Raw genomic sequence first — 573,386 nt, 5'->3', positions numbered from 1 at the left:
CCACAGTTCCAGGCACATATTATGGACTTAAAAATAGATAAATGTGCCCTGGCCAGTGTGGGTCAGTGGTTGGAGCGTCAGCCCATGTACTGAGGGGCCTCGATTCTGATCAAAGGCATGTGCCTGGGTTGCAGGTTTGGTCCCTGGCCCTGGTCAGGGCATGTGCAGGGGGCAGCTGGTCGATGTGTCTCTCTTGAATTGATGTTTCTATCTCTCTCCCTCCCCCCCTCCCTACCTCCCACTCTCTCTAAGACTCAATGGAAAAAGTATCCTCTGGTGAGGATTAAAAACAAAAATTTGATAGCTGTGTTTGTAAATTGTAAAAAGGAGTGGCAGAGACCTGGCCAATGTAGTAGGTAGAGCATTGACCCTCACACTGAAGGGTCATGGGTTTGGATTCTCATTCAAGGGCATGTACCTGGGTTGCAGGTTCAATCCCCAGCCCGATGGTAGCGTGTGTGGGAGGCAACTAATTGCCTCCCTTCCTTCCACTCTCTCTAAAAATCAGTGGAAAAAATATCCTCAGGTAAGTATTAACAAAAAAATAAAAAGGAGTGGCAGGGAAAGGTGGCTGTTCCCCTCTGGGGCATGTTCCAAGGGAGAGAAGAGTAATGGTTAGCAGATGCTGCAGGGGACACAGACCCTCAGGCATCCCCACAGAAGAAATGAGGCATGCTTCTCCCTGTTTTCACCAGGTCGCTTATAGAAGAGGGAGAAAGTGGGGTTAGCTGACTGGAGGAATTCAAGCAGACCATGAGTAAATGGAGGCTCTCCTTCAGCTGTGATTTTATTGCAAAGGAAAGGAAACCTGGCCTGGGCAAAGGAGCACTGGCCTATTTGGTCTCTGGGAGGCCAGGACCCCTCCCCCACTCCTCTCACCCCTTGTCCTTATACACACCACAACCCCACCCACCCCGCTCATGCCAGAAAACTTTTGACCTGGGTCCTTCCAAACGGTGCTTCCTTGGGTCCTTTCCTGTGGAGTGCCCTGATGAAGCCATTACTATGATTTGGTGACAGTGCTTTCCTTCTCCCTCTGCCTTCTCTGGGGCTGCCATGCCTGACTAGCATCTCACAGCCTGTCCTGTCTGACTGCTGGGCTGCAGGAGAGTCCCACTGCCCAAAGACCTCTTGGCAGTTGTAGCTCTGGACAGCCAGTCCCTGGCTCTCTGGGCTCATCATCTAGGCAGCCTCAGTACTCCCCGTGGAAGTGCTAGGATAGCCACTGCCTGGGTGTCTGGGCTCTTCAGTCTGTCTACCAGGCTTGACCCCATGGCCCCATCAGAGCCTGTTCAGAGTCAGGTTGGGAGTTACCATGAAGCAGCCCAGCTCCCATCATGGACAGGCCATTCTAGCAGTCAAGGCCAAGTCAAGGCCATGGTCTGTCTATCTTCAGCTGCCAGAAAGATGGCTTTTTGAAGTAAAGGACAGAGGCAAACCTTAAGACCTAGATGGATTTGGGCAGGAGGGTACACTGAAGCCCAGAACTTTCATTCTGGGTTTGCCACATCTGTACAAAGCCAGAGGCTGGGTACAAAGGGGTCTCCCAAGTACCTGAGATGACATGGGTGAGGAAAAGGGAATGGGAAATGGGGCAGAAACTGACACAGCCAAACTTAACTATAGCAGCTCTGTTGAGCCTGAGGATCTAAGGCCCCTGTGCCCCCTGCTGGCCTCTTAACACATACACTCTTTTTAATCAGTTGCCCGCAGCTGCTCCCTCTCCCTTCCATGAGCTGGGCTTCCTCCTTCCTGACAAAAATCTCTTGAATGTAAACCAAGCGTTTTCTATTTTTATTTTTGGTGGTGTATGACCCAACCTCTTAAAGAAACCCGGGTTTCCCACCTGCACTTACGCCCTTCAGAATTGTGCAAGTGGCAGCCTGTCTTCAAGGAGCACAGCAGAGCACTCTTGCTGCTTTTCAGAGGGGTTTCCAGCCTCCAGCTTTTCCTTCTGTCTCTCCCATTGCAGAGCCAACTTTTACTGGGCCTCTGAGGTTGACACCCTCCCCCCGCCCCAGCCTTCCACGAATATTTATTCTCTCCCTCCTTCACACCCCTAACCCCCACTTTCTAATCCTGTCCACTTGGCAAATTCTAATGGCTCCAGTGTTCACACTCCAGCCCATCCCCACTAGCCCCTCCCCCGAGGCTCCTGCTGTCAGAACCATTTATCTTCCGAGATTGGAAGCACCCAGAGGGCAAGGACTTTTACCTCCCACAAATCCTAGGGCCCTGATAGGCTTCCAGTGGGCACTCCTGACTTGAATGCGGATCCTCTCCTAATGACTTCCTAGCCTGCCTGGCCCCAAGTAGGGGGAGTGGCAGATCCGGGTGTGGCTGGGCCAGCCAAGAGTACCATTGTTAGGTCATTGCAGAAGGAGGGAAGATATGGGACATTTCCCAGGATGGGTGAAAATGAGAAGGAGTCTTTTATTTTCAGGGAGATTGGGAGAGAGGAGAGAGAACTAGTTGGGGATAAGGTTCCTGGGTGTCAGTCATCACGCTGGTGGAGAAGCCCACGCGGAATATGGAAGACGTGGGTCCAGGGGGACTCTCAGATCTCACAGTTGCCTTCTTCCATCGTCATTCCATTCCTTCTAAGGGCGGCCTGTCTCTGGGTTCGCAGCTCGGGGGACAGATTCTTGCATGACCTCAAGCGGCGCCCAGTGCTGCTGTGGACAGCTCATTCCGCAGCGGCGGCGGCAGCGGCAGTGCCTGGCGTATATCTGGCGCCGCCAGGGGGCGAATGGGGTGCCCACAGGCTCTTGGAACACCCATCGCGCTCCGGAGAGGCCCAGCTAAGGAAGACGCCCCACCAGAACGCCAGACCCTAATTCCAACCCGGTCTTCAGGCCCCTCGGAAGACGGGGCTGGGTGCCTCTGGGTGTCCCAGGCTTGGGCGAGAGACAGCCTCCGGACTCACCAGCCCAGGTGGCTAGGCCACCAGTGCCCCCGCTCAGCGCGTGCAGGGCACTGCCCACGGGTTCGCTACTGCTCTGCGCAGCCCTCTTGGCAGCCCCAGCTCTGCTCTCACGGCCGCCCAGATTTTAGAACCAGCGATTGAGTAGGCCGCACCCTGGGGCGCCGCAAGTGGAGGACACTGGAATATAAGAAGAGGGCGAAAGAGGCCGCAACTCAGCTCCCCGCCTTCTCCCCACCTCGAGAAGCGGCAGGCAGCGGGCAGTGCGCAGGCTGCTCTCCAGGATCTGGGGCTCCGTCGGCCCCGTGCTGGTGCCGGCGGAGAGACCTGTAGGAGGCCCCGCGGGACGCACCCATCCGAGCGGCTCTACCTGCTCAGACTGAGGTGGCCTCCGCGATCCACACCACCGGGGTTGCAGTCCCCCACTGAAGGGACCACATTTGGCGTCAGGAAAACAACAAGAATAAAAGTGGGTTTACAGTTGTGCCCTTCGGCTCCTCTTCTGGTCAGCTCGTGGTGAGGACCATATATCCGAAAGTGTTTGGGGCTGCAGCCCAACACCCAGATGGCTCCCTACGCAGTCCTGCTCCCCCTTCCGACCCCACTCCCCCGTCCCACACCCCTGGGCACGGCAGGGGATCTTTCGACTTGAGATGCTGTTTCCATGAAAAAATAGTACGTCCTTTGGAACCCAAGTCAGCCTTTTTCTTTTCTTTTTTTTAAATATATTTTTATTTATTTCAGAGAGGAAGAGAGAGTTAGAAACATCAATGCTGAGATAGAATTATTGATTGGTTGCCTCCTGCACGCCCCCTGCTGGGGATGGCAACCGCAACCGGGGCCGTGCCCTTGACCTGAATGGAACCCGGGACCCTTGAGTCCAGAGGCCAACGCTCTATCCACTGAGCAAAACCGGCTAGAGCTCAAGTCAGCCTTTTTCAAAACATGGGGGTCCCAGGGTTGGTGACAAACATAATTGTGGAGGTTTTTTTAAAAATCCTCTTTGTGCACACGCATTCTAGGTAAATCTTTCTTCCTTTCTTTCTCTCTCTCTCTCTCTCTCTCTCTCTCTCTCTCTCTTTCCTTCTTTTTGGTTAATCCTCACCTGAGGATATTTTTCTATTGATTTTTAGAGAGTAGAAGGGAGGAAAGGGGGGGGGAGAGAGAAACATGGAAACATCAATGTGAGAGAGACAGTGATTGATTGCCTCCTGTATGCGAGATCGAGTCTGCAACCCAGGTATGTGCCCTTGACCTGGAATTGGGAATCGAACCCGTAACCAATCCTAGTGTGGGCTCTAACCACTTTACCACACCGGCCAGGGCAAAACTTGACATATTCAACTTGACTTCTTCTTATTCTACTTCTTTTTTCTTTTCAAATATATTTTTATTGATTTCAGAGAGGAAGGGAGAGAGAGAGAAACATCAAGGAGGAGATAGAAGCATTGATCAGCTGCCTCTTGCATGCCCCACATTGGGGATGGAGCCTGCAATCCAGGCATGTGCCCTGACTGGGAATTGAACCGTGACTTCCTGGTTCATAGGTCCATGCTCAACTACTGAGCCACGCCAGCTGGGCTCAACTTAACTTCTTGTTCAACTTGATTTCTTATTCAGTGGTATAAATATTTACCCTGGCCGGTGTGGCTCCTTGGTTAGAGCCCTGGCCCATGCTAAGAAGGGTCCAGGATTTGATCCCTAATTCCAGCTCAAGGGCATGTACCTGGCTTGCAGGTTCGATCCTGTGTGCAGGAGGCAACCAATCCACATCTCTCTCACATTGATGTTTCTACTCTCTAAAAATCAATGGAAAAATATACTCAGGTGGATTAACAACAAAAAAAAGTCAAGTTTAAATTTCGTTTCAAGGGGAGTCTGAAATAGTATGTCCCTACTTGCCTGCTAGTCAGTCACCTACATTTTGTTTTGGTTTGGTTGAGTTGTTAGGTTTGGGTGGGTTTTGCAACCCTCAAAGCAAGAGCTAAAGGTTAAGTTATGTCTCAAGCTCTGGTTTCAAACATTTAGCCCAAGTTTCCACAACAGGAGTACTAGGGTCTGATACCTGGTCAGTCTTTATTCTGATTCATGCTGGTGGGATAGATGCTCAGACAAGCCTCTGGGGAAGGAGGTCTTTAATGAGTGTGCTCCTCTGACCACCAAGAGTCAACAAGACAAGACCCATTTGTCAGCTGAGAGGGGCCATCCTATATGGCCTACGTCTCTTTCAAGCTCTGAGATATGGGGTTGGGCTGCAAACTCCAGACTTCAAACTTCCAGACCTGAGTCCCAGGAGATTCTATCTCCTCAGTTCATCTGGACACAGAAGTTGGGCCCAGAAATTGATCCTATGATCAGAGAGCCTGAGTGACTGCCGCCCTGAGCGAGCTTCACCTTTAGCACAGTGCTAGCTAAAGCTCTGCCTGCTGACAGTGCAGGGGATCCATCCCGAGGCCAGCACAAGATCCCACACCGGTGCCCTCTGTCCTTCAGTTCCCTGTGCCTCTGAGACTTCCTGGCTCTGTGAAGGCAAGGAATAGGCTGAAGTCCAGAGCCCCACGTGACCACCAGACCTTCATGTCTAAAGAGTGGCCCTTGTGGGAGCTTTGCTGCCAACCCTGCATCTTTGAGCTTTCCCAGAGGTGAGTCCTTACCAGGCATGGCTCCCACAGAGCTTCCCAGTTCACCTGACTACAGCAACTGGCCTGGTAGAGCTCCCCCAGTTCAGCCCGCAAGATGCCTCACCTCCTACTCTCTTCCAGAGGCAGCACTACCCTTCCCCCTTTTCTCAGCCCTGCTGAGGGCCCTTTTGTCCCTAGGAGAGCTACCTAGAAGAGAAGGCCATGTCCTCACTGTGTCAGGAGTGGGAAGGGGTAGAGATATGGGCCTCATGAACGCTGTTACACCCAGTGAGTCTTCCATCCACACAATTTAGTGGGTACCTATTTTGTTCCAGGTACCATGTCAGGGGTCGGGGATACAAAAATAAACAAGAAGTAGTCCCTATCCTTGGAGAACTCATGGTGTCTGATGAAGAAATTTATTCTTTAACTCATTTAGTTACCAAATATGTATTAAGCACCTACTATGTGCTAGGCCCTGTACCAAGTGCTAGGGAGACAGTGACAAAGACAAGCACAGCCCCAGCCATCCTACTAGTACCATCCTGCAAACTCACAGACCATAGGAAAGATATGTTATCTGTCAAATAAAGAATTATAAGCCATCTTACCTAATAATAGAGAAACATGTAAATTGACCATACCTCTGCTATGCCCACAGCCAATCAGAATGAGTATGCAAATTAACCCAACAAAGATGGAGGTTAATTTGCATACATACCTGGGTCCCGGGAATCTCCTCAGCACCCAGGTCACTCCCAGCCGGCCATCAGACGGGGGGGGGGGGGGGGGGGGGGGGGGGGGGGGGGAAGGGAAGGGGGAGGGGGGAAGGGGGGGCCTTACCAAGCCTTTAGGGGCTGAGCCTGCGACCAAATGCAGATCATCCAGAAGTCAGCACTGGGTTGCCCAGCTACAGCCTGGAGACCCAGCACTGACTGCCCAGGTGGCTGAGACCCAGAAAGTGAGTCAGGGTCTCATCTGCAGCCTCAGTGGAAGCTGTTGATCAGTGTACTTACCTCTCTCTTTCTCTCCCTCTTTCTTTCTGATCTTCGCCAGCAGCCAGGCTTTTCTTTATCTCCCGGCCTCTGGGGGGGGGGGGGGGGCGGGGGCTGCTGTTAAGCCCCGCCTCTTTGATCAGGCCCAGAGATAGGCCTGGAGATGCTGACTGGCATAGGAACTGACCAATGAGAACCAAATCTGGGTGCTGTGGGGAGCCAATGGCTGCCTAGGAGGCGGAGCTTTTGATGCTGACTGGCATAGGAACCGACCAATCAGAACCAAAGGTGGGTGCTATGGGGAGCTAATGGCTGCCTAGAAGGTGGGGCTTTTGACGCTGACTGTCTTTGAAACCAACCAATCAGAACCAAATCTGGGTGCTATGGGGAACCAATGGCTGCCTAGGAGGTGGAGCTTCTGACACTGACTGGCATAGGAACCGAACAATGAGAACCAAATCTGGTTGCTGTGGGGAGCCAATGGGTGCCTAGGAGGTGAAGGTTTTGACGCTGGCATAGGAACCGACCAATCAGAACCAAATTGGCCAGCAGAGGAGGGCAGTTGGGGGCGACATCAGGCCTGCAGGGGAGGGTAGTTAGGGGTGACTAGGCTAGCAGGCAGAGGCAGTTAGGGGCAATCAGGCCAGTGAGCAGTTAGGAGCCAGTGGTCCCAGATTGTGAGAGGGATGTCTGACTGCCGGTTTAGGCCCAAGGGATTGGGCCTAAAATGGCAGTCGGACATCCTGCAAGGGGTCCCCAGTTGGAGAAGGTGCAGGCTGAGTTGAGGGAACCCCCCCTCCAGGCACGAATTTTGTGCACCGGGCCTCTAGTAATAAAGATAATCACAGGATTCTTTGAGCACATGTAAGGGAAGGTGGGGAGAGTAAGAGCCAGTCTGAGTGGGGTAGGGGGGCAGAAGGAGGGGACTAACTGGGTCACATACCTGACAGAACCTGGTACAGTGCTTATCTTCCTCCTGAAACCTGACTTCGGAGCTTGAGAAGGCCCCTCCCATACCCTATCCCTCACCCCCCACCCAAGAAATCTGCTAGCCCCTCCCTTGGCCCTCTCTGAGGGTACCAGGCATCTTTCCTTGCTGCCTGTTGATTGGTGGCAGGAGGTGGAAATGCCCCATGTGGTCACTGACGGAAGTTTCCAGGCCTGCCAAAGGATGGGGTTTGAGGCTGGGGGGCCCATTTTGGCCCAACCTCCGAGCTTGGTGGGAGGATCTGAGATTGGGGCATTTAATAAAAGAACCCTTAGGACAGTGGTCGGCAAACTCATTAGTCAACAGAGCCAAATATCAACAGTACAACGATTGAAATTTCTTTTGAGAGCCAAATTTTTTAAACTTAAACTTCTTCTAACGCCACTTCTTCAAAATAGACTCGCCCAGGCCATGGTATTTTGTGGAAGAGCCACACTCAAGGGGCCAAAGAGCTGCATGTGGGTCGCGAGCCGCAGTTTGCCGACCACTGCCCTAGGAGAGATGTAAAGAGGTTTGGCACATTGACATCTACAGCCCTTACCCCTACCTCCAACACTCCACTCATTCTCTGGCTTCTCATTATCCAGGCCTGGTTAGGATTAGTCCCGACCCCATCCCTCCGGAGAGAGGCAGCAAAGCCCCCAGCCTGGGGCTCATTCAACAAAACAGCCATCCCAGGTGTCTGTTTCCCTTCACTTTTGCTTCTCTCCCACACCACATTCTGGCCTTGGTCTGGGTGGGACAGCCACCCTGCTTCCAGGTAAGAACTGTGCTGGATGGATGGCCAGGGGGGCCTCACTGGGTGGTCCACGGAGGGGCTGCCTGCGGGCCAGTTCCTTAAGGGGAGCTTGCTATACACTGTGGAGAGCTTGAATCAGGCCTCAGTTTTAAGGAGCAACAGTGTGGCCAGGGCTACCAACTGGCCTCAGTCCTTGTTCTTGGTCTCATCTGGAAAGAACTCCAGGGTGGCCTGCCTGGGAATACCAGGGTCCCTCAGCTGACGCACAAGTGCCCATATCGCTGCCACACGTTCGTTAACCAGCAGCAGCCTGTAGTAGATGAAGGAGCCTGGCCCTGTGGCCGAGGTGGATTGGCTACAAAGCTTTGTAGCTGGTTTTGGTTGCCCCTGAGACCCCCCAGCATAGAGAAAGGCACCACTTCTGCTGCTGGTATTATTGCCCATGAGTCATCTCTATGGAGAGAAAAGTTTGAGAATCCCCATTTGGAAAGCCAGAAGGATGGCACTGAGCAAAGGTGTGGTCCTTTGTCATCGCTTTTTTGGCCAGGCATGCACTCACCCCCCTCTCGAGCAGACGGGAGAGGCCCACAGCCTCCAGGCCAGGGCACTTGGTCCTCAGGTGGCAGGGCTGCCCGCATGGCGACGATGCAGCAAGACCTCCCTGAACTTTTGGACGTAAAGAGGTAAGGACAGCAGTGGGGCCCTGGTGTGGGGTGGGGGCAGAAAAGAATAGCAACCCTTTCCTTAGAATTTGGTGGGCCCCTCTCTCCTCTCATTTCAGTTACTTGAACTCCTCTTTAAGGTATTGTAAATGTTCGATTCAGACTCTGTTAGGTTGGACATCATTAAAGTATCCTGGGTAGATGCTGGGAACGTGGTAAGGGACTGAAAATAATTATAGCAATACTACCAGTTATTATTCACTTAATATGTATACTCTGAGCTCAGTGCATTATATGCATTTTATTATTTAACTAGAGGCCCGATGCATGAAATTAGTGCAAGAGTAGGCCTTCCTTCTCCCGGCTGCTGGCACCAGCTTCCCTCTGGTACCCGGGACCAGGGCTTCCCTCGCAGCCTCAGCTTCATCCAGAAGGTCATCCAGAAGTACGTCTGCTCTAATTAGCATTTTCTGCTTTTATTATTATAGATTTTTGTAACTATCTAAGGGACACCTACTGGGAGACCTATCTCCATTTTGTAGCTTAGGAAACTGAGGTTTGGAGAAATGAAGTTACTTGCCCAAGGTCACACACAGCTAGTTAGGATTAAAAGAGACCTGCGTGCCTCCAGGGTTCATGCCTTCCATCCTTCCTATACACCATCCCCAGGTGTCTGAGCTGGGGGATGGAGGGGCACTGCAGAGAAGGGGTGAGTGCCATGCTGACCTTGGCCATTGGTCAAGTTCATCCATTCTTCATGTAGATTGTCTTTCTGGTTTGGGGATACTGACCTGAGGGTGGGCAGTGAGGCCTTCAGATGTCAGGGCAGGAACGCAGCAGCTAGCCTGCTCAAAGATTCCATATTTCTGATGGCTAAGCTCCCCAGATGTCTAAAGCCAGAAGTGCCCCCTGAACCCAGAGCCAAACAAACATGGGGGCAGAGAACCTGCCACTGAAGCCACTCATTTGTCCTATGTGCCCAGGAGCCTCCCCTGGACACCACTCACCCTAGAGCTAATCCCCTGGCTTCCGCACTGTGGGAAGGTATGGCCCTAGGGAGGGAAAGGGTGGGGAAGAGGGTTACAGAACTGCAAATAGGGTGCCAAACCAGAACCAGAGCTGCCCTCCCCTCTCCGGAGGAGATGGCAGACCTTCAGGAAAGAGAGTCCAGGGGAGCCAGGGGACGGGAAGGGCGCTTTATGGGGATTGATACATCTACTCCTCAAAGCCACTGTGAGAAGGTGCTGTAATTACTCATTTTACAGAAGAGGAAATGGATCAAGGTCCTTCAGCTGGCAGGTGGCCCCATGTTAGCTCCTCTGCTGCACCACCTCCACAGCTCTCATCAGGCTGTGACAATGCAGTGGGGGTGGGGCGGAAGCGAAAGGGGCCTAAAATCCAGGACTTAGAGCGGGGAGAGGCAGCCTCAGGTATGGGAAAGCACTTGAGGGCAGGAGTCACCCCCTCCCACTTGCACATTTACATAAACTGTGGACTCTTCAAGTCATGGGGTTAAGCACCACTCACTGATCTATTGAGCACTTTCCACATGCAGGTCCTGTGTGTGTGCCAGGGCCCAGCAGTGGCACCGTCCCTGTCCTCAGGCAGGTTGCAGTGGTGAGAGGGGACAGAAGCTTAGTTCTCTAGAGATGGAGACATGGAGGGACAGCCAGCCTAGCCTGAGACAGGAAGGGGTCAGCTTGGCTTCCTAGAAGGGAGTCCTAATGAAAGAATAGAAACTAATTAGAGAGACGAAAGGGATGACAGGTGGTGGGGGCAGAGCAGTCCCTATGAGCAGGGCTCGGGGAAGCCTTAGCCCTCTGCAGGAAGGGGGAGAGCAGGCGAGGAAGGTGAGATTGGCAGAGGCAAGAGTAGAGGGCTTTGTGGGCCAGAAATCCTAGGCCTTAAAAGCAGGCCTATGAGTTTCTAAGCCTGAGGAACCTGGGACACCCTCACACCATCTCCCTGTGGACCTCACTAAGAGCCAGACCAGGAACATTCCAGGCTAATCAAAGCTCAGATCCGGAGCAGAGGGCCAAGGCTTCACACACGGGGCTGACCTACCCCAGAGAGCTTGCCTGCTCACTGGCCAGGCTGGAGTGGGAGCTGCCAGGTCCTCGGGGGTTTCTCCAAGCCCTCAGAAAACTGGAGGCCCAGGGCTTTCCCTCCAGATTTTGGGGGAACTGGGTATAGAGGAGTGGAGGAGGATGGAAATGGAGCCAGAGGCCCATCTGTGGGAGCAGCCGGAAGATCCTGCCTGAAGAACCTGACTTTGGAGTGATCCCGCTTCTTAGGACCCTTGCTCAGGCTGATTATTTCTGGAAAGGGCTGAAGTGCAGGATTTCAGCTCCAACCTGAGCTCAAGCCAATACTGCAACCCTCCACCAGGCACACCCCCAGCCTGCTCTCTGCAGAAGGGAAGGACACACATCAGGATATGGAAACAGCAGCCCCAACCCTGGAAATGGGGTGTTGGATGGCCAACTGGACTGCAGACTCTGATGTTCTTTTTTAAAAAAAATACATATTTTTTATTGATTTCAGAGAGGAAGGGAGAGGAAGAAAGAGAGAGAAACATCAATGATGAGAGAGAATCATTGGTCAGCTGCCTCATGCATGCCCCACACTGGGGTTAGCCTGCATCCTGGACATGTGCCCTGACTGGGGATCGAACCGTGACCTCCTGATTCATAGGTCGATGCTCAACCACTGAGCCATGCTGGCAGGGCCTGATGTTCTTTAATAATTTTTATTTCTTTGTCAAAGCCTCCATTCTTTTATTATGTAAACTGCATCATGCTTTTGAGAGAGCTCTTTTCCCAAGGGGGTGGCAGGGGCGGGTACAGATATCTTAAATACACCCCCTAATGTCACCAATTTCAGCCTGAGATGAAAAGATCAAGATGACCACTTTCCTCTTTAAACACTGGAGAACCTCCTCTGTCTCCTCACTTCGTCCCCAGCTCCCTCCTCCTCCTCTCTCTCCCTGTCTCAAGGGAGCAGGTCTCTGGCTTTGACAAAGTTAAAGACAGAGAAGCAGTGAGAGGAAAGGAAGAGAAATAGGCTGCCTCATGCTAAGGGGTCCCCATCCCATCTCACAGGGACACCCGCATTCTGGTAAGTAGAGATGGGGTTTGGGAGGGGCGGGGGGAGGGTGACTCTCCCTTCCAGAACCTCTGAGCTTCCTGTATCAGGCCCGAGGACCTGGCGTTTTATCAGTGGGACCAAAGAGGGAGGAAGCCTTCCCCAGGTGACCAGGCTGACCTCCCTCTGGAACTGGCCAAACTCTGTGCAATTTTGTGGGTAGCTTCATCTTTGTAGCAGCGCCACAGCAGCAGCAGTGGGGGAGATCATGTGTTGAGGGTTTGCTGGGTGTCTGTACTGTACTTGTGCATTTTTCATTCAAACTTGGTCCGACTGACTCCAGAGCCTACAGAGGATGGAGGAAGCTAGGCTGACATTGCCCTCCCCCACCATGCCAGCTCATGCCCAAACCCTAGCCCTACAGGGCAGCATCTTCTACACTCTGCAGCCCATCACATCTCTTCCTCCTCGAGCCCAGTTCTGCCTCAGCTCCTGGCCCACTATTTCAGAGCTGGGAGGCAGCAGGCAGGCTCAGGAAGGTTCGACTGCTCCTCCACCCTCACCCCCACCACTCCTGTGGCTGTTGAATTCCATTATCTCAAAAATGAGGGCTGGTTGGATATTTCATGGGGAGGGGAGCAGGTGGCAGAACCAGTGTACCCTGGCACAAGGGAAGGAGCCTGAGCTCAGCTTGGTGCACTGACTGGGCCAGACCTGGCCAGCATCAGTGTCACAGAGTAGGGCTGTGGGTCTGATGTGGTGTGGGCACATCCTCAGATGACACAAGTGAGGGCAGCAGATCTCAGTAGAAGCCTGTATGCTGGGGGTGGGGGGAGAGGGGGGTGTGGTTTGAGTCTTCTCCCACCTGACCATTTGCCTGGCCCAGGAAAGGTCTGAGAATCCACTGGGTCATTGGAGTGGTCCCCAGGGGGGGCCATTTTAAGGGAGGGGTTTTCTTGGCTAGCTCCTCATCTCCATTCTTCAGCTCTCAGCCCACAAGTCACTTCCTGAGGGAATGGCTCAGGTCTGACCTGTCCCTTTATCACAGTGACATGTTGCTTTATTTTTATTTTTTTTATTTCAGAGAGAGGAAGGGAGAGGGAGAGAGAGATTGAAACATCAATGGTGAGAAAGAATCATTGATTGGCTGCCTCTTGCATGCACCCCACTGGGGATCGAACCCGCAACCCAGGCATGACATGTTGCTTTAATCACCATCTCCCCTCCCCTCCAGGATGGGGTGTTTCTTGAGGGCAGAGACAAGATGACTTTGCTCACCGCTGTCCCCAGGACCTGGCACCCCCCCCCCCCCACACACACACACACACGTGCATTTACCAAGGGCTTGCGTGGGCCATGGTGTCCCAGGGAGGTTGAGGCAGCAGGAGAACGTCCCCAAGGTGACTGCAGCAGAGGCAGGTCTGACCCTGACCAGAGAGTAACACCTGCCACCCAGAGGAAGGGATGGGCCCCCACCAGCCTCGACCTCCTGGACCAGCCCACAGAAGAAACTGAGCCAGGAGAAGTGACAAGGGACAGGTCCCAGTGGAACTGCCCTCTCAGCCGCAGACCCCTCACCTCAGCTGGCACATGCCTTAGACACTCAAGCTTTTTTTTTTTTTTAAATATATTTTATTGATTTTTTACAGAGAGGAAGGGAGAAAGAGAGTTAGAAACATCGATCAGCTGCCTCTTGCACACTCCCTACTGGGAATGTGCCCACAACCAAGGTACATGCCTTTGACTGGAATCGAACCTGGGACCCTTCAGTCCGCAGGCCGATGCTCTATCCACTGAGCCAAACCGGTCAGGGCGACACTCAAGCTTTGGCATCTGTAAATATTTCTTCCCCAACAAGAGCAATAGCAATAATAATATTGGCTAATATTCACCAAGTGCTTACTGTGTCCCAGGCAGGCTCTGCACCAAGCACCTTCCACCCGTTATTTCTCAGAACCCTCAAAATGGCCCCAGGAGGTAGGTGTCAATTTAATCCCCATTTCACAGATGAGGTCATTTAAACAGGAAGAGCAAGTGATGTGTGCCAAGTTGCCCAGCAGGTGCGGGGTGAAGGTAAGATTGTGAAGCCAGGTGGCCAGAGCCCAGAACCAGAAGTCTTAACCCCAAAGCTCTCTGCCTCCAGGGCATGCCTCTGGATTTGATAGTCTGGAAGGTGCAGCCTGTTCAGAGGGCCCAGATTCTACCTGTATTCACACACCTGAACTGTCAGAAACTGAAGCCCAGTTCCTATTCAGTAGGGCACTGGTCCATGTATTATGTTGACAAATATTTATTGAACACCTACTGGGTGCCAGATCCGGTACTAAGGAAGAATTGGTGAGCAAAACCTGACCAGTCGCTGCTCTCGCGGAGCATATTTTCTAGTGGAAAAGAAATATGTGTCCAATTACAAACTGCAATACACGCCAAGAAGGAAAACTACAGCTGGTTCTGAGCGAGAACAAGAAGGACATAATTTAGACGGGGTGGGGGGTGAGGGTGGGGGCTTTCAAAAATGACATTTATACACTAATGTAACCAATCAATCAGCCAATTCATTAATCCAGACCAGAGAGACGGCCAGGTTCCACCTGATGTGACTTGCAGCGGAAAGAGCTTCCCCTGGGTTTTCCTCTCCATCCAGGAAAAGTGCTGTAGTCCACGGCCATTTTGCCGTTTGCTGAGGGAAGTGCCCTTGAGATTCCAGATCTCGGTGATCTCAGAGCAAAGGGCGAGGAAAAGTGTAATCTGACTTGGTTTTTTGGGGAAAGCAGAAAGGGCAGGGTCCCCTCACGCCCCTGTCAGTGACTGAGCGGCCCGCCCCTGGCCTCCCACGCCGACCTCAGAAGTGTGGTGCTCGGTTGCCACCTGGTGGACATAACAGACCATACACCGGGCGGCCCGGCCTTCCCCGCCGGGGGTGGGATCCCAAAAGGAGGCCGTCGGTTTTAGTGACTTCCTGGTAGGGAGCGGGGATGGGGAGAAGGAGCGCGGGTGGATGGGGAACTGCTGCTTGCAAGTCAACTGACTGGAGTCCGACAATGGCCCCATTGTGTCCGGGGCCTTGACCTTGATTTCCTGCCACTCTCATCTCCCAGGTCTGATTGGCCCGGAGTCCGCTCCGCGACAGTGGGCGGGCCTGGGGCTGGACACCAAGCAATGGGCTCCCGGAGGGCCGAGACGTGCGACCGGCCCAGTCCCCGAGGAAACCCAGGGAAGGCAGACGGGGGCCAGAGGCCCACGCCTCTCAGAAGTCGGTTCCTTTCTTCGAAAGGCAGTTCAGCGTAGAGGTTACAGACTGGAATCTGCAGCCTGAGATCCGGCTCCAAATTAATTTGGATCCTTGGACACAGTCTTTACCACCCCCCCACTTTTTTTTAAAAGCACACTCACATGATTACACATTCCCAATGTAAAAAATATATATATTACACTGCAATAAAAAGCTAAAGCTCCCCACCTTTATCACACCCCTTTCCCCAGGTAAATACTGCTGTTACTTTCAAGTGTGTCCTTCCCGACCTCAATTAGTGTATTGATATATTAGTCTGTACATGTGAAACTATGTGATTTGTTGTACCAGTATGTACTCTCTGGGCCTCAGTTTCCTAATCTAAAATGAGAATGAAGATAGAAGTAGTTAAGTCTGAGAAGTTACTGGAAAGTTACCTGAGATGACTCATGTGGAGCGCTTAGCTCAGCACCTGCTGCCCAGTGTCTGAGACTATTGCCACCGTTGCTATCTCTTTGTCTTTATCACTGGGCCCCCGACCCAATTCTGAGGTCTCGGATAGAAGCCCTTTCTTCCTTCCCCAGCCTGCTCTTCGCCCTCCCCTTTTCCCTCCTAACAGACTGTGATAAAAAATCTGTTCCCTAATGTCTGTGGAGGTTTTTTAAGCTAGAAAGAGCATCTGGTGTTTTCTGCGTGTTCTCACCTCCCCTTCCTCCCCTTCCTCCCCTCACCCCCACCCTCCCCTTCCTTTCTATATTTGACCTAAATAGGACCACTCACCCTACTACAGAGAGAACATCCATTCTGTGCCAGAGGAAGAGACTTCCATTCCATGGCCCACGTGGTGCTGCTGGACCCACAGTAACTCCACATAAAGGCTGCACCCAGGTAGGGCTAGGGCTAGTGGCCGAAAGGGTTGGGGGTGGCTCTGTGGAAGCCATAAGGAAGAGCAGGTAAGTGCAAGGTCAGCTGTGAGAGCACACCAAGATATGGCCAAAGGCAGGTCACTTCACCTCTCTGAGCCTCGGCTATCTCACCTGTACAATGGAACAACTAACCAGAGCACCATATTCAAGTGCTGTAAGGCTAAGAGGGCGCCTGTAAAGGGACCTGGCACCGAGAAAACCAAATAATTGTTATTCTCAAGCCAGAAAACAAATTATCAAATCTACTTAGCATTTTTATATTTGGAAAGGAAATTTCTAACTTCTCTCTTCAAGCTGAACTAGTCTTTGCAGCATGGCGACAGACGTTTGGTCTTGACCTACAAGTCTCAGGAGAAAGGTAAGAGCCTTTACCTGGGCCTCTGTTGGAGTAGCCACATGCCACTTCCTGGAGCTATTGCTGGTCCCTAAGATGGCCCACAGAGCTCCCTCCAGCCTACAGCACCAGGATAAAGGACACCAAAGGATCTCACTGTTCCAGATGATGCAGGAGAAAAGAACATCAAAGCCATGTGAGTAAGACAAGGCCAAATCACGCATTCTGCAAAGAGCCATCGGGCAGAGCAGCTGCTTTGCCCAGCCTGCACTCCATGGTACCACACAGCCCACAGTCCCTGGAACACAGGGTTTTATTGGGGGGAAACTTACTGCACATCCTAGCTAATATTTATTCAGGGCTTAGTAGATGCCAAGTGTGTTATAAGCACAACGAGCAAATCCAAGACAGATAAGATCTTTGTCCTCGTGTAGCTTGTTTTTTTAATGGTTCTTCTGCACATATACTTCCCTCTGCTTTTTTTAAAGGTATAATTTGCATTAAAATCCATCTTTTTTTAAAAAATCCATCTTTTTAAATGTACGGTTCTATGACAAACAAAGGTATGTAACCACCATTATAATCAAATCATAGAATATGTTCACCACATCCCCAACATTTTCCTCTTGTTCTGTACTGATTAACATCCCTCCACCCCAGCCACTGGCAACCACTGATCTGACTTCTGTCCTTATGGTTTTGACTTTTCCAAAACGGAATCTTATAGTGTGTGTCCTTTTCACTCTGGCTTCTTTCACTTACCATAATGCTCTTGACATTCATCCATATCGTTGTACGCATGCACAACGGTTCATTCCTTTTTTTTTTCTTTCGACTTTTTATTACAAAAATTTTCAAATATAAAGTTAAAAGAATAAGACAGCAAACGCCTATAAATCTACTACCCAGATTCAATAATTGTTCACATTTTCCATATTTTAAAATGATATATGTCCCTAGGCACATATTGGTTGAAAATCTGAAACTATGTTGTAGACACTGGCACTTTACCTCTAAAACTTCAGCATATAAAGTTAAAAATTAGGACATGTGATAAGCATATGTTATCACACCTAAGAAAGTTGACAATAACTCCCAAATGTCATCTTTTATACATCCATTTGCAAAAGTCCCCAATTTTTTTTATATAAAAAGTCTTATAGCTTTTTACCTACCTGCTAGGGTTTTTATTTCTAAACTTTTAGTTTTGAAATCATTATAGACTCACAAGAAATTGCAAAAATAATAGGGTGTCACGTACCCTTCAGCTAATTTTCCACAATGGTGACATCTTATATAGAGCTTATATACAGAGCTTTAGATAAAGCTTATGTAGAACTATAGTAAATATCAAACACAGGACATTGGCATTGGTACGTTACTGTTAACTAGGCTATAAACCTTATTTAGTATTCACCATTTTTTAAACCTGCATTCATTTGTGTATGAGGGTGTGTGTATAGTTCTGCACACTTCAATCCCGTGCGTAGATTCGTATATCTGCCACCATGTGAAGTAGAAAACTGTCACATTGCCACCAAAGAACTCCAGTGCTACCTCTTTGTAGTCACACCCACTCTCACTTCTGTCCCCTGGCAACCACTAATCTGCTCTCCATCTCTATAGTTTTGTCATATTGAGAATGTTATATAAATTAAATCATACAGCCCTAGCTGGCTTGGCTCAGTGGATAGAGCGTCAGCTTGTGGACTGAAGGGTCCCAGGTTCAATTCTGGTCAAGGGCACATGCCAGGGTTGCGGGCTTGATCTCCAGTGGAGGACATGCAGGAGGCAGCCTATCAATGATTCTCACTCATCATTGATGTTTCCATCTCTCTCTCCCTCTCCCTTCTTCTTTGAAATCAATGAAAAAAAATATATATATATATATAAATTAAATCATGCAGTATGTAACCTTTTATATATATACTAGTGACCCGGTGCACAAAATTCGTGCACATTAAAAGGGGATTAATTAGAGGAAATAATTTAATATTGCTATTTGCCCTTTCTCTATAATAGAAGTGTCAGAGATGAAAGAAAATGAGTAAAATGTATATGAAAACCTTCCTCCTGTCAGAGTCTGGGGCTCACCATGGGACCCAGAGTCAAGTCCTCACCCACCCACATGCACCTCAAAATCGCGTGAGACCCAGACCTGGCCACCCCCCCACATTGGGATAGATTCAGACCCGGCCAGTCCCACCCTTGTCAAGCCCTGCCGGGCAGGGGGCATAGCCTCAGGTCCCCTGGCCCGGCGCCAGGATGGAGGGCATGGCCTGAGGTCCCCCAGCCCAGACCAGGGCGGGGAGCATGCCTTGAGGTCCTCTGTCAAGCCCCGCCAGGTGGGGGACATGGCCTGAGATCCCCTGTCAAGCCCTCTGGGTGGGGGGCATGGCCTGAGGTCCCCCGTCAAGCCCCACCTGGCTAGGGGGCACAGCCTTAGGTCCCCTGTCAAGCCCCGCTGGGCGGGGGCACGGCCTGAGTTCCCCCGACCCAGCACTGGGGGTGCACCTTGAGGTCCCCCGTCAAGTCCCACTGGGTGGGGGGCACGGCCTGAGGTCCCCTGTCAAGCCCAGCCAGGCAGGGGGGCGCAGCCTCAGGTCCCCTGGCCCAGTGCTGGGGCAGGGGGTGCGGTCTGAGGTCCCCCAGCCTGGTGCCGGGGTGGGGGGCGTGGCCTGAAGTCCCCTGTCAAGCCCCACCTGGTTGGGGGTGCAGCCTGAGGTCCCCCGGCCTAGTGCTGGGGCGGGTGTAGCAGCCTGAGGTCCCCTAGCCCAGCACCAGGACGGGAAGTACACCTTGAGGTCCCCCGTCAAGCCCCGCCAGGCAAGGGGCATGGCCTCAGGTCCCCTGGCCTGGCACTAGGGCTGGGGGTGCGACCTGAGGTCCCCTGTCAAGCCCTGCCAGGTGGGGGACTTGTCCTGAGGTCCCTTGTCAAGCCCCATGGGGGTGGGGGAGGGCGTAGCCTCAGGTCCCTGTTGATTGCTCATTAAGGCTCCTTATGGGAACTTGGCCTCAGCTGTGGGTGCAGCCATCTTTGTGATGGAGTGATGGTCAATTAGCATATTCCCTCTTTATTAGATTATTAGATAGGATTATTGATTTTTTTACAGAGAGGAAGAGAGAGGGATAGAGAGTTAGAAACATCGATGAGAGAGAAACATCGATCAGCTGCCTCCTGCACACCTCCTACTGGGAAAGTGCCTGCAACCAAGGTACATGCCCTTGACTGGAATTGAACCTGGGACCCTTCAGTCGGCAGGCCGATGCTCTATTCACTGAGCCAAACCGGTTAGGGCAGTATGTAACCTTTGAGACTAAATTTTTTTCATTAAGCACAGTACCCTTGTGGACGGTCCCTCCAGGTTGTTGCATGTATTATCAATAGTTCATTCCTTTTCACTGCCTAGCAGTATTCTTATATGGATGTACTACAGTTTAGCTATGTACCAGGTAAAGGATATTTTTAAAATATATTTGTATTGATGTCAGAGAGGAAGGGAGAGGGAGAGAGAGATAGAAACATCCATGATGAGAGAGAATCATTGATCACCTGCCTCCTACATGCCTCCTACTGGGGATTGAGCCCACAACCCGGGCATGTGCCCTGACCAGGAATTGAATTGTGACCTCCTGGTTCATAGGTCGATACTCAACCACTGAGCCACTCTGGCCGGGCTAGTTAAAGGATATTTGAATTGCTTCCAGTTTGGGATGATTGTAAAAAAGTTACTGTAAACATTTGTGTACAGATTTGTGTGTGAACATAAACTTCATTTCACTTGGGTAAATACCTAGAAGCAGGATTGCTGGGTTGCATGGTGTCAGTTTACCTTTTTGTGAAATGGCCAAACTCTTGCAAACTGGCTGTGCCATTTTGCATCCTACAAGCTGTGTATGAAAGTTACAGTTGTTCTGTATCCCTGCCAGCACTAGGTATTATAACTTTAAAAAAATTTTTAACCTTCCTAATACATATATGCTATTGTACCCCACCTAACTTTTAAACCATAGATTAGAACAAGTTATAACTCTTCTGAAAACTCTCCAGTGGCTTCCCATCACACTCAGAATGAAATTCAAATTCATTTTTGAAGTTTGCCAGACCTCTCTCCTGACCTCTTTCAACTCTGCCCCTCACTCCGCTCCAGCCACAGTGGCCTTGTTGTTTTTCTAACATCCTGTTCCTCCCTCCAGGCTTTTCGCTTGCAGTTCCTTCTACCTGGATGTCCTTACCCTGAGTATTCACATGGCTCAGTTTCTCACTCCATTTGTTCTAGGTCTAATGTCAGCTTCTCAGAGACCTTCCTGATGGTCAAAATGAGCCCCATCCTCCCACCCATCATTACAATTCTCCTACCTTGTTTTATTTTTCTTCATAGCACTTATCTCTGCTTAATAAAATGTGTATCGATTACTGAATTATTTACAGTCTGTCTCCCCCGTAAGGACAGGATTGGCTTTCGGGGGGTGGAGTTAGGGTTAGGGTTAGATTTTTGGATCACATAAAGGAGTAATTATAAAAGGGGGGAATGACAGCGTTAAGAAGATGAAAGGTCAGTCGGACTAGAAGAGTTTTGCAACACACACATTTTTAACAAATAAGTTGTGTCTGCAACATGTAAAGAAATATTTTAACTGAGTAATAGGAAGACAAACAACCAAATTAGAATATGGGCAAAAGATTTTAACATATACATTAAAAAGAAGATATACAGCCTGGCTGGCGTGGCTCAGTGGTTGAGCGTTGACCTATGAACCAGGAGGTCATAGTTCGATTCCCAGTCCGGGCACATGCCTGGGTTGCAGGCTTGGATCCCCAATGTGGGACATGTAGGAGGCAGCCGATTAATGATTCTCTCTCATCATTGATGTTTCTATCTCTCTCCTTCTCCCTTTCTCTCTGAAATCAATAAAAATATATTTTTCAAAAAGAAGATATACTAATATCTATGCACACATGAAATATAGTTCAACATCATTAGCCATTAGGGAAACGTAAATTAAAACCACAATTATATAATACCGTACACCCATTAGAATGGCCAACGTTGAAAAAACTGGTAATAAGTGCTAGCAAGGATGTGGAACAACTGGAACTCTCATACACCGCTGGCAGGAGTGTGAAATGGAAAATCACTTTGGAAAAAGGTTTGGCAGTATCTTATAAAGTTAAATACACCATGTGCCCAGCAAGCTCCATTATAGCTACTTATCTGAAAGAAAGGAAAATGTATGTCCACACAAAGACTTGTACATGAATTGCCAATGGGGCTTTATTCATAATAGTCAAAAACTGGAAATGGCCCAGGTGTCCATCAGCAGGGGAATAGATAAATTGCGGCATATTCATCAGTAGCTTACTACTCAGTAATAAAAAGAAATAGATACTGATAAATGCTACAACAGGAATGAATCTTCAAAGCTGAATGAATGAAGCCAGACCGAAGAGCATATACTGTATACTCACATTTAAATGAAGTTCTAGAACAAGCACAGTTCTAGAACAGAAAGTAGAGCAGTGATTGGCTGGGGCTGGCCATGGAGCAGGGGGATATTGACTGGAAAGAGGAATCAGGAAAATTGTACAAGTTATGAAAATATTCTGTATCTGGAGTAGAGTGGTGGCTACATGGGCATTTGTCAAAACTCATCTTACTATATACCTGGATGCCTTTTATTATAGGCAATTATGTCTCAATAAGGCTGATCTCAAAAGTGAATTAACTATAGCTTGTGATAAGTGCTACAAAGGGAAGAAACTATGGTATTAAAGAAAGAATACTGGGGAATAGAGACTACTTTGATGTTTGAGCAGAGATGTGAATGCCCAGAGCGAGCCAGCATGGAAAGATCTAGGGGAGGGTGGGCATTCCAGGAAAGAGTAACTGCAGGGACAAAGACCTAAAATCAGAAAGGACTCTCATGATCTTGGGAGCAGTCCGAAGGGCAGTGTGACTGGGCGATGTGGGTGGGGCTGAGAGTGGCAGGAGATAGGGTAGAGAGGTTGGCAGGAACCAGATCATGCAAGACCTTATCAGCCCTGATAACTGTTTGGAATTTGAAATGAATAAAATGTAAATCCTTCCTGGACTGGTGGGGCAGAAACACATAAGGAAATAGAGCCAATACTGGGCCATGGGTGACATATTTGGGAAGTGTACAAGAATATAGGATGGGTAGTCAGCACTACCTGGAAACATCTGGGAAGGCTTCCCAGAGAAGGTGACATTTCAGCCGAGATTTGAAGGAAGAGCAGCAGAAGAGAAAGGCTATTTCAATGGAAGGATCTATGTCTAGAGAAGCACAGAAGCATGTAGTCCCATGGACATTCAAAGACCTGAGCATAACACAGGGTGTGGCAAAAGTTGGCTCACGGTTGTGAATATGTAATACACAGAGTTTATTCTTGTATTATTACTTATTATATTATTTTCCATACAAACAACTATAAACCTACTTTTTGCACCACCCTGTATAAGTCTTGTTGGAGTTTTCCCTGTAGGAGGGGAAGTAGCAGAATATCAGAGACTAGAGAGAGAGGCTGTTGAATGCCTCTTCAGACTTGATCCTGCAGGGTATGGGACACCCCTAAAGAATTTTAGGTAAGGGGGTATTAGGGTCAGGTTTACATTTCAGATCAAGACCTGGCAAGTGGAGAGCAAGATCACTGGTTCTGATGTGAGATCATGGGGAAGGCCTGACAGGGGTAGGTGAGCAAGGAGAAGGGCCAGGTTGCTAAGAGGTGATTGGGACTATCTTGAACCCAGGGAATTCAGGTTTCTTCTGGCTTGAAGGCTGGCTCCTCTGGGAGCTGATGGTCCAATTAAGCAGAACACATGAGAGAAACCGATTGAGGAAAAGGTCTGCAGAGTTTCTGGCACCAGATGGCTATAAATGATAATTTTTATTGAGGTTTAATTGACATATAACATTATATTAGTTTCAGATGTACAACATACTGATTTGATCTTTGTATGTATTATGAAATGATCACCACAATAGAAAGTCTAGTTGACATTCATCACTATACAATTATAAAAAAAATTTTTTTCTGGTGATCAGGATGTTTAAGATCTACTCTCATAGCAACTTTTAAATATGTAATACAGTATTATTAGCTATAAACAACATGCTGTGTATTACATCCCACAAATCACCGATAACTGGAATTTTATATCTTTTGACTCCCCTTCACCCATTTCACTACCAATCCCCCCTCCCACCTTTGGTAACCACTAATATGTTTTTTGTATCTATGAGTTTGGATTTGCTTGGTTTTTTATAAATTCCACATATAAGCGAGATTATATCAGCTGTGGGCAAACTACGGCCTGCGGGCTGGATCCGGCCCGTTCAGCTGTTCTATCCAGCCTGCGGAGCCGAAAGAGCGGAGGGTTCTCTTGCTCACCCCTCCGCTCCTTTACTTTGAATTTATATTAGTTCACACAAACGCTCCATCCATGCTTTTGTTCCGGCCCTCCAGTCTAGTTTAAGAACCCATTGTGGCCCTCGAGTCAAAAAGTTTGCCCACCCCTGGATTATATGGTATTTGTCTTTCTCTGACTTATTTCACTTAGCATAATACCTTCAAGTTCCATGTTGTTGCAAATGAACAAAACTTCATTATTTTTTATGGCTGAGTAATATTCCTTTGTATATATGTACCATTTCTTCTTTATATAATTGTCTATCCGTGACCACTAAAGTTGTTTTCATATCTTGGCCATTGTAAATTATGTTGCAGTGAACATGGGTGTGCAGTTATCTTTTCAAATTAGTGTTTTTGTTTTATTTGGATAAATACCCAGAAGTGGAATTGCTGGATCATATGGTAGTTCTATTTTTAAATTTTTGAGGAGCCCCCACGCTGTTTTTCATAGTCACTGTACCAATTTACATTCCCACCAACAGTGCCCAGGGTTCCCTTTTCTTCACATCCTCGCCAACACTTGTTATTTGTCTTTTTTATGATAGCCATTCTAATCGGTGTGAGGTAATATCTCATCGTGCTTTTGATTTGCATTTCCCTGATGATTAGTGATGTTGAGCACTTTTTCATGTACCTGTTGGCCATTTGTATCTTCTTTGGAAAAATGTCTACTCAGATCTTCTGTCTATTTTTAAAAAATATATTTTTATTGACTTCAGAGAGGAAGGGAGAGGAAGAGAGAGATAGAAACATCAATGATGAGAGAGAATCATTGCTTGACTGCTTCCTGCATGCCCCCTACTGGGGATTGAGCTGGCAACCTGGGCACGTGCCCTGTAGGGAATCGGACTGTGAATTCATGGTTCATAGGTCGACACTCAACCACTAAGCCACGCCGGCTGGGCTCTTCTGCCTATTTTTTAGTCAGGTTGTTTGTTTTCTTGCTATTGAATTGTGTGAGTTCTTTATATATGTTGGATATCAGCCCATATCAGCTATATGACTTGCAAATAATTTCTCCTATTCAGTAAATTTTTCATTCTGTTAATGATTTTGTTTGCTTGCAGAGCTTTTTATTTTGATGTAGTCCCACTTGTATATTTTATTTTATTTTATTTTATTTTATTTTTTTAATCCTCACCCAAGGATATTTTTCTGTTGATTTAGAGAGAGTGGAAGAGGGAGGGAAAGACAGAGAAAAATATTTATGTGAGAGGAACACATCGATTGGTTGCCTCCTGCATGAGCCCCAACCAGGGCCCCGGGCCGGGGAGGAGCCTGCAACCGAGGTACCTGCCCTTGATTGGAATCGAACCTGGACCCTTTGGTCTGCAGTCTGACACTCTATCCACTGAGCCAAACCGGCTAGGGCCCACTTATTTATTTTTGCTTTTGTTGCCTTGGTCTAATAAGCAGGACACATGAGGAAAAACAGGTTGAGGTAAAGACCTGTTTGAGTTTGAGGCACCGGAGGGCCTAAATGCTAACTTTTTACCTGCATCTGCTCCCTCAGAAGGCTTGTTACACCTGAAGATTCCTAGGCCCTGGCCCCACTGATTCAGAAACAGTGGGTCTAGGATGGAGCCCAGGAATCTGCATATGTACAAAGTGCCCCTCCCACTCTGATGCAGGTGGACTCCATACCTACTCTCCAGGGGCTGGAGCAGGAGGCAGGACAGCCACACTCTCATCTGGACAAAATTCAGGTAAAGATGACATCTAAAACAAGACTCTGGATGTGGTGGGAACAAAGATAACTTGTGTTTCCACTGGTGCAGCTGAAGAATTGCAATAGAATCGCTCTAGTCACCATGTGTAACTCCTGGTCAACTGTCCAAGGACCCACAGAAATAAGGGTGAAGCCAAGACAGGAGCATGAGTCTGACTTTTAACTTGTACCCTCTCCTAGGGTGTGGATTGGGGGCAGGATGGGGATTCATGGAGGCTGCGGTGAACAGAACAAGCTCTGTGTAGAGAGAGCAGCTTCCACTGCACGCATGGCGTCTCACCAATGCTCCATGTGGTCAGACCTATTTTTTTTTTTTAAATCCTCACCCGAGGATATGTTTTATTGATTTAGAGAGCGGAAGAGAGAGAGAGAGAGAGAGAGAGAGAGAGAGAGAGAGAGAGAGAGAGAGAGATTCATGCGAGAAACACTGATCAGTTGCCTTCTGTATAGGCTCCAGAAATTGAACCTGCAACCTTTCGGTGTACAGGATGATTCTCCAACCAACTGATGAGAAAACTGAAGCCCAAAAAGGATTAGCAAATTGCTCTGGGTCCTGCGGCAAGGAGGTAGGGGAACGAGGACTAGAACCCAGGTCTCTGGACACTCCTAATCATAGCATTGCTCTGCCTCCCTGAGTGGGAAAAGTCACTTCATCTCCTAATCTTAAATGATCTTCCAAGCAAGGAAGGGACAGTACAAGTTTTCTTTGTCCCATCCCTTTCAGAAGGTATCTAAGTCCTTACTATGTGTGTTTTCAAAAAGAAAAACCTTCCCAGGCCAGAGGAGCTGGGATTTAGAGCCTCATGTTGTAGGGTCCCAGGCAAGAGCACTTCTAAGAATCTCACAGCGATGCCACATGCCTCAGCTTTATCCAAGCAACAGAAGGAGGTGGTGGAGGTGGCAGCGGCAGCAGCAAATCTGTCCCCAGCGCACTGCAGCACTGTTTTCTATGATGAAATACACATGGCATATGGCTGCAAAGTTACTATCTTGAGAACAGAAAGGGATTCTTCATGTGCCAGATTTTACTTCCTTTCTGAAATGATCTTGTAGTAAACAGAGGTTGTTTGATCTTGTTAAGATCCCATGGATGGGAAGTCCTTTACACTTTCAAAGTAAAACTATTGACTTACAGTTTCAGTCTATCAATGGTGCAAATGTTTTTTTAAACATGAAAGCTCTTCCGAGCTCCCTTCCTCCCTCCAAAGGCCTAGACAGAAGAGGCACTGCCACCACCAGGAGACCAACTCCATTCCAGTCAGAGACCAACTCCATTCCAGTCACAGCCCCCACCCCCACCCCCACCCCCACCCGCTCCCCATGAGACCTCCTTGTGTCCTGCAGCTGCCAGCCCTTGGCAAAGGGGGTGGGGAAGAGGAAAGGCTTACTGAGCGGGGGAGGTCATGGGTGGAGGAGGCCAGGAAGGGCCAGGAAGCAAGGAGAATGTGATTTTTAGGAGGAGAATTATTTTGAACCATGTCTTGTGCGCTGACGGTATAATGATCATTATTAGGACCTCAGATGTAACACAGAGGCCTCCCTGAAGTTAAATTTTCCCTTTCAGATAAGCATGGTCTGTCAACCCAGCAGAGGATGGTTCTCTGCCCACCTCCCCCACAGGAGGGGGTTGAAATGCTCCAGCTGCTCCCTCGCTGGTGGTTACCTTTCATTAAGGACTTTGCTTTCTTGGTAAACAAGGGCACCACTTTTCTACCTTAGCCTTATAAAATCAACCTAAGAAATAAATACTTTATACAAAGACCACAGCTATATTTGCAGGGTTTTTCTTTTTTTTTGGCCCATATTTAGTTTCAGGGTTGCTATTTGGAATCCTACTTGCCCAGGGCCCCTCCTGGACAAGTGTGGCCTCCAACAGAGGGACAGACCTGTGGCCTGAATTATGCCCAGTTGGATTATTTTTGGCTTTCACAGTGTTTTTGTTTTTTCACATCAAAATCCTGTTTGCTGGCTTCTCTTGAAAAATCAGAAAACTTGGCCACACTGGGCCGCATTCCCCTTTGACAAGTGGCTGGAGCTGAATAACAGCTCCCTTTGCACAGTTTGTTCTCCAGTTTGCCATAGTCCCCACCCCTCCGCATAACCCCCCAGCCACACCCTAAGAGAGGGTACAAGGTAAAAGGCAGATATGGAGGTGTGGGTTTCAGTCTTGATCCCACCACTTATTTCCTGTGGCTCTCGAACAGGGGCCTGCATCTGTCTGAAACCGGTTTTTAATCCCCAGGAAGAAGAGAATAATGAGGCAGGGCGCCAGGGGAAAGCCGCGCCTAGAGGAAGAAGCACTCACTGAGAATTTGCCCTGCATGTTTATTGACATACAATTTTCTGTCAACAACAGAGGAGACTTGGTGTACAGATCCAGCCGTGGGCAAACTACGGCCCGCGGGCCGGATCCGGCCCGTTCGGCTGTTCTATCCGGCCCGCGGAGCCGAAAGAGCAGAGGGTTCTCTTGCTCTCCCCTCCTCTCCTTTACTTTGAATTTATATTAGTTCACACAAACACTCCATCCATGCTTTTGTTCCGGCCCTCCGGTCCAGTTTAAGAACCCATTGTGGCCCTCGAGTCAAAAAGTTTGCCCACCCCTGGATAGACACACCTACTGGAATGTAAGCTTCATGTAAGCAAGGACTTTAAAAAATCTGTTTTGCTTATTCCTACATCCTCAGAGCCTGGTACAGTTCCTGGCACATGGTAGGCACTTAGTAACTGTGTTGAATGAATATGTGAACTTAATGTTTTCCTGCATTCTTATTCTTCATATGTTATGTGCTAAATTATTGTTGGTTCATTTTATAAATGCAAATGGACTTACAGGTTATTTTTAATTTATGTGTTTTTTTTCTTATTATTCCACACTTTCAAATGTGAGATATGGGGGATGGAGGAGGGTGCTAACCTCACCGCCCGGCTCCAGAGGAGTCACCCCTAGCCAAGGTGTCATATCCCTCGGCTGCAGCCACACATTCAGAGAAAAGCAAGTTGCCCAAATACAGTGCAAACACTAAGTTCCAATTTGGAGCTTTTCTTCAGACTGTCACCTAAGAAATGTGACATATGTATAAATGTATAAAAGTCAAAAAGTGTCACTTAAATAAAACCATTAAGTAAGTAATAAACAGGACAGGTGGTACTTGGATATGAGACACATGTCCCATAAACTCGCGGTCTTCAGTGACCATGCTTCAATCATCCTGGCATTGCCCATTGCCAGGCACCAAAAGAAAGCTTTTGTCTGCTGAGATCTTTCACTGTGAGAATGTAATTCTCATACTCTCAGAGGGACTGCTTGAGAATGCAGGGAACAGAGAGCCAAGGGAGAGGAAACCTGGGATTTCCTGGTGCCAGTGTTTGAGTGCCTGGATCCAACTTTGCCTGAAGTTAAGATTCACCTCTGGGTTTTTGGTGTCATGAGCCAATAAATTCTCTCTCCCTTTCTTAAACCAATTTGAATAGCATTTTAGTCACTAGCAATGGAGACATCAATTTGGAATTTGAAAATATAGACCAGAAAAAGAGGCACAAAACTGTGAGAGCCATTGTTCAGGTGAAAATCAAACCTTGAACCATGGCCAGAAGCAAACTGATCACTTTGCCTCTTTCTCCTTTACATGAACCTCAAATTCCATTAGAATCCAGCAGAGTAGTGAGCTAGCAAACAATAGAAGAATGTAATCCTTTCTTTGATACCTGACATGAAAAAAGAGTCCAGTTGTTCTTTTCTGATTTTTGTTGCATGTACTGACCACATTCACTGGCTTTCCTTTGATATGTGTTTTTTGTTGTTGTTGTTGTTGGGGGGTGGAGGGGAGTGCAGGGGAAGACATCAAAATAAGCCAGGTCTTAGTGGACTTCTCTAGTATTTGACACAGAGGAATTCTACAAGTGCTCCTATGAGCTCCAAAAAGATGTTGTTCACCTTATGCAACATTTGGAGATGTTCACTGAATAGGGTTATGGAGCACCTCCTCAAGCCAGGCTCTGACTTCCGCACAAGTATGAGTGAGCGGAGCAGGCTTTCTCGTTTTCAGGAGGGGTTGTTTCTACTCCATTGTCAGCCCTTCTTCACCCGTTGGGACCACACCTTTGCTGTGACCCTACTTTCTCATCTGACCAGCCTGAATTCTGCTACCAAAGAATTTTTCACAAAATATTGCATCCCATTTCCCACTTCGGGGAGCTTTAGTGGTCCCTATAGTTTTCATATTGAATCTATCCTCTTCTCCCCAGCCCTTAATAAAACTACTACCACTAATAAAAGCCAACAGTTTGGAGCACTTACTATGTGCCAGGCAACATGCTTAGTTCTCATATTCATTATCTCTGTTAATCCTCCGAATGGTACTATAAAGCAGAAATCCAGTTGGAGTTCCCTCCTCAGATCTGCCAGACACCCCAGGTCCGGCTGCCCCTGCCCTGCTCCCACCTTCTTCCTGACCACTAATCTCTGCCCCTTGGTTCCTGGTCTCTTATTTACAATCTCCTCTCCCCTATTAGTACAACTCTTTCTGGCTGGAGCCATGATTCTGCTCTGCCTTTTACAACTGTCTTCCCCCACCCCCTATACACTAGTTTCATTTTAAAATAAATGTATAAAAGTAATAAAAAAGTGTCACTTAAATAAAACCATTAAGTAAGTAATAAACAAGACAGGTGGTACTTGGATATGAGACACACGTCCCATAAACTCGCGGTCTTCAGTGACCATGCTTCAATCATCCTGGCATTGCCCATTGCCAGGCACCAAAAGTTTCTCACTAGATGTTAATTATAAATAACTTTTTGGTCTAAAATCCCATAGTCTGACAGGCAAGGACAACATACATGAAACCTCCATGGTGGTGCAGGGTGTAGAAGAGTAAAATATAAATGAAACTCGGGAAAAAGAGATGAGCTACGCAGTGGCTCTCTAACTGGGGCCTCTCTATGGGGTGTTAGAATTTTATTTTGAGGCTGATGGTTTATGTCCAGAGACTGGAAAGCCACAGAGTAATATTCCATTCTATATGTACCACTTCTTCTTTATCCAATCGTCTACCCATGGACACTTAGTTTTTTTTCCATGTCTTGGCTACAGTAAATAATGCTGCAAAAAATATAGTGGTGCAGATATCTTTTCAAATTCGTGTAGAGGTGTAGGCATATGATAATAGCAAGCAAGGGGAGGAATTTGAAGGCAAAATCAATTTGTAGAAAGAAAAACAAAAAACCTTTTCCACAAGGACTTGCAGGCTCGTCTTAGGCTTTGCTCTGGGAGCGTTTCAGGGATTTCCTTTCTGTTGACTATAGGAGGAGGCGGGGTCCTTCAGAACAGGAGGCCTGGGCCTGGGCTCCAGCCCCTCTCCTCCGCTCTCCTGAATGAATGAAGTCTGACTACATTCTCCAGCAAAGGCTGCGCTGTTTGCTGTGAGGAGGATATGTTGCCAGACAGCACTATCCAGGTGTCAGCCTCAGCCCCATCCTCCCAGGTACAGCTCGGGGAGTAAAGTCCGGAGCCTAGTGGGGTCTGAGAGGAGCAGCCCACAGCTAACCTTGTGTGCCACGCACTGGGCTAGGGACTCAGGACATAGGCCCTGCCTTCCAGGCACTTGCTCTAGCGGAGAGGGAGGTCGTTTGGAGTCTCAGAGAGCCGACCCAACCTGAGGGGAGAGCCTGTTGGCGCCCGGGCATCTAGCCCAGCTCCGAGGCCAGAGCCGGATCTCCAGCCCCCCAGGCGCTGGCGACTGCGCAGCGTTCCCTCGGCGCCCGAGGGCCCCGGGCTGGGCGGGGCCCGCGCTGTGACGCCGCCCTCCACACGCCCCGCGCGCGTTGCCAGGGTGATCAGGTGACTCGCAGCTCGCGGCTGTTGGGACTACGGTGACGTCAGGCGCGCCGCTGCCGCTCACTCCGCGGCTGGTGCGGCGCTATTTGTGCGGTCTCGCCTGGTCCCGTCCGCTCCGTCCCAACCGGTGCCCAGTCCACTGGTGAAGAGGTGAGGCTCGGCGGCCCTGGCCGGCCAAGCTGGGACCAGAGAGGGGGTGAGGCGCGGGCAGGGCCCTTCCTGGGTTGTGCGCGTCCCCAAGCTCCCCAGGGCTCCCCGAGGGCGGCGGACACCGGAGCGCGATGGGCCGGCTACGACGGGGGCGCGGGTCCCGGCGAGCCTACCCAATGCCCACCAGTGTCACCCCGCCACACACACAACCTCACCCCTCGACTGTTCCTCCGGTTCCCGGTCGCCGCGCAGCTGGCGGAGGCTGGGGACGAGGAGGGGCGGGGGGATCCGCCGCCCCGGGGGGCCTCTGGGCGGTGGACTAAGGGGCTCTGCGTTTCAGTGGCCTCGCAGCTCAAGGAGTCGGCGGGCTCGAAGCCAGACTCGCCACACCCCGTCTCGGTGGACGTCTGCGGGAGGCTTCTGCATCTCTTTGCCTTGGGCTGCGGTTTCTGGGGCGCTGCCGGGGACCTACTCGGTGCTCTGAGCCGGGTCTGCGGGGGGGGCGGGAGGCCGCTCCGGAGCCCCGCGGGTGGGAGCAGGGGCGGAGGGTGTGCAGACAGCGAGCTGTGGTGAGGAGGAATCCTGACCGCTGAGAACGGTGGGTTGGGGTTCTAGTAGACCTGTTGGGGGTGAAACCTGAGCGGAGTCCTGCGCAGTGGGGACTGTTCTCGCGGCCACCGTGGGGAATTGGAAGAGTAGAGGGAGGGAGAAAGGAGACCTCCGGAGACCGCAGTCCTTGCGCTGGAGGAAAAGGAAAGAAGATTCTGTGACTGGACTGAGCACCAGGGCCGTGTGTGGGGGAGAAAGTTTGGAGAATTAGGTTAGTCCCGGTTAGGAAAACTCTTAGTGCCCAGCTGGGTATTGCGTGCCATGGGAGTCACTGAAGCGTTGACTGGATGGAGGTAGGAGGATCACAGGAATGGGGAGACACTGGGGAGGCTGTTGGGACAACCAGGCAAAGAGGTGACAACACTTGGAACTCTGGTGTGATGGGATTCTGTGAACCCTGGTTATAAAATATGTATAACAGTCAGGTGCATACACCCCAGCCATTGTTAGCAGATTAAAACAAAAATTCCTTCTGAGAGAAAGGAAGCGCCCACTGCAGCTCATTTGGCCTCATTTGGCCCAAATTTAATGACTGCCTGAGAACTTTGCGTCCCTCTACAGGGTGGAGCAAAGGTAGGTTTACAGTTGTAAGCACGCGAAACACAGTTTATTCTTGTGTTACTTTTTTATTAATTATTATTTTCCATACGAACAACTGTAAACGTACTTTTGCCCCACCCTGTATATGTGCGGTGGGTGGTTGGTTGTCGGCAGCACTTGTTCTTCAGGGGTTCCAAACTCTTACAAAAACCTCTTGTCTTCAGGGGGAAATCGAAACCCCAAGTGACTGGGAGGAGATTTAATGTGGGGAAATTATTAAAGGATAATCAGTGCCTAAAACATGAATATGGGTATTGGGGAAGCTGAAAGGAGTGTCCTGCTCTTTATTAATTGCAGAACAGAGTTCCTCTTTTCTACCTGTTCCCCTCAGCTTGTGGGCTTCCCAGCGTCAGACTGCTTAAGTGTTAATTGGCCGTTTTGTCTTAACTTCCTGAGAAACAGGAGAAAATGTTTGGTTACTGAAGAAGAATGATTTGGTGATTTAAGGTTTTTCCCAGCTCTGGAATTCACTGATTCTGTGACTCAAAAAATGCACTGATGTCCATTTTATGTTGAACCTTAGGAACTTTTGTTTTCTGGGAGGAGGTAAAATGGCTGAATCTTCCCACCAATTTGTTTTGTATTTGTTTGACTCCAGAAAACAGAATTGGACCTCCAGGGATCTCATACAGTAAAAGGTAGTTTAGGCCCTAAACTTTAGGGAATTGTTGAGAACTTGGCCAAGGTGGCCGAAGCTGGTTTGTGTATAAACCTAGAAACCTGCCCAGCACTCAAGGGAGGGCAAATCCGGAGTGGTGGCACCTGGGAACAGTGAACTTCCAATCACATCAGTGAAGTCATTCTCTGTAAAAGAAATCTTAAGACAGGTCACCTGAACAATGTGTTTACCATATATTATTACTTTACCCGATGAGTCCCCGTCCTCCCCCTTGTTATAATAGTGGTTTTTAAGGGGCTTTGCAGGGGCCTCATAATATTAAGAATACTGGATATTAGATTTTTTTTAATTGTTAACCATTTTCTAAATCTCTTTGGAAATATGTGAACCGACCAACTGATCCTTCTTCCTTTGGAAAGAAACAGTCCACCCCCCACTCCCCCCAAACACTGTAACTGTGTGCTGCCAAAGCGATTAAGTAGGTCAAAAGTTTGGGGGAATTTTTCGCTTTCTTTCACCTCTGCCACCTCCACAAATTTGCCCAGTGGTAGAGAAGTTAAGACTTCATGTCAGGAAAAAAGGAATTAGTGTGTTTTCCCTAAGCACGGCTCCCTGGGACAGGGTGTTCTGTTGAGAAAGTGAAATGCCGTCCCTTACTGGGAACTAGGCCCAGGTGAGAGGCAGGACTAGGATAGGCCAGAGACCCTCCGCGGAGCAATCTGGGCCTGCACCTTTGTCACCCAAGGCCTTGGGCAGGGCCCTCCTCTCTTGGCGCTGAAACATTCTTCCTCGACCTTGAAACAGGATTAGGCAGTCCTCCCTTCACAGAGGTACTACGGAGAATTAATGAGAGGCTTGTATGAAGTTTGAGCTCATCCAAAGCAAATATTTTAATTCTTGAATGAATGGTAAATTTTGAGATGTAGTGAAATAAAAAAAGAGATGGACGTTCTAAATTTTTTATAAAAGCCTCCTTCAAACCCTAAGGCTTTTTTGTTGTTGTTTTTTCCTGGTGTATTTGGGCTTGGTTTACCAACGTGCCTATAATCAAGATCCGCAGGCCTGAGGGTAAGTGCTGTTTGTATTTCACATGTAAACCAGTCCAGATTTCCCCCCACTCTTTTCTCCACTCTTTCAGAATGCCTAGTAAATCAGTAGCCTAGCAGGTATGGGGTTTTGGACCCAACACCCTTTCAACCCTAAAGGAGTTCGTTATTAAGCTCATCAGAGACAGAAGTAGGTAATAACGCTCACAAAATGAAATGAGTGAAATAGTCATTTCTTTAAAATCCCCTGTCAGTCCAGCAATCCTACTGCTCAGTCAAATAGAGATTCAAATGCTTGCTGTTGTTCCCAGGAACTATACAGAACTGTTATATCCATCTCTTGGACTTTTGGCATTTGTTGGCAAGCATAGTTGTCACTTGAGTGAAATTCTGACAGGAGAGGGAGAGCTTCTTGTTTTTCTCAGACTGAGCTCAGGCCTTCATGCTCCCCACGCCGGGCCAATGCTACTAATTGGCTTGGCTATAAAATGGGAGTCAGCAATTAAAAAAACAGCAGTATGGAAGCCAGGGGATTGAGCATAAGTTGATCCTCCAGCCTCTAGCCAGAAAAAGTTTACAATGCTTTCCAGCCGTGGGCAAACTACGGCCCGCGGGCCGGATCCGGCTGTTCTATCCGGTTCTCTTGCTCTCCCCTCCGCTCCTTTACTTTGAATTTATATTAGTTCACACAAACACTCCATCCATGCTTTTGTTCCGGCCCTCCGGTCCAGTTTAAGAACCCATTGTGGCCCTCGAGTCAAAAAGTTTGCCCACCCCTGCTTTAGACACTATATACAAAGGGCCCTTCAGAAGGAAGTGAGCTTGGAATGACTTCTTTTTTGTAGTTTTTAGGAGACATGTGGAATATTTGTACTGATTTAGGCCTCAAGCAAAGGAGGCAAATCGTTTGAATACAGTCTCTGTGGCCAACAAGCCTGTGGTATGACTCTGCAGAAAACAAGGGATGATATATATTTTTCTGAACCCTTTCAATTAAATGGTTTAAGGGAGTGTTGGTAGTTATGGTGAGAGGAGGGTTTGATTTACCTGCATTTATTCATTGGGGAGTAATGCCTTATTCACAGGTGCCTATCATTAGTTCTCTGATGATTTATGCTAAAGAAGCGTTAGTCCCAAGAGAACTGGCCCAGAAAACACATCATTACTGCAGATTATCTGACCACGTGGTCAGTGTTCAAAGAAAGGTAGGGATGGGGAACAATGGAACCGCAAAGGTTTTGGGGGAGAAGTATTCCTGGGAAGTGGTGTTAGACTTCTGCCACATTAAATTTCTAATGCTGTCCACAGTACTTTACCAGTCAGCTTCCAGTGTCAGGACCTTGGGCAGGATCCTTTGGGGAGAATAAATACTGCCTTCAGCCAAAGATATGAGTCACTAAGTGAATTTTTTTCAGAGGTCAGTAGGCAGGTGGTAGGGCTGGTTTGGGGTAGAGGGCCCCTTAAGTCCCATCTCCTGAAACTCCATGTGGCTCTGATACTCTGAAGACAGCAGAGTGAAAAATCTAAGCATTAAAAAGAAGTAAGTGCAGTCAGTGTGAAACCACTGGTGTTTTTATATGAAATTTGTCCGGAGGCCTAAGTGGTGGTAAGACTGTATGCTATATTAAATTCTAGTCCCTTCACCAGGGGAGTGACTTCTTTGGTGCTGTGGTATATTGTTCTTTCTGTGTAAGTATGCTCTTGGAAAACTCAGGTTTTAGTTCAGGGTGGATGCAGTTATTTATTTTAATTCATCAATACCCCATACTTTGAGCCCCTTGTTTTCCACATATACAGTAGCTCTTTGTGGGTAGTACTAATGACAGAAATCTGAAGATATCATCTAGCATTTGTGTTTTCTAATTTTTGTTGTCCATAGTGCCTGCTCCTTTAAAAATTCTGTGAAAATGAAGAAAAGAAAGGAGGGGAGAGTGAGCTGCCCTGCGCTTGTACTAGTACATGGTCTCTTAGGGTGCTGCACATGGTAGGCACCAGTGGTACTTGCTGGTGTAAAGTGAAGTTCACTCTTGTCCATTAACAGCCATCCTGCAGGGCTGGCTGAGCTGCTGCTTCCTCCATGGGCCAGGAGGGCATGCTTTAATGGTGGGCGCAAAGCCAGGGCTAGTTTGGTGTCCATCAGGAACCAGGAGTGCTTAAATTACCAGCACATTAAGCTGTAGGGGTCTCTTTCTAAGCCACCAAGATTTCAATTTCCCCACAAAGCCTAATCCAGGGCTGGGGTATGGGGGAGAGCGGGGCAGAGACAGTCTTTCAGGGGCTGTGCTTGGTGGGGGACCTGGCCTGGGTCGTGGCCATGTCAGGCTTGTTGGGAAGGATGGGCCAGTCCTCTTTCTAATGTGTCCTCTAAACTTGGCAGGAGGCAGAGTCCATCCCTTTTCTCTCTCTCTCCATGCTCTAACCTAGCCTTTCATTTCCCAACTCACTTTCTGTGTTAGCAGCGTTCTTTCCTTTTCCTTTCCCTTGTTCACTGCTGCTTTCTCTTTCAATCCTGCCTCTTGCCGGGCCTCATTTTCTCCCCATTGTCACTTTGAGGCCTGGCTATTTGAAGTTCCAGGCTTACAATGCTATCCTGTCCCAGTGACCAGGTGTAATTTAGAGGTCCGCAGCCTTTTTTTCTGAGGAGCCAACCTTCACTTCCCTACTGCTTTCAGATAGCATTGGTGGGATACTGTCCAGAGTCCCTGACCTGAGTCATTGGATGAAGCTGGAGGTGCCTCTCCACTGGGGGCCCAAGCAGTTTGGGAAGGGGGCTGTGGTCAGGATTTGCTGGCATTGTCAGAGGTCGGACAAGGGACTGAGATCCACCCTCGGACGTCCTTCCGGAAGCTGAAGGCAGAAGCAGAATTGGGAGTCCTGTGTTCAGGCAGTCCTGTGGCTTCTGCAGAGGACCATACGTGACTAACGAAGACTGGAAAGGGGGCCTTTGGTTACGTTGGCCTGGAACCAGTGGGACTGTTTGCAGTTGTGGATCTTGCCCTGCAGCTGGGTTTTTCCAGGGGGCGACTGGGACAAACTGCTCTCAGTAGAAGTTGGATGGTTATTGGAAGCATCTAGAAGCATGGCTTTCCTGCTCAGTGAGTTAAGAAATGGATTTTTTTCTCTTAAAAGCCATGTGGCAGACTTTACTAAAAAGTGATTGCAGGGGTTTTAACTTCATTGTTAAATATGTATAGAAAAAAAAATATATATATATAACAAAAGTACAGTTTAATGAATAATTATATTTATTAATATAACTAATTTATTCAGGTCTAGAAATAGAACTTTACCTTTTAAACCCAAATGGGATAGTAGAATGTTCTGTGTTGCAATTTGCTTTTTTAACTGTGTTGGCACTTTTCCATATCAGCACATGTAATTCTATCTCATTCTTCTTAAGGATCAAATAATAGCAGTTCCATGGTTTGGAAATTCCATGGTTTATTTAATCATTCCCATATTGATGGACCTTTGGGATGTTATATATCATATAAATATGAACGTGTATATTTTACACATGTAATAGGTGTACTATCTAACTGTTATAAACAAATGCTACAATTAATGTGTGTATGCTATAAAGTTCTGTGTATAAAATTGGTGGGGGTTGTTGTTGTTTTGCATCCTAGCAGTAGTATATATCTGTAGGATAAATTCCTAAAGACAAAATTGTTGGTTCAAAGAATAGGGTATTTTCATTTATTTGAGATTTCACTTAAGAATGTATGTTTGTTGAAGAAATTGTAAGAAAAAAAGAATGGGCCCTCTATAAAAAAAAGGATGTTTCCTCCAAACATTAGGGAGGAATGGTATACCAGTGCCTGGGCAGCTGAGGGGTAGGCTATTTTATTTGTTGATATTTTCAGGTAACAATGTTTTTTTTAGGGCTGTTTAATATTTAGATCTTATATCTTATAGAGGAGCAGGTCCTGGATCCAGCCAGGAGTTCTGTATAGAAAGTTTTGAAACAGGATTTTAGCAGATGATGTGTTATCCTCTGGTGAAGGAAACTTCTCTGGATTCCCTCAGTCTACAAGGCTGGAAGAACGCTGAGATGTACATTACCAAGTTTAATATTGGAGGGAAGTGAGATTGATTGGCTATAGCCATATAGGGTGGGGCAAAAGTAGGCTTACAGTTGTTTTTCTGGAAAATAATACAAGAATTAAAAAATAATAATACAACAATAAACTGTTTCGCATTCTCACAACTGTAAACCTACTTTTGCCCCACCCTGTATTTTCCAGTAATGTTAAACTGATATGGGTAACTAAGATGGGTATGACTTTCCAGACTTCTCCTAATCTGCTGTGTCAGGACAAGTGGAGAATGCTTACATTTTTGTATTATCTTAATATTGGTGATAATGGCTGAATGGCTTTAGCAAACCATGTTACTAAATAGTTCATAGACTTTTTAGTTTCATGTAAACTGAGTAATAAAAGTAGTGTGTAGTTTTTATATCAAATATTGTTTGTGAGAAAGGAAAATAAAATAAGACAGTCTCTGAACCTTTCCTTACTTCAGGATGGGGCTTTAGAGATAGATGATCCACTATTGTATTTTTTGCCTCCATGTGCATTTGAAAAAATATAGATAGATAGATAGATAGATTGATTGATTGATTGATTTCAGAGGGGAAGGGAGAAAAGAGAGATAGAAACATCAGTGATGAGAGAGAATCATTGATCAGCTGCTTCCTGCACACCCCCTACTGGGGATCGAGCCCGCAACCCAGGCATGTGCCCTTGACTGGAATCGAACCCAGGTCCGTTCAGTCTCCAGGCTGACACTCTATCCACTTAGCCAAACCAGCTAGGGCTCCATGTGCATTTTGATGTCCTTGTTCAGGAAGGGTCCCATTTCTAAGCTATGTGTCATTGTGTACTCCACGGAGAGGCTATTTATTCTAAAGCCACAAGTCAAAATGTTGATGCAAAAGATAAGCTCTAATATTTAGTCATTCATTGATTATATGAGGACAGCTCGGGGCCTGGTAGAATTCTCTGGCAAACAAAAGATGGTGATTAAGGTAGGGGATGGCTAATAATATTTAGAAGGCCAACTCCAAAATCAGTATTTGGACAAGAATGAAATAACACTACAGGACATCCGCTTCCAGTCTGCCTGTAAAAGAAAAACAACTTAGGAAATGGGAACAAGGCAAAACGTGTTATAAATAATGAACAAGTCATAAAAACAAAGATCTTGTCCATGTTATGATAACTGTGAGATCTCCTGGAGTAGTTCTGTTGTCCTGGAATGCCTGCTCTTGTGGCTTTGGGGCTCAGATATTCACATGTATGTGTGGCATGACTTTCCCTATTGGTGGTGTCATTCGGGCTCTACTTGTACCTCAGTTTCAGTAAATTTGCATAACTCTGTGAGGTGACCACCCTCTGGACCACCCAAGGTGAACTTTGTTTAGTCTTTATAGGCAAACTGTCCTCATCCCTGAAATTTGGAGAAATTCTAGCATTTTCCACTTGATGCAGTAACAGACAAATAAAAAAGGTAATTTTATTTTTATTAGCAGTACTGAAGGGGAAGAGCAAGCCAGCTAGATAGTTCTTTCTTTCATATCCCCAGTACTTGGCCTGTCATGTAGTAGGTACTTATATTGATGAATAAACAATATTAGGCTTGCCAATAGTATCCAGAAAGTAAACGTAAGGTACGTGAATCTTTTAAAAAGAGATTGAATTCAGGGGTCCTCAAACTTTTTAAACAGGGGCCAGTTCACTGTCCCTCAGACCGTTGGAGGGCCGGACTATAGTTTAAAAAAAAAACTATGAACAAATTCCTATGCGCACTGCGGGCCCGGGACGAGTCGGCTGCTAAGCAGGACAGGCAGTGGCACCCAGCGGGCCGGATAAATGTCCTCGGCAGGCCGCATGTGGCCCGCAGGCCGTAGTTTGAGGACGCCTGGAACTAGAAAAGGAAGCTTGCAATAATCCTGAAATGATCCTCTTCTTAGCAAGACTCTTTGTGAGTTGACCTTTTGGCCTCATTTTGTACTATCTGCTTCAGCCATAATGAATCTGGTTTGTTGTATTGTTTTTAATCATCACCTAAGGATATATTGTTGTTGTTTTTAAATTGATTTTAGAGGGGGAGAGAGAGAAAAATAATGATGTGAGAGAAAAACATCAATTGGTTGCCTCCTGTATGTACCCCAACTGGGGATTGAACCCAAAACCTGGGTATGTGTCCTGACCAAGAATGGAACCCGAAACCTTTCCGGTTCGATCATCCTTTCCGTGCATGGGACAATACCCCAACCAACTGAGCCACACTGGCCAGGGTATGAATTGGTTTAATTCCTCAAGTGCATTCTGCTCTTTCTCACAGATTGTTATCTCTGACCTGTGTGTATATGCTTAACTCTCAGTTGTTCATCACTTCCTTTCAGAAGCATTCTTGACTTACCAAACCTGTGGCCTCTACTTTGAGCTCACAGTACCAAGTGTTTCCTCTCTCTTAGCATGGTTTCATAATTGCTGATATTAATGTCTGTCTCTCTCACTAGCCCGAGAAGAAATTGTCTCTTGCTTATTACCATTATCTCGGTAGAGCCTGGAACTAATAATGTTGGGTCCACAGGTTTACAAAAACTGAAAATGAGATGATAGAACAGCACAGAACCAGTAATTCTAAAGCTTTTTTTAGCCTAACCATACCCAAAATTGTGGGTATGAGAATCAAGAAAAATTGAGGGATCTAGAATATAAAATAAACTATTTACAAAGATCCTATTAAAAGGCCAGCTAATCAGGGAGTTAAAAAAAAGACACAGAGGAGGTCTTTAGAATAAGATCTGATCTCATGTTTTTAAACTTTAAAGACAATTTATAAATTCCCAAGAAGGATAGGTAAGGATGGAAGGATGAGCATGGCTTCTGGCTTTGACCATCAGATCATTTACAGGATGGGAAAGTCTTAATGTAATCAAGGGAATTTTGCTTTTTTATCCCATGTCTGACTTCTCAGTTTGAAGCAGAAAGAAAACATTTAAAGAACTTAGGGAGCTGAAGTGTCTTGTGAAAAAAGAACCACAATTACAAAAATCTGTGAAGAGCAGATATAAAATAGGTTACCAACAAGGAGAAGATTAGTAATAGGAAGAAAATCAGGGTACTGGAAGTGGATAGAAGGTCTACAAAGGCATGTAGCATTTAAAAAAGTGGTAGCATGAAAAGCACTAAGAAAACTTGCTTGGCCAGTGTGGCTCAGTGGTTGAGCATCTACCTATGTACCAGGAGGTCAAGGCACATTCCTGGTCAAGGCACATGCTGGATTGCAGGCTCAATCCCCAGTAGGGAGCGTACAAGAGGCAGCCGATCGTTGAATCTCTGTCATCATTGATGTTTCTATCCCTCTCTGAAATAAATTTTAAAAAATATATTTTTAAAAAGACCATAAAGGTTGCCTTAGTCAAACTTTCAGAAATACAAAAATGAGTATAAATAAATAACAATTGCCTATCATTCCAGCCAGATATTTCCTTCTAGCCAAATTTTGTCTGTCTGCTGTTACTGTATGACTTAAAGTGTGAAAATCTTAATGTACAACTCAGTGAGTTCATAGCATTCATGTAAACATGACTCAGCTCAAGATGTAGACATTTCCATTATCCCAGAAGGCTGTCCTTGTGCCTCTTCCATTTTGCTAGTTCTTGAACCTCACATAAATGGGATCATACAGTGTGACGTCTGTTGAGTCTGGCTTATTTTGCTCACCTTTGTACTTGTTACTGTAAGAACTCTTAGTCCCCCCCCCCCCACCCCAACAACACACACACATTATTGTATGTAATATTGTTCTGGGTTGTTTTTTTTTTTCATTGCTGAGCAATTTTCTGTTATTTAACTATACCATAATCTATCGGTTCTGCTCTTGGTGAACATTTGGATAGTTTTCAGTTTGGAGCTATTATAAGTAAAGCTGCTTTAAACATTGTTACATAAGTCTTCAGTGGACTTAGGCACTCATTTTATCTCTGTATAGATCTAAGAGTAGGGTTGCTGGGTCATAAGGTAAATACTGCCAAAGTCATGAGTACATTATATACTTCCAAAAGCTTGATTGTTTTAGCTTTCATATATAGATCCATGATATAGTGTGAATTACTTTTTGTTTATAAGGATGAGGATCAAGGTTCATTTCCACACTCCCACAAGAGTATTGTGGAATTAACTCAAAAAGAGTCTGGAGGCTTTGCTAGAAATAAAGACTAAAAATTTATTCAAAGGTCAGGGTTTGCAAGCTGGAAATACAAGTAGGCAATACCCAGAGTGTTTTGAAGAAGAAAGCTAAGAGTTCTTATAGTAACAAGTACATTCTTGAGAAAAGTCAGTCCTGCCTTCTTAGTCTCTGGATTTGTCCGAGAGGGTAATCCTCTTCAGTGGTTGGCAAACTGCAGCTCGCGAGCCACATGCGGCTCTTTGGCCTCTTGAGTGTGGCTCTTCCACAAAATACCACGGCCTGGGCGAGTCTATTTTGAAGAAGTGGCGTTAGAAGAAGTTTAAGTTTAAAAAATTTGGCTCTCAAAAGAAATTTCAATCGTTGTACTGTTGATATTTGGCTCTGTTGACTAACGAGTTTGCCGACCACTGCTCTAGATGACTGTTGATCTGGATCGGGTCCTGAAACTACGGCCCGCGGGCCACATGTGGCCCGCCGAGGACATTTATCCGGCCCGCCGGGTGCTGCTGCCTGTCCTGCTTAGCAGCCGACTCGTCCCAGGCCCGTGGTGCACATAGGAATTTGTTCATAGTTTTTTTTTTAACTATAGTCGGCCCTCCAACGGTCTGAGGGACAGTGAACTGGCCCCCTGTTTAAAAAGTTTGAGGACCCCTGATCTGGATAATGGATGTCGCGTGGTCTGGATATGTGAGCATTCCTTCTGTAGTCCTTTAGTGGGTAATCGGGGTTATCTGGAGGTTTGCTATATGTCATATCAGTATTTATAGTAAAGAAACTTGGGATCATGCTGAATACGTAGCTTTAAATTTTTTCTTAAAATTAATATTACTTAATGCTTCAAAAACAAATCAAAATGACGGCAAAAGAACTATGTAAATGTACTATAATTTATTTAACTCTTTTCTCTTGTTGGATATTAGGGGTTTTTTTTCTGTTTTCTGTGTTTTTCTTCTACTTTGTCTTTACAATGCATGCTCTCTCCAAATGTCTGATAATCTTTGTCCATTCATCTATATATGAGGTAATAAAAAGTTGATTAGAAGATCTGTGTATATGAGCTTTACTGTCAGGTGACTGGGCAAGTTATTTCTTGGAATCTCCTCAGCTTTTAGTTATCAATACTTTTTTTCCATTGGGCCCTTTAGTTTTTCCAGGGGAAAATTCCCCAGTGTGCTGCTTACAGATTCAATGCCAGGCTACCAGGTAATTTTAAAATAACAACGGAAAATACTGTTCTTTCCTACACCTCTACTTTGATGAGGTTTTTGATAGTGATCTTATCTCCATGGACCACTTTCCCAAAGAATAGTTACTGCTTTTCTCATTGTAGTGTTGAATATCTGCTAATCCTGTGACTGAACATGTCTTGAATGGGATTTTCGGATAGCAGTGGTCATTCAATACAATCTATTAATGGATCTTGGCTGCTACTCCAATTGCACTGTCTCTTTTTGGAGCTTTGATTTGTTTTTAATGCTACAATTTCTACTGTTTACATCGAATCCTTCCAGTAGGATTTACATTTCACCTGACCAAATTTATAAGGGAAAATGTTCATATTAAAAAGTTTAGTATCATACCTTAAATTTAAAAGCTCATTTGTGTTTTGGTTATGTTAAGTGGTTTGTACTAGACTATGTTAGTGTTAGGTAATTTTTTATGTTGCTTTGTTCCTGTACAAGCTTGAGAATAATTGATTCCCATCAGGGAGGTCCTGCTTCTCAAAAGGACTTTGATCCCAGCACAGATGCTATTTCTGTGACTTTTGCTGCTCTCTTTCTCTTACTGTTACTAAGGGAGGATATGGTTGTTGTGTGGGCAGCCAACAAAGTCTGTTCATTTTAATTCAGATTTTTCTGAGGATCCTTATTTAATGGCTATCCTGTTCTTCATGTAGAGTCATATAGAGTCACTTATTTGATTGCATGTTATGAAAGGAATTAAGTAAAATTTAGTAAATACTAAGTATTTACAAAATTAAGTATTCACTGAGTATTTAGTAATAGTCAAAATAGTAAGTTTTGGGTATGAGACTGTTCCCTTTATTAACTTACTATTTAATTAGGGATAGAAGAAACGCAAATAGGTAAAGAGTTTAATAGCAATACTAGAGATGGATAATAGTACAAGGCAGCAAGATGACAGGTATCTCCCTGTTCATCCAGTGTGGACTTTGCATTCCCCAGTAATGCTTTTCCTCTGGAAGTCATTGTGTTGGGCACTGTGGAAATGAGATGCTGGCCCTGCAGACTAGAAACCCAATCAGGAGAATGGTTAACAGGCTTGGAGGCTGGGAAGCAATGGCCTCCCCCACAGAAGCAAGCCACTGAGAACAGGAACCTATAAACACAAGTGGGGGTTCCTGGTGAGCCGCTCCAGGGTCCCAAGAGCCTGGATGGTCAGGGGAGATGCTCAGCATCCTCTATAGACAGCTCTTCCCCTGTCCAGTGATGACTGAGCACGCTGCTCAGCTGCTTAGAGGTATGGGTCTGGGGGAGCAACCAGATCACCCAATGCCCAGGGCGGTGGCGGCAATTACACGCTTGGGGTCACTGCTGGCAGTGCTGCTTGTTAGAAAACCCCGTGTGGCCCAACCCTGTTTATTGGAGGACTGCTAGTACTGGGTCAGCGTCTGCTGATCTGACTTATAATTAGTGCTGTTAGACTTTGTGCTTTTTTCTTAGAGCTATCCAGTCACATTTATGGACATTTCAGGCAATTAAAACACAAAATAATATCATGTTCTTCACTCAACACATTTATTGAGGGGCCTGCCTTGTGCCAGGCACAATGCTAAGCTCTAGCTAGGGTCATGGTGATGATTCAGAATAGACCTGATCTCTGCTTTCCCAGCCTACAGTCTAGTGGGGAAGTCAGACAAAGACAAATAAACAGATACATAAGATATTTGCAATTAGCCCTAACCGGTTTGGTTCAGTGGATAGAGCGTCAGCCTGCGGACTGAAAGGTCCCAGGTTCGATTCCGGTCAAGGGCATGTACCTTGGTTGTGGGCACATCCCCAGTAGGGGGTGTGCAGGAGGCAGCTGATTGATGTTTCTCTCTCATCACTGTTTCTAACTCTCTATCCTTCTCCCTTCCTCTCTGTAAAAAATAAAAATATATTTTAAAAAAAGATATTTGCCAATTATGATGGTGAGAAGGAAACAAAATAGGCAGAGCTGAAGATTTGCAAGAGGTTTTAAATACTTTTATGGCATTTTGTAAATGATCTCTTGGGTTGAAATTTGCTTCCTAATGATTTCCACTGATTAAATGCAAATAATTTTTATTCTTTGTCTTTTAGGTATATTCTGCAATTTCCTAATGAACCCAGGGAACCCTCCACCATATTCGGGCCCTGGTCCGACGGCCCCATACCCACCTTATCCACAACAACCAATGGGACCTGAGGCCTACCCTCCAGGACCTATGGGAGGACCTTACCCACCTCCTCAGGGGTACCCCTACCAAGGATACCCACAGTATGGCTGGCAAGGCGGACCTCAGGAGCCTCCTAAAACCACAGGTATGTAAAGGGTGTGTGTATAGGTGGATATGTGGGGGGGTGTGCGCAGTCCCATGTCACCAAAGGAAGTATTTGCCAGTTTTCTTTGGCAGAGAAGAAACTCTGGCTTTTGTGTGCTGTGGTTGACATTCTCAAAGCTTGGTGAGTGCTTAGGGTGGCTTCTTATTCCTGAGAGGAAACCTGAGTCAGTTCTGCCTACTTTCTTGATTTCTCTTGTTCCCTGTGGGGCTGATGACTTCCAGGCCAACATGTTTTCTGGGCGCACCTCCTGGAGCACTGGTGGGGGAAAGGACCAGTTGGCTTTTTGCTCTGGCCGTCAGTTTTGTTTTTCAGGTTTAGCCTGTTGGTATTATTTTATCTCAGCTTGTTGACCCTCAAGTCATCCTCTTGCCCCTACTATGGGGGTTGGTTTTCTTTCCTAACATGTTTTCATAATTCTGTTTAACCTGCTGGCTGAGTTCTCAGCTGGCTTGTGAGTCCTTGTGTGCTGGAACAGTGCTCCTCAACATTTACTCTGCACACTAGCGCCAGTCCATGAGCAGCTACTGGGCTATGATGAGATAAGCACAGAAAGTGAGAGTAAACACTTAGAAACCTTTAGAGTAATTTGATATTTCCCTGACATTCAAGCATGTGAGCTTGCATTTTATAAAAGTACCAGTCTGTGAAGGGTTAAAAAGGAAATATCTTGAGAAGCACTGTACTAAATGTCTTGGTGACTGCTATGACTCTCAGAACCTTTGTGGAATAGTTGCTCTCTTACAGTTCTTTCAGCTTAATTTTTATTGAGTGCTTATGTGCCATGTGGTCTCCTAAGAGCTTTATATATACATTGACATTTAATCCTTGCAACAATCCTATGAGGTTATTCCCACTTTACAGTGAAGTAATTGAGGCACAGAGTGGAATAATGATTTGCCCGAGGTTACCCAGCTAGAAGTGGCAGATCCCAGAGTCTAATTCGGATAGTTCAGCTAAAGAATCTTGTACCTGTAACTTCTTGCTGTACTTTTGTCTCTCTCCTGTCTTTTCTGACCCACATTCATCTGAATTTAGGGCCTTAGGCTGCCTCTGAGATTTTCCTAAAGCTTATCCCCTTATTAATCAAAAGTAGTAACAGAATCAATGGCTTATTTTATTTCAGGATTTGAGGATTCTTTAGAATGGGTGGATTCCAAGGAAGAAAAATATGTTTGAGGAAATTTACACTCAATATGGAAAAATAATACTTTTATAGTGTCAGATCAGAGGCTGTGCTAAGATTGAATAGATGTTCATACCTTTAAAAGATTTGGTTTATCTTGAAGGAAAGCTTTTACAATCCAAGATTCTGTTTTGCTGTAAGTTTTAAATAGCTCATGCTCGGAAGAGTGCAGGAAGTATAGCCAGTAAAATCAGAGTATTTGGCATTCAGGTCTGTGACATCAGAGGGGGATTTCCTGAAAATAAATCTCAGTTTCCGGTTTTCTGCTTTAAGACAAGGTAACCCTGTGATGAATGAAAGAAGGCAGACTGAAATACCACATAATGTATGATTCCAGTTACAATTCGAGAACAAGCCAAAATAATCAATAGTGATGAAGATCAGAATTGTGTTTACTCCTGGCTATGGAGTAGGGGGGGAGGGTGGGGTTGGTTATTGATTGGAAGGGCACAAGGGAACCTTCTGGAGTATTAGGAATCTTCTTTACCTTAATCCGGGTATAAACATTTTTCAAGCTGTACATTTACTATTTGTGCACTATCTTAGATGTTATATGTCAATGAAAAGAAAAGTCAGCCTAGCATTTGGGTTATCCAACAGATTCAGCCCAGTGCCTGCCTGCTGTTATGTCTTCCACGCATAGCCCTCATGGTCTATAGCAGTGGTCGGCAAACTCATTAGTCAACAGAGCCAAATATCAACAGTACAACGATTGAAATTTCTTTTGAGAGCCAAAGTTTTTAAACTTAAACTTCTTCTAATGCGACTTCTTCAAAATAGACTCGCCCAGGCCATGGTATTTTGTGGAAGAGCCACACTCAAGGGGCCAAAGAGCCACATGTGGCTCGTGAGCCGCAGTTTGCTGACCACTGGTCTATAGTGTGTAGGCCATTTCTAGACCTGTATTGTTTATACTGACTGTAACTAGCATTCGATGGATGTGGAACTTTATAGAGCTTATCTAGAATAAGTGCTTCCTGGGCTTGCAAAATATACAGACTTCATCTTCTTTCTTTTTTTTTTTTATTGTTTAAAATATTACATATGTTAGTACATATATCTCCTTTTTTTTCCCCATTGACCTTCACCCAGCCTCCCCTACCCCCTGTCACATGCCCTCATCCCACCCACCCCCCCAGTGTCTTGTGTCCATTGGTGTGCTTATACGCATGCATACAAGTCCTTTGGTTGATCTATTTCCCTCCCTCTCCAACACTCCCCAGCCTTCCCGCTGTAATTTCACAGTCTGTTCAGTGCTTTACTGCCTCTGTATCTATCTTTTTGTTCATCAGGTTATAATGTTCTTTATTTTCTATAAATGAGTGAGATCATGTGATATTTATCTTCCATTACCTGGCTTATTTCACTTAACATAATGCTCTCCAGGTCCATCCATGCTGCTGCAAATGGTAAGAATTCCTTCTTTATTGTAGCAGCGTAATATTCCATTGTGTAGATGTACCATAGTTTTCTAATCCATTCATCTGCTGATGGGCATTTAGGCTGTTTCCAAATCTTAGCTATGGTGAATTGTGCTGCTATGAACATAGGGGTGCATATATCCTTTCTGATTGGTGTTTCTAGTTTCTTGGGATATAATCCTAGAAGTGGGATTACTGGGTCAAAAGGGAGTTCCATTTTTAGTTTTTTGAGGAAACTCCATACTGTTCTCCACAGTGGCTGCACCAGTCTGCATTCCCACCAGCAGTGCACGAGGGTTCCTTTTTCTCTGCATCCTTGCCAGCACTTGTCATTTGTTGATTTGTTGATGGTTGCCATTCTGACAGGTGTGAGATGGTACCGCATTGTCGTTTTGATTTGCATCTCTCGGGTAATTAGTGACTTTGAGCATGTTTTCATATGTCTCTTGGCCTTCCTTCTGTCTTCTTTCAAAAAGATTCTATTTAGGTCCGTTTTCCATTTTTTAATTGGATCATTTATCTTCCTTTTATTAAGTTGTATAAGTTCCCTGTAAATGTTGGAGATTAAACCTTTATCAGTGATAACATTTGCCAATATGTTCTCCCATACAGTGGGCTTTCTTGTTGTTTTGTTGATGGTTTCTTTTGCTGTGCAAAAGCTTTTTATTTTGATGTAGTCCCATTTGTTTATTTTCTCTTTAGCTTCCATTGCCCTAGGAGCAGTGTCAGTGAAGAAATTGCTTCGGCATATGTCTGAGATTTCACTGCCTGTGGATTCCTCTATTATTTTTATGGTTTCCCGTCTTATGTTTAAGTCCTGTATCCATTTTGAGTTAATTTTTGTGTATGGTGTAAGTTGGTGGTCTAGTTTCATTTTTTTGCATGTATCTGTCCAATTTTCCCAACACCATTTATTGAAGAGACTGTCTTGACTCCATTGTATGTTCATGCCTCCTTTGTCAAATATTAATTGAGCATAGTGGTTTGGGTTGATATCTGGATTCTCTATTCTATTCCATTGGTCTATATGTCTCTTCTTGTGCCAGTACCAGGCTGTTTTGAGAACAGTGGCTTTGTAGTACAGCTTGAAATCTGGTATTGAGATCCCACCTACTTTGTTCTTCTTTCTCAGGATTACTGTGGCTATTCGGGGTCTTTTTTTATTCCAGATGAATTTTTGGAGAGTTCTTTCTAGGTCTGTGAAATATGCCATTGGTATTTTAATGGGGAGTGCATTGAATCTATAGATTGCTTTGGGTAGTATGGACATTTTAATCATGTTGATTCTCCCAATCCATGAACATGGAATGTTCTTCCATCTGTTTACGTCTTCCTCTATCTCTTTTTTCAGTGTCCTGTACTTTTCCGCGTATAGGTCTTTTACCTCCTTAGTTAAGTTTATTCCTAGGTATCAATTTTTTTGGTGCAATGGTAAATGGGATTGCTTTTTTAGTCTCTCTTTCTATAAGTTCACTATTGGTGTATAGAAATGCCATAGATTTCTTGGCATTAATTTTGTACCCTGCTACATTGCCGAACTCATTTATTAAGTCTATTAGTTTTTTGATGGAGTCTTTCGGGTTTTTTATGTTTTTTGTTTTTTTTTTTGTTGTTGTTTTTTTTATATATTTTATTGATATTTTATAGAGAGGAAGGGAGAGGGACAGAGAGCCAGAAACATCTATGAGAGAGAAACATCGATCAGCTGCCTCCTGCACACCTCGCACTGGGGATGTGCCCGCAACCAGGGTACATGCCCTTGACTGGAATCGAACCCGGGACCCTTCAGTCCGCAGGCCGATGCTCTATCCACTGAGCCAAACCGGTTTCGGCTTTCGGGTTTTTTATGTACAATATCATGTCATCTGCAAATAAGGACAGCTTTACTTCTTCTTTTCCAATTTGGATGCCTTTTATTTCTTCTTCTTGTGTAATTGCAATGGCTAATACTTCCAGTACTATGTCGAACAGGAGTGGTGAGAGTGGGCATCCCTGTCTTGTTCCTGTTCTTAGGGGAAATGGTTTTAGTTTTTGCCCATTGAGTATGATGTTAGCTGTGGGTTTATCATATATGGCTTTTATTATGTTGAGGTATGATTCTTCTATTGCCACCTTGTTGAGAGTTTTTATCAAGAAAAGGTGTTGGATTTTGTCAAATGCTTTTTCTGCATCAATTGATATGACTACGATTTTTATCTCTCAATTTGATTATGTGATGTATCACATTTATTGATTTGCGGATATTGTACCATCCTTGCATTTCTGGGATAAATCCTACTTGGTCATGGTGTATGATCTTTCTGATATACTGCTGGATCCGATTTGCTAGAATTTTGTTGAGGATTTTGGCATCTATGTTCATGAGGAATATTGGCCTGTAATTCTCTTTCATTGTGTTGTCTTTATCTGGTTTTGGTATTAGGGTGTTGTTGGCTTCATAGAAGGAGCTTGGAAGTGTTCCTTCCTCTTGAATTTTTTGGAATAGTCTGAGGAGGATAGGTTTTAGTTCTTCCTTGAATGTTTGGTAAAACTCCCTTGTGAAGCCGTCTGGCCCCGGGCTTTTGTTTGCTGGAAGCTTTTTGATGACTGCTTCAATTTCTTCCATAGTTATTGGCCTATTGAGATGTTTAGATTCTTCCTGATTGAGTTTTGGAAGGTTATATTTTTCTAGGAATATGTCCATTTCTTCCAGGTTGTCCAGTTTGTTGGAATAGAGTTGTTCATAGTATTTTTTAACAATCTTTTGTATTTCAGTGGGGTCTGTTGTATTTCTCCTCTTTCATTTCAGATTTTGTTTATTTGGGTTCTCTTTGCTTCTTGGTGAGCCTGGCTAGATGTTCATCAATCTTGTTTATCCTTTCAAAGAACCAGCTCTTGGTTTTGTTGATCTTTTGTGTTGTTTTTTTGGTTTCAATGTCGTTTATCTCTGCTCTGATCTTTATTATTGCTTTTCTTGTTGCTCTCTTTCTAACTCTTTGAGTTGTAGGGTTAAGTAATTTATTACCATTGTTTCTTGTTTTTTGCAGTAGGCTTGTAGAGCTATGAATTTCCCTCTCAAGATTGCTTTCGCTGTGTCCCATAGATTTTTTTTAATATATTTTATTGATTTTTTTACAGAGAGAAAGGGAGAGGGATAGAGAGTTAGAAACATCGATGAGAGAGAAACATCGATCAGCTGCCTCCTGCACTTCCCCTACTGGTGATGTGCCCGCAACCAAGGTACATGCCCCTGACCGGAATTGAACCCGGGACCCTTCAGTCCGCAGGCCGACGCTCTATCCACTGAGCCAAACCGGTTTCGGCACGTCCCATAGATTTTGGATTGTTGTGTTTTCATTGTCATTTGTTGCCAGGATGTTTTTTATTTCTTCTTTGATCTCTCTGGTAACCCAGTAATTGTTTAATAGCATGCTGTTTAGTCTCCATGTGTTTGCTTTTTTTGGATTGTTTTTATTGTAGTTGATTTTCAGTTTTATGCCACTGTGATCTGAGAAATGTTTGATATGATTTCTATCTTCTTGAATTTGAAGAGACTTTGCCTATGACCCAACATATGGTCTATCTTTGAAAATGACCCATGTGCACTTGAGAAGAATGTATATTCTGTGGCTTTGGGGTGAAATGTTCTGAAGATGTCAATTAATTCCATCTGGTCTAGGGAGTCATTTAGGATTGATGTTTCTTTGCTGATTTTTTGTTTAGAGAATTTGTCCAATGGTGATAGTGGGGTATTAAAGTCTCCTACTATGATTGTATTGCTGTCAATCTCTCCCTTGATATCCTCCAGGAGTTTTTTTATGTATTTGGGTGCTCCTGTATTGGGTGTGTATATGTTTACCAGAGTTATTTCTTCTTGTTGGATTGCTCCCTTTAGTGTTATGAAGTGGCCTTCCTTATCTCTTGTTATGTCCTTCACTTTGAGATCTAATTTGTCAGATAATAAGTATTGCTACCCCAGCTTTTTTTTTTTCATTTCCATTCACCTGAAAAACCTTTTTCCATCCCTTCACCCTCAGTCTGTGTGCGTCTTTTTTTCTGAGGTGGGTTTCTTGTAGACAGAAAATATATGGGTCATGTTTTCTTATCCAGTCCTTTACCCTATGTCTTTTGATTGGAGCATTAATCCATTTAAAGTTATTATTGATAGGTACTTATTTGTCGCCATTTTTATTCTTTACCCCTGTGTTCTTTCTTCGCTTCCTATTTCTTTTTTTTTACAGCAGACCCTTTAGCATGTCCCGCATTGCTGGTTTGGTGGTAATAAATTCCCTTAGTCCTTTTTTGTCTGTGAAACTCCTGATTTCACCTTCAATTTTGATTGATAGCCTTGCTGCTGGGTAGTATTCTTGGATTCAGAACCTTCCTTTGCATGACTTTGTGTGTTTCATTCCATTCCCTTCTGGCCTGATGAGTTTCTGTTGAGAAATGAGTTGCTAGTCTGATGGGGGTTCCTTTGTATGTAACTTTCTGTCTCTCTCTGGCCGCTTTTAAGATTCTTACTTTGTCGTTGGTGTTTGCCAATTTAATTATAATGTGCCTTGGCGTCGGTCTTTTGGGGTTCATTTTGCTTGGGACTCTGTGAACTTCTTGGATTTATGTGGGTTTTTTTCTTCCCTATATTAGGGAAGTTTTCTGTCATTATTTCTTCAAACAGGTTTTCTATTCCTTGCTCAGTTTCCTCTCCTTCTGGTACCCCTATTATGCGGATGTTGTTTTGTTTCATGTTGTCCCAAAGTTCCCTTAGGCTCTCCTCCTGCTTTTTATTTTTTTTTTATAGAAGCTGCTCTGCTTGGGTATTTTTTTCTACCTTGTCTTCTAGCTTACTGATGCGGTTCTCTGCTTCTTCTAGTCTACTCTTGATGCTTTCTATTGAGTTCTTTACAGCAGCGATGTCATTTTTTCATTTCTTCTTGGTTCTTCTTCATTTCCTCTTGGTTCTTACACATATTGTTGAATTTGTCTTCCATTCTTTTCGGCCACCTTATGACCATTTCTCTGAATTCTTTCTCTGGCAGGTTGCTTGCCTCCATTTCATTTACTTCCTTTTCTGGTGATGCCTGCTTTTCTTTCATATGCAGGCTGTTTCTTTGTCTCCCCATGGTCCCTCTTCTCTGGGTGTCTGGTTATGTAGTTCTCTCTCTCCTGCGTTGATTTAAAGGCACAGACTACAACACAACCAGGTACAACACACAAGGCACTGAACAGAAGTGTATTCACGATATTAATAACCCCAAATAAAGGTGACCACCAGAGAAAGGCAAATTAGAGGATAGGAGAGAAAGAAGAAGAGAAAAAGGAAGGAAGGGAGGGAGGGAGGGAGGGAGGAAGGAAGGAAGGAAGGAAGGAGTACAAAAATGAAATTGGAAAAAGGAAAAAAAAGTAAGAGAGAAAAGAAAGAGAATACAAAAGAAGAGGGGAACAAATTATATATATGGGGAGAAAACTCCAATAGAACAGCCACTAATCCCAACAAATGCCAGCAACAAGTACCTGGAGATGAATAAAACTACAAACAATAATATCAAGCGAGGCAAGGGAAAACAGAAGCAAAAAACAAAAACAAAACAAACAAACAAAAAGGAATAAGCAAAACAATCTCACAAACAAGCATAAAAAATTGATATAATCAACAATCAAGCAAACAACAACAAAAGGACAGAGAGAAAAACAATTTTTTGGATAGTGAAGACAGAGAAGAGAGGTGTGTATGGACTTGGAGCAGGGGATAGGAAATTAGATATATAAGTAGGGTGAAATTTTAACGGGGTAAAAAGAAAGAATAGGGAAAATCTAAAGCAGGAAAAGGTTAAGAGAAACAGGACAACAAAAGGGGAAAAGTTAGGAAGAGAGGGATGGCATAAAGGTAAAGTTGAGATAGAGTAAAATGATGCTAAAGGGAAGATGAAAATAGAATGTAGAACACTAATCCCAAAATAAAATAAAGAGAAAATAAAATGATACTTTTTTTAAAAAAAAGGTAAAATAGAGCGGTAATAATACTGATTGAAAATAAAAATATAATAATTAAAAAGGTAAAATCAAGTGAGGAAAAAAGAAAAAAAATAGTTTCTTAAGTAAAAGATGAAAAATAAAATAAATAAAAATAAAATGTGCAGTAGTGAAGGTCATTCATTTCCTCTACTGATTTGTTTGGCACACCTGTTTCCTAGTCAGGACAGTATTGCAGTTCCCTGCATTCCACTGCTCCTCAGTGTTGTAAGCCAGTCCTGATTTTTAAGCAGGCAGTGTGTCTTAATTTCTTGTATTCCTTTGTGTTTACCCAAGAGTCAATTTGTGATTCAACCCCTGGGTGGCAGTGTTTCTGGATTGACCTCCAGGTCTGTAGGTCCTCTCTAGCCAGTGCTTAGATCCTGCTTTCCCTGTGGCATTCAATACTGGTTTGTGGGAGTGGGTTGCCCCAGAGCTGGTTCTCTGATGGTTATTTCCCACTCTGATCCTTAGGTTCCAGAAAAACAACTTTCCCCTGCAGTCTCTTAGGGTGTCCCCATTTGGGTGATCCTATGTATCGGGCTTAGTAATTAGAAGCAAGGATTTAAAGGAAAAAGAAAAAAAAAAAAAAAAAACAAAAAAAAACAAAAAAAATGAGCCAGCGTAAGTGTGCGAACTCGGGTGCTGCGTGCAAGTCCATGCAGTCTTTTTTCCCCCTTGGGTCTAAGCAGCCAGCACACTTTTAAAATTTTTAGGCTGTCCTTTTGCATCAGATCAAAATGGGTTGCTTTTAAGAGTTCCTTTTTGTTAGCAGCTCTAAGGACCCCCTTCCACATTCACAGATCACGCCAACCCCAACAGCCACGGATTTTTCTAGACGCAGACTTCCCCCGGTCCTCCAGCTCCCACAGTGCGTGCATTTCTCTCTCCTGCTGGGAGCAGAGACCTCACCTTATCCCAGGCAAAATCTGACCTTTTCCGTGATGGAGTGTAGAGCTCCTCTGAATCGTGTGTTTGCGCCAATTGGGGACCGGTGCCCTGGGGTTCGCAGCTGTTTGGTGGGTGCCGTAGTTGTAGATTTTCAGGCTTCTGATAACATCCACTTTCCCCTTCAAGATGGCGTGGTCTCCGCGTCCGAGCCGGTCGCTCCAGGAGGGAACCCAGCAGCAGTGGGGGCTGCCGGGTCAGGGGAGCCCCGTCCAGCAGTCCCCCACCATCTCCTGGAGTATAGCTGTCCCTCAACTCACCAACAAACACTCCCCGTGTGACCCTCAGCTGTTCTTTCTATCTGCTCCGGGACAAGGCTCGGGACACATCTGTCTATTCCACCACCATTTTTTCCTCCCTCTGAGAACCAATCCTTCATCTTCTTTCTTTACCTTTGGTGTTATTTCAGCCTTTTTGAGAAAATAATATCTTAATTTTTCTTAGGGCGAAAAGGCTCTGTTTATCTCATCCTATATAATAAAGAGCTAATATGCTAATTAGAACAGATGGCAGAACAACCTTCCGGAACGATCTTCCGGAACAACCAATGGGCAGGGGACTGCAAGGCAGCTGGGGCTGTGAGGGCTGAGGCAGCCAGTGCTGCGAAGGCCTGCTCTTACACAAATTTCATGCATCGGGCATCTAGTTATTTCATAAATGCATTTGAAAGCTATTTAATGTCCTTTCCTTTGGGATTTTTTTCTCTGTTATCTCTCTTTCCCCCTCCCTCCACATAGCCCTTCAGTGTGTCTGGCTTGGGCCTCCTTACAGCGTGACAGCCTCAGGTAGTGGGCTCCTTCTATGATGGTGTACAAAAGTGGAAGCTACCAGGCGTTTCTTAAAACAATTTTTTTAATTAACTTCTCATTTTGAAACAATTTCAAACTTACAAAAGCATTGCAGAAATAGTACAAACAACTCTGTATACCTTTCACCCAGATTTCTCCCATCATCACTTCCATCATGCTTTTATTGATCAAAGCAGCCCCAGGTCTACCTAGCATGTGTTCTAGGGAAAGGCCACATTGCAAATGACGTATGGATTGGGAGACCTTTGGGAACACTACCACAAATCCCAGTAGTGAGGATGAACTCCTGTGCAGTGGAGCATCTAAAGAACAAAACTTCTTCTAGGCTCTTGTAAAAATGCCATAGTAACAGACCGTTTAAAGTTAAAAATTAAACACAACAGTATCTCCAGTGTCATGTCAGAAAATAGGCAGTCTATCTTGTTAAGGAACATTCTGTGAATTGGTTAGAAAGTCATGAAAGAAGAGGTTTTTTAATTCTGTCATCAAAATTGAAATGACTCCCACTCAGATACCTTAAATCATCAGAAGTGGGAGAGGCCTTAGATGATCACCCAGGTTAATCACCATTCCATGCTCCTAGCAGACATCACTAATCAATTGTGGCTCTTTCTGCTCAGCCCAAATGTGGCTTCAGCCACTCTGAATAGGCTTGAATTGTTAGGTAAGAGGAAACCATTTACTATTCCTGCTAGGCTAACCTCATTTTTTTTAGAGATTCAAAGTGAAGCCCAGAGAGGCTTACTGCGTTTTGGCTTGGATATAAGTCCTGATTCCAAGCTAAGTACGTATTTCCTCCCAATGCCTTGCTGCTATAATCCAGCACAGATTCCACAGTGATTGTCAAATACCCACCAAAGGAAAATACCTCCTTTTCAGCAATTCCCTCTCCTATCTCCCTCAGCCCCGCACCCCTACCCCAGAACCCCACAAAACCCTGTTAATTACAGCAGGGCACCAGTTTCCTAGTAAACAGAGGTAAGTGGAGTATGAGCAAGCTGGATTCAAATCCCGTAACCCTAGGGTCTGGCAGGTTACTGAACCTCCCTGTTTTGGTTGTGCCTGCTTCCCCTGGTAAGCTTCACGAAGGCCGTTGTATCTCTCCTTCACCTCCGCTTCCAGAGTACCTGGAACAGTGTTGACACAATGTTTATGCTCAGTAAATATGTGTTGAATGAATGGCAATATCACTATTTCGAAAGGTGGTTGTGACTTCGTGTTAGTTATCTGGTCCCTTTCCCTTGGGACCCTTCCCTTACTAGCTAACTCTTTTGAATCCAGATACTGTGTTTTATACATGCTCTTCTGGGTTAGGACTGCACTATCTGGCAACATATTGATTTAAAATAAAACAAATTCTGCCCAGCTGGTGTGGCTCAGTGGTTGAGCATCAACCTATGAACCAGGAGGTCACTGTTCAATTCCTGGTCAGGGCACATGCCCAGGTTGTGGGCTCAATCCCTTGCAGGGGACGTGTAGAAAGCAGTTGATCAATGATTCTCTCATCATTGATGTTTCTCTCTCTCCCTCTCCCTTCCTCTCTGAAATCAGTAAAAATATATTTTAAAAAATAAAATAAGTTCTACTTCAACTGAGTCCTTGGGATGCCCCCATGGAGACCAAAAGCCCAGTTGGCCTTTGCTTGGGTTTCTAAGCCTGTAGATAGGGAACTAAAAGTGACCCTATTATGGTTCTTTGTAATTTGAAGAAGCAAAAGCAGAGCGCCTGTTCCAGAAGTGCCCTGCTGGGTCACTGGCCAACCACTGAGAAGTTAAGAACGGCTTCTCCTTTAGTCCACAGTCACAGATGGGAGGGGGCGGGGTAGAGTGGCATGTTTCTCCTGCACACTTTCTTGGTGTCTGACATTGCTCTCATCAGTCAGCGTGAGGATAGAAGAGGAAGGAATTTAACTGTCTGGCATCTCTGGCTAATTGGCTTGAGGTATGGAATTACAACCTGGCTTGTTTGAGCCTTTTATGCCTTTCTTCATCAGAAACTCTGATCAGGCATTTTCATTGCCCTGGGAAGCCTCTCAGCATAGAGTCCAGCTCAGTGCTGTCTTTCTTTGCCAGGTATCAGATGACAGAATGTCCCAGCAAGGACGCTGCGTGGTGCCACCAAAAGCCGCATTGGCTTAGGAATCTAGGTTTAGTTTCTCCAGTTCCTTGGACTTCTGTTTCCTTATCTGTGAAACTGGGATTACAGGAATGTGGTGAAGAATAAAGTAATATGTACAGTTTATGACACTTCAACGGGCATTGAGGAAGTTAGTACCCTTTCACAGCTCACAACGTTTTTCTGAATTTTTGCTTGTGGGTGGATGGAGGTGGTGAAAACAGGAAGTTTTCATGGGAAAGGTGGGGAAGACAGGGACTGAGGGTCATTCCTGATCTACCCTGAGAATTCCCACTGGCCTGAGGCAGCTGTGGGCAGCCCCAATCTACTGTCATAGCCACATAACTGGCCTCGCTCCTCTAGCTCTTGCCCCTGCTGTCTTCTACCCAGACCCGATTAAAAGCCAGAATTTTTGCAGTGACTAGCACAGTTCTCTATGAGTAGGCTGCCCCCCTTTCACTCCCCACCTTACAGAACCCAAGTTTGTGTGCCTGATGCTTCGAAAAGCCAAAACTCAAAATGTCAGAGTTTGAAGTAAGGAAAAGTTTATTGACCAACTGAGAATCTGGGAGACTTAATAGTGCCTCAAATCCCTCTTATTCCCTGGACTAGGTTAAGAGTTTTTAAGGAGTTAAGGGGACCAAGTGTGCCAAAGGCCTGGTGGGGCAAGTTTTAATTGGAGGACCTTGGAACTTGGCCATTTATGGTAGGGGGAGTCAGCACTGGATCTTCCTGGACAGTGGACCCTTCACTTCTGAAAGGGTACCGTGTTCAGGTTCCGGTTATGTCCATGTCCTTTGGTGTATGTGTGTGTGTTGGGGAGAGGGGTGTGGGGGGGATGGGGAGAGGTGGTGAGACTGGTTCCAGGTGCAGCTGGAGGCCAAAGTTCTCTTCCCTGCACATGCTTCAGCTGCATGACCTGCAGTTTTGGTCTCTTGTGTCTGAAAAACAACTCAGTGTCTTATTAAACAGGACAGGACCATTTGAAGCTATTTCTGTGGTTACACCTGCAGGCTCTGCTCCATCTTCAAAGGCCGCCTGTTCACTCACCAGGCCACTCCCCTGCGGGGCCTTTGTTTTGCCTGTCCCTTTCCCTTTGCCTTTTGCTTGCCTCAGAAATCTATGCAGCTTTTTGCCCTGTCTTGGTTCTTGCTCAGCTCTTACCTAGTCAGGGAGGCCTTTCATCCACCTCCCTACTCCCTCTGCCCCAACTTGGCTCTCTCTGGCCCTGTGCTTCCCCCCTCTTTTCCCTATTTACCATGCTTTACGTGTTGCTTGGCTGCCTTTTTCCTCCCACTAGAATATAAGCTCCTTGAAAGCAGGGACTTTGGTATGTTATTCCACTACTCAATTCCAAGGAGTTGTTGAATGATTGTGACCCACTCCCTGCATCCTCTGCCTGCACAGGTATCTTGTGAGGCATTCTCCTTCAGGCCTTGGGTTCCTTTTCCTCCTCATCTCCTCTGTCAGCATTCTGCGAGTGGCCCTAAGGAGCTGCTGCTAACTGAGGTTTTGCTGTCTGTCAGGCCTGTGCTGAACACTTACATTCTTCATCATTTACTTAGCATGAGGGCCCTAAGACGAGAGTTTACCCAAGGTCAGAGCTGGGCAGTGGCAGAGCAAGCCCATGATAAGTGGTATTATCTGAGTTTACAGATGTGGAACTGGAGTCTCAGAGAAGCTACAATGTCTTGCTCATGTTTCCCCGGGTGTCTGACCCAGAGCCTGACATGCTTCCATGTGTCACGTGGCCTCCCATGGATGAGTAAAAATATTTTACAACGTCATCTTCCTTTTTCCCTTGGAAACACCACTCACTCGTTCAGTAATTGCCAGTTAAGTGCTCTCTGTAATTTAGTGCCAGGCACTAAATATGTTACCATTTCTACTTAGATCTTATTCAGGTGCTCTGTGTACACTATCTTATGTAATCCATACAGCAGTCCTGGTAGTTTCCCATGTTAGAGATGAGGAGACTGACATTCAGAGAGATGAATTAATTTACCTAAAGTCAAGTAGTAACTCGCCGAGCCATGAATTAAACCCAGGTCTGCCTGATTTCAAGTTGTATTCTTAACTTTTATGCTCTTTTGTATTCCATTAGGGAATATCTTTAAAATACTTCAAAATTAGCAATAACAAGCATCGGTCACAGCAATAAAGAAGGCGGGCTCTGTGAGTAGGAGGAGTTCCCTCTGGGGACACTCAGTTGCAGCTCTTCCTTTCTTCTCACAAAAGCAGATGAGGTTGGTCTTGAGTAAGTGTACTGGGCTCTTAGCACCAACCTTGACTCTCAGTCCACATACGTGTGAATTCAGGCTTAACTTGCCAGGTCTGCTCAGGTAGGCCCAGCGCTTCCTTAAAGTCCCCCTGGTGACTGCACTAGGTCTCCTGGACCTGAGGGTCATGAGGACACGGGGGACTGGCGGCTCCTAAAGATGGCCTCAGGTTTTTCATCTTCTCACACAGAGACATAGTCTGTTTTAGTCAAATACTTTATGCAAAACATTCTCTTTTGCTTTTCAAAAGCGTTGGCCTGCCCAGCACTCAGGGGTAATGGAGTATGAAAGGCACCTACTCTTTGCAGGTCCAGTTTACTCAGCTGACCGGGGGAGGTGCCCGGCGCCTGCTGACTGGGCCAGGCTGGGTTGGCCAGACCTGGCTGGCCTGAGGAAACAGAAGTGTTTGAAGTCTTGCCCTGCTCACAGGCTGGTTTGCTTCATTGTTCTTCTTTGTCCCCTTGCATCCAGGTGCAGCCTGGGTTTTCTGCTCTAATACTACTTTTACTCAGTTTCAAAACATAACATACACATTCCCTTCACTTCTCACATAAGCTTTTAAAAGTTAGGTTGATATAAACAATGAAATTGGTTTGGTGGGCAAGAAAAAGAAGCCTGCTTTGGGTAAAAGGCATCTCAGGGAACTGGAAGGTGCGGGTGGGCTAGAGTAGGTCAGTCTCTAGGATTGGAGCCCAGGCTGTAGTGTTGGGCCCTCCCTCTGAGTGTGGGGTCACTTAGGGTGGCATGGATCTTTCCTAGGATTTATTCTTCCAAATAATAATAATGAGGCATTAGCTGGCCGGCTCCAGGATCTGTGCCCAGGCGGTGTGGCATGGTGCCCATAGGCACCTGGCTCCTGCTTCCCGATGGTCAGTGTGGTTAGCCATGGGGAAGAAATCTTTATTCTGCTTATATTGTGGCTCCCCAGAGTTGAGATGTGCTGAAATGTGGGACATCATGCCAGGATTGATGTCCAAGTCACCAGTGAGGGCTTAGCCTGGCAGGCATAACACAGATGTGACCAAGTCCAGCACGATCAGGGGCCGGAAGAGTGGCTTCTCCAAACCTCACTTTCGAGGCTCTGCTCTACCCCAGGCTGCGACTCCCGGGTTACACCACAGTTCTCGGACAAAGGAAAGGGGCCTCATTTTTATTTATTTTTAATATATTTGTATTGATTTCAGAGAGAAAAGGAGAGGGAGAGAGAGAGAGAAATATCAATGATGAGAGAGAATCATTGATCGGTTGCCTCCTGCACGCCCCCTACTGGGGATCGAGCCCACAACCCGGGCATGTGCCCTGACCCGAATCAAACCGTGAGCTCCTGGTTCAGAGCTCAACCACTGAGCCACGCCAGCCAGGCAGGGGACCTTATTTTTAAAAGAACTTTTAAAATTACAGAAATACCGCCGAAACTGGTTTGGCTCAGTGGATAGAGCGTCGGCCTGCGGACTGAAAGGTCCCGGGTTCGATTCCGGTCAAGGGCATGTACCTTGGTTGCGGGCACATCCCCAGTGGGAGGTGTGCAGGAGGCAGCTGATCGATGTTTCTAGCTCTCTATCTCTCTCCCTTCCTCTCTGTGAAATATCAATAAAAAAAAAAATATATATATATATATATATATATATATATATATATATATATATAAAATTACAGAAATACCTCTTATAGGATGTAAATAATACCCATAATTTTGCTATCCAGAGTTGTCAACATTTCGGTATAAATCTTTGGTGTATGTTTAGTTTTTTTATGATGCAGTCCCTTTTTGAAGTTCAACTAGTGTGTTAATCTCTACCCCTGGGGTATATTTGCAGCTGATATCATGCTACATGAGAGTATTGTTGGGCATTTTTTGTTTTCTTCTTCATTTTAAATTCATCAAGTCCTGGTCTCCTCAGCAGCATCTCAGCCCTATAGAATATGCAAGTCCTTGCTAAGGAGCGGTGATCACTGCTCATTGAAGTGTCCGTCTCAACACTGCTGATCATGTGGGGTTTTCTTTCCCCCACTCTAAATTATTCTTGTTTTTAAAAATCTTAGTACAGACTTGGTCTGGTGAGCACACAGTACAGTGTACAGATGATGGTTGTGGAATTGTGCACCTAAAACCCATACAATTTTGTTAACTAGTGTCACCCCAATACAATAAAAAGGAAAATAAAAAAACTCAGTACAGTGGAAAGCTCTATAATTTAGCCCTTTATCTAGTTTATGGAATAACAGCAACAATAATAGCTATAATTTATTGTTTGTTTTGTGCCTGGCACGAAGCTAGCTGCTTTTTGAGGAGTTGATCCTATAAACTTTATAACAGTCCCAAGAGGTCAGTGCTGTTATTGTCTCCTTTTTCAGATACAAAAACCAAGCCACTGAGAGGTTAAGGGAATTGCATTTTGCTTAACTGGACCATGCCAGGTATAGCAGGTGTAACCCAAGCCCAGCACACCTGATGGAGAGGGCCTGGCTCCTGCCCGCTCAGCTGAACTCACAGGCAGGTGGGGCTGGGAGACCCGCAGGGACAGACCAGTGAGTGGATCGTGGCAGTATTTGTGGTCTGCCCGTTTTTCTGCTGTTCCAGGCTTGCCTTGGCTCATTGAGGGAGTGGCTCCCTCCTCCAGGAAGTATTGACTTTCCTGTGGACTTACGGGAAAGCCTTATCAGCTTGCAGCCAGGAAGCTTGCTGCTACCAGGGCTGCAACCCTTTTGGCTTTGAGAGGCCAGTGCTGCCCCCCTCCTTTTCCCACTGCTGGGCTCAGTGGCTTTTTCCTCATTCAGTCACAGGTGTCTTACAGGTTCAGGCTGGGATACTGATTGGCAAAAGTGGCACACTCCATACTGATGCCTTTACCCATCCTCAGCCTTTTAGACTAGAGTTTCTGAATCTGGAGAAGGGAGTAGGAACCCCCGCGCCCCCCCTTACCCCCTCCCCCCCCCCCCCACACACACACTCTCCACACACAACACACACACATTCTTCTTCTAGGGATGTACCTGGGTTGTGTGTGGTGATGTGAAATGCTTTTTCCTTGGGGTCCCAGGCATCAGACCCTTTTCCCAGGGACACACCTGCTTAAAGCTCGTAAGTGGGGAACAGCCTAGGAAAGATTCTGACGCATTTTCCCTAAGGAGAAAAAATCTCAATTAGACTTTTTTTAGTAGCGTCTTGCTCCTTCTGAGCTTTTGCATTTACCTTTGAAATGAGTACATTTGGTAACCTGGGACACCTTGTCAGCTGGAGGATTTTAGGGAGACTGTACAAGATTGTTATTTGAGTTGTTCTTAATGGGATAAAAATAGATTTTTGCTTTAGGGGGTATGTGTATAATGGGTAGTTTATTTTTTTTATTTTTTTTAAATATATTTTATTGATATTTTTACAGAGAGGAAGGAAGAGGGATAGAGAGCTAGAAACATCGATGAGAGAGAAACACCGAGTAGCTGCCTCCTGCACACCTCCCACCGGGGATGTGCCCGCAACCAAAGCACATGCCCTTGACCAGAATCGAACCCGGGACCCCCCAGTCCTCAGGCCGACGCTCTATCCACTGAGCCAAACCGGTTTCGGCTATAATGGGTAGTTTATAAAGGATCAGTATCCTTCTCCCTTCTTTCCCTCCCCCCCCCCCAAAAAAAAAGCCCTGTCCATCTACCCTTGGGCAGCTGTAGGTAACCATGAACTCCCAAAGGCTCCCAAGGGTCCCCTCTAGAGAAGGTGTCTTCTATGGCTGTGGGGTCCCCTCTCTCTGACCCAGGCAGGCTCAGGACCCTGAGCTCCCTTTGCTCTCTTGATGTTCCCTAAGACCTCCTCTAGTCAGACTGATCCCTTCTGGATAAAGTGATGGTTCAGATACCAGGACTGCCCTCAGCCATTTCAGGAAGGTTCAGAATGAGCCGAGAGCTCTTGAAGGGTTTCAACTGGCAGAAGTAGGAGTGACTCCCTTCCTTAAGAGCTTAAGGCTGACAGGGTCTTCATATTTTTAATCAGTAATGCTTTGCTGTTGCTTAAGAAAATAGTCAGCTAAGCCCATGTCTACAGCCTATTTACAAGACAGGCCGGAAACAGCTTTTCCGACTGAGGTAAAAGGTGCACGAGTGATTGTTCATTCAGTTGTCCACTCATTCATTCACTCATTGGTTAATTCATTGATTCCACATCTCTTGTATGGCAGGTCTACTGAGTGTGCCCTTTGCAAGACTAGGGGCTTAGAGTGGAAAATGACACTGGAGTCCTCAGCATTTTTATCCAGGTAGAATCAGGAGCTAAGGGTTCATCTTAGAGGTCAAAAGGAATTCTGAACAGGATCATTCCCTGTTCCAGCAGGGGAGAAGGGTGGTGAGGAAGGGGGTTGGTAGAAGGATTCTTGGTGGTCACCAGCTCCAGCCTGCTATTGGTGGGCGTAGGTAGTTAGGATGGCTGTGTGCTTGTGACATCATTAGGAGGCAGTGCCCCCTGCCTTCTTAGGTTATTGCCCAGCAACCTGGCATCCACATGGAGTCGAGCTCAGGCAGTACTTAGGGGAAATAGACGCCTCTGTTACCCCATTTCCATGTCTCTTGTTCGGTCTTTTAAAAGACCTCAATTCATTGTGCAGAGTGAAAAATTGTGTATAGATCTCCTACCACCTTTACATAATACCCATGTTGCTTCCGGGTATCTAAGCAATGAGGGAGTCCTGCCTTCTGTCCTTTAGATCTCTGTCTTGGGAGTAATAACAGCAGCTCATCACTGGCCTATTAGCTCATTAAGCCCCTGAAGAACCCAGTGAGGATATAGGTACTATTATTTCCCCATTTGACAGGTGAAGAAACTGAAGCTGGGAGAGGTGGTCATACCCTCAAGGTGGCATTGAGAGAGGACCCAGGGTATCCAACACTAGAACCACCTCTCCCCATCTATAAAGTGTTCCTAAGAGACATGGACATGCTATGCCCAAGATATTGGGGTCTGCTTGTGCTGCTATTTGGGGAGGGACACTTGACTACCGATGACAGCAGGGCTGCAAGAATGTGCCCTAGCTTGTGTCTGCCCGGCTTCCAGTTTGCTGAGAGTCCCTCTGTTCTCCAAACCGGTGGTGCTATATATAAACCCATCACTTTGGGCAGCTACACCCAGCTCAGTGGGTGGGGAGCAATGCAATGCCTTCTGTTATTTCTGACACACTGGAGGCTCCCGAACACCTGCTCCACCTCCACGGCTCACCCCACTTAGTTTCCCACTATAGGGTTTTCATCACAAGGATTAGCCTGTTTCTTCTATTTCAATGGAAAGATAATTGGTCGGTCATGATGTTGGAGACTTTTTTCATTTTCTTTTTTAAAAAAATTTTTTGTTGATTTCAGAGAGGAAGAGAGGTAGAGAGAGAGAGAAACGTCAGTGATGAGAGAGAATCATTGATCGGCTGCCTCTTGCCTACCCCCCACTGGGAGGAGCCCACAACCTGGGCATGTGCCCTGACCGGGAATAGAACCATGACCCCCTGGTTCATAGGTCAACACTCAACCACTGAGCCACTGAACCACTAAAGTTCACCGAGCTTTAGTGACAGGCTGACTAGAACTGGTATTGTTGACCATAGAAGGGAGTTGCTTCCCTAAACTCTGGCCCTGTCTCCCAGACCAGCAGAGTTCTAGTCAGAGTCCTACAGGCCAGGCACCCGTCTCCCTTTCTCCATTGGGGAAGGCTCTAGCTTCACATTTGCCAAATGGCACTTTCAGTGGGCAAGGTGGTGGCTTTCAGGACCCTTTGTCATTGGCTTTGGGCGGCTGTTGGCTTGTGGCAGTGTTACTGAGGAACAGGCATCGTTGTAGGTAACTTGGCAGAGCCACCACCCCCCCCACCCCACCCCATTCCTTCCAAGTCTATAAGGATGACCTTTGTTGCTCTGAAATGGTGGGCAGTGCGCTGCGGGAGTAAAGAGCACAGGAGGGGACAGTCCTTACAAGTGAGATCTGCCTCGAGTCACCACCTCTCCATGTTTGTTGAGAGTGGTCACCCTGTCCCATCCCTGACCTTAGAACTCACCTGCACCAGGCCTCCAAAACTGAGGTGCATTTAGGTGAAAACACAACTATTTTTACTGTCGCAAAATTAAGCCTGACAGTGGAGGAAGAAAACAGCCTGGGGTGTTTTGCATAAATATATCTGCTAGAACTGTTAATCAGTAACACAGGAATCTGGTACGTGCTGAAGCCAGTTGTGGTCTGTATACCTAAGATAACAACACACTTTGTGTTCAGTAAAAACGATATGGCAATATTTGCCTTATTAAAAACTCAGTGAGTACTGTTTGAACGAGACTCCTGAGGCTAGCACTCAGTGTGAGTCAGACTAATATTGCCGATAACAGAGCAGTCTGTGCCTGGACACTAATTGGTAGAACCCAACAGCTACCTCCTTGGTGATCTCTGCCCATTTGGACAAGTTCCAAAGGGCCAGCTCCCCTCAAAGTAACCTCTCCATTTCCCCCCTGTAATCCAGTGCCTGAAAACCAGGAAAATAATAGTTTTTCTCGTTTCTATTTAGTTCCAAAATCATGGCAGTCGTCTTATATTCAGGAGCCATTCACTGACACTGGGAATTTGTAGTTTCTGAGTCTATTTCTGTTCTGCTCTTGCCTTTTCTCTCATTACTGTTTCTGTGATTCCAAGCATTTTTCCTGCTGCTCAGCAGGATATGAAATAACAGCTCGTGCAGTAGTCACCGACACCACTGCCCCTCCTTGGGGCAAGGGGAGTCAGGCCATGATGGCTCTATCAGTGAGAAGCCAGGGCTGTGACAGCCAGGGCCAATATCAAATGATTTCCATTTCTGGGTGAGCCACTCACTAGCCATCGTTACTTTAAATTTTCTTATATTAGCATAAGGGAAAAGAAAGGAGGACAGAGCAGTAATAAGATTGACACTCTTCTCTTCTTAGCTCTCTATAAGGATCTGCCCTGATTTTTAATCCAGTTGTTTTTATCATTGGTCCCACCCAATGTGAGCTTCCTCAATAGATCTCTAGCTCTTTTTCTAAATGGTCTGTGAGCTGCCTGAGTTGGGAAAGATGCCTTTTATTCCCGGAATCCCCTGCAGGGTTGGCTGTGTTAGGAAAATGAGAAGTGATCACGTGAGCAGGGAGAGAGTCTTAGCTAAGTGTCAGCAACAGCAGCTTGTTTCTCCTTCAGCACATCCGGCTTGTGAGAGAGAGCTGGAGCATTCTGGAAGAGTCTGCAGCAGGAGGCAGGTGGGCACACAGGCAGGCAGAGCGGATTTTTGGATGAGGAGGATGTGCCTGGAGCTGGCTGGAGTCCAGGCAGGCCCCAGGGGACTGCAGGATTGATTCAGGCTCCAAACCGAAGAGATCTGAAACTGCTTCGGAACAGAACGTCCCTGAGCCACCGGCATAGTTTTGCCTGCTTTTGAAGCTTGGCTCTGGTGTCTTCCCTCCCTAGCTTGTTGAGGTACCTGGAATCCTCAGGATAAGCAGAGTAAACAATGTGGGGTTTTTATGTGGGAGGTAAAATATTGATAACATAAAAGTTATCATTTTAACCTGTTGTTTAATCCTCAGCTGAGGGTATTTTTCCATTGATTTTTAGTGAGTGGGGAAAGATAGATGTGAGAGAGACACATCCAATTGGTTGCCTCCAGCATGTGCCCTGATCAGGGCTGGGAAACTGAGATATGTGCCCTTAACTGGAATGGAACCCAGGACCCTTCAGTCCGAGGGCTGATGCTTTCTCTATCCACTGAGCCAAACTGACTAGGGCATATATTTTTTTATCCATTTTTAAGTATACAGTTCAGTGGCATTAAGTACATTCACATTGTTATGCAACTGTCACTTTAATCTTCCCAAATTAAAGCTCCATACCCATTAAACAATAGCTCCCCTCCCAAAGCCCTGGCAACCATACTTTCCGTCTATGAATTTGACTGTTCTAGGTACCTCCTATAAGTGGAATCATACAATATTTGTCCTTCTGTGTCTATCTTATTTCACTTCGCACAATGTCTCGAAGGTTCACCCATGTTGTAGCTTGGATCAGAATTGATTATTTCCTTTTTAAGGCTGACTAATATCCCATTGTATGTATAGACCACATTTTGTTTATCCTTTCATCCATCACTGGACACTGGGTTGTTTCTACCTCTTGGCTCTTGTGAATATGCTGCTATGAACATGGCTATGAACAAATACCTGCTTGAGTCCCTGCTTTCAGTTCTTTGGGTAAGAGTTTTAAAACACAGGAGCAAGGTATCTTTGAAGGTCACTTTCTGATGAATCACGCTTCTCCACCGAGGGCTAGACTTGCAGACTGAAAGTCAGCTTTACTCACCATCTAATTTTAGACTCCAACGTAACCACAACTGGTCACTTGTAACATCATATTTCATTTTGATATTTGATCGGCTTTCACAATGTTACAATTCCAGTTTTACATATTACCTGCCATTGACAATACTTAGTTGTGATTGTGGGGCACTCAGAGGTGGGCATGGCACTAGACAGTGCACCTTAGTCCAGCTGGCTGCTCTAGGGGTTGTAGGCTCTCACTGACTCTGCCCCTGCTGACCCAATCAGGCTGATCTTTGATCTTTGGCCTTGTCCCCAGACTAGGGTCTGTCTTGGGACCTGAAACCCTGAGCCCACGGACAGCCGAGGCTGAGGCCACTTGTCTTACACTCGTGCAGCTTTGTGCAGGCATGGTAGTATCCTCTGTGTCTGCTGGTTCTTGTCACCTGTTTTCATTTCATCTAGTTCTTACACAACATTTGTAGCATAATTAGAATTATATGTAATTTTTTTCCTTGGGAAAGTGAAATCTTTTCTCTGAAATAACCTTGGCATTTGGAGTTGCCATAATGTCTGGTTTTCCTTGCATCAGCTTAGAACCAGTTGTAGGGCCCTCAGGAGTTGGTAAGGTGTACACACCTGGGGGTAATGGGCTTTTGATGGCTTCAGCTGTCCTGTCATGTGTCTCTCTACCTCTGGAAAAGACTCCTTAGGCCATTGCCCCTCTGTATTTGCCAGACCAGTTAGGAAGTGGAGATGGCTGGTTGTGAAAGTCTTACCTTCATGGGAACATGGTTATTTTCTGTGTTAATTTCTTATTGGAAATTCTCCAAACCCACAAATGAGCCAACTCCAACCTCTTCTGCATAGCCAAGGACAATCGCCAGTGCCCCGGTAGACTTTGAGCCCATGATACAGTGAGGACCAAGACCGTGTGCCACACGACCTTGTGAGTCCCTGCCACTGTAGCTACCTGTCCCTGGCTGGAAGGCTTTGGGGTCTGCGTGTTGACTGCCACTCATGCTCCTAGTTCCCGTCCACCTTGTGCTGCCCTCTGTGTGCCTCAGGCCCTGCAGGGCAGCTCACGCAGAAGACTTGTGCCCTGCACTTGGGAACTCCTAGTCGAGTTAAGGCTGTTAGAAACCCTAGAGATAAACCAGCCATTTCTGAGACAATCCTATTTTTTTATTCTGTTCCAGTGACATAGGAAGGAACACCTTGCTGGCATACAAAGGGAAAGTCTCCGGTCCTTACCCCCAGCTCTGACCTGGGCGCTCTGTAATGTGTACTGTTCTGTAGCCTGCCCTTTTCATCTGAAGACTTCCCTTGGCCCCCTCTGTCTCAGTGCCGCCTTCCTCTTAAGGACTGCTTGATGTTCCTGAGGCTGTTTCAAATGATTGTAATGATAGTGCGGTAGCAGCAGCTCAGAGTCAGAAAGTTCTTGATGGGCTGACCTCAGTCAGGAAGGCCTCAGAGGAGATGCTGGGAACCTCTGAGTGGCGGGTACTGTCCAGCGTGGCGATGCGGAGGAGGAGGAGGAGGAATCCTCTGCGTTTTTTTTCTCTCTTCTCAGGCTGACTGTTGCCTTCTCCTACTGCTTGGGCACAGGGCTGCAGGGGCCGGGAGGGGAGAGGATAGGATTCAAGTGATATCTTGTTGCCAACCCATTTTAATTTCTTTGGAGCTTCACTGCAGACACCACTGTCAACACCAGTTTTTACTGGTCAAGACACTGTCAGGGAGGTGAAGGGGAGACCCGAGTTGGGGGCAAGCTGAACTGGATGGAGCCTGAACCCAGCAGGAAGGAAGGGGTGCAGATGAGTCTGTGCTGGGATGAGTGGAGAAAGCATGAGTACATGCTTAGCTGTGGCCACAGTTTTAGTCCCCGGCTGGTTGCCTTTTGGGGGTTTGTTGTAGATGCAGGAGGATGAAGGGAGGCGTTTGCCAGACAGCAGGATCAGATGCTTCTCAGAGGAGCAGAAAGGTCTGTGTCAGGTGGGGAAAGCCTCTCACGCAGTAACCCAACCTCCGCGAGGTTTCTGTCCTGGACCCTGGGAGGGTCCCACTAATGAATCAGGCAGCTGTTCCTGGAGCCGACATGGAGAGGGGCACTGTTCTGCCCCTTAAGGGGCAGGAGAGCCATTCCTCTGGCAGGGCGAGGAGGAAGAGGTCGTTCAAGGGGTGCACAGCCAGATCCTGGAGGCGGGCTGGTGTCTCTGCTCATGGGTGTCAGTGTCTGTACGGGGAAGCTAAGAAATAGCAGATGGTTTAGGCAGGTGCCTGTGAGGCCCACTGTGTGGTTTCCTGCTGGGGTGCGTGGCCACCAAGCCTGGGGTACCTGGGCCTTCAGTGATGGGACAGGTTATCACGAGGCATGGGCCTGGTAGTCAGGATGCAGGTCTGTCTGTGGCACTTGGGTCACAGCCCCTGTGTTGCTGTCCTGTTTGTTCTCATGCTAGCTAGGTCCCTCTTCTGTCCCAGGCTCAGTGTATCAGCTCCCTGCCTGCTGCCCTGGGTGCTGCTCTGTCCTGAGCCCTGTCTGAATTCCCTGTCTTACTTCTCAAAGATGTGACCATGTTTCCCCAAACCTGAACCTGGGTTCTGATGCCATGTGGTTGGTTGAGGCCAAAGGCAAGGTGAAGGGATTGTGTATGTGCATGCACGAGCTGTAGGGAGGGCAGGACCTTGAGTTCCTGGCAGTTCCCCTCCAGCATGGGTCTCCTGGAGGTGGGCTGGCCCTCTGTTATCTCTTTCAGACCGTGAGGCCCCGCTGGTCTCGCAGGCCTTTGCTCCCAGAACAGCCTATGACTCTGCCTTCTCACCTTTTGTTTATTTCTGAGGCTTCTCCCCAGAGTCCGGGTGAACCCTCTTTCTGTCTGCCTGTCTGGATCTGTCTACAAGAGGCCTGCTCTTTACTCAGTCAGGGAGGGGTCTGCCTAAAGGGTCATTGTCATTTGAATAACAGTAATAACATCAATGAACATTTATTGACTGCTTTACATGTTCTAGGCACTGCTAAGTGTTTTACATGCTGGTCTCTTAATTTTCCCAACAACCCTGTGGGGTGTATATTACTAATGTTGCCCCTATTTTATAGCAGAGGAAACTGAGGCAAAGAGAGGCTGTCACATGCCAAGGTTACATGGCAAATTAGTGGATGAGTCTATTAAATCCAATTTGATATGTCTGATTAAAATCTCTGTTCTGAAATCCTAATTGTGGTTTCTCCCACTAAATTGGAATAGTGTCTGGAAAGTGTGACCTGGATTGGAGTGACAGTACCAATTAGGGAGGGTTCCTTCCCTGCTTCTCTCCAGAATTTGATGAGAACCCACTGTACACACACGTGCATGTGTGTGCGCGCACGCACGCGCGCGCACACACACACACACACACATTCTTGCTGAACCTCAGGTTCCTGGGAAGAAGTGTTCCTGGGCCAGCTTTGGGAAGGGGCTTTGGTAAAGGGGTTGGGGGCGGGGTGCGGTCTGGAGAAGTGGGACGAGCCTTTCTGAGAGCACAGCTGGTGCCCGCTGCAGCTTGTTGTTTTGTATGTTCATGGCGGGGTAGTCCCTGACCCCCGAGGCATGTCGTTTTGTATGTTCATGGCGGGGTAGTCCCTGACCCCCGAGGCATGTGCGATGCACACCCTGCCCACTGCAGCCCTCAGCACTGCCGCGGGTTCAGGGCAGCTCTGTGTATGCTCTGTGAATACAGCCCTAAGTTGGCTCCTGCCGCCTCACAGGAAAACTGTCCTCACCAACTTTCCAGAGACCAGAGTTCCACAACCACCACCTACAGGCCTTAGTGCTTGAAGCCCAGAATTTCAGCGCAAAGAATTCACACTTTTCTTTGGATTATTAGTCAGCCAAGTACTAGCCTTCACGCTGTGCATGTGCCTAGAATTGGATTCCCTGACTCATGAAAGGAGCTTCCCAAAGAGCACTCAAAAGCCTCCTAAAAGGAGCTGAGTCAGGGCTGATCTGCACTGGGCTGAGAAGCAGCCTTCCTTGTAGGTTGATCTGGGTCTTGCAAAACAAGGGAATTTAGCTAAGAGAGACCTGAGGACCTTATGGGTAGGGCCAGGTAGCGGGGTTGCTGATCATCGCTGGATACAGATCCATTGGCTCTGACTGCACAGTCTAGATGGCCAAAGAGAAAGTGGGTAGGAAGGAGGAACCCAGATGTTTTTGAGTAAAGGAGTGACTTGATGGGAAGTTAAGTTTAGAACAGTGGGAGTGTACCTACCAGTGTGGCTAGGTCTGCAAGCGTGAGCCCTACTGTTTAGTCATATTTATACATATTCTGTTTTTAAAATATAAATATATTGTTGCCCTGGCCAGTGTGGCTCAGTTGTTTGGGTGTTGTCCTGTGCACCCAAAGGTTTCCAGTTCAATTATTGGTCAGGGCACATGCCTGGGTTGCAGGCTCAATCCCTGGTAGGGGGCATGCAGAAGGCAACTGATGAATGTTTCACTCTCACATCGATGTTTCTCTCCCTCCCTCTCTAAAAATATTAAAAATTAAATATATATACCTCCTATATAATAAAGAGGTAATATGCAAATTGACCATCACTCCAACACACAAGATGGCCGCCGCCATGTGGTCAAAGATGACCGCCTCCATGTGGACACAAGATGGCCACCACAAGATGGCCAGCAGGGGAGGGCAGTTGTGGGCGATCAGGCCAGCAGGGAGGGCAGTTAGGGGTGACTGGGCTGGCAGGGGAGGGCAGTTAGGGGTGACTGGGCCAGCAGGGGAGGGCAGCTGTGGGGGAACCAGGCCTGCAGGGGAGGGCATTTAGGGGTGACCAGGCCTGCAGGGGAGGGCAGTTGGGTGTGATCAGGCCAGCAGGGGAGGGCAGTTAGGAGTGACCAGGACTGCAGGGGAGGGCAGTTAAGGGCAATTGGGCTGGCAGGGGAGCAGTTAGGTGTCAATCAGGCTGGCAAGGGAGTGGTTAGGGAGTGATCAGGCTGGCAGGCAGAAGCGGTTAGGTGCAATCAGGAAGGCAGGCCGGCGAGCGGTTGGGAGCCAGCAGTCCTGGATTGTGAGAGGGATGTCCCAGATTGGAGAGGGTACAGGCTGGGCTGAGGGATGCCCCCCCACCCCGGGCCTCTAGTGTGTGTGTGTGTGTGTGTGTGTGTGTGTGTATGTATGTGTGTGTAAGAATAAATTAAGCCCTAGCTGGTTTGGCTCAGTGGATAGAGCATCAGCCTGCAGACTGAAGGGTTCCAGGTTCAATTCTGGTCAAGGGCACATGCTAAGATTGCAGGCTTGCTCCCCAGTAGGGGGCATGCAGGAGACAGCCAGTCAATGATTCTCTCTCATCATTGATGTTTCTATCTCTCTCTCCCCTCTCCCTTCCTCTCTGAAATCAATAAAAATATATTTAAAAAAAAAAGAATAAATTAAAATGTGTGTACTTACATTAAAAAACAAAAAAACCCCGACATGTGAATACCACCTTCTAGTAAATTCTGGCCACACCATGTAGCCCCCTCTTGCAGTTGCCTCCTCTATGCAGTGGGACCACAGAGTGTGCAGGACTTTACAGACTTCAGTCCGATGATGAAAAGAATGATGAAGGCTGAGTCTAGGAGCAGTAGGCAGGTGTTTGGGCCGAGGAGGTTTTGGCCCATGTCCCAGCAATCCATGGTGGTGTTGGAGGGCTCTAGAGGCAGAGTAGAAATGTGGAAGGGATATTTCCAAGACAAAGGAGACAGTGAGCCCACTGAGTATGTATTGCCAGTGTCAAAAGAAGGCCAAGGGGTGGGGTGGGCACTGCTTTCAGGGTCAGATGAGTAGGCACTGAACTTCCTGACACAGGTACCGCTGAGTTGACACGCTGGCAGAGGTGGATAGCAGGTGTGGGGCCTCACTGACAGAGGGACCCTGCTGAGGAACGGAGAGGACCAGCGCATGGTGTTCGCCCTCATGGGTGAACAGAGACAGGAGAGCTGGGGGCTGGTGAGGGACCTAGAAGGCCATTGAATCCTCAGGGGTTTACAGAGGCAGAGACTGGCAGTCCCTGCTCCCTTGGTGCCCTTTCTCCAGGACCAGGCTCAGGTGGGCTCCTGTTCAAACCTAAACCCAAACCCAAAAGGTGAGTGAAGAGGCTGGGGTTGGTTTGATAAATTCTGAAATGCCGCCAGCAGTGCTGCTGGAAAGGGGGGGCATGTAGAAGGGACCCTGGCAGTGGGTGTTTGGGACCTGGCAAGGGGGAGGGGGAGTTCCTGCCTCATGGGGCTCAGCCTTAGGAATTGCATAAGTGCGGGGCGTTCTGGTCTCTGAGCTGGAGGGAGGAGTGCCATTTGATATACCTGCTGCTTCCTAGCATTTGGCCAGGGTTGAAAGTCAGCAAGGCCTGAGGGAGGTGTCAGAATTGCATTGAAGGCACATCTGATAGGTGGGACTCCGGGTCACAGGGGCCAGATCAGGCCATGAGAGGAGCAAGAATAACCGGGAGCACAGGTTAGGTGGAGTTGGGCACAGGGCAGTGTCTAGGTAACAGTGGTATGGGAAGGCAGGCCTGGAATGAGGCCAGTGTCACCAGGGAGCCCAGGTCAGGCAATGCCAGCTGCCCCCAAAATCCCTGGAGCTAGAACTTGTGGCAGAGGCTAGAAGAGATCCAAAGCATGCTAGAACCAGGCCCAATGACAGGAGAGGAGCAGCTGAGTGTGGCTATGGAATCAGACAAGCCTGGATTTGAGAAAATGTAAAATGCAAAGTAAAAGCCTCTATTCCTTCCCACACCCTGACCTCTAAGTTTCTTGTATTCTTTCAGAAACTTGTGTTTATGTGTGTTTGTGTGTATATATATCCTTTCATTGTACAAATAAAACAAAGCACTGCTCTCTACCTTGCTTTTATCCCTTGCTTAATTTCTTAGCAACATGGAAGAACCACCTAGTTCTTCTTAATGGCTGCTAAGTATCCTCTGATGTGCTATGCATTGACTTAGCTATCAGTCTCCAGGTGACAGAAATTGAGGTTCTTGATAGTTTGGGGTTATTTTGATACAGTAGCAATCGCAGCGTACACCTATCTTTAAACACCAGAATTATTTTGGTAGAAAAGTTCTAGATACAGGTTTTCTGGATCAGTGTTGTGTGTACCCCCCAACCCAATTTTCTTTCAGAGGGTTCTACTAGTTCACACTCTTGCAAACTGTTGAGAGTTATAAACGGTGATAGTAACACAGCGCTGTTGTGAGGATTAAATGAGATAATATATAAAGCTTTCGGCCAGTGCCTGCCACATCAGGCTGCAGGCCAGGGCTCGCTGCAAACTGGATCACTGGTCAAGTATCAAGAAAGGTGCTGGTTTGGGTTTCAGAGAAGGGGAGGTGTCAGGAAACAGTGGTCTGACAGTTGCTGAACAGATGTCATCTTTATTTACACATTCAAGAAATGGCGGCACTGGACCAGTGAACCAGGTAGGCATGGCTCCCCCCTGGTGGAGCAGCAATCTGGAGAGGGAGGGAGACAGCCAACATGTCTCCACTGGTTGTGTGCTAAGTGCTATCAGCACAGGATGCTGCTGCTCATATTGCCCCCTGACTGGGTCTCTCTCTCCCCTGCCCTTCCCTGTCCCTCCCCTGCCCCCAGTGTATGTGTTGCAACAGGAAAGGAAGAAGGACGACACCGGGTGTCAGGCAGCCTTGGCTGCGTGCTGGGCCGCCCTCTGCTGCTGCTGCCTCCTGGACAACTTGGACTGAGCAGCCAAGACCCAAGTGCTCCCTCCAGGCGTGCTGCCTCCTGTAACTGGAATAAACAACTAGTGCCGCACAATTTCCATTTTTTCTTTCTTTGACAAATACCTAATGTGCAGATTTTTAAATTTTAGCACCTGTGATGGCTGTGAAATGGTATCTCACTATTCCAGTTTACCTTCCCTCGTTTTTAGTGACCTTGAATATATTGGTGATTTGCTTTTACAAATCTTTTGAATTGCCTTTCTATCTTCTTAGCCCCCTTTTTTTTCTATTTGTTTGTCTTTTCTTACTGATTTGTAGGGAGTTTTTAAATATTCCACACACTCGTATGTTACTTTTATAGGTTTGCAAATACCTTCTCCCTGTCTCTTAATCTTTCTTACAGTATATTTTCTAGTATGAAAGTTTTTAAATGTCATATTTATCATCTTTCCCTCCTGCTTTATGTGTTTTAGTCTTTGAAAACTAACTTTCTATTCTAAGAACATAAAGATAAGCCTATATTTTCTTCTAAAATTTTTTACATAGAATCTTTAGTCCACCTAAATTTATTTTTGATCATGGTATAGGATAAAGTTCTGGCTTTCTCTTTCCATTTTGATAGTTCCAACACCATGTATTGATTAGGTCATCCTTTACCCATTGATTTGAAAAGAGATTTGTCCAAGTTTCCATAAACAACTGGGCTAGAATCAGAAGTCTGGTATGTTAAACATCTTCCCAGCCCTGGCAAATGCCCATTTTCTTCCTCAGAATTTTCTTGGCTATTCTTGATCTTACACTCTTTAATCTGGGTTTTAGGGTGAGTGTGTGTGTCAGTTTCTGTGGAAAACCACCACGTTTGGCTTTAACTGGGATGACATGTAATTTACAGAGTACTTGGGGAAAGAGTTGACATATTTACAGGATTGTCTTCCTATCATGAACATGTTATCTCTCCACTTATTTTTGTCTTCTTTTAAATCCTTCAATAAAGTCATATAATTTTCTTCATATAGCTTTTGCATATCCTTTGTTGGTTTTAAAATTGGAGTTCTCCTTCAGTACATTATAGTTTTAATGCTACTGTGAATGAATTGCTTTTTTAAAATATTACATTTTGGGTAAAAATAATTTCTTCACTCCAGTGGGATCACAGATTAGAAGATTCCAACCCAGTTTTATCACAGCATTACCTTGGGGCACTTTAAATTGGGAGGAGCAGTTCATCGACCTGCCCTTCGCATACTCCCAGGGAAGCACCCACAGTTTCTACAAGGACCCACATACACTCTGTAAATGCTGAACAGCGCCAGGTTATTAGGTGATAGACCATACAGAACAGACTCCATCCTTGCCCTCATCGTGCTAACTGTAAGGAGGGAAGTAGACATTAAATAAATCCCACAGGTAATAATTGACAGTCTATTTTCCTATGAAAAGAAGATATGTATAGCTATGAAAACATAAAAGGGGGACCAGCTTGCACAGTCTAGGAGGGATATGAAAGATGAGTAAGTGTCCTCAGGCAAAATGGTTGTAGGATGAAGAGGTGCAAAGGCTCAATGGCAAGAGAGATCATGGCTCATTTGAGAAACTAGAATCGACGTGACAGCAATTGGGAGCTTGTTTGGAGGTTCTAGCAGGGGAGCGCAGCTACTCGTATACCCTTGACTGAAGACCGGTCCTCTCCTCTGGGGGGAAGGTCGTCCTCTTCGACTGAGCATGCAGCTTCAGCTTCGGGAGGGATGCACATGGATCGGTGAGGGAGGAGGGGGACACCCGCCTAGCCAGCCAGATTAGCCAAATCAACCCTGGCGATCAATGAGGTGACAGATGTCGCAGCCAGATCGCCCTCACATCCGACAGAGAGCAATTGGATGTTGGGAAACTGATGAGAAACAGGCAGGAGCAAGATAAGGGGCTCACAGCCCCAGTTAGGCATTTTGATTTTTTCATGTGCATGGTGGTGGGAAGCCATTGGAGGATTTCAAGCAAAGGGATGACATGATCAAATTTGCATTTTGAGAGATCCCTTTGGCTTCCATGTAGAGAATGATGGAGAGACATGAATGCATTTGAAATATTTGCAAGTAAAATCAACAGGACTTGGTAATGGATTGGATACAGAGATTGAAGAAGGGAGAGGTCAGGGATGACTTCTGGGCTTTTGACTGGAAGTAGATGCCTAGTGGTGATGTTTGTGGGGGTTGGGGACAAAGGAAAGGAATATGTTTGGTTTGGAGGAAGAAAATCAAGTTGAGCTCTGAACATATTAGACTGAGGTATCAAGGTGTAGATGTCATGTAATCATGGAGCTTAGAGAAGAGGTTGGGCTGGAGATATGGGGAAGGCATTGGCCTATTGGTGGTAATTGGAACTGTGGGAGTGAATGAGATCAAGTTGGGTAGAAATATGGAGGGAAAAGAAAAGGTGGCATGTAGGGTTGAGCTTTAAGGAAAACTAAAGTGGACCTGTAGATGTTGAACCTAACCTTATAGGTTAGAGACGTCAGAGATCATAAACCCAGGAGAATGGAGTGTCCTGGAAGTGGAGAGAAGAATTTAAGCAGGGAGTGATCAGGTAAGAACTCAGAAATGTCTATTGGACTTAACCACACTATTATCAATGAGGGGGGTAGACTTCTTTCCAGTTCCTATTCTGTGAAGGACACCAACAGAGGAAGACAGGACTGCTAGGACCAGAGATAGGGCTCCTGAGGTCTGGAGGGAAGCAGACATTTATGTAGGCATGGAAGAGACAAGCTCAGAGGTACAAAGAACCAGCGGGGCATGAAGACGTAGAACCCTTGCTAAACTGGAGAGAAGCATGCAACAACACATCAGGTTCCAGAAAGGCCAGACACCAAGTAAGGGAGTCAGGCTAATGTCACTCAGCTTTGAATCTAGACAGAGAAGATATTGTTCCTCAAGCAGAATGTGTCCCCTGGGGTGTTGGTTGGTAGAGGATCCATCATGTAGGTAACCAAGCATATGCCTATCCATGCTCTGGGGAGGCCCTGCTGAACAGTATAGATCCTTCATGACTGCCATTTCAGACTTACTGAGTTTTCAGATTTTTTCTAATGTTTTCAAAAGAAACTTTACATACAACTCCAGTATGAGAAACAGATTAGTTTGGAATTGCAGTTGAGATGAGGGACCACACCCTACCTTTTAATGGAACCCCTGGGGACCTGAGGAATAATGCAATTGAAAGCCTTTGGTCTTTCCAGATTTTCCAGTGCATGTGGCCAAGCCAGTGGTCAGCAAACTCATTAGTCAACAGAGCAGCAAACCGTGGCTCGCAAGCCGCAGTTTGCCGACCACTGGGCCAAGCCCAGGGAGGGTCGGGCTGTATGAGGTTTGCCCTTCTGGGATACTGCCTCACAAGCAAAATCAGTGTGTAATGCTGGTGTGTATTCTGTTAAGTGGAAGGTACTTTATTGCTGGGTTATTCCCACTTTTTTGCGATTATAAATTTATGTGGTTTTCCTGTGAACCTAATTTTCACCTTTAAGGGGAGTGGAGTATCTGGAGTATTATGTGTTTAAGAAACTGCTACTGCCAAAACCGGTTTGGCTCAGTGGATAGAGCGTCGGCCTGCGGACTGAAGGGTCCCAGGTTCGATTCCGGTCAAGGGCACATACCTTGGTTGCAGGCACATACCCAGTAGGAGGTGTGCAGGAGGCAGCTGATCGATGTTTCTCTCTCATCGATGTTTCTGACTCTCTGTCCCTCTCCCTTCCTCTCTGTAAAATATCAATAAAATGTGTTTAAAAAAAAAAAAAGAAACTGCTACTGATTTCCAGAGTGGCTGTACCATTTGTATTCCCAAGGGTAATGACTTCTAGTTGCTCTGTATCCTCACCAGTACTTGATATTATATTTTTTCAATTAGCCATTCTCATAGGTGTAATAGTGGTATCTCATTGTGGTTTTAATTTGCATTTTTTAAATGCCTAATGATGTCATGTATGTATTTTCCCTCCTTATATCTACTCTTTGGTATCTGTTCAAGTCTTTATTGATTTCAGAGAGAGGAAGGGAGAGGGATAGGATAGAAACAATGATGAGAATCATGGATCGGCTGCCTCCTGCACACCCCACACTAGGGATCAAGCCTGCAACCGGGGCATGTACCCTGACCAGGAAGCGAACCGTGACCTCCTGGTCCATAGATCAGTGCTCAATCATTGAGCCACACCAGCCAGGCTGTTCAAGTCTTTTGCCCATTTTTAAATGGAGTTGTTCTCTTACTGTGTTTTGAGTCTTTACTATTTTTTTTTTTTAGAGGTTCTAAAAGGCTTTTATTATCTCTTCCCAGGAAGACAGGACTTTTATATATTTTTTTAAATAAATCTTTATTGTTCAGATTATTACAGGTGTTCCTCTTTTTTTCCCCCATAGCTCCCCTCCACCTGATTCCCCACCCCACCCCACCCCATGCCCTTACCCCCCGCCACTGTCTTCATCCATAGGTGTAAGCTTTTTGTCCAGTCTCTTCCCGCACCCCTCACACCCTTTCCCCCCTGAGAATTGTCAGTCCACTCCCTTTCTATGTCCCTGATTCTATTATATTCACCAGTCCATTCTGTTCTTCAGATTTTTTATTCACTTTAGATTCACTTGTTGGTAGGTATGTATTTGATGTCATTTTGTTCATAATTTTTATCTTTACCTTTTTCTTCTTCTTACTCTTCTTAAAAAACACCCTTCAGCATTTCATGTAATCCTGGTTTGGTGGTGATGAACTCCTTTAGCTTTTTCTTATCTGTGAAGCTCTTTATCTGACCTACAACCAAGATTACTCTATCCAGCAAGAACCTACAACCAAGATTACTCTATCCAGCAAAGCTATCATTCAGAGATGAAGAATGATAGCTTTGCTGGATAGAGTAATCTTGGTTGTAGGTTCTTGCTGTTCATCACTTTGAATATTTCTTGCCACTCCCTTCTGGCCTGCATAGTTTCTGCCGAGAAATCAGCTGACAGTTGTATGAGTGCTCCCTTGTAGGTAACTAACTGTTTTTCTCTTGCTGCTTTCAAGATTCTCTCTTTGTCTTTTGCCCGTGGCATTTTAATTATGATGTGTCTTGGTGTGGTTCTCTTTGGATTCCTCTTGTATGGGGTTCTGTGCGCTTCCTGGACTTGTAAGTCTATTTCTTTCACCAGGTGGGGGAAGTTTTCTGTCATTATTTATTCTAATAGGTTTTCAATATTTTGCTCTTTCTCTTCTTCTGGCACCCCAAAAATTCGGATGTTGGTACGCTTAAAGTTGTCCCAGAGGCTCCTTACACTATCTTCATATTTTTGGATTTTTTCTTTTTGTTTTTCTGGTTGGGTGTTTTTTGTTTCCTCATATTTCAGATCTTTGGTTTGATTCTTGGGGTACGTTGATCTACAGTTGAGTTTCTGTATATTCTTTATTTCAGACAGTGTATGCTTAATTTCTGACTGGTCCTTTTCCATTTTTTTGGCATTCTCATTAAGGTCCTTGAAGGTCTCACTCAGCTCCTCGGAGGTCTCATCAAGTTCCTCAGCGGTTTTTAGAAGATTCTTGAGTAACCTTATAAATGTGGTTCTGAACTCTATGTCATCCATTAGTTTGGATTCCTCCATTTCTCTCATTTGTGACGTTTCTTTGTCTTCGCATTTTGCTGCTTCCTTGTGTTGATGGAGTGGCTTTGTGTGGTAGGTGACCTATAGGGGCCAATAGCTCAGCCTCCCCAATCACCTGAGGTGGACGCCTTTGGTACACCCCTTTGTGGGCTGAGTGCAAAGTCTTGGTGTAGTTAAGCCTTGATTGCTGTTGGTACACTGGGAGGAATTGATCTCCAAGCCAATTGGCTGTGAGGACCCGCTGTGTCTATAATGGAAGAACTGCTGCGTTGGAGACACGCTTATGGTGCAGGACTTGTTTCAGTGGGGCTTTGGTGCTCACTAAGTCTGCCTCTTGACTGTGTCACTTATGGATGTGAGGAGTTGAAATCTGGTGTCTCACACTGACCACTAGGTACACTGGCTTCTGGATCTCCAATGGGGTGCAGGTCAGCTACTGTCTGAGGCCACCCAGCAGGAGCTACAGCAAGAACTACAGTTTTCTCCTCTTTGCTTGGGTTTTGGAGGTTTTGGAGCTGTCTGACCCGGGCTGCAAGTTTGCTAGGTTAAACTGCGATAGGGCAGGCCATTCATATGCTAAAGCCGCTGCTTGGAGCTTGGGTGGGTTCGTAGATTGTGCAGGGCGGGGTCTTGGGGCATGACTAGGCTAGGGCGTGGCAAACAGCGATGGCTGCCAGTAAGCCGGCTCTGCATCCCGCGCCCCAGCACAATAAACAATTGTTCCTGCGCGAAGCCCTGCAAGCAAGCCTCCCTCACTTTCCGACCCCACGGCAGACAGTCCAGCTTCTCCCCGTAGGAGTTTGGGTCCCCCGCGTCTCCCCAGAAACTGGAGTTCAGAGTAATCGGGAGCTTATCTCCCTTTGGGTTGAAAACAGCAGCGCTCCCAGTCACCCGTCGCCAGCCCAATTCGCGCGTCTCTGTACCTGTTTTTCAGCGCTTGTGCACCCCTCAATGCTGTTTGCTCTTTCCTTCTAGTTGTAGAACTTCCACTCAGCCAGCTTTCCCGTGGTTCTGGGTGATAGACGTTTTGTCTTTTAGTTGTAGTTTTGAAATTGTTGTGCGAGGCAGCAGTTTAGGTGTTTACCTACGCCGCCATCTTGGATCTCCCGCTGAGTCTTTACTATTAATTCTAAATATTAAGTTCTTTGTTGGAGACTATCCGCTTAACAGTGTCTTCTACAGAACCAAAGTTTTCAATTTTGATTTTTTTTTTCTTTTCTAGAGCATGCTTTTGTGTCAGGTCTGCAAACTCTTTGCCTAACCCCAGGTCATAAAGATTCTCTTCTGTGTGTTTGTTTTTTTTAAGTTTTACAGTTTTATGTTTTACATTTAAATCTATGATTCACTTTGGTTTAATTTTTATATAAAATGTGAGGGTTTTTTTAGTTTTTTGTATGCCAATTTTTTCAACATTTGTTTGAAAAAAACTACCCTTTCACCATTGAATTGCTTTTGCATATTTGTCAAACATCAGCTGACTATGTTGCTGTGGGTCTATTGTCCTCTTTGTTCCATTTCTTTGATTTGTGTGTCTCTCCCTTTGCCAATACCAAACTGTCTTGACTACTGTAGCTTTATATTAAACTAGTAGCCCCGCACACGAATCCATGCGCCAGTAGCTCTCTGCGGGGCCTGGCCGCTCCGCGCCCGCTGCCCAGAGGCTCTCTGCGGCTGGGCGCAGAACACTTGCCTCGTTGCCATGGCGATAAAGCAAGCATTCCGCCAAGCTGCTCACACTGCCTGCTCTCAGCGGCCGCCTCCCCCAGGACTGGGGGACTCCAGCAGGGCTGAGAGGACTGGGCACCGTCATCTTGTGGCTATGGGTGCCACTGTCTTTTGTGATGGAGTGACGGTTAATTTGCATATTACCTTTTTGTTAAATAGGATCTTTCTTAAAGATGGTGGGTTTCCTCCAACTTTATTCTTTTTCAAAATTGTTGTTCTACTTCTTTTGCCTTTCCATACATTTTAGAATCACCTTAGCCACAAAAAAATATTGCTGGGATTTTTATTAGAATTGGATTAAATCTACATATTATGGGGTCTGAGGGGTATTTCAGTGGGATTGCTTGTTCACTATGTGCTATAGCCTTTAATGATGCAAGTCAGCCTGCTCCTGCCTTCCTTTGCTGTGTTGTGGTTATTCGAGTTAAAGCCCAGCTTATGACTGGTTACTTTGGTATCTTTTGAAGTCTGGCAGTAACAGATGTGGTCTATATCACTGTGGTACTAACAACCATGAAAAGATGACTAGTATGAGTTGCTTGTGGGCCTGGCCATGCTCTGGGTCAGTAAGCCATCATTCACAGCCTTGGTTTCCATGAGTCTCAACTAAAGAGTAGTTTGTGAGCAGGATCATGATAGTTTGCCAGCCCTTAGAGCAGTGGTTCTCAACCTTTCTAATGCCGCGACCCTTTAATACAGTTCCTCATGTTGTGGTGACCCCCAACCATAAAATTATTTTCGTTGCTACTTCATAACTGTAATTATGCTACTGTTATGAATCGTAATGTAAATATCTGTGTTTTCCGATGGTCTTAGGCTCTACAGCAGCGGTTTCTCAACCTGTGGGTCGCGACCCTGCTAGTGGTTCTCAACCTGTGGGTCATGACCCACAGGTTGAGAACCGCTGCTGTAGAGCCTAAGACCATCGGAAAACACAGATATTTACATTATGATTCATAACAGTAGCAAAATTACAGTTATGAAGTAGTAACGAAAATAATTTTATTGTTGGGGGTCACCACAACATGAGGAACTGTATTAAAGGGTCGCAACCCACAGGTTGAGAAATCCTTAGAGGATTCTCTCTGCCTCGAGGTCTTTACTCTTCTGCCATAGGGTCACAGAACTGTCATGTTCTGGGCATAATCAGATTTTTTTCCTCTGGATTTTCCTTAATTTCTTCTGCCTGGCATAGCAGCCCCACTGCATTAGAAATATATTCATGATACAATGAATTGCTTCCTCCCTGCTGCTGTGGTAATGTCATCCGTGACATGGGGCTTCTCATACTTGTTGACCCCTCTCCCCTTTGGTCTTTACAGTGACATCTTCCCCAGCTCACAGCCATGGCTTCTCTTGTCCGAGGCGATGGTGCAGACTTCCAGCGGAAGTGGGGTGCTAGGAATCACCTGTTGCCCGTGCCTCAACCTGCCCATTATTGCCCTACCATCCCCTCTGTCTCTTGGCTGACTTCAGAATAAAAGAAAAGCTGCTTTCTACTCTCTGAACTAAATAAGAACAGGGGTCCTTCTAAGGTGTCTCTTCCCCTCTGGGTATATATATGAGATTATTCACCAGAATAATCTTCTTGTGCAACAGAAGTGGGTCTATCACCTAATAAATTATTTGAGGTTGCCTTTTGGTGGCTGCTTCTCTCCCGGCATGAGGTTCTTGGTTATCTGCTCAGACTTACAAAAAACTAAAATTATTTATACGTCTTTCATTTTATAAACTCATCTGGGTAAACCCCCACCCTACCCCACCCCAAAGCTGTTCAACCCTTCAATCAGCTCTGTGCCCGTGTGGGACCCTGCACTCTCTGGGCCTGGGGTGGGGGTGGGGGGTGCTGCCAGGCCAGCCATCATGAATGCAGATGCTGCACCGGAACACCTGGCATCTCAGTTCTTTAGTTTTATGGACATGAACAGTGCAGTATCAGATTGTGAATATAACATTTGAAATGTACTCTATGATCTCACTAAGAATCCCCATGATGAAAATTTCCCGTTTGTTAACTGATCTTTTTTAACACTTTGGTCCTCATTTCCCAGTTATATAAGGCAGGAGCCTCCACAACTATGTCCTTCCTATAGAGGAGGAGCAGAGGCTCTATAAGAGGTCAAATGACTTACCCAAGGTCACCGAGCAATGAAGAACAGGGCCAGGACCTCAGCTTGGGTCTGTCCAACTCCCAAGTTGGTAGCAAGGATGTGGACACTGGTTTTGACCTCTTTTGCTGGTGTGTGTGTGTGTGTGTTGGGAGGGGGCTTATTTTCTGTTATTTAAGTGGGGTGAGTTCCACTTTTCTGCTTGGAGACCAGCATGGTCTTTACTGGAAAGTATCTCTGGTCAGCTTCCAGCACTGCATTGTGTCATTTGAGGAAAGGGGTCTGTGCTTGTGTGTTCTCGCACACATGCCCTGCTCGGGCTCCTCAGCAACCTTCTTCTCTTCTGCAGCATCTCCATTTGGGGAGTGAAAGAGTGGGAGGAGGAGGATGGTCCTTTCACTTTAATATTCTGTGACCATGGACAGAAAATGCTGTCAGCTCCTTTACCCCATTTCTGCATTTTATTTTCCCAGACCAAAAAACAGACGAGAGAAAGCTGCCTCTTGAAAGATACTCTTGTCCCCCCAAAATTCAGTCTCTTTCTTGATGGAATTTTTGAGATTCAGTTGTGAGCTGATCACACAGGATTGGCTTTTTGTTTGTTTTAATCCCCACCCGAGGATATTTTTCCATTGATTTTTAGGGAGAGTAGAAGAGAAAAGGAAAGAGAGAGAAACATCAATGTGAGAGAAACATACCGATTGGTTGCCTCCTGCACAAGCCCTGACAAGGGCCTGGGCCTGGGAGGAGCCTGCAACCAAGGCAAGTGCCCTTGACCGGAGTTGAACCCAGGACCCTTTGGCCTGCAACCCAACACTCTATCCACTGAGCCAATATCCACTGAGCCAAACCCGCTAGGGCTGGCCTTTTTTTTTTTTAAGGCATAAGGAGAAACACTTTACTCTTCAGTTTTTAATCCTTTAAGTACGTACATCCCTTCTAACTTGACCATTCTCTTTCCTATTATGTTTCACTTCCTGTGGACCTTAGTGTTGACATTGTCTTAATGATAGTCACAGACTCATCACATCTCAGCAAATGCTCACATACTTACTGTATGTGAGGGTTTCCTTACACCCTTCATCTAAGACTCCAATAATTACAGGCTGCTGCTGTTCCTTGTGATTAAGCCCCTATCCCAGTGGTCGGCAAACTCATTAGTCAACAGAGGGGCAAACTGCGGCTGCGGCTCGCGAGACACAGTTCGCCGACCACTGATCTAAGGAAACGGAATGTTCCTAAATATTTCACCCTCTAGACTCTGAGGGGTGTCTCAACAGCTGAAGTTGTGTGTTCTGCCTCCCAGTACACACAGCCTGCCCCCAGGGGTGGGGGGTTCTTCTTTCCCTATTCCCTGAGAGCAGCTGTGCTAAACATGGACTACTGCCAGGTCCTCCGCTTCCGCCATCCTGTGATGATTTGGGGCCACACATACAAATGCTAACCTGAGCATGGATTGGCTGTAGGCCCCTCTCTCACACAGACCCAGAATAAGAAAACCCAAGTTTGTGGTGGTTTCTTCTGTAGGATGTCACCACACGGTGGCTCCTATTTATGAAGTCCTCCCTCCTTCACTTTATGCCAGGCCCTGGGCCAAGCACTTTGTCTTGTTTTTGTCATAAAACATAGGCTTAGACTCTACTGTTCCCATTTTACAAGTGAGAAGGCGGTGGCACAGGGAAGATGTGGCTTGTTCAGGGTCACACAACCTATCAGTGGCAGCATCAGGAGTGGAAGTTGGCAAAGCCCCGTACATAGATACTGTCCTTAAACAATGAAGCAACCCTAGTGGGGGGGGGGGGGGGGCGGCCAAGGAAAATCTGGAGTGGATCTCTTTAGGGGGATAGTCCAGCCACCTCTCCTCCACCCACCCGTAGGAATGCCTTGTTCTGGGTCAGCACACCCACTAGCCTGCCTGGAGATGGCCAAGTGGCTGCCAGGAAGGACCCTGAAATTCACTCCATCTCCCAGGTGGTTCTGAGGCAGTGGGCCCTGACTCTCTTGGGGACATACTCTGGACGCCTGGGGAAGGCCCCAAGCTTAGCAGGCAAAGGCTGCTGCTGCAAAACCAGGGCCAGGGCTGAGCCAGCCCCTTACCCCACCTCCCTGTGGAGGAAGAGGAAAGTGGAAGATATTCCTACCCTCTCCTGCTCTTAACCTCCAGTAAAAATTACACACCTTCATTGCCTCTGCTATTCCTAGCCACTCTTCCCCAGCACTCTCCCCACCTCGGCATACTTAACCTGATGCTCACGAGCTTGCACAGGTGACACAGTGGCACTGCCTCCAGGACATGTTTTCTCGCCAGTGCAGCCCCCTGTGCTGAGTAATAACTGATCCCACTACACATGTACATCCATGACAAGTTGTGTGCTCTCCCTCTGCCCCTGCGTGGAAGGGACAGAATCCAACCTTCCAGCTCTGATACCTCCGGAAAGGCTGAATGGGTGTCTCTGTTGACTTAGGTTCTCAATGTGGGCTGAGGAGAGCAAAGGCTCCAGGCCTCCTGCCTCTAGCAAAGCTGTCATTTCGCTGGGGGCACTTCTTGGAAAGTGCAGTGACTGTGGTGGTCTTAGCAACTGAGGAGCAGCCCTGAGTGCCATTCCTGGTCTGGGCCGCAAGAGGCCAAGGTGCAACTTCCTAAGTTTCTAGAGCAAGAGGGCGCCAGATGTCAGAACTCTGTGGCAGGCCCCAGGCCCCAGTCTTTATTTGCGTCCTTATTAGCCTTCCTGGGTTGTGACTATGTACAGATGCATTCACAAAGTGATGGGCTATAAGACTCCATTACCAACAGCATCTGATTAATCATTTAAAATGTCTGAGCTGAGCAAGTGAAGGTTTCAGATTCCAGGAAGGAGCTGACTGAGGAGCCTTCAGCCGAAAAGGCCTCTGCTCACATTTCTTGTGAGTCATCTCTGCCCTGGCCCTGTGTGGCCTGGAACTCCACTTGCCTTTTGCCTGCCCAGAACCAGGTTTTGTGAATGGCACCTTTGCGGTTGCACACTACGGCAGTCCTAGAACTTGGGCTGCAGGTTTGTGTGTCTGGCCAGGTTGTAGTAGGCTGGTGGCCCTGTAAAGACCCCAGGGCTTGGTGGGCAGGCAGTTGGGCACAGGGGCTGTAGGCCTCCTAGCATCTTTTTCTGTTTACTCTGCTTCCAGCACAGAGGCAAGAGGGTAAGTGGGAGCCTCTGACAGAAGCTGCTCTGCACCTAAGACTTGCCTGGGCCTTTCTGACCTAGTGTGGGCCTCTGGGTCAACACTGTATGCTCATATCCCCCTTCCTTCCCTCCTCTTTACCCCCTCTCCCTCTCTGTTCCACTTGCATTGACATGGCAAAGCCCCTTGGTAGGCCCCACCCTGGGCTGGAGCTGAAAACATTGAGGGTTGGTGCCGACGGGCTGTTTGGGGCCAAGAACGACAAGCCGGTAAGATGAACCTGATCTCCCAATTCAACAGCAGTTTTCTAGGAATAGAGTCCCTTCAGTGCCTTCTTGCCTGGGTCCAGGGCACAGGCTTCTGGCATTGGCTGGACAGGGTGGTCTTGGCTACCAAACCCATGGACAGCAAATAGGTGGGTTAGCCTTGTGGCTGATGTGTATGTAAACAGATTGGCCCTACCCTTTTGTCCCCAAGCTGCCCACAGTGGGGCACTTGATCTCCAAGGAGCTCAATCTGAGCAGTCCCTGTACCTGGGCACTGACTGAACTGCCTGCTCCCAACCCCCACTGCTTTTTGACCCACCCTCCCTGCCCCCTCCTTTTTTTTTAAACCTTTTATTTTCAAATAACTTTAGGCTTACATAAGAGTTACAGAAATGGCAGTTTCTGTATAGTGTTCACCCAGCTTTCTCTAATGTTTAACATCTTACATAGCCATAGTTCTGCCCCTTTTTTTGTCCTGCATTCCAGAAGAGACCATGGCCAGGAAGGCCACGTGACCTGGGTAGGGAATATGTACACTGGCATCATCTGCGCCTCAGCCCCTGCTGTAACCAATGCTGCTAGTGACTTCAGTGCACATGCGTCCCCTGGCTTCGAGTATCCAGGACGGGTGTCATGGCCCAGGACTGGGGCAGCAGGGGCTGCATACTGGCAGGTCAACCAGGGTGGTGTAGGAGCTCTCAGGCAGAGTCATCCATTGGGTGGCAGGGATGGGGACGAGTGGAAGGTGAGGAGCAGTGGTGTCCCGGGGCAGACTAGGCCGTGCAACTCAGTGCAGCAGGCACCCTCTGGGGGTGCAGTTCCTCGGACCCTCCAGGTAGGTAAGGCACCTAGGAAGATACAGATGTAAAATATGCCATTTCTGGGCCCCACAGTGGGTACGCTGTGAGGAACTGTGAGGTCTTCCTCAGAGCAAGTCACTTTTACCTCCACACCTGCCCTGCCCCGTGTACTCTTCCACCACGCCATCTTCTTGACAGTTTGGGGGCAGAGATTCTGTCCTCAGCTAATGGAAAGAAAAAAGTCACAAGGGCTTTGGAAGATTTGGTGCTCCAGGAAATAAGTGATTCGGGTTTCTAAGGTATGTACAGCTCTTACCACCCCTGTGGAGGCCGACGCAGTCCTCTGGTCTAAGTCCTCTGTTTTACAGCCAGACTGATTATTTCTAACCTCTGTGGACAGTGTCTGGGAGTAATGAGCTCAGAGTACTTATCGCCCCAGGATTCGGAGTATGTCATGTGAAATACACCCTGGCAAGGACAAACTGAACTAAAGGAGAAAGTGATAGAGGAAGTGAGACAGGGACATTTTTGTGTTCCTGACTAAGCTGCCTGCGGTTCAGTGGTTCTGACAGGAGAGAAGCGGTGAGGGGGATAGGGTTGGGAAGACTGAGTGGCACTGTGTATGCAAGGCCTCAGCACTGGTCCTGGCACATCTGTGAACACCTCAATAAATGGCAGCTTAAGAGAAACAGCAGGATCTTTCACATGGAAACCCAACCTTGGGCTGGGTCTCAGGCCTGGATCAAGCAGGCTACTTCTAGAGCTGGCAGGGGAGGGGGCCTTTCTATCCCAGGGCAGCAGAGCCAGTGCGACGACAGGAAGGGATTACTCAAGGGGTTCCACAGCCAATTGTGTCCTCAGTTTCCCTGTCCAGGCAGGGTCAAGGGAGATTGGGGACTTGGACCTGTCATCTAGGCAGATGGCAGGTGACACCTTGCTGCAGTGACTCGAGCCTGGAGTGCCCAGGCCTTCAGTAGGTAGGGTGGGCTCTGGCTGGTGTGAGAGAGGACTGTCCAGAGCCCATTCACTCCTACTCCCTTTTCTATCCTAGTTTGACCTGGGCAGGCCTAGCTTGTCAAAGGCCCGAGTTCAGATCCTGCCCCTGCCTGGCCATGTGTGTTTGAACAAGAAACTTTAATCTCTGTAAACCTGGAGTTCCTATCTCAAGGTTATTGGTAGGACCAAGTCAGGTAACACACCTTATCAGGCCTCAGAACAAATGGGTTATCTTCTCTTCAACTAAGCTTTCATGGTGATGAGCCTTGTGTCCCAGACCCCCGAACAACTTTGCCTGTGTTGCTGAGTGGGGCCAAATGAAAGCACACTGAGATTAAGAGAAGGGAAGGGGATATCTCGGTGGCGGGCCACTGATACAATGGGAGAAACTTGGAAAGCTACTACTAACCCGGCATATTCTAGCTACTATACCAGGCTCCAGAGAGAGGAAGTTACCCAGAGAGGAGGTATAAAAATAGACAGGCAAAAAATAGAACTGAAAGAAGATTGCCAAATGACTGGTTTAATTTATAAGATTCATGTATTCGTGAACTTTCAGAAAGTTTAAAATCCTAACTGCCTAAAACTAAGTCTGATGGTGGTGGTTTTGAGATTTTCTTAAAAGATTCTCTGAGACCAGGGTTGACCATCAGCATTTTAAGGATGTCCTTACGGGAAGAGAGGCCGCAAATCAGCTGACGAGTAAAGGGTGGTTGGGGTCCTTCTTGACCGATGGATTTGTTTTGCACTCAAATCCCTTAACAGAGCACTTAGTCCTGGCAGGGCTTAGATTTCCATCTCCATTCTGAGACAGAGGAAGCATGTTAGGCTCCGGGCGTCCCTCCCACTGGACCAGATTTTCATCCCTGCCTTCCACGGTGTTGTGTGAAAGTTTAGAGGTTGGGCACATTCTGATACTGTTCATTGCCCAGGTATGAAAAACTAAGATTCTTGGTTATTCTTTTAGGGACTAAAGCACCTTTCTAGGAGATTTTTGTTACTCTCTCTCGGGAAAGGGCTTAATGGTATCTAAAGAAACATTCCTCCAGAACTCTATAGGGTACGGGACATACTAATAGTGTTGCTTGGTTTATAAACCAAGTTGGGTCAGTTAATGCTGGCCAGATCGCAATGGACATTTCTTATCTAAATTCTGGCTGCCTTGGTGCCAGGCAGCAGTATAGGTTCCCTAGTGCTTGTCCCTGCAGGAATCAGTGTCCTGAGGAGGAGGGGAAGTAGCTGAGGTGTTCAGCCCCTTCCTCCCTTCATTATCCACAACAGCATAAGCAGAAAGGCACCTGGTCTGGGAGGCATGGGCTCTGTAGGGCCCAGGGTTTGTGCCATTCATTCTCACCCTCTCTCCTCTCTCCACTCCAGTGTATGTGGTAGAAGACCAAAGAAGAGATGACCTGGGCCCATCCTCCTGCCTCACAGCATGCTGGACTGCTCTCTGTTGTTGCTGTCTCTGGGACATGCTCACCTGACCAGTCTGTCCCTGCTGTCCTGCCAGCTCTTCCGCCACCTCCAACAGCTGTGCCTGCCCCATCTCTTCTGATTGCTAAAATAAATGATTAGCTCTGCACAGACACTTCTACCTTCAACCCAGTGGGATTCTAGATTAGCCGGGGTTACTGACGTCTACTCCAGTGACTGTATCTTTCTAATGTGCAAAATTAATTTCCTATTGGCCTTTCACAAATGTGCTAAATGACTTCCCTTTTATTTTTTTGGCCAAAGGCTTAGTTATGAAATATATATTTATAATTTTTAAAGTATACTTTCAAGGTAGTGGCATAATATATCACTGAATGATTTCTTTGCTAACACCCTGTATGTTTCAATAAATTTGTCTAAACTTCAACTGTCTGAATTATTCCAGGTAAAATTTAAGCTGTGGGTATCTCAGCTAGTGGCCGCTGTCCAATATATGATGAGGGGCTTATTTGCCTTTTCATTCTGGCTCTGTATGAGCAGGGTGGGTGTTACTAGGAAACTAGGTCCAAGGCTGGGGCCTGCAGTCAGATCATGGGGCCCTCGCCGAGCGAGCCTTTTCTCCCTAGTCCCATTCAAAGATGGGCTCACCAATGAGCCAGAGCCACTTTTACCCAGAGCCTAGGAAAGGGCCTGTTGGTAACTATGGGCTGTCTCTGGCAGGAAGGAGAACAGGAGTCCAGAGTCCGGCCAGACCCAAAGCTTTCTTTTCCTGCTGAGACACACAGACACACACACACACTCATAATTCAAATCAGTAAACCATGCCACCCATCTTAGCTTTGGCCACAGGGTGGCGCTGAGCTACCAGAGCAGCAAGTCAGAGTTTCCCTTAAGGGCCTGCCCTGCCAGCCCCAAGAGGCTGCAGTTGACAACTCCCTGCCTTCCTCTGCCTGCCCACCTTCCCTTTAAGCAGTTATATGCTTATGAATATTTAACTACCAGTTCTCTCTCCTTAAAAATAAACACAACGCCACGATTTTGTAGCATCACCTGATTTCTGTGGAGTAAATGGTCGCACCATAGCTGATTTCAAGTTCCCATGATGTCCTGAGAGTTGGGAAGAGAAGCACAAGAGTACACTGTTATGTAGTGGTGCCACCGTCCAGATATAAGACTGTTAACCTCAAAAACATAGATCACAGGCAGATTTAATTATTAGATGTTTTGAGTATTTATTACCCTTGTTCTTTAATAATTTAATTGTAAAGTTACATAATTTAATTTTTAATAATGGATGTATTTAACAACTGGCTTGCAATAAAATTCCTAAAAACTGAATAACTGGCTCTCCTGAGCCAGTATAAGCCAGCTCCAACACACCACCGCCCCCAAGCCTCTAGAGGCCTCAGGATGTAGTGTCCACCTTATGACCAAAGGGAGACAGTCTTGGAGGTGCTTCTGGCTTATTAAATTTTCTTTTGGGATGTTTGGGAAAAAGCAGGAAAGGAATCTTTAGGCATACTGCCACCAAAGACTGCTGTCCTCACTTAAATTCAGCTATGCCCTGGTCTCCTTTCTTTCCTACTTGCACATTCTATGGAGGCTGTGAGCTTGAGGGGTTTACTTGAAGGATCAGAGAGGAAAAAATAAATGGGGACGACTTCGATGCAGAAGGAGCAGGGCCCCAGCCCCAGAGAGGGACAGGGAGGAGCTCAGGTAGAGATAGCCTCTGCCTCTCTGTTCTCATCCATCGGCTCAAGAAAAGCAAACTTAGCAGAGTGGCACAGATGCCTTTTATTGGTCTGACCAGCATGACTAGTAGGGGGCGGGCATGGGCACAGCTCTCCTACCTGTCCTGGCTCCCATCTCCCCTCTCCTGGGAGTTCAGGACTCACCCCCAGGGGAGAAGAGTATCTTAGGCAGAGATGGCAGGCAGAGCCAGGATAAAAACTATGGGCTTGGGGTTTGAAAGGGGCTCAGGGTGATGTAGAAAACATAGGGTTACCAGGCCATCCAGATAAAACGTCCATCAGGGTACAGCAGAGGCTATTTCCCTACACGAGCCCCTTGTCCTTGCCAGGAATGGGAGGGGTCAGGAGGAAAAGCTTCCCTAGAGGCTTCCTACTGTGCCCTTCGTGCCATCAGCATCTCCCGGATGTTGTCCTCAGCTTCCTTCACGCTGCGCTCCAGGTAGGATTTTTTCTGCTGCAATGTGAGGTAAGAAACAAGGTTAGGGTGAATGGGACGGGTTGGCAGATACAACTTTTATGCCCAGTGGTCATGGCTTCTCCTCTGTGACAGTGACTTCAGGAGCATGTTGCTGACTGGGAGCCAGGTACACACACCTGACCCCTGACCCACGGCGGGAGGAGGTCGCTTGGTACAGAAAGCAGCGTGCTGTAGAAGGCAGTAGCACTCTTCCCCTAGAAGGAAGTAGACTCTAAAAACAGGCGTCTGGGTACATGAATTTACACCAGACAAAGGCCAGGAAATGCCAGGACAAAGCTCCAGCCCCATAGCAGACTGTCTCTCAAGGTTTTCCATGGGCCCAGCCAGGTCCAGTAGCCGCCACCACTGCCGAATGGACCATGTACCCTCTGCTCTGTCCAGTGAGATGACAGGCTTCATGAGTCCTAAAAAGTTGTATCACACATCTCACCCTGGCAGATGAGTCAGGATGAAATCTGCTTTTCTAATGAAACTGCTGCCTGCCAGGAATCCAGGACAGTGACACACTGAGTAAAACAGACCCTTTGGAAGTTTACCTCCTTCCCCATCTGGGTCCTAAATTAAAAATCTCAACTTAGACAAAGAACTTTACTTTCAGGAGCCACATCTGGACCAGGATTACAAAAGATTAGTCAAAGGAAATGATGTCTGTACATTATTTGCCCTGTGGTCACCCCAGAAGTATGGTGGCTTCACCACTGGTCCCTGCCCTGAAGACATAGTTGTGGCTGCATTCCCCTTACCAGACATGAAATGAAGGCTCCCTTTTTGAGGAAAACTCAAAATTCCCTGCAAGGATGTGTGTGACTAAGCCAGTAATGCACAGCACTGGCCCAGGCGGTGCAGATGCGGCCAGTGCCTTTCTCTCAAACCTACTCCTTCACACGAGCAGCTGTGGCTTCACACTGACCACTAGAGTGCCCAAGAGCCAGGGAAAGGCCAGGGCAAAGGACAGGTGAGCAGCCTGGTCTGATAGGCCTCGCAGGAAAATCTAAATGAATCCACTATCACTCGAGGCCTGTGCCACTTAACCTCACTACATATCCCTGCCTCTAGCTTCTCCCACTCTCCAGCCAGATACTTATTATACATTTAGAGATTTTTTTCCCCTGCAGGTGCCAAATGTTGTGGCATCCACCAATCTTTATCAGTTTTTATGTGAACCTCTAATTCCTGTTTGTCTTCTTACTTCAAATTTCTTAAAGTTGAGAAAAAGCAGTATCTCTTTACCCATCTCCCATCTGTCCAACTTCCACACAATTCCTTACAAACAACAGGAGCACCATAAAAACTCATAGAACCATATAACTTGTTGGCCACAAGTGTATGTTCTTGCTAAAGAATTTTAATTACATTGCTAGACCTGACATAGTCCTATCATTGTGATACCAGAGTGGAAACTTAAACTTTCTTTGATAAACAACCTTTAGACTGTACTTGTGGTGAGTTAAAAAGAAAAATACTAATAAACGCCTGACACACCACTGAAGAATGTGTATGTACTGGGTGTTGCACGGAAGGGGAGCAGCAGCTAGTAGTGCCATGTAGCATCCAGCTCCGTGGGAATCTAAGGAAAAGGCTAGTGGACAAACGGTTGTACTCTGCAGCAGTCAGCCAAGGGTCAGGGCTCAGGGACGCAGGTGTGCGGCACTCCATTTCTGCCAACTTGCTGCCCAACCAGCAAAACCACAAACTTGGAACATCAGCAAGAGCTTTTCTACCTATAGCCCAGGCCTCAATTCAGGTCAAAATCAAAGTGATTCTTACCTTTAAAATTCTTCATTTTATAATTTTTAGTCCTTCTGTCTTCCAGTTACATGACTTCATGATTTTATCCTAAAGTCTTCAAGTTTCAAAAAATAATGCAAAATGAACTTGTCTATTTTTAAATCTTCAGTTTACCTAAATTTGCTAGACAAGAAAAAAGTTTTTCATCCCAACAGATGGGGCATCCCTAGCCCAGAGGGACCTGTTTTCTAACTTTATTTCAATAGGTCCTATCTCATCCTCAAACACATGTAAGCCCAAAAGACTCTCGTAATCAAACCCAGATCAAAGCCTCTGTTGTGGGTTGAACTGTGTCTCATAAAAAGATGTGTTGAAGTTCTAACCCCTGGAACCAGTGACGGGGACCTAATTTGGAAAAGGTCTTTGGAGATGTAACCGAGTTAAGATGAGGTCATGCTGGATTAGGCTGGGCCATAAATCCAATGATTAGTGTCCTTGCCAGGCCACACAAAGACAAAGGGATACAAAGGGAGAATGCCATGCATCAATGGAGGTAGAAGAGTGGAGGATTGCAGCTATAAGCCAAGGATGAGGATGGTCAGCAACCACCAGAAGCTCAGAAGGGACAAGGAAGAATTATTCCCTAGGCCTTTCCGAAGGAGCAGGGCCCTGCAACACTTTGATTTTGGACTTCTAGCCTCCAGGATTATGAGAGAATACATTTCTGTTGTCTTAAACCACCCACTTTGTGGTAATTAGTTATGTAGCCCTAGGAAACCAACATAGCACCTGAAATGAGGGATGCACCAGGGACAGAATCTACCCACAAAGAGCCTCTGACCACACTGATCTGTACAGGCATGGGTAAGGATCCCTAAAAGTTAGTACCATGGAACCCTATCTCCATCCCCCCACCGAAAACTGTGGTAGAATTGACCCCAAATACAAATCAGACTTTCAGAAACAATGGAGAAAATGAAGGAACCAATGATTAAGTCAAACTTTTTCTCCTTGGATCTCCACAACTTCTTCCTAAAACTACTTAGTCAAGCCAGAAATTCTATGGATCCCAGCCTTCCCCATTTCTGTAAATGACAACCCCATTCATGTAATTGCTCAAGATAGAAACTCTGATGTCATCCTTGACTCTTCTGTCACATCTGACATGGAATCAATCAACAAATCCTGTATCCAGAATCTGACCATAATGAATGAATAGAATAGCCCCATAAGTGGTTTCCTTTCTTCTGCCCTTGACCCCCTTGAGTTTCTTCTCCACATTGGTCAGACTCATCTTTTAACACTTAAAACCCTCCATGGGTTTTTACTCAGAAGTAAAAGGCAAGGTCTTTTCAAAAAGCCATGTAGTCTTGTTCTCAGCTGACTCTCTGACCACCCCACCCACAACTCCCTCTCACTTATTCAGCTCCAGCCACAAAGGCTTCCGAGCTGTTCCTCTAGTCCACCTGCTATGCTCCTGCCTGGCCTTTGCCCTTTGGCTCTCTCTGTGTAGGAACTCCCTTCCCCAGGTAGCCACATTACATGCTCCCTCACTTCCTTCGGGCCTTTCTCAATGTCACCTCATGGGAAATGCCTTTTGATTATGTCCCTATTCTCACCCTGATTTTTCTCCATAGCACCTATCACCACCAGAAGCAGAATGTCTCTGTCTGTCCTCCCTTATAAGAAAAGGTCATGAGGGCAGGACTTTGTTCTGTTTGCTGATGTAGTCCATGTCTAGAAGAATGAATGGTACATAATAGGAACTCAATACCAGCTGAATAAAAATGTATTTATTGCCTGGCTGGTGTGGCTTAGTGTTTGAGCATCGACCTATGAACCAGGAAGGTCACAGTTTGGGGCACATGTCCAGGGTTGCAGGCTCGATCCCCAATGGGAAGTGTACAGGAGGCAGCCAATTAATGATTCTCATCATTACTGTTTCTATCTCTCCCTTCCTCTCTGAAATCAATAAAAATAAATTTTTAAAAAGTGTTTTTTATGGGAAATGATGCCTTACTGATTTACTTGTACACACACACTGCTCCTTTTTAATTAATTCTTCCTGCCGGTTTAAATGACCGAGGAACACCCTACAAAGAAAGTAAAGGCAGAAACTGACCGTTCTCCTTCAAGGTTGTTTGTAGTGTTTGGCAATGCCTTCTAACCTCTCCCCCTGGATATACATAGGTCTAAAACTCAAACCTCACCGATCCCAATGGGGCATCAAAGCCTTATCCCACAAACAGTACAGGCCCTTACGCCTCATTAGGCCAACTTGTAAAACTAACGCAAACCATCCCAATTCCCCACATCCTGAAGTGGCAAATCCTTGAGAAACTACTCAGTAACAGAGCTGCTGTGAGCTACAAAGGGGCTATGCTGCATAAGCTCCAAAGGACATTTTAAACCCAAACCTCCAGGAGTCCCAGGAAGGCATTTGCTGGCCTCACTGCAGCATTTTTCTGTCTTGCTGAGCAATCTCCCTCAGAGCCCTTTCCCTAGGAAATTCTCTAGTGGCATCAAACCACAGAGCTCTGGGTGCAGCGACATTCTTGTGGGGCCTTGTCCTGATGTGAAATTCTGAGATTTCCTGTGGGGCTCAGCATGGCCAGGGAAATGAAATTGTTGGACTTACTGCTCATTAGCCTGAGGGTCTCTCTGAGAGTCAGACTGAGGGACTGGTGTTTCATTCTTCTACTCTCATGGAGGAAAAAGCTCAAGTCCCTAGAACTTTGCTGACATGACACGATCTCTCAAATAGACTCCTGAGGTCATTCATCTTGTGACGCTATCTCTACAGACCTTTTTTTCTTAGGAAGCTTGTCCTCTCCTTCTCTAAGTTAATATTTTCCTGTTTGTCATTTCCTGGGGTACAGAAAAGAGTCTTCCCCTCGCACCTTCTATTTCCCCATTTGTAAAATGAGGATTTGGACAATACCAGTGTTCCTACACCCCCATTTTTTCTTTCATCACAGAACTCTTTCTTCAAATTATTTTGTCTTAAAGACAAAATAATAAGACAAATACAATGGAGCTCAGGGAAGGGGGGAGACGTGTCGGATAAAAGCGGACCTGGCTTGTCCTCTGCCTCCAATCCAATCTACAAGGGCAGCAGGCAAGGCATTCTTGGTTCCCTTTGCCCTAATATTCTATGAGATCTGTGCTCAGAGACCCTCTGCTCTGAGCTCCTTGTTTCTGACCCTGAGTTTGACCTATTCTGGCCACACACTCTTCCTCTGCTGAATGTCCAGCTTCAGCACACAACTGCCAATTTCATGCTCTACTATTAATCAAAAAACCTCAGGCAAAGGCCACCTTCTCACTGTCTCTCCCATGACTTCCAAATTAAAAACCCAAGAGCCTCAATGATTCTCGTGTTCTCTCAGTTTGCGTTACTGTAAAATGGCCAGAGGCTGCCAGCTGCCCACAGTGGGGAAGTTTAGCAAGAGGCCAAGAATTCACTGAAGGCTAAGGAGGCACGTCCTGGCGGACAAGGGGTAAAATGTGAAGGAGGCCAGAAAAGAAGAGGAGGAAGAGGAAAAAAGAAAAGCCATGACACAGAGACAGGCAGAGCTGCAGCAAGCAGGAGCTGTGCAGAGCTCTGAAAGTACAAGTGCTCTGATGGCCTGAATGGGCGAGGAGCACTCACCAGAGGCAGGGAGGGCCAGACCTGAGCGGGGATTTAAAGCTAAGAGACCAATGATCTAAGCACACACGTCCACTTGTGAATTCATCCAGGTACATCCACTTTACCATTAAGAACACAACTAGGTTATAAGGTAACTTATGAACTATATATGACTAGCAAACAAGCTCAAAGAAAGAGAAAGCAATTTTAGGCATGGAGCAGGAGAATAAAGAGAAATGTACGAAGAGGTTACTGTCTCTGCATCTTGCAGAAACTGCTTTCAGAACAGCTTTAAGAGGTTTCCTCTCTCTCTCTCTCTCTCTCTCTCTCTCTCTCTCTCTCTCTCTCTCTCTCTCTCCCGCCTGCCCACCCCACTCCCCCTCTCTCTGATTGTTCCTCTTAAGGGAAGGCAACTGCAACATCATGAGGCCAGCTAGGAGGACCTCATGTGTCAAAGGATGGAGGCTTGCCAACAACGAAGCGGATGATGTTGGAAGCAGAACCCTCATCACTTCCCTGTGGAGCCTTCAAGTGAGACCACAGCCCCACAAAAACTTGCAAGTAGCCTCATGAGACCCGAGCATTGTCCCTGTGAGCCATGCCCAGATTCCAGACCCATAGAAACTGAGATAAGGAATGGTTGTTGTAGCTTGACTAGTGTGGCTCAATGGTTGAGCATCGACCTATGAACCAGAAGGTCACAGTTCGATTCCCTGTCAGGACACATGCCCAGGTTGGGGGCTCCATCCCCGGTATGGGGTGTGCAGGAGGCTGCTGATCTATTATTTTCACATCATTGATGTTTCAATCTCTCTCCCTGTCCCTTCCTCTCTGAAATCAATGAAAAAAATATTTTTTTTAAAAGAAATGTTTGTTATTTTCAGCTGCTAAGTCTGGGGTTAACATATTACTCAGCAATAAATAACAAATACAGTCCATTTTCTGCCGCATGGGAGAAAATAAAGGCTTCTCTGCTGAAAGATAGAGATAAAAGACTTGATTCAGCTGACTGACCTTGTTTTTCTCCCAGATGTTCTTTTACCTGCTAAAAGACTCTGACATAGGTATGAGGTCAGATTCCCAAGGGATAAGATGCTCAATCTGCCCAAGAAACCTTTACACCACTTAAGCACCTTCTAGCAGAGACACATTGATGGGGGAAATTCCTCCAAACAGTAGGTGATCTCTACCTACTGTTGCTCTCCCTAATGCATCAGCTTCATGTAAGTCCCAGAGAAAGCCCATTCCATCAGACAACCTGGGGAAGAAAGTACAAAGAACGCTCATAGGTAAGCGGAGAGGCAGGAGGGGCAACTGCTCCAAAGCATGTGGCACTTATCAGGCTTCATTCACAGAATCATGACATTTTTGGGCACCAGGACTAAAGGGGATGAGACAAGTCAGTAAATCATGTCAACTGATAAGTAGCTGAAGTAGGAAGGGACATGTAGCTCAGAGAAGGTTAAGGGAAGAGAGAACCTGACCACAACCTTAAATATCTAAAACAGTGGGTCTTAAAGTGAGGTCCCTGAAAATTTTTGCAGTTATCAGCAACACTTGGGAACTTGCTAGAAATGCACACTCTTGGGCCCCAACTCGGACTCACTGAATCAGAAATTCTAAGAGTGGGGTCCAACAATCTGTGTTTTCACAGCCCTCCAGGTGATTCTGAGGCACACTACAGTTTAAGAACCACTGTTCAAAAGTTGGAGTCAGAAAACTTTTTCTATAAAGGACCAGATAGTAAATACCTTAGGCTTTGTGGTATAGTCTCTCTCACAACTACTCAACTCTGTCATTGTAGCTGCCATAGTCAATGTGTAAACAAATGGGTGTGGGGTAAGTGAATGCCGTGTTCTAAAAACACAAAAACAAGTAGCAAGTCAGATCTGGCCAGCAGGCTATAGTTTGCCAACCTCTGTTCTTAAAAGGAGGGAGTTTTTAAAAGTAGAACTGAGTCCAGCAGTTAGAGATTTCAGAGAATTTTAATGAGACCTACTTAATAAAAGCATAGATTTCCATCCATCCAGCCTTCCACTCATTCCTTTGGCCAACTGCCAAACCATTTCTCCTCTTTTTCTCTCCAAAAACTGTGATTCGTGAAGCCTGTGGCATCATGCTTTACCATCATCTTCCCCTACTTCATTCATTGCTGCAATCTTACCAATATCCTTGGGGACTCCCTCATTCACTGAGGGCACACCAGCTTCCTCTCCACCACTGCTGCACCACTCAAAGTGACTTCAACAAGAATGAAGATGATCCATCAATCTCATGACTTCCTTTCCCCTCACAATTTTTACTTTACCCCAACTCTGACCGACCATGGATGGTCATATCCTAGAGATCTGGTCAACACCAGTAATTTCACCACCACTACTTCAGGTCACTTCTATCTGATGACTCTCTCTCCAGCAGTTCTTCAACACATCACTCAGCAACAAGTTTTTCATTATCCATTATGCTTCTATAGCCTTTTCCCCTCCTACCCACGTTAGCCTGCACAGTCCATCATTGATATTTATTCCCTTTGTAAATACCCTTTTCTCCTTTGCCCCTCTCTCCTTCTGCTGCACTTGCCTGGCTAAATGCCAACCCAAGTTAAACCCAACCATCTACCTACACCATGTACCTGAACAACTGAATATTGCTGGAGAAAAACATTTAACTATGCTGAATGGTTTCCCTTTAAATTCAGGATCATTAATCTCAAATGGCACTCAACACTGTTTGGAAATTCTATTAAACTTCCTTAATGCTAGGTGTACTAGTTAATAATGCAGATTTTTTTCAATAGATGGAGTTACACGTATGTTGATATATATGCGATTTGATATGTATCATATTTTGTTGTATTGACAGCAAGCATCAAAACTTCATATGTTGCCCTAGCTGGTTTGGCTGTGGATAAAGCGTTGGCCTGCAGACTGAAGTGTCCCAGGTTCAATTCCAGTCAAGGGCACATGCCTGAGTTGCGGGCTCGATCGCCAGTAGGGGGTGTGCAGGAGGCAACCGATCAATGATTCTTTCTCATTATTGATGTTTCTATCTCTCTCTCCCTCTCCCTTCCTCTCTAAAATAAATAAAAAAATATATTTTTTAAAAACTTCATATGTCAAATTTGCTGAAAGTGTTAACATCATAGATATTTTTATGCTTAAAAATGTGCCAAAAAAAGAGCATTTGCGGGAAGTTTTAATTCACTACTTTATTTTGAAGAAAAAGTTAACGTATACTTCGGGAAGCTTATGGTGAACATAATCCATCTCAAGATATTGTGAACACTGGTTTAAATGCTTTAAAAGTGATGATTTCGATATGAAAGACAAAGAACGTCCAGGTCAACCGAAAAAAGTTTGAAGACCAACAATTACAAGCATTGCCAAAACCGGTTTGGCTCAGTGGACAGAGCGTCGGCCTGCGGACTGAAAGGTCCCAGGTTCGATTCCGGTCAAGGGCACGTAACTTGGTTGCGGGCACATCCCCAGTAGGAGGTGTGCAAGAGGCAGCTGATTGATGTTTCTCTCTCATCGATGTTTCTAACTCTCTATCCCTCTTCCTTCCTCTCTGTAAAAAATCAATAAAATATATTTAAAAAAAAACAAACAAACAATTACAAGCATTATTGGATGAAGATGGGTGTCAAACTCAAAAACAACTTGCAGAAAGATTAAACACTGCTCAGCAATTTCCGATCCTTTACAAGCAATGGGAAAGATTTTAAAGGAAGGAAAATGGGTGCCACATCAACTGAACGAAAGACAAATGGAAAACCGAAAAGTCATCAGTAAAATGTTGCTTCAACGGCACGAAATAAAGTCTTTTTTTGCATCAAATTGTGACTGGCACTGAAAAGTGGATTTATTTTGAGAATCCCAAATGCACAAAATCATGGGCTGATCCATGTCAACCATCAACATCGACTGCAAGGCCAAATCCCTTCGGAAAGAAGACAATGCTCTGCGTTTGGTGGAATCAGGAAGGTGTGGTTGGTGTATTATGAGCTTCTAAAACCCACCGTTAATACTGATCGCTACCAACAACAAATAATCAATTTGAACCACGTTTTGATCGTGAAACGACCAGAATGTACCAGAAGACACGGCAAAGTAATTTTGCTTCATGATAACGCACCATCACAGCACTTTAAAACCAGTTAAAGACACTTTAAGAGATCTTGCCTGGGAAGTATTAACCCACCCACTGTATTCACCAGACCTTGCTCCTTCAGATTACCACTTGTTCCTATCAATGGCACATGCACTTTCTGAGTAGCACTTCAAAACATATGAAGAAGTGGAAAATTGGGTCTCTGAATGGTTTGCCTCAAAACAAGAAAAGTTCTATTGGGATGGTATCCACAAATTACCTGAAAGATGGGGGAAATGAGTAGCTAGCAATGGACATTACTTTGAATAAAGCACTTTTGATGTTTCTCTTGAAATTATCGTGTTTTCTGTTATTACAAAATCCGCATTATTAACCGGTACACCTGGTACGTTCACTTGTCTGCTCTCCAAAATTACTATTTCATCCCTTGTTCTCCTCAAATCTCCTATATTCTCTCTCCTCTCCCCCTCTCATTTCCAGCTCACTGAGAAAATACAAGCAATCTAATGAGAATTCCCTCTTCTTCCCACTACCAGATCTACTACTGGACCTCCGCCTATACATACACTCCCTTCTTTCCCTATTGTTAAAATGGAAAGAGTGTCCCTGCTTCTATCAAAACACAACCCTTCCACCTGGCACTGTCCATCTCCATTCACCTTCTCAAAATTTCACTCCCCAGTTATCCCTTTTCTTTCTCCTTAATCTTCAATTTCTCTTTCTCTGTAACATCTTTCTTAGTGGGACAAATCTTTTTTATTTTATTTTTTATCTTTGTTGACCTCACATTCCCCTGTAGGTACTGCCCCCTTCCTCCCCTTCTTAGCAAAACTTCTTGAACCACTTGTTTTTAATAGCTGCCTCCACTTCCTTACCTCCCATTTGCTCCTCAGACCTCTCCAATCATGTCCATCTACTCTATTAAACTGACTGTGGTCCAGCTCACCAATGAGCTCTGTTGTCCAAAGTAGTGGTTACTTCTCTATTCTCTTAACCCATTCTTACTCATCAACAGCATTCAACAGAATTCTTAAAATACTTTCTTTTCTTAGCTGTCACGATACCACTCCTATTTTCCTCCTACATCACTGGCTACATTCCTTCTAAGTTCTCTTTTGCTGACTCCTACTCCGATGCGCAACTTCAAAATGTTGGCATTTTCCAGGAAGCTATCCTGGAACTTCTCTTTTCCCCATCTACACTTTCCCTTAGAAACTCTCAACTAGTCCCACAGTTTTATTTTTTAAAATATATTTTTATTAATTTCAGAGAGGAAGGGAAAGGGAGAGAAAGATGAAAACATCAATGAGAGAGAATCATTGATCGGCTAACTCCTGCACACCCCCTATTGGGGATCGAGCCCGCAACCTGGGCAAGTGCCCTGACCAGGAATCAAACCATGACCTCCTGGCCCATAGGCTGATGCTCAAATCACTGGGCCACCAGCTGGGCTAGTCCCATAGTTTTAAACATTAATTTAAATTACTCCCAAATGTATATCTCCAACCCTGACTTGCCCTTAATTCCAGATTTATACATCCAATTGCTTGCAAAACATATCCTCTTGGATGTCAAATCAAGGTGATTTATAGTCACCTCATTCTCTGCTTCCCTAGTCTTCTCCATCTCAGTGAATACCACTCATCTAATTGCTCAACTTAAAAACCACAGGAACAAACAAACCAACAAAAAACAGAAGCCATCCCTGATTCTTTTCTTCTCTTTAAACCCTATGTGTATTATGGGCCATTGAGTCAGCTCTGACTCTACCCTATGAATGAGTGATGTCCACAATGTCCTGTCCTCAACTGCCCTGCTTAGTACCTGTAGATCCATACCTATGGTTTCTTTTATGGAATCAACCCATCTTGCATTTAGTCTTCCTCTTTTCCTGCTGCTGCCTTCTAGTTTTTTCCAGCATTACTTTCTTTCCCACAGAACTCTGCCTCAAGTAGGACAGTTTTGTCATTTTTGCCTCCAGTGATGTTTCAGGATTAATTTGCTCTAGAACCCACTTGTTCTTCTTTCGGGCAGTCCAGAGTATCTGTAGAGCTCTCCTCCAACATCACATTTCAAATGAATTAATTTTTTCCTATCTACCTTCTTCACTGTCCAACTTTTATATCTTTACATAATAATTGGGAATATGAGGGTATGGATTATCTTAGCCCTGGTTTCTAATGACATATCTTTGCTATTGGTCATCTTTTCTAATTCTTCCATTGCTGCCCCTCTGGATCTCAGCCTTCTCTTGACTTCCTGGTGCAGTCTCTATTTGAACTGATGACTGAACCAAAGTAAGCAAAATATTAAACAATGTTGGTATCTTCATTGTGTTACAGTTGTGTATTTATTCTATAGTCATTTTTGTCTTCCTAATGTTCAGCTTTGCTTTAGTACTTTCTTTTTTCACTTTCATTGGAAGTCATTTCAAATCATTGCTACTTTCTGTCAGTAAAATAAATTCATCTATATATCTTAGATTATTGATAATTCCTCTACCAATTTCACCCCTTCGGCCTCTGAATCTAGTCCAGTTTCTTATATGTTCTGTGTACAGATTAAATAAATCTGTATAATTTTAATAATGTGTATATGTACTATATACAGATTTAGTAAAACCCCTTATTACCCATCCAATGCATCAGCAACTCTTACTTCCAAATATATTCCTAAACTAGTGACCCGGTGCACGGATTCGTGCACATAGAAAGGAAATTAGAAGGTGGCTGGCAGGGTGGGACTGGGCAAGAGGGGCCAGACATGCCCTGGAGCCAATTCCCGCGGTCCCTCCCCAGCCTCTGAGGAGTGAACGAGGGTCCCTCCAGCAGGTGGGGACCCTCGGCCTGGCCTGCGGGGATTGGGCCGAAACCGGCTCTCCAACATCCCCCGAGGGGTCCCGGAGTGTGAGAGGGCACTCTGCAAAGTTGCTACAGGATGTGGAACACAAACACAAATGTACAGTAAACCAGATTCGGGGGCACATAACCCACAGCCGAAGGTGGAATCGCACAGCCCCATGAAGAATTGGGCTCCCTCCTCTCCGGTTTTGGGGTGTGTGACCCGAGAACCGCTGCTGCTAAGTCCCTCGGCAGTTCCTGCGTTGAGCACCTGCCCCCTAGTGGTCAGTGCACATCATATTGACCGGTCAGACAGTAGGAGGGACACTTAGCATATTAGATTTTTATATACTGTATATACACTAGAAGCCCATTGCACAAAATTCGTGCACAGGGCAGGGGGTGGCCTTCAGCCTGGCCTGCACCCTCTCATAATCCGGGACCCCTTGGGGGATGTCTAACTGCTGGTTTAGGCCCAATCCCAAATTGGCAGTCGGACATCCCTCTTGCAATCTGGGACTGCTGGCTTCTAACCGCTCGCCCGCCTGCCTGCCTGATCGCCCCTAACCACTCTGCCTGCCTGCCTGATCGCCCCTAACCACTCTGCCTGCCTGACTGATAGCCCCTAACTGCTCGCCTGCCTGCCTCATCGCCCCTAACTGCCTCTGCCTCAACCCCCACTGCTGGTGGCTTTGTCCGGAATGATTTCCGGAAGGTCGTTCAGCTGTCCGGTCTAATTAGCATGTTACGCTTTTATTATTACAGACTAGAGGCCCGGTGCACGAAATTAGTGCACGGGGGGGTGTGTCCCTCAGCCCAGCCTGCACCCTCTCCAATGTGGGACCCCTCGAGGGATGTCCGCCTGCCTGTTTAGGCCCAATCCCAGTAGGATCGGGCCTAAACGAGCAGTCGGAAATTCCTCTCACAATCCAGGACTGCTGGCTCCCAACTGCTCACCTGCCTGCCTACCTGATTGCCCCTAACCGTTTCTGCCCGCCAGCCTGATCACCCCCTAACCACTCCCCTGCCAGCCTGATTGATGCCTGCTTCCCTGCCAGCCTGTTTGCCCCTAACTGCCCACCCCTGTAGGCCTGGTCCCCCCCAACTGCTCTCACCTGCAGGCCTGGGTCCCCCCCAACTTCCCTCCTCTGCTGGCCTGGTCACCCCTAACTGCCCTCCCCTGTAGGCTTGATTGCCCCCAACTGCCCTCCCTTGCAGGCCTGGTCCCTCCCAACTGCCCTCCCCTGCTGGCCTGATCACCCATAACTGCCCTCCCTTGCAGGCCTGGTCCCTCCCAACTACCCTCCCTTGCTGGCCATCTTGTGGTGGCCAACTTGTGTACCTGTAGATCCATGCCTATGGTTTCTTTTATGGAGTCAACCCATCTTGCATTTAGTCTTCCTCTTTTCCTGCTGCTTGTATGGGGGCAGCCACCTTGTATGTTAGAGTGATAGTCAATTTGCATATTACTCTTTTATTAGATAGGCTTATTAGATAGGATAGAGGCCTGTTGCACGGGTGGGGGCCAGCTGGTTTTCCCTGAAGGGTTTCCCGGATCAGGGTGGGGGTTCCCTTGGGGCGTGGGGCAGCCTGGGAGAGGGGCCTGTGGTGGTTTGCAGGCCGGCCATTCCCCCTGGCAACCCAAGCGGAGGCCCTGGTATCTGGGATTTATTGATCTTCTATAATTGAAACTTTGTAGCCTTGAGTGGAGGCCTGGGCCTGCCAGGGTGTGCAGAAAGCTTGGCTTCCTCCATTGCCTGGGAAACCTAAGCCTCCTGCTCGCTCCATGGCCGCAGCCATCTTGGTTGGTTTAATTTGCATACTCGCTCCTGACTGGTTGGTGGGTGTGGCTTGTAGGTGTAGCGGGGTGATGGTTAATTTGCATATTACTCTTATATTATATAGGATAGATAATATTCTTTCTATCCAGCTCCACTGCCACAATCCTAGTCCAAGCCTCCATCATCCAAGCCTGAACGTTTGTCATGATTTTTGTTGTTCATCCTCACCCAAGGATATTTTTTCTATTGATTTTTAGAGAGAGTGTAAGGGAGGGGAAAGTGGGAGAGAGGAGAGAGAGAGAAACATCAATGTAAGAGAGACAGACTGATTGGTTGCCTCCCGCACAGGGCTAGATCGAACCTGCAACCCAAATACGTCTCCTTGCCTAGGAATCATACCCACAACCCTCTGGTGTGCGAGTCAGCACTAACTATTGAGCAATACAGGCCAGGGCTGTCATGAATTTTTAACATGGAAATCAGGTTACTTTCTGTTCAAATTCTCTAATGTCTTCCAATGAAAATTAGAATAAAATCCAAACTCCCTAACCTGGGCAATAAGGCCCTGCACGATCTGATCCCTGCCAAGCATTCCAACCTTATTACCCGACTTTTCCACTTTCACTGCTTAAACAACTCCCATCAAAATAATTCCAATCTTAAGGCACCATCTGTACCTCCAACCTGGACTGTTCTTCTAGATAATATTTAAGTGGTTGGCTGCTTCTTTTCATTTTATGTTTTCAAAGAGGACTTCCCTGATTACTCAATTAGAAGGAGTAACTCTCTACATCATCACCTTTGCTATATACTATTTTCCGCTTATTTCTTTATTATATTTTGTATCTGAGTAAGAGTAGGGAGTTTGTTGGACTTGATGTTTCATCCCCAGCACCAAGAACTGACATATTTAAGCAACTTATTGAGCAGTGAGCAAGTCACACACTTCTTCATACACAGCCATTTAACTACCGTTTTAGGAGGGCTCTGAGGGAAAAGCACAGTGTTTAATGGAGGAAACACCTGGTATAATTAAGGAAATCATAAAAGCACTTTTGAACTAGCTCCGAAGGATGAGTAAGAATTAACTAAATGGAGAGGTTAGAGTGGGGGAGAGAGCAATTCCAGGCAAATGGAGCAGCATGTGCAAAGGTCAAAAGGAGCACAGCATGTCTGGAAACTAAATGACAGTCAGTGAGGCTGAAGGGGAGGGAGGAAGGTAGAGAGGGAGAGAAGGAGGTGGGGAGGGAAAGAGAAAGAGAGAATATGAATATATGAGAATGAATGAATATAGAAGGGTGAAACTGGTCAGGTTGAGTCGAAAAGCTTGGCTTCCTCCATCGCGGGGGGCAACTGGTCAGGTTGAGTGCGGATCTTACACCATATTAAAAATTTATCATTCAGGATCTTACGCCACATTAAAAATTTAATATTACCCTAGCCGGTGTGGCTTACTTGGTTGGGCATCATCCCATACACCAAAAGGTTGACGGTTCGATTCCCTGTTAGGAGGCCACATACCCAGTTTGCAGTTGCAGGCTTGATCCCTGGTAGGAGTCATGCAGGAGGCAGCCGATTGATGTTTGTCTTACTCTTTCCCTCTCCCTTCCTCTCTCTCTAAATCAATTTTTAAAATCTTTTTTAAAAATGTGCCTTGAAGATAATGGAAAGCCACCAAGTTTTAAGCAAAAGTGGCAAAAATCAAATTCCATTGAAAATAAAATATCACTCTGGCTACAACATAGAGAATGAGTTAGAACAGAGCTTCCCACAGAATGCCCAGTTAGTCATGAATAGGTAACATGTGCCCAAGATATTGATCTCTTTAGTTCCTAGAGTGAGTGGGTGGGTTTCAGGGCAGCCAAAACCCCCCTTAGCAGTTGCCTCCAACCTTGAGCACCTTTTGTCCAAACTTACCCCAATGAATCATGTAAATATTATTTCCTGGGTGCTGTGATATACAAAAGGTTGGTTAGCACAGGACTAGAGACTACAAGTGCGAATGTTAAGAAACCTATTAGAAGACCACTCCAATAGTCTTGGGAAGAGATAATATTATCTTAGTGGTGGTAATGGAGATGGAGAAAAACAGATAGACTTAAGAAATATTTACAAGAGGACTTCATCAAGTACTTCACTATAACCTCTATTAGAAATCAGAAGTTGGGTATGTCGGGGGGGGGGGGGGGGGTGGGGAAGATGTCAAGAATAAATCCCAAGAGGATCAGGTTTGGAAGGGAACATTATGAGTTTAGTTTTAGGCATTTTAGTTGAATATACCTAAGACATCCAAGTGAAATGGGTCTGAAGTCCATAGAAGTCTGGGCTAGAGATATAATTTAGCATACAGGTAATACTTGAAGCCATGAGAAGGCTGAAATTCCTACAGAAAGAACACAGAATAAGAGAATTTACTTAGTCTTGTAGAAAGTCAACATTTAGTAAGACTGAAAAGAAGAGGAGGAACCAGCAAATAACACTAAGTGGGAGGGAAACTATCAGAAACCAAGAGAAGCATGCAAGAAAAAGGATGAGATCACTAGAAATCACTGGATGCATTCAAATAGAAATAGTCAGAAATGGTTGGGGGCAGGGGAGGGGAGTGCTACATCAAGCAGCCTCACTGGTTCTTTTAGACCTGACCAAAAACTCCAGGAAGGAAAATTACCTGGTATTTTAATTGTCACAAATTAGCCCCAAGAGCATACGTAATGCAGTGTCAGGACACATTATTTTACTTCCTATCTTCAATGATACACTGGGCTTTGCACAGGTCCAACACAAGAGTTGTAGAAGTGTCAGTATAATTATGTCCAAGGAATGATTAGAAGGGCTGAAATGCTTCATTCAGGAAATAAAGCAGCAAAGAGAATGTCCTTCAGAGACCACTAAATGCCACAGCTATGAATTGTGTGCAGTATAACTATACTAACAATATAATAAACATGACAAGTATTTGTGTGTTTCAGGAACTGAGTAAAAGAGATCAGGAAAAGGATGGAGAGATCACTACCAGTATCACAACCCTGAGGTCTTTGATTCATTTCTAAAACAAAACAAACAAAAACCCAAAAATTATAGCCCAGATAGAAGACTTTCCTAAGTTCCACCATATGTGAAAAATAAATGTATACAGTACAGAATAAAGAAATCTCATGAAAACAAATCTTATAAAAGCAAGAGGTTTCCCAATATACATTGTTTTATTTCTGCTTCTCCAGGGTCAGTAAGGACTACCAAAATTCTTCAAGTCTTCCAAATAAAACAAGTTTTACTGTTATAGTTTATCTTTAGTTTGCCCTAGTCTTACAAGAAGAGCAAGAGGATCAAATCAACAGTGTTTACTGTGGAGTTTGGCCTGTAGGCATGGTAAAGGGGTAGGTAAAGGTGTGTCTTTTGAGGGAGGAAGTAAGGGCAACACCTTGCATTCTTGGAAGTGGAGGTGTAATTGACTCAACAGTGGGTGCAAGACTAGCACACAGGTATGTGCAGCAAAAGCCTGAAGTCAGTCTGATCCTACTCTCTTGTTCAAGCAAGTCAAGAATTTCTATTTTCTTACAACTCAACAGCGAAAAGATATATAACCCAATTTAAAAATTAGCATAGGACTTTTCTCCAAATAAGATGGCCAACAGCACATGAAAAGATGTTCAACCTCATTAGTCATTAGGGAATCCAAATAAAAATCACAATGAGATACTACTTTATCCCATTACAATGGCTATAATCAAAAATAGAAAATAAGTGTTGGCAAGATATGGAGAAATTAGAACCCTCCGATATTGCTAGTGGGAATATAAAATGACTAGAAACCCAGTGTACGAAATTTGTGCACTCGGGGTGGTGGGGGGGGGGGGGTCCCTCAGCCCGGCCTGCGCCCTCTCACAGTCCGGGAGCCCTTGGGGGATGTCCAACTGACAGCTTAAGCCTGCTCCCCACACATCCTTAGCGCTGCTGCGGAGGCGGGAGAGGCTCCCGCCACCACGGCTGCGCTCACCAGCCATAAGCCAGGCTTCTGGCTGAGAAGCACTCCCTGTGGGAATGCACTGACCAGCAGGGGGCAGCTCCCGAGTTAAGCATTTGCCCCTGGTGGTCAGTGCGCATCATAGCGATGGGTCATTCAGCTGTTCAGTCGATTTGCATATTAGCCTTTTATTATATAGGATGGTCTTTGGTTGATTACCTCCCACCCACCCACCCACCCACAATCAGGGCCAGGGAGGGATGCAGGAGGTTAGCCAGCCAGGGAGGAACTGCAGGAGGGCTCCAGGGCATGTCTGGCCCGTCTCAGTCCCAATCGGCCAGAACCCATCAGCAAACTAACCTACTGGTCAGAGAGTCTGCCCCCTGGTGGTCAGTGCATGTAATAGCAACTGGTCAACTGTCTGCCCCCTGGTAGTCAGTGCATGTCATAGCAAGCGGTTGAGTGGCCTTAGCATATCATTAGCATATCACACTCTGATTGGTTGAACTGATGACCAGACGATCGGGCACTTAGCATATTAGGCTTTTATTATATAGGATGCCAGCTGCTGTGGAAAAACAGTTTGGCAGTTACTCAAGAAGTTAAAAGATAAAATTACTATATGACCCACCAATTCCACTCCTACATATATATATCCAACAGAAATTAAAACAGGTGTTCAAACAAAAACTTGTAAATATGCATAGCAGGATTATTCATAATAGCCAAAATGTAGAAACAACCCCAATGTTCATCAACTGATGAGTAGATAAACAAAATGTGGTATATACATAGAATGGAATATTATCCTATCTAATAAGGAGGGAATATGCAAATTGACCATCAGGCCATAACAAGATGGCTGCGCCCACAGCAGAGGCAGGGATCCGATAACACAAGATGGCTGTGCCCACAGCGGAGGCTGAGTTCCCGTAACAAGCCTTAACAAGCAATCAGCAGGCTGCGTGGCGCTGGGCCGGGGCAGGGGACCTGAGGCTGCGCCCCCCGCCTGGTGGGGCTTGACAGGGGACCTCATGCCACGCCCCCCCGCCCGTGGGGCTTGACAGGGGACCTCAAGGTGCACCCCCCACCCCAGCACTGGGCCGGGGAACCTGAGGCCATGCCCCCACCAGGCGGGGCTTGACGAGGACCTCAAGGCATGCCCCCTGCCCTGGCCCGGGTAAGGGACCTCAGGCCATGCGTCCCCCGCCTGGTGGGGCTTGACGGGGGACCTCAGGCCGCACCCCCCACCCCGGCACTAGGTCAGGCAACCTGAGGCCGCGCCCCCCCCCACCTGGCGGGGCTTGACGGGGGTGGGGCCAGCCGGGTCTGGGTCTCGCGCGATTTTGAGGCGCATGTGAGTGGGCAGGGACTTGACTCTGGTTCCCGTGGTGCGCCCCAGACTCTGACAGGAGGAAGATTTTCATATGCATTTTATTAATTTTCTTTCATCTCTGACACTTCTATTATAGAGAAAGGGCAAATAGCAATATTAAAATATTTCCTCTAATTAATCCCCTTTTTAATGTGCACGAATTTTGTGCACTGGGTCACTAGTTCTGCTATAAAAAGGAATGAAGTACTGATACATGCTAAATAGTATGACACAGATGAACCTTGAAAACATTAACCTAAGTCAAAGAAGCCAGACACAAAAAGCCACACACTGGATGATCCATTTATATGAACATCCAAAATAGGCAAATCTATAGATACACAAAACAGATTAATGGATGCCAGGTGCTGGGGGAAAAGAGAAATGGGATTGGTTAACGGGTAAGGGGTTTCTTTGGGGGTTATAAAAATGTTCTAGAATCAGACATGGTGATGGCTGCACTAACACTGTGCATTTTACCTCAATTAAAAATCAAAAATAATTCCTATTCTTCTCAAAATGCTGCATCACAAAGGAGAAAAGATAGGACAGGAAATTCCTGTGTTTTAAAAACAGGCATGGCAAGTCAAGTTCCTAATGAATTATTTTCACAGCAAATCAATCTTTACTCCACCCAAACACTTAAAAGTAACACATACACAAATTGGCCAGGGTAAAATAAAATGACGTAATTAATTTCTGAAAATTAACTTTAAGTTATCAACAGAAGCCCTAAACATTCAGATTAATGAGTTAATAAGGCACTCTGGGAGAGCCAATGGACAAACAAGGGTAAGAAAACTTCTATGTGATTACAGTACTACTTTCCAATCGAGTAACATATTTATACAACTAAAAAAATAGAGATATGGCAACCGGAAACCCATAAAAGGACCTGGAGACAGTGAAAACAAACAAGAGCTCAAAGCCACCGTGAGCACAGATGAATGACTCATGGGCACCTCCTGTGCTGATTTGTATAGGTTAGCAGAGGGCAGAACGACAAATAGACTCCAATATCAAAGGGATAGTTATAAAGCTTTCAAAAAACCTCCCTTTCTTTTTATTAAGAAAAAGGAAAACGCATAGTTATACTGGTCAGTATCACCAAGAAACTGCTGTTCTCTAACTGTAAGCTAAACCTCTAGTCAGACAAGCAACCCAGGGTAGTTGCTCATGTCACTTGGAGTGTTCGTAGGGACACTGAGAGGTCAGATCACATCACCCAGTGACATTTCTCCATGCACGGTGATGCAGGGCTCATATCATGATGAAATCACTCTATAGACCAGACGTCACAGCTGCCACTTTTCCCTACCTCCACACCCACCCAAGTTACCATGGAACTGGTACAAACAGAATAAAGTTTAATATGCTATTGGCTCTGATCTAAGTAGCTGACATAACACCAATTAAGTTTATAATGACACTGGAGTAATAAAAGAGCACTTGGCACACTTCTCTTTGCAAACATGATGCAAGGCATGGTTTTCATTTTGCCCTTTCTTCAATTTCCAGATGCTAGGCCACTTAGAAGCCACTTATAATCTCTTTTCTTGAAGAGTTGGTGTTTAAGAAGCTTATCATTTTATAAGAAAAGAACCCCTAAAATTAGAGGGCCCAACCATGGCATAGGAATCCCCATTTCTGAGTAAAAGTGAATAACACAGTGGTTAGAACCTCGAATCTGGAATCCTGGATCGCACTCTGATCTTCCTCTCCTTCCTGACTGATCCTGTGAAATACACACGTGATCTCCATTTCTAAAGCATGGGCAGAGGTCACCAAGTTTATGAGATGGTTTCACCACAGAATCCATGGCTATTAGGAAATAAGAGCAGCAGATATCACTAACCTGCTGGCACTTGCATCCTTGAGCCCACTGACTAGCCCTACCAATGGCTAAATTTATGCTACAAATGGAAGGAGTCATCAGATCCGTTGGCCACATTTACATGGTATATACTGGAGCTATCTACAATGGATCCTTTAAATAACATACAGAAAGCTATATGTTTGCATAAAATACCCTACAGCAATTAAATGAGTAAACGATAGATAGATAGATAGATAGATAGATAGATAGATAGATAGACAGATAGACAGACAGACAGATAAAAAAGCCTGAGCAACTGTTATGACCCAACCACCAGCCAGTAGCTATTACACGCACTGAACCACCAGGGTCAGATGCTCAATACAGGAGCTGCCCCCTGGTGGTCAGTGCGCTCCCACAACCAACCTCCCACGGTCCCTCCCCACGGCCAGCTGGCCCTGACAGGCCTCCATCACTGGCCAGGCCGAGGGACCCCACCCATACACAAATTCATGCACCGGGCCTCTAGTATAGCGGTTGCCAACCAGTGGTCCGTGAGGTCCAAAAGGTTGGCAACCACTGCTCTAGTGTGTGTGTGTGTGTGTGTGTGTATATATATATATATATTTTAAATGTGAGCAGAGCTAAAAAAATAGCAACTTATTAAAAGATATGAACACAATGGTAAGATATGTACACATATAATACCTTAATAAAAAAACTTAAAAAAAAGATATGAACAATACAGGGGTGGGCAAAAGTAGGTTTATAGTTGTGAGTACATGAAACAGTTTATTCTTGGATTATTATTTATTACTGTATTAATATTATTATTGTTAACCTATTTTTGCCTACCCCTGTATAATGTCATTTGTTGAATATAAGATGCTATGAAACATGGAATGGAAAACTATATACCAAATACCTGTTAGTAATTGCTTTTGGTGAATGGGAATAAGATTGAGGTGAGTTTGAGAGGGATGTAACAAAGGAGACTTCAATTTCATTAGTATTGTTTTATTTAAAAAAAAAACAAATAAAAAAGAGTAAATATTACAAAATGATAGATTTGTTACCTCTAGTTTTTTTCCAACAAAACTTTATCTTATAAGCATTTGGTGGCATACGCTCAATCAGTAAATAGCTACTGAGCATCCACCATATGCAAAAAACAAAACCTGCACTTAGCAAGTATTTACCGTGTGCCAGGCACAGCATTGTGTGATTTACACGTATCACGTTACAAGGTAGATAGGTACTTTTTGTAAGGGAGAAATGCTCATCCTCCTCATCTCCAGTTTAAATTAGTTAGAGTCCCGGCCTCCTCAATCTACTCTCAGGAAGGCTTTTCTGATTAGTATGTTTGGGAAAAGGATCTGTAACTCAGCTCCTTCCACTCTACCAGGATCTGCCTTACTTACAGAAGGTACACATTTTCCTCATGAGTTTGACAGACAGGCTCTGCCTGCCACTGCAGAGAGAAACCTGTGGCTGTCCTGCACATCTAGAGATTTGTTGGGTAAGTTCATCAAATCTGTATGCCTAATTCTGGACTAGTATTAGAAACCATTATTATTGCTGCACACCTAAGCTACATCCTTCAGCCTAATCTTTATCAGTAATAAAGGTAAAATATGTAAAAATATTTATATCAATCTGCCTTTCAGTTGGTTCCACACTTAGGCAGGAGATAAAGCCGTTATTTACTGTCCCTCTCCATCAACATTGTTATTGCTGTTTTACAGAAGAGGATATTTAGGCTTAGAGACACTAAGTAATTTACCCAATTGGAAGTAAGTGGCAGAATCAGAGTTCAAATTCATATTCATTTGATTTCAGAATTCATATCCTTTCTAAATTAAATGTATTGGGTGACATTGATTAATAAGATTATATAGGTTTCAAATGTACATTTCTATGATACATGACCTGTATATTGCATTGTGCCCAACACCCAAAGTCAAATCATCTTCCATCACCATCTATTTGGCCCCCTTTATTGTCCGCGCCCCTTCCCTCTGGTAACCACAATACTGTTGTCTGTGTCTAAGAGTTTCAGTTTTATGTCCCACATATGAGTGAAATCCTATGGTTCTTAGCTTTTTCTAACTTATTTTGCTTAGCATGATATTCTCAAAGTCCATCCATGTTGTCACAAATGTCCATCAGATATACGTATGAAAAGATGCTCAACTACACTAGCCCTTAGGGAAATGCAAATCAAAACTACAATGAGATACCACCTCACACCTGTTAGAATGGCTATTATCAATAAGAAAAGTAATAACAAGTGTTGGAGAGGTTGTGGAGAAAAAGGACCCCTCATTCACTGCTGAATTCACCTCCCTGCTGTTCTCCCAACTTCTCAATTGTGCTCTCACCTCCAAGCTTTTATACTTGCTGTTCTCTCTGCTTGGAAACCTCTTCTGCCAAATATATACATGGTTTCTTGCTCTTCAGGCCTCTGCTCAAATATCACCTTATCAGATATACCTTCCCTGTCAACACTATATAAAAAAGCTTATACACTCCCATCATTCTCTGTCTCCTTACCCTGTGTTGTTTTTCTTTTTAGCACTCATCAATTATATTATTTGTTTATTATCTGTCTCCCCTCCCATCCTCCAGAATATATGCTCCAGGCCATCTGGGCCTTGGCTAATTTTGTCTTCACCGCCTATAACAGTGCATGGTACATAGTATGATAGACTGCAGGTTTCTTAATGCATAAGATTGAAAGTAAGAACAAAAAAGCCCACATAATTAGACACAACTCCAAAGCAATCTGTATAATCAAGACACCAACAAACGTTTAATAATGCTTTTTTAAAAAAATATGCATACCTTATTCCTGATCTTTCTAGCAATTATTATTGGCCAAAGCCTTAGGTAACGAACCTTGGAATTGTTTCGTTCTCCAAAGGAAGGAAAAATCAGTTATAAATGAAGAAGTTCAGCCTCTGATATTGAAAGCATCAAAGCTTAAAAATTTAGGCAATCAATATTTTATAATTCAGTTCAAAACTTGATCCAGTTTAAGGCTTCAACTATACCAGTGGTCGGCAAACTCATTAGTCAACAGAGCCAAATATCAACAGTACAATGATTGAAATTTCTTTTGAGAGCCGAATTTTTTAAACTTAAACTTCTCCTAACGCCACTTCTTCAAAATAGACTCTCCCAGGCCATGGTATTTTGTGAAAGAGCCACACTCAAGGGGCCAAAGAGCCGCATGTGGCTCGCGAGCCGCAGTTTGCCGACCATGGAACTATACTATCAGAAGTTTCTTCTTCCTCTTATGTTTTTCAGCACCACCTATCTTTCGTTTCCCTAGGATGCCTTCCCTAGAGAAGACAGTCTGCATTAATGAAGGCTTTGAATTGGAACGCCAAAGACAGTCCAGGATCTGAGCGGAAATTGATGTTTTTCTTTATAAATTTCTAGAGCTGATTAAACCTGACCAGAAATGATTCTTGTGCTACTTGTAAAGATCTAAAGGGCTACCATATATGTCATTCCACATGTCTGGCAGGACTGTATCATCTATAGGGCACAAATAATCTTGAACACTGTGTTATAAATTATACATTTGAGACCCTTTAGTAAAGTTAGAATGATTACTTCATTAAATTAGAGAGTAAGGAAGATTGGCAACTTAAGAAATATCTAAAAGTAAACATTCCCAAAGCCTGCAGTGTCCAAGTGCTCAGATATCAAAATTTTAGGTAAATATCACGATCATCATTAACATAGGCTTTTCCAAGACACACACACACTCCAAGAATCTCCAATAAAAGCAATCCATTTTTTCCTTAGGTACTGAAGTAGTCAGGTTCAGACCTCCCTCACCCAAAAAAATAAAATTGCACAAAAGAAAGGATTTCAGATAGGATGTCATATACAAACAATCAATATGCAACTTCAGAATATAAAAATCAGTAAGTCCTCAGGTGAGTCAACAAAGGATGTAGAACACCAGAAATATAACTGAAAATTTGCTACTAGTTTTCACACACTCCACCACTAGTAAATACATAGCAGGGTATAAAAAGGCATTTAAATTATTCCTTCAGTGAACTTCAACAGCTTTACAAACAAATACTAGATGGCTATCTCTGCTTTCCAGAAAGTTATTTCTATTATTAGGGAGAAGTTAAGGCACACAGAGGTCAAGAGCCAAATCCAAGTAGAGCTTTAGCTAGCAAAGTGTGTTAAAATAACATGCAGGTATACAAAGAGTGACATGTATTGTTAATTTTATCAAACAACCTGAATCTCTGAATACTGAGCTAGGGGAGAGTACTTAAATAGAACGATATCTTTATTCTCACACTAACTCCTCCATTTTTTAACCACCATCCTCTCCCTCTCATCCTCTCTCACAGGCACATTTCCACTGTCAAAGCCACATTAAAGGATGAGCAAAAGACCACAATCGCCTGGTTAATCTCTGACACAACCACAGATCAGAGCATGCTCCTTGAGTCCCACCTCTGGCTCCACAGTATAAGTGGATGTGGAGTTAGGGAAAAGTGAGAGCTCAAACAATGTTCTTGTCAGCACTTTAAACAAAAAATCCATTCAATGAGAATGGCACCATGTTCCTTTTGCCCTTTCTCCCTAGGAACTAAATTAAACAGATTACAGACAGTGGCAAGAGCTAGCCTTAGAACAGCCTCCCCCTTATTTGTTATTTTTAGCAATTTAGTCCGACAACGCCTGACAACGAAACATGCCTAGAATAGCTAAAAGGAGGGGGGATTATCAGATACCACCAGCAAAAAAACACCAGTCATCACTTCCTCCAAACCTAAGAAAGAATCATTTTCCATGTCTTTATAGCATCACACAGAGTTTGAGCTTTTAGAGTCTTATATAAAAACAGTACACATAAAACATCCCGGAAAACGATAATGCTTCCTGACCTGGAGTACTGTTCCACCCTCACATGTGTTTTCTTAAAAACAAAAGCAGAATAGAATGAAAAAATTGCTTTAACACAAAAGTTAGTAGTACAATGCGTCTGTGTCCATTTTGGAAAAATTCCTCACAAGAAGTTTGGATTAGAAGATATCTAGGGTTATGTACCCAAGAGAATGGCTTTATGAATAATTATGGAATTCTAATATTTTATTATACTGATGGCAGTCAAGAGATTTTTGTTTGAAAGCAAGACAAGGTGAGGTGAGAGAAACTACTCTAATTAACTGTAATTAGCCAAATAGCATCACTTATACACACTGTATTTATAAATGAAATAATGTAGTGAAATTTCTGAGAAATGAATAAAATGGTAAAATAAAAATTATAAAGCCCTATGTATAACTAGCTGCAACAAATTAAAATTCATAAAAATATATACTACAAAATTCAATAAGATATCATTTATAAAATGTCCATGTATACTCAAGAATTTAATAATTTACCAACATTTTCTGAACATTTTCTGCCACTATTCTAAGTATCACGTATTTTATAAGAGAGTATAGTTTGATAAAACACTACAAATAAATATAATAATGTCTTCTTAGGTATGTTATTTTAATTTATGTATGTGGAGTTAATAAGCTATTACACAACTCTATCCAAAATTACCTCTAAAACAGGTGATGCCTGAAATAAACTACCTTTAAGCCATCACATGCACATCTCTGAGGTTTCACTAATTTAAGCTACTACCAGAAAAATATCAAAGGAGATGCTGTCACCTTGTATTACATTTTAACTGGCAAAGCTGTAGGTAGACTAGTTTTATTTTAGCTTTAGAAATAGAATCCAATTAACTTTTTAAATTAAGGTAATGATCTGAACATGAAAGAGAACTGTTTTGTTTTATTTTGCCTCCCTCCATCTTTTCATTTGAAGGGGCATTATTGCTCCTAAAGTGGCAACTCATATAAGACCAAGGTTATAATAATAAACTTAATAGAAACTACCCTAGATAACTTCTAATCCAAACCTCTTGCTTTTACAAATTAGGACACTGAAGTTTAGAGTAGAGCGAGCCGGCTGCAAGTTTGACATGCTCGAGTAGAGCAAGGGCAGAACTCCTAACTCAACAGAAGGTATTTAAATAGGCATTTAGGGTACTGAATCTAGTAGACTTGGAGATCTCTATTAATTGTTCAAACATCAGTTTGGATCTTGTTTTTCTGAGCTGACAAGGACAGTGTGCTCATTAATACAGGTGTGGCCTTGTCCACATTGAGTACAGAACAATTCACTTCTTCTAGACAAGATCTATTACTTCAGGTTAGAGGTTAGAGGAGACCTGTGATTTATGGCTCAGAGTAAGAGTTGTAAGATCTCAGGTACAGTGTACTGATGAACTTCACCTTACCATCTAGTTATAAGAGCAGGGAGGCATGCAATAAATAAACATGAAAGAAAATTCAAAGTCTAACTCATCAAAAGCAATCATTCTCTAAACAGGCTAAAAATGACCAGAGGGACTCTCAAGCATGGGAGGAAGGGGGCTAAGGACAAATATTTATGGTAAGACAGAAAAGTATAGACCATATAAAGCATGCAGTATTGAAGGTTGAGGTCAACAACCCTCTGAAGCATTCAAAGGGATAGTCTGGTGTGGGCATAGACAAGTAGTCCAAGGAAGGGAATCAAGGATCCTGGGAATATATCCTGGAAGAAAAGAATAATCAAATCGAGATGCAAAAAACTGAACTCTGGACTACTTGGAATGCAAATCCTTCCTTTATCTTAATCAGAAAATGAAGGTGCACATCAGTGAACAGCAAAGGAGTGTGTGTGTGTAAAATCTCTGTAACATATTTTACAGAGAAATAAGAAAGACTGTCTAGGTAGTAGAGCAAATCTATTTGAATTATTTACATGTAAGTTCTCACCAGATCTGAAATATTTATAGTGCGGAAATTAAATGTATCATAGATAATGTACATTTGGGCAAATATCAGCATTTGGATCCTAACACATATACACTGACCAAGGCATTGATAATACAGGGGTGGACAAAAGTAGGTTTACAGTTGCGAGCACACAAAACACAGAGTTTATTCTTGTATTATTAATTACTGTATTATTTATTTGTACTACAAATGTGAACCTACTTGTGCCCACTCCTTGTAGAACCAATAAAGAATACTCAACCAGAAAAAGAGCATATGGGTTTTTTTGGACTCACGCCTATTCTCTGAAGGCCACAGAGGATTACATAGCTACATTAAGCCCTAAGACACCAGGATATAGAGAATATATATAGTTCACTATAAACTCTAGTTTCCAACCATTAGGCTCTGTTAGACTTAAGTCTTAAATAACTAAAAACTATTTTTAAAACATCCATTTTTATAAATGTTGAGAATGCAAATGAACTCCATAAAGAGATGAGTATTCATATCTGAAATCCCAATGTATGGGACAATAAGAGAAACTTCAACAAAGATTCCCCAAGTCTAAAAAACAGAAAAGAGATTAATTTACTAACTTGAAATTAGTTTTTTAAATTAAAAAAAAAAAAGACACTCAGTGGTAGCTAACTATCTAGCTGCTACTGAAGATGGGAAGTCATCAAGCTAATTTTTAGAGAAGAGACATGTAGACTTCTCTCCAGGACTCAAACTTTCCTGGGTTAAGGTGAGAGGATGTCTGAAAAAATAGCTCCCCTCAGCAAAGGCTCACAGTTTGTTAAACTGTGCAAACATTCTATGAGAACATCTTGACTTGTTAAGGATAAAAATGGACTGTCTGGAAAGATAAATCGTGATACATCTATATAATAGAATACCATATTAGCAATGCAAAATGAACAAATCACAGTCTCCAGTAACATGGATGCACTTCACAAACAAAAGAAGCAAGGCAAAAAATATACCTAGTGATTTTGTTCATATAAAGTTCAAAAACAGGCACCATTAAATTATACTATTTTGGGGATACACAGATAGGTAGTAATACTGTTTTTTAAAAAGGAAATAATTACACTGTTGAGTTTTCTGTACATAAAATTTTTCCTTAAAAAGAAAAAATTATCACAAAAGTTAGGGTAGTAGTTGGGAGGGGATCGGGCAGGGATAGCATTGTGATCAGGAAGGGAGGGGTGAGGAGGGGCTCTGGTGTCCTGCCAGTTTTTTATTTTGTGGCCTGAATGATTGTTACGGGTGTTTATTTTGTAATTATTGACTAAGCTATATGTATTTTAATCTATATTTCCATAAATACTATATTTCACTACAAAATAAATGAACTTTTCAATGGGTTTGAAACTTTAAGCTACGCAAGCAGATGAGCTATAGGGTTTAATTCTTGTTTAATGTATAAAAAACATTCTATCACTGGCTTTGCTCTCACCTGCTCTTCTCTCTTCATTGAAAACACAGACAAGAAAAAATGCCCATCATATCATAGTGTTCACTTAACATCACCTTCAAGGTGGCTCCCATCATATGAATAACAGAACCACCTCTAAAATAAAGTATCTTAGGGCAAAAACTGGACATCCATCCAAGTACCTACCAGTCACCACCCATGCTATGGAAAAAATGATGCTCAATAGGCAAAGTAAAATCTCAATCATGAGAACTCCTCCTAAACATTTTCTCATCAGTCTCAGAACTCAGCCAACTGCCAAGTGTCACAGGCACCTCCTATCCAGTTCTCTTGCCACTATTCTTCCTACTTTTTTTAGGAACCACTGTCTAATCAAAATTGTCATTTTTGTGAAAGAGTCAGGACTTGCACAGTTTCTTAGATTTTGCTTATGTCATGGGCTGGAGAGCTATTTCACAACCCCGGCTTCGTAACATTCTGCGTCAAAAGTGGCACTACGCAGGCCACAATGTCCTGAGTTTCCTTATTCTTATTTTTATTCTGTCACTGCTGAGCTAACCAGGGTGGTGAAACCATGTCAGAGACAGAGCGGAAGGAAAATGGTCAACCAGTATATGCATGTGCCTAAAATACAATGAGGGCTTTACTACAGGCAGACGAGCCTGAAGCAGAACCTGTTTGGCCCTTGCTCTGGAACAAGGGAGAGAACATAAGAGTATGGTGGACAAAATGTGTTCAAATACATCACTGAAAGCTTAGTTATCTCAAGGATTCCAAATATTTGAAATTCATAAGGCAAGGGGTCAAAAATTGAGTTCTAGCTCATTTGAATGCTGAATCTAAGTTTTCCTAACTGCAAAAGAAGTCCACAAGTTAATTATTTCTTTATTACCCCCCAAAAAGTGAGCAAAAATATAAGATGTATTTTTCACTCTATACTAGTATATCTCCTCAATCTATCAATAGGTTTTAATTCAACTTTAAGTAAAACTGCCCTTGACAGTTTGTTCAGTGTTTAGAGCATCAGCCCCTGGGACCGAAGGGTTACAGGTTTAATTGCCGGTCAAGGGCACGTACCTCACTTGCAGGCTCAATCCCCATCTCGATTCCCAGGTCTGGCTCTGGTCTGGCTCAAGCAGGAGGCAACCAATCACAACCAATCGATATGTCTCCCTCATTTTGATGTTTCTCTCTTTCTTTCACTCCCCCCTCTCCCCCTCTCCCCCTCTCTCTCCCTCCCTACCTACCTCCCTTCTCCCTCTCTTTCACTCTCTCTAAAAAAAATCAATGGGGCCCTGACCAGTTTGGCTCAGTGGCTAGAGCGTCAGCCTGCTGACTGAAGGGTCCCAGGTTCGATTCCAGTCAAGGGCATGTACCTTGGTTGCGGGCACATCCCAGTAGGGGGTGTGCAAGAGGCAGCCGATCAATGTTTCTCTCTCATCAATGTTTCTAACTCTCTATCCCTCTCCCTTCCTCTCTGTAAAAAAAAAAAAAAAAAAATCAATAAAATATAAAATAAAAATCAATGGGGAAAAATATCTTCAGATGAGGATAAAAAAATAAGTACAACTGAGTTTTCTCAAAAAAAAAAAAAAAAGATTTCTCTTTGTAGTATGCTGTACATTTCACAGAGAAAATTATTTTTACAAAGACTGATAAGACTCAGAGTCATAATTCCAAATCCCAATTATATTCATCTCATTTTAAAAAATTATGCTTTGTACTTTTCTAATAATAACATACTGTATTATGCAGTATATACTCAGCCATCTTCTTTAAAAAGTTATATTATCAATATTTTTAAAAATAGAAAATTCCCTCAATGACAAACAACATGGTTACTCTATCATATTAAAGGGACCATTTTATATTTTCTCTTGACTAGAATCAGCATAATTGATCTAATCACTATTAGGATGAAATGGTGATATTCCCTCCCAGAATTTGATCTATTATCTTTATAAAGGAAAGATAAAAATCTATTTAACATTATCATATTGTGAGTCTGTTATGAAAATATTTCCTAAACAATCCCACTTAAGTGATTATAGTCTGAAGAATAACCTTCCATGGGGTATTAAAATGTAAATATGGAGTTTTAAAAAGAAAAACAGTAAGACTAGCTTTCCAAGGTTAAAACAGGGCTTGTCTTTACCTTTCTAGTAAGTAATATAACTCCCTATCAAGGGTACATGAGGGCAGTGTTATAGTACCCCCAACTCTGCTCTGTAAGAGGAAAGAGACAGCAGGTAAGGCCACAAGTTGGTTGACAATGTAGGCACAGAACAAAAGAGTTATCAAAAGTTAGACAAATTCAAGAGAAATCAAGATGGCAGCATAGGTAAACACCTAAACTGCTGCCTCGCACAACAATTTCAAAACTACAACTAAAAGACAAAACGGACATCATCCAGAACCACAGAAAGGCTGGCTGAGTGGAAATTCTACAACTAGAAGGAAAGAGAAAAGCACACTGAGACTCAGAGGAGCTGCAGGAGGCAGAGGTACTGAGACGCGCACGCACGGAGAGGACTGGCAACTGACTGCACGGCTGGCTTTCTCAAGCGGGAGGGAGAAAAAAGCTCCTGACTGCGCTGAACTCCAGTTGCAGGCGAGACTATGGGGACCCAGACTCATACGGGGTGAAACTGGACTGTCAGGAACAAGAAAAGCACACTGAGACTCAGAGCAACTGCGGAAGGCAGAGGTACCGAGGTACACACAAAGAGAGGGCGGGCAACTGAGTATGCAGCTGGCTTTCTCAAGTGGGAGGGAGACAAAAGCTCCAAGTGCACTGAACTCCAGTTCTGGGCGAGACTCTGGGGACCCAGACTCATTCGAGGAGAAACTGGACTGTCTTGGCAGCAGGCGGAAATCAAGGGCGGCTTTCTCTCAGAGGTGCTTGCAGCGATTACTACGGGACACTGACACACAGGGGCCTATTAGGGCAGGGCTGACGGGAAACCAATGCTGTCTGCTCTGCCCTGAGACTCCGCCCCATCCAAGCTGAGCACAGAGCCTTTTGCAAGTCTTGTCTCATAAGGGTGTCTCCAGCACAGAAGTTCTCCCAGCGTAGACAGCTGATCCTCACAGCCAATTGGCCTCAAGGTCAATTCCTCCCAGTGATACCAACAACAATCAAGGCTTAACTACAAGACTGTGCACACAGCCCACAAAGGGGTGCACCAAGAGTGTCCACCTCAGGTAACTGGGGAGGCTGAGCCACTGGGCCCTATATGACACCTAGCACACAAAGCCACTCTATCAACTCAGGGAAGCAACCAAAATGCAGAGACAAAGAAACATCACAAATGAAAGAAATGGAGGAAAGCAAACGACTGGATATAGAGTTCAAAACCACGGTTATACGGTCTTTCAAGAATTTTCCAGAAAAGGCCAATAAATTTAGCGAGACCCTTGAGGATATGAAAAAGGACCAACTAGAAATTAAACATACACTGACTGAAATAAAAAAATATTATACAGAGATCTAACAGCAGACTAGAGGATCACAAGAATCAAGTCAAAGATTTCAATTACAAAGAAGCAAAAAACACTCAACAGGAAAAGCAAAAAGAAAAAAGAATCCAAAAATATGAAGACAATGTAAGGAGCCTCTGGGACAACTTCAAACATACCAACATCAGAATTATGTGGGTACCAGAGGAGAGAGAGAGCAAGATACTGAAAACCTATTTGATGAAATAATGACTGAAAACTTCCCCCACCTGGTGAAAGAAATAGACTTTCAAGTCCAGGAAGCACAGAGAACCCCAAACAAAAGGAATCCAAAGAGGTCCACACCAAGACACATCATAATTAAAATGCCAAGAGCAAAAGACAAAGAGAGAATATTAAAAGCAGCAAGAGAAAAACAGTTAGTTACCTACAAGGGAGCACCCATACAACTGTCAGCTGATTTCTCAACAGAAACTATACAGGCCAGGTGGGAGTGGCAAGAAATATTCAAAGTGATGAATAGCAAGAACCTACAATCAAGATTACTCTACCCAGCAAAGCTATCATTCAGAATTGAAGGTCAGACAAAGAGCTTCACAGATAAGAAAAAGCTAAAGGAGTTCATCACCACCAAACCAGTATTATATGAAATGCTGAAAGGTATTCTTTAAGAAGAGTAAGAAGAAGAAAAAGGTAAAGATAAAAATTATGAACAACAAATACATATATATCAACAAGTGAATCTAAAAATCAAGTGAATAAAACATCTGATGAACAGAATAAACTGGTGAATATAATAGAATCAGGGGCATAGAAAGGGAGTGGACTGACAATTCTTGGGGGAAAAGGGTGTGGGGGGTGCGGGAAGAGACTGGACAAAAATCGTACACCTATGGATGAGGACAGTGGGGGGGGGTAAGGACAGAGGGTGGGGTGGGAACCGGGTGGGGGGAGCTATGGGGGGAAAAAAGAGGAACAATTGTAATAACCTGAACAATAAAGATTTATTAAATTTAAAAAAAAAAGTTAAACAAATTCTAAGTAAGCTTTGCACTCATAAATAAAGACTAGGGGGAAAGATCTGGAGAGGGCAAACATAAAGGAACAGTAAAAACAGACGTGAATAAAAGGAAATCTATGAAGTACTCATGGAATAGGCTCTCAAATTAGAGAACCTAAATCAAAATCAGCACCAGGTCATAGAAAAGGAGGCATTCACATAGTAGGCCAAGTTTAATGCTTTGATCAGAAACTGGTTAGAGCGTTGTCCCAATACACCAAGGAACATATACAAGAATCAACCAATGAATGCACAGCTAAATGAAACAACGAATCAACATTTCTCTCTCTAAAATCTACACTAATAAAAGAGAAAGATGCAAATTGGCTGTACCTTCACGACGCCCACCAGCCAATCAGGAGTGAGTATGCAAATTAACCCAACAAAGATGGTGAGTTAATTTGCATACACAGGCGCTGAGCAGCTGGGGGCAGGATGCTTGTGTCATTGCCATGGTGACAATGCAGGCCTTCCACACCACCCCAGCCACTCCAGGCCTCTGGTCAGCGTAGGAAGGCAGAAAGGCAGCTCCGGGCCGGAGCGAAGGCAGAAAGGCGGCTCCAGCCGGAGCGAAGGCGGTGCCGGCAGCCAGGGGAAGGAAGGCCCATTCTTGCACGAATCTTTGTGCATCAGGCCTCTAGTCAATAAATAAAATTTAAAAGAAAAGAAAAAAGAAACTGGACCTATGGACTTAGACCAAAAACAACCTTACTCCTTCAGAGATGAATAATATGCTAAATAGAAACAGTCTGGCCCTTGTTTGCAGAGTTATGTATACACTGTACCTCCCCAATTTAAAATATATGGTTTTTATTGATTTTAGAGAAAGAGAAAGGGAGAGACAGAAACATTGATGAGAGAGAAACATCGATTGGCTGCCTTCTGCATGGCCCCCACCAGGGATTGGGCCAGAAATCCAGAAATCCGGGCATGTGCCCTGACTGGAACTTGAACCGGGACCTCTTGGTGCATGGGTTGACACTCAACCACTGAACCACACCAGCCAGGCATGCCTCCCCAATTGCAAGGAATCTGAGGGCAGAGATTAACAATGCTAATGATAACTAAATAGGATTAAGATAAAACAGGTTAGACTGGCAAGAAATACTGGGGCCCAGAAGAAGAGACTGCATATTTGAAAGAAGGAACAACAATTGGTATGCTTTGGGAAAAAACTATTTAGAGCTCTGAATCTATATCTAGTTTCACAAAGTAATAGGAAACCGTAATTGTAATTATTTCAACTAGTAATAGCTCAAATGCCCAAATTCCCACATTGCGCTATGAAAGTAGGGAGAAAAAGGAAAAAGCACCCAATTTAAAATTGAGGAATCAGAAAACGGTTCTCAAGAGAAATAGCCCTAAACTAAGATCTTAGAGATTAATAGATGGAGCTGGTTGGTGGTAAGGGCCGGAAGAAGTTCCCAGTTAGAGGGAACTACTTTTACAAAGACCTAGTAGAAACAAAGAAAGCACAGCAAGTTCTAAAAACAAAATATTTCTGCATGGCTGAAGAGTACAGTGTAAGAGAAAGCAGAGAAAATGAGAGAGATGAGAAAATTAATCGGAGTAATTTCATAAAGAAACTTAAAGGTATTTTAAGTTTGAACTTTTACTCTAAAAACAATGATGGGTTTTACAAAGAGGAGTGATATTGTGGCAGGATAGTAAGAAGCTAGGAAAATTCCTGGACAAGTGGAATGGGGAAACTGAGACAAGAAAATTAAACAAGGCCAAACAGTTTGTAGCCAACTTGTGAATCACAAGACTTTATCTTTCCCAACCAAGGGCACTTGAGAGCAAATGATTAATAACTCTCCTCCCGTCTGACAGAGAATACATAGCTTAAATCACCCTGGCCTGGAAAAATAAGAGAACAAAGATCCAATTAATGGCATTTGTGCCAGATAAACGTAAGAACAGATGAAGTCTGGGGGACAAATAACAAAAACCCCAAAAGCATATGTTTGGTTGGGATAAATGTTAGGCAGGAGAGATAGCTGCTAGGGCAGGAGGAAGGGAAAGGGGTTAAAGGGGGGAGTTTATCTCACCTACTGAACAAAGAAGTAAGCAGTCTTGGTACTTCCAAGATAAAATCACCCGATGTTCTCATAAATTCTGGGAAAAGCCACAACAATGTAAAAGGGGAACCTTGAAATCTAGTCCATCTGGCAAGGGAACCTTGAAACCTATGGGGAAAACTTGAACCCCTACCAGGTGTGGCATTCAAACTACCCGAGTTGCCCGCTTGTGCTTTATGCCTAGTGTATTCTTAATAAATCTGCTTGCTTTTTGCTTCCTTAATAAATTCACTTGCTTTGTTTCAACACTGCTTTCTGTCACTCATCTGAATTCTTTCTCGGGATTGTGACAAGAGCCAAGGAAGGGCCCAGCCAGCATGGCTCAGTGGTTGAGCTTCAACCTATGAACCAGGAGGTCATGGTTCGATTCCCGTTCGGGGCACATGCCCGGGTTGCTGGCTCGATCCTCAGTGTGAGGCATGCAGGAGGCAGCCAATCAATGATTCTCTCATCATTGATGTTTCTCTCTCTCTCTCTCCCTCTCCCTTCTTCTCTGAAATCAATAAAAATATTTTTTTAATTGAAAAAGAGCCAAGGAAGGATGAGGCCCTCACACTCATTCTAACCTAAATATGTTAAAAGGACTGAAAGGGAGAAAGCTGGAGATGGAAAAACCAGCTAAGAATCTACTATAGATGTGGGGGTAGCTGGTTTAAAGGTGGGAGGGGGGGGATTCCTAAAGAAAATACCCTTTAATAGAGAAAAGAGGAAAGAAATACTTAGAGATAATAAGAACTTTGCAGAATTGATGGAAGACACTAATCTGCAGATTCAGAAAACTCAACTTAATCCAAGTAGGACTAAGAAAAAAAAAATAAAAAGAATAAATTCATACCTACACATATCCCAGAGAAACTACAAAGCATTAAAGAAAGAGAGGGGGTCAATAGAGGGGGAAAGAGGAGGCATCTGTAATATTTTTAACAATAAAGATTTTTTTTTTTAAAGAAAGAAAAAGAGAGAACATTAAAAGTAGCCAGAGAGAAAATAAACAAAGGAACAACACTTAGACTGATAAATAACTTCTCAATAGCAACAATGGAAGCCAGAAGTCAGTGGAATGTTATCTTTAAAAAAGCTGAGATATTCCTAAACATATAAAGCAAAATGAAACATACCCTCTGAACTATGTGCACAGTAATAATGAGCACTTACAGCACCCAGATAATAGTCTCTAAATACCATTGCCCACAAAACTGAAAGACTGAGGAATTGATAAACACCATCATAGAGGGAGATTTGATACATCTCTCTAACTAAACTAAATAAGCGAAAGAAAATCTGAACACTATAATTACCAATGTTTGTGTGTATGAGTGCACATATGGGTGTGTACACATGCATATATTTCAGTCTGAAGTAACAAAGCTATAAAGGTATAGCAGTGGAAAAGTACAGGATTGTTTCAGGGATGACAGAGTACTAATACGGGTGATACTATTAACAATACATGATAGGGCAGTATTGGAGAGTATACAAAATGTAGAAGTGGGAATCATATAATAATTGAATGTTGATGTAATAAGGAACCTACAATGGTAGGCGAAATGGAAAACAAGAAATTAAATATAGCCCGGCCGGTATGACTCAGTGATTGAGCATCAAGCTATGAACCAGGAGATCACGGTTGAATTCCTAGTCAGGGCACATGCCCAGGTAGCAGGCTCGATCCCCATTAGGGGGGCATGCAGGAAGCAGCTGATCAATGATTCTCTCTCATCAATGACGTTTCTCTCTCTCTCTCTCTTTCTCTCCCCCCTCCTCTCTGAAATCACTTAAAAATTTTTTAAGCCCTAACCGGTTTGGCTCAGTGGATAGAGCGTCGGCCTGCGGACTGAAAGGTCCCAGGTTCGATTCCGGTCAAGGGCATGTACCTTGGTTGCGGGCACATCCCCAGTAGGAGGTGTGCAGAAGGCAGCTGATCGATGTTTCTCTCTCATCGATGTTTCTGACTATCTATCCCTCTCCCTTCCTCTCTGTAAAAAATCAATAAAATATATTTAAAAAAATAAAAAATAAAAATAAATAAAAAATTTTTAAATTTTATTACATATAAACTAGATTTATATTATTAAAGTGGAAAGATAAGTTATCAAATGATGAACAATATATACAGAATAATTACTCATTATTTTTTAAGTGTGTATATATGTGTATGAATGTGTTTATAAAATAAAGTTTGGAATGATACACACTACTGCAGAGGTGACATATGGTAGTGTGCAGGGAAGAGGGGAAGGTTGTATTTTCATTTTATCATTTGTTTTCTTTTCTGTTTTTCATATCTATAATGCACTTATATTGCTTTTATAATATAAATAACAGTAAAATGAAAGATTAAAGAGAAAATAACTTCCTAGGATAGAGGCTAGAGTTTAACTGCTAGTTTTTTACAGCTATAATTAGCATTTCAAACAGGTACCAACAAGCCAGCTAATCTACTTCTATTATCTGACGATATCAGGATACTTAACCAGTATGTGAGATTCTATGAAAGAAAACGTTCTAAATGTTTTCTAAAAATAAATTTCCTAATACTCATCAGAACTGAATAGTATGCTAAAATAATCATCTGTGGCGATTTTTCCTGGACAATTTTTTAAATTATAAAAGTTAACACATACTTGTTACAATTTATCCAACAGAGATCATAAGAGAATTATATACACATTATTTTGCATCTTGCTACTTATTCATCAGGACAATTTTTAGATATATTTACCTACAGTTGCAAAATCACATTTTTTATCTACATGAAACAGTTGTGATTGGAGTTAAGTAAGATACTTTTGTTTGAAAACCCTAGAGAATAAAAAATTCTACCTAGAACAGTTGGCTGACAAAAATGATAAAACAGGACACAATAACAACCTGATTACTGCAGGATAACAGTTTTTTCTTTTTTGTTTAGTTTGCTTATTTGTTTTTTTTTTCACAATACATCTTTCTAAACTACAAAACTATTATCAAGTTTAAATTATCATCAGTAGTCAAACAAAAATCAGCCTAAGTAACCTAAGACACTACATGCTCACCCAGGCCACGCCAAGTCAATGCCCCTGAGAAATCCCCAGAAGGCTAGGGGGTGTCTCACCAATTCAGCAGAGGGCTGAGTCAGATTCTGAACCACTGCCTCAAATGGTACTCACACAAATTAGATAAAGTGACCTATGAAGTCACTGTATCCACCCCATCTCAGGAAATCTTGTTCCCAAAGAAATAATAACCAATTTTTTGTCCAGTCCAACTTTTACTATAAAAAGAATACACCTTTCACCAAAGCCCAAGAAGAGTATCTCATCAAAAGTCTTAATGTATAAGGACATTTTAATAATAAACTTCAATTTTCCAAAGATTTACTAAGTTACTTTTACCTATACTAATCTTTTTCCCTACCTAAAAAATAATAATTTGTTTTCCTCATTGGAGCAATACCTTCAAATAGTTAATTAATTACAGCTTAATAATTGGTCCTTGTCTAGAACCCAATCTATGTTAAAGTAATTACAATGTGTAAAAGAGACATACTAGTATATCAAGATCCTTTAGTATTATCATTAGCCATGCTCAGGCCCTACCAGTACAACATGTAGTGGTTAAATATATGTTGTGTTATTTTTGTATTTTAAAAACAGATATATTCATTCAAAGGCAAAGGAGAAAATACACTCAGAATAACAGCATCCTATCTTCTTCAAAATTCCCTAGTTTCTAGAGACTTTTTTGTGTCTTATATACTGCCATTCATTTGACTGCTTCATAGCTCTAACACAATTAGGAAAAAATGAAATAATGGCATGACTTTAGCAGGCATACATTTAATATAACACAATGAGATAATTACTATTTTCTAAAAGTTGGCTACTTACTATCAATATTCACTCAAAACTTACTTCCAATTCTTTAATTTTTTCCTCTGCTATTTTCTGTTTCTCTAACAGCTGATTGTGAATTACCTCCTTGGACTGAAGAATAAACCTACAAAACACAAAAAAAGTTGAAGATTAAGCCACATGATGACCACTTTATTCATCAAAATCAACAAATATTAAACTAAGAAAGCTAAAGGAATAATCTCCCAATTTAGGACTAATAACATGCATTGTTACATTAATGTGACAAACTCCAAAAATCACCACAGGTTTAAACCTTCGTGGCAGAGAAGGAATAAAAGCTTAAAAGTAAATTTTGCCTTCTTATCTAAGAAGGGAATTAAATCAGGCTTCAAGTAAATTCATAAATAAAAGGCAAAAAAAACATAAAGGTATAAAAATCTATTACAGGCTAAGAGAAAAGTTAACAAACAATAAAAATCCCCCGTAATTTTTATTTTTCCAGTTATCTGTATCAACTTTTATCTAGATATTTTTAAACAATATTTATGAATTAGAACTCTCTCCGATCTTTTATTTTTTGTTGTAACAGCAGTAACTCATGACCTTTTAAAGTCACAATCAAGTACTGTGTTAGGATCAATGCATTAGTGTTTATATGAGTTTCTAACACAAAAAGCGTTGTATAAAGCCTAGTATCTTTTATTATTATTTCCAGAGTGTATAATACCTCTGAAAAGCTCAAAATGCACAAGTGGAAAATTTCAACTTTTTCCATTTTACAGTCAGACATATTATTTACAACAGATGAGGGTGGAAATATGGGGAAGCTTTAAAAATTAACACTGAATCTGTTTTGTGACTTTATGTTCATAATTCTTGCTGTAGGGAAAGGAAAAACAAATTACTTTATAGACTCAAGTAAGTGAACTGAAATACTTCCCTTCCACTGGAACTAAGGGAAAACCTCAACTACTCAAATCTCTTTTAGTATTGTCCTAAAACTAGGCTATGACAAATTTCAATTAAAGATTACAATTAATTAAGTGAACTGTTTCTTCTCTTTGTACATAAGAGTTTCTAACAAAGAACTAAACATCCTAGCTAATAAAAGAGTAATATGCAAATTGACCATCACTCCAACACACAAGATGGCCACCCCCATGTGGACACAAGATGGCTGCCACAAGATGGCCAGCAGGGGAGGGAAGTTGTGGGTGATCAGGCCAGCAGGGGAGGGCAGTTGGGAGGGACCAGGCCTGCAAGGGAGGGCAGTTGGGGGCGATCAGGCCTGCAGGGGAGGGCAGTTAGGGGTGACCGGGCTGGCAGAGGAGGGCAGTTGGAGGTGATCAGGCCTGCAGGGGAGGGCAGTTAGGGGTGACCAGGCCCGCAGAGGAGGGCAATTGGGGGAGATCAGGCCTGCAGGGGAGGGCAGTTGGGGGCGACCAGGCCTGCAGGGGAGGGCAGTTGGGGGGGACCAGGCCTGCAGGGGAGGGCAGTTTGGAGTGACCAGGCCAGCAGGAGAGGGTAGTTGGGGGGGACCAGGCCTGCAGGGGAGGGATGTTGGGGGAACCAAGCCTGCAGGGGAGTGGTTAGGGGGTGATCAGGCTGGCAGGCAGAAGCAGTTAGGGGCAGGCAGGCAGGCAGGCAGGCGAGCAGTTGGGAGTCAGCAGTCCTGGATTGTGACAGGGGTATCCGACTGCCTGTTTAGGCCCAATCCCACTGGACATCCCTCGAGGGGTCCCAGATTGGAGAGGGTGCAGGCTGGGCTGAGGGACACCCCCCCCCCCCGTGCACGATTTTGTGCACTGGGCCTCTAGTCTCTTAATAAAAAGCCAAGCCAAAACCGGTTTGGCTCAGTGGATAGAGCGTCGGCCTGCGGACTAAAGGGTCCCAGGTTCGATTCCGGTCAAGGGCATGTACCTTGGTTGCGGGCACATCCCCAGTGGGAGGTGTGCAGGAGGCAGCTGATCGATGTTTCTCTCTCATCGATGTTTCTAGCTCTCTATCCCTCTCCCTTCCTCTCTGTGAAATATCAATAAAATATATTAAAAAATAAATAAATAAATAAAAAGCCAAACAAGAAAACATATCAAAGTAGCAATATGCAGTTCCCTCTACCAACCTCACAAAAACACACTGTCTTGATAGGTTCTTAGCAAGAGGGTCTGTTATTATAGATATAAGACAAATAAAAACAAAAACGGCAATTCTCCCTTTGCCCAGACACCCCGCTCTTCTTCATGAATACACCTTGGCGCACACATTAATACAGTCCGTTGAACTTCTTTTTCACTCCACTAATTATTAAGTCTGTGTCCTGATGTGGAAAGTCCAGATAATTTAACTGATCATACTAGTCTTCAGTTGCAACTTTATCCTTTGTAAAAAATCTTACTGATATATTCATGCAAAACAGGGATTAAATACTCTATAACCCTGTGTGTCCAAATGTTCTTATTATTAGTCCAAGAGACACAGTGCTATTTTTGACAAGATTATGGTCTACAGCAGCAGTCGGCAAACTGCGGCTTGCGAGCCACATGCGGCTCGCGAGCCGCGGTTTGCCACTCTGTTGACTAATGAGTTTGCCAACTACTGCCCTAGACTCTCGATTCCAATAATTACAGGCTGTTGTTGTTCCTTGTGATTAAGCCCCTAACCCAGTGGTCGGCAAACTCATTAGTAAACAGAGCGGCAAACCGCAGCTTGCAAGCCACATGTGGCTCGCGAGCCGCAGTTTGCCGACCACTGGTCTATAGGATGTTTTTCTCGGAAATAATTATATTTATCATGGTTTGACTTATGATGTTTCAACTTTACAATAGCAGGAAAGCCATACACATAAAAAATTACATAAGATATTCAATAGTTTATTATAAAATAGACTATGTGTTAGATGACTTTGCCCATCTATAGGCTAAGCACGGGTAGGCTAGACTAAGCTATGATGTTTAGTAGGTTAGATGTATTAAATGCATTTTCAACTTAGAATGGGTTTATCGGGACATACCCCATTTTAAGTTGAAGAGCATCTGTATTTGGTACAGTATTTGTAGAGAAGAGTTGTTTAGAACGGTACTAAGTCTCAATGACACCATGTAAAAAGTATTATAAATCTAGCCCAAGAGTCACCAAATCAGGTTATTACATGCATGATTTTTCTAAGAAAGTCTTTTAACTATGAAAATCATTTGTTTTGTTTTGTTATTTTTTAAACCTCACCCGAGGATATCCCTTCCATTGTTTTTGGGGTTTTTTTTTTGTTTTTTTGTTTTTTAATATATTTTATTGATTTTTTATAGAGAGGAAGGGAGAGGGAGAGGGATAGAAAGCTAGAAACATCGATGAGAGAGAAACATCGATCAGCTGCCTCCTGTACACCCCCTACTGGGGATGTGCCTGCAACCAAGGTACATGCCCTTGACTGGAATCGAACCTGGGACCTTTCAGTCCACAGGCCGACGCTCTATCCACTGAGCCAAACCGGTTAGGGCTCCCTTCCATTGTTTTTAAGGGAGGGAGGGGGGAGAGCGAGAAACATTGATGTATCTATTAGCTGACTCTTGCACTAGCCCTGACCAGGGCAGGGAACGAACCCCCAACCTAGGCACGTGCCCTTGATCAGGAACTGAATCCACAACTCTTTGGTGAGCAGGCTGATGCTCTGAGAACACTAGCCAGGTAGAAAATCATTTTTAGAGTAAATATACATTTTTAAATAGCACTGATTGCTGGCCAATGAGTAGTATTCTCAAATAAAAGGTCATTTGACATTATCTTTATTAGTGTCTGGGAAATTTCCAAAGCTAAGATTAGAGGTCAAGTCATTACTTATGTGACCTTAAAAAATAAATTATCTGAACAGATACTAAATCCCTTGAGCAGAAAATAAAATTATTAGAAAGCATAAACACTCAACAACCAAAACAAGTTTTTCGACGGCCACATAGCCCTGAGATAGCTATATTGGACTGTGCCAACCTCAAAGGCCAGAGAGATGTCACCAAAGCTGGCCAATCTACTATAAGCTTAAGGACATCTGAGCAATGAGTTTTAAACAAGGATGAGTATTGAGTACATTCAAATGTCTACCTTAAAGAGTAATTACATAGTCAAAATTCAAACAAAAATGTTATGGGAATTTTGGCTTAGTCCTCCAATTTAAAAAATGCCAAAGAGCCCTGGCCAGAGTGCTCAGTGTTTAGAGAGTCGGCCCGCACACCAAATGGTCACGGGTTCGATTCCCAGTCAAGGGCATATATACCTCAATTGCATGCTTCATCCCCGGCTTGGTAGGGCCATGTGCAGGAGGCAAACAATCAATGTGTCTTTCTCATATCAATGTGGTTTTCTTTTCTCTCTCTCTCCTCTCACTTCCCTTCTACTCTATCTAAAAGCAATGGGAAAATATCTTCAGGTGAGGATTAAAAAACAAGTAGATAGATAGATAGATGATAGATAGATAGATAGATAGATAGATAGATAAAAATAAATAAAAATGTCAAAGATACATGGTATAGTTCTTGGAAAGGGCCCCAAGAAACATTTGGATTTCTGAAAAAAAGTCTTTAGAACAGCGGTCGCCAACCTTTCGGACCTCATGGACCATTGGTTAGTGACCGCTGCTCCAAAGGTTTCCTTAAACCAGTGGTTGCCAACCTTTCGGACCTCACGGACCACCAGTTGGCAACCGCTGCTTTAGAAAACACCTTGTCTATGTTAAAAAGGCACTGAACTATCAGATGCCATTTTGAAGATAAGGGATATATCATGACAATGTAATTATGAGTCATATATCATAAATAAATATTATGTATAGTTTCTCAAAGCAGAGAATCTCATAAAGATCCTGCCTGATAGTTTATGGAAAGCCAAATGGCAGATTAAAAAAATCTGGAATTCAGAATGTGCCATAAAGGAAAAATAAACCATGAAGAGGGAAATTATTTTTATTTGACAAATGATATGCACAGAATGTGCTTACAATACTCAGTGACTAGGCTAGAGTCACTGCTTTGTAAAAGGCCTCTACTTTGGAAATCAATGCCATGTGGCCCTGCACTGTCAATTATTAAGGGCTCATAGCCTGCTGCTTCATTTCCTCAATTATCTGCAATTATGCCATCCGAAAAACATAATTTTATGATGGCCTTTGATTTTGTTTGAGAAACATCAGAGGCTGTGTTCTGAATTGCGCCGCAGATTGGTACATGACTTCCACTTTGCTCACAAACCCAAAATACAATCAAGGATCAATGGCAATGATGTTTTTTGGGGTACCCTTTCAAAGTAGACATACACTATTCAGAGACAACAATAGGGTAATGATAATGCCTTTTGTTTGGGTGGGAAATTTTTAGAGGACATCTGAAAACATATTCTAAACCAGGGGTGGGCAAACTTTTTGACTCGAGGGCCACAATGGGTTCTTAAACTGGACCAGAGGGCCGGAACAAAAGCATGGATGGAGTGTTTGTGTGAACTAATATAAATTCAAAGTAAACATCATTACATAAAAGGGTACGGTCTTTCAGCTCCGTGGGCCGGATAGAACAGCCGAGATCCGGCCCGCGGGCCGTAGTTTGCCCACGGCTGTTCTAAACAGCACTTAGGGCATCCACAACTAAACAGCACTTAGGGCATCCACAAATTAAGTGGCACAGAAAAAGCTGAAGAAGAATAAGCTTATCTTGTTTCTTTGCCTCATTCCATGGGCAATGAAAACTACTTGCATGTGCACAAAGAGGTACGTGCAAAAAATTTTTACGTCATAACTTTTAGCGGAAGGAAGGAAGGAAGGAAGGAAGGAAGGAAGGAAGGAAGGAAGGAAGGAAGGAAGGAAGGAAGGAAGGAAGGAAGGAAGGAAGGAAGGAAGGAAGGAAGGAAGGAAGGAAGGAAGGAAGGAAGGAAGGAAGGAAGGAAGGAAGGAAGGAAGGAAGGAAGGAAGGAAGGAAGGAAGGAAGGAAGGAAGGAAGGAAGGAAGGAAGGAAGGAAGGAAGGAAGGAAGGAAGGAAGGAAGGAAGGAAGGAAGGAAGGAAGGAAGGAAGGAAGGAAGGAAGGAAGGAAGGAAGGAAGGAAGGAAGGAAGGAAGGAAGGAAGGAAGGAAGGAAGGAAGGAAGGAAGGAAGGAAGGAAGGAAGGAAGGAAGGAAGGAAGGAAGGAAGGAAGGAAGGAAGGAAGGAAGGAAGGAAGGAAGGAAGGAAGGAAGGAAGGAAGGAAGGAAGGAAGGAAGGAAGGAAGGAAGGAAGGAAGGAAGGAAGGAAGGAAGGAAGGAAGGAAGGAAGGAAGGAAGGAAGGAAGGAAGGAAGGAAGGAAGGAAGGAAGGAACCTAAATCCTTTAGTAAGGAAACAATTAACAAATTATGGTGTATCTATACTGTGGGATGCTAAATGAGTAGAAACTTCTTTTTATGGCATAATGCAGAGTAGATACCCTGAATACCCTTCCTAATTAAAAACAAAGCCAAAAAAAATCACTTTAAACATTCTGCTGAAGATTCTACAAAGGCCCAAAACATAGTGAAATCAGGAATTCTGGAAGGTAAGAAAGCAATAAATTCCCCTTCTTGAGAAACCCGAGAGTTTCTGCTGAATTCTAGAGACCTTGAGCATCCACACAAGCACAGAAACAGGATATAAAATCTATACTAATAAAAGGGTAATATGCTAATTAGATTGGGTGGACCGGCCATCCAACTTCCTTTCCGGACAAAGCCATGGTGGTGGGGGCCGAGGCAGAGGCAGTTAGGGGCGATCAGGCCGGCAGGGGTGGGCAGTTGGGGGTGAGATCAGGCCGGTAGGGGAGGGCAGTTGGGGGCGATCGGCCGGCAGGGGAGCAGTTAGGTGTCAACCATGCTGGCAGGGGAGCGGTTAAGTGTCAATCAGGTCGGCAGGGTATCAGTTAGGGGATGATCAGGCTCGCAGGCAGAAGTGGTTAGGGGCAATCAGGCGGCAGGCAGGCAAGTTGTTAGGAGCCAGCAGTCCCAGATTGTGAGATCGGGCCTAAACCGGCAGTCGGACATCCCCCGAGGGGTCCCAGATTGGAGAGGGTGCAGGCTGGGCTGAGGGACACCCCCCCAGTGCACAAATTTTGTGTACCGGGCCTCTAGTAGGAGATAAAATGTAGGGGCAATCCAAAGTAAGGATGATATTAGGAGAATCCTTAATTAAAGCCAGGTTCCCAAAGGGCTCCACCTTCAACCTAAGAGTGAAGAAAAATAAATTTACCTCTCGTCAGAGTAAAATAGAAGACACTTGTTTATCAATACCTTGGTAGTGAAAAAACAAAAATGTCTCCTAAGAATGTGTAACAATAAACTGGCCTTTTCTCATGAGCTGTGGTTCAAATTTAACTTAATAAATGTGCCAGAAAAATCTCAAGCACAGAATATAAATTACAATGTTCCTAATTAGGGGGATGGCAAAATTCAAGTAAACCTGAAGATGGGTTAATAAAAATTAAACTAAAAAACAAAGAGGAAAAAAGATGTAAAACACACTTAAAAAAAAAAAAAAATACAGCCCTGGCCAGGTAGCTCAGTTGGTTAGATCAGTGGTCGGCAAACTCATTAGTCAACAGACCCAAATATCAACAGTACAACGATTGAAATTTCTTTTGAGAGCCAAATTTTTTAAACTTAAACTTCTTCTAACGCCACCTCTTCAAAATAGACTCGCCCAGGCTGTGGTATTTTGTGGAAGAGCCACACTCAAGGGGCCAAAGAGCCACATGTGGCTCACGAGCCGCAGTTTGCCAAGCACTGGGTTAGATCATTGTCCCAATACATCAAGGTTCTGGGTTTGAGCCACAGTCAGGTCACATACAAGAAGCAACCAGGGAGCCCAGAGCAGGTGGTGCACTTGGTTGAAGTGTAGTCCCATACACCAAAGGGTTGCGGATTCAATCCCCAGTCAGGGCGGGTGTGAGAGAGGAGTAGAGACAACTGATCAATATTTCACTTTCACATTGATGTTTCTCTCTCTCTTTCTCTCTCTCACTCTCTCTCTAAAAATCAATAAAAACATATCCTCAGGTGAGGACTAAAAAAAAAAAAAAAAAAAAATAGAAGCAACCAGTGAATGCATAAATAAGTGGAACAACAAATCAATATCTCTCTCTCTCTCCCGGACCCTTCCACTCTTTCTAGAAATCAATGGAAAAAATATCTTCAGGTAAGGATTTTTAAAAAAGATTTTATCTTTGATTTTCAGTAGTTTGATTATGTTACATCTAGTTTTGTTGTCTTTATTTTGCTTGGGTCTTTATTCTACCAGGGCTGGGGAACCTGCAACCGAGGTACATGCCCCTGACCAGGAATCAAACCCATTACCCTTAAGTCCATAGGCCAATGCTCTAACCACTGAGCAACCAGACAGGGCCAAAGATAAAATCTTGAAGGCAGACACAGAAATGATGCATTACAGAGAAACAAAGAGTTACAGCAAACACTTTGTCACAAACTATACAAGACAGAAGAAAATGGAATGACATTTTCAAAGTACATACCGAAAGAAACCAGCTATTATTAACCCAGCATTACATATACAATAAAAATATCTTTCAAAAATAAAGGGTAAATTCAAACAAACAAAAGCTGATAAAGTTTATTCTAACAAACACCATAAGAAATGTTAGAGGTAGTTCTTCTGGTAGAAGGAGTATGATAACATATGGCAACTTACAGAGAAATGAAAAGCACTGAAAATAGTATGAATCAAGATGAATATAATAGACATCATTTTCTTTTATTTTTTCTTTTTTTTATTGATTTCAGAGAGGGAGGGAGAGGGAGAAGGAGATAGAATCAATGACGTGCAGGGGATCGAACCCACAACCCCGGGCATGTGGCCTTGACTGAAATCGAACCTGAGACCCTTTGGTCCACAGGCTGATGCTCTATCCACTGGGCCAAACCAGTTAGGGCTAGACATGTTTTTCTCATTGTTAATCATCTTAAAAGATAACTGACTTGCCCTGACTGGCTTGGCTCAGTGGATAGACCGTCGGCCTGCGGACTGAAGGGTCCCAGGTTCAATTCCGGTCAAGGGCATGTACCTTGGTTGCAGGCACATCCCCCGTGGGAGGTGTGGGGGAGGCAGCTGATCGATGTTTCTCTCTCATCAATGTTTCTAACTCTCTATCCCTCTCCCTTCCTCTCTGTAAAAATTAATAAAATGTATTTTTTTTAAAAAAAGATAATTGACTAAGGAAAGGTTAGCAAACTATGCTTGCAGGCCAATCTAGTCATGATCATTTATTTATATAATGTCTACGCTGCTTTCTCACAACAACTGCAGAGTTAAGAGAGACAACTGTGACAAAGATATGACCAGCAAACCATTTTATTGGCTATCAAGCCAAAAATATTTACTACCTGGCTGATTACAAAACAAGCTTGCCAATTCCTGATATACAGCAAAATAATAACAACATATCATGGGCTTCATAAAATGGATAACAATAAAAAAAAGGAATGACTGGAGCAATTTGACATATAAGATGAAGGTAGACTGAGATCAATTAAAGACATACATTGTAAAAAATAGGACAATAACTAAAAAAAATTTTTTACTAGGACTAATAAGCCAAAAGTAAAGGTAAAATAGGATCATAAAAAATAATCTAAAAGAACACAAAAAAGAGGGGGAAAGGACTCAAGAACAAATGAGACAAATAGAAAACAAGTATTAAGGTAGATTTAAAGCCAATCACAGCAATAATTACTTGAAAGATAAATGATCTAAACATATCAATAAAAAGGTAAAGGTTGTCCGACTGAATTTAAAAGCATGACCCAACTATATGCCATCATCGAGAAATCCACTTTTAATAAAACAACATAGATAGGTTCGAAGTAAAAGCAAAATCATACCCATTAGAATGGCAATAATACAAAAGACAGATAACTGAGGCACGCCGTGGCAGATATGAGGTAAAACGTGAAGAAAGCCGGGGAAACAAGAGGCGGAAGAGAAAAATGAAAGGCAATGAGGAGGCACAGTCAGAGAAGTCAGAAAGGAAAATGAGCCCTGGCCAGTGTGGCTCAGATAGTTGAGCGTCGCCCCATGCACCAAAAGGTCACTGGTTGATTCCTGGTCAGGGAACATGTCCAGGTTGTGGGTTCGATCCCTGGTCAGGGTGCATACGGTGTGTATGAGAGGCGATCGATCAATGTTTCTCTCTCACAACGATGTTTCTGTTTCTCTCATTCTCTCTCTCTCTTTCTCTCTCTCATTCTCTCTCTCTCAAATCAATAAAAACATTTTAAAAAATAAAGGAACACGACACAGAGACAGGCAGAGCTGCAGCAAGCAGGAACTGTGCAGAGCTCTGAAAGTGCAAGTGCTATGATAGCCCCAATGGGCGAGGAGCACTCACCAGAGGCAGGAAAGGCCAGACCTGAGCGGGAACTTGAAGTTAAGAGACCAATGACCCTAGCACACACATCCATCCACTTGTGAACTCAATGGATACATCCACTTCACCATTCCCCTCAACTGCACATGGAACATTTTCCAGGATAAATCATATGTTAGGCCACAAAACAAGTCTTACTAAATTAGAAGATTAAAATCATATCAAGCATCTTTTCCAACAACAATAGTATTGTTAACAGGAGGAATAAGGAAACTGAGACAGGAAAGTTAAAACAAGGCCACATAGTGAGGGCAATTTGCAGCCAGCTTGTATCTAACAAGCCATTATCTTCCCCAGCCAAGGACACTTAAGAGCAAATGGTTAAAAACCTCCATAATGAGAGAATGTAGAAAGGTAGGGGTAAAGGGGAAATGAAAAAAAAGGGGCAGTTTTACTCCCTAAGCAGAGAAGCCAGCAGTCTCAAAGCTTGGCAAGATAAAGTTGCCAGGTGCTTCTCATGAATTCTGGGAAGGCCACAACAAAGTAAAAAAGGGGACCTTGAAAATTAATCTGTACCCCAGTATTCAGCAGAGGAATTTTGGGACCTATAGACAGGAGGGTATATACCACCTCGGACCCCCACCCAACTGGCTCTTCAGATTAGCTGAGAGCCCGTCTGCACTTCATAAGCCAGATATACAGGTTTGCTTGCTTTGCTTTTTCAATAAAGGTACATGCTTTAATTGCTTTAATAAATTGGCTTTTCACAGCACAGTCAAGGTCTCTCATATAAATCCATTTATATGAGAAGACAAAGATGGAGGCTGGGGACAGCCCTCTCCAACTGACTCAGGGAGCTGTCCAGGAACACCTCATCAACTACAGTACTGTTAAGTCTTAAACCCAACCTGCCTTTTCTCTTCCAGGGCTCCTATTGCAAACATTATGCAAGGCTCTCAGCTAAACTATCTCTACCCAAAGTCCCCCAAAGAACTCATTTATTTTCAAGGCTTCAACCTGACTAATGACCCTCAGAATAGTACCAACCCTATTACTTGTAAGGTCCACATCTCCTCAAATTCAACATGTCCCAAATTTAACTCATTTTATCTACCCACTAGAGGCCCACTACACAAAGATTCGTGCAAGAATGGGCCTTCCTTCCCCTGGCTGCTGGCACCGCCTTCGCGGTGGCCAGAGCTGCCTTTTCGTTCTGGCCTGGAGTCGCCTTTCTGCCTTCCCACACTTCCCAGAGGCCCGGAGGGGCTGAGGCAGTGCGGAACACCTGCCCCCGGCTGCTCGGCGCCTGCATATGCAAATTAACCCTCCGTCTTTGTTGGGTTGATTTGCATACTCACTCCTGATTGACTGGTGGGCGTCGCAAAGGTACGGTCAATTTGCATCTTACTCTTTTATTAGTGTAGATACCAACATTCCCTATCAAGCAGTTTCCCCATCTCAACTTCAGCTTCTATCAATGATATCACCACTTTCCTACTCAATTAAGTCCCAAAGCTACAGGTATCCTCCTCGTCCCCTACATTCCCAATTTATCACTGACTCATCACTTTCTTTCATACAGACTTCCTCTGCATTCCACTTCTGACACCTTAATTTATGCCCTTTTAATACACAACTGAATGACTTCAATAGCTCCCTACCTGTACTCCCTCATAAAACTCTCCCTAATTCATTCTTATTACCAACAGTTTTCATGTAGCCAGGCTTCAACTGTTGGTCACTGTATTGATTGCTGTGGATAATTTTTAGCAGACACTAATGGTTAGCAACTCCATATCCAGTCTTCCTTGTTAATAGAGCCCCAATTTTGTTTGTGTACCCTCCACTTTCCCAAATGACTCAGGGAAGTGAATCCTGGGGTAAATCTTGACTGGTCTTTCCCAATCATGGCAGTCCCATCCCCCAAGACATAAGCCCAAGTATGTGGCTCAGTTCCTGTCATGAAATGTGAGAGGTCACCCTTTTGGAGACTTCTGGGAAACATTTCTTTGACCCTAACAAAAATGACACAGAAAACATAGTACTTCCTAATTCTGGATGTCGTCACCTCATAATGAAATCCTTCACCCAACTTGAAGTTGAAGCTGGCAAGCAGAAGGAAGGGGGCAGAAGCAAGGGTACTGAAATAAATGGAATTGAAGCTCTACCTACAGTGAGGAGGCCTGATATACACAACATGGATAAATTATGCTTAATGAAAGAAAAACAAAAGGGTATATACCAGCCGTGGGCAAACTACGGCCCGAGGGCCAGATTTGGCTGTTCTATCCGGTTCTCTTGCTCTCCCCTCCACTCCTTTACTTTGAATTTATATTAGTTCACACAAACACTCCATCCATGCTTTTGTTCCGGCCCTACGGTCCAGTTTAAGAACCCATTGTGGCCCTCGAGTCAAAAAGTTTGCCCACCTCTGGTATATACTATAATGATTCCATTTATATATAGTCCATATGAAATTCTAAAATTAATCAACAGTGATAGAAATCAGATTATCAATTGCTTACAACAGGATTTGGGAGAGGAGAGAATTGACTTGGAAGAAGCAAGGAACTTTTTAGGGTGACAAAAATGTTCTATATTGTTACATTTGTCAGAACTCATCCGACTGTACTTTTTTTTTCATTTTTTGAGAATATGTTTACTTTACTTTTTATTGATTTTTAAAGAGAGGAAGTGGGGAGGACACTGATGTGAGAGAAAAACATGGATCAGTTGCCTCCCACACACACCGGGACAGGGTCTTAAACCTGCAAACTGGGCTTATGCCTTGACTGGCAATCCGAACCAGCAACCCTTAGGTGCATTGAAACAATACTAAACAGAGTCACATGGCCAGGGCCTAACTCATTTATTGTAAACAGTGACAATTTTATTTAAGTCAAGTTATTTTTAAGAAGCATGTTAGACCATCAAATGGAAATGTAAAACAGGCAGGTGGATATACAAGTTTGGAGTTTAGGGAAGGGGTCTAAAGACAAACATTTGAGGAGTTGTCAGTACATAAAAAGGCATTTAAAGAGATAAGCCTGGATGAGGTCCCTAACAGACTGAGTACAGATAAAGAGAACAGAAAAAATCCAAAGGCTCAGTCCAAAATCAATCTAATATTTGGAAATGGGAAAGAAAAGGAAACAGAAAAAGGAGAGTGAATAGGACTGGCCAGTGAAATAGAAGGAAAATCAACAGGTGATATCCTGGAAGCCAAGTGCTTCAAGAAGGAAAGATCAACAAGACTAAACACTACTGATAGGTCAAATGAGATGAGGACTGAGAATTCACTGTCTTTATTCCCGTCAGGAACACAATCCCATGTAAACATGCTTTGTTCTGAATGAGTAACTCACACTACTAGGTTCAATCTGTACTAATTAAAAATCACTGTGTATTTTTAAGTCAAACTGTTACTCCTGAAATGGAAGCAGTAGTATGTTAACCTATTTTAAACATGATGCTTATTTTTGGTCACTATTTGGTATTCTAAGTATTCTGGTAAATAATCACCTCTGATGTTTACCACTTTTACTCTGGCCTCATCAAACCCCAAACATTTCCACATTTAAGCATCAAGCTGTGCTACAACTTTTTCCAAGATGTGATCTTTATTTCACTAGTAGGTTAAAATGTAACACAATAAAATATAACCCTTGGATAGTAAAAGATTACTACCCAATGAGTACTGAAGGACACAAACAGAACAGAAGGCTCCTCATACAAATGTAGAAAGTCACAGAAAAATGTAAATATATTTGGCACAAATGCAAAAGATTCGATCCAAGGCACACATACAGGATGCATATTGTGATCCAAATCTTTTTACCCTGAGCTAAACAATGTAAAAGGCTCAGCTTACGGCAGTCATGTTCTTATCTATTTAAAGATACACTTTTAATTCTGGGCTCCTGCTACTGCAAAAATTTTGATGTGAGAACATTTCAAGTCCTCTGTCAAAGCCAAAGGAATAGCTTCTTCAGATAATCTGGTCCATTTCAAGGTACAATTCATTTTCATGAGAACAAGAGTTAGTAATGAGAGTTCCTGGCCAGGACAATGAAATATTCTCCAAGATATGTCCATTCAAACTTAAATTCTAAAAACAAATTGAGCATACATTCTTCACAAAGCCACAGGCACTAATGGTGCATTCAACACACTGTAATCCTAATTATTCCATCCGGGCAAAGAATATTTGCAGTTCACAGCAATTCCTGATATAAGAAAAGAATACTAAAATAAGTCATTATCAAGTGTGTGTTCATATATAGACTGACTCAAAGCTTCTAGGTCAAAATATTTTTTCTGAGCTTTTTGGCAGTTTCATTAAGCAGATATATTCCTTGACATGAACACTTCAGTCCTCTCTCAAACAAATTAGATAGCAAATTGTTCCTAAATCTGCCACTATAAGAAAATTAGCAGCTAAAATCAGAAAATTCTTGGTATAGCTTAAAATTTACTATTTTTCATTTCAGAAAAATTCAGCTAGCGCTAAGTCAGTTACAGTACATAATTCTCCAATGACAAAGTAGCAAAGCTCAATATTATTGCTGCCTTTATTTTTATTTACGTAGGAACAACAAAGGTAATGGTACTTTTCACTCTTCCATCAGTTTACTACATTAATTCTTGCTTATCACCAAAAACACTGTAGTATCCTCTTGTGTTGTTGAAGAAATGCTACTTTCATGCAACAAAAGTAGATTTTGTTTAATCCTTTGTCAGTTTAAAAAAAGTTCAGGCCTTATGATATCAGGAAATGCAAAAGCAAAGTCCTCCAAGTAACTAAATGAATCAATTACATTTACCTTTTTTAAAACAAGTTTAGGCCTAAAATAAGTAACCTACAAGGACACATTAAATAAAAAATTGTAGCATGTTTGTACATCCCAAGGTAAGTCTAACAACCTTCTTTGTCCTTTTGTACAATAGACTTCTAATTAGCATAACCTTTTCAAAATTACTTTCCTGTGTTTCAGAGATGGTTTGGACCCTGGAGGACATGGGAGGGGAAGAAGGGAAGGAATTATTTCAAGTATCTGCAAAAGAAACATGGCTATGTAATTCCTACGCAAATGTTTGTTAACTTCCCTTGGCATAAAAACAGTGATGTCATTCCACACAGCAGTACAGCAGAGTTATAATGAACACCAAGTTTTTAGATCACTGACACTTAAGGAAATTAAGTATATTACTCAAAAATCTCCTCTCCCTAGAGTTCCACATCTGTGGAAGAGGAGAGTGTGCCCATCTGGGTTATATACATACTCAACATCAACAAAACTGAAGTCATTTTTCCTTGCACAACAGGAAAAGTTGTGTTTTTTTTCCCTTCAAACTCTGAGCAATGAAAGCTATGACTTTAAATGGCTCTGTATAAAAACACATGAAGGGTGGGTCATAGTCTATTAGTAAAAGCAGCTCAACATCAAGAACTCCTCTTCCTTTAAAATAAAACCTAAAAAAGAACTAAAAAATTCCTTCTTACATTTGAAAATTATTTTATCTTTGCTTATATTTTCTCTACTCTAAAACACAGATTAATATCTTTAAAGAGAGCATAAAAAGAGCTTATGAATTTGCAATGTGCTCTCACATCAAAAGTAACCTACACATGATTTTTTTCTCCTCTAGTAAGCACTAAAAATAACCAAACTTGATTCCAGTGAGAACAACAATATAAACTATTTTTACTATAATACCAACAATATTTATCAACAATATTTACTACACCATGACTTATAGTTTATTTCTTAATCTTATAGGAATCAAATATAATACAACTACTTCTTCAGATTCAAAATTACCTCAAATTAATTGGAATACCAACTCTACAGCTACACGAAATTGTAAAACAGTTGGAAAACTTGAGGCAGCATGACTATATCCCTTTCTATTAATATTTAACATAACTAAACTTAGAGAAACTGCAAAAATTTCATCCCGGTTTTATCAAATGTCATGGTTCAAATTACAGGTCAACATCCAAACTTACAACTGAAATTACTACAAAACCAGCATAACATTTTAAACAAAGGGCAGTTCAACCAACCTGTCATGGACAGTTCAGATTTCTACATCCTAATTAGTTGAAAAGTTACTCAACTATTTAGGTATTTTTTTATATTACTACCTATCAGGAATAAACCTACTGTTTTCACTTTCTACCTGTGCCACATATATCTTAAGTCTTAACACTTTGGATCTTTTAACCATTAGAGATCAACCATCAAATTACTTCAACAAGTAGAAATAGCAACACCGCTCCCAAACAGCAATTTCTGCATTGCTAGACACTTATCTAGTTGGTAGATTTATACCATTGTTCATTCTTAGTTCCTTAAACGTAAAAAAATACCCACAGAATGGTGGCATACCTCTAAATTAGTTTAAATATGGCACAAAGTTATTTCTGGTTAGGTTCAAGTTTTAAAAAGACACTAATCATTCTTTTCAAAGGCTAATCTACTCAAGTTCCTCCCATATTAAAAAAAATAAAAAGCTTAATTTGTCTCTTTTGGAAAGAAGAAATGTTATTTATATAACCCTCAAGCAAAAGGAGATTAGAATAATAGGATAACAGACCTGACATCAAATCAGGGTCAGGGTTATAACTATTGTTAATAAAAATAAGTTTAACATTTATCCTAATGATCTTTTCAAACACTAGCATGGTTAAATGTCTTTTATGTGTACTTTCAAATGTAATTCTTATTTAAAAAAAACTAACTGTACTTCTATGCAAAGTACAAAGGAAGAAAACTACCATATACCATTAGAAACTGGTTCTTATTCTGAAAAAATAAATACAAGAAACATTCATGTAACATTTATTTGACATCTAGTATTTATTTGATTCCCTCCTTGTATGCTAGAAAGATGCAAAGACAAACACTTCCAACTATTCAGACAGATCATTCCACAGTTGTAACTTTCATCATAGTTCTCAAAGCAGTCTGGTGAGGTCAGCTCACAAACAGCTTAAGGAGTAAAACTAGAAATTGGTGGTAGTAGTATCAGGCTACATAACAGCCTCTCCAAAGAATATGAAGTAACAGAACTAAAATGTGCTGGCAACATGCCACGAGACTAGATGGAATATAGCTTTGAGCAACAAATACCCAGAGCTTACAGTATATAGCAATTCATCATCTCTTACCCTGCAAGCTTGATTTTCCTTGTTTTAAGTCCAAAATAGCCATATATAACAGGTATTTAACTCTACCAAATTCTCCATATTTGTGACTTGAAAGGCACAGGGCTTGCAATGATTTGGTAAATTAAATACATTCCCTAAAAAGAAAAATGACTTTCATCCTATGTGAAGATGAAAAAGGTAAAACAGATACAATTATATTGATATTGTTCTGCATAGAATAGCCTTTATTCTCCAAGGGCTATACTGCCCTCAGTTTAGTTTCAAAGGCTTGCATTTTTCTATATTGTCAGTTCTGACTGAATATCTCTGCAATTGATTGGTATTTAGAATTAGTCAACCTTCTCAACAATTTAATAAAGAATTAATCCTGTCAGATCAAATGACATAATTTTGTTCAAAATTCCTCTGACAGTCAAAATATGTTACTTTTATAATTTCATCTTTATTGAATCATAATATTAAAACAATAACAAACTCTAATTCTAAGTCTGTCACTTTCTAAACATATATTCTTTCTAAAAAGCCAAAAGAAAATGCAGTTATTTTAGGCAAAAGAATCCTATTCAACTCAAATCAACACACATTTCATATCTATTTGGTGCCAGACATTATGCTGAGAACTAAAGAAACAAAGATAAATATGTATGTAAATGGTCTCACAGAAATGACAACCTAGTTGGGGAAACTAGCTGGTGTAGCTCAGTGGTTGAGCATCGAACCAGGAAGTCCCAGTTCAATTCCCAGTCAGGGCACATGCCAGGGTTGCGGGCTCAACCCCCATTAGAGGGCATGCAGGAAGCGGCCAATCGATTATCTTTCTCGCATCACTGATATTTCTGTCTCTCTCTCCCTTTCCCTTCCTCTCTGAAATCAATAAAAATCAATCAGCCCAGCGGGTGTGGCTCAGTGATTGAGCAGTCAACTTATACACCAAGAGGTGGCTGATTCAATTCCCATTAGGGCACATATCCAGGTAGTGGGCTCATTTCTCTCTCGATGTTTCTATCGCTCTCTCCCTCTCCCTTCCTCGCTCTCTAAAATCAATACCAGTAAAAACATTTTTTTAAATCAATCAGTAAAATAAATCTCAATCTCTCTCTCTCTCATTCTGTGTATGTGTGTGTTCTAGTAGCTATAGGAACAAAAGCCCTGGTACCACCCCAGATATGTAATTAAGTCTGCCAGAAAGGAAAAAATCTTCAGAAAACCTAAGTTATGTCTTAAAGGATGAGAATTTTACAAGGGAAAGTAGAATATCGCAGGCCAAGGACAGAATGAGCAAAAGCAAGAAATCACAAAACATGGCATGTGTAAGGAAGCCCATGTGGCAAGGCTAAGAATAACAATTTCTGATTCACATGCTACTACATGACAGGCATCACTAATCAATTAAAACATGTTTAAAGTCTATTTGAGACTCAAACTCCTTCTCAACAGATAACCCAAAACCAATGGAAGGAACAAAGTCCATGTGATGAAATTTACGAACTATCCTGAGTCTAGGAATAGAAAATGGTAGGACTTGAGACTAGAAGAATAAATAAAGGACAGATTATGAATGACTATGATGCTAGGTAAGGAGTTTAAATTTTATCCTGTGGACAACAGAGGATGAACAAAGGATTTTATGAAGAATATTGACGTGATCAATTCTGGCAGATGTGTAAACAATGCATTTGGACAGATAGAATAAAGGCATAAAGAACAGTTAATATGCTATTGCAATAGTCTAGGAAAGATTAATGAGGCCTGAATTTCAGCGATGGCAAAAAACTACTGCAGGTTCTAAAACAGCCTTGGGCAAACTACGGCCCGCGGCCGGATCCGGCTGTTCTATCCGGTTCTCTTGCTCTCCCCTCCACTCCTTTACTTTGAATTTATATTAGTTCACACAAACACTCCATCCATGCTTTTGTTCCGGCCCTCCGGCCCAGTTTAAGAACCCATTGTGGCCCTTGAGTCAAAAAGTTTGCCCACCCCTGTTCTAAAACAAAAATAAATGGAGTGTTTTAGATTTTAGAATCCATGGTTTCAAAACAATTTGAGAAAAATTAGTATTCTATTTAGAATTCCCAAATAATACTCAAAAAGGAAAAGATAAGACAACATAAGCTAAAGACTAGAATTAAAGAAATGAATCACAATGATACTCAAGATTACCCAAGACTATAAATTCAGAAATAGATATTTCAGGTTTAGCATCAAGAAAGAGAACGTCCTCATGACCAGACTAATACTCAGCAAGTCTTTTCTTCCTGAGGGCACTAATATTCTAGCCAACCAACAAACACTATTCACCTTACATGCCCCTACAATGTAGGGTCAAATGCACACTCACAGTGAGATACAGAAAGCACAAAAGTCAAATTTAAAACCAGTGTCTGAAACCATATAGGAGTTCCACTTTATCCAAACATTTAAAACTACATATTTCTTTTTAAAAACATAAATAATATGAAACAAATCTTCTGGAAATATTACTGTCCTACCATTAACTAATTCATATCCCAGCCTTTAAACTCTAAGATTCTTTATGTGGAATGCAATCTATTTGTAGCACTTTGGGCAGTATGCAAAAAAAAAAGCAACACTCATATCACTTGTGCAGAATGTTTAATAAATGAAATTATTCTAATTAAAAATAAAAGCTTCATAGTAACTCAAAGGCCAAAGATAGTCAAAGAGTTTTTCTATTTTGGAAAAAGATTCTTTAGCTGTTGCAAACAGGCTAATGTAGTGATGTGAAATCCAAGGACAACATGTTAACAACCATGCTAGAAAAGCTAGCATTACTGTTTTAAGACTTAAGGATATTCACATTAAGGATAAAATTATCCTGTCATGAATGCCAACAATTCACTTCATACTACATAGACACATATTCAAGGGCACTACTTTGTTCTCAACCCAATTCTTTTGTGTCCCAGTAATAAACTCTCAAATTGGGATTCTCTTCCTCTTAAAACAAGCTAAAATGAAAAATATAAACTCCGGAGACAAAATTTATTTGTGGCGTATTATTTATTCTGATCAAGCAAATCTAGTCAACAGTTTATCATAATCTATCTCTTTTCCAGAAAGATATAGACTAGCTAGCTAGTCAGGAGCAGAGTCTACTTCTCATGATGTCATTCCAAAGCCACTGCTAAATGTTACACATGTTATGCTTCCTTCAAATCAATCACAAAATAAGTCATCCCAAGACTGAGGTCAAATTCCATTCCAACTAAAAGCTCTCCAAACTTAAAGTAATGGTCCACTTACTAAGTAATAGTCAAGACTAAATTCCAGAAGAACCCTCCTCCTGTATCTCAACACTAGCGCCCCCCCCCCCCCCGCCCCCAAACCAGTCCTCTCCTTTTAGCTCATTGTAATGGAATGTGACCTGTAGTTAAGGGCTTTTCCATTCCTTACTTATTGCTCTCTCTCAAAAAGGTAATATATGTTTTAAAAGAAAAAAGTGAAGTGCTATTAGATGTTAATCACATAACAATTAGAACAAACAAAACATAAATTGGTTTACTAGATTTCTCATGTATGACAGAACAAGTGCATATAAATGACAACTGAATATTTAACTTAATATTTTTATTTTAGGACACTGGTCAGACATCTAAAAGATGATTTGTACGACTCCTCACAAATTAGGTAGGGAAGGGGAAGTTAAAACTACAACTACTTAAATAAATCTTCACACACAAAATTACTATGAACATCTTTTCATGACAAATCATATTTTTATCATTGAAGTTACACACTTTTAAGCATCCAATGTAGAGAGGAAGGAAATATTTAAGAAACGTACTTCAAAGTCTAAAATTAAACACATCTGGCCCCATCTTCTCCATCCCCTCTCCCAGGCATAGTAGCTTTACCTTTCTCTCTTCTAAGCATCAAGAGCCTTTCTTCTGCCTCTGTATCTTGTTTCCTGAGCCCATTTCTCCTACAGCTCACTTCTTCTACCTCTATGATTTTCTAAATAAACTTTCTCTTACAATTTGAAGGGAAAAAAATTAAATTCAACACATCTATCTGGGATTCGGTTTCTCATTTTTAAAAAATAAGGTATTAGAGCTACTGTGAAACTTCAACCCGTTTTAAAATGAACAACTTTTATGATTTATTTCAGACAAAACATATCCCAAGATGACCCCCTTAAGGATATATCTTACTTACATTCTTCCTACACCTTCATACATGTTAGTCTCGTCTACCAAAGTCATAATCTCTGTATCTGTAAGATGGGCATGCTTTTTCGTTCTGTTTAGCTGTTCAATCTGTATGTCTGCAAGCTTCACCTTCTGTTGAGTGTCAATAACTTTAGCTTGAAGCTCTGTGAAGGCCTAATAAAAACAAGTCCTTGATTTAGTAGGTGAAATATTTTACAGGAAACATTTAAGTCAAATCCAAATATGTTAAAATAAAGCATACTAACCAGAGGCAGAGCTATGAAATTTACTAAACCAAACATCAATAAAAGTTAGTATAATTGTAATCAGTCAAGCCACCAGGTTAACTACTGAATTTACCCTGTCCTCAGAATATGGAATTTTTTTTTGAAGCAGAAATAAATGCATATTAAATAGTAGCCATATCAAGTAGCAGGTGCTCAAGGAGTAATAAAAGTAATAAATGTGGTCAGAGGATGAAACCCAGAGATTCAAAACAAGAACTATAAATGGAACAACTCTCTGCATTTGTATTACTCAACTAGGTTTCAAAGCACTTTCCCACATTTGTTTCAAATATTAATGTAAGTATATTAATAAAATGAGAACACTGAGGGATATAATAAATATCTCATTTACTCCTCTCAAATCCTATGAGTTAGGGTGGCAGTTTCATCATAACAGTTTATAAATTAAGTAAATATGATAGAGTTAAGTGCTTGCAAAGGGTTGAACAACTATTGGGAGGAAAGGCAGGTACTTAAATCCATTTCTTCCGACCTCCAGTTCAGGAATTTTTTTACTCTCTTGTCTACAGTAATATCCAGAATATAAATATTTTCAAGAAAAAGAAAAAAACACATTGGTATTAGAATTGCATCATGATCTTCATATGCATAGACCAAGCCAAATTTGACCCTTATGTACACTTAACTCAAAGATAAACACAGTTCATGAATACTCTTGTTGAAGTGCCTGGAATGACTGTCACATGCTGTCAAATTTATGCTTTAATAATAACATTTGTGACTGCAATACATGGCAAAGGCTACTACTTAACTTTTATTCTGACTTGATCCTCACCTACCAGTAAGGATTCAAAATATTTATTTGGGAGGAAGGGAGGAGCCTGAAATGTCCTATTAGTCTTCAGGCAAAAATAATAATAATTTATATTAGAAGTAAAAATTTTTAAACGTGTCTTTAGTTAATTTAATTGATGGTCAAAACTATCCAATTTAAGGCCGAAATCATTTTCTTAGTTTGCATTCATTGCCCACAGGTTTCTTAGCAACAAATTCAAATACTGGGAGGCGAGTCTATTCACAGCTGTATGCTATTGCTAGCTCTTTAATAAACCCTGACTTAAATTTGAATCTTTAACATAATAAAAAAGATAAACTTTTAGAACGCTTTAAGCATTCTTAAAATGAATCTTGTTTTGCATGCAAAATTACAGGTACTACCTGATTGTTTGGTACACAGTTTGCTAAGGAAACTAGTATATTGTTAAAGCTGAGATACTACAGCGTAAGAGAATACCACCTAAGGACTAATTTTGCAAGTTTCAAGACAAGAATGACAAAAAGATACACACATAAATCCTCACAGCAGTAACAACTTCAATGTTTAGGATCTACAGCTATTTCAGCTGTCCTACTGCTTATGCACAGATTGACCAGAAGGCAGTCTTAAGTAAAATTTGTTCTTCTCAAAACCTAAACTAATAGACAAAAGGTGTGGTGTAGGCAGGGGATACTGGATTTGAGCCCCAACCTTTGACTGAGTCTTTTCTGGAACTCCGTTTCCTTTTCTAGAAAAGCATAGGTTTAAAGTAGATGAAGCCTAGGATTCTTTTCAATCCCCGTCCCCCTCCTACACCCCTCCCACCCCCAAAAAATGTGATTTGGGATCAGTAGAGATGTTAGAATCCTGACAACTGGTGGTGAAAACGTTTCTGAATGACAATACATTTATAAGCAATTGAAGAGATAAACCTAATTTCTTCCGATATCAATTTTATTTAGAAAACTTCACGGGACTTGTTTCTTCGACAACTCCTGCAAAAACGGTGGGGGGAGGGGAGCCAAAGCCCTGAGATGAGCATTGCTATGAGCATATCTAACTCTGAACTGTAGTGCAACCTTTCCAAGTTTGGGGTGGAATAAGAGGCCTAAAAGCACAGGCCGGAACAAGAGACGACAGGACAAGCCAGTTATCCGCCCACCAGACTTAACCAAACCCGGCCCAGCCGGCCCTTCTCCAGCAAAAGCCGCTCGCCCCCCACTCCAACCTAAGGAGACCCGCTCCCGTTTTAGGATTCTGCGATATCACCCCCCAGTTCCCTGGGGCCTCTTTCCTTCCGCAAGACTCAAGTCTCCTCAATATTCTTGTCCACAGTTCCCTTAGCTACCAAAGAGAAGCCTCAGCCTCCTCAAGACGCTTTCTTACCTTCTTCAACTCCAGATCCACGGGCGCCGCCATCTTGGCTCACTCTCTGCGCCTGCGCGCTGGAGAAAGCCGGAAAGTGTGTGGGGGAAGGGCGCGCCTTGGAGATTTGAGTATTTCCCGCCTTCCTTCTGCGCCTGCGCCGCATGAGTTGGGTAGGCAGGCTTCTTCCTTTCTTCTCGGCTAGTAACTCTGGAAATATCCCAGAGTACGATTCAGTCTGCGTACCCCATGTGATCTATCAGGTCTGAACTACTTCTCCACATCCTTCCAGACACAACAAGACACGCAGATTTCGTGCACGGTTTTAAGCATTTTAACAAATTGCTTAGTTTGTGCTACTAAATTGAGATGTATGTAGAGCAGGCCAAACCTCTTCAGTCATTCAGCTTGTCTCTGTACTGTCAGATATGAGAAAAAAAAAATCAGCCTGATGCCGAAACCGATTTGGCTCAGTGGATAGAGCGTCGGCCTGCGGACTGAAGGGTCCCGGGTTCGATTCCGGTCAAGGGCATGTACCTTGGCTGCGGGCACATCCCCCACACCTTGGCTGCCATCCCAGTGGGGGGTGTGCAGGAGGCAGCTGATCGATGTTTCTCTCTCATCGATGTTTCTAGCTTTCTATCCCTCTCCCTTCCTCTCTGTAAAAATATCAATAAAATATATTTAAAAAAAAAAAAAAATCAGCCTGAGCCTCAGGTATGCCAGTATGGAGAAGGCCAGAATGCTATTGGAGTGTTCTTCCCAAGAACTTATTTCTCCTGACCTCTCCTGAAGACCTTTTGGCACAGTGGTTCTCAAGAGATGCCAAATAAATTTGTTTAAATATATATTTATACTAGAGGCCCGGTGCATAAAATTCATGCACAGGGTGTGTGTCCCTCAGCCCAGCCTGCACCCTCTCCAATCTGGGACCCCTCTCACAATCCGGGACTACTGGCTCCCAACTGCTCACCTGCCTGCCTTCCTGATTGCCCCTAACTGCTTCTACCTGCCAGCCTGATCACCCCCTAACCACTCCCCTGCCAGCCTGATTGGTGCCTAATTGCTCCCCTGCCAGCCTGGTCAACCCTAACTGCCCTCCACTGAAGGCCTGGTCACCCCCAACTGCCCTCCCCTGCAGGCCCGGTCGCCCCCAACTTCCCTCCTCTGCTGGCCTGGTCACCCCTAACTGCCCTCCCCTGCAGGCTTGATCGCCCCCAACTGCCCTCCCTTGCAGGCCTGGTCCCTCCCAACTGCCCTCCCCTGCTGGCCATCTTGTGGTGTCCATCTTGTGTCCACATAGGGGCAGCCATCTTTGACCACATGGGAGCAGCCATCTTGTGTATTGGAGTGATGGTCAATTTGCATATTACTCTTTTATTAGATAGGATATACATATTCATTCTCTGGTCTTTACCCCAAACTTATTTACTTAGAATCTTTGAGTTTGGGGCCCAGAGTCTTGCACTTTTGCAAACAGCCTTTATGACCTGATGCAAGTCATCTGCAGACCACATTTTGAGAATTGGCTGTAAACGTCCAACATTTGAACAAGAAAGATGGATAGAAATTGGACTTTTGAAAATGGAAGAAATGGATATTTTACCTACTCTAAAAACTTTTGAGGGAGGGTAAAGGATGGAAATTTGGAACCACCCAGATCTGGATTGAAGGTTTGGTCTACCTTAACCATAGGTCTGCCTGGTTCCATTTACCGTGTGGCAGTAGAGTTTTTCTTCTCTTTTAATTTTAGAATAACAATATTGACCCAACAAGGTTATCACCTGAGGTGTTTTTGGCTGTGAATTCTTCCACTGGGAGCATTTACTGTTCTTTCTTGTGACAGTTGATTTTCTCATATGACATAAGTTTTTGTCTAAAAACCTATCTTCAGTGTCTATCATGTCCTGGACTATGTAAACATCCCTAAGGGTAGGTTCACATTCACTTCTACCAGAGCCCTATGAGATTCATGGTTCCAGACCAGTTCTTACATTAATTCTTGATAACACATGAGTGAAGCATATTTGGGGAAAAATAAAACTTTCTCTGACCATAAAGTTGGCAGAATGTGATATACATTATGGACTGGAAGACACTGTATTATTTTTCCATATCTCCTTTTTTTTAAATATATTTTATTGATTTTTTTACAGAGAGGAAAGGAGAGGGATAGAGAGTTAGAAACATCAATCAGCTGCCTCATGCACACCCCCTATTGGGGATGTGCCCGCAACCAAGGTACATGCCCTTGACCAGAACCGAACCTGGGACCCTTCGGTCCGCAGGCTGACGCTCTACGCACTGAGCCAAACCGGTTAGGGCCATATCTCCTTTTCATTTAGGTCTACAAAATAAAGTTATTTCCTTTCTCTCTCTAGAGCTTCTAAAATGGCAAGAAAAGATCATCTATGAAAGCTTTGCAGTAGTACTTGGACACTTGCCTAGAGAATAACCAGAATGTGCTTGCTTCTGTTATTTCATAGAAAAAGAAACAGACTTCACACTGAAGGCTTCACTAAAGTAGGAATATACTATTTCTGAGGTTTAATAAGCTATGAAAATTTAGAAAGGTGATCTCCTATTATCCCTCAGCTCTCCATGCTCGATACATTTATTTATTCCCTCAACAAATATTTTTTAACATATGTTAGGCACCCTTCTCCCTTCTCTCCCCACAGAAAATAAAATAAAATAAAATAAAATAAAATAAAATAAAATAAAATAAAATAAAATAAAATAAAATAAAATAAAATAAAATAAAATAAAATAAAATAACATGTGTTAGGCACTGATCTAGACCAGTGGTCGGCAAACCGCGGCTCGCGAGCCACATGCGGCTCTTTGGCCCCTTGAGTGTTCTAACGCTGCTTCAAAATAGACTCGCCCAGGCCGAAAACCAACTTCTGCGCATGGGCCACGAAGTTTCAATCGCACTGCAGGTGCGCGCCCACACGTGGTATTTTGTGGAAGAGCCACACTCAAGGGGCCAAAGAGCCACATGTGGCTCGCCAGCCGCAGTTTGCCTACCACTGATCTAGACCCTTGGGATATAACAGTAGCAAGAGACAAACTCCCTGACCTCATGGGGCACATATTCTGGTGGGGAAAGATAAACAATAAACATGCAAACAAATATTTTAAATATTAATGTGTTTCTAAGGAAGGAAATAGCAGTGTGGTTAGAGATGGACTGGGTGGAGGCTACTTAGGTGTAGGAAGCTCTCTAGAGGGAGATGAAACCAGAAAAATGAGAATGAGCCAGCTATGCAAAGAACTGGGGAAGAGCATCCCAGACAGAAGGAATAATAAGAGCAAAGAGTTTAGGATGGGAACAGGCTTGGCATATTTGAAGAACCAAAGGAAGAAGCTGGGTGGGGAGAATTGTAAAAGGTGACATCAGAGAGTTGGACAGGGGGCCAAACCATAAAAGGCCTTGTAAGCTATGGTCAGAGGTTAGAATGTTATTTTGAGTGTGATCCAAAGCCACTGAATGATTTCAAGAAGGGGATTGAAATGACCTGAAGAGATTGATATTATCCCATTTTAAAGAGATTAGTGTGGGTTCTAGGTGGAGAATGGATTGGAGGGAGCAAGAGTGGAAACAAAGAGACCAGTTAAAAGACTATTGCAGCCCTAAGTGGTTTGGCTCAGTAGATAGAGCGTTGGCCTGCGGACTCAAGGGTCCCAGGTTCGATTCCAGTCAAGGGCATGTACCTTGGTTGCGGGCACATCCCCAGTAGGTGGTGTGCAGGAGGAGGTTGATTGATGTTTCTCTCTCGCCGATGTTTCTAACTCTCTATCCCTCTCCCTTCCTCTCTGTAAAAAAGCAATAAAACATTTTTTTTAAAAAAAAAGACTATTGCAATAGTACAAGAGATGATGGTGGTCTAGGCGAAGATGATAGCACTGGAGATAGAGAGAAGCAGATGTATTCAGGTAGAGGTTACTGCACTTGATGAAGGAATGAATTGGGGGTAGGGCTTGGCAATGAAAAAAGAGGAATCAAAGATCATTCCTAATCTCCAAATAATTATGCTGAGTGAAAGAAGCCAGGAAAAAAAAGTAACATACTATATGATTTTATGTATATAAAATTCTAGAAAATGCAAACAAATCTAATGTGACAAAAAGATCAGTGGTTGCCAGATAGGGTTGGGGGTGAGGGAAACTAGGAAGGAGGCAGAAGGAAGGTTTACAAAGGAACACTAGATAACATTTGTGGTGATGGATATGTTTATGATCTCTTAATTGTGGAGATGGTTTCCTGAGCGGGAACTTATTAAATTGTATACTTTAATGGATTTAGTTTATTGTATGTCAATTATACCTCAATAAAGTTGTTTTAAACAAAGACTCCTAGGTTTTAGACCTGAGCAAACTAGTTGAATGGTAATGTCTTTTACTGAGAGGAGAAAGTTAATTCTTATGATATAGCCTGCATGCAGTCTCAAAGCCACTCTGTAGGAAGAATAAGAATAATCCATCCTCCCTGTAAATAGACCATATTAATTGAGAGTATAGGTCAGAGACCCAAAATAGCAATGAATGAAACAATATAGAAGCTTATTTCTCTTTGTCACAATCAACCAGGCATAAGCAGTGTAGGGTAAGTATCTCAGTTCCCCAATGCCAGAGTTCCCTGCCCCCTTCTATCTTATCTATATGTTCCAAAATGACTCCTCACCAGCACGTCTGCAGCCTAGCTAGAAGGACGGAGAAAAGTAAGGGCAAGCTCACTTCTCTTTAAAGGCATGTCCTAGAAGTTGTAATAGTTCTGTTGATATCACATTGGCCCAAAAAGAATCACCTGGCCATTCCTGGCTGCAAGAAAGGCTGGGAAATGTAATTATTATAGGCAACTATGTGTCTAGTTAAACACCAGGAATTCAATTATTATGAAAAGGGAATAGAAAACAGTTATTGTGGGGGAATGAGCAGTTTCTGACATCAGAGCTTTTCAGCTTACAAGGTCATTTGATTTTCACAACTTTGTAAGATAGACTCTGAAGGGTTTATTCAGTTTGAGAGGAAGTTTAGCAGAATGGTTAAGAGTATAAGCTTTGGAGTCTGACATCCTAGTCAAATCCTATTTCCGCCAAGGATGTCAGGCTCTAAGAAAATTACTTAACTTCTCAAAGCTTCATCTGTAAAATAGACACAATAATAACTCCATCTCATAGGTTGTTATGAGGCTTAAATGCGATAATGCATGCAAAGTGCCTAATATAGTTGTACCTAATCAACATTATGTGTCAAGTATGGTGAACCTATAGATAAACAAAAGAGCACTTCACAGTACAGTGGGGGATTCAATAGAGAGTTATCAAAGAATATGAAAATTCTGCTGTAGAGGAAGTGACCACACGAGAATGGAGAACACAGAGGAAAGGGCTCCTAAATCAAGAGTTTTGTAGGGGCCGAAACCAGTTTGGCTCAGTGGATAGAGCATCGGCCTGCGGACTCAAGGGTCCCGGGTTCGATTCTGGTCAAGGGCATGTACCTTGGTTGCGGGCACATCCCCAGTGGGAGGTGTGCAGGAGGCAGCTGATCGATGTTTCTCTCTCATCCATGTTTCTAGCTCTCTATCACTCTCCCTTCCTCTCTGTAAAATATCAATAAAAAAAATATTTTTTTTTAAAAAAAAGAGTTTTGTAGGGAAAATGGGAGTTTGTTGCAAGGAAGGGAAAAAGGATATTCCTAGAAGAGAGACAAAAACACCAAGGTGAGAGCCTGGTGTCTTCAGGGAAATACAAGCTGTTTGGTATGGCTGAAGCACAGAAGCATGTTAACCACTAAGAGAAAGGGACAGAGATAGATGAGGGCCAATGGTGGAGAACCTTCCAGGTCAAGCTCAAGAGCTTGGGTTTTATCCTGTGGTCACTAAGTGCAATGAGTGTTGTAAGCAGGGGAGTGACTCGTCACATTTACACTCCAGAAGTTACCATGGCTGTTTTATGTGAAGTGATTCCCAAAAGGCAAAGGGAAATCAGAATTAGAGCAGTCATCTAGACTCTGAGGAATTAAACATAAAGTAATGGAAAAAGAGAGCCCCAGAGATTATCTGCTCTTCAAAATTCCTGTCCTGTATTGAGCAAGTTCTCTCTCTCTCTCTCTCTCTCTCTCGCTCGCTCGCTCTCTCTCTCTCTGTCTGTCTCTCTTTGTTAATCCTCACCCAAGGATATTTTTTTCATTGATGAATATATATATATATATATATATATATATATATATATATATTTTTTTTTTTTTTTAACTGTTTCAGAGAGGAAGGGAATGGGAGAGAGAAATAGAAACATCAATGATAAGAATCATTGATCAACTGCCTCCTACATGCCCCCTACTGGGGATGGAGCCCACAACTCGGGCATGTGCCGTGACTGGGAATTGAACCTGTGACCTCTTGATTCATGGGTCAACACTCAACCACTGAGCTACACCAGTCAAGCGCCATTAATTTTTTAAGAGACAGTGGAAGGGAGGGGGAGAGATAGTGAGAGAGAAACATCATGTGAGAGAGTTACATCAATTGTTTGCCACTCTCTCCCCCGCAAACCCCTACACACACACACACACACACACACACACACACATACACACATGCTCTGACCATGGCCAGGATCAGGATCGAGCCTGCAACTGAGGTACATGCTCTTGACTAGAATCAAACCTGTGACCTTTCAGTCCATGGGCCAACGCTCTAACCACTGAGCAACCAGCTAGAGTGAGCAAGTGCTCCCTTAATTCTGCCTTTTCTCAGCTGCTTTTCATCACTCAAATAACTTCTTTGATAACATTTCTATAAATGGTTGACCAAACATCATGATTCACCCAAGACTATAGCAGTTTTTGTACTGAAAGTTCTGTGTTCTGGGAAATCCCTCAGTCCTGGGCAGGCTGGTATAGTTGGTACCCAAGCTGTAGAGCCTTATGGAGAGTCACTGTAGTGCCTAGAGGCAGATTGCCTGAATTCAGATATTAGCCCCTTCGTGTATCATGTGTAGGACCTTAAGCAAGTGACTTTACTGTAGCTCATTTTTCCCACATGAAAAATGGGGATGATGCAGTATAGTAACTACCTCACAGGGTCACTGTGAGGATTAAATAACATATACTATTTAGAATAGTGCCTGGAACATTGTATTTGCTGTGAGCATTTTGAAATTATAACTATTATAAACATACTGCCTTCTAGTTTATTTCACTTTGTCTCACACATCCCCTTGCTCTGTCATCCTTTCTGGATGTCTCCAGACCCTTCACTTCAAGCTCTCAGTCATCCCACCAAAGGCAAGGAAAAGATATATAACACGGGAAACTCTCTGGCCTGTGGGTAGCCTCAGAGAGTATTAAATTGAATTAAATAAGATTGAAGGCTTTTAAGATTTTCTCCCAAGTGGGCAGCCTCCTAATAACAGGGACATCTGTACCTGCATCTTTTGAAAATAAATTCTGTACAACTGCCTGCCTTGGAGGATGGGATGAGGTGAGGCATTTGTAAGGCTTGCATGATAGTTCTTTGAGGGCCTCAGGGACAGGGATGGGGACTGAGCCTCCCCAAGTGACACATTTGCCAAGAAACTCTGAGGTAGCTCTCTGGCTGACAAAGTAAGGTTTGGGGCTGGGACCTTCCTAGGAGGGAAAGGGGGCTTAGTTGTACCTACCAAATGAAATAGTCATTGGAAACTATGCAAGAAGAGGAAGTGAGTCGTAGGCAGGAACTGGTGGTGGCTTTTCCCAGGCACCTTGCCACATCTGATTCAATATGTTTATGAAATGTCCAAAGAAAGTGAATATAAGTCCATTAGATGATTTAAGCCTTTGTAAGAGATGAAGCTGGGTAACAGAGCATAACAAAGGCTGAGTTATTTATGCCATTGCTCAGCAGAGAAAGTAAGGGTGTGGGGCCAAGAATAGGAAAGAAATAAAATCAGGGAAATCAAAAGCCTAGTGGAGAATCCATCAGCTCACCCTAAGGGGAAAAAGTTCACAATCCTTTAGAACAGGAAGAGAATACAATGGTGTTGAGTCGAAATCTGGACAAAACTCACCATGCATTTTATAAATAGGCACCAAAAAGTACCAGCGCAAAGGAATGTTTTTTCACCCTCAGAACTCTACCTATGACAAGTGACTAAAGCTTTTCCACAGAGCACCAACATTTAGCAGCTCCAAAAGTTTTTAAATTTATTTTGAATTGTGAGAAACAAAAAATTAATATTTTTCCTATTATAAATTAGAAGAATGTGAGTGATTGTAGCACCTACAAGCAAGAAATTTAGTTAAAATAGGAAGCCCCACATAGTCTACCTTGTTATCTTACCTAATACTAGACAAACATGTAAATTGACTGTACCTCCTACGCCCACAGCCAATCAGAGTGAGTATGCAAATTTGAAGGCCAAAGATGGCAGCCGCCCAGCTGCTCCAGGCGCTGAGTGGCCAGGTGGGGCAGGAGGCCTGCTATGAGAGGTGGGGAGGGGTACGCGAAGGGATCTACAGGAGCGGAGTGCCGCAGTGAAGCCAAGACTGCAGACTCCGGAGGCTGCAGCGAAGATGAAGAAGGCAGACTCTGGCCGGAGCGAAGGCCTGGGTCCGGGGTGCCGGAGGAAAACCGGTGCTGGAAGCCAAAGGAAGGAAGGCCTATTGCATGAATCTCTTCATGCAACGGACCTCTAGTTCTCATATATAGCCACAAGCAACTCCAGGCTTTCCTTTTTGGTTCCATAAAAAGTGCTAGGATTGGATATCCCTGGCCTAGCTTGGGCCATGTGCCCATCATTGAAACAATTACAATAGCCAGAGACATGGAATGATCTGATTGGCCAGGTATAGGTCATCTATCCTTTCCTGTAAGGCTAGGAGTACCAGCCTTACCCAAAAAAACATAAGGACTGAGCTTAAGTTGGGAAAAGTGTCTTCTTTACAAAAGAGTAAACTATCACCCTATCCAGTTTGGCTCAGTGGATAGAGCCTAGGCCTGTGGACTGAAGGGTTCCAGGTTTGATTCCAGTCAAGGGCACATGCCTGGGTTGTAGGCTCAGTAGGGGGCGTGCAGGAGGAAGCTGATCAATGATTCTCTCTCATCATTGATGTTTCTATCTCTCTCTCCCTCGCCCTTCCTCTCTGAAATAAATAAAAATATATCAAAAGAGTAAACTATCAAAGGAAGAGGAAATGGACATCACAAAGAGAGAAAAAAAATGTCCATTATGCCTTAGCTGCCAAAATTTCAACTTTTTCAATCCTTTCTCCTAATGAATAAACCAATTTCATTTCAATGGTTACCTGAAATTCATGATGGTGAGCCCCTATTCTTTCCCAGAGTGCTGGTGAGACCTCAAGGTAACAGTCTTGCTTTGTAATGGAGTCTTTGGATCATTGGACATGAAGGGTCCCATCCAAGAGAACCAAATCTAAGACTTAATGTTGTTTGGCTTTTCTAGCTCAGAAAGATTAAGTACTGTCTCTCTGTTTCATTAAACACAAATTGTAGCAGCCACTGTTGATAGGATTGTGGAAGTTACCACTTCCTTTTGTCCCCTCAGCTAAGGTCAAATGCCTTAGCCTGCATCTGGGAAGATGGCAAAGTGTGGCTGGCTGTGGGTATGTAACCTCAGTGACCACACAGGTCCTTCCTTCTAACCACAGTAGATTGCAGAAGAGGTCACTAGCAGGAATACTTACCCTGAAACATCAGAATCTGAGGGCAGAAGGCCATATAATCAAGGGAAAAACTGTCCAAGGGAACCTTATTAGTCTATCCATTTGTCACATATCTCCATTGTGTTCTGCCATCTGAGGTACAGGGTCCTGTATAAAAATTTCAGAAAAGAATTCTAGACTCAAAGAGCTGGAAGGGATCTTTGAGTTTTTCTAGTCTACCACTTCACTTTATAGTTGAGAAAAATGAGGCTCACAAGGAGAAGCGATTAGCCAAGGACATAGCAAATGGTGTCCAAGCTAAGACTAGAGCCTAGGAGTCTTGAATTCCCTTCCAGAGTTCCTTCCATTTCACCCCGTGGCCTCTCTTGGTGGATTCCAGCAAGACTACTACTGAGTCTCACACAGAACAATTTGGAGTCAAGAGGCTCCATTTATCTCAGGAACATGGGGCTCCTCTTTGTAGGTATGTAATCAATAACAGCTACTGGAAATGCCAACAAGGAAGTAAGACCACCACCCCCCACCAGATTTATGGCTTAAAAACGGTAGAGATCAGCTTGATCCCACATGGTGACTAATTTCACCTAATGGTAACCCCTAGCCTCCTTATTTGCTCATTGTAATACATTAGCATGCTAAATGACACTCCCCAAAGGCAAAGATTAGAAACGGAAAGCCAATATAAGGACACAAAATGGCTGACGGAGCTCCTCTGAGAAGTCTCCACCCCTTTCCCGGGATCCTGAATATTCCTTCCCCTTAACCAAGGGAGCAAATTCTGCTAAAGGCGGGGCTGCTCTGCCTGTGGAGTAGCCCACTCTCTGTCTCAGGGTTTCACTAATAAACTCACTTTCGCCCTAACAGGTTTGGTTCAGTGGATACAGCGTCGGCCTGCGGACTGAAGGGTCCTGGGTTCGATTCCGGTCAAGGGCATGTACCTTGGTTGCGGGCACATCCCCAGTAGGGGGTGTGCAGGAGGCAGCTGATCGATGTTTCTCTCTCATCTATGTTTCTAACGCTCTATCCCTCTCCCTTCCTCTCTGTAAAAAATCAATAAAATATATTTAAAAAAATAAAAATAAATAAAAATAAACTCACTTTCACTTTATGCTGGTTCACGTTTGAATTCTTTACTGCCCAAAGCCAATAACCCACAGTGGGTCTTGATCCTCTGGTTCCCAGACCCCAGCAGGCCTGCATCACTTCAATGGCACTTAAGACATAAACATCTTGAAAAGGGTCTCCATCCCAGAGCACCAAGAGGAGAAGAAATAGAAAAAGTTCCAGGGCTCTGGTCCCTACAGCAGGCTTGGGCTATGCACTGGGAATTTGGGATATTCCATAAATACACTAGGATGTCTATGATATACCTAGCAGTATATGCTAAATGTTGTACCTGTGAGGCTTTTTTCTCTGGATCAGGATGAGCATATCTCCTCAGCATCTCAAAGGGGCTGATAACCCTCAAAAGATTAAGTGATCTTTCAAAAGTGGGTTGTCATCAGAGATAGCATCAGTGCTTTAAAAGCACTGATAGCTGGGCCCCTCCTTCAGAGAGGTGCTTCAGCGGATCCGTGCTGGGCCCAAAGAATCTGCATTTCTTAGAAGCTCACCAGGCTTAGAAGCTACAGCTCTAGAAGAAAATACTAATGAAAATGTTTTTCTGTAAGGGAAAAGGAAAATTGCCTCAGGATTTGGCAGTTAAAGCCATTTTGATGTAAATAATCCAGGTGTTTATGACAAAGAAAAATTAGAATTCCTGGAAAGGAGAAGGAGTTGAAACCCCAGAGGTCTTAGAGAAAACAGTGGAATTCAGAAGAAGGCCAAGGTTCTGTTACATTGCATTGTGACCATAGCTTGCACCCCGGCAACTTAGCTCTTAGTACATACTCGGTTTCCCTGACTGTATCCTTCAGGGACCATCAGATTCTGTGAATCCCCAACCCTCAGGGTAATAGGACATCAGTGCAAACCCATCACATCTTGGCATATTTATAATTTCTGAATAAAAAACTACTCACACATTGACTTTATTTATGCATGGAGCAAATATTTAAGTGTCTACCAGTTGCTAAGTACTGCTCTAGCTGTCCTCATGACCCTTACAATCTGGCATAGGTACTGGGTTCATTTCACAGACTTACTGAGAATTGGGGTTATAAAGAGATCTTCCCCTTTATTTTAGTGGCTTCATCACACTAGTTTCTCTTCTGTTCCTAGAACACACCAAGTCTTTTCTTTCCTCCAGGCTTTACACATGTTGGCTCGAACATTCTTACCTGCACTCTGCCCATTCACCTGCAACTAAACCTGTGGGTGTCAGCTGCAACGGTCTTTTCTTGAAGAGGCCTTTAACTGTCTCCTCAATTTAAAGTAGCCCCCCACCATTGTCCTCTCCCAGAGCACCTTCCACTTTTTCTTGATAGCATTTATCACAATTTTAATAGTATATTTATTTGTGTGATTATTTTTAAACTTCACAAAAAGAATAATTCATACAATAACCACATATTAAATGAGAACAGTATACCATATAACAGGAAAAGAAAATTAGCTCCCTGCTCTTGACCCCTGATTTTCAGTTCTTCTTCCTACAGGCAAATGCTATTATCATTTATATTCTATAGATATTCTATGTAGTTTTGTGGGTCCATGTAATTATTTATCAAGTGGCTATCTCCTCTACTAGACTGAGGGTGGGAACTGTGTCTATTTGTTCATTGCATTATTCCTGGTACTTGTCACATAATCAGCACTTTATAGTTGTTGGTGGGATGAATGAATAGACGTTAAAAGAGAAGAGAGATCGGGTCAATATCTAAACTGCCAGCTCTTATACATCTTCCCTGGCCCCGCTCAGCACTGAGCACACAGTAAACTTTATCTATACTCCTGTGCTCCCTTAACTCTTGGTTTATACCTGTGAGAGCTACTTCTCACACGGTGCTGAAATTATTGCTCACTTGTTTGTCTGTCTCTCCCAGAAGACGGTGAGCTCCTTGAGGGCAAAGACCACGTTTTACTCTTCGGGAATGCTGTACTAAGCATCCTGGAAGTCAATGAATACTTTCTGACTGTCTGCTTATCTAATCTGACTCATCGAACTGTTGGCTCCTTTGCAACTCTCTTAAACTCTGCCAGTTTGCAGCCTGTTAGAGCAGTTCAGAGTTGTTATTTTTCCAATAAAGACTAGTGTTTTCTTCAAAAGCTCTAAATTTATAAAGATGCACTTCACTTGAACCTAACTGCAGATTCTCATTTCTTTTAAGGACTAGTTTCCTTATCTATAAAATGGGGATACTTGTGCCAACCTTCCAGGGTTGTGCTAATTGAATAAGGTCGTATGTAAAAGCATCAAGGCAGTTGTTCACTTCCCCACCCCCTTCAGCAAAAAGAAGAGTCTCAGTGCCTGTTTTGCTAAAATGAAGAAGTCTCTACATGGAAAGTAGGGTCAGGAAGACAGGAACTTTAATTCCGACCCCAGTTCAAACATTATTGAGACAGTGATGTGAGAATCATTAATAAGGAAAAAATTAAACGAAGTCTTGAAGTATAATGTTTGCATGTCAAAAAAGCTGCTGAGTGATGCATCTTCAGAACACAATACAGAGACCTAGAAGGTCCCCTCAAGGTCACATACAGTCTGGTCCATGCCTGCCCCTTCTGTCTCATCTTGCTGCACTCCTCCCTCTCCTCTAGGTCCCAGCCATTTGAACTTCCTTTGTTCTTCCTGCACCCTTTTGAGGCCAGGATTTTGCATATGCTCTTTTATCTGTCTGTCACTCACTTATCCTATAATTCTAAACTTGACAATTTCTTCCCCCAGGAACACTTCTCTTGACCTCCTGAAACAGATTTCATGACTGTGCTATAGGCTACCCCCATAGAACCATGTTCTTCCTCTTTCATAGAACTCATTACAGATATGAGTTCCCAAAGGGCCTTTATTCAACCATTTATTTACTTCCAGAATTCTTACTATGTACCAGGCATTGTTCTGGAGGCTAGGGATACAGTTATAGGCAAGCTAATCCACAGACCCTACTTATGACACATTCTAGTGAGAGAGACAGACAATAAGTAAATAAGCAGTTAATACACAGACCTCTGTCTTGTTCACTGCTACATTTATAGACATTGTGTTCAACACAAAGCAGATATTCAATAAATGCCTGTTGAGGGGAAGGAAGTGAAGTGAGGGTGAATGGCAACCAACCTCTGTGAAGGTCTGTGTCAGAGTGAATACAACAAACTAGTGTAGGATCATTGTACCCAGAAGATCTGCCCAACTTATAAGAGGGACCAAAATGGGTTGGAGCTTACTTTCTCCTGTTGGTTTGCAAGAACATGAGTCTGGGGAGGGGGGAAAGTGGCTTATCTTCACTCCTGTCAGTTCTGTGCTGGTGTTGGCATGTAAAAATGGGGACACATGAAAGAGTGCAAGCCCCACATTTGCCAAGTGATCTTACCCACTCCTGTGCCTTCCTGTGCCATGGCTGGCTTGCTGGTTGCTAAACTCATTTCCTCTTTGTCATGGGAACCCACCTAGACTACATTTTCCCACTTTTCTTGCAGTTGGTGTGACCATGGGATGAGATTTTGTCAGTGGAATGTGGATGCCAATGATAGGATCTCCCATGCATGATCCATCATGTACTTTCCCAATCACAGTGACCTTGGAAGCCATGTATTAAAGATGGCAGAGTCACAAGGTAGAAGGACATTGGTCCCTGAACTATTACTTGGGAAAGAGCCTCCTGTTTATTGGAGCACCCATTTTGGATTTAACCTGCACAAGAAATCAAGTACTGTATATGCCACCGAGGCTGGGAGCTTAGCTGTTAGAGCAGCTAGCATTGTCTTAACTACCCAGTTCCTTGCTCTCTCCAGGACAATGACACCTCACCAACCCAGAACTCTCCCCTGGGCTTCAGACTTGGCTCTTCAACTATGCACTGGACATCCCTACTGACATGGTGGTCACCTCTTCAGACTTAATGTTACCACCAAACTGGGCTTGCTATCTTCACCCCCAACCAGCCTCTCTGTCTCCAGTGTGGCCTATCTCAGTGGATGGCAGTGCTTTCTACCCAGGCATACAAGCCTAAAATTCAAGCATCATCCTTGACTCCTTTTCCCTTTCTCTTATCCTCCACGTACCTCCTACATTTCTCTTGAATTCAGATACTTCTTTTTTTAAAATGTATTTTTATTGATTTCAGAGAAGAAGGGAGAGGGAGAGAGAGAGAAACATCAATGATGAGAATCATTGATCGGCTGCCTCCTGCACGCCCCCTACTGGGGACTGAGACTGCAACCCGGACATATGCCCTTGACTGGAATTGAACCTGAAACCCTTCAGTCCGCAAGCTGATGCTCTATCCACTAAGCCAAACCAGCTAGGGCAGAATTCATATACTTCTCTTCTCCACTGCTACTACCATCAGACTCCTTAGATACTGTAACAGCTACCAACTAACTGGTCTCCCCACTCTACTATAGCTATCCCTCTAGCCCAGTGGTCGGCAAACTGCGGCTCACGAGCCACATGCGGCTCGTGAGCCGCGGTTTGCAGCTCTGTTGACTAATGAGTTTGCCGACCACTGCTGTAAGGAATTGCCCTTACCCAGAAGTTTTGGCTTCAGGTTAAAGACATTAGTACATTATTAAAATGTTTTTTAAGTGTTTTTCCCTAAGGCAGTGGTCGGCAAACTCATTAGTCAACAGTGGCTCGTGAGCTGCAGTTTGCTGACCACTGCATCTAGCCCATTCTCCACATTATAGCCTGAGTCATCTACCCAAAGTAGATCCCATCATGCCACCACCTACCCACACTCACTTTAAAACCTTCAACTAGCTACCCATTGCCCTGAGGATCCAGTCCAAACTCCTTGACACAATCTTAAAGGCCCTGCATGATCTGGCCTGGCCTCCCTCTGCAGACTCTTCACTGCTCCGCAGACTCCAACCCAGCTATCTTTGCTATCTTACCAAACTCATTTCACTTCCTCATTCACATCATCCCCCCTCTCTGCCCTGACTAGTCCCTCTACCCAAAACTCTAGACCCCACCCCTTCCTTTAGACTACATCTGTTCATCCTTTTGGCCTTAGCTTGAATTTAACTTCCTCAAGAAGTGGCCTCCCTGAGCCCTGGAACAGGCTCAGTCCCTGGCACTCCCTACTGCCCATGATAACTCTCTTGAGTTTTGACTGTTGTGACTTGTTTAATGTCTATCTTTCCTGTTAGAGTGCAAGCTCCTAGAGGGCAGAGCCTGGATCCTGTTCACTCCTGTGTCCTTAGTCTCTAGAACAGCGTAGGAATCACTGTACATCTGTTAAATGAAGACATGTGAGCAGTGAACTATTTGAAACTTAAAGTTGCAATATGGCATTTCTCAGCAGCCTCTTAGGAATATCATTGTTCTTTCATGATAGCAAAGGGTTAATTCTTAGAGTTTCTCTGCCACCTGAGTCAGGGTGATTTGCCCCCCACTTATTAATGAGGAAACAGCCCCAAGGCAACAGGTGATCTACCCCAGGGAGGCAGTGAGATGGAAAAGAGACAGTCACTGGGCTCCATAGCACACTACCTCCACCTCCCCCTCCTGTTTTTCTTGTTTCTGAGCACCAGGCGGAAATGTAATGTCATGACACATTGGGGGATTTCTTTCTTGCCCTGCATTTTTCTGATGTGACTCCAGCCTTGGGGGTTGGGGGAGCACAGGCCACAGGAGGAGGGAGGCGGGTGTTGGGGAGGTTAGCCTGGCATTCCTCAGAGGCCTCCGTTTGCATAGCTCTGAGAAAGAAGAAAGAAGTCAGCAAGCTTTGGCAGACGCACTGGGCATTCAGCTCCTGTTCTGGCAGCTGCAGAGGCAGGGCCTGAACACACATTCTGCCAAGGCCAGGAAGGCAGGCTCTCTCTCCCAGCCTAGGCTGCCAAGATGAGGTAGAGGAGGTCAGGGCCTGTGCCTAAGATGCAGGAATCATAGAAAGGGCTCCCTTCTTTCTGTCCAGCCTGGCAGCCAGTTGGCCATGAGCCATTAAGTGTGTGAGTGAATATTGGGTGGGGGTAGGAGCATAGTATCAGGGCCTCAGTGCAAATCCTTCCAGGTTGGAGGGCTGGTGTGGGCATCAGATAGCCCAGGGGCTATCTCAGTTTTTCCCCCACCCTGGAGATCTTGGAGGGGCAGATCCTGGGCAGATGTCCCCACCCAGTTGTTGGGGCCACTGCCATCACATTCTAGAGCAGGCTGTGAGCCACAGAGCGTGGTTTGAGAAAGAGCGTGAGGCCCTGCTCACCATGGAAACAGGCTTCCTAGGAAAAGGTCACATATTTGATGTGGCTGTCATCCGGACACCTTAAATGTAGCACTGTTCTTGTTTTCCTGAGGATACCCGCCAGCAGAGAAGGCCTGAGACAATGGAGTGACAGTTGACCTGTTTGTGCAGCTGTAGGCCCCTGTCACAGTTTCCCTTTCTCAGGAAAGTCCAGTGCGGTACCCACTTACACAACCTGACCCTGACTTATACCCACTGGGACAGTCCTGCGAGCTAAGTCCTGAGTCTGGAAAGGACCTGGCTATGCCAAGAATCTAGAAGAGGAGGTGCCAATAAGACCCATGAGGGTAAACTAGAAGTCAGAGCTTGTTAACAGCTATCATGTATTGAGTCCTTATTCCATGCCAGGCATTGTTATAAAGGCTTTACATACACTATTATCCTCACAAAAGTCCTAATAAGAAAACTGAGGCTCTGCGAGGTTAAATTATCCATGATTTCATACAACCAGAAAATAGCATGGGCAAGATTTGAACCCAGGTTGTCTGACAAAGAGCCAAAACTCTTAACCTCCACTCTATTTTCATCATTCACTTAGTCATGCATTCATTCATTTGTTCAATTGTCCATTCATTCACCTATGTCTCAAACACTGAGTGAGAGCCTTTGATGTGGTGAGAACTGTATGGGGGCGCAGGTGTACAGAGCTGCAAAAGGATACACTCCGTGAATTCCAAGAGTTCATAGTGTGAGAAATAGATGAGCAAACAATGACAATAGACAATGTGATGGAAGCCATGGGAGAGGAACACCAAAGCTGCTATGGGAAGAGGACCAATTTTCCTTGCATTGTCTAATGCACAGAGGAGGAGTGACTAATCCAACCAGGACTGGGGATGGGTGACAGACTTTCTCCAGAAGGTGTCCAGACACACACCTGGAATAGGATGTCTGTACTTGCAGGTTTGAACTTGAGTCAGATTTCTCAGGCCTGGGTCTGGAGTTGCATTCACTGGGCAGGACAAAACATTTATTCTCAAAAGGACCTAATGGCCCTCCTTACCAAGCACAAGGTCACCCAACACACTCAGTACCACTAAAGAAATAGAAAGAAGGAAGGCCTTCCTAGAGAGCCTTGGGTGCAGCACCGTTTACATAGCCAGTGTTATGTAAATACTTGTGGCATGAAGGAAGAATAAGCTGGTAGCTTCCTCCTTGTTTCACATTCCCATTGAAAGTCTGACTGCTGTCAAAAGCTGGGGGACAGCAGAAATAAAAACACTCACTCATCCTAGTGAAACCAACCCAGTGACTTCTAGGTTAGGCAAGGGAATAAGGGTTGGGGGAAAGGGTGACTTAATTCCTCCCGTCTGTCTGGTTCCTACACCCACATTATAAGTCTTTGGAGCAGCCTCCCACACAGGCTATGATCCACTAAGTACAGCACTCCAGCCCTGAAAGGAGCCCTTTTCCTTAGATGCCCTGTTGGTTAGTAATGGCCAAGATTCTGGGAGGGAAGAAGGGAGGGAGGGAGGGATGTCCTCTGAAGAGCAAGAGGGCAGCTGGCTTCTTTCACAGCTGTGTGGGTGGCAGTGAGCTAAGAGGCCCCTGTTCTCTTCTCCATCAATCAAGGGGACAATCAAGAAAAAATGTGCAATTTTAAAAGTTCAAAAAGAAAATCCAAACCACAACAACCTCCAAATTATATTGATTTGGTGGTGGCCTGACACTGTGGAAATCAATCACAGAAAGGGGCAATTCTGACTTCCTCCTCCTGCTCTTGGATGAGGTTAGACTGTTTTTTTCTCTTTGGGGTTTGGTCTCCATGGAGTGACAGATTGCCTAGTGCCCTGTTCCCTGGCTTGGGCATCTCACCACAGCAAGAAGGAAAACATAGAGACTTCTCTTTGGAGAATGGTGGCCAAGATAGGAGCTCATGGTCAGTGAGGAGCCTGGGCCCTCCTGGAAAAGGTCAGCATCAAGCCAAAGGGCACTACTTAGTAACAGCCTTGCCCAAGGTACTTCGATCCTCTGAGTTTCAGGGCCCTCATCCATTAAACTGGGCATAATGATACTACCCACCTCCCTGGGGCAGTGTGAGGATTAAGTACGATTCTGTAAAAGAAGTACATTTTACAGCTGTGAAACACCATTTGTCAGGTGTCTTTTTTTTTTCTGTCTTCTTATTTAGAAGCCTTTTGCCTCTTTTTTTCCCTCCTCCTTGCATTCCCCTTTCTCCCATTGCTTTCTCTGCACTGCCCTCCTTCACTCCATATAGGCTTAATATGTCCACAAAAGAGTATTTGATTTTCATAGCTCTTCTGAACTTACTTTCTTTTCTAATTTGAGTAACAGAACCATCATTTACCCAGTTTCTTAGGCTAAAATCCAATAAGTCATCCTTGATTTTTCTATTTCTCATGGTACCGACATTCAATCCATCAGCATGTTGGTACCATGCTCTACAGCATATCCTGAATCCGACCATTTCTCTCTTTTTATTTTTTAATATATTTTATTGATTTTTTACAGAGAGGAAGGGAGAGGGATAGAGAGTTAGAAACATCGATGAGAGAGAAACATCGATTCAGCTGCCACCTGCACACTCCCTACTGGGGATGTGCCTGCAACCGAGGTACATGCCCTTGACCGGAATCGAACCTGGGACCCTTCAGTCTGCAGGCCAATGCTGTATCCACTGAGCCAAACCAGTCAGGGCCCGACCATTTCTCACCACCTCCTCTGCTACCACTCTAATCCTGGCCACTAGCATGTCTTGCCTGGATAACTGCAAAAGTCTCCTAACTGGTCTTGCTTCTCCCACTTTTACCCCGTAGAGCCCCTTCTCTGTAGAGCAGTCATATTTTTAAAATAAATATATTTTTATTTATTTCAGAGAGGAAGGTGGAGAGAGAGAAAGATAGAAACATCAATGATAAGAGAGAATCATTAATCGGCTGCCTCCTGCATGCCCCATATTGGGGATCAAGCCTGCAACCCAGGCATGTGCCCTGACCAAGAATCAAACCATGATCTCCTGGTTCATAGGTCAACCCTCAACCATTGAGCTGCAGCAGCCAGGACATATTTTTATTATTTATTTATTATTATTATTTTTTAAATATATTTTATTGATTTTTTACAGAGAGGAAGGGAGAGGGACAGAGAGTTAGAAACATCGATGAGAGAGAAACATGGATCAGCTGCCTCCTGCACACCCCCTACTGGGGATGTGTCTGCAACCAAGGTACATGCCCTTGACCGGAATCGAACCTGGGATCTTTCAGTCCGCAAGCCGACGCTCTATCCACTGAGCCAAACCGGTTAGGGCCATATTTTTATTTATTTATTTTTTATTTTTTTTTAAATATATTTTTATTGATTTCAGAGAGGAAGGGAGAGGGAGAGAGAGAGAAAGAAACATCCATGATCAGAGAGAATCATGGATCGGCTGCCTCCTGCACGCCCCCTACTGGGGATCGAGCCCACAACCCGGGCATGTGCCCTGACCGGGAATTGAACCCGTGACCTCCTGGTTCCTAGGTCGATGCTCAACCACTGAGCCACGCCGGCTGGGCCATATTTTTATTTTTAAGACATAAATCAAATCATATCACTCCCTTCCTCAAAACACTCCATTGGCTTCCAAATTGTGACCTACAAGGCCTCACGTGATCCAGTCTTCCTTCCCTCTTCAACCTCCAATAGCTATGCTGCAGCTCAGGAATCCCTTTCTGCCCCTCATGCATATTAAGATTATTTTTGTCTCAGGCCTTCACATGCCTGATCCCCTCTTATCCCAGTTCAGATGTTACCTCCTCAGAGTGGCCTTCCTTGAGCTGCCTATATAAGTTAATGCCCACTGACTCTTTTGTGCTTATTACTTATTTCTGAAATTATCCTATTTCTTTATTTACACATGTATTGTTGGTCCACGTGTCAGTCGTGTCCCTATTCTCCAACAAGAAAAGTACATGGCACATTATAATTGCCCAGTCCATTTTTTTAAAATGAATAAATGAATGCCTTGGCTCCAAAATTACTTCTTCTCTTACCCCACCCTCAATCAAAATGTCCCCTCCTTCAGAGCATAAAATCTCATTTGGAAGGTGACAGGGAGGCCTCCACAAGTATTTGCTGAATGAATGAAGCTAAAATGAATGACACCAACAAAGAATGCCAGTCTCTTAATGCTTGGCTATTCCCAGGAGTATTAGCATTCTTAAACAGGAAGCTTGAATTTCAGGCATTGTTGATGAAAAGAAAAATGTCAGGCCAGCCAGAGTTGAAGTGATATATTTGGACATAGTTGCTGTTCCATGGCTTCTTAAACCTAAAAATATTTATTAAGACTCGTTTGGGCTTTTTTGAAATTAAAGAAGTTGAGACTAAAATGTAAAATAGTGATTGAAAAGCTGTGTTTGTTTCTAAGGAAAGAATTGTGGATGGGGAATCAGAGGGCCGGGTTTTAATCCTGGCTGTTCACTAATTAGCTCCTTGGATGGGTTGCTGAAGATAGCCAACATTTACTGAGCATCATGTGCCTGGCCGAGTGAGGCACTTTACTCACACATATCGTTTTTGCAACTTTTCCAGGTGGGTATTCTTATCATCTGTATTTTATAGATAGGGAGACAGGTTCAGAGCGGTCAGGTATCATGCAGGAGGGCACTCCCTAATAAACAGTGGAGCTAAGACTCAGATCCAAGTTTTTGCCTGCACTTCTGTTCCTTCCCCTCCTTCCTGATATAGCACCCCGGGCCTGCTGTGAATCTATTAACTGGGGGCAGGAGAAGAAACTCTTGGGCTCTAAGGAGCTGATCTCTAAGATCCCTTTCATAAGATTTCTTTACTATACCATTTCTGGATACGGGAAGAAGAGAAAATAGTCTGGCACTGAGAACTAATTCATTTGGGAATGTAGCTTAGTGGTTAGCATGAAGGCTTGGGAGATAGGCTTCCTGAGTCCCCATCTTGCCTTTACCGCTCACCTTTGGCATCTACAACATGAGTAAAATCAGAGCACCTACCTCCTCGGTTGTGATGAGACATAGCTGAGATGAGACAAAGTGTGCAGTCCAGTGGGCCATGCTTACTGAGCTGGCCAATTTTGAGAAGTGGCTGCAGGTTCAGAGGCTCCCAGAGTTAGTATATCAGCCAAGTAGATGCCCAGGGGAGCTCTGACAACGCCAAGGAGAACTCCCATCAACAGCAGGGGCAGGAGGAGAGAGTAGCTGAAAGGCAGGAAGCCCAGAGCCCACAGGAAACATTAGCTGGAGAAACAAAGTATGCTCAGAAAAGCCCAGCCCCGCGTGAAGGCTGGAGGCTTGAAGTTTGGAAGCAAGCAGGAAAGGGAGCTCCCAAAGAATTCAAAGTAACTAACTGTTATTTTTGACAACTGTACTATTTTCTCTGATTACCAAAGTAATACATGGTACTTTACAGAGATTTCTATAATGCAAATAGCACAAGAATCCCCTATCCAAGTTTTTAAAACTATGTTTACTCATGTTTAAAACAGATACAAAAATGCACAAATATACTCAAATGAATTTTCTCAAAGAGAGTACACCCGATTGACCAGCACCCAGACTGTGGGACATAATGTTGTCAGAACACCAGAAGTTGCCCTATCTGCCCCCTCCAGTCATTACCAATCCCAATAGGAATCCCTTTCCTAATTTCTTTCCCTTTACTAGATTAGTTTTGCGTGTTGTTAAATTTTAAATAAATGGAATGGCACAGATGTACCCTTTTGTATCTGGCTTCTTTCACTCAGCACTATGCTTGTGAGACTTATCCATATTGTTCTTTAGTATTTCATTATATAGATATATCATAATTTATTTATTCATTTCATCATCAAATAATGATGAGTATTTGGGAAGTTTCCAGTTATTGTAAATAATGCTAAGTCACTCTTGTACATATCTTTTGGTGAACATATGCACTCTTTTCTCTTATGTATATCCCTAGGAGTGGAATTGCTGGATTATAGCATGTGTATATGTTCAGCCTTGGTAGTTACTACTGCCCGAAGTCTTACAAGAATATTCAAAGTACATACAAGATCTCTGTGTGGGCTCCTAGGAAAACTTCAGAGTGTCACAAATTTCCAAGAGGATGAGGAAGGGGCAGTCCAGTGGCACTTGTCCAATGGCTCCCAATAGGTCTCTTTGAGTTCAACCCACCCAGGACACCATGGCCACATGACCTGCCATTCCCATCCACACTCCCAAACAAAGGCCCTTCTTTTAACCCCACCACACTTCCAGGGAGGCATTGGATCACATACCTGTTCACTGGCTGGCCTTGGAGTGCATTTTAGTCGTTTCTTATATTCATCCATTGTAACAAATATTGAGTGCCTACAATTCAATTGCATTGTTTTAGAATCTGGGATTGAAGAAATGTACACCTACCCTCAAGAGAAAGACAATAAACAAATATGTTAGTGGTGATAAGGTCTATAGAGAAAAATAAAACAATATAAGGAGAATAAGAAGAGTGGGATGGGGGAAGAATGTGCTATTGTATAAGTGAGTGGTCAGGGAAGGCCTGTAAAGCAGACAAGATCTGGATTATATTTTAAATGATCACTCTGGCTATTATATTGGAAATGGGCTATATGGGGCCAAAGTGAAATAAAGGAGACAGGAAGCCATTGCAAGAGTCCAGACAAGAGATAATGGTGAATTGGACTAGGGTGATGGCAGTGGCAGTGATGAAAAGTGGCTTCATTCGGCATATATTCTAAAGGTAGGGATTATAAGACTTGCTGATGAATTGGCTGTGGAGCAGGAGAGGGGAATCAAAGGTGCCTACCTTCCACCAAGAGCAATGCTTGCTTGCATATACAGCCAAGGATCAGGCTCTGGGTCCAGGGTCTGTTGATTGAATAGGCAGATGTCTTTCCTGGTTACAGCCAGCCAAACTTCCTATGTGAAAGATCTATTCTCTCTCATGTCAGAGGTATTGTAATGTAGGTTATTTAGACAAATAACTGGAGTCAGACTATTCATCCCGGCTGTCGCTTATCAATTGTGTATCCCTTAGGCAAGTTACATAACCTCTCTGAACCCCCTTTTGCAAAAATGGGACAATAGTAGTACCTCCATCACAGGGTTGTTGGGGATACTGAGATGATATATACAAACAGGCCTAGTGCAGATCTAATATTGAATCAGGACTTAGAAAATACCTATGTCAAACTAATTCCCAGTTAAAACAAGCAGACAGAAGGCTATGGAATAAGGGTTATCTTTATTTGAATTGCAAAGTACAAATATGAACCAGTTTTGGAAATAGAGTTGTAACAGTTCAGAAATGGCACCAGAAACTTCCAGAAGGGACCATGACAGCATACGTTTGTTGTTTTGGTGAGGTGGGTGGGTTCACACAAAAGTCATCCTCACCTCCAATCTTCTCTGTAGCAATAAATAGGTTATCAATTACCAAGAGCAGTCAGCTCCAATGTTTCCTGTTCCTCATCAGCCTTTTTTTCCGTTAATACCTCTCTCGATTATCATCTGCTGCACTGACCCCTGCTTGGAGTAGCACCAGAAGAATGGCAGGAGTAAGAGAAATGTCTTGACACAAGGGAGAGTGAGATCCCACTCTGTGGGCCTGAGGCTATCGAGGGTAGGGAGTCAGGAGAGCTGCAAGCATGGAAGCCCAACCTCTTCTGAGATTTGGCAGGGAGAGGACACGGGGAAACATCGATATCTGTTACACTTTGACATCAGCACCTTGGGCTTTCAAAACACAAACGGTAGACAAAATCGCCTAGGCAAGACTGCAGTCCAACTCATAGAGTGGATCTGACAAAGTTAACTCCTACATCCTGACCATACAGACCGCCCCCTGTGGCACTCTGATCGTGGAAGATCTGTGGAAATGTGGACAGACAATGAATTACAGATGGGTCATAGAGCCATCTCAGATTTGTGGTAGCAGAGAGTGATGCTGAGCCAAGTGGTACGGGAATGCGGGGTAGAGGGCCAGGAAATTGCCAATGTAACAGTCTAGGCACTTGAAATATTATTGTTAGATTGTTAAAAACTAAATAAATTAACATACATAGAATAAAATAAATATATAATTTAAGAGGCATTTTACAAACAAAAAAAAAAATAGTTGTTATTTTTCCATTTGGGTAGAAGTCCCAAAATTCAGAGTTCTCAGGCTTGTGGTATTTCACAGTTAGCTCATCAAATCCAGCGCTGTAGGGTCCAAATGGCAAATCCCTTGGTGATTACTTGAGTCCGTGGCTTTTCAATCTTTGTTACTTTCTTCCAGTCCACATATCTTTCCTTCTTCCTCTCTTTTTTTTTTTTTCAGTCAAAGATCCTGGAGCATATGGAATTAACTGGCATCTTAATCCAGAAGACAAGTGTTTAAACAAACTTTATAGGGTTAAGTGGGGTTTGGTGGAGGGGAATCAGAAGAGCATGAAGGTCCCTCACTTTTGCTTCCTCTGACCCAGATCCCATTGGACATATTCTGTTTGGCACTTGAAGGCTCTGATAAAGCAATACTGGGAGGCCCAATCTAGATGGCAACTGGGGATGAGGGAGTCTTCATGGCTGGTTGTGAAGTCCTTCCCCTCTGCAGAGTCTGTGATCAGCTTGTGTCTTCTCAGAGGTAGCAGTCCCCAGCTGATTCCTAAAGAACAAGAGGAAAAACTTTAAAGCTGGATCCAGTCTTAAGAGGTCTTAAGAGTCTCCCAGATCCAGTCTTAATAAGTGGAAAGATCATCTGGGAGAGGGTGGAAGGAGAGGGGATAAGGGCTGGAGACGCTGTCCTCTCAGGTATCTCTCTTGGGTATCTCTTTAGCAACTTTCATCCTTAGTGGAGATGAAGTACTGACAGCCTTTTTTATAACAATTCTGCAATGGGACCCTAACTCTATAGCAGCCTGACCTCCTAGGTCAAGAGAGGAATTCAGTATGCCTTGAAACAGATCCAGGAAAGGTGGTGATGGTGCCATGGGGCAAAGAATGGACCATTACCTTGAGCACAGGTCTCTCTCAGTGGGAAGTAGTCATGCCCAACTTCACTTTCTCTTCATTTTCCACATCATAACCTCCTCTCCTATGGTACCTGAGGAAGGTTAAGTTTTGTGAGCAAGCTCTGCCGCTACAACAGGGCGCAGGTCCCAGAAAGAGTCCTTCTGAAGGATTCTGTCATGCTGGTTCCACCCACTACTTGGAAAAGCCCCGAGGGATGGCAGCCCTACAGACCTCTGATCAAAGGTCCAACTGTGCCAAGGAACCCAAACTGACTCTAACAGCAGCAGGCTACAATTTGCTAAGAAATTTACTCCTCACTTATATAATCCTCACTGCACTGACCCCTGCTTGGAGTAGCACCAGAAGATCCTATGAGGTAGGTGGACAGAGATTACAATCATTGAAAGACTACAACCCTCAGAAAGGTAGGTAACTTGGTCCAGGTCTCACAACAAATGAGTTATGCTGCTTGAAAATGAGCACAGAGTGCTTGGTAGGTCTCCCCCAACCTAGAACATAACCTGGATTGGAAGCATGGCCTGAGGGCCAAATGCCTCAGACTTGCAGGATATACCAATAGCACCACCCATGCCAAACCACACACTAGAACAGAGCCAGGAGAAGGAACTGTGTGGAGAGGTGGTTCCAGGGGTGGGTTACTAGGTCTGCTATGAGTAGCAGGACCTGCTATGGCCTGGCGAGTTTTGTCCTTGGCTCTAGACACTGGACTCATGTCAAACCAGAGAAGTCAGGTCCTTGGAGAACCTGTCCTTGGGTATGCAATCAGAATCCTAGCCCAGAATTTGGGGAGGTTGGAGGGCTTATGTGGTCACCAGGCAGAAGACCCGGGAGGAAGACGAGGAATGGAAGTGATTTGCAGAAATAGCCTGCAGGGGCCCTCAACACTCACCTAAACATGAGAAGCCCCACAATGACGAGCAGACAGACAGACGACAGCACCACAGCCACCACAGCCAGGATGGTTGTGTGGTCATAAGTAGATAAGCGATTTTCCACTGGGAGACTCAGCCCATGGCACCTCTCTCCGTGGTAACCCAGGTGGCAACTGGTTCAAGACAGAACAAAGCAAAGATGAGGTTATTAATTTGGCCTTTCACTCTTGTCAACAGCCCACTCACATGAGCCAAACCCCACTCCTCACACCCTCATGGTTCCTAACTATCATCCCTGCCCTGTATCCTTCTCCAGTAGGGACTCTTTACAGGCCCCTCTGAGGGCTCCATCGCCTTCCTCCCCCACTTCTCACTCCCCTTCGCCAATCCCTCTGATTCCCTGGCCTGAGATTCCTGCTCCAGGCAGGGAAAAAAGGGAGGGAGGACTTCAAGCTCTCAGCTAGATGTGTTCCACGTGTGGATGATTTATTGCATGTGTGGAAGATGGTCTGTTTAAGCCGGTCAAGAGGACTTAGTCATAAGAGCTGGTGGGTTGAACCGAGGAGATTCAGTATCGCTCCCTCTAGTGAGGCCCCTCAACACTCTGACCCAGAAATAAACCCGGCCTTCCCCATCAATGCTTCCCGAGTTCAGTCCCTCTCAGCCACTACCCAGCCTATTAATAGGTCCCATGCCTTTGCCAGGAGTCACTTTTCTCAAGTTCCCTTCAATTAACTCCCAGCTCCCCCTGGGTGCAGAGTCCAACTTGAGAGCTCAACTTCAGCCTTTGGCCTCTGAACACTGGGCTTTTGGGCCTCCTTCATCACAAGACAAAGCAAACAAACCAAGGTAATATCGTGCCCAGCTGTCCTGCCAGAGCATGGAAGAATGTCAAAAACAAACCCCTAGCTCTTCTCACTCTAGAAATAAATTAGATGGTAACTGCTTCTTCTAACACAAAGCATTTCCTGGAAGCTCTTAGGAAGACTCGGAAGCGCTTACAATTGAACAAGCATGTTTCCGTCCCTTCCTTTTTCTGAGCACCAGGAGACCCTTTGATGTAGGTAGGAATGCCATGGCACGCAGCAGGCAGAGCTGTTTTCCTCATGGGCACACAGCAGGGCAGAGCTGTTTTCCTCATGGGCACGCAGCAGGCAGAGCTGTTTTCCTCATGGGCACGCAGCAGGCAGAGCTGTTTTCCTCATGGGCACGCAGCAGGGCAGAGGTGTGGACTAGATTGTCTGACTCTGAGCTCAGTGTGCTGCCTACTCACATGCATAACTGCCCACCCCCCAACCAGGCTGTACAATGCACTGTCTGCCTGGGGACCTCAGGCCATAAGCTACTTACTGAAGGAAGCACTGAGAACCTGGGCCCTCTATTCTGAGCTCAGCCTCATTCTGGGAAGTAGGCTGTGCGCCTGGTGCCTGAGAACAAGGAGAGGAACCCGTGAAGCAGACCTGTCCAGTTCTGGCAACAGCAGGGAGGCCAGGCTGACCCTGCCTCTCCTGGCCCCAGCTCCTCCTGGGTGCCTTGGGGAACACCCCACTGCAGGATAAATGTAGGTCAGGCTCCCTATACACACATCAGAGCACATCCATGCATCTGTCTCATTGGCTCAGGTGGGCAAAACCACGATCCCCATCCTGCCAGGAGGTGGAGGAAGCTCTCAGGAACACCCAGGGAAAGTCACTTGTGCACAGACGTTAACAGTGTGTAAAACACCTTCCTTACTAGTATCTACAAGCTCAGCTGAGACCATAACACCTTGGAAGGCAGGTACAGTCCAGTTTCACAGAGTGAAAGCCTAAAATTAAGGGTCAGAGAGATTGATTTGCCAAAAGTTAAACAACTAGTATGCAGGAGAGCTAAGACTAGAAACCAGTCTTGGCATATTCCAAATTCATGAACAGTGCAAGTTACCCCAGGAAAATACATATGTGATGGGTTGATGGGTTCCTAGGGCTGTTTGGCCCTGCTCTCTGACTGTTACTATTATTATTACTGTTGCTGTTATTGTTATTATTAACTTAACTAATAAATAAGCCAGGTACTCTGCTAATTTCTTTACAAGGATTATTTCATTTAATCTTAAAAACATCTCTATGAAGTAGGAATTACTCTCCCCATTTTAAAGATGACGAGACTGAGGCTTAACTTCTTAGATAAGGTTACACAGCTAGAGAGTGGTAGAGGCAGGATTCAATCCAGCACTTTGGATGACTTCAGATACTTTGCTCTCCCGGTGGGAAGAAAGCTGAAGTTGAGCCTGTTTTTCACTTGCAGCCTATCATCCAAACCCCACAGGTAGTTACTCAGATGATAGAAATAAATATTGGCCTCAGGGTCCTGCAATCCAGTTACATAATCCCTCCACCCCCACCCTGAGTCAAAAGGATAATAATGTAAACATCCTAATATTACCCTCCCTTTGCAGCAGACTCCTGGCTTCCCCAGGGAAGGAGGGAGGATGACTGCATTCCAAACACCCCAGGGTGGGGGCAAGATCATGTGTCTTCTCCAGAGCCAGAGAGTGAGTGCTCCATCAAACTGGGACATGACCCTCCTACCCATGTCTGTGACCCATTTCAGAGCTTGTATTACAACAGAAGCAAGAACCCTCTAGGGTCCAGAGACATCTTCCAAACTGGCTTTCTCCACCTCTCCTCCAGAAGGTGGAGGGGGCACCATTGGTGCAGGGGGCTCAGAATACCTGAGTTCCAGACTGGTTCTGCTGCTACTTCTACCCAGGCAATCTTGGGTAGTTACTTTTACCTTTCAAAGCATTGGTTTTCTCATGTAAAATACAGGAATAATGCCCAGCTGGCATGGCTCAGTGGTTGAGCGTCGACCTATGAACCAGGAGGTCATGGTTCGATTCCCAATCAGGGCATATGCCTGGGTTGTGGGCTCAATCCCCATTGTGAGGCATGCAAGAGGCAGCAGATCAATAATTCTCTTTCATCATTGATGTTTCTATCTCTCTCTCCCTCTCCCTTCCTCTCTGAAATCAATAAAAATATTTGTTCTCCCACCCCATGGCCAAAATACAAGAATAATAAATGTCTACTTCACTAGAGTATTGTGAAGATCAAATAATATAGATAAAAGCACTTAATAAGAGGGTAAGTCCCACTTATGTGCGCATTATTATACCATATCAGACTCCGAAGGTACTGCCCATACCTGAGGAATGGAGCACCAAAGTCAGTCGGATCCAAAGAGAAGGGGTGTGTCATTCCTCCTCAGCACCTGGCAGTGAGGCAAGTAGAGCCCTCAAGCCTGTCCCCATGCCAGCTTTGAATCCTCCTCAACCCAACTGCTCCCAGGTTTCCTCCAACCACAAGAAACTTTGCAGCCTTGTTCTAACCGGTTTGGCTCAGTGGATAGAGCATCAGCCTGCGGATTGAAAGGTCCCGGGTTCGATTCTGGTCAAGGGCATGTACCTTGGTTGTGGGCACATCCCCAGTAGGAGGTGTGCAGGAGGCAGCTGATCAATGTTTCTCTCTCATCGATATTTCTAACTCTCTATCCCTCTCCCTTCCTCTCTGTAAAAAATCAATAAAATATATTAAAAAAAAAAAGAAAAAGAAACTTTGCAGCCAATATCTGGGTCAGCAGCCAGTCAGGAGCCCCAGGAAACTGCTCTTTGAGGGTAACATTTGGCTGATGACACAAAAGAGTTTTCCTGTGGATGATGGCCAGGGAGGGCTGGCTTAGGAAGCCAACTAGCCTCAAGTTCACCACAGCAGCCCGGACACACCCTTGTGGCGGTTCCTGGTCTAGAGGCAAGGAGGAGCCACAAAGGGCCCCAGATGTAGGTGCCCAGATGTCACATTTCCCCCAAACCAGGAACTCTGCGTCTTCTTGGTGCCCTCTGCCCTGTATACCAAGGGCTGGAGGCAGGAGGCAGTCAACCAGACAGAGTCGAGCCCCTTGAAAATATGCCTAGGAAGCAGACACGAAGTCTTCAAATCAGACTGCCATTCTCTTAGCCAAGTAAAAGTCTTAAAGACCTCTAGGCCAGTGGTCGGCAAACTCATTAGTCAACAGAGCCAAATATCAACAGTACAACGATTGAAATTTCTTTTGAGAGCCAAATTTTTTAAACTTAAACTTCTTCTAACGCCACTTCTTCAAAACAGACTCACCCAGGCCGAGGTATTTTGTGGAAGAGCCACACTCAAGGGGCCAAAGAGCCACGTGTGGCTCACAAGCCGCAGTTTGCCGACCACTGCTCTAGGCTAACAGCTGCCCTCTTTAAAATCCGGCTCAAACTCTGTAAGGACAGACAGGGAAGAAGGATGCCAGCCAACACCCAGGCAGCCCGGGGACATAAAAAGCATGTTGGACTGCAAGGCACCCGAGTCCCTGTCCTGTTTCCATCCACTTATTTAGCTGTTGATCTCAGGCAAATCACTTCCTACTTCCTGCTCCAGTTTCCTCATCTTTCAAGTAGAGATAGTAAGCAACGCCTACCCAGCAGAGAGCTTTTGAGAATCCCATGATAGGTCTATATCTCCCCACCCCCTAGAACAGCTGGCATCATGTAGGCGCTCATCATATACCTGTTGGGCTCAACTCAAGTCAAATACAAACTTCAGGGCAAAGGAGAGAAGCATCATCATGGTATCATCACCATCCCTAGGGCCACCTTGGCCCTGGGCACCCTTTAGGTTCTCTGGGTTTAGATGATTGGCTGAGCCCAGCTTTTCAGGAGAGCAATCTTACAAGGGTTCTCAGTTGAGCAGTGGAAGTCCATCCACCAACGCCCTGATCCCATTTGGCCCAGACAGATTCCTGGCCTCAATCGCTCTTGACTACCCTCAGAGTCACTGCCTCCACCCTGTGTTAATGATGCCATTTAAAAATTTTAAGACAAACATTTCCTGCCCTGTCCCAAGGCCTTGGGAAGCATAATGTGGAGACTGTCTATGTCATTCTTAAGCAACCCCCTCCAATACCAAGCTCCTGACAAGAATATTATAGGAGAGGACACACAAGTGACTGTGGACAAGGTGGGGAGTAATAAGTCTGTCTGCCACTTGCCAAGTACAGGGCAGCACGGCTATGTGAGATCAGACGGGACAAGGAAGTTTTAAAAAGCCAAGGGATCTGCACCATCACAGAAAAGATGACAGGCAGCCAAGTCTTCTTGACAGGTTGGGAGGTGGTGTGCACCCAACAGTCTCCTGGCCCTGTCCAGAGTCTCCCTGGTCACAGGGCCTGCCTCCCCATAGGGCCTCATGCCCAGCAGGAGAGAGTGGATGTTTACAGCCTGACGCGGGTGTTGGCCTCAGGCACACTGGCGACATTATGCCTGCCAGAGAGCATGGCAGTGCCGTCATCCCTGAGGGGTTGCCAAGACAGCCGTTTTCTGGGCTTGGCCTGACAGATCAGCTGGGGAACCCGTGGCCCCTCCACCCACGACCCTGCTGAGGGAAGGGTGGTGCTGCCTGACTGGGGGCTGATGCCTACTGGATTGGGTTCCATTTCCTGTTAATATTGCACAAAGGAAGTGTCCTCCCACCCCATGGCCAAAGGCCAATACCCACCATGTTCCCTACCTCTTGGCCCTTGCTGGGGGGAGGGGAAGAAAAAGGGGAACAGGGGCTTTCCCCCACTTTCATGATGATCACTCTCTGTGCAGTCCTACCATGCCTTAGACTCAACTCACATTAGCTCGTTCATGTGCACACATGTTCAAGGGCACACATGCCTGCACAGCATGTGTCCAAATGTACCGCATACCTCCCTGCAGGGCTTGGGAAAGGAGGCCACAGGAGCCCTGCTCCACCCAGAAATACTCCATCTGGAGTAGGCATGAGGCAGGGAATGAAGGACCTGTCTTCAGGTGTCAGCTCTCCTAGCCACATGCTTATTTCTGAGCAAGCAGGAAACATCCCCAAAGATGAAAGAACGTCACAGACCCACACTACAGGAAATTGCATCCCTATGCGGGGGAAGCCCCTTCCTCTGACTAAAAATATTTCCCTTCCTCCCAACTTCCGCCCTGAGTTTGAGAAGAAACTGGGTGGAATTATGAATTCAAGGAACAGTGACAACTAGGAACAGCCACGTGGCTGACAAAGAAGGTGTAAGAGTCAGCCTGGGGGCAGGAACACTTACATGCAGGATGGAGCCCGGAGCTCCTTCACATATTTGCATTCTCCATGGATGCAGAAGTCCTTGTATTTCCTAAGACATGGGTCTCTCTTCTTTCCTAACCCCTTGCCTTTCTTCTTTCTCTTCCCACGCTCTTCCTTGCTGGGTGTGGCCAGAGCTTGTGGCTTGGAGGAGAAAGGAGCTGCAGGAGAAAAGCACTCTGTTAAGTCTTTGACATCCCCCAAGCCCTACAGAGAAAGAATCAGAAGAGCAGAGTATCTGGAAGGAGAATGTACTCTTTGATCCCACCTGAAGTCAGAAGCCTGGGGAGGCCCGTTGGCTCAGTACCTCCTGAGGGCTGAAGAAAGAGTGGGCAGAATCACCAGAAAGTGGTGGAAGAAGTAGAGGCTAGTGGGGTCCCAAGGAAGGCATTTCACAAATTCAGTTTAAGAACTTCATTCCAAGAATGCTAGCTAGCTTCTGTTGAGTAACTGCAACTAATTGGGCAATTCTACCAACCTCACCCCCATCCCACTGTCCATCCCCATCTCCTGTTGTCCCATGCCAACTTGGTTCCATGTTGGCCTTAAATCAACCTCATTTCCTGATGCTGCACTCAGTGGCCCACTTGCAGGAAGACAGTGTCAGAGATTAAATTGCTTCTGGAGAAGGTTCTTGGAAGGTTTTTTTTTTTTTTTTTGGGGGGGGGGTGGTGTCATAAAATAAGAACAGTGCCCATGTCCAGGTGGACTCCTCTGGGGTACCTGTTAGCACCAAGGTACCATGACCTTAGCAAGTAAGCCATCACTGTTCAGGGCCTTGCTTTTTTTACTTCAAGCAAAATATTTGTCCTGCTCTGTGCCCTTTGCAGCTCACCACTTCTCTCATAGGTCCATTTACATTTATCCCCAAATGTCCTGGCTCTCTAGGATAAGGAGTACAGTGTGTAGAAGGGATAGAGAGATAAAAAGTAAGGAACTATCCAGAAGGAACTGAAACAACGATGACTCCCCCCATTCTTTCACACTTCAAAAGGGAAAAACCACCTCACACAGACATCCAGCTGGGACTGACCATAGGCTACACCCATCAGCCCAGGAGTCTGACACCAGTTCCCCCTCTTCCTTGCCCCCAGCTGGAAAAAAGGTGCCCACTGTCCATGGCTGTAGCTAAGTATCTGGCAGACAGGTGAGCATCAAACATTAGACTGGAAATCTACAATCCTCAAGCTGGAAATGACTTCAAAGAATATTATGGCTTTCTACACTGGCTGGTGTGGCTCAGTTGGTTGAGTGCCATCCCATGCACTGAAGGGTAGGCAGTTCAATTCCCCGTCAGAGCACATGCCCAGGTTACAGGTTCGATCCCGGTCGGACAGTGTACAGGGAGCAACCAATCAATGTTTCTCTCTCACATCAATGTTTATCTCTCTCTCTCTCTCTCTCTCTCCCTTCCTGTCTCTCTAAAATCAATAAAAACATTAAAAAAAATAGCATGGCTTTCCATTTCAAGTGAAAAACTTGAGGTCCCAAAAGGCAGTGACTTGCCCAAGGTCATACAAAGTCATACAGGGTTTGAATCAGAAGCATAATCTCTGGATTCCATATCCAGGGTTCCTTCCCAATACACCAAGCTGCCTCACACATTCCAGTCCCCTCCTCCAGACAAGTCTAGGGCACCTGGGATGCTGAGCCAGGAATGAGACAATAAATTGGCTCTGAAGTCAGCAGACCTGTGCTCTAATTTCAGCCATGTGAACTCAGGCAAGTCACTTAACCTCTCTGAATTTTGGGATTCTTGATAAAAAGTGAATAATAAGAGTTCCCATCTCAGAGAGTTGCTATAAGGATTAATTAACCCATGATAACAAGTTGAGCGCCTAGAACACAGTAGGCACTTAATAAAAGATGCCCAGCAAACCCAGTGACCAGAGCTGTGGTGAAATTGAGGCAGATAGCCCAAGCCAATCAGAGAAGCGAGGGAAAGAGTGACAGGGTGACTACCTGTCTCCTGCCAGGCAGAGGGAGTAGTGAGTCAGGTTTGCAGAGGTATGAGGAGCAGGCATGTGGGTGGAGGGTGAGTCACAGCCCAGCTCGCCCAGCCTAGGAGGTGAGGGCCAGGAGCATTCAGGGGTGACCAGAAAGGTCCACTGTGAGAGGATGAAGAGTGAGAGTCCAGGTTCAGCTTTGCAGCAGACCCTTGATTTATACAAAGCAGATACAGCACCTAAGGGAAACGCTGGATAAGGAGGGAAAAGCGTGGCTTGGGGCGGGGCTAGAACAGGTGGTATCTTTCCAACCAAATATAGTCATTCCGGTCCTCCAGGGCTCAGTCCCTGCTCTACCCTCAAGAATTGCTGCAGGTGGCTGGGTCCAGGATGCGGGCAATGTCAGAGGCTCTGGACTTTGCCCCATCTGTAGCAATACTCAGCCATAGCCACATCTGCTGATTGGAGGACCCACTGGGCCCTTCCTCCCTTGGAGTTTCTCTCAGGGACTCAGGAGGCCAGGAAGTCTCCAGGTTTGGGGGAGGACCTGTAGGCACCCAGCATATCAATACAGCTCCTTAGGGACCCAGTGCTCCTCATTCATAGCCTCCCCAGGAGGTGCTGGCTTCACCTAGGGAGACCAACAGTTTCTCATTCCCCTTTATTTCCCCAACCTGGAGACAGATGGATGGAGAAGTCTAACACTGCATACCTACTATGTACCTACCATCTCCATATCTGTTATTTTCTACATAATAGTCATTTGTTGTAGAAATTAGGACTTATGCCCATTTTTACATAGAAACTCTAGGGAAAGCATCTCAATCATTCCTTGTTCCTACCACTCAGCATACACCTCGGAGGAATGTACGGACCCCAGACACCTTGCCTGTTTCAATGTGCTCCAAGGTACCCAGAAGAACAGCAACTTGGAATATAGAAACCAAGAACAAGAAAGAGCAGGGTCCATGTTCCGGGATCCATCAGTAAGCTTGCCAGGCCGAGCAGCTTTTCCTCGAAGTCTTCCATAAATACCCCAAACCCACAGGTGCCCAAACAACAAGAATCCTGGGTCTGCTTATTCTTCACCTGCCCACCAGGGTCTGAGGATGGGCAGCCCCCACACCCACCTCTGAAAAGATCCAGGTCGGCCTCTTCTAAGTCCAGGACTTCCCGGCCTCTGCCGCCTCCGGAGGGCAGCAGCTGGTCCGTAGATTCAGTGGGAGATCCCAGGTTGCTGGTTCCACCCACCAGCCCTCTCCGAAGCCGCTCCAGGCTCTCTCCGGTCACCAACGCCGAGAGCACTATGAGTGAAGGGGCGAGGCCGCATCAGACCCTCCGCCCAGACCCCGGGTCGCCACACGATGCCAGCGCCCGCCTGCCAGGGTGCACGGGCCCCACCAAGTGGCCCACGCCAGGGGCGCTGCGGCGACCTTCTCCCGGTACCCCCAGCAGAGCGTCCCCATCCCCCCCACCCTCGACCTCCGGGGGCCTCGCAGCCCTCTTACCTGCAGCTAGAAAGAGCTTCAGCACCACCGACGGCAGCAGCTTCATGTTCCCGGACCCAGCGGAGGCTACGAGGCAACAATCACTTTGGAGGCAGCGGCCCCGGGGCGCTGGCACAGGAACTGGGGCGGGGGGAGCGCAGGAGATTCCGTGGGGCACGGTCGCCGCCGGCCTTTGGGTGCAAGCCTTGCTGGAACCTGCGCGGAGCTAGGGGCCGCTGGGCTTCGGTCTGCTCACTCCGTCGGTCCGTGCGTGCGTCTGTCCGCCCGTGCCCCTGCGCTTCGGTCAGGGTGGCCTGCAACGTGATGCGTGCAGCTCCTTCGGTCGACTGAGCGCTGCCAGCGCGCGGCCGGGAATAAGGCTCGGGGAGGCGCCGACGCTCCGCCCCGCCCCGCGCCATCCCCTCCCCTTCCCCCTCCCGCGCTGGGACATCGCCCGGCTCCCGGCGCCTGCAGAATAGCCCCCGACCCGGCGGGCGCGACTGGGAAGGGGGCGGGAGTAGGGGCAGCGCTCACATTTTTTGGGACCAGGCCAGGGCAGCCAGAGCCTGACTGTGGGTAACACTGGTTACCGGCAGGTGGCGGGAACCAGTTCCTACCTTTTCTCAAACCCTTGCCTCGCTGCAGCCTTGTGACTGCTGAGCTGAGTTCTGTTCTTGGACACCCCTCATTCCTTCCCTTCTCCCAGGCCCGGTCCCTAAGGCCTCCCTGCTCCAAACCAGGGCTCTCCACCATGTCAGCTTCTGAGTTTTGGAAACTCGCTTCTTTGCCTACTAACACTGTAAGTAGTAAGTAATAATACATTTATTTATCATTTAAAAAGTAGACACATGAATGCCAGCAGATCTCATGAGCCCCAGGGTAACCAGAGTTGCAATTGCAGGCGCTTGGTATCAATCCAACAAAAGCAAAGAAGGTTAGGATTCTTCCAGCCAGGGAGTGGCTCCCCCCATCTTTCCCCTAGCCTAGAGGACATAGTATCCACTAGGATTTTTGAACTATGGGTTATAATTCCCAGGCTTCTGGGATTGGACAACACAGGCTGTGAAACAAGCCTCATACTTTTCCTTGTCTTTGAATATCACCTTCTTCCCCAACATAAAAATTGAGCCCACTCCTGCAGGACGAAGGGTTGCTTTGTTCAACAGGTGCCAGGAGATTGATGTGTTTCTCTTCCAACCTATTTATTGTGACTAGGGTCTTCTGAAGTCAATGTCCTGACCTAAAGAAATGACTCTCAGTAGGTATTTCAGCTCGTAGGGATGTGCTGGGAAGGGATTTGTATGACACAGGGCTGGGTTGGCATTCAGAGCCCTCAAATTGTGCCAGATAGAGCTGCTTCCGCCCATGTGTAGGGATAAAAACAGGCCTGCTATTTATACATAGTCTATCCGACTGTCCCTCTCCATCCCCACTTTTGCAAGGGTCAATCAGGCTCTACCCTCTTAACCTGCCCCGGGCAGCCCTCCCCAGCCTAGGTTCTAAGGTGCACTAGAATTACTACAGCCCTAAATTGGAATCCTACCCTTTTTACTTACTGTCTGACTTTGGACAAGATATTTAATCTCACTGAGCCTCAGTTTCCACACCTCTGAAAAGGGGATAACAGTAATAATATTAGCACCTACTTTAGAGAGAGATTTTTTAAGATTGAACAAGGGAACACATATAAAGCAGTTAATATAGTGCCAGGCACATTATAAACTCTCAATAAATGTGACATTATCATCATCATCATCATCATCATCATCATCATCATCACTAAGCATTCCACCTTGATCACTCCATTCACTTAGAGGCCTCTTTTCTCCCGTTGCCCCACGGTATGAGGTGACATGCTGTGGTTGGGCTGATTTCAGGTGGAAGCTTAACCTGTCACCTATTTGGCCAAGTGCCACCATGGAATCACTCCTTTGGGTGATAGGTTTTGGGCCTAGGACCTCAGTGGATGGTCACCATGAAGACCGCACCTTTTTCCCTCTCTCCGCAGCTGTCTGATCACCTGCTTCCCCAAAACAAAGCCACCTTGGGGGTCAGGGCTCTCCCAGGGGAGGGTGGAGGGAAACACTTCCTGGCCAAGTCACCCCCCCCCCCTTTCCCTGACCCAAGGCCAGGTTCACACCCTGCTGTCCTGTTCTAGCCTGCCTCTCCCTTTGCGTGCTCTTCCGCCTTCTCACCCCCACATCAGCCTTAGTCCCATTCACAGGGTAACTCCAAGCTTTCATCACACCTGGAAGCCTCACCCGGGCTAGGTTTGTGTGTCAGCCAGGTTTTACGGGAAGGGCCTGGAAAAGAAGACAAAAGGCCTGGAATGTATTGGGGACAGTCACTTCCCCTCTTAGAGCATTGAGTTTCCAATGACCAAAAAAGAAACTGCAATTAATGCAGGGCAATCTCATTAACTTGTTTATTCCAAACATTTGCTGAATGCTTTTCAGGCACCGGGGACATAGCAATAAACCAGACAGCCAAGGGTGTGCTTTCAAGGAGCTTACATTCTATAATAGGGGAGACAGGCAGAACAAAGTCAATAAAGAAGGAAAAATAGATGCTATGATGACAAGTGCCAAGATGAACGCTAAAATACAATAATGGCCCTGGCTGGTGTGTATAAGTGGTTAGAGCATCAGCTTGAGGACCAAAGGGTCTCAGGTTTGATTCCCAGTCAAGGGCACATACCTGGGTTGCAGATTCTATCTCCCGCCCCTGTGTGGGTGCGTGCGGGAGGCAGTCAGTCAATGTGCCTCTCTTACATAGATGGTTTTCTCTCTCTCTCTCTCTCTCTCTCTCTCTCTCTCTCTCTCTCTCTCTCTGTCCTGCCCTCCCCCCTGCTCTCGCTTTATCCCTCCCTCCCTTCTTCCCTCCCTCCCTTTCACTCTTTCTAAAAATTAATGGAAAAAATATCATCTGGTGAGGATTAACAACAACAAAAAAATACAATTATGTACTGCAAAATGATGTGTCCCAATGCTTGGGATGACAATTTAGATTCAGTGACTGATTAGACAAAAGCTTCGCTGAGCAGGTAACAAGTAAAAAGAAATCATTGAAGCATGAATAAGAAGAAGGAACAAGATTTGTGGTCATCCCTGGCAAAAGCAGTCCAAGCTATGCAAATAGTGCAAAAACTAGGTGGGGACAAGTGTGGAGCATTCAAGGAACAGCAAGCAGGCCAGAAAGGAAGGAGGGATGGAAGATAATATTGGAGCAAAGGCTAGGGACAGATAACAGTGGATGTTATAGAGCTAGGTAGACATTGGATTTTATGCCCTATCATGGTGAACATCAAATGAGATGTCAATGGGGAAGTACAGTTATGCAGAATTCGTTCACGTCTTCCCCTACCTGCTCTCTGGCCGTCAGGTGCCAGGGACACACTTCTAAGGAAGCAGAGTCCAAATGGGCCACTCTGCTTTCCTTATCTATTGACCATGAGAAAACTGAGGCTTGGAGACTTACCAGCCATGGGGCACTAGTGAGTCGAAGGGGTTAGAAACCCTGGCATCCGGCCTCCCAGCCCTGCGCTAGGTTCCCAGGCCTCTGGAGAGCCAGGTCCATGATACTCTGAGTGCCACTAACTGACTCACTGCTAAACTATGTAGACCTTGATTTGGGGAGAGCACTCATAAGCCAGTGGGGAGGAACTGGACCAAAGGGGTGCTGGAGACAAGAAAGGAGAGAAGGAACTTAGAGAGGAACCAATCTGAGTCTCTTCCCCACTGTGGCTCAGATGTCTACACTAGTAGATTGGTTCCCCCAAACCTGGCTGTGCATCATAATCACCTGGGAATTTATTAAAGATAAAAAGGCCTAAGCCCCAGCCCAGTCTTCCTAATTCAAGATCTCTTGGGGTGGGGCCCAAGCATTTATACTTTGGGCAAGTAATTCTTACATTGGCCAGGCTCAGAAGCTAATCGGTCTGCATAATTAACCAAGTAATGTGTCAAGCATCTGAACAAAATCTGAATATCTACAGCAGAGGTAGGGGAGCTTTAAGTAAAGACACTTCCCACGTGCTCAATACTTCACATGCATTATCTTGTGTGATCCTCCCAACTGTCCTACAACTAGACAATCCTCCCCATTTTAAAGGGTCAAAACTCAAAGAGGTGAGTACCAGGTCACCCTACTAGTAAGAATCTCAGCCTCGGATTTTTCTTTTTTAAACTTTTTATTTTTTAAAATATATTTTATTGATTTTCGTACAGAGAGGAAGGGAGAGGGATAGAGAGCTCAAAACATCGATGAGAGAGAAACACCCATCAGCCGCCTCCCGCACACCGCCCCCTCCCCGGGGATGTGCCCGCAACCAAGGCACATGCCCCTGACCAGAATCGAACCTGGGACCCTTGAGTCCACAGGCCAACGCTCTATCCACTGAGCCAAACCAGCCAGGGCAGTCTCAGATTTTTCTTGGGCTTGTGCTCTTAAGCTCAACATTACCCTGAATAAATGAAGTTACAGCCACCCTCTCCCTGCTTCTAGCAACAGTAACATCATCAGCTTTACTGAGGCTCAGTGTTCCATCTATCCTGAGGATGAGGATAAGAATCTGTCTCACAGGCTGGAATGAGGATTAGGTAAGGGCAGCAGGGCAGCCAGGGAAATGGGTACACTCTCAGAAGCCAGACAGCCATGGGTTCAAACTTTGTTTCTGCTAATTTTTTAGCTTTCTAACTTTGGATATGTTATTCAACTTCTCTGACCTACAGTTTGCTCATCTGCAAAATGAAGATAATAGTAACTATTATTATAGGATTCTTGTATGATTAAATCAGATCATGTGCATAAAGCAGAATATGATGTCTGGCCCATAGTAGTTGCTTGCTCAGTGACAGCTGTTATTAAAACAAATTTCTTTCTTTCTTTCTTTCTTTCTTTCTTTCTTTCTTTCTTTCTTTCTTTCTTTCTTTCTTTCTTTCTTTCTTTCCTCTTCTCCCCTCCCCTCCCCTCTTCTCCCCTCCCCTCCCCTCCCCTCCCCTCCCCTCCCCTCCCCTCCTTCCCTCCCTCCCTCCCTCCCTCCCTCCCTCCCTCCCTCCCTCCCTCCCTCCCTTCCTTCCTTCCTTCCAGTGGAACTTAAATAAGGTGCTGTATTACCCTGGGCCTCAGAACTGAAGTGGTCCCTCTCTGCAGATAGATGGCCATGCTTACCAGCGGGGGGGCAGGGGGGGGGGCGGTGGTGGTGATCTGCAAGGCAACTCAGAGTTTTGGAAACCTCCACCCAAGAAAGCAACCCTGCCCAGCGGCATGGCTCAGTGATCAAGCATGACCTATGGACCAGGAGGTCACGGTTCGATTCCCGGTCAGGGCACATGCCCAGGTTGCAGGCTCCAATCTCAGTAGAGGGCGTGCAGGAAGCAGCTGATCAATGATTCTCTCTCATTATTGATGTTTCTATCTTTCTCTCTTCCTCTCTGAAATCAATAAAAATACTTTTTTTAAAAAAGAAAAGAAAGCAACCCTGGCTCAGAGCTCAGAGAGAAGCAAGTGCTCCCTGAGGGAGAGGATTCAGCTGCCTTCTTCCACCGACCAGGAGAAGTGAATCCTAAGCAGACCCAGAGCTCTGCTGACTGGGGAGAGGGGTAAAGGAAGGTAGCTTCCATTGAGGATACCTTTATTACCAGGTGGTCATAAGCCAGAGTCACCCAAACTTGGAAGTTCAAGGTAAGAGGTCATTGCTCCTTGCCCCAAGTGGACTTCTCTGAACCCTGCTCTCTCAGTTTTGGGGATGAGCTCAGGCTTGCCCATTGTAGTCCCTATGAAACTCCTATGCTGCCTGGGGGTAGTACCAGATAACACTTCATGCATACTTGGGGATGGACAGGCTCTCCTGTCTGATTGCCTGGGGTCGGGATCTATTTGAATAGAATGAAGAATAGGAATGAATGAGGTGGGGAGAGTTGAGAGGTTCAGGAACTCTGTCATCCCCAGAGGATGTTGAAGAAGGGACATTTATAATAATGTACTTGGCTTAGGCCTGGAGTCTAAGCCATCCTCCTCCATTTTGGGGCCCATTCTGTGACTTTGAGGAATCAACAACTCCAGTGCCAGGACTTGGCCACTTGCCCTAGCACAGATGGCTCTCTGTCAGTAGGAAGGGATTAAGTGATCCCTCATTCACCCATCACACAACCCATCTCCCTCTTCAAGCCTCAGGTTCCTCATATGTAAAATGAGGGGTTGAAACAATTGTTCTGTTTGGGGCACTGGCCGGGTGCCATCCCTCATGAATTGTTTGCAGTCATGCTTGTTGAAGCAATTTTATGACAATCAACAGTGGCTGATCTATAGGATATGATAGCCTTTTTTCCTCTGTGCCTCAGCTTCTTCATCTGTAAGTGGGGAGACACCTAAAAGGTTCTTGTGACAATTGAAGGAGAAAATGCTTGGCAAAATGGAAAGCTGTATGTAAATAGGTCAGTACTGTTATTAACTTCTCCGGGCTCAACCTTGGAACGAGGTCACAGCACATCCGGAACCAAGAATGTATAAGTTCAGTTTCTCTTAGGAACGTGGTCACAGAGCTGCAGTTTAATAGTTTAGCATTATCCATTTGCTCTTTTTAATAACTGAGGGTTCCCTAGCTGGTTTGACTCAGTGAATAGAGCATTGGCCGGTGAACCAAAGGGTCCCAGGTTGGATTCAGGTCAAGGGCAACATACCGTGGTTGCAGGCTCCTCCCCCGCCTGGGCCCTGGTCAGCTCGTGCAGAAGGCAACCAATCAATGTGTTTCTCTCACATCAATGTGTCTCTTTGTCTTTCCCCCTTTCTCTCTCTTCCGTGCTCTCTAAAAAGATCAATGAAAAAATATCCTCTGGTGAGGATTAAGAAAAAAAAGAATTGAGGGTTGATCTAAGACAGTGGTTCACAAAGGAAGAGATACTGACCCCTAGAGGACATTCTAGGAATCTTGGGAAGTTTTTGGTTGTCACTGATTGGGCAGTCCTCAGGCATTTGGGAGTGGAAAAGCTGTTAGGCCCACATAATTAAGAATTGTCCTGCATTCCACACTGCTTTTAAGTGTTTCCCCCAGCCATTCATATGGATGAAAAAAGTGATTATAATTATTTGCACTGAGAATTATCTCTAATGTCCAAAAAAAAAAAGAGCTTTTGCATTGAGTTTTCCAGGAATTAAATTGATGTAAATTGTTCATCTTGGTGTTATCTGAATGGCCAAACAACACAGCTGTAGCAGTCAGTATTTGTAGCTGTCACATTTAAAATAAGTCTGTGTAGATGCAAGCAGTGGGCTACTTCATTGAGATTTCTAGCGTAGTTATGACCAAGCCTTTGCATATTCAAACATTTTAAATCATTTTATCTTTTATGTTAATTAGGGCATTGACTTTCTTTACAGAGTAAATGTGCAGATAGGATATTATCTGTGAACTTTATTTCAGGATAGTAAGCAAGTATTAAGATGTATAAAAATAAAATATTGATTGTGAAAGGATTGAGCACCACTCACACAAGAGATAGCCACATGAAAAGCCTTCCTGTATCCTTTGTAAAAATGCTGTGCTAGATGCTATTACACATAAGGTCCCTGATCAGTGCCTGAATAAAGTGTAATAAATTCTTCATTGTAGGTCAGGGTTAGGAAGTTTGACTCATGAACTAGTGGCCCAGTGCACAAAATTTGTGCACATTAAAAGGTGATTAGAGGAAATAATTTAATATTGCTATTTGCCCTTTCTCTATAATAGAAGTGTCAGAGATGAAAGAAAATTAGTAAAATGTATATGAAAACCTTCCTCCTGTCAGAGTCTGGGGCACACCATGGGACCCAGAGTCAAGTCCCTGCCCACCCACATGCGCCTGAAAATCGGGTGAGACCCAGACCCAGCCGCCCCCTCCCCCCTCATTGGGATAGATCCAGACCTGGCTAGTCCCACCCTTGTCAAGCCCTGCTGGGCAGGGAACGTAGCCTCAGGTCCCCTGGCCTGGCGCCAGGATGGGGGGCGTGGCCTGAGGTCCCCCGTCAAGCCCCACCAGGTGGGGGTTGGGGGGCGCAGCCTCAGGTCCCCTGGCCCAGCATCGGGAGGGGGGAACAGCCTCAGGTCCCCTGTCAAGCCCCCTGGGTGGGGGGCGCAGCCTGAGTTCCCCCAACCCAGCACTTGGGGTGCACCTTGAGGTCCCCTGTCAAGCCCTGCCAGGCAGGGGGGCGCAGCCTCAGGTCCCCTGGCTCGGTGCTGGGGTGGGGGGTGCGGCCTGAGGTCCCCTGGCCTGGTGCCGGGGAGGGGGGCACGGCCTAAAGTCCCCTGTCAAGCCCCACCTGGTGGGGGGCGTGGCCTGAGGTCCCCCAGCCTGGCACTGGGGCCGGGGGAGCAGCCTGAGGTCCCCTAGCCCAGCACCAGGACGGGAAGCGCACCTTGAGGTCCCCCGTCAAGCCCCGCTGGGTGGGGGGCATGGCCTGAGGTCCCCTGTCAAGCCCCATGGGGGCGGGGGAGGGGGTAGCCTCAGGTCCCTGCTGATTGCTTGTTAAGGCTCCTTATGGGAATTTGGCCTCAGCTGTGGGTGCAGCCATCTTTGTGACGGAGTGATGGTTAATTAGCATATTCCCTCTTTATTAGATATGATGACAGGTGTGAAATTCGTGTGTTCCCTTGATGAATTCACTGCCAGGAAGATCACAGTTCAGTTTCAGTGCTCATTTGCGGTGATTATTCCTAGCCCAGCATTTTGAAGACCATCATTTCTTTCTTCTCCAATTTGATTTCTTTTTTTTTTTTTTAATATATTTTATTGATATTTTACAGAGAGGAAGGGAAGGGATAGAGAGCTAGAAACATTGATGAGAGAGAAACATCGATCAGCTGCCTCCTGCACACCTCCCACTGGGGATGTGCCCACAACCAAGGTACATGCCCTTGACCGGAATCGAACCCGGGACCCTTCAGTCCACAGGCCGACGCTCTATCCACTGAGCCAAACCGGTTTCGGCTCCAATTTGATTTCATTATGGGTGTATTTAATCATTCTTTAAGATTTTACTTGTATCTATGCCTCTTGTTATCTTTAAATCTTTTCTGGAAGTAAGGAGAGCATAATTAATGTAAAACTCAAAAGCCACATACCTGCAGTCGCCTTCCCAACACTTCCTGAGTCTGAAAGTCTAGGTCAGAGGTGCCTAGAAAGCCAGAGGCAGAGCAGTCTGTGGCTGGCTCAGGTGGTTTTCCTCTGCAGACTCCATCTCTGATATCTTTGTCTCTTCCCCTTTCAAGGGGGTGTTGGCATTGTGAGGAGTGGAAACAGGCTCCAGCTGTCAGAGCCCACTCCAGGTCTTGGCTGGATCTTGGTGGTCTGGGGCCAGAGTGGGATTAGGGAAGGGCACCCAAGCTCTGGGATCAGAGAAGTCCAAAGCTCTGGAGAGACTCTCCACATACACAACCCTAGCATCTTCTCAGAGCAGAAGCCTTGAAGCTTAGGCTGAGGCATGCGACTAACCCAGGGGTGGGCAAACTTTTTGACTCGAGGGCCATAATGGGTTCTTAAACTGGACGGGAGGGCCGGAACAAAAGCATGGATGGAGTGTTTGTGTGAACTAATATAAATTCAAAGTAAAGGAGCAGAGGGGAGAGCAAGAGAACCGATAGAACAGCCGGATCCGCCGTAGTTTGCCCACAGCTGGACTAACCCCTTTCTGAACCCTGGGTCGAATGGCCCCTAGCTCTGACCTTGGGCAAGAGTCTTCACTGAGCCCCAGTTTCCAGAAATGGGAACAATACCTACCTTGAAGGGCCATTGTGAAGACTCACTGAGATAATCTGCGAGGTGTTTAGAACATAGCAAGAGCTCAAAGCCAGCAGTGGCTGCTCCTCCCAGTCCACGTGGGTCCATATTACTCCTTGGCCTGTCTGCTGCCCCCAGCGGTGAGTCTGGAGGCAAGAGTGTGCATTAAATCTCAGCCCCTCAAAAATAGATTAATGGGAAGAATCTCTAATGGATAAATAAAATGTGGTAAATCCATACAAAGGAATGTTATTTGGCAATAAAAAAGAATAAAGTATTTACACATGCTATGTGGATAAACCTTGAAAACGTTATGCTAAAGAAGCCAGCCACAAAAGTCCAAATATTTTATGATTTCATTCATATGAAAGATCCCAAAGCATCAAATCTATAGATATGGAAAGTAGATGAGTGGTGTCATGGAAGGCAATGAGGATTGACTGCTAATGAGTATGGAGTCATTTTTGGATGTGATTATAATGTTCTAAAATTAGATTGCAATTATGGTTGCACACTCTGTTAATATATCTTGAACCACTGAATTTTATATTCTAAACTAGAGGCCCATGGATGCTGGCACTGTTTTTTCTCTGGCACCCGGGACCCAGGCCTTTGCTCTGGCTGCCGCCTTCAGTCTTCTCTCCAGCTGGAGTGCCACTCCTATAGCTCCTTCCGCCCCCTGCCCTCCCCCTCATAGCAGGCGTCCTGCCCTGCCTGGCTGTTCCACGCCTGCATGCGTATTGCCCAGAGGCCTGGAGCAGCTGGGGGGCGGGGCCACTGACATCTTTGTAATTTGCATACCCACTCCTGATTGGCTGGTGGGCATCGTGAAGTGACAATTTGCATATTTCTCTTTCATTAGTGTAGATGGGTGAATTGTGCGAAATGTGAATTATATCTTAATAAAGTTGTTTAAAATGGGGAAAAATAAATCTCAGTTCCCCACTCATAAGCTCAGTGACTATGGCAAATTATTTAACCTTTCTGAGCCTCAGTGTTCTTACAATAAAGTGGGAATAGCAAAATATACCTCAAATTTGTGGTGAAATTCTTAACAGTGGTTATTTTGGGGGTAAGGACATCATGAAAATTTTATTTCAGGTTATTTTTACTCTAATGGACATTTTCTGTATTTTTCTATAACAAATCTGAATTATTTATGTATTTTAAGTCACTTTTCAAAACACACTTTTTCTAAATATTTAAATTTATTGAGTGCTCTCGCTACATTTTAGGCATTACTCTGAGCACTTTACATATATTATCTCACTTAATTCTCACAACAGTCCTCTGAGGAAGACAGTATTTTACCCCATTTTATAGATGAGAACACCAAGGCTTAAAGAGGTTGAGTAATTTGCCCAGCTTCTTGTAAGTGATCTATACATGTGATAAAATTTCAAAAAACTTTACATACTCACACACAAATGAGTGCATGTAGAAACACATGAAATCTGAATAAGACCTGTAGTCTAGTTAACAGAATCGTACCAATGTCATTTTCCTGGGTTTGATATTATGTTATCCTTATGTATGATGGGGGAGGCTGGATGAAAAGTACCAGCTGGAGACTTTTCTGTACTTTTTTTTGCAACTACTATATTTCGTCTTCTATAATTAGACTCACAGAAATAGTTTTAAAAATAAGTTAAATAAGTTTTAAGAATTAAAAGCTTTTTAAAAGCTGTTCTAAGGATTACATAAGATATGTGCCTAGTACAATGTTTGGGTACAATGGTATTTCAGTGTATGATATTTTCTTTCTTCGTCACTCTATGTACAAGGTCTATTTTACCTGCATGATTTCATTCAATAAAGCCTATGAAGTAAGTACTTTTATTATTCCTCTTTTGCTGATAAGAAAACTCAGGAAGAGCTTTGCTCAAGGATACCCAATAAGTCTGTAACTGAGCCAGGTTGAGGCCCCAGTCTTAAAACTCCTGGGCCAGGGTATTTTCCCGTGCCCACACCCAGGTCTGCTTGCCCACACAGCACACCTTCCCTGTCTGGGAGACTGCTGGCACCCACAGGCAGACTTTTGGGTTCCTCCTTGCATCCCTTACCAACCTCCCCATCTCAGGGCACTCAGGGCCCACGAGGTGGAAGTGGGATCTGGGGAGAGTGGAGGCATGGTTTGGCTCAGTGGGCCCTCTACCCACAGGCATTCTTGGGAGCCAGGGTAGTTGGGGTCATAGAGAGGGCAAAGAGACCATCTCAACTCTGGCAAGAGTAGGGGGTAGGAAGGGAGGGTGTGTGTGTGAGGGGGTATTCACACCAAGCCCATGCTCCTTTCCCCCTCAAACTTCCTTGAGTCGCCCCTGAGCTTGGGGCACATTCCTGAAGGGGGTGGTCACAGGATTCCAGGCCTTCTCAGGCCCTAAGCCAGTTTCTATTCCTCCTGAGACTGAAACCAACTCCCCCCTCAGACTCAGCACCCTGTCCCCAACTGGTAATAATCATAGTGACTCACTCCTAATTCTTGCCCTGTGAGCTCCTTGGACTTGGGGCAGATCTCTCCAAGTCCAGACTGGGGTTGGTGGGGAGGTCTAACGTGAGTCCCATTTCTCTGGGAGGAGATGGGTCCCAGGTATCTAGTGGGGTCTTTGCCCACATTCAGTTGAGCCTGCTCAGCTCTCTCTCCCCATCCCTGTTGCACTCCCCCAACACCTCATCCCATCAGAACAGTCAACTGTGGGCCAGGATCCCTGGAGGTCCAGGACCCCTCCCTTGTCCTCTCGCCTTCTCCGCACCCCCCACTCCCACCCCCACCCTCACCCGAGACCCTAGGATCCGGTCCGCGGGGAGTAGCGCCATCGTGTGGCCTCCAAGAGAAACGCATCTCATTCCCCAGCCCCACCCTTTCTATGCGCTCATTGAACAAGTATTTATTGAGGGCCAGCCACTAGGTGCTCTAAGGGTAGCGGTAGAGATTATAGATAAAATACCAGCTCTGTGGATGGTACAGTCCAGTGTGTGTGCGTTGAGGGGCAGGCAATAAACGATAAACAAGTAAATAACCGGAGCAGTTATTATAGTGGTAACTGCTAGGAAGAAAATAAAACAGAGAAATGTGAAGAGTGACCCAGGAGGGAAACTCAGGACAGGATGGAAAAGTAAAGTTTCCTTGAATAGATACCATCTGAGATGAGACTCAGATGACAGGGATCCAGTCATGTGAGGGTCTGGGGGAAAGCTTTCCTTGCAGAGAAAAGAGCAACCGCAAAGGCCCTCAGGCAGGCGCAGGCTTTGCAAAACAAACAAACAAACAAAGGCCAGTGTGGCTGGTAAGCAGAGAGCAAAGGGAGAGTGGTATGAGATATGGTCAGGAAGGTGGGCTGGGCCAGACGACAGATCTTGTAGGCCATGACAGACTTTAATTCTTCTAGGAGTAATGGGGATGTATTGGGTGAGTTTTGAGCACAAGACTAATGTGGCTAGATTGACTTTTGAAAGGACCCTATGGCTGCTGTGTAGAAAATGGACTTTAGGCCCTGGTTTGGCTCAGTGGATAGAGTGTCAGCCTGCGGACTGAAGGGGCCCAGGTTCGATTCCGGTCAAGGGCACATGCCCGGGTTGTGGGCTCAATCCCCAGTGGGGGGCATGCAGGAGGCAGCCGATTGATGATTTGTTCTCATCATTGATGTTTCTATCTCTCTCTTCCTCTCTGAAATCAATAAAAATATATTTTAGATCAACCAAAGGACTTGCATGCATGCATATAAACACAACCAATGGACACAAGACACTGTGGGGGTGGGAATGAGGACATGCGACGGGGTAGGGGAGGCTGGGGGAAGGTCAATGGGGGAAAAAAAGGAGATATATGTACTGCTATATGTAATACTTTAAACAATAAAAAAAGAAAAAACAAAAACAAAAAAAAATAAAAAATATATATTTAAAAAAAGAAAATGGACTTTGGGCAAGGAAGGAAGAAAGAGTGGGAGCAGGGAGATTATTGCAAGAGATTAGAAAGCTATTAAAATAATTCAGGTGATGCCGAAACCGGTTTGGCTCAGTGGGTAGAGCGTCGGCCTGCGGACTGAAGGGTCCCAGGTTCGATTCCGGTCAAGGGCATGTACCTTGGTTGCAGACACATCCCCAGTAGGGGGTGTGCAGGAGGCAGCTGATCCATGTTTCTCTCTCATCGATGTTTCTAACTCTCTGTCCCTCTCCCTTCCTCTCTGTAAAAAATCAATAAAATATATATAAAAAATAAAAATAAAAATAATTCAGGTGAGAAATGATAGCAGCTTGGATCAGGGTAGTAGTGTTGGAGATGGGTGATGTGGTTGGATGCTAGGCCTGAAGGTAGAACCAACAAGACTTGCCAATATCCCACATTCTCCTTTGCTCATTCAGCTCCAGGAACGCCTTCAAGCACACACACACCCTAGCTGGCTCCTCCATCCTCACTGGGGGCTTCAGTTAGCAGGGCAGACCCCAAGGACACAGTTAAATTGGGGAGTATCCAGGTGTTGTTTGACAAAAGAATGTAAGACTCAGCCGCTATATTCTTCAGGAACTGCTTCCACTTTCCACCGTTAGCCCACTTAGTGGGCAGGGCCTCTACCTGCTGTTTCCTTTGCCCTGCCTGGCTTCTATAGGCCCAGTTATTAGTTAGGTCTCTGTTTGTACTATTGAGTGCCCTCAGGGTGTGTTGGTGACAATCAAAACAGTCCTGAGTATTTGGTGTTTTTATTTGACACAAAATAGGGGGCAGCATAATCTGGCCCTGTCAATTCTCAGACCCAGGCCAACAATTCACTCCTATTTATTTACACAAAATACTGTGAGGTCAGACGTGACCCCACAAAAAATGCACACAATACTTTTGGCCCCAGCTAGGACATTTCTGGAGAGCCCGGGAGAGTTCAGGCTACCCTTGCAAACACTCGAAGGCCAGTCAGGGATAGGGAAAGCAAGCAGGGGAGGAGGCAACCCGGTTGGCTCTGGAATCAGCAGGCCTTGCTCTGTTTGTATTGTGTTGCTTGGTGGTGGTGGTGGGGGGGTACATTATAAATGCAGCCAGTCCAGGGGCTCCTGGACTCAGAAGCTCAGACTGCACTAGTTCCAAAAGGCTGCGCAAGCCTCACCGAGATGAAGCTGCCAGGCCAGGAGGAGTCTGAGGTCTACAGTGCTCATGAAAATGGGCCCACAGGAGAGCTGGACAGTGGCCCTGGCTCTGGCCCCAGCCCTGATGGCTCCTCAGACACTGGGGTACCCAAGGACCCTCTGCTTTTCATTCAACTGAATGAGCTGCTGGGCTGGCCCCAGGCGCTAGAGTGGAGAGAGACAGGCAGGTGAGTGAAACTCAGGCCAGTTTTATGGGGTCCTCCCCCTTCTCAGCTGGGGCCTCCTCCATGACCCCAGCTCTTCCTGTAGGGGGGGCGCGGTATTCTTAACCCCAATCAGAAGTTCCTCTCTGTCCACATGTCAGGTCCCCACCCTCTCTGATGCTCGGCCTTCTCTGCAGTCTAGTTTTGAGTTCCCCAAGACCAAGATGAGAGGTGACTGTGAAAGGAGGGCATACTCTGCACTACTGGGGTCACGTCTCCCTCATTAATTTACCTTCCTTGGCTCTCCTGTGTCCCCACCTGGACCTGGAGAGGTGCCCCCAGTAACACTGTTCACCCTTCTCCACTGCAGGTGGGTGCTGTTTGAAGAGAAGCTGGAGATGGGTGGGGGCCGGTGGAGTGCCCCCCATGTGCCCACCCTGGCGCTGCCCAGCCTGCAGAAGCTCCGCAGCCTTCTCATGGAAGGCCTTGTCCTGCTGGACTGCCCAGCTCAGAGCCTCCTGGAGCTCGTGGGTACGCCGGGACCGTTTGTAGGGAGGACCTGGGTAGCCATGCCACCTTTTCCCTAAGATTTCCCTCAAAAGTATTGGAATTTTCCAGGGCCCACCACACTCACCATAGGGATTATCCATCCCTGTACAAGGAGGAGATGGAAAAGCAGAGTGAAGGAGAAGTTCCCTGGCTCCTCCATTCCCTGAGACTCCCAGGAGGGAAAGTGACCTGGGCAGAGGGGGGCCGGGGGAGTATTCGGGGGCAGGGAGCTCTCAGGAAAAGGTTGGAGCTCCACTTCTGCTTCCCAGAGCAGGTGACCAGAGTGGAGTCGCTGAGCCCGGAGCTGAGAGGGCAGCTGCAGTCCTTGTTGCTGCAGAGACCCCAGCACCTCATCCAGACCACAAGCACCAGGCCCTGCTGGGGTAAGAGGCCCATCCCTGGGCCCAGAAACAAAAATCCTAGGGTGGGAGGGTCCCAGATCCCCCCTGTACCTTTCTGGACCAGGAGTGGCCTAGTCTCGGCTTAGACCTCCACCCTCCACCCAGGACTCATGGGCAAGAGGGAACTGGAATAATGGTGAGGGGAGAAGGGAGAGGCTAGAACCATAACAACCAGAGCTTTGTGAAAGGGTGTTCTTGGTAGGCACTGCACTGGGAGCTTCTCATTTAATATTTACAAGCACCCTTTCGGTAGTACCACAATAATGTCCATTTTCATGATGAGAAAACTGAGGCTCAGAGGGGGGAACGATGTGCTCGTTTTCAGAGCTTGTCAGTGGCAACGCTGGTCAGGGGGCCCTGGTGGGTCCATTCCCAAAGCCAGTGCTCTTAATCACTGCAAAATCTTGTTTTAAAGGGTCTGCCCATCCAAGAGAGGCTTGCCACGATGAGGAAGCCCTCCTGAAGGAACAGGTTTGTCGCCCTTCCTTGGGCAGGGCTGGGACAGGGGTCAGGGATTTACAGGGGCCCACCCTCCACTGGACTCATCAGCCAATATCCTGCCAACATCCCCCTCCCCAAATAACCTCTCATCTTCTGTGTCTCCCTGAACCCCCATCAGCGTCAGAACTCCCTGAGACAGAAGCTGCCTCCAGGGGCTGAGGCTGGGGCTGTGCTGGCAGGAGAGCTGGGCTTCCTGGCACAGCCACTGGGGGCCTTTGTGCGACTGCGGGATCCAGTGGTGCTGGGGCCCATTACTGAGGTGCCCCTCCCCAGCAGGTGAGGCTGCGGAGTGGGAGTGAGGGATCCTGGAGCCCAGAGAAAGGCCGTTACTGGGGAGGGGATTGCGAGATCTCTGGTCCAGTTCTCTTGGGGGGTGTGAGGGATGGTGCTCAGGGGTCTGGGGAGGGGTTAGAGGTCAGGACAGCAAAGTGGGTGTGCACATAAGTGTGTGTATGGGGACGGGTAGGGAGGTCAGAAGTCAGGACTGCCCTATGGCACAGCAGCCTCTAACCCTCTCTGCGGCTTGGTTCCTTCCTCAGATTTTTCTGCCTCCTCCTCGGCCCCCCCACACTGGGAAGGAGCTACCATGAAATGGGCCGAGCGATGGCTGTCCTGCTCAGTGACCCGGTGAGCTGGGCAGGCCTGTGTGTGTATGTGTGTGTGTGGACTCTATATGTATTGAGTACAGCAATGAGGCAGAGTGTGGCTTTGTGTGTGAGCACGAGGACTGAAGTTTCCTTGGCTACCACTGTAGCCCCCTTGCCTAGCACAATAGGCACCCAGTAGATACTGAGTGCGTGCATTAATGGACGAATGTTTGAATGACTAGTCTGTTTTGTGACTCGTGTGTCCAGCTTTGAGACTGTGAAAATGGACGTAAGAACTCAGATATGAATTTACTGCCACTCTGTGCTTGTCCCCAGCAATTCCAGTGGTCAATTCGACGGGCCAGCAACCTTTATGACCTTCTGGCAGCCCTGGATGCCTTCCTAGAGGAGGTGACAGTGCTCCCTCCAGGCCGGTGGGACCCAACAGCCCGGATTCCCCCACCTAAATGTCTGCCCTCTCAGCACAAAAGGTATCTGGGGTAATCATCCCATCTAGATCCTTCTCTCGCCACAGTCTTGGGTCCAGTTCCACTGTTGAGGAGGGGAGGAGATTCCAGGAAAGGAACAGGGACTTACCTTTGAATTTGGAGCCTGCCCGCAGGGATACGAGCAGCCACCAGGGGGCAGGGCGCCATGAAGTTGGCTTCCAGTCGGCGGCTAGTTGGAGAACCTCTGTCACCTAGGGTTCCCCTTCCCTTCAGGCTCCCCTCGCAAATGCAGGAGGTCAAGGGCTCCTCTGCCCGGCGTGGGTCTCCGGCTGAGGACAGGCACAGCCACCCGCCACAGGCACCCAGCCCGGAGTTGCAGCGGATGGGCAGGTGAGGCGAGCTGGGGTAGGAGTAAGGATCGGTGTACGGGGAGGGGGAAGGAGTCCCAGGAGCATAGAGGTGTGCTCACTGTGACAGGGGCTCAGGGGCAGTAATGGGGTGTGGAAACCCGTATCATTGACGACCAATGGGTGGGAGGCTGTTTGGGGGCCTTGTCCAGGACGTCCGGAGGAAGGCCTTGTGGTACCCCAGTGACTTCTTGGACGCCCTGCACCCTCAGTGCTTCTCAGCTGTGCTCTACATTTACCTGGCCACCATCACTAACGCCATCACTTTTGGGGGGCTGCTGGGAGAAGCCACCGATGGTGCTCAGGTGGGTAGGGATGTGGAAGGGGGACAGCACAAGCTTTGGTGTTCCTCCAGCCATGCCCTTCGCCCTTCCCTGGGACTATGGGTGGGTGAGGAGGCCCCTGGAAGCTTGGGTTCCTGTGTTGAGGACTCCATGGTCCTAAGCTGACAAGGCCCCATGGTGGCTCCTAGGGGGTGCTGGAAAGTTTCCTGGGCACGGCGGTGGCAGGCGCTGCCTTCTGCCTGATGGCCGGCCAGCCCCTCACCATCCTCAGCAGCACAGGGCCAGTGCTGGTCTTTGAACGCCTGCTCTTCTCCTTCAGCAGGTGGGACTCCCTCACCTCACTAGCCAGATCCTGGCTGAGTCAGTAGGGGAGGGTGGAACTGTCTGGCTCTAGGGGCACCTGACCTGGGTTAAGTGGGGAGCAGAATGGCCTTGCCAAGCCCTGCCTGTGTCTCACCACCCAGAGATTACAGCCTGGACTACCTGCCCTTCCGCCTATGGGTGGGCATTTGGGTGGCCACCTTTTGCCTGGTGTTGGTGGCCACAGAGGCCAGTGTGTTGGTGCGCTACTTTACTCGATTCACCGAGGAAGGCTTCTGTGCCCTCATCAGCCTCATCTTCATCTACGATGCCGTGGGCAAAATGCTGAGCTTGACCCGTGCCTATCCAATCCAGAGGCCTGGCTCTCCCGCCTATGGCTGCTTCTGCCAGTACCCAGACCCTGGAGGTAGGTGAGGGAAATAGGGAGCTTGGCAAGATAAGGGAGGATAAGGAGGGGGAGGGGGAGGGGGACTCCTTGCTGCCCCCGCTCCCCGGGTTACATTCAGCAAAATTCTGAGTACTTACCCAACAACTGCAGCACTCTCCCCCACTATGATTCTGAATCAGGTGAAAATAAGTCACAGAGCAGGCCCAATACCATCTTTATTTCTGACAATGCTGATAGAAGAACATGGCTATATCTATGGGTGAATGAGCTTCCTAACGATAAAACCCAAATTAGGTAGACTTACCCACTTGGTCATGGCCACACTGGAAAAGGGGCTGTCTTGCTCCAGAGGAGCAGTTAGATGCACGTGCAGGCAGCTTACTCCCAAGAGCAGGGGAGGAAAGGGCAGGGCAGGCATGCCCAGCTTCTAATCCCAAGCTCACCAATCAAATAAATGGCTGCTCTTCCCCTTGGACTGAGGGACTGACCTAGTGGAGAGAAGCTCAGAGTATTATACTTGCATATAGCCCTCCACAAGAAGGAAACAGCAGGACTGGCAAAGATGTGTCCCCTCAAGAGTGCCAGTCTCTGCTCTAGGCATGAACAAGACCAGTTCCGCCCCTGGTAGATTTGTATGCTCTTCCACTGAGCAAATATTTGCTGGGCATCTGCTCTGGCCAGTCCTGTGCTAGGCACCAGAGATACGGATAAGTAGAGAATTTGAAGGAGCCAGGGCACAAGGCAGTGTCCTGAGGAGCAGACATGGTAGCTCTTGGAGTCAGCAGACAGATGAGCCAGAACTTTCTGGTTCTGCCGGACCCATGAGATTAGACTGTGGAGGGGCTGGAGAAGGTTCCCAGGGGCGGGGCATACACCCAAATTCTTCTCTGTTTCCCAGGAAATGAGTCTCAGTGGACAAGGACAAAGCCAAAAGACAGAGACGACATCTTAAGCATGGTGAGACCTTTTCCTGGGAGGAAGAAGTCAGTGGTTCCTGGCTCTTTCCATCCCACAGGCTAGAGAAACCCTCATAGGTCACCGAGGCCCAGCCATTTGCTATGGCTGGGGAACCTTCTGTCCTGGGCCCTCGGTGTCTCACAGACACCGTAGATGCTTGTGCTGCCTGCCGCCCATAACCTCACCCCGGACCACCACTCCATCTAGGACCTAGGCCTGGTCAATGCGTCCTTGCTGCCTCCACCTGAGTGTGTCCGGCAGGGAGGCCACCCTCGTGGCCCTGGCTGTCATACAGTTCCAGACATCGCCTTCTTCTCCCTCCTCCTCTTCCTTACCTCCTTCCTCTTTGCCATGGCCTTCAAGCATGTCAAGACAAGCCGCTTCTTCCCATCTGTGGTGAGTGTCAACTCTCTTTTTGTGGGAGAGGACTAGCTCTTGGCCTTGGGCCCTGCCTGTAAATGGGAAGGGGTGATGGCAGGCCTGAACCTGACTGTCCACTGTGTGGCCAGGTGCGCAAGGTACTCAGCGACTTCTCCTCAGTCCTGGCCATCCTACTGGGCTGTGGCCTTGATGCCTTCCTGGGCCTGGCCACGCCAAAGCTCACGGTGCCCAGAGAGTTCAAGGTGAGAGCTGGGAGAGGGAAAAACAGGGCCAGCAGACAGAACCTTGGAGGGGGAAGATGAATAAATTCCACATTTCACCTCCTCTAAGTTCCTGTTTGTCCACTTGTAAAATAGAAATAGTAATAATAATGGCCTCACAGAGTTGTGAGGATGAATGAGATGCTGCTCCAGACACATAATAAGCACAGAATACTCAGTAGCTATTATTATAGTATGGAGTTAAGAGGATGGGTTCCTTCTGGTCAGCTGGCCTGGGTTTGAGTTCCAGTTCTGCCACTTCTTAGCTGTGTGACCTTAGGCAAGTTAACCCACACTTCTGATCTTCAATTTATTCATTTATAAAATGGAAATAAATAATAGTTCCTACTTATAGGTGTTTTGAAGTTTACAGATGATAGTGTAAAGCACTTATCACAATGCTGGGACTGACACATACCAAGACCTCACTAAATGGTAGTTATTGTCATGGTTTCCCCTACCCTTGGCATGGTCCTACCGATTCCACTACTCCACACTCTATTTTCACCTGGGTTGCTTGCTCTGATCCAGTAAAGTTGGAGCTCCCTCTCTAGGCAAAACAGTGCACAGATCAGGGCTTAGCACCTTGGCACCTATACTTTGTGCATTTGGAGACCTCCCTTCCAGCTTCCCCTAAGACAAGACAGCAAGGGGACTCCAACAGAGGCAGCCTCAGGGACTCAGAACCCAAGACAATATCTGGGGCCCTGTCCCCGACACAGACGCTTATAATCAGAGCAGACGCAGGCACACCCAGCCCTGCCCCTGCCCCAGATCAAGGCAGGTCTGAGCCTGAGTTGCCCCACCCTGGATGCTGAGAAGGGGTGCCCAGGGAGGAGAGCTCTGTATACTAAGAAGTATGGGCAGGCCTTATCTACCCCCTCCTCCTCTTGCAGAGAGGGAGGGCCCAAGAGAACCAAAGTCTAGAGCCCCCCTGGCTTCAGCCCAACCCCCTAGCTGGTTCCCCTCCTTCTGCCCTCTTTTAAGGTACTGGGATGCTTTGAACCAGCTATGCACGCACACACACTGCTCCCATATAGCATCCAGGGCCTTGGTGGAGAGGGGCTGTGGTAAGGGAAATTGTGGAAGAATGCCAAGGCTGGAGTGTACAGTTGAGGTGCTCTTGGGAGACCCTCTCCAATATGTTCATGGAACATCTTCCCCCAGCCCACACTACCTGGGCGTGACTGGCTGGTGTCACCTTTTGGAACCAACCCCTGGTGGCTGAGTGTGGCAGCCGCTCTGCCTGCCCTGCTGCTGTCTATTCTCATCTTTATGGACCAGCAGATCACAGCGGTCATTCTCAATCGTGCCGAATACAGACTGCGGGTGAGGCCTGCCGGGAACACCCTAGACCCCTGGACCAAGGGACAGAAGCCCAGGGTGGGTTCCAGGCTTCCCCTCTCCCACCCCAGAGGGCTAGTTTCACCCCAATTCCCCAACACTACCTGCAGAAGGGAGCTGGCTTCCACCTGGACCTCTTCTGTGTGGCTTTGCTGATGCTGCTCACATCAGTGCTTGGGCTTCCCTGGTATGTCTCAGCCACTGTCATTTCCCTGGCCCACATGGACAGTCTTCGGAGAGAGAGCAGAGCCTGTGCTCTGGGGGAGCCCCCCAGCTTCCTGGGCATCAGGTGAGGCCAGTATTCAGGAGGCTGGAATGAGAGGTGGGCAGCAAGGTGGGGTAGCAGGGGACAAGGCATAGTTATTTGGGCAGCTTAAATTCTAAGCTGGTAACTCCAGAGGGCTCTCTCACTGCCCCATGATCATTGCAGTGGGGTGAATGGGGAGAAGTGAATGGGCTCTGAGATGGGTGTGTCAGATCTTCCCTCTCCTCCTACAGCCATGGGACTGGGAGGGCCCTCAAGAGGAGCATCATTGAAGTAAGGGTGGAGGCAGCCAGGGCTGAGCTGAGGTGCCACCTAATAAACCCACTCAATGTGGAAGCACCTCATTGATGTTATAAGGTAAAACACCACAAAAACAATTTTGTAACTGCTGGAAACACAATCTGTCCAAAGTCTGTGAAATCGACTTTGTAAACTGAAATGAAAGTCTTTATGGCTATGTAAAAACTGCTAATTTTTCAACAAAACAAAACAAAAACAAAAAAGAAAGAAAGAGAAAAAGAAAGAGCAACTATGAACTTGAACTGATGGAGAGGCCTGGGGCCCCCATACTGCAGTGCCTGCCCCTTCCTCTCCAGTTTTTCACACCAAGCTAAGGTGACAGTTGGAGGATCCCTCCATTTCCCTCCTGCCAGGGTCTGTAGTGGTGTCTGGCTTAGGTCTCAAGCCTGGGCACCCCAGGGGCTCCCCCAGACCCTGGCTAACTCTTCCCTCTCCCCACAGGGAGCAGAGGCTGACAGGCCTGGTGGTGTTCATCCTTACAGGAATCTCCGTCTTCCTGGCACCTATACTCAAGGTACATTGGTTAGGCAGGCTGGCGTCAGGGGCAGGGTAGTGATAATAAACACAAGAACTGACATTGGCTGAACACTTAGTGCATGTTTCTCCATACCTGGCCTCATTCAATCCTCACATTAACCCTGAGATGCATGTGCCCTTTACAAATGAGGAGCTAGTTTCTCAGATCTGAGAACCCAAACTCTCTCTCTCTCTCTCTCTTTTTTTTTTTTTTTGGTATAGCAAAGATGGAGATTTATTGAAGAACAAGTACAGACTCCCACGTGGGGAGGGGGAAGAGTCCCATAGAATGGACTCCCAAGTAGGGAGGGGGAAAAGAGTCCCTGAACTGACTCCCACGTGGGGAGGGGGAAGAGTCCCCAGAACCCAAACTCTTACCAAGTAAGCTTTCTTCCCAGTGTACAGGGTGTAGGAATGTCCCCCCTCACACACACACAAAGGCCAAGCACTGCCCTTGCTCCAGCCTCCCAACAAGCCTTAGATTCAGAATATGATCATCACACCTCACAAAAACTTTGAAGCAAAAGCACTTCACTTCTTCCTCACCAGAACCACATGTTTAAAGAACACCTTCTGCGTGCAAGGCTCTGCTAGGCACCTGGGAGAAGGCGGGGAGAGGAGAGTATTGAAAAGGAATGTAGAACCAAGCACCTGTCAGCAACACCCACACACAAACAAAAGTTAACGAGTAATAGCAGAAAGGTTCAACAAGCCAAGACAGCAAAGCAGCCAAGAGGGTGTGGAGACTGGCCCACAAGAGTCACTGGCAGGACCACAAGAGGTTAGGGAAGGGAAAGGTCACGGAGGTTGGGTGAGAGTGGAGTAGTTGAAAGAACCAGAAAGACCAGATCAGCGGCTTACTAACCAGGTGACTCTCATTCAGCAGCTATTTACTGAGCATAAACCATATGCCAAGCATAGTCTCAGGAGTGGAGATATAGTGGTGATCAAAAGAGATCAGCCAATCCTTGCAGTCTGGTGAGAGGAGACATGAAAAACAACAACAATAAAACAGGATAATTTCAGATAGTGATCACTTCTATGAGAAGTAAAAGAGAATAAGGTGATTGCGAGCCAGGGCTCTACTTTAAATGATCAGGGAAGACCTTTCTGGTGGGTCAAGAGTAGTGAGAAGGAAGTCAGGGCATTTTAGGTGAAGGAAAATAGCAAAGCAAAAGGCCTTGCAAGGGGTAGAAATAAACTTGGGCATGTTGAGGGAAGGAAAGGAGGTCAGTATAGCAGGAACAGAGAAAGCAGAGAGGAAAGTGATGGATAAGATTGGAGAGGTCAGCTAGGTATGGGGTAAGTTACCAAGTCTCTCTGAAACCCAATTTTCCCATCTGTAAAATGGAGACAATTACAGGATTTACCTCATCTGACTTACGTGAAGATTCAATGAAATCAGACATGCAAAGTGGGAAAGGAAGAGATAAACCTGGGTAGGCTTAGATGCTGGATGCTAGAGGCTGGGGTTGGAGTCTAAGAGGGACACCTGGGCTGCTGGCAGAGTTCAACCCCTTTGCTGGCTCTCCACTTCTTTCTACCAGTTCATCCCAATGCCTGTGCTCTATGGCATCTTCCTGTACATGGGGGTGGCAGCAATTAGCAGCATCCAGGTGAGCCCATTAAAATCACCATGAAACCCCACTCCTCCTTTCCTTTCCTACTGGTACTTCTTGCCTGTACTTTCGAATCCCCCCCAGCCACCCCGCCCCTCCCCCGCCCCCCCAGCCTGTTTTCCTGTTTCTTCTGGGCAGAGGGATTCCGCTGCCATGCTCTGGGTGAGGAGGGGGCCAAGGGAGTTTTCTGACTGCCCCAGTGCTGAGCTTTAATGGCTAACAGTGACACTCTCCAGGCTACCTAAACACCCTGCTCTCTTCCTCCTCTTGTTCCCCCAGTTCACCAAGAGGGTGCAGCTATTATTGATGCCAGCAAAACACCAGCCAGACCTCCTGCTCTTGAGGCATGTGCCTCTGAGCAGGGTCCACCTCTTCACAGCCATCCAGCTTGCCTGCCTGGGTCTGCTTTGGATAATCAAGTCTACACCTGCAGCCATCATCTTTCCCATCATGGTGACTCAGGGTTGGGTGGCATCCTGGGGGGTTCCTGAGAGACTCAGCCTGGGAGGGTGGCCAAGGCTTCCATAAGAGGAAGACTCTTCCCTCTTTCCTTTTCCCCTGGCTGTGCCTGGTTGGGAATCCTAGGACAAATAAAGATGGCCGAGGGATGCCAACAGATGGGCTAGTCCTGGGGTAGCTGATTCAACTCCTTTCCCGACCTCTTTGGGCTTATCAACCACAGGGAGGGATAGAAAGCCCAGAAAAAAACTGAGGCCCAGGGAAAGGAAATGCTATCACTTTTGTTACATAGTGAGGTGATAAAATAGGTAGTTCTGGCCTTGTTGTTACTCACTGAGGAAGTTAAGAGCCACGGCTTTGCAGTAGGACCAATCTGGTTACAAGTTTCTAAATTTTCAGGGCCTCAGTTTCCTTCTCTGCACAACGGCAGAGCAATTATTATATCTACTCATAGGAATGTCTTAGCATTCAGTGAAACAATACACAATGCCTAGCACATTGGAAATGCTGAATAAATGTTACTGTTGTTAATGTTCCTTCTGTTGTTGCCGACAGCCCTGGGTTTTGTTTCTATCCCTGCAGTTGCTGGGCCTGGTGGGGGTCCGAAAGGCACTGGAGTGGGTCTTCTCACCACAAGAACTTCTCTGGCTTGATGAGCTGATGCCAGAGAAGGAAAGGAGCACCCCTGAGAAGGGGCTGGAGCCAGAGTACTCGTTCAGTGGAAGTGACAGTGAAGATGTGAGCTCCAGGATGGGCCCTCTCAGGAGAAGGGGGCAGGGGTGGGGGAAGCACTGTCTCCAGGAGTTGTCCCTAAAGTCTAATATCTGGTCAATAGTCACTCCCCTTAGCTCTGTATTGACATAGGCACATTGAAGAGATGAGGGAAATCTTCCCTCGTAAGGCAGGGCCCTGGTTTATAAGCCCATGGGGGTGGAGAGGGCTGGGGATACAACCCTGATCTTTGTGTTTGTCTCAATGTGGGTTTATATCCTTTCACTCTCAGGGTCCCTTTCTTTCTGTTGTCTCTTTTTTTTTGTATGTGTGTCTATTCCCAACTCATCTTGAGATCTCTGTTTCACAGTCAGAGCTGATGTATCAACCAAAGGCTCCTGAAATCAACATCTCTGTGAATTAGCTGGAATAGGAATCTGGGAGTGGAGACTCCAGGAAACTGAACGTGAGGTGAGGGTGTGAGGGAAGTCCCCTTGGTGTCGAGAATCAGAATGGGGGTGGGGATGAGAGCTCAGACCTAAGAAACGTCCAGTGTGTTGATTAGCCCTGTTTTCTCTTCATGCTCCAATCTCTCATGAACCCCAGAGTCCCGAAGTGGGTAGAGGGAAGAAAAAAACGAATGAGGTTACCTGGGCTTGGCTCCCTGCGGCCACCAAAGTGTGGCCAGTAGAGGGAGCTCAAGCTCACACCAAACTGGATGTAGAGTTGAGAGGTGGGGAAGGGAGGGGTGCAATGTCAGAAGAATGGAAAGGAGAGGGGAGGAGAAAAGGGAGGATAAATTTCCCTGAAACTTTCCTTTGCCTCTGGAGGTTCTTTCCTAGGCTGCTGAGAACCACACTCCAGACAAGTGGAAGGATTCTATCACTTGCCCTCTCTGCCATTCCTTCATTTTATTCACCCATTATCAAAACATTTTCTGCCCTGGCCAGGTAGCTCAACTGGTTACAGCAGCATCCCAATATGCAAAAGGTTGCAGGTTTGCTATCTGGTCAAGGCACACACAGGAAGCAACCAATGAATGAATAAATAAGTAGAACAACAAATCTCTCAAGTCAAATTGAAGAAAAAAAACACACCCCACATTTTCTGAGTACCCTTGGAGTATCTAGGTACTAGAGATACAGTAGTTAAGACAATCATGGTCCCTGACCTCAGGAAGTTAAAATCCCAGCGGGAAAGACAAACAGGTAACTGTTAGAGTGGGATAGTGCTGGCTAAGGGGAAGCATGGGCGGTGTGAGCAGAGACCTCTAAGTCCTTCTTGGAGGATGGTAAAGGTGGGGTGGTGGGAGTTGGGGAAGGCTTCTAAGAGGAAGTGGTCTATAATTTGAAATCTGAAAAATGAATAGAAGCTAGCCAGGACAAGCTGAGGGCACAACATGTACAAAGCCTGGAATACCCACCGCCTCTCCTCATAAGCTGAACTCTCTTTTGGGCCAAAGAACACCCTTCTTTCCATGCCTCTCAGAGCCCAAGAGCCTACCACTTGCAATAGAAATTCTGGGGTTCCAGAGAAATTCAATGCCTGGCCCAGAATAAGATCTCCTGGGCTTTCCTTATGCCCTATCAAGGTTTTGCTCTGTTCTTTGCCCTACTATGTCCTGAACACACTTGCTCTGACCCCACCACGTCCTCTCTCAGTTCACAGGTGTTTACTCAGGAAGTCAGGACATTGTTGGCCTTTGGCTTAACTGTCAGATGCTCAGTCAGCTGGGAACCTGGAACAATGGGTCAAGACTGGAAGGCAGCTGGCCAAGACCTCAGTCACCTTCCTGAGCTGGGGTGGAGAGGGTCAGGGAACAAGCAGGTTTGCTTTGTGCTTAGGAGAGGCTGGTAAGCCAGAGGAACTGACCAGGCCCCATTCATGCTCAACCCCATTAAAGGGTCCTGAGTCCAGAAGCCCTTCCCATTTTGAACTTTCTGTCCTCACAGATTCTCTTTTATAGAATTGGTGGGTTGTCAGGGAATTATTCTCGGCTTGAAAAAAGAGAGACAAAGTCCCTCTAAAATAAGTATTCCTCCTTCCATTTGAAACAGATTTTTTTCACATATAAAAATAATGTTCTTACCCAGCCTGCGTGGCTCAGTGGTTGAGCATCAACCTATGAATCAGGAAGTCATAGTTCGATTCCCAGTCAGGGCATATGCCCAGGTTGCTGGTTCAATCCCCAGTGTGGGGTGTACAGGAGGCAGCCGATCAATGATTCTCTTTCATCATTGATGTTTCTATCTCTCTCTCCCTCTCTGAAATCAATCAACATATATATATATATATATATTTTTTTTTTTTTTTCTTTTTTTTAAATTTTTTTTATTTATTTATTTTTTTCAGTTTAAAAGGTCTCACACATTTATTACTGAACCATCCTACTATTGCAGGGGGGAAAAATCAACAGAGCAAAATCACAAGTCCATTAATTCTCCAATTAAAATGCCCCAACTGTCCAGACAGTAGCATCTTTTCAATCATTTAAAGGTGTAGGCAACCTGGATACAGCATAAATATGTGAGTCATCTCTCATGTGTGATTTCTCATAGGCCCAGTTTGGTTCTTCTCCAATGTCTCCTCTTCGAGTTGTACCTGATTTTATTACCAGTTTTCATCCGAATCCATTGGGGAATGGGCCGATTCTGCTTTTGTTTCTTGGCCAGGAACCTCTTGATCCTGAAAGTCTTGTGGGAAGACATGGTGAAGGAGAAGCGAACGCACGCACCTCGATGGCGGAGAAAGAGCAATAAAAATATATTTAAAAAAATAATGTTCTTGCCCAACCAGTATGACTCAGCAGTTGAGTGTCTACTCATGAACTAAGAGGTCATTGGTTTGATTCCTGGTCAGGGCACATGCCCGGGTTGCAGCTTGATTCCCAGTAGGGGGTGTGCAGGAGGCAGCCAATTGATGATGTTTCTCTCATCGATGTTTCTATCTCTATCTCTATCCCTTCCTCTCTCTCTAAAATCAATAAAAACACAATGTTATTTTTTTAACCACAAAAGTAAATGAGATTACTAAAAAATATTGAAATACTACAGAACTGTATAATTTTGAAATGGAAACCATTCTAGAGATAACCAGTGTTCACACTTTAGTGTATATTGTTCAAATTTATTTCAATGGACACATTACTATTTTTATTAAAATGGGATTACACTGTTGAGTTCCTTAACATGCTTGTTACTGAATATGCATTGGATATTTTCCCCATGTCATATACATATGTACCTCATTCTTTTTTAGTTATCTGCATAGAATAATAACCTTTAAATTGAAAAAGATATCATATATACAAAAGTATATGTATATACATATATGTGTGTGTGTGTGTGTGTGTATATATATATATATATATATATATATATATATATCTAGATAAATATTTTTGGCAAATCCAAGAATTTCTCCAGAGTATATACCTAGGTTTGAATATAAGGAGTAATGATAAAAAGCACCCCTCTGTATCCAACACTCATGTTATAAAATAGGATTATTTCTAGCCCTTCAGAAGCCCCTCTGTTCCTCCCAGATTCCATCCCTAATTCCAGGTAAACATTATCTAAATTTTATGGTAATTATTTTCTTGCTTTTCTTTATAGTTATAAATTCATTTATGTATTTTTCTTAAAATATGTTTTTATTGATTTTAGAGAGAGACCAAGGGAGAAGGAAAGAGACAAACATCGATGTGAGAAACATCAATCGGGACAACACTCAACCAACTGATAGCCACACTGGCCAGGGCTACATTTATGTATTTCTATGTATTTATTTTTTGGCCTAATTTTGAATGTTATATAAATGGAATCATAGTATATGAATTCTTTTGTGACTGCTTCTTTCACTCAACATTGTTTTGTGAACCAAACGTGGATATAGGCAGTTATAGTTTGTTTATTTCCATTGCTGTGTTGTATGATTCTACCACAGTTCAATTATCCATTTTTTCTATTGACTCATTGGTGAAACCATCTGAACCTGATACTTGCTTTGTGGAAGTTTAAGCTGATTCAAATTCTTTGACAGTTATAGGATTTCTGTTTTGTTTGTTTGTTTTGGTGTTAATCTTCATTCGAGGATATTTTCCCCCTGATTTTTAGGGAGAGTGGAAGAGAGAGGGAAAGACAGAGAGAAACATCAATGTGAGAGAAACACATTGATTGGTTGCCTCCTGTATGAGCCCTGACCAGGGCCCGGGCCAGGGAGGAGCCTGCAACCCAACCAAGGTATGTGCTCTTGATGGAATCAAACCCAGGACCCTTTGGTCCATAGGCCAATGCTCTATCCACTGAGCCAAACCAGCTAGGGTGGATTTTCTTTTTTTTAATTAAAGACATTATTTTTCTTAGAGCAGTTTTAGGTTCAAGTTATAGGATTCTCAGGCTCTTTATTTCCTTTTAGCCAGTTTTGGTAAATTCTATTTTTCTAGAAATCTATTAATTTCATTTTTCATATTTATTGGCAAGTTATTATATTATTTATCTAGTTAATATATGTAGCCCATTTAGCTATTTAGATATGGTTCCCTTATCATTCTTAATATTATTGTACATTCTCTTTCTTGTTCTTGGTTACTCTTGCTAGAAGTCAGTCTATTTCACTAGTAGTTTCAAATAGCTAACTTCTGGCTTTGTTGATCTTCTCTAATGAATATTTTTCTACTTTATTAATTTCTGCTCTTTAGTAATCCCTATAATTTTTCTTTAGGTTTATTCTGTTTTTCCAACATCTTAGCTCACTATTTTGAGCCTTAGTTATTTCCTAAATCTATAGCAGTAAACGCTACTGCTATAGATTTCCTTCAAAATACTCCTTTATCGGCATCCCACAATTTTGATACAGTATTCTCATAGCTATTTCTAAGTATTTTCTAATTTTTACATTATTTTCTCTTTGACCCAAAAGTTAAGTGCATTTCTAAAAATTCCAAAGATATGTTTTCCCCCTTAATTATCTTTTTTGTAACTGATTTCTAACTTAATTGCATTTAAAGATTTGTGGGGCTAACTTTATGGTTTCACATGTGATCATTTTTAAATAAATGTCCCATGTGTGCTTAAAAATGTTTATAATCCAATTTTTTGAATAATTTTCTATCTATTTCTATTAGGCTAACCTACTAATTATGCTGTTCAAAATATTCTATATATTTCATTTTAAAAAATATATATTTTTTATTTATTTCAGAGAGGAAGCGAGAGGGAGAGAGAGATAGAAACATCAATGATGAGAATCATTGATTAGCTACCTTCTGCACACTCCACACTGGGGATGGAGCCCACACCCAGGCATATGCCCCAGCCGGGAATCGAACAGTGTCCTCCTGGTTTATAGGTTGATGCTCAACCACTGAGCCATGCAGGCCGGGCTTTCATGACTTTTCTTTAAAAAAAAATATTTTTATTGATTTCAGAGAGGAAGGGAGAGGGAGAGAGAGATAGAAACATCAATAATGAGAGAATCCTTGATTGGCTGTCTCCTGCACATCCTTCCCCCCGCCCAGATTTTGTTTTTGTTTTTAATCCAATTTGACAATCCCAGCTTTTAATTAGAGAACTAAGTACATTTAGAGCAATTACTAATATGTTTTATTTGGCTTTCTATTGTTCTGTTTTTTGGTTTCTTTTCCCTTTTATATTTTTCTGACCTTATTTTGGATTGATTGAGCTATTTTTGTCTATTTTTTCTTTTCTATTTTCTTCCCTCTACTCATGTGGGATATGAGAAAAAGGGAAGTCAAGAATAACTCCAATGTTTTTGGCCTACACAACAGGAAAAATGGAATTGCCATTCACTAAGTTCACATTTGGGCATTTTAAGTATGATGACTTTTATTTTTTTTCATTTTTATTTATTTTTATTTTTTTAAATATATTTTATTGATTTTTTACAGAGAGAGGAAGGGAGAGGGATAGAGAGTTAGAAACATCGATGAGAGAGAAGCATCGATCAGCTGCCTCCTGCACACCCCCTACTGGGGATGTGCCCTCGACTAAGGTAAATGCCCTTGACCGGAATCGAACCTGGGACCTTTCAGCCCACAGGGCCAACGCTCTATCCACTGAGCCAAACCGATCAGGGCTCATTTTTATTTTTTAAATATATCTTTATTGAGTTAGAGAAAGATAGAAATATCAATGATGAAAGAGAATCATTGATTGGCTGCCTCCTGCATGCCCCCTACTGGGGATTGAGCCCACAACCTGGCATGTGCCCTTGATAGGAATTGAACCTGGGACCCTTCAGTCCGCAGGCTGACGCTCTATCCACTGAGCCAAACCAGCTACGGCAGTATAATGACTTTTAGACAGTCAAGTAGAGATGTCAAATAGGCAGCTGAACATGCAAATCTGAAGTTCATGGGAGAGATCTGAATCAGAGATAAGAATTTGTAAGTTTGTTAGTATCTAAATTATACTTAAAACAGACTAGATAAGATTTCGGAGGTTGTGGATTAAGTTAGAGACCCAGGGACTAAATCAGGCATCCTCAAACTATGGCCCGCGGGCCACAATGAGGCCCGCCGAGGACATTTATCCAGCCCGCTGGGTGCTGCTGCCTGTCCTGCTTAGCAGCCGACTCGTCCCGGCCCACAGAGCGCATAGGAATTTGTTCATGTTTTTTTTTTAAACTATAGTCCGGCCCTCCAACGGTCTGAGGGACAGTGCACTGGCCCCGTTTAAAAAGTTTGAGGACCCCTGGACCAAATCTTGGAACATTCCAGTATTAAGAGGTAAGAGGTTGAGAAGCGACCAGGAAAGGAGGAGCCTGAGGACGGGGTAGTGACATGGAAGCCAAAACCAGGAGAACATGGTGCCATTCTTGAAATGAAGAAATGTTTCAAGTAGAAGTGTTTCTGGTTACAGTTTATATTGGGGTCATTCTAACTCCTTACTTTTGTGCCAGTTCATTTGGGAATTTTAAAGTTAAAAATTATATTTAACATATTAATTGTTTAGTTAGGAGATTGTTCAGAAATTTAAATATATAAAATGACAAAAATGGAAATTCTGATGGACCTTTTTAATGTTATAAAGAAGGATCCTAACACGATAGTCTAAGTATCCACTTACTAAAAGAAATACATCTCCAAAGTATCGTTTAAATTTAGATAATTGCATATTTACTTTTTCAAGAGCATCTACATATTGTTGGAAAATCTTCATTTAGATTTACTTATTCAAATAGTCAACAAATACTTACTCAACATGGACAATGTTGTATCAGATAAGGTTTCTGACTTCATAGAATTTACATTATAGTGAAGGAGAAAAATAATAAGCAAAAAATAAGATACTGGCAAGTACTCTAAATAAAATAAAATAGCCCTGGCCAGTTTGGCTTAGTGCAGTGGTCGGCAAACTCATTAGTCAACAGAGCCAAAAATCAACAGTACAACGATTGAAATTTCTTTTGAGAGCCAAATTTTTTAAACTTAAACTTCTTCTAACACCACTTCTTCAAAATAGACTCGCCCAGGCCTTGGTATTTTGTGGAAGAGCCACACTCCAGGGGCCAAAGAGCCGCATGTGGCTCGCGAGCCGCGGTTTGCCGACCACTGGCCTTAGTGGACAGAGTGTCGGCCTGTGGGCCAAAGGGTCCTGGGTTCAATTCTGGTCAAGGGCACATACCTAGGTTGCAAGCTCCTCTCTGGCTCAGACCCTGGTCAAGGCTCATGCAGGAGGCAACCAATCAATGTATTTCTCCCACATCGATGTTTTTCTCTGTCTTTCCCTCTCTCTTCTACTCTCTCTAAAAATCAATGGAAAAATATCCTTGGCTGAGGATTAAAAAAAAAGAAAAGAAAACCGGGTAATATGATAGAAAACGGGGGAAGACATTACTTAAGATGGATGTTCAGGGAAGGTCTCTCTGGGGAGGTGACCTTTAAGTTGAGACCTGAGTGACAAGGAACCAGACAAATCTGCCTGCAGTAAAAGCATGGTAAACATGGACTGGGAACCCCTTCCATAAGGGAAAGTTTTTTGAGGTCAGTACTGGCTTCAAACTTAGCCCTTAGCTTGCTCTGCCCAGGCCATGTGAGCCTGAGCTATTCCTTTCCTGGCACTAATCCATAGGCTTCAGTTTTCTGTCAGTAAAACAGAGCCAAAAGCCTAGATTCTAGGGTACTGCTAGAGTTAATTGATGCCTGTAACATTCTTTAAGATCTTTAATTAAAAGACTCAGGGCTGTGTACAGAGGGTTATTAGAGCCTCCCAAACCCATCGAAAATCTCTCCATCAGTAACCTAGCCTCTCCTGTCTAGTCTGTAGCTGTTGGACAATGGTTCTCAAACTTTTGTGGGCATTAGAATCAAAGGTTGTTATAATATGAATTCTTAGGCTCTTAGAGATTCCGGGTTCTTGGCTTCTTAGTTCTGTGTTCTTCAGTCCTCTTATCCAGTGCCTCATGTTTTCCAGCCTGTAGATTTTTGTATTTGCAAATGGGCCTTGTGCATATATACTATGGTCAGAGACATCTTTGGTCATTTTTCCCAAGAGCAATCCAGAGCACAGATTGAAGGAGGCAGGAATGTGCCTGTATCTACTTCTCAAATGTCGACAGATGCTAGGAGGGTTTTGGGGAAACTTTTGAATAAAAGGAGGGAGGAATTGATGACTGGTGCAAAATAGGAGAAGGTGAGTACAAGGAAAGTAATCCTGGTGTGAGGGCCAGTTCACTGCTCCTTACCGCTCTTCTTGGTGCTGAATCCCTCCTATAGGGGCTGTCCAGGGCTTGAACAAATATTTGATTGATTTATTGATTCATTCATTCATTAAATACATATTAAATATCTATTATATGCAAGGCAGTGTTCTATGTGGAGAAATTCAGTGTCAAGTGAGACAAAATCTCTGATTTCCTGGAGTTTCCATTCTAATAGGGGGATACAGAAAATAAATAAATATAACAATATATACACAAAATAATTTCAGACAGTGATATAATAATAACATCTATAATAATAAAAGGGTAATACGCCAATTAGACCAGATGTTCTTCTGGACAAAGCCGGGGCTGGAGCAAAGCCTGGGTCCCACGTGCCAGAGGGAAGCTGGTGCCATCAGTTGGGGGAAGGAAGGCCTATTCTTGCACAAATTTTCGTGCATAGGGCCTCTAGTAGTGTAATAATATCAGCTAATGTGATAAAGAGGGAGGGTTTGGTGAGTAACTAGATTGGGGATTAGTGAGGGCTTTTCTGAAAAGATAATACATAAGCAGAGACCTGAATGACAAAAAGAAGTTAGTCATAGGAATAGGGAAGAGGAAGTGGAGTGGAAGCAGTTTTGGCAAAGTGAATATCAGTTCAAAGGCTCTCAGGCAGGAAGGATTTCACAATGTTTAAGAAACAGAGAGGAGGCCCATGTAGATAGAGTGGAGGAGAAAGGAGAGAATATTGCAAGATGAGGTTGGAGAAGATGAGGATTAGGGTTGTAGTCTACCATAATGAATACCTTGGAAGAGACAATGTGGGTGAGGCCTTGTCCCCTGGTTTAGAACAGTAGAGGCCAACCCAGAATAGTCAAAACAACCAATTTGGAGTACTCACAGTTTCTTATTTACAAAACTACAGTAATCAAGACAGTGTGGTAATGGCATAAGGAAAGACCTATAGAATTGACAGTCCAGAAACAAACCCTTCACCCCGCAGGCTGACGCTCTATCCACTGAGCCAAAACAGCTAGGAGGTCAATTAATTTTTGATGACAATTTAATGGTGAAAGAATAGTTTTTTCAACAAATAGTGTTGGGAAAACTAGATATTTACATGCTAAAGAATGAAGCTGGACCCCTACCTCATATCATATGCAAAAAGTAACTCAAATGTAAGGGCTAAACCACTTCTTGGAAGAAAACATAGGTATAAGTCTTCATGGCCTTGGATTTGACAATGGTTTCTTATATGATACCAAAAGCACAAGCGACAAAATAAAAAAATAAATTGGACATTGTCAAAACTTCTGTGCTCTAAATGACACTATCTAGAAAGTGAAAAGACAACCTACAAAATGGGAGAAAACATTTGCAGTAATATATCTGATAAGGATCTTGTATCTAGAATATATAAAGAACACTTACAACTCAATAAAAAGACAACCCAATTTAAAAACGGACATTAAATAAATATTGATCTGAATATATATATAGACAATGAGCACATGAAGAGATGCTCAACATCATTAGCCATCAGGGAAATGCAAATCAAAACCACAATGAGATAACATTCACACCACTAGGGTGGCTATAAATAATAAGTATTGGTAAGGATGTGGAGAATTGGAACCATCATACATCATTGATGGGAATGTAAAATGGTGCAGCAGCACTGGAAAACAGTTTGTGTTCCTCCAAAAGTTAAACACAGAACTACCATATGATGCAGTAATTCCACTTCTAGGTACATGGCCAAAAGAATTGAAAGCAGGGACTCAAACAGATATTTGTAAACCAATGTTCATAGAGGCATTATTCACAATAGTCAAAAGGTGGAAGCAATCCAAATGACCCAATAACTCAAATTGATGAATAAAAAAATGTATTATATCCATACAGTGAAATATTTTTCCACCACAAAATAGAATGAAACACTGATTCATGCTACAATATGGACGAACCTTGAATATATAATTCTAAGCAAAAGAAGCTAGTCACAAAGGACCACATCTATACTAATAAAAGGGTAATATGTTAATTAGACTGAACATCTTCCAGACGACCTTCCGGATGTCCTTCTGGACAAAGCCATGGTGGTGGGGCTGAGGCAGAGGCAGTTAGAGGCGATCAGAAAGGCAGGAGAGAGCAGTTAGGGCAGCCGTGGGCAAACTACGGCCCGCGGGCCGGATCTGGCCCGTTCGGCTGTTTTATCCGGCCCGCGGAGCCGAAAGAGCAGAGGGTTCTCTTGCTCTCCCCTCCGCTCCTTCACCAGCAGCAGTGTTAACATGGCAACGTCGGGAAACACGGCCGCAGCTCCTTCTTCTGAGTGGGCGGATTTATATCTGCCCATTCAGTAGAAGGAACAACCTCTCAACCTTCCAGAGGCTCCTTGTAATGCCCGCGGACGCGTCCCCCGACATCACCCTGGGAATGCGTAGACACGTTATCGTGGTGATGTAGGGAGACACGCCCCTGGAGAGCACAGTATCAGAGCATTAGCTAAAAAGGAGACCAACAACACTGTTCCCACTGAAGTTGATGTTTTAAAGACCAAAAACCTTTCAACCCAGTCTACATTGCCATCTACATCTACGTCCTGGGCATAATTTGGAAGTTGCACTAAAGAAAATGTTTAATTTACTGTTTACACATTTTGTTCTTTTCTATTTGTTTTAGTTTTAAATTATTTTATTATATTTAAGTTTAATTTGAAAGGCTTTTGTACCTTTCCTTTGTTAGGCAATTTTATATTGCCTTTGCCATCTTCAATATAAGGTATGTTATTGTGCTATGATTCCTCCATTTTTTGAAGTTTCAAATTATAATAATGTTTACATTCTTCTTGTTAAAATGTTTGAAATGAATAAAACTATTGAAATAAAAAAAAAGACAGTACCCTTTTATGTAATGATGTTTACTTTGAATTTATATTAGTTCACACAAACACTCCATCCATGCTTTTGTTCCGGCCCTCCGGTCCAGTTTAAGAACCCATTGTGGCCCTCGAGTCAAAAAGTTTGCCCACCCCTGAGTTAGGGGGATCAGGCCAGCAGGGGAGAGCAGTTAGGGGGATCAGGTCGGCAGGGGAGAGCAGTTAGGGGGATCAGGTCGGCAGGGGAGAGTAGTTAGGGGGATCAGGCCAGCAGGCAGGTGAGCGGTTAGGAGCCAGCAGTCCTGAAGGGTCCCGGATTGGGAGAGGGTGCAGGCCAGGCTGAGGGACCCCCCACTCCCGTGCATGAATTTCGTGCACCAGGCCTCTAGTGTTATATAATTTCACTTATATGGAATACCCAGAATGGGCAAATCTATAAAGACAGAAAGTAGACTAGTGGTTGCCTAGGTTTGGGGACCTGGGGGATTGAGAGATAATAGCTAAGAGGTAGAGGATCTTTTTAGGAGTGATGAAAATGTTCTAAAATAGATGTGATAGTTATATAACTCTGTAAACCAACACAAACATAACAAAAGCCACTGAACTGCATACTTTGAATTGTGCGGTATGTGAATTATATTTCATTAAAGCTGTTAAAAAGTTTTTAAAGGTAAGGGGGCAGAGCCTGTTATCTAATTAGCAGGGCACAGCAAAGAAGCTGAAAATCTCTAGAGCCTTCAAGACCAAAGGAATTACCACTGCTGGGCAAGAACTGGGTAATTTTCTAATACCAACTCCAGGAACCAACCAGCTAAGTGAACCCAAGGGAAGAACCATGGCCTTGGGAGATTTCCCCAGGCTGTTTTCAGAACCTGTGTTTGTTCACTGCACATGACTATATCCATGTCCAAAGGGGACACTGTATAGTGATACAGTTGTTCCCTCTCTTGGTCCTCTGCTCTTCCCAATGATAATGTTAATTTCAGATCTTAGCTCCAATATGAAAATATTTCCTGTTTATTAATAACCATAGGCTCATAGAGCTGGAAGATCACCTCATCTCTAAGATGCAGAGAGTAGGGTCCAAAGGAGAGTTATCTGCTCAATCACACAGCCAGTAAATGTCATAGAAGAGACTGAAATCATTCCCAAAAATTCTCCATGCTGGTGACCATATCCCTAATGAATCAGTAATAGCCTAAGAAGGCCAGGGCTCAAGTTAGGGGGAGGGGATGGATGGTAGGAGGCAAAGGAAGAGGGTAGGTGGAGATGGAGGTAGAAGGGGAGGTATGTGGAAAAGTACATACATCTTTTCTCTTAAAGCTTGATTTCTTTCCATGTTGGCCTTTTCTAGTTAACCATGTGGTTTTGTGGCCTAGAAGAATTGTTGGTTCTTAAAGGTTATTAAAGCATTTAGGTCATTTTAAGAAATGGGCCAGAGCAGGAGGAAGGGACTATTGAGTATTGCGGGTTTAGGGGATGGTCGTGACTCCTCTGCTGGACTGTGGAGTGGACCTTCTGTGGCCTCTGACAGCTTGTCCTTACCATATAACAACTCCTCCTCCTCCTCCTCCCCTTCCCCTCCCCCTCCCCCTCCTCCTTTCTTCTTCCTTCTCCCTTCTTCTTCTCCTCCTCCTCCTTCTTCCTTCCTCCCTCCTCCTCCTCCTCCTCCTCCTCCTCCTCCTTCTTCACACAAAACCACATCTTGATTTTATTTAGTAATGTTGAGCAAGTTTTCACTCAAACAAGTATGAAACTTGATAAATTATCTTACAATATCTACCTTAACTGTACTAAAGATAAATAACTTGAAGACAACCATTTGAATGTGTGCCACTTGAGCGCCCCCATCTGCCTGACACCTAAACCCACTGAAATGGAGGTGAAGATTGGAGTGACCTACACTACATCAGCAAGTCTTCCTCCTGGAAATCACTGCTCTTGCTTAGGGCCCCACATTAGCTGGTCCCCTGGGAGAAGGCACAAGCAGCACCATAATCCATTTTTTTTTCAAGCTTTTTTTAAAAAAATATATTTTATTGATTTTTTACAGAGAGGAAGGGAGAGGGATAGAGAGCCAGAAACATCAATGACAGAGAAACATCAATCAGCTGCCTCCTGCACACCTCCTACTGGGGATGTGCCCGCAACCATGGTACATGCCCTTGACCAGAATCAAACCTGGGACCCTTCAGTCCGTAGGCCGACGCTCTATTCACTGAGCCAAACCCGCTAGGGCACCATAATCCATTTTAAGGGTCGTTATTCTGGGATGGTTCCACGGTCCTTAAACAGCAGCTGGCAAATTCCACAAACAAGGGTTCCTGCATGCAGCTCTCATGAGCTTGCCCTTGTCATCCCCCTGATCAAGGCTGACCATCAGCTATCTAAGGTGTGGGTTGAGCAGAAAGCTTCTTAATGATGCACTCTCCTAAATTCTTTAAATTCTGCAAAGAAACTCTGTCCTCTTCCTCATCACTATTAAGAAAATCAGCTACAGAATCATCATCATCATCGTTGTTTTCCTTGGGCTTTATAGTTTTTGCAGTAAAAACTGATACTTCTTTCCTCAACAAGACGAGTTTCGGCATGCACTGCTCTGTGCTTCCGGAAACAGGTCACAGAGCAGTAGAGCACTTGGCAGGCCAGGTGGTGCAGTGGTATTTGGGCTTCTCCAAGCAGATCAACACAGAGGAGGGTGCTCCCACTGAGCCACGCCATGGTCTCCCACTCCCGCTGCGCGCTCTAACTTCATGGTTTCTAAATTAACTCCTTATTGGTTGGGAAGTTCCCTTACTCTCACCTGCCCTTTCCAAGTCTTTGTCTTAAAATTTTTTTTTAATTGATTTCAGAGAAGAAGGGAGAGGGAAAGTGAGAGAGAACCATTGATGGGCTGCTTCCTGCACACCCCCCATTGGGGACTGAGCCCGCAACCCGGTGCCCAGACTGGGAATCGAACCAGGACCTTCTGGTTCATAGGTTGATGTCAACCACTGAATCACACCGGCCGGGCAGTTCTGAATCCCTATACTCTTTTAAAACTTATTAAAGACTCAAAGAGCTTTTATTTAAGAATCAAAGAGCTCTTGTTTATGTATCTGGGCTTTATCGATATTTACTGTATTATAAATTAAAACAGGAATTAAAAAAAATCTGCAAGTTAATTTCATAAATCTGAACATAAGCAACATTTTTATGAAAAAATATTTTTTAAAGCAAAAACATTAATAAGAAGAGTGGAATTTTAAATGCCTGGCTTAATAAAAGACAGACGGATTCCCATATCTGCTTCAGTATTCAGTCAACTGTAATATAGTGTTTTAGTTTAAGAATACAAAGAAATCTGGACTCATACAGATTCATAGTTGGAAAAGGGAGGAAAATTTTAATGGCTTTTTCAGATAATTTTGGTTATTGCCCTTTATTTTAATATCACATCAAAATTAAACAACTATTAGTATCTAGAATATATAAAGAACACTTTTTGTATTCTGTGACATTAAAATCCATTGGTCTATCTTTGGATGATTCTTTTACTCATGCATGGTTTTGTAAAATCATGCATTGGTCATTTGGGAAATCTTGGTTCAATGAGTTATGCAGATTCTGCAAATATTGACATATTACAGTATCTATAATAATAGAAGTGTAATATGCTAATTAGACCGGATGTCCTTCCAGATGACCTTCTGGATGAAGCTGGGGCTGTAAGGGAAGCCCGGGTCCCGGGTGCCAGAGGGAAGCCATGTTGGCAGCCAGGGGAAGGAAGGCCTACTCTTTTTTTTTTTTTTAAATATATTTTATTGATTTTTCTACAGAGAGGAAGGGAGAAGGATAGAGAGTTAGAAACACCAATGAGAGAGAAACATTGATCAGCTGCCTCCTGCACACCCCCTATCAGGGATGTGCCTGCAACCAAGGTACATGCACTTGACCGGAATCGAACCTGGGACCCTTCAGTGCACGTCCCCCAGTCGCCGATGCTCTATCCACTGAGCCAAACTGGTCAGGGCAGGAAGGCCTACTCTTGCATGAATTTCGTGCATCCGGCCTCTAGTCTACACTAATAAAAGAGAAGCATGCAAATTAACCATCACTCCGCTACGTCAAGCCACGCCCACCAGCCAATCAGGAGCAAGTATGCAAATTAACCCAACCAAGATGGTGGCTGACCACAGAGCTGGAGCAAGCAGGAGGCTTGGGTTGCCCTGGCAATGGAGGAAGCCAAGCTTCCTGCCCGCCCTGGCCAGCCCTGGCCTCTGCTCAAGGCTACAAAGTTTCAATTATAGAAGATAAATAAATCCTAGATACTTGCTTCCAGCTGGCCCTAGCCTCCACTCAAGGAGGCACTGAAAAAAAAAGAAAAAAGAAAAAGAAAAAAAGGAGAGGCTGGGACCTTGGATCGCTGGGATGTGATCAGGCCAGGATGGGATGGCAGGGGCCATTGGGGTTAAGCAGACCAGCAGGGGAGCCAGTTGAGGGTGAGCAGGCCATCAGTGGGGGTCAGTTGGAGGTGATCAGGACAGCGGGGGGGGGCAGTTTGGAGTGAGCAGGCCAGCAGGGGGGCAGTTGGGGGTGAGCAGGCCAGTGGGGAGGGAAGGTGGGGGCGAGCAGGCCATCAGTGGGGGTCAGTTGAAGGTGATCAGGACAGCGGGGGGGGGCAGTTAGGGGCGAGGAGGCCAGCAGGGGGAGCAGTTGGGGGTGATCAGGATGGCGGGGGGCATTTGGGGGCAAGCAGGCCGGCGGCGGGGGGCAGTTGGGTTAGAGCAGGCTGGTAGGCAGAGTGGTTAGGGGCAATCAGGCAGGCAGGTGAGCGGCTGGAGCCAGCAGTCCCAGATTCTGAGAGGGATGTCCAACTGCCGGTTTAGGCCCGATCCCTGTAAACCAGCAGTAGGACATCCTTCGAGGGGTCCCAGATTGGAGAGGGTGCAGACTGGGCTGAGGAACACCCCCCCCCCCCCGTGCATGAATTTCGTGCACCGGGCCACTAGTATAATATAAAGAACCACATTTGTCAATAACATCACTTACCTTATCAAAAAAATCTTTACGTTTTGGGAAACTGTCAACCAATGGCAGTGAATATAATTTTCCAAAATCTTCATTTTTGCCCCAACACTTGAATTTTATAATTGGAAACAAATACTATTTTCCTTCAAGTGGCAGGCTCCAGAAAATATCTGCCAAATACACATGTCTGACTTACCAAAATTCATGTTAGTCATGATTTCAAGTAAAAATGGTGTTTCATGAAGAAGTGGTTAGTTCAGCTTGAAACTAGAATAGTTTCACAAGTGTTTTTCTGAGACAACCACTCAATGTACTTGAGACAATCAATGTACCTGAAAACAGCCAAGGTACAGCAGAAGTGCTCTATGTACACTTCCCATTTCTTCACACTGAATTTTTTTAGAAGGGTACAGAGCGTTAATATATATATGATTTCAGAGAGGGAGAGGGGAAGAGAGATAGAAACATCAACAATTAGAGAGAATCATTGATTGGCTGCCTCCTGCATGCCCCCTACTGGGGATCAAGCTCACAACCCGGGCATGTGCCCTGATTGGGAATCAAATTGTGACCTCCTGGTTCATAGGTTGATGCTCAACCACTGAGCAACACTGGATGGGCCTGACACTGAATTTTTAAAATACATGTACTAAAGGGCCAAGTTTTAATAAAGTTAAAATTTCCTGCTTCATCCTGAGTAAAATTGCCCCCCCCGACTTGAATGCTCAGTGGGGAAGACTAAATTATCTACTATACAGTTTGATACCATTGCCTAAGGCACCAGCAATTTTTACCCCCATTGCTTTTGTACTATCAGTACAAAAGTCAACACAGTGAAAAGTAATACCTTAGAATTATAATAAAAACAATTTTGATTTCATGGACTCCCTATAAAAGCCTTGTGGCTTCCAGGAGGCTACAGACCATACTTTGAGAACTCTGGCAATATACATGTGTGTGTATGTATATGTTGAAATATATGTAATATATTTTCCCCCAAAGTTCACATTTCTGTACGTTAAATATAATTCCCTAGATCTGATCTGCCAGAGTTTAAGAGGGCCCTCTAGGCAAAAAGTTTCACCTAGAGACCTGATCACAATTTTTCTTATAGCTTCTGTTATCTTGTCCAGACACATGTCTCAACTAGACTCTCTATACGTGTTCTTTTGGGGCCATAGCAGACACCATGCCTCTTTCTTGGGGAAGAACATCTGGCAAGTGGCACTGTTACCTGCCCTGCAGGTGAACGCCATGCTGCGTCTCCTGATTTATGGGTCTGCCTTGATGAGCAAGAGGTGTGGTAAACTAAATTGAGTCCAAACACTCCACATGAGTCTCCAAGATCAGCCTTCAGAATGACTCAGTTCTCACTTATAAGCCAAAATTGCTTCCTGAGTTGGAATCCTGGGCTTGCTCTCTCCTCACATTGGTAAACAATGATGTGCTTCTAATTCTAATAGGAAACATCAGAGGGTAATAGATGGGATCATGTAGGTCACCTCAGAGATTTTTCTGATCCTAATGACCAGTCCTCTAGTTCTTCCTTTATTAAAAACTAGAGGCCTGGTGCATGAAATTCATGCACGGGGGCGGGGGGGGGTGGGAATCCCCACAGCCCAGCCTGCACCCTCTCTAATCTGGGACCCCTCAGGGGATTGGGCCTAAACTGGCAGATGGACATCCCTCTCAGAATCCTGGACCACTGGCTCCTAATCGCTCCCCTGCCAGCCTTCCTGGTCGCCCCTAACTGCCCCCCACCCCTGCAGCCTGATTGCCGCTCACTTCCTCTGCGTGCCGGCCTGATCACCCCTAACTGCCCCCAGCTACCGGCCTGGTTGCCCCCAACCCCCCCTGGCCTGGTCATCCCTAACTTCCCCCCTGCTGGCCTGGTTGCCTCTTACTGCCCCCCTCTGCTGGCCTGGTCGCCCCTCATGGCTCCCCCCACCAGCCTGGCTGCCCCACGCAGTCTGCTGTTCAATTGTTTGGTCGTCCCTCACTAACAACCCTGCCGGCCTGGTTGTAGGCTGCCAACTTGTGATGGTGTGAGGGTCAATTTGCATATTACCTCTTTATTATATAGGATGGGAGTGTGAAGACTACATCAGTGGTCAGCAAACTCATTAGTCAACAGAGCCAAATATCAACAGTACAACAATTGAAATTTTTTTTGAGAGCCAAATTTTTTAAACTTAAACTTCTAACGCTACTTCTTCAAAATAGACTTGCCCAGGCCGTGGTATTTTGTGGAAGAGCTACACTCAAGGGGCCAAAGAGCCGCATGTGGCTCAGGAGCCGCAGTTTGCCGACCACAGGACTACATGACTCCTCAAGGGTCCTGATTCACTACATGCCAGATCACCAGGACCTGGAAAACAAGCTGATTCTTGCTGTGGGGGTTATTGTTTAACTGTTCTCATCAAACCACAAGATTCCAAACTTTGCCAGTCCTGAAACCTTCTAAAGTCTGTGACAGAATGCTACAGTACCAACCATGGAGGTACTATGACATTCTGTCACAGACTTTAGAAGGTAGGTGTGTTCTAAGTGGCAGAGTACAAGAGGATATATGAAACAGGACGTTTGGAGTCATTAGCCTTAGGTTTTCCAAGTGTGGGACAGGAGGTGGGAACTTCATTGTGATGTACGTGGTAAGCTTCTGGTTTTCTCCAAAGGGTCTACTGATTTCAGATTCTTAAAACTCTATTCTTTTCAAAGAGCATATATAGCTATGGACCAGGTCTTCTGGGCTAAATTCTTATACACTTTCTGGTACTTATTCTTCAATGTGATTCTTGGCTTTCCCTTTTAATTAGTACTGAGAGGTGGAGGGAAGCGTACAGAATTGCTGCTAATACTCATATTTTCATTATGCCTCTTTTTGTGGAGGCAATACCCAATATATATATTCGCCAAGGATTCACCTGAGCGAACAGTGACTTAACATGACTTTTCTGCAGAGAGATGCTTCCTTCTGTTACAACTTGACATGTTAAAAAATGTTTTCCCTAATTACAGTAGAGATGTATCTATGTTCCTGTGTAGTATGTTTCTCTTGAGGGTTTCTGGCTGATTTACTATGTAATGTTCTATATCAGTTAAGTTCTTCTCATTGCCATCTGAAACCAACACATAGGGTGAACCCATCATCATCTTCAACTGAAAAATAATTTTTCCTGATTAATTTCCCTAACACTCAATAAATACCCCATTTGATCAATCTCCTGATTTTACACCTGTAGTGATTTTTCTTACAAACTTTATTTTTTCCTCATTACCAGAGTAATATACACATTACTTACAGAAAAACTGAAAACAAATATGTAAAATAAATAAAAATCACCCATTGTACTACCATCCATAGAGGATCTCTGTCCACTATATGTCATTTTGATGTATGGGAATATTCTATTCATTTTAGTGTGTACTGGGAATATCATATGCCTTTTGTTTTATAATTTTATTTCATTTAAAATTTTAAAAAAACTCAATACAATATGTGAGCTTCATTTTTAATTCTATAGACTCAAATTGCATACCATAATTGAGTTAACCATTTTCCTGTTAGGTATTTAGGTTGTAATATTTTTTCCTATGTAATATTTTGTGCCTATGTCTGATTAACTTTTTCTAAAAAAATTTGGTAATTTTTATATACACCTTCACTAAAAGATGATTATCTATGAATATTAGTTTGAAATTAGTTGAAAATCCATGAATGAAAGTTATAGAAATATTATACACTAGAAAAATATACTTTTCCTATTTCAAGGAAAGAAACTAATTGTTTCTCTATTGATGATTAACTCTTTTTTTTGTTAATCCTCACCTGAGGATATTTGGATATTTTTCCCACTGCTTTTCAGAGAGAGTGGAAGTGGGGGGAGAGGGGAAAAAGAAAGAGAGAGAGAGGGAAACATCAACATGAGACACCTCAACTGGTTGCCTCCCTCACACAACTAGGTTTGGGGAGTGAACCTGCAACCCAGGTACTGGCTCTTGAATGGGAATTGAATCCGCGACCCTTTGGTGCTTGGGCCGACACTCTAACCACTGAGAAACACTGGCCAGGGCTCAATGAATAACTTTAAAAAAAAATCTTTATTGTTGAAAGTATTACAGATGTTCCCTTCTCCCCGCATTTCTTCTAGCCCACTTCGCCCCCCTCCCACTCCGCCATTTGATGATTAACTTGTAAAGATAAATTCCTAGAAGTCCAGAGGAATAGAAATTTTAAAAAATAAACTTTTATAAGAAAGATCTGTCCGTCCAGCATGGCTCAATAGTTGAGCATCGACCTGTGAACCAGGAGGTCATGGTTTGATTCCCAATCAGGGCACATGCCTGGGTTGCAGCTCAATCCCGTGTGGGATGCGCAGGAGGCAGCTGATCAATGATTCTCTCTCATCATTGACATTTCTCTCTCTCTTTCCCTTCCTCTCTAAAATCAATAAAAAATCCTATCCAATAAAGACAGAATATGCAAATTGGCCATAACTCCACAACAAAAATGGCGGCGCCCACAGCCAATAAGGAGGGAATATGCAAATTGACGCAACAAGGCGAGAGGCGGAAAGGTGGCTCCGGCCGGAGTGACAGCAGTGCTGGCATCCAGGGGAAGGAAGGCCTATTCTTGCACAAATCTTCGTGCATTGGGCCTCTGGTATATATATATTTTTAAAAAGTAAGTAGATCTTAGCCCAGCCAGTGTGGCTCAGTGAACATTGACCTGTGAACCAGGAGGTCATGGTTCAATTCTGGTCAGAGCATGTGCCTAGATTGTGGGCTGGATTCCCAATGCGGGCCATGTAAGAGGCAACCAATTGGTGATCCTATCTAATCATTGATGTTTCTATCTCTCTCTCCCTCTCCATTCCTCTCTCTGAAATCAATAAAAATATATTACCAAAAAAAAAAAAAAAGAAATTAGGTATGTTTAAAAAAAAGAAAGTAGATCTTAAACATTCTCATTGCAAGAAAAAAGCTATGTGAGAATATGTATGTTAACTAAACTTATTGTGGTAATCACTTTGCAATATATACATATATCAAATCATTATGTTGTATACTTTAATACAATGTTATACGTCAATTATATCTCAATAAAACTAGAAAAAATAAACATTATAATTTTTAATTAAAAATTTGAAATTTTAGAGTTAAAAGAAAAGCTATGAAGATAGTACCAACATAGCCGAAACCGGTTTGGCTCAGTGGATAGAGCGTCGGCCTGCGGACTGAAGGGTCCCGGGTTCGATTCCGGTCAAGGGCATGTACCTGGGTTGCGGGCACATCCCCAGTGGGAGGTGTGCAGGAGGCAGCTGATCGATGTTTCTCTCTCATCGATGTTTCTAACTCTCTATCCCTCTCCCTTCCTCTCTGTAAAATATCAATAAAATATATTAAAAAAAAAAAAGATAGTACCAACATATTACATTAGACTAGTTCATGTCACAACTAATGATCTTACAATGATACATTATTATTAGCTAATTGATGTTATTATTAACTAAGATTCATACTTTATTTAGATTTCCTTCGTGTTTGCTTCATGTCCTTTTTTGTTTCAGTATCCCATCAGGATACCACATTACATTTAGTCATCGTCATCTCCTTAGGCTGCTCTTGACTATGACAGTTTCTTATACTTTTCTTGCACACAATATCAAGGGTACAGTTTATCAACATGACATCACTACTGTTGATCACCTGGTTGAGACAGTGTTTGTCAGTTTTCTCCACTATGAAGTTATTTCACCCCCAACTTCCACACTGTATTCTTTGGAAGAATGTCACTTTGCACAGCTCACACTTAGGAGAGGGGAGTTAATGCTTCACCTCCTTGAGGGCAGAGTATGTACATAAATTTGGAATTCTTCTGAATGGGAGATTTATCTATTCTCCTATTTATTTACTTATTCAATCATTTATTTATATCCATATGGACTCTTGAATATTGATGTTATACTTCAGGTTATAATCCAATACTATTTATTTGCTCAAATGTTTCAGCTTTGGCCACTGGTGGCTCTCAGCTCTTTGATATACACTTATTAGTGGTGTGTTTGTGTGTGTGTGTGTGTGTGTGTGTGTGTGTGTGTGTTTAGCACCTTCCTACTTGGCATTTTAAGATGCTCCAGGCTCAGCTTGTATATTTCCTGCCCCATCCTAGAATCAGCCATTTCTCCAAGGAGCCATGGTTCCTTTTATTGAAGAACTAGAGGCCCGATGCACGAAATTCATGCACTGGGGGTCCCTCAGCCCAGCCTGCACCCTCTCCAATCTGGGACCCCTCAAGGGACGTCCGACTGCCTGTTTAGGCCCGATCGGGATCAGGCCTGAACCAGCAGTTGGACATCCCTCTCACAATCCGGGACTGCTGGCTCCAAACCACTCGCCTACCTGGCTGCCTGATTGCCCCTAACCACTCTACCTGCCAGCCTGATAACCCCCTAACCCAGGGGTGGGCAAACTTTTTGACTCGAGAGCCACAATGGGTTCTTAAACTGGACCGGAGGGCCGGAACAAAAGCATGAATAGAGTGTTTGTGTGAACTAATATAAATTCAAAGTAAAGGAGCAGATGAGAGAGCAAGAGAACCGGATAGAACAGCCGGATCCGGCCCGTGGGCCGTAGTTTGCCCAAGGCTGCCCTAACCACTCCCCTGCCGGCCTGATTGACACCTAACTGCTCCCCTGATGACCTGATCACCCCCAACTGCCCTCTCCTGCAGACCTTGTCCCCCGCAACTGGCCTCCCCTGCCGGCCATCTTGTGATGACGTGGGGTGGCCATCTTGTGATGTGATGGCGTGAGGGTAAATTTACATATTACCTCTTTATTATATAGGATGATATTAAAAACTAAGATCTGGGTGCAAAGTATATATGTTGCAATTGGAGTGTCATTATTTCTAGGTCTGCTCAGCTGACAGAGCAAGGAAAAATATGTGTGTATATTTTCTGTGTATATACACATATCTATACATGTTTTTACATGTATCCACTTGTAACCATATTTAACTTATATATGAGTTCATACTGATGCCTCCAACTCTAATCCATTACCACATGGATCATTCTAGCCTCTTCCACTTGTTTATCTGTAATCTCCCACTTCAATAGTGAGAAACTAAGCCCCCACCATCCATTTACATAATTGTTCAATTCTAGTACACATACATAGTGATTTCTGATGTGTTAATACATATCCCTAAGGGAAACAACTTTGTCAACTATGGTACAGTTCTTATGTGCTGCTCCTTTTGCCTTTGGTCTTAGAGCCACCACTGATTTTCAAAGTTACATAGGTCAGTACCTTTTTCCTTTACTCCCTTCAGTGAAATTGTTTCACACATTTATAATACAACTAGAAGCCCAATGCACGAAGATTCGTGCTAGAATGGGCCTTCCTTTCCCTGGCTGCTGGCACAACCTTTCCACTCCGGCCCAGCCCCAGAGCGCCTCTTTCTGCTCCGGCCCCACCTTCCCATGTTGCCCAGAGGCCCTGAGAGACCAGGGGTGGGGTGGAATGCCTGCGCCGTTGCCATGGCGATGACACAAGCATCCTGCCCGCCCCCCATCACTCGGTGCCTGTGTATGCAAATTAACCACCATCTTTGTTGGGTTAATTTGCATATCACTCCTGATTGGCTGGTGGGTGAAGCGGAGTGATGGTTAATTTGCATGTTTTTCTTTTATTATGTAAGAAGGTTAGATTCTTTTCTCATAGTCTGCATTCCATCCTGGAATTCCCTAATCTACTAAATTATTTTTTAAAAATTTTCATACATTAAAGTAAACTCTGTATATAAAGTTCTATGGATTTTTGACGAATACATAGTACCATTACTGTATCATACAAAATATAATACCATATAGAATTTTATCACCCCCTCCCCCCAAAAATCCTCTGTGTTTTACCTATTGAACCCTTCCCCCCACACAGACCCCTTGCAGTCATTGATCTGTTTATCAACTCCATGCTTTGCCTTTTTCAGAACATCATATAAATAGAACCATACAATATGTAGCCTTTTCAGACTGACCTCTTCCACTTAGCAATATACATTTAAAATTCATCTATGTCACAACAGCATGAAACTTATCAAAAGTGAACGGATGAAGAGGGCAATGGGAGTTAATATATGGTAACTAAGGGAGACTAGACTATGATGTATCATAGAATTGTACACTTGAAACATATAGTGTTATTAATCAATGTCACACCAATAAATTTAATTAAAAAATAAAATTGAATAAATTCAATCTCAGAGGGAAGGTGGGGTTGGGTGAGTGGGAAGAGATTAACCAAAGAACTTGTAAGCATATATGCATAACCCATGGACACAGACAATAGGCCTGGGGTAGGGGGTAGGAGTGGGTTAGAAGGGGTCAATGGGAGAAAAAGGGGACATATGTAATTCTATCAATAATAAAAATTTAAAAATAAAATAAAATTTATCTATACCTTTGCATAGCTTGATAATTCATTCTTTTTAATTACTGAATAATATTCCATTGTGTGGCTGCCACACAATTTGTTTATCCACTTATTGAAGAATATCTTAGTTGCTTCCAGGTTTTGGTGATTAAGAATAGAGCTGCTAGCCCTGGCCGATTTGGCGCAGTGGCTAGAGCATCAGCCTGCAGACTGAGGGGTCCTGGGTTCGATTCCGGTCAAGGGCATATACCTTGGTTGCAGGCGCATCCCCAGTAGGGGTGTGCAGGAGGCAGCTGATGGATGTTTCTCTCTCATCGATGTTTCTAATTCTCTATCCCTCTCCTGTCCTCTCTGTAAAAAATCAATAAAATATATTTTTAAAAAAAGAATAGAGCTGCTATAAACATTTACATGCACAATATTATATAACAGTAGATATAAGTTTTCAAATCAGTGGGTAAATACCTAGGAGTGCAATTGTGGATTGTATAGTAAGACTATGTTTAGCTTTATAAGAAATTCTCAGGTCTGCCAGTGTAGCTCAGTGTTTGCGCATTGACCTATGGACCCAGAGGTCATGGTTCAATTCCTGGTCAGGCCATATGCCCGGGTTTCGGGCTCTATGCCCAGTGTTGGGCGTGCAGGAAGCAGCCGAGCAATGATTCTCTCTCATTATTGATGTTTCTATTTCTCTCTCTCCCTCTCCTTTCCTCTCTGAAATAAAAATAAATAAACAAATAAAATAAAATAAAATAAAAAGAAATTTCCAACCTCTCTTCTATAGTGGCTGCACCATTTTGCATTCTCACCAGCAATGAGAGAATTCCTATTGCTTTGCATCCTTGCCAGCAATTGATACTGTCATTTATTTGGATTTTAGCCATTCTAATAGGTGGAAATAAAAATTTAAAGAAAGGATCTTGATATACAAAGTTACATTTCTCTTCAGAAAGTTTGTATTGATTTCTCTGGAGTAAGTTTTGTTCTTATACTCCTTTGTTCCCCACATTTAATCAGGCACCAAATCATGCTGATTCTTTATACTTGCTGACAGCTCCTTTTTCTACATTGTGATAGCCACTGTTCTGATCCAGGCCTTCATTACCTCACACCTGGACTAAGTGCAATAGCAAGATTGCTTGTTTCCTAGACTCCAGTGTCTCCTTGTTCCAACCCAACTCACACAACGTAGCCAAAACAATAAAAAACTATAATCTTCTTTTAACAATTTTTATCTTGGTAACTTTGCTTTTCAAGACCTATAGTAGGTGGCCTATTGAACCAAACTGAAAGCCTTCAGTCCAGTATTCAACATTTATGTAACTAAATTTCTCTTTAATCCCATTTCCAATTTCTCTACACTAACCAACTTGGACTTTTTACCTGACACAGAATTTGAAGACTCTCCATTCTTTGTCATCATTCCTAACGTTCCTTTCCATTTGTAATGCTTTTTCTCTTTTATTTCCCTCAGGCAGTGTCCTAGATCAAAATGATCATAAAGCTTTTTCCTAAACAAACTCACTCCATTTTGATTTCTCTTTTAGTTTCCATTTATTCAATACTGTAAAATAGTTATACTGTCTTGAATTAGATTTTCTGTTGTTTAAGACTATTCTCTATTATTCATGTGCAGTCTTTCAATCTAATCATCAGTCAATAAGTACATTCATCAATGTAATGGGAAAGAATACGTGAAATATTCTGATTCTTTTACATTTTCTCTGAAGCTCTTGACATAGTGCAGGAATTGAATAAATGCTAGTTGAATTAACAGATTTAAAAATTGCAAAACTGGACTTCCAATCAAGATAGTGGCATAGCCGAAACCGGTTTGGCTCAGTGGATAGAGCGTCGGCCTGTGGACTGAAGGGTCCCGGGTTCGATTCCGGTCAAGGGCATGTACCTTGGTTGCGGGCACATCCCCAGTGGGGGGTGTGCAGGAGGCAGCTGATCGATGTTTCTCTCTCATCGATGTTTCTAGCTCTCTATCCCTCTCCCTTCCTCTCTGTAAAATATCAATAAAATATATTAAAAAAAAAAAAAAGATAGTGGCATAGGTAAATGTGGTACTGAAACCCTCCCATGACCTCATCAAAATTATAACTAAACTATAGAATAGCTGCCACTCAGAACCACCTGAAATATAGATGAATGGAAATCCTACAACTAGGGATTTAAAGAAGCCACACTGAGACTGGTAGGAGGGGCAGAAATGCAGAACAGGTTGGTCCCACATCCACACCAGGCCCCCAGCCCAGGGTTCCAGTGCCAGGGAAAGAAGTCCCCATAATTTCTGGCTGTTAAAACCAGTGGGGATTGTGGCTAAGATGGAGGGCTGTTGGAGTCCCAGGCAGTTCCTCTCGAAGGGCCCATGCACAGACTTACTTGGACTCACTCCCTCTTAGCTCCAGTGCTGGGGCAGTAGCTCAAAAGGAACCAGGGACACATGGAGTTGGAACTAAATTGTCTGGCATTAGGGAGAGAGCTAGACAAAAGTGCTGGCAGAGGCCATTGTCCTTTTCTGAGATCTCTCAACAGAGCTGACAGGTGGGCACCGTATCTGAATCTCCATCAACTTGGCTCACATTGTTCCCCCTGCCCTGGTGATTCTAAGACCCCACTCTACTCAACTTGCAGGCCTATCCAACCCATTTCCAGTGGCTTTTCCATAGAACTGGCCTCTCTTGCCTCATGCTTCAGACTTCCTAAAATCTCTCAGACAAACAGCATCCAGCCTCTGCATACCCTATACCTCTTGCTAAGTGGCCCCAGGCCTGGAACTAGTGGCAGCCAACCTTGGTTTGCAGCTTGGCCTCTCCTGGGCACTTCTGAGCCCAGCACAAATAGCAACCATCTGCAGATTGCTCTTTAGCGTATGCCAGGTGGCCCCAGGCAGGGCATAGGCAGTGGCTGACCTTGCACTTCCCAGGAGGCCCAGAGCCATTGTACCCATTAGGTAGCTTCAGACCATTTCAGATTACCACCATACCACCTCCACAAGCAACACACTCAAGGGACGGACTCGGTGAGCACCAAAGCCCCACTGAAGCAAGTCTTGCTCTAGAGGGTCAACTCCTACACAGCAGCTCCCTCATTGTAGTTGCAGATGGTCCTCACAGCTGGGGGTCAATTCCTCCCAGTGATGCCAACAGCAATCAAGGACAGTGTACACAGCCCACATAGGGGTGCATCTGTAGCACCCAGTTTGGGTGACTGGGGAGGCTGTGCCACCTACTACACAAGGCCACTCTACCAAGTACGGGAGACATAGCAGTTCTATCTAATACAGAGAAACATAGAGAAGCAGCCAAAATGCAGAGACAAAGAAACAGGTCCCAAATGAAAAGACAGGAGAAATCTCCAGAAAAAAAACTAAATGAAATGGAGGCAAGGAAACTACCTGATATTGTTCAAAACAATAGCTATGCCCCACTGGTGTGGCTCACTGGTTGAGCATCGGCCCAGGAACCAGGAGGCCACCGGTTTGATCCCCAGTTCAGGGCATGTGCATGGGTTGTGGGATCGGTCCCCTGTGGGTGGCGTGCAGGAGGCAGCCAGTCGATGATGTTTGTCTCTCATCAGTGTTTCTGTCTATCCCTCTCCCTTCCTCTCTCTCTAAAAAATCAATAAAAAACATATCAAAACAAAAACAAAACAAAAAACAATGGTTATAAGAATGCTCAAGGAACTTAGTGAGAACTTCAACAGCATGGAAAAGGACATAGAAACCATAAAAAAGAACTAGTTAGAAATTACAGACATACTAACTAAAGTGAAAAATAATTTACAGGGAATCAACAATGGAGTAGAGAATACTGAGAATCAAATCATTGATTTGGAATATGAGGAAGCAAAAAATATCCAATCAGAACAGCAAAAAGAAAAAATTATCCTCCCAAAATGAAGAGAGTGTAAGAAGCCTCTGGGATAACATCAAGTGAACCAACGTTCGCGTCATAAGGATGCCAGAAGGAGAAGAGAGAGAGCAAGCAATTGAAGACCTATTTGCAAAAATAATGATAGAAAACTTCCCTAACTTGAAAAAGGAAATAGACATACAAGTCCAGGAAGTGCAGAGTCCCAAACAAGATGAACCCAAAAGGCCCACACCAAAACACATCATAATTAAAATGCAAAAGGTTAAAGACAGACAGAATCTTAAAAGCAGCAAGAGAAAAGCAGTTAATTACCACATGTGCTTCCTGGAGGTTAGAGAGTAGGTTAGAAAGTTAGACATCTGTAGCATTGTTTATTATAGCACCCCCCAAAAAAGGAGAAACAATCTAAATGTCCATCATTACAGAACTGGACAAATAAATGGCATAATCAGTCAACAGAATAGTATGAAGCAGAAAACAAGAATGACAGAGTTCTCTAAATACTAACGTGGAATACCTCTAGAATAAATTAGGTGACAAAAAGCAAGATACAAAAGTGTGTATAGTATGCTGTTGCTTGTGTTAGGAAAAAAATAAATTGACATATACAGAATTGCTTATATATGTATAAAGTCTCTAGAATATTTAATAGCATAATAATATAATTTTCTTATGAAGGGGAATCTGGGTGTTTAGTGGGCAAGGTAAAAGACTCCTTTTATCATATTCTTTACATAATTCTTAAAATTTGAACCATGTGAAAATATTAACTATTTATATTTATTTTTTATATATTTTTTATTGATTTCAGAGAGGAAGGGAGAGGGAGAGAGAGATAGAATCATCAATGATGAGAGAGAATCATTGATTGGCTGCCTCCTGCACACCCCACACTGGGGACTGAGCCTGCAACCTGGATATGTGCCCTTGGCTGAAATCGAACCTGGGACCCTTCAGTTTGCAGGCCGACGCTCTATCCACTGAGCCAAACCGGCTAGGGCAACTATTTAGATTTTTAAACATGAAATTACATGGTCTAAAAAACACAATATAGTTGGAGAAATGAGAAGATAAGTTAAATGTTTCCAACTGTTAAAAAAGGAGAAAGATAGCAAATGTGGTGATAGTTAGGGTTAACTCCAACTACACTGTTAATTAGTGTATTTATAAGAAGGCTATAATGTTTAGAGTATTATATCCGATTACTTGATTGACAAAGTTCCTCTGCCAGGGATGGTAACATGAAATCAATGTGAGAAGTAGGAAGAGCATGTGTTTTGAGGTGAGGCAGAACTAAATTCAAATCCTAGCTATTCCATACAATGGCTTTACAAGCTTGGGTAAGTTATTTAACCTTTATGGAGTTTCAATTTTCTCATCTATAAAATGGGTGAAATCTTGGTAGGGTTATTATAAAGATTAAATGACATAACATCCAAGTGCAACAAATTTGTTGGTTTACTTAACCTCCATTCTTTATGTAAACAGACTGAACTGAGATGGACTGTCATGCAGAAATTAAATATCTTGAGGAAATGCAAATTGGAATGAGAGACCTACCTGTAGCTAAAGTCCCTGTATGTACAGTTTAGTTTGTCAATCTCATATTTCTTATGAGGAATTTAGTCTTTTATTACCTCAGAAGTTTTAAAAATTCTTGGTTTATACAATGTTTCCCCTTTCCTTTTCCTTCCCTATGTGAAAGATGGTTAGAAAAGAGGGTTGTTGTTTTTTAATGTTTTCAGGAATTCATCTCCTTTTAAAATACATTTTAATTGATTTTAAGGGAAGGGAGGGAGAGGGAGAGACACAGAGAGAGAAACATTGATGGAGAGAAAGGAACATTGATGGGTTGCCTCCTGACTGGGGACCTAACCCACAACTTGGGCTGGGAATTGAACTGCCGACCTTTCTGCACATGGGACCACGACGAACCAAATGAGCCATACCCACCAGGGTGGAAGAGAGTGTTCTGAAACAAATTACAGTTCTACCATAATAAATATTCCTGCTCATTTTCTAAGGGAAAACATTTATTCTAATGCTCTTTTCTAACAAAAATACTTTTATGAAGGATTTTTCTTTCTACAACTTATTAAACATTTGAAAAATCAGTGTATTACCTTTTTTTATTATGAAATATCTTAACATATCAAAACTAAGATTACCTACCAAATCACACTAATACTTATTGCTATTTTACATTGAGTGCGATTTTATATATTCACCAGTTAGTTTTCACATTTGTAAAACCACATCAATGTGATATATATGGAAACACTAAATCATATTAAATACAGATCTTATATAGCAGTCACTAAGTCTAGGAGATTGGCAGTTCCTAACTCCCATACTTACTGTCAAACTACTGACAGTGTTTTAGGTAAAGGTCCAGGAGGAAATAAGATTATTATTTTCCTGGCTATCATCAGGGTTGGTTGCTAGGTATTGAGTTGAAGAGTATTTTTTAATATACTGAGAGAATATTTTTGTCTCATACTGGAAAAAATATATATACCTAAATTTCCTCTGCCCTTGAGTTTCATTACATTTTTGTTCAGGGAGTTGCATCAGAAGTTATTTTTGTATTAGTGGTAGGAATGACAAATAGTTCCTTTGTAATGTTGCACCAGTCAATACCTGTTTTTGCCTAAGGATGTATCCATACCAATTCTGGATAATCCAGCTTTGAAGTGGGATGGGCAGTGCTGGGTTTCTTTTGTTGGTGTTATTAGTTTGGGTTCTGACCTAGTCACACATGGCCTTAAAAACTTAAACAGCACTGAGGATATGGGCTAATTAAGTACCACAAATTCTAACTATAGCTAGTGTGTACTTGGCATTTACATCAAAATAAGTTTTCTAGAAAAGGTACAAGACTCTTTTTCCATTTTTTACAACTTATTAACTAGAAAGAACACTTACCTAACATGCTCTGCTCATAGGAAACACTGTCCTTTTTTTTTTTTTTTTTTGCATGTGAAATGCCAAATGAGCAATTACCAAACCAAAGAAATTTTTACAATCTTCAAATGTTCTTTAAATAAATGTTAGGTAGAATCCTTTTTAAAGTCATTTAAAAAATCATTATATTCGTTACAGAATTTTCAGATTCCAGTTCAAAAGGGGTGAAATATTAAATATTGCACCATCAATACAAAGTCCTTTGTTAAAGTTGCAAAAGAGGAGACAATGCCAAATCGTTTGCTTTTAGCCAGTCTCCGTTGGCTAAGTATCATACAGACATTCTCTGGGTCAAAGGACATTTGCCATACAAATACAAATTTCACCAAGGGTCTTTCTTGTGATCTTTGATCATAGGATTAGTTGGAGCGTGAGCATTTTTAAACCCCTCTTTATTGGCAAAGGAGATAAAAATAATAGAGGCAGAGTTCCTTAGAAGGGACAAGACCCCCTTAGCTAGCCTTCTATTGCATCACAGAAATCTGACAAGAATCAGTTTGGCTGGCAGGACTCAGGGGTACGTGGAGAACTGAAGAGTAGTTAACAAAAATGAGTTTTTACTTTAAGTCTGACGCTTTGCTAAGCGCCTCATGTTATTATCTAATTTATTCACAACACCCAACGAGGGAGGTATTAATATGACCTGCATTTTACTGATGAACGAACTATAAGTCACTGAGATTAAACAACAAACGCCCGGAGGTCACACAGCAAACTAGTGGCGGCACCAGAACTCGAAACTGTTCTAGTACTCGCACTCTTTTTTAACCACTGCGTTCAGCCCCGCGGTCTGATTCCGCGCTCAATGCGGTGCCTTTCCCCTTATTTCCGTGGGACAGTTCCCAGTACTGAGGCATGGCGCTGTCCAGCCCTCAGGCCCGCTGCCTTCCACAAAGCAAGAGAACGCGGCCCCGCGGGGCGATCCCGCCCGCAGATTGTAGAACTGCCACGTCCCGGCACGCGCGTGGGCCGAATCGTCTGCAGGCGGCCATCCCAAGCAGCCTTCATAGTCTCGTGAAATCTTCGCGCTGGGCTCCGTTCCGAAAGGCCGGAGGCGCGCGGGAGGACCGGCCCTGACCCTCACCTCTCGCAACCCCCTACTCTGGCCCAAAGAGCCTGAGGCAGATAGTTCAGAGGCGGCAGCCTCACCTGTCCTAGAAGAGCGACTGCTCTAGTGACTGACGCTCTGCTCCTCCAATAAGGGCCTGGCGGGAAGGTGGAGCCTTGCTGAGACTGACTACTTTTTCCTCCAATCCCGGTGCAGCAGACCTCCGGTCGCAGTCTCCGCGCCTGGCGCAGAGCGACAGGTGGGAGCTGCGTTATCTCCGCGTCTCTTACTTACCTGATGTAGAAGCTCCCCGAGCGCATGGCGAATTCTACTCCAAATCTCACCAATTCTTGCAAGTCGTCACCTCAGCCTTCATTTTTATCAAAAGTGGAAATTCCCCAACCCTTTCCCGTCACCTCAGATGGGGGCGGGATGAATAGTACCCTTCCTGACCAATTGTACCACGCGACGTCCTGTGACACAGTGACCGACACTTTATAGCGCCAATGAAGTCTCCCACTGTCAGGGGTCACTATGACTGACCACAAGGCCAACTAATCCACTTTAAGGTCGTGACGCGATAGTCAGAGAAGTTGACCAATAGACGTAGAAAAAGACCGGAAGTCAGCGCGCGGGGAATAGAAGGCGGGTGTTCGCAACCGCCTAGGCCTGCGCGGGTCAACGCAGCTTGGGGGCCCCGAGCCAGCGAGCGGCGCGTGACGAAGAGCCTGAGCGACGGGTTACTTTGGCCAATGATCTGCAGCCTCTTTGGAGCTGTAGCCAGTGGCGAGTGTGGGGGGCGGGAGGCAGCAGGTTAGGCAGTGAGAAGTTAGTGGCGCTACTGGGACGGGGGGAAGGAGACGCTTCTTCCTTCTGCTGCTTCTCTCGTTCTCGGGATCGGCGGCGGCGGTGGCCGCGAGTGACTTTGCAGTGTCTCCGGCTCCGCGTGCGAAGTATGCTGACCGACGGCGGAGGCGGCGGCACCTCCTTTGAGGAGGACTTGGACTCTGTGGCTCCGCGATCCGCCCCAGCCGGGGCCTCGGAGCCGCCTCCGCCGGGAGGGGTCGGGCTGGGGATCCGCACCGTGAGACTCTTTGGGGAGGCTGGGCCTGCCCCAGGAGTCGGTGGCGGCGGCAGTGGTGCGGGCGTAGGGGACGCGGCGCTGGATTTCAAGTTGGCGGCTGCTGTGCTGAGGACCGGGGGTGGAGGTGGTGCCTCTGGCAGCGACGAGGACGAAGTGTCAGAGGTACGGTTCCAGGACCCCCCACTTCCCACATAACGTGGGGCATGAAAGCTCTTGGGCTGGTACAGGGCTGGGGCCACCCTCCCGCTGCCCGGGCGGAGTCCTCTGACAGCGATCGGCTCCAGGGCGGCAGTGGCAGCGCTGCGGGCCTAGTGCTCCCTCAGCTTACTCTTCAGCCCGTGGTTCGAGCCGGACCGGTTCCCGTCACATCTGTAGACCCACCATGGGGAGTCCTGTGGTCTCTGAGCTTCGCGCGGGAACGAGGACTCGCCAGGCCAGGCTTACCTCCCGCCTACCCCGCTTTGGAGTTGGGGGGGTGGGGAGGCGGGGTCTTGCCAGAGTCTCTGCCCTTGGTACTGAGAACGAGACAGAGAGACTGAGACAGAGACAGGGAGGCAGAGCTAGCTAGCTCAAAGTGCATTTCTACTATATGCCTCTCCCTAAAGTTGAGGGATTGGACATTTATTTGCCTTATGTTTTACCTGTGTATTGAAGTCGGGTTATTGACTCCCTTATTTAGTTTGAGACAGGTGAGTGTTAAGGAGCTTCCTGACTTTACCCTGAAAAATCACGTGAGTCTTACACCTGGGACCTTTTGTGAAATTAGGAAAAGGAAGTTCCCGTACAACTGCAGAGTAGCAGGATAGCTGAACTCGAGATTTTTAGGCTTGGAGAAAGTGAGGCATCCTATGGACATCTTTTGAAGTGAGGGAAATTAGTAATCAGGTCCTTTTTATTAACTCTTACGTGTGTTCCGGGCCTTTTTAGGTCTGAGCAACCTAGGATGATAGGCATCAATTTTTGGGCTCTAGGGAAAAAGGAGATATTTTATATGTGTACTTTTCCCCTTGATTATGGCTTGGCTATAGTATTGTACTGTGATGACTATTGTTCTAAGTGGTCAGAGTACTCTATTTGGGTTCTAAGATGCCTAGTAGTTCATCCCTTATGACCAATTATTTTAACCTCTGATCTTGGTACTAAAGTACAGGGATTTCTCTGTGTACCAGTATTGTGGCTGTTGTATTTGAGAGGAATAGGAGAAATTGTATTTGTGGGTTGCCGAATACAGTTAGTTCATTATTTTACATTCTAGATCTAAACAGGGATTCCTTTAGATTTAAAACCTTCATACATTCTGACCCCAACATTTTGCTTTGGAAGAAACACTGTGTGGGTTGTAAGGGAGTTAGTCCCTTGAATGTCTGTATCTTTGATGAAACTTGATGAGAGATGAGCCTAGAACGCATATACTTTTTATCTATAAAATAAAGTGGGAACATCTTTAGACTTATTTTTCTTTGAAACTTTAAAAGAGACTGAAAAGGTTTGCTTGGGTCTAAGAGTGATAGGAAGATGATGTCCTTGATTTTCTGGACTATTTTTAATTATCACAGGTGAGATAAACGATCACTCATTAGCTTTTACACAATAAGTGGTATTCTTAAATTTCAGAGGTAGAGTGCTAGTGAGCCTCCGAAGTCATAAATCTCTAACTCTTTGGGCTCATGTGTTATATCTGGGAAATGAGCTTTTGAAGTAATCATTTCTACCATTTTTGTGAGGCTTGTACGCGCGCGTGCACACACACACACACACACACACAGAATTTCATTTGGAGTCTGCATACCATGTGGTTAAAGCTATGAGCAGAATCCACACCTTTTGTCTTGTGTGTGTGTGTGTGTGTGTGTGTGTGTGTGTGTGTGTGTACTGAATTTCAATGTTTAGCACAAACAGATCAGCACCAGTTGTTTCAGAAAGAATTCCATTATTCATTCTTTTTGAACGAGCTATATTTATGGGTATTGCTTTATGCAACCTTATCCCCGCAGATTTCCTGAGGTGAAATTGTTATTTTTTTTAAATATGTTTTTTATTGATTTCAGAAAGAGGAAGGGAGAGGGAGAGAGAGATAGAAACATCAATGATGAGAGAGAATCATTGATCGGCTGCACTCCCTTCACTGGGGATTGAGCCTACAACCCGGGCATGTGCTGTGACCGGGAATCAAAGTGTCCTCCTGGTTCATAGGTTGCTGCTCAACCACTGAGCCACACTGGCTGGGTACCTTTTGTCTTGTTTTGATGTTTATCATAGAAGTTATTTATTTACAGTTCGTATACTCATTTAGGCTAATGGTAGAAGAACCCCTCACTTAGTCTCCTGTTTACTTCAGATTTCTGTGCTTAAAAAGGATTTAGGTATTAAGTATATATATAAACCTCATTTTTGAGTGGAGATTTCTAGGCTATCCAGAGACTGGTCTAAGATGATGCCCAGTGTGTATGTAGATTCTTTCTTAACCTGTGGAGAAAGGAAATTTTGTTATGTCCTGTTTCTCCTATATCACATAAAGAAAAAATTCCGGGAGTATCTAGTATCTGCTGTATAGTACATGTGGGAAGGTATAGTCCCTTATGCCTTTGTGAGTGAAATTTGCCCAAGCAAATTTCTCACCTTTTTTCTGCCTGACAAGATGAGCTGTCTTCTCCCATATTATTGCCTTTGAATTTCCAGTGTGAAGACCATAAATAATGATCTCTAAGAAGTACTCACTGAACTGGCATTTGATGAATAATACCAAAATCTTTATTTTCATCTTTCATAGATGTTTTATTTATTTATATTTTTATTGATTTCAGAGAGGAAGGGAGAGGGAGAAAGAGATAGAAACATCACTGTGCCCTAATCAGGAATCAAACTGGCGACCCTTTCAATGCACAGGACGATGCTCAACCAATTGAGTCACTCCAAACAGGACAATACTATATTATTTCTAAAAAACCTTTATGGGGACTTTGTTCAAGGTAGAAGGGCTTTATTCCACAAATTATCATCAGAAGTGAGAAATAGGAAATAGAATTTTGTATTCTAGAGAGCAAATATTTGAAATATTGGGGATGTTCATTAAAGCAAAAGTTGCATGTTATTAACTGTAATGACTTGTTATAGCATAAGTATCAACCTTGCACAAGTTTCATTCTGTAAAGCCTAAAGACTTTACATATAAAATGATGTGTTAATGAGTATGGTTACATGAATGGTGGGTCAAAACACTTGATTGGTATCAGTGGAGGAAAACCTATTGTGAAACTTGAAGTATACAGGTGTGATTTGGGTTTTTTTTTGGTGGTTATTTAGTACATTTTGATAAATGATTACATTCATATAGTTCATAAGTCAAAGTAAAATAAAGACAAATACAGTTAAAAGTCTTGATCTTACCCCTGCTCCCAAGTATCCTGCCCGCTACACCTTTAATGTCTTGTGTATTCTTTCAGAATTTCTTTATGGAAATACAAGTATGTATTTTTATTTTTCCCATTGTTACACAAAAGATAACATACTATTCATATGAGATTTTTAAATGGTAAATTTTAGATTTTTATGTAAACAAAGTGATAAAACATTAAGAATGAAGTATTGGGGATGAGTTTAAAGACATTCTTTTCTGAGTCTATCTGGTAGTAGAGTGATGATATACTAGATGCCCTCTAAAAATCAATTCTAGCCTTCTGATTCAGTGATGAAGATAAGATAAATAAAATATGTTGCTTTAAAGAAAGCAAAACAGTTTTTAAAAGTATAAGTCTTGAGTTGGCAAGTATAAAGAAATGAGTCTACCAATTTTTTGTGTGTGTCCAATTTTACCTTCCTACAGAATCCAAAGTCTTAAGAAATAAAATTCTTTTCTTTTTTTAACCCACTATAAGTGAACTATTTCAATATATCTGTCATCTTGGACCTTATTTATTTACAATTTTCCTCTCCTGTTGCTTGTTTATAAAGTCATAGAATCTTGGTGATAATTCTATCTCATCTCATTTTTAGGTAACTGCTACCATTTATTGAATGCTTATTAAATGCCTGTACCGTACTAGATACTTTCGTTATTTTATTTAATCGTTTCAACATCCCTTTGAGGTAGGTATATTATCTACATTTTTATAGACAAATAAGTGTAGGCTCAGAGAAGTGATGAATTAAAAAAAAAAGGCCAAAATAAAAAGTTAAATTATTACACAGCTAGTAGTGGTAAAACTAGGATTTGAATTCAGTACGGAATCCAGAAGCCATGCTATTTTGCTTCCTCAGATTAAGAAATAGGCAAAGGTTTTGGTTACAGAATGCTGTTTCTCCAATATATGTTTGCTTAGTCCCTGTTGAAGTTTTCATAGATCTAAAGTGAAATGAGAAAAGCAAGGAGGCCAGGTACTTCATTTGGTTGGAGTGTCATCCTGATAGGCCACGTTTGCAGGTTTGATCCCCGGTCAGGGCACATACAAGACTCAACAAATGAATGTATAAATAAGTGGAACAACAAATTAGATCTCTCTCTCTCAAAAAAAAAAAAAAATACTAAGGACAATGTAGTGAATATCTTATAAAGCTGTTTTTTCCCCACTTGTTTTTTTATTTTGAGATAATTTCCTTCCTACTGTTGCAAAATGAATTTTTAACATATCTGTATTTGACAAAATATCAAATTTGGAAACTTCATGTCAGGACCCTAGGTAAAGCCTCAGTAGTTTGAGAACCAGTGAGCTAAGTGACTTACTCAGGATCACACAGCTAATTTGTAATAGAAAATAGGTCACATGACTTCCATTCTAGTTAATCCTACCTGTTAGCTTGTCCTGTTTACTGTTTCTCTTCTGATGCATTGTATCAATGAATTAATTAGTTGCTTAAGAAATGCCTATCTCTAGGCATTTAATCCATATATAATCCGTGTAGTCCATAGCTGACCTTGTTGGAAAAGTTTTATATTAATTAATAAAATTGGTGATGTCATGAAGATCAATATTTTAAGGAAACTAAAGGTGTATCATTGAGCATAGAACGTAATTTTGTAATTGAACTTACTTGAAAAGTTCAGGCCTTGTCATTATTCATTTTTAAAGAATTAGAAATATTAAAACCACTGATAAAGAAAGGCATATACCCAACTTTGCACCAACATTTGCAACTTTGCCAATATGGAAACACTTGTTTTGCAATATTGTTACACTCTAATTGATTTGTAAAAATTAATGTATGCTATTCTATTGGTAGTTACTGACAGTGTATGGTTCCTATGAATGAGTTCATTTCCTTATAATGACTGACTGGTTTGCTTTTCTTCTGGCCAACTTTACCTAAACTAGGAAGAATGGGAAGTTGTATATAAGGCTCTTTTTTGTTTGCTAGGCTGAAGTATAACAACTGTTTTGTCAAAGAGCACATTTTGTTCTTTCTCCACTTAACATACTCTAATTCTCTGGGTTTTTTTCAACTTAATGGATGCTGTTTTCAGTATTAGAAAGGGTGTTGTTTTTTTTTTTTAAAGTAGATATCCCACCCTGGTCGGTGTGGCTCAGTTGGTTGGAGCATCATTCTGTGCACCAAAAGGTTGTGAATTTGATTCCCCATCAGGGCACATATCTACGATGTGAGTTAGATTCCCAGTTGGGGCTCCTTCAGGAGGCAACGATCAATGTATCTATCTCACATCCATGTTTTCCTCCCTCCCTCTCTGAAATCAATTTTTAAAAAAGTAGATATTCCACTGTATCCTAATGGTTTGATTCACCTGCATTAGTGTGCAATTTTGAAAAGAGAAAGGCCAAGTGTATCCTTAGGGATTAGCCCTAAGAACTAAAGAATTGAACAGGAGAAACAGTTTATTAAGTTGCCAAGGTAAGTTTGATGTGTTTAACAGTTTGTAGTGAGGACAGTTAGATTGACAGCAAGTTTTCTTTTTTTTAATGGTGGTAAAATACACATCACATAAAAATGACCATTTTAACCATTTTTTTAAAGTTGTGTTAAGATATATATAAGATCAAATTTACCATTTGAAAGTGTACAGTTGAATGGCATTAAGTACATTGACATTGTTGTGTAATCATCATCACCAGCCATCCCTAGAACTTTTTGGTCTTCCCAAATGGAAACTGTACCCATTAAACAGTAATATCCCAGCTTCCCTTCCCCAACCCGTAGCAACCACATTTCTACTTTTTTTCTGGTGAATTTGACTTATCTAGGTATATCAAATAAGTGGAATCATACAGTATTTCTATTTTTGTGACTGGCTTATTTCACTTAGCATAATGTCTTCAAGGTTCATACTTGTAGCATGTGTCAGAATTTCATTCCTTTTAAAGACTGAATACTATTCTATATATTTATACATTTTGTCTATTCATTATTGAGGAACACTTGGATTGCTTCTACCTTTTTACTGTTGTGAATATGCTACTGTGAACATGGGTGTACAAATATCTGTTCAAGTCTCTGCTTTCAGTTCTTTGGGTATATATCCAGAAGTGGAATTGCTGGATCACATGATATGATTTAATTTAATTTCTTGAGGAACCACCATACTGTTCTTTACAGCAGCTTTACCTTCCCACTGGCATTGCATTGCACAAGGGTTCCATTTTCTCCACATTCTAGCCAGTGTTTGTTATTTTCTGTATGTATGTATTTTGAGAGAAAAGGAAACATCAATTTGTTGTTCCACTTATTTATGCATTAATTGGTTGATTCTTGTATGTGCCCTGACTGGGGATGGAACCTGCAACCTTGGCCTATTGAGATGACACTCTAACCAACTGAGTTACCTGGCGAGGGCTGCTTTGTTTTGTTTTAAATAATAGTCATCCTAATAGGTATGAAATGTTATCTCATTGGGGTTAGGATTGGAATTTCCCTGATGATTAGTGATATTGAGCATCTTTAAAACAAATCCTTACTCAATGATATGTTTATTGATTTGAGAGAGAGAAACGACAGAAATATTGATGGTTGTCTCCCATTTGTGTTGGACCTGAGATCGAACCCACAACCCAGGTTGTGCCCAGTGGGAAACAACTCGAAACCTTTTGGTGTATGGGACGAGGCTTCAACAACTGACCCACCCGGCTAGGGTATGTTGAGCATCTTTTCATGTGCTTATTGGCCATCGTATATCTTCTTTGGAGAAATGTCTATTCAAATCATTTGCCCATTTTTATTTATTTATTTATTTATTTTTAAAAAATATTTTTATTGATTTATTACAGAGAGGAAGGGGAGGGGTAGAGAGTTAGAAACATCAATGAGAAAGAAACATTGATCAGCTGCCTCCTGCACACGCCCTACTGGGGATGTGCCTGCAACCAAGGTACATGCCCTTGACCGGAATCAAACCTGGGACCCTCAGTCCGCAGGCCGACGCTCTATCCACTGAGCCAAACCGGTTAGAGCTGCCTATTTTTAATTGCAGTTTTTTAAATTGTTTAATTGTAGGAGTCTTTATTCTGGATATTAACCCCTTATCAGATATGTAATTTTTGCATATTTTCTCCCATTCATGATTGCCTTTTCAAGTCTTGAAATTGTCCTTCCATGCTTAAGTTTTTAATTTAAATGAAGTTCAATTTATCTATTTTTTTCTTTTATTGTCTGTACTTTTGGTGGTAGATCTATGAAGTCACTGCCAAATCCAATATTATGAAGATTTTTTTTCAAGTTTTCTTCTAAGAATTTTATAGTTTTAGCTCCTATTTAAGTCTTTGATCCATTTTGAGTTAATTTTTGTATATGGTGTAAGGTAAGGGTCTAACTTTATTCTTTTGCATGTGGATATCCAGTTTTTCCAGCACTAGTTGTTGGAAAGACTCTTTTCTGACAAATGGTTTTGGCATCCTTGTTGAAAATTGATTGACCATATATGAGAGGGTTCATTTCTGGGCTCTGGGTTCTATTTCATTGGTCTATATATCAGTCTTTATGCCAGTACCACACTGTTTTGATTACTATAGCTTTTGTAGTAAGATTTAAAAATATATATATATGTATATGATTTTTATTGACTTCAGAGAGGAAGAAAGAGAGAGAGGGAGATAGAAACATCAATGATGAGAGAGAATCATTGACTGGCTGCCTCCTGCACGCCTCCCACTGGAGATCAAGCCCGCAACCCTGGCATGTGCCCTTCACTGGAATCAAACCAGGGACCCTTCAGTCCACAGTCCACAGTGCTCTAACCACTGAGCAAAACCAGCTAGGGCTGTAGTAAGTTTAGATATCAGGAAGTGTTAGTCTTCCAACTTTGTCCCCTCCACCTCCTAGATTGTTTTGGCTGTTCAGGGTTCCATGAGATTTCACATACATTTTAGGATGGGTCTTTTATTTCTGCAAAAATATGCTATTGGGCTTTTGATAGGAATTGCTTTGAATCTGTAAATTGCTATGGGTGAGTACAAGTTTTGGTACAAATCTTATGTAATTATTTCATCACAATAGATATTAGCAAATCAAAATATTGACAAAATATTAAAAAGAAGGGAGAGATTGAGCACTTATTGATGACCTCCTTAAAGCCATTGAACCCAGTTAACATGGAATACTATGCTCTGAGTAGATGTTTCTGAAATATAACCCATATTTTTTCCTGATTTGTCCTCTTATTGAGTATTTGTGATTGATTAAATGCTAGGAAGAATACTTGTTTTTACTCTTATTTTTAAAATCTTTATTGTTGAAAGTATTACATATGTCTCTCTTTTTCTCCCATGGACCACTTATAACCCGTTCCCACCTCAGCCCTTCACCCCCCTATTATCTGTGTCCATGGGTTATGTATATATGCATACAAGTTCTTTGGTTGATCTCAGAGGAATACTTTTTATCCTTTTTATGATTAGATATGAGTTGAGTTTTGGAAAAATGATCTCAATATGATATTAACCCTAGATGAATGAACCTATATAGTATTTATTTAATGATACAGAATTTTAAAAGTTTTCACATAGGCATTTTATGACATCTTAGTCAGAAGGTAAAGTTTTGGCCATATCAGTTGATAACTTTGACTGATCTACTTTAAAAGGACTTTCAGCTCTTACCAGCTTCTAGTTATTTTTTCTTCTATGCTTTTACTTATTTTCTGCTAAATCTCTACATTTTATTTTTGTCTTTTAAAAATTGTACAGTTTGCTAAATTTAGTAATATGAAACATTATCATTAAAGAGCAAATCCCAAAAGGGGCAATAGTCCAATTATATTGGATACATTCTCTTTTTTTGTTACTTTTTATTTTGATATAATTTCAGACTTAGTGGAAAGCTGCAAGAATAGTACAAGGCACTCCTCCTATATACTCTTTACCTAGATTCACCAATTATGTTCATTTTGTCCCATTCTCTTTCTCTCCATAAACAAAATAATAATTATTTTTGAGACCATTTGAAAGTAGGTTGCATATATCATGCCGCTTTACCCTTAAATTCTTCAGTGTACATTCAGCAAAGACATTTTCTTACATAACTATGGTATATTTATCAAAATAGAAAATTCAAAAAATTTCTAAAGTATTCTTCAAGTTCAAATTCCCAAAGTTTTAAAAATTGAAATATGATTCACACATAGAATTTAAATTTACTCTTTAAGGTGTACAATTCAGTGGTTTAAACATTTTTATCATCCCCAAATAAAACCTTGTACCCATTAGCAGTCATTTCCCATTCCCTACTCCCTGCAGCCACTGGTATTCAACTACCTACTTTCTCCCTGGATTTGCCTTGTCTGGGCATCCTATCTAATAAAAGAATAATATGCAAATTGTCACTCCAACACACAAGATGGCTGTCCCCATGTGGTCAAAGATAACTGCCCCCATGTGGACACAAGATGGCCGGCACAAGATGGCCAGCAGGGGAGGGCAGTTGGGAGGGACCAGTCTGCAAGGCAGGGCAGTTGTGGGCAATCAGGCCAGCAGGGGAGGGCATTTGGGGGGGATCAGGCCTGCAAGGGAGGGCATTTGTGGGCGATCAGGCCAGCAGGAGAGGGCAGTTGGGAGGGACCAGGCCTGCAAGGGAGGGCAGTTGTGGGCAATCAAGCCTGCAGGGGAGGGCAGTTAGGGGCAATCAGGCTGGCAGGGGAGCAGTTAGGCATCAATCAGGCTGGCAGGGGGGTGGTTAGGGGGTGATCAGGCTGGCAGGCAGAAGCGGTAGTCAGACATCCCTTGAGGGGTCCCAGATTGGAGAGGGTGCAGGCTGGGCTGAGGGACACCCCCTCCCCCCCCCCCCCCGTGCACGAATTTCGTGCACCGGGCCTCTAGTTTTATATAAATAGAATCATACAATATGTAGTCTTGTGCCTTCTTTCATGTAGCATATTATTTTCAAGGCTTCTACATGTTTCATTGGAATAATATTCCATTTTGTGGATATATCACTTTTTGTTGATCGATTGTTGTTTGATGACATTTAGGTTTTTTACACATATTGGCTATTATAAATAATGATGCTATGGATATTTGTGTACAAGTTTTGCATAAACATATCTTTTCAGTTCTCTTGTGTGTATACCTAGGAGTGGAATTGCTTGGTTATATGATAACTCTATGTTTAACTTTCTGAGAAACTACCAAGGTGTTTTCTACATTAGTTGCAACATTTTACATTCCACCAACAATGTATGAGTGTCCCAATTTCTCCACATCCTTGCTAACAGTTGTTTGTTTGTTTGTTTGTTTTAGCCATCCTGGGGGGTATGGAGTGGTATTTTTTTAAATATATTTTTAATTGATTTCAGAGAGAGAGATAGAAACATCAGTGATGAGAGAGAAGCATTGATTGGCTTCCCCCTGCATGCCCCCTACTGGGGGTCAAGCCCACAACCTAGGCATGGTGCCCTTGACTGGAATTGAACCCAGGACCCTTCAGTCCTCAGGCAGATGCTCTGTCCACTGAGCCAAACCAGCTAGGGCTTGGAGTGATATTTCATTGTGGTTTTGATTTGCATTTCCTATGTGACTAATTAAGTTGATCATATTTTCATGTACTTGTTGGCCATTTGTATATCTCTGGAGAAATATCTGTTCAAATATTTCCCCCATGTCTTGATTGGGTTATTTGTCTTTTTATTGTTGAACTAGAGGCCTGGTGCACGAAATTCATGCATTGGGGGGGGGGTCCCCTCAGCCCAGCCTGCACCCTCTCCAATCTGGGACCCCTCAAGGGATGTCCGACTGCCTGTTTAGGCCTGAATCCCGGTAGGATCGGGCCTAAACGGGCAGTCGGACACCCCTCTCACAATCTAGGACTGCTGGCTCCCAACTTCTCGCCTGCCTTCCTGATTGCCCCTAACCGCTTCTGCCTGCCAGCCTGATCACCCCCTAACCACTCCTCTGCCAGCCTGATTGATGCCTAACTGCTCCCCTGCCAGCCTGTTTGCCCCTAACTGCCCTCCCCTGCAGGCCTGGTCCCCCCCAACTGCTCTCCCCTGCAGGCCTGGGTCTCCCCCAACTGCCCTCCCCTGCAGGCCTGGTCACCCCCAACTTCCCTCCTCTGCCAGCCTGGTCTCCCCTAACTGCCCTCCCCTGCAGGCTTGATCGCCCACAACTGCCCTCCCTTGCAGACCTGGTCCTTCCCCTGCTGGCCATCTTGTGGTGGCCATCTTTGTCCACATGGGGGCAGCCATCTTGTGTGTTGGAGTGACAATTTGCATAATACTCTTTTATTAGATAGGATTGTGTTTTGGGGTATTTTTTTTTAGAAAAAAATTGTTTATTTGGGGTACTAGTTCCTTATATATATAATTTGCAAATATTTTCTCCCATTCTATGGGTTGTCTATCTTCCTTCCTTCCTTCCTTCCTTCCTTCCTTCCTCCCTCCCTCCCTCCCTCCCTCCCTCCCTCCCTCCTTCCCGCCCCCCCTTTCTTTCTTTCCTCACCCAAGGATATTTTTCCATTGATTTTCAGAGAGCGTGGAAGAGAGAGGGAAAGACAGAGAGAAATATTGATGTGAGAGAAACACATCGATTGGTTGCCTCCTACATGAGCCGCAAAGAGTGCCCGGGCCAGGGAGAAGCCTGCAACCTAGGTGTGTGCCCTTGACTGGAATTGAACCCGGGATTTGATCCGCAATCTGATGCTCTATCCACTGAGCCAAACTGGCTAGGACTCTTCAATTTCTTGATTATGTCATTAACATTTTTAAATTTTGGTGAAGCCCAATTTTATATGTACTAGTATTTATTTTTTCTTTTGTTGCTTGTGCTTTGGTGTCATGTCTAAGAAACTAATGCGAAATCCAAAGTGGAAGATTTATGTCTGTTTTCTTCTAAGAGTGTTATAGTTTTAGCTTTTACACCTAGGTCTTTGGTCCATTTCAAGTTAATTTTTATATAAGGTGTGAGGTAGAGGTTCACCTTTATTCTTTTGAATGTGGGTATCCAGTTTTCCTCAACATCATTTTTTGAAAAGACTCTTCATTGCATTGTCTTGGCACTCTTGTCCAAAACCAATTGATAGCCCTAGCCTGTTTGGATGAGTGGATAAAGCATCGGCCTGTGGATTAAAGGGTCCCAGGTTCAATTCCGGTCAAGGGCACATGCCCAGGTTGCGGGCTCGATCCCCAGTAAGGGGACGTGCAGGAGGCAGCCTATCAATGATTCTCTCTCATCATTGATGTTTCTCTCTCTCCCTTTCCCTTCCTCTCTGAAATCAATAAAAATATATATATATACTAGAGGTCCAGTGCACGAAATTCGTGCAAGGGGCTCGGCCCTCACAGCTGTGGCAGCTTGCCTTGGCCCTCACAGCCCCGGCTTTGTCTGGAAGGTCATTCGGCTGTCCGGTCTAATTAGCATATTACGCTTTTATTATTACAGATATAAAAACTAATTGACTATAAATGTGAGGGTTTTTTTCTATTCTATTGATTTACATGTTGTCTTATTCCAGTTTCATACTGTCTTGTTACTATAGCTTTTTTCAGTAAGTTTTGAAATTGGGAAGTGTATAAGTCCTCCAACTTTGTTCTTTTTCAAGATTGCTTTGGCTATTATGGGTTATTGGCTTGTGCTTGTTCTCTTGATTTGGTCTTCAAGAGAGATTCAATGGGGGATATTTAATATGCTGCAGAATTTGTGGTCACATACAAAAGACCTTCTCCCCACCCCTAATAATATTCCAGCTCTTCAAGTTTCTGCTCCTTTTGTATATGCTGACGGTATATGTGTGTGAGGGGGGAACTCATGTGATTTAAATCTGTGTTTGTCATGCTACCAGAAGAGCAAGTTGTCATAGTATTAGTGTTTATTTTCTTGTATCTTCTCCCTGACAAAGCCTGGAAAAATGCTTGAGAGGAGATCAAGATGAAGTGGGAGGAGATGGTTGGTTTGGATAGTTGTAGTCTGAGTGCATCTAATGTGGACTACAGTCTGCAAGAAGAATATGGACAGAATTTCTTTTTCCAGGATAATAAACAAATGGATAAAGTGGAATAACATATAAAACATAGCAGTTAGAGTTTTTGCATCTGGTATCTTCTAATAACTGCGTAAGAGGAGTGAATTCAATATTTTAAGTAGCATACAATTTGCTTGACACCCAAGCCAGTGTTATCATCTTTGTGATTAAACTTCAAAAACAGATATTGGATGTCATTGCTCAAATGGTTCCAATTATGTTAAATTACTAGTTATTTTAATTCTATGAACAGTAAGAGTCTGTACTATATTTTAGTATCCATTTTACTTAGGACTTGACTGACAAGTTAACAAAGAAAAGTTTATTTTCTTTTAATTTGATGAGACCATTATTTAAGACTAGAGGCCTGGTGCACAAAATTCGTATGTGTGTGTGGGGGTCCATCAGCCCGGCCTGCATCCTCTCGCAGTCTGGGACCCCTTGGGGGATGTCTGCCTGCAGTCTGGGGCTCTCACAGTCCAGGACCCCTTACTCCTTACCGCCTGCCTGCAGCAGAGGCGGGAGAGGCTCCCACCACCGCCACAGCGCTCAACAGCCATGAGCCCGGCTTCTGGCTGAGTGGCGTTCCCCCTGTGGGAACACACTGACCACCAGGGGGCAGCTCCTGCATTGAGTGTCTGCCCCTGGTGGTCAGTGCGTGTCATAGCGACAGGTCATTCTACTGTTCGGTTGATTTGCATATTAGGGTTTTATTATGTAGGATTACTTAAATCAGGTACATGAATTTGACCTATAACCCACCACCCTAACAAAATTTAGAATAATATAATAACACAATATCAAAGGTACTTACTGTTGTGTATGATCTCCTTGTTGCTAATCTGTTACAATTATTACTCACTCATTCTCTACAGAAGAAAATTAGAGTCTAGTTTTGGGTAGGCCTTCTTCTTAATGAACTCCCGTCTTGCATAATAAAATTATGTCTTTCAGAGATTAGAGTCCTTGGCAGTCTGTTTGAAAATTCTGATTAGTATTGTAGAGTGGATTTATTTATTCCACGATAATTTATCTGAAGCCTACTGTTTGTTAAGCTTTGTGCTAGGCTTTGGAATTATAAAGATGGAAAAATGTGGTCCCTTATTATTAAAGACATCAGTCTTTTCAGTAACTAAACATTTCAGGGACTATGAAAACAAGGTCATTTTTAAAATTCAAATTACATTTGCCTTTGTAAACTCCTTTCAGATAATTAACAAATTATATTTGAGTGTTTGTTCTAGACATTGTGCACTTTAATTGCATCACCTCATTTAATTTTCTCATGGTCTTGTGACAGTCCAAGATTCTAAACTAATGTGTGATTCATTACTCTGTGTTGGTTGGATGATCGCTGTAAAGTTTGATGTTTGGGTGTCTTCAGTAGTTTGATGGGGTTCAAGCAGAAGATTTAAAGGGCCAGTGATTTTTTACATGAAAGGCTATAAAGCCCATCAGCATAAGATTGTCTTGTGCTCATGTTTGAGCAAAACCACAACTGCTTCATTATGCTCCGTAAACTCTCCAAGCATGTCCTAAGTCAGGACCTTTGGCATTTGCAGTTTACTCTCAGCAGTCTTCTCTTAGATATCAATATTTCTTCCCTGTCTCATTTCTTTTAGCGATCAGCTAAGAGGCCTTCCAACTGCCTACTGTATATATGTTCCATAAACATCTCAGGTTCACCAGTTCTGAAACTGAACTCATCCTTTCCCCCTCCACCCGTATCCTTTTCACCCTCGACCTTCGTAAACTGTATTGCCCCAAAGCTAGTCACTGTCCTCAGAAACCTCAGAGCTCACATCTGTTTTGTCTCACCAAACACAACTACGCAGGCACTAAGTTCTTTAGGTTTGGCCACCCGGCGTGGCTCAATGGTTGAGGGTCGACCTATGAACTGGGGTAGGTCACGGTTCGATTCCCGGTCAGGGCACATGCCTGGGTTGTGGGCTCGATCCCCAGTAGGGGGCATGCAGGAGGCAGCTGATTGATGATTCTCTTTTATCATTGAGGTTTCTATCTCTCCCTCTCCATTCCTCTCTAAAGTCAATAAATATATATATACTAGAGGCCCGGTGCATGAAATTTGTGCATGGGGGGGGGTGTGTGTCCCTCAGCCCAGCCTGCACCCTCTCCAATCTGGGACCCCTTGAGGGATGTCCGACTGCCCGTTTAGGCCCGATCCTACCGGGATCGGGCCTAAACGGGCAGTCGGACATCCCTCTCACAATCCAGGACTGCTGGTTCCCAACTGCTCGCCTGCCTGCCTTCCTGATTGCCCATAACCACTTCTGCCTGCCAGCCTGATCACCCCCTAACCACTCCCATGCCAGCCTGATTGATGCCTAATTGCTCCCCTGCCAGTCTGCTTGCTCCTAACTGCCCTCCCCTGCAGGCCTTGTCACCCCTAACTGCCCTCCCCTGCAGGCCTGGTCCCCTCCAACTGCTCTCCCCTGCAGGCCTGGGTCCCCCCCAACTGCCCTTCCCTGCAGGCCCAGTCGTCCCCAACTTCCCTCCTCTGCCGGCCTGGTCACCCCTAATTTCTCTTCCCTGCAGGCTTGATTGCCCCCAACAGCCCTCCCCTGCTGGCCTGATCGCCCACAACTGCCCTCCCTTGCAGACCTGGTCCCTCACAACTGCCCTCCCTTGCTGGCCATCTTGTGGCAGCCATCTTGTGTCCACATGGTGGCAGCCATCTTGTATGTTGGAGTGATGGTCAATTTGCATACTATTCTTTTATTAGATAGGATTATTAGATAGGATAGAGGCCTGGTGCATGGGTGGGGCCCAGCTGGTTTGCCCTGAAGGGTGTCCCGGATCAGGATGGGGGTTCCCTCGGGGCGTGGGGCAGCCTGGGCGAGGGGCCTGTGGTGGTTTGCAGGCCGGCCATGCCCCCGGGCAACCCAAGTGGAGGCCCTGGTATCTGGGATTTATTTATCTTCTACAATTGAAACTTTGTAGCATTGAGCAGAGTCAAGCCTCCAGCTCACTCTGTGGCCGCAGCCATTTTTGTTGGGATTTATTTATCTTCTATAATTGAAACTTTGTAGCCTTGAGTGGAGGCCTGGGCCTGCCAGGGTGTGTGGAAAGCTTGGCTTCCTCCATCACCGGGGCAACTCAAGCCTCCTGCTCTCTCCAGCTCCGTGGCCACAGCCATTTTGTTGGGATTTATTTATCGTCTATAATTGAAACTCAGCCTTGAGTGCAGGCCTGGGCCTGCCAGGGTGTGCAGAAAGCTTGGCTTCCTCCATTGCCGGGGAAACCCAAGCCTCCTGCTCACTCTGTGGCTGCAGCCATCTTGGTTGGGTTAATTTGCATACTTGCTACTGATTGGCTGATGGGCATGGCTTGTGGGTGTAGCAGAGTGATGGTTGATTTGCATATTGCTCTTTTATTAGGATATTTTAAAAAATCTTGTTTGTATGTCCCTTTTACTGTATCCTCACTGCTTCTACTGAAAATCAAACCATCATCTTCCACCTGCACTTATTGTGGTAATCCTGGGCTCTGTCTACTTCCAAGATTATACTTCTCCACTTTTTCCTCTATCGTGTTATCAGAGTAACTTCTCTAATGCCAGTTCAGTCATGTCACTCCTTTGGCAAAAAGGCTTCTCATTCCTTAGATAAAGAGTAAATCCAAATTCCTTGCTATATATGAGGTTATTTAGGATTTTGCTTCTGTCTGTTTTTCCAACCCTATCCTTGCTGTACCCTACTTTATTTGCTTTTTATATTCTATCTATACCAAATTGCTGTAGTTTTCTGAACCTATCAAGCTATTATATGCCCTGGTACATTCGCTTTCACTGCTTTGTCTTCTAGTATCATAATAACTGCTATATGCTGAGTGCTTATTGTCCATGGGGCCAAATGCTTGCTTATATATTCTCAAATAAATTTTACAACTGCCATATGAAGAAAGTGATATTATTCCCAATTTACAGGTAAGGAAGCTGAAGCTTAGAGATATTATGTAGCATATACAAAGTCATTCATCTAGTAATGATGGAGCCAGGATTTGAATCCAGGTATCTTCTTGGTCTGTAAAGCCTATGTTCGTAACTACTACTACTATACACTGCTACTGTCACTATTGTCACTCTTTCCCATCCTGTTGGATACCTTTTTGTTTCAGAGTTGTCATTTCTGATTTCCTTTATTACTATCATTTGGAATTGACCATTCATTCCTTCCTCTGTGTTCCCATGTTATGTATATGATTGTTATAGTGTCTAATATGTATTGTATTATATTTATTTGATTATCTGTCTTAATGAGCAGGAATCATATTTATTTAAAAATATGTTTTTATTTCTTGTTTAGAGAGAGAGGAAGGGAGAGGGAGAGAGAAACATAGATGGGCTGCCTCCTGCATGCCCCCTTCCCACTGGAGATGGAGCCCACAACCTGGGCATGTGCCCTGACTGGGAATCGAACTGGTGACCTTTCAATGCACGGAATAATGATCAGCTGAGCCACACCAGCCAGGGCATGTCTTATTTATTTTTATGTTCCCAGTATATACTAGAATGTCTGGCATATAGTAGATGCTTAATAAATGTTGAATGAATATATATGTAGTGCTTAATATGCTCAGATTATTTGTCAGTCTAAAACAAGTATAATGAATTCTATATTATTTTTGTGGAGTAGAAAATAAGAATATAGAAACTGACCTTAATAATAGTAGTAGTAGTAATATTAATAGTAACAATAACAATATTTGTTGAGCAATTATCATGTGTTAAGCACTATTGTGCAAGTTTAGAGATACTGTTTTAATCATCAAAAACTCTGTGATATAGTTATTGCTGTCTTTATTTTATAGCTGAGGAAAATGAAGCTAAGAGAGGTAAACAAGTTATCTAAGATCATACTGTGAGTTGTGTGGGCTGGTATTCTACAAGTTCTTGCTCTTAGTCATTATGCTGTCCTCCCCTTGTAGGTATTAATTGGAAGTTTATGGGTGTTGAGTTCTTTTAACTTATTAAAATTGGTTATTCCTTTTGAGTGTTCAATGCTTGTTGTCTGTCTATACTAGTAAAAGGGTAATATGCTAATTAGACCAGATGTCTTCCGGATGTCCTTCTGGACAAAGCCATGGTGGCAGGGCCAAGGCAGAGGCAGTTAGGGGTGATCAGGCCAGCAGGGGAGAGCAGTTAGGGCGATCAGGCTGGCAGGGGAGAGCATTTAGGGGTATCAGGCTGGCAGGCAGGTGAGTGGTTAGAAGCCAGTGGTTCCGGATTGCCAGAGGGATGTCCAACTGCCAGTTTAGGCCCCATCCCTCTGGCAGTCAGACATCCCCCGAGAGGTCCCGGATTGGAGAGGGTGCAGGCCGGGCTGAGGGACCCCTCCCTTCCGTGCACAAATTTCGTGCACCAGGCCTCTAGTTTAGAATAATGAACAGAAGCCAGGACTTCTTTCTAACTTCAGTCTTACCCATTTATTATGATAGGGAAAATACAGAGTAATATTTTTTCCCTTCAACAATAACATTTTCTTGTTCTTAATTGCCAGATACTTGATTCCTGTGGCTTTTCTAGTGAATGTGTAAGCAATCTTCTTTTTAAAAAACTTACTGTGGCACAAATTTTATTATACGTGTGCTGATTAGAAATAATGTAGATGTAGCTGCCAGAAATTATTAAATGAAAACAGAATTTGTCTGTCTGTTAAAGAACTCTGGCATAGAGGAGTTAGTGGGCCTGATAATCTATTACATTTAATGTAATTTAAAGACTTTTTTTCCTGATATTACTGTTACTGTTAAACTGCAACATTGCAATGCTTGTAGATTCTCTGCTTACTTCATTGCTTAGTATTTATTTTACTTATACTTCATTGCGTAGCAGATTCACTTAATACAGTTTGATGTGGTGAAAGGCTATGAGCTTTGGAATCTGAAATATATGGCTTCAGATACCTCCATAGTTATGTGATCTTGGGCAAGCCACTTACCTTTTCTGAGTTTGTTACATTAAATGAAGATTAGGCCCTAGCCAATTCGGCTCAGTGGATAGAGTGTAGGCCCACAGACTGAAGGGTCGCGTGGTCAATTCCGCTCAAGGTATATGCCTAGGTTGCAGTCTCCATCCCAAGTGTGGGTTGTGTAGGAAGCAGCTGACCAATCATTTTCTCATCGTTGATGTTTCTATCTCTTCTCCCTCTCCCTTCCTCTTTGAAATCAATACAAATATAAATAAATAAATAAAAGATTAGTTCTCTACTTCATTGAATAGGTAAGATGATTGAATGAAATAATAAATGGAATATGCTGATAAATATGAGGCCTTTTTTTTAATGGTGACCTAGTTTTTAAATTCTTAATAGTAATTATTTTTTAAAAGATCTTCCTATCTCCCATTTTTAATTGGAGACTTCAGAAAATAATAGATTTTATATAAACTGTAGTTTAGAAATGAAATTTTTGTAGTTGAGCAGAGTTAACTTTCTCCAGTTTTAACTTAGGAAAAACATGATGTTCTCTTCTGTGCTGTGTGAAGCTAAAGAAATCCCAAAATACCATTTATGTTTTGTGAAAAGAGGATTGTAGGTCTGAAATTGGGAATACAGTTTTCCTTTTAGAAAGAAATTTGAGAAGTGTTTATGTTAGGAAATATATCCTTTTTCATTCTAGTATTTCAGATGTTGTTGCTTATTATATTGGGCCTTACTGTATCAGCAAAATTCACTCCTAAATTTATCATTATTTGGGCCTGAATTGCAACTGTTACTTTCTCTCTTTGAGTGATTCTTGGAGCATGTTTGTGATGGATGCTACTGTTGAACTTATACAGTACTGTGTGTTTTGCAAAAAGGAATTTCTATGTCCTTCAGTAATTATTTCATGGAACACTAACCCATCCTTTTTGCTGCTCCAACTAGGAATCAATAGTAAACCAAAGCATTCTAAAATTGGTGTTAACTGACGATTCTGACTTAAAGAAGAGGGAGGGCTTAATTTAGGTGGGGAAAGGCAAGGCATGTTGGTCTATCCTATAGATAGACTAAATAAGAGAGGAGAAATAGCAAGTACATTTTTAAAAAATGTGTATTTTAGAAGTTTAAAATGTTTTATTTAGCTTATTTTTAATTTTCAAATCTGAATTTCTTAAGAGAGCTTCAGTTGGACAGGAGCTTCATTTTTGAAGGTTTGTGAAGAGAGGTGGTGTAAAATAAAGATTTAGCCTTCCCTTAAGCTTTCTCATAGCTCCACGTGGAATTCATGGGAGTGATGATTATTCTTTTTTTTAAAATATATTTTATTGATATTTTACAGAGAGGAAGGGAGAGGGATAGAGAGCTAGAAACATCGATGAGAGAGAAACATCGATCAGCTGCCTCCTGCACACCTCCCATGGGGATGTGCCCGCAACCAAGGTACATGCCCTTGACCGGAATCGAACCCAGGACCCTTCAGTCCACAGGCCGATGCTCTATCCACTGAGTCAAACCGGTTTCGGCAGTGATGATTATTCTTAAAAGTTAGTAGAGCCCAGCCCAGCCGTGGGCAAACTACGGCCCGCAGGCCAGATCCGGCCCGTTCGGCTATTCTATCCGGCCCGCGGAGCCAAAAGAGCGGAGGGTTCTCTTGCTCTCCCCTCCGCTCCTTTACTTTGAATTTATGTTAGTTCACACAAACACTCCATCCATGCTTTTGTTCCGGCCCTCCGGTCCAGTTTAAGAACCCATTGTGGCCCTCGAGTCAAAAAGTTTGCCCACCCCTGGCCCAGCCAGTGCTGCTCAATGGTTGAGCGTCAACCTATGAACCAAGAGGTCACAGTTTGATTCCCGGTCAGGGCACATGCCCGGATTAGGGACTCAGTCCCCAGTAGGGGACATGCAGGAGGCAGCTAATCAATGATTCTCTCTCATCATTGATCTTTTTCTCTCTCTCCCCCACTCCTCTCCCCCTCTCTGTGCCTCTCTCCCCTCTTCCCCTCCCCTTCCCCCTCCCTTCCTCTCTGAACACATTAAAAATAAATTCTTTTGCCCTAACCGGTTTGGCTCAGTGGATAGAGCATCGGCCTGCGGACTCAAGGGTCCCAGGTTTGATTCCCGTCAAGGGCATGTACCTTGGTTTCGGGCACATCCCCAGTAGGGGGTGTGCAAGAGGCAGCTGATCAATGTTTCTCTCTCATCGATGTTTCTAATTCTCTATTCCTCTTCCTTCCTCTCTGTAAAAAATCAATAAAATATATTTTAAAAAAAATAAATTCTTTTAAAGAGGTTAGTAGAAACAAAATTTGTGACTACTAATATTTTAGTCCCTAACATAAAATACAAATTAACATGCTAAAAATAAAAATTATATACTCTGTTAAAAGTTATATTTATTTGATTATCTGTCTTAATGATAATCAGTGTATTTTCTACTTATATTTGAGAGTTTGGTGGTGTTATCATGCATATTGCATGATATGACCACCTGTCTAGAGAAAAAATGTATAATGTACATTTTTTTATGATAGATAACTCATTTTTACTGAGTTCTTTTCTCTTTTAACTAGCAATTGCTATTCCAGAAATATAGTATTAGAGGAGGTAATAATTGGTTATTGACAAATGTAAAGTGAGATTTTTACTATTACATGACTTAAAATATATTAATCTTATTGAAAATTTAATTTAATTATAATACTGCTTACACTTGATATAAGTGTTTGGTTTTTAAAAAATACATTTTTATTGATTTCAGGGAGGAAAGGAGGGAGGGAGAGAGAGAGATAGAAACATCAATGATGAGAGAGGATCATTGATCGGCTGCCTCCTACATGCCCCCTACTGGGGATCAAGCCCACCACCTAGGCATGTGCCCTAACCAGTAATTGAACCATCACCTCCTGGTTCATAGGTCGATGCTCAACCTCTGAGCCACGCCAGCTGGGTGATATAAATTGTTTTTTTAGTGGAAGCATGTTTTGGCCAAATCATAACTAGATTAATAAGTGATTTTTCTAACTAGATTTTGGCCAGGGTGACTTTGTTTGTTTGTTTGTTTTTAAGACGATAAAAGCAGATTCTGTGGTTAATCTCCCTAGTAACTGTTGCCATCCAGTGGTTCATTTCTGAAATGTCAAGGGGATAAAAAATGCTTTTCCTGTTTTCTTCCACCCCTTTGTTTAAATTCTAGTTGAAGCTAAAAACCATGCTCATTTTTTAAAACACAGATTTAAAACAAGACTTTTGAGAAGAAAGACAAAATTTTTGCCTTGAGCATTTAAGAAAAGATTATCTATAAGAGAAAAACAGGAAGTTGTGTGTGTGTGTGGGGGGGGGGGGGAGCAGGGCCAGATTCCCTCTTGTCCTATTTTTTCCACCTTTTATTTTTGTACCTTATCAGAGGTAGAAGAAAAATCTGCAATATTTAAGACTTGAAATAAACAGTTTTGCCATTGGCAAATACCACTATTAGGTGGGTACTTCATGTTTGCTGCTGAATGAAGCTGGTGAATAGAGATGAGCTGTGTACATGTATCATCAGGCAATAAGGGGAATTTCTGTAATCCTCCAGCTATATATAAGAAACTATGAGACTTTACATATTCCTTTGCATAATGAAGATTAATTTCATTAGATATGTCATAAATTTGGACTTATCCATTTTATAGAGTTTTTTAGTACTATGTCACCAAGACTTTATTAAATGTACAGAATAGGTCTTATTTAATATTTTCATGTAGTTATAAATGGTTTCCATTTTTTCTGGCCAGATATATATTGAGGTGATGCTATGTCACTCTGAATTTCAAGAGTATGTGTTTCAGTGGGTTTGTCAGTAAGATATTTATGAACTGCTAAAAGCAATCCCCAAATATTCCCAAAGTAATAGGCATAACTGGGTTTTTAAAAAATTTCACATTATAAAATTTTAGAGGGGATAGAACAGAATAATAATAGAATTAAGTGCTTTTTGGCACATCTGGTTGACACAAATGTCTTTAAATCACTTATGTGTTTAGTTATATGTGACTATAAAATCCTGGGAACGCCGAAACCGGTTTGGCTCAGTGGATAGAGCGTCGGCCTGCGGACGGAAGGGTTCCAGGTTCGATTCCGGTCAAGGGCATGTACCTTGGTTGCGGGCACATCCCCAGTGGGAGGTGTGCAGGAGGCAACTGATCGATGTTTCTCACTCATCGATGTTTCTAGCTCTCTATCCCTCTCCCTTCCTCTCTGTAAAATATCAATAAAATATATTTAAAAAAAAAATCCTGGGAACTTAAGATTTTCCCAAGTGTTGTAGATATTTAAAGTTTTTTGATCATGTGGGTCAGAACTTAAATATAAAATGGCTAAAACTACATTTGACAATTTACATGGTCATCACCAGAAAAAAATTGTAACTGTGAATTGATGGTGTTAACAAAACTTACTTTGGTAATCATTTTGCAATATGTGCATCATATGAAATCATTATGTGGTACACCTTAAATTTACACAACATTGATGTCAATGATATCTCAAGAAAACTGGAAAAAATAAATGGGGGAAAAAGAAAATTCAAGTGAATGCTGATTCTCAGTGAGTGTCATTCTTCCACTTTCAAAAGGCATAAAAGATAGCCCTAGTGGATAGCCAGGTAGGCAGTGAGCATTTCAATAAGGCAACAAAATATAATGGAATAAATATTGCACAAGAGATCAGGAGAATTAGGTTCAAGTGCTAGTTCCATCCGGCATATCACTCAGCCTTTCTGAGATTTTTTTTCTTTCTCAATAAACAAAGACAATGCCTGCCTCACCTATCTTACAGTGCTATTGAAATGATGAAATAAGGTAAAAACACTTTGAGGATAATAAACACTATATAAATGTAATTCTTAGAATATAATTCTATGTAATTCCAACTCTTTTGTTCTGTCTCTTACCATAGTGTCTATCTTTTATGCCTTTAAAAATACTTTAAAATATATTTTATTTATTTTTTTAATTGATTTCAGAGAGGAAGAGAGAAGTAGATAGAAACATCAATGATGAGAAAGAATCATTGATTGGCTGCTTCCTGCATGTCCCCTACTGGGGATCGAGCTCACAGCCTGGGCATGTACCCTTGACCGGAATCAAACCTGGGACCCTTCAGTCCGCAGGCCGATGCTCTATCCACTGAGCCAAACCAGCTAGGGCTGGTTCTCTGTCTTCTTACTGGTGGTGACCAGGTAGGCAGTGAGCAGTCTTATCACCTTTTACATGATCTCACTCAAATCTATCCCCAGTTATTCTTTCTAAAGCCATAATTCTACTCTAAGTACCTTATATATGTATTTAAATTGAGATATAATCACATATCATAAAAATTTAACATTTTAAAGTGTATAATGCAGTGGTTTATGGTACATTTACAAGATTATGCAGTATTCATCACTATCTAATTCCAGACATTTTCATCATTCCAGAAAGAAATCTCAGACCTGTTAGCAATCACATCCATTCCTCCCTCCCTGACTCTTCAGGCAACCACTAATCTCTTTCCTGTATCTATGGATTTGCTTATGCTGGATCTTTCATATAACTTTTTATTCTGGCATGTGTCAGTACTTATTCCTTTTTCTGGCTAAATAATATTCCATAGTATGGATATACCACATTTTGTTTATCCATTTATCAGTTGATGGACATTTCAATTTCCATTTTTATGTCTGCATTATATAATAATGCATCTATGAACTTCTGTGTACAAGTTTGTGTGTGAACATGTATATATGTTTTCAATCCTCATATATATATGCATAGAAGTAGAATTGCTGGATCATATGATAATTCTATGTTTAATATTTGAAGAACTGTCAAACTGTTTCCCACAGTGGCTGCATCATTTATATTCCCATTAGCAATGTATGAAGAGGACCTTATGTTTTTCTGTGTGGATCAGTCATCATTTTCCAAATGCATCTTCAAGCCTATTTTTTATTTCATTCCCTCCCACCTTTACCTCTCCCCTCCCCCACATCTGACCACCTGTTGAAATTCTATGCTTCCTTAAAAACCAAATTCAAATACTACTTGTGCGATGTCTTCTTAGATTCCTGGGGCTGGAAGTGACTTCTCTCTATTGTGTATAGCTGTACCATTTATTTCTCTTTTAGGCCTTTTGTAATCGTTGGAGTCTTTGACTTATTTCTTCTACCATATTTTTGTGCTCTCATGGTGCTTTGTATAAAATAGGACTTCAGTAAATATTGGAGAAACAAATGGGAGAGAATTGGAAATCCTTAACTTGGATTTTTAAAATGTTACATGATACATATACTCTGTATTTGTCTCTATAATAATATATAATACCACATCAGACCAATACTTTTTATAAAGTTGAAATGTTAACATCTAAATACCATCTTCAGTAAAAAATTCCAGAATTTGGAATCATAGTTTTATCTATCCTTACAAGTGGCAGGTATATGTATCTGCAAATACCTAATGTTGTGGGCTTATAACAAGCTCTTTGTTGTACAGTAAACCTTTTGATATCATTTGACAACTAATATTTTACATTTATCTATTGGCATGGATGTAGAATGCCATCTTTGTAATTACATATTAATGAAGCTGTGTTGTATTATACTAAGTACATACTAGTGCATAGTTCATTGCTCAGTCTTATTAGATCTGAAGTTAAAGATTTATTTTGTAAAATTATAGTATACTAGGTAATAAATTACATCCAAATCATTCTAACTTGACTGTCTTTATTAGGATATCTTTATTTGGTGTCCATTGTGGAAACTGATAATCAACTAGCTACATATGCCAAATAATGTAGTCCAAATACGGAGGTGCTTTGTTTATAAATTTGCGATATAGTATTGCCTAGTGCAGTGGTCAGCAAACTGCGGCTCACGAGCCACATGTGGCTCTTTGGCCCCTTGAGTATGGTTCTTCCACAAAATACCACGTGCGTGCGTGCACGTACAGTGCGATTGAAACTTCGTGGCCCATGCGCAGAAGTCGGTTTTCGGCTCTCAAAATAAATTTCAATCGTTGTACTGTTGATATTTGGCTCTGTTGACTAATGAGTTTGCCGACCACTGGCCTAGTGATTAAGAGCACAGATTCTGTAGCTTAATGGCCTGGGTTTGAAACCTAGCTTTGCCATTTATTAGCTGTGTGACTCTGAAGAAGTATTTAACCTTCCTATTCCAGTTTTTCTATCTGTCTACAAAAACTGTTAACTTCCCCAGGTATACATCCTATATAATCCTATATAATAAAAGCCTAATATGCTAAGTATCTGGTCGACCGGTCGGCTGTTCAACCAATCAAAGCGTAATATGCTAATGATATGCTAAGGCTGCTCAACCACTTGCTATGATGTGCACTGACCACCAGGGGGCAGATGCTCCAATCAGTAGGTTAGCTTGCTGCTGGGGTCCGGCCAATCGGGACTGAGTGAGACAGGCTGGACACGCCCTGGAGCCCTTCCACAGTCCCACCCCGGCTGGCCAACCTCCCGCGTCTCTCCCCGGCCCCGATTTGCACCAGTGGGGTCCCTCGGCCTGGCCTGTGCCCTCTTGCAATCTGGGGCCCCTTGGGGGATGTCGGAGAGCCGGTTTTCGCCTGATCCCACAGACCAGGCCAAGGGACCCCACTGGTGCACAAATTCGTGCACCGGGCCTCTAGTATTTATATATTACAATGCATGAAATTCGTGCAAGAGTACAGTAGGCCTTTGCAGCCCCAGCTTTGTCCAGAAGGCCGTCTGGATGGTCATTCCGCTCTTCAGCTGTTCAGTTGATTTGCATATTACACTTTTATTATTATAGACAGACATATATAGGTATGTAAATATGTATTCATGATTATATACTATGAGTACTCATTTCATGTTTACTTACATGTACATATATACTTTTAGCAAAATAACGACCACACTGTTTTGAATCTTGTGGCTTTCACTTAGTTTGATGGTTTCTCATGCCATTCAGTATGCTTCAAAAACACTGTGTATAGTGACTGCATAGTAGTCCATCCTGTGAATGTACAAAATGTATTTACCAAATTCCCTATTGTAGTTTTTTCTTTTTCTTTTTGGAATTTTAATTAATGCTGCAGTGAACATCCTTGCATATTTTTATCTGGCTTTCAGATAAGGTATATCAACATATGTGTAACTCCATCTATTAAAAAAAATCGGCATTATTAACCAGTACACCTGGTAAATTTTTAATAGATTCCTTAAAATAGAATTACGAGGACAAAGAGCATGAGCTTTTTAAAAATATATGTTTATTGATTTCAGAGAAGAAGTGAGAGGGAGATAGAAACATCAGTGATGAGAGAGAATCATTGATTGGCTGCCTCCTGCCTGCCCCCTGCTGGGGATCAGGCCCCACAACCCAAGCATGTGCTCTGACCGGGAATCGAACCTTGACCTCCTGATTCATAGGTTGGCGCTCCACTACTGAGCCACACCAGTGGAGCAGGGCATGAACTTTTTAAGGCATTTTGATGCATTTCCAAATAGCTTTCCAGAAAAGTTGTGCATATTTTATTTAAGAGAATTTATTTAAAATGAACTTTATTTGAAATTAGTGGGTTGTTTTTATTTTCATAAGTTGATTTTGCCTATATCATTTATTTATTTCATGGAATATGTATTGAATATCTACTATTTGCGAGGTATTTTAGACCCAGAGGATCAATGAACAAATAGGTATGGTTCCTAATCTCATGGAGCTTGCTTGTCTCTAGGACTGCAGATATTTGGCAGTGGATTACATTATTTTAAAGAGTTAGAATTGAATAAATTAATTAGCAGCAAGGAAAAGCTGTGCCTGAATGACTTATCTATGCTATCTAGTCTTTTTATTATGTAGTCCTGTATACTTCATCTTGGGGGCTATGTTCATAGACTTGCTTCATTGAAAAAATGCTGCTTTTCAGGCTCTGAGTTAGGCACAGAAGATACAATGCTCTCTAGAAAACTTGAATTTGGTATGTCTATATTATATTTGTAGTCAGAGCTAAAGATAAGCAGATAGTTGGGAGGCTGCCTCAAAGTCTCTTCCCATAGTCCCATATTTCTACAGTAATTTATCTGGATATACTTAAATTCCAAATCAGAAGCTATATTACCTTAAATTGCAGTTACTCTAACAATATTGAGATTAGTTTAATGGATATTGCATCTTTAATTCATAAACAGGTTGAATCATTTATTTTGGACCAAGAAGACCTGGATAACCCAGTGCTTAAAACAACATCAGAGATATTCTTATCAAGCACTGCAGAAGGAGCAGACTTACGCACTGTGGATCCAGAGACTCAGGCACGACTAGAAGCATTGCTAGAAGCAGCAGGTATGTAATTTTTGTTTTCTCTTTTTCAACTCTTTAAAAGTCTAGATTGTTATACAGAGTTATACAAGATTACCCCTAAATTATATAACACCAGAGGCCCGGTGCATGACATTCGTGCACTCAGGGAGCGGGTGGTCCCTAAGCCTGGCCTGCACCCTTTTGCAGTCTGGGAGCCCTTGGGGTTGTCCAACTGATGGCTTAGGCCCGCTCCCCATGGACATCCTTAGCGTGGCGGTGGAGGCAGGAGAGGCTCCCGCTACCACTGCTGTGCTCCCCAGCCAGTCAGCCCGGCTTCTGGCGAGCAGCACTCTCCCTGTGGGAGCGCACTGACCACCAGGGGGCAGCTCCTGCGTTGAGCATCTTCCCCCTGGTGGTCAGTGCGCATCATAGCAACCGGTCATTCAGCCGTTTGGCTGATTTGCATATTACCCTTTTATTATATAGGATTATGTGAAATTTGAAATCTCTATACAATATATATATTTTTCCCCTAAAGAAAACATTCCCATTTTATATTTTAAAAATTCTTCGTTGAAAGTTTTCTGTGAGTGATTTCTGGGCTCTGCACTAACATATTTAAGGTATTAGATAATAACCTAGTTATCAAGGAAAATTTATTACTAATTATATTACAAAATAAAACCGTGAAAGGTAAACTTAAATTTAGTTAATCAAATTATGAATCTTTTAACTGATTTAGGGAATTCTCTGATTACTTATTTATTTTAGTCTGTTATTATCTTAATTATAGATTGCTTTTTTTTATTTAGAAGACCTTAAATAAAAATTGAACACAAAATTGGATCAGCTTTAGTCAAATATACCAAGCTATATCAACTTATTCTGAACTAGCAGAAAAGAAAATCTGTGATAAGCATACTTTCTCAAAATAATATGTACTTATCACTGTTCTATTTTTCAACCTGCTCATTATTTGCTACGTAAAATTTCCATTATACTGTAATGAAAACCTTTTATCTCCTAAAATTATATTTTAAGAAGGAAGTTAACTTTTTTCTGATATTTGTATATTGCTTTTGAATGTTCACTTTGTATGACACTTCCTTTATTTACTTACCTAACACATTGCGGACCAGTACTTTTATTGCTAGCTTTACCAAGTGGCCAGATAAGTTTCTATTGAATGAGTACAAAAAACATTTTACATAAATGTTAAAGGAACACTTTAAATTAAATACCCATTGCATTTTGAAGTTATTTATTACATGTTCTTACAAGCTAATATCTTTTAAAAGTATGATATTTTGTAAAACACTGTGTAATATGAAGCGAGAATTCTCGTGATCCGTCTGCAATGTCTTAATATAAATATATGTGCACATTACACATATGTAAGAATTTAATCTGGAAGAATTTAAAGCTTACTTTTTAAAATAGCACCTAGAAACTTCTGTGGAGATATACGTATATATTATTACAGCGATATATATGTTAGGCCATGTTAAAGCTATTAAAATACAGAAAATAATAAAAGTTTAAAAAAGTATGGGGAATTTCATTAAGCTTCTGAGTGCAGTTGATTCTAGAACAACGCAGGAGGTTAGGGTTGTCAACCTCCATGCAATAAAAAATTCACATATAACTCCCCCAAACTCAGTTGTTTCTCAGTATTTATGGGGTTTGGTTCCAGGACCCTCTGAGGATACCAAGTCCATGGATATTCAAATTCCTTATATAAAATGGCATAGAACAATGCATGCAATTGACCCTCCACATTTGTGGATATGAAACCCCAGGGAAATGAAGGGCCAACAGCATATTTATTGAAAAAAATTCGTGTTTAAGTGGACCATTTTGTTTAAGGGTCAACTGTCCTTTAATAAACATAATATTAAAGATAGGTATTCAGAAAAATTACAGCAACCTGTTAACACATTTCATATTGAAGGAAATAAGCAATGATACATTTGACCAAGTAATGACTAGGGGAAAAGTAGGAGCTAAAAGAAATTGAGTTTTTCTATATTATTCTTGGAAAGACATAAATATGTTAGGAATGTATTTACTTGATATCGTCTTGTTATTCCTTTAACTTTATCCTATTATGAAAGCATAAGTACAATTTTTAGTGGATTGACTTTTAGTCCATTTAATGTCTCTTTTTGGAATTGATACAAACTTAAAAATGTATTGATCAAAATATGTAAGTATCCAGCAGAAGACTTTAATTTAGGGCAGGACTAGTATTTACAACAACAACAACAAAAAAGGAATGAAGATTACATTAGTAATTATACTGGGTATCCCTCCCTTTTAGTCTGATTTTTTATGAGTCTCCTGTTGTGATTTAGGGGTATACTGTATAATATTTCTGAAATGGGAATGCCCTGGCCACCTTCTCTTTTTTCTGTGTTGTGGAACTTTACATTTTACTTAGAACAGAAAGAAATGTGGAGAAACGGCATTCCTATTCTCCAAATATTTTCTGGACTAATTTCCTTTCCTTTTCCAGACCAAGTTTTTTTTAGTGGTAGTACATCTTTACCCCTTGGTTTAGGCTGACACTTCTCATGTTGTGAGTACTACTTCAGACCTCTAGTTAAGGGTTTTAAATTCATTTCTCTTTTTTCTGATTCTCACTCAGGACTGCCTCTTTTCTGGTACAGTAAGCAATTTTTGTTTTTGTTTTTTTGGTGTTCTTTTTTGTTGTTAATCCTCACCCAAGGATATTTTTCCATTGATTTTTAGAGTGAGTGGAAGGTCGGGGGAGACACACAGAGAGAGAAACATCAATGTGAGAGAGATACAGCGATTGGTTGCCTCCCGCATGCGCCCTGACCAGGGCCGGGGATTAAGCCTGCAACCTAGGTATGTTCCCTTGACTGGAATCGAACTTGAGACCCTTCAGTCTGCGGGCTGACACTCTATCCACTGAGCAAAACCAGCTAGGGCCATTTTATATCTTATTGGGCAAGTTTTCCCATTTGTTGTTGTTGTTGTTCTCCAAAATTTTATTGACTATTTTTCTCTCATTTTTAGTACTAACAGGCAGTGATGCTGTCAATAAAATTTTTGCTTACAGTAGTCACTGATTCTAGATAAAATGATATATTGCCAACTTAGACATCTTATAGTCCTACCTGACTGTGAGTGCTGTGAGGACAGGAACTATGTCTTAATCCTTTTTGTCTCCCTTGTGTCTGGCACATCATAAGCAAATAATAAAATTAAAAATGAATTTTTAATTAACATTTTTTATTGATTTTAGAGAAGAAGGGAGAGGGAGTGAGGGAAACATCAATGATGAGAGAGAATCATTGACTGCCTGCCTCCTGCATATCCTCTACTGGGGATTGAGCCTGCAATCCAGGCATGCGCCCTGTCTACAAATCAAACTGTGACCTCCTGGTTCATAGATTGACACTCAACCACTGAGCTGCACTGGTTGGGCAAGAAGGAATTTATTTTAATTTACAATGTGGCCCTAGAAGATGGTTCTAAGTATCTATTTGGCCAAAGGAAGAAACTATTGGATTGTTTGTTGAACATTACAGAATATCCCCTTTGTTGCTACTGAAAATAGTCTATAGACAAATACAATTCTGTCCTAGAGATCTTACGGTATGACTAGATACTTTGAAGGAAATCTCATTTATTTGCTAAAATAAGCATCATATTAAGTTACATTTGGAGTTAAGTAGGGAACAAATTAATATTATATGCACTGTTGTAAAGATGGAAAGACTGAAACGTAGGTGGTTATGGATGGTCTTTTGACATTAGTGGCAAAATTGAAATTATCAGCCTAATATTCTTTCAGCGTTATTATGGAGATTATATCATTTTTGCCTTAGCTAATAATGTTTAGAAATGTAATTACAATTTGCACTTTTATGGTTTTCTTCCCCTGCACTTCTGATTGCTTGACGCACACTGAAGGAATTGGCAAATTGTCAACTGCTGATGGTAAAGCTTTTGCAGATCCTGAGGTACTCCGGAGATTAACATCCTCAGTAAGTTGTGCGCTGGATGAAGCTGCTGCTGCACTGACACGAATGAAAGCAGAAAACGGCCACAATGCAGGACAAATAGACACGTATGTGTTTAATGACTTCTGCTGGATATTAGATGTTTTCTTGAGTGGCAAATTTGGGTTAAATATATCTTTTGGAGGGGCTTATAAATTTTAGTCAAGTGGATTTATACAGGGTGGACAAAAGTAGGTTTACTGTGCCATTGTGATATTCTTTCGAATTAATAAAGCCATTGTAATAATCATAACTGGCATGTCTTTTTGTGTATGAACAACTGCAAACCTACTTTTGCCCACTCTTGTATTTTAAGTTGATATATAAATGTATATATAAATATGGATATAAAAATGGATATTATATTTTTATCCTTACATTCTACTCATATTCATTGAGTGTCCTTGTGGAATGCACTATACTAGAGTGTGAGAAAACAAACTGAATAAGATCTGGTTTCCATTTCTAAGGAAGTTACTTTTCCTAACAGTTACAGGAGTAAACTTTAAATTAACTGCTTTGAATAATAATAAATGAAATGGTTGAAAATTGCTAAGAGAGTAAATCTTAAGAGTTCTCAGCACAACAAAAAAAACCCACTTTTTTGGTAACTAAATGAGATGATGGATATTAACTAAACTTATTGTAGTCATTTCATAATATATGTAAATCATATCACCTTAAACTTGTATAGTGCTTTATGCCAATTATAGCTCAATAACACTGGGATAAATAATAAATGAAATGGGTTGTTAATGCAATAATCTAGGTGCTTGCTACTCAAATATGGTCCATATACTAGCAGTATCAGCATCACCTCACAGCTTATTAGAAATGCAGAATTTGGATCTTCTGCCTCAGAATTTGCATTTTAATAAGAAACATGGGTGATTTGTATGCACATTAAGTTTGAAACTCACGGATTTTGTTAATAATCATTCTGCAATAAAATTACTTAGATTTTTACCTTCTACTATTACCGAATAAAATTTTAAACCATGGGATTACATCCCAAATATCTTTGAGAATCATTACACTAATATAGTATTATTTAAAAACTTGTGCATTTAGCCCAGCCGGATAGCTCAGTTTGTTAGAGCATAATCCTGGTACACCAAGCTTGTGGGTTCAATCCCAGATAAATGGAACAACAAATCGATGTTTCTCTCTCTCCCTTCCTCTGTCTCTAAATCAACAAATAAAAATAAAATAACTTGTGCATCTAATAGCTTTAAAAAGCTATATTTAAAGTTTAATATGACAATATGTTAGGATATTTTAAACTATAAGAAATGACAACTATTTCATATTCACTTATTCTGGCTTACTTGACATCCATGAATAAGTATTGCAAACAAGATGCTGAGTAAACAAGGTATTCATACAGTTTTGTTTTGTTTTTTACTATATCAATATTTTTCTATGTATGACTATTTATACTTAATGTAATTTATGATCATGGGACCCTGAGTCTTTCTGGATTGCTTAATTGTTGATGATTTTATTTTCAGTCGCAGTCTGGCAGAAGCTTGTTCAGATGGTGATGTAAATGCTGTTCGTAAATTACTAGATGAAGGCAGAAGTGTAAATGAACATACAGAAGAAGGAGAAAGCCTGCTGTGTTTGGCTTGTTCAGCAGGGTATTATGAATTAGCACAAGTAAGCAGAAATAATCTTTAGTATTTTAAATAATTAAAATTATTGAAGGGTTTTGATGTTTTATTTTATCATTAATAAAAAAATTATAATTATAGGCCAAGGTCTTTCCTTCTTGGCAGTAGGTAAGATAGAAACTGATACATAATTAATTTGTTGCCTGTACATGCAACTAGGCATGGTCCATTTTTCTACCATTTACTCAAAACTAGTCCTAATGAATAAACACTTAGAAATAATAATATTTTAAACTTGTCTTTGGAAATAATACACAGCTATAATAGAAAGTGATGATTTATTTTCATTTTGCCAGATTACCCCAATTCTTTTAAATTTTTCCTTCTGTTGGAGCAATATTGGGTAATAGCCATGTGTTTATCAGTTTCTATCTTGTGAGTGTAGTTTTGCTGTTCTCTTACTAGATAATCCCAAGCATAATACCAATTCTTTGACAAGAGCAGTTCCATTATATAATAGGATGGGTAATGTGATTACATACTTAAACATTAATATGTAATGGTATTGTAAAAATATAGCATCTAACTTGGTGTTTTGAGCACCGAATGCTGGCATATTTTCCCAAAGATGATTATTTTTTATTTTTTATTAATCTCCCACTCTAAAAGAGTATTTTCCCAGATGTAGTATATTCTCTAGAAATAATGTTAATAGTAAGAATTGATAATTTCTCTGTGTTTATGTGTTTTAAAGGTATTGCTTGCTATGCATGCTGATGTTGAAGATCGAGGGACTAAAGGAGACATAACTCCCCTAATGGCAGCATCCAGTGGAGGTTATTTAGATATTGTGAAATTATTACTTCTTCATGATGCAAATGTCAACTCCCAGTCTGCAACAGGTATATAGAAAATTATGTGTGAGTTTGAAAAAATAAATTGATATAATTAATTATAACTTGAAAGATAAAAATTTGATTCCTAGGGAAAACCAGTTGTAAACCTACAGAAAAATCTTAGCCCTTGTTTAGAATCTGAGTAAAATACAGATTAATCTGATATCTTCAAAAGTCTTTAAACCATACTTAGATTCTATTTGGTAAGTTTTTCTGTAAGGGACAATTTTTTTCTACCACAATTATATGCATTGTTTCAAGAGGCAAAATTGCCCTAGCTGGTTTGGCTCAGTGGATAGAATCTTGGCCTGTGGACTGAAGGATCCCAGGTTCGATTCGGGTCAAGGCCACATGCCCGGGTTGTGGGCTCGATCCCCAGTAGGGGGTGTGCAGGAGGCAGCCGATCAATGATTCCCTCTCATCATTGATGTTTCTCTCTCTCTCTCCCTCTCCCTTCCTCTCTGAAATCAATAAAAATATATTTTAAAGAAATAAAGAGGCAAAATATGGACTATATCTCTTATAATTTATTTATCTCATTTAGTACAGCTCCCTTGACTTTAGATTATAGATTAACCTGAGAGTATTTTTTACCCATAAGGTTTTTCATGACACATGTACTGAATGCATTTACTAATAAGATATTCTAACGGCCGCGTGAAAACTCCTCTAGTAAGGACTACTCTTTTATTTATTAACTAGAGGCCTGGTGCACGAAATTTGTGCACGGGGCGGGGGGGTGTCCCTCAGCCCAGCCTGCACCCTCTCCAATCTGGGACCCCTTAAGGGATGTCCGACTGCCCGTTTAGGCCCGATCCTGGTGGGATCGGGCCTAAACGGGCAGTCTGACATCCCTCTCACAATCCAGGACTGCTGGCTCCCAACTGCTCGCCTGCCTGCCTTCCTGATTACCCCTAACTGCTTCTGCCTGCCAGGCTGATCACCCCCTAACCACTCCCCTGCCAGCCTGTTTGCCCCTAACTGCCCTCCCATGCAGGCCTTGTCACCCCTAACTGCCCTCCCCTGCAGGCCTGCTCCCCGCCAACTGCTCTCCCCTGCAGGCCTGGGTCCCCCCCAACTGCCCTTCCCTGGTCACCCCTAACTGCCCTCCCCTGCAGGCTTGATCGCCCCCAACTGCCCTCCCTTGCAGGCTTGATTGCCCACAACTGCCCTCCCCTGCTGTCCTGATCACCCACAACTGCCCTCCCTTGCAGGCCTGGTCCCTCCCAACTGTCCTCCCCTGCTGGCCATCTTGTGGTGGCCATCTTGTGTCCACATGGGGGCAGTTATCTTTGACCACATGGGGGCAGCCATCTTGTGTGTTGGAGTGATGGTCAATCTGCATATTATTCTTTTATTAGATAGGATAGAGGCCTGGTGCATGGGTGGGGGCCAGCTGGTTTGCCCTGAAGGGTGTCCCGGATCAGGGTGGGGGTTCCCTTGGGGCGTGGGGCGGCCTTGGCGAGGGGCCTGTGGTGGTTTGCAGGCCGGCCACGGCCCCCGGCGACCCAAGCAGAGGCCCTGGTATCTGGGATTTATTTATCTTCTACAATTGAAACTTTGTAGCCTGGAGCGGAGCCAAGCCTTCTGCTCACTCCGTGGCGGCAGCCATTTCTGTGGGGATTTATTTATCTTCTATAATTGAAACTTTGTAGCCTTAAGCAGAGGCCAAGGCAGGTCAGGGCTTCAGAAGCTTGGCTTCCTCCATCGCCGGGGGCAACCCTAGCCTCCTGCTCTCTCCAGCTCCGTGGCCACAGCCATTTTTGTTGGGATTTATTTATCTTCTATAATTGAAAATTTGTAGCCTGGAGTGCAGGCCTGGGCTGGCCAGGGTGTGTGGAAAGCTTGGCTTCCTCCATCGCCGGGGAAACCCAAGCCTCCCTCCTGCTCTCTCTGTGGCTGCAGCCATCTTGGTTGGGTTAATTTGCATACTCGCTCCTGATTGGCTGGTGGGTGTGGCTTGTGGTGTAGCGGAGTGATGGTTAATTTACATATTACTCTTTTATTAGATAGGACTAGTAGCCCTGCACACGAATCCGTGTGCCAGTAGCTCTCTGCTGCCCTCCTGTAGCTCTCTGCCTACTGCCCTGCCCTCCTGTAGCTCCGCCCCCCATAGCTTGTTGCCCTGCTCCCTCCTGTAGCTCTCCGCTTCCCGCTTGTAGTTCGCTGCCTCACCCTCCTGCAGATCTGTGATCCGGTCGTTACGTGGTCGGTCGTTACGCCTCACAGTGTAATGGATAATTAGCGTATTCCTCTCTTATTATATAGGATGCTTTCCAGAGTCTTAGATAGGAAGAGCCTTGATCATCTCTCTTGAGTTATAGGTGTAGTTTTAGTAGTCAGATTCCTTGGATTTAGTTGTTTAAAAAGAAATTTAAATAATGAAAGCCTATCAGAGTTCCATGCAAGTAAGTAAATATTAAATGTAGCCTCGTTTATTTTTAAAATGAACAAGACTTCGTAGAAGGAATTCTAGGTATTTTGCTGCCCAAGTTGTAGTAATATTAATGCGCATAATGTGTGAGATGGTTAAATGGTTGAATTCTGAACAAATTGAGTTTTGAAATTATAGTTTTCTTGCTGAACCTTTAAAATAATCTTCTCTAGTCTCATTCTGTTGGATGGTTCAACCATCTCCCTGCCCCCTTTAATAAATAAAAATCCTCAAGCCCAGCCAGCGTATCTCAGTGGCTGAGCATCAACCTATGAACCAGAAGGTCACAGTTTGATTCCCAGTCAAGGCACATGCCCAGGTTGCAGGCTCGATCTCCAGTGTGGGATTTGCAGGAGGCAGCCGAGCAATGATTCTCTCTCATCATTGATATTTTTGTCTTTCTCGCTCTCTCCCTTCCTCTCTGAAATCAATTTTAAAAATATATTTTAAGGAATAAATAAATAAAAATCCTCAAAACAAAATCAGTTCCCTAACCGGTTTGGCTCAGTGGATAGAGCTTCGGCCTGCGGACTGAAAGGCCCAGGTTCAATTCCAGTCAAGGGCATGTACCTTGGTTGCAGGCACATCCCCAGTAGGGGGTGTGCAGGAGGCAGCTGATTGATGTTTCTCTCTCATCAATGTTTCTAACTCTCTATCCCTTTCCTTTCCTCTCTGTAAAAAATCAATAAAATATATATTTTTTTAAAAATCAGGAAAGAAATAAGTGGTAAACCAAGGGATAATGACCTTTTAAATAAATTTTTCTTTTGAAGGACTTATGCTGAGGGCAATTTATATATGTCTCACTAGGTTACTAAATATAGATTGAAGATGTGTTTTAGAAGGAAAATGTACCTAAAACAGTGAATTGTCTTATGAACAAATCTGTAAAGATAAAGAAGAGCTACAAGAAATGAATATACATAGAAATAAAATTAAGTGTTTCTAAGTTGTACAGTGTTGAGAGAAAAAGGAATAATTATAAATGATATAATAGAATATTTTAGATAAAAATATGTTGAAAGTGATTTTTCAAAATGGTTCTTAATCTTGAGCTAAGGAAATGTGAAGAGTGGTAAATTGATCTGTTTATAATAAACCTTTTAATTAGTAAGAAAATTAAAACGATGTTTCTAACTAGTACAACAGAAAAACTTGAGATGATAGTTTATTCCTTTATGCAAGAAAATGGAAGAGGTAGAACTAAAGCAGTAGCATAATCATAATTGTATCCATTCTGTCATAATTTTGTATATCTTTGGTTCTTTGTTAGGAAACACTGCATTGACTTATGCCTGTGCTGGAGGATTTGTTGACATTGTGAAAGTGCTACTTAATGAAGGTGCAAATATAGAAGATCATAATGAAAATGGACATACCCCCTTAATGGAAGCAGCCAGTGCAGGTCATGTGGAAGTTGCAAGAGTTCTTCTAGATCATGGGGCAGGCATCAACACTCATTCTAACGAATTCAAAGAAAGTGCTCTTACACTTGCCTGCTACAAAGGTACTCTATATATGTATGACTAGGGTTTTTTAAAATAACAACTTTGAATATTTGAGCATAGAGTATTTGATTTAATTTTATATTGCTTATGTTTTCCCTGTGCTATAAAATGATCTAGCTTACACCAGATTATATACAAAGTACATTTTAGCCTTTATTTCCTAAAGTTTAGTGTGTTTCTTTTTTATTTTAATTCAGATTTATTCAATTAGCTATAAAGTCAACCAACTCTTAGCACAGATCTAGAGGGTTTCCATTCTTTAATGACTTTTGTTTTATATGATTTTTCCAGCCTTTATTTAACAAATAATTCACACTTAAATAATATAATAATCACACTTGATTCAAAAAACCTGAAAAACACAGACTAGCATAAAGAAAATAAATTTTATAATGGCAAGTATATTTATAAGCAAATGTATATATACAGGCATACCTTGGAGATATTGTGGATTCCATTTCAGACAACTGTAATGAAGCAGTCTTGCAATGAAGTAAACTGTAATCTTTTTGCAGGTGGAGGGTCTTGCCTTTAATTTATTTTTTAAAAAATGCAACATCTGTGAGCGCAATAAGACGTGGTATGCCTGTATTTTTAAATTAAACAATCATACTCTAACACTATTTTATAGTCTGCTTATTTTATTTAGCAGTACATACTGAACATTTTGCCATCTCAATATTTTTGTCATACAACTTTTGATGGTTACATTGTATTTCACTATTGCATTTAGTAGTGGATTTGTCTGCAAAACCTAAATTAATAGTAATCTGAACAAAAGAGAAGCCTTTTCTCTTTTACTTGAATCCAAAGGTGGGCTGTTTAGGACTAGTATGGCAGTTTTATCATCTAGATCTCAGCATTCTATTTTTCTGTTTCACCATCCTAGTATCTGGTTTTTATCCTCAAGGTTGCCAAGATGGTAGCTATGGCCCCAGCAATACATAGTCTAGGAAGGAGGAAGAGGGTAAGGGCAAATTGGGGATGCTTCCAATTTATTAAGCTACCTTTAAGAAATCTTCCTAGCAGTTCTGCCATATAGCTAGCTCCCACTTACATTTCATTGGCCACACATAACAACAAGGGAGGCTGGGAAATGTAGTCTTTTAGTCAGGCAAATTGCCACTCAGATAAAATCAGAGTTCTGTTATTAAGGAACATTTGAGAGAATGGTTATTGAGTAGGGAACTAGCAGTCTCTGTCAAATATATCAAATGGATGCACCATAATTGCCTATTTTTGGACATATGAATTGTTCCCAGGTTTTCACTACTATTAAAAACACAGTATGATAACATACTTGTGCAGACATCTTTGCCTAACCTCTGATTATTTCCTTAGGCTAAATTCCTGGAAATGGAATTGCTGGGTCAAAGGGTATGGGCATTTTTAAGGCTTTTGATACATATTGCCAAATTGCGTTCTAGAAAGGTTAAACCAATTTATACTCCCACCAGCAGTGTTTGAGAGTGCCCTTTACCTTATCCTACACCCTCACCAACACTGAGTATTATCATTCTTCTTAATATTTGCCATTTTGATAGTAAAAAATGGTGTGTTATTTTAATTTGCATTTGTTTAATAGGAAGGTTTAGTATTTTTTCATCAAGTTTAATATTCATGAAGCTTAATATTAATTTGCATTATTTTACATTACCATTTTATGTCTATCCATTTTTCTACTGGAATGTTTGTCTTTTTCTTATTGACTATTAAGGGTTTTTTTTAATATTAAATGTATCAAGAGGATTGAAATTATTTTGATGGAGTTTTCATTCCCAAAGTGAGTTTATGGTTATTATTTTAAAGCTGTTTTTCTGAAAAATGACCCAAACATACTTTACCTGGCATTTTATTTGATTTCAGTGTTTTGATTTGATAGTTTGTATAGATTAAATAAAAGAATAAGTATTATTACTTTATTTGAATTATGTGCTTTGGACTAATTTAATTTTTAACAACGTAAATACCTTGCTGAGAGGCTGCTTATTATCTTGGATTCATTTTGTAAAACTATCATTTATTTATTCAATGCAAAATTTTTGTATAGATATCTGAAAGAAAAAGATTTCCCATTTTAACACTTGAGTATTAAATTAATACTCAATTCTTTAGAAATATAGTTTTAAAATTTGTGTTCTTTTTTGAAGGCCATTTGGATATGGTTCGCTTTCTACTTGATGCTGGTGCAGATCAAGAGCACAAAACAGATGAGATGCACACTGCCTTAATGGAGGCTTGCATGGTAATTTTAAATTGCACTCACTTAAGATTTTGGGGGAAGTAAAGGTCATCTTTGTTTAACTCTTTAAGGATTAATTTTATATTTTTAGAAAAATATTTATTATGACATCAGTAGATTTTTATTTTTATTTTTTTAATATATTTTAGTGATATTTTACAGAGAGAAAGGGAGAGGGATAGAGAGCTAGAAACATCGATGAGAGAGAAACATCGATCAGCTGCCTCCTGCACACCTCCTACTGGGGATGTGCCCGCAACCAAGGTACATGCCCTTGACCGGAATCGAACCCGGGATCCTTCAGTCTGCAGGCCGACGCTCTATCCACTGAGCAAAACTGGTTTCGGCGACATCAGTAGATTTTTAAAATTTTGACAATACTAAAGAGGGAAAGGGAAATATCTGTTTTACTTATCTTTTGATAGTAAATCTCTCAATGTAGGAAACAATACAAAAGGCAGTCTTGACTGTGTCATTTCCAACTCACTGATACACTTTTTAAATTTTTCCCCCCATTTTCTTAATGTGGTAAAATACACAACATAAAATTTACCATCTTAACTATGTCTTCTTCATGGATTAATCCTTTTATTATTTATAAAGTCTGTATCTCTGGTAATTTTCTTTGTTCTGAGGTCTGCTTTATCTGATATTAATAGTAGCTACTCCTGCTTCCCTTTGATTAATGTTTGCCCACTAAATTTTTTTTTTAAATATACTTTATTGATATTTTTACAGAGAGGAAGGGAGAGGGATAGAGAGTTAGAAACATCGATGAGAGAGAAACATCGACCAGCTGCCTCCTGCACACCCCCTACTGGGGATGTGCCTGTAACCAAGGTACATGCCCTTGACCGGAATCGAACCCGGGACCCTTGAGTCCACAGGCTGACGCTCTATCCACTGAGCCAAACCGGTTAGGGCATACCCACTAAATTTTTTTTTCTAACTTTGATATGTTTGATCTGCTTCTATTATTATGCTGAAGTGAATTTCTTAATTGGTTTGTTTAGGCCATTTATATTTAAATATAAATATTGTTATGGTGTTTTTATATTCTGGTTCTATGTTGAAATTTATTTATTTTATTTTTTTGAAATTTATTTTTTATCTGTTTTCTCCATTTTTTAAATCTATTTTCTGTAATTTATCATTAATAGTTATTTTGAAGTCATTTCTGCTAACTCCTATCTTTGATTCAGATCTGGGTCTACTTTTATTGGTTATTTTATATCTTGATAAGTCACTTTTTCCTGCCTCTTAATATGTCTAGCAATTTTTCAGTTGTAAACCATATGGTACCTTTTATGTTCTGGATTATCCTGTCTTCTTTTTAAGACTGTTAAGTTTTGTTCTAGCAGTCAGTTAAATTACCAGTGGATCACTCTGATCCTATTGAGTCTTAATTTTAGCTTTACTCTTACTCCTTAGTCCTTATTCATTGATCCTAGAGTAAGGGATTCTAGGTCCTGCTTCTACTGTATGGCCTTCTTTTTAAAAAAAATATATATTTTATTGATTTTTTACAGAGAGGAAGGGAGAGGGATAGAGAGTTAGAAACATCGATCAGCTTCCTCCTGCACAACCCCTACTGGGGATGTGCCAGCAACCAAGGTACATGCCCTTGACCGGAATCGAACCTGGGACTCTTGAGTCTGCAGGCCGATGCTCTATCCACTGAGCCAAACTGGTTAGGGCTACTGTATGGCCTTCTGTGATCTCAACTGATAGCCTGGGATATTCTTTTTTTTAATCCTCACCGAGGACATGTTTTTTTCTTGATTTTAGAGAGGAGGAAGGGAGAGACATTGATATGAGAGAGAAACACCGGTTGTCTTGTGTACACACACACCCGACCAGGGATCAAACCCCCAACCTTTTGGTGTACGGATAACGCCCCAATCAACTGAGCTATCTGGCCAGGGCTCACCAAGAGCTTTTCATTGTAGCTGAGTCTGTCTCCCAAAGTCTCCCACTTTTCAGGAGCCTTCTCTGCTATGTATCCTGGAAGCTCATCTTTGATGTGTTTCTAACGCAGGAGTTGCCCAAGTGTCTGAGGATGACTTTATATAGATTTTGGGGATTCCTCTGTATCTTCTTTTTCTCAGTTATCCTGCTCACACTCCCCAAGTCCTAAGTATTTTGGCTGACTTGTGTTCTGGTTTTGTTCCCTTTACCCATAGAAATGTTCACTCTTTGTTTAGGCTCTATTTCCTTTGGCCATGGTTTGAAAGAAACAAAAAAAACTGAAGTGAATGTCCAGTTCATCTCATTACTCCCTTCTTTCAGTGATTGTAACTCTAGCCCCTAGCTTGGTTGCTGCCCAGTGCCTCCCTTTGCTTTATCTATTTTTTTTTTCTAACCTTTATAGTTAAGTCCAATACCAGCTATTGTTCTATGGCTAGGACATTTAAAGTCTTAGAATTAAAAAAAAAATTTTAAATAATGATATTAGACCTTTAAGAGTGGGTTATTTATTTATTTTATTATTTTTTTGGCAAAATTAATATTGTTCATTAATATCAAAAAGTGCTTAGTATAGTTTCTTTTTTAATATATGTACTCAAGATATGTTAACAGAATCCATAAAAAATCTTTAAAATTTCACATAAGTTCAAGCAAAACAATTTATTAGGAGCCTTCAGGAGCTTGGCACAGTCAGTAGTTCCCTGATATGTAAACACTTATAAATCCTTATTTTCTTTTCAATTAGAAATGTATTTCAGACACCAAATATTACAGTGATTTGGTTAAAATATATTTTATTTTACATATATTTGAAGAATTAGTAAAACAAACAAAAAAGTGGATTAGTAAAACTAAAATTTTAATGTGAAGTCATTTGTCTTTGGCATTGTATCAAAAATGATTAAAGCTAGGCTAGTTATTTAGTTAAGTATAATGAAACTCTTGATGATTGCCAAAATCTGACATTTAAGTAAGGCTTTTTTAATTATTTCTTTAATAAAAGAATTGCCCAACCTTATAAAACCTTAGTTTTGTATTCAGTCTTTACTTTTTATTAGCAATATTTTGGTCATTTAAAAAATACTGAATGACATGGCATCTAACTTTATATGCCACAGCAAGAGTTAAGGCCTACATAAATTTTTTAATTAAAGAATTTTAAACTGACAGAGGGTATTTATGGTGATAGAGAGGTATAGAATGAATACCCTCTATGAGAATATTTAGTTAATGGCCTTACTAAGATACTTAGTTTTACATCTTTGTAAAATTCATTGCTTCATTGCAGCAAGCTAGTGACAAGGAAGAATATAGGGTAATATCAGTCTTTAGGAGTTTACCTTGATGACATAATCCCAAGTGGTAATGACCTCACAGAATTTGTTATTTTTTTTGCCAAGTCTTTGTTTCTTAAATAGATCTAATGTAATTTCTACACTTAAACATGACACCTAAGTTTGAGGGTATAGCTACAGTAGTATAAACATTTTTTGAGATACTATTGTCTACTATAGATTTAACAGTTTTTTGAACTTCAGAGAAGATAGAAATTCAAAATTATTTGGAATTGTCACTGTATGTCACAAGTATGATTGTTTTAGAAAATGTTGGGTTTGTTCAAAAGTAAGGTAAAATAATTTTAATGGGCTTTTGATAAGATATCGTAGATCTTAAGTTGCTCAGATGGGCATGATAATGTATATGCATCTAAACGGCATCTTTCTGTGTTTTCTCAGTCTCTTTTGGCACTTTAAAAGTCTCCTTCCTCTTGTTTTACTTTTTAAAATCTGCAGGATGGACATGTAGAAGTAGCACGTTTGCTTTTGGATAGTGGTGCTCAAGTGAACATGCCTGCAGATTCATTCGAGTCTCCGTTAACACTAGCTGCCTGTGGAGGACATGTTGAATTGGCAGCTCTACTTATTGAAAGGGGAGCAAATCTTGAAGAAGTTAATGATGAAGGATACACTCCCTTGATGGAAGCTGCTCGGGAAGGACATGAGGAGATGGTGGCACTTCTTTTAGCACAAGGTAAAGTAGTTTTACTTCTTTAATAAAAAAATTAATTCCTTTTGGATGTTTTGTGTCAGTATCAATGAAGTTTACTACAACTAAAATATTTTTTTGCATTGATGGTAAATTATCAAGACTCTGGACTGAACCCCAGAAGCAGAGATGATAGAGATGATTATTATAATTCAAAACAATTACTTTAATTATTTTGTAACTAGTTTTATCTATCTTTATGCTCTCCCCAGGAGCAAATATAAATGCCCAGACAGAAGAAACCCAAGAAACAGCTTTGACTTTGGCTTGCTGTGGAGGATTTTCTGAAGTTGCAGACTTCCTGATTAAGGCAGGGGCTGATATAGAACTTGGCTGCTCCACACCTCTCATGGAGGCTTCTCAGGAAGGACACCTGGAGTTGGTTAAATATTTACTGGCTGCCGGTATGTGGCTTTAAAAATGCTTTTTAGAAAAAAGATTTTTATGTTGCTTTCATAAGTTTAACAATTAGACTTAACTTTTTCATATCTACCAAAGTTGAAGGATAGCTGTGCCACAATTTAACTGCTATTCTTAGGCTCCTAACTCTCTAAAAATGTCATTTTATAGGACTTTTAAAAATATATGTATTTTTATTGATTTCAGAGAGGAAGGGAGAGGGAGAGAGAGATAGAAACTTCAGTGATGAGAGAGAATCACTGATTGACTGCCTCCTGCATGCCCCCTACTGGGACAGAGCCCCAAACCTGGGCATGTACCCTTGACTGGAACTGAACCCAGGACCTTTCAGTCCCCAGGCCGATGCTCTATCCACTGAGCCAAACCGGCTAGGGTTCTAAAAATGTTATTCAAACATTTTTTTCTTATTGTTACTGATGGTTGCTTAGTGACCAAAGGCTTCTTTTGTTTGTTTTTTTAAGACTGAACTTTTTCTTGTTCATTCTCACTTGAGGATATTTTTCCCCCCATTGCTTTTCAGAGAAAGTGGAAGGGAGGAAGGGAGGTGGAAAGAGAGAGAGAAACATTGATGTAAGAGGCGCTTTCCCTTCCCTGGAGCATGCCTTTACCTTTCCCTCCGTGCCCCCCACCCCCAACTCCCCCAGGCACATTACCATTAGCTTCCTCATTCAAGCTCCAAGGGGCCTTCCTTTACCTCTATAACTTATTTCCTAAGCCCATTTTTTCTAGAAATTACTTTTTCTCCCTCTGTAATTTACCCAATAAATGTTCTCTTACAAAAAAGAAGAAAGAAACACATCAAACACATCAATATGAGAGAGCCACATCGACCAGTTGCCTCCTGTAGGCACCCCTAGCAGAGGGGGAGAGCAAACCCACAACCCAGGTATGTGCCCTTGACCAAAATTGAACCCGAGACCCATTGGTGTGTGGGCGAACACTCTTACCATTGAGCACACCAGCCAGGGCTGAACTTTTTAAAAAATATGTTTTTATTGATTTTAGAGAGAGAGAAAGAGGGGGAGGGAGGAGAGAGAGAGAGAAAGAAAGTGAGAGAAACATCGATGTGAGAGAGAAACATCAATTGGTTGCTGTGACCAGCAATTGAACCCCTGACCTTTTAATGCACAGAACACTGCTCAACCAACTGAGCCACACCAGCCAGGGCCATTGGCTTCTTACTGGCCTTCTCTCTCCAGTGAATGGTTTGTGGCTTCTGGAAAAGAGAGACTAACATCTAGTCTCTGCTACTAAGAGGAGGTGGGGATGACATTATAGAGATAATATGGTACCTTTAAGCCTTTTCATTTCTTGATATTTCTGAGTTTTACACACACACACACACACACACACACACACGGGAGTTTTATTTTTAATTTTTTTGCAAAAGTACTTACTATTAAAATAATTTGTGACGTATACATTGTTAAGCAGTAATACAGCAAAGAAAGAATATACCAAACGAATTGATTCAGGTAGATGTAAACCTTTATATAATATAACTATCCATATCTGGTATATTTGTTTAAAACTATATAAAGGAAAATACTCAGCAAAACTTGATTCATCCTTTTTGGACTTTCACTGTTAAACATTAATTTGAATATAGCCCAGCCTCAATTTTTCTTTTGAATTATTATTGAAATAATTTCTTAATCCAGATGGTTAATAGTTCAGCTGATTGTTTAGATTTTGAATTAGTGCACAAACTGACCATGCAAAGCTGATCTCTTCCCTGACTCAAATACGTTAATCACTGTAATTAGTATATGCATTATTCAGTCACTCTTCCTTCATCATTTTCAGTAATTATCTGTGTCCCATTCAAGAGTCTTTCTCATGTCAGTTACACCTCAATTAAAAAAGAGTCTTTGTGCCTGGCTGGTGTGGCTCAGTGGTTGAGTGTTGACCTATGAACCAGGAGGTCATGGTTTGATTCCTGGTTAGGGCACATGCTCGGATTACAGGCTTGATCCCCAGTGTGGGACATCTAGGAGGCAGCTGATCAGTGATTCTCTCTCATCATTGATGTTTTTATCAGTCTCTCCCTCTCCCTTGCTCTCTGAAATCAATAAAAATATATTTTTAAAAAAGAAATTATTGAATGTCAGACATTCTGCTAATTATTAATTACCCCTGGTCCCTATATAGTATAAATTATTAAACATATTTTTATAGATATAGAAACTGATGCACAATCATGTTTCATATTTTCCCTAATGTATCCAAGCTAATAAGTGACAGAATCAATACTTAGAACTCCTAACATTTTTTTCTATTATATCACCATTGATTCCCATATTGAACTACTTTTGCTAATTTAAAGCATACAGTTTCCAGAACTATCTTAGCTATTTGAGAATCACTTTTTTATATGACCACTACCTAAAATTTTTTTTCTAGATTAAAGTATGATTTATTTATGTAAAGTTCTTCTTTTAGGACTAAAGAAAAATCCAATAGGTCTTTTTTAAAAAATCTTTATTGTTGAAAATATTACAGATGTCTCCTATTTTTCCCCCATTGACTCCTTCTAGCCCGCCTCTGCCCCAGTGGTCTTTTAATACATTGCCACACAATTTTCTAAAAATGAAACTTTTTTTTATGGCATTTTTCCACAGCACATGGAAAATGTAATTTAATGAATCCTAAGAACCCATCACCAGCATTAGCAGTTTTTAATTTATGTGTCAAATTAACTTACCCAATAAATGTTCTCTTACAAAAAAGAAAAAAATATCCTGGAGGAGTGGGTGGTGGGCACGGAAGGGAAAGGGAAATGCGTGCTCTAGGGAAGGGAAAGTGCCTCTTACATCAATGTTTCTCTCTCTTTCAACCTCCCTTCCTCCCTTCCACTTTCTCTGAAAAGCATTGGGGGGAAAATATCCTCAGTTGAGAATGAACAAGAAAAAGTTCAGTCTTAAAAAACAAAAGAAGCCTATGGTCACTAAGCAACCATTAGTAACAATAAGAAAAAATTTTTTGAATTTTTTGCTAATCTCATTTCATCTATATGTCCTTCAACCTCGCATTATTTCTATAAAATTGTTTTTATTTAAAATAAACATTTAAAAAAATTTTGCTGAGATAAAATTATATTGTGAAATGCTTACCATAATAAGTGTAGTTAACATGTCACCATACATAGTTACAAAAATATTTTTAAATTAAATTTTTAATTTTTAAATGTGAAAATAAATTATTTTTAAAATAAACTTATTTTTATAAATTAATTAAGAAAAATATTTTAATATGTATCTCTAAAATATAATCTTTCAAAAAGTAACAATGTGCCCTGGCCAGTGTGGCTCGGTTGGGCATCATTCTGTGCACCAAAAGGTTGCCGGTTGGATTCCTAGTCAGGGCACATGCCCAGGTTGTGAGCTCCATTCCCCAGTTGGAGGCGTGCAGGAGGCAGCCAATTGATGTTTCACTCTCAGATTGATAATTCTCTCTCTCTCGATCTCCCTTTACCTTCCTCTTTCTAAAAATCAATAAAAATGTTTTAAAAAGTAAAAATATTATTTCCTTCCAAAATTTTGTAGTATAATTAAATATCCAAGGAGTTTTCATAATTTCCTGATAGTCCTATAAATGTGTATGTTTGTATAATGACTTTTTTGAATCAGTATTTAAATAAGATTCATATAACAACTATTGGTAAATATGTCTCTTAAATCTCTCTTAATCTGTGGGATCCCCTTCCATCTTTCTTTTCTTATTCCTTCTAAGGTTTGGTTAAAGAAATGGAATGTTGCCCTAGCCGATTTGGCTCAGTGGATAGAGCGTCGGCCTGTGGACTGAAGGGTCCTGGGTTCAATCCCTGGTTTGATTCTGGTCAAGGGCACATGCCCGGGTTGCGGGCTAGATCCCCAGTAGGGGGCATGCAGGAGGCAGCCGATCAATGATTCTCTCTTTCATCATTGAAGTTTCTATCTCTCTCTCCCTCTTCCTTCCTCTCTGAAATCAATAAAAGTATATATATTTTTAAAAATGAACGTTTATGTTTTAGGTTCTCTATAATATAGATTTTGCTAATTGCATTTCCATTTCATTTAACTTGTTTTTCTGTCCCTTGGATTTCCTATAAAGTAATAGTTAGATCTAGAAACTTGACTGAATTAGGTGTGTGTGTGTTTACTAGACTATTTTACAGGTAGTATTTGTTATTTATAGTATTTATTATCTTGAGGAGATAATAAATGTCTCATGTCTCTTTTTGTAATATTATTAGCCATTGATGATCATTGCTTAGATCCATTAATTCAGTAGGGGTTGCAAAGTGGTGATATTATAAAGTCGACTATTTCTTCTTTTCTTGTTTATTAGCTAGAATATGTCTAAAAAGAGAAACTTCCCCTCATGAACTATTTGAATACTCTTAGGTATTAATTATATAGGAATAGCAGTATAAATGTTTGATTTTTAATGTTCCCACAACAGTCTTTTCTCTTTTTTAATCCTCACCTGAGGACATGTAACACAAATTCTAGAGAGAGAGAGGGAGAGAGAGAAACATCATCGGCTGCCTACCACATGCACGCTACTGGGGATCGAACCTGCAACCCAGGCACATCCCCTGACCAGAACTGAACCCTTGACCCATTGGTGCACAAGGGACATGATCCAACCAGATGCTCCGACCAACCCAGCTATCCGGCCAGGATTTTTTTCACCCTTTATTAACATTTCCAAAATAATGAGGTGGTCCTATAGCATCCTTCAGTAATGACCAATGAAGTATTTTATTTATTTATGTATGTATGTATGTATGTATGTATGTATGTATGTATGTCCTTACCCCAGGACATGCATAGAGAGAGGAAAAAAGGGAGCGAGGAAGAGAGAGAGAGAGAAACATCAAGGTGAGACAGAAACATTGATCGGTTGCTTTCTGTATGTGTCCAACTGGGGATCAAACCCACACCCCAGGTATGTGCCCTGGCCAGGAATCGAATCACCAGCCTTTTGGTGCTCAGGATGATGCTAAACCAACTGAGCCACTCCTGCTGGGCAAGTGTTTTTATGTTTTGATATGGACATTATTTTGAACTTTTGGATTTAAACAACTATGATGGCTTTTACGTCACTACAGTCCTCATTTTTGTTTTTAATGTAAAAATTGTCACATGGTATTGGCAATTTGACTATCTTTGGTCAATAAGATTATCTCCTAAATTCTTTTGATATGATCTTATTATAGTCTTTGAGGTTTCTTTGCTTTTTTGTTGTTCATACTCACCTGAGGACATTTTTCCATTGATTTTTTGAGAGAGCAAAAAGGAGAGGGAGAGACAGAGAGAGAAACATCGATGTGAGAGAGACACATCATTGTGGTTGCCTCAGCACACATGGGATCAAACCTGCAACCCAGGTAGGTACATGCCCTCGACTGGAATTGAACCTGGGGCCCTTCCGTCTGCAGACTGACACTATATCCACTGAGCCAAACCAGAGGTTTCTTTGCTTTCTGATATACTCATCTTTGCAGCTTTTGCCCCAGTCTTGGAACCAATCATTTTTTTCTAAGAAGCACTCATGCCACTTAGTAGGAAATGATACCTAGAGACCACAATCTGAGTTAAAGGTGCTATTTCTGCTTGGTCTGTCATTGTCTCTCTGGTCTTTATAGTTGGTCAGATTTAGGAAATATTTATTTTTCTTATAGATAAAATACGTCACGAGTTCATGTCAATACTTCTAATACTAACCTCAGCAATGTCATATCTGTGTTTTCTCTTAATCATGCCCAAAATTTCACTTTTTCCAAAGGAAGAATACTCATTTTATTTTATCACACTATCTATAGAACTGTCTCAGAATACAATCCAACACTACCACCAATATGATTTCTGAAAACTGATTTTTTTTTTGTTTTTGTACCTCTTTCATTTCTTAGGGTATATCTTACTGAGAATGTGAAGGCAAATTTTACTGTATTTTAAAATCATTTGGTATAGTTTCTTTCTGTATGGCTAAAAGCATTTTTACAAAGTATATTTAAAGGAAAATTAGGATATTTAAAATACATACCAATAGTTTCATCAAGTATTTTGTTGATTTTTCTTCTGTTTTGTTTTTAACATTTAGGACTATTGTGAAGTAAAAGCCATCATAGTAAACGCTATCATAATAATATCCATATCAAGTTTATTTTTTAAAATACGTTTTTATTGATTTCAGAGAGGAAAGGAGAGGGAGAAAGAGATAGAAACATCAGTGATGAGAGAGAATCATTGATCGGTTGCCTCCTGCATGCCTCCTCCTGGGAATTGAGCCCGAAATCTGGGCATGTGCCCTACCAGGAATCGAACTGTGACCTCCTGGTTCATGGGTCAATGCTCAACCCCTGTGCCATACTGGCGGGGCTTCATACTTCCAAGTTTATCAGATTCACCAAATTGCAAAATTAAACTATTTAATATAATGTATAATTCACAAAGTAAATTTATGATTGTTTTTTGTTTGCTAGGTGCTAATGTTCATGCTACAACAGCAACAGGAGACACAGCCTTAACCTATGCTTGTGAAAATGGACATACAGATGTTGCAGATGTTTTACTTCAAGCAGGGGCTGACTTAGTAAGATATTTTTAATTTCAAATATTTTTGTTTTAATTCTCATTCATTTCTTTTTAATATTTAGAAAAATCTAATAACGATCTATAGTTTACATGCTTTATATAAAATAACTTTAAAAAATGTTTGGCTATTTGTTTTATTGCATTTATTAACGATATTTAAAAATACTTAGTTTTTTCTTCTCACTCCAGTTCCAATTGACATCCTTACACTTTTTAAACTGCCCTTTATTAGACATATTATAAATTCAGTGATATGTTTACAAAATAGAATAACCTGTCAAATCACTTTGAGTGATTTCTTTTTTCTCTAATTTGACTTTAAAAACAAAGCTGTCATCTTTCTAACATTATTAAAGTATTCTATTATTTTTCTGTTCTTTTAGTATTTTTCAGTTTGGCTTTTCAAAGTTTTAAATTAGATGGCAGATTTATGTATGTAATATTTCTTACAACTGTGGGAATTGTAAATCATATCCCACTTAATGGTTTATACTTCTTGCTGAAATGTGTGCTTTGATTCATTTTTATTTTGTAAAGGTTCTTTAAACTGCTTTCTAGTTTCTCACAAAATTCCTGTATATATTTCATAAAAATGTATGAGACATGTTATAATGAATCAAATTTATTAATTTTAGTTATTTGGAAAAAACTGTGCAAGTATTGTCTTTTAAACCATTTCTAATAACAGACATTCCCAAATAGATACCTGAGATTATTGGACAATAATTATTGACTAAAGTAAATATATAGTATAATTATGCCATTTACTACTATTTTTACTAATAGTAAATATAATAATAACACTAGCATTCATTATTATTAATTAGGATCTTCCCCATCAATTAGAATTTCTGAGGTGTACTTACTAATTTTTATTTGAGAACTAGAGGCTCAGTGCATGAAATTTGTGCATTCCCTCAGCCCAGCCTGCACCCTCTCATAGTCCAGGAGCCCTCGGGGGTTGTCCAACTGATGGCTTAGGACTGCTCCCCGCAGTCGGATATCCTTAGCGCTGCCACGGAAGCAGGATAGGCTCCCGCCACCACTGCTATGCTCACCAGCCGTGAACCCGGCTTCTGGCTGAGCAGTGCTCCCCCTGTGGGAGTGCTCTGACCACCAGGAGCCAGCTCCTGCATTGAGTGTCTGCCCTCTGGTGGTCAGTGTGTGTCATAGCAACGGGTCGTTCCACCGTTCAGTCGATTTGCATATTAGCCTTTTATTATATAGGATTGTGACAAGAGAGACATGTTAAATAGATCTCAATCTTCTGTCTTCTTTCTATTTTTCCTTTTTTAAAGTTGCTTTGGGTCATCTATAAAAATTAAGAATTGTCATATTTCACCACTTGAAATAGAGTAGGGAAAAAAAAGAAATAGGGTAGAGCAGAAAAGCTTAGCTACTATAAACAAATTTAATATTCTTATCCTCCAAAATTCTTACCTAAATTCTCTCTTCTTCCATTTTTCTGCAACATAGTCACTTTCTTAACCTGTTTGTTGAGAGTTTTTCTGAAAGTATCAAATAGGAAAAAGATAAACTGTTAAATGTATTCTAGTGTATAGCATAATCTTACTGATTTTGATTGATTTGAGTTACAAATCTATTATGAAATACTAGAGGCCTGGTGCACGTGCACCAGTGGGGTCCCTCAGCCTGGCCTGTGCAATCTGGGATTTCTCGGGGGATGTTGGACTGATCCCCTCAGGTGCACGAATCCATGTACCGGGACTCTAGTATGCATATAAGATCTTTAGTTATAATCTCTTCCCACCCTCCCCCCTTCCCTCTGAGATTCATCAGTCTGTTCCATGTTTCCATGCCTGTTTGTTGAGCGTCTGCCCCCTGGTGGTCAGTGCGCATCATAGCTACCGGTCACATGGTCGAACAGTTGTTCGGTCACTTGGGCTTTTATATATATAGATTTTCAAATATTTTATTTCTATAGTCTTCTGGAATTATGTAGTGTTTGTGATTAGAATTCTTTAGAATATTTGCATTAAATGAACAGATAGATTTGAATTTACTGTTTTACATTTAAAATATTAGATTTAAAAATGGCTCAGATAAATACATATCTTAAATACAAAGGTAATACTGTTATTTTAACAATTATTTTTCTATTTTGCAATCTATCTTTGCATTTCATATTTACATGTAATTATAATACAGTTTTCTCTATTTTTTCCAGTGTTTTTGCATAATCTTCATATTATTACATAGTCTATATTTATAACTCTTTCATAATATTTCATCAACTTAATGAACCATAACCATTCACTTAATATTGAAGTTTTGACTTGCTTTTCATTTTTCACTGTTACAAATACTGTTAGGTTTGATAACTTTATATGCATAACTTTTTCTTTTTTTCCTCCTTTTCAGTTATTTTATATATTGATTTTAACTTTTAAAAATATATTCTTATTCCATGCTTTTGCACTCTGTGGACAGACATTTCAATTTTAATATTAGTTCTTTTACTAGTTATATTCTTTATAGAAGATGTGGAAAGTGTAGGAAAGCATAGTAAGTTGGTATTTAAAACCTATAAATAAACTTTGTAATTTCAGACTTTACTATAAGCCAGAGGGGGGTGAAAAAAACCTAGTCAAATATAAGAAGTGAGTAAAGCAGACAATATCAGTTCCTGAGTCCTGAGAAAAATGATTGATAATTCTTACTAGCTGGACCTAGCAAGGCAATAGCATCTTTCTTGTCCTTAATTCTTTGATGCTATCTCTTAGTATCTGTTTTGGGCTATAGTAATTTCCTCCAGTGGTTTGCAGCTGGAACACTTTCCACTCCCATTGCATGGAGTGGAGATATAGTCCATTTGAGCATTCCATATGTGTGTTCTTAATATCTAGGTTTGCTAGTTCTTTAAGTTAAATAGATGTTATTGTGGGTTGGCTGGGCACTTCATTTTGGGGAACTATTTTCATGCTTAGTTTCAAATAAGGATGTACAAGTAAGTAAACATTTGGAATATAATTTGGACCAACCTTCAATCCTTAATTAGATTTTAGAGTTTAACTTTTGCCATAATTCAAGGTTTTGATATTAGAATTTTTTAAAAGGAGCTTAAAAACTGTTGTTTTCCATTCTTTAAAATATTCTGCAACAGAATCAGTTAAGATATTAATGTGAATTTTTTTAAAAATATTTTTTATTGATTTTTTACAGAGAGGAAGGGAGAGGGATAGAGAGTTAGAAACATCGATGAGAGAGAAACATCGATCAGCTGCCTCTTGCACACTCCCTACGGGGTATGTGCCCGCAACCAAGGTACATGCCCTTGACCGGAATCGAACCTGGGACCCTTGAGTCTGCAGGCTGATGCTCTATCCACTGAGCCAAACCGGTTAGGTCTGAATTTTTAAAAACAATGAATAATGGTCTAGAATGATATTAACTCTAGACCATTCTCAATAATTACTGTTCATTAGACCAGAAGGCAGAGTTTTAATATTTCATACTTGTTCTCATCTCTATAGCTTACTTCATTCAGTTCAAGCCTTTATGGCTTCATTTCTTTCACACAGTCTTCTAGCCCCCCTTCAGTTTTACTTCTCAATTTCAAGGTGGAGAATTTGCAAAGTTAACCATTGAACAGTATAATTTGGATTATAAAACACTACTTTCTTTTTTCTCTTGCTTGCTTTTAATTTTGACCTACTTTGTTATCTTTTTTCCTGGTTTCTATGCCCAACCATTTTATTGTTATAGACATGATCCTTGTCTATGAAATATGACTGCATTGGGTCAGAGTTTCTAAAGACCCTAATGAAATATAGATAGTATGTTTAGGTGACAACATTGTGTTGGCCAACATGTCAAAGGTTTTTTTATTTGATGAGTTTTTGTGTTTCTCAAACCATTTTTGAAGATGGTAGAATCTCTCTTTTCATCATGGCATATTAATTTCAGCATAATAACTTGGATACATTTGTGCTCAGCCAGTGTGGTTCTGTGGTTGAGTATCGACCCATGCACTAAGAGGTCACCTGTTCAATTCCCATGCCTGGGGTGTGGGCTCAATCCCCAGTAGGGGGTGTGCAGGAAGCAGCTGATCAATGTTTCTATCTCTTTTCCCTTTCCCTTCCTCTCTCTCTAAAATCAGTAAAAATATTTTTTAAAAAATTAAGAAAAACTTTGATACATTTGTTAAGATAGAAATATTTGTCATCTTTAGAATTTCCTTCACGTGTATTTGCCAACAAAGCTGAAGTTGAAATGCAAGAGAGGGTGGTATATAAATTAGGTAAATAAGTATACTTCCTTGTGTCCAGCTCCTTGATCTTTTATTACTAGAAGACACATACCATAGTATAATTGATCAGTAGGCTCTGAATACAAGGAGAATTTCCTATTAAAAAACAGCATAGATATTAGAGAAGGTAAATACATGCTAGTTATGTCTTACCAAGAGATTTTGTGACCCAACTCAGCATTATGTAGGCCTGTGTTGCTATTCAAAAGTAAATCTACTTAAAGGAAGAAATGCCTATGAAAGACATCTTATTATCCTAGATCTGAGTGGAGATCCAAAAAGAACTGATGCCACAGAACATTAGATGAGGCACCTAAATTTTCATCATAGCCATCAAATCACTGATCTATAAGCAAATGTTTGCCTCAATAGTCTCATCTGTAAAATGAATCTACTGTTATTTTCTGGACTATTTTACCATAGTTGTATAATATATTCTTACTTTGGTTCTGTTGGGTGTCCTTAGGCAAATCTCTTAAATTATTATAGGCTTCTTTTGTTGTTGTTTTTCCTAACCCTTTTTATGAGGGTTATGGACCAAGTGATCTTTAATGACTTAGCTTAAGAAATCTAATTTCATTATTTCTAAAGAACAAGTTAACCAACTGTTTAGATAGACTAGATGATATTGAATGCTTTGTTAGCCCAAGAATGTGTAAAGGGCTATGAGACCCTCTAAGAAAATGAATTCTTAAGATATACATCATCATTGTAATAATGGTGTAACTGTTATGTAAATTATTATATCGCTTAAAATCTATGTCTATACTTGATGTACTTATGTAACCCCAAGCACTATTTTGAGAGTTATTATATAATTAATAATTAGCAAATTTTGCTTATTTTAACATATTTTATAGTTTATTTTAATAGATAAAATAGTCCTTAAAATGCACAATTAATTTAGTAAGGTTACTCCAATAAAGAATAAACTGGCATTATAATGCTAAATCATTATCTCTTCCACTATGTCTTTTTTTTAAATATATTTTTCTTGATTTCAGAGAGGAAAGGAGAGGGAGATAGAACATCAATGATGAGAGAAAATCATTGATTGGCTGCCTCTTACATGCCCCCTACTGGGGATCGAGCCTGCAACCCAGGCATATGCCCTGACTGAGAACCAGGGACCTTTTGGTCCAAGGGACGATGCTCAATCCACTGAACCACCACAGCCTGCCACTATAAGTCTTTTTACTATCTTTATTTTATTCTACTTAAATACTATCAAAGAAGTAGGAAGATTTTTTTCTCAACATGGATTTTTGTTTTAAGTAAACTATATCTTACTCCCTTGTGGAATCCTAAGGATAGTGAAGAATATAGTCTCTCTGGTTATCTTTGGTATTATTCAGTTCTAAATTTATTTTTTTTTTTTCCTGCAAGTAAAGTTTATTTCAAATAGCAGAATAAACTTATGTTACATCATCTTCCTTTCATGTTTTATGTCTTAAAACTTTTCAAAATTTCCTTTGTTTAGGATTATTGTTTTTATTTCAGCTTTGGCTTTCAAGTATACATGAGATCTGAAAAACAAGAAAGATACCATTTTACTTTAAGATGTTTGTCACCTTAAAGATAGGGGTGGAAGAGGGAGAGGGGGTACCCAAGGACATGAGATGGAACATAGTTTCTTTTTTTATGCTCATAATCAATCTGCTTTAGATGAAATGGATCAGAGATAAAAAATGGAACCAACTTAAAGAAGTATGGTAGGTGTACAGTGTTACTAATTATGAAGTCTTTGCTATATTGAATAATAGTTGTTCCTATGTAAATTAGTTATTGTCCTCATTGTTGTGGCTAAATTTTTGCCTAACAAGCCCTTAAAATTATTTGGAAAAATATATGTTTTTAAAATTTTTAGGTAATATCTTTACATCATTCAGAATTCACAAAGTATAAAAATGTTTCATGGCTACCCAGTTTCCATCCCTTTTGACAATCAGTGTTGTTCATTTCTTGGATCCTTCCGGAGATATTTTATGTATGTATGATGAAAAGTCACATATATTGCCCTAACCGGTTTGGCTCAGTGGATAGAGTGTCGGCCTGTGGACTGAAGGGTCCCAGGTTCGATTCCATTCAAGGGCATGTACCTTGGTTGCGGGCACATCCCCAGTAGGGGGTGTGCAGGAGGCAGCTGATCAGTGTTTCTCTCTCGTTGATGTTTCTAACTCTCTATCCCTCTCCCTTCCTTTCTATAAAAAAATCAATAGGATATATTTAAAAAAGAAAAAGTCACATATATTGAAAGAAACATTCTTATCAAAGTTTAATTCTTCATATAATTTCTTACTGAAATAGAATTTTGGTTTTTATTATTATTGTCTCTTGTGTTGACCATAGGTTTGAAGGGTTTATTATTTTTACTGGGTTTACTAAAAATTCAAACACTTTTACACTGAGGAAATTGGACCCTTTGAATATGTCACAGTGGTCTATCACTGATTTTCTTTCTTAAGCATAAAGTAAGCTCTCTGACCTTTGTTGCTTTCCTTGGACTGTATTCTGCTAGCCAAATGACCTTTTGGGGGTCATTTTCCTAGAATAATCGAGCTAATGGGAGCCTTATTCCTCTGGTTCTTATTCCTGGAATTTATTTTCTTAAAATGAGGTTTGATACAGACTTCCCTTAAAAATAAGAAAAAATTTTGAAGGATCAATTTGTTATCTATATTAAAACTTATCCTATCTAATAAAAGGTTAATATGCAAATTAACCGTCAGTCCACCACGAAGATGGTGACGCCCATAGCCACAAGATGGCGGCGCCCAGTCCTCTCAGCCCTGCCGGAGTCCCCCAGTCCTAGGGGCGGGGGGGCAGCCACTGAGACTGGGCAGCGTGAGTGGCCTGGCGGAATGCTTGCTTCATCGGCCTGGTGACAAGGCAAGCGTTCTGTGCCCAGCCACGGATGGGCCGCTGGGCAGTGGACGCGGAGCGGCCAGGCCATGCAGAGAGCTACTGGCCCACAGATTCGTGCACAGGGCTACTAGTGAAATATAAATGTGGACCAAGTCCTCTTTCATAAGATTTTTTTTTTTTTAATTTAAGCAATATGTTGTGTGTCCTTCTGGACATTTCTATACACCCAAGTATATGTATATTCTGTGTATGTGGGCTCTATGTCTTTATAGAGTGGATTTGTTGTCACATAACACTTTACTGCAACTTTTTCCTTTTAATATTTTTTTGTCAGTGCCTATGGATTTCTCATTTCTTTTCACAGTTAGTTATTTCTTAACTAGTTATTTATTCATAAACATCTGGGTTATTAGTTTAAGTATTACAAATGGTGTTACACTAAATATTGTTAAGCACATTTACATATCTTTTCTACTTTTGTGAATATATCTATAGACATAAATTTCTAGAAGTGATATTCTAGTTACCAAAGGGCCCACATCTAAAATTTTGATCACTGCTGCCAAATTGGTCAAAAGTGCTGAATCAGTCTATACTTCCATTAACTATTGAGACTTCCTGATTTCCCACATTCTCATTAACATGAATTAGATCTTTCGTTCTTTTTTCCTAGAAGGTTTAATTTTCTAAGCTTTGATCTTAGTCTCCATGTTTGTTTTAACTAAAAAGTCTCCCTGTGTTCCAAGTAGCCCTAGGAACTGCTCAGTAATTGCTCCCAAAGCTTTGATGAACTATATAAAACACAGGTATAAAGTTACTTTCTGGAAGAATACTCAGACATCATTTCCAAATGCAAATTTTGAAATATTTTGTTAATTTTTTTAATCTTTATTGTTCAGATTATTACAGATGTCCCTTTTTCCCCCCCGCATAGCTCCCCTCCACCCGATTCCCACCCCACCCCAGGCCCTCGACACCCCACTTTCCGTGTCATAGGTACTGCATACATGCATATAAGATGTTTGTCCAATCTCTTCCCGAACTCCCCTCACACTCTCTTCCCCCCACGAATTGTCAGTCTGCTCCATTTCCATGCCCCTGATTCTATTACACTCACCAGTTTATTCTGTTCATCAGATTTTTTATTCATTTGATTTTTAGATTCACTTGTTGATAGGTATGTATTTGTTGTCACTTTGTTGTTCATAATCTTCTATCTTTACCTTTTTCTTCTTCTTCCTCTTCTTAAAGAATACCCTTCAGCATTTTATATAATCCTGGTTTGGTTGTGATGAACTCCTTTAGCTTTTTCTTGTCTTTGAAGCTCTTTATCTGACCTTCAATTCTAAATGATAGCTTTGCTGGGTAGAGTAATCTTGGTTGTAGATCCTTGCTATTCATCACTTTGAATATTTCTTGCCACTCCCTTCTGGCCTGCATAGTTTCTGTTGAGAAATCAGCTGACAGTCATATGGGTACTCCCTTGTAGGAAACTACCTGTTTTTCTCTTGCTGCTTTTAATATTCTCTCTTTGTCTTTTGCCCTTGGCATTTTAATTATGATGTGTCTTGGTGTGGTCCTCTTTGGATTCATCTTGTTTGGGGTTTCTGCACTTCTCGGACTTGTAGGTCTATTTCTTTCACCAGGTAGGGGAAGTTTTCTGTCATTATTTCTTCAAATAGGTTTTCTCTTCTTCTGGAACCCCCATAATTTGGATGTTGGTACGCTTGAAGTTGTCCCAGAGGCTCCTTACACTGTCTTCATATTTTTGGATTCTTTTTTCTTTTTGCTCTTCCAGTTGGTGTCTTTTGTTTCCTCGTATTTCAAATCTTTGACTTGATTCTTGGAATCCTTTAGTCTACTGTTGAGTCTTTATTCTTAATTTCAGTCAGTGTATGCTTAATTTCTGACTGGTCCTTTTCCATTTTTTTGGCATTCTCACTAAGATCCTTGAAGGTCTCACTAAGTTCCTCGGAGGTTTCTAGAAGATTCTTGAGTAACCTTATAACTGGTTTTGAACGCTATATCCAGTAGTTTGCTTTCTTCCATTTCTTTAATTTGTGACATGTTCCTTTGTCTCCGCATTTTGGCTGCTTCCCTGTGTTTGTTTCTATGTATTGGGTAGCTGCTAAGTCTCCTTGAGTTGATAGAGTGGCCTTGTGTACCCAGTGGCTCAGCCTCCCCAATCACCTGAGGTGGACACTCTTGGTGCACCCCTTTGTGGGCTATGTGCACAGACTTGTTGTAATTGAGCCTTGATTTTTGTTGGTATCCCTGTGAGGAATTGACCTCCAGGCCAATTGGCTATGAGGACCAGCTGTGTCTACAATGGAAGAGCTGCTGTGCAGGAGACACCCTTATGGGGAAGGACTTCCTTCAGTGGGGCTTTGGTGCTCACTGAGTCTGCCCCTTGAGTGTGTCACTTATGGATGCGAAGAGTTGTAATCTGGTATGGTCTTGTACTGACTACTGGATACACTGGCTCTTGGATCTCCAAGGAGATGCAAAGTCAGCCACTGCCTGGGGCCACCCAGCAGGAGCTACAGAGAGATCTGCAGATTCCTCCTTTTTGTATGGGGTTTGGAAGTGCCCAGATGAGGCCCAGCTGTGAAGCAAGGAAAGCTGGTGCTGGTGCAGGCTTGGACCTTCTTTTGATAGCTTCAGGGCTTCCTGACCCAGCTGTAGCTTGTTTGACAGGTTTTAGGCTATGAAAGGACAGGACATTCATATGCAAAAGCTGCTGAGCACAGCTTGGGTGGGGTTGTAAATTGGGTAGGGCGAGGTCTCAGGGAATCTCCAGGGCGGAGCAAACAGCAATGGCTGCTAGTCAGCCCTGTACCAGGGAGGTCCCAGCACAGGAACAATGACTGTTTCGAGCACCTCCTTCTGGAAGAAAGCTGCCCCCGTGTTCCTGCCCCAATGCCAGATAGTCCAATTTCTCCCTGTATGTGTCTGGGTCCCCCCGAGTCTTCGCCCAGCACTGGAGCTCAGAGTAAGCGGGAGCTTGTATCTCCCTCCTGATTAAAAAAGTGGCACTCCTGGGTGCCAGCCCATTCCGTGCCTCCACACCTCCTACCAGTCTTAATGTGCTTTCTTAACCTCTTTAATAGTAGTCCTTCCATTCAGCCAGCTTTCCTGCGGTTCTGGATTATAGTTGTTATGTATTTTAGTTGTAATTTTGATGTGGTTGTGGGAGGCAGCAAGTACAGGTGTTTACCTATGCTGCCATCTTGGTTCTCTCCTGTTAATTTTTTTAAAGAACATATTTATTTTTTAAAAAACACAAATAGATAGTATCTATTGACTTCATTCTGAAAGAATAAATTAAATGTATCTTGCACCATAAGATTTTCAGGAGTTATATTTTTATATTACTTTGGTTGTATAACATTTATATTCTGTTTTATGACCCTGTTACTCCCAGTTGCTTAGGTGGATCAGTATTAATTTTCCTAGTCTTTCATATTATATAGCTTCTTAATCCCTGAGTGCCTGAACTCTATTTCAGAGAAGAAGGGAGAGGGGGAGAGAGATAGAAACATCTTACCTAATAATAGACAAACATGCTAATTGAATGTACCTTCATGATGCCCATAGCCAATCAGGAGTGAGTATGCAAATTAATCCAACAAAGATGGAGGTTAATTTGTATACGTGGCTGGGGCCTCTGAGCAGAGTAGGAAGGTGGAAAGGCAGCTCTGGCCAGAGTGCAAGCGGTGCTGGCAGCCAGGGAAAGGAAGGCCCATTCTGGCACGAATCTTCATGCGTCGGGCTTCTAGTCAATGATGAAAGAGAATCATTGATCAGCTGCCTCCTGCATGCCCCCCACTGGGGGTCAAATTCTGGGGTATGTGCCCTGACCAGGAATCGAACTATGACCTCCTGGTTCATAGGTCCATGCTCAACCATTGAGCCACACTGGCCGTGCCCAACTCACTTTTAAATCTCCTCTTGCTGTTATATCACTTTGTTCAGCTATTTAAAGAATTTATGTGCTTTAATTTTGTTTTGAAAGTGTAGGGAAATATTTCACTTTTATTGTTTCCATTTTTGTAGGAACTTCTTAAATTCTATGTTGGATACTTTGCGCTTACTATTCATATTTGAATGGGGCTTGCCATTTGTTGAAAATCACATAGGGGTGGGGCAGGGAGAGGAAGCGAGCCTTAACAAATGTAGTTGTTTCACAATTCTTTCTCACCAAATCTCTACTATAGCAGCATGCATCCCCTTAAGGTAAGCACATCTCCCAGGTAGGAGGTAGGAGTGACTTAGAATAAAGCCTTCTCTAGGCTACATTTCTTTTATTTGGGAACTTAGTTAACTCTGGTTAGTGACTGCAAAGCTTATTACTGTTTCCTCAATTATATTCTTATCTCACCTTCAAGTACTTTCTCTCTGTTAGGAGTCTAGATCTAGAGAAAATACAGATATTCTCTCTCTCAAGTTTTAGTTGAAAAGTGTGAGCACTACATGCATTTAAAAATAACTATGTAGTTATCTTACAATATTTTCCTTACTTTTTCTCCCAACTTGTGGTATCTCCAAATCATTTAATTATTTTCTTTAGTTAGATGTTAAAAGATATTGTTCTTGATTCTGTGGCTTTAGTTGATGGGAGACAGAGGCATGAAAAATCTCTGCTCCTGGATTATGTTCTCTACTGATGAGAATCTTTTTCATTAAAGAGCCTGAGTTTAATAAAGCCCAGCATTTGAAGTACCAGTCAGTCACATGGTCTTCAAGGCCAAATGTGATTTTCATTTTGGAATAAGATCCGTGAGTTCTTCTTTTTCCTTTCACAGGACAAGCAGGAGGACATGAAGACTATTTTGGAGGGCATAGATCCGGCCAAGCATCAGGTGAGGGTGGCCTTTGATGCTTGTAAGCTACTACATAAAGAATAGATGTTGTAGGTAACCAGAACTCTGGATACCTGAATTCCAACCAAGAAGTTCCAGGACCCTGGTGGGTGACAAAGGAAATCCTCTTCAATTGAAACAGATTATAAAGTTTAAATAAAAAAAAGATTTACATTACTAGTAATTTGCTTCCTTAGTATTCTTTTTATGTGGTATTCCTAACAAATCTCATAGGTGGAAATAGATTTTCTTATTCAGATAGTTCTTTTGTATTCTCCCTATTGGGAGAGTTCCAATACCTCAGAGAAAAAAATCTCAGTTAAAAGTCCTGCTTTCAATTTTGTTCATCAGAAATCTGAAACTTAGATTTAGAGTAATATATTGGATTTTAAAAATATAATCCTCAGCCTGGCCAGTGTGCTTTGGTGGTTGAGCGTGAGTTCAATTCCCAGTCCGGGCACATGCTTGGGTTGTGGGCTCGATCCCCCCGGGGGTGTACAGGAGGCTGCCAATCAATGATTCTCATCATTGATGTTTCTTTCTCTCTCTCCCTTTTCCTTCCTCTCTGAAATCAATAAAATTATATTTAAATATATGTATTATCTCAGATAAACAAAAAATTAGTTATAACATTTACTATATTATTCATGCCCTAATTTATATACATTAAAATTTTTCTTCTTAAAATTGTCTCCTGTTACCTCATTCTGAAATTGATTTTTAAAAAGGTGAATACTTATTTATAAGCAAACATTTCTTTTCTTTTGGTAAAAAAAAGTGGAATTTGTGCCTAATGGTTTTAAAAATCAAGCAAAGTTAATATCCATTGTAATCCATAGGGATTTGTTTAAACTCAAGAGCAATGCTTAATTATAAATTATGAATAAATTATGATTGAGCACAATTAACTTAGGCCATCTAAAATAAAATTTTCAGTATCAAGCCACTCTTAACTATAATGCTTATTTATATCTTCATTAATGGCTTGTTGAATAAGAAGTTGTTATATTCTAATTTGAAGAAAATAAATTAATTTATTTCACAAAATATATGAAAATGTGAATTTTTACTCAGTTTGTGTAGTATCTCAAGCTCCTATCTAGAATGTAAAGCTGAGTATTTTAGAAAAGGTATTTCTTCCTCCCTGGATTTGTTAAAGGAAATGTAATTATAAATCTCTCTCTCTCTAGCTATAAGTCTCAAAACTTGGGATACTTTTTAAAAGTGAGGTTTGCAACCCCACATTTAGAGGTTCAGATTCAGCATATTTGAAATGGGAGTTTTCATTTTAACTAATATTCCAGGAGACTCTGATGACAGGTCCTCCATACTCACACTTTGAGATAATCCTGGAGTCTGTATAGATTATTCTGCATCATTGTAGAGTTATGTTCTCTTTTCATCTTTGCTTTACAATCAATCATTCTTCCTTCATTCAAACTGAAGAAGCTTGGTTTTTCTTTGTAACTTGTGATTTTTAGAAACGATGCTAAACAGAAAACCCTAGAACAGTGCCTCTTAATCTCTTCCTTCTCAATTCTTACAAGGGTTATGAATCTCATCCTTAACAGTAGATCACTAAGGTAATGATGAATATACAGTGGTGGGTGGGAAGAACATATCCTGCTGGGGAGAGTATCAGAATCCTCTAGTATATATTGTATGTATTATAAAACAGTCTACCTCCCTTTCCTGTGATTCTGATTCTTCCCCCCTAGACATAGTTCTCCAATTCCAAGAAAACTCTACCTCTGTGATACAGTTAAAATCCATATATATCTATATGCATGCCTTGGGTGCCCATGACTATGATTTTAAAGGAAATCAACTTATTTTGAAGAAAATAAACTTAATGTATAATTGAATTTTATAATCTAAAATCAAATGTCACCCCAATAAATTTAATAAAAACAAATAGATAAAACACTGTACCTTTTTTCTCATAGTGTTTATCAGAACTAGAACTTTGTAGTGTATTTTACATAGATAAGCTTTTAGGGGGCTTATGAGCTCTAATTATCCACTTATCAATATATTTCAATTCTTAGTGATTAGCTAACCTTAATAAATCTTAAATATGACCTCCCGCTTTTTTTTATTACAATGAAGCATATTTATTTCCAGCTAAGAGCTTTCTTAATATGTAATAGTGAAGCACTAGAACACAACCCAGGGCTGGGACTCAGCATGACCTACCACTTTTTAAATGTTAATTAAGGAATGACATATATACATATTGTTTCATTTTACTACTCAAAACTGGAAAACTTAGCAGTTTTTTCTTGATCTAAAACTATCTGTAAAATACACAAAATTTCTGATGTGTTTTTTTTTTAAGGCCAAGTTGCAAGTTTTTTTTTCTAAGTTATTGTATGTTGAATGCATCCTTTTCAGCTATCTCAAAGTTTCTTAAACATAAGTATAAATGACTTCCAGTCATGAAGTCAAGTTCACTTAGCTTTTTGAAACCTCTCTGTTCTCTATCATTTCAAGCACAGACATATTAAATAAAATATGGGAGAAAAATAAACTAAACTAAAAAATATGTAGCTATACCCAGCAACAAAAATTAAAGAACTCTCTGGACTATAAGTGGATTATGGATCTACAGTTGAAGCCATAGGCCCAAGAAGAATTTAGGCTTAAAAACATGGGCAATGGGACTGGAGTTTTAACTTCTGTGGTGACATAGGGACCCAACACATCTCACATGGAGCAGGCCAATAGATCTAGTCTATCAGAATGAAGCAATGAACTGGGTGGGACCTTATTGTCCTACCTACCTGTGAACCAAGATGGAAAAAAAGCTCCAAGCAGCTTCCCACAGTTGCCGTTGGAAATTATTTTAATTGTTCTTGTTATAGGGGAGAAGCAAAGAGAGCAGTAACTAAAACCTGGAGAGCACAATTCTTTGATTTAGTGAGCAGAACTAAATAATGGTGTGGGACCAAAAACTTAAGTTACCAATAAAAGATCTGAAATGGACTTAAAGGGCCAGACTGAAGCAACTGCCAAAACCATCTCATTAGAAGGGATAAGTTTGTGGATTGAAATAAAAGAGAAAAACAACTCTCATGCAAAACAAGCTTCTTCAAATAAATTATAAAGCTCAAGTGCAAAATTATGTCCAGATGTAGTCAAAATACAAGTACACAAACAAAAAGCAGCAAAATAGGAGACTTCATGCCCAAGGAAACTGAAATAAAAGACTTTAATCTTGAAAATTTTTAATATGCTTCTTTTAAACTATGACCAATAGTTGTAAAACAATGTGAGGCGATAAAATGATAATTATTAATTAAAAACAGGTGGGTATCAAATAAAGCAAATTTAGACTTTGAGGGGGAAATTGGGAAATAAAAACGATATATAGGATAAACAGTGTATTGAATACAGTTGAATAAAGAATTAGTGAATCAGATGATAAAACAAGAAATAATACAGTATAGCACAAATATGAAGAGAAATTGAGAGTAAAAGGATAGATTGGGGAGTTCCAGCATACATCTATTTGAAGTTCCTGAAGGAGAGATTAGAAATAGAAAGCAGAGAGAATGTTTGAAGAAATAATGATGTAGAATTTTCTAGAATTTAAGCCAAATATTAATCCTTGATTAAAAAATTAATCACTGCGCCCTAACCGGTTTGGCTCAGTGGATAGAGCGTCGGCCTGCGGACTGAAAGGTCCCAGGTTTGATTCCGGTCAAGGGCATGTACCTGGGTTGCTGGCACATCCCCAGTAGGGGGCGTGCAGGAGGCAGCTGATCGATGTCTCTCTCTCATCGATGTTTCTAACTTTCTATCCTTCTCTCTTCCTCTCTGTAAAAAATCAATAAAATGTATATATAAAAAAAAAAAATTAATCACTGCCCTAACTGGTTTGGCTCAGTGGATAGAGCACCGGCCTGCGAACTCAAGGGTCCCAGGTTCGATTCCGGTCAAGGGCATGTACCTTGGTTGCGGGCACATCCCCAGTGGCGGGTATGTAGGAGGCAGCTGATGTTTCTAACTATCCCTCTACCTTCCTGTCTGTAAAAAATCAATAAAATATATTTTAAAAAAAGAATCCAACTTAAAAAAAAAAATCACTAAGCAGAACAAATGAACTAGAATTTTAAGGATAAAGAAAAAATCTTAAAAGCTACTGGAGGAAAAATGCATTACTTACAAAGGAACAATAATCAACATTTTGACAACAGATTCTCATCAATAATAATTACACCCTGCCACCCACCCTGAGCCCAGGGCTTGCTAGAACCAGCCCCATCCTGCTGAGGTTCCCCAAGTTAGCTGCAGGGTGGGTGTGCTGCAGCTCAATAGACTGTGGCTCAGAATCTCAAACAGCCTCCACCTTCATTGTCACCCAAAAGTGAAGCGTGGCAGACTAGGACTCTGCTGAGCCTTAATAAAGCCATTATTGCTATCTAATAGCCACAGAAGATACTGGTGGTTAATATCTCAAAATATCAAGAGAAAACAAAATATAGAATTTTGTACTTAACTACCATTCCAGAGGAGGAAAAATAAGCATATTTTTAGGTCTACAAAGAATAAAAGAGCTTAACACCTAAGACCCTTGCTAAAAGAACTAAAAGATGTGTACATCAATAAGGAGAAAAATGAACTCTGGAGGAAGGCCTGGGATGCAAGAAGCTACGGTAAGCAAATAAATTGGTAAACTATTATAAAAATTTTAGTATAAACACTACATTTTTTTAATCCTAACTTAAGGATATGTTTATTGATTTGAGAGAGAGAGAGAAATATCGATGTGACAGAGAAACATCAATCCCATACACACCCCAACTGGGGATCCAATCCACAATCCAGGTGTATGCCCTGACCAGGAATTGAATCTACAGCCTTTAGGTGTATGGGACAATGCTACAACCAATGGACCCACCTGGCCAGAACCTAAACCCTAACATTTTATGCTTAGGACCATAGTAATACCAAAATTCTGGACAGCAATAACATGAAATTCAGAATGATGTGTTAGAAGATTAAAAGCCATTTTAGAGGCCTTGTGTTGATCAAACACTAAATAACTTTAGAATTTTTTAAAGAAAACATACAGCAGGTAATCAGGACAAATATAAATCCATTGAACTCAATTGTCAAAGAGCAGGGACTTTTGAATTAGATTCAAAATAAAAGTATGTTTTCAAGAAACAAACCTAAACTAAAATGATAGGGAAAATTTGAAAAAGTGATAGAAAAAAGTATGTAAGGCATTATTAATGCCAGACAAAATACAATTTTAGGCCAAAAGCATTTTTAGAGATAGATAAATGTTCCTCCAACTGATAAAACAATCATTAATTAGTAACTAACGATCTACTCTCCAGGTAAAATAGAAAATTTGTAGTGATAAAATTTCTTCAAACTTCTATGAAACTGATTGATCAAACATAAAACTATTGTTAAGAATAGAAAAATCAAGTTTGCTCTTATAAATAAATAGGCTATGTGCTCTTTTCCAACATGGAACATGTGTAAAAAATGCCCATGTATTAGGCCACAAAAAGTCTTTAAAACAAACTCCTTTGTCCTAGCCATTTTGGCTCATTGGATAGAGCGTCAGCCCATACACGCTGTCTAGATTCCGGTCAGGGGCATGTGCCTTGGTTTTGGCATCTGGGTGTATGTGGGAGGAAGAGGGGGAAGAGGCAACCAATCGATGTGACTGCCTCACGTTGTTTCTCTCTGTCTCTTCCCCTCCCTTCCAGTTTCTCTAAAAATCAATGGAAAAAATATCGAGTGAGGATTGATTTTTTTAAAATCACACAAAACTACTTAATCAAATGGACTGCATTCTCTGATCTCTATGATCTCTATTGCTTTAAAAGTACAAATCAACAATAAAACATTTTTTTAAAATTCCATACACCTAGGAAATTAAAAATAATTTTACATAATTTGTGGGTTAAAGAGGTAATCATAGTAAAAATTACAAAGTAGAAATTATCACAAAAACTACACATCAAAACTTGGGTGAGCCAAAACCGGTTTGGCTCAGTGGATAGAGCGTCGGCCTGCGGACTGAAGGGTCCCAGGTTCGATTCCGGTCAAGGGCACGTACCTTGGTTGCGGGCACATCCCCAGTAGGGGGTGTGCGGGAGGCAGCTGATCGATGTTTCTCTCTCATCGATGTTTCTAGCTCTCTATCCCTCTTCCTTCCTATCTGTAAAATATCAATAAAATATATTAAAAAAAAAAAAAACTTGGGTGAGAGGAGGATACAACTAAAGTGGTCCATAGAAGGAAAATTTTATATGTGTACTAGAGGCCCGGTGCACAAAATTCGTGCACAGGGTGAGGGTGTGTCCCTCAGCCCAGCCTGCACCCTCTCCAATCTGGGACCCCTCTCACAATCCAGGACTGCTGGCTCCCAGCTGCTCGCCTGCCTGCCTTCTTGATTGCCCCTAACTGCTTCTGCCTGCCAGCCTGATCACCCCCTAACCATTCCCCTTCCAGCCTGATTGATGCCTACCTGCTCCCCTGTCAGCCTGATTGATGCCTAACTGCTCCCCTGCCAGCCTGTTTGCCCCTAACTGCCCTCCCCTGCAGGCCTGGTCCCTCCCAACTGCCCTCCCCTGCTGGCCATCTTGTGGCGACCATCTTGTGTCCACATGGGGGCAGCCATCTTGTGTGTTGAAGTGATGGTCAATTTGCATATTACTCTTTTATTAGATAAGATATACATAATGAGAGTAAATTAAGCTAATAATAGCACAACAAAAAAGGAAATAAAAATAAAAGCAAAACTTAATAGAGTAAAAAGCAATAACATAAAAATAAGGATAAAAAGGAAAATATAGTTGTGAAAAGCAAAATTAAAAGCTGAGTTTTAAAAACGACTGAAATAGATTAAATAAGCCAGACTTCAAAATGAGGAAAGGCATTGGTAAGTCATAGACACTTAAAGGGAGTTAAAATAAGTTATAAATGATCAAAATTGACTCAAAATAGGAACCCTTGCCCTGGCCATTGTGTCCAAGTGGTTAGAGCATCAGCTCATGCACCAAAGGGTTGTGGGTTTGATTCTCGTCAAGGGCATGTACTTGGGTTGCATTCCCCGGGAGCGTGGGGGAGGTAACCAATTGATGTATCTCACATCTTTCCCCCTCCTCTCTCTCACCCCCCTCTCCCCTCCACTCTCTAAAAATCAATGGAAAAAATACCCTTGGGTAAGGATTAAAAAAAAAAAAAAGAATAGGCACCCTCAATAGAACAATATCTATATTACAAATTCAATCAGTAGTTTTAAATCAGCCATCCAATGAAGGTAAGAGACCAAATGTTCAAGGACTATATAATCCCTATATTATTGTAGCTGTTCCCAAGAACAGAGAAAACATGTTAAACTGCACAATATGTAATTTTATAGCCTTGGAAAATAATTTTCTGTGTTTATAAAGGAAAATCATAATGTATATCCTGAAATTTTATTGATCTTGAACAAAGTTTGGCTGAACTAATAAACCCAACATTCAAAAATAATATATACAAATTTGATTCCTATTTTAAAAAGATTTATTGGTCAGATATTTTGGTACAAATGATACATGTGGGACGTACATTATTAATTTTAGGACATGAAATATCAATACATTTTAAAGCTGCAGTATTGTTTTACCAGCCAGTTTCTCAAACATAATTATATTGTTCAAAACCAAAGGAATGGCCCTAGCAGTTTGGCTCAGTGGATAGATCATCAGCCTGCGGACTGAAGGGTCTCGGGTTTGATTCCAGTCAAAGGCATGAACCATGGTTGCAGGTTCCTACCTGACCCTGGCCTGGTCAGGCCCCATGTAGGAGGCAACCATTCAATGTGAGAAACATCGATGTTTCTTTCTGTCTTTCCCTCTCTCTCCCACTCTCTCTAAAAATCAGTAGAAAAATACCCTCAGGTGAGGATTTAAAAAAAAAAAGAATTTATATTTATAGGGAGTAAAATAAAATAGGCAGTTTTCATACCGTACATTTCAGAAATTTTTGTTAGTATGTTGAATTTTGAAATTTGATTTGATCTTGGGACAAGTACTTTCTGATTTCTTTTATCAGCTATGGTAATTTTTAAGTATATAGAATTAGTAAATTTAAGTTTAAAGCAGGGCAAAATCTTTTGTCTTTGTGATCCAGTAATGTTGATGGATGTCACTGTCAGATGTAAGAGATAAGAAAGAAAGAAAAAGGAAAAGTGACTTTATTGCCCACCCATGCTTTAGTAATAATGTAGATAATGCAGATAATGACCATCTTACTCTAAGTTTAACTATTACTCTTAATTTCCTGTTAAATTAACTTTTCTTTCTCTTATTTACTTAGAAAATTAAAACTTCAAACCTCAGTACTATGAAAGGGAAGATTTAAGAGGTCAGTTATGCTAAGGTTCCTTTTTGGTAAACAGTATTCAGGCCCTTCATTGTTTTAGATGTTAGGTTTATAATGGTAAACAAAAATGGATGCGGTTGCTGTTCTCATGGAGCCTACATTTTAGTGGCAGAGACATGTTAGCCAAATAGTTGCACAAACTAATATATGATTGGAACTTTTGAAGGAGCGGTTCATAGAACTGTAAGTCAAGAAGTTCAGGGAGGTCTTCTTGAGGAAATGATAATTGACTTGATGTGAAGGATGATAAAGAACTAATAGACAAATATAGGGAAGAGAGAACAACTTGAGCAAAAAGGCCCTGAGGCAAGAGGGGAAATAAGTTGCTAAAGGAGTAATTTATTTCCAGTGTGTTATTATGAAATTTCAGAAATAAGTCAGATGAAAAATTGGACAAACAACTTTCTAGGTCATTCTGAGTAAGATTTTCACTGTATATTCTGTTTTGTTTGAAGTTGCCAGAATCTTATATTTACCTATATTTGACTTTAGGTTTAAAATACATTCTAAAGCCAAATTATGTTGGCATTATCTATAACTTAGAGTTAAAGATTGTTGTGTAATCAATATACAGGGTGGGGTAAAGTAGGTTTACAATTGTCCATATGGAAAATAATACAATAATTAATAAATAATAATACAAGAATAAACTCTGTTTTGCATACTCACAACTGTAAGCCTACTTTTGCCTCACCATATACATAATAATTAAAAGTTAAATCATAAACTGATTTTTATAGGAGGTTGAAAGATTCTACACCATCAAGATTTTTTAAAATCTATTTTAGAGTGCAGTTCCTGTCACCACAGGCCAATGTAATGTTTCCATTGGGTTGACAATCTACTCTTATTTTTCTTTTTTTAAATATTTTTATTGATTTCAGAGGGTAAGGGAGAGGAAGAGAGAGAGATAGAAACATCAATAATGAGAGAGAACCATTGATCACTGCCTCTTGCATGCCCCACAATGGGGATCAAGCCCGCAATCTGGGCATGTGCCCTGACCAGAAATTGAACCGTGATCTGGTTCATGGGTCAACACACTCAGCCACTGAGCCACGTGGCTGGGCTCTACTCTTATTTTCCATTATTAGTTTGCCTGAGTTGTAGATCAGAGAGTTATGTAAATAGATTAAACTCTATCTTTTTGGCAGAGCAAACAATTTTTAAAATTTACTATGTATTAGGTAGCTAAAGGATTCTCAGTTAATTAGAACTGAGCTGAAATAAAGCTTGACTTAATCACTGTTCTTTATCAAGTATTTATTAGTTACAAAAGAAGACCAGAATAACAGAAATTACTGTTTGCACATAATGAAAGAGTGGATAGGTAAGAGAACTTTTCATGGAAGTGATGTTATCAGCAACATTTTAATATTTAGATGGGTGAATAAGAGTTAACAGATCTACAGCAGATAGTGCTACTTACCATACAGATATAATCCTTGTAGTGTCATTTGATATTAGGATGGTTGGAAGCTGTTTAGTCATTCATTCCTCTTGCTGGCAAACTTCCTAGAATAACTGTTCTTATTATATTATAAAAGTGTTTCTTTTGCCTTTGATATTCAAATATTTAATTTCTACCCTTAAGAAATATCTGCTCATTGGTATATTTTTTGTTTTATTTTTCCCTTTATTCCTGAATTACCATAGTATTTTTCTTCAGGGATTGGTTTCTATCCTATGATAGAGTTCTTATTGAATTCTGATATAATAAGATCAAGATCCTCCTAATCACCTCACAATACTAAGGCTCCTTTATCACAGTTCAGATGAATAGTTTGGAAAATATCTTTTTAATCTTAGGAATAGGAAAATGCAGAGATTTCTCTTTGGGGCTCAAACTAAACATAAGTATTATCTTTAATGGTTATAGTTTGGTATACAAAACTGAACTTGACCTTAAAAGATTACACCACCTAGTATGGACTGAAATTAATCCTATATTTTGGAGGAATTGAAGTAGGTTGTGTAAGTGACTACATGGAGTAAGTATTAAATCTTCATCATGTCTAATCTTCATTGATACTAAGTATTTAAAATAGATGCTTAATGAGTTGTTATTGATGGATTATTTTTGTTTCTTTAATAGGAACATGAATCTGAAGGTGGAAGAACACCTTTGATGAAAGCTGCAAGAGCTGGTCATTTGTGCACTGTGCAGTTTCTTATTAGCAAAGGTAAAGAAAGTACAAGTGATCATTTCCAAGAGGCTATAATTTCTGGGGGTAAAAAATCCTAAACTGTTGCTATTTATGTTAAAGCTACTTTGCCTACAGCATAAGTACTATATTCTAGTCCTGTGTTGCTATATTTTATTTGGTAATCATAGAGTTCGTGAGATACTTATTGGGATATTTATTAGTTTTGAGTTTGAAGTTTTTATCAAACAAATAGCAGGTGGTTACTCCCAAAAGCTGGAAAAGCCAAATGTAAATGTCCAGGTATATTTAGTAGATATTGTTCAGCACTTAATGATTATAAGGCAGTTCTGCTGGAGATAAGGGGAGGTAGAAGGGGGAAAGTCTGCTACTGTTGTTTATGGAACAGTTGAATTAATCAAGTATACAAAGGTATTATTATTATTGTATTTATTTGATTATATTTAAACAAAGAAGTTCAAATGATGGATGACAACGTAGTTCAATACTGTTTACTGTAGAAAAGTGAAACACTGCTGAACTCATGTTAGGTTGAACCATATAAAATTGTCATTTTATACATCAAAAAATGGTATATAATATCAGCAATTTAATTTGGGTCAGTCTAACTGTGTATTATAGTGTTAGAGATACTCGGGCATCTGATGAAAAACTTCAGGATAGGATGGCAAAATACAAGGAGGGTCCACTCAGGTGATGCCATGTTATTAAAATAAAAATTTTCTATCTCTATTCCAATAAAACTGCTATTTTGTGCCATTAAGAATGCAATATAATATTTTATCATTTAAATATAAAATATTTCTTTAATTAGATAAAGCAAGGTTTATTTTCTTTATATCACATTTTTGCTAGCAAGTAAGGCCTATCTTTTTTAAAATTTTTATTTATTGATTCTAGAGGGAGAGAAAAAACATCAATTTGTTGTTTCACTTATTTGTACATTCATTGGTTGATTCTTATGTGTCCTGACCAGAGATTGAACCCACAACCTTGGCATACTAGGACAATGCTCTAACCAACTGAGCTACTTGGCCAAGGCTAAGACCTATCTATAATAATAAAAGCGTAATATGCTAATTATTATTTTTTAAATATATTTTATTGATTTTTTACAGAGAGGAAGGGAGAGGGATAGTTAGAAATATCGATGAGAGAGAAACATCGATCAGCTGCCTCCTGCACAACCCCGACTGGGGATGTGCCCGCAACCAAGGTGCATGCCCTTGATTGGAATTGAACCTGGTACCCTTCAGTCCTCAGGTTGACGCTCTATCCACTGAGCCAAACTGGTCAGGGCCGTAATATGCTAATTAGACCAGACATCCTTTGGACAACCTTCCAGATGAAGTCGGAGCTGCGAGGGAAGCCCGGATCACGGGTGCCAGAGGGAAGCCGGTGCTGGCAGCTGGGGGAAGGAAGGCCTACGCTTTCATGAATTTCGTGCATTGGATCTCTATACATATAAAAAGCCATAGACCAGAACGTAGTAACAACTGGAATGACCAGTTGCTATGATGCCCACGGCAACCAGCGAACCAGTCAATCGGGTGGGGCCAGCCGGCCAACACCCCCCCCTTGCGGCCCTTCCCCCAGCTGGTCCGCCCCCAATGGGCCCCCACCACCCCAATTGGCCCGCAGCCCCTCCCTCCAGCTGGCCCTGCCCCCGATGGGCTCCCATTACCCCATTGGCCCACAGCCCCTCCCCCTGGCCAGCCCCGCCCCTGACAGCCCCCCTACTCCAATAGGGGGCGGGGCCTGCATGCCAACCTCCTGCAGCCCCACTCCCCTTCTGGGCCTGCCCTGATGAGCCCCCACCACCCTGATCAGCCCACAGCCCCTCCCCCCACCTGTTTCCACCCCAGATAGGCCCCACCCCACCCCCACCACACCAATTGGGGGCAGGGCTGGCCAGCCAACCTCCCATGGCCCCTCCCCTCACCGCTGACCCCGATCGGCCCCCCCCACCAAACAGGGGCAAGGCCTGCCGGCCAATCGCCCACCATCTCCTCCTCCCGACAGGCCTGGCCCCAATCCGCCCCGATTATATATATATAATGCTATAATATACTCTGTAAAAATTATGTACTTCAACCATACATAAGTATAAACAGATGGATAACCTTTGAAGTTCTCTCATGCTCCTTTCATACCCAACTACCCTGCTAAGCATATCATTAGGCTTGTCAAGAGTAGGAACACATTGATTATAGTTTTTCTAGGCTGCAGTAACTACTAAACAGTCTACAATCTAAATGTATTATTAACCTTCTGGCAGGCGTGGCATCAACCTATGAAACATGAGGTCATTGTTGGATTCCTCATCAGGGCACATGCCCAGGTTGCAGGCTCAGTCCCCAGTTTGGGGTGTGCAGGAGACAGCCAATCAAATTGATTCTCTCTCATCATTGATGTTTCTGTCTCTCTCCCTCTCCATTCCTCTCTGAAATCAATAAAAATATATATTTTTAAAGTAAATAAATTTATTATTAACAACTTTAAAAATAATCTTATGTTGCTATTGGAGGATGTTTATTGATGTGTCTTGCCTTTCCCAAGGATTAGGTTCAACTAGATATTTCTGAAAATTAAATAAATTAATAATAGTTTCACCCATAGATTTATTTTTCTCCTCGTTAAGTAAGTTTGGAATTAAGGAAGAGGGAAGAATGAATATTGCTATAGTCTTAACTATCTAGGTTAGCCTTCTGGGGTCTGTAAAAGATGATTGAACTAAAATACAGTTCTTTTTTCCCAGGGGCCAAAAACAAATTTTTAAAAACAGGCTAAGAAAAGATTGTTCCTTTAGGTTTGCCTCAGGTTATATTGTACAAAGTTATTGAGCAGTTTACTAAATAGTCTTTCAGATAATATATTTGGATAATCTTGTCTTCTCTTCATATCTACATCCCTCTGACTCTTAAAATACACAATATGAAGAATTATATTTCCCTTAAATATGGTTTTAAAAAATCTGTTATCTCTACTTTGAAACCTGGCTATATTGCCACGTTCTAGAAATAGATAAAAAATGTCTTTGAAACATTTTGAAAGTTACATAAAATGGTATTATTTGTTGCTTATGTTAACCCATATATATTTATTAATCTTAGTCTTCTAGATTTTCCATTTTAAAAGTGATATTGAATGAACGAACTACAACTACGTGCAACAATGAGGATGAATCTCACAAATATTATATTGAGCGAAAGAAGCCAGACACAAACAAAAGAGTACACTGTATGACTTCATTCATATAAAGATCAAAAACTAAAACCAGTTTGGAAGTCAGAATAGTAATACCATTGAGGGGCGGGTACTGACTGAAAGGGGGCACAAGGTGGAACTTCTGGTATGTGGGTAATGTTCTATTTCTTGATCTGGGTGCTGGCAACACAGGTGTGTTCACTTTGTGAAAATTTTTCAAACTATACAATAATGATTGATGCATTTTTTTGTGTCTGTATTATAGTTCAAAAGATCTTTAAAATGATATTGTCTGTGAACTGGCTTGATTCCAACTTTTGCTAAGATTGCTATTTATTTCTACTTGAAGGTGCCAATGTGAATAGGGCTACAGCCAATAATGATCATACAGTGGTCTCGCTGGCATGTGCAGGAGGTCACCTGGCGGTTGTTGAACTACTCTTGGCTCATGGGGCTGACCCTACTCATCGACTCAAGGTATTCTACTAAAAATAAGTGAATAAATAAATAATATATATATATTGCTATTAAAATGTTTGATTTCTTAGTGCTTAATATTCATTACTTTTTAATGAGTTTTGATTTTATATGAGTTGCTAAGAAACTAAATGTGTATAGTAATCATATAAGAAGAAATTTACAAATAATAATTATGGTGTCAATTTTTCTCAGGATGGTTCAACAATGCTCATCGAAGCTGCAAAAGGTGGCCATACTAATGTTGTTTCTTATCTATTGGATTATCCAAACAATGTTCTATCAGTTCCTACTACAGATGTATCTATACTTACTCCACCTTCTCAAGATCAATCTCAGGTAAAGTAAAACAGAGCTTATTTGAAACTACGTATAACTATTCTTACCGGTTGGGAATTTTTGTTTAAAATTTGTTTTGAGCAAAATTGGTTTCTTTTTTCTATTACATATTGAGATAAACATGATCCTAAGTTCTTAAGGTTTCTTTTATTCAAAAGTTCATGGAAATTTTTTAATCTTATTTACTAAAAATAGTGTTTTTAAAAAAACACTTAATACCAAATATAAATATAAATATTCCAAATTCTCATCTTACTACAACTAGGTTTTAGGGTTGTTTGTTTTTTCATGAATGTATTAAGCATAATTTTGAACCAAAAAAAAAGCTTTTCCCTAATACCTCCCAAGAAACTATTATTTATACTAGAATTAACTATTTTGTTAACCAGCAAAGTATGATTAACCAGGATATATGCACCAAAAGTTCATTAAAGTAATTTTTAAACCTACCTAAAAATATGGAGAGAATATAGAGAATATACTAAGCATACAGTTTAGTGAAATCTTAAGTTTTTGTCTACAAAATTATCCTGAGAACTGCTAAAATACTCCAACTCAGGAGACATGTGGAATTTTTCTTTCTTTTTACCCATATGGAATTTGAACAAGGGTAAATTGGCCAGTGATTATGTGAATTGTACTCCTAGCTATAATTGGAACCAGCAAGGCTTTCTTCTTAGCAAGAGAGTAATATTACATTTACCTTAAGTCATTTACTTGTAGATTGAGTTTGTCCAATCAGTATTCTTAGAAATTATTCCTTAGTGAAATTTTTTAAAATCTTTATTGTTAAAAGTATTACATAGGTTCTCCTTTTCCCCCCCATTAACCTCCTCCAGCCCTCTCCCGTCTCCTCCCCACCCCCAGGCTCTCACCACCCCATTGTCTGTGTTCACCGGTTATGCATATATGCATACAAGTTCATTGGTTGATCTCTTCCCACTCACCCTCCCCTGCCTTCCCTCTGAGGTTCAACAGTCTGTTCATGCTTCTGTGACTCTGGGTCTATTTTTGATCATCAGTTTATTTGTTTCATTAGATTGCACACAGGAGAGAGATCATGTGATACTTATCTTTCTCTGACTGGCTTATTTCGCTCAGTATAATACCCTCCAGGTGAATTTTTTGGTGTTTTGTTCTTGTTTGTTTTTTTTTTATTTTTAAGAACAAAAAGTGAATTGGTAGTATGAAAAAAAAATCTAAAACAGGATCTCTGTTTAGTTTGTGGGCCTTTGTTTTACTCTTTGGTCTGAGATTATTTTTTTTGAGTTGACTTTTTAGGTTCCACGTGTACCAATGCATACTCTTGCCATGGTTGTACCTCCCCAAGAGCCTGACAGAAGTTCACAGGAGAACTCCCCTGCCCTTTTAGGAGTACAAAAAGGTTAGTTTTTAAATTATTTCTTTAAAATGGGTATTTTATTATCTAATTAATGAATTCATTAGTATGTATCCCATATTAATTCATACATTAACTGAGGTAGGTAATTCTGAAAATGCTAATAGCCTTACAGACTATAAAATAGAAAATACATAAATACTAAGAAAAATGACTTCTTATTTTCCTGTTAACATACTGCTAGGTATAATTTTTATCTAACATAGGTGAAAATACTTAAACAAAAAACAAGTTTTTTTATTAAAGTAGCACGAATTTATCAGGCATTCATTTCCCATTTGATAATTCTTTAGCTAAACAGTAGTATAATATGAGGAATGAAAATGTATATTTTTTGTCTAGTTAAGTCTTAGTAACAATGATTCAATTCAGTGAGTGACAAGTTTTAAGAATTACTAAATTTAGTTTCTTTCACATAATGCAAAATAGAGTGTGTTAACATCTGTCAATATGTGAACCTGAACAAATAACTATCAAAAAGTATATAAATAATATCCAAGTGAATATTAAGAAGGAGTGTACTCTATTTAAAGGACTCAAGTTTATGAGCTCTGATATTTTTCTGCTATCTTTTCATTTGTAGATATAAAAAGTACCTTGATTTGATAATCATGTATAGTTGTCATATCCGAGTTCTTTGAAATAAGAAAATAGTACTGTGTAAGGCATTAAAAACTACATAAAAACAAATGTATGAGCATATTTCATTCAGTATATGATAATCAAGTCCTAGGTTTTTGAAATTACAATGAGATGTATTAGTATGTATTAGTCTCTTTAATATTGTGATTTAAGAAAAGTTGGTAGGGGGTGTCAATCAGGGAAAAAGGAGACATATGTAATACTTTAAACAATAAAAAAGAAAAAAAAGGAAAGTTGGTTAGGGGTAATTGTTACAGCAGCAAACAGAAGCTTCTTTCAAATTATGCCAGTTTTAGTAATTTAGAGTATTGAGGGCCTTCACCAAGGATTACTTCATCTCTAAACTATTAATTTTAGAGATAAAATGTCTGTAGTGTCTCTGACTGCTAGCAGCTTTCCATTGGACACATAGCTATTTAAACTTTTAAGAAAATGAAGGCTGCCATTTTTAATCTTAACAAATAAAAAGCAAAGTAAGCATGTACTTATTAAGGAATCTGAGCATCATAACTAGCTGACAGCCTTTAGTAAAATACTGAAACCTAAATGCCTCTATTTTTGTTGTTTCTTGTTTGGCTAAACCCTATTTAGAACTGTACTAACTTTGGCTAGGGAAATTCAGTACTACATAAGAAATCTTTTAAAAATATATTTTATTAACACAAACCACCAAATAACCAAGAAATAAGCTAGGAAGGATATGAAGTATGTGTAGAGAGCAGGTAAAACATTTTAAATTTAGATTTAATATTTAAGTAACCTAAAATGTTTGGGTAGTGATTTTTTTTAAGTTGATACTCAAGTGAGTAATCATATTTTTTGCTTACTGAGATACCTCCTTGTATGGAGTATTTATTTATCTTCACTTTGATGTTTTACTACTTATTGAATAATATAAAAATAAATTAACCTTTTAAGGAATCTTTTATTTTTCTAAATTATTAGGGAAGAAAAAAGTTAACACTTGTATCTAGACACTTGGGCACTTGCTGTTGCCAGCTGCCAGGTGACATTGCCAACCTAATATATATTTATGCAGGATCGAACTGTGATCATGCATGTGTTAAGATGTAATGTTAGGATAAATCATGTGCATCATAGAATGTTATATCCCTATGAATTAGGAAAAATCAGTTGATATCAGAGTGCACACTGAATCAATGGGATAAAAAACCCTATTTTAATTATTAAATACATGTTATTATATTTTTCTCCTTAAGGTGGCTTTTTCTCCTTAATACTTCTCATTTATGTCTCTAGAGAAGTTCCTTTGAATGATGAAATTGATGTTTGACACTTTTGTTTCTCCTAACATCTGTGTTGCATATGTGATTAGGGATAAAGAAAGGGTTCTTATTCTCTAAGACTCTTATTTTCCTCTTCTAGCAATCATCTTTTCAAGTTCTTATAACATTTTATTCCTGTCTGTTTTAAATAAATCTTTTTTATTATTCATACCTGCATCCTTTCAAATTTATTCATGCCCTAAATCTTACCCAGGTGTTATATACTACTCATATATTCTTTTCTTTCATGACCCATTTGCACCATTTGTCTAGGCACCATCCATCTTCACCCATATCTCCTGATATAGGCAACTTATCTCACTTATTTATTGTTGATTTTCAAGGATTTACAATTCTAGGCGGCATCTGAGAGACCTCAGAATCACTCTATAAACAAAATGTGAAACTAGGTGAGAATGATATGCTCAGTTTTCCAACATTATTTAGCTATATTATGTATAGTTGTGAATATTCAGATGGGAAAGGTTATATAAGTGATATCAACCCTATGCCTTTCAAAATTAATTTTTAAATTTGTTAATTGAAGCCATTTGTCGCATCTAATTTATTTGTTGTAACTGGTTCTCCAGAGATTCTAAAAGAGAGGACTGGATTATCCTGTGCAGGTTAACAGTTTCGAATTTAATCTGTTACAAAGCATTTAAATGATGTCAGTTTAAACTTTAAAACAAAACCTATATCTTTTGTGTGCACCTCAAGCCCTCTAGAGGAGTAATTTATTTGCTCTGAACTCCTACAGCACTTCATTGGATCTTCCTTCTGGCTCTGGTCACTCCTACTCCTGTCCCCTCCTCCCCTTTTGGAACTCATGTATAGAAGGTTGGGTTAATCATACTCAATTCCTGGTGCTTTGACATTGTGGCTCCTCTCTTACTCCCTTTATCCCTCTTTCATTCCCTTACTTGCCCTGTGGGCAGTCATTCTGGGGTTGTTGTTTTTTTTTTGCGGGGGGGGGGGGGGGGGGCAGTGGGTTGATATGTAGATTCTTTTGTTCTTACACATTCTCATAATGTTTACTACTTAATGGGTATTTTAAATTTAATAAATGGTATTGTGCTGTAATTCCATTTTGTTTTTTACTTTTTTCATTAGTACTGTTTTTAGGATCTATTTATGTGTCTACCTCTATTGTTTCTGCCTGCAGCACAGTGCTTCACCCTGTATATCCTCCATTTTTTACCTGTCCTTTCTCCCAGTGATGGGTACCCAGTTGCTTCTCACTTCTCACAGACAATGCTGTGATGAAAATCCTTATATATTCCCCTTCTAGGTCTTTGTGAGAATTTCTTTGGGATAAATTTAGGAGCAGAATTGCCTGTCATAGGAATGCATAATGTTTATCTGAGAGTATTACAAATTTGCTCTCTATAATGGCTAGAGCAGTTTACACTCCCACCAGTAATGCATGAGGGTTCCTATATTATACCCCCCATTCCAGGTCTGCCAATCCTTGGATTTATCCCTATATTTGGACTCATATACTTTTATCTCCTCTTTTAGACTGTAAGCTCCTCAAGGGCAGGGTTTATGTTGTTTATCTTTGTATAGTCCACTATGCCTTGCTTGTTCTATTTGTTCCAATATTTGTTGAGTAAACTAATGAATACCAGGCTAACAATATATATCATTCTGAACACAAAAGAAAATTATTAAACATTTTTAAAAAGGGAGATGTGATTAAAGAATGATGTTTTTAAAAAAATTAATCAAGAAGTAGTATTCTAGAATGGAGAGGAAAGATTGAAAACAGCAATATAAATGTAAAGTAAGAATTCAGTTAACATACTGCTTTTATATCCCAGAGTTGTTTATTGGAATAGGTACCTGAAAAGTTCTCATATTTTTGTATCAAATCATTAAAAGTGTAGAGAGCCCTGGCTGGTGTGGCTCAGGATAGAGCGTCGGCTTTTGTATCAGTGTCGTGGGTTTGATTCCCAGTCAAGGGCATGTACCTGGGTTTGCAGGTTCATTCCGGCCCAGTCAGGGTGCTCAGGAGGTAACCAGTCGATGTGTCTCTCTCACATCGTTGTTTCTCTCTCTCTCTTTCTCCCTCCTTCCCTCCCCTTCTTTCACTCTCTCCGACAGTCAATGGAAAAAATATCCTCAGGTGAGGATTTTTTTAAAAAGTGTATAGAAAAATATATGTATAGTGAATGAAATTGAGTGTTCTTATGCAATTTTTACTATTGATATTCTCTAGTTTAGTAGATTTCTATTATGTAATCATGTTTACATGGATTACATATGCCCACATTTAATAATGCCTTTTAACATATAACTGCTTAGAAGGCAGAAGGTTGAATTAATCTTTTAGCATGTAACACAGATGCTCTATCTTTGAACGCTCTTGGTTAACCTTACTATATTAAAGATATATGGCCGAAACCGGTTTGGCTCAGTGGATAGAGCGTCGGCCTGCGGACTGAAAGGTCCCAGGTTCGATTCCGGTCAAGGGCATGTACCTTGGTTGCGGGCACATCCCCAGTGGGAGGTGTGCAGGAGGCAGCTGATCGATGTTTCTCTCTCATCGATGTTTCTGGCTCTCTATCCCTCTCCCTTCCTCTCTGTGAAATATCAATAAAATATATTTAAATAAATAAATAAATAAATAAATAAATAAAATAAATAAAGATATATGGCATGCCCTGCTACTTTGGGAAATTTTGAGATAGATATTTAGACATAAAGAAAAAATGATCAATTCCAGGCCAATGGCTTTCATTTTTTACTATGACCACAATAAGAACATTGAAACCCAGGACACAATGTACATCTATTTATCCAAACACAAATTCCATTAAATAATATATATACTCTACTACATTTGATGTACTGTGTTATTTTCTATACTACTTCATCAACCTTTTTTCTATTTCAATTTAAGACCCAGTTGGGAATGCTGTTTAAAAATCATTCTAGGCCTAGCCAGCTTGGCTCAGTGGATAGAGTGTCAGCCTGAGGACTGAAGAATTGCGGGTTCGATTCTGGTCAAGGGCACATGCCCAGGTTGCAGGCTGATACCCCATAGAGGGTGTGCAGGAGGCAGCCGATCAATGGTTCTCTGTCATCATTGATGTTTCTCTCTCTCCCTCTCCCTTCCTCTCTGAAATCGATAAAAATATTTTTTTTAAAAAATCATTCTAGCCCTAGCCTATTTTGCTCCATGGATAGAGTGTCAGCCTGTAGACTGAAGGGTCCTGGGATCGATTCCAGTCAAGGGCACATGCCCAGGTTGCAGGCTTGATCCCCAGTAGGGGGGTGTGCAGAAAGCAGCCACTCGATGATCCGCTCTCATCATTGATGTTTATATATCTCCCTCTCCGTCTCCCTCTCCTGTCCTTTCTGAAATCAATAGAGATTTTTTTAATGATTCTAAAAAAATAATTCTAGTAAGGTGCTATGTAGAGATATATGAAAGCAAAGGGGTCACAGAACAAAGTTTATATCTGATTAGACAAAATCAAGTAAGAAATATGAAACCAAATCTACTGGTATGTCATGTATTTTGTCCTTAGCCATTATTTTTCTATTACACAGTATACTAATTATTTTAGACATAAAAATGATTGGTAGAATTAACTCATTTCAATAATAAACTAAATATTTGGAATGTACATGTCCACCTCATTCCCTCACTGCCCATAAAAAAAAATAAAGGTCTCATTCAAAGCTGTCTCTATATCAGCCTTGGGCAAAGTACGGCCTGCGGGCCGGATCCGGCTGTTCTATCCGGTTCTCTTGCTCTCCCCTCCGCTCCTTTGCTTTGAATTTATATTAGTTCACACAAACACTCCATCCATGCTTTTGTTCCAGCCCTCTAGTCCAGTTTAAGAACCCATTGTGGCCCTCGAGTCAAAAAGTTTGCCCACCCCTGCTCTATATTATGGTTTCCTATTACAAAGTTTTTCTACTGGAAACCAAATCAAAAAGATGAGATGGTGATTTTCCTAAATTCCTAGAAAGTACTTTATAATGTCATCCAGTGTTACCAATGAATAGATTTATCCTATCTAATAAGAGTAATATGCAAATTGACCATCACTCCAACACACAAAATGGCTGCCCCCATTGGACACAAGATGGCCACCACAAGATGGCCAGCAGGGGAGGGCAATTGGAGGGACCAGGCCTGCAAGGGAGGGCAGTTGGGGTCAATCAGGCCAGCAGGGGAGGGCAGTTAGGAGGGACCAGGCCTGCAAGGGAGGGCAGTTGGGGGTGATCAAGCCTGCAGGGGAGAGAAGTTAGGGGTGACCAGGCCGGCAGAGGAGGGAAGTTGGGGGCAACTGGGCCTGCGGGGAAGGGCAGTTGGGGGGGACCCAGGCCTGCAGGGGAGAGCAGTTGGGGGGCACCAGGCCTGCAGGGGAGGGCAGTTAGGGGTGACCAGGCCTGCAGGGGAGGGCAGTTAGGGGCAAACAGGCTGGCAGGGGAGCAGTTAGGCATAAATCAGGCTGGCAGGGGAGTGGTTAGGGGGTGATCAGGCTGGCAGGCAGAAGTGGTTATGGGCAATCAGGAAGGCAGGAAGGCGAGCAGTCCTGGATTGTGAGAGGGATGTTCGACTGCCCGTTTAGGCCTGATCCCTGGCAGTCAGACATCCCTCAAGGGGTCCCAGATTGGAGAAGGTGCAGGCTGGGCTGAGGGACACACACCCTCCCTCCCCCGTGCATGAATTTCATGCACCGGGCCTCTAGTTAATTTATATGTGACAGTGGAAGATGTTGGAAGGAGATGGAACTCTTATTTTCTAGCATCTTATATACTACTTACTACCTTCCTGCTAACTGAAAATTGTTGCTAAAAGAACACTTGTCACAATCTCTACTTTTCCCCAAAATTGAAGGTGTTGCTTCAGCTTCTGGGAATGATTAGGTTATATTATTTATTTTTCACCAACCTGGTTTACTTTTGATATTACAGCTTATGTTAGTGCTTTGATATATGTATCTAGGCTCTTTGGAGAAGAACTGCTTTTTGTTCATTACTTTCACCATCCTTTGTTTTTGCTGCTACATATACTAGTATTCTGGGCTTATAGTTTCTATATTTAGTTAAGTTACTTTTAGTAATCTTGTCTTTTAAGCTTCTTGCATCTTATTAATTAACAAGAAAGGGCCATTTCTACTGTTACTGTCCTCAAAATTCTAGTCTTATTTTGGATCATGTTATTATTTGATAGATTTTTAATTTTCGAACATTGTATAAGTTCATATAATTACCAGTCTGGTTAGTGTTGAACTCTTACATGGGTTTCCTTAATCTTATATACAAAGTTCATATCAACTATATAAGGGTGTTTTGAAATTAATAAGTGTTTAAAGGAGCTTTCAGTCTTTGCAGAATTTTAAAATTTAGTATGCTAAAGTCATTGAATTTATCACACAACTGATTTTTTTTTGTTATTTGTGCTGGTTATCCTTCCTTTTCTTATCTGTTGATTGTCATTAGGTACTTTGAACAAATATATCAAACCATGAATTCCTATATAAACTTATGGAAATATTTATAAAATTATCTCACAAATCTAAAGGCTATTCCTTTAAAAGAATAAAGTATTTCTCCACCAGTTTGTTCAGATAAAAATGTAAAATTGAATATAGACAATACATTTTGCTAAGTTTGCATTTAAAGAATAAGTCTCTTAAAGTGATGGCAGTGATTTTGGAACTGTAGTCTTCTGACCTTGCTAAAGATAGTTTCTTGTGGAAAAACTGTTAGTTTTTTTCAGTAATAAAACATGTTGCAGATATTAGAGCTACCTGCAGTTTTAACATCTCCCATTCTAGCAAAGAAGCAGTTGAATCTCTGATTTTATTTTTCAGTGGTTTTGTCACCTCTTGCAATTCAGTATATTTTAACATCTAATAGGTGACTTTTTTCCTTTGAATTTGAGAATCATTTTTAATGCATTGGATGATCTGTTTTTTAAATTCTTAAGTTAACTATGTTTATGTTATTCATATATGTTGACTACAAACCTAAAGAGTGGACAACTAATTTTTTTTCTGAGTTCTTTTTTAATCCTCACATAAGGACATTTTTCCCACTAATTTCTAGAGAGAGAGTGGAAGGGAGGGAGGAGGGGGAGAGAGAGAGAGAGAGAGAGAGAGAGAGAGAGAGAGAGAAACATTGATATGTGAGAGAAACACATTGACTGGTTGCCTCTGGAACACACCTGGACCAAGGTAGAGATCGAACCCACAACTGAGGTATGTGCCCTTGACAAGGAATGGAATCCAAGGCCAACATTCTAATCACTTAGCAACACTGGCCAGGGCAACATTATGGCATTTAAAATTAAACAGCAGTGAAGCTGTTAAAAAAGAACTGAGTAGTCTTGGCCAGTTTGTTCAGTGGTTAGAGCATCGGCCTGCAGACCAAAGGGTCTCGGGTTCAATTCCCAGTCAAGGGCACATACCTTGGATGTGGGTTCGATCCCTGGCCCTCGTTGGGGTGCAGGTGGGAGGCAACCAATACATAAATGTTTCTCTCTCTCTTTCTCTGTCTCTATCTCTGTCTCTCCCTCATCTTCCTCCCTCCCTCCCTTCCACCTTCTCTAAAAATCAACGGAAAGAATATCCTAGGGGGAGGATTAACACACACACACACACACACACACAAAAAAAAAAATAAATGCTATAAAGTTCACTCACTTTAAATGTAAAATGCAATGAGTTTTAATAAATTTACAGAGTTGTGCAACCATCACCACCATCTATATTAGAATATTTATTTTATTTGACAATTTAAGGGAAAAGAGGTCAGTGCGCCTGACTAAAGAGTTAGGTATTACATGTTTTTAAAATTTTGTGGCGGCACACTAGTTGAAAATCACTGACTTGGTATGATATTTTCAAAGTTCATCCATGTTGTAGAATATATCAGTAGTTTGTTCCTTTTTATTACTGAACTAGAGGCCCCATGCACAGATTCATGCACCAGTGAGGTCCCTTGGCCTGGCCTGTGGGGATTGGGCGAAATCAGCTCTTCGACATCCCCCGAGGGGTCCCAGATTTCAAGAGGGCCCAGGCCAGGCTGAGGAACCCCACCAGTGCACAATCGGGGCCGGGGAGGGACCGCAAGAGGGCTCTACGGCATGTCTGGCCAGTCTCGCCCAGTCCCGAACAGCTGGACCCCAGCAGCAAGCTAACCTGCCAGTCAGACCGTCTGCCCCCTAGTGGTCAGTGTATATCATAGTGACTGAACAGTCTGAGGGGCAGTTAGCATATTAGGCTTTTGTATATGTAGATAGTCCCAGTTCTTCCTAAATAAGAGGATTAAGCCTTGAATTAAAGCAGTAATTATATGTATCCTCCACTCTATGTCCAGATGTTAGGATTATTAATATTGATAATTATTTTGTCAGGGGAGAAACTTAATTTAAGTGTGATTCAAAATCTTAAAATAACGTACATTTACTTTATTTTTAAATACATTGTCAATATGAGTACTCTTATATGGAAAATCTGATTTTTCTCCTAGGTAACATCATTTTCCTCTGATAGATGCTTACATTAAGAGTTTAGTTAAACTCAGAAAAAAATGTTCTTTTTAATATTAGTGTTCATGTACAAAAGTATTAAAGATGATGGAAAATTTTAGAAGTATATATCTTGAAAAAACTGATTTCACGTTACATTTTGATATATTAAGAGAAGCATTTTGGCAATTGAAAAACACTTTACTTTCATCTACAAGTTATTGTTTCTTGTAGTAATCTTTGCTTGCACAGTTAATATTGTGCAAAGAACAACTGAGCAGTTAAGCTAATATTAATGGTATCTTAACACTATTTTGATAATGCTTTAGATTTGATATTCTTTAAGACGTCTAGTCAAATAAGCAGAATTTTGAGATTCTTTTCCTCTTTGATTTGATTTTCATCCTGTCCTGTCTTAATTTCCAAAATCCTCCTGTTCTAAAGATTAAGCTTTTTATTAAAAATTTCATTTTTTTAATTGGCAACATCCTAGTTTGTGCTGTTAAATAGATGAGTATAGTCTTTACCTACCACTCTGTGAATCTTTAAACATTCATTCTACAGCATTAGTTATAAGGGTTTGGGGAGGGAGGTCCATGTGTGTGGGAGGGGGAGCTGATTTTTTTTTTTTTTTAGCATGGCACTTTTTCAAACATTTTTCATGTGCTTAGGTACATCCAAGCAGAAGGCCAGTTCCCTGCAGGTAGCAGATCAGGACGTACTGCCACCTTTTCACCCATACCAGCCTTTGGAGTGCATAGTAGAGGAGACTGAAGGCAAGCTGAATGAACTGGGACAAAGAATTAGCGCTATTGAAAAAGCACAGCTTAAGTCATTGGAGTTAATTCAAGGTGAACCTCTGAACAAAGATAAGATAGAAGAACTTAAAAAGAACAGAGAAGAGCAAGTCCAGAAGAAGAAGAAAATACTGAAAGAGCTGCAGAAAGTGGAAAGGCAGTTGCAGATGAAAACACAGCAACAATTTACCAAAGAATACTTGGAAACCAAAGGTCAGAAAGACACATTATCTCTACACCAGCAGTGCTCTCATAGAGGAGTCTTCCCAGAAGGGGAAGGAGATGGTAGTCTTCTAGAGGATCACTTTTCAGAGTTACCTCAGGTTGACACAGTCTTATTTAAAGATAATGATGTTGATGATGAGCAACAGTCTCCACCATCGGCAGAACAAATTGATTTTGTCCCAGTCCAGCCTTTATCATCTCCGCAGTGTAACTTTTCCAGTGACTTAGGTTCTAATGGGACAAATTCTCTTGAACTTCACAAAATATCAGGTAATCATCAGATTATAGGACAGCCTCAGATTGCTATTACTGGACATGATCAGGGGCTGTTAGTTCAAGAACCAGATGGACTAATGGTTGCAACTCCAGCCCAGACGCTTACCGACACTCTTGATGACCTGATAGCAGGTGGGTTAAGAAATATATCTGTAATAATTTTTCTTTAATCTGTGTGCTCAACTTCTTTACACAACCCTCCAAAAACACCAACTTTGTACTTTTATGTTTTAGAATGATCTTTGTAAAATTATTTCTTGAGGTGTTTTGGAAGTGAATTTAAGCTCTAACACACAAAAGTGTGTTTGCCCCTCTTCTTTTTTGTTACTTACAAAGGCAAAGAAATAAAGCTGCCATGATCCTTTACTTTAGACCTTTGGTGTCAAAACCACCCTGTGTTGTATCTTGGTTAGGAGATCTCAGAATAGAATTCCTTTGTAGGCTTTAGAGATATTCACAAAAGATTATACATTAAATTTTTCTGCTAGTGATTTTTATGTTTGGAAATCAGAATTCTAAATCACATTGTTTCTTTATAATTTTATTAGATCAATTTAAATATAATTAAAAGGGATGTTCAGAGAAAACTATAAATATTCCATGTTGATACAGTATTTGTGGTTAGAATATTTAAAGTTAGAAATTATTGTCAACTTAATGATGATTTGGAGATTGGAATTTTTATATTAACTGTCTTGATGAAAGCACACAGACAGACATAATACACACACATACACGAAAAAATAAAAAAGGACCTGGTAACCTTAAAGTATGTTTCTTTCCCTTTTTTTTTTTGTGGAAAATTACAACTAGATATGAAATGAGGTGCACAAGTTTACTTTCCCTTTCATTGTCCTTGCAGCAGTGGGAAAACAGTGCAATTAATCATTTACCTTCCTAAAGATGGCTGGTGAATGTATCACCTCCATGAGAGCCCAGTTCAGAAATGCAGCCAGAATGGCTGTTGACAGTGGATGAAGACCAAGAACTAAGATGTAGCTGGAGTGATATTCAAAGGCAGGCCAGTCCTCTGTCTCAATTGCAAAATTTTTTTCCTTAACTGTTGTCTGTTTCCTCTTGTCATATTCTCCTTCCCTCCTCCCATCCCAATTATGCTATCCCAGTTTTCTTCTTTTGTGAGTCTTTAGTCTTCCTAATCTTTACTGAATCTTTAAAAATGTGGAATAAGATTACTTAAATCAGGAATTTGGGGTGGGGGGTAATGTGTATGACTTTCAGTGGTTATAGAATTGTAATATAGCCTCTGAGGCTCCTCTAATATGGAATATAGGTACCACTGTGCAGAGGAGGAATATCTTAGTTTTTGTAAAGAAAATAAAAATGCTGGGAAATGTTTTAAGGAGTTAGATTCTTTAAGTTTTTATATCTTCAGCCCACAGCCACTTAACTCAAATTAACTTTGTGTCATTAGCATTGAGAGTTGTTATAAATTATAAATAAACTCAGAGTTTGTTTGTAGCTCTTATTTCTAACCTGGGTAAAGGTATATATTTGGGTGTGAAGTATGATTATGAATAATAATAATAATAATAATAATAAAACTGGTGATCCTGGGATAACATTTTTAAGGTTCTATAAATAGCATTGTAATGTTCCTAATTAAATACTCAATTTGCAGCTATGAAACCCACATTACTGATCGATCTAGTATTATTGTAACTTAGGACCTGTTTGGTTGTTGTTTTTAAAGACTGTAGAAACAGCTCTAAAAGTAAACTTGTAGGTTTGAACTTTATGGTAGTAAATGGGTGGTTGGATGGTTTTGTAGGGGAGGTTAAATTTTATTTCGCCAAAGTATTTGTTAAATTGAAGTGATCTTTTACAAAGTTAACATAAAACTTCAAAAAGCTGATTTAGAAAACATCTTTTAATGATAAGTAATGTTAATAGAAACTAATAAAATTTTATTTCTGTTAGCCATTAATATCTAGTGATAGTTGGTCTACCATATTGTGTAATATTCTTTTATTAATAAACCTTAACTTGTAAATCAGCCAATAAATAAAAAAAATTATGTTCATATAAAAATTTCCATTAAGTCCAAGTTTCTCTTAATTTTTTTAATTGAAGCTTAAAGAAATTAGACAAAGATGAATGGTGAATACCTAATTCTACAATTGTATGATCCATTGAAATTGGTAGGATTATATGTGAGACCAAAGATGTGATTAATTTTGCCTAAATTAAATCTAGTTCTCAAGCCTTGTATTTAATAAAGGAGAGAATACTGTACATCTTGCAATTATACTTTAGAGAATATTCATTTATAATAGCAATAAATTTACTCTTTAAATATAGGAGTATTTTTTCTTTATTGCTGTTTTATTCTCAAAATTTATCATGATGAGTTGGTAGATACATAATTTATTAATGTCGCAACTGGATTAGCTGACTAACTTAGCCTTTTAGTATACAGTCTTATTTGTGTCATACTGGGTATAGTTCCAGACAAAATGTATGTAAATTCTTGATTGGGAGCATGGTTCTTCAAGTCCTTTTCTTCTGAAAGTATTGGACTTTTACAGTTTAGCATAATAACAAGTGATTCTCATGTCCAGCTCTCAGTTTTACATGATTCAAATATCTAGAACCAAGGTCTGGAAATTCAAAGCAATTTAAAGAATTCAAAATAGCTTTGACCATTGAGCAGTTTTAGAAACATTAGTAAAAATCTCATTATGAATATATAAGAAACATTGGCTAAAAATTAACTAATATCTGTTCAATTTATTGAGGACTTACCATGCACTAAGCTCTGTGCTAAATGCTTATGTACATTATCTTGTGAGCTATTTATAATAATCCTATAAAATAGGTACTTTTCCCACCTGTTTTTCTTTTAAAAAACTGAGGCTTGTGGAAATTAAGTTGCTAGTAAGTAACAAGAGTCAAAGTCAGTTCAGCCAGGTTTAAGAACCACAGACGTAATATGCTTGCATCTGATTCAACTTGAAGTTCTGAATTTATCTTAAAGATATTATTTTCTCAAAACTTCTAAATTCTATTAAATAACATTTTCTTATATTAAGATTTGATGTGCATATAAGGTCTAATGTATTTTTGTGACTTTAGTACATTGTTACTGCTATTGGCATGTTAATAGGCTCTTTACAACAAATTCCAATTCAAAAGTATTTTGCTTTAAATAATACTGTGGTAGTCAATGTGGCTTAAGAATAAAAGAAATATTAGGAAACTCTTATTTTTTAGGGCACTTACAATAAAATGCCTTTAAATAATAATTTCCTCTAATAGATGTTAATATCTTATTTATAGATTTTTATTTATTTATATGAAACTAATACTTTTAAATAAAACAATTTATAGTGATTTAATTTATTAAAACCTTACAACAAAGCTTATGTACACCTAGTATCTGAGGTTTTTATATAGCAAGGTTTATTTTTATCATCTTCCATATTGCCTACAAAACTGTCTTAAATTTTATAAAGAATTAGGTAGAATATTACCCTTAGTTCTTTTATCAACTTTTTAGGATAGTGCATAAATTTAATTTGAATTATATAGTGACTTTTGTGGTAGTAATTATAGTCATTTTGAGAGACATTTTGTTCAGAGGTAGGAAACAATTTAGGATTTATGAAAATGTCATAGTCTTGGTGTAAATTTATCTTAATAAAACCTTTATTCCACATGTACCTTTAAATCTTTGCTACTTTCTAGTTTTATCTTTATAACTTTTGTATGTAATTAATCCTATTAAAGTCACTTCTATGAAATATTGCTGATTGTCATTATTGCAAGGTAGAAAAAATGTTTCTAGAATAATGTTGTAGAAAATGTATAATAGTTGATGTGACAACACATTTTTTGTCATATAGTTTTTAAATGCACAAAAGTATTTTTTAAAGTCAACTCTGTAAAGAAGTCTTTTTTTATAACATCACATTCTGGCACAGCACTCTAGTCAAATGTTTAAAATTTTTTAAATATCTGTTTTTCATATAACAAGAAATAACATGAATAAATAAAATTAATAATGATTAAAAAGTAATTCTTTAATAAGGTGTATGTTAATAATTATGAGACCACTGTAAAAATTTTATTATAAAGGTGCTATGTATTATCTTTCAAATCTTGTTTACTAGAGCCATTTTCCAAATATATCAACTATTTTGAGGAGGAATAACAAACTAATATCTGCTTTTATTTCATTAAATGATAAAAATTTTTAAACTTTTTTTCATTTGCATGTTCTTATAGGTGAAACAAATATATATAATAATTGTTCCTATTTGTAAATGGATAGTTTAAATTATGTATACTTATGTGGTGACAATCTGCAGAAATTCATATTGCCAAGATAATCTTATATATATTGAGGGGGAGGACAGCTCATATGGAAACATATCTTAACATTTTTAAAAATTTGTTATTCTTAAAAGTAGTATACTAAACTGAGTCATTCACACTTGTGAACACCTTAGCAAGTGATTGGGGTCCTATCAAAATTCTAGAGAGAAAACATTCTCTAACATTTGAAATGCTTATAGTTCCCTTTAAGACCTATGTTTATTGACATTACTGAAACTTTGTTGTCTTTTTCCATATTATTAATGATTGTGTTTTTTTCCTTCTTAAGTAGTAATGTTTTTCAAATTAGTGAATAATAGTACTGAAAGTTCTAATTATCTATCTGATAATTACATTTATTGAGTACTTACTATATGCCAAACACTGTGTTAAATGTTTTTATAAATTATCTCACAGACAATTCACAGCATCCCTCTAAGATAGGTCCTATTTCCCTCTCTATGAGGCAAACTTCATCTCCAATGAAATTTAAGAAATATGTAGACATAAAGGTGTCATTTCAATTAACAAAGTTTCCAAACACCAGATTTTGAGATCCAAAATAAAAGTTGCAATGTTCCTTTTAAAAATAGTTTGATTTTCAGACACTGATTCATTGTGGCAAATTTTCAAAGCAAATACTGAATTTAAAAAAAAAAAATAACATGCTCTCTGCTATTAATGGGATAAATATTCTAACTTGTATTCCCCTTTTTTTGCATTGTTCTCAGGATATTTTATCTAATTGCCTTTTATAAATTAAAAAAGTCTTTACTTTTTTAAAGGAAACTTTTTTTTCTCTATTAACAATGTAAAAGGCTACCATTTGTTACATTTGCACTCAGTAACAGACACTGTACTAAGTATTTTACCTGCATTATTCTGAGTAGTCTTTCCAACAACCTTACAAGGCAGGCATTGTACATTTTACACCTTTGAAAAATTGAGACTCCAAGAGGTTTATACTTGCCTATTATCAGAAAGTCAGTAGTGGAACGGGGATTCAAACATAGGTTCATCTGACTGTAAAGCTTGGGATTTAGTTACTACATTATATTACTAATACAGAATTTTGTATTTTCTGTATTTTTTGTATATTATAAATGACTTTACTCTTTTTAGTAGAATTCAGCAATATGGATATTGTTTTTCAGCTGTGAGTAGCAGAGTGCCCACTGGTTCAAACAGTTCCTCTCAGACCACAGAATGTCTTACACCTGAACCCTGTTCACAGTCTCCAAGCAATGTGGCTTCCCAGTCATTGCCCCCTGTCTATCCCTCAGTTGACATTGATGCACATGTGAGTATATTGCTTTATTTAAACTTATTTTGCACATTTTTATTTTCTTTGTTTGGAAAGGAAAATTATCATTTTATATTCATTGTGAAAATATTTGCTCTTCAATTGATAACCCCGTTGTAAAAAAACAAAATCTAATTTATTTTTCCCCCTTCTAGACTGAGAGCAATCATGACACAGCATTAACATTAGCTTGTGCAGGTGGCCATGAAGAACTCGTATCTGTACTCATTGCACGAGATGCTAAAATTGAACACAGAGACAAAAAAGGTAAGGAATGTCAGTCAAAATTAAAGTCTGGCCCTGGCCAGTGTGGCTCAGTTGGTTAGAGCATCATCCTATGTACTGAAGGTCACGGGTTGGATTCCTAGTAGGCACATACTAGGTTGCGGGTTCAATCCCCAGTTGGGACGTGTGTGGGAGGCAACTGATCTATGTGTCTCACATCAATATTTCTGTCTCCCTTCCTCCCTCTCTCAGGTCAATTATAAATAAATAAATAAATAAATAAATGTATGTCTGAGTGTAGTTACATCAAGTTTTTTCACTGTCAATAAGTAGTTTCTAGCCTGTCTTAGTGAAAAGATAGTGAAGCATATTTCAATTTGGAATTCCAGATTTGTTCATCTACAGAGCCTAATTATTCTCCAGAAATTCGACTGTAAATTATCAGTGAAGTACAGGCTTCCTTTCTCCTTAATCCAAAAGTTGAGCATGCAGAGGTTTCAAAGTTCACTATGAGTATAAACTGTAATAGTTATCTTTGACTTAGCATTTCCTTTTTATAGATGTTTATGGATTTTTGTCACAAACAAATTAGAGGCTAGAGCAGTTTTATGTTAAATGCTTATAAGTATCTGTCCTAAAGACTCCCTACGAAAATAATCAAGAAATAAAAACAGTAGCTTAATAAGTAAAAATCACAAATTTGTTTGAGATTTTTATTTTCTGATTTAGGTTTCACACCACTGATTCTGGCGGCAACAGCAGGGCATGTTGGAGTTGTTGAAATCCTTTTGGATAAAGGTGGAGATATAGAAGCGCAATCTGAACGAACTAAGGATACTCCACTTTCATTGGCATGTTCTGGTGGACGTCAGGAGGTGTGTTAATGTTAATTTTCACTTTGTAAATATTTTCTCTTATATTTTTTTTTTTTTATTTTTTTTTTTAAATAAATCTTTATTCAGATTATTACAATTATTTCTCCTTTTTTCCCCCATATTTCCCCTCCAGCCATTTCCCACCCCACCTTCTGCCCTTACCTACCCCCCACTGTCCTCATCCATAGGTGTATGATTTTTGTCCAGTCTCTTTATGAACCCCCCCATACCCCTTTCCCCCTGAGAATTATCAGTCCACTCCCTTTCTATGCCCCTGATTCTATTGTATTCACCAGATTATTCTGTTCCTCAGGTTTTTAATTCACTTGATTTTTAGGTTCACTTGTTGATAGATATGTATTTGTTGTTCATAATTTTTATCTTTCCTTTTTTCTTCTTCCTCTTCTTTAAGAATACCTTTCAGCATTTCATATAATACTGGTTTGGTGGTGATGAACTCCTTTAGCTTTTTCTTGTCTGTGAAACTCTTTATCTGCCCTTCAATTCTGAATGATAGCTTTGCTGGGTAGAGTAATCTTGGTTGTAGGTTCTTGCTATTCATCACATTGAAAATTTCTTGCCACTCCCGTCTGGCCTGCATAGTTTCCGTTGAAAAGTCAGCTGACAGTCGTATGGGTGCTCCCCTGTAGGTAACTAACTGTTTTTCTCTTGCTGCTTTTAATATTCTCTCTTTGTCTTTTGCTCTTGGCATTTTAATTATGATGTGTCTTGGTGTAGTCCTCTTTGGATTCCTTTTGTTTGGGGTTCTGTGGGCTTCCTGGACTTGTAAGTCTATTTCTTTCACCAGGTGGGGGAAGTTTTCGGTCATTATTTCTTCAAATAGGTTTTCAGTATTTTGCTCTCTCTCTTCTTCTGGCACCCCCATAATTCTGATGTTGGTACGCTTGAAGTTGTCCCAGAGTCTTCTTACATTATCTTCAACTTTTTGGATTTTTTTTTTTTTTGCTTTTTGCTTTTTCGGTTGAGTGTTTTTTGCTTCTTTGTATTTCAATTCTTTGACTTGATTTTTGTGTTCCTCTTGTCTGTTTTTGGGTCTCTGTATAATATTTTTTATTTCAGTCAGTGTATGTTTAATTTCTAGTTGGTCCTTTTTCATCTCTTCGAGGGTCTCGTTATATTTATCGGCCTTTTCTAGGATATTCTTAAAAAGCCTTATAACCGTGGTTTTGAATTCTATATCCAGTCGTTTGTTTTCCTCCATTTCTTTCGTTTGTGATCTGATTCTTAGACGCCGCATTTTCACTGCTTCCCTGAGTTGGAAGATTTGTGTGCTAGGTTTCCAATTTGGCCCAGTGGGTCTGCCTCCCCAGTTAACCTGGGGTGGACACTCTTGGTGTACCCCTTTGTGGACTGTGTGTACAGCCTTGTTGTAATTAAGTCTTTATTGTTGTTGGTATCACTGGGAAGAATTGACCTCCAGGCCAGTTGGCTGTAAGGATCAGCTGTGTCTATGCTGGGAGAAGTCCGGTGCTGGAGACAGCCTTATAGGATTAGACTTGCCAAATTGCAATAGCCTCTGTGCTCTGCTTGGATGGGGTGGAGTCTCAGTCTTGGCTTCCCATCAGCCTTGCCCTTGCTAGCACGTGTGTGCCTTCAGTCCTCTGCCTTCCCGGCTCCCGATTCTCTGCCCGAGAGTCCAGACTCCCCCCACAAGAGCGTGGGTCCCCGGGGGCTCGCCTGGAACTGGGGTTCGCTGCAGTCAGAACTGGGGCTCACTTCAGTCAGAACTGGGGTTTTGTGCCGTCAGGAGCCTCTCACTCCCGTCAGGAGCCTCTCACTCCCTTCCGCTAGGGAAAGCCTGTGGCAGCCTCCCGCAGCCTTTGTGCGCACTGGCGCGAGCGGACTTTCAGTCTTCCGCCTTCCCCGGCTCCCGAGTCTCCGCCCGAGAGTCCAGACTCCCCCCACAAGAGCGTGGGTCCCCGGGGGTTCGCCTGGAACTGGGGTTCGCTGCAGTCAGAACTGGGGCTCACTTCAGTCAGAACTGGGGTTTTGTGCCGTCAGGAGCCTCTCACTCCCTTCCGCTAGGGAAAGCCTGTGGCAGCCTCCCGCAGCCTTTGTGCGCACTGGCGCGAGCGGACTTTCAGTCTTCCGCCTTCCCCGGCTCCCGAGTCTCCGCCCGAGAGTCCAGACTCCCCCCACAAGAGCGTGGGTCCCCAGGGGCTCGCCCGGAATAGGTGTTCAGTGCAGTCAGAACTGGGGTTCAATGCGGTCGGGGGCTCCCTTCCCCCTTCCGCCAGAGAAAGCCAGCCAGGCACTCCGCCGCCCTTCCTCTCTGCGCGCACAAAGATTGCCGTACCTCCAATTCTCTGTGAGCTTTTCTCCTTCCTTCTAGTTGTAGAATTTTCACTCAGTCAGCTTTCCTGCAGTTCTGGATGGTGTCCGTTCTGTCTTTTAGTTGTAGTTTTGAAATTGTTGTGCGAGGCAGCAGTTTAGGTGTTTACCTATGCCGCCATCTTGGTTTCTCCTCTTCTCTTATATTTTAAATATGCTTATGATAAGTGAACCACAATCCTAACACATATGAAATGCAAATGGTTACTCAACAATTGACAAATAGAAAGAGTAATTTGTGATTTCAGTACAATTGGGATTTCAAACCTCTGAATTCCTTGATGTAAAATTGAATCCATTTCTCTAATGCTGATATTTGAATATACAAAGCCTAATTAATTATATGTTAAACCCTTGGTGTAAACTGGAATTCTCTGTTCATATTTTACTTTGTAGGTGGTAGACTTGTTGCTGGCTCGAGGTGCAAATAAAGAACATAGGAATGTGTCTGATTATACACCACTGAGTCTAGCTGCATCTGGAGGATATGTTAATATCATTAAGATTCTGCTTAATGCTGGGGCAGAAATTAATTCAAGGTATCTATTGCCTATCTGATTTTTTACTCATGATTATTAAGTTACTACTTAGAATAAGTGTCTTCCCCTAAATATTTGGATAGACACCATTTTTAATTAAAATAGTATTAAAGTTACAAAAGCCAACAGTTCTTCCTGTAATGTGCTTATAAATAATCACAGATTATTTCAACTAAGGTGACTGTTTTTAAAGAGGTCTCCTTCAGAAAGTACTTTGTTATGTATAGTTGGAAATTTATAACTCTAAGGATTATGTTTTAAATTGTGAGATTTTTCTATTTCTAATTATTAGTCTAAACAAAATCATTCATTGGTTTCTTTTTACTGAAATGTTTTCATCTTTTATGTTCTCTATGCTTTCTAAAAAAAACAACAACAGATAACACATTTTATTTTTCTAATTTCCCCCCTGAGGACTGGGAGTAAACTAGGTATTTCTCCCCTTATGTTGGCTGCAATGAATGGACATGTTCCTGCAGTGAAATTGTTGCTTGATATGGGTTCAGACATTAATGCCCAAATAGAGACCAATCGGAACACAGCTCTCACCTTGGCCTGTTTTCAAGGTCGAGCAGAAGTAGTGAGTTTGCTTCTGGACCGAAAAGCTAATGTTGAGCATAGAGCAAAGGTAAGCACTTTATAATTTGTCAACTACATCAGATATATTTCTAGTAGAAAAAGAATGGCATTTCAACTCAAATTGATGTACTATTTTAATTTGTCATACGTTAAAATTGATGCCCCAATGCAAGATTGGAGAATTGTGCTGTACAGTGGTCAGTAACACATTATTCCTATTCATGACTTTTATAAGGACAGTGAAGAAAATAGAATCAGTATTTTTTTCAATCTCAGGTTTGAGTGGTTCTCTTAATCCTCCAATTTGCAACTTTTGAATGTAGTAATATTATTTTGTAGTAAGATACTTTTGAGTAGTAAGATTATTTTATAGAGCTCATTAATGTAGACTTTTAAAGAGGCATGTGCCTTAATAAGGCATGTGCTTACCAATGGTAAAAACCCCAATCCAAAAAATTACTGAGCAGCCCTAGCCAGGGTGGCTCAGTTGGTTGGAGCATCATCCTGTACACCAAAAGGTGGCGGGTTCAATTCCCTGTTGGGGCACATACTCAGGTTGTGGGTTCAATCCCAGATCAGGGTGTGTGTGGGAGGCAACTAATCATAATCAGTGTTTCTCTCTCACATCGATGTTTCTCTTTCTTTCCCTTCCTCTCTCTGAAATCAATTTTTTTTAAATTACTGAATAGATTATAAATTTAAGTTAGCTAAAATCTAATCTGACCATGACAGATTCTGACAATTTCATGACTATTTAGCATTCAGAAAGTAAGAGTATGTCAGTATTTTGAATTCTTTTTTTGGCTTAGAACTATTAGGTACTTAGAACTCTAGAAAAATGTAACTTGTGTAAAATTCTTAATAATCAGACAATGGCCAAGCTGGTAGTCATTTCAAGTTGAAAAGGTTTGAATGAAAATCTCATTTTTTCTCCCTGAATTTCATTAAAACTTTTCATTGCACGAAGAGAAATGAACCTTTCCTGCTATCCAGTTTATCTTTTCATATTACAGATACTTAATGTGACCCACTTGATTATTAGAAGTTCTAGATAAATCATATTACTTTAGAAATAATACCAGTAGGAAATATCTTTTGGCAAAAATGTCATGAACAAAAGACATGAATAAAATATATGATATTTCAATCTATTTTACCTAAGTTTGAATAGGATTGAAAGAATTTACTCTGGGGTATTTAGCAAACTGCATTCTCGATAAAGTATTCTCTAAAAAAAGTTTTCCATTGAACATTGTGCTTTACTTACTTTTTATTCATTTTTAATATCTTTATTTGTTGTGTAGAGAAGTTAACGTCTCATGCGTAAATTTGTAACAGTATAGAAGGTATAAAATTGTTCTGTTTGTTTTAATTTAGCATGTGGTCATATAAGTTAATTCATTCTAGCTTGTCTAATTGAATAACAATTTTTACTTGCTGTTTAGTGAAATTTAAGATTGCGAATATTGCTTAGCTGTTTTATGAAAGAAAATAAGAAATAGAAAACACAAGTCAATTGTTTTAGCCTTTTAAAAAGTTATATTAATTTACTTGAATAATTTTTGGTTTAAACAGACTGGTCTTACCCCCTTAATGGAAGCTGCTTCTGGAGGGTATGCCGAGGTTGGAAGAGTTCTCCTTGATAAAGGAGCAGACGTTAATGCCCCCCCTGTGCCTTCCTCAAGAGATACTGCTTTAACAATAGCAGCAGACAAAGGTCACTATAAATTTTGTGAGCTCCTGATTAGTAGGTGGGTAAATTTATATATATATATATATATATATATAGAACTTTCACTTTCCAGAGCCATTAAAGCTAATAAAATTGTTCTACTTTATTGACATTTTAAAGAACAGATTGTTTACATGATATTTTGTAACACATAAAAGACAAGTAGAGAAAAATAGAAAAAGTTTGCCTCTTCTCATAGGAAACAAACTATATTAACATCTTTTGATTTTATAGGGGAGCCCATATTGATGTTCATAACAAGAAGGGAAACACACCACTTTGGTTGGCATCCAATGGTGGTCATTTTGATGTGGTGCAGTTGCTGGTACAAGCAGGTGCTGATGTGGATGCAGCAGATAATAGGAAAATCACACCTCTTATGTCAGCATTTCGGAAGGTAATTTGATATGGGTGAGGGGGGATAAAATTCAATAATTTTAAATCAATTCTAAGTTAAAACCATATAAGAAAGATAAATTGACCTTGGGTAAATGACTATAAATCTATATACAAATAATTGCTATATTTTCACTCTTTGTGGCCAAATCTAATAGTTATATGTTAGTTCACTACAAACAACTTTATTAGATTAACTGGTGTCTTGACTAGTTTTGTTATGTCATTGTACATAAAGCATTAGATTTAAGGGCAGATATTATATACAGATGGATGTCTTCTCTACCTCAGGAGGAACAAAAATGAGTAGACACTTTCATAAAAACTTATTATACCATAAATATATAAAGGCTCACTTATCTGTTATATTTTTAAAAGCCCTCCCATTGCATTTATGATAAACTATAAACGACTTAACATGTCTTACAAAGCCCTGTAGGACATGGCTTATGCCAGCCTCCCCAGACCAGTCATTTATGCTTTCCTTCCCCTTGGCTCACTACACTTCAGCAATAAATTTTTAACTGCCTCAGGTCTTTTTCTCACTGTTTTTCTTTTCTCAAAATGTTCTTTCACTTGCATCACCTGGCTCACTTCTGCTTACCCTTTAGCTACCATTTTAAATGTTAGAGTTCTTCTCTAACACCCCATCTGAAAAGGTCCCTCTTCTCTTTTATAGTACACTATTATTTTCCTCATCCAAATGTGTAGTTATATGTTCAAATACATGTTTACTTTTTTAATGCCTATCTCCTCAACTAGGCTGGAAGATCCATGAACAATAAGATTCATGACTTTTTCACCACTGTTCATACCCAGTTGTTTAGCACAGTGCCTAACTCATAATAGCTGGTTACTAAATAGCTATTGAATGAGAGCAGTATAAGTTATGTGTCTTAGAAAAATACCTTAAGATATTTTCTAGACTTAATTCTTTTTACAAAATTTTCTTTCCTTTTAATTGAGGTATAATTTATATACAGTGTAATGCACAAGTCTGAGGTTCATAGTTTAATGAGTTTTGATAAATGCATATGCCCATGTAACCCAAACCCCATCCTATCTAATTAAAGAGTAATATGCAAATTAACCGTCACTCCAACACACAAGATGGCTGCCCCCATGTGGTCAAATATGGCTGCCCCGCTGTGGACACAAGATGGCCGCCACAAGATGGCCGGCAGGGGAGGGCAGCTGTAGGCAATCAGGCCCACAGGGGAGGGCAGTTGGGAAGAACCAGGCCTGTAAGGGAGGGCAGTTGGGGGCAATTAGGCCTGCAGGGGAGGGCAGTTAGGAGTGACCGAGCCGGCATGGGGGGGCAGTTGGTGGGGACCAGGCCTGCAGGGGAGGACAGATAGGGGCGACCAGGACAGCAGGGAAGGGCAGTTAGGGGCAATTGGGCTGGCAGGGGAGCAGTTAGGCATTGATTAACCTGGCAGGGGAGTGATTAGGGGGTGATCAGGCTGGCAGGCAAAAGCAGTTAGGGGCAATCAGGCAGGCATGTGAGCAGTTGAGAGCCAGCAGTCCTGGATTGTGAGAGGGGTTGGTCCCAGATTGGAGAGGGTGCAGGCTGGGCTGAGGGCCACCCCTCTCCGTGCACGAATTTTGTGCACCGGGCCTCTAGTAAAGATATAAAATACTTCCATCATTTTAGAAAATTTTATCATGCCTGTGTTCAATTAATTGCCTGCTTTGAAGGCAACCACCTTTCTGTTTTGTGTCACTACCAGACCAATTTTTGAGGATGTCTTAGAACCTTAATAAGAGGGGAAACCATGCAAGTTTGGTTATGTTATAATAGAATTGATTACAAATTATTCAGCTTCTGATAATGACATTTAGAAAGTGTTTTTTCTAGAGTCAAGTTATAGGACTCAGATAAATGTGGGCAGTCTACTTTGTTTAGTAAGGTGAGAGCCAAAATAATGCTTTGGAATCTAGAACATCCTCTTTGTTTTTAGGACTAATTTACAAAAGCTTTTCTACTTTCCATGGGAAATGGGCATATTAAATTCAGAAGAAATATCTTTTGGTCCACCATATATTCCTGAGCATATTGTACTTATCTTTTTCTGCTTATAAACTCAGCACTGATTTTATTTTATTTTTTAAAATATATTTTGTAGATTTTTTACAGAGAGGAAGGGAGAGGGATAGAGTTAGAAACATTGATGCGAGAGAAACATCAATCAGCTGCCTCCTGCACACCTCCTACTGGGGATGTGCCTGCAACCAAGGTACATGCCCTTGACCGGAATTGAACCTGGGACCCTTCAGTTCTCAGGCCGACGCTCTATCCACTGAGCCAAACCAGTTAGAGCTAATTTTATTTTTATAATTTCAATTTGTAATTTAATAAACTATCTGAAATTATTACTATACCTTTTACTCTTAAGTTTTTAAGCATATGGGGAAAATTTTAAGAGATTTTTTGGTGTATTTTCTGTTGTACTCTTTACAGGGTCATGTAAAAGTTGTTCAATATTTGGTGAAAGAAGTCAATCAGTTCCCTTCTGATATAGAATGCATGAGATACATAGCAACAATTACAGATAAGGTAGGTTTAATATGCTATTGGAGCACATTTTTGTTTTTTGTGGAATTATGTGCCAAAATGTGCAGTTACGAACCTATTCTTTTGTCCTCTGTGGTAACCACTTTGTCTTACTATGCTTTAGTTTCTCCATTCGTAAATAGAGAATGGTTATAATACTTCTGATAAATGATTCCTTTACTCTTCTGAACCATAATTACAGTGATTGCAGCAAACTATATATTACTAGACCATTAGCCCAATTTAGAAAGTTTTCTAAGAACATATAAAGTTTTTAGGGAGTAGTTCCTTATTTTAATTAAAGATTGATTTATGACTAGACTCAAAGGGTAATTTAATTTGTTTATTTGAATTAAGCCCTGGATTTTGGTATGCTAATCAGCTCATTTTATTTGGCCTAGTATGTTTGTGTTCCTACATTGAAATACTTCCATTTTTCACTATAGGAACTGTTGAAAAAATGTCATCAATGTGTTGAGACAATTGTGAAGGCTAAAGACCAACAGGCTGCAGAAGCAAACAAGAATGCAAGTATTCTTTTAAAGGAACTTGATCTGGAAAAGGTGAGTGGGAAAAATAATTTTCCTTATAGAAATAGTTGAAAATCTACGGTAAATTTGCCACCTATAGACCAATAATTTGAACAAAATATTTTTCAAAGGAAATAATTAATAGATTATCAAACCACCATAATTTTTAATTTGAACCTATCGTTCATAAAAAATATTTGAACCATATAAGTGAGGTCTAGTTTTCAAGCAGATCACAGTTTACCAAATGATACTTACTGCCCAAGTGGTTTTAATATTAGTCTAAGAAAAAATTTAGTTAAACATTGGAAATCATTTTGTTTATTGTAAGATGTGGGCTATAAGTGGTTTATTAGATCCTCAAAGACTAAGTGTCAAGTAGCCTAGGATGTGTGGTAAAATGGAAAAGGTTAAATAAACAAGATCACTTTTCTGAGGCTCAGTCTGCTTACCAGGGAAATGAGGATGTTGTTATTAAATCCAGAACTTACATTAAAAGAATAAACTCCATAATCAAATAGTCATTCTAGGAATGCAAGAGATAGCTTAACCTGAAAATATTTTGTTGATTAAATGAAGAAAAAAGATAAAATAATTTTGGAAAATGCTAAAATTTTTACTCCAGTTCTTAGTTTAAAAATTACAAAACAAAACTTGTAAGCTAAAAACAGAAGGAAAGATTGCTTACAAATCAGTGAGAAAAAGAGAAGTTGCTCAGAATAAGGAATGATTCACAGAAAAATAAATATAGGTGGTTAATAAATAGATGGAGAATGCCTAATTTCATAAAGAAATGCATAATAAAAGAGTGATTTAAGTTTTTTTATCATAGACTGTCAAAATTTAAAGGTCTGGTAATAGTTGTTGATGGCAAAGGTATGGAGAAATTAGCACTCTAGTATGATTTCTTTATGTATGGTATAAATTAGTATAACTATTAACAGAGGTATTTGACAAATTAATCAATTAAAAAAGTGAATAACCTTATTCTAGCCATTCCACTTATAGAAATTTTATATACAAATGCTCAAAGATGTGAATGTATATAAGGTCATTCATTGTTTTATTGCTTATAATAGGGAGAAAATTGTAAACCTTAAAGTCTTAATAATAAGGGAATTAAATAAATTTTAGTACCTCCATGATAAACTTGATTACAGTTAAAATAAGAAGGAAAAACACTGTCTTCATTCTCCTATATAATAAAAGGGTAATATGCAAATTGACCCTAATGGCAAAACAACTGGTCGCTATGATGCGCACTGACCACCAGGGGGCAGACACTCATTGCAGGACCTGCCGCTCAGCCAGAAGCTGGCTGATGGCTGGCCAGCGCAGTGACGATGGTGGGAGCCTCTCCCACCTCTGTGGCAGCGCTAAGGATGTTAGGCGCCTGGGAAGCGGTTCTAAGCTGTTAGTCTGACATCCGCCGAGGGCTCCCGGGCTGCCAGAGGGATGTCTGACTTTCAGCTTAGGCCTAATTTCCTGGGGAGTGGGCCTAAGCCAAGAGGGGGACATCCCCTGAGGGGTCCTGAACTGCGAGAGGGCACAGGCTGGGCTGAGGGACCCACCCCCCCAGTGCACGAATTTTCGTGCACTGAGCCTCTAGTTTTAATTAAAGTGAAGTTTGAAGTTAGATGATAGCTAAGGTCCCATCCTAATTTTTATTTTTTTGTCACTACCCGGGGACATACATGGTCAGCAATTCCCTAAATAGCCAATTGGATTTATGGCAGCAGAGTGATGAAATGATTTTTAATTGAAAATACAGTCTTTTCTTTCAGTCCTCAGCCCCTTTCTTATTAACATAGGAGATCGGCAAATTTTTTCTATAAAATGCCACATAGTAAATATTTTAGGCTTTACAGGCCATATGCAAAAATCTGAAACTGCAAAAAATGAAACTATGGATAAGGGAAGACTACTGTATACTTGATGTAAGTTAAGTCCCTTGCCAGATGTATGATTTGAAAAATTTTTTTCCTTTTTAAGGGTTGACTTTGTACTTTCTTGATGGTTCCTTTGAAGCACAAAAACTTTTATTTCTCATTATGTCCAGTTTATTTTCTTTTCTTTTGTTGCTTTTATAAATGTGTTTTGAAACTGATATTCATGGGAAACTCCTCATATCATAAACAAAAATATCATTTCATTCTTTATTTTAAATTATTGCTTTGTTGATAATATGATACATCTTTATTTCAGTCAAGAGAGGAGAGTAGAAAGCAGGCTCTTGCAGCTAAAAGAGAGAAACGAAAAGAAAAGAGGAAAAAGAAAAAAGAGGAACAGAAAAGAAAGCAGGAAGAAGATGAAGAAAACAAACCTAAGGAGAATTCAGAACTACCAGAGGATGAAGATGAAGAGGAAAATGATGAAGATGGTAAGAAATTAGTGATAAAATTCTCCTGTGTTTGGCAACTTCATTTTGAATGCCTTTGATGTAATTAATTCTAGTTAAATATTCAATTACTTTAATCTGAGATTGACAATTGACTCTTATAGTAAATATTTCTAAACATTTTACATTGTAAGGTGATATAGAGAAACAGAAGGGAGGGAGACAAACATAAATTGAGTAAGTTCAACAGTAAATTTTTAACTAAGGTTCAGGCTCACAGTTCTACAGCACTAGGATTTATTATTCTCAAAGAGTTGTTTATTATACAGTGCTTGTAGTAAGGAAATAATCTTGCTGTATTTGAATTCTAATTCTAAAATCCTATTTGAAAATTTTTCTAAATTCAAACTATATTGTGATTTTTGGTTAGTTCATGAGACTAACATTTCAGATCTTAAAAGTGTTAACTGGCCCTGGCTGGTTTGGCTCAGTGGATAGAGCGTCGGCCTGCGGACTGAAAGGTCCCAGGTTCAATTCCGGTCAAGGGCATGTACCTTGGTTGCGGGCACATCCCCACTAGGAGGTGTGCAGGAGGCAGCTGATCGATGTTTCTCTCTCATCGATGTTTCTAACTCTCTATCCCTCTCCTTTCCTCTCTGTAAAAAATCAATAAAATACATTTTTTTTAAAAAAAAGTGTTAACTGTATGAATGTTTTATACCAATTTAGACATCAAAATATGATATAGTATATTTGTTCTAACAACAGTAAAGATTTCTTTTTTGTTTGTTTTGTTAATCCTCACCTGAGGATATTTTTTCCATTGATTTTTAGAGAGAGTGGAGGGGTGGGGGAGAGACAGAGAAACATCAATGTGAGAGACACATCTATTGGTTGCCTCCTGCACACACCCCAACCCAGGCCAGGGATCGAGCCTGCAACCGAGGTACGTATCCTTGACTGGAATCAAACCCAAGACCCTTCAGTCCTCGGGTTGACACTAACCATTGAGCAAAACTGGCTAGGGTAAGATTTCTTTATTTACTAGTAAATATAGGTGTAAAGAAAATATGAGTAAAGGACTAAATTATTATGAAATGTTACAGGTATATATGTAATAATTTATTTTGAGATCTGTGGCTCTCAATGTGATTTTTATCCTTTTTGATAATTTCAGTGGAGCAAGAAGTTCCTATTGAGCCTCCTAGTGCAACCACCACCACCACAATTGGAATCTCTGCAACATCTGCAACATTCACAAACGCATTTGGGAAAAAAAGGGCTAATGTGGTGACAACCCCCAGCACCAACAGGAAAAATAAGAAGAACAAAACAAAAGAGACCCCTCCCACTGCACCTTTAATATTACCAGAACAACATATATCCTTAACACAGCAAAAGGCAGACAAAAATAAAATAAATGGAGAACCCAGAGGTGGTGGTGCAGGAGGGAACAGTGATTCAGATAACTTGGACAGCACAGATTGCAACAGTGAGAGTAGCAGTGGTGGTAAAAGCCAAGAATTAAACTTCAGTATGGATGTGAATTCCTCTGGTGATAGGAGATACCCCTCACTGCTACTCAATTCCCAAGAAGATAAAACAAGTGCTGCCACTTCTAAAACTCAAACACGGTAAATTTTTCTAATATGTTAACTCGACATCCACTTGTTTTTTTTTCATGCTTGGCACAATAATTTGAGGTTATTCTTCAAGCGCAAGTTTGTGTTAAAGTTTAAATCCACCTCATTGACTGTCTTCAATTATTCAAAAGTGAAATTTATCAATGTCCTAATGTGCTAGTTATAAAATGAGATTATTAAAAAAATTTTATGATTTCATTTTGAAGTTGAAAATATTAGCAATCTCTTGATTTTCACTATGTCACTTTTATTAATTACTAGAGGCCCGGTGCACAAAATTTGTGCACTGTGGGGAGGGTGTCCCCTCAGCCCGGCCTGCACCCTCTCGTAGCCCAGGACTCCTCAGGGGATGTCCGCCTGCTGTCTCGCAGTCTGGGGCTCTCGCAGTCCGGGACCTCTTGCTCCTTACCGCCTGCCTGCAGCGGAGGCGGGAGAGGCTCCTGTCACCACTGCTGCGCTCCTCAGCCGTGAGCCTGGCTTCTGGCTGAGCGGCACTCCCCCTGTGGGAGCGCACTGACCACCAGGGGGCAGCTCTGGCATTGAGCATCTGCCCCCTGATGGTCAGTGCGCATCATACTGACCGGTCGTTCCTCTAGTCATTCCACTGTTCGGTCGATTTGCATATTAGGGTTTTATTATATAGGATAGTACAACTTTTGACTATAAAAGTATAAAAACCGAATCCATTTTTATACTAAAATAGATGTTGGACTCTGTCCTATTTCTGTTTTTCTGAATTGTTGATAATTTGATGTGCCAAATTTTAATTCAAGTATTTCAGCATAATTTTGTCCATAATAATCTCTTGATTTTCTAACTTAAAATTGATCTTTTATTGGATTTGATATTTCTCTCTTCTCAGACCTGAAGGTGAAATGAATTCTAATTCCTTATCAACAAGCTACAAGACAGTGTCATTGCCATTAAACTCTCCAAACATAAAGCTGAATCTGACTAGCCCTAAAAGGGGGCAAAAAAGAGAAGAAGGGTGGAAAGAAGTTGTACGAAGGTAAGAAGAATTACTCTTATCTTTTTAACTTACATAGACCAATTAATTAATGAATAATTTGAATGTAGTTATTATTTTCAACTGTAGGCTAAAGCAAAATTAGAAGTAATGTATAAATTTTGCATGCATATTTTATAGGAAAGAACAAACATTGGCTTTAGAATAGCAAAAAATATTTTAGTAAAACAAATTTTTTTAAAAAACCTAAGATTTACAGTTTACAAAATGGCCACAAGCTTCTTCTTAAAGGGAAGATTCTACACTTGACAGCAAATCACATTGTTATTATGGCTATGATGTTTGTTTAATGGTCCCATTTTGATTCAGACATCAAGCTTATCTATTTATAACGTTTAAATAAAGTTAGACTTGGCTAGAGAGCATATTCTAAAGAACTGTTTAGCTGCTTTTAATGTAATTAGATCATCATAAAAAGGGGGAAAGGAGCCTATAAAATTAAAACTACCTTCCTCCTCAAAAAAAGAAAGAAAAACACCCACACTCCTGCAGCTAACCCTGAGAAGTACCTTCACACTGCCTTATACTTAAGCCATGATGGCGAAATGAATAAAAGCAGAGAGAGGTCACTGCTTTTAAATGTCATACACAATCCAGATGATACTTCTAGCCTCTGTTCATACTTTACAACAGGACAGACATAGATTGGCTGATGTGTATTTAATCACCAACGGACTGAGGTTTCTGGGCTTTTATTCTGTAACTAGAGGCCCGGTGCACGAAATTCATGCACGGGGTGGGGGGGGTGTCCCTCAGCCCAGCCTGCACCCTCTCCAATCTGGGATCCCTCTCACAATCCAGGACTGCTGGCTCCCAACCACTCACCTGCCTGCCTTCCTGATTGCCCCTAACCGCTTCTGCCTGCCAGCCTGATCACCCCCTAACCACTCCCCTGCCAGCCTGACTGATGTCTAACTGCTCCCCTGCCAGCCTGTTTGCCCCCAACTTCCCTCCTCTGCTGGCCTGGTCACCCCTAACTGCCCTCCCCATCAGGGTTGATCGCCCCTAACTGCCCTCGCAGGCCTGGTCCCACACAACTGTCCTCCCCTGCTGACCATCTTGTGGTGGCCATCTTGTGTCCACATGGGGGCAGGATCTTTGACCACATGGGGGCAGCTATCTTGTGTGTTGGAGTGATGGTCAATCTGCATATTACTCTTTTATTAGATAGGATAGAGGCCTGGTGCATGCATGCGGGCCAGCTGGTTTGCCCTGAAGGGTGTCCCGGATCAGGGTGGGGGTTCCCTTGGGGCGTGGGGTGGCCTGGGCAAGGGGCCTGTGGTGGTTTTCAGGCCAGCCACGCCCCCCGGCGACCCAAGCAGAGGCCCTGGTATCTGGGATTTATTTATCTTCTACAACTGAAACTTTGTAGCCTAGATCAGAGCTCCCTCCGTGGCGGCAGCCATTTCTGTTGGGACTTATTTATCTTCTATAATTGAAACTTTGTAACCTTAAGCAGAGGCCTGGGCCGGCCAGGGTGTGCGGAAAGCTTGGCTTCCTCCATTGCCGAGGAAACCCAAGCCTCCCTCCTGCTCTCTCCATGGCTGCAGCCATCTTGGTTGGGGTTAATTTGCATACTCACTCCTGATTGGCTAGTGGGCGTGGCTTGTGGGTGTAGTGGAGTGATGGCTATTTTGCATATTACTCTTTTATTAGATAGGATATTTCCAAGATTTTGTGTCCATGAATGCAAACAAAAATGAAGAAATTTTGTCAAAACAGGAGATAGGATGCACACTTGATCAAATTGATTTAAGTATTATTCATGACATATAGCCTACTCCATGCTCTAGCTTTCAAAATATCTAAATATATTCTTCCCAACTTGTCTACATTAAAATAATAATTTTTTATTATTTAGGAGCTGCCATTGGGTATTCTTCTGGAAGGAGTGGTTCAAGTTTAAAGGTCCCTCTCTCAAAGGGGGAATCCTAGGGTCTACAACAGGGGTGGGCAAACTTTTTGACTCGAGGGCCACAATGGGTTCTTAAACTGGACCGGAGGGCTGGAACAAAAGCATGGATGGAGTGTTTGTGTGAACTAATATAAATTCAAAGTAAAGGAGCGGAGGGGAGAGCAAGAGAACCGGATAGAACAGCCAGATCCGGCCCGCGGGCCATAGTTTGCCCAAGGCTGGTCTACAATGACCACCTGAAAATAATGGGTGTTATTCTCATCTGGTTGTGCCAGCAAACACTGGGTTTCTTTGATAATCCTTCAGGGCTATCAGGCCATCTTGTCAGATCTCATTATCAGCCTTTAGTCTTCTCTCTGGCAACCACTCACCTTACACACAAGTAGAAGTCCCAGGCTCCACTTGTGAATTGCTTTTTATGTAATTCAAATCTGAGGATTTATTCTTTACTAGGGGCCCAGTGCACAAATTCGTGCACCTTGAAAGGAACTGGGCCACACAGCTGCTGTAGACACAGGGGTGGGGTCTCAGCTCATCCTCCATGCCCCCGCCCAGCCCCTCCCGCTGCAGCCCCCAGTCCCCTGTCTGCCAGCAGCCCCGCCCCACTGCCACCACTCCATGTGCTGATGGCACTGGCCCCACTCACACCCACTGATGGCGCAGAGTGATTGGGGCCAGTGCCAGCAGTGGGTGCGAGTGGGGCTGGCGCCATCAGCGTGTGCAAGCAGCAGCTGCTGCCCAATTGCCCCTCAGGAGCAGGAGGAGGTGGAGAAGCCCTCAGGGGCAATCAGGGCTGGCAGCCACCACTTGCACCTACCAATGGCGCCAAGTGATCGGGTCTGGTGCTGGCTGCGGGTGCAAGCGCTGGGCAGGACCACAGCATGTGGGAGCAAAGAATTTTCAGTAACCACCAGAGACTCGCCCCAATGACAGCGACCAGCGCCCCACGTTGGTCTGGCACCAACGCTCACCTGCTCCACCATCCCGCGGCGACCAATGCCTGCCATGTTCCACACACGCCCCCTGGTGGTCAACACATGTCAGAGCAACTGATCTGTTGTTCCACCGTTCAGTCTATTAGCATATTAGCCTTTTATTATATAGGATTGCTAAGTATAAGTTGTTGATATTGATAAGCTAGCCTATGTTTTTCAGTATGAAGTTTAATAATATGGTATACATTATTTGAATTTAGAAAGAGTAATATGTATGGTCACTGCAGTTTGGCTGACATGTGACATTTCAGGCAAATTTGAATGCTTAAGTTCATGTGTAATCTTCATTTTTTAGGTCAAAGAAATTATCTGTTCCAGCTTCAGTGGTTTCCAGGATAATGGGAAGAGGAGGGTGCAACATCACGGCAATACAAGATGTTACTGGTGCCCATATTGATGTGGATAAACAAAAAGATAAGAATGGGGAGAGAATGATCACAATAAGGTAATTATAGAAAATATATATTGCTAGTTCTGTGTGGAAATAAATTTTATTAGAAGCATACTTTTGTTAGTTATAGTAGAATAAAGAATTTTCTTTCATGGCAAAGATTACCTGTTTGTTTTGTTTTATGTTTATCTTGTTTTTGTTTTTTTGTTTTTTCTCCAGGGGTGGTACAGAATCAACAAGATATGCAGTTCAACTTATCAATGCACTTATTCAAGATCCTGCTAAGGAACTGGAAGACTTGATTCCTAAAAATCATATCAGAACACCTACCAGCACCAAGTCCATCCATGCAAACTTCTCGTCTGGAGTAGGCACCACAGCAGCTTCCAGTAAAAATGCATTTCCCTTAGGTGCTCCAACTCTTGTAACTTCACAGGCAACAACATTATCTACGTTCCAGGCCACTAATAAACTTAACAAGAACGTTCCAACAAATGTACGTTCTTCTTTCCCAGTTTCTCTACCCTTAGCCTATCCCCACCCTCATTTTGCTCTCCTGGCTGCTCAGACTATGCAACAGATTCGGCATCCTCGCTTACCCATGGCCCAGTTTGGAGGAACCTTTTCACCCTCTCCTAACACTTGGGGACCATTCCCAGTGAGACCTGTGAATCCTGGCAACGCAAATAGCTCTCCCAAGCATAATTCTACAGGCCGTCTACCTAACCAGAATGGTACTGTTTTACCCTCTGAGTCTGCTGGACTAGCCACTGCCAGTTGTCCTATCACTGTCTCTTCTGTAGTTGCTGCCAGTCAGCAACTGTGCGTGACTAACACCCGGACTCCTTCGTCAGTCAGAAAGCAGTTGTTTGCCTGTGTGCCTAAGACAAGTCCTCCAGCAACAGTGATTTCTTCTGTGACAAGCACTTGTAGTTCCCTGCCTTCAGTCTCTTCTGCGCCGATCACTAGTGGACAAGTTCCCACCACATTTCTACCTGCAAGTGCTCCTCAAGCACAACTTTCTTCACAAAAGATGGAGTCTTTCTCTGCCATGCCACCCCCAAAAGAGAAAGTGTCCACACAGGACCAACCCGTGGCAAACCTGGGTACGCCATCTTCATCTGCAAATAGCTGCAATAGCTCTGCCAGTAACACGCCAGGAGCTCCAGAAACTCACCCATCCAACAGTCCCACTCCTTCTAACAACACACAGGAGGAGGCCCAGCCATCCAGTGTGTCTGAATTAAGTTCTATGTCAATGCCATTTGCATCTAATTCAGAACCTACTCCATTGACTTTGGCATCACCAAGATTGGTTGCTGCTGATAATCAGGATAACAATAATTTACCTCAATTAGCTGTACCAGCACCTCGAGTTTCTCATCGAATGCAGCCCCGAGGTTCTTTTTACTCAGTGGTTCCAAATGCAACTATACACCAGGATCCCCAGTCTATTTTTGTTACAAATCCAGTTCCTTTAACACCACCTCAAGGCCCACCAGCTGCAGTGCAGCTTTCTTCAGCCATGAACATTATGAATGGTTCTCAGATGCACATTAACCCAGCAAATAAATCGTTGCCACCGACATTTGGCCCAGCCACACTTTTCAATCACTTCAGTAGTCTTTTTGAGAGTAGTCAGGTGCCAGCTAACCAGGGATGGGGAGATGCTCCACTATCCTCACGAGTTGCTGCAGATGCCTCTTTCACTGTTCAGTCAGCGTTCCTAAATAACTCTGTACTTGGACACTTGGAAAATGTGCACCCTGACAACTCCAAGGCACCTGGCTTCAGACCACCTTCCCAGCGAGTTACTACTAGTCCAGCTGGTAAGTTTGTAACTATCACTGCAGCTCAGGTTGGGGCTCTAACAGCATATTCTAATATTCTAACATAATAATGAAGTGTTTATTTTGTACATAATATTGCATAATCTTAAAGAAATGAGAATGTGTCATAAATAGAAAAGACCCTTTAATGATTGCTGATTGGGCAAAAAAGTCAGTCACATATGACGAGCTGCCTTATACTCTTTATCTGATCTCTCTGTCCCTCATAGCAGTGACCTTGTGTCAGTCCATTTTCTTAGAATTGGTATAAGATGATATTAATAAAACAAGATTTAGAGGATGCTTCAGGGACTCCAAGTTTACAGACTTTTTGAATCACAGCGATAGCTTACTTTTCTCAGATTTAAAAAGTTTGAGTTACAAAGGTGTTCAGGTACCAGTCCATGATTTTCATTCTTTGTTTTCATTCTTGAGTGATCAGACCAAATACTAAATAATGTTGTTTAATAATACTCTGTTATTTACATTAGATGGAGCTGGTTGAAAGAATCCATTCATTTTTCTTTATTTTAAAAAGACCAGCTTAGATTCAGCTATTCATTCCTCAAAATCAGAAATTAGTTGCTGAGGAGTTATAAGAAATACTAGAGGCCCGGTGCACGAAATTCGTGCATGGGGCGGGGGGAGGGTGTCCCTCAGCCCAGCCTGCACCCTTTCCAATCTGGGACCCCATGAGGGATGTCCGACTTCCCGTTTAGGCCCGATCCTGGTGGGATCGGGCCTAAACGGGAAGTCGGACATCCCTCTCACAATCCAGGACTTCTGGCTCCCAACTGCTCGCCTGCCTGCATTCCTGATTGCCCCTAACTGCTTCTGCCTGCCAGCCTGATCACCCCCTAACCACTCCCCTGCCAGCCTGATTGATGCCTAACTGCCCTCCCCTGCAGGCCTGATCACCCCTAACTGCCCTCCCCTGCAGGCCTGGTGCCCCCCAACTGCTCTCCCCTACAGGCCTGGTCACCCCTAACTGCCCTCCCCTACAGGCCTGGGTCCCCCCTAACTGCCCTTCCCTGCAGGCCCAGTCACCCCTAACTTCCCTCCTCTGCTGGCCTGGTCACCCCTAACTGCCCTCCCCTGCAGGCTTGATCACCCCCAACTGCCCTCCCTTGTAGGCCTGGTCCCTCCCAACTGCCCTCCCCTGCTGGCCTGATCGCCCCCAACTGCCCTCCCTTGCAGGCCTGGTCCCTCCCAACTGCCCTCCCCTGCTGGCCATCTTGTGGTGGCCATCTTGTGTCCACATGGTGCTGCCATCTTGTGTTTTGGAGTGATGGTCAATCTGCATATTACTCTTTTATTAGATAGGATAGAGGCCTGGTGCATGTGTGGGGGCCAGCTGGTTTGCCCTGAAGGGTGTCCCGGATCAGGGTGGGGGTTCCCATGGGGCGTGGGGCAGCCTGGGCGAGGGGCCTGTGGTGGTTTGCAGGCCAGCCATGCCCCCCGGCGACCCAAGCGGAGGCCCTGGTATCTGGGATTTATTTATCTTCTACAATTGAAATTTTGTAGCCTGGAGCAGAGCCAAGCCTTCTGCTCGCTTCGTGGTGGCAGCCATTTCTGTTGATTTATTTATCTTTTATAATTGAAACTTTGTAGCAGAGTCCAAGGCAGGCCAGGGCTTCAGAAGCTTGGCTTCCTCCATCACCAGGGGCAACCCTAGCCTCCAGCTCTGAGGCTGCCACCATTTTTGTTGGGATTTATTTACCTTCTATAATTGAAACTTTGTAGCCTGGAGTGGGCCGGCCAGGGTGTGCGGAAAGCTTGGCTTCCTCCATCGCCAGGAAAACCCAAGCCTCGCTCCTGCTCTCTCTGTGGCCGCAGCCATCTTGGTTGGGTTAATTTGCATACTCGCTCCTGATTGGCTGGTGGGGCATGGCTTGTGGGTATAGCGGAGTGATGGTTAATTTGCATATTACTCTTTTATTAGATAGGCTATAGAAAGATATAAGCCCAGTGTTGACTTGGAGATATTTGGAAAACCAGAATCTATTTTTTAGATTCTAAGAGCCAAATTTCACTCCAATCTGCACTATTCTGAAAAACAAATTAGTAACTGTGGCTGACATAGAATAGGGATAAGAATTACTGCCACTTAACATTTTTACTCCAGTTGGAAAACTGTCCCATACTCCATCCTTCCTTTTTGCTAACTACGAATAGATCTATGTTGTTTAAAATTTGTGAGTTTATGGATATGGTAGAGCCTTAGCTTTCATTTCTGATATGTTTCATTTACTTGTCTTTTCAGAAGACGGTAGCTGTTGTATCTTCTTTCAAATAAAAATACAAGCTTACATGAGACCATCTATGGTCTAAAATATTATCTTAGGATTTTTTCTTTTATAAATAGGTATCTATTTTAACATTTCATTTTGGGGAAACTGAGGTTCTCAAAGGCCCCAGAATAAAAGAAGAATTCATTGCCAATGCTTAGGCTGTGATAGAAGGCATTATTAATTCTTGACTTGACTGCCACTAATATGTGAATTTATATAGTACCTTAGCCAGAGTTGGACTTCAGAATTCTAATTTTCCAGTTTTTGAGCCCTTTGGACTTCACATACTACATCCCAGAAAATGTACAGATTATGAATGTCTTGGGGGGTGGGGGAGGAGTAACGGAAATCATATATTTAGTTTGGTTTTGGGACCTGAATTATTCAGATCCATAATATCAAAATAATTTATTGCTAATTAAAATAATAATTAAAAAGCTAGCATTAATCCTTGACCTGGGTTCAACATTTCTTAATTGCCTGTACCATTTCTTTTGCTGGTGCTCTTCTCTATGGATAACTTACTCTCCTAGTTTACAAATAAAAATACTTAAGTTGAGAAAGGATATGAAAAATTTGAAACCTCAAACACTGCTGGTGGAAATTTAAAATGGTACAGCCACTGGAAAAAGTTTAACATTTCCTCAAAAAGTTAAACAGTTACCATATGTTCTAGTAATTCTACTCCTAGGTATACCTAAGATAAGACAAATGTCTGCACAAAAACTGGTACATAAATGTTCATAACAGTATAATTGATAATAGCTAAAAAGTGGAAACAACCCACTATCCCTCTAATGATAAGTGGAAAAACGAAATGTGCTATCTATTATAATAAAAGCATAATATGCTAATTAGACTGGACATCCTTCCGGACAACCTTCTGGACAAAGCCGGGGCTGCAAGGGAAGCCTGAGTCCAGAGTGCCTGCCAGTGGCCAGAGGGAAGCCGGGTCCCGGGTGCTGGAGGGAAGCTGGTGCCGGCAGCCAGGGGAAGGAAGGCCTACTCTTGCATGAATTTTGTGCATCGGGCCTCTAGTAGTATCTATAATGATAAAAGTATAGTATGCTAATTAGACAGGATGACCTTCTGTATGAAGCCAGGGCTGCGAGGAAAGCCCGGGTCCCGGGTGCCTACCGGTAGCTGGAGGGAAGCACAGGTCCTAGGTGCCAGAGGGAAGCTGGTACTGGCAGCTGGGAGAAGGAAGGCCTCCTCTTGCACAAATTTCGTGCATCGTGCCTCTAGTGTCTATATAATGAGATACTACTTTTATTATAATACATTAGATATAATCATATCCTATATAATAAAAGGCTAATATGCAAACCAAATGAATGGCGGAACAACCAGTCGCTATGACGTTGTGGTCAGTGCACTCCCGCTATGGAGAGCCGGGCTCATGGCTGGCTAGTGCATCTGCGGGAGCCTCTCCCACCTCCACAGCAGCGCTAAGGGTGTTCAACTGCTAGAGCGGGCCTAAGCCAGCAATCTGATATCCCCCAAGGGCTCCTGAACTGTGAGAGGGTGCAGGCCGGGCTGAGGGACCCCCCTTCCTGAGTGCATGAATTTTGTGTACTGGGCCTCTAGTGTATTAATATATTATAATCTATATATATAAAAGCCTAAGTGACCGGCCAACCGTCTGGTAGTTATGATGCACAATGACCTCCAGGAGGCAGATGCTCAGCGTGCAGGCATAGAAACATGGAACAGATTGATGAATCTCAGAGTGGAGGGCGGAAGGTGGGAAGAGATTAACCAAAAATGTTATATGCATACTAGAGGCCTGGTGCATGGATTCGTCCACCGGTGAGGTCTCTTAGCATGGCCTGCGGGAATCAGGCCAAAACTGGCCCGGTGCATGAATCCATGCATCAGGCCTCTAGTTTCTATATAATCCTAATATATAAAAAGCCAGGCAGGGGCTGGCACAACCTAGACAACCAGATGGCTGACTGAACAGGCTGCGTAGGGCGACTAGGCCGGCAGGGGGTTTAGTGAGGGACGACCAAACGACTGAACAAGCAGGCTGCATGGGGCGACCAGACCTGCAGGGGGGTTAGTGAAGGACAACCAAATGACTGACAGCAGACTGTGTGGGGTGACCAGGCTGGCGGCGGGGGGGGGGGGGGGGCAGTTGGGGGTGACCAGGCCAGCGGGGGGGGGGCAGTTTGGGGCAACCAGGTTGGGAGGGGGGGCAGTTAGGAGCAATCAGGCTAGCAGGCAGAGGCAGTTAGGGGCGATCAGGCAGGCAGGCAGGTGAGCAGTTGGGAACCAGCGGTTCCAGGTTGTGAGAGGGATGTCCGACTGCCGGTTTAGGCCCGATCCCCAGGATTGGGTCTAAACTGGCAGTCGGACATCCCCTGAGGGGACCAGGATTGGAGAGGGTGCAGTCTGGGCTGAGGGGAACTGCCCCCACCCCCCCCCCCGCCCCTGCATGAATTTCATGCACTGGGCCTCTAGTCAGATATAATAGAGAGAAAGGAAGTACTGCCCTGGCTGGGGTTTCTCAGTAGTTAGATCATCAGCCAGCTCACTGGGTTCACTGCCCCACCACCCCAACCCTGGGGCACATGTGGTAGGTAACCAGTCAATGTATCTCTCTTACATCATTGTTTCTTCCTCTCTCTCTCTCTCTCTCTCTCTCTCTCTCTCTCTCTCTCTCCTCTCTCTCTCCCCCTCCCTCCCCCCCCCCTTCCTCCCCTGCCCTCTCTCCCTTCCACTCTCTGAAAAGCAATGGAAAAAATACTCAGATGAGGATTAAGAAAAGGAGCCCTGACCGGTTTGGCTCAGTGGGTAGAGCGTCGGCCTGCAGACTGAAGGGTCCCAGGTTCGACTCCAGTCAAGGGCATGTACCTTGGTTGCGGGCACATCCCTAATAGGAGGTGTGCAAGAGGCAGCTGATCGATTTTCCTCTCCCATCGATGTTTCTAACTCTCTATCCCTCTCCCTTCCTCTCTATAAAAAATCAGTAAAATATATTTTTTAAATTTTTAAAAAGAAAAGGAAGTACTGATTTATGCTACAACATGGATGAACTTTAAAAACAGTATGCTAAGTGAAAGAAGCCAGTCACAAAAAACACATTTTGTATTATTCCAATCGTATGAAATTTCTAGAATAGGCAAGCAATCTATACAGACAGAAAGTTTATTAGTGGCTACTCAGAGGTGAGGTAAAGAACCATGGAGATTGACAGGTAATGTGTACAGAGTTTCTTGTAGGGTAGGCAAAATTGTTCTAAAATTTATTGTGATGGTTGCACAATCCTGTGAATTATATACTTTAAACATATGAATAAGACCAGCTTGAAAGAAGTTTTGACAGTTTTTTGTTGATATTAACCACTTTTTCCTGAAATGAACACCTATAATCCTTTTCCATACCCTTGTCCCCTTTCCCAAATACCTTCTCCAGAGAAAGCAATGGAATTTGAGAAGACTGTTAATTTAAACTTATACAAACTAGATAAAAACTTTCATATAGTTGGTAACTGGTTTTTATTTATCAGATGGCATACTGGAATTATATTAAATAGTATGCTTTTCCTCCCTGTTAGGAAGGAAACATTAGTAGGTTTTGTTATTCTTCTTCCATAGAAAATGACTATAATATAGATGCAGAGCTTCACTTTGAGATTTCCCCAAAAGGGAAAGCCGAAGTTATTGATGGGTACCACTTAGTCACAACATGCACTCATTTCATGTCCCCTCCAGTGAAAGCTTTGAGATTTATCTAGCTGGTAACTGCCATTCTTAAATATTGGGCTCACTTTTCTATGTCTAGTGCTGTTTGGTGATTTCCTTCTGGAATGCAAGAAAAAAAGTGGGTTTGGGCCATACAGCACATAGTAAATGGATTATTTTTGCTAAGATCTATGAAATTAACTACATGCTTTCTCCTTTTTAAAAAGGAATTACTTGAATTTTCCATTTTAAAGCCTTGGCTAATTTGGATGTCTTGGGCCTGTTTTATTTCAGGGTTACCATCCATTGACCCATCAGGCAGCTCCCCATCTTCCTCTTCTGCTCCTCTGGCAAGTTTTTCCGGCATACCAGGAACACGTGTTTTCCTGCAAGGGCCAGCTCCTGTTGGGACTCCTAGTTTCAACAGACAACATTTTTCTCCCCATCCTTGGACAAGCGCCTCAAACTCATGTAGGGATCCTGGAGGAACTCTTCCCAAAAAGTTTTGAATAACTTATTAAACCATTTGTTTCAGGGAGCACTATATTGTAACTTTAGTATTCTAAATAGTATGCAAATACCTAAGGTTTGTATTGTAGTCATGTCAAAAATGGTAAGTCGTTTATAGGATAGAAAACTTGAGAAGGGTCAAGCTCTTCTTCCAAGCCAGAAATGTTTACATTGGGACTTAGATCAAGAAAAGAGGTAATTCAAGTAGTTTTTATAAAAGGACCATTTGGGGACAGTATTGTGAAATAATTTTTTAAGTCTGAAAAGAAGTTGAATTTATGTATTTGGTCAGTGTGGTATGATTCCTCATTTATTTATTTACACTTTAGTCATTATTGCAATTTATAAGTTAAAGTATACCTCTATTCTGACTTATTTATTTCAATACTTTGAATAGATGAAATTCTAACAGTACTTGAACAATTTTATTTATTTATTTTTTTTTTAATGAGGTAGACAGTGAGTATTGGCCCTTTAGACAAGGAAAAATTCCTATATTACCTGACAGTCCCATTAAGAAACAAAGCCATGAGTTGAATCCTTTGGTGCTTTGCTAATATTTAACCTTTCTTCCTTATCAAAAAAAAAGAAAAAGGACTGTAGAAAGGGAAAAAGAAATAAAACAACTAATAAGTATAGAGGGCCACCAGCTGTTTTCCAGACAATATGCTAGGTACTATACAAACATTGCCACATTTAACTTAATTTAAAATATGACAATATATATTTTGATAAGATAATTTAGAACTAGAATAAGAATAAATAGGTCCTTCTTTTCTAACCTTGTTCAGTTAAATCTGGACTTTTTTTTAGACTATTTGTTTATACTTCCTATAGGCAGAAGGTAGCGTGGGGTAATATTTATAGAACTTATATATTCTCATTTGAATGATCTTATAAAATTATAAATTTTTCTTTACAGAACCTATGTTTTGGAATAGATCTTTCCAACAAGGTTTCTCATATTCTTATCATTAGTTTTTATATGTAATAAAACAATAGAGAAATATTTTGCCACCAGGTGACTCTCCTATTCCATCTGTTTCTTCGGGATCATCTTCACCTCTTTCAGCCACTTCTGCCCCACCAGCATTGGGCCAACCAAAAGGAGGCAATGCCAGTCAGGATCGAAAGATACCTCCCCCCATTGGAACAGAGAGACTAGCCCGGATTCGGCAAGGAGGGTCTGTTACGCAAGCCCCTGTGGGGACCAGCTTTGTCGCTCCTGTTGGACACAGTGGAATCTGGTCATTTGGTGTCAACGCCATGTCAGGTACAGTTACCTTGCCCTCTGTCTGAAGGGATATCTCAAGTAAGTTGTGGGATTTTACCATTAAAACTTAGTTCCTAAAACAAAAAACTTATTTCCAACACTTAACAATCAGTAGTGGTGTTTATACTTTTGAAGAATTCGACCCAGTCTCAGCTCTGGAATGTTATATTTTATATAATATATGTAATATGTATAATAATAATATATGATCTATATAAAATAACAAATAGAGAATTGATTGAACATAAAAGATTCTAAGTGTATTTCCTTTATCTCTTAAGTTTTTCCATGTAAAATGGGACAATCATTAAGTTCTTTCTCAAAGCATTTAATCTTTTGGACAAGGAACTTATATATTCTCATTGTTTGGGGTACTCAAAAGACTTCACCCAGTTTTCCAGGAACTGTTTTTTTTTTATTTGCAGAGGTTATTATGAATATACCCTGAGTTCTCAGGGGAATCATTTAGGTAAAATTAGTATGAAAAAATATCAAGTGGTAATGTTTTGTTATTTTACCCAAATAAATATCAAACCCTGTTTTCAATTCTTCTTTCCAGAAGGCTTATCAGGTTGGTCACAGTCTGTGATAGGGAACCATCCAATGCATCAACAATTATCAGACCCAAGCACATTCTCCCAGCATCAGCCAATGGAAAGAGATGATTCTGGAATGGTAGCCCCCTCTAACATTTTTCATCAGCCTATGGCAAGCAGTTTTGTGGATTTTTCTAAAGTGAGTTGACAAATATCATTGTAACTTGATAACTCTTTGCCAGCCAATGTAGTCACATGTTAAGGAATATTTGTATTGAAATAATTCTCCCTTTTGGTGGAACTAATTTGTTTCCATGACTTTGATAGATCCTTTATCCAATTTCAAGAGTGGAATATGTTGTCTCCAGTAGTTTGTCCTCAAACTATCCTGAAGATGCCCCCATCTTCCCAGAAAGCCTGAGAAATTGGATTTTGCTGCCATAGCTTTAGGGCAGCCTCTCCCTCTCAAAAAGCTGGCTGCCAGCTCCCTAATGCCCTCTTGTCTGCTCTGAGAGCTTTCTGGCTGCCATAAAGCCAGGTTATGGCTGCAAGCAGTCATATAGAGTTCCACTTTACTTCTTAGCACAAGCTTATTAGTGAAACTAAAATATGGGAAAATTGAGGTATTATATGTGTTCATCAAATATAGGAAATTTCCTAATGATTTGATATTGGATTTAGTTGTGTTTTTTTTCTCTTCTTGTTGAAAAGTGTTGATGATGCAGATAACCACTTTTGGTTTCTCAACACTATATAGTGCTGAACTTACAGTATCCTCTGGAGTTCTTTAAATGAAGGAAAACTAGAGAGATTGGTATTATGGAATCATTATTTATAATTATTTGATGGTTAAACCTTTCTTTCTGCTGTTTTAGGGTCTGCCAATTTCCATGTATGGAGGCACCATAATACCCTCTCATCCTCAGCTTGCTGATGTTCCAGGAGGCCCTCTATTTAATGGACTTCACAACCCAGATCCTGCTTGGAATCCTATGATAAAAGTTATTCAAAATTCAACTGAATGCACTGATGCCCAGCAGGTAAAATTGACTTAATAGTCTTCTTTTTTTCTTTTTCTTTTTTTTTTCTTTTTTTTCAGATTTTTCATGTCATTCTTTGGGTAGTACAAGTTCTAAATATCAAAAGTCATGACATCTGATTACCTTGTTCTGAATTAAGTTTTTCAATATCAAGATGATGCTACTCAGCATTTTATTTCATGTGTGTGTATTCTTCCTAGGCAGAAACAGAATTGCCATTGCATTTATATATTCATTTTGTAAATGTCTAAAGATTCCTAATTAGAAATTCCAATTTTTCCTCCCCCTTTTCAGATTTGGCCTGGCACGTGGGCACCTCATATTGGAAACATGCATCTCAAATATGTCAACTAAGTTAGAAGGTTTTATTCTTTAGCCTTGTTTGAGACACCTATGATCTTGGAAGAACCCTGGGGATTTTTTTTTTTTTAATGTGCCTAACTAAGACATTTTCTCTGAGGCTTTAGCAATGGAAATTTGATTGTCCATTGTATAAGAACAAAGTGATTTCCTATCCACCTGATTATGTTCTGTGGTTAGTTTAGCCATTTTGAACTTAGTGCTTTGGCTAAACATACTGAATGCTACTTTTATGAAGAAGAGAATTAGATGATTACCTTTTAGGGTGGTAAATACATGTACAGTTGTTTACATACTTAAAAGGAAAAAGTTGAGTAAATTTCTTGTCATATAGTGGCTCTACTTAATGTAGCCTGTATTAATGTGAAATATTTACCAGAATATTCAATAAAAAGATGAACAGTGTTTAGAAGTGGGGTGTGATCCTTTCAGTAGTCATGCAGGTGCCACCCATTCACAGTCATATTAAACCAGGTTGTTAGTATTATATTCGTAAGAGGCTTCTCACATTTTACACTTTAGAGTCCATTCTTAAATTGCATTTTTAAAAGCTCTTTTAAGACTAATTATCTACTTATTCTATATTAAACATTCCTTGTTCTCTTTCTCTTTCATATCATTTTATAAGTGAAAAAGTTTCAAGTCCCTCCAATGTATCTTATTGGACATTAGCAGATTGATAGGTCATTGATTAAAACCTACCATTAGCAGATTGATAGGTTTTAGCTCTTTATGGATCATGAATATGTCGTGAAGAACAATAGGATTTCAATCAGATGATACTGAACAAACTGCACCCACCTCATCAACTTCAGGCTCCTTTTGTGCGTCCTGACTTTTTTATCTAAATATTTTGGTTTTATGTGTTTTAAGTTTTGTTTGGGTTGAGACATAGGAGGGGGCAGAGATGGCTCCTATAATTCTGTTGTATTGTTGAATCAGCTGAGTAATGCTTATAAATATGTGACTAATTCTGGGCTTAGTTAGTCCCAGAATTAGTCCCAAGTATGAAGAGACAATATGTTTAAAGCTAACCACAGGAATACTGGGATGTACTGCTTTGGCCAAAAACCATAGGCTAAGCCGAGAATCTGATGCAATAGGATCTGAGTTATGTAGCTCATTTGGTTAGAGCATCATCCCAATATGCCAAGGTTGCAGGTTCTATCCCCCAGTCAGGGCACATACAAGAAGCAAACAATGAATGCATACGTAAGTGAAAGAACAAATCAGTGTTTCTCTCTCACTCTCTTTCTCTTCTATCCTCTCTCTCTCTCTAAAAAAAAAAAAAGAACCATTGCCCTAGCTGGTTTGGCTCAGTTGTTGGAACATTGGCCCGTGCCCTGAAGGGTCCTTGGTTCGATTATGGTCAAGGGCATGTACCTTGATTGTAGGGTTGATCCTGGGCTCTGGTCAGGGCTTGTGTGGGAAGCAACCAGTCAATGTGTGATATGTCTCTCTCACATCGATATTTCTCTCTGTCTCTCCCATCCCTTCCACCCTTCTCTAAAAACAAAAAACAATATCAATGGGGAAAGTATCTTTGGGTGAGAATTAAAAATAAATAAAGCAAGCAAACAAGAAAATGTTTGAGGCTGATAGAGAAGCCAAAATTCATATCAAGGCAAAGAAGGATGCACAGACAAAAAATAACAACAAAAAATCAACCAAAAAAAAGAAAGAAAAGGATGCACAGAAAAATAGTCATTAGGGGTAGAACCATGCAAGCAGCACTATTCTACTGTTATACCAACAGTTATTCTTAATCTTCTCAGCCCGGCTCCTAGAGCCACCACTAGATGAGACACACCGTGTTTGTTCTGTGTTGGACATACCTGCTTCTTTGTCTTCCATATCATCTTACATATGAGAACTTCCTTAAGCTCGTGCCTTATTTTCTATTTTGAGTGGATTTAGAGCATATATATCACTGGTATTGGAAGATTTTGCCTTTGTAGTGCTTGATAACTACATCAAGTGTTCTCAAGAGACCCTCTTACCTTGAGGAGGGTAAAAGACCCCTTTGATCACCTACATATCCTGCTGTTTCCATTTATCAATAACAAAAAAATCACCTGTTATTAGTGAAATGAATGAAATGACTCTTGATGAAACATATACATACCAGTGAGAGATGATATTAAGTAAATTATTATTTGGGACAAAAAGGTGAGTTTTGTTCTATCTTAACTATCTATAATACATTTGAATTATCTGGAAGAGCCCTTTACGCTATCTTCACCCTGAGAACAACAAAATGAAAAACTATATCTCAGGCCGAAACCGGTTTGGCTCAGTGGATAGAGCGTCGGCCTGCGGACTGAAGGGTCCCAGGTTCGATTCCGGTCAAGGGCATGTACCTTGGTTGCGGATACATCCCCAGTGGGAGGTGTGCAGGAGGCAGCTGATCGATGTTTCTCTCTCATCGATGTTTCTAGCTCTCTATCCCTCTCCCTTCCTCTCTGTAAAATATCAATAAAATATATATTTAAAACAAAAAACTATATCTCAGCTCAGGAGCTAGTACCCATGAGAAAGAGAGGCAATTATGAGAAACCCCCTAGAAAAGTGGTTCTCAACCTGTGGGTCAAAACCCACAGGTTGAGAACCGCTGCTGTAGAGCCTAAGACCATCGGAAAACACAGATGTTTACATTATGATTCATTAACAGTAGCAAAATTACAGTTATGAAGTAGCAACGAAAATAATTTTATGGTTGGGGGTCACCACAACATGAGGAACTGTATTAAAGGGTCACGGCATTAGAAAGGTTGAGAACCACTGCAAATAGAAGCTGTGTAGTTAGTAGTAGTTATTTAAACTAACCTCCTCCCTGCCTCTTACCAGCACTGCCTTCTTTCTGACCATTTGGATCCCAGTAGCCTACTCCCCATCCCATTTTGCCTGCTATAATCTCTTCTTCCTCTGTCTTGCCTCTTCCTGGTATTACTTTACTGCTATTTTACCAACCTGAACCTTGGATTAAACCTAGCTCAGGTAAGGACTTAAATACTTTCAAAATATACAAGGGGGATACATACCTGGTAGGGGAGATACCATGATCACAAAATATACAAGGGATTTGGGGGGAGGCAGCCTGAGTACAGTGGAACCAGAGTCAGAAGCCTAAATTATCTTCATTTCTGCCACTTGAAGCTATATGACCTTAGGCAAGTAATTTCTTATTTCTGGGCTTCACTTTCCTCATCTAAAAATGAAATTGAACATTATTGAACCCAGTAGTCTCCTAGTTCTAATACAGATTCTCTCCCTTTTCCTGTGAATGACAATATATGGTATATTCCACAATACTGGAAGCCAGTAAAGTGTTTACATTGCTAAGGTTTGAGAGCTCCTACCATTGATTCTCACATGGAATAAAAGCCTGCTGTTATGGAGTCCATTATTGATTTTGAGATTTTAGTGGAGGAAGAAGAAAACCTTGCACATCAATAGTGAGCCCTCATGTCATTAAGAAACATCCTGCTGAGACATAGATCAAACCCTATGAGAATAACACCTCTTTCAAGGAATAAAATGATATGATCAAGGTTTCTGGACCCACTTATTTGAATAGTGTTCAATGTAAAAAAAAAAAATTCCACTATCAATAAAATTGCTGATGTTTTAAGACCCTTTAAACCTGTTGTGGCTACAGTGTGCTGACTTGCCCTTTTATAGGCCAGTCTGCTTCCTTCAGTCCCTGCTCTCAAAGGGGAAATCCCACCACCTCAGCTAACCAGAGTGAAGAAGAGAGTTGGACAGCCAGTGGTGCCCTCTCCTAACCAGAGGTAAGAAATCTCAGGACTTGGAACTACAGCTTCTATCTGTTCTTATAGATTCTGGTCAAATCCTCTTCCAAACCTCAAAATTAGTATATGTAGGGGCCATCGTATGCTTGAGGTAGCTTGTGGAGGGGAAAGACTGGTCATATAGTTTCAAGCCAAACAGAGAGGCATGTTTTGTTTACATGGTTCTGTCCCACTGTTTAAGACCTTTGGACCACATTGTGATCCCAGGAAGAGGCAAACAAGCCTGTAGGAAAACAGCTTCTGAACACCTTGTTCTCTAACTAGCCCTAGATGTCTTCTACCAAGAAGTGTGGCTGGTTGTGACGTCTTCCAGTGGACCCTGCCCTGGGGTGAGGGGCTCTGATAATGCTACATTTTCTATTCATTCTCAAAGATTTGTCACCATTTGCCAACAACCAGGTTCCTTTACCTTCACACTCTTGTTAGGAAATGGGTGAGAAAAAGATGGTTTTAATTATCCACACCTTAAGTGTGTTAATACCACTACCAAAAAAGGCAGGAGCCTGGGATTCAAGACCTAATTTGGAAAACAAATCAAGAATCTAATGATCCAATTGCAAACCTGTTTTGTGATTACTTTTATCTTGATGGTATTGTCCCTTGGTATATGAACAGAAGATTGGTTCCAGGATCCCCTATGGATACCAAAATTTGAGATGCTCAAGTCCTTTATATAAAACTAGAGGCCTGATGCACGAAAATTTGTGCAAGAATGGGCCTTCCTCCCCCTGGCTGCCAGCACTGCCTTTGCTCCGGCCTGGAGCTGCCTTTCCGCCTTTGCACGCTGCCCAGAGGCCCCAAGCGGCTGGGGCAGTGCAGAACACCTGCATCCTGCCCCTGGCCACTCAGCACCTGCATATGCAAATTAACCCACCATCTTTGTTGGGTTAATTTGCATACTCCTGATTGGCTTGTGGATGTCGTGAAGGTACGGTCAATTTGCATATTTCTCTTTTATTAATGTAGATAGCATAGAATAATGCATACTGTTTAGCCCTTTGGATTCAAAACCTGGGGATATGGAGGGCTGACTGTATATTGAAAAAATCTGCATAGTTCAAGGGTCAACTGTAATTTGTCTGGTGGCAGAGACCTGATATTTCCTTGTAGATTTAGGCAGATCTCTGGATTTAGGGCATGGGTATAGGTGTTTATTTCTTTTTTTAAAGTTCCCATACTCTAATGGGTAATCAGTGTTGATCCAGATTTCATAGATGATCTGGCTTTCTCTAAAGCCAACTACCTATTCTCTAGTTCCCTAGTTCTTACAGCACACAGTGTCTCAAGAAAAGTAAGCTTCTACCAGCAGTCTTATAATAGTAGTACCTGCTGCTGATGTTTTGTAGTAGGGATTAACAGAAGGGAGACCTCATTTCCACACTAATTCTTTTGGAAGCCACTTACACTTCTCTCTAGTTCTCCTCCTCTGGCTGATATTTCTCAGCTTCTTTTGGTGAATCCTCTTCCTCCACATGTTGATGTGCCCAGGCCTCTTTCATTTATGTTCTCACCAAATGATATCTTACCCCTTGCTCTTGGATTTCACTCCACTCAAATCTGCATCATTGGCTCAAAGTTCTCTGAACTTCAGACCAGTATATCTAGCTCCTTGCTGTGCTTCTCCATTCCATGCACATCAGACATCCCCAATATAAGATAAGCCCTTTCCCTTGTGTTCTCTGTTATATTGAGTGGTATTACTAGCTACCAAGATCTCAAGTCAGGAGATTGGGAAGTTTATCCTTATTTATCCCCCTTTCCCCTTACCCTACCCTTAATCAGTCACCTTATCCTTTCTCCTCTGTTTATCTGGTTTCCCTCCACTTCTCTCCATCCTCACAGTCACTGCCCTTTTGCCCACCCCATTTCACTAGACTGGAGTCTTCACCTTCATTCTCACTGTTCTCCATCCCATCCCCTCCCCCCACACCAGACTACTTACTTGCTTAAAAGCTTAGTTGTCAGAAATGGCTCCTCGTAATCTGCTCCCAAGCCTTACCCTCCCGCACTGCTAAGACACTTTATTTAAGTATACACTACTTTGTAAGGGGTTCAAAGACATCTTTAGAACATAAAATATATAGGCTCTTGATCCCTGAAGGGTGATTCTAAGGACCTGCTGAACCAAGGGTCTGCATCACCCAGGATCTTATTAAAAACCCAGAATTTCAGGTCCCACTCCAGACCTATATCAGAATTCTCATTTTTAAAAAATATATTTTATTGATTTTAGAGAGGAAGAGAGGGGGAGAGAGATAGAAACACCAATGATGAGAGAGAATCATTGATTGGCTGCCTCCTGCACACCCCCTCCTAGGGATCAAGCCCACAACCCAGGCATGTGCCCTTGGCCGGAATTGAATCTGGGACCCTTCAGTCAGCAGGCGGACACTCTATCCATTGAGCCAAACCAGTTAGGGCCAGAATTCTCATTTAACAAGCTCTCCAAGTTATTTATGTGCACACTAAAGTTTGAGAAGCTCTGAGTTATAAAATAGTCTTTTTTTTTTTTAATTAATGAGTGAAGGAATCAGAGCTAAGGGGAAATCTGATGAAGCCAGAGCTGAAGTAATATTTATAAATGCATGAAGTCAGGTGGTCTATACTTTATTTGGAGGGTAGGAGGTGTAGAAGTACACTGGTTTTAAAGAAGCCAAAAAACAACTGGCTGAAGTGATTTTTAGCGTATATAGTATATAGGTACTAGACTTATTCTCCCACCCCCGCTCCTTCCTCCTTTTATATCACTGTGTGCATCAAAAAACCTTCTAAGGCCAGACTCTGACCTTCCTTTCCAGAGAATGAAAGAACAAGCACTCCTCACCAGCCCCCTGCCCTTCCTTAGTTTCCTAAGGTTAGGTTAGCTGTGACTGACGGATCAAAGAGCAAGCCTCTCCTACCCCCCAACCTTTATTCATCCTTCTAGGTATCACTCCTTCCAGAAAACCCATCCTTCATCCTTGCCCTCCCCGCTTCCTGCTGTGTTCCAGGCCTTCAAGGCACTTTTCACCCTGTATTGTAATTAATGGGAGGCAGTACTCAGCTGCCCTGAAAGGCACAGGCTCTGGAATCAGATACAGTCAGTTCTGAATCCCAGCTTCCCGGGACTCCTAGAAGATATGTGACTGTGAACCCAGTGACTTACGCCTGTAAAATGTGATTTAGTGTCTTAAACTGTTTAAAAGGAATGGGTGAATTAATATAGGGCAGTAAGGTGTACCTCACTTGTCCCCAGCGCTCAGCAGTAAACAGTGTAAATAACAGCGATTGCAGGACTCAGAGGGTGGCTGGCCAATGTTGGGCCAAAAAGGAACTCCTTCCAACTTTTACTGAGCCCTGGGCTTGCTCCCTCGAGGGCGGAACCTCACGTTGAGTGACGGCCGGTGGCCCGCCCCGGGCGTGACGTCGACCAAGTGTTGTGGCTGCGGCCGCACGTGGTCGGTAGAGTCAGCCTCAGACTCTGCTGCACTCCGCGTCTTCAGTACCAGCCGCTTGCCTTCCTGCTCCTCCGCTCGCTATGTCCACGTTCACGAGCTGCCCGATTCCCGGGCGCAGAGACCAGCTGCCCGACTGCTACAGCACCACGCCGGGGGGCACGCTATACGCCACTACCCCGGGAGGTCAGCAGGCCGGGCTGGGGTCCTCAGGGAGCGGGCTGGACAGCGCGTGTGTGCTGTGGAGGGCAGGGGTGGGGAGGTGCGGACTTGGACTGGTCCACGGGCCCCTGTGTTGGTTGTAGCTTGCGGAAGGTAGAGGAGGGCGGGTTAAGCCCAAGCCTAGTTTCCGGGTGACTGGGGCTGAAATCCTCACCGGCCTGGGTTCTGGGCGCTTTGCTTACCCGCCCCTCCCGACTTTGCCACCTGGGAGGCCGAAGCCCCAACTGAGGGTGGCTTCAGCAGGAATCCCCAGGTTTTGCAAAGTTGCTAGATCGGGGCCGTCAGTTAGGGGCATGGGCTTCGGTGTATCTGTGGCTGGCTGGCTAGCGGCTGTTTGATTGCACAAGCAGCCTGGGATTATGAGCTGCTGGGCTTCCCACCCAGTGGTTCCTGCCACGTGGAGGCTGAGGGGAGGGTGGAGAACAAGGACAGGGCTGGGCCCTTTGAGGACAAGATTAGGTGCCAATTTCCTCTAGGCTGGGCTGAGCCTGATAGGACTTGGGAGGGGTCAGGATAAGTACAGCATGTTCCTGTTTCTCGCGGAACACAGCTCCTCCCCGCAGGATATCAGAGCCCAGGTGACACTGGGTGAACCGCCTTCACATCTGTTATTTGATTTCCTGATCCAACTAAGGCTAAAAGTGTAGGCCCCACCGTGTGAAACAGCAATGAAGTTGCAGAGCCAGAGAAGAGCAACCTGAAGTACCTGAGCTCCAAATTTGGTTCTCCTAGAGCCAAGACCTGAAGCTCCCCTAAACCAAAAGCTCCTGCCTGGGCCAGCTGGGATGGCCCACTTGCTTAGCCATATCCTGGTTAGGCCTGGAAATCTTCAAGTGTTGTGAATGCTAATCAGCTGAGATCCTGGCTGGACTGCAGAGCAGTAGCCCTTTAAAACACAAGGAAATGTGACCTCCAGGGTCCCTAAAAGGCCTTTCCAGGGCCCCAGACAACTCTGTACCCAAGCTCCTGCCTCTTACATAGTCCCTACCCCTTGACAGGCACCAGGATCATCTACGACAGAAAGTTCCTGCTGGAGTGCAAGAACTCACCCATTGCCCGGACACCCCCCTGCTGCCTCCCTCAGATTCCCGGGGTCACAACTCTTCCAACAGCCCCATCCTCCAAGCTGGAGGAGCTGAAGGAACAGAAGGAGACAGAGGAAGAGATACCCGGTAAGGAAAGCAGGAACTGACTTAAAAATAAGAAATGCCTGAGTCCAAATGCACTGGTTTAGAGTGGGGGGTCAAGTCTGAGTGGTTTCTGCACTAAAGCTGAGCCTGCAGACCCTCAGCCCAGCAACCAGTCCTCCTGCCTTCTCTCTCTCCAGATGACGCACAATTTGAAATGGACATCTAATCCAGTGCAGATGACCTGTGTGCGGAGTTACAGGAATCCCTCATGGCGCTGCTGCCACCACCTCTTCCTGGGGTATCCAAAGACCAGCGGGCCTCATCTAATCTGGGAGTGCTTGACTCTGGGCCTCTCTTAGTTCTGAGGCAGCTAGACCAAGGATAAGGAGTGGGCACCTTGCCAAGCCCTTAACTCTACTTTCTGTTCGGTTTGTAGGCACTCCTCTCAACCCCCAGCCCCACACTCGGGCTGAGGGGATGGAGTGTGTCACTTGTCTCAATGCTTAGTAAATATTCAAAGAAATGCCTTGGCTCCAATGTTCTCAATGCTGATCTTCCCATCTCAGCCACACAGCTGAGGGCCCCAGCAGACCTGGTTAGGATCAGAGGTCCCAGTTCCTTCCCAATTCAGAGTGAGCCCACTTCCATAAGCAATTAGAGCCTGTGGCAGGCTATGGGGGCAAGCTATAGAAGCTACCAAATCATAAACGGCACTAGCCTGACCCCTGCCAAGGGCTGTTCCAGCCTCTCCAGTTACCCCTCCCTCCATCTGTACCAAACCAGGAAAAAAGAGGCACTGCCCTAACCTTTTAGCCTTCTCTGATCTCTCCCCATGCCTTTTCTGCCTCCCAGTTGTAAGTACCAATCCCAGTCTCCTTATTCCAACATTGAAAGCCTGTTCTAGACCTTCTCACAGGCCCCCTCAATCTGACTGTTGTCTTCAAAGAACAGACCTTAGAACCCAAATTGAGGCCCAAACTGAGGCAGCAGCTAATTTTTAAATCGGAATCATAATTATATCCCCCTCTCCCAAGAAAAAATGTCATGATCCCATATCTCAGGAATCTGGTCTTTTTCTCCTCCAATGTATTTAGCTATGTTCTAATATCTGATCCTAATCTCCATAGCACTTGCATACCTCAAGGGTGATACAGTGCAAACAAGGCAATCTCCTTTTCTTGAGGGAAAATGCTCCCCATGCTATTTGAACCTCTGTTCTTATGCTGAAATGAAATCATACAAAGATAGGGTTACTCAGCCCAGCAAGGGATAGGTGTTTAGTTCTGATTTGGGAAAAAGTGGCAGACAGTAATCTGGTCATGCCTAGTAAGGCCATTCATGATGAATGGAGGAAGAACAGAAGTTTGTAGGGTGCATAGAGAGCAGGGCAGTCAAGGACACCAGAAGTGACCAGTTTGGCTTAAGAAGGGTTTATCTCCTAACCAGGGCCCACACTGAGATGTTTTTATTGAAACATGTTAGGGATAACAAGTGACCACCCTGTGGCCTAAATGGGTCCTCTTCCCCCAGAGTTGGGTCAGGCCAAGGAACCCAACAGGGCAGACAGTCTCCCAAGTGCTAAGAGGGAGCCAAGTAAGACAAGGCCTCCCATGCCAAGGCATAGGAGATGGTGTGAGGTGAGTCTGGGGAACCCATAGGATTATGGATCCTGTTCCGGTACGGTCTGGTTCTCGGCTGTGGTTGCAGCTTTCTCTTCATTAGCCTCCTCCTCTGAAGACAGACTCCTCTTTTCTGCAATTAATCTTTTAACTCCCACCATCCACTGACTGACTTCAGTCACATGGTCAACCATGAGTGAGCGGTGGATGTCATCTGCTGCATCCCACTGGTGGCTTAAAAGCTCTGAGGAGAGAGAGAAAGAGGCTGAGCAAGCAATCTGGGGCAAAAGACAGCTCCCACTCCTCCCCTCAAAATCTCACTACCTATTCCAGCTTAGCCAACTACAGCAGGATAAGGGACCGATACCTTGCACCAGCAGAGCCATCCTCTTCTTTACAGGCGTTGACAGCTTCCCTCCAGCCCACTGTTCTTGCAGCAGAGCCAGGCGTCGGCTGATGTCATCACATACCTGCTTCTAAGAGACAGAAAACACTGCAAGTCAGTGCTGCCACAACAGGGGCAAAGGAAACCTAGCACCACATAGATAGCACCTGCTTTCTCTGGCCCAGGAACTTTACACTTAATCTTAGCGTTCTGGTTCTTTACCCAAAGATTAGAGGCCCACTAAGAATTTGATGAAACTTATGGATGTTTCCAAGAAAAATGCATGTAAGGCCTTCTCAGACCCTCAAAAACTCACTTTATAGTGCTACTTTACAAATAAGGAAACTAAGAACCAAATAGGTGAAAATTACTATGCTACTTTCCTTTAAGACTCCTCAAATCCCTTGTCTCCAGATAACTTAAGAAACACTATAGATGGGGAAAGAGGGTTTCCCTCCCTCCCTGATCACAAAATCAGCAGGGCCTGCTCTGAATGGCCTAGAGGTATCATAATCAGGCTGTTTATCACTAATGGGAGTTAAATTCAACTTTCATTCCTACAAGCCTCTCCTGACTGGTCTTCCGAAGTGCCTTGAACCCTCCTGAAACCCTGTGTTTATTTTTCTGGGAAGGCCTTAGATTCCAAAGGAGTCCATAACTTGAAAGGGTTAAGAGCCACTGCCCATGGGATCACAGGGTCTACCTTTGGGAGCCATACTTGCATCTGGCTGTCAATAGGAACCCTCCCCATCAACCCACCAGAGTGCCAGGGTTTACCTTTGTGTGGCCACGACAATCATCCAATGCCTGTTCCAAAGGTCTCAGCACATCTTCCAGCAGAGTCTCACAATCAATGACTGGAAAATCTATGGGATCCACAGTGGAGGCAGGACAACTCCCCACAGCTGGGGGCCTAGAAGCTGTACTTGAAGGAGGTGGAGGCCCCATTGGAGAGGGCCCAGGAGAAGTCTCTGAGGTGGGGACTGAAAAGGTAAAGCAGAATCAAACATAGGCATAGCTGCTGAAATAGTCTGTAAGAAGCTCAACTCTCTGAGACAACTCATTCATTGAAAAATACATATTTATGAAGTCCCTACTATGTGCCAGACAATGTGCGAGGCACCAGAGAGTAGTAAACCAGTCAGATTAAGTTCCTGATCTCAGCTTAAATTCTAGAGGAAGTGGGAGGTAGTGGGGACAAGAAAAATCACCAAATTGTGTTGCAAATAATACCTTAATAAAAATTTGAAGAAAAAAAAACACAAAACAACAAATTGTGTTGCAAGCTACAAAGAAAATGGATCAAGTGAATAAAAGGAATAGAGGGACCTACCTAGAAGGGCACCAAATTTTATTCCAGCCCACCCACAATGTGACATTTGGCAAGTTACTTTTAACCTCTGAGCTTGGGTTCCTCTTGTATAAAATGGAGATATTACCATAATAGCACTTATTTTACAGAGTTTCAGTGATAATTAAGAATATAGATACAGGCCCTAGCCAGTTTGTCTCAGTGGATAGTGTCGGCCTGCGACTGAACTACCCCCAGGTTTGAGGGGCACATGCCCGGGTTGCGGGCTTGATCCCCAGTAGGGGGTATGCAAGAGGCAGCTGATCAATGATTCTCATCACTGATGTTTCTAGCTCTCCCTCTCCCTTTCTCTCTGAAATCAATAAAAATATATTTTGAGAATATAGATACAGCTGCTAGATTAGTGTGTAGCAAAAAAACACAAAGTTAACTAATGGATGAGATAGATGCAGCCATGAAAAGTTATAGGAAACAAATATTAGATAGAGGTAAGGGCAGTGCCCAAGAGGCAGGAAAAGTCAAGATGTTAATTCTGTATGCTCTGAAAAATTGATGAGAATAGGTCAAGAATGGAGGCAGGGACACCAATTGGGAGGTTAACGGAGTAATGGTCCTGAAAAAGAGAAGAAGCTGGCATGGACTCGTGTGAAAGACTAGAGATGAGGGAAAATGGAGTGGTCAGATTTATTTAGGAGAGAGTCACAACAGGACTTGGTGGATTGGGGGTGAGGGAGAGGAGTCAAAGATGACTTGGTTTCTGACTTGACTAATGGGATGGTGGAACCACTACAGAAAGACTAGAGGAGAAAGATCAAGAATTTAGTCGTAGGCATCAACATCCACATTGAGGTGGAGGCCCCATTGCGGGGGGAGGTCAGAAGAAATCTCTGAGGTGGGGACTGAATAATTTGGCATCGATTTCTTGGCCTCCTCGCCTTCAGTGATCATCTAATAATTTGGCCTCAGTTTCTTGACCTCCTCACCTTCAGTGATCATTTTTTCCACCCTACCTCGGCCTCTCATGTCCCCTCTGCTGTGTTCCCAACAACAGTGAACCATCTCCAAAATCTGATCACCACTCCAACCCTTCCAGCTCAGCTACTCAGATTTAACCATACATTAAAATCACTGCCTTATAAACACTCTTACCTCACTTAACTGTCCCATTTTCCTGGTAAACAACTTGCCTACACTTGCTGGGAGGAAAAATAAAACTATGCTGAGGAGTTAACACCTTAAATCCCATGACTACAGCCCTAGCTGGTTTGGCTCAGTGGACAGAGCATTGGCCTGTGGATTGAAGAGTCCCGAGTTCGATTCCAGTCAAGGGCATATGCCTGGGTTGCTGGCTCAATCCCAAGTGGGGGGCATTCAGGAGGCAGTCAATCAATGATTCTCTCATCACTGATGTTTCTATCTCTCTTTTCCTCTCGCTTTCTCTCTGAAACAAATAAAAATATATTTTTTTAAAATTTAAAAATAAATCTATGGCTACAGATTCCAAAAGGTATCCAATGCTGCTTGGAAATCCTATACTTTGCTCATTTTTCCACTCTTTGGAACAACTATTTTCACATCTTACCTCCTCTAAACTTTCTACCCTGCCCCCTTCTTTACCTTTCCCTGCTGTCTCTACTTCTGATCCTGCCTCATATTTGACTGAGAAAGTAGAGTCATTCAACAGGAACTCATATTCTCACTACCAGTTCTACTAACCCACCCACATTAGTGGCCACTTTCTTCCTCTTTCAATAGATGAAAGATCCCTGCTCCTATCAGAGGCCATCTCTCTAGCTGAACTCTGCACCCAGCCTCTCTTGCCTTCTGCAATTATCCCCTTTCTCCTGCACCATTAGTTCTCCCTCTCAACTGAACCATCCTATTTGCATACAAACACACCAATGTATACTACCTTAAAAACCCTCCCTTAGCTCAAATTCCATCTTCAGGTACCCACCCCCTTTCTCTCTGCTTCAAGCAGAATTTCTTGAATGAGTGGGCTATAGTTACTTCTCTCGCTCTTTTCACATTCTCTCCTCATCCCATCCCAGCAGGGTTTCTGCTCTCATCACTCCACATACTTAGGGTCATCAATCATCACTATGTACATCAAAACTAGCGGTCCCTTTTCTCTTACTTGATCTCTCAGCAGCATTCATCACAGTTGAGTCAAGATTTTACTCTCTGGCCTGGCTCAGTGGTTGAGCATCCAGCAATGAACCAAGAGGGCACGTGCCCAGGTTGTGGGCTTGATCCCTGTAGGGGGTGTGCAGGAGACAACGAATTGATGTTTCTCTGTGTATATTCCTCTCCCTTCCTGTCTAAAACAAAATCACACAAAAAAGATTTTACTCTCTCCCAGAATAAATTTTACTTTTCTTCCTACTTCTTTGGCTATTTCTCAATCTCCTTTGTTAATTCCTTCTCTACTCAATCTTGAAATGCTACAGAGCCTTAGGGCTCTGTCTTAGATCCTCTTTAGGCCTCTATCCACACACTTTCCCCAGGTAACTTAGTCAAATCCATGACATCAAATCCGATCCATACAATGGTGACTCATTTTTGTAATTCTGGCCTATACCTCTCCCCCAAAACAGCAGCCCAAATTTAACATGGCCAAGACAGAAAGCTTGCTTTCCCCTCCCCCCACCCCAAACCACTATTCTCTAGTCAGTGAACAATACCAGCCAACTCCTCAAGCAAAAATTCAAAGTTACAGTGATTCTTCTTTCCCTCACCTACTCACTCCTACTGACTTTCTCCACCACATTCCATATCCATCCAGTTCCTACAACCTCTAGTACTCCCACCCTTATCCATCATTAAATCTTGCCTATGTTACCATAATAGTATCTAAATTTTCCACTTCTTCCCTAAAATTTTCCACACAACATATACCGTGATCTTTTCTTAAATGTAAATTAGTCAGTGCTTCTCAGTCTGGGAAAATTATGCCTCCAGGGTAAATGTCTGAAGATACCAATAGCTGTCCCAAGTAAATGGGTACTGCTGGCATTTAGTGGGCAGAGGCCAGGGCCTCTTCTATTTTACACTTTTCAATGGCTTCCAATTTTACATAGATTAAAATACAAACTCCTTATCCTGGCTTACAAAACCAACTATGATCTGGCCCCTGCCTATTTATCTCTATCCCTAGCCCACTGTGCTCTAACCAGTCTCTGAATTTGCCAAAGGTGTTCTCCAAGCCTTTGTACTAGCTGTTTCCAATGCCTGGAATACTCTGGCACCTGATCTTTGGGTAGATAGTTCTTAGTCATCATTCAGATTTCAGCTTAAGTGTCAGCCCCTCAGACACCTTAGCTACATGGTCACTCTCACATCACTTTTATTTCTCTGCAGAGCCCTTACCACTATTCATTTGTGTATCTCCAAAGCTATAGTGTGGACTCCATGAAAGCAGAAACCTTTCTGTCTTCATTGCTGTCTAATTCGCCCTCAAACAATGCCTGGCTCATAATTGGTGCTCAGTAGATGATAACGAATAACAAGTCAAATCTGAAATGCTTATTATATAGCCAGGTGAAGATGTAGAACAGACAAATGGATATATCTTATGGAATTCTGGGAAGAGATCAGGGTTGGAAATAAAATTTGAAAGTAATGTGAGAGTAAAAACTACATTTAAACCATAGGTCTGATGAGGTCACCTTGGATGAAAGCATAAAGAGAGTATTTGAAACCAACGTACCATTTATTGACCTGGGCAGTAGAGAAGGGGCTCAGTAAAGGGCCTGCCCCGAGGCCCTTTCTGGGGCTCCAACCTCTCCTCACCGCGGGACAAGCTTATCCCTGGCACCGCCCATTCTCGGCCGGTCTCTGCGCCCTGGGCCCCCACGCACCTCTGGGGGCTCCATCCTGGGGAGCGGCGACCCTCTTGGTTAGCGGGGTGCGCTTGGGTCCGCCGGCCTGGGTCTGCAGCCCATAGGAGAACTGCGGCGGGTCGTTCCAACCGCGCTCCTTGTTGCCTGCAGGGAGGAGGGCGAGTGTAAAGCGAGCCCAGGGGAGCCGGAGGGTCTGCACCCCACGCCGTCACCGCCTCCGGCCTGGGCCGAAAGGGGGGCCCAGCGCCCCCATCCCGCTGCCCCACTCACCCGGCTTAACGTAAAGCTCCGCCATCTCCACTTCCGCACCGCCAGCGTGGCAGGTGCGTCACTTCCGGGGCGGCCGCAGGTCCGAGTCGCGCCCCTTCCGGCTGGCTGCCAGAGCCCTCCTGGGAGGAATGCCATTCAGGACAGCACGAGCCGTAGCGGGGACCCGGTACCCGCTCTTTAAGGGTCGGGCCCTGATCTCAGGGCACCAAATGGGGCTGTCTTTTAGGAGGCGGCACTATAGGAGCCCTCCTACCCTCAGTCTCTCTCGGCTTACAAGTGCTCTCAGGAGCAAGTTTAAACTGCCAGAAGCTCCCGCCCCACATATGCTCCGCTGTGACCCAGCCAGGTAGACTAGAACAAGCATATCAAACTCGCGGCGGTCCACAACGAATATTTTTGTGGCTCAGCCAATATAATGGTATGTAAGAAATGTTTTAATTAAAATTTCATAACTTTTTATAGTATCCTGTTATACATAATCTATATATACAAAAGCCTAAGCGACCCTCTGGTAGCTATGACACTCACTGACCACCAGAGGGGCAGACACTCAACGCAGGAGCTGCTGGGCTGCAGTGACTTGGTAGCTACGGTTCTCAGGTGATGCACCCAGAACCAGAGAGGGAGCCCCATTCCGGAGTGCCTCACTTGAGAACTGCCCTCTCGCAATCCGGGACCCCCCCTTGGGGGATGTCAGAGAGCTGGTTTCAGCCAGATTCCCACAGGCCAGGCCAAGGGACCCAACTGGTGCACGTGCACCAGGCCTCTAGTTATAACGAACTACAACGTTCGCTGACTAATTACTATAATCGTGTTGTATTAATTTCCCTTACACGCCTTACGCACAGGCACACCATTTCTCTCCACTAATACTAGCAGCGAATATTTTAGCAGCCAATTGCCACGTCATTAGACTTGTACTGACTTGTTTGGTGTGTGCAACAGGAAATACTTCACTTTCAGAGAACAAGAAAAATAGGTTTGTGTTACACTTATTAATTTGTGCAGTTATTCAGTGTCTGGTAAGTTAATGTTCAATAAAAAATATTTTTTAAAAAAGTTCTTATTTTAGCCCTGGCCACTTTGGCTCAGTGGATAGAGCGTCGGCCTGCGGACTGAAGGGTCCCAGGTTCCATTCTGGTCAAGGGCACATGCCCAGGTTGCGGGCTTGATCCCTTTATGGGGCGTGCAGGAGGCAGCCGATCAATGATTCTCATCCTTGATGTTTCTACTGGTATCTCCCTCTCCCTTCCTCTCTGAAATCAATAAAAACATATTTTTTTAATGTTTATGTTAATAATTACTTAATTTCAGCCCTTTGTATTCAGCATGTCTCTATCGAAATAAACCTACGTTTCTATGAAAATTGAAGCTTTTGTTTTTTTGCGGCCCACATAAACTTAAACCTTATTTGGCCCGTGTTAGCCTTTGAGTTTGACATACTTGCTCTAGAACCTCACCTCTGACCACTGCCTCTACATCAGTGGTTCTCAACCTTTCTAATGTCGCGACCCTTTAATACAGTTCCTCATGTTGTGGTGACCCCCAACCATAAAATTATTTTCGTTGCTACTTCATAACTGTAATTTTGCTACTGTTAATGAATCGTAATGTAAATATCTGTGTTTTCCGATGGTCTTAGGCTCTACAGCAGCAGTTCTCAACCTGTGGGTCGCGACCCTGCTAGTGGTTCTCAAACTGTGGGTCGCGACCCTGCTAGTGGTTCTCAACCTGTGGGTCGCGACCCTGCTAGTGGTTCTCAACCTGTGGGTCATGACCCTGCTAGTGGTTCTCAACCTGTGGGTCGCGACCCTGCTAGTGGTTCTCAACCTGTGGGTCATGACCCACAGGTTGAGAACCACTGCTGTAGAGCCTAAGACCATCGGAAAACACAGATATTTACATTACGATTCATTAACAGTAGCAAAATTACAGTTATGAAGTAGCAACGAAAATAATTTTATGGTTGGGGGTCACCACAACATGAGGAACTGTATTAAAGGGTCGCGGCATTAGAAAGGTTGAGAACCACTGCTCTATATGTATACTCTAGGCTTGATTACTACTACAAAATTCCTTCAGTACTCAGATATCAACTCATCAGGAAGCCTAGTATATCCAGCTTCAGGCCAGGTTGTGTCTCGTCTGAGCTCCCACAACCCTCTGAGATTTCCTAGTTGTACTATATACTATCTTCTATTTTGTTCTTCTTCCTCCTTGTTAGTCTCAGAATGGGGAAACCCTATATTATCCCCAATGCTTAGTTTAGAGCCTGGGACAGAGAAGACATTAGCAAATATATTTATTGAATGAAGTCAGATTTCGATCACACCCATGCCCTCATGTGACTATAGGCAGCCACAAACACCAAGCACAGACACCCACTTCACACAGGTTAACCCCCAACCCTGTCCCAGGTCCAATATACTCACACCCAGTGAGGTCACTGAGGGGTTTTATTTGTACTTACTTTGCTATAAAGTGTTGCTGAGGTAGAGCCAACTGTCCAAAGCTGGCAAGGAACACAGGGACCCAGGGAAAGGAAAGCCAGGGTCCTGGGATGTGGTGCAGGGCCTCTCAGTTATCCATATAAACAATTAATAAATTGGGCAATAAATATAGGATGCACAAGGTTGGAGGGACAGGCAGAGAAGGTTCCAAAGGGTGAGAGGCTACATGTCCCTGGGGAATGAAGGGGTACAGAGTTGGGCATGGACCCAGAGCCTCATTACCCCTGTCCTCCCAGATCAATTTAGGACATATGGAGCAGAGAGGGTTTCAGTCGAAAGGCATCAAGAAAAGAGAAGATGCCCCGCTTTCGAGGGGCAGCCCCTGCACCTCCAACCCCTCCTTTGAGTAGAGGGAGAGGTAGGGGACCTCCTGGGGAGTCCACAGAGCTGGTCCGCTTGAGTCGTAGGCGGGCACGGGCCTGGGCACCCCAAGCCTTGCCTCGAGATGCAGAAGCCACAAGACACTTCTGGTACTGAACCTAGGGAGAACAGGTATGTGAGGATCCAGATCTTTTCTGTCTCAGACTCCCTGAGAGCTTCTGCAGGGCAGGGGACTGGCCAAGGTTTCAGTCTGATATGAGGCTTATAGTCCACCACATCTGCAGCATTCCCAGGCAGCTCAAGAACAAAAACATAACACTTGACATTTACTGAGCACTAAGGGGGGCTGGACACTGTGCTAAATGCTTTGTATAATGTAACAATCCAATTATTTATCAGGTGTTATTATCCTCATTTTACAAATGAGGAAACTGAGATTTCGAGAGAATGCATGACTTGCCCGAGGTCACCTAGCCAAAAAATGGTAGAATTGAGATTCAAATCTAGTCTGACTGCAGACCTGTGCTCTTAATCTCAATCTCTCTCTCTCTCTCTCTCTCTCTCTCTCTCTCTCTCTCTCTCTCTCTCTCTGGAATAGACTAGCCCCTAGCACAGTGGATTCCCTCCTCAAGGAGGTCTTCCACTCAAACTCCATTCCCCATGCAGCTGCCCCAATCTTCTCTCATTTGAATTCAGCAGGGTCCTCAATGGTCTTCCTACTTCTTGTGTCTTCCAAATCTTTTACCTACACTATAGCTTAAGGGGTCTTCCTAATCTGCAAACCTGATTTCACTGTCCTGCTCAAAACTTTTCAATGGCTCAGAATGCCTCCGGGCAAAATGAACTCATCACCCTGACCTATAAGTTCTTCCATGTCCTGGTTTCTGCCATTTTTTTCTGCCCCCATCTGTCACTCCATCCCACCTAGCACTCCAGATACACTAGAGTCTCTCAGATACACTCCCTAATATCTCTCACCTTCACAGCTGGAGTTCCCTGTACTTGGCACACCTTCTGTCCTACTCCTCCTCACCTAGCTAACTTCTTCCTTGGACCTTCAACTCTCCACTTCCTATCACCTCTTACAGGTAGACTTCTTGAGCCCCTGAATGGACCTTCTCCTCCATTATCCTGTAGTGTACAACTTCTTTCTGGTCTGTCTCTGCTTTAACCTAAGGCCGGCGTGCCCTCTATACCACTGAATTACCAGGGTCAGGTACGGTCCCTGCAGGCATTCATATATTTGTTGAGTGAGTGAGTAAACTGAAGAGTGGGAGCATTCCGTACTTAAATGCCCACAGATATCAGGAAATAACCTAAATGAAAAAAAAAAAAGGAAAGACAATGCCCAACTGATAGGGCACAGCCCCTACACAATTCCAGCCCAAGTTGAAATGTATGCATGTGGACCCAGTGTTAGGGATTCTGATAGGTTAAGAAAAACAGGAATAGCAATTATTGTGTGAAATGTCCTGGCAACTCATTAAAATTTATTCAAAAGAGCATGAGGACCAAATAAAATACTAAGAATCATGGTCAACCCTGGTATCAAGGGTTTGTGATTTCTGGAAAGGCTGCCAATCTTGAGCCCCAATCACCAGTACAGAGCAGCTGCAGGGCCACCCCACCCACCATCCCACCCCTAACTCACCATGCAAGCAGCCTGCACAGCTTCGGAGAGTCCCCCCGCATGGGGCTGGCACCAGAAGGCTGCGCACTGGAAGCTCTGACGGCCCAGGTCAGCAATGAGGCCAAAGGTGTGTGGGTCGCGGCCGACACCAATAAAGGTCACAAGGCGCACAGGGCACTGCCATAGTGGCTCCTCCTCTGCATCAGCCTCTGCCTGCCCACCAGGCCTAGTCACTAGAGGGCTCGGCGCAGGTGGGCCCACTGAGCTCTTTCCAAGAGCAAGCAATGATACCCAGCATCCCTGCCCACCCTTCCACAGCCCCCAACTTCACCTTCTGGTACCTGAATGGAATGTGCAGTCATGAAAGAGTCAGACACACTGAGCATGGCGGGGACCCAGGCATCCCGGTCCCCTCGGGTGGTGAGGATGCCAATGGCCTCGTTCAGCACATCCATTCCTGGGGGGACATACCCACTATGCTGTCTCCCAGACATAAGAAGGAAGGAATCTGCAGGGAGTCACTCTAGGCCCTCTCACTGTCTTGGAATTCAGAGAGATGAAAAGAGAATACCTGGGGCTGGGCTTAGAATCCTGAGTTGGGAAAGGATTCCGGGCCATGCAGGGCCATGGAAGCACGCTGAGAAACTGGTAGATCCCACCTCACCCACCTTCCCCTTGCCTTAGCAGCCCACCACCCCCTCCAGCCTGCTCAGTCCTCACCCATGGCTTTGGTGACTGGCAGGGTCCCCATATACAGTGCCTGGTACTTCTGAGCAGCTTGGCTCACCGCATCCAGCAGCTCCGCTGAAATACACACAGCATGTTGGCCTGCATGCTCTGTCAACAACCCCTCTCCCCACCCTTCTGAGAGAGCTGGAGCTAGCAGAAGATAGAAGAAAAGACCATGGATGTGCCTCCAATTCAGGGCTTGGATTCCTGGAACCAGAAGTCCCATATCTCCAAGGAAGTACTAAGTAACCAGGACCCCCTCCCATCTTTCACTAAAATAGTCTGTTGCTGCAACACAGGACCTCCCTCCCCATACCTTGCCTCGGCAGATCTTCAGGGGAGATGGTGTCTAGGGAACAACAAGGGGAGTCACCACTGACCCCTACTCGCTCTGACAAGATCTGAAACAAAAGTTCTTGATGCAGCTAGTTTGAGGCACAGGGAGAAGGGAATTCGGGTAAGGGAATCAATACCAACCTGTCCCAACCACCCTGGCAGCTTCAGACCCAGCTCCATCCCACATTCCCTACCCCACTCCTGGCCCTTACCTGAGCACAGAGCCCATGTAGGGCACTGGCAATGGCCTTGGCAGGGACATCACAGCGAAACACATGGCACTTGAGCATACAGCTGTCTTTGTCACCCGCCACAAAAGCGAAGTCCCTGGCAGGTCAGAGATGGGGCTGGGGTAGAGACTGGGTAGGGGCAGTCTGCAGAGGCTAGAAAGTCAGGCAAGGGATATGGGAAGGATGGACAGGGAAGTCAGGGCTGGGGCTCAAGGCACCTGGCTGTCACTCACCTATCACTGTTCCGGAAGCATGTGGGAGCACAGGAGAGAATTAGCTCAGCCTCTCAGGCCCTCCCCGATCTGTCCCTGCTGAGCTGGGCCCACCCTCCCCCCACCCTCGGGCCCACCCTTCCCAACCAGGGCTGCACAGGCAGGGAAGACAGCTTGGATCCATGTCAGAGGATCTGTGTCCAAGGGTTTAAGTACAAGGGATCAGCATCAGTGGGGAACACAGTCTGCAGTAGGTGGAAGGAGCAACTTTCATTTGAGGAAATGTTGGGGTCCTCACCGTCCCTTGGAGCTGCCCACACCCCATACACGGATGTGCACCAGAGGCTGGCAGTGGATCAGACTGTGGTCCAGGGGATTCACCAGGCTCATGGCATCTTTCTTCAGGATCATTAGCATGTTCTGGCCCTGCCAAGGACAGAGGGCAGCATAGAGCTCAGATGAAGGTGGTTGCCATGGGGAACAGACAATTCAGAGACAACCACCTCTACTGGACCCTGAGCGGAATCCTTGAAGGGCTGGCTAGCTCACCTCGCCCCAGGCACCAGCTGGGGGTTGGCTCCGGCTGCGGGTCTGGGCCAGCTGCTGGATGCAGTTACTGACTGCAATACTGCTCTTCCCTGGTACCAGGTCCTCTTCGGGTACCTCTACCCAGCCCAGAGAGCGGACTGCAAAGCACTGACAGGTTAGGAGAAAGGACAGAAGAGCCCCAAGTGAGTAGAGGTGGAAAAGGGTAAAAGATGCCACAGGCTACACACATACAAACCCTCTGATACTCCCTCCCTTGATCATCTCTGCTCAGCCCAATCCCACCCCTGACCTTTCCCTTGGGGCCTCTCCCAATGCCATGGGCTGGCCCTCAGGCCCAAGTCACTACCTTAGCCCCTGGTTCCATGCTCTGGATGTAGGATTCCTCACCATACCAGGACAGAGAGTTACTGTAACAGAGCAGAGCTGGTAAGGGACCACACTTCCTACAGAAGGGACACATGAGGCACAGACTACTTGATAGGCAAAAGATGTGGGATAAGACCCAGAATATAAGGTCCCAAATATAAAACGAGAGCAGGTAAGGCCCAGGACATATTAAACAAATGTAACATAAAGAGTATGACTTAGAATCTGAGGGAAAATTCAGGGCACATGACATAGAATAAAAGTTGTAAACATCGAGCAGGGTTCAAAATGTGAACCAGAGCTCCAAATGGGGACAAGAGACCCTAGAACAGGACAGGAATCTCCATGGACAGATCCCAGGATAGTGCCCAAGGTCTAGAACATGGTAAGTCGGGATGCAGAATACGGAAAAGAACATGTGGCAAAAGACAGAGCTTGGAACTAGACCAAAACTCAAAATACTGAATCAAAACATGAGTCAGAGTGCAGAACCTGGGCTGGAAAGCAGACTGTAGATCCAGCTGCATCTCTTGAGTGCCATGGAACCCCAAGCCTTTCATTTACCCTGGCCTGGCCTATCCCTGTTACCTCCGGTCCAGTGAGCTCTCCAGGCTGGAGAAGGATCTCCCCTTGGGGGGCCGAAGTCCCCAAATCCCTTCCGTCCTCTGCAGAGAGGGGGCTAAGTCAGTGTAGCATCAGGCTAGGTCCACACATGGGCTCAGGCCCCCTCCTCACACTCCACCTACCGTGCCTGGGTCCTCTGCATCTCCTTGCTCCCAGGTTGGGCGCTGCCACTGGGTACTACCACTTGGTACGTGCCAATAGTAAGTACCTGCAGCATCGTGGATCTTTCTCCAGCCAGGGGGCAGGCCTGGCTCTCCCTCCAGACTCTGGTCCCCCCACAAGTCATCTACAGGAACACGGAATGAGGAGGGGGAACACAGGATTGGAGAAGGAGGGCATATTTGTGGATTCAGAATAACACCTTGTCAACCCTTATGCTGGAGGTCCAGGCAGACGGTTCAGGCTCCCAATCTTGGGTATTATTACAGTGCAAAGATCAGGGTTCATTTGTACCCTGGCTCTCACCCCAGGACGTACCCTCCTCCCTGTGTTTGAGCCTTAGGGAAGCTCTTCACCTTCCCCCTTCCCCTCTCAATCCCCGGTCCTCCCTCCCATCGGACCCCTCCGTGCACACCATCGCAGTTGACCAGAATTATGGCCAGCATGTAATCCTTGCCCAGCATAGCCCCGACCGCGTCCCCGCCGGCCTCTGCCGGCCTGCACTCTCAGCCCAGCTCGTCCTCTGGAGCTGCTGCGCCGACAAGCCCAGCCTCTCTGCGCCGGAGTCAGCCGGACCAGCGGACGCCACACAAATACGGGGCGGGGCAGGGGCCGTCCCGGTGTTGAAATATGACCGGAGGAGCAGCGCCGCTCGCCGAGAGGTGGCGCACGTAAACAGGCGTCAGGATCCCCAAGTGGATGCGCGTTTTGGTGTGGGGACAGGGGAGGAGCGCCGAGGCCAGCGCACCAGCCGACACAACACGCAACTATGAGCTCATCAAGCAGCGGATGACCCACCAGGCGAAAGTGCGCCGGGCTCTCACGCGCACCTGTGAGAGCATCACGCCCAGGTCGTGTGCGCGCGCACGCGCAGCTGAGAACCGAGAGGAGGAGTCACGTGGGAGTATCTGTGGGCAGAAGACCACCTGAGCTCGGCTTCCAAGAAAGCGTCTTTAGCCCTGCTGGCGTGGCTCAGGGTTGAGCGTGGACCTACGAACCAGGAGGTTACCCTCGGATTCCTGGTCAGAGCACATGCCGGGGTTGCAGACTGGATCCCTAGTGTGGGGACTGTAGGAGGCAGCCAATCAATGATTCTCTCTCATCATTGATGTTTCTGTCTCTCTCTTCCTCTCTGAAATAAATAAATATATTTCTGTATACATTTTTTTAAAAAAAATTTTTAAGAAAGCGCCTCCAACCTTTCAAAAAAAATGTCCCGGAAGTGCCTCCGCCCTCAGTAATGATGGGCACTTGGTTTGAGGGGGGCGGGGCTGCGCCTGCGCAACAAGCTCCACGGGGGGAAGATGGCGGATGACAAGGTGAGTGACCGTGGGGGTGCTCTACAGTCGGGGTGGTATTCACACGGTTTTAGTCCTGGGGAAAGACAACGCATGGTGGGGATGCCCCTTGCTTTCTCTGGGGTGGACTTTTGCTCACGTCGACGGCCTCAATAGTGTGGAGTAGGTTGGAGGGGCACTACAGGAGACAGAGCTGAGGAACCTCCAGGTTTCCCCTTTGGGGTCCATCTCACTACCTAGTTTCTCACATTCAAACCCTTCCACTCTGACACACTCCTGACTGCTTCATTCCCTAGCCCTGGGAATTTCCCCTCCCAGAGACACCTTGTTTCAAATTCATACTGACACACACTCATTCAAACACTCACTGGCACACACACTGAAGTTCATACTTCCTGCAGTCAAAATCACTCAGTTCCTTGACCCATACTCTTACAGGCAGCCGTTTCCCGTGCGAGCATGCATAGGCACACATTCAGTTTGGGGTGGCCTTGGGTGGGGAAGGGGGAGAAGGCCGGGCAGAAACCAGGTTTACCTCCAAATTGTCCAGGGCCGTTATTTACCTTTGATCTGAAAGCTCAGCACCACTCACACATTTACTAAGTACTTGCTAGTCCCTGTGTTAGGACTTGGGACTCAGTAGACAAGACAGACTGGTCTCCACTTCCACGTAGCTTATAGTCAAGTCATTAGCATTTTCCTGATTGATCTAATTGAAGGTCCCCTAGCTGCCCTTCCCGCCTTCCCTACACACTGCTTACTATATGAAGTTCTGTAACTTACTGATGCACATCACATCTGTCACGCCCTTCCTGGCCCCAGTGTGAATTCTATCATTTTCAATGCTCTTATTTCCTTTACCAGAGTCATCTCAGGAAGGTATTAATGTGAAGAGGTTTCACAGACTCAATCCATCCCACCTCCTCCCCAGCCTCTGATAGACTTGAGCAGGGGATGGGGCTAGGTCAGTCTGCTGGAACCAGTCTCTCCCTTTCCGTAGGACTCTTTGCCCAAGCTTAAGGACCTGGCCTTTCTCAAGAACCAGCTAGAGCGCCTTCAGCAGCGGGTGGAAGACGAAGTCAGAAGTGGTGTGGGCCAGGTAACATTGCATCTGACGCCACCCCCTTTAGGCTTCATTGCCCAATATGCTTTTGAATGGGTGGTAGAGATTTATTCAGCAAATGGTTATTGAGGGCCTGTTCTCTGTGACTTCAAGGAAAGTTTCCCTGAGAAAATGGCACTTGATCTGGGATCTTACATAGGAGTTAACTAGGTGAAGGGGGAGGAGGGAACATTCCAGGAAGATGGGAAAACATATTCAGTGTTCTTGTGGTGGGAAGTAGCATGATGAACATGGAGGTGAAAGCAGTTCAGTTTGGCCACAGTAGTGGGAGAGCATGCTAGGAAATGAGAAGCAAGCAGGGTCAGATTCTTCTGTGGCCTTGTGGCAGTAGGGTTCTGTGTTTGGAGCCTCTTAGCCCCAGGTTCTGAGATTATGTGATCAGAACTCCTAGGTTATTTTTCTGCCTCCAGAACCTTGAGAAAATCTTTGGAGAGAATACTATAACTTTCCAGAGTAAGAAGAAGCAGGTGATGGGATGCTCTCAGCCCAGATCGAGTAGCTCCTGGTTAGAGAAGGGGAGAACCTACTGAGTTTCCTCCTGAATCTTCTTCCACAGGATGGCTCGCTCTTGTCCTCCCCATTCCTCAAAGGCTTCCTGGCTGGCTATGTGGTGGCCAAACTGAGGGCATCAGCGGTATTGGGTTTTGCTGTGGGCACCTGCACTGGCATTTATGCAGCTCAGGCATATGCTGTGCCCAATGTGGAGAAGACAATAAGGGACTATCTGCGGTCGCTGCGAAAAGGGCCCGACTAGCTCTGGATCCTGTGAGGGAGGCAGGATGAGAAGCTGGGGCCTGCAGGTGGAGGCCTTTCGACCACAGACACCATATCTGGCTTCCCTGGCTGTCACCCAATTGCTGTCTCCAAGTTTCCTGCCACCTTCATCCTTTGTTTCCCTTCCTGCAGAGGGTGGATAGTGGCTCATCAGCCGGCACCCTCGATACCTCCTTCCCTCCCTGACCCCATGGGACTGATCCCAAGACTGTGGCTTCTGAGGCCACCAGACCCTTTCCCTCCCTGAGTGTGGAGTTGCAGCTGACGATGTACCACGGCTCCTGCCTCCTGGGAGCCAACTCCGTATCTTGATTCTCCTCAAACGTGTCACAATCCTCACTGCCCCTTGTTAGTTACACAGGCCACCCAGGGCCTGGTGTGGGCATGAGTGTAGAGGACGGGGGAGTGCCAGGCCTGGGCCGTCCCAGCCAGGCCCGCTGGACCTTGATGCTACTCCTGTCCACTGCCATGTATGGTGCCCATGCACCATTGTTGGCACTGTGCCATGTGGATGGCCGAGTGCCCTTCCGACCCTCCTCAGCTGTGCTGCTGACTGAGCTGACCAAGCTACTGTTGTGCGCCTTCTCCCTCCTAGTAGGCTGGCAAGCATGGCCCCGGGGGGCCCCGCCCTGGCGCCAGGCTGCCCCCTTTGCACTACCAGCCTTGCTCTATGGCGCTAACAATAACCTGGTGATCTATCTTCAACGATACATGGACCCCAGCACCTACCAGGTCCTGAGCAATCTCAAGATTGGAAGCACGGCCCTGTTCTACTGCCTCTGTCTCCGGCGCCGCCTCTCTGCACGCCAGGGCTTAGCACTGCTGCTGCTGATGGCAGCGGGGGCCTGCTATGCAGCTGGTGGCCTCCAGGACCCTGGGAACACCCTCCCTGGGTCCCCTCCAGCAGCTAAGGCTGGCCCCATGCCCCTGCATATCACTCCACTAGGACTGCTGCTCCTCATCCTGTACTGCCTCATCTCAGGCTTGTCCTCTGTGTACACAGAGCTGCTCATGAAGCGACAGCGGCTGCCCCTGGCACTTCAGAACCTCTTCCTTTACACGTTTGGTGTGCTCCTGAATCTAGGTCTGCATGCAGGTGGCGGCCCCGGCCCCGGCCTCCTGGAGGGCTTCTCAGGATGGGCAGCACTCGTGGTGCTCAGCCAGGCACTAAATGGACTGCTCATGTCGGCTGTCATGAAGCACGGCAGCAGCATCACACGCCTTTTTGTGGTGTCCTGCTCACTGGTGGTCAACGCCGTGCTCTCAGCAGCTCTGCTGCGGCTGCAGCTCCCAGCTGCCTTCTTCCTGGCCACACTGCTCATTGGCCTGGCTGTGCACCTGTACTATGGAAGCCACTAGCCCCTGACCACTTCCACCTTGACTCCTGACCCTGGAGATTGGGCGTTACCATCAGAGCCACCTCCTAGCTCCCTTTCCCTCAGCAGCCCTGTAACAAGTGCCTTGTGAGAAAAGCTGGGGAAATGAGAGCAACCAGATGGGAGGATGAAGGTATACCCCTGAGAGACTTGTGGAGTGGGTTTGGTTACGGAAACTGGAAACTCTTAAACATCACCCTCCCTCCCCAGCCCCAAGTTCTTCCAGACTAGGGAATTAAGGGAGCATCAATACCTAGACCTGAGAAATGACCCCATCTCTGATGGAACAGGTTCCCTGACTTATCCTGCATGAATTCAGTTGCCCCCTTCCCCGCCCCTGTCCTACAGGAAAGCCCAATTGCCACAGATTCCACACCCATCACCTTGGCCATTCTGCTGAGCTCCGGTAGCTCCAGGATCGCCTGGAGACAGTGCATCCCTGCTCCCTCCACAGTGCTGCTCTCCACACCCAGCCTTTGTTCTGGAAACCCCAGAGGGGCTGGGGCTTGGCTCATCTCAGGAAATGTTTCCCCTGGGCTCTGGCTTATACTCCTGATCTCTCTACTCACCCAAAGAGCCTCTTGAAGCCCAATGCCCCCTCTACAGCTCCCAGGAGTTACCGTTCTAGGTCCTGCCCCTGCCTAGCAGTGTCCCACCTCCCAACAGCCACAGAAGCTCTGCACAGAGTGACCTGGGACCAGCACAGGGAAACCTGTATAGCTCAATCAATGTCAGACTGCATAAGCAATAAAATAAGGTCTTAATAAAGCATTCTGGAGTGTAGGCGATCCCTACAATCAATCACGATTGCCTTGTGTCTTCTGTGTTGCATAGCTCCTCTCAAACCATTTCATTCCCCTGGTGCCCTTAGTATCTTAATCCTGGGGTAACAAAGACTAGGAGAAAAGGCTGTTTTCTCCTTCACTGTTGCCAGAAGCATTATTTCCTCTGAGTGTTTCATGGAGCCAAGACTGTTCTCCGTCACAAAACTTGAAACTTTCCTGAAGCATGAAACTTCGGTGCTGGGGAATTTGGAAGCTTCTTGGGAATAGAAGACACTAGGCCCAACAGGACAAACTAGACTCTAGGCCAGAGAACTCTTCAGGACTCAATGTGGTTATGATTCTTGTTTCCTCTGGACCCCTCACTGATACTCCTGCCTGTCATCTGATCTCATGGCCAGAGGAATGTCTGGCCCTGCTCCCATGGAAGAATACCTAGTAAACTTGTTTTTAAAAAGTCCCAGACGTATTGAAGCAGAATCTTAGTGAGTGGGGTTAGGGAATCTTTTTTTTTTTTCCTCCTTTTTTAAAAAAAATATATTTTATTGAATTTTTACTGAGAGGAAGGGAAAGGGATAGAGAGCCAGAAACATCAATGAGAGAGAAACATCGACCAGTTGCCTCTTGCACACCCCCTACTAGGAATATGCCAGCAACCAGGGTACATGCCCTTGACCGGAATCGAACCCGGGACCCTTCAGTCTGCAGGCCGATGCTCTATCCACTGAGCCAAACCAGTTAGGGCTTTTTCCTCCTTTTTTTAAAAAAAATTTTTTAAATTGATTTCAGAGAGGAAGGAAGAGGGAGAGAGATATAAACATCAATGATGAGAAAGAATCATTGATTGGTCACCTACACGCCCCACACTGGGGCTCGAACCTACAACTCAGGCATATGCCCTGACTGGGAATCGAATTGTGACCTCCTGGTTCATAGGTTGGTGCTCAACCACTGAGCCACGCCAACCAGGCTTTTTTTTTTTTTTTTTTTTAAAGCAGCTTCCTAGGTGACTGATGCACTATCGTTTGTGAACCACTGCTATCTGCTGTGTAGAGCTATAGCAAACTAGACCTGAATTTGAACGCTGTCACTTACTAGCTGACTGTCCTTGGGCATATATTTAACCTCTCCTAGCTTTAGTTGCCTTCGCTCAGAAATGGGGTCAATGGTACCTTACAATTATTTTGGGTAGTAGAAAAGGCTAAATGAAATAATGGATATTAGGTGTTTAGCTGGGACTGGTACAATGAAACCTGGTTAGTGATGATATTAATTATAATGAAGGTTAGATTGGTTATTGTGTTCCAACTTCCTCTTCCTTCTTTAAGGCCCTTAAGAATAAGGAGGGTCCTAGCCGGTTTGGCTTCATGGATAGAGCATCAGCCTGCGGACTAAAGGGTCCCGGGTTCGATTCCAGTCAATGGTAGTCAGGGTTGCAGGCTCAAGCCCTGGCCCTGGTCAGGGCACGCGCAGGAGGCAACCAATGGATGTGTCTCTCACATCGATGTTTCTCTCTCTCAACCTCCCTTCCATTCTCTAAAAATCAATGGAAAAATACCCTTGGGTGAGGATTAACAACAAAGAGTAAGGAGAGAGGGTCCTGGCTGGGTAGCTCCATTGATTAGAGCGTTGTCCTGATACGCCAAGATTGCAGGTTCAATCCCCAGTCAGGACACATACAAGAATCAACCAATGAGTGCATAAATAAGTGGAACATCAAATCACTGTTTCTCTCTCCCCACCCCACCCCCGTCCCCTTGTTTCATCTCTCTCTAATATCAATAAATAGTTTAAAAAGAAAGAAAAGGGGAGAGGAAACTGCTCCTGAAGGATTCCTGATCACCATATTTCTTCCCTGGGAAAGATCCAGCATGACTGCCTCAGCCTAGTCTACAACCTGCCGGAGCTCCTGGTTCTGTGCAGCCAGGTTTATGATGTCTTGCAGGATGTCAGCCAGCAGGCTGCAGTGGTGATGCTCTGTGGCCAAGGTCTGTTCCTCCCACAGCTCCCGCCAGGCTTGGAACACCTGTGCCCAGATTCAGAGATGTCTGTCCGTTAGCCAGCATGGTAACCAGCTCAAGGCCTGTCCTTTGTCCCTACTAACCTGTAACATGTGGCATGTCCGTGCTCGGGTGGCCTGCACATGCAGGTCATAGAGGGCTATCAGGTCCTGCTCCACAGTGTCCTGCTCTGCCCGAAGGCCTCCAGCTGGAGCCTCAGCACTGTCTGCTCCCGGTGCCACTGCTGTCTCTTCTCGGAGGCCTTAAGTGATAACACAGTCAGCCTTTCGGATCCACATCCCGTTCACGGATTCAACCAACCCCGGATTGAAAAAATATATATTTTTAATGTTCCATTATTGCTGATGTTGTACTATGTAGTTAGGCCCACAGTGGCTGCGTGTCTGAACTGAATATGTACAAAGTTTTTTTTCTTGTCACTATTCCTTAAACAATACAGTATAACAACTACTTACATAATATCTATGTTGTGTTAGGTATTATAAGTAATCTAAAGATGATTTAAAGTATACAGGAGGAGGAGAAACCAAGATGGAGGCATAGGTAAACACCTAAACTGCTGCCTCGCACAACAATATCAAAACTACAACTAAAAGACAAAACGGACACCATCCAGAACCACAGGAAAGCTGGCTGAGTGGAAATTCTACAACTAGAAGAAAAGAGGAAAGCACACTGAGACTCAGAGGAGCTGCAAAAGGCTGAGGTACGGAGACTCGCACGCGGAGAGAACGGGCGGCTGTGTGCATGGGTGGCTGAGCGCACAGCTGGCTTTCTAAAGCGGGAGGGAGCAGGAAGCTCCCGACTGCACTAAACTACAGTCCCGGGCGAGACGCTGGGAAACCAGACTCACTCGGGGGGAATTCGGACTGTCAGGAAAAGAGAAAACACACTGAGACACAGGAGCTGCGGAAGGCAGAGGTCTGGAGGTGCGCGCATGCAGAGAGGACTGACTGCTGAATGCACGGGAGGCTGAGTGCGCAGCTGGCTTTCTAAAGCGGGAGGGAGACGGAAGCTCCCAACTTTGCTGAACTCCATTTCCGGGCAAGTTTCTGGGAACCCCAACTCATTCAGGGAGAAACTGGATTGTCTGGCAGTGGGTGAAACTTGAGGGCGGCTTTTTCTCAGAGGTGCTTGCAGTGATTACCGAGGGACACTGAGACCCAGGGGCCTCATAGAGCAGGGCTGATGGGAAACCAAGGCTGTCTGCTCTGCCCTGAGACTCTGCCCCATCCAAGCTGAGCACAGAGGCTTTTGCAATTTTGCAAGTCTTGTCTCATAAGAGTGTCTCCAGCACAGAAGTTCTCCCAGCGTAGACACAGCTGATCCTCACAGCCAATTGGCCTGGAGGTCAATTCCTCCCAGTGATAACAAAAACAATCAAGACTTAACTACAACAAGGCTGAGCACACAGTCCACAAAGGGGTGCACCAAGAGTGTCCACCTCAGGTAACTGGGGAGGCTGAGCCACTGGGCCCTAGAGGACACCTACCACACAAAGCTACTCTACCAACTCAGGGAAGCAGCGAAAATGCGGAGACAAAGAAACAGATCAAAAATGAAAGAAATGGAGGAAAACAAACGACTGGATATAGAGTTCAAAACCACGGTTATAAGGTTTTTCAAGAATTTCCTAGAAAAGGTCGATAAATTTAGCGAGACCCTCAAGGATATGAAAAAGGACGAACTAGAAATTAAACATACACTGACTGAAATAAAAAATATTATACAGAGACATAACAGCAGACTAGAGGAACGCAAGAATCAAGTCAAAGAATTGAAATACAAAGAAGCAAAAAACACTCAGCCAGAAAAGCAAAAAGAAAAAACAATCCAAAAATTTGAAAATAGTGTAAGGAGCCTCTGGGACAACCTCAAGCGTACCAACATCAGAATTATGGGGTTGCCAGAAGAAGAGAGAGAGCAAGATACTGAAAACCTATTTGAAGAAATAATGACAGAAAACTTCCCCCACCTGGTGAAAGAAATAGACTTTCAAGTCCAGGAAGCGCACAGAACCCCAAACAAAAGAAATCCAAAGAGGACCACACCAAGACACATCATAATTAAAATGCCAAGAGCAAAAGACAAAGAATATTAAAAGCAGCAAGAGAAAAACAGTTAATTACCTACAAGGGAGCACCCATACGATTGTCAGCTGATTTCTCAACAGAAACTATGCAGTCCAGACGGGAGTGGCAAAAAATGTTCAAAGTGATGAATAGCAAGAACCTACAACCAAGAATACTCTACCCAGCAAAGCTATCATTCAGAATTGAAGGTCAGATAAAGAGTTTCACAGATAAGAAAAAGCTAAAGGAATTCATCACCACCAAACCAGTATTATATGAAATGCTAAAAGGTATTCTTTAAGAAGAGGAAGAAGAAGAAAAAGGTAAAGATAAAAATTATGAACAACAAATACATGTCTATCAACAAGTGAATCTAAAAATCAAGTGAATAAAAAAATCTGATGAACAGAATAAACTTGTGAATATAATAGAATCAGGGGCATAGAAAGGGAGTGGACTGACAATTCTCGGGGGGAAAGGGGTGTGGGGGGTGCGGGAAGAGACTGGACAAAAAGCGTACACCTATGGATGAGGACAGTGGCAGAGAGTGGGTGGGAACCGGGTGGAGGGGAGCTATGGGGGGAAAGAAGAGGAACAATTGTAATAATCTGAACAATAAAGATTTATTAAATTAAAAAAAATAAAGTATACAGGAGGATATGTGTAGGTTACATGCAAACACTGTGCCATTTTATATAAGGAATTTGAGCACCCGTGAATTTTGGTATCCCTGTAAGTCTTAGAACCAATCCTCCATGGATACCAAGGGACAACTTACTTTTTCTTGAGTGCCACTTGTGTGCCTGTCCTGTCCTACACACTTCATGTACATGATCTCATTTTATCCAAGGACAACCCTATGAGGAGGTAGTGTCATTTTACAGATTTGAAAACTGGATCAGTGGAGTGATTTAACGCCCAGATTCACATGGCTAGTGAGGGGCAGAGCTGAGATGACACACCTTTCAACAGTTCACCATCACCCTGGGGTAAAGTTGAAATTCAGAAGCATGTCACATGCCTTGCGTCTGACCATGCACCTGCCAGGCTCCTGCCAGACTGATGGTTTGCAATACCCAGAACCCATTTTGCCATTGTTTGGCTCTGGACCTTTCTTCATACAGTATTGTCCTCTCTTAGAACATGTGTTTCTCCACCCCACACCCCATGCACATAAATGTTGTTTCTTAATTTGTTCCAATAAGTTATATTTACTGAGTGCCTCTATGTGATGAGCACAGACTGCCCCTGTGGGGCTCAGAGTCTAGTGAATCCCCCTGGCTGATTTACTTGTCCTTTAATTCTCAGCTTGGATGCCATCATCTCTGATCCACTCCAGCCTGGGTCAGGTACACTTCTTTGTTCCCACAAGCCCCTACTCCCCTCATCACAGCACTTAGCACCAAGAATTGCCTCATCTACCCCCCACCAAACTCTGAGGAGAGAAGGTATGGCCCAGTCTGTTGTGATTGACACCGGATCTCAGCGCACCAGCATAGTGCCTGGCCCAATTAGAAGACTCAAATCCCCTACATGACCCTCCTTACCTCTTCCCCAGCCACCAGGACTTTGACCTGGTCTCCTGCCTCCTCCTGTTCCAAATGCTTTAGTTCCTCTTGGATCTAAATTTGGTGCTGTGTTTGCAGTCTCTGCCTCCGGGCCTGGGCCAGGAAGAACTGCAGGGGCCTGTCGGGCCTATGTGGCATCAATCCGGGCTCACCCAGAAGCCATGTATGCACATGGCATTGGGACATAGGGCCCAACATTTCCAACAGAATCCCATTTCCAGGGCTTCTCCCAGAACTACATCCCAGACTTTGCCCTGGAAGAGCCTGTAGTCTGGACAGAGATTTGGAGGCTATGGGGGGGGGGGGGGGGGGGGGATGGGGGTGTCACTTATTTTTAGTCTCTATTTTTCCTCATCCATAACATGAAGCTGATTAAAGTTATAGAGATTATGAAATGGGATAAGGTACCCAAAGCACTGAGCAGTGACAGGCACTGCTCAGTAAATGGGAGCTTACATGCTTAATTCCAAGGCCCAGGGCTGTAAAAACAACTTGTAAGTAATCATAAAAAGGAAAAAAGAAAAACAGGAAAAGCTGGACGGGCAGCCTCCCAGCCACCCTGTGACAAATCGTGGGAGAGTGCGCCCCCTTCTGCACAAGAGCGAGCATGCATCCCAAGAGTCTAAGGACTTGGCATTTGCACCTGCGCTGCCTTTGATTCTCCTATCACTTCCCTTCTGTGAGCCTCAGTTTGCTCACCTGAAAATGGGGAGCATCAAACAATAAAAAAATAAAAATGAAAAATAAATTTAAAAAAATTAGAAAAAAAAGAAAATGGGGAGCAATATGCTTTCTGCTTGAAATACTTCTGTGGTTTCCTTTTGACTTTCAAGATAAAGTCCAAACATCTCAATAGATTTACAAAGTCCTGTATGACCTAGCCCCTATTTCCCTCTCCAGCCCTCTCTCCTAACTCTATGCCTCAAACCCTATTCTCAAAATATTGAGCTGCTTGCAGTCCCCAAACAGATAAAGCACTTATTTATCTCTGAGACTTTTCTTGTTATTTTCTCTGCCTGGAATGTTCTTCACTTATTGCTGACCACCTCTGCCAGGAATCAACTTCCCCTGAAGTCTTCCTTCCCTTTCTTGCCAAGACTAATTTAGATGCCCCATAGAACCCTATGCTGATAAGCCCTTTAGAGAACTGATATAATGTTGTAATTGTTTCTCTCCGACAGATTGTAAACTCCATGAGGACCCGGATTTCCTAGGGCCTACATGACCAGCACATGGTGAGTGGTCAATAAATGTTTGGGAATCAATAAATTAATAAGGCCCAGCCCGTGTGACTCAGTGGTTTAGTGTCAACCTATGAACCAGGAGGCCACAGTTCGATTCCTGGCCGGGACATATGCCTGGGTTGCGAACTTGATTCCCAGTGTGGGGCATGCAGGAGGCAGCCAACCAATGATTCTCTCTCATCATTGATGTTTCTATCTCTCTCCCTTCCTTCCTCTCTGAAATCAATAAAAATATATTTAAAAAATAAATTAATGAGTAAAGGAAGAGCCCCCTCATAGTGCTATGTAAATAGAGGGAAGGCAGGCAGGCAGACATCAGTGGGGCTCCTAAGAGGTTGGATAAAAAGATATACCACCCTAACCGGTTTGGCTCAGTGGATAGAGCGTCCGCCTGCGGACTCAAGGGTCCCAGGTTCGATTCCAGTCAAGGGCATGTACCTTGGTTGCGGGCACATCCCCAGTGGGGAGTGTGCAGGAGGCAGCTGATCAATGTTTCTCTCTCATCAATGTTTCTAACTCTTTATCCCTCTCCCTTCTTCTCTGTAAAAAATCAATAAAATGTATTTTTTTAAAAAAGAAAACAACTACTTGTAAATGTAAATTAAATCTCACTCTGCCTATGAACCCAGGAGGTCACGGTTCGATTCCCGGTGGGGGCCCATGCCCAGGTTGCCGGCTCCATCTCCAGGGTGGGGCGTGCAGGAGGCAGCCAATCAGTGATTCTCTCTCATCATGGATGTTTCTCTCTCTCTCTCCCTTCCTCTCTGAAAACAATAAAAACATATTAAAAAAAAAAAAAAAAAAAAAAAAGATAAACCTGTGGTTCTGGGAGCACCACAGCCTCAGCTTTAACCTTTGAGCATGCGGCTTCCTCGGTGCCGGCTCCAGGCTTTTACCACCTCGAAGAGATGGTTCAAGGTGGGCTCTGGCCACTGCTGGCCCAGGCACCTTCAGAGCTCACCTTGCTCACCGGCAACTCCCGCAGGGCCCTGCCCAGCTGGCTGAGCCCACCATCTGTCAGGGGGCCCCCAAGGAGGCCTGAACACAGGCTCTTCAGGCCAGCCCAGCGGGCTTGGGCCTCTTCTGCTGCATCCCACAGGGTGGGCTTCACCTGTTTTACCTGCATCCTCCTTCTTGCAGCCCCCAGGAGAGCAGCCCGGAACAAGCTTAGGGAGCTACCTAGTAAGAGGAGACTCAGAGTGAATCACTCCTTCCTCTGGACTCCAAAGCATACTGCCTATAATACTTTTAATTTTCATTAATTGCACTACTCATAAAAACAGCTAGTACCTAAAAACAGCTAATACCTATCAGGCTTTTTACATGTGCCTGATGTCACTGTGCTAAGCTTTCAATGGGTGCCTCTTTTTATCCACACAACACTCCAATGAGGCAACAACTCTAAAATGTTATCCTGCCTCCCCCCACAGTTTCTAGACAGAGCAAGTAAGGCTCAGAGAGATCAAGCAACTTCCTGGTGGCTGGCAAAGCTGAAAGTCAAGCTCAGGTCTGTCTGACACTAAAGTCTGTGCCCTTAATCATGACACCAAACTGGGCTATAAACATGTGTCTGTCCCTCGCTGCTTTATCCTTGAGAGTGTGAACTGCCCAACTTATCTTCCATGTTCCACAGGGCCTCGCACAGGGGGAGGTCTGGGAATGTGTTGGCCAGATGAATGTATATTTGTTGATTTCAGAGACAGTCAAGGGGCCTGAGTTTTGTAGGGTTTTTGTTTTTTGTTTTTTAATGGGTACCTTTCCTTCTCTGATCCTCCCTTTCCTCGTCTGTAAATTAGATCTGCCTCATGGGGTTTTAGTAACAACCGAAGGTACTAGTCAGTGCTTGGTAAACTGTTGAAGGCCTCTGAAGGATGAGGGGTTGCTTTTACTATTGGCCCTGCCTCTCCAGACTTCTGCAGGCCGGCCACCCTGGGACCAATCTGAATCCTGTCCCTTCCAGAGAGTCAGACTCCCTCTGGGCTAGTGTTCGGGCTTTAGCTGGTTGGATGAGAGGGTGGAGCAGGCCTAAGGCCAGATCTCAGAGCTTCCCAAAGAAAGCCACACTCTCCCCCTCCCTCAGGCCACCTTGAGGGTCCAAGTGAAGAAGAATGCTGGTGTAGTTGCTTCCTTCCAGGAACCATGAGACAATCCAGGGCAGAGAGCCCTCCACCTCCTCTTCAACAACCTTACCAGCCAACACCTGCAGGGGGCGGGGGGTGGGCAGTCTCTGCCAGGGGACAGAAGGAAGAAAGCCATCCACTGGTGGATGGAGAAAGAAACTATCCCAAATCACACTCTGATGGAAAGTTTGACTATTACCAGTAACTTTTTGCAACCTTGTGTAGATTTTAATTTTATTATTATTTAATTACACAAATAATATACTCTCAGTAAAAAATAAAAATGTTCAATTTTCTATCTGACTATGCACTTGTATTCAGAATATATAAAGAGCTCTTACACCTCAATAAGAAAAAGACAAATAACCCAACTTTTAAATGGCAAAGCAAGATAATATCAACAAAAATGTCAGAATAGGGAACTCTGGGGGTCAGTCTCTCCCCAGAAACATCTGGCAAAAATGGCCAAAATCAACCTTGCTAGAAATCTGGGAGATAGTCAAAGATCTATAGCAACCAAGTGAATGCTTGTCCAGGAGAAAGGCAACTTAAATATGGTAAGAAATCTTTGTGGCATCTTAACTTACCTAGCCCCAACCTCCTCCCCAGCACAGAGGTGGTCTTGTAGACAACAGCACACATTTCTGGTGGGGGTGCCTGTTTCTGGAGGGAGCAGAGCCGATTTTGTTCCCAAAGAAGTGTGTTTGTCCGTTTTGACTGGTTGCGCTTTCCCCCAAAGGTCTGACAAAAGGGGCTTCCCTTTGTTTCTCTTATCTTGGAACTCTTTCAGGGCAGACCAGTTACACCAAACATAAAACGTTGAAAAACGTTGTTTTTAAAACATAACCCCTCCCCCAAAACATTGAAAGATGACAGAACAAGTAAAAATAATCATTGGGTAGATACATGGAAAGATACATGGAAAGATTCAAAAGAAAAGTTAGAGAGTGAGGTTTGGGGGGATCTTTAAAAAGTTCCCATGTGTACTGGGGGACCTAGAAAGCCATGCAGGTGCCCAGGGCAGGATGCATACTCAAAAAAGCCCTGAAAAGACCCTAAATTTTCACCTCTGGCTGACTTTTAGGCTCAGTAAAAGCAGGAAGTGAGGCTAAGGCGGAACTATAAATGGCTTGACTAAGCATAGAAGGGGTGACCCAACACAGACAATCTGTAGAAACCTAGGGAATTTTTTTTTCTTTTCCTTGTCCTCCTTCCAACCCTACCCCTCCTCCTCCTTCTTCTTCCCTTTTCTTTCTCTCTTTATTCCTTTTTTTTTTCTTAAGTTGTTGCTGCTGCTGTTTTTTTGTCCCAGGAATTTAAGGAATTATGTCAGTTCACTGGCTCACCACTAAGATTAGAATGGAAACTTCAGTAACCACAAAGAATACTGTCCTTGCAAAAGTTGTCTAGAAAAGTAACTAAGCAAACAGATGGCTCCATCCCAAAACAAGCAACAATGCATACCCTGGAGAGGAGGGTGAATCTGGTTTTTAGAGTCACTACATCACCATAATCAAAATATCAGAATACTAAGGGGAAGGATGGAGACTTAAGAGACCAACACAATAAAGAATACCATCTTTAAAAACAATACTCAGATTGACCAGTCTCCAACAGAAAAAGTATAAGATATGCAAGTAAACAAGAAAATATGGCTCATTCATAGGGAAAACATTGGAATTAACAGGAACTATCCCTGAGGAAGCAAGGACATTAAATTCACTAGGCAAAGACTTTAATTCAACTATCTTATATATGCTCAGGAAACTAAAGAAAGTGATGTCTCAGTGAATAGAAAATATCAATAGAAGGAGAGCAATTATTATTTTTAAAAATAGAAATTCTAGAGCTGAAAAGTACAATAACAAATTAAAAATCCACTAGAGGGCAGATTTGAGCAGGCGCAAGAAAGAATCTCATCCAACTTAAAGATAGGTCAAATTATCCAGTCTGAGGAGCAGAAAGAAAAAACAATGAAGGAAAATGAGTCTAATAAACTTGTGAGATGCCTTCAAGTATACAAATATATGCATAATGGGAGCCCAGAGCAAGAAGAGAGAAAGGGGCAGAAAGAATATTTGAAGAAATACTGCTCAAAAATCCCTCCAATCTTATGAAAGACATGATGAATCTATACATCCAAGAAGCTCAAAAAATTCCAAGGAGGAAAAACTCCAAGAGATCCACACCAAGACTTGTTACAATCAAACTGTCAAAAGCCAGACTCAGAGAGAGTCTTGAAAATAGCAAGAGAGAAGCAATTTGTTATGTACAATAGATCCTCAATGAAATTAAAAACAAATTATTCATCAAAAACTATAGAGGCCAGCCGAAACCGGTTTGGCTCAGTGGATAGAGCGTCGGCCTGCGGACTGAAGGGTCCCGGGTTCGATTCCGGTCAAGGGCATGTACCTTGGTTGCGGGCACATCCCCAGTAGGGGGTGTGCAGGAGGCAGCTGATCGATGTTTCTCTCTCATCGATGTTTCTAACTCTCTATCCCTCTCTCTTCCTCTCTGTAAAAAATCAATAAAAATATATTAAAAAAAAAACAAAAAACTATAGAGGCCAGAAAGCAATAAGGTGACATGTTTAAAGTGCTGAAAGAAAAAAAAAAGTGTCAACTAAGAATTATATATCTGGCAACAACTATCCTTCAAAAATGTAAGAAAAATTAAGATATTCCCAGATATCTTAGCAAAAGCTAAGGGAGTTCATTGCTAAAGAGAGTCGTTTGGCCTGTTGGAGGTGACGAAAGGAGAAGATTCAGATGCTGCCCTGAACCTTGACATTCATATTTCAGTCACCCCAATCCCCTATCCCCACAGCTGTCAGACTTACAGGGCTCCTGGGAGCTGCAAGATCCTCAAGGCCCCTCGCCATACACTCGAAGTCCCAGAACCCTTAGGAGGGTCAGGCCCTGGGTGGGACATAGTGACATTAAGCAGAGAGCAGGCCCTGTGGAGGAGAGGCTGGGATCAGGCCAAATGTCTAAGAGGTGGGAGGTGACAGGTACCCTCTTGTCCTCACCTGCCTTCACCCACTGTGGCCCGCAAATACAGTTCTGAGGCAGCTCTTGAGTCAGACACATCCACCTCCTGGGCATCTTCCACCATGCTGGAGGAAGGGGAGGCTGAACTCACCCTTAGGCACCAGAGTTTCCCAGAACCTCTGCCTAAGGATCCCATGGGGGTCCCAAGAGCCTGTAAGAATCATCCCCAAGGCTCCAAGCTCAGTATATCCACTAAAAGTCTCTCATCTTCTTGACCTTATTTTTTGTCCTGTCATCTGCCCGGTGAGGCAAACAGGGTAGTTGGGATTGCTCCCATTGTACAGATGGAGAAACAGAAGTTCTGCTCAGAGAGATGCTTGAATCACCCAGAATAATAATGGTTGAGCTGAAGAGGTATAAGTGGATGGGTGAGAGGAGTGAGAGGGATGGGGATATGGGATGAAGGGAAAAGGGTGAGATGGAGTCCTGGGAGCAAACTCAAGCCCTGTAAACATGACCCCAAGCTCAGAGATTCTCTCCTCTGGGGTGGCAGTGGGGGGAAAACCTCCAAGGGTCTGGTTTGGGGGTGTCAGCCCTGCCTTTGGGCCCAGGTCACTCACAAGCCCAGAGGGGCCACATCCAGCACCAATAGGTTCTCTGTCCCTGGAGCGGGCAGGTCCCGAGTCCTCCCGCTAAGGCTGAGCTGGGATCACACAACCACAACAAGTGTTACAAACCAAGCCTTTCCCTAGCCTTCAGCTCACGTGATTCTCATGCTGGAGCTCTGTGGGCCAAGCAAGGCACCAAAATTCAGCCATTTCAGGCAGGAAAAAGGAGACCCCAGAAAGGTAAGTCCACACTGGTGAGCAGCAGAATGGAGCTAGACCCAAGCTCTTCTGACTGCCCTCCAGGCTCAGGCTCTTTCTGCAGCATCACCATGGCCTTGGCTCCCCAGATCTCCCTTTCCTCCAGGGTCTCACCTGCACCAGGTTAAGAGCACTAAGCACAGGGTCAGAGCTCCCAAGAGGCAGAGCTTCCTCAAACAGCATCTGCAGCAGCTAAAGTGGAAAAAAGGGGGTTCAATGGCGATTGAGAAAGGGATGACCAAGAAATACCTTTCAAGATTTCCTGAGGATGAAGTCTGTGTTGCGCCCTGTGCTTGGTGTTGAGGAAACGGTGTCCAGGACAGAAAAAGGCCCACGCCTCACAGTTCACAGCAAGCTAAACAACTGAGCAGACATTTTCAATGGGGCCTGCTGTTTGCTAAGGCGGGGCCCGTGAGGTTCTGAGGCAGCTGTTTTGATTTGGGGCACTTTGATGAAGTCCCAAAAGAACCCAAGAACTTTCAAGTTTATTATCATTATTAGTATTATCAAGAACTGTGAAAATTAGACCTCCCTGGATATTTGATCTTTTTTTTTTTTAATATATTTTATTGATATTTTTACAGAGAGGAAGGGAGAGGGATAGAGAGCCAGAAACATCGATGAGAGAGAAACATCAATCAGCTGCCTCCTGCACACCCCCCACTAGGGATGTGCCCGCAGCCAGGGTACATGCCCTTGACCGGAATCGAACCCGGGACCCTTCAGTCCACAGGCCGACGCTCTATCCACTGAGCCAAACCGGTTTCGGCGGGATATTTGATCTTTGCACACCACTCCTTCCTGTCCCTCACCCCATCGGCCCCAGACTCCTACCTTCTCCGACCTGTCAACAGCTGGATAAATTGACCCTGGCCAAACATCCTGTGAGGGCTCTACAGGGGCCTCAAGGAGGGATTACCTAGTTCAGCTATGGTGGGGAAAGGAAGGTTCTTAAAGGTGCCCTAGAGGAAGCAACACCCCAGCCTCCTATACCTGTGGCTCCTCTGGGACTCACCTGAGGCACAAGCCGGGGTGCCTCTGTTTCCCATCCCCAAAGCAGCAGGGCCACATTGTGTCCTTGACCAACAGAGCCCGGTGTGCGCTGGATTCATGCTAGCAGCTCCTCCTCTGCCTCCTGCAGGGTGACACAGGCACAGCCTGGCCTGAGCAAAGGGCTCTGGAAGCACTCAGCACCCTGGGCTCCAGAGGCCTGAGGGCTCCCACCCTGCTCCCATCGCCCTACCAGACCCCCCTACCTGAGCAGCATCAGAGCCCAGGACTCTGTCAAAGGTGATGCATTGTTCCTGTGGGCAGAGCTGGGGTGAGCAATGTTCCTCCCTTCTTCCCCTGCCCCACCCATAGTTTATCCCCTCTCCACCTGTGTCTTCAGAGTCCCGGGCTGAAGCAGGCGAATGCTGTTGGGCCCCTCCAGAAGGAGTGTGGGGTGACAGGTCTCTTCAGGGCCTAAGAAAGGTGAACTTCATATCAACTCTCATGAGGGAAACTGAGCTCCCAGGACTCCTGAGTCCTGCCCTCAACCTTTGCCTCAGTTTCCTATCCTGAGATGGTCTAGCCCTCTCCTTCTCCCAAGAGGCTCCCCCAAGCTGCACTACCTCTGATAATGAGTGTGTGGTTTCTTACCAGACTCTCTAACCCGCTCCACTTCCACCTCCATGGTGAGCATGGCCTGTGGGTTGTCAGTGAGGGCTGCAGGGGCTGAACTGCCCTAGCCCCAACCAGCCCCTGCGCTCACTGCCTCTCAGTACTCCATGGCTTCCATGCCTCTCAGATTCCCCTCAATAATTCATCTCTGATATGAGGATCTCTGGGCGAGGCCTCTAAATAATTACTTATCAAAGGATGTGACAGTCCTCTCTTTTCTGAGTTAGAACATTGCATGGGATTCTTCTTTTTTCCTCTTACAAAAAAAATGTTCAACATATCTAACTGTGCAGAGAATAATACAATGAACCTCCAAGCCCCCAGCTTCAGCACTTATCGACTAATGACCAGTTTTATTCCTTCCCTCTCTTTCCCTCGCCACCCCCAAAATTCTCTATTAAACCATTACACCCCCAAAGGATTCTTTTGAAGCAAATCCCAGGCATCTTATTATTTCATCCATAGCTATTTCAGTATATATTTATAGAAGGTCATCACCCCTTTATTTTTTTATTTTTTTTAATATATTTTATTGATTTCTTACAGAGAGGAAAGGGAGAGGAGTTAGAAACATTGATGAGAGAGAAACATTGATCAGCTGCCTCCTGCACACCTCCCACTGGGGATGTGCCTGCAACCCAGGTACATGCCCTTAACCAGAATCGAACCCGGGACCCTTCAGTCCGCAGGCTGACGCTCTATCCACTGAGCCAAACCGGTCAGGGCAATTTATAGAAGGTCATCACCCCTTTAAAAACTAATAGCTTTATTGAGATATAATTCATATACCATACAATTCACCCATTTCAAGTATTCATTTCAACAGTTTTTAGTATGTTTGCAGATATATGTAATTATCACCACAGTTAATTTTAGAACATTTCTATCATTTTATAAAGAAATTTGGTTTCCTTTCCTATCACCTGCTTAATTGCCCCCCACACACACAACCCCCAATCATTAATCCTCTATCTCTATAGATTTGCCTATTCTGAACATTTCATATTAATGGAATCATACAATATGTGATCTTTCTGTGACTGACTTCTTTCACTCGGCATAAGGTTTTCATGGTTCCTCCACATTATAGCATGTGTCTCCTTCATCCCTTTCTGTGGCTGAATAATGTTCCATGTAGGAATTGAATGACTTCTATCACCAACTACCCAGAGTTTGACCCCACTTCACAGCTAAGAGCTGTGTAGATATAATGTAAAAAATAAGAATATTATCAGTCCATCATTATATTTTATGACCAAAATGTCTCTCACAGCAAGGCAAGCCGTGTTTGCAGTCTTTGTTCAGTCTTGTCAGGCTCCAAAATCAAGAGTGGCTTCTGCAATAAAAGACTTCAGCCTTTCAGGCATCTGGCATAATTGAGCTAAGGAACAATATCATCTTTTGTTCTGAGCCTCTTTCAAAGGGTTAGTGCAATATTGGATTTCTCTCATTGCGTAACCCACTTCTTTAGTCATTTACCCTCATTTTTTCCCATTTCACCCAAACTTTCCCACCTTTGGAAGAAATGTAAGGTTTAGCTATTATGCTGGTCCAGGTTGCTGGCAACAATACTAATCTAATAAGTGCCTCTCCCTCAGTATACTCCCTCTTATAAAGAGTAGGGTTACAGCCTTAGCCAGTTGGCTCAGTGGATAGAGCCTGGGCCTGTGGACCAAAGGGTCCCTGATTCGATTCAATTCTGGTCAAGGGCAGATACCTTGGTTGCAGTCTCCTCCCCGGTCAGGCCCTGGTCGGGGCTTGTGCAGGAGGCAACCAATCGATGTGTTTCTCTCACACATCGTGAGATGTTTCTCTGTCTTTCCCTCTCTCTTTCACTCTCCCTAAAAATCAATGGAAAAATATCCTCGGGTGAGGATTAACAACAACAACAAAAAAGTAGGGTTACAGAGAGACAGAACTAATGGCTATCTAAACCAGGCGTCCTCAAACTACGGCCCGCAGGCCACATGTGGCCCGCCAAGGACATTTATCCAGCCCGCCAGGTGCCGCTGCCTGTCCTGCTTAGCAGTTGACTCGTCCCGGGCCTGCAGTGCGCATAGGAATTTGTTCATAGTTTTTTTTTTAAACTATAGTCCGGCCCTCCAACTGTCTGAGGGACAGTGAACTGGCCCCCTGTTTAAAAAGTTTGAGGACCCCTGATCTAGACCATTATCTAGGCAACATAGCAACATTCACTGTCAACTCCAATTTTGTCAGAGGGGTTGAAAGCACATTCTATCTTATCATGTTCTTAGGAATCTATATATATAAAAGCCTAAGCGAGCCTTACAACTGAATGACCGTAACGACCGGTTGACCAGTCACATGACGCACACTGACCACCAGGGGGTAGACACTCAACTCAGGAGCTGGCCCCTGGTGGTCAGTGCACTCCCAGAGCCAACCTCCATGGCCAAGCGGCAGCATTGGCCTTCAGTGTCCATTCCTTCCACACCTGGCCTGGTGACCATCACTTCCTCTCCCAACCCTGCTGAGGCCTTTGGCCCTGGGCTGGGACGGGGAACTGGGAGTGGGTGGTGGCAGACGCAACCCCTTTCCCAGGGGGGCCAAGGGTCAGCTCCCTTTTCGGGGCTGGTGGCCAACCTCCTGTGTCCTGTTTCTCCCCCGGCCAGCAGGCCCCGATTGGCCCGGACCTGATCAGCCCTGATCGCTGACCAGGCCTAGGGACCCCACCCATGCATGAATTTGTGTACTGGGCCTCTAGTTCTGACATAAAGGCTTAAAGGTATGGTCACAGTTTCTTGCTTAGGGAGCATCCTGTTTCTGGTACCTGCAGATGCATTCCTGGTCCTGGGATTCTACATCAGGTGGGAAAAAAGAAAGTTGAGATGATAAGGGAAAGAATATTATAGTCATATCAGCATCTTCCCTCACCCTGTATTCCCCAGATCCCCCAGAAAAGTGGATAAATCTATCCAGTGAGGACTCTCATGTTGAGTATGAGCATACCCCCAGGAAAGCATGTATGTAAGCCCTTCCTGACTTTATCTCCTCTCCTCCCCCACATTTTAAACAACAAATATTTCAATTGCTCATTCTAATTCTCTATTAAACCATTACTCTGAGGATGATATACAACATAATATGTCTATTTGATGTGGAATCTCTTGACCTACTGCTGGACACTATGAGCTATAAAGTGAGGTTCTTGGTCTGAAGAAGGGTAACTTGATGTTCTCAACTGATACGTAATTTTTGCTCCAATCATCTAAACATTTGCAACTACAACTAGGTATGAAAATCCCAGTTCCTGTCAGGATCCACTTATAGCCCCCAGGGCTACTGGCTTTGGGTCAATGTAATCCATTTGCTAATTATGTGTAGGGGCTTCCCCCTGGGGAATCTACCCCAAAGCCACTTTACTTTTTAAAAAATATATCTTTTATTGATTTCAGAGAGGAAGTGAGAGGTAGAGAAAGATAGAAACAAAAATGATGAGAGAGAATCATTGATCAGCTGCCTCCTACACATCCCCTACTGGGGATTGAGCCCACAACCGGGCATGTGTCCTGACTGAGAATCGAATCATGACCTCCTGGTTCATAGGTCGATGTCGATGCTCAACCACTGGGCCACTTTAGTCTCCCTCTCTCTCTTGTTGGCAGACAGAACAGTTCTTGTTGGCATTTTTTGCTTCATTCAGCCCATCTCTGCATTACTGCAGCAGCCCCTTGTACACTCATTTCATGGACCCAGGTGACCACCTCAAGGGAGATACTAGGAAATCCACTCACTGGTTCCAACCACCTTCCAATCCTGGAAGACTGTTCTTCTGTTAGACATTGACATGTTTTACTTTAATGCATCCTTCAAATTTCCATAGTGGTTTCTATAGAGTTATGCCCCATATGGGCATCCCTTTAGTAGGCCAGTTTTCCATTGTCCTTCTACCTAACCATATGAGCAGGCCATTTCTTACTGACTTACGACACTGTTTTTCCTGAGTCAGTAAAAACCCAAACAAAGGGACAAACAGCCTGCATTTCAGCCTGCTGAGCTGATTTTTTACTTTCTTCAACCAGAGTGCTGGCCTTACAAACAAGACACTATATATGTTCACTTTGAAACTGCTATTATAAACCAAGCAGCTCCTTGCTGGTCAATAGAGAGCAGCTCATAGGAGACTGTCCAGGTGGTGAGAGAATCTGGTAGCTCCTCAGGTGGTTCCAAAGTCAATCCTAGGAGAAAAAGTATACCTGCTGCGGAATCTGATATTTCTTTGCATTCTCCCAATAGCATGTTCCTGCACAAACAATTTGCATCTTATTATGGAACTCTTCTGGGCACTGTCCTAATGAGCACTGTTCTACCCATTAGAAAATTTTATGGGGGCCGCCCAGCTGACAGACCTGTGCTTGCAGCGGGAGCTGTACGCGCACCGCCCTGCGGCCCCAGCATTGCGCCTGACTCGGATCCCTGGGGACGGAGATGGCCCTGCTGTGCTACAACCGGGGCTGCGGCCAGCGCTTCCATGCCGAGAGCAATTCCGAGATGCTTGCACATACCACCCAGGTGTACCAGTCTTTCATGATGCATTAAAGGGTTGATCTTGCTGTAAGAGAAGAACAACGGATTTTTCTGATTTTGTAAGCATTGTAGGCTGTACAAAAGGTAGGCATAATAGTGAAAAGCCACCTGAGCCAGTCAAACCTGAAGTCAAGACTACTGAGAAGGAAGAACTATCTGAATTGAAACCCAAATTTCAGGAGCACATCATTCAAGCCCCTAAACCAGTAGAAGCAATAAAGAGGCCAAGCCTAGATGAACCAATGACAAATTTGGAATTAAAAGTATCTGCCTCCCTAAAACAAGCACTTGATAAACTTAAACTGTCATCTGGGAATGAAAAAAAACAAAGAAGACAGTGATGAAATTAAGATTGGGACCTCATGTAAAAATGGAGGGTGTACAAAGACATATCAGGGTCTACAGAGTCTAGAAGAAGTCTGTGTAATCATTCTGGTGTACCTATTTTCCATGAAGGGACGAAATACTGGAGCTGTTGTAGAAGAAAAACTTCTGAATTTAATACTTTCTTAGCCCAAGAGGGCTGTACACATGTGGACGGCAAAAGATGCTGGAAAAAAGTTGTTCCATGTAGACATGACTGGCATCAAACTGGGGGTCAAGTCACAATTTCAGTATATGCTAAAAATTCACTTCCAGAACTTAGTCAAGTAGTAGCAAATAGCACATTGTTAAATGTGCACATTGTATTCGAAGGAGAGACGGAATTTCATCAAAATGTGAAATTATGGGGTGTGATTGATGTAAAGCGAAGTTATGTAACTATGACTGCAACAAAGATTGAGATCCCCATGAGAAAAGCTGAACCAATGCAATGGGCAAGCCTGGAACTGCAACCAAGAAGATAAAAAAGAATAAATTGAGAGGGAGTAAAAAGTTATTGCCTATTTCAGAATTCTTAAAAAAAAAAAAAAAGAAAATTTCATGGGTATGAGGATATTATGTGTATTTCATGTTTAAGATTATTTCCTGTTTTAGGTACAGGAGCAGTTTTAGTTAATGTGATTGCAAGCTAGTAATATTCCCTCAAATGGAAATTCTTTGATCCAGAGTCCCAGCAATCATCATTGAGAGGCATTCACGGACTTTTGCTTTAAGTTCTAATGTACACTCCACACAGGGCTATTATATAGAGAATTTGTCCCTAGTGGCACTCTAGCTTCCATTTCATACTGTTGGAAATTAACAACCTGTGTGGGCTCAGGCTGCTGTTCTATACCATGGATTACCTGTGGACACCCAGGAATCAAGGTTCCTTATTCCCCACCCTTTTATCCTTTCTCTTCCCAAACCAAATATTTCAGTGAGTCAGAGTTGTTCTAGCAAATTCCACTTCTCCTCACAACAACTATGTAGAGTTACACTAAACTTCACAGGTTAAGGGCACAGCCCTCCGCAAGACTGCTCTTATGTCATGCACCAGCTGCATGCTTGAGGGACCCCGGGCCATCCACACATCTGAGTAGGGAGGTTTTCACTACTCCCTCTGGATCAATAATTCACTAGAACAACTCACAGAACTCAGAATTGTCCCTATATCTACAATAAAAGTAAAACATTTATTTGTAGATATAAATATGAAGAAGCCAAAGGCAGAGACCCATAGGCTATCAGGGACCACCATGAATAACTGGCTAAATTTATTATGTAGAAATGGATATATAACATTTTGCTTATTTATCTATTGGTGAACATTTGGGTTGACTTCCACTTTAGGCTATTATGAGTAAACTAGAGGCCCAGTGCACAAAATTCATGCACGGGTAGGATCCCTAAGCCTGGCCAGCGATCAGGGCAGATAGGAGCCTTCTGGCTGACAGCTGGGGCCTCCCTTCCTTCCACCCCGCCCCCTGGTGGTCAGCGCACATCATAGCAAGCGATAGAACTCCCAGTCTCCTGGTCCAACCCCTGAGGGGACGATTTGAATATTAGGCTTTTATATATGTACTAGAGGTCTGGTGCATGAAATTCATGCGGGGGGGGGGGGCGTCCCCTCAGCCCAGCCTGCACTCTCTCCAATCCAGGACCCCTTGGGGGATATCTGACTGCTGGTTTAGGCCCGATCCCGGGGATCAGGCCTAAACTGGCAGTCGGACATCCCTCTCAGAATCCTGGACTATTGGCTCCTAATTGCTCACCTGCCTGCCTGACTGGTCACCCCTAACAGCGCCCCCCCCCCCACTGGCCTGATTGCCCCTCATTGCCTCTGCATGCCAGCCTGGTTGTCCCCCAACTACCCCCTCCCTGCCGGCCTGGTCGCTCTTAACTGCCCCCCCCCACCGGCCTAGTCATCCCTTACTGAACCCCCTGCCAGCCTGGTCACCCCTAATTGCCCCCCCTGCTGGCCTGGTCACCTCTTACTGCCCCCTTGCCGACCTGGTTGCCCCTAACTGTCCCCCCTGCCTGCCTGGTCACCCCTCACAGCCCCCCCACCAGCCTGGTTGCCCCACGCAGCCTGCATGTTCAGTCATTTGGTCATCCCTCACTAACCCCCCTGCCAGCCTGGTCATAGGCAGCCATATTGTGAGGGTGTGAGGGTTAATTTACATATTACCTCTTTATTATATAGGATATATAGATTTTGCTATGAGCTTTGCATGCAAGTTTTTGTGTGGACATATGTTTTCAAACCTAGGAGTGAAATTGCTAAGTCATTAGGTAATTCTATATTTAACTTTTTCTTTTTTAAAATTTATTTTAGAGAGAGGAAGGGAGAGAGAGAGAGAGAGAAGCATTGATGTGAGAGAGACACATTGATTGGTTGCCTCTATCAGGTGCTCCTACAGGGGTTGGGAAGAATCTGCAACCCAGATAATGTGCCCTTGACAGAGAATCGAACCTGCGACCCCTCGGTGTGTGGACTGAGGCTCTAACCACTGAACACACTGGCCAGGGCTGGATTTTTTTTTAATTGAGATGAAATTCACAATACATACAAGTAACCATTTTAAAGTGTATATATAGTTCAGTGACATTTAGTGTTTTCACAATGTTATGCAACTATCACTTCTCTCTAGTTTCAAAACTTTTCCATCACCCTCCAAAAATGCGTCATACTCATTAAGTAATCACTTCCCATTTCCCTGTCTCCCTTTTCCAGGTATCAGCTTTCTGTCGCTATAGATTTGCCTATTCTGGATATACTATCTGAAAGAAATTGTACAATATGTGACTTTTATCATCCAGCTTCTTTCACTTAGCATTAATTTTTGAGGTCTGTGAAAGTTGTTGCATAAATCAACATATGCCCCTTTTGACTGAATAATATCCCATTGTGTGTGTATACCACAATTTGTTTATCCATCATCCACTGATGGACATTTGGGTTTCTTCCACCTTTTAGTTATTATGAATAATGCTGTTACAAATATAAGTTTCTGTGTGGACTTACGTTTTTCTCTCTTTTTTTTATTGTTAAGAGAGAGAAAGAAAGGAAGAGAGAGAGAGAAATCACTGTGAGTGAGAAACATCAATGGTTGCCTCCCGGATGCACCCTGACCAGGGATCGGACCCCAGCCTAAGTATATGCCCTGACCTGGAATCAAACCCGCAACCTTTTGGTATAGGGATGATGCTTCAATCAACTGAGCCACCTGGCCAGGGCTATTTTTATTTTTCTTATTTTCATTTCTCTATGTCAGGGGTGGGGAATGTCTGGCTCTTCGGGCTTATAAGGCCAGAGAAGTAAGTAGGAGTGAGTTAATTAAATGTTTGACCAAATATAGCAGGCTAATGTTTAAGTTGATAATTTTGTATGGTCCGTGAATAATGTTATAAATATCCAAATGGCCCTTAGCAGAAAAAAGATTCCCCACCTCTGCTCTATGTGAACATATGTCTTTCATTTCATATTAAGGAATGGAATTGATGGGTCACATAGTATTTATATATTTAACTTTTTCAAAAAATATATTTTATTGATTTTTTAGAGAGGAAGTGAGAGGGCTAGAGAGTTAGAAACATCGATGAGAGAGAAACATCAATCAGCTGCCGGAATCGAACCTGGGACCCTTGAGTCCGCAGGCCAACGCTCTATCCACTGGGCCAAACCGGTTAGGGCTATATTTAACTTTTGATGAACCACCAAACTGTTTCCCCAGTGGCTGCACCATTTTGCATTCCCACAAGCCATGTATAAGGGTTCTTATTTTTCCACATCCTTGCCAACAGTTATTGTTATTTTTATTAGAGTCATACTGTAGGTGTGAAGTGGTACCTCCTTGAGTTTTTTATTTGTGTTTCCTTAATAGCCAATGATTTTGAGCCTCTTTCACATGCTTGTTGCCATTTGTATAGCTTCTTCATAGAAATATGTACTCAAGTTTTTTGCTCAGTTTTTAATTGTTGTTTGTCTTTTAGCATTTCACAAATGAATCATGATGTTGAGCATTTTTTCATGTGCTTGGCAGGCTTTTGTATAACTTCTTTGGGAAAATGCCCATTCACGTCTTTTCCCCATTTTTTATTTGGGTTGTTGGCTTTTTTATCGCTGAGTTGTAGGAGCTCTATATATATTATGGATACTAGACCATGATCAGGTATATAATTTTCAAATATTTTCTCCCACTTTTGTAGGTCGTCTTTTCATTATTTTGATAATATATTTTGATAAACAAAAGTTTTTAATTTTGATGAAATCCAGTTTATAATTTTTTTGTTACTCTTGATTTTGGTGTCATATCTAAGAATTCATTGCCAGGTCAGAGGTCATGAAGATTAATTTCTGTGTTTTCTTCTAAGAGCTTTACAGTTTTAGGTCTTATATTTAGTTATTTGGTCCATTTTGAGTTAATTTTTTATTATGGTCTGAGGTAAGGGTCCAACTTCATTCATCTGTGTCTGGATATCCAGGTGTCCCAGTGCCATTGGTTAAAAAGATTAGCCTTGCCCTAACCGGTTTGGCTCAGTGGATAGAGCGTCGGCCTGCAGACTGAAGGGTCCCGGGTTCGATTCCGGTCAAGGGCATGTACCTTGGTTGCGGGCACATCCCCAGTGGGGGGTGTGCAGGAGGCAGCTGATCGATGTTTCTCTCTCATTGATGTTTCAAACTCTCTATCCCTCTCCCTTCCTCTCTGTAAAAAATCAATAAAATTTATAAAATAATAAAAAAAAAAGATTAGCCTCTCCATACTGAATTTTCTTGACATCCTTGTCAAAATCAGCTGTCCAGCCCTAGCTGGTTTGGGTCAGTGGATAGAACATCAGCCTGCGGACCGGGTTCTATTCTGGTCAAGGGCACATACTGTGGTTGCAGGCTCTTCCCCGGCTGAGGCCTCTGGTCAGGCATGTGCAGGAGGCAACCTATTGATGTGTTTCTTGCACATCAATATTTCTCTGTCTTTCCCTCTCTCTTCCACTCTAAAAAGTCAGTGGAAAAATATCCTCAGGTGAGTTTAAAAAAACAAAAAGCTGTCCATAGAAACATGGGTTTATTTCTGGACTCCACTTCTCTTCTGCTGGTCTCTGTTCTTATTCCAGTACAACACTGTCGTGTGTGTGTGTGTGTGTGTGTGTGTGTGTTAGAGTACATTTATTAAAGCTGGGGACCATGAAACAAGGAAGGACCTAGGTTAGAAAAGCAACAAGAGAAAGACTAGAAAGGTCTGCTTTGGGGAAGAAGTGAGCCAAAGTGGGGCTGCTGTCAGCTCACTGGAAAGTTGGAGAAAAGGGGTCCTTGGAGACAGGTTCTGGGGGTTAACATGGGATGAGCTGCCACTGCCCATGGCTCCCCTAGTTGCAAGTCTTGTGGGGACTTTATATTTTTGAAAAAGAAAATTCACTCGAAAAGGAGATTCAAGTGGGTGTGCCCCAAGGACGGTATGCCAATACTGTCTTGATTACTGTTGCCTCACAATAACTTTTGAAATCCAACTTTGTTCTTTTATAAAATTGTTTCATCTATTCAGCATCTTTTTAAATCCATATGAACTTTAGAATCATCATTTCAATTTATACAAAAAGTCAGCTTAGATTCTTTTTTTTTAATTTTTTATTGATTTCAGAGAGAAAGAAAGAAGGAGAGAAAGATAGAAACATCAATGATGAGAGAGAATCATCAATCAGCTGCCTTTTGCATGCCCCACACTGGGAATCGAACCCTCAACCTGGGCATGTGCTCTGACGGGGAATCAAACTGTAACTTCCTGGTTCATAGGTCAATGCTCAACCACTGAGTCATGCCAGCCAGGCTCAGATTCTTATAAAAAATCTCAGCTTAGATTCTTATAAAAATTTTATTGAATCTGTGTAGATCAATTAGGAGAGAATTGACATCTTAACAATATTAAGATCCCAAAACATGGAATGTTATTCTATTTATTTAGATCTTCCTTAATTTCTTTCAACAATATTTTGCAGTTTTAGAAGTGTAAGTTTGCTTTTCTTTTGTTATATTTACTCCTAAATAAATTCTTTTTTATGTTATTGTGAATGGAATTTTAAATGCTCATTTTCAAGATGTTCATCGCAAGTATAAACCAACTTTTCATTACTGGGATAAATCTCGTTGGTCATGGTGTATAATTCTTCTTATGCATTGCTGGAGTTGATTTCTAGTATTTTTGTTGAGGGTTCCTGCATCCACATTCATGAGCGATATGGGACTGAAATTTTCTTTTCTTGGATGTCTTTATCAAGCAGTCTTTCTTATTATACATAACCCACAATATCATACCTATCATACACTATACCATACTGAAAAAGGAAACTAGGAAAAATTTTAAATATTAAAATATCAAAGTCATTGTTCAAGTTTCTTTAACTCAAGTCATTCTAAGTGGCTCATAAAGGGCTTCTCATGATCTAGAGAATGAGGGTGGTCTGAGCATTAGAAGAAGTGGCAGGGGGGTTGTGTTGCAGAGAACAAAAATGCTTGACTCCGGGTACAAGGATTTCTGAGGAAATGAACTGATGTCTTGGTGGTTCCAGATGGCAGGATAGGAATAAAAGAGGAAGCTATAAGGAGACTGATTCTGGCTCAGAAAACAAAGTTCTATGATCTCCAATTCTACCCTTGCAGTATAAAACTTGTTACACCACACCGGATATCCGATCTCATTGTGCCATGTGGAAGTGCATGCCTTGCTTCTCTTAGTTCAGCACCACTCCTTGTCTCACTTCCTTCCCTGTGTAGGGCACATTTTTCAGCCTTGCCCTTAGTACAACTTGCTCAATCTTTAGGCCTCACTTGGGTTGCCCTGTGCACCCATCCCCAATTTTGAATGAATCCTGCCTCTAGGCTATCAGATAAAAAACAATACTACATGCCTTGCAACTGGAACCACAACACGTATGCTATGGCCTCCAACCTCAGTTTAGGCAAATCTTTTTATTTGATTTTAGTGAAGTACATCAGTGTTTTCTCAACTCATGGCAGCAATAAAGCCCTCAGCCTACTCCTCTCATTCATTCAATCAATTATTTTATAAAGGTTTATGGAGCACCTGCTGTATGCCAGGCACAGAATTGAACAAGATTGGCACAACTGTAGCTCTTGTGGAGGTTTCAGCACAGTATTGAACAACAACAACAACAAGATTTAAATAAAGAAGATGATTTCCATGTGAGACCAAAGCTATGAAGAAAATGATGAGGTATGAGGCGCTCCTTCATATAAGGTGACATTTGAGTTGAATCCTGAATAATGAGAAGGTGCCTGCCATTTGAAGATCTGTATTTAGAGTTTCAATATCATAGAAGTTCCATAGACTCCTGCTACCACAATGACCCACCAATATCTCTGCCCAGATATCCTGCCTTCTAGCCTGGACTATAAGTTGATTGCTTCTAGGCTTGCACTAAGGCTAACCTCTCTACTGGTGAATTAGGTACCATGCCCTTTTATCTACTCAAAGGACAGTCCTCCAGCATGACTCTCTTCTTTCTCCTGAATCATCAAGTTTTCCTTCTCTACTAGATTATTCCCATCTGCACATAGCCATGCTATTTCTCTCATCTTAAAAACCAATGAGCCTTAGCCCATTTGGCTTAGTGGATAGAGCATCAGCCTGTGGACTGAAGGGTCGAAAGTTCAATTCCAGTCAAGGGTATGTACCTCTATTGTAATCTCGACTACTGGCCCTGGTCGGGGTGTGCAGGAGGCAACCAATCAATGTGTCTCTCTCACATCAATGTTTCTCTCTGTGTGTCTCTCCCCCTCTCTTTCACTCTCTCTAAAAACCAATGGACAGTATCCTCAAGTGATGATTAACAAAAACAACAACAAAAGCCAATGAACATACACTGCCTGATGTGGCTTAGTTGATTGGGTGTTGTCCCATGCACCAAAGTTTGCCCTGTTTTGATTCCCGGTCAGGTTGTGGGCTTGATCCCTGATAGGGGTTGTATAAGAGTCAGCCAATTGATGTTTCACTCTCACGTCAACATTTTTTTTTCTCTCTCTTCCTTCCTCTCTCTCTAAAAATCAATTAAAAACAAACAAACCAGTGAACATAGCATACTCAATAGTGAAAGACTGAAAACTTTCCCTCTAAGGTCAGAGGAGAGAGATGGCACATATTTAAGTGTTTCTCAACCTTTCTGTGGCATGAGACCAAGTTTTTGTTTTAAAGTTCCAATCCATTGCAGATAATACTTTTGTAAAATATAATAGAAATATTGCTGCAGTGTGAAATTTTATAAAGTTTTATAATACTTATTCTTGATTTTTTTTACTTATCTCTCATAGTGCAGTAATAAACAATTTGCAGACTGGCCTTGCTTTGGACCATATTTTGAGTAGCATTGCTTTACAAGGCCCTATGATCTGGCCCTGCCACTCTTCAATTTCTTACCATTCTTCCCACCACCTCTGCTTACTCTCTTTCAGCCACACTGACCTCCTTATAGCTTTCTTGAACATTTCAAAGACCTCAGAATGTTTGTATTTGCTTCGCCCCCACCCCCCCCCGCATATTCTCAAGCTCTCTCTCCCAATTCACTTGTGTATCTGTACAAAAATCCTCTATCAGAGAGAAGCCTTCCCTAACAATCCTATATAACATATCAATACTCAACACTCTGTCTCCTTTCTCTTCATAGCACTTGTCAAAGTCTGATATATGTTTATTATCTTCCTCTCACCCCCATCAGCCAACTGGAATCTGAACTCCGTACAAACAAGAACTTCTGCTTTATTCCTGCAATATTCACAGGGTTTAACCTAGTGCCTGACACGTATAAGCACTTGAATGAATGCTTCAGCTTCCATCACCATGGTCTTCAGCCCTACCTAATCAGCTATAATTCCCAGATTTGGCCATGTAATTTCAGATTTCTGAGCCTTTTCACATGCTGTCCGTGTTTGCTTGGGATGTCCTTCCTGAGAAAATGGCAGGCACCTCTCAAGACCCACATTAAATGCCTTGCCTTCTGTACAGCCTTCCAGAGGACCACACCTTCCCTCAAAGAGTTGATCCTTCCCACTCACTGAATCACAACTACCTTTTGTGTATGACTCTTTTACTGGATTGAGAATTCCCCAAGGGCATGGATGTTTCTGACGTATGTTTGTTACACCAGGCTCCCAGCACAGGGCCTGAGGTGAAACAGGGGCTCTATAACTGTTTGGTAAAGAGCTATTCAATGTAAGATACTGCTTAAGGTAGTTAACTCTCTGATACTAGAAATGTCCCAACAGGCTGGATAAAGTCCCCTTTAGGATACTCCAGTGGGTTTTCCTGACTGAGGTTGGCAGTTTATTTAGCTGTTCCGAGGATTCTTTGAGTCTATGGTTGAGTGACCCACGAAACACTCCCATCAATGTTAATTTTCATTCTCCATTCCTATCAGTGTGGTTCTGGACACTGGAGTGAGGCAGGCTGGAGGGCTGTGCTTGCATTTGCATGCCTCCTCCCACCCTGTGAGGCAGGTATCTAGTCTCCTAGATTTCATGAACAAGGAAGTCTTAGAAAGAACAGCACCTCTTGGTTGATGTCCTGGGTCTCAGATAATGTGGATCAGGGGCACATCTCGTTAATTGCCTTGTGATGGATCTAAGAAGCTGTGAAGGTCTAAGATGTTACTCTATTTGCAAATCAAAGAGCCAGCCTGAAACAGTTATACAGTACACACGTATGCTAACACAATCACAAAACCTCTGTTTCTGAGATGGACTGTTTAATGACAGCATCTTGCATCACTTCCCCATGCTCAAATTCCTCATCACATGACACAGTGGAAGCCACAGCAGGAGAGAAATCTTAAAATTATGAAACTCAGAGTTTATGTAGACCGCTGACATAGCTGTTCCTCCTCTCTCAGAGACACAGAGAAAGAGAGAGTAAGTGAGAAAGAGACAGCAAATGGCTCTGGGTTTTAACATTTTTGTAAGGGACTAGCTGGCTCATGGAAAATGCGGAGGGATGAATGCATCTTCCTAGCTATATTTACTATTCCAACACCCTTTAACACAAGCACCAGTATTCTGCTCAGAAAGCCTGGATTGCACAGAAACTCCTTATTTCTTCTACACAGCCCCAGACAGGCAACGTTTCCCTGCCCCTCTGCCCCTGAAGTCCTTTACTTAGACAGGTGTGGTTTCTGAGGAGTTGGGATAAAGAAAGTCTCAGTATAATGGATTCCCCATCCAACACTGTGCCCAACACATAGCAGACACGCAGCAAACACCTGTTCAGTGAATGACAAGGACTGTTGTTTAAGATTTTAATGAATAGGGGGCAGAGAAGTGGTTGGTTGAGAGGTCTGGAGGAGGATCCTCCGGAACTAGGGCAATCTGAGCCAAACCATTCTTCTCTCCTGAGCCTTAGGCCAAGGACCTGGCCCCTTGAAGCAGCACCATAGTTCCTGACACCCCCAGGGCCTGAATCAAATGCTCACAGGCTGTGACCACACCAGAGTTCTTCGGGTCCTGAAAGGGATTCCCGGCCAGGGTCAGGTCCCTCACCTTGGGCAGCTCATCTGGCCGCGGCTCTCTGCTCAGCCTGTTGCAGCTGAGATCAAGCGCGTTGAGCTCGGCCGGCAGTCCTATAGGCACCTGCTCCAGGCCAGCGAATGACAGGTTGAGAGAGCTCAGAGCGCTCGGCCAGATGCACCTGGGAGCGTCAGGTGCCCCGGCGCGCAGCCTGTTGTGGCTGAGGTCTAAGTGGTGCGGTTGCACACCTGCCGCCGCCAGCGCCGCGCACACGCCGCTGGGAGTCTGCATCCCAGTGTTGCGAAGCGCTAGCTCCTGGAGGGCCGGGAACTTGTTCCGACAGAGAGCCGCAGTCAGTCCGCGCTCGTCCAGTCCAGGATTGTCAGACAGGTCTAGGGTGGTGAGGGAGGTGAAGGTGCGGAGGTCTGCGCAGGAAAAGGCGAGCGAGTGTGCTTGCGCAATGTTCAATACTTTGAGGCCCGGCTTGAGCCACAGCTGCAGTTCTGCCAGCCAGGCACTCCCTGCTGCCCACGACACATTACGGATACTGAGGGTGGAAAGCGCAGGTCCAGTGGCTTCCAGAGGCGGTGGCGGCGTCGGGCCGATTACTTCCAAGTCCTCGAGGGTTAGTTGGTTGAGGCGGGAGGACCCAAGCCCACGAAGGAGGGAGAACAGAAGCAGAGCAGGAACCTGTGCAGCACCCACCGTGAGTCGCCGCAAACGCAGAGCCTTGACCACGTCAGCGTACTGCTTCGGGTTGGTGTCAGCGAACTTGACAAACTCTTTCAGGCTGCGGCCACCGCCACGGATCTCCACCTCCACGGCACTCACACACTGGTAGGCGCTGGACCAGTCGGGCTCCGGATCCGTGAAGTTGCAGGCGCAACGGAAATCGTCGTCGTCCACCTCGCAGGGCTCTGGCGTGGTCGCCCAGACGTGAAGCAGTGGCAGCAGCAGCAGCAGCAGCCGCCGACAGGGCGCACGCACCTGCGAAGAGAGCGGAGGTCAAGGCGGCCCCAGCGGTCCCTGGGATTCTTCGAGTAGCCCCTGTTCGGCCCCAAGACCGTACACTCACCATGGTCGATAGGTCCTCAGAGCCTCTGCGATAGGTCCTCAGGGCTCTGGGAAGGGCTCTGGCTTCTTTCCTGTATGGCAGCACTCGCCGGCTTCCAGGCTCCACACGCCCTTTGGCAGCCTCTGAGAGTTTTTGTAACCCCAGGAACGTCACTGTGTTCCCTCCTCTGTGAACCCTGGTCACTCCCCACATCCCTTCACCACTCTATTCATTAACCTCGGAAATTTTGCAACGAAGGATGTTGCTGGGAGGAGGGGCGTAACAGGAAGGATCCCGCAGGACCTCTAGTGTGCTCTGCCCCAGGCAGTCTTGATGACTCAGGAGCCCGAGGCTTGTCTGGTGGATTTGGAGAAAGGAAGATCCCCAGTGCTTCCCACCAGGATCCTTTTAAATATATATATATATATATATATATATATATATATATATATATATATATATATATATATATATTTCAAAGAGGAAGAGAAAGATGGAAACATCAATGATGAGAGAGGATCATTGATCAACTGCCTCCTGAATGTCTGTGGATCAAGACTGAAACCCGGGGGTATGCACTGAGGGGGAATCCAGCCCTGACTCCTAGTTCATAGGTGGATGCTCAACCACTGAGCCTGGCTGGCCCAGCCCACCAGGACTCTTGCCTCCCCTGCCTATATCCCACGACTCAATCTGGGTAGTTTCCTTGACTTTTCCCTAGTCTTGGTGGTTACTATTAACCTCCTGTTGTCCAAGTCCAATACCCTGATTATCATTGGGTATTTAGCTGGATATTTTGTGGAAGAGACTGCAAACTTCAACTATTGACTCGAAGGGCTGGAAATTAAATTCAAGAGAAGGAAGTTTATCTGAAGAACAACTCTCCTTCCTTTTTTTTTTTTTTTCTGACTTGTTCTTTGTTTAACTTTGTTGATTAAGAAAGTTATAGCTTTTGCCCTGGCTTGTGTGGCCCAGTTGGTTGAGTGTTGTCCCCAGTTTGATTCCTGGTCAGGGCACATACCCAGGTTGCAGGTTTGATCCCTGGTGAGGGAGACAACTGGTTGTTTCTTTCTGGTCACTCCCACCTCTCCTATATAATAAAAGACTAATATGCAAATTGTCTCCTCCACTGAGAGTTCAACCAGGGGGCAGGGCCCGCCCGCCAACAGCCTGCAGCACCGCCCCCTGACCAGCCCTGCCCCCGATAGGTCCCCGCCCCCCCCCCAATGGGGGTGGCTAGACCCCACCCATGCACAAATTCGTGCACTGGGCCTCTAGTAATAAATAATACAGTTCTAGGTTTTAAGCTCTGGCTGAGTAGTTCAGTTAAAACATCATCTGGATAAGCCAAGGTTCCAGGAGATAAAGCAATACAAGAATCAACCAATGAAGGCATAAATAAGTGGAACAACAAATCAATGCTTCTCTCTCTCTCTCTCAAATAAATGTGTTTTTTTAATTGAAAGTAATAGCTTTCCTAAGTAGACGTGTTTAATAGAAACACATTAGCCAAGCAACTTGTACTCTTATAGTTTTCATTCCCCCATCCTGCAATTGAGAAACTAGATATTTATAACACAACTAGAGGCCAGGTGCATGAAATTCATGAACGGGAGGGGAGGTCCTTCGGCCCGGCCTGCACCCTCTCCCAATCCAGGATCCCTCAGGGGATGTCTGCCTGCCTGCGTGATCACCCCTAACCACTCGCCTGCCTGCCTGCCTGATCGCCCATAACCACTCTGCCTGCCTGCCTGATCGTCCCTAACCCCTCTGCTGCCTGCCTGATCATCCCTAACCCCTCTGCCTGCCTGCCTGATCGCCCCTAACCACTCTGCCTGCCTGCCTGATGCCCCTAACTGCTCGCCTACCTGCCTAATCATTCCTAACCACTCGCCTGCCTGCCTCACTGCCCCTAACTGCCTCTGCCTGCCTGCCTCATCGCCCCTGACTGCTTGCTTGCCTGCCTGATCACCCCTAACTGCCTCTGCCTTGCCCCCCGCCCCCCCCTCCCCCCCCCCCCCGCTGTGGCTTCATCCAGAAGGACAGCCGGAATGATGTCCGGAAGGTTGTTTGGCTGTCTGATCTAATTAGCATATTATACTTTTATTATTATAGATTTTCCCACTTTCACCTAGTTCTCCCTTGCCTTCCCCCAACACAATTCCTGTATCCTAGGAAGGAAGGGATGGACAATGTTAAGTGAGGATTAATTAGTAATTCACTTGTTTTGACAAGAAAAAGAAAAAGTATCCCAGAGGGTGGGGTAGGGTTTATTCTTTGACAAGAGAAAAATTCTGAAATGATCTAAATAAAAACTTCAGTGACCAGAGAGTGAGAGAAAGCGACAGGAATAGTTAACTAGTTAATAGCTATGGACCAAATAACAAAAGACTGCTCACACTCCTGAATGTGTGCTGGAGTTTTGAATGAACCTCCAGGTGCCTATTCAACCAGTAGACCATTGCACCCTGCATACACATGAACATTTAGAACTGTTGTTTGTAACCAAGCAAAAGAAGTACATATTTTGCCCTGGCAGGGTGGCTCAGTTAGTTGGAGTGTCTTCCCATACAACAAAAGGTTATGGGCTTTATTCCCAGTTAGGACATTTACCTAGGTTGTGGGTTTGATTCCTGGTTGAGGCGTGTGGGAGAGGCAACCTGATTGATATTTCTCTCGCTTTCTTTCATTCTCAAAATCAATCAAAATATATCCTGAGGTGAGGATTTATTTATTTACTAGAGGCCCAGTGCATGAATTCGTGCATGGGTGGGGTCCGGCTGGCCTGCCCCATGGGGGCCCATTGAGCTGGGCCAGCCAGGGGGAGGGGCTGCAGGCAGTTGGCCAGCCAGCCCTACCACCGATCGGGGTGTTGGGGCAAGCTAGCCAGGCGGGGGTGGGGAGCTGATCAGGGCCCGGATCAGGCTGGTTGACAGCCACAGTGTGCATCATAGCCACCGGTCATTCTGGTTGTTCCTCCATTCCAGTCACTGGACTTATATATATAGAAGATTTTTTAAATATATTTTTATTGACTTCAGAGAGGAAGGGAGTGAGAGATAGAAACATCAGTGATGAGAGAGAATCACTGATCATCTGCCTCCTGCATGCCCCCTACTGGGAATCACGCCTGCAACCCAGGCATGAGCCCTTGACTGGAATTAAACCAGGACCTTTTAGTCCACAGACTGACAATCTATCCACTTGCCAAACCAGCTAGGGCTGAGGATTTTTTTTTTTAATCAGTAAATATTTCTTTTTTACAGACTGTGCACCTTATCATAGAACTGCCTCCACTTCACCTTTCCTCACCTCCCCTTATCTATAACCAATGTAAATTCTTTTATTAAAAATATATTTTTATTGATTTGAGGCAGGGGGAGAGGGATAGAGAGATATAAACATCAACCAGAGAGAAACATCATAATCAGCTACTTCCTTCATGCCCCCTACTGGGGATCCAGCCCAACCCAGGCACGTGCCTTACCAGGAATCCTAGTTCAACTCTCAACCACTGAGCTACACTAGTCAGGCCCAATGTAAATTCTTTTAAACAACTTACATCTTTGTTCCCCAAAACATAATGTACAAAAGAGCCTGTCAACTCCAGGATAATGGACATGTTGCCTTCTCCACCTAGCCATACTGCCGGTGGTTTAGACTTCATGCCCCAGGGCCTGGTCCTTTTCTGGCTAGCATATGGTTAAAAAAAACCCAAAAAACAAAAACCTTTATTTTGAAAAAGCTTTTAGTCCTAGCTGGTTTGGCTCAGTGGATAGAGCATCAGCCTTCGGACTGAAGGGTCCCAGGTTCCATTCCAGTCAAGGGCACATGCCTGGGTTGCAGGCACGAGGAGGCAGCCAATCTTTCTCATCATTGATGTTTCTCTCTCTCTCCCTCTCCCTTCCTCTTTGAAATCAATTAAAAATATTTTTTAAAAAACCTTTACAAAATAAATAAAATAAAAAAGCTTTCAGCCATGGAAGTTTTTTTTTTGTTAACACTTTTACAATGTTCCTCCCAGTTCTCCACCTTCTAATTTCTGGGTAAAGAGCTTATATGAAAAATGTTTGAATTCTTTTATTTTCCAGAAATAGCTTCATATCCATCCCCAATCAAAACAAGGAGGCCTCATTTCCCCCTGTGTGTCCTGTTGGAAATGCCCTGATATCCTGAGCCATGCCCAAGGCCAGGCCAGGTTGTAGTAGGCAGTTAGACAGATGCAAGCAGAGCAAGGACTATGGTCCAGGTACAGAAAGCTCCATAGGGTGGAAAGCCCCAGTGCCTAGCAATGGGCAATTGTAAGGTGAGACCTCATCTGCAGGATGACCTTTTCTCCCTTAGCATATCACTGGCCATGTGGTTTGGACCCCCTGACCTTTCCTCCCTAGAGATAACATCTAGACCTCAGTTTTATTTCAGCTCCAGACAGCAAAACCGGACAAGTAATACTATGGCTAACCTTAGGACCAGCTGCATTGAATAAAGACCCTCCTGCCCTGGTGCTGACCAATCAATAGAGATCTAGACCTTGAAAGGAAACACCTGGAAAACTGCTGAATATGCTAGTGAGATCTTCCCCTGGGACCTCCCCTAAAATCTTCATCCTAAAACCCTTAGGACAGAGGACCCAGTGCGCTCTCCCTCCTAGGAACATGCCAGGGCCTTTCCCTTCCCACTCCCCTACCCATTCCCCAGGCATGTCACCTTTACCTTCCTCACTTCTAAGTTCTAAGGGCCCTTTCTTTTACCTCTATAACTTGTTTCCTAAGCCCATTTCTTCTACAAATTACTTCTACTTCTGTGATTTTCTAAATGAATGTTCTCTTATAGTTTGAGTCTTGGCTCTGAATTCTTTGATAGCCAGAACTCAAGTACCAAGGTTGCTGAACCCAAGTCTAGTCTGACCCCACTGGTCTAACACCTGGTGCTGTTCTCGCTGCCCCCAAGATGATAACATAGCTCAGTGTTAAATACACTAACCCTGCAGTACACTGACCCTGCTCAGACAGCCAGGCATGGAATCCCAGATTCATGAGGTTGTCAGACTTGGGCAAGTTTCTGGACCTCAGATTTCTGAACTTCTGCTATTTTTTGTTTTCATTGCTTTTTAGAGAGAGTGGAAGGGAGGGAGGAAAGTAGAGAGAGAAAGAAATATCAATGTGAGAGAGATACATTGACTGGTTGCCTCCCACACGTGCCCCAACTGGGCAGGATAGAAGCCAGGTACATGCCCTTGACTGGGAATTGAACCCTCACAACTCTGCTCTAACTGCTGACCCACACCAGCCAGGGCAAGGAACACCTTTTAAAACTCACCAGTGTTGCCCTAGTCAGTGGTTGGCAAAATCATTAGTCAACAGAGCCAAATATCAACAGTACAACGATTGAAATTTCTTTTGAGAGCCAAATTTTTAAAACTTAAACTTCTTCTAACGCCACTTCTTCAAAATAGACTCGCCCAGGCCATGGTATTTTGTGGAAGAGCCACATTCAAGGGGTCAAAGAGCCGCATGTGGCTTGTGAGCTGCAGTTTGCCAACCACGGCCCTAGCTGATTTGGCTCAGTGGATAGAGCAAGGGCCTACAGACTGAAGGGTCCCGGGTTCGATTCCAGTCAAGGGCACATGCCTGGGCTGTGGGCTCGATCCCCAGTAGGGGGCGTTCAGGAGGCAGCCAATCAATGATTCTCTCTAATCATTGATGTTTCTATCTCTCTCTCCCTCTTCCTTCCTCTCTGAAATCAATAAAAATATATATTTTTAAAATAATAAAACTCACCAATGTTGGGCTCAGCCAGTGTGGCTCAGTGGTTGAGTGTGGAGCCATACACCAAGAGGTCACTGGTTTGAATCCTGGTCAGGACACATGCCCAGGTTGCCAGCTCGATCGCCAGTAGGGAGCGTGCATTGAGGCTTCAGATGGATGTTGGTTGATGTTGATTGTCTCTCATGATGTTTCTATTTCTCCCTCTCCTTTGCTCTCTCTCTCTAAATTAAATTAAAAAAAATTTTAAACTCACCAGTGTTTCCCCAGTACCTAGTAAATCAGTGGCGCTCAAAACTTGGTGAATTACTTTATTCTAAAAATAATGCTACTCACTTTTTTTAAATTTCTTTATTGAATAAGGTATTACATATGTATCCTCATCCCTCCATTAACCTCCAACCCCCCCCCCCCACTCAAGCCCTCATCCCCCAGTGCGACTCTCTTTTGTGCAGACCAGTGAAATAATTATATTTGTCTCATTTTCCTCAGCGTAAAATGGGTATAATTGTTATCGTGAACATTCATCTACGCGAAAGGTGCTGGTTGAGGTAGGGTGGATGGGGGTACAGATAACATCTCACCAATAACACGATGAATTATTGGTGAAATGGTATCCTATATCTTCCTAGAGCTCGGGCTAGTTTTGAATGTTCCTGGGTGTGTTAGGAATGGGGAAGTTTGCTTACTGGCCTGGGGCGGCAGAGGTCAGGATTGAGTTACTTTCTCTAATTTTTTAAAACAAATTTATCGTTCTTATGTTATTTTTTAAAGTACATTTTTATTGATTTCAGAGAGGAAGGGAGAGGGAGAGATAGAAATATCAATGATGAGCGAGAATCAAATTGATTGGCTCCTGCACGCCCCTCACTGGGGATCGAACCCCCAACCTGGGCCTGTGCCTTTGGCGGGAATTGAACCTGGGACCCTTCAGTCCGCAGGCGATGCTCTATCCACTGAGTCAAACCGGCTAGGGCTTTTCTTTCTTTCCTAGAATTGGGGAGAAAACAAGGCTGTGCTACTTTCGCTTGGCTCTCAGCCCAGATCCCACCCTCTGCCTTCGCCCCGCCCCGCCCCGCCCCGCCCCGCCCCGCCCCGCCCCGCCCCGCTCCCCCCGCCCCCCCTTCGCCCGGCTTCCCCTCCCCTGACCCCTCCCATCCCTTCGCCCCGCCCAGCCGCTGGCCGCTCCTCCCCTCGGCCCCGCCTTTCCTTCGCGCGGAACTCCTCCTGTTTCCCCCCTCCTTCCGCCCAGCGCCGCGGGTGCGCCGTCCCTGCCATCTTCTATGCTTGGGGACTGCGTTCCCAGCCTTCCGTCCAGTGGGAATTTCCTCCATCTCCACACCATGTTGAGCCCACGACAAGGCCTTCTCAGGCCGGTGGGATGCGGAGTGGAGGAGCTGCGGCGCCGCCGGCGGGAGCGGGAGGCAGGTGCGGGCGGGGAGGGAACACAGGAAGGTGGGGGTATGGCGGTGGGAGGCCCCTGGGTGGGAAATGGGGTTCTGGGTCCTGGGTGCCCCTCCATTGCCCCCAGCCGACTCCTTTGTCCCCAGCACTGCGGCGGGCACGGAGGGAGCAGCAGCTGGTCAGCAAGAGGCTGCTGAGAGACGACACCCCAGAGGAAGCCGAAGGGAGATGTGTGGCCTCGATCCTCGGGGAAGCCGAGGTGAGGGGGTCAGGGTGCGCGGTGAGGTCCATATAAGCTGGCGCCAAATCCTTCCTCGAGTACTCGAGGTCGTCCCCAAACCTGAATGCGGTCCCTTCAAAACCTCCAGTGGGCCAAGCCAGAAACTGGATGTCAACCTCCACCCCATCCCGACTCATCCCCACATCAGTATTTCAAGGCCTGGCCGTTTTTTACCTCGTAAAGAACTCTGAAGTTTTGTGTGTTTTTTTAAATCCTCACCCAAGGATATTTTTCCATTGATTTTGTTTGTTTGTTTTAGAGAGAGTGGGAGGGAGAGGGAAAGACAGAGAGAAAAATCGATGTGTCACATCACTAGAGAGACACATCGATTGGTTGCCTCGTGTATGCACCCTGTCCAGGGCCAGGGATCGTCCAAGGCCAAGTACGTGCCCTCGGAATGGAACCGGGAACCCTTCAGTCCTTGGGCAGAGGCTCTATCCACTGAGCCAAACCCCTTAGGGCAAGAACTCTGAAGGTTTTACATGCCTCCCCATCGCAGCTCTCCACCACCCCCCAGTGGATACTTACTGCAGCCTCCGAATGGGTCATCTGCATCTATGCTTGCCGCCCTCAAGTTCATTCTTCATACATCAGTCAGATGCCTTTTTTAAAAATAGAGACCAAACTCCTTTCTGTGACCCATAAAGTTCAGCCTGGTCTAACCTCTACCAACCCCAACCTTATCAACTTACTCATCGCAGCCAAACTGCCCCCTTTTCAGTTTTTGGAACAATATACCAGGCTCTTTCCTGTCTTAAGGCCTTTGCCTTTGCTGCATCTCAAGTGGGTCCCTTTTGCTATTTTGTCTTAACAACCTGTTTACAGAATATTAATCATCCTGTCTAATTTGTGTATTATCATTTCTCCAACTAATTTTTAAGTCCACAGGAACCTAGACTCTTATCTTTGTCATCATTGAAAACTCAGATGCCTGCACAATATTTGGCATATAGGAGATGCTCAGTATTTATTAAGTGAATGAAAGAATTGGTTTTAGTTCATTTATTCATTCAACAAGCATTGGGCATCCCATTTATATTATCATTTTGTTTGTTTGTTTGTTTTTAAATATATTTTTATTGGTTCCAGAGAGGAAGGGAGAGGGAGAGAGAGAGAGAGATGAAAACATCAATGATGAGAGAGAATCATCACTGGGCTCACAACCTAGGCATATGCCCCTACTGGGAATTGAACGTGACCTCCTGGTTCATAGGTCAACACTCAACCACTGAGTCACGCTGGCAGGGCTGTATTATCTATGTTTACATATACATTTTACAAAGCACTTACACCTGGGTTATACCATTTATTCATTGTGTACTTACTTTATGCCAAGAACTGTGCTGGGTCCTGAGATACACAAGAGGAAAAGAGAGTCCCTTTCTTTGAAGTGTTCACAGTCCATGAAAGAGACATGAGGCACAATAGAAACCCCTAAGTCTGCCACAGGAAGCCAGAAAAGGCTGATCCCCCAAAGGCAGTGACAGGAGCAGAAATCTGAAGGAAGTGGAGGGTATGCCAGGCAGAAGAAATAGATTGTGCAAAATCTTTTCTTTTTACTAGTAAATATATTTTTATTGATTTTAGAGAAGGGAGAGGGAGAGAAAAGAAAACATCAATGATGAGAGAGAATCATTGATCGGCTGCCTTCTGCACTCATGCAATTCGGGATCGAGCTCGCAACTCAGGCATGTGCCCTGACCAGGAATTGAACCGTGACCTCCTGGTTCATAGGTCAACGCTCAACCACTGAGCTACACCAGCAGGGTTGATAGTGCAAAATCTTGGCAGCACTAAAAAGTCATGTTATGCTAGGTGTTAGGGTACAGGCTGCATGGGGAGAATGATGAAGCATAGGTTATGCCAGGCTGAGAGATTTCAATATTATCCTTGAAATAACCCTGTAAGAAAACAAGATAGAAGTTACTTCTATTTTTTTTCAGGTGAGAAACTGATGTTTAGGTCCTTTATAGAGTAAGTGGCTGGGCTGATTCCCTCTTCTTTCCACTCTACTGCACTGTTGGCACTTACTAGCCATATTAGTGTGAATGACAAGTTCTAGGGATGGTGCAATATTGGAAGGCTCACAGATGAAGTAGGCAGAGCAGGTCTTGATTTGCTTTCTGGCAACTGTGTGTTGCCATCTCTCCCTGCCCTGGTCTCTAGATCCAGCAGTTCCTGTCGTTAGCCCAGCGGGGGACAGAGGAAAAGGAGAGAGAAGGAGCTCTGATCAGCCTTCGTCGAGGCTTGCAGCACCCAGAGACACAGCAGACCTTCATCAGGTCAGTGGGTGGCTGGGGTTCTAAGGAATGGATAGGAGTGTGGAGGGGAGGGGCCACAGGCTGAGCAGTGCTCTGGTACTCACTCATGTAGGCTGGAGGGCAGCATGCGGACCCTGGTTGGGCTCCTGACCAGCAACCAGGCCCTGTTGCAGCTTGAGGCGGCTCGGTGCCTTCATGAGCTCTCTCATTCCGAGCAGTCTGAGGTGGCTGAGGCCTGCCTGCCAGCCACGTCCTACCTTCTCACCTACCTCGCCGGTCACAGCTCAGACCTTATAGTAAGCTCTGTCACTTCTACTTTGTTTTTGGTTTGAGTTTAAAAATTGTGTCTTTGGGTCCAGTTTGAGCTGGCAGGTGGGGAGAAGAAAACCTTTTTCCCCTGATGCCCACAGCCATGTACACACCCATCATCTTCTATCCTCCTGTACCCAGGGCCTCAAGAACAGGGCTGCTCCATCTTCCCCATCCCCACCTCCACCCTGGCTTGACATGGGCCAAGCCCAGTGCTTTTGTTCTGTTCTCAGGAGCTCTGTCTGTATACACTGGGTAACCTGATTGTGGAGAGTGAAGCTGGGAGAAGGCAGCTCCTGCCACAGGGCATTGTTCCAGCCTTGGCTTCCTGCATCCAGGTGAGTGTCCACCCTGGCTTTCCTGAACAGCCCTCCCCTTACTTCTTTCCACATGCCCCAGCTGCTTTGATTAGGCAGTTCCAGCCACTGCCATATGCTAAGGGGTTGGAAATCTTCCGGCCTAGCTTCCAGAGCCAGATCTCTACCCTGTCTCCTTCTAGTCCCCCCATCTGACTGTGCTAGAAGCCCTTGGATATGCCTTGTCCCAGCTCCTGCAGGCTAAGGAAGCGCCAAAGAAGATCATCCCGTAAGTAGTACTGTCTCCAGATGTGCCGTCAGGAGTTACCCATTTGGTAGTGTAGCCCCCAAGACCTGATCAAGTCTGGTTCCAACGCTGTTGTACATTTAACCCCATGTAGCTGGCTGGGAAGGGCTTTGGGTTTGGACACTTTCCCACCTGCTATTAGGGTTTGGGAAGAGTGACTGCCATCTTGCCTTCTGTGGTTTCTAATCAGAGCTCTTTCTGCCTGCAGTTCTGTCCTGGCCTCCCCTATTCCCCAGCATATGCTGCGACTATTGCAACCTGGACCAAAGCTGAACCCTGGGGTCGCTGTGGAGTTTGCCTGGTGCCTTCACTACATCATCTGCAGGTAACACAGGCCAGTTGAGAAAGTACCACAGACCTTTCAAGGGTTCCCTTCTTGCCACTCAGGTGTTTGAACTTTGGTTTCTGGAATTATTGTGGTGAAAATGCCCCCTCTCAATAATTCCATGGAAGGTCTTCCTTTCCTGGTCTTCTCTTCTTGTAATCCAGGAAACCCACAGACCTAGGCTGTTTGCAAGCTTAAAGGTAGAAATGGCTTAGTAATTACTTGCTTCTTATTGCCCAGCCAGGTCAATAATGCCCTGCTCATCACCCATGGGGCTGTCTCCACTCTGGGGCTGCTACTGTTGTACTTGGCTGGGACTGTCCAGAGTTCTGAAGATGCAGGACTGGAGTTGGTAGGTGAAGAGGACAGGTCAAGATCTGCGCAACCTTTCTTCCTATTGTTCCTCTTCCAGTGTGCAGGGAGTCCCTTCCTCCTTATACCTGACCCCCAACTTGTCTTTGCAGCTGGTGTGCCCTGTGCTTCGGTGTCTAAGCAACTTGCTAACGGAGGAAGCGGTGGAAGCTGGGGAAGGGCAAGTGCAGCTCAGAGATGAGCGTGTCGTGGTATCCCTATTTATCCTTCTGCAGTTCCTCCTCCAGAAACACCCCAGCCTGCTTCCTGAGGGCCTTTGGCTTCTTAATAACCTCACTGGTAAGAGCCATAATCTTGCATAGGCTGTACCTTTAGATACTGGGAAAATTTCCTTGTGCTTTGGACTGAGGTGGGTAGGATTGAGAGGGGGCATTTTCAGGCTGCAGTTAGGGGGACTTCATCCTGATCTTTTTCCTTCCAGCAAACAGCCCTAGCATCTGTACCTCCTTGCTCTCCCTGGATCTGATCAAGCCTCTCTTGCAGTTGTTGCCAGTATCTAATGTAGTGAGCGTATTGGTAGGTATTGGGAGTCATCTGAGCCCAAGGTCTAGTGGCTGAAGTATAAACAGTAGGAGCTCAGAAGTGCCCTTATCTGAGAGCTGGCAGGTGCTATAGTATGGATGGCCTCAGGGCTAGACCCATCTAGGTATGAATTCCTAAATTGGTTTACTAGATACTATTCTTGGGAAAATCAACTAACCATCTTAAGCTTGTTTCCTGGTTTATAATTAGGAATAATACTACTACCTAAGGGCAGTTGTGGAGATTACAGAACTTGCTTATAAAATTGCTTGGCACAGCCGAAACCGGTTTGGCTCAGCGGATAGAGCGTCCGCCTGCGGACTGAAAGGTCCCGGGTTCGATTCCGGTCAGGGGCATGTACCTTGGTTGTGGGCACATCCTCAGTGAGAGGTGTGCAGGAGGCAGCTGATCGATGTTTCTCTCTCATCGATGTTTCTAGCCCTCTATCCCTCTCCCTTCCTCTCTGTGAAATATCAATAAAAAATATATATATATTTAAAAATAAATAAATAAAATTGCTTGGCACAGTGCCTTGGGCATGTGGTCAGAACTCTATATATTTTTTGCTGTCATTGGGTTTCATCCTTTGTGGGGACTGTGTATATACATCTCTCTACAGGTGCTCACAGTTCTGTGCAACGTTGCAGAGAAGGGTCCTGCTTATTGCTGGCATCTGTGGCCAGGGCCCCTGCTCTCCTCCTTGCTGGACACATTGGCCTTCTCTGACACTGAAGTAGTAGGCCAGAGTTTGGAGCTGCTGCAACTGCTGTTCCTCTACCGGCCAGAGGTTGGTTTCTGGTCCTGTTCTCAATCCTTGATCTGAAGCTTCTAGTCTCACCATGGCCCCTTTTCTTCCAGTCCTAACTATAGCCACTTCTCTGGACCAAGCTAGTCTATATGTCCAGGTCAGAGCCTACATCCTCTTGCAGGGAATGTACCCTTTCCCAAGAAGAGGTGGGCTAACCCATAATGCTCTGGTAATTGAGTATTAGGGCACAGAGACCCAGGTACGGAATCCTTTTCTTCCCTGCCTTTAGGCTGCCCAGGCCTTCCTGCAGCAATCAGGGCTGCAGGCCCTTAAAAGGCACGAGGAGGAAGCACAGCTCCAGGACCGAGTGCATGCTCTCCAGCAGACAGTTCTTCATAGATGACCTGGCTTCTCAGTGTCACTTTACTCCACTCCCCCATCCCCCAGCTTCTGTACCCCATGGAGCCCCTTATGGTGGTGGGAGGGTTAATGAGGCCTCATGTTCTCTGATTCCACATCTAAGCCTAAACCAAGACCTTTAGACTCCAGCCCTCCCTTTCACTCAGCACTCTGTCCATACAGGATTAGAGGGAAGTGGGTGTGGTCTACTTACTCTGGGGCCCTGGAATCTTTTTTGTTTTGTTTTGCTTTAGCAGCTGGTAGCTTTTGATGGGGCAGAATAAAGTCTTATTTTTATATTAAACTGCTTTGCGTCAGTGGTTGCATAATAAGGGCTAGAGGGTGGAATGAGGTAAAGAACATCCTGAGACAGCGTCTTACAGCACAAGCTTTATAAACAACAGAACACATTTTTCCACATTGTACTCAGTCCAGCAGAGCCCAGGCTGTGGAGCTGTTGCTCTTAATCCTCAGCGAAGGCTTCAGGCTTTGCCACTTAGCACATTCTCTAGGGCTCTGGTTACCTGATCAGCACTGAAGTTGTTCAAGGAGACATTCTTCTCTTGGCCAAATGCTGGAGAGAAAGGGAGGTGACTAAGTATCCACTCTGCACTGTGGGGGCTAGCAGAGTATAACAGGTCTTTGTCATCAACTTAAGGTGTTGTTACGATAGGGAGGGTAGTAAAAAGATGACCAAGGTGGATTTGGTAGGCCTAGAATTTCCCCCCTGGGCCTCAAACACATCTAGGAAGCCTAGGTCCAACTAGAATTTTGGCTGATTGTGGGTGGCCACAATGGTAAGGAAGGTGTTTCAAGGAAATGTTAAGGGGCACAGCAGGCATTTATTAACCATGTGAGCAGTGCATTGCATGGACCTAATCTTGGCAGGATACCCATTCTGTGGTTCCCATAGACCATAGTATAATGCATTATAGCTATTTGAGTCCATCTCTTCTAGTCTACTGGTTTTTGGAAGGAGAACCTTTTTCCTCCTTCAGTTTTTAGTGCTTGGCATTACTACACATGCCCACTGTTAGAACCAATCTGCCTGAGGTGTGACTTCCCTCTTTCTCCAGACATATCTAGGGCAAGGTGTTAAAAACCAAGATTAGCTGGGCTGGTGTGGCTCAGTGGATGAGCATGGACCCATGAACCAGGAGGTTACAGTTCCATTCTCTGTCAGGACACATGCCCTGGTTTCAGGCTCAATCCCCAGCAGGGGTGTGCAAGAGGCAGCCAATCAGTGGGTCTCTCTCATCACTGATGTTTCTATCCCTCTCTGCCTCTCCCTTCCTCCCTCTCAAATCAATCAAAAAATAAAATTTTAAAAAATGATTAAAATACCACTATTCAGTATGTATAAATATTGACTGCATGCCTACTAAGTGTTAGGCAACATGAAAGTAATTTTCAGATTGTAGCAAATTGAAATAGGCAATTGTTACAGATTAGTAAGAAGCTAGGAAAACTCTATGACTTACGGAATAGGGAAAGACAGATAAGCGGTAGTTTGCAGCCACCTAGTAAATCCTATTTTCCCTAAACCAAGGATGCTTAATAGTATAGGGAGACAGATAACAGAAATCTAATTAAGTGCCATTTGCCAACCACACAGACAAGAGAATAAATCTCATTTTGGTAGATCATAAAGCTAATGAACATTCTATTGATCCCCTGTAAGACCTGCCCTAAACGCCCAGCCTTTGAAATGCCTGAAAGCCCAGCTGATGTGGCTCAGTGATTGAGCCTCAATCTATGAACCAGGAGGTCATGGTTCAATTCCCGGTCAGGGCACATGCCGGGGCTGTAGGCTCAATCCCCAATATGGGGTGTGCAGGAGACAGTCAATCAATGATTCTCTCTCATCATTGATGTTTCTCTCTCCCTCTTCTTTCCTCTCTGAAATCAATAAAAATATATTTAAAAATACATATATATTATATTTAAAAAAATGCCCGAAAAGGGCCCTGGCCATTTGCTAAGTGGTTAGACTGGAGTTCCACTGACTGAAAGGTCATGGGTTTGATTCCTGGTCAAGGGCACATATTGGTTGCAGGTCCGATCCCCCACCCTGGTCAGGTGTGTGGGGAGGCAACCAGTCGATGTGTCTCTCTTACATGGATGTTTCTCTCCCTTCCACTCTCTCTAAAGATCAACAAAAAATATCCTTGGGTGAGGATTAAAAAAATAAAATAAAATGCCTGAAAAGGAAGGTCCCAGGGTGGTCTCCCTCCAGGGAGCGTACCTGTGCCATTCCCTTTGCCCACTCCTTCCCTCACTGGCACGTGTCCCCTAACCTCTAAGGGACCCCATAAGACTTGCAACCAGGGGAGCAGTGGTCCTTGTTTCACTGTCCTACGCATGTTTTTGCTGAAGTCAGTAAATTCTTGCTGGCTTTTCTACATTTTGTCTCTTTTTTGTTATTCTCACCCGAGGATATTTTTGCCATTGGTTTTTTAGAGAGTGAAAGGGAGGGAGGGAGGGGGAGAGAGAAAAACATTGATGTGAGAGACACAACCATTAGTTGCCAGCCGAACTCACCCCCCGCCCTCCGCCACAGACAAACACACTGGGGTGGGCATGAAGCTGCAACTGGTACATGTCCTTGACTGGGTATCAAACCTGCAACCTTTCAGTGTGCAGGACGATGCTCTAATCATAACACCAACCAGGACTACATCTTGTCTCTTGACTGAAATCTCTCCCTCAAGACAAGAACTGAGGGTCTCCTCTGGCCAGTAACAGTAATATGATAAAAAAGGAGGTAGGGGCAATGTTACATAACTGGTCTGGGAATGCCTTTTTGAAGAGATATATAAACTCAGAACTGAACATAACAACCTGAATAAGGAGCCAGCCATGGATGTCTGGCAGAAGTGCATTCTAGGAATATATATGTAAAGGCGCAACCCTGTTATATCCAACTACATAACCCTCTCATATAATGAAGATTAAATGAGATTTAGGTAGGAAAGCACCCAGCACAGAGCCTAGCATTAAGTTTCAACACAGAATCATTATTTTAGGTTTTCATTATTGAGATTCTAACGCTCTACCTGGACTGGCACTGCCCACACATCATTTGGAAGGACCTACATTGACGAGAACTGATCAGCACCTCTTCTTCCCCTGTCTGAAACCTCTTCTGGATTACAAAAATGTACGGCTCCTGTTCCCTAAGTAGGATGGGGCCCGCCTCCACACGGCTGTTACCCAGGACACGAAGCATCCTATAATCATACAAACGTAAATTTCCTTATTGGCAACAAGGTCAAAAGCAAGGCCAAAGTCTCAGTTCCGGTATCTCTACAAGTTTTGTTTGACCGTGGGCGGCGGTTTCTCTTCTCGAACCCTTGTTTCCCCACCGGGGTCCCAGACCCCCAGCGTCCTGCACTCACCGTAGCGGGCCCAGAGCTTGGGCTGCACCTCGGAGCACTCGCGGATTAGGATGGGCAGGTCGGGGTTCGCCTTCTTCAGCTCCACATAGCGTTTCTCGATGAAGTCCCTGCGGGGCCCGAGAAAGCGCCGCGCGTTACGGTGTGGGCTCGGGCCTTCCCAAAAGCCCGGGAGGTCGAGGTCGTGACCCCGGCGCCCCGAAGCCCGCCCACAACGCTGCGCCTCACCTGACGCCCTGGCTGCCAGACGAGCGCTGGCATAAGTGGATGCGAATCTCCCGTAGACCCAGGTTGGCCCGGACGCCTCGACTCACCGCCGCCGCCGCCATCCCCGCCGGTACCCAAGACCCTGCACAGGCCTTCTGGCCAAGTTCTCCAGACCGACCAATCGCTTACCCTCCAGTCTCGCGATAGCTGGGCTGACGTAAGGGGGCGGGGCCACGTTTAGCTACTGCTACAAAAGCTTTGTAGGGCGCCAGGGTGTCCTCCAGTTTCCTGGCGAGAGTGTGGAGCGCAAGGCACTGTGGGTTGCTTCCGGAGGTGTTTCCGGGGAAAAGGCTGTAGCTACTCTGTTGTTGTTGGAGACTGAGTGCTTCGTGGCGTTGAGACCGCGGACGACATGCCGGAGCGGGATAGTAAGTTTCGGGTTATCTGCCCTTTCTTCTCTGAGGAACTCGGGACACTTGACGCGTTATTTTGGCTTTAAACCGGGTGTGTGTTTGGGTGGGTGGGGAAGGGCCGGAGTGACGCCTGGAGCCTGGCGAAGCCGTTGGACCCCGAGTGAGGCTGGGCAGCCCCAGACTGTCTCTAAGTCTCGTCTTTGCTCCAAGTGACGGCAGATAGAGCTGATCTGTGAACTTTACTCCCCTTCTCTCCAACCCGGTATCACTTTATTTGGGTTGAGCCAATTTGTCCCTCACGTGGTATCTTAGATGTTATCCCGAGGAAGTCTTTGCTGATCCTCCAGCGCTGGTTTAGGGGCCCCCTCCTCTGGGCTCCTACAACCCTTTGTATTTTTTTCCACTTCATTACTTACTGCATTGGATTGTTACTGTCGTTGTTCTTGCCTTTTTCTCACTAGATTGTGAGCAATTTGACAGGAAAGCAAATCTGTATTGTTCACTATTAAATCCCCAACTTTTGCACAGGACCTGACACAAAAGAGATTGATTCAATTTATGCTAATTCTTTTTCTTAGGTGAGCCGTTCTCCAACCCTTTGGCCCCAGATGGCCACGATGTGGATGATCCTCACTCCTTCCACCAGTGAGTGTTTTGACCTAGGACCATGGGAATAAGCTGGACAATGAGTAGGGTGGAGGTGGAGGTGGTGGTGGTGATGGTCAAAGAATTCTAAGTGTCTTGTCAGCAAGGATGGTAAAAAATATTGTACCACTTGCCCCTTTAACGGGATCCCCGCAGGCCAGGCCAAGGGACCCCACCAGTCCTCGAATCCCTGCATCAGGCCTCTAGTATGCATATAAACTCTTTGGTTAATCTCTTCCTGCCCTCCCCCTCTCCCCTTCCCTCTGAGATTCATCATTCTGTTCCCTGTTTCCCTGCCTGTGTGTTGAGCATCTGCCCCCTCGTGGTCATTGCGTGTCATAGCTGTCAGATGGTTGCTTAAGCTTTTATATATATAGATGCCAGTAATTCGCCATATATAGATGAACGGAATTGTTTGGTCACAGGATGTACACACTTAAGTCTATAATAATAAAAATGTAATATACAAATCGACCGAACGACCGAACAGCAGAACAACCGTCCGGACGACCATGCTATGACATGCACTGGTGCCAGGCCAGCCAAGGTGGGTGCAATGCTATTGGTCGGGGGCCCCGCCATCGTCCCATGATTACCCTGCAGAGGGAGGCCCAGGCTACCCTCTGTGGGGTGATAAATGGGGGGGCTCTGCAATCGATCACCCTGCAGAGGGAGACTCAGGCCACCAGCCGACGGGGCGATCGATCGGGGGACAAAGAGGGGGCTCTGCGATTGCAGAGCCCTGTGATCGATCGCCCCAAAGAGGGAGGCCCAGGCTACCTGGCTAGCAGCGCTGCAGCGGGTGGGTGGGGCCTCCCTCTGCACAGCAATTGATCGTGGAGCCCCAGTCCGGTGGGCGAGGTCAGCAGCCAGCGACACTGTGGCGAGTGTGCGGGGCCAGCCAGCGATCGCACCCCACACCTGTCACCTGCAGAGGGAAGAGACCGGTGGTGGGGGTGGGGGACACCACGGTACAGATGGCAAGCAGTAGCAGCAATGGGGGCGGGACCAGCTGCCGGCAGTGGGCGGGGGGCGGGGGGCCGGGGAGACCCGATAGGCCCTGATCGCTGGCCAGGCCTAGGGACCCTACCCAAGGGGTCCCAGATTGCCAGAGGGCGCAGGCCGGGCTGAGGGACACACACACATACACACACACACACACACACACACACACACACACACACAGTGCACAAATTTTGTGCACCGGGCCTCTAGTTTTAATATATACTGCCAGATTGCCCTCCAAATAGATTCTACTTACATTCTATCAGCAGTATATGAAAATATCCACTTTTCAAATTCTCTTTCATAGTTAGTTTTTCAAGCTTTTTAAAAAATTAACACTGAAAAATAAATAAAAATTACCACTCTGACCCTAGCTGTTTTGGCTCAGTGGATAGAGCATTGGCCTGGGGACTGAAGACTCCCGGGTTCGATTCCATTCAGGGGCACATGCCTGAGTTGCGGGTTTGATCCCCAGCAGGGGTGTGCAAGAGGCAGCCAATCAGTGGGTCTCTCTCATCATTGATGTTTCTATCTCCCCTCTTTCCCTTCCTCTCTGAAATCAATAAAAATATATTTTTAAAAAAGTCAGAAGAGATTAAGTCTAAGATTAGAAATCAACTCTTTGGGGAAATAAGATAATTTTACAAATATTAGCACTCTGATGCATTAGAAGTGGCATGTTTGTTTTTTGGTTAATTCTGAGGATTTTTTCCATTGATTTTTTAAAAAATACATTTTTATTGATTTCAGAGAGGAAGGGAGAGAGGGGAGTGAGAGAGAAACATCAGTGATGAGAGAGAATCATTGATCAGCTGCCTCCTGCAGGCCCCATACTGGAGATTCAACCCATAACCTAGGCATGTGCCCTGAATGGAAATTGAACTGTGACCTCCCGGTTTATGGGTCTCATAGGTTGACACTCAACCACTGAGCAATGCCGGCTGGGCTTTCCATTGACTTTTTTAGATAGAGTGGAAGGGAGGGAGAGAGAGAAAAAAAAAAATCCATGTGAGAAAGACACATAGATTGGTTGCCTCCCAAACATGCCCCAATGGGGCTAGGGATTGAACCTGCAACCCAGGTACATGCCCTTGATTGGGAATCAAACCTGAGACCCTTTGGTGCTTGAACCGATGCTTTAAGCAAAACTGAACAGGGTGTGGCATGTTTTTTCTTTTTTATTGTTTAGTGATTTGAGAGACATTGATCTGTTCTACTTACTTATGCATTCATTGGTTGATTCTTGTATGACCGGGCATTGAACCTGCATCCTTGGCATATTGGGATGATGCTCTAATCAATTGAGCTACCTCACCAGATGGCATATTTTTGTTTTAAGTTGTATTTTCTTAATTTCCACTAAAATTAGCCATGTTTTTTGCATATTTCTTTTCCAAATCTTATTGGGTACTAATGTTTAAAATCTTTGCCTTCTAGATCAAAACTCACTAATGAAGACTTTAGGAAACTTCTCATGACCCCAAGGGCTGCACCTACCTCTGCACCACCCTCAAAGTCACGTCACCATGAGTAAGTTCTGGGGTGATCCAACCTGTCTCCCATCTCCTTCCTACAGAAAAGCTACTGATCTAGATGTCTTAGGAACTGGAAGGCTAGTTCTTTTTTAACAAAGCCTGTGGTTCTGATTCTTTCTTTCTGGAGATTGAAGCTCCAGGGAGCCTGGAATGCTCTGGGATCCCACTTCTCAGAGTATGTTCCATGAACCACTTGTACTAGAGTTGCTGCTGGTGCTTAAATAGGCAGATTTCTGGGCCCATTCTAGCCCCACGAACTCAGATTTGGGGGGAAATACTTTGGGGTACATAATTTTAATAGTCCTTTAAGTGGTTGCGATCCTCTCTAAAGTGAGAACCACTCACCTACAAATATTAACATGGATCTCTGCCTGATTGAAACTCTTGCTTTGGCCAGTGTTCTAGACCAGCGGTCGCCAACCAGGTGGTCCATGAGGTCCAAAAGATTGGCGATTGCTGGTTTAAGGAAACCTTTGGAGCAGCAGTTGCCAACCAGTAGTCCACAGAGCACTGGTGGTCTCTGAGGTCCGAAAGGTTGGCGACTGCTGTTCTAGACCTTTCTTCAGCACCTCAAGGTCACTAGGGTTTCTGGGGCTATGGCAATATTTTGCTATCAGTGAGTTTCTTTCTCTTCTAGGATGCCAAGGGAGTACAATGAGGATGAAGACCCAGCTGCACGACGAAGAAAAAAGAAAAGGTGAAGGAAGGATGGAGGAGTATGGGGTTTTTTTTGTTTGTTTTTGGTAAATTTTCATAAGGATACTTTTCCCCATTGATTTTTAGAGAGTGGAAGGGAGAGAGAGAGACATCACTTGGTTGCCTCCCACGTGCACTCCAACCAGGGCCAGGGATTGAACTTGCAACCCAGGTATATGCCCTTGACTGGGAATCAAACACACAACCATTCAGTGTGAGGCCTGACGCTCTGTCCATTGAGCGATGCTGGCCAGGGTAGTCTTGGGTTTTAATTTGGACAGTGTCACATGGATGTTTCTCTCTCTCTCTTTCTCCCCCTCTCTCCCTCCCTCCCACTCTCTCTTAAAAGACTAGAGACTGAGGTTTTCCTTTTCATAAGACTGCTTTCATGGTGGAGAGGAGTAATATGTGGAGTGGTAGTTTAGGGTTTTGGAGTCAGCCTGTGGTATTTTAATCTCCTCTTTATTAGTTTCTAGCAGAATAACCTTAGCATTTTGTTTAACCTTTCTAATCCTCAATATTATCACGGGTAGAATAGAACTAGTGATAAAAACTTTTATCAGGTTGTCATGAGGATCAACTGTGATAATACATGTGAACACTTAGTACCAGTGCCTGGCATATAGCAACCACCCAATAAATCTTGGCTGCCATCATCATCATCATCATCATCATCATCATCATCATCATTATTTACATGATACTAAACTTTTTGGACCTATACTTTGCTTTCCTCTCTTCTGGGGGAGGACCAGCAAGGAATGGTTTATTTTCTGTTGAAATTTGGAAGGAGATAATAATTGGGATGACTTCATGGTTGTCCTATAGTGATTCAGTGATATAGAGTTGGGTGGTATTAAAGAATTCTGAGTGACAGATGGAGTGTCCTGAAGTGGCAGATGGAAGGTACTATAGTTGTGATTTTGAGGACTATCAAGAGGTGACCAGCAGTTTTATCACCATAATTGAACTTTCACTATAGAGAGTTGGATAAAGGTATAGGGAAACAGGAACAGTACTATTGATGTTGGGATAGCAGCTGGTAAGCTCTACACATTTGCCTTTCTCTGGTCATAGTTATTATGCCAAGCTTCGTCAACAAGAAATTGAGAGAGAGAGAGAACTAGCAGAGAAGTACCGGGACCGAGCCAAGGAACGGCGAGATGGCGTGAATAAAGACTATGAGGAAACTGAGCTGATCAGCACCACAGCTAACTACAGGGCTGTGGGCCCCACTGCTGAGGCGTGAGTACCATGGGGGCCAGGGCATGGTTTCCTCAGCATCCCAGAGTCATATATTCTTCCTCACACGTTCCCTGCTCTTGAGCCCACATCAAGCCATTTCAAAAGGCATTTGCCACCCAGAAAGGACTGTTCTAATGTGGCCTCTTTCATTATATAGGGACAAATCAGCTGCAGAAAAGAGAAGACAGTTGATCCAGGAGTCCAAATTCTTGGGTGGTGACATGGAACACACCCATTTGGTGAAAGGCTTGGATTTTGCTCTGCTTCAAAAGGTGAGTCTTTGGTGTGAGTGAGTAGAGGGTGATACTAGAATGGTGAATGCTCTTGTATGGGCCTTCCAAGGTGAGAAGGGAGACTACTGTTAGTTCAGACTCTCTAGAACATGGCCCCTCTGTAGGACTAATTGCTATTTATTCTTCAAGTCTCTGTTTCAATTTTCTTTTCTTGGGGAAACCTTCTTTGGTCACCCAGGTATGGTTAAGTCCCTCCACTCTTTACCTCCCACTTCCTGCACCCTTGCATACCTCTTCTGTTTCACTTATTGGAGTTATCACACTTTGTTGTTTAATTGTTAAATTTGTCTGTCTCGCCCTAGCCGGTTTGGCTCGGTGGATAGAGCATTGGCTTGCGGACTGAAGGGTCAGGTTCGATTCTAGTCAAGGGCACATGCCTAGATTGTGTGCTCAATCAACAGTAGGGGGCATACAGGAGGCAACCAATCAGTGATACTTTCCCATCATTAATGTTTCTATCTCTCTCCCTCTCCCTTCCTCTCTGAAATCAATAAAAATATATTTTAAAAAAACTTGTCTGTCTCTCCTGCTCTAAGCTCCATTAGGGCAAGGATTATATTGTCTTGTTTAGTATTGAGTTCTTAGTTCCTGGGACAGTGTGATATAGTGTAAATATGTGTAAAATTATTACATGTCTAAACGCTACTTGCTTTCCTCTTAGGTACGAGCTGAGATTGCCAGCAAAGAGAAAGAGGAGGAAGAACTAATGGAAAAGCCCCAGAAGGAAACCAAGTATGTAAATATCAGGGAGAACTTGAAGGTTTAGATAGGTGGGATATAAAGAACACATTTGTCAAAAAAAAAAAAAATTTTTTTTTTTTTTTCTCTTTTCAGGAAAGATGAGGATCCTGAAAATAAAATTGAATTTAAAACACGTTTGGGTGAGTACAGAATTTCTACACTAGTGGCTCTGAATTCTAGATGAATTGTAGGGCATTTAATGCTTTGGGAGGGTATGCTTCCCCTTTCCCTCAGCTTATTTTCCTCTTTACCAGCTAGTTCCAATAAAATACTCTAAGAGAATTCAGACATGAACTTGGGTATTTCATATGTTATTAATGCCTCCTTAGTTAGGTTGGAAGCTCTTTCAGATTAGGGCTTATACTTTAAGGGAGGTAGCATTATTGGTGATTAAAAATTCAGAATTTGCAATCTGAGAGAACTGGGTTTGAATCCTGATGAGGAAACCACACTAGGCATGTGATTTTCGGCATCTGTGTTCATTTCTCAGTGTCTGTTTGTCCATTGGCAAATGGGTTGATGTTCATCTCATGGGATTATTGGGATGAAGAGAAGTAATATAGGCAACGTGCCTCCTAAGAGCTGGTTTTTCATTCCTCATCAGTATCACTTTAAACCTCATTCTTATTCCTCACAGGGCCTAATACAATGATAGGCACATAGTGCCCTTGAGAAGGCAATGGAGAAAAGTGGATAGGAGCTCAGACTTTGGAGTTAAACTGCTTGGGTCTCATTCTTTGCTTTGCCACTTGGTAGCTATCTGACTTTAGGTAAATCACTTAACTCTCAGCCTTAGTATTCTCATCAGTTAAAAGGTGATAATGTCCATCTCACAGGGCTGTTGTGAAAATTGAATAAAGCAAAGCAAAGCAAAGCATGCATAGCACTTGGCATGATGACAGGCACAGAGTGAGCACTCAGTAAATGGAAGCTGCTATTATAGAAGGTTCTCATTGGCTATTTGCTGCTCTTCCTCTTTCCATAGGCCGCAATGTTTACCGCATGCTCTTCAAAAGCAAGGCATATGAGCGGAATGAGCTGTTCCTGCCGGGTCGTATGGCCTACGTGGTAGACCTGGATGATGAGTATGCTGACACAGACATCCCTACCACTCTTATCCGCAGCAAAGCTGATTGCCCCACCATGGAGGTGAGTAGCCCAAATCCTGAAAGCCTTGCACATGAGTCTCAAACCAGGAAATTAGCTTTAATTCTGCCTCAACCTCATTGATCGCATTTAACCCATCACCAAGTCCTGTTCACTTTTCATCTCCTAAATTTCAATTGAATCCATCCACTTTTCTCCATCTTCACCAATAACATTCTAGTCTAAGCCATCATCTCTTGCTGGAACTGTTAAAAGTGGCTTCTGCCCTTGCCCGGTGCTCAGTTGATTGGAGCGTTGTCCCACACACCAAAAGGTTGTGGGTTCAGTTCCTGGTCAGTTCCTTGGAGGCAACTGATCACTGTTTCTCTCTCCCCCTCTTCCTCTCTCTCAAATTAATAGACATATCCTCGTGTGAGAATTTTTTAAAAGGCTCCTAATTGGTTTCACTTCCACTCTGGTTTCCTTCTAATATTTTATTTATTTTTAATTATTACTGAGATGAAATTCACATGCCATACAATTTGCCCATTTTAAGTGTACAATTCAATGGCTTTTAGTATATTCATAGAATTGTGCTACTATTATCTCAATCAATTTTAAAACATTTTTATCACCCCCAAAAGAAACCCTGTACTTTGTAGCCATCACCTTCCACCACCTCAATCTCTCCATCCCTGTTTTACACATGGCCACAGGAATCATCAAAACCGAGATTTTTGTTTCACCACGAAAATTAGAAGCTTCCATTGGCTTCTCACTGTTAGAATAAAGAGCAAAATTTTTATTGTGGCCTATGAGCCTTTGCATCTTTTGGTCTTTCCAGCCTTTTTCATCTTGCTTCCCTGTTGTTTGTTTTCCAGTCATCTTGGATTTCTTGAATGTGCTAGATTCACTTTTGACCCAGGCCTTTGTGCATGTTGTTTCATCTCTTTGGAATGTCCTTTCAGAACACCTCCTTTCCTAGTCTTTACCCGGCTAATTCTAACTCATCCTTTAATTTGTTTAGTGAGTGAATGGAAAAAGTGAAGAGATTCCTGCTTAGTGGAATAACATTCTTGCTTCTTGGGGTTTTCAGGCTCAAACCACGCTTACTACAAATGACATTGTCATCAGCAAGCTCACCCAGATTCTTTCCTACTTGAGGCAGGGTACTCGCAACAAGAAGCTCAAGAAGAAGGATAAAGGTAACCTGAAGGGGTAGGAAGAAAAACCTTACCCTTGGAGGGGCATTTGAGGATGGAACCAAGGTCTCCTGGAGCCTCTGTCTCCAGAACATTGGGAGGCTCCAGGGGAACAGAGGAAAATGAGAGCAGTGGAGCATTGGCAAGTAGATGCTTACATCCAGTTTTTGTTGGTTTCACCCCCTCAGGAGGCAGTGGTTCACTTTGAGGCATGAAAAGGGAGAGTATAGGTAGCGTTCGTTGTCCCACCTTCTAAACAGGTGTTTAAAAGGTCATTGAGAATTGGAGAGCATGGTGAGGCTGAGTGGGAATTAATGAGTCTCATTCTTCACATTTTAGGGAAACTGGAAGAGAAGAAACCCCCTGAGGCTGACATGAAGTACGTATCCTAGCCCATCATCTGATCTGAGGGAGGGAGGGGGCTATGTGCTTCTTGTCTTCTGCATTTTGGGGAGGCCTTGTTGTGAGAATCTAGAGAAATGGCCAGGGGAAGTGGAATTAATTGTGTGTGATTTTGACAGCTAATCTCTGTTTTCCTAGTATATTCGAAGACATTGGGGATTATGTGCCCTCCACAACCAAGACACCTCGGGACAAGGAGAGGGAAAGATATCGGGAACGGGAGCGTGATCGGGATAGAGACAGAGACCGGGACAGAGAGCGGGAGCGAGAACGAGATCGGGAGCGGGAACGGGACCGAGAGAGAGAGGAAGAGAAGAAGAGGCACAGCTACTTTGAGAAGCCAAAAGTGGATGATGAGGTGAGATGTGGCCCCTAGTACCAGGTGATAGTGCTGCCTATCTCTGCCTGCCCAGCTGGTACAGGACCTCTCTGTTGTATAGCCACCTCATGGCTTCATAGAAGCAACTGGGTCAACTAATCCAGGATAGGAACCATCCTGGAAATGGGGACAGCGGAGGATAGGGAATTGATTTAAACTTGGGGGTAGAGGATGAGTAGGAATCCTTCATAATGATACTGACCTCAATTTCTATTTTCTTTCCAGCCCATGGATGTTGACAAAGGTAAGTTGTGTCCAAGGCATCTTGCATTAGCTCCAGCAGTTCTGCTTTCCCCTGGGCTAAGAGTGGGACCTAGAGCTCATAGCTGGCAAGGGTGGGATTGGGGGACTTCCTGGTTCTGGGTTCTCATAAGATTAATGTCTTGCTATATGGAGTAGACAGAAGATAAGTCTGGAGTTCCCTCCATCTTCCTGGGCAATGACAGGGCATATTTGCCCTATTAGATATAAATTCTTCAGCTGTGGAGTCTTGATATGATGTGAGGCAGATTGAATGGGCAATATTCTGAGCACACTACCACAACGCAACCATAGTAGTTCATTATTAGTTGGGATTTGATTAACATTTAGATAGCAAAAAGGATTCTATTGCTTAAAAATGTTTTTATGAAAGCTACAGGTTGGAAGTGTGTTCTAGGGAAGAGGTTGTAAATTCCTCGTTTCAATGTCTTAATAGAATTCTCTTTTCTCCCAGGACCTGGATCTGCCAAGGAGTTGATCAAATCAATCAATGAAAAGTTTGCTGGTTCTGCTGGCTGGGAAGGCACTGAATCATATCTTTTATTTCAATATGTTTCTGGGTTTCAGAGAATTGTTCTCTTTTCATTCCAACTCTACCTGCTTCCCTGCTTTCTCACAACCCCATTCCTTCCCTTTTGTGTTGACTTTTGACCAGGATGAACTCATTGTGACTTTCCCCTTTCTCAGAGAACCCATTCAAGCTCACAGTTATCTCCTTAGAGTTTTCATGCTGAGGCTTTTAGTCCTTGGCCCTTCCAGGTTGAAGCTTTTCTGCTATAGGCAGAATTATTTTCTTTAACATAGCATATGCTGAAGAAGCCCGAGGACAAGAAGCAGCTGGGAGATTTCTTTGGCATGTCCAACAGTTATGCTGAGTGCTACCCAGCCACGTACGTGTTACTCTGTTAAAGAAGGGAGGCCGGGATGATTAGAGAACAAGTTGGGGTGGAGGGGTTGGGTGAGGTAGAAATTTGATTTGCTGGGATCCAGGGGTACTTCCTACGTGGATGAACTATTCTCTTAGGCTCTGAGGGATGGGAGGTCTAGGGGGATGGTCATTCCTAGGCATATAGTCTCTTACTTGGGTAGGTGTCCAGATGAAGCATTGGAGTCTGGGTCAGCTCCATCTGTTCAACTGTTGCTTCTCTTTAGGATGGATGACATGGCTGTAGACAGTGACGAGGAGGTTGATTACAGCAAAATGGACCAGGTATGGAGTTTGAAGCATGTGTGAGGGCTCTTGGGCAGTTACTCTTTAGTACATATCTCTTTCCCCATTCCCAAAATATGTGTCTCATTAACTGGTCCTCACTTCTCAGCTGCAGTAATAGGAGCAGCAGCATTGTGGGGTCATGGACAGCTTAACTATTTCAAAGTGTACAAAAATAAAATGAGATAGAGCCAAAAATATAGTTCTTTTATTTCCTACAAAGTGCCAGGCTTTGATTTCTATTCTAGGCAGTAAGCAGGTCTTTAGTGCATAAGAAGAAAGGGCTAAAGAAATTGCAGTCTTTTGAAAATAACTGATTTTATTCTAGCCAGCCAGTATTGGAATTTTCTTCCAACTCTTAAAACCCAGCAAACACCCCATTAATGATAAAGAAATTTCATCTACTTTTTCCTTGTTCTCCCTGTACTACAATGATTAAGACCGTTGTTTAATTCCATCTTGGAACCTTGCTTAACCCTGACTGCCATTTATTAGTTTTGTGGCTATGTCAATTTATTTTACTGCTTATGCCTCAATTTCATCATCAGGAAAATAGAAATATATTTTCTCTTAATAGAGTTTTTGAGAGAATTAAATAAGATAGGTATTTAGTATTCAAAAAAATGCCTGGCCAATAATAAGTACATAGCAAGCATTTATTATTTATTAGGGTAGAATTTATAAATGATGAAATCAGGGACTATGGAAGAGCCTGGCTTAATCAGGGACTAAAATTCCATTTCCACTGACATCTCTTCCTTCTCCGTCTGCCATTCTGTCCTGCAACAGGGTAACAAGAAGGGCCCCTTAGGCCGCTGGGACTTCGATACCCAGGAAGAATACAGCGAGTATATGAACAACAAGGAAGCTTTGCCCAAGTGAGTTGGTACTAAATATGGCCAGGATGTGAGAAGAGGGATGGCGATGGGTGGGCTAGCTCACACCTGGTTAGAGGGTGTAGTCTGGCTGAGACATTTTCAAATAGCTTTTCTGCTCTGGGAACACCTTGCTACTGCTAGGCAAACTAATGTCTCTGTCTTCTTCCCTCAATTGCCCTTTTCCCCCCTCAGGGCTGCATTCCAGTATGGCATTAAAATGTCTGAAGGGCGGAAAACTAGGCGCTTCAAAGAAACCAATGACAAAGCAGAGCTGGATCGCCAGTGGAAAAAGATTAGTGCAGTAAGTGGAACTGCCTCTCTGGTGGGAGGGCTTCAGCTCAGCTGGGATTAGACACTGGTCCATCAATCCAGGAATAGGCCAGGGGTTGGAGAGCCATGGAAGTAGAGAGATCAGCCTTGAACCTCAGTTGGACTTAAACTGGCAGTGTAACTATCGACTATAACTTCTTGCAGATCATTGAGAAGAGGAAGAAGATGGAAGCTGATGGGTGAGCAGCATTATTCATTCTCTATGGGACTGGGGAATTGCTTCCTTTATTTCATCATATGCTGACTCATTTATTCTGTTACTGCAGGGTTGAAGTGAAAAGACCAAAATACTAATCTCCAGTTCCAACTCCAAGAGTCTTTACAAGGACATGCTTCCCACTGCTTGCTTTCTACAATTCCCAAAAAAGTTGCAAGGTGTTCGTTTGTTTCTGAATGTATATAAAATATTGTATAATCATTTGGTTCCATTAAAATTGGTCAACCTGCAGTCTTTTCTACATTGTGCACCCTCCACTCCAGGGCCCCTGAGGCACCAAGAGGGATATTGATTTTACTGATTGTATAAAATCACATGCAGAAAGTCAGCTCAATCCTTTCCTGAGCCATGGTTCTAGATATCTCGACAGTAAGGATGTTTACTAGCTACGTGCCCAGAGGAGAATGGACAAGAAGATAGATAGTTGGTCTCAAATGTCAGACCCATTCAGGCCCATTTGGGCCCTACTCTTAGGGCAGAGATTCCCTGGGAATTAGTGTGAGCCCAATGGGCTGCCAGTCTAATCCCAAAGTTTGCACAGCTAAGTGCTAGGTGAAGGCATCTGATGAGAATCACTTGTGGGACAAAAATCTTTTATGCAATTATGTTCTGGGAGCTTTAATTTCAAGCACACATCACTGCTTCCCTGGCTGAAGGGATACCTTGGGGAATCCCTGTGCTAGGCCATTTTGGTGTGCCTGTCAACACCCTGAAAGTTTACTAAGGACAGATGGGCGCCCTGGTCTCCAAATCAACTCCATCCCCACTTTTTTTTTTTTTTTTTTTAAATATATTTTATTGATTTTTTACAGAGAGGAAGGAAGAGGGATAGATAGTCAGAAACATCGATGAGAGAGAAACATCGATCAGCTGCCTCCTGCACACCTCCTACTGGGGATGTGCCCACAACCAAGTTACATGCCCCTGACCAGAATCGAACCCGGGACCCTTCAGTCCGCAGGCTGACGCTCTATCCACTGAGCCAAACCGGTTTTGGCCCATCCTTACTTTTTTCCTTCTCTCTGCTCATTGCCAACACTTTCGTCTGGTACTTAAAAATAAAGTTGATGGGTGAACAGCCTTATTCAAGCTTCAGACTGGATCCCTACCTGCCACTGCTTATTCTAAGCCTAAAACTTGTGGGCTTACCAGGTCCAAAGAAAGAGGACCATCTTAGCCATTGCCTTTGGTCACTTTATCCTTGATAGGGCGGGGGCACTTAAGAGATTGAAATTGAGCCTTGTCTGCAATAGCACCTAGAATGACTAATTTCAGACAGTGACACACAGCTTTCATGGTTGTAAACACTGGTCCTAATTAGGGAAAAAGAGACTTGGCTCAAAATAAGATACCTGGAGTGTCACTAAGATAAGACCTGGGGGTTTGGCTCAGTGGCTAGAGCGTTGGCCTGTGGACTGAAGGGTCCCAGGTTCCATTTCGGTTAAGGGCACATACCCAGGTTGTGGGCTCGGTCCCCAGTAGGGGGTGTGCAGGAGGCAGAGCTGATCAATGATTCTCATTGATGTTTCTCCCTCTTCCTTCCTCTCTGAAATCAATAAAAATATATTTTTTAAAAAGACCTGGGGGTTGACTGCCAGTGTAAAATCAGTTTCTGCAAGTACTACCAATCTGTGGAAGTGACTGGTTGACAACACAGTGACAAGGACTCGCAACACACACAGAAACTTCCAGTCACACAGAGGGCATATAGTCTCTCTGAGGTCCCTAACCTCACTCCTTCCACCTCTCCTTAAGGAGGTTGGGAAATCAGCATATCAGATGTCTTAGAAGGCTTCATACCACAGTAATGTGAGGAGGTTCTCTTCAGCCACAGGAGTTCCTTCTCATCTGCCCCACCATAATGGGTAGTCACACCCTAGCCATATAACTTTTTTTTCAGGCAAATATTTTTTAGCAACTTCCCTAAAGCACAGGGTGCTCCTATTTGTGGAACCTTTGTTAACTGGGATGTCCAAAACAATTGCTGTGCCCAATGTCCTATTCAGCAACTGCCTGCTCTGAGCACTGCTGGCCTGGCCCACTGAGGGTCTGTAGACTAGCTATAAGAATGGGCAGGGCGCTGTTTCTGCAGCCATGAAGATGTTGTGCACAGAGGGCAGCAACTTGGGCATATGCACACATGGGCTGCCTGCCCTCCACGACCCACCATGTGAAATTCTCGTGGCATAGGCTTTTGCTGCTTCCTGACCAAGCTGGCTGACACCTGTCACGGTCTTGGATTTCACCAAGCTATGAATGACTGGAGTCTCTGATCCCAAAGGCATTAAGTCCTTAAGGTTGTGGGATGTGGACTTTTTAAAAAATGGGGTTCTATTGAAAGTAACCTCCCAGGGTCATCCGATCACAAATGGGCAGGTCATAATGGGTAGTCACACCCTGGCCATATAACTTTTTTTCCAAGCAAATATTTTTTAGCAACTTCCTCTCCTAAAGTATTTCAGGGGCTGATGAAGCTCTCCTGTTTCTTCTTTTTTTCAATTAACTGATAAATACTTGATTAGAACCTTCGATAACTTACATCTTCCCAGCGCCACTTCTGCCCTGCTCCTCCAAGGCTCTGAGAGAGGGAGGCTCTCTCATCTGCTTCCTCTCACTCAGCCCGACTTTCCCAGTCCCCTCTGCCCTGGGTCCCATTCGGGCTGAATGACACTGACACACACTGACTCAGTTCCAGGGGCCCAGGTCGGGGTGCTCCCAGTCCTGTGCCAAGTTTGCCTGGGTTTGGTTTGGTCCTGGGGTGATTCCAGCCTTGCTTCTAGGCTTGCTGGGAAGAAACAGCACTAGTCTCCTGAACATCTCCAAGGAGGGGGGGCCTGGTCAAGCTCATGCCCACAGGAGTTGTGTGACGATGGGGAGCCCAGGAAGGGACCTGGGAGAGCCCTCTGTGCACTGGAGTGAGGAGGAAATAGCACTGGTGTTATAGCCCTGCTGGTGATGCCGGCAGGGCTGGTGTTATTGTGTCTGCACCTGAGAGAGGGGGGCCAAGATGCAGGGTGCTAGGTTCTGGGATACACCAGCGAGCTGGTACCCAGTGGAGAGGCATAGCATAACTGAATTTGAAAAGCCTGGTGTGGTTTTCAGAGGCGATGAATCAGCCTCCGGGTGGTGGCCAGGCTCACATTCCAACATCCTGTGCACATCATAGAGCGGAGAGGGAGTACGGCTAACCCTGAGGTAGCACCAGCCAGGTCGGACCTGCTGCTTAGCAGCTGTCTGAGAATCAGAGGGGCTCCCCATGAGTGTGTGTGGGGGGGCTGTTTCCCCAGATAAGCAGTCACAGCAGAGTTTTGAGGACCAGCAAAGGCTGGGATTCAGCTGGGGCTGCACCGGATGGAGGTCTGGGCCCCAGGATGGATACCTGAGACCCGGGTTGAGGTCTGTGCCCTGGGATGGAGGTCTGGGCCCCAGGATGGATATCTGGGACCTGGATTGAGGTCTGTGCCCTGGGATGGAGGTCTGGGCCCTGGTTGGAGGACTGAGTCCTGGAAAGAAAATCTGGGTACAGGATGGCGTTCTGGGACCTGAATGGAGGTCTGGGTCCTTCGATGGATGTTGGGTACTGGGATTGAAGTCTAAGCCCAAGATGGAGGTCTGGTTTATGGTAGGGAGGTCTGGAGCCTAGGATGGAGATCTGGGCCCTGGGTGCAGGTCTGGGTCCTGACAGGGAGGTCTGGGCCCTGGATGGAGGTCTGGAACCCTAATGAAGGTCTGGGAACTGGATAGAGGTCTGGGCCATGGAATGGATGTCTAGGTCCTAGGATGGAGGTCTGGGTATGGGATGGAGGTCTCATTTCCAAATGGAGGTCTGGGTCTGGTTTGAAGGTCTGGTCCCCGGATGGAGGACTGGGTCCTGACAGGGAGGTCTGGACCCCCGCTGAAGGTCTGGGAACTGGATGGAGGTCTGGGGCTCCTAGATGGATGTCTGGGTCCTGGCAGGGAGGTCTGGGTCCTGGCAGGGAGGTCAGGACCCCAGATGTAGATCTGACCCCCGAATGGTGGTCTGGGTCCTGGGATGGAGGTCTGGTCCCCAGTATTGAGGTCTGGATCCTGGATGGAGGTGTGGGTTCTGGTAGGGCAGTCTGGGCCCTGAATGGAGGTCTGGGGTCTGGGATGCACCTCTGGGTCCTAGGATGGGTGTCTGGGTTCTGGGATGGAGGTCTGGGCCTCAATGGAGGTCTGTGTCCTGGATGGAGGTCTGTCTCCGGGATGAAGTCTGGTCCTTAGATGGAGGTCTGGGTCTCCATATAATTTTTTGTAAAAGGTTTCTATTTGCCTTAAGGAAGCCCTGTCCACTGTTTCTGTGCATCTAGGTTAACACAACTTTGAAATACCCACCCTCAAGTGACCACATAATCTTGTTAACAATCCTATAATCCTGTCCCTACCTTGCTCTCTTCCACCTTCATGTAATTTTCTTTACATTCCCTCCTTAATTTCAAATGCATAAAAGAAGCTGCAACATTGTTATTCTCAGAGGAGTTGAGATCTTGCTTCCCCTTGTATTTCCTCAGTTTGGCTCAAATAAACTAAAAAATTCTCTATAGCCCTAACCGGTTTGGCTTAGTGGATAGAGCGTCGGCCTGCGGACTCAAGGGTCCCAGGTTCGATCCCGGTCAAGGGCATGTACCTGGGTTGCGGGCACATCCCCAGTGGAGGGCGTGCAGGAGGCAGCTGATCAATGTCTCTCATTGATGTTTCTAACTCTCTATCCCTTTTCCTTCCTCTCTGTAAAAAAAATCAATAAAATATATTAAAAAAATTCTCTATAAATTTGGATGTTTCTTAGGTTGACAGGGAGGTTGTACCAAGCTGTCAGCATGGGTCAGGATAAGGCGAAAGGAGAAATGCGACTAAAGAGGGGATGATGGTCTTCGGCCATCTAGCTGGTCTAGGTATCAGTGGTGTCAACACAGGAACGGCAAGGAACCTTGGGGACCTGGCCCCTAGAGTCCGCCCCGCCCACACCAGCTGCGGAGACCCGCCCTTTCCTGGTTACGGAGACGCCCCGGCGCCACTTCCTGTCCCGCCCCTCCAAGCGGAAGCGGTGCACTGGGCTGCTTACTCCTGCCGGGTGACTGGGGCTTGGGCACGCTGGTCAACTGATACCCGGCTCGGGACGCTCCGGTGCATGGATCACACGTGCGAGGAGGGGGCCACGGAGGATAGGAGCGACGAGGAGGACTCCGACTCCACGGAAGTCCCAGCCCGGATCCGGGACACCCCTGAAGACATCGTTTTGGAAGCGCCGGCTAGTGGACTGGCGTTCCACCCGTCCCGCGACCTCCTGGCGGCGGGGGACGTGGACGGGGACGTGTTTGTGTAAGTGCGCGCCAGGGCCGGGACGTGGTGAGCGTGGTGCGTTGGGGGGCTGGAAGCTACCCTGGAATAGAGTTGGGCGGAGAGAAGAGAGTGAAGGGAGAGAAAATTGGCAAGACTCATCTGGTCCGATTCGTTCATTAACATTCGGCTTTAAACAAGTTCTCTTAAAAGAACTGAAAGATGAAATGGCTGTAATGTGACGGAGTCCAGAGACAGTAAGTAGCAGGATAAGAAGGCTTTCAGGACACCACTTCCCACCAGATTATTATACTGAGCCCGAAACAAGCTCAACAGGGTCCCTTTCTTGTGCTTCTTGCTGTAATTGGTCTTTTGAAAACACAAATCCGACCCCCTCACCCTTGATTAAAACCCTTAAATAATTTACCCTTGCTTTTAGGATTAAGTCTAAACTGATTGACCCTCTGGCCCTTGCTCGCTTTCCCCTTTGCTTTCTATGCTCATTCATCCTTCCCTTTATAATGTATCTTGAAGCCTCAGCTCCTTTCCCCTCACTTGTACTTCCTATCTCTAAGTTCTCAGCATGTCTTCACTCTTTCCCCATGCCCTTGACTAAATTAGATTACTTATTAGGTGCTGCCTTGGCACCAGATGTCTTTTCCTCATAAACTTCATAATGGTTTGTAGTCAAACTAAGTTTGTATAATAATTTGAATGCTTGTCTCATTTACTAAAAAATGTGTTTATTAAGCAGCCTTTTCATGCTAGGCACTGGGATAGAGCAATTAAGTAGACCCAGTTCTGCCCACTTGGAACTCACTGACAATTAAGCACTTAATTCAGTCGGCTGCTTTGAGGATCTGCTCTGAGGATACTCTGCACAGGTGCTTGCCTTGCTGAGTTTAAGGCTGGTGCTTCTCTGTTCCGCCTGCATTTTGATCCTGGCTCTTTGAGTATGTAGTCACAATGTGCCAGAATTAATTTTGGATCTCTAGCTCCTAGAGAACTGAAGTACAAGATCCCTGTTTTACTAATTTTTACATTTCCACCTTCTGGGGCTGCCCTTCTGTCATTAATTTAACAAATATTTCTGGGCCTTCAAAGTGGTCCATACCTCCCTCATCTTTCCCCAGGCTGGGGCTTGCAAAGATGATTTAAGAGTGGTGGGGTGATGTCACAAAGAAGTTGCAAGCAAATGTCTATCAAATGAGAAAAAGACTTCCAAATATTTGAAGCTCATTGAAAATGGGAAAATGGGACAGTAAGCTCCTTGGGCTTAGAGGTGTACTAGCAGGAACTCCTAGGTAGGTGGAAGGTTGACTAGTTGGTACACTCCGTGCATCCCAGGCAGGGTCTGGGGTCATTCACTCTCCATGTCTCTCCAGCTTTTCCTACTCCTGTCAAGAGGGAGAAACCAAGGAGCTCTGGTCCTCGGGTCACCACCTCAAGTCCTGCCGTGCCGTGGTCTTCTCTGAAGATGGGCAGAGTGAGTATTAGGGAAGGCAGCCAGCAGTGTGATGGTGGGAGGGGAGCAGTGAGCAACACCATGACCTAAGCACCTTTCCCCCCAGAACTTGTTACTGTCTCCAAGGACAAAGCCATCCATGTTCTAGATGTGGAGCAGGGCCGACTGGAAAGACGGATTTCCAAGGCTCACGGGTAAGGGGAGCCAAATGTGTTGAGGCGAGGGCAAGGACTTGTAGCTCCCTAGTGGGACAAAGATGCCCTAAGAACAACTGCATCTATGTCTAGTGCCCCTATCAATAGTCTGCTGCTAGTGGATATGAATGTTCTGGCCACTGGGGATGACAGAGGTGGCATTCGGCTCTGGGACCAGCGCAAGGAAGGCCCCTTAATGGATATGCGGCAACATGAGGAGTACATTGCTGACATGGCTCTGGATCCAGCCAAGAAGCTGCTGCTGACAGCCAGGTACGTCCTCAAAGCTGCCTTCCCTGTGCTAAATGTCTCCCTCAATGGGAGCCACTGGCCAAGCCTGCTGCTCTGCTTTCTCTGTAGTGGAGATGGCTGCCTTGGTGTCTTCAATATTAAGCGACGCCGGTTTGAGCTGCTTTCAGAACCTCAGTCTGGAGACCTGACCTCTGTCACAATCATGAAAGTACAGCTGGGTATGGTGGGATGGGGGTGTGCTAGGGACTTGGTCTGACATAGCTCTACAAACATGGTTTATCCTATTTCCCTGCAGTGTGGGAGGAAGGTGGCCTGTGGCTCCAGTGAAGGTACCATCTATCTCTTCAATTGGAATGGTTTTGGGGCCACAAGTGACCGCTTTGCCCTGAGAGCTGAGTCCATTGATTGCATGGTTCCAGTCACTGACAGTCTGCTGTGCACTGGGTCTACTGATGGAGTCATCAGGTGAGAGAAGCTGGGCCCTTAGGGGTACAGGAAGGGTAGGCCCAACCAGCCAAAACCCAACACTCTTTTCTCTCCGCCCAGGGCTGTGAACATCCTGCCGAACCGAGTGGTGGGCACTGTGGGCCAGCATGCCGGGGAGCCTGTGGAGGAGCTGGCCCTCTCCCACTGCGGCCACTTCCTGGCCAGCAGTGGCCATGACCAGTGCCTCAAATTTTGGGACATGGCCCAGTTGCGGGCTGTGGTGGTGGATGATTACCGTCGGCGCAAAAAAAAGGGAGGGCCACTTCGGGCACTGAGTAGCAAGGCTTGGAGCACCGATGACTTCTTTGCAGGACTGAGGGAAGAGGAAGAGGAGAGGGAGGAAGAGGAGAGGGAGGATGACAGTGACTGAGGTGATGAGTTGAATCTCAAGACCGGTCCTCACTGGCCAAGTCTTGCTTCCTGGGCTGGATCCCCAGAGGCTATGAATTTATCATACCCTCTTGTACAGCGTAAGGAGATGGGCAAATAGAGGCTCAGGACTGTGGGGAGGTAGAGCTGCTCACTCTACCAGCGTAAGACAAGCCCACAGCTGGGGCAAGATAGCACAGACACAGGTGTATACCAACCAGGGGTTTAATATAAATACAACCAGCATAGAAAAACAAACCAACAGTACACATACACCAAAACCGAAACGCCAAGTGGTGGGGACAAAAGGCAGGTTTCTGACCCTTTGGCTCAGCCATCCCCCAAATAAAAACAGACAAATCAAGAAAATAAGTGAAGAGTCATGCTAAGCTGTGGGAGGAGAGAGTGTGTGTGTGTCACACAGAGAAAGGCCTCTGGGCTGGGGGGGAGAGGGCAAGGTCCCTCACTACAACTTAGCCAAATCTGAGCTGTCTCCAAGTGCACTGGGGCTGTGCCCCAGCTGGGAGGCTGTGTTAGGCCTAGGGCAGGGCCCATGCTCCTCCCTTTTTGGGGATCAGATGGTGGCTGCCCAGACCTGCTGGGTTGGGGACTGACACAGGCTCTGCCTATTTGTTCAGGCTGCCTGTAGAGGATGGGGTTACTGCTTAACCATGGTACCTGCCTCAGCTCCAGCAGACCACAGGACGCCGGCCCCAGACTCACTCACTGCCCCAGCAGATGAAAGGAGGCTGGCCCCAGACTCACTCAGTGTCTCCAGCAGCCGTGCAGACACAGCATCCTTGGCCACCTCATGCCCATCCTGCCCTTCCACGGTTAGCACAACCCAGATGAGGCCACTGAAGGGCACTGGATGCCCAGGAATCACCACCTGGTACCAGAAGTGGTGCCAGCCAGCAGGGCCTGTGCCCAAGCACTTGGTGAGGAACACTGGGCTACCCAGCTTCATCCGTTGGCACAGCAGCTGCAAGGCAGTTCGAGCCCCTTGGGACGCTAGCTTGTCCCTAGCGAGGGCCAACCCGCTGCCTTCTGGCTGTAGGCACTTCAGCGAGGGACCCACAAGCTGCTGGCGAAGTCGCTGCTTCACATCTGGCTTGAGCCACTCCACAGCCACCTGCTCTCCACAGAGGCGTGACTGCCCTGTAGGAAAAAGGCAGAGACAAGGACAGGTCTTAGCCCTGTACCCAAGCCCCCAGTCCCTGTGAGCCCTTAAGAGTCAAGTCACACAATTACCAGGTGGTGTGACCTCTGGCAAAATAAGGCTTCATTGTGTTTGTAAAAGGGTGCAGTAACAGCTACCTTCTAAATTTTCTTGGAGAGTACTGATTTGATGCTGGCTTTATCTACTGCATAACCATAAACTACTAACCTTTACTGTGAATACTGGCCAAGAATCAAGGAATGTGCTAAGCATCCAGCTTAATTCTCACAACAGACAACAGTCTCAGTGGGACTGCCTTGGGCAAGTCCCCTTCTTTTAAAACAATCTTCTCTAAAGAGGGAGATCATTGTATAGTTTTCATTGGAATGTTGAGGGTTACGTTAGGAGGTATTAAGTTTAGGTAAGTGGTAGTACCATTGGAAATGTTAAAAGCTGAGTTCAAATAAATAGTATAAAGTTGCAAATTCGGGCATTCTTGACCTTAAGATCTTTCAACTTTACCCGCCCTACGGACTTGTGGAGGTAAAGTTCCTGGCAGAATACTGTTGCTCCAACCAGCGGCCCCCAACAGCCTCCACCCCTACCTTCCATCAGGGCCTTTTTGGCCATGGCCGCTGCACGGTGCGAGCTGAACTTGAGCAGTGCGATCTGCGTGAGCGCCAGTCCAGGGCTGGGCAGCAGCAATGCCTCCTGAAGGCCCGAACTCAGCGGCTGCAGCGCAAGCAGCAGCGCGCGGCGGGTCAGAGCGGGTGGCAGCCCGTCCACACTCAGCTCGCACTTCTCGGTGCTGAGGCACACGAGCAGCGGGCAGGAGGGCCGCAGAAGGTGGTTGTGCAGCGTGGCGATGGCGGCCTGGGCCCCGCGCCGCGAGCTGTAGCGGGCGTAGGCAAAGCCACGGTTCAGGCCGCTGAAAGTCATCATCAGGCGGAACTCGTAGAGACGGCCCACGCGCTGGAACAGTGGGATCAGCTGGTGCTCATACACGTCCTGGGGCAGCCTACCGATAAACACCTCCGACCCTGGCGGCGGCGGGCTGCCCACCCAGCCTGGGGGAAGGGGGTGGGGGAGGCACCGTCATCCATCGGGATGTTCCGGGTTTGGGCCCAGGAATCCGGGGCGGGAGGGATCATGTGAGCACGCATCTGTGAAATGGGTACAACAACCGTACCCCGCGTCGTTGGCATAATTGGGTAATTAAAATGGGGCTGCACAGAGTAAGTACACCTTCAAACTGGCTCCTTCGAGGGGGCGGGCGGGTGGGGCACGTCTGCTGGGGGAGGGGTTAACGGGTAGTTAGGGGTTTCTGATTATGGAGACTCGGAGTAGGCGCCTCCCCCAAGGGGCTCGTCGAGGCCAGCGCAGCACCCCAGTAGGCGAAGGGCTGGACTAGTGTACCTGGGGGTGGCCCGCCATACTTCCTCTGCCCGTTCACTTGCACCAGGCGGATACCCGTCTCCCTGACCCACGCCTCCAGCGCCGCCTTGTTCTCTGGATTCACCCTCTCACACCAAAGCTGATGGGGAAAGGGCAGGTTGGAATGGCGGATCGCCGCGCCCGCCCCCACCTCGCCTGTTGTGCTGGGGCCCCAGGGGCCCCCACTCCCTGCGCAGGTGGTGCTTGTTCACCCCCCATTGGCAAACTTACCTCATACTCCCGCTTGGACTGCATGGCTCTGGCGTTGGTGTGTCGGTGCTCCCTTTTATAACCTCCTCCCTATCTGCCTCTGGAAGCTTCCCTACCCCTCCACCTCCCCAGCTCGCATTGGCTCTGAGCACGACCCCGCCTCCCAAGAGGGGTGGGAGTATCCGCCGCACGTGCGCCGCGACCCTCAGGTGAAAGCTAGAAACCCTAGTGGTTGAGTTCTAGGCAGACTGAGCTCCTAAGAAATGGCTGGCACACCCACGAAGGGAAGAAGGACGCAGGGGGCACCCTTCACCCCGGGGCAAGAGCCTGCTGTAAGTCTTTCTCCCCATTTCCCACCGCTAAAGCGGTCAGACTCTGACAGGGAAGGAAGGGGCTTGGCTATAGCGACACAGACGGGCTCCAGTGGTTGAGATATTTTATTGCACCTTTGGTGACGGGTTGTGGGGAGCAGTGCCTCCTCCTGGTGTAGGGCCCTGCAGTGGAGGCCATCTCAGGCCCGGTCCTTGTAGCCTAGGAGCCAGATTGGACTGAGCCCCCAGGGGCTTCCTATGGAAAATGGCACATTAAAATGACCTGTGATTATCAATAAAATAATAATAAAAATAAAAAGTCTCTGTTTTGACTACTCTTCAGGTTTCCCACTGGAAGTGTGCGAAGAGGTGGAAGTATATATGCAGAGTTTTGTCTTAGCCTTAAATAGTGCCCGTCCACTTTCCTCTGATAGTTTGCTCAATTCAGCAGATGCAAAGGGGCTGGCTTGTTCTCCTTTTGATTTCCTTCACAAGGTCTTCTCTTCGGACATCCACCTGGCGAGGATGGGGGGAGAAAGTGATATGAGCAGCTTCCACTCCACTGCTCCCTGAGTGCCCACTCCTTCCTCTGGTCATCAGGTTTGGCTCAGCTGAGAGCAGGAACCCAGAACATTCAGGGTGGACAGTGCTTCTTGGGGGAGCCAGAGACACAGGGTATTTGTGGGGATGGATGCCTTACCCTACCAGGATCCTAATAACAGGTTAAAAGCCCTTACGTCCTTTACAAGTGTGTACTTGAATGGGCATTGGCCCGCTGAAATAGCATACATTCCCTGTCCCTCAGCCTTCCTGCCCACCTACTTACCTCTTCTCTGCTGGCCACTGAACGGAGCTTGATGACCCCGTCCTTGAGCTCCTGCTCACCGATGATGGCCACCAGTGGGATGCCCGCCTCCTCACAGTACTGCAGCTGGTTCAGTAACTTTGGGTTTTTCTTGTAAAGCAGCTCAGCCTGCAGGGGACCCGGGCAGAAGATGAAGGCTGACTTCTGCATTCCTCAGGGTCAACCTCCTGGGGCCCAACCTGTCACCTAGCTCTGAGTTCCGCCCCAAGAAATCACAGGATAGCAGGGTGAGCTTGTATTTAGTCTGTGCCCAGCACTCCCGTTTGCTGCCACGAGGGGGCTTGCCTCCTGTACCTTGATCCCGGCATCCCACAGCTCTGAGACGAGCTTCAGTCTCTCCTCCAGCAGCTTTTTCTGTGCGGATGCCACAAGCACTTGTGTCTCTGTAGTCCGTACCTTCTCCTCCAATGCCTGGGAAAGGTGCAGATAAAAGTCAGAGAGCTGGGCTACCCTTTATAACACCTTCAAAGAGCGAAGAGAGCAGGCCCTTGTCAGGATCCTGAGACCAAGCCCAACTCAGCCAGCTCCATCAGGGCAGGCGCCCAGTCTTCTCATCCAGCAACTGGTCATAAGGTAGCTCTTACATGCTATAAGACAGGGGTTCTCAAACTTTTTAAACGGGGCCAGTTCACTGTCCCTCAGACCGTTGGAGGGCCGGACTATGGTTTAAAAAAACAACTATGAACAAATTCCTATGCGCACTGCGGGCTCGGGATGAGTCGGCTGCTAAGCAGGACAGGCAGCGGCACCCGGTGGGCCAGATAAATGTCCTCGGCGGGCCGCATGTGGCCCGCGGGCCGTAGTTTGAGGACCCCTGCTGTAAGAAGTAAATTGACTGGGCCCAGCCAGTGTGGCTCAGTGGTTGAGCATTGACCTGTGAACCAGGGGGTCACAGTTCAATTCCCAGTCAGGGCACATGCCCAGGTTTTAAGCAGGAGGCAGACAATCAATGATTCTCTCTCTATTTCTCTCTCTCTCCCTTTCTCTCTGAGATAAAAATATATTTAAAAAAATAAATAAATAAACTGACTAGCTTGTACATCTGACGTGCCAGAATCAATTACCTAGGGCAGTGGTCGGCAAACTGCCCCACATGTGGCTCTTTGGCCCCTTGAGTGTGGCTCTTCCACAAAATACCACGGCCTGGGCGAGTCTATTTTGAAGAAGTGGCATTAGAAGAAGTTTAAGTTTTTTTTTTTTTTTTTTTTTTTTTTTTTAATATATTTTATTGATTTTTTACAGAGAGGAAAGGAGAGGTACAGAGAGCCAGAAACATCAATGAGAGAGAAACATCGATTCAGCTGCCTCCTGCACACTCCCTTCTGGGGATGTGCCCGCAACCAAGGTACATGCCCCTGACCGGAATCGAACCTGGGACCCTTCAGTCCGCAGGCCGACGCTCTATCCACTGAGCCAAACCGGTTAGGGCAGAAGAAGTTTAAGTTTAAAAAATGTGGCTCTCAAAAGAAATTTCAATCGTACTGTTGATATTTGGCTCTGTTGACTAATGAGTTTGCCGACCACTGACCTAGGGCAAGGGCAAAGGTAGCTTATTTATAGAAACTTACAGTAACACAGAAGTGATACTGTGAGCCCTTCAGGAAATCCAATCAGCCTAGCAGTTCTAGTTCCCACTTACTATCTGCCAGTTAAGAGGGTACAGCTCATCAGGTACAACCCAGGGTGTGTGGATAGGGAGAAGGGAGGATGCTGCTGGAAAACTGTTTTCATAGTTCTTACAACATAAGATGCCTATTGGAACAGTGACCTTAATTGGGAAACATGGGTGGTTTCCACCCAGAGAAAAGGACGGAACAGTGGGAAGGTTACTGGCAGAGCTTTCTCCAGGGGATGAAATGCAACCAGCCAGTTAAGAGTAGCAGCAACAAAGGTGCACTTGAGGCCATGAGGGGTTTCCCTGGTGTTACTCTCTCTTTTTTATTTTTATTTTTTTATATTTTATTTATTTTTTACAGAGAGGAAGGGCGATGGATAGAGAGTTAGAAACATCGATCAGCTGCCTCCTGCACACTCCCTGCTGGGTATGTGCCCACAACCATGGTACATGCCCTTGACAGGAATCGAACCTGGGACCTTTCAGTCCATAGGCCGATGCTCTATCCACTGAGCCAGACCGGTTAGGGCTCTCTCTCTCTCTCTCTTTTTTTTTAAAGTGGGAGAGATGGTTCCAGGGTTCCTTTCTTTTTTCTCAATATTTTTATTGATTTCAGAGAGGAAGGAAGAGGGAGGGAGAGAGGAACATCAATGATGAGAGAGAATCATCGATCGGCTGCCTCCTGCACACCCCCGACTGGGGATTGAACCCGCAATGCAGGCATGTGCCCTTGACTGGAATTGAACCCAGGACCTTCAGTCCGCAAGCCAACACTCTATCCACTGAGCCAAACCAGCTAGGGCCCTGGTGTTACTCTTGGTGCTAGAGTCAGGATAGCCATCTTAGGGATCTCAGGGCCTCAGACACATGCTCCCCCTCAGAGACTATCACAGCATGGTTAGGAGCAAGACTTTGCAGTTAGACTGCCGGGATTCAAATGGACTCTGTCACTTAAGAGTCATCACTCTGGGGTATTTAATCTAAAATCTTTAGTTCTCTAAAGATAGTAAAAGTAGCTACTTTCAGAAGGCTGTTGTAAAAATTTTACCGGCCTAGATTCCTGAGAGCTCTGAGAGAAGAAGGGACCCAGAACAAGATATTTTGTGAAAAAAGAATGATCAAAAATCCATAAAGCTGTCCTATAATGGGGTGGGAGTCTATGCAGTAGTGTCCATCTTTTCTCCATTTCTCTGTAAAGATGCTCCTTGCCCAAAGTGACCCCCCGGGGTCCAAAGAAGATAGCTCAGTTGCCACTGCCTGCCCAGATTGTCTTCTACTCACCTCTAGCCTCTGCTCCACGATTGAGAAGATCCGCTCCACACCAATGCTGAGCCCCACACATGGCACCTTGCGCCCTTTGGGGTCAAACATGCCCACCAGCCCATCATAGCGCCCTCCAGCAGCCACACTGCCCACACCCAGGGGCTCTTCCCCTGCCTGGGCTGCTGTCTGTAGTAGCACCGCCTCATAGATCACTCCAGTATAGTAGTCCAGCCCTCGAGCGAGGCTCAAGTCGAAGGAGATCTGTGGGGACAAGAACATGTCAGTACCAGATGAGGATCAAGGACCTGAAGTCCCAGAGCACAGCTAGGCCTCCCATCCCCAACCTGACTCACCTTGTCAGCAATGCCAAACAGGGTCAAGTACTCAAACAGCAGCTTCAGGTCTCCCAGGCCCTCCAAGGCCTGCTTGTTTTGAGACAGTTTAGGATCCTGGAGCAGCTGTTCTACCAGGGATACCCCACCTGGGGAGACAGATTTGCAAGCAAGAATGACTGATCAGAAGAAAAAAGTAGGGGCTCTATCTTTTTGCCTGGATTGTACATGTATGTGTGCTCTCCCCATTCCCCGCCCACTTCCCACTTCTCTGTCTCTCCCCCATTCTCTCTCTCCTACATATATATACACATGGAGAGAAGAGTTTCAGCTTTAGGATTTAGGGCAGTGGCATGGCTGATGGGGAGGCAGGGTTCATTCCTCACCATGCTGCTGGACATAGTCCCCAATGCGGTCAGCCACCTCCGGTGCGAGGCCCTTCTCTCCCACCATCTCATTCTTTACTTCCTCCCAGGACACCTGGGCAGACAGATAGCAGTCAGGGACCCTTGGGCACCTTCCCCACCACAGAACAAGTATGGGCCCTCCTCAGGGGGCAGTCTTGGAGCAGAAACTGCCCTTCAACCCACATCCTAAGACTAATTTTTCCCTGGTGGGCACAGAGGCAGCCCCTCCACCCGCTTACTGTTGTTTTCCATTTCTCAAGGCAAGGTGGGATCTGGGAATAAAGGAGTCAGATGTTTGGGTCATTACCTTGTCCAGCTTGTCCACTGACGAGCAGATGGTACGGAACTTGCTATCAGGAACCCCACAGATTGCAAACATCCCATCTAGGATGCGCCGATCGTTCACCTGCAGGGACCCAAAGCATCTCTTTACGTGACCCTCAATAGCTTTGGTCACTTAGGCTACTGGTCCCTCTGCACACAGACCTTCTCCTGTGAGAGGCCAGGCCCAACTTTGCCCGCCCAGCCTTGTTCAGCTCTGACCTTGACCAGGAAGTCACCTATCTGAAGTGAATTCAGGATCTCACACATGATCTTCAGGCACTCTGCATCAGGGATCATGGGGTCAAATTGCCCAGCAATGTCAAAATCCTGCAGGGAGAGAGGTAGAGGTCCTCGGGGGTTTCTTCAGAGGGGATTCTTGGGGAAGCTCTGCTCTTGCTCTCTCTGAAAGGCCAGTTTGCACTACCACTTTTTTCATTCTCTTATCATTAGTCCAGAGGAAAACCCCAGCATTCTTGGGTCTCTCACTAGTTCTGGTTTCCTTCCCATCTATTGGACTATTTCTTCATCGTCTCATTCATCTACTTTTGCTATTTCCTCCTACCACTGGAGGGCAACTATATAGCCTTAGTCCTTGTCATTTTCTCTATTTATTCAGAAGCTCTGCCCACCAGTCTGGATTATTCCATACCTCAAATCCAATTTGCTCATCCTTTATCTGATCATATCACTGTGGTTTAATATGAAGAGCACTGGACCAAGAGTTCTAGGGCTGACTTTGCCTTTCTTATCCCTATGATCTCTTCATTCCGCTGAGAATCAAATTTACTCATATATGAAATGAGAATAACCTCTGTTCTTCCCTCCCCTTTATGAAATCTGTGGGAAAATACCAATGAAACCTAAGGGTTAGCATTATCTGGGGCACCCAGTTTGCTCAGGACACCATGAGTGCTCAGTAGATTCCACTGGCTTGAGGGAGGGCCAAGTTACACACATACTCACACACTGGTAGAATTCCCGGTATCGGCCACGGGTCATGGCTGGGTTATCCCGCCGATATACTTTTGCTATGTGGTAGCGTTTAATGTTAGTCAGTTTATTCATTGCCAAATATCGAGCAAAAGGAACCTGATAACAAGAGTTAAGGAGAAAGCCCCTCCTAGCACAGTCTGGAAATTGATTATCACCACCCACACAAACAAGGGTCTAGCCAACACCCATAAGATTAATAGCATTTCTGAATATATATATAAAAAAAAAAATCAACTTTGTGAACATAAGGGGCAGCTGACGTCTCAAAAAAGATTAAGACTCCTTTCACTTTGGTAGTGTTTCCACCATGGGCTATGCTGAGCACAGCAGGGGCTGGGTACATGGGTCAGGGAGCAGACAAAGGGCCCCCGTGTGAGATCTCTGGGCAGATGATTTTCTGGCCTAGCTTGGAGATAAAGGAAATGCTGTTGGTCAATTAAGAACTTTGTCCACTGGGCAGGGAAGGGGAGAGGTATTCTGGAACCAGGGCATTGCTGGTAGAGTTAAAACTGGGCCCTGACATAAAGCTGAGGTCTCACTCAGATTTCAGAAAACTTCTAAGGCTATGTTCTGTTCAGCCAAAGTCCTGCTCCTGGTTTAGAGAAATAATTCCCCTGATTGCCAAAGGCATCATATTTGATCCCACTCATACCTGGCTGTCCCCAAACCTGAGCTAGAAACAGCCCCAGCCCAGTGAAGGCCAATCAATCCAAAGTGTCAAGAGCCCACATTTAGAAAGATACAGTGAGGTCATAGCGAAGGGACAGCAGCTCCCCACCCTGGTCTTTCAGGTCATAGATAAGCTTAGAGTCTTCCCCATACTTTCCAGTCAGTGTTTCCTGAAGAAAACATAAAGAAATGTGGTCACAGTGATAAATACAATTTAAAAGGAAGTTTTGAAAACAAAAATCCACTTGTCTGTATTTCCTCTGCTCTCTATCCCAATGACTAATGTATTTAATTTAGTTATAATCAAAAGGAGCCCTAGCCAGTTTGGCTCAGTGGATAGATTGTCAGCCTGCGGACTGAAGGGTCCTGGGCTCGATTCCGGGTCAAGGGCAGGTACCTCGGTTGCAGGGTACCTGGTCCAGGCTCGTACAGGAGGCAACCAATTGATGTGTTTCTCTCACATCGATATTTCTGTCTTTCCCACTCTCTCTAAAAATCAATGGAAAAACATCCTCAGGTGAGGATTAAGAAAAAAAGGAAACACTGATTTTGTTTTCTGCTTATCACTATTTCCATTTTGTGACAGCTGAGGTTTTATTTTTAAAAGCTGCATAATATTCCAGTGAGAAGCAGCTCTGTATTCCTTCCTAGGATCACACTGTTAGGTGTTTAGGTTATTCCAATTCTTTAATATGTTCTATAACATCTCAATAAATATATTTGGGAACATATATTTTTTTCTGAGGGTAAACTAGGAGTGGGTTATTAGAGCAACAAACATAAAAGTTTTTATGACACCTGAGATTTGAACAATGTCAAAAGCAGTCCTCGCCCTGTAATATGTTCAACAAGATGATAACTTATTTCACCTACTAGTTGCCAAAGTTTAAAAAGCTTGAAAAGTCCCAGTGTGTAGAAGCAGAAACACTCGCACATTCGTTGGTCTTATAGGCTGAACTGTGAACTCCACAAAATTCATATTTTAAAGCCCTATCCCCTACTAACCTCAGAATGTGACTGTATTTGGAGACAGGGTCTTTAAAGAGGTAATTAAGCTGAAATGAAATCATTAGGGTGGGCCCTAATTCAATATAACTGGTGTCCTTATAAAAAGAGGAAATGTGGACACAGAGGGAAGATGCTGTGAAGACACAGGGAAAAGACACCATCTACAAGCCATGGAGAGTCCTGGAACAGATCCTCCTCCCTCGGCTTCAGAAGGAAACAACGCTGCTGACATCTCATACTTCTAGCCTCCAGACAATAAATTTATGTTTTTGAAGCCACCCAGTGTATATGATACTTTGTTATGGCAACCCTAGAAAACTAATACAGTTGGTAAAAATATAAATGAGTACAATCTTTTGGCCCAGCAATTCCATTTCTACGAATTTAGCCTGCAGATAAATGCCCATCACATATGTCTGTTCTTTTTTTAAAAAATATATATTTTTATTGATTTCAAAGAAAAAGAGAGAGGGGGAAAGAGATAAAAACATCAATGATGAGAGAGAATCATTGGTCGGCTGCCTCCTGCACGCCTCCTACTGGTGTTGAGCCCGCAACCCAGGCATGTGCCCTTGGCCAGAATCGAACCCGGGACCCTTCAGTCCACAGGCCGACACTCTATTCACTGAGCCAAACTGGTTAGGGCCAGATGTCTGTTCTTGAATAAGACAAAAGCAGTCTATGTCCTCATGGGTCTAGTGAGAAGACACAAGTAATACACTAATGCAAGAAAACATTAACAGATAATTTCAGATAGTGATACCTGCTCTAAAGAAAACCAAACAGGTTGCTGTGATAGATAAGGGCTACTTTAGGCAGGGTAGTTGCAGAGAATTACTGGAGGAATGGCATTTGAAGATAAAATGCGATATGAAGATAAAATCTGCAATTTCTAATTTCTTTAAAACATCAATATATCAGTATTTTTTAAAAATTGATTTGATATATATATATATATATATATATATATATATATATATATATAGTTGTTGTTCCACTTATTTATGCATTCATTGATTCTTTTATGTGCCTGCAACCTTGGTGTATCAGAATGATGTTCTAATCAACTGAGCTACCTATCCAGGGCTTGCCATCTCTAATTTAATCTGAAATTAAAATCATGCAAAGAGCTAGGGGAAGATGGAGTTAGGTAAAAAAGGGAAGAATAAGAACAAAGGCCCTGACAGAACACATTTAGTATGTTCCAGGAATAGAAAAAAGACCAAAGAAGCATAGTGGACAAGGGGAAGAATAGCATGAGATGAGGTAGGAAAGGCAGGCAGTGGCCAAATCATGTAGAGCCTGGTAAGCCTGAGTAAAGGGTTTTGATTTTATGCAATGGGAATCACTGGAGGTTTAAGCAGGGAGTGATACATCTGTGTTTTGTTTTATTTTATTAAAGAACTGGAAACAATATCAGAGTCAATAAGAGGCTGGTTGCGTATTTATACTTTATACCTATGGTTTGCATGTATCTAGAAAACATCTCAATATAGGTGCCATGGAATTCAATATATGGAAGTCGAAACAACTTCCACTCTTAAGAAGGATTCTCCTTTTTTTTTTTTTTTTAATATTTTTTATTGATTTCAGAGAGGAAGGGAGAGGAAGAGATAGAAACATCAGTGATGAGAGAGAATCATTGATTGGTTGCCTCCTGCACGGCCCTCACTGGGGATTGAGCCTGCAACTCAGGCATGTGCCCTTGGCTGGAATCGAACCCGGGACCCTTCAGTCCACAGGCCAATGCTCTATCCACTGAGCCAAACCGGCTAGGGCTAGAAGGGTTCTCTTTTGAAAGCCGCTGGCCAAAACCAGGTAAATAAAAAGCAGGACCTCTTCCTCTAAGCCAGCCCCATCCCCTTTCTCACTGGAGAAAATATTGGTCTTTGTCCATAACAGGAGAGAGACCTTTGGGCCTCACTCTCTTGTAATCCTCTTGTTGTTCACACACCCATTCTCCCACCATGCAATTTCTTACCCTTCTCTCACCTTTAGTTCAAACACAGGTGTATCAATTACTTCTGCACCATGGCGTTTGAAGCAGCTGATGATTATATCAAACACTTTCTCCCGAACTGCCATCTGCCGGGGATTGTAGTCTCTTGTGCCCTTGGAGTCAAAATCAGCCAAAGAACCAGGATGGGATTTAAAAAAAAAAAAAAAAAAAAGAACAATAAGGTCTATAAATATAAAAGCATGACCGCAGTGATGACAAATGCAAATTTCGATTGTCCTACAGGCCACCAAGTTGTAAAACAAGTACAACAATTCCCTATCAATCACCACACCCATTTGCTATCACCCTTCTAAGCTCCATTTCCTTTTAAGGTTGGTTCTATTTCCTAGAATTCTTAGGACTCTATTCTCTGACTTTTCCTGAAAACTCTATTTCTGGGATAGCACATTTCCTGCCTAGTAGGAAACACCTACCTGATGACAGGCACATGGCCAACTCAAACTGGCTTAACTAGCTGAACCCCAAATTTTACAAGTAACATCCTTTCCCAACATAACTTAAAAAAATCCTAATGAATATTATTTGTTGTCTAATTTCTTTCTTTTTAAAAAATGTTTTTATTGATTTCAGAGAGAAGGAGAAGGAGAGAGAGGTAAAAACATCAATGATGAGAGAGAATCATTGATCAGTGCCTCCTGCACACTCCCCCTTCCTCCTCTCCACTCTACAAAAATCAATGGAAAAAATATCCTCAGGTGAGGATTAAAAAAAAAAAAAAGGCAAATTTTATGTTATGTATATTTTACTACAATTTAAAAAATATCAATTACTCTATCTTTTACTTTGAATGGATCTTTTATCCATGCATGATTTTATGACATCACACATTAATTATTAGAAAATATTGGTTCATTGATAACAGTTATACAGATCTTCCAAATATTGGTACACTCACTTCATTATATAGTATCAGAAAACCAGATTTGTTAATATTACCATAGATCTTAGCAGGAAGGTCTTTAAATATTGAGAAGCTGTCAAGCTCAAGGTGGAAGAACTTTTCTAAAATTCTAACTTTTACGTGATCACTTAAATTTTATCACTGGCAACAAATATTGTGAAATGTTTTCCTTGAAGTGACAAGGCTCACTTGGTTCATTTTTCTGAAAATGTCTCCTAAATACCCTCAATCTTTAAAGTAATAGTTTATGTTTCAGTTTTTCTTTCAAATAAAAAAGGTGTCCTGTGAAAAAAGTAGCTAGTTCAGCTTACAACTCACCTAATGGCCCAAGTGTTTTTTTGTTTTGGAATGCGGTAGAAGTGCTTTATGTGGACTTCCCATTTCATCACAGAGAATATTTTAAAAATGTACTCAAGCCCTGTGTTTCAGTGATTAGAACACAGGCCCACACACCGAAAGGTCACAGGTTCAATTCCCAGTCAAGGGCACATACCTGGGTTGCAGGTTGGATCCCCAGCCCCAGTTGGAGTGTGTGCAGGAGCCAGCTAATCAATGTGTCTGTGTCACAGTGATGTGTGTTTTTTTCTTTCTCTCTGTCTCCCACCCTTCCCCTATTCCACTCTCTAAAAATCAATGGGAAAAATATTCTCAGGTGAGGATTACCAAAACAAAAAGGGTTGAGATTCAAAAGAATTAATAATTTTTACTGTTTTGTCAAGGATGTTAAGTGAAACTGATTTTTTTTTTTACTGTGAGTCTATTAAAGTGAAAAACATAATGGTTATTAGTAGAATTTAGTGCCAGTATTTTTATTTGTGCTAAGACACCACGAGCAGTTCTACTCACCAGTGCTCTTGCACCTTCATTGCAAATGAAGTAAAGAATGGCAAATAACATTATGAAAATAATTTTGACCAGAAAGAGCCCTTGCAAAAATACTGTCCCCGTGATACTGAGTTTTCTGTTATTAATATGAATCACATGTCAAAAAATGTGTTTCAACAAATTAAACTGGATATTAAATCTCCAATATAATCTCATTTTCTTTTAACATTATATTATGGAAAACTTCAATCTAAATTATAGTGCATAGACCACCATGTATCTATTACCCAGTGTTAACTACCATCACCTGTAATTCTTTTTTTTTTTTAAATATATTTTATTGATTTTTTACAGAGAGGAAGGGAGAGGGATAGAGAGTTAGAAACATCGATGAGAGAGAAACATCGATCAGCTGCCTCCTGCACACCCCCTACTGGGGACGTGCCCGCAACCAAGGTACATGCCCTTGACCGGAATCGAACCTGGGACCTTTCAGTCCGCAGGCCGACGCTCTATCCACTAAGCCAAACCGGTTTCGGCCACCTGTTATTCTTATTTCATTTGACCCCCACCATTTTTTTCCCCTCTGGGGTATTTTAAAGTAAATCATCAGACATCAATCTTATCATTTCATCCACAAATATTTCAGCATGATTCTCTAACATATAAAGAATAAAAAAAAACAACACCTGCCCTGGCCAGTGTGGCTCAGTTGGTTGAGCATTGTCCCTTGCACCAAAAGGTCACTCACTGGTTGATTCTTGGTCAGGCCTGGGTTTCTGGCTGGATCCCCAATAGGGGGCATGCAGGAGGCAGACGATGAATATTTATCTTTCTCTCTCTCTCTCTCCTTTCCTCTGTCTAAAAAATCAATTAAAAACTAAAAAACAATCCCAAACATTACAATACCTTTAATACAACCAAAAAATCTAACACAAACCCTTTAATATTATCTTTCTTTTTAATATATTTTATTGATTTTTCACAGAGAGGAATAGAGTTAGAAACATCGATCAGCTGCCTCCTGCACACTCCCTACTGGGGATGTGCTCACAACCATGGTACATGCCCTTGACCAGAATTGAACCTGGGACCCTTGAGTCCGCAGGTCAACGCTCTATCCACTGAGCCAAACCAGTTAGGGCCCTTTAATATTATCTTAATGCCCAATCCATGTTTAACTTTCCCTGACTGCCTCAATATCTTTTTATGGTTGGCTTGTTTGAATCAGATTCTAAATGAAATCTATGTATTGTATTTGGTTGAAATAGCTCATGTCTATTTAATCTACAACAGTTTCCTTTTTTAAAAAAAATATTTTTATTGATTTTGAGAGAGAGAGGAAGGGAGAGGGATAGAGAGATAGAAACATCGATGAGAAAGAAGCATCATCAATCCTACTGGGGATCGAGCAGCAACTCGGGCATGTTTCCTGACCGGGAATTGAACCAGCAACCTCTTGGTTCCTGGGTCCACACTCAGCCACTCAGCTTGTGTGGCTGGGCTCCTTTCCTTTTTAAAAATATGTCATTTATTTGTTGGGAAACTGAGTCCTTGTGTCCTAAGGAATTATTCACATTCTAGATGTAGTTAACAATATACTCAATGTGTCATTTAACATATTCGACCATCTCCCATATTTCCGGTAAACTGGTAGTTAGGTCTGAAGACCTGATTAGATTCAGGTTCCATTTTTCTTGGCAAGAATACTTCATAGGTGGTGCTGTGTACTTCGTATTGCATCACAAAAGGAGGACGTCTCACTGTCCTACTTTCAGTGATGTTAGGATTAATCATTGCGTTTAAGTGAGGCCAGTTTGATCTTTCATAAATTCCCCATTTATCTTTTCCCTAATAGTTTGAATAACTATTGATAATCACTGCCTTGGGATTTTACACTGTCTCCTTAACCTTTGAAATGAGGAATGGCTCAATGAATTTAGGAACGCAAAGAATTAACCTTAAAAGGGGACACCTCAACATAAGGAAGAGAGATCATCTCCCCTCTCCTTTGGAGTTCAATTTCACATACATTCATTGAAGACCTATTTAGTTCCACGTGACCTTGTCTTAGCCTCTCATCGTAGATTATGTGGATAACTAAAGGGCAGCAATAAATGCAACAACAGAGATATATGTAAAGTGCACGGGAACCCAGAGGAAGGGGTAAATAGTTCTCTTTATAGAAGTTACAGAAAGTGGCATCTGAACTGAAATCCTGGAAGCTGAGCTAGGAACCTCCAACCTCATTCTACTCTCCTCTAGTTTGGGTCTCTTCTAGTTCTTGGAAACTACCAAGATTCTTTCTTGCTTCAGGGTTTCCATACTCTACTGGATCTATTTTCCTCATATTCTTCCCTTGGGTATCGCCCACTCATCTGTTCGGTCAGTTAGGATATTACTACAGTGAACTTTCTCAGTCTCCCCAGTCCTCCCATATTTTTCTTAGAGCATCCTTATTATTTCTTTATGTCATTTATCACAGTGTGTAATGACAGTCCCATGTGTGGGACTATGTGCATTAAATCTGTTTCCTTCAGCAGAATGGAAGCTCCATAAGGGCAAGCTATATTTGTTCACCATGCTATACTCATTGGTTTGAACAGTGCTTGGCACATAGTTAACACTCAAGTGTTTACTGAATGAAAGAAGGAGTAGCAGTAACAGACAGACTCCCCTTAGCACCTGGCTGGCTTAGTTTCTGGCATCACTTTGCCATCCCAGAATGACTCAGGTAGAGTCCAATCCAGCCTGGCACCAGCATTTCAGATAATTCTCAGTGACCTGGTTCAGGGAATCAGGCATATACGTCCTTGTGAGTGTAATTAGGGACCCTCTCAGAGGCTCCCTAAAGGAATGATACTTACCTTGGGGGTTTTGAGTACAAACTTGTGTTTCCCTTCATCAGGGCCCAGCTGTGCCTTCAGTTTCAGTAGTTTTGCCACTTCCTCCTCGATCTGTGGAGAAAAAGTAGGCGCTGGGCTATCACATCTGCAGCTCACCTTCCCCCTCAACCATTCATTCAATATCCCTCCATCAGGATCTGGAACAGATCTCTCTCCCCAGCCTACCTTTGCTTCTCTCGAGTCCTACCCGGCTACCTCACCACCTAGTTTGTCCTCCTCCCTACCAGCTGGAATCCTTCTCCCGCACATCCCAGTCCTCTACAGACCACCCCAGCTCTATGTCTTCCCCGGCCTTGCTTTGGCCCCACCCCTGCCGCCCGGGTCGCACCTGCTCAGCGCTGGCCTTCTGCTGTTTCAGTTCCCGTACGTGCTCTCCCTGAAGTCGCACTAGTTCCTCCAGCGCCGCACGTTCTGCCATACTGGCTGCAAACTGCAGAGAACTGATGCCTAGGCTGGGTGGCAGTGGGCACAGCTTCAGCTCGGATGACTTCCGGCTATCGAGTCGCTGGCCCCCAAGCCTAGAGAGCCTCCGCCGAGCGCAACACCACTTCCGACTTCTACAGGAAATGCCGAGGCTGAGAGGGAAGCTGAGAGGACGGGACACAGGTTGCGGAATTTGGAATCGCTCACCTCCTTCCTTGGAGCTCGGGCATTGCCTCTACAACGCTGTGCACGCTTCTTGGGGTCCGACCGGCTTCGTTCTTAGGTCTTTTGCCTGCTGTCCCGGCCTCCCGCCGCACGATGCCCCAGCTCGGGCTCCTGCATGGGAGGGCTTGGGCTGCGCTGCTTGGCCAGCTCCTGCGGCCTCCCCGTGTTGTGTGCGTCGGGGCGGTCCATTCTCATAGCCAGGTGAGCCAGCCTGAGATAGCTCCTGTCTGTCGGGATAGGCTCTCCAGGTCTGAAAGCATGAACTCGCGGCCTGTGCTCCAGTAGTAATACAATTGGTTTTTTACTGAGTGCCCACCATGCACTGAGTTAAGTGTTGTAGATGCTTTGTCATTTAATCTCCATAGCCATCCTGAGAAGTTGGGGTTATTATTTCCATTTACAGTTGAGGAATCAGAGACTGCATGGTCAAATGGTTTGTCTAGCAGGGGTCCTCAAACTTTTTGAACAGGGGCCAGTTCACTGTCCCTCAGACCGTTGGAGGGTCGGACTATAGTTAAAAAAAACAACTATGAACAAATTCCTATGCGCACTGCGGGCCCTGGACGAGTCCGCTGCTAAGCAGGACAGGCAGTGGCACCCGGCGGGCCGGATAAATGTCCTCGGCGGGCTGCATGTGGCCCGCGGGCCGTAGTTTGAGGACCCCTGTATGGATATAGTAAGGGAGTATTTTCATTTAGGTTCACAATTCCTTATTTGAACCTATTGGAGTCAAACACATGAAAATTCCTTAAGCAAAATATATGATATTTCCACTGAGGTAATTAATGACCATAAGTAGACAGTTCACATTAGAATTCACCTCAAAATGAGTCACAAACAACCCACATAATTTTCAGACATTTTTGGATTTTGGGATTTCAGAGAAGGGATTGTGGACTTGAACTGCCTACCTTTGGAGAAGAGAGCCACCAAAGTATAGAACTACCACACCCTCTATATTTCTGGAAGGGCATACAGCCTGCTGGTAATAAACAAAGTCACTGATTCTGTTTTACGTTAGGAAAGACTCTGTTGTGTTTATAGCAGATGCTTTGTGCTATCATGAACAGGGCTTAGATCTTTTGTTATTAATTTTCAGTCATAGCATCGTACCAGTCTGGCTTTTTAGTTCAATTAGGAAATCCATTCCTGTTCATTCTAAGACATGCTCTGTGTCCTTGGACTGGCTCTCTTCTGTCTTCAAGTTTTTCCCTGTCTCCAAGCTTAATGACCACTGCTACCTTATTTTTTAAAAATATATTTTTATTGTTTTCAGAGAGGAAGGGAGAGGGAGAGAGAGATAGAAACATGAATGATGAGAATCATTGATCGGCTACCTCTGCACACCCCACGCTGGGGATCAAGCCCACAACCCAGGCATATGCCCCGACTAGGAATTGAACGGTGACCTCCTGGTTCATAGATCCATGCTCAACCACTGAATCATGCTGACAGTGCACCATTGCTACCTTATTAAAAATTCTTATTTTCACTCTTGGAATGGGAACTGAGACCTGAAAAAAATATACTAAACCCTTCCTCTAGATGGTTGTGGTGGTAGTGGTGGGTTGTTCTTTACCTTCATTGTTCTTGGGTACTTAAACTATTTTCAGACAGTTTGTATGGTAAAGACCTGACCTCATGTGTATTACATATATATTGCAGATACAACATGGGTTTTTGGAGGGGGGCTGAGATTGGAGCAGATAAAATAGTATTCAGGCTTCTTGTTACTCAGGACCAAAGCTCTTTGCAGGTTGGTGGTCCACAGGGCCAGCATTGTCACAGGGCTGGCTAATCTTGAGAGGTGCCATGTCTCACATTCCTTTTTCTGCCAGGTTGCAGAGGCAGTGCTAACATCCCAACTGAAACCACATCAAGAGAAGTCAAATTTTATTCTCAAGACTCCGAAGGTAACTCACTTTGCCTCACTTTGTCCCATTAAAGTGCCTTGGAGGACTGCCCTCTGTTCTGCTTGTCTTTTTCTGACCCCTTTAAAAATCCTTTTAAGACTAGTTAAAAGAAAAAATAAATCTATTCTTGAGGTACTGGTACTTAGAGTTATCTGAACTCAAAGAGATTTCAACTCCATGCCTTAGATCAGAGGTCGGCAAAATGCAGCTCTGTTGACTAATGAGCTTGCCGACCACTGACCTAGACTCTCGATTCCAATAATTACAGGCTGTTGTTGTCCTTGTGATTAAGCCCCTATCCCAGTGGTTGGCAAACTCATTAGTCAACAGAGCGGCAAACCATGGCTCACGAGCCGCATGTGGCTCGCGAGCCGCAGTTTGCCGCCCACTGCCTTAGATTATAGGTGTAGTTTAACTCTTTGTCTTAAATGGACTTGTTTTCACTATGGCTACTTTTGGTTTCTAGGGCACCAGAGATTTTAGTCCCCAGCAAATGGTTGTGAGGGAGAAAATACTTGACATAATTGTTAGCTGCTTTAAACGTCATGGAGCAAAAGGGTTGGATACCCCAGCATTTGAGCTAAAGGTAAGTGGAGAAAAAGGTACCAGAACTCCATTTTTTCACTTTCCTTCAGTTTCCCAAAGGGCTTCTAGCCTATGTCCTGGAATCCTCCTTTGAAGTGTGGCTCTTTCTGTTTGACCCCTGCAGGAGATGCTCACTGAGAAGTATGGAGAGGACTCTGGGCTCATTTATGATCTGAAGGATCAGGGTGGAGAGCTATTGTCCCTGCGCTATGACCTTACTGTATCCTTCTGAGTGCTGGAGCCTGACTTACCCTTTCCAAACCCAGAGGGCTTTGTCTGACAAAAGGGACAAGAGTGACTCTGGGACCCTATAGGTCCATTGGCAACAGGGTTTACTTCCAGTTTCAACCAGAAAGCAGTTCTGCCAGCAGAGCCTGGCCTGGAGCACTATCATTTAACTTTAATGTGTATCAGAATCCCTTGGGGAAACTTGTAGAAACACAGATTTCTGGCCCCCAGGCCAACATATTCCTAATTCTGTAGCTGGAGCAGGTTCAGCAGTCTGCATTTCTAACAGGCATCTGGGTAATTAAAATACAGCTGGTCCTTGACCTACACTTTAATAAATATTGACACAGAAATTATAGGCAATCGAGGTTCTGAAGCTTGCTTATTTTGAGATGGTTGAGAATTGATCTGAATGGGAGGAAATGGCCCAGACTTGAAGTTCTTGAGTCATTTTCTATCTCTGCTTCCCCTGCTTTCTACTGAACTTGTAGTTTTGTTAGGTGGGATTTGACACTATTCAATATATAAGGGTGGGCAAAAGTAGGTTTATAGTTACAGTACAAATAAGTAATATAATAATAAATCTATTTATATAAAAACCCTGGGTGTAACACCATCACGACAAGCTCTCGCAATGGGAAGGAAGTCAGCCCTGCAGGGGTTGCCTTGGCAACAACTGCTCCCTCCCCAAGCTGTTTTCGGTGAGGGCAAGGTTTGAGGCAGGAACCTGCCCTTGGACCATGGAGGCACTGAGTCCTGGGTCGCCTTGGCAAGGGCTGTGCCCTCCCCGAGCTGTTTCCCGTGAGGCCTGAGGGAAGAACCCACCCTCGGAGCACCAGGAGCGCCCAGCGGCAGTCAGTCCTGGGTTGCCCAGGCGGAGGCCAAGGCATGGTAGAACTCTGGGTCTGGCCCAACAGGGGGCGTGGCCAGCCTTCAAACCAGAGCCTGACAGGAGGGAGGAGGGAGCCCCATTCCTCACAGAATCTGCTGTTGAATAGCTTGCTGTTAGTGGCCTGCCAGCCAGGAACCCCATTCACCTGCACCCTGGACCCTGACAGGAGCGAGGAGGGAGCCCCATTTCTTACAGAATCGACAGGTGGCCAGCTTGTTGTCAGGAGTCTGCTAGTTAGGAACCCTATTCACCTGCATATCTGTATAAAGTTTTAATACATTATATTAGAGGTTGTAGTGGTACTGTTTTACCCACAGCGTCTACAGGAATTGCTGCAAATTTACTTCTCTGTGGAAGAACCTTTCATTCCCAATATAAATTACCAATTCCATTAAATGAACCTTCAATTTCTAGACTCGATTTAAACAGTGAAGTTGCTAAAACTTAAAAAGGCCCAACTTCTCGTTATTGATGAATGCACCATGGCATCAAGTCATGCTATAAACGCCATAGACAGATTACTAAGAGAAATTATGAATTTGAATGTTGTATTTGGTGGGAAAGTTCTCCTTGGGATTTTAGACAATGTCTTAGTATTGTACTGCATGCTATGTGATCGGCCATAGTACAAACAAGTTTACTGTACTGCTTGGCTATGTTTCAGAAAGTTGTCTCTTACAATAAATATGAGATCAGAGGATTCTGCTTATAGTGAATGGTTAGTAAAACTTGGAGATGGCAAACTTGATAGCAGTTTTCATTTAGGAATGGATATTATTGAAATCCCCTGTGAAATGATTTGTAATTGATCTATTATTGAAGCTACCTTTGGAAATAGTATATCTATAGATAATATTAAAAATATACCTAAACATGCAATTCTTTGTCCAAAAATGAGCATGTTCAAAAATTAAATGAAGAAATTTTTGATATACTCGATGGAGATTTTCACACATACTTGAGTGATGATTCCATTGATTCAACAGATGATGCTGAAAAGGAAAATTTTCCCATCAAATTTCTTAATAGTATTACTCCTTCGGGAATACCGTGTCATAAATTAAAATTGAAAGTGGGTGCAATCATCATGCTATTGAGAAATTTTAATAGTAAATGGGGTCTTTGTAATGGTACCAGATTATTATCAAAAGATTACAACCTAGCCGAAACCGGTTTGGCTCAGTGGATAGAGCGTCAGCCTGCGGACTGAAAGGTCCCAGGTTCGATTCCGGTCAAGGGCACGTACCTTGGTTGCGGGCACATCCCCAGTAGGAGGTGTGCAGGAGGCAGCTGATCGATGTTTCTCTCTCATTGATGTTTCTAACTCTCTCTCCCTCTCCCTTCCTCTCTGTAAAAAATCAATAAAATACATTTAAAAAAAAAAAAAAGATTACAACCTAACATTATCGAAGTTGAAGTATTAACAGGATCAGCAGAGGGAGAGGTTCTGATTCCAAGAATTGATTTGTCCCCATCTGACACTGGCCTCCCATTTAAATTAATTCGACGACAGTTTCCCGTGATGCCAGCATTTGCGATGACTATTAATAAATCACAAGGACAAACTCTTACCTGAACCCGTTTTCGCACATGGTCAGTTATATGTTGCTTTCTCTCAAGTTCGAAGAGCATGTGACGTTAAAGTTCTAAATACTTCATCACAAGGGAAATTAGTCAAGCTCTCTGAAAGTGTTTTCACTCTTAATGTGGTGTACAGGGAGATGTTAGAATAACTAATTACTTTATCAGTCATTGTTTGCATCACTGTTGTTTTCATATCATGTTTTTGTTGTTTTTATATCATGCCTCTGTTGTTGTTATATCCTTTTGTTACTGTTTATTTATTAATTTATATATTATTTTCATATACATTTTACTAATTTCCTTTCATCTCTCACACTTCTATTATAGAGAAAGGGCAAATAGCAATATTAAAATATTTCCTCTAATTCCCTTTTAATGTGCACGAATTTCGTGCACCGGGCCACCAGTAATAATATAAGAGCCCAGCTGGTGTGATTCAGTGGTTGAGTATCGACCTATGACCCAAGAGGTCATGGTTCAATACCTGGTCAGGGCACTTGCCCAGGTTGCAGGCTTGGTCCCCAGTAGGGGACATGCAGGAGGCAACCAATCAATGATTCTCTCTCATCATTGATGTTTTTATCTCTCTCTCCCTCTCCCTTCCTCTCTGAAATCAATAAAAATACATTTTAAAAAAACATCAAAAGATGAAAAATCAAATAATAGAAGAATTAATATAAAAATAATAATACAAGAATAAACTATTTCACGAACTCACAACTGTAAACCTATTTTTGCTCACCCTATATATTGAATGCCAAGTACTGCTAAGTCTTGGGGATAGTGGGAAACAAGACAGACAAGGTGATTGTTCTGTGAATGGGATTCAATTGATAAAGGCCCAATCTTCCCTAATGTCTTTACACTGAGCCTAAGCTTTGAATGCAGTGTCCTTTCTTCTTAACCTATTTATGTGAGGTTCCTTTTGCGCGTTATATGGCCATGAATAAACTGAAGAAGATGAAACGCTACCATGTCGGAAAGGTGTGGCGGCGGGAGAGCCCAACCATAGTCCAAGGACGCTACCGGGAATTCTGTCAGTGTGTAAGTGACTCGAAGGAGGCAGCATGGTTTGATAGTTCTGGGGGCCACAACCTGGGAACTGGCTGCTGAGTAGAGACTTTTTTTTCCTTCTTTTTTGCTGTAGGATTTTGACATTGCTGGTGATTTTGACCCCATGATCCCTGATGCAGAGTGTTTGAAGATCATCTGTGAAATCCTAACTGGATTGCAGCTGGGCGACTTCCTTATTAAGGTGAGGTCAGGGCTGGGGACTTAGAGGAAAAATCTGGATTTGGCCTGATGCTGTCTTAAAACATAGGTAGACCCAGACTTTAAGCCTGCAGCTCTAGGACATTCTAAGTTCAGCTGTTGCATTTTATATATATACTAGAGGTCTGATGCACGAAATTCGTGCAAGAATAGGCCTTCCTTCCCCCAGCTTCTGTCACCAGCTTCCTTCTGGCACCTGGGACCCGGGCTTCCCTCTGGCTGCTGGCAGGCACCCGGGACCCAGGCTTTCCTCGCAGCCCCAGCTTCGTCTGGAAGGTCGCCCAGAAGGATGTCCAGAAGGATGCGTCCAGTCTAATTAGCATATTACACTTTTATTTTTATAGATCTAAATGGTCATCCTGTGGAATTTTCCTTTCTATCTCTTATGACTCAGGAGAGTAGGGACTGTCGTTGTTTTGAGAGAAAGGGCATTGACAAGGCACTTGGGTTACTTCCATTGAGTTCACAGGTCAATGACCGACGGATTTTGGATGGGATGTTTGCCATCTGTGGTGTTCCAGAAAGCAAGTTCCGTGCCATCTGCTCCTCCATAGACAAACTGGACAAGGTAAGAAAGAAGACATGTTTCAGTAGATCCTATCAGAGTTTCTGCCCTGCCCTTAAATCTATACCCTTAGAGGAAAAGTAAGGCAATAGTGCCTGGAAGTGAGGGAGGTAAGGAGATATTCTGAAGTAAGATCTGAGTTTTGCTGTGCAGTGGGGATTATGGCTGGATTTTCTAAGCTGCCTCTGACTTTGCTGACTTTCCTGAGTTTAGTTTTAGCTACTAGTGACATAAATACTGAATGAAAGGAAGATATCCTTTTCTGGTTAGAGAACGAAAGATCATGGGGCGGGGCTAATGTTTGAATATTTGTGCAGATATCTTGGAAAGGTGTGAGACATGAGATGGTGGTAGAGAAAGGCCTGGCTCCTGAAGTAGCTGACCGAGTTGGGGACTATGTCCAATGTCATGGTAAGAACCAGAGTTGCAAAGCTATATGATAGAACCAGAGGGAGGGCGAAATGTGTACAACTTCTACCTCTGAAGCAGCTCCTTTCTTTAGATGTGCTAAGCTCTAGAGCAGGGGTCCTCAAACTACGGCCCGCGGGCCACATGCGGCCCGCCGAGGACATTTATCCGGCCCGCTGGGTGCCGCTGCCTGTCCTGCTTAGCAGCCGACTCGTCCCGGGCCCGCAGTGCGCATAGGAATTTGTTCACAGTTGTTTTTTTTAACTATAGTCTGGCCCTCCAACGGTCTGAGGGACAGTGAACTGGCCCCCTGTTTAAAAAGTTGGAGGACCCTGCTCTAGAGCCTCTCTGAATTTAATTCCCCTTTTATTTATTGTAACCACCTTACGTCTTCAGATGTCAAAGGTAGAGGCAGATGAGGAGAGTCTGGTCATATGAGATCAGTATTTTTTTTTAATGAAAATGAGGAGCCCCCAGCTGGTGTGACTCATTGGTTGAGCGTTGACCTATGGACCCAGAGGTCACCAGTTTGATTCCCGGTCAGGACACATTGTCCGGGTTGTGGGCTCAATCCCCAGTACAGTGCATGCAGGAGGCAGCCGATTGATATATTCTCTCTCATCGATGTTTCTCTCTCTCTCTCTCCCTCTTCCTTCTTCTTTCTCTCTCAAAATCAAAAACATTTAAAAAATAAAAAGAAATGAGGAGGACTGTCTAGAACACGCTAGAGATAAATTTGGATGAAATACATTTGGGTGAAGAGCACAGACCTTATTTCTCCCCACATGTCTCCCAGGTGGGCTGTCCTTGGTAGAGCAAATGTTCCAGGATCCCAGACTATCTCAGAGCAAGCAGGCTCTAGAGGGCCTGGGGGATCTAAAGCTGCTCTTTGAATACCTGACTCTATTTGGAATTGCAGAGAAGGTAAGCTGAATTGGGTATGGACCTCCTGCTGAGCTCTGGGGTTCTCAGGGTCCTGAGTCTTATCTAGGATTGACTATAGCCTTGTTCCCACAGATCTGCTTTGATCTAAGCCTGGCTCGGGGCTTGGACTACTATACAGGAGTGGTCTATGAAGCAGTGCTGCTGCAGACCCCAGCTCCTGCTGAGGAAGAGCCCCTGAATGTGGGCAGTGTGGCTGCTGGTGGGCGCTACGATGGGCTGGTGGGCATGTTTAACCCCAAAGGCCACAAGGTGCCGTGTGTGGGGCTCAGCATTGGGGTAGAGCGAATCTTCTCCATTGTGGAGCAGAGGATGAAGGTGGGTCCTAGGTAGGGGTGGAGTGGGACTGGAGGCCTAAAAACTCTCATGTTTCTGAAGGTGCAGTTGGACAGGTTTTCTTTTTAAAAAGAAAATTTGTTTTATTAATCCTCACTGGAGGATATTATTCCCATTGATTTTTAGAGAAAGTGAAAGGGAGGGAGGAGCAAGGTTTGGGGTGAGGGTGGGGTGGTGTAAAGAGAGGCATTGATTGGTTGCCCAGGGATTAAACCTGCAACCCAGGCACATGGCCTTGATTGGGAATCGAACCCTTGACTATTCTTTGTGCAAGCCAAAACTCTAACCACTGAGCTACATCCACCAGGGTTGGACTGTGTCTGTTTTTTTTTGGACTGTGTTTCTTATGATTCTTTTTGTCCTGGCTTTTGGGAGTTAACTGGTGCAAAGGAAGTTTTTATTTTGGTTCTTTCTCTTTTATCAGACTTTTGGTGAGAAGATACGGACCACAGAGACCCAAGTGTTTGTGGCCACTCCACAGAAGAACTTTCTCCAAGAACGATTGAAGCTAATTGCAGAGCTTTGGGATGCTGGGATCAAGGTATGGTGGAGCTAATTTCCAAACCATGTAGGTATATGTGGAATTCAGGCACTAGGCCCATTTCTACTTCATGCCTAGGTGGAACTCAAGATCTTCCCAGTCTTCTTTGGATAGGAAGGCTAGCTACTTATTTCTTTGGAAATGCTCACTCCTGGGGTGGAGTGGTGTGGTCACTTCTAAATCCCCTATTTTACCTTTATCCTTTTCAGGCAGAGCTGCTGTATAAGAACAACCCTAAATTACTAACACAACTGCACTACTGTGAGGACATGGGCATTCCACTGGTAGTCATTATTGGTGAGCAAGAGCTGAAGGAAGGGGTCATCAAGCTCCGTTCAGTGGCCAGCAGGGAGGAGGTGAGTGGGGCAGGCAAAAATAGAAGGGACCAGGTGTTTCTACCTTTTTAAGATTCTTTAAGAAATATGTTTCTGGCTGAGGAAATATTTTCAGAGTTAATAGTGATAGAGATGAATGAAGACCCATCCTAGGCAACCGTTGTAGCCCATGATACTGGCTGGGTAAGCAGAAGAAGGACAGATGAAATTTCAGTGGGTATTTTGAGACTAATTAATAAAATAGACATAGATCAGGCATTTGAATCCCTTTAGTCTTGAGGACATACATTCTCTAGGTCAGCTTAAAGCCCACACTACTCCCTACTGGTTGCATAAGTAGTGGGGGTGATACAGAGTAAAATGAATCTGGAAAATCAATGGCTAAGGAGCTATATCACTCTCTAGTTTGTCACATGAGGGTTCTCTTATGTTCCAGGTGGCCATTAAACGGGAAAATATTGTGGCTGAAATTCAGAAGCGACTATTCGAGTCTTGATTCTTTCCTGATTGTCATCTGCTGCTCTTTGTAGAAAATGTTTCATCTAGGACTGAATTCCTGATGGGCTTCACAACAGCTGGCCAGGATGGGTGACAAGTGCCTCTGCCTCCTCCATCCTTCCTGGGTACAGAACTGTAGAAAGCCCTGAGGATTCCTGGGCTATTGTGAGCAGCTATTCTGCATGGGTGCAGATGGCTGGTATGTGAAAAAGACATGCTCTGACTGCAGAGACAGATGACAGATTTCATGTACCATTGGAATGCTGCCAAGAGGTGCTAAGGTGCTTGCTGTGAGCAAGGCTCTGAGAAAGTCACCTCCGGCTGAGAGGATTCTGAACCATTGAGATCAGAAGTCAGATACTTAGCCTTCTACTGTGGTTTCTGAACCAGATTCTGGGAAATTTGTCCACAACCTGCTATTGGCCTGTCCAATTTTTGGGGAGACAATGATGTGGGGCAAATGGCTGCTGTATACTTTGTTTGAGGACAGAGATGCTATCACAAGGGCATAGCAATGCCAATATTGATGTGGTATGTCTCTAGCCCATCTACTGTTAACAATAGTAGGGTGAGGCTGTCTGTTTAATAATTTTGAATATTGGACTTAATAGGTGACCTAACAAGATGGAGATTTGATCTTTTGAGGTTTTGGAGACCATTTCCTGTGCCAGAATCTCTGCTCTGTTTCTTGTCCTGCCATGGAGGTGGCTGTTTTAGAAGTGGTTAGATAATATATTAAATAAAATATTTAATGTAGTAGTTTGGGTAGTTTGTTATCAAGAGATTGTTTTGCATAGGACATAGAAAATGCTTGAGTGTACTATAAGAATTCTAAATCTTTTTTTGTTATTGTTAACCCTAACATGAGGATATTTCCATTGAATTTTAGAGAGTGTGGAGGAGAGGGGGAGAGACAGATAGAGAGAAACATGGATGTAAGAGAGGCACATCAATTGGTTGCCTTCCACATGCCCTCAGACCAGGGCGGGCAGGGATCGAGCCCTTGACAGGAATTGAACCCAGGGCCCTTTAGTCCGAAGGCTGATGGTCTATTCACTGGGCAAAACTGGCTAGGAAGCGAATTCTAAATCTTGAGCAAGGAGTAACCTCCCTGGGGTGATGCTCTGTATTCAGTGAAGGAAGCAGCCATAGTTACCCCAACCCCCAACTTGGAGCACTCATGTCACTGAATCAATAGTGAGCCATCTGCCAGAATTCTTCATCCTAGACGCAGGGGTGGGCAAACTTTTTGACTCGAGGGCCACAATGGGTTCTTAAACTGGACCGTAGGGCCGGAACAAAAGCATGGATGGAGTGTTTGTGTGAACTAATATAAATTCAAAGTAAAGGAGCAGAGGGGAGAGCAAGAGAACCCTCCGCTCTTTCTGCTCAGCGGGCGGGATAGAACAGCGGAACGGGCTGGATCTAGCCCGCAGGCCGTAGTTTGCCCACGGCTGCTAGAGTGTTGTTGATAACTTACCTTCCCGAGTATAATTATGTTGATTAAATTGGGACCATAGGTTGGCTATAATCCTCAGTTGAGGGAAAGTGAGTTAACGATAGAGTGATAGCATTGCTTCAAAATAATGAGACAAAGGTACAAAAAGCGCTTCCATGTGTGCACTGGGAAGGTGCAGCCTTTGCAAACACTTCGGTGTTGGGGAGGGGGCGGCATATCTTTAGTCCGTTCTGGTAAATAGGGCATCTGAAGCCCTTAATAACAGCGCTTCTGCCTTAGAGGTTTAGAAACTCTTGGTAATGTACGTAAGTTAATTAGACTAGAGGGCACTGATCCTCAGGTTCCTCGTTTGTAAAACAGATGAGTTGAACTTTCAGGGTTGTTTCCAAAGGCCAGAGCAAAAAAAAAAAAAACTTTGCAGGTGCCCTTACTTCCGTGTTGCTTCATACTCTCCCTGCGCATGCGCCATTTTATTGAAGCGGAGGCGGGGCTTACAAGTCTGTTTTAGGAGCCTTCCACTCTTTAGCTCGTTTACAACGGTAGACGCTTAGCTGATTGGAGGACAAGTTTGCTTTACGGCTTAAGGCCGCTTTTTACGACATTTTCCGGCTTCCCATTCACTTCGCGGTGAAGATGGCGTCCAGCAGTGGGGTAGGTGTTGTGTGTAGAAGGAGGCTTGCAGCGGGTGGAGGGTATGAGGTCGTTTCTCAGCGCGGAATATACTGCACCGGACTGGCTTCCCGATACCTCCTTGTGATTTTGTGGCCCCGTAGGCCCTGGCACAGAGTGGAATCGCGGAGGTCTCTCGGGTTGGCGTCCTAAGGCCACTTCAGCCTCCCGGTGCGTTCTGGGGAGCCTTCGTTCTCTACAGGTCCCGGGGCCGCCTTGCCGGTGATGACGTGGTTTCTCTCGGTGTCTGCCACGATTAGCAACGAATTCTGAGGGCTTTTTATCTCCACAGACAAAAAACTTGGACTTTCGCCGCAAGTGGGACAAAGATGAATATGAGAAGCTCGCTGAGAAGAGGCTCACGGAAGAGAGAGAAAAGAAGGATGGTGGGTGCCTGCTCCATCAAGGGCTAAGGGTATCGTAGAGGCGATGCAGTGGCTTGGAGAGCCGGTGGGGAGTCGCAATGCACTTCCCTCTTACCTGTGTAAGAGTCCTGCCTTCCTGGTCCTCATTTTTTTTTTTTTTTTTTTTTTTTTTTTTAATGTATAAGATGAACAAGGACATGGACTGAAGTGATTTTGAGGTGCTTTCCAGCTCTGTTGTCCTGTGCTTCTTTGCCCTCCCTTTGCTTGACTCATGTTAGTACTTCCCTGAAAAGAGTGTCAGAGAAGTCGAGGAGTTTTTTGATGCTATGCATTACTGTTATTGAAGACCCTCTCTTTCTGTTGAAATTACTTAAGGGGGAGAAGGACATTCCTCTCCCAGTCTAAACCCTTTCCTGTAGTCTGAGAAGAGTAAGGGTACTAGACTGGGAAGGTGTGATTGTTTCTGCTAGTGCTTAGTAGTGCTGTTTTCTGTGCCTTGTACAATGTCAGGGAATTGGTGCGCCTCTCCTCGAATAGAGATTGCACTGTACAAAAAGAAATACTTGATTTTTCTCATCTGTTTTCAAACTTGTATGTTCTTTTTTCACTTTACCTCCACGCCACCTTGCACCTTTTAGTTTTTATGTAGCTTATAATAGTGTTACATAACAGTTAATTCCTAAATGTTAATTCCCTTTTTAAAAAAATATATTTTATTGATTTTTTACAGAAAGGAAGGGAGAGGGATAGAGAGTTAGAAACATCGATGAGAGAGAAACATCGATCAGCTGCCTCCTGCACACCCCCTACTGGGGATGTGCCCGCAACCAAGGTACATGCCCTTGACCGGAATCGAACCCGGGACCCTTCAGTCCGCAGGCCGACGCTCTATCCACTGAGCCAAACCGGTTTCGGCAAGTTCCCTTTTTAAAAATTTCCCCAGCTCGCAGAAGATTCCATTCTGTATTATGCTTGGGATATCTGAAAACATTACTTAGTATCCTGCTCTTTTTTTAAAAGGTTGCTTTTTGTGAAAATTCAGAACTTCTCCCTTCAATTCAGTTAATCAATGAGTAGAAAACATTGCTTTTTGACTTGTTGGCTATAAAGTGAAGAAATACTGTAGTGAGTTAAGGATTGCTTATCTTTTTTCCTCTTCAGACTCTCCCTATCTACTGCTAGAAGTACCTCCTGTGCCCCTTGCTTCAAGTTTCAAAAAAGAAATGAGAGTAAACCTCTGGATTTTGAGTTTCATGCATATCTTTTCCTTTCTGGTTAAGGAACTGCAATATTGAAGGGACTTCCTTCCCCATTATATTTCAGGAAAACCAGTGCAGCCAGTCAAGCGGGAGCTTCTCCGGCATAGGGACTACAAGGTGGACCTGGAATCCAAGCTTGGGAAGACAATTGTCATTACCAAGACCACCCCACAATCTGAGATGGGCGGGTGAGTGGCTTTTCATCTTTCACTGTAGTCAGGAGTAGGTCTAATAGACTATGTTGGTTTTAGGAAGTGTTGAGGAGAATTTCTGGGTGAGGATAACAATCTTGTTGCCTGTAATTCCACCCTTAGATTTATTTTTCTTTGTCTCCCAAGGTCTCAGGTTAACATTATAATATCTCTTGGAGGGGTCACTCTGTAGGCTTCTTCATATTAGCACTATAACTACTTAACATCTTAAAAGGGATAATTTGTTCTCATGCTGGAAGGAAAGTACTACTGAGGAGGTTTTTAGAGGCAAAATTAGGTGGAGCTAGAATGGAAGCTAGGAGCTATAAAGGGGGTTGAGGTTCCTGACTGGCTGTAAAGGTGGTAATATAGATTATCTGGTTGTGCACTTCCTTCCCAGACTAAGACTATAACCTATAGGAAGAGTTGTCCCACAAGAACTCTTCATTTCTTCAGCCCATTCTTTTGTCCAGTTAGGTTTTCCAGTAGGAGGGCAACACAGCACAGTGACACTTCCCTGAGTTACTGTTACCATTCTTCTCTATATTAGTAATCTATTACCATGTAAATTAACAACCCCAAATTTAATTTGTTGTAGCATAAAACAACAAAAGCTCGCAATTTCTGTGGGTAGGAATCTGAGAAAGCCTTACTTAGGTGGTTCTGGCTCAGGATCTCTCACAAAGATGCAGTTAAGGGGTGTGATGCGTCTGTGTTCATCCAGGATATAAGTGGAGCTGAAGGATCTACTTCCAGCCTCTGCCACATAGCTGTCTTTGGTAGCCTCAGTTCTTTGTTCCATGGGCCTCTCCATAGTCCTTCTCACAACAGAGTAAATGGCTTCCCTAGAGCAAGTGATCCACATGGACAGACTAAGATAGAAGCCATGTTTTAAAAAATTTTTTATAACTTAATGTTGGAAGTGAAATAGCATCACTTAAAAAAAATTTTTTTTTAATCCTAAACTGAGGATATATATATATATTTTTTACTGATTTCTTTCTTTTTTTTTTAGAGAGAGAGTGGAAGGGAGAGAGGAGAGGGAAAGAGAGTGACATGAAGGTGAGAGACACACTGATTGGCTGCCCTCCCCACGTGCCTGGACCAGGGCCCAGGGCCGGGGATGGAAATGAAACCGAGGTACATGCCTTGACTAAGAATCTAACCTGAGACCCTTCTGTCTGAGGGCTGACACTTCATCCACTGAGCCAACTGGCCAGGACTGCATCACTTAAAAAAAAAAAAAAAAAAAAAAAAAAAGCCTTTATTGATTTGAGAGAGAGAAAGAGAGAAACATTGATCAGTTGCCTCCTGTACCTTGACCAGGAATGGAACCTGAAACATGGGCATGTGCTCTAACTGGTATTGAAATGATGAACTTTCCGTGCATGGGATGACACTCAGCCAGCTGGGCCACACTGGCCAGGGCAGCATCACTTTTGATATATTCTGTTGGTTACACAGACCAGCCCTGGTATAAATTGGGGGGGGACTACACAGTTTAGAAATGTTAGGAGGGTGGGGATCATTGTGGGGCCATCTTGGAGGTTGGTTACCACAATTTTCTAAGAGCTAAGGCTTTATGGAAATGAAAAGTGCCTCCTTCTAAAAAGACGTTTTACCTAAAAATATTAGTTTCTTGGTTGAAAACAGTACAATCCTTATAAACAGATTTGACTCATGCTGTTTCTTTCTGTTTGCTAGATATTACTGTAATGTCTGTGACTGTGTTGTGAAGGACTCTATCAACTTCCTGGATCACATTAATGGAAAGAAACGTAAGGCTAGGAGTTGGTTTGTGATTGGGGCTGGAATCAGGCTTTGGTGTTGGGGATGGGGTAAGGGTGATTTCTGTTGGGTCTTTTCTTTAATGCCTGGGGAACTCTCCAGTTGCTTCAGCACAAGTTATCTGTTACTTCATTATTTAATGTTTCTGGAGGCCATGACGTGAGACACTGTTCTAGGCTCTCGACAAGCCCAAACCCTGGTTTTCTGGGTTAAGGTGTCCCCACTGACATGCATCTGCTCAATAAGGGAAGTTTAAAGCCATTTGCATCCCATTAATCTAGGACTGCAGCTTCTGGAATCAAGTAAAGCCAAGGGAGTTTTGTTTTTGTTTTAGCTATAATTATTTTTGCTGTGTGTTTTATGAGAAGATGTTAAAAAAATGTCAGCAGGAAGCATGTGAGATCTTGCTCCCTGGCATATGTTGTCAAATTGGCCCAAATAAACTCTTTAAAAATTTCTCAAAGGAAAAAATATTATCAGGAAAAGACTTGAAGGGCTGAGGATGTTACCTTCTTCACTTTTGACTCCACACAGATCAGCGAAACCTGGGCATGTCTATGCGTGTGGAACGTTCCACCTTGGATCAGGTGAAGAAACGTTTTGAAGTCAATAAGAAGAAGATGGAAGAGAAACAAAAGGATTATGATTTTGAGGAAAGGATGAAGGAGCTCAGAGAAGAAGTAAGGCTCTCCTGTCCTTCCATCTTCCTTCCCCCAGCTTTGAATAGTATGTTAGGAATCATGGGGAGGCTGATTTTCTCTGTCTCTCTTTAATCGGTTCTAAAGGGGGAGAAAGAGGGAGAGAGAAACATCAATTGGTTGCCTCCTGTATGCACCCTGACTAGGGATCGAACCCAAAACGTGGGTATGTGTCCTGACCTGGAATCAAACCAGTGACCTTTGGTGTGTCAAGCCCACATTCCAGGCATGTGCCCTTAACCAGAACCAAACCCAGTACCCTTCAGTCCGCAGGCCACCACTCCTATCTACTTAACCTATCCTTTTGTTCTGGATTCTGTGGGCCATATTGTTTATACTACTTTAAATAAATATACCTGGTCTCCAAGAGGCTAGTGGAACTAGGCTGTGTAGATCAGAATTCTCTTTCCTCCACTTACTGGCTGTGAATCTTGGGCAAGTTATATAAACTGTGCTTCAATTTCCTCCGATTAGATACCTTAATATATAATATACTTAAAGCACTTAGACCAGTTCCTGTCATGTACTACATTCCTCAGAATTACTTGGCTATTAAATGGTTTTGCTTTTATAACTACTAGGGGCCCGGTGCATGAAATTCGTGCACGGGGAGGGGAGGAGGGTCCCCTCAGCCCAGCCTGCATCCTCTCCAATCCGGGACCCGTCGGACATCCCTCTCACAATCCAGGACCACTGGCTCCTAACTGCTCACCTGCCTGATCACCCCTAACTGCCCTCCCTGCTGGCCTGGTTGCCACCAACTGCCCCTCCCCTGCTGGCCTGGTCGCCCCTCACTGCCCCCTCTGCTGGCCTGGTCGCCCCATGCAGCCTGCTGTTCAGTCATTTGGTCGTCCCTCACTAACCCCCCTGCCGGCCTGGTCACCCCACACAGCCTACTATTCAGTCATTTGGTTGTCCCTCACTGACCTACCTGCTGGCTTGGTCGCCCCACACAGCCTGCTGTTCGGTTGTTACTGTGAGGGCATCGTGACCAATTTACATATTACCCTTTTATTAGTATAGATTAACTAGAGATGAACTGGAATGTAGGATTGAGAAGTGCTCTTCACAGGCTAAAACTTCTCTTGTCCTTTATACTCTTTACTGTGGTTTTTCCTCTGCTTTTGAAATTTTACTTGTCTTTTAACTATTTTTTCCTAAAAATAGAAAGGAATCTTGAAGCTCATCTGTCTCTTTCAACAATGTTTGGCTCAGGAGCCTGAACTGATACTGAGTGGTTTCCCCCTCACCCCTCCAGGAGGAAAAGGCCAAAGCCTACAAGAAAGAGAAACAGAAGGAGAAGAAAAGGAGGGCTGAGGAGGACTTGACATTTGAGGAGGATGATGAAATGGCAGCTGTGATGGGCTTCTCTGGCTTTGGTTCCACCAAGAAGAGTTACTGAGGCTTTCTATGCTTGGCCCTTTGCTGGGCTTAACTTTGAGTGTGGGCGGGGTCATTTTTTGGTGGGGTGGGGGAGTACTTGGGAAAGTCCTTAACTGGCAATGGGGAGGGCTAGAGGGTGGGTGTTTATGGTTTCCCTCGACCTTGAGAGAAAGCACAGGAGGCAGAGGTAATGCTGTGGCATGTTCCTTTAGCCTCTGTATCACCCGCGTCACAGGCCCTCTGCCCATCTGTTCCCAATAAAGACAAACCTCTTCTGAGGCTGCTTTCCCAAAACTTCCCCTGCAGCTTTCCCTCTTCATCTATCCAGTCTTCTCTGAGCATCCTACATTTATCCTGTGTTCTGTCTTTGTTTTAATTTTGGCTCTTGCTTGTCCTGCCGCAGAAAGGTTCTCTGGGCCCCCAGTTTCTAGTTGATACCATTTCCTTGACCAGCCACTCCCCACCCCCCACTGTGGTTCTCTGGCCAGCTGTGCATGCATGTGTACTTTTGCCTGGGTCAGTAGTATGTGCGGATGTGTGTGCATGAATCTGTCACATAGAGGGAGCCTGAACTGGAACCTCAGAGCATTGCCTTGGGGCTTGATATTCTTGGTTTCCTCAGTGCATGAAATAGGAAATTAAATGGGATGAGTGTTTGGTGTGGATTTTGTCTGTTGAGTTTTTTAAACTTTGTTTTTCATATGTAGACTGTTAAGCTATTCCTGTTTGTTTTATTTTATTGAGGATTACTCTGTTTTTGTCTTCCTTGTGAGCAGGCTCTTGGAAGAACCTGTTTGATGCAAAAAAGAAAACGGAAAAAAACACACACCCTCATATGGGAGCCTTTGTGTGTCAGAGGCTGTTCAACATGTATAATAAATGGCATTGACTGGGCCTATTTCACATTTGGTGGGAACATTCCATATTTTTCCCTGTGTATTTTTTTTTCTTCCTACACTGAGGCTTTCCCATAGACAGTGTATTCTTTTCCCTTCATTTGAGCCCTGTCGCTTTCCCCCCCTTGGTTCCTTCAGCATGAGTTGTATTTTCCTCTAATGGGTTCTTTGTCCAGAGGACTCTGAACAAAACTTTTCCTATAATTTTTGGCCTCCTTTGATGGTGTTTTAGGAACAGCAGAGCTCCATCTTGAACTGAGGGGTTTCCTTACTATTGCAATTAGGCTAGGCGCAGGGTTACTCACTCTTGGCGCTGTTGACATTTTGGACTGTACAGTTCTTTGTTGTGTGAGCCCCCTTGTGCATTGTAGGGTGTTTAGCAGTATCCCTAGCCTCTACTCAGTAGATGCCAACAGCACCCCTTCCCAAAATTATGATAACTAAAAATGTCTGTCCCCAGGAGTGGGGGTGAAACCCTTCCAGTCAGCTCCATTGAGAAGCTGTCTTCCCTGCTTTGGTCTAACTTGAGAATTAGATGGTATAGAGTGGTTAACTAAAGGAAACACAATTTTGATAGTCCCTGGATCAGGTACTGTGCCAAGCCCCATGGATGCAAAGGGGGGGAAAAATCAGTCCTTTAAAACAAAAGTTATATAAACATCAAGCAGGTAAATTCTATAACTTTAGCTGGTTCTATACCACAAAAAGCAGGCTCTATTTGGCTTAACAAGGCTGTCACCATAGGGCTTGACTAAATTCTCTGCCCCATGTAGTTCTCTGAAATCCTTAATATAGTATCAGAATCATCTGTGGTCCCCCAAAATATCCTACTCTTTTCTTTGGACTTTTATACAAAATTCCCTTGCTGTTCAGAATGTTTTTTGCCTACATTATTTTTGTTTTGTTAATCCTCACCCGAGGATATTTTTCCATTGATGTTTGGAGAGTGGAAGAGAGGGAGAGAGACAGAAACAAATACTGGTTGTATCCTGCACATGCCCCAACCAGGGCCAGGGATTGAGTCTGCAACTGAGGTATGTGCCCTTGACCAGAATTGAATCCGGAATGCTTCAGTCCCCAGGCCGACCAACACTCTATCCACTGAGTCAAACCTGGCAGGACTGTGTTTTGCCTATATTATTTCTAATGCTGAATCTTGCCCCTGGGAACTGTGAATGTGTCTCAAGGCCTGGCTGAAAGTTTGACATACAGTATTTGTTGCCCAATTGCAGGCTGATGAGTGGATGCCTTCCTTGTCATGATTATATACTATACAGGTCCTTGTATAAGAATCTACCCTAGTGGACTTGGACCTTTTGCTCCCCCATTCAAGTCAGGCTAAAGAAGGTTATCAGTGAGCAGATAACCTGCCATGGTTCAGTATTCATTTTTCAGGAAACTAATCCAAGTTGGCTTCAAATCATCTCCCTCTTTGGTACAGTGGAATCTTAGCTCTGGCCACCTCTACTAAACTATTCTAAATTCCAGGTTCTCTTAAATTCTCTAGGGACTGGCAAGTGGTTTGAGTCTCCAAGGGGCCTGTCTAGGTCATGGGTATTTGGAGGAACTCAATGTGGTAAGTTGGAGAAGGGGAGGAAGGAGAAATGGAAATTTAGGAGCCCAGAGCAATCCCAGAGAACTCAGAAATCTCTGGATGAGGAACTTCATTAATATTTGTTTTCTAAAATCCATGGGAACTGCCTTCTGATTGAGGAATATGCCTGTGACTGGCCTTGTTTTCATTTATTCGATGTATGCTGAGTATGTTCTAGGCGCTGGTGGTATCTTCTGGGGCAAGGCATCAAAGCTCCAGCTACCAAAACCAGTTTGGCTCAGTGGATAGACCGTCGGCCTGCGGACTGAAAGGTCCCGGGTTCAATTTCGGTCAAGGGCATGTACCTTGGTTGCAGGCACATCCTCAGTGGGAGGTGTGCAGGAGGCAGCTGATCGATGTTTCTCATCGATGTTTCCAGCTCTATCCTCCCTTCCTCTCTGTGAAATATCAATAAAATATATTTAAAAAAAAAAAGCTCCAGCTGTTGTGGAATTTACATTTTGTAAAATGTCTGCTTACAGTACTTGGCGAACAAAAGTTTAGTATGGCTCCAGATAATTCTGTGGCTTCAGGTATCTCACATAATCCCCTCCAGAAATTTAAATGTGAAAAATAGCAATTCTACTTTAAAGTATCCTAAAAACATACTTGCTTACATGTACATATACATATAAGGATGTTTACTGAAGCTTTGTTTTTATAACAGTGAAGCATTTAAAATAAAACTGGCTCAGCCCAGCTGGCATGGCTCAGTGGTTTAGCATCAACCTATGAACCATGAGGTGAGGGTTCCATTCCTGGTCAGGGCACATGCGAGGATCACGAGCTGGATCCCCAGTATGGGGCATGCAGGAGGCAGCCCATCAGTGATTCTCATAACTGATGAGATGTTTGTATCTCTCCCTCTCCCTTCCTCTGAAATCGATAAAGTATTTAAAAACATGTAAAATAAAAACTAGTACATTTATACTTGACTATAAAGCAGCCATCACAATATATATTAGATCTATATTTACTGACAAGATCTCCAAGACATAATGTTAAGTAAACAAGCACAGAAATTGCCCAACAAACTGATCCCCAATAAGCACCCCAATCATGAAACTAAATTGTGTACTGTAAAATATATAGGTTGAGGGAAAGGACTGGAAGGATATACACTGAAATCCTAACTGGCTAACTGGAGAAAAGTAGGAATTGTGGAAGAGAAGGGTTAGCTACTTACACTATACATAAAAGGGGTTTCATGTGGGATTTAAAATAATTTTAAAAACCAGTAGCAGAATAAGTAATGCTATATTAACACCTGGGAGAGGAGCTGTAGGGTTTATCTGGTTTCGCTGCAAAGTTCAAGAAAAGGCCTGAAATACAGTTGGAAGCTTGTGAAGAAAGTGAATTCCTGATTAAGCACTGTGAAAGTTGATTTGATCACCGAGTGACCCCGTGTGGTGGCCTGCAGAAGTGCAGAGACTGGTGGATCAGGTGACTGCTCCTGGTAGGAGAGGATAAACCCACAAGAACTGTGGAAGAGCTCACTGAGGAGTAGGGGAGACCTGAGTCATTGCTAAGTGTTCTCAGGGATGGGATAGGGTGGGGTGGGTGGGGGTTGCGGCGACAGCGGATTGATCAGTTTTTCGGTTGGTAAATTATCCTGGATCACTTTTAACTTTGGTCGATTTATTATGACGTATAGTCTTCTCAGCAGTGAAAGGAATTTAATCCAACACACGCATCTGGGCTGGCCTTAGCTCAGCGGTTCCTTCGACTACAGAAGTCCTTAGTCGCTCTTGCTCACCTGAGCGAGAGTGGTTCGAGACCCGCGGGCGCCTTCCAGCCCTTTTGCTGCTGTCCCAGCTTTCTTCATTTTTCCAGTAATCAGCCTTGCTTATTTGTTTTGAGATTCCTCCCATGCCCAAAGATTCAAAGCAACCGTGTTTCCAAACGACTTTCAATTCCCTTTGGAGCAGGAATCAGGACTCCTTGGAGAAATGCCAGTATTAGGGGAGAAAATGCAGAGATGAACCCCAGAGTATCCTATAGTACTGGAAAATAAGGAAGTGCTAAAAAAACCAAAATACCCAACGCCAAACAAAAAACCTTACTTTTAAAATTAATTGTGGTGTTTAGTAATGTTTGTGCTTTTGTTCCAATAGTTACTATATGCTTGTATCTTTTCGAATGTCCTCAAATTCCTTTTCCTTACTGGGGCTGTATTTTGTTTGTCAGCTATATCTTGACTCCCTTCGATTTATTATTTATATTCAGTTATTTTATTCTTTTCCCCTTTCTCTCCTCATTTCTGTTTTTTCTAGTCATATTGTTTTTACAGAAAAATTTTGTACTATTCTTCCACCCTTGTCATTACCTTTATTTTAGTTGGAGATCTACAACTTAATATATTTAATGCTCACCATCATAATGCTGTCTGCGTTTTCCCCATTTAATTCTTAGTTGGATGAGCCCATTCTCTAGTAAACCCTCAAGAGAGGCTTCTGAGCACAGTGTTTTGAGTTCTTGAATATTTATGTATTTATTTAGTCTCTTTCCCTCCCCCCTTAATATCTAATCAAGTTTCTCTTAGTAATTTTCCATCCATTAATTACTACCGTCTGCTCTTGGTTTTTGTTTTTAGCATAATTCTGGGACAGGAGTTTTAAAAAATTAATTCATTTTACCATCCCCCTACTTCTCTCCCCTTTGGCAATCATCAGCTTGTTCTCTATATCTATGGCTCTGTTTTGTTTATTCATTTGTTTTTGTGGTGGTGTTCTTTTTGATTCCACCTATCAGTGAAATCATATGGTGTTCATCTTTCTCTGTCCAACTTATCTCACTTAGCATAATATCCTCAAAGGTTCTTCCATATTGTAAATGATAAGATTTTTAAAATTTTTTTATTGATTTAAGAGAGGAAGGGAGAGGGAGAGAGAGAGCTAGAAACATCAATGATGAGACGATCATTGATTGGCTGCCTCCTGCACCCCCCCCCCCACTGGGAATCAAGCCCACAACCCGGACATGTGCCCTTGACAGGAATCAAACCCGGGAACCCTACAATCCACAGGCTGATGCTCTATCCACTGAGCCAAAACAGCCGGGGCAAGATTTAATTCTTTTTAAAAAAACATTTTTATGATTTCATTTTTTTTATTGCTGAGTTATATTCCATTGTATATATCTACCACATCTCCCTTATCTACTCATCGAGGTTGCTTCCATATCTTGGCTATCCTATCTAATAAAGAGGGAATATGCTAATTGACCATCACTCTGTCACAAAGATGGCTGCACCCACAGCTGAGGCCAAGTTCCCATAAGGAGCCTTAACGAGCAATCAGTAGGGACCTGAGGCTACGCCCTCACCTGCCCCTGTGGGGCTTGACAGGGGACCTCAGGCCATGTCCCCCACCTGGCAGGGCTTGACAGGGGATCTCAGGCCATGCCCCCCACCTAGCAGGGCTTGACAGGGGATCTCAGGCCGTGCCCCCCACCTGATAGGGCTTGACAGGGGACATCAGGCCTCACCCCACACCAGGCAGGGCTTGATGGGGGACCTCAGGGTGTGCTTCTTGTCCTGGTGCTGGGCTAGGGGACCTCAGGCTGCTACCCCCGCCCCAGTGCCAGGCCAGGGGACCTCAGGCCATGCCCCCCACCCTGGCACCAGGCTGGGGGACTTCAGGCCGCACCCCCGCCCCAGCACCGGGCCAGGGGACCTGAGGCTGCGCCCTCCTGCCTGGCAGGGCTTGGCAGGGGACCCAAGGCCATGCTCCCCACACAGGGGGCTTGACGGGGGACCTCGAGGTGCACCCCCAGTGCTGGGTCGGGGAACTCAGGCCGCACCCCCTGCCCAGCAGGGCTTGACGAGGGACCTGAGGCTGCACCCCCCCGCCTGACGGGCTTGACGGGCGACCTCAGGCCATGCCCCCCACCCAGCTGGGTATCTCAGGCCATGTCCCCCACCTGGTGGGGCTTGACGGGGGACCTCAAGGCATGACCCCTGCCCCGGTCTGGGCTGGGAGACCTCAGGCCATGTCCCCCATCCTGGCGCTGGGCCAGGGGACCTGAGGCTTCATCCCCTGCCTGGTGGGGATTGACAAGGGTGGGACTGGCTGGGTCTGGATCTAGCCCAATGGGGGAGGGGCCAGCTGGGTCTGGGTCTTATGCGATTTTGAGGCGTGGGTGGGCGGGGACTTGACTCTGGGTCCCGTGGTGCACCCCAGACTCTGACAGGAGGAAGCTTTTCATATACACTTTACTAATTTTCTTTCATCTCTGACACTTCTATTATAGAGAAAGGGCAAATAGCAATATTAAATTATTTCCTCTAATTAATCCCCTTTTAATGTGCACTAATTTCATGCACCGGGCCACTAGTTAAAAATAATGCAGCAATGAAAACAGGTGCATATATCTTTCGAATTAGTGTTTTTGTTTTCATGGATAAATACCCAGAAGTGGGATTGCTGGATTGTATGGCAGCTCCATTTTAAATATTTTGAGGAACAGCCATACTGTTTTCCATAGGGCTGCACCAATTTATAATCCAACCAACAATGTATGAGTTTCCTTTTCTACATGTCCTCGCCAGCACTTGTTTGTTTGTTTATTTATTTTCAAACTGTAAGAAAGTTTACTTAGAAAGCCACAGAGGTAGAAGTGAGTGGTAGAAGAAATGGGCTCAGGAAACAAGTTACAGAGGCAAGAAAATGGGGCCCCTTGAAGCTTAAGGGAGAGATGAGTGAAGGTAAGGCGCCTGAGGGGAAGAGGAGGAGGAGGGGAAAGGCACCAGTGTGCTCCAGGGAGGAAGAGCACCTGTTGATTTATTGATGATAGTCATTCTCACAGGTGTGAGATGCTATCTCACTGTGGTTTTAATTTGCATTTCGCTGATGGTTAGTGATGTTGAGCATGTTTTCATGTTTTTCAGCCATCTGTATGTTCTCTCTGGAGAAATGTCTATTCAAGTCGTTTGTACATTTTTTAGTTGAATTGTTTTTGTTGTGTGTGTGTGTTTTTTTTGTGTTAAGTTGTATGAGTTTTTAATATATTTTGGATATTAACCCCTTTTGATAGATCATTTGGAAATATCTTCTCCCATTTATTAGGCTGTCATTTTGCTTTGTTGATAGTTTCCTTCCCTCTGCAAAATCTTTTCAGTTTGATATAGTCCCATTTGTTTATTTATTTATTTTTATATATTTTTTATTGATTTCAGAGAGGAAGGGAGAGGGAGAGAGGATAGAAACATCAATGATGATAATCATTGATCGGCTGCCTCCTGCACACCCCCTACTGGGGATCTAGCCTGCAACCCCAGCATGTGCCCTTGACTGGAATCGAACCCGAGACCTTTCAGTCTGCAGGCTGACGCTCTATCCACTGAGCCAAACCGGCTAGGGCCCATTTGTTTGTTTGTTTGTTTGTTTGTTTATTTATTTTTGTTGCCCTTGCCTAAGGAGACATATCCAAAAAGATACTGCTAAGATAGACTTCAGAGAGCTGACTGCCTATGTTTTATTCTAGGACTTTGATGGTTTAGGTCTTACATTTAAGTCCTAAAATCATTTTGAATTTATTATTATTTTTTCTTTATTTTTTTAAATCTTTATTGTTCAGATTATTACAGTTGTTTCTCTTTTTCCCCCCATAGCTCCCCTCCACCCAGTTCCCACCCCACCCCATGCCCTTACCACCCCCAACTGTCCTCATCCATAGGTGTACAATTTTTGTCCAGTCTCTTCCCACACCCCCCACACCCCTTTCCCCCCAAGAATTGTCAGTCCACTCCCTTTCTATGCCCCTGATTCTATTATATTCACCAGTTTATTCTGTTCATCAGATTTTTTATTCACTTGATTTTTAGATTCACTTGTTGATAAATATGTATTAGTTGTTAATATATATTTTTAATTTAATAAATCTTTATTGTTCAGATTATTACAATTGTTCCTCTTTGTTCCCCCATAGCTCCCCTCCACCCGGTTCCCACCCCACCCTCTGCCCTTACCCCCCCCCACACACTGTCCTCATCCATAGGTGTACACTTTTTGTCCAGTCTCTTCACGCACCCCCCACACCCCTTTCCCCCTGAAAATTCTCAGTCCACTCCCTTTCTATGCCTCTGATTCTATTATATTCACCAGTTTATTCTGTTCATCAGATTTTTATTCACTTGATTTTTAAGTCTTTTTATTATTATTATTTTTTAAATAAATCTTTATTGTTCAGATTATTACAGGTGTTCCTCTTTTTTCCCCCCATAGCTCCCCTCCACCTGATTCCCCACTGCACCCCATGCCCTTACCCCCCGCCACTGTCTTCATCCATAGGTGTAAGATTTTTGTCTAATCTCTTCCCGCACCCCTCACACCCCCTTCCCCCCGAGAATTGTCAGTCCACTCCCTTTCTATGTCCCTGATTCTATTATAGTCACCAGTCCATTCTGTTCTTCAGATTTGTTATTCACTTGATTTTTAGCTTCACTTGTTGGTAGGTATGTATTTGTTGTCATTTTGTTGTTCATAATTTTTATCTTTACCTTTTTCTTCTTCTTCCTCTTCTTGAAGAATACCCTTCAGCATTTCATATAATCCTGGTTTGGTGATGATGAACTCCTTCAGCTTTTTCTTGTCTGTGAAGCTCTTTATCTGACCTTCACTTCTGAATGATAGCTTTGCTGGGTAGAGTAATCTTGGTTATAGGTTCTTGCTGTTCATCACTTTGAATATTTCTTGCCACTCCCTTCTGGCCTGCATAGTTTCTGTTGAGAAATCAGCTGACAGTCGTATGGGTACTCCCTTGTAGGTAACTAACCATTTTTCTTTTGCTGCTTTCAAGATTCTCTCTTTGTCTTTTGCCCTTGGCATTTTAATTATCATGTGTCTTGGTGTGGTCCTCTTTGGATTCCTCTTGTATGGGGTTCTGTGCGCTTCCTGAACTTGTAAGTCTATTTCTTTCACCAGGTAGGGAAAGTTTTCTGTCATTATTTCTTCTAATAGGTTTTCAATATTTTGCTCTCTCTCTTCTTCTGGCACCCCAAAAATTCGGATGTTGGTACGCTTAAAGTTGTCCCAGAGGCTCCTTACACTATCTTCATATTTTTGGATTCTTTTTTCTTTTTGTTTTTCTGGTTGGGTGTTTTTTGTTTCCTCATATTTCAGATCTTTGGTTTGATTCTTGGGGTATGTTGGTCTACAGTTGAGTTTCTGTATATTCTTTATTTTAGACAGTGTATGCTTAATTTCTGACTGGTCCTTTTCCATTTTTTTGGCATTCTCATTAAGATCCTTAAAGGTCTCACTAAGTTCCTCAGTGGTTTTTAGAAGATTCTTGAGTAACCTTATAAATGTGGTTCTGAATTCTATGTCATCCAGTAGTTTGATTTCCTCTGTTTCTTTCATTCGTGACATGTTTCTTTGTCTCCGCATTTTGTTGCTTCCCTGTGTTGATGGAGTGGCTTTGTGTGGTAGGTGACCTATAGGGGCCGGTAGCTCAGCCTCCCCAATCACCTGAGGTGGACGCTCTTGGTACACCCCTTTGTGGGCTGAGTGCAAAGTCTTGGTGTAGTTAAGCCTTGATTGCTGTTGGTACACTGGGAGGAATTGACCTCCAGGCCAATTGGCTGTGAGGACACGCTGTGTCTATAATGGAAGAACTGCTGCGCTGGAGACACGCTTACAGTGCAGGACTTGTTTCAGTGGGGCTTTGGTGCTCACTGAGTCTGCCCCTTGAATGTGTCACTTATGGATATGAGGAGTTGAAATCTGGTGTCTCACACTGACCAATAGGTACACTGGCTTCTGGATCTCCAATGGGGTGCAGGTCAGCTACTGTCTGAGGACACCCAGCAGGAGCTACAGCAAGAACTACAGTTTTCTCCTCTTTGCTTGGGGTTTGGAGGTTTTGGAGCTGTCTGACCCGGGCTGCAAGTTTGCTAGGTTAAGCTGCGATAGGGCAGGCCATTCATATGCTAAAGCCGCTGCTTGGAGCTTGGGTGGGTTTGTAGGTTGTGCGGGGCAGGGTCTCAGGGCGTCACTAGGCTAGGGCGTGACAAACAGCGATGGCTGCCAGTAAGCCGGCTCTGCGTCTCTGACCGCGTCCCCGCACCCCGCGCCCCAGCGCAGTAAACAATTATTCCTGTGCGCAGCCCTGCAAGCAAGCCACCCTCACTTTCCGACCTGATGGCAGACAGTCCAGCTTCTCCCCATAGGAGTTTGGGTTCCCCGTGTCTCCCCAGAAACTGGAGTTCGGAGTAATGGGAAGCTTGTCTCCCTTTGGGTTGAAAAAAGCAGCGCTCCCAGTCGCCCGCCACCAGCCCGATTTGCGCGGCTCTGTACCTCAGCTTTTCAGCGCTTGTGCACGTCTCAATGCTCTTTTCTCTTTCCTTCTAGTTGTAGAACTTCCACTCAGCCAGCTTTCCCGTGGTTCTGGGTGATAGACGTTTTGTCTTTTAGTTGTAGTTTTGAAATTGTTGTGCGAGGCAGCAGTTTAGGTGTTTACCTACGCTGCCATCTTGGATCCTCCCCACTTGATTTTCAGATTCACTTGTTGATAGATATGTATTTGTTGTTCATAATTTTTTATATATTTTTAATTGATTTTTTACAGAGAGGAAGGGAGAGGGATAGAGAGCCAGAAACATCGATGAGAGAGAAACATCGATCAGCTGCCTCCTGCACACACCCTACTGGGGATGTGCCCACAACCAAGGTACATGCCCTTGACCGGAATCAAACCTGGGACCCTTCAGTCCACAGGCTGACGCTCTATCCACTGAGCCAAACTGGTTAGGGCCATAATTTTTATCTTTACCTTTTTCTTCTTCTTCCTCTTCTTAAAGAATACCTTTCAGCATTTCATATAATACTGGTTTGGTGGTGATGAACTCCTTTAGCTTTTCCTAATCTGTGAAGCTCTTTATCTGCCCTTCAATTCTGAATGATAGCTTTGCTGGGTAGAGTAATCTTGGTTGTAGGTTCTTGCTATTCATCACTTTGAATATTTCTTGCCACTCCCGTCTGGCCTGCATAGTTTCTGTTGAGAAATCAGCTGACAATCGTATGGGTGCTCCCTTGTAGGTAACTAAGTGTTTTTCTCTTGCTGCTCTTAATATTCTCTCTTTGTCTTTTGCTCTTGGCATTTTAATTATCATGTGTCTTGGTGTGGTCCTCTTTGGATTCCTTTTGTTTGGGGTTCTGTGCGCTTCCTGCACTTGTAAGTCTATTTCTTTCACCAGGTGGGGGAAGTTTTCTGTCATTATTTCTTCAAATAGGTTTTCAGTATCTTGCTCTCTCTCTTCTTCTGGCACCCCCATAATTCGGATGTTGGTACGCTTGAGGTTGTCCCAGAGGCTCCTTACACTATCTTCATATTTTTGGATTCTTTTTTCTTTTTGCTTTTCCGGTTGAGTGTTTTTTGCTTCTTTGTATTTCAAATCTTTGACTTGATTCTTGCAATCCTCTAGTCTGCTGTTAGGTCTCTGTATAATATTTTTTATTTCAGTCAGTGAATGCTTAATTTCTAGTTGGTTCTTTTTCTTTCTTTTTTTTTAAATTTCTTTATTGATTAAGGTATTACATATGTGTCCTTATTCCCCCATTACCCCACCTCCCATTCATGCTCCCACTCCCCTGTTGTCTGTGTCCATTGATTAGGCTTATATGCATGCATATAAGTCCTTTGGTTGATCTCTCCCCCTTACCTCCACCCTCCCCTACCTTCCCTGAGGTTTGACGTTCTGATGATGTTTCCCTGTCTCTGGATCTATTTTTGTTCATCAGTTTATGTTGTTCATTATATTCCACAAATGAGTGAGATCATGTGATATTTATCTTTCTCTGCCTGGCTTATTTCACTTAGCATAATGATCTCCATCTCCATCCATGTTGTTGCAAATGGTAAGAACTCCTTCTTTTTTACCGCAGCGTAGTATTCCATTGTGTAGATGTACCACAGTTTTTTAATCCACTCATCTGCTGATGGGCACTTAGGCTGTTTCCAAATCTTAGCTATGGTGAATTGTGCTGCTATGAACATGGGGATGCATATATCCTTTCTGAATCGTGTTTCTAATTTCTTGGGATATATTCCTAGAAGTGGGATCACTGGGTCAAATGGGAGTTCCATTTTTAGTTTTTTGAGGAAACTCCATACTGTTCTTCACAGTGGCTGCACCAGTTTGCATTCCCACCAGCAGTGCACAAGGGTTCCTTTTTCTCCACATCCTCGACAGCACTTGTCATTTGTTGATTTGTTGATGATAGCCATTCTGACAGGTGTGAGATGGTACCACATTGTTGTTTTGATTTGCATCTCTCTGATGATTAGTGACTTTGAGCAGGTTTTCATATGTCTCTTGGCCTTACTTCTATCTTCTTTTGAAAAGTGTCTATTTAGATCAGTTGCCCACTTTTTGATTAGGTTGTTTATCTTCTTTTTGTTAAGCTGCATGAGTTCCCTGTAAATGTTGGAGATTAAACCCTTATCATTGATATCATTGGCAAATATGTTTTCCCATTCAGTGGGCTTTATTGTTATTATATTGATGGTCTCCTTTGCTGTGAAAAAGCTTTTTGTTTTGATGTAGTCCCATTTGTTTATTTTCTGTTTAGTTTCCATTGCCCTAGGTCCGTGGTCGGCAAACTACGGCTTGTGAGCCACATGCGGCTCTTGGGCCTCTTGAGTATGGCTCTTCCACAAAATACCACGGCCTGGGCAAGTCTATTTAGAAGAAGTTTAAGTTTAAAAAATTTGGCTCTCAAAAGAAATTTCAATCGTTGTACTGTTGACATTTGGCTCTGTTGACTAATGAGTTTGCCGACCATGGCCCTAGGAGCAGTATCAGTGAAGAAATTGCTTTGGCATATGTCAGAGATTTTTCTGCCTGTGGATTCCTCTAGTATTTTTATGGTTTCTCACTGTATGTTTAAGTCCTTGATCCATTTTGAGTTTATTTTTGTGTATGGTGTAAGTTGGTGGTCTAGTTTCATTTTTTTTGCATGTATCTGTCCAATTTTCCCAACACCATTTATTGAAGAGACTGTCTTGACTCCATTGTATGTTCATGCCTCCTTTGTCAAATATTAATTGAGCGTAGTGATTTGGGTCGATTCCTGGGTTCTCTATTCTATTCCATTGATCTATATGTCTGTTCTTGTGCCAGTACCAGGCAGTTTTGAGAACAGTGGCTTTGTAATACAGTTTGAAATCTGTTATTGAGATCCCACTTACTTTGTTCTTCTTTCTCAGGATTGCTGTGGCTATTCGGGGTCTTTTTTTATTCCAGATGAATTTTTGGAGAGTTCTTTCTAGGTCTGTGAAATATGCCGTTTGTATTTTAATGGGGAGTGCATTGAATCTATAGATTGCTTTGGATAGTGTGGACATTTTAATGATGTTGATTCTCCCAATCCATGAACATGGTATGTTCTTCCATCTGTTTATGTCTTCCTCTATCTCTTTTTTCAGTGTCCTGTAGTTTTCCGCGTATAGGTCTTTTACCTCCTTAGTTAAGGTTATTCCTAAGTATCTTAATTTTTTTGGTGCGATGGTAAATGGGATTGCTTTTTTAGTTTCTCTTTCTGTAAATTCACTATTGGTGTATAGAAATGCCATAGATTTCTTGGTGTTAATTTTGTATCCTGCTACATTGCCGAATTAATTTATTAAGTCTATTAGTTTTTTGATGGAGTCTTTTGGGTTTTTTTATGTACAATATCATGTCATCTGCAAATAAGGACAGCTTTACTTCTTCTTTTCCAATTAGGATGCCTTTTATTTCTTCTTCTTGTCTAATTGCAATGGCTAATACTTCCAGTACTATGTTGAACAGGAGTGGTGAGAGTGGGCATCCCTGTCTTGTTCCTGTTCTTAGGGGAAATGGTTTTAGTTTTTGCCCATTGAGTATGATGTTAGCTGTGGGTTTATCATATATGGCTTTTATTATGTTGAGGTATGATCCTTCTATTCCCACCTTGTTGAGAGTTTTTATCAAGAAAGGGTGTTGGATTTTGTCAAATGCTTTTTCTGCATCAATTGATATGACTATGTGATTTTTATCTCTCAATTTGTTTATGTGATGTATCATGTTTATTGATTTACGGATATTGTACCATCCTTGCATTCCTGGGATAAATCCTACTTGGTCATGGTGTACGATCTTTCTAATGTATTGCTGGATCCCATTTGGTAGAATTTTGTTGAGGATTTTGGCATCTATGTTCATGAGGGATATTGGCCTGTAATTCTCTTTCATTGTGTTGTCTTTATCTGGTTTTGGTATTAGGGTGATGCTGGCTTCATAGAATGAGCTTGGAAGTGTTCCTTTCTCTTGAATTTTTTGTAATAGTCTGAGGAGTTTCTGTTGAGAAATCAGTTGCTAGTCTGATGGGGGTTCCTTTGTATGTAACTTTCTGTCTCTCTCTTGCCGCTTTTAAGATTCTTATTTTGTCATTGGTGTTTGCCAATTTAATTATAATGTGCCTTGGCATCAGTCTTTTTGGGTTCATTTTACTTGGGACTCTGTGAGCTTCTTGGATTTGTGTGGGTTTTTTCTTCCCTATATCAGGGAAGTTTTCTGTCATTATTTCTTCAAACAGGTTTTCTATTCCTTGCTCAGTTTTCTGTCCTTCTGGAACCCCTATTATGCGGATGTTGTTTTGTTTCATGTTGTCCCAAAGTTCCCTTAGGCTCTCCTCCTGCTTTTTAATTTTTTTTTTCTAGGAGCTGCTCTACTTGGGTATTTTTTCCCATCTTGTCTTCTAGCTCACTGATGCACTCCTCTGCTTCTTCTAGTCTACTCTTGATGCTTTTTATTGAGTTCTTTACAGCAGCAATATCATTTTTCATTTCTTCTTGGTTCTTCATTTCCTCTTGGTTCTTACTCATATTGTCGAATTTGTCTTCCATTCTTTTCAGCCACCTTATGACCATTTCTCTGAATTCTTTCTCTGGCAGGTTGCTTGCTTCCATTTCGTTTACTTCCTTTTCTGGTGATGCCTGCTTTTCTTTCATATGCGGGCTGTTTCTTTGTCTCCCCATGGTCTCTCTTCTCTGGGTGTCTGGTTATGTAGTTCTCTCTCTCCTGCCTTGATTTAAAGGCACAATATACAACACAACCAGGTACAGCACACAAGGCACTGAACAGAAATGTATTCACAAAATTAATAACCCCAAATAAGGTGACCACCAGAGAAAGGCAAATTAGGGGAAAGGAGAGAAAGAAGAAGAGAAAAAAGAAAAAGAAAAAGAAAGGAGTGCCAAAATGAAATTGGGAAAAGGGAAAAAAAAGTAAGAGAGAAAAGAAAGAGAATAAGAAAGAAAAGGGGAACAAACTATATATATGGGGAGAAAACTCCAATAGAACAGCCACTAATCCCAGCAAATGCCAGCAAGAAGTACCTGGAGATGAATACAAACTACAAACAACGATTAATATCAAGCAAGGCAAGGAAAAACAGATGCAAAAAACAAACAAACAAAAAAAACAAAACAAAAAAATGAATAAGCAAAACAATCTCACAAACAAGCATTAAAAAATCGATATAATTAACATTCAAGAAAACAACAACAACAGGACAGAGAGAAAAACAATTTTTTGGATAGTGAAGACAGAGAAGAGAGAGGTGTGTATGAACTCGGAGCAGGGGATTGGAAATTAGATATATAAGTAGGGTGAAATTTTAACAGGGCGTAAAAAGAAAGAATAGAGAAAATCTAAAGCAGGAAAAGGGTAAGAGAAACAGGACAACAAAAGGGCAAAAGTTAGGAAGAGAGTGATGGCATAAAGGTAGAGTTGAGATATAGTAGAATAATGCTAAAGGAAAGATGAAAATAGAATGTAGAACACTAATCTCAAAGTCAAATAAAGAGAAAATGACACTTTTTTTGAAAAAAAAAGGTAAAATAGTAGTAGTAATAATACTGATTGAAAATAAAAATGTAATAATTAAAAAGGCAAAATCAAGTGAGGAAAAAAGAAAAAAAATTAGTTTCTTAAGTAAAAGATGAAAAAGAAAAAAATAATAAAAAAATAAAAATAAAAATAAAAATAAAATGTGCAGTTGTGAAGGTCATTCACTTCCTCTATTGTTCTGTTTGGCACGCCTGTTTCCCAGTCAGGACAGTATTGCAGTTCCCTGCGCTCCACTGCTCCTCAGTGTTGAAAGCCAGTCCTGATTTTTAAGCAGGCGGTGTGTCTTACTTTCTTGTATTCCTTTATTTATGATTACACAAGGGTCAATTTGTGATTCAGCCCCTGGGTGGCAGTGTTTCTGGGTTGACCTTTGTGTTTGTAGGTCCTTTCTAGCCTGTGCTTAGATCTTGCTTTCCCTGTGGCACTCAATACCAGTTTGTGGGAGTGGGCTGCCCCAGAGCTGGTTCTCTGACGGTCACTCCCCGCTCTGATCCCCAGGTTCCAGAAAAACAACTTTCCCCTGCAGTCTCCTAGGGTGTCCCCAACTGGGTGATCCTATGTATTGGGCTCAGTAATCAGAAGCAAGGATTCAAAGAGGAGAAAGCGCAACTGTGTGAACTCCAGGTCTGCACGCAAGCCTGTGCAATCCCCTTTTCCCCCTTGTGTCCAAGCCACCGGCACACTCCCAAAATTTTTAGGCTATCCTTCTGTGTCAAATCAAAATGGGTTGCTTTTTAGAGATCCCCTCTGTTAGCAGCTCTGAGGACCCCCTTCCACATTCAGGGATCACACCAGCCCCAACAGCCACAGATTTTTCTAGGTGCAGACTTCCCCCAGTCCTCCAGCTCCCGCAGTGCATGCGTTTCTCTGTCCTGCTGGGACCAGAGACCTCACCTTATCCCAGGCGAAATCTGACCTTTCCGTGGTGGAGTGTAGAGCTCCTCTGAATCCATGTGTTTGCGCCAATTAGGGACTGGTGCTCTGGGGTTCGCAGCTGTTCTGTGGGTGCCGCAGTTGTAGATTTTCAGGTTTCAGATAACATCTACTTTCCCCTTCAAGATGGTGCGGTCTCCGTGTCCGAGGTGGTGGCTCTGGGAGGGAACCCGGCAGCAGTGAGGGCTGCCCGGTCAGGGGACCCCCGTCCAGCAGTCCCCCACCTTCTCCTGGAGTATAGCTGTCCCTTAACTTGCCAACAAATACTCCCCGTGCGACCCTCAGCTGTTTTTTCTATCTGCTCCGTGACAAGGGTAGGGACACATCTGTCTATTCTGCCACCATTTTTCCACCGAGTTGGTCCTTTTTCATATCCTCAAGGGTCTCGCTAAATTTATCGGCCTTTTCTAGAAAATTCTTGAAAAACCTTATAACCGTGGTTTTGAACTCTATATTCAGTAGTTTGCTTTCCTCCATTTCTTTCATTTGTGATCTGTTTCTTTGTCTCTGCATTTTGGCTGCTTCCCTGAGTTAATAGAGTGGCTTTGTGTGGTAAGTGTCCTATAGGGCTCAGTGGATCAGCCTCCCCAGTTACCTGAGGTGGACACTCTTGGTGCACACTTTTGTGGGCTGTGTGCACAGTCTTGTTGTAGTTAAGCCTTGATTTTTGTTGGTATCACTGGGAGGAATTGACCTCCAGGCCAATTGGCTGTGAGGATCAGCTGTGTCTATGCTGGGAGAACTTCTGTGCTGGAGACACCCTTATGAGACAAGACTTGCTTCAGTGGGGCTTTGGTGCTCACTGAGTCTGCCCCCTGAGTGTCCCTTATGGATCTGAGGAGTTGTAATCTGGATGGTCCTACTCTGACCCCTGGGTAGACTGGCTCTTGGATCTCCAAGGAGGTGCTAATTTAGCCTCTGCCTGAGGCCACCTAGCAGGAGCTATGGAGAGATCTGCAGATTCTTATTCTTTGTTTGGGTTTTGGAGGTGCCCAGATGAGGCCCAGCTGTGAAGCAATACAAGCTGCTGTGGGGCCTTGGGCCTTCTTTTGGATGTTCTGGGTTTTTCTGACTCAGCTGAAGTTTGTTAGGTAAGTTTAGATTTCAAAGGACCAGGCCATTCATATGCAAAAGCCTCTGCACACAGCTTGGATGGGGCTGTGTCTCAGGGCGGAGCAAACAGCAATGGCTTCCTGTCAGCCCTGCCCTAAGAGGCCCCCGGGTCTCAGTGTCCCTTGGTAGTCTCTGCAAGCACCTCTGAGAGAAAGCCGCCCTTGAGTTCTGCCCACTGCCAGACAGTCCATTTTCTCCTCGAATGAGTCTGGGTCCCCAGAGTCTCGCCTGGAACTGGAGTTCAGAGCAGTTGGGAGTTTGTGTCTCCCTGCGGATTGAAAAAGCCAGCAGCATACTCAGTTGCCAGACCTCTCCACACACACGCACCTCCGTACCTCTAGACTTTACTTCTGCAGCTCCTCTGAGTCTCAGTGTGCTTTTCTCATTCTTTCTAGTTGTAGAATTTCCACTCAGCCAGTCTTCCTGTGGTTCTGGATGATGTCCGTTTTATCTTTTAGTTGTAGTTTTGAAGTGGTTGTGTGCAGCAGCAAGTTCAGGTGTTTACCTATGCCGCCATCTTGGTTCCTCTTGAATTTATTTTTTTTATATGGTATAAGAAAGTGGTTCAATTTCTTTTTCTTTTTTATATCTTTTCAGTTTTCCCACCATCACTTATTGAAGAGGCTGTCTTTACCCCACTGTATATCTTTGCCTCTTTTGTCATAGATTAATTGACCATATAAGTGAGGATTTATTTCTGGGCTAGTTCTTCTTGCATATTTGAAACTGATTTTCTATAGCCTTGGAATTTGAAGGATGGATTGCCTGGATTTAAAATCTTGATTCACATTTATTTTCCTTGAGTTTGTAAAAACATTTTTTGCTGTTCTGGCTGGTTTTACTCAGTGGTTTGAGATGGGTCCATGGCTTGATTCCTGGTCCACGGCATGTACCTTGGTTGCAGGTTTGCTCTCTGCCCCTGTTGGGGGGTGTGCAGGAGGCAACCAGTGGAGATGTCTCTTTCACATCAATGTTTCTCTCTGTCTCTCTCTCTCTCCTTCCCCCCATCCCCTCCTCCTTTCCACTCTCTCTTAAAAAAAAATCAATGGAAATATATTCTCAGGTGAGGATTATTAAAACCATTTTTGCTGCCTTTCTATGTTGTTGTTGGAACGTGATACCAACCTGATTTTCTTTCATAAATGATTTGGTCTTTTTGTATAAGGCCCAGAGGATTTTTCTTTAAAATCTAATTGGTTTTCTAAGATATATCTCAGAGTTGACCATTCCATATCAATTTTCCTAGGTTCATGGAAGACTCTTTTAATGTGTAGTTTCAAATTTTATTTCCAGAAAGTTTTTTTTAATTTTTTTAATAAATCTTTATTCAGATTATTACAATTGTTTCTCCTTTTTCCCCCCATAGCTCCCCTCCACCCGGTTCCCATCCCACTTTCTCCCCTTACCTCCCTCCCACTGTCCTCATCCATAGGTGTATGATTTTTGTCCAGTCTCTTCCTGAACCCCCCATACCCATTTCCCCCTGAGAATTATCAGTCCACTCCCTTTCTATGCCCCTGATTCTATTATATTCACCAGATTATTCTGTTCCTCAGGTTTTTAATTCACTTGATTTTTAGGTTCACTTGTTGATAGATATGTATTTGTTGTTCATAATTTTTATCTTTACTTTTTTCTTCTTCCTCTTCTTTAAGAATACCTTTCAGCATTTCATATAATACTGGTTTGGTGGTGATGAACTCCTTTAGCTTTTTCTTGTTTGTGAAGCTCTTTGTCTGCCCTTCAATTCTGAATGATAGCTTTGCTGGGTAGAGTAATCTTGGTTGTAGGTTCTTGCTATTAATCACTTTGAAAATTTCTTGCCACTCCTGTCTGGACTGCATAGTTTCTATTGAGAAATCAACTGACAATTGTATGGGTGCTCCCTTGTAGGTAATTAACTGTTTTTCTCTTGCTGCTTTTAATATTCTCTCTTTGTCTTTTGCTCTTGGCATTTTAATTATGATGTGTCTTGGTGTGGTCCTCTTTGGATTCCTTTTGTTTGGGGTTCTCTGCGCTTTCTGGACTTGTAAGTCTATTTCTTTCACCAGGTGGGGGAAGTTTTCAGTCATTATTTCTTCAAATAGGTTTTCAGTATCTTGCTCTCTCTCTTCTTCTGGCACCCCCATAATTCGGATGTTGGTACACTTGAAGTTGTCCCAGAGGCTTCTTACACTATCTTCAACTTTTTGGATTTTTTTTTCTTTTTCGGTTGAGTGTTTTTTGCTTCTTTGTATTTCAATTCTTTGACTTGATTCTTGTGTTCCTCTAGTCTGTTGTTGGGTCTCTGTATAATATTTTTTATTTCAGTCAGTGTATGTTTAATTTCTAGTTGGTCCTTTTTTATATCTTCGAGGGTCTCATTATATTTATCGGCCTTTTCTAGGATATTCTTGAAAAGCCTTATAACCGTGGTTTTGAATTCTATATCCAGTCGTTTGTTTTCCTCCATTTCTTTCGTTTGTGATCTGTTTCTTTGTCGCCACATTTTCACTGCTTCCCTGAGTTGGTAAGGTAGGTCTGTGTGCTAGGTTTCCTATATGGCCCAGTGGGTTGGCCTCCCCAGTTAACCTGAGGTGGTACTCTTGGTGCACCCCTTTGTGGACTGTGTGTACAGCCTTGTTGTAGTTAAGTCTTGATTGTTGTTGGTATCACTGGGAGGAATTGACCTCCAGGCCAGTTGGCTGTGAGGATCAGCTGTGTCTACGCTGGGAGAAGTTTGGTGCTGGAGACAGCCTTATAGGATTAGACTTGCCAAATTGCAAAAGCCTCTGTGCTCAGCTTGGATGGGGTGGAGTCTCAGGGCGGAGCAGACAGTCTTGGCTTCCCTTCAGCCTTGCCCTTGCGCGCGTGTGCGCCTCCAGACCTCTGCCTTCCCTGGCTCCCGAGTCTCCACCCGAGAGTCCAGATTCCCCCCGACAAGAGCGTGGATCCCCAGGGGCTTGCCTGGAACTGGGGTTCAGTGCAGTCAGAACTGGGGTTCAGTGCAGTCAGGAGCTTCCAACTCTCTTCTGCTAGGGAAAGCCTGTGGCAACCTCTGCAGCCTTTGTGCGCATTGGCACGTGCGCCTCCAGACCCCTGCCGGCCGGGGCTCCCCCGTGTCTCTCCCGGGTCTCCGAGTCTCCGGGTGCCTTTCTCTCTACCTGACAGTCCAGACTCCCCCTGTATGAGCCTGGGTCCACAGGGTTTCACCCGGAACTGGGGTTCAGTGCAGTCGGAACTGGGGTTAGTGCAGTCGGGGGCTTCCTTCCCTCTCCTGCCAGAGAAAGACAGCCAGGCTCTCAGCCGCCCTTCCTCTCTGCGCGCACAAAGACCCTTTGCTGTACCTCCAATTCTCTGTGAGCTTTTCTCTTTCCTTCTAGTTGTAGAATTTCCACTCAGCCAGCTTTCCTGTGGTTCTGGATGGTGTCCGTTCTGTCTTTTAGTTGTAGTTTTGAAATTGTTGTGTGAGGCAGCAGTTTAGGTGCTTACCTATGCCGCCATCTTGGTTTCTCCCTGTCCAGAAAGTTTTCTTGTATTATAATTTTGAATATTACATTTATTCCATTATTTTGTTTTTCTTCTTCAGGGACTATATAATATATGTTGGACCTTCTCTGTATCTAGCACTTTGTGATCCTTCTTCCTGCTTTCTTGATTTTATTTTCATTTTCCTGGCTATTTTAATATCTTTCCTCAATACCAGTGATTATATTTTAAGTAAGATCTCTTCAGTGATGATATTTTAAATAAAATTTCTTTTCCATGGACATCTTATAATTTACTCTTGTTTTGTCCTTGGACGATTTGTCTTTTTCTTCAATTTCTCCTGATTTGACTAACTGTTTGTTTTTTTTAAATATATTTTATTGATTTTTTACAGAGAGGAAGGGAGAGGAATAGAGAGTTAGAGACATCAATGAGAGAGAAACATCAATCAGCTGCCTCCTGCACACCCCCTACCGGGGATGTGCCCGCAACCAAGGTACATGCCCTTGACCAGAATCGAACCTGAGACCCTTCAGTCCACAGGCCGACACTCTATCCACTGAGCCAAACCGGCTAGGGCCTAACTGTTGTTTTTGATCTTTGTGGTTTTTAAAATTTTATTTACAGCATCTTTTCATATCACCAAATGACTGCTTAAGGTTATTTAATTCAGGCTGGAGTATGTGTTCTAGTTTTCCTGTTTCATGGTTAGTTTTAAAAATAGTTATTCTCATTTTTTGTTATCTTTAGGTAATATTATGACTGCCATTTTCTGTTCATTTTCCAGTTTCAGCAATTGCAAATGAAGCAGGCAGTTGGATGCTTGAATGAAGTGCATTTTTTTCTAACTAGAAGGCACTTTTTGGGGGGTGGAACCCAAGTTGATATGTGTTCTGATTTTGTAGTTGTCTTTTTATTTCTGTAATAGTCTTCATTTTTACTGCTTTCTTTTCTTTTTATCCATTAAGCCGTTCAAGTCACTTCTTTCCTCCATAGATCGGATGCTTTCCCATCCCAAGATTGGTATTTCTAATCTCAAGCACTTTGAAGCCCTTCTTTTAGTTTTCAATTCTGTTCATCCACCAGGTCTCAGATCTATTGTCTGTATTTCTCCACTCAAGTAGGGGCTTTCTGTTTCTGGTGCTGATTTTATCTGTCTTCCATTCTTACTAGGCCCCTGCTGCTATGTAGGAGACAGAGAGAGGAAGAGAGAGAGAGAGAGAAAGAGAGAGAGAGAGAGAGGTTGGACCAGAATCAAACCTTTTGGTATACAGGAGGATGCTCCAACCAAGTGAGCCACAGTGGCCAGGGCTAATCTCTAGTCTTTTCTACACCATCTTGGGTTCTCTTCTATAGCACGGCTTTGAAACTGGATCTGCTGGTCTGGGATATTTATACTTAACTGTTTATATATAAAATTCTCTGTCTCCAAATTATGTTGTAGCCATAAGAGGTTTTATTAGCTTTACTTTTTGTTTGTTTTTAGGATGGGTGGAAAAAATTAAATTTAGTTGGCTGGCATTATTCCATGGGAATCTGGAAGTCAGCTCATTAATTTTTTCTTTTTCTTCTTTAAAAAATATTTTTATTGATTTTAGAGAGGAAGGGAGAGGGAGAAAGAGATAGAAACATCAATAACGAGAGAGAATCATTGATTGGCTGCCTCCTGCACGTCCCCTACTGGGGATTGAGCACACAACCCGGGCATGTGCCCTTGACCTGAATCGAACCCGGGACCCTTCAGTTCACAGGCTGATGCTCTATCCACTGAGCCAAACCAGGTAGGGCTCATTATTTTTTCTTAAAAAAAATTTAATTGTGGTGAAATATGCACAATATAAAATTTATCATTTAACCATTTTAAAAAGTACAGTCAGTAGTCTTAAGTATATTAACATTGTTATGCAACTATCACCACTACCTAGATCCAGACTCTTTTCATCAATGCAAAGTGAAACTCTATATCTATTAAATAATAACCCCCACCTAGTCCCTAGCAACCACCACTATACTTGCTGTCTCTATGAACTCTAGGTACCTCATATTAGCAACAAGTGGAATTATACAGTATTTGTCTTTTTGTGACTTGTATATTTCACTTAGCATAATATGCTCAAGGTTAATCCATGTTGTAGCATGAGACAGGATATTTTTCTTCTTAAGGCTGAATAATACTCTGTATATACCATAGACCAGTGGTCGGCAAACTCATTAGTCAACAGAGTGGCAAACCACGGCTCGCGAGCCGCATGTGGCTCTCGAGCTGCAGTTTGCCAACCACTGCCATAGACTAATATATGTATATATCATATTTTGCTTGTTCATTCGTGTATTGATGGAAAATTCACCTCTATGCTATTGTAGATGTACTACTGTGAAGATGGGTGCACAAATATCTTGTCACGATCCTAATTTCAATTCTTTTGGATATATACCCAGAAATTGAATTGCTGCATCATATGATAATTCCCTCTTCAGTTTTTGAGGTCCCTCCATATTTTTCTCCATAGTCACTGCACCATTTTATATTCCCACCAAAGTTCACAAGGATTCCAATTTCTCTACATCTTTATTAATACTTATTTTTCATAGTCTTTATCTTAATGGGTGTGAAGTGCTTCCTCTCTATTCTTGCATGTATGTTTTTCCAATTTATCTGTATCCATAAAATGTTGCTAATTTTATTTGGATCACATTAACTTATCTATTCATTTGGAGAAAATTGACATCTTTATTATGATATTAAGTCAAAGGGACTTATGCTCAAAACAAGAAATGTTTTCCAGTTGCTCAAGTCGACTCTTGTATTTTTCAGAAGTGCATTAAATTTTTCCATACTTGAGATTTTTTGCACATTTCTTGATAAATTTACTTTTAAGAATTTATCTTTTTTTATAAATAAGATCTTATATTTCTTAAGTAACTTGCTATTGTTTATGGATATGAAGATGGTTGATTTTTGTGTATAAATTTTGTCCTGATACCTTACTGAGCTGTTTTGTACTTTTCCAATTTATTATACTTCAATATGTTTTTCTTTCTCTGATTGCACTGAATAATTCCTCCAATGCAATGTTAAATAGTGGTAGAACAGAGCGGGACGAAGTCGCGGTGGCGGGAAGATGTAAGTGGGGGAATCCGACCCCATCCGACCTTCGGGGGGGGGCGCGCCCCGCTATTAGCGGGACGCATCTTGGAGCCGGCGCGCTCCTCGACCCCACGGGCTCCTTCTCCTACCAAACGCAAAGACCGTTCTGATGAGAAGTCCAAGGATCGCTCTAAAGATAAAGGGGCCACCAAGGAGTCAAGTGAGAAGGATCGTGGCAGGGATAAAACTCGAAAGAGGCGCAGCGCTTCCAGCGGTAGCAGCAGCACCAGGTCTCGGTCCAGCTCTACCTCCAGCTCTGGCTCCAGTACTAGCACTGGCTCAAGCAGTGGCTCTAGCTCTTCATCAGCATCAAGCCGCTCAGGAAGTTCCAGCACATCCCGAAGCTCCAGTTCCAGCAGCTCCTCCGGCTCTCCGAGTCCTTCTCGGCGCAGACATGACAACAGGCGGCGGTCCCGCTCCAAATCCAAACCACCCAAAAGAGATGAAAAGGAAAGGAAAAGGCGGAGCCCTTCCCCTAAACCCACCAAAGTACACATTGGTAGGCTCACCAGGAATGTGACCGACCAAGGATCACATCATGGAGATATTCTCTACCTATGGGAAAATTAAAATGATTGACATGCCTGTAGAAAGGATGCACCCCCATCTATCTAAAGGCTATGCATACGTGGAGTTTGAGAATCCAGATGAAGCTGAGAAGGCGCTGAAGCACATGGATGGAGGACAAATTGATGGCCAGGAAATCACCGCCACTGCTGTGCTGGCCCCCTGGCCTAGGCCACCCCCCAGGCGATTCAGCCCTCCCAGGAGAATGCTACCACCACCTCCCATGTGGCGTCGGTCACCCCCACGAATGAGGAGAAGGTCACGCTCCCCTCGGCGCAGGTCCCCCGTGCGTCGGCGATCCCGCTCCCCCGAACGCCGCCGCCACAGAAGCCGCTCCAGCTCCAATTCCTCCCGATAAGCAAGCCACCGAAGCTCTGCCCCAAAACTTATATCCCATCCAACTCAGTTCTGTCACTTTTCTAGCTCCTCACTCAGGGGCAGGCTTCCAAAAGAGCATTGAGACGTTTCCTCTGAAGGCCAAGTTTGGCTACAGAAGTGTTGTTGATTTGGGGTTGTGCCTATGAAGATGCTCTCCAGTTTCATAGCTAGAAAGTTCCCACATTTCCAGTCTCTGAGAGTCAGTTTAGTGGCAGAGCCAACAAGAACAGAGCAGGGTTCCAGGTGGCAGTGCCGCCCCGCCTGGGAGCACATGTTTCCATTCCATAGATGACCTAGGGCCTGTCTAGTAGCCTGAGGATCCTTCAGGAAAGGGCATGCTTTTGTGCAGCTGCTGTTCCTATTAACCTGGCTGTGCTCCCCTGTTTGAGTTCTGACCTCTAGAGAAACATCCCATGTTAGTTGCTGTAAATGGTTGTTTTCACATGTACTCATGTACATACATCCATATGGCACATCTCCTTTTTCTCTAAAATTGGTGAGCAAATTGAGAGCTCTGCAAGGTCATCACAGACCTTCTCCCCCTTCGTGGTGGTTTTTGGGGTTACCTTGACAATGTGTACATTGCTTTTTCAGCTATTATTGTACAGTCAGTACTATGAATTTTCTGTTTTGAATTTTTTGTAACTTTGTAGCATTTTAGATAATGTGTTTATACTTTGTTGTGTAGAGTAAAAGAATTGTGTTGAATAAATCTAGGATTAGAATGCAAAAAAAAAAAAAATAGTGGTAGAAATAGAAAGCCTTGTTCCTGAAATTTATTGTTTTCCTATTAAGTAAAATGTGTCCCTAACATGCTTATATACACTGAGTGGCCAGATTATTATGATCTCTGAACGCATAATAATCTGGCCATTCAGTGTATATCCTATATAATAAAAGGCTAATATGCAAATTGTCCTCTCAACCAGGAGTTCGACTAGCAGGCAGGCTGGCCAACCACCCATGTCCCCTCCCCCTGGCCAGGCTGGCCAGACCCCACCCATGCATGAATTCATGCACTGGGCCTCTAATATATATATATACATATATATATATATATATATATATGCCTTCAGAGATCATAATAATCTGGCCACTCAGTGTATATATGAAATATGATAAAATATAAGTGTAATGTAATGTACATATACTTAACTAGGTTAGAGATATAGCCATCAATTCCTATTTTGATTTTTTCAAATACCTGGAATATTATTGTGTAATATTATTGAAGGACCTTTTTATCACATGTAGAAAGAATTATGACTTTTCTTCTGAGAGGTATTGATTTGATGAATTATACTAGTGCAATTTCTAATATTTCATTTTTACATATGTGGGATAAATTCCACTTGGTTTTGATATCTAGTTTTTATGTGTTGTTGTTGGATTTTGCTTGCTAACATATTACCTACTTTTTTGCCTCAATATTAATAATTGAAGTTGGGGCTCTTTTTTTGTTTGTTTGTTTTAAATCCTCACTGGAGGATATTTTTAGAGAGATTGGGAGCATGAAAAGGGAGGGAAGAAAAAAAGGAGGGATGGAGAGAGAGAGGGGAAGAGAGAGAGAGAGAGAGAGAGAGAGAGAGAGAGAGAGAGAGAGAGACGTCGATATAAGAGACACACATCAATTTGGTTGCCTTCCGGGAATCAAACCTGAAACCCAAGTACTACGGTAGTATGTGCCCTTGACCAGAAATCAAATCCTCAACCCTTCAGTGCGCTCTAACCAAGGAGCCACATTAGTCAGGGCTGTTGATGCTATTTAAAAATAGAAGTTATTTTTAGAGCAGTTTAAGGTTTTATAGAAGATTTCTTCAGATAATATATAGAGTACGTATATGCCCTCTCTTCCCACAGCTGCAGCTTTCTTTTATTAACATCTTGCATTAGTATGGTACATTGTTGTGATTGATTAGCCAATACTGATACATTATTTTTAACTAAAATCCATAGTTTATATTAGGGTTTTACAGTTCTGAGGTTTTTGACAAATGTATAATATCATGTTTCCACTGTTAGAATATCATACACAATAGTTTCATTGTCCTAAAAAAATGCTATTAATCCTATCCTCACCCCAAATTGAACTTCTGGTAATCACTCATCTTTTTATTGCATCCATAATTGGAATCATATAGTATGTAGTCTTTTCTTTCTATTTTTTAAATCCTCACCCAAGGATATTTTTACATTGATTTAAAAAATTTTTAATTTATCTTTATTGTTGGAAGTATTACATATGTCCCCGTTTTTCCCATTGACCCACTCCACTCCCTCTGCTCTACCCTAGTCCATTGACTTTTATAGAGTGGGAGGGAAGGAAGGAGGGAGGGAGGGAGGGAGGAACATCGATGTGAGAGAGACACATCAACTGGTTGCCTCAACTGGGGCATGGGATCAAATCTGCAACCCAGGTATGTGCTCTTGACTGGAAATCAAACCTAAAACCCCTGAGTGTGTGAGCTGGGCAGACGCTCCAACCACTGAACAATACTGGCCAGGGCTGTAGCCTTTTCAACTTGCTTCTTTGACTTAGCAATGTACATTTAAGTTTCCTCCATATATTTTCTTGGCTTAATAGCTCATTTCTTTGTCACTCATAATATTTTATTCTATCAATGTACTACACCTTGTTTATTCATCTATTGAAGGACATATTGCTTTCAGTTTTGGGCAATTATGAATAAAACCGCTATACATATTTGTATGTAGTGTTTTTTTGTGGACATAGTTTTCAACTCATTTAGATAAATACCTTGAAGCACAATTGCTAAATCATATGATAACCATATTTAATTTTCTAAATAACTGTCAAGATGTTTTACAATGCCAAAACCGGTTTGGCTCAGTGGATAGAGCGTCAGCCTGTGGACTGAAAGGTCCCAGGTTCGATTCCGGTCAAGGGCATGTAACTTGGTTGCGGGCACATCCCCAGTAGGAGGTGTGCAAGAGGCAGCTGATCAATGTTTCTCTCTCGTCGATGTTTCTGACTATCTATCACTCTTCCTTCCTCTCTGTAAAAAATCAATAAAATATATTAAAAAAAAAAAGATGTTTTACAATGTTGATGTACCATTTTTTATTCCCACCAGTAATGAATGAGAGTTCCTGTTGCTCCACACCTTTGTTAACATTTGGTATTATCATTTTAGCCATTTTAATAAGTGTGTGATGATATCTCATTATTGTTTTTAATTTGCAATTCTCTAATGACATATGATATTGAACATCATTTCATATGCTTTTTTGGGCCATTTTTATATCTTCTATGGTGAAATGTCTGTTCGAAGTTTTCTCCCACTTAAAATTGAAGTTGCTTGTTTTATCGTTGAACTTTAAAAGTTCTTTGTATATTGTCTTAATTTGTTTGAGTTCCTATCATTAAAATCATAGAATGGGTGGCTTATAAATAGCAGAAATTTATTTCTCATAGTTCTGGAGATGTAGAAGTCTAGGATCATGGCACTAGGAGATTCATGTTTGGTGAAGACTTCCTGTTCATAAATTGTTATCCTTTCACCTAGTGGAAGTGGTCTAGAGAGCTCTGTGAAGTCTCCTTTTTTAGGGCACAAATCCTATTTGTGAGGGTGCAGCCTCACAAAAGTCCCACCTCCCAAAGATCCCATCTCCTAACATCATCACCTTGGAGTTTAGTATTTTAAAATATGAATCTGGGGGGACAGAAACCACAGGATATATTTTAGATACAAGTTCTTTATCAGATAAATGTTTTGCCAACATTTTCTCCAAGTCTGTGGCTTGTGTTTCCATTCTCTTATTTTTTAAAATATATTTTTATTGATTTCAGAGAGGAAGGGAGAGGGAAGAGATTGAAACATCAATGATGAGATAGAATCATTGATTGGCTGCCTCCTGCATGCCCCCTACTGGGGATTGAGACCACAACCCAGGCATGTGCCCTTGACCAGAATTTAACCTGGGATACTTCAGTCCACAGGCTGATGCTCACTGAGCCAAACTGGCTAGGGCTCCATTCTCTTAAAAGTATCTCTTGCCTGGCTGGTGTGGATCAGTATTTGAGCATCAATTTATGAATCAGGAGGTCACAGTTCGATTCCTGGTCAGGGCACATGCCTGGGTTGGGCTTGGTCCCTTGTAGGGGGCATGCTAGAGCCAGGTGATCAGTGATTATCTCTTATCATTGATGTTTCTATCTCTCCCTCTCCCTTCCTCTCTGAAATCAATAATATATATACTGATTCTCTATATAAAAGAAAACCTTAAATGAGAAAAAAAGTATCTCTCCCCCTGCCAGTGTGGCTCAGTTGGTCATAGGGTGGTCCTGTAGAGAGTGCTTGGGAAGGCACATGAGCTGATTGTTGGCTGAGTCCAGTGGCATCAGCAGAGCCACATCCTGGAAACATACCTTGCCAGAGGCAGGTATGTTGTTGGCCTGACCTTTAGCTCAGGCGCCAGGGAGTGGGTTTCATTATCTAAATTCAGCCAGGCACCAGGAACGGATGCAATTATCCGGGCTCAGCCAGGAGTGACAATTACAAAGAAGCCACAAGAATGAAGGATTGAAGCTTGATCCTTAACCGTGATTTCACATAATTTCCTTTGTCTTAAATTCTAGTAAAACTTCCTGGTATTATGCTGTATATAATAAACACGCTGCACTAGCTCTGGGTCGCTGTCTCTCCATCAGAGGGCAGTGTCCCACCTGGTCTCATCTTTCCCTACTGTCTCTGTGTCTGTCTCTTTCTTTTTCTCAATCCCCTGTCACCCCTAGTCAGGATTCATCCACTCTCTAGCCGTGCTGGTCATGATGAGAGAAAACTTATATCTGGTGCCTGGAGCCAGGACCTGAATACTGGGGAATGCTCTGGGAGTGCTCACACAATGAACTCAAGAAGTAAGGTAAGGAGTGGAAGGTAAGAACTAGGTGTAAAACATGAGAAATTCAGAGTCTCAGGAAAGAGATCTCTACTCTCAAATGCTTAAAACTATGCTTAAAGCTCGATGATATTCTGTTAAGCATAGTCAAATTCTTGATTTATTAAGTTTTGTTAATGAAACTTGTCCTTGGTTTCCTGAAGAGGGATCCGTCAACTTTCAAACCTGTGAAAAGGTTGGAAAGCAGTTTCATGACCGATGCACAGCAGAAGGTCCAGAGAAGATTCCTATTCCTACATTCACACTATGGTCTCTAATTCATGACTGCCTTGATCCAGCGCAGAAGAGTATAAGAATGTCTAAGCAGGGTGTGGCCACAGCTTTACAGCCTACATTGGAGAGGTGTGAATCTCTAAAAACACCACTTCCCTCCTCTCTGCCATCTCCTCCTCTGCCTGTCACTCCTTCCACCGCAGTCAAAAGCCCGCCTGATAAAGATTTACCTCGTAATTATGAGTGGGAGTTTGAGGTGGAGCAGGACAAGCGTCACAGTGATCGGGGTGACTCAGATGATAAGAAAGGTTTTGCTCTCAGCTGCCCAGCCTTTAAAGCTGGATGCAGGCGCTTGTCTGAAAGTGAAAGCAACTTCATATTTCATTTTGCTGCAGGCTCAAGCTACTTGTAGTGGGCTGAACTGCGTAGAAAGGATTAAAAAAATTTCCCAGCAGCTGCCAATAATTCTTTATCTTAAAGACCTTTTTCTTTCCCTCCCAGGCCACCAGAAACTCTTAGCAAGTGAGATTTCTGTCTGTGTGTCTGTATTATAATTTTAATTTGCTTTTCTCTGATTTATGATTTTGATGTGCTGTGTTAAAATTTTAAGATTCCAAGATTAATTTGAGAGTGTAAAATTTGTGAAAATTGCAACCCAGGAAAGTTTAAACAAAGGCCAGCTAATTCCAAGTCTGCCTGTGATGACACAAACCCACGCAGGCCAGCTGTGGGGATGCAAAGCATGGGAATGGATGGGCAGTAGGTGTGTCCTCCCAGTGTTTCTTCTACAATTCAAAGTATATGTAGAATTATTAAAATATAAAAATTTAATGGCCAAACTGAAAATAATTAATTCTGTGGTCAAGACTAAATCTTTAATATTAAAACCAGTTTAAGTTTTAATAATCTTTAAATTGGATATATTTGACAGCTTTTCTGAATATAATATTTCAAGAATTTAACTGAGAGACAGCTTTGTGGCACCCCGAGGGCCCTGAGGTGACCCAAAAATTTATTATCTCTTCTAAAAAGAAATATTTTTGAACTAAATTTGACCAATATAATATACTTGAAATTAACATAAGGAAGTACATACTTGGTCAAGAAAGTACTTTATGTAATAATTGGCTTTAAAATCTCAAAGTTGTTAAGATATAATAAATAGATATAACTAAAATGAAGAATTTGTGATAAAGCCTTTTCAGTAATAATTATAAATATGTTAATAATAAAAGTCCAGAGAAACCAAGATGGCGGCATAGGTAAACACCTAAACTGCTGCCTCGCACAACAATTTCAAAACTACAACTAAAAGACAGAAAGGACATCATCCAGAACCGCAGGAAAGCTGACTGAGTGAAAATTCTACAACTAGAAGGAAGGAGAAAAGCTCACAGAGAATTGGAGGTACGGCAAAGGGTCTTTGTGCGCGCAGAGAGGAAGGGCGGCGGAGTGCCTGGCTGGCTTTCTCTGGCGGAAGGGGGAAGGGAGCCCCCGACCGCATTGAACCCCAGTTCTGACTGCACTGAACACCTATTCCGGGCGAGCCCCTGGGGACCCACGCTCTTGTGGAGGGAGTCTGGACTCTCGGGCGGAGACTCGGGAGCCGGGGAAGGCGGAAGACTGAAAGTCCGCTCGCGCCAGTGCGCACAAAGGCTGCGGGAGGCTGCCACAGGCTTTCCCTAGCGGAAGGGAGTGAGAGGCTCCTGACGGCACAAAACCCCAGTTCTGACTGAAGTGAGCCCCAGTTCTGACTGCAGCGAACCCCAGTTCCAGGCGAGCCCCCGGGGACCCACGCTCTTGTGGGGGGAGTCTGGACTCTCGGGCGGAGACTCGGGAGCCGGGGAAGGCGGAAGACTGAAAGTTCGCTCGCGCCAGTGCGCACAAAGGCTGCGGGAGGCTGCCACAGGCTTTCCCTAGCGGAAGGGAGTGAGAGGCTCCTGAGGGCACAAAACCCCAGTTCTGACTGAAGTGAGCCCCAGTTCTGACTGCAGCGAACCCCGATTCCAGGCGAACCCCCGGGGACCCACGCTCTTGTGGGGGGAGTCTGGACTCTCGGGCGGAGACTCGGAAGCCGGGGAAGGCGGAAGACTGAAAGTCCGCTCGCGCCAGTGCGCACAAAGGCTGCGGGAGGCTGCCACAGGCTTTCCCTAGCGGAAGGGAGTGAGAGGCTCCTGACGGCACAAAACCCCAGTTCTGACTGAAGTGAGCCCCAGTTCTGACTGCAGCGAACCCCAGCTCCAGGCGAGCCCCCGGGGACCCACGCTCTTGTGGGGGGAGTCTGGACTCTCGGGCAGAGAATCGGGAGCCGGGAAGGCAGAGGACTGAAGGCACACACGTGCTAGCAAGGGCAAGGCTGATGGGAAGCCAAGACTGAGACTCCACCCCATCCAAGCAGAGCACAGAGGCAATTGCAATTTGGCAAGTCTAATCCTATAAGGCTGTCTCCAGCACCGGACTTCTCCCAGCATAGACACAGCTGATCCTTACAGCCAACTGGCCTGGAGGTCAATTCTTCCCAGTGATACCAACAACAATAAAGACTTAATTACAACAAGGCTGTACACACAGTCCACAAAGGGGTGCACCAAGAGTGTCCACCCCAGGTTAACTGGGGAGGCAGACCCACTGGGCCAAATTGGAAACCTAGCACACAAATCTACCAACTCAGGGAAGCAGTGAAAATGCGGCGTCTAAGAATCAGATCACAAACGAAAGAAATGGAGGAAAACAAACGACTGGATATAGAATTCAAAACCACGGTTATAAGGCTTTTTAAGAATATCCTAGAAAAGGCCGATAAATATAACGAGACCCTCGAAGAGATGAAAAAGGACCAACTAGAAATTAAACATACACTGACTGAAATAAAAAATATTATACAGAGACCCAAAAACAGACAAGAGGAACACAAAAATCAAGTCAAAGAATTGAAATACAAAGAAGCAAAAAACACTCAACCGAAAAAGCAAAAAGCAAAAAAAAAAATCCAAAAAGTTGAAGATAATGTAAGAAGACTCTGGGACAACTTCAAGCGTACCAACATCAGAATTATGGGGGTGCCAGAAGAAGAGAGAGAGCAAAATACTGAAAACCTATTTGAAGAAATAATGACCGAAAACTTCCCCCACCTGGTGAAAGAAATAGACTTACAAGTCCAGGAAGCCCACAGAACCCCAAACAAAAGGAATCCAAAGAGGACTACACCAAGACACATCATAATTAAAATGCCAAGAGCAAAAGACAAAGAGAGAATATTAAAAGCAGCAAGAGAAAAACAGTTAGTTACCTACAGGGGAGCACCCATACGACTGTCAGCTGACTTTTCAACGGAAACTATGCAGGCCAGACGGGAGTGGCAAGAAATTTTCAATGTGATGAATAGCAAGAACCTACAACCAAGATTACTCTACCCAGCAAAGCTATCATTCAGAATTGAAGGGCAGATAAAGAGTTTCACAGACAAGAAAAAGCTAAAGGAGTTCATCACCACCAAACCAGTATTATATGAAATGCTGAAAGGTATTCTTAAAGAAGAGGAAGAAGAAAAAAGGAAAGATAAAAATTATGAACAACAAATACATATCTATCAATAAGTGAACCTAAAAATCAAGTGAATTAAAAACCTGAGGAACAGAATAATCTGGTGAATACAATAGAATCAGGGGCATAGAAAGGGAGTGGACTGATAATTCTCAGGGGGAAAGGGGTATGGGGGGGTTCATAAAGAGACTGGACAAAAATCATACACCTATGGATGAGGACAGTGGGGGGTAGGTAAGGGCAGAAGGTGGGGTGGGAAATGGCTGGAGGGGAACTATGGGGGGAAAAAGGAGAAATAATTGTAATAATCTGAATAAAGACTTATAAAAAAAAAAAAAAAATAATAAAAGTCCAGTCACTCAAGAGGAGACTGACTGTGCTCTCTGTTAGAGGAATAGGCCAGTCGCCCTTCTCCCTGTAAAAATAAAAAAGTCTAGAAAGGAACAAGGGCAGACAAAAAACAAAAAACAAAAAACCAAAAATATAAAAATAAAATAAAATCCCTTGTCCTGCCTTTCCCTCTCTATGCAACTGAAGGGTGGGAGGGGGAGGGGGAGAATCTAAGGGATCAGCCAAGATGACGATTTACAATCTCAGCTTCCCCCTCAGGGTCCAACCAGCCCTTTGGCCACTGTACCACCAGAAACCAACTTTTCTAGGCTGTGAAAGAAGTTGAAACCACAGCAGTAACCTTAGCATGTTATCTCTAAGGAAAATCTGGCAGTTTTAAATATAAGTGGCTACAGGCCTGGGAACAGACTGTAAGACCTACTCCCTTCTCCCCCTGCCTTTTCTCTGGCCTCATAAGCCTATACATAATTTTCCAAGGTCTTTATTAGCTTGAAGACTTTGGAGCATTGCTAGGTTAAATAATAAACATCTAAATATTTTAAAATAACATAAAATATGGAAACATTAATTGCTAGACAAGTTTTAATTTACCTGCTCTTAGCTTTTATTACAGAAGGTCTCTTGTACTTCGGTAAAGGTATATTTTCTTGAAAGTAAAAGTACATTTAAAGTCTGTTCATAAATGTTAATCTAAGAAATATTGGCTGTTTACCTTTTGGTTATCATTGAAAAATTAAGGTCTTTGCATTTTGCCTCTCTAAACAAAGGGTAAAAAACTTATGTCAAAATATTTAGAAAGATTGATAGCAGAAATCCAATTAGTGTTATTTGCTGTCCACACTGAAGGACAAATGAAGTTAGAAAATAAGCCGTATTTTTGTTAGTTCTTTTCCAGTAAAATAATTATGTTATATTAATCAGGTATTTAATAAATAAATAAGTAAATAAATAAATAAATAAATAAATAAATAAATAAATAAAACACACATCTTTTAATCATAGGAACTGAAGCTTGCTAGCCTATGTTCCTGTCTAATACACTTTATTTTTTATTTTTAAAAATACATTTTTATTGATTTCAGAGAGGAAGGGAGAGGGAGAGAGATAGAAACATCAATGATGAGAGTGAATCATTGATTGACTGCCTCCGGCTTGCCCCCTACTGGGGAACAAGCCTGCAACTCAGGCATATGCCCTTGACCAGAATCAAACCCGGGACCCTTCAGTCAGCAGGCTGATGCTCTGTCCACTAAGCCAAACCAGCTAGGGCTAATACACTTTATTTCATTTATATTTTTAATATATATTTTTATTGATTTCAGAGAGGAAAGGAGAGGGAGAAAGAGAAACATCAATGATGAGAGAGAATCATTGATTGGCCACCTCCTGCACACCACCTACTGGGGATCGAGCCTGCAACCTGGGTATGTGCCCTTGACCAGAATCGAACTCAGGACCCTTCAGTCCCCAGGCCGACACTCTATCCACTGAGCCAAACCAGCTAGGGCTAATACACTTTAATATATAATCTTTGGTAAAATCAAGTTTGACAATCATTCAAGGGTTTGAATTTTAAGAAACTTTCTCTGATCTAGAATTGGCTTTACATCATCCCAATAGGCTCTGAAATTCCTCGAATGTTTCTTTTCTCTCTCATGAAGGAAAGTGCAAAGTGTGTAATTAACCACTGCCTAGCAACTTTTCCAGTCATGGGACGGCCCCTAGAAATAAAAACAGATAATGGACCTACCTATACTAGCTCCTCCTTTCAGCAGTTTTGCAATGTCAAATAGTGCATAAAACAGGAATTCCCTATAATCCCCAGGGACAGGCAATTGTAGAAAGAGCCAATCGAACCTTAAAGACTTAGCTACAAAAACAAGAAGGGGGAGATGGGTATTATCCTACTCCACAGAATCAGTTAAATCATGCTCTTTACACTTTAAATTTTTAAAATTGTGACAATGAGGGTTGCACAGCAGCTGAGAGGCATCAAGCTCCTGGTTCCATAGCATCTGCCGGTACGGCGTGAGGAAAGGATTTACAAGCAGGGCAGTGGAGAGGGCCAGATCAAGTAATGATGTGGGGAAGAGGCCATGTTTGTATCTTTCCAGGAGGCATTTCTAACCCCATGTGAGTGCCAGAGCGAGCGGTGCGTCACGACCATGGACTTGGGAGATCAGCTCATCCCAATGTTCAAGAAGCTGAAGATCACACCTCCCGTGATGATGCCAGTTCAGCCACTGACCCTGAAGAAGGAGGAGAGCAGAAGGCAGGTGAGCAAGGCCACCTGAGAAGCTAGTGTCCCCACGTGGGGTCAACTGAAGAAGCTGACCATCGATGCTCGGCAAGTGGTGAAAGAACAAGGGGTTCAGGTAATCCCCTCCACCCTTTTTGTTGCTATGATGGCACTTGTCAGCTGCCAGATAAGTATGGTTGCAGCAGAAACTTACTGGACATATGTTCCAGAACCCCCTGTGGTCAATCCAGCCACCTGGACCAGGGAATCAGTGCCAGTGTTTACTAACAACAGCAATATGGTCGGGGGTAACTCCGACTAGCACATAACTCCTTCTTCCAAAGGTAATTATACTTATAATGGTTTTAGTGGGGAGCTCCCTATTTGTTTATCTGAAAAGGGGACTTCAGGATGTTTGCAGCTTGGCCAAGAAAATAAGACATCCTATGGAGGCGCAAACATTGCTAACGTTGCAGGCCCCTGGGATGTGGGAAAATATCTTCAGACAGTTACTAAACTAGGATTTCCTAAGGCCACCTGATGGCTGTCTGATAAGCATCCCTCGCTACCCTACTGTCCTAATAGCACCATTATTGAGCTGAGAGCATTTCCTCAATGGCAAGATTGTGCCAGCCCTGTACCAGTGAGACATAATATTTCTGGCTCTGACTTGTATGTATTGGATAGGTCTCACAGGCTTGATGTTAAATGTTCCCATCACGAGCCTATGTCACCAGGAGGGTTTGTGGGTAATGCACTGACCACGAAAACAGAAAATTTACAGAAAGATCTTTGGCGTTTAGCCGCTGCCCTTGACTTCCTTAATTTTACTGGCTCTTCCTTAGCTGATATTAAAGGAGCATGTTCATCAAGCCCTTGCTATGGCTTACAAGCCTGTGTCCAGTCCCCATATGTATTGGTGACTGGAAATGTGAACATTACCAGAGTAGACACCCATTATGCTGTCCAATGCCATCACTGTAACCTTATCAGCTGTGTTTACAGGCATAATCTGAATGAAGATATATTAATTTTAAAGCAGCCTTCTTTTATTATGCTTCCTACCAATATAACAGGAAAATGGTATCATGATGTGGCCCTCCAGACGTTGCAGGAATTACAGAATCAGCTGTCCCAGGAAAAGTGTGCTTTGGGACTTATTATTTTTGGTATTGTTACCCTAGTTACTGTTATCGCATCTGCTGTTACTGCATCTCTTGCATTGACTCAAAGCATCCAGAATGCAAAATTTGTTAATGAATTGACTCAGAACACCCTGACTGTACTTCATTATCAAGAAGAAATAGACAAAAAGTTAGAAACAAAGTTAAATGCTTTGGAAGCTGTAGTAATAGGACTAGGTAATCCATATATATAAAGAGCCAAGGTCCGTCACAACCGAAACAACTGAATGGATGACTGAACATGCTGCGTGGGGCAACCAGGCCAGCAGGGGGGTTAGTGAGGGATGACCAAACGACTGAGCATCAGGCTGTGTGGGGCGACCAAGCTAGCAGGGGGGGGGGGGGCAGAGAGGGGCAACCAGGCCTGCAGGGGGGGGGGGGGCAGATGGTGGCAACCAGGCTGGAAGGGGGGGCAGAGAGGGGCGACCAGGCCAGCAGGGGGGCAGTTGGCAGCAACCAGGCCGGCAGGGGGGGTAGTGAGGGGCAACCAGGCCGGTGAGGGGGGGCAGTTAGGAGCGATCAGGTCAGCAGGCAGAGGCAGTTAGGGGTGATCAGGCTGGCAGGGGGGCCAGTTAGGGGCGGCCAGGCAGGCAGGCAGGCAGGCAGGTGGGCAGTTAGGAGCCAGCAGTCCCGGATTGTGAGAGGGATGTCCAACTGTCAGTTTAGGCCCGATCCCCTGAGGGGTCCCAGATTGGAGAGGGTGCAGGCTGGGCTGAGGGGACCCCCCCATGCACGAATTTCATGCACTGGGCCTCTAGTCAATTGTAAAGTGTCAAGAGTAGACAGCAACTGCAATGCCATGCTGCTTTAACATATATTCGTGTGACTTCAGCCCACTATAACAGTTCTCTATGGGAATGGAGTAAAATAAAGATGCACCTACAGGGAATATGGCATCATAATAATATCAGTATAGACCTAGTGTGGCTACACAAACATGTGCAATGATGACAATATATCTCCTGCAAAACTGGCAAAAGAATTGCTGGATGATTTAAAAGGATTTAATCCATGGAAAATGTTAAAACACACCACCTGGTACCTAATAGGATTCCGTTGTGTACCACTAATTTTATCCTGCTTTCTTTCAGTCAGCACCATGCTCCTGTGATCTCAAGTCTGAAGACTCCAATTAGATGTCCATAAACTACATTTAAAAGTAAAAAAGGGGGAGATGTAGAGAGCACCTGGGAAGGCAGATGAGCCGATTGTCGGCCGAGTTCAGTGGCATTGGCAGAGCCACATCCTGGAAACATACCTTGCCAGAGGAAGATATGTTGTTGGTTTGACCTTTAGCTCAGGTGCCAGGGGGTGGGTTTCATTATCTAAGTTCAGCCAGGCGTCAAGAATGGATGCAATTATCCAGGCTCAGCCAGGAGTGACAATTACAAAGAAGCCACAAGAATGAAGGATTACAGCTTGATTCTTAAGCATGGTTTCACATAATTTCCTTTGTCTTAAACTCTAGTAAAACTTCCTAGTATTATCCTATCTAATAAAAGAACAATATGCAAATTAGCCCTCACTCTGCTATACCCACAAGCCACACCCACCAGCCACGTCCACCAGCCAATCAGAGTGAATATGCAAATAAACCCAACCAACATGGCTACGGCCACAGAGAGCAGGAGGGAGGCTTGGGTTTCCCTGGCAATGGAGGAAGCCAAGCTTTCTGCCTGCCCTTGCTGGCCTAGGCCTCCACTCAAGGCTACAAAGTTTCAATGATAGAAGATAAATATAGCCCAACAGAAATGGCAGCAGCCACGGAGCTGGAAAGAGCAGGAGGCTAGGGTTGCCCCCGGTGATGGAGGAAGCCAAGCTTTCCACACACCCTGGCCGGCCCAGGCCTCCGCTTAAGGCTACAAAGTTTCAATTATAGAAGATACATAAATCCCCCCAAAAAAGGCTGCCGCCATGGAGCAAGCAGAAGGCTTGGCTCCGCTCCAGGCTACAAAGTTTCAATTGCAGAAGATAAATATACCCCAGATACCAGGGCCTCCACTTGGGTCACCAGGGGGCATGGCCGGCCTGCAAACCACCACAGGCCCCTCGCCCAGGCCACCCCACGCCCCAAGGGAACCCCCACCCTGATCCAGGACATCCTTCAGGGCAAACCAGCTGGCCCCCACCCGTGCACCAGGCCTCTATCCTAGCTAATAAAAGAGTAATATGCAGATTGACCATCACTCCAACACCCAAGATGGCTGCCCCCATGTGGTCAAAGATCCTGCCCCCATGTGGACACAAGATGGCCACCACAAGATGGCCAGCAAGGGAGGGCAGTTGGGAGGGACCAGGCCTTAAAGGGAGGGCAGTTGTGGGCGATCAGGCCAGCAGGGGAGGGCAGTTGGGAGGAACCAGGCCTGCAAGGGAGGGCAGTTGGGGGCGATCAAGCTGCAGGGGAGGGCAGTTAGGGGTGACCAAGACGGCAGGGGAGAGCAGTTGGGGGTGACCAGGCCTGCAGGGAAAGGCAGTTAGGAGGGACCCAGGCCTGTAGGGGAGAGCAGTTAGGGGTGACCAGGCCTGCAGGGGAGGGCAGTTAGGGATGACCAGGCTGGCAGGGGAGGGCAGTTAGGGGTGACCAGGCTGGCAGGGGAGCAGTTAGGCATCAATCAGGCTGGCAGGGGAGTGGTTAGGGGGTGATCAGGCTGGCAGGCAGAAGCGGTTAGGAGCAATCAGGAAGGTATGCAGGCGAGCAGTTGGGAGCCAGCAGTCCTGGATTGTGAGGCCCACTGGGATCGGGCCTAAACAGGCAGTCGGACATCCCTCGAGGGGTCCCAGATTGGAGAGGGTGCAGGCTGGGCTGAGGGACACACACACCCTCGTGCACGAGGCCTCTAGTGCTGTATATAATAAACATGCTGCACTAGCTCTGGGTCGCTGTCTCTCCATCAGAGGGCAGTGTCCCACTTGGTCCCAGCTTTCCCTACTGTCTCTGTGTCTGTCTCTTTCTTTTTCTCAGTCCCCATCGCCCCTACTCAGGATTTGTCCTCTCTCTAACTGTGTTGATCACAGTAAAGAGAGAAAACTTATATGGTCCTATACACTGAAAGGTTGTGTTTTTTTTTTTTTAAATATATATTTTATTGATTTTTTACAGAGAGGAAGGAAGAGGGACAGACAGTCAGAAACATCGATGAGAGAGAAACATCGATCAGCTGCCTCTTGCACACCTCCTACTGGGGATGTGCCTGCAACCAAGTTACATGCCCTTGACCGGAATCGAACCTGGGACCTTTCAGTCCGCAGGCTGACGCTCTATCCCTTGAGCTAAACCGGTTTTGGCTGAAAGGTTGTGTTTTGATTCCCAGTCAGGACACATACCCAGGTTGTGGGTTCAATCCCTGGTTGTGATGCATACAGGAGGCAACCAATAGATGTTTCTTTCTAACATTAATGTTTCTCTCTCTCTCCCTCTTCCTTCCTCACTTAAAAAAAATCACTTAGCCCTGAATAGTATTTCTCAGTGGTTAGAGCATTGACCCCTGCAGGTTCAATTTCTGGTGAAGGGCACATACCTGAGTTATAGTTTCTATCCCTGGCTGAGTATAGGTGCTTGTGTGAGGCAACTGATTGACGTGTCTCTCTCACATCAATGTTTCTGTCTCTCTCTCCTCCTTCTTCCCTTCCTTCAAAGCTTTCTAAAAAAAAAAAAAAAAATCAGCCCAGCCGGTGTTGCCCAGTGGTTGAGTGCTGATCTATGAACCAGGACGTCATGGTTCAATTTCCAGTTAGGGCACATGCCTGGGTTGTGGGCTGGATCCCTTGTGTGGGACGTGCAAGAGGCAGCCGATCAGTGATTCTCTCTCATTATTGATGTTTCTATCTCTCCCTCTCCCTTCCTCTCTGAAATCAATAAAAAAATATTTTTAAAAGAATCAATGAGAAAAAAATATCCTTGAATAAAAATCAATGAAAACATATCCTTGGGTGAGGATTTAAAAAAAAATTATTTTAATAGGACAGAAGTTTTTAATTTTAACAAAGTCCAACATCAATTTTTTCTTTCTTAAATTGTGCTTTTGGTGTTATATCTCAAAATTCATCATCTAACCTAAGGTCACCTAAATTTTCTCCTATGATATATTCTAGAAGTTTTATAGTTTTGCATTTTACATTTATATCTATTGATTCATTTTGAGAGTTAATTTTTGTGACAGGTATAAAGTATGTATCTAGATTATTTATTTGTTGTTAATCCCCACCCGAGGGTATTTTCCATTGATTTTTAGAGAAAGTGGAAGGGAGAGGGAGAGACAGAAACATTGATGTGAGAGAGACACATCTATTGTTTGCCATCTCTACATGCCCCAATCAGGGCCAGGGATTGAGCCTGCAACCAAGGTACATGCCCTTGACCAGAATTGAACCTGGGACCCTTCTTTCCTTGGGCCAACGATCTATGCACTCAACCAAACCGGCTAGGATGTTTCTAGATTATTTTTTGTTTACATTTGTATTTCCACTTGCTCCAGATTTTCTGAAAAGATTCCACTTTCTCCATTGAATTGCCTTGGTTCCTTTGTCAAAGATCAGTTGGCTTTATTTGTGTGGGTCTATTTCTGGGCTTTCTATTTTGTTCTGTTGATCTATCTGTCTGTTCTTTTGTCAATGCCACACTGTCTTTTTTTTTTTATTGATATGAGAGAGGAAGGGAAAGAGAGAAACATTGATTTGTTATTCCACTTATGTATGTACTCATTGGTTAATTATTTTTAAAAAATATATTTTTATTGATTTCAGAGAGGAAGAGAGAGGGAGAGAGAGAGATAGGAACATCAACAATGAGAGAGAATCATTGATCGGCTGCCTCCTTCACACCCCACAATAGGGATTAAGCCCACAACCTGGGCGTGTGCCCTGACCTGGAGTCCAATCATGACCTCCTGCTTCATAGGTCACTGCTCAACCACTAAGCCACACTGGCGGGGCTCAATTCCATCTTGATGTTTGCTTCTTAGAGGACCCAGAGTAACATTATAGGTGAATATGGGATGGGTCTGAAAAGGCAGAGATTTCTGCATAGTACTTACCTGAAGAGTAAGGCAGAAACCTTTGGGGGAAGAAACTGAGGTGGAAGGTCTTACGTCAAGAACTGTAGAAATCTGAGGTACTGGAAAATACTGATTCTCTGGAATTTAATGCTCCCTCTACCTCCCTTTAGGCAAAGCTCAGGAAAGCTTGTTAAATGGATGGAGTCAGGTTGTCAGATCTGGAAATAGTTCATGATAACAAACTTAATATAATGGAAATAAATGACAGAGAATAAAAAAAATACAAAAGATTACTGAAATCAAGAGCTGGTTCTTTGAGAAGATAAACAAGATGGACAAACTTTTAATGAGACTCATAAAGGGAAAAAGAGAGAGGACCCAAATAAATAAAATCAGAAATGAAAGAGAAGTAAAAACTAACACCACAGATATACAAAGGATTGTAAGAAAATATTACAAACAATTAAATGCCAAAAAATTGGATGACCTGGTCAAAATGGATAAATTCCTAGAAACATACTCTTCCAAAACTGATTCAAGAAGAATCAGAAAATCTGAACAGATGGATTACAACTAATTAAATTGAAGCAGTAACCAAAAAAACTTCCAGCAAACAAAAGTTCCAGACCAGATGGCTTCACAGATTAATTTTATCAAGCATTCAAAGAAGAAATAACACCTATCCTTTTCAAACTATCCCAAAAAGTTCAACAAAGATTTCCAAGCTCATTTTATGAGGCCAGCATTACTCTTTTTATTTATTGACAGTATTACAGATGTCTCCCATTTTCTACCTTTTTGCATCCTCCACCCGCCCCCACCCCATGCCTTCCCCATGCTATTGTCTGTATTCATGGATTATATATATACATGTATGTTCTTTGGTTAATCTCCTTCTGTCCCCCCTAGGCCTTCCCCACTACTGAGATCTGTTATTCTGTTCCATGCATCCATACCTCTGGACCTATTTTGTTCCTCAGTTTATTTTTTCTTTAGATTCTACTTATAAGTGAGATCTTGGGATTTTTGTCTTTCCCTAGTTGGCTTATTTTGCTTAGTATAATAGTCTTCAGGTCCATCCATGTTGTCTCAAAGGTTAAGAGATCATTTTTATAGCTGCATAGTATTCCACTGTGTAAATATACCACAGTTAAAAAATATATATATATATACTAGTGGCCCGGTGAACAAAATTCATGCACGGGGATGGTGAGTGTGGTGGTGTCCCTCAGCCTGGCCTGCACTCTCTTCAATCTGGGACCTCACAGGGGATGTCCGACTGCCGGTTTAGGCCCAATCTATTGGGCCTAAATTGACAGTAGGACATCCCTCTTGCAATCCAGGACCGCTGGCTCCTAACCACTCACCTGCCTGCCTGCCTGATCGCCCCTAACCACTCTGCCTGCTGGCCTACTTTCCCCCAACTGCTCCCCCCCACCAGCTTTCTCACCTTCAACTGCCCCCCCATACCGGCCTGATTGCCCCCAACTGCCCCCACTGCCGGCCTGCTCACCCCCAACTACCCCCAATGCCAGCCTGCTTGCCCCCAACTGGCCCCTCCTGCTGGCCTTCTCACCCCCAACTGCCCCCCTACTGGACTGATCACCCCCAACTGCCTTCCCCTCTTCTCCTGATTGCCCCTAACCGCCTCTGCCTCAGCCCCACCACATGGATTTGTCCAGAAGGATGTCTGGAAGGTCTCCCGGTCTAATTAGCATATTACCCATTTATTAGTATATATACAGTATATATATTTCAGAGAGGAAGGGAGAGGCTAAGAGAGATAGAAACATCAATGATGAGAGAGAATCATTGATCGGCTGCTTCCTGCATGGTACCTACTGAGGACAGAGCCTGCAACACAACCACCTTTAAGCTCTAATACTCTCTTTTTGGTTCCAGGGCCACAAAGAGAAAGATTCTGTTAGAACTCTTGTCTTCAGCTGGTGTGCAGGTCTGGGTTTCAGGCTGCCTTTGAGTCCAGACTTGGTAGTAGCAGAGGAGGAAAAAGTGCTGGTTTAGTGGAAGGATGAGATTAACATTTGAATTGGAAGAGTCAGTAAGAGGATTGTCTTCCCCCATGTGGGTGAACCTTATCCAATCTGTTGAAGGTCTAAATAGAATAAAAGGCTGAACAAAAGGGAATTTACTCCCTTTGTCTGATGGTCATTGATATGGGAACATTAGTTTTCTTCTGCCATCAGAGTCAGACTGGAACTCACACTATTAGCATCTCTGTAGGTTCTCAGCCCCTTTAGACTGCAGATCTTGGGACTTTTCAACCTCCATAATCACATGAGCCAATTTATTTATTGTGTTTATTTAAAATAAAGTAAATTGATGATTCATTGAAAATTCTTCTATTAAATTTCAGATTATCTAGTTGCCTTAAAAATCCAACTGGAATTTTGATGTCAATTATTTTTAATTTATGGATTAACTTGAATAGATGGTATATTATATTAACAAATGGCATATAAGTATTGAATGTTGCTCTATTTATAGCCTGGCTAGGTGGCTTAATGTTTGAGCATCAACCTATGAACCAGGAGCTCATGGTTCGATTTCTGGTCAAGGCACATGCTTGGGTTTCAGACTCTGTCCCCAGTAGGGGGCGTGCAGGAGGCAGCCAATCAATGATTCTCTCTTATCATTGATGTTTCTATCTCTTTCTTCTTGTCCCTTTCCTCTCTGAAATCAATAAAAAGATATATTTTTAAAAGAATGTTGCTGTTTATAATCTTCTCTGTACTTTAAAAGCATATTATATTTTTTTTCATTGAGATCTCATATATTTAGTTAATTCCTATATGCTTTATAGTGTTTCTCAGTGGTTAGCACATCAGTCTAAGGTGAAAGGTAATGGATTCCATTCCTGGTCAAGGGCATGTACCTGGAGTGCAGGCTCAATCACCAGCACTGGTTGGGGTGTGTGCAGGAGGCAACCAATGTCTCTCTAACATTCTCACATCAATGTTTCTCTCTCTCTCTCGCTCTCTCTCTCTCTCTCTCTCTCTCTCTCTTCCTCCCCATCCCTCCATTCCACTCTCTCTAAAAATCAATGGAAAAAATCAATGACATTCAGTAATGAATATCAATTTACTCAGCGTCAGAGAACTCATACTGGTGAAAAGCACAATGAATGTAAGGGATGTAAACAGATGTTTAACTTCAATTCAGTCCTGTCCTGGCTGGATAGCTCAGTTGGTTGGAGTGTTGTCTTGTATACCAAAAGGTTTTGGGTTTGATTCTTGCTCAGGGCACATATCGAGGTTGCAGGTTTGATTCCCAGTCAGGGCATGTATGGGAGGCAACTAATTGATGTTTCTCCCTGTGTCTGTCTGTATGTTTCTCTCCCTTTCTTCTAAACAAACAAACAAACAAACAAACAGTAAATAAATACATTTAGTTCGGTCCTTACCACACCATAGAGAATTCATACTGGTGAGAAGTTTTATGAATGTTAAGAATGTGAGCAAGTCATTATTTATGTGGATAACTTAGTGAACACCAGAAAATTCATACTGGTGAGAAATCCTGTGAACATAAGAAATGTAGGAATGTTTTTAAAATTAATTGAGTTCTTTGTACAAACCAGAGATTTTTTACTTATGATAAACTGTATGAATATTAGTAATGTAGGGAAGCCTTTATTATTTGTGGACAAGTTACTTAACATCAAGAATTTATACTGATGAGAAACCTGATGAATGTAAGAAGTGTAGAAGGATATTTAGATTTAATTTAGTTCTTACTATATATTAGATAATTTATACTGGTGAGATGCTTATGAACATCAGAAATGCAAAAAGGCCTTTATTTTATGTGGACAATTTATTCACATTAGAGTGTTCATATAAGTGAGAAACCATAAGAATATAAAAAATGTGGAATTATCTTTAGATCTGATTGTGTTCTAGCTTCAAACCCGAGAATTCATACTGGCTATAAATTTTATGAATATAACGAATTAATAAAAGCCTTTACTGTGTATGGACAAGTTAATAAACATCAGAGAATTCATATAGACAAGAACTCAGGAATATAAAAAATGTGGGAAAGCCTTTAGACCTTATTGAATAGTTTCTTCAAGCCAGAGAATTCATACTGATGATAATAATTATAAATTTGCCCAGCCAGGTATGGCTCAGGGGTTGAGCATCAACGCAGGAACCAAGAGGTTTCCGGTTCAATTCCTGGTCAGGGCATATGCCTGGGTTGAGAACTTGATGCCCAGTAGATAGGTGTGCAGGAGGCAGCCAATTAATGAATCTCTCTCATCATTGGTGTTTCTATCCTCTTTCCCTTCCTCTATGAAATCAATAAAAATATATTTAAAAAAATTATAAATTTAAGGAATGTGGGGAAGCTTTTATTGTATGTGGACAAGTTACTCAACATCAGAGAATTTATATTGGTGAGATGTCTGATTAATATAAAAAATGTGGGAAGATATTTAGAATTACTATATATTAGAGAATTCATACTGCTGAGAAGCTTTATGAATATAAGAAATTCAATAAAGACTTTATCAACAACTTACTCAACATCAGATTAAGCAATATTGGTTTAAAAAACACCTATTAAAGTAATCAAAGTGGGAAAACAATTACTATATATTAACAAGGTACTTGAGAACAGAGTACTCATATTGGTAAGGAATCCTTTGAATGCAAAGAATGCATGAAGGCTTTTAGATATAATTCCAACCTTAATATATGTTAATGAATTTATGCTGGTGTGAATTATAATGGTTGTAGAGAATGTGAAAAAGTCATTAGTCAGGAAGATATTCTAATATGCAAAAGAGAATCTTACTAATGAAAACTATCTATATATATAAAGAGCCAGGTTCTGTAACCACTGAATGGACAACTGAACACTGGATGTCAGCTGTGGCGACCCATCACTGACTGCTGAGGAGACTGTGGATCAGGCCCAGAGAAAGGCCTGGAGAGAGAGAAGCAGGGTCTGATCCGCAGCCCCCGTGGCAGCTGTTGATCAGCCCTTGCCTCTCTTTCTCTCTGGGCCTTGCCAGCAGCCCTGGAGGCTGCTGATCAGCCTCGCCTCTCTGATCAGGCCTGGAGATAGGCCCAGAGATGCTGACTGGCATACAAACCGACCAATCAGAACTAAATCTGGGTGAACTGCGAGGAGCCAATGGCTGCCTAGGAGGCCGAGCTTTTGACACTGACTGGCATAGAAACCAACCAATTAGAGCCAAATCTGGGTGAACTACGAGGAGCCAATGGCTGCCTAGGAGGCGGAGCTTTTGACACTGACTGGCATAGAAACTGACCAATCAGAACCTAATCTGCGAAGGCAGAACCTAAAGTGGGGGCTGAGGAGGGGTTTTAAGGGCAACAGCTGTTTGGTGTAAGGTGTAAGAAAGCAGTTCAATTTTTTAATGTCTGGTTTGGCAGTATAGTGCATATGGCTGGCTATCAGTCCAGAAATAGGGATTATGTATTTTTGTCTGCCAAGAGCATCTCCTCCTGCTGAAAAAGGCTCCCTGCCCCCCATTTAAGCAATTCTATCCTATATAATCTATCTATACTAATAAAAGGGTAATATGCTAATTAGACCAGGTTGACCAGCCATCTTCCGGACATCTGACTTCCTTCCAGACAAAGCCATCGTCGTGGGGGCTGAGGCAGAGGCAGGTAGGGGTGATCAGGCCAGTAGAAGAGGGCAGTTGGGGGCAAGATCAGGCCGACAGGGGTTTAGGGGCAATCAGGCTGGCAGGGGAGGGCAGTTGGGGGCGATGAGGCAGGCAGGCAGAGGGGTTAGAGGCAATCAGGCAGGCAGGCAGAGGCAGGTGAACAGTTAGGAGACAGCGGTCCCAGATTGTGAGAGGGATGTCCGACTACTGGTTTAGGCCCAATACCTGTGGGATCGGGCCTAAACCAGCAGTCAGACACCCCCCAAGGGGTCCCCGATTGGAGAGGGTGCAGGCTGGGCTGAGGGAACCCCCCCCCCCATGCACAAATTTCATGCACCGGGCCACTAGTATAAATATAAAATATATGAAGAGACCTTAAGTAGTGGCTATCATATTACTGACCTCAGAGAATTCATACAGGGGAGGAACACCATAAGTGCAAGGTGTGTGGGAAGATTTTTATTCATGTTAAGAGATCTTAGTTTTTATTAAATAGCTAAAGGCCTGCTGCATGAATTCGTGCATAGGTGAGGTCCCTCAGCCTGGCCAGTGATCAGGGCTGATTGGGCCATCTTGCCCAGTTCCAGTTGGGGCTGATTGGGGCCGGCCGGCCAGGGGGAGGGACCAGGGGAGGTTGGCTGGCCACAGGAGGTTGGCTGACTATGGGAGCTCACTGACCACCAGTGGGCAGCTCCTGCCTTGAGTGTCTGCCCCCTGGTGGTCAGTGCATCGTCATAGCGACTGGTCGACTGGTCTAGCAGTTGACCAGTCGTAAAGGTCATTTAGGCTTTTATGTATGTAGATTCATTCTGGTAAGAACAAATGTAAGAAATGTAGGAAGGCCTTTAAGCAACATTTACATCTTTGTCAGCATGAGAGAATTTATAATATGATTTAATTAATTAATAAAACCTTCATGTTTTATGCTTTTGTTTGCAGAATATAAGAATATCTATTGTAGAAAAAATTGGAGAATGTAGAAATTCTGTATGCTGATTTAAGATCATATATCTCTGGTACAATTTTACCAGGTACAACTCAGAATTACAGTGGTTATTTTGAAGGACATTTGATGAGGACTAGATTGTACATTTTGAGGCACCTTAGAACAAAAAAGAAATAATATTTCTACTTCCCAAAGGCATGCTTTCTTCAATTGATAGTATTCCAACTTTAAATTGGACTTAAAATTGCCTTACTAAATAATTCCTTAGCTAAAGCAAGTTAAAAATATGATAGATTTAGAACTGCCTCATTTCTAGATTCAGAAAAACTTATTACAGTCCTTTCCCTGTCTCTTTTACTCTCCTTAATCCTCCTTCACTTCCAGGACCTTGTTCGGCTCTCATTTATTTCTTACCTTTACTGCTCCTTCACCTTTCTTTTAATTCACATCATATCCCAAAAAGAAAAATATCTATCAATATGGTCATGTGACTTATGTCTTTAATTGATATGGAGTATTACATAAATTGATTTTCAGATGATAAAACAACCTTGTATTATTGGAATAAGTCACCACTAGCCATGATTCACGATCTTTTAACAATACCAATAGCCTCATAGAATGAGTTGGGAAGTGTTCCATCCTCTTCTGTTCTTAGATATATAGATATAGATATCTATATCTCTATATCTATCTCTATCTCTATCTCTATCTCTATCTCTATCTCTATCTCTATCTCTATCTCTATCTCTATGTCTATGTCTATGTCTATGTCTATGTCTATGTCTATGTCTATGTCTATGTCTATGTCTATGTCTATGTCTCTCTCTCTCTCTCTCTCTCTCTCTCTATATATATATATATATATATATATATATATATATATCACTCTTTAGCTCTAGTAACATTTTTGTTTTAAAGTCTTCTGTTCTTTGGGAGGGTTTGTGAAGAATTGATATTAATTCTTCTTTAAATAATGAGGTGGTTCTGGGCTTTTCCTTGTGCAAATTTTTTTATTACTAATTTTTAAAAAAATATTTTTATTGATTTCAGAGAGGAAGGGAGGAGAGAGAGAGATAGAAACATCAATGATGAGAGAGAATCATTGATCAGCTGCCTTCTGCACGCCCCTCACTGGGGATCAAGCCTGCAACCTGGGCATGTGCCCTTGACTGGAATCGAACCTGGGACCCTTCAGTCCACAGACCGATGCTCTATCCACTGAGCCAAACCAGCCAGGGCTTTTTATTACTAATTTAATCTCTTCAGTTATTATAGGTATATTCAGATTTTTACTTTTCTCCCTGACACAATTTGGTAGTTTGTGTTTCCCAGGAATTTTATTTTATTTTATTTTTATTTTTTTTATTGATTTTTTTTTAAAGAGAGGAAGAGAGGGATAGAGAGTTAGAAACATCGATGAGAGAGAAACATCGATCAGCTGCCTCCTGCACATCCCACACTGGGGATGTGCCCGCAACCAAGGTACATGCCCTTGACCGGAATCGAACCTGGGACCTTCAGTCCACAGGTCGACGCTCTATCCACCGAGCCAAACCGGTTTTGGCATGTTTCCCAGGAATTTTAAAATGTCATCTACATTACTAGTATATAATTTGTTGGCCTGCAGTTGTTCATAATATAATCTTATCATTCTTTTTATTTCTATAAGATAAAAATACATATAACTAATGTCTCCGCCTTCATTTCTGCTTTTAGTAATTAGATTCTTCTCTTTTTTTGGGCATGTGCCCTGACTGGGAATCAAACCTTGACCTCCTGGTTCATAGGTTGATGATCAATCATTGAGCCACACCAGCAGGGCCTTTTAAATTTTTTGAGACTTGCTTTATAGCCTAGCATATGGTATCTAGCATTCTCTAGAACTTGAAGAACGTCTCAAGTGAACTTGAGAAGATTTTATATTCTGCTATTGTTGGATGGAGTTCTCTGTAAAAGTCTGTTAGTTTGTATAGACTGTTGTTCAGGTCTTCTGTTTCCTTGTGGATCTTCTGCATAGTTGTTGAATTATTTCTCCCCTCAGTTGTATCAGTCTTTGCTTCATGTGTTTCAGGATTCTTTTGTCAGGTGGATATATATTTATAATTTTTATAATTTCAAGATGGAGTGACCCTTTTATGGATATAAAATATCACTCCTCATTGGCTGCTGACTGAAGGGTAATGGATTCGATTCCCAGTCAAGGGCGTGTACATCAGTTGCAGGTTCCCCAGCCCTGATAGGGGCATGTGTGAGAGGCAACCAATCGATGGGTCTCTCTCATGTCAATGTTTCTCACTTTCTGTCTTCCCCTCTTACCTCCCTTCCACTCTCTCTAGAAATCAATGGAATATCCTCAGCTGAGGATTAAAATATATATATTTTATAAATCACTCTTTAGCTCTAGTAACATTTTTGTTTTAAAGTCTATTTTGTCTGATTTATGGTTACTGTTTGATGATATACTTTTTCCCAGTCCTTTCCTTTCAGCCTATTTGTGTCTTTAAAAAAAATTGATTGCAGAGAGGGAGGGAAGGAGAGAGAAACATCAATGATGAGAGAGAATCATTGGTCGGCTATCTCCTGCATGCTCCCACCCCAGACATGTGCCCTGATCAGGAATCGAGTTGCGATCTCCTGGTTCATAGGTCAATGCTAAACCAATGAGTTATGCTGGCCAGGCTCAACCTACTTTTGTCTTTGAATCTAAAGTTTGTCTTCTATAGACAGCATATAATTGAATCATTTTAAAATCCATTCTGCCAATTGCTGCCTTTTGAATGGAGAATTAAACCATTTACAATTAGAATAATAGTATACTGATAATGAATTATTTATTTTTTTTCATTTTGCTATTTTTTAAATGTATGTCTTATAGCTTTTTTGGGTCCCTTATATACTCCATTACTAGCTTCTTTTGTGTTTAGTTGATTTTTTTGTAGTCATGTGTATTGATTCCCTTCTAATTTCCTTCTGTGTTTTTCTAAAGATATCTTTGTGATTATAATGGGGATTACATATAGCACCCTAAAATTATAACAGTCTCATTTGAATCAATACCAAGTCAACTTCAATTACATATAAGAATTTTACTCCTATGCACCTCCATCCCCCTTCATTTATGTTTTGATGTCACATATTACATCTTTTATACATTGTGTGCCCAATAAGATAGATTTAAATTATATTTATGTATTTGTCTTTTAAATTAAGTAGAACACAAAAATTGGAGTTACAACCAAAATTACAATAATATTGGTTTTTTAAATTAATATTCAGAAATTGGTTGCATTAGAAAAATTTTTAACTGTTTTTATTTATTTCAGTGATAGGAAGGAAGGGGGAGAGAGATTGAAATATCAATGATTAGAGAGAATCATCGATTAGCTGCCTCCTGCACACCCCATACTGGGGATCAAGCCTGCAGTTTGGGCATGTGCCCTGACTGGGAATGGAACCTTGATCTCCTAGTTCATGGGTTGATGCTCAATCACTGAGCCACACTGGCAAGGCTGGTGTACAGGTTTAAGAGGTACAGACTTCTGGTTATAAAATAAGTAAGTTGCCCTGCTGGTTTGGCTCAGTGGATAGAGCATCTGCCTGTGGACCAAAGGGTCTTGTGTTTGAATCTGGTCAAGGGACGTACCTTGGTTGCAGGCTCCTCCCCATCCCAGGCCCTGGTCTGGGCTCATGCAGGAGGCAACCAATCTATGTGTTTCTCTCACATCAATGTTTTTTTTTAAAATATATTTTTATTGATTTTTTACAGAGAGGAAGGAAGAGGGATAGATAGTCAGAAACATCGATGAGAGAGAAACATCGATCAGTTGCCTCTTGCACACCTCCCACTGGGGATGTGCCCGCAACCAAGTTACATGCCCTTGACCGGAATCGAACCTGGGACCTTTCAGTTCGCAGGCTGACGCTCTATCCACTGAGCCAAACCGGTTTTGGCATCTCACATCAATGTTTCCGTCTGTCTTTCTGTCTCTCTTCCACTTTCTCTAAAAAAAAAAATTCAAAGGAAAAATATCCTTGGGTGAGGATTAACAAAAAACAACAAAAAGTAAGTTGTGGGATATAATGTACAGCCTAGGGAATATGGTAATAATATTGTAAAAATTTGTATGTTGACAGTTCATAACTAGACTTATTGTAGTGATCATTTTGTAATGTATATACATATTAAATTACTATGATATATACACCTGAAATTAATAAGATATTTTATGGCAATTATACTTCAATAAAACAAAACAAAAACACTCACATAAGAGTGGAATGTAAAGCATAAAGAGAGAAAAAAAAAGTGGCTCAAGTGAAATCAGGCAACATACAGTATCTACAACAAAAGAGCCTTTGTGGTGATAGGTGACCTGGCTCTTTATCTAATCCTGTGGCTAGCAATGTTTTTATTTAAGATAGTTGTCTTTGAAGTGGATTCCTCTGCCAACAAAGCTTAAGTCATGCATTTGCATTACAAAAAAGAAAAGAAAAACTGTCAGGGCTTATTTACTTGTAGCCTTCATTTACTTTTCTTCCATCTTTTTCTTTCTGTCCCTCAGACAATAAATTTCATTGTCCTATCTTTAAGTTTGCTGATTCTTTCTTCTGTCTACTCAAATCTGTTGTTGAACCCTTCTGGTGAATTTTTCATTTCTGTTACTGTATTTTTAGGCTCCAAATTTTGTTTGGTTCCTCATAATTTCTATTTCTGTGTTGTTATTCTCAGTTTGTTCATATCATTCTCCTGATTTCTTTTACTTCTTCATCCATGTTTTCACTTAGCTTTTTTTAGCATATTTAAGACAGTTATTTTAAAGTCTTTGTCCACGAAGTCCAATGTGTATACTTCTTCAGAATGATTTCTTTCTATTAACTTTGTTCTTTTGAATAAGCCATGTTTTTATGTTTCATTGTATGCCTTGTAATTTTTTTTTGAAAATTGGGCATTCAGCTATTATTATGTAGTAGCCAGGGGAATTAGATTATTCCCCACCCCCTTCCCAAGAGTTTGCTGTTTTTATTTTAATGTTGAAGGCTGTTTTTATTTTAATATTGAAGGCTTTTTGTTTTGAGACATTTGCAAACTTTTAAAAAGACTATTTCTCATTGAGTATAGTTACTGAAGTCTCTGCCATCCATTTTGAGTTAATTTCAGTATAAGATATGAGATTTAGGTAGGTGAAGGTTTTATTCATCTTTTTTCCTAACAAAGTTTAATTGCACCAACACCATTTGTTGAAAAAGCTTTCTTTCCTGCATGTAATTGCTTTTGCACCTTTGTCAAAATTCAGTTCTGCACATTTATATGTTATTATTTTTGGATTTTTAATTTTGTTCCATTGATCTATATGTTTATTCATCTGCCAGTACCACAGTCTTGACTTATGTATCTATATAATAAATATTAAAATAGAATAATGGATTACTTATACTTATTTCTTGTTCTTAAAAATTGTTATAGGTATTCTGGTTTCTTTGACATTCTAAATAATCTTGTCTATCTCTACAGAAAAATCTTATTGGAACTTTGGTAACAATTGTGTTAAATCTATAAATTAATTCAGGGAAAATTGACATCTCCCTATATAACATGTTGAGCCATCCAATTCACAAACAGAGTGTGTCTATTTATTTAGATAGCCTTTGATTTCTTTCATTAGTGGTGTGTAGTTTCAGAATATAAGTCCTGTACATATTTTGTTACATTTATTGCCTTTTTGAGACAATGTAAATGGTATTTTAAATTTAATTTTGGCATATATATTTTTATTGTTAGTATATGGAGATACAATTTATTTTTGTATATTATCTTGTTTTGTGGCATTGCTTAACTCATTTATCTAGGAGGGTTTTTTTTTTTATTCCTTGGGATTTTAATGTACAAGTTGTACATTAAATAGGGATAATCTGTAAGTAGGGATAATTTTCTTTTTTTTCTCACTGTATCTCTCTTATTTCCTTTTCTTGATTTATTGCACAGGGTAGAACTTCTAGCATTATGCTAAATAAGAGTAGTAAAATCAGACATCTTTGTCTTGTTCCCAGTCATAGAGTGAAAGCATTTAATCCTCCACTATTAAGTAGAATGTTAGCTGTAGTTTTGTCATGAATGCTCTTTATCAAGTTGAGGAAGTTCTCATGGTTTCTGAAGAGAAGTCAGATATAATTGTTCTCTTTATTCCTCTATAGGAGGAGTGTTTTACCCCTCCTCCGACTTCATTCAGGATTTTAAAAAACCTTTGATTTTCTTTAGTTTGAAATTGATATGCCTAGGTGTAGATTATTTCTGGCATTTATCTTGCCTATGGTTATCTGAGCTTTCTGAATCTGTGATTTGGTATCTGACATTAATTTTGGGGGAAATTCTTAATTATTATTAATTTCAAATATTTCTTCTGTTCTTTTCTCTTTGTATTTCCTAGTATTCCCATTACATGCATGTTATATATTTTGTAGTTGTCCCACAGTCCTTGGATATTCTGTTCTGCTTTTTTCAGTCTTTACTTTCCTTGCTTTTTGGTTTTCAAAGAGTCTATTAATATATCCTCTAGCTAGGAGATTCTTTTCTCATCCATGTTCAGTCTATTAATGAGCCCATGAAACACATTCTTTATTTATGTTACAGTGGTTTTTATCTCTAGCATTTATTTTTGATTCTTTCTTAGTATTTTCATCTCTCTGTTTATATTGTCCACCTATTCTTGCATTCTGTCTACTTACCCAGTAGAGCCCCTAGTATATTAATTATAGTTGTTTAAATTCCCCATATGATAATTTCAACATTTCTGAGATGTCTGGTTCTGATATATGTTCTGTCTATTCAAATTGTGTTTTTTCCCCCCTTTTGGTATGTCTCATAATTTTTTCTTGCTCACTGAACATGATGTACCAGGTATAAAGAACTATTGTAACAGCCCTGTAATAATGTGAAGTGTGAGAAGAGAAAAAGCATTCTATAATCCTATGATTAACTCAGTTTTTTAATAAGCTTATGCTTTTGGACTATAAATTTCACAAGTATTTCTCAGGTGTTTTTTTTCCTCCCCCATTAGGTGGGACAGGATGGCCAGAATTCACTGGAGTTGGGTATTTCCCATCTCCCTCATGGGAGGCGAGAGCATGCTGGAGTTTGATATTTTCCTTTTTTCAGGCTAGTTAGGCTCTAATAATAACCCAACAGGTTAGTTTCTCATTAATTAGTTTCCCCTAAGTGAAGGCCTTGTTAATAAAAATGGAGCGGTCTTGGTATTTCATTTTTAGTTTATGGAGATACAATTTATTTTTGTATATTTATCTTGTTATAGGTATTCTGGTTCCCCTGCCACTGCCAGAAGCATGAGGAAATTTTTCTCTGACATTTACTATGGGAATCTGGTCAAGATCCTGGAAGTAAATCTCAAAATATTGTGAGGGCCCCCTTTGACTGCTTCCATGTGGAGTTTTCAACTCTCAGACTTATTCACACTTAGTCTCCAGCAATTTGTAAATTACAGTTCACATTTTACTACTCTGGCACTGGTTCCACAATGGTTTCTGCTGTGAATCTCTGCTGCAGTAATCTGTGACTTTCTTTATTTCCCTGTCTATGTTCTTAATATTGGGGGTTGTGTTTTGCTGTGTCCTCCTCTCTCTTACACATCCAAGAAGAGTTGTTGATTCTTAAATCTGTTCAGCTTTATACTTGTTGTTAGGATGGAGTGGTTACTTCCAAGCTCTTTACATTTGGAACTGGATACTGGAAGGCCTTGATATTTTCTTTTAATGGAAAGAATGTTTCAATTTTATGAAGTCTAATTTTTTTCATTTGTTGCCTGTGCCTTCGGCATCATATCCAAAAAATCATTGCCAAATCAAACATCGTGAAGCTTTTACCGTATGTTTTCTTCTGAGAATTTTATTATTTTAGGTCTTATATTTAGGTGATGAATCCATTTTGAGTTAATTTTTATATGTGGCATTAGGTAAGGGTAGGACGTCATTCTTTTGCAGGTGGATATCCTATTTTTCCAGCACCATTTGTTGAAAAGATTGTCTTTCTTCGTATTAAGTGGTCTTGGCACCGTTGTTTAAAATTACTTGACTAAATGTGAAGGTTTATTTCTGGACTTCTATTTAATTCTGCTAGTCTACATGTTTGTCTTTATGCCAGTACTACACTGCTTTGCCTTGTAGTAAGGTTTGAAATGATGAAGTGTGAGTCCTTCAGCTTTGTTCTTTTTCAGGGTTGTTCTGACTACTTGGGGTCCCTTGACATTCCATTTGGATTTTAGAATGGGTTTTCCTACTTCTGTGAAAAATATCATTGGGATTTTTAAAAATTTAAATTATTTATTGTTGAAAGTTACATATCATTGGGATTTTGATAAGGATTATATTAAATGTGTAA

At 43.2% G+C, this 573,386-nt stretch overlaps 22 protein-coding genes and 2 pseudogenes across 43 annotated transcripts; 13 read left to right on the top strand and 11 right to left on the bottom strand.

Moving 5' to 3' along the window:
* Positions 1–31,511: 31,511 nt before the first annotated feature.
* CYSTM1 (cysteine rich transmembrane module containing 1) lies at positions 31,512–93,532 on the top strand. 2 transcript variants are annotated; one of them, XM_080672991.1, is made up of 3 exons: positions 31,512–31,651; positions 46,036–46,257; positions 93,049–93,532. In XM_080672991.1, exons 2-3 carry the CDS (start codon positions 46,056–46,058, stop codon positions 93,153–93,155), a joined length of 309 nt encoding a protein of 102 aa, XP_080529117.1. In that variant the 5' UTR covers positions 31,512–31,651; positions 46,036–46,055; the 3' UTR covers positions 93,156–93,532. The 2 variants fall into 2 exon arrangements, with proteins under 2 accessions (XP_080529117.1, XP_080529118.1); XM_080672992.1 differs by having other exon boundaries at positions 31,566–31,697.
* Positions 70,472–159,551, bottom strand: PFDN1 (prefoldin subunit 1). 3 transcript variants are annotated; one of them, XR_013960840.1, is made up of 6 exons: positions 159,470–159,531; positions 157,026–157,192; positions 135,377–135,461; positions 95,111–95,310; positions 94,156–94,212; positions 70,472–70,913 (listed from the first exon to the last, which is right to left on the bottom strand). XR_013960840.1 is itself a non-coding variant. In XM_080672990.1 (4 exons), exons 1-4 carry the CDS (start codon positions 159,500–159,502, stop codon positions 95,227–95,229), a joined length of 369 nt encoding a protein of 122 aa, XP_080529116.1. In that variant the 5' UTR covers positions 159,503–159,551; the 3' UTR covers positions 94,315–95,226. The 3 variants fall into 3 exon arrangements, 1 of the variants encoding a protein (XP_080529116.1); XR_013960841.1 differs by having other exon boundaries at positions 70,475–71,552; XM_080672990.1 differs by lacking the exons at positions 70,472–70,913; positions 94,156–94,212 and having other exon boundaries at positions 94,315–95,310; positions 159,470–159,551.
* Positions 159,552–183,639: 24,088 nt separating this feature from the next.
* On the bottom strand, positions 183,640–254,925 carry HBEGF (heparin binding EGF like growth factor). 3 transcript variants are annotated; one of them, XM_080672159.1, is made up of 9 exons: positions 254,788–254,925; positions 217,842–218,047; positions 205,630–205,775; positions 195,899–196,191; positions 195,521–195,694; positions 192,428–192,605; positions 186,316–186,471; positions 185,406–185,496; positions 183,640–185,058 (listed from the first exon to the last, which is right to left on the bottom strand). In XM_080672159.1, exons 4-8 carry the CDS (start codon positions 195,942–195,944, stop codon positions 185,424–185,426), a joined length of 627 nt encoding a protein of 208 aa, XP_080528285.1. In that variant the 5' UTR covers positions 195,945–196,191; positions 205,630–205,775; positions 217,842–218,047; positions 254,788–254,925; the 3' UTR covers positions 183,640–185,058; positions 185,406–185,423. The 3 variants fall into 3 exon arrangements, with proteins under 3 accessions (XP_080528285.1, XP_080528284.1, XP_080528283.1); XM_080672158.1 differs by lacking the exons at positions 205,630–205,775; positions 217,842–218,047; positions 254,788–254,925 and having other exon boundaries at positions 195,899–196,902; XM_080672157.1 differs by lacking the exons at positions 185,406–185,496; positions 205,630–205,775; positions 217,842–218,047; positions 254,788–254,925 and having other exon boundaries at positions 195,899–196,226.
* Positions 210,652–225,441, top strand: SLC4A9 (solute carrier family 4 member 9; the record flags this gene model as incomplete). 2 transcript variants are annotated; one of them, XM_080672156.1, is made up of 22 exons in its annotated part: positions 210,652–210,932; positions 211,279–211,439; positions 211,727–211,840; positions 212,274–212,329; positions 212,478–212,635; positions 212,899–212,986; positions 213,283–213,437; positions 213,669–213,785; positions 213,933–214,107; positions 214,275–214,408; positions 214,551–214,813; positions 215,694–215,752; positions 215,960–216,148; positions 216,262–216,375; positions 217,561–217,722; positions 217,848–218,026; positions 218,744–218,816; positions 220,366–220,434; positions 220,717–220,890; positions 221,479–221,634; positions 221,978–222,078; positions 225,273–225,441. In XM_080672156.1, the coding sequence occupies 21 exons, from the start codon at positions 210,652–210,654 to the stop codon at positions 222,029–222,031; spliced, it is 2,931 nt and encodes a 976-aa protein (XP_080528282.1). In that variant the 3' UTR covers positions 222,032–222,078; positions 225,273–225,441. The 2 variants fall into 2 exon arrangements, with proteins under 2 accessions (XP_080528282.1, XP_080528281.1); XM_080672155.1 differs by lacking the exon at positions 225,273–225,441 and adding an exon at positions 224,166–224,784.
* Positions 224,026–224,315, bottom strand: LOC308249980 (large ribosomal subunit protein eL39; the record flags this gene model as incomplete). Its single annotated transcript, XM_080672160.1, has 1 exon — positions 224,026–224,315. The coding sequence occupies one exon, from the start codon at positions 224,313–224,315 to the stop codon at positions 224,160–224,162; it is 156 nt and encodes a 51-aa protein (XP_080528286.1). The 3' UTR covers positions 224,026–224,159.
* LOC308250716 (zinc finger HIT domain-containing protein 3-like) lies at positions 235,402–254,813 on the bottom strand (annotated as a pseudogene). Its single transcript has 3 exons — positions 254,788–254,813; positions 238,181–238,211; positions 235,402–235,894 (listed from the first exon to the last, which is right to left on the bottom strand). The product of its transcript is annotated as a zinc finger HIT domain-containing protein 3-like (transcript).
* A 375-nt stretch (positions 254,926–255,300) lies between the features above and the next one.
* On the top strand, positions 255,301–385,714 carry LOC308250396 (ankyrin repeat and KH domain-containing protein 1; the record flags this gene model as incomplete). 6 transcript variants are annotated; one of them, XM_080672968.1, is made up of 35 exons in its annotated part: positions 255,302–255,739; positions 284,110–284,263; positions 288,164–288,320; positions 289,764–289,911; positions 290,620–290,767; positions 294,469–294,702; positions 296,854–296,948; positions 300,707–300,944; positions 301,172–301,363; positions 307,852–307,961; positions 319,904–319,960; positions 330,453–330,540; positions 334,079–334,206; positions 334,402–334,545; positions 335,827–335,929; positions 346,039–346,797; positions 352,155–352,300; positions 352,459–352,570; positions 353,258–353,403; positions 356,152–356,294; positions 356,709–356,922; positions 358,449–358,624; positions 358,840–359,002; positions 361,463–361,558; positions 362,002–362,118; positions 364,291–364,465; positions 365,601–366,057; positions 366,929–367,075; positions 370,299–370,448; positions 370,614–372,223; positions 378,495–378,671; positions 379,732–379,983; positions 380,543–380,718; positions 381,395–381,559; positions 385,601–385,714. In XM_080672968.1, the coding sequence occupies exons 1-35, from the start codon at positions 255,449–255,451 to the stop codon at positions 385,712–385,714; spliced, it is 7,782 nt and encodes a 2,593-aa protein (XP_080529094.1). In that variant the 5' UTR covers positions 255,302–255,448. The 6 variants fall into 6 exon arrangements, with proteins under 6 accessions (XP_080529097.1, XP_080529098.1, XP_080529094.1 ...); XM_080672970.1 differs by lacking the exon at positions 385,601–385,714 and adding an exon at positions 381,854–382,324 and having other exon boundaries at positions 379,783–379,983; XM_080672969.1 differs by lacking the exon at positions 385,601–385,714 and adding an exon at positions 381,854–382,324.
* A 2,513-nt stretch (positions 385,715–388,227) lies between these two features.
* On the top strand, positions 388,228–391,771 carry EIF4EBP3 (eukaryotic translation initiation factor 4E binding protein 3). Its single transcript, XM_080672993.1, has 3 exons — positions 388,228–389,351; positions 390,386–390,559; positions 390,715–391,771. Exons 1-3 carry the CDS (start codon positions 389,249–389,251, stop codon positions 390,741–390,743), a joined length of 306 nt encoding a protein of 101 aa, XP_080529119.1. The 5' UTR covers positions 388,228–389,248; the 3' UTR covers positions 390,744–391,771.
* Positions 391,772–391,960: 189 nt separating this feature from the next.
* Positions 391,961–398,666, bottom strand: SRA1 (steroid receptor RNA activator 1). Of its 3 annotated transcripts, none has more exons than XM_080672989.1 (6): positions 397,946–398,016; positions 397,694–397,819; positions 395,971–396,089; positions 393,299–393,504; positions 392,504–392,612; positions 391,961–392,380 (listed from the first exon to the last, which is right to left on the bottom strand). In XM_080672989.1, exons 3-6 carry the CDS (start codon positions 395,990–395,992, stop codon positions 392,178–392,180), a joined length of 540 nt encoding a protein of 179 aa, XP_080529115.1. In that variant the 5' UTR covers positions 395,993–396,089; positions 397,694–397,819; positions 397,946–398,016; the 3' UTR covers positions 391,961–392,177. The 3 variants fall into 3 exon arrangements, with proteins under 3 accessions (XP_080529115.1, XP_080529114.1, XP_080529113.1); XM_080672988.1 differs by having other exon boundaries at positions 397,543–397,819; positions 397,946–398,001; XM_080672987.1 differs by lacking the exon at positions 395,971–396,089 and having other exon boundaries at positions 397,946–398,666.
* A 1,564-nt stretch (positions 398,667–400,230) lies between these two features.
* APBB3 (amyloid beta precursor protein binding family B member 3) lies at positions 400,231–406,433 on the bottom strand. 2 transcript variants are annotated; one of them, XR_013960988.1, is made up of 13 exons: positions 406,027–406,326; positions 405,575–405,738; positions 405,417–405,493; positions 404,809–404,869; positions 404,463–404,609; positions 404,212–404,339; positions 403,684–403,798; positions 403,452–403,536; positions 403,127–403,210; positions 402,748–402,863; positions 402,428–402,619; positions 401,984–402,092; positions 400,231–400,934 (listed from the first exon to the last, which is right to left on the bottom strand). XR_013960988.1 is itself a non-coding variant. In XM_080676210.1 (12 exons), the coding sequence occupies exons 1-12, from the start codon at positions 406,073–406,075 to the stop codon at positions 400,698–400,700; spliced, it is 1,455 nt and encodes a 484-aa protein (XP_080532336.1). In that variant the 5' UTR covers positions 406,076–406,433; the 3' UTR covers positions 400,231–400,697. The 2 variants fall into 2 exon arrangements, 1 of the variants encoding a protein (XP_080532336.1); XM_080676210.1 differs by lacking the exon at positions 401,984–402,092 and having other exon boundaries at positions 406,027–406,433.
* LOC308252137 (SLC35A4 upstream microprotein) lies at positions 406,368–408,786 on the top strand (the record flags this gene model as incomplete). Its single annotated transcript, XM_080676212.1, has 3 exons — positions 406,368–406,930; positions 407,910–408,008; positions 408,589–408,786. Exons 1-3 carry the CDS (start codon positions 406,916–406,918, stop codon positions 408,784–408,786), a joined length of 312 nt encoding a protein of 103 aa, XP_080532338.1. The 5' UTR covers positions 406,368–406,915.
* A 404-nt stretch (positions 408,787–409,190) lies between these two features.
* Positions 409,191–410,165, top strand: SLC35A4 (solute carrier family 35 member A4; the record flags this gene model as incomplete). Its single annotated transcript, XM_080676211.1, has 1 exon — positions 409,191–410,165. One exon carries the CDS (start codon positions 409,191–409,193, stop codon positions 410,163–410,165), a length of 975 nt encoding a protein of 324 aa, XP_080532337.1.
* Positions 410,166–412,849: 2,684 nt separating this feature from the next.
* On the bottom strand, positions 412,850–425,520 carry LOC308250714 (uncharacterized protein; the record flags this gene model as incomplete). The annotated part of the gene is given in 12 exon segments (XM_080673404.1): positions 412,850–412,990; positions 413,069–413,226; positions 413,839–413,854; positions 416,605–416,679; positions 416,683–416,733; positions 418,831–419,048; positions 423,022–423,104; positions 423,600–423,682; positions 423,960–424,037; positions 424,861–424,947; positions 425,224–425,309; positions 425,487–425,520. Coding segments are annotated over 12 exon segments (1,110 nt in total).
* A 4,313-nt stretch (positions 425,521–429,833) lies between these two features.
* Positions 429,834–430,994, top strand: LOC308252136 (cysteine and histidine-rich domain-containing protein 1-like; annotated as a pseudogene). Its single transcript has one exon. The product of its transcript is annotated as a cysteine and histidine-rich domain-containing protein 1-like (transcript).
* A 9,163-nt stretch (positions 430,995–440,157) lies between these two features.
* On the bottom strand, positions 440,158–442,213 carry CD14 (CD14 molecule). Its single transcript, XM_080674310.1, has 2 exons — positions 442,001–442,213; positions 440,158–441,912 (listed from the first exon to the last, which is right to left on the bottom strand). The coding sequence occupies exons 1-2, from the start codon at positions 442,190–442,192 to the stop codon at positions 440,818–440,820; spliced, it is 1,287 nt and encodes a 428-aa protein (XP_080530436.1). The 5' UTR covers positions 442,193–442,213; the 3' UTR covers positions 440,158–440,817.
* Positions 442,214–448,985: 6,772 nt separating this feature from the next.
* On the top strand, positions 448,986–455,268 carry TMCO6 (transmembrane and coiled-coil domains 6). Of its 4 annotated transcripts, XM_080676207.1 has the most exons (12): positions 448,986–449,172; positions 449,295–449,407; positions 451,595–451,710; positions 451,802–451,985; positions 452,232–452,336; positions 452,498–452,583; positions 452,810–452,926; positions 453,167–453,278; positions 453,391–453,577; positions 453,720–453,814; positions 454,440–454,607; positions 454,858–455,268. In XM_080676207.1, the coding sequence occupies exons 1-12, from the start codon at positions 449,028–449,030 to the stop codon at positions 454,969–454,971; spliced, it is 1,542 nt and encodes a 513-aa protein (XP_080532333.1). In that variant the 5' UTR covers positions 448,986–449,027; the 3' UTR covers positions 454,972–455,268. The 4 variants fall into 4 exon arrangements, 3 of the variants coding, with proteins under 3 accessions (XP_080532333.1, XP_080532334.1, XP_080532335.1); XR_013960987.1 differs by lacking the exon at positions 453,720–453,814; XM_080676209.1 differs by lacking the exon at positions 451,802–451,985 and having other exon boundaries at positions 448,997–449,172.
* Positions 455,269–455,339: 71 nt separating this feature from the next.
* On the bottom strand, positions 455,340–458,885 carry NDUFA2 (NADH:ubiquinone oxidoreductase subunit A2). The gene is made up of 3 exons (XM_080676206.1): positions 458,591–458,885; positions 458,366–458,472; positions 455,340–455,541 (listed from the first exon to the last, which is right to left on the bottom strand). Exons 1-3 carry the CDS (start codon positions 458,689–458,691, stop codon positions 455,450–455,452), a joined length of 300 nt encoding a protein of 99 aa, XP_080532332.1. The 5' UTR covers positions 458,692–458,885; the 3' UTR covers positions 455,340–455,449.
* Positions 458,816–471,338, top strand: IK (IK cytokine). Its single transcript, XM_080676205.1, has 20 exons — positions 458,816–458,997; positions 459,561–459,627; positions 462,070–462,162; positions 462,805–462,864; positions 463,941–464,108; positions 464,266–464,380; positions 465,063–465,133; positions 465,236–465,282; positions 466,128–466,291; positions 467,325–467,433; positions 467,770–467,809; positions 467,971–468,190; positions 468,437–468,455; positions 468,927–469,005; positions 469,282–469,362; positions 469,625–469,682; positions 470,472–470,560; positions 470,753–470,861; positions 471,035–471,069; positions 471,157–471,338. Exons 1-20 carry the CDS (start codon positions 458,982–458,984, stop codon positions 471,182–471,184), a joined length of 1,668 nt encoding a protein of 555 aa, XP_080532331.1. The 5' UTR covers positions 458,816–458,981; the 3' UTR covers positions 471,185–471,338.
* Positions 471,339–476,161: 4,823 nt separating this feature from the next.
* Positions 476,162–480,816, top strand: WDR55 (WD repeat domain 55). The gene is made up of 7 exons (XM_080672967.1): positions 476,162–476,447; positions 477,791–477,891; positions 477,977–478,064; positions 478,158–478,337; positions 478,425–478,524; positions 478,612–478,781; positions 478,863–480,816. Exons 1-7 carry the CDS (start codon positions 476,257–476,259, stop codon positions 479,170–479,172), a joined length of 1,140 nt encoding a protein of 379 aa, XP_080529093.1. The 5' UTR covers positions 476,162–476,256; the 3' UTR covers positions 479,173–480,816.
* On the bottom strand, positions 479,382–482,131 carry DND1 (DND microRNA-mediated repression inhibitor 1). The gene is given in 4 exon segments (XM_080672966.1): positions 479,382–480,329; positions 480,936–481,397; positions 481,747–481,974; positions 481,977–482,131. Coding segments are annotated over 4 exon segments (1,233 nt in total). The 5' UTR covers positions 482,020–482,131; the 3' UTR covers positions 479,382–479,829.
* On the bottom strand, positions 482,131–496,947 carry HARS1 (histidyl-tRNA synthetase 1). Of its 2 annotated transcripts, none has more exons than XM_080672964.1 (13): positions 496,742–496,947; positions 496,375–496,464; positions 491,754–491,873; positions 488,828–488,923; positions 488,055–488,180; positions 487,311–487,418; positions 487,075–487,173; positions 486,747–486,840; positions 486,382–486,509; positions 486,047–486,289; positions 483,445–483,561; positions 483,112–483,258; positions 482,131–482,801 (listed from the first exon to the last, which is right to left on the bottom strand). In XM_080672964.1, the coding sequence occupies exons 1-13, from the start codon at positions 496,829–496,831 to the stop codon at positions 482,730–482,732; spliced, it is 1,530 nt and encodes a 509-aa protein (XP_080529090.1). In that variant the 5' UTR covers positions 496,832–496,947; the 3' UTR covers positions 482,131–482,729. The 2 variants fall into 2 exon arrangements, with proteins under 2 accessions (XP_080529090.1, XP_080529091.1); XM_080672965.1 differs by having other exon boundaries at positions 482,573–482,801; positions 483,108–483,258.
* Positions 496,948–496,959: 12 nt separating this feature from the next.
* On the top strand, positions 496,960–509,270 carry HARS2 (histidyl-tRNA synthetase 2, mitochondrial). 2 transcript variants are annotated; one of them, XM_080672961.1, is made up of 13 exons: positions 496,960–497,262; positions 498,900–498,974; positions 499,441–499,560; positions 499,684–499,779; positions 503,182–503,307; positions 503,411–503,518; positions 504,005–504,103; positions 504,418–504,511; positions 505,305–505,432; positions 505,526–505,768; positions 506,211–506,327; positions 506,537–506,683; positions 507,099–509,270. In XM_080672961.1, the coding sequence occupies exons 1-13, from the start codon at positions 497,155–497,157 to the stop codon at positions 507,156–507,158; spliced, it is 1,521 nt and encodes a 506-aa protein (XP_080529087.1). In that variant the 5' UTR covers positions 496,960–497,154; the 3' UTR covers positions 507,159–509,270. The 2 variants fall into 2 exon arrangements, with proteins under 2 accessions (XP_080529087.1, XP_080529088.1); XM_080672962.1 differs by having other exon boundaries at positions 505,526–505,672; positions 507,099–507,918.
* On the top strand, positions 509,216–517,897 carry ZMAT2 (zinc finger matrin-type 2). Its single transcript, XM_080672963.1, has 6 exons — positions 509,216–509,270; positions 509,581–509,674; positions 510,977–511,100; positions 512,808–512,881; positions 513,426–513,571; positions 514,848–517,897. Exons 1-6 carry the CDS (start codon positions 509,253–509,255, stop codon positions 514,989–514,991), a joined length of 600 nt encoding a protein of 199 aa, XP_080529089.1. The 5' UTR covers positions 509,216–509,252; the 3' UTR covers positions 514,992–517,897.
* A 4,260-nt stretch (positions 517,898–522,157) lies between these two features.
* On the top strand, positions 522,158–540,954 carry LOC308250712 (uncharacterized protein; the record flags this gene model as incomplete). The annotated part of the gene is given in 3 exon segments (XM_080673403.1): positions 522,158–522,167; positions 539,933–540,519; positions 540,521–540,954. Coding segments are annotated over 3 exon segments (999 nt in total). The 3' UTR covers positions 540,923–540,954.
* Between the last annotated feature and the right edge of the window lie 32,432 nt (positions 540,955–573,386).

This window comes from Plecotus auritus (assembly GCF_963455305.1).
Source record: "Plecotus auritus genome assembly, chromosome: 6".
Taxonomy (NCBI): Eukaryota; Metazoa; Chordata; class Mammalia; order Chiroptera; family Vespertilionidae; genus Plecotus; species Plecotus auritus.
The sequence above is the reverse complement of the archived record's forward strand: the minus strand, read 5'-3'. Positions and strand labels throughout refer to the sequence as shown.

Bases quoted from the DNA above. Each gene is read 5' to 3' on its own strand.
- CYSTM1 (XM_080672991.1), top strand. From the start codon at position 46,056: ATGAACCCAGGGAACCCTCCACCATATTCGGGCCCTGGTCCGACGGCC. The intron at 46,258-93,048 runs GTATGTAAAGGG...TCTCCACTCCAG, and splicing joins GGAGCCTCCTAAAACCACAG to TGTATGTGGTAGAAGACCAA.
- PFDN1 (XM_080672990.1), bottom strand. From the start codon at position 159,502: ATGGCGGCGCCCGTGGATCTGGAGTTGAAGAAG. The intron at 135,462-157,025 runs GTAAGTAAGATA...TGTGTTTTGTAG, and splicing joins TATGAAGGTGTAGGAAGAAT to GTTTATTCTTCAGTCCAAGG. The intron at 95,311-135,376 runs GTAAGTTTTGAG...CTCACATTGCAG, and splicing joins AAAAAATTAAAGAATTGGAA to CAGAAAAAATCCTACCTGGA.
- HBEGF (XM_080672157.1), bottom strand. From the start codon at position 195,944: ATGAAGCTGCTGCCGTCGGTGGTGCTGAAGCTCTTTCTAGCTGCAG. The intron at 195,695-195,898 runs GTAAGAGGGCTG...CTTCACTCATAG, and splicing joins GAAGCTCTTTCTAGCTGCAG to TGCTCTCGGCGTTGGTGACC. The intron at 185,059-186,315 runs GTGAGTGTTGAG...CTTGTTCTTTAG, and splicing joins GTGGGGCTTCTCATGTTTAG to GAATCAGCTGGGGACTGCTA.
- EIF4EBP3 (XM_080672993.1), top strand. From the start codon at position 389,249: ATGTCCACGTTCACGAGCTGCCCGATTCCCGGGCGCAGAGACCAGCTG. The intron at 389,352-390,385 runs GTCAGCAGGCCG...ACCCCTTGACAG, and splicing joins ATACGCCACTACCCCGGGAG to GCACCAGGATCATCTACGAC. The intron at 390,560-390,714 runs GTAAGGAAAGCA...CTCTCTCTCCAG, and splicing joins GACAGAGGAAGAGATACCCG to ATGACGCACAATTTGAAATG.
- SRA1 (XM_080672987.1), bottom strand. From the start codon at position 397,970: ATGGCGGAGCTTTACGTTAAGCCGG. The intron at 393,505-397,693 runs GTGCGTGGGGGC...TTACCTTTTCAG, and splicing joins CCAGGATGGAGCCCCCAGAG to TCCCCACCTCAGAGACTTCT. The intron at 392,381-392,503 runs GTATCGGTCCCT...CTCTCTCCTCAG, and splicing joins GATGGCTCTGCTGGTGCAAG to AGCTTTTAAGCCACCAGTGG.
- APBB3 (XM_080676210.1), bottom strand. From the start codon at position 406,075: ATGCTGGGCAAGGATTACATGCTGGCCATAATTCTGGTCAACTGCGAT. The intron at 403,799-404,211 runs GTGAGGACCCCA...CTGACCTGCCAG, and splicing joins GTGGGCAGCTCCAAGGGACG to GGACTTCGCTTTTGTGGCGG. The intron at 400,935-402,427 runs GTGAGTTAGGGG...TGTTCTCCCTAG, and splicing joins CTGTGCAGGCTGCTTGCATG to GTTCAGTACCAGAAGTGTCT.
- CD14 (XM_080674310.1), bottom strand. From the start codon at position 442,192: ATGTGGGGAGTGACCAGGGTTCACAGAGGAGGGAACACAGTGACGTTC. The intron at 441,913-442,000 runs GTGAGTGTACGG...CTCTCTTCGCAG, and splicing joins CTGAGGACCTATCGACCATG to GTGCGTGCGCCCTGTCGGCG.
- TMCO6 (XM_080676207.1), top strand. From the start codon at position 449,028: ATGCTTGGGGACTGCGTTCCCAGCCTTCCGTCCAGTGGGAATTTCCTC. The intron at 453,279-453,390 runs GTAGGTGAAGAG...TTGTCTTTGCAG, and splicing joins AAGATGCAGGACTGGAGTTG to CTGGTGTGCCCTGTGCTTCG. The intron at 453,578-453,719 runs GTAAGAGCCATA...TTTTCCTTCCAG, and splicing joins GCTTCTTAATAACCTCACTG to CAAACAGCCCTAGCATCTGT.
- NDUFA2 (XM_080676206.1), bottom strand. From the start codon at position 458,691: ATGGCGGCGGCGGCGGTGAGTCGAGGCGTCCGGGCCAACCTGGGTCTA. The intron at 458,473-458,590 runs GTGAGGCGCAGC...CGGGCCCCGCAG, and splicing joins TCTGGCAGCCAGGGCGTCAG to GGACTTCATCGAGAAACGCT. The intron at 455,542-458,365 runs GTGAGTGCAGGA...CTTTCTCTCCAG, and splicing joins CAAGCTCTGGGCCCGCTACG to CATTTGGCCAAGAGAAGAAT.
- IK (XM_080676205.1), top strand. The intron at 462,163-462,804 runs GTAAGTTCTGGG...TTTCTCTTCTAG, and splicing joins TCAAAGTCACGTCACCATGA to GATGCCAAGGGAGTACAATG. The intron at 464,381-465,062 runs GTGAGTCTTTGG...CTTTCCTCTTAG, and splicing joins ATTTTGCTCTGCTTCAAAAG to GTACGAGCTGAGATTGCCAG.
- WDR55 (XM_080672967.1), top strand. From the start codon at position 476,257: ATGGATCACACGTGCGAGGAGGGGGCCACGGAGGATAGGAGCGACGAG. The intron at 478,338-478,424 runs GTACGTCCTCAA...CTTTCTCTGTAG, and splicing joins AAGCTGCTGCTGACAGCCAG to TGGAGATGGCTGCCTTGGTG. The intron at 478,525-478,611 runs GTACAGCTGGGT...ATTTCCCTGCAG, and splicing joins CCTCTGTCACAATCATGAAA to TGTGGGAGGAAGGTGGCCTG.
- HARS1 (XM_080672965.1), bottom strand. From the start codon at position 496,831: ATGGCAGAACGTGCGGCGCTGGAGGAACTAGTGCGACTTCAGGGAGAG. The intron at 487,174-487,310 runs GTCAGAGCTGAA...GGGTCCCTGCAG, and splicing joins TAGGTGACTTCCTGGTCAAG to GTGAACGATCGGCGCATCCT. The intron at 482,802-483,107 runs GTAGGTGGGCAG...CATCCTCGCCAG, and splicing joins GGCCAGCAGAGAAGAGGTAA to GTGGATGTCCGAAGAGAAGA.
- HARS2 (XM_080672961.1), top strand. From the start codon at position 497,155: ATGCCCCAGCTCGGGCTCCTGCATGGGAGGGCTTGGGCTGCGCTGCTT. The intron at 504,512-505,304 runs GTAAGAACCAGA...CATGTCTCCCAG, and splicing joins GGACTATGTCCAATGTCATG to GTGGGCTGTCCTTGGTAGAG. The intron at 505,769-506,210 runs GTGGGTCCTAGG...CTCTTTTATCAG, and splicing joins TTGTGGAGCAGAGGATGAAG to ACTTTTGGTGAGAAGATACG.
- ZMAT2 (XM_080672963.1), top strand. The intron at 512,882-513,425 runs GTAAGGCTAGGA...GACTCCACACAG, and splicing joins TCACATTAATGGAAAGAAAC to ATCAGCGAAACCTGGGCATG. The intron at 513,572-514,847 runs GTAAGGCTCTCC...TCACCCCTCCAG, and splicing joins TGAAGGAGCTCAGAGAAGAA to GAGGAAAAGGCCAAAGCCTA.